The sequence below is a fragment of the Perognathus longimembris genome, chromosome 2 (assembly GCF_023159225.1).
Source record: "Perognathus longimembris pacificus isolate PPM17 chromosome 2, ASM2315922v1, whole genome shotgun sequence".
NCBI lineage: Eukaryota > Metazoa > Chordata > Mammalia > Rodentia > Heteromyidae > Perognathus > Perognathus longimembris.
In genome coordinates this window covers 25,096,591-25,595,446 of record NC_063162.1, presented here as the reverse complement: position 1 = coordinate 25,595,446, position 498,856 = coordinate 25,096,591, and the positions used below count along the sequence as shown (strand labels likewise).

At 44.4% G+C, this 498,856-nt stretch overlaps 4 protein-coding genes across 22 annotated transcripts; 1 reads left to right on the top strand and 3 right to left on the bottom strand.

Annotated features, from left to right (window-relative positions):
• Positions 1 to 5,928: 5,928 nt before the first annotated feature.
• Pik3ap1 (phosphoinositide-3-kinase adaptor protein 1) lies at positions 5,929 to 120,672 on the bottom strand. Of its 2 annotated transcripts, XM_048338577.1 has the most exons (17): positions 120,539 to 120,672; positions 114,775 to 115,194; positions 65,638 to 65,774; positions 60,146 to 60,290; positions 59,322 to 59,464; positions 59,067 to 59,199; positions 56,207 to 56,403; positions 53,219 to 53,408; positions 35,959 to 36,054; positions 30,341 to 30,538; positions 28,641 to 28,706; positions 25,766 to 25,971; positions 23,689 to 23,761; positions 16,576 to 16,731; positions 14,199 to 14,269; positions 12,941 to 13,059; positions 5,929 to 7,097 (listed from the first exon to the last, which is right to left on the bottom strand). In XM_048338577.1, exons 1-17 carry the CDS (start codon positions 120,549 to 120,551, stop codon positions 7,040 to 7,042), a joined length of 2,421 nt encoding a protein of 806 aa, XP_048194534.1. In that variant the 5' UTR covers positions 120,552 to 120,672; the 3' UTR covers positions 5,929 to 7,039. The 2 variants fall into 2 exon arrangements, with proteins under 2 accessions (XP_048194534.1, XP_048194535.1); XM_048338578.1 differs by lacking the exons at positions 114,775 to 115,194; positions 120,539 to 120,672 and adding an exon at positions 76,636 to 77,000.
• A 62,479-nt stretch (positions 120,673 to 183,151) lies between these two features.
• Lcor (ligand dependent nuclear receptor corepressor) lies at positions 183,152 to 263,419 on the top strand. 18 transcript variants are annotated; one of them, XM_048338569.1, is made up of 8 exons: positions 183,170 to 183,272; positions 184,198 to 184,271; positions 218,012 to 218,077; positions 218,602 to 218,681; positions 225,606 to 225,738; positions 233,696 to 233,983; positions 237,976 to 238,069; positions 258,429 to 263,419. In XM_048338569.1, the coding sequence occupies exons 6-8, from the start codon at positions 233,746 to 233,748 to the stop codon at positions 262,699 to 262,701; spliced, it is 4,605 nt and encodes a 1,534-aa protein (XP_048194526.1). In that variant the 5' UTR covers positions 183,170 to 183,272; positions 184,198 to 184,271; positions 218,012 to 218,077; positions 218,602 to 218,681; positions 225,606 to 225,738; positions 233,696 to 233,745; the 3' UTR covers positions 262,702 to 263,419. The 18 variants fall into 18 exon arrangements, with proteins under 18 accessions (XP_048194514.1, XP_048194519.1, XP_048194525.1 ...); XM_048338572.1 differs by having other exon boundaries at positions 183,225 to 183,276; XM_048338571.1 differs by lacking the exon at positions 183,170 to 183,272 and adding an exon at positions 183,897 to 183,946.
• A 13,077-nt stretch (positions 263,420 to 276,496) lies between these two features.
• Positions 276,497 to 423,679, bottom strand: Slit1 (slit guidance ligand 1). Its single transcript, XM_048338575.1, has 38 exons — positions 423,009 to 423,679; positions 406,641 to 406,712; positions 404,667 to 404,738; positions 399,860 to 399,931; positions 325,708 to 325,779; positions 324,299 to 324,370; positions 323,413 to 323,484; positions 322,846 to 323,009; positions 321,685 to 321,832; positions 321,212 to 321,283; positions 320,758 to 320,829; positions 318,921 to 318,992; positions 318,167 to 318,310; positions 314,053 to 314,216; positions 313,476 to 313,499; positions 313,186 to 313,330; positions 311,869 to 311,943; positions 311,340 to 311,483; positions 310,060 to 310,203; positions 309,617 to 309,783; positions 308,066 to 308,198; positions 306,946 to 307,014; positions 304,687 to 304,758; positions 303,538 to 303,609; positions 302,644 to 302,715; positions 293,055 to 293,218; positions 290,756 to 290,880; positions 290,331 to 290,428; positions 288,453 to 288,592; positions 288,248 to 288,341; positions 286,547 to 286,684; positions 282,287 to 282,524; positions 280,492 to 280,622; positions 279,695 to 279,849; positions 278,470 to 278,758; positions 277,743 to 277,954; positions 276,737 to 276,979; positions 276,497 to 276,686 (listed from the first exon to the last, which is right to left on the bottom strand). Exons 1-37 carry the CDS (start codon positions 423,206 to 423,208, stop codon positions 276,741 to 276,743), a joined length of 4,608 nt encoding a protein of 1,535 aa, XP_048194532.1. The 5' UTR covers positions 423,209 to 423,679; the 3' UTR covers positions 276,497 to 276,686; positions 276,737 to 276,740.
• Positions 423,680 to 453,957: 30,278 nt separating this feature from the next.
• Arhgap19 (Rho GTPase activating protein 19) lies at positions 453,958 to 489,689 on the bottom strand. The gene is made up of 12 exons (XM_048338576.1): positions 489,620 to 489,689; positions 479,921 to 480,186; positions 478,180 to 478,260; positions 476,982 to 477,191; positions 475,116 to 475,342; positions 473,732 to 473,818; positions 470,306 to 470,371; positions 467,144 to 467,335; positions 462,464 to 462,562; positions 457,933 to 458,043; positions 456,774 to 456,849; positions 453,958 to 454,298 (listed from the first exon to the last, which is right to left on the bottom strand). The coding sequence occupies exons 1-12, from the start codon at positions 489,673 to 489,675 to the stop codon at positions 454,288 to 454,290; spliced, it is 1,482 nt and encodes a 493-aa protein (XP_048194533.1). The 5' UTR covers positions 489,676 to 489,689; the 3' UTR covers positions 453,958 to 454,287.
• Between the last annotated feature and the right edge of the window lie 9,167 nt (positions 489,690 to 498,856).

Here is a 498,856-nt window from a genome sequence, read left to right as displayed (position 1 = left end):
TTAGTTTTAAAAAGGCTGGGTGGCCTCAAGCCTTTGCTTGAAGCCTAATGCTAGCCACTTGAGAGGGTAGTGGAGATAAAGGGTGGTTTGAAGCCATCCTCTGCAAAAAAAAATGTTTGTGAATCTCCATCTCAGGCAATACCTGGACACTGTGCTGAGTGCCTGGGCATCCCCAGAGATTGTGAAAAGCGAAGAATAGCAGCCCCAAACCCGCCTAGGTGTAAAGTGAGATGCTACCTCGAAAATAGCCATTGCAGAAAAAAACAAAAGGCTGCACGGCAGCCCAGCTCACGTGGTACAGACCTACAAGAGACTCTGATGAGTTCAATCTCCAGTACCACCAAGAAAATAAAGCCCCAAGAGTTCGGTTTTTCTTTCTTTTTTCTTAACTCTGCCAGTAACAGCCAACCTCACCATACATCGCAGCAGTCCCCCAACAAGGTCCCCAATACCAACCTTTCCTGTTTTTAATCATTTCCCCAAAGGTGCCAGAGTGCTTTCTAAGAAGAAAACAGATATCACTCTTGGTTAAAACACTCTTGAATGATGAGTAAAGAAATAGAATCACCACTCAGGTTTTCATCTACCAGCCACTATTCTGAACTCTTTCATATGTATTGACTGTCTTGTTCCTCACAAAAACCCCAGGCAACAGGCTCCTTTTGTGTGTTCATGTTACAGGGGATGTAACTAGAGTACAGGTTAAGTGGCTTGCTGGAAGACCAGATCTGAGAAGCCTGATTCCATAATCAGTCTTTTTACTGTTAATAGACTACCAACTATGCAGCCATTTTGAAAAGTGAAATCGATCTACATGCACTGACATGAAATGATACCCAAGAGATACTTACACATGAAAAATATAGAGAGTATGCATCCCTTTTGAATGGTAATGCTAGTTTGCCTGTAGAAATCTAGATTACTATGCAAACTATTACCAGTGCAGTTATCTTTCTACTTTGTACAAACTTGTCAATGTTTGGATGTTTTTTTACAGTAAGCATATTATATATATATCATATATAATCATATATATATATAATCAGGAGGGGAGGAATTCCTTGCTAAAGGATAAAGGCCGACTTCTTTAGCCTGTTAACATGTACCTTACGCAGACCTCAGTTTCTCTAACTTTCCCTCCCACCAGTCTCTGTTCTGGCTTCACTCATGTATTTCCCAAATACACCATGCTCTTTATATCTCCTACCCTTTAGAATACCTTGTTTCACCATATCTACTCGATTCTTGTCTTCCCAGACCTGGCTGAATTTCCACCTCAGCAAAGAGATCTTGCATACAAAATACCCTTAGGAATCCAAGCAGCCCTTCTCTGGGATTCCAATAGCATTGGCATGTTATTGTCATAATTGTTGATCTGTTCCTATTTCCTATTCTGTACTACAGTCTGACCTTTTTTGATGGCAGGAACTTAACTGTGTCTTTATACCTGTCCCAGCTATTGGGATAGTGCTTCTCATATCATAAACAACCGTTTGCTGGATAAATGAATACATTAACGAGAGTCAAACAGCATAGCAGAATTTAAAGGATGCATCCTAGATAGTGTGAGAGACATCACAAGGCAATGTATGATTAATCACTATGAATTGTACATCATTGCCATAGAAATCAGAGGAAGCATTCATCTTTGTGTATCTTCCAGAGTACCTAACTCAGTGACTTGCTCATAGTGGGAACTCAGTAAATGCTCTGTAAATGAATAATCATTGCCTTTGAATGAGGAGATGATGGGCAATTGAAGTGTAAGTGCTGCATTAAGCTGGATGAGTAGTTTCTTAAACATTCATCATCAGCCTCCGCAGATCTGAGACATAAGGTTTTGCTAGGTTCTGTGGTAAGCACTGGGCTGGCAAATGCTTAAAGATAGAGAGGATACAAGAAAAAGCATGAAGTGTTCACAGGTAGAAGGTTGACTTAAAACTAGGAAACTTTACAAGGAAGCGCACAAAATGTGGACAACTTGCAAATGTTCCCAGGGAATAAGCAATGGCCAGTGAGGAAAAGAAAGAGATTCAGCAGTCTATTAGGGAAAGTTTAATAAAGAGAAGGCAATATTTCAACATCTATGATGTGTCAGGAACTCTGATAGGTATTAGAGAAACAATGCTGATAAATGGTGTTCAATGTCTGGTGATAGCTGGTATGAAAAGAAAGATATTGCTTAGAGGTATAGCTTCACAAATCTTTGCAACCAGATGACCCCAAGGCTTTGATAAAAGGCTCAGGGGGACCATCAAAATAGGGTAGTTCTGCACAACTGGGGAGTGAAGTACATCAATACACCTTATTGATACACCATTCCGTCTAGATGAATGGCCTCATTCCCTGGAAAGAAAAAGAAGAGAGAGAGAAGAGAGAGGATGCCAGTGAAAAGGGATTCCATTCTCCCCCAATGGCTATAGTCCCTTCTTATGATAGTTTGAATTCCTGTATCAGTGTTGATTGAGCTTATGACCAATAAATTAATTGAAATAAAAATTTCAGCCATCTTTTATTCTCATTCTGAATAAACAAATCATGGAATCTCGAGGTATGGATAACATATCTTCTATTTTATATCATGTTACCTTTTTATTTGAAATTCGATTTCTTCTTGCTACCTTGGGTTACTTCAGGGAGGTGTTGAGAGGCTATTGTGACTTGCTGAAATGTTCTGGATACCAATGAACTTTGATTGCTCTGGAATTTTTTTTCTGGTCCCAGGGCTTTGAACTCAAGGCCTGGATTCTGTCCCTAAGCCTCTCTGTGCTCAAGACTAGCTCTATACCACTTGAGCCACAGTGCCACTTCCAGCTTTTTCTGAGTAGTTTATTGGTGATAAGAGTCTCATGGACTTTCCTGCCCTTGGCTGGCTTCCAAGTGCAACCCTCATATCTCAGCCTCCTAACTAGCTAAGCATATAGATGTGAGCCACTAGCACCTGGCTGAAATCTTTCTTTAAAAAAAAAAAAATCACTTCAGTGAGGCATAGTGGCACACATCTATAGTCCCAGGACTCAGGAGGCTGAGGCTGAAGGCTTATAACTTTGAAGCTAGCCTGAGCTGTGTAGCAAAACACTATCTCTAAAACAACAAAACAATATCACTTAAAACTGGGTTTGGGTTGTTTTTTTTAACTGAAGAACAATGTCAACTTCTTTGTATGGTTCCTATTATACTGTCTCTCAGAGTTTTAACTGTCCTATTATAATAATGATAAATAGAGGAAACAAAGAGCTGTCATCGATTAAAACAACCCTTGCCTAGGGGTGGCTCAAGGATAGAGCAGTTGCCTAGAAAGCACTCAGCACCAGCTCAATTTCCAGTACTGGAAATAAGTAAATACAATGGTGCGGATCAGGTAACTCCAGTGAGGCAGTGTCCCTGCTTCAGTGATGGATTCCCCTTCCTCAGGCAGCTAGATGATTACCAAACAAAACTCTGCTTCATAGGCAGTGAAGCATCGACCCCTGTAGTCAAGTTATGTGACCTAAGCAGCAGACTAAAATAAAAACCCAACTTCCCAACACCATGCTAACCCTTGCTGTGTAGACAGATAAAACACTTTGTCTTTTTCTTGGGGGAGGTCAAGGAAGAGACAGTACCAGTCCTGGGACTTGGAGGCTGGACCTAGGTGCTGTCCCTGAGCATTTCTGCTCAAGGCTAGCACTCTACCACCTGAGCCACAGCTCTACTTCTAGCTTTTTGCTAGTTAATTGTAGATAAGAGTCTCATGGACTTTCTTGCACAGGCTGGCTTTGAACCTTGATCCTCAGATCTCAATCTTCTGAGTAGCTAGGATTACAGGCATGAGCCACACCATCCAGCAAAACACTTTCTCTTATACTGTGGGTTGAATGAGATTTTTATATGCCTAAGAGTCTGTCTTTTACAGTTCATCTGAACATCTTTCAGCATCTTACTCATCCTCTCAAAAGCCTGACAATCATAGAATCTGGCCAGCAGGATATTCTTACTAACCTGTGTGGACATGAACAGACACAATTTATTTATCAAACTGGCGCAAATATTTACATAGGCAGATTTCTCCCAATTAAGGATTGAAGTTGAGGGTGAATCTTTTAAAATGATCCAAATTAGTCACTTATCTCTCACAGAAGTAAATCTGTTACTAAAGCCTCTTCCATCTAGCAGCTGGAACATGTATACTATTCTTTGAAGGAGGAGCAGAGAAAACTGGGAACAGTAGTAGAGAAATCTAAAAATCTCATCTACTGAGGTGACATTGGAATGACTAGAACTTCTCTTTGTCTCTCTCTCTCTCTCTCAATAAAAAGTGGGAAAGGAAGAATATTTGTAAAGAAATAATCATTGAAGTCAGGTACCTGTTATCATTTTCTGTAATTACAGTGTAGCATGAGTGATGACATCATTAAACATATCGAGTTAAATTATCTGATTACAACACCAACTTCTTGTTGAGAGTTTCTCAAAATTTCCTATTTTGTTGCTTATATAGTTGGGGTATCTGCTCCTATGTGCAGTGCTGGCCTAGGAATTGAAGGCCAGTTTACCTTCTGCAGTTAGTGGCAAATGTACTGTCAGTGAATATAAACAATTGCTTCAATTTCTCTTGATCCAACTTGTAAAATCTGGGAGAAGAAAGATGGTAAAAGAGCTGTCACCTGAAGGTTCATAGAGAAGACTTTGTAACCTTCTCTTTAGATGCCTGCTTAGTTTCTGATTCTTATTCTATTGGGAATACATGGCTTGTTATATGACGTATCTATTTAAAAAATGTGTACAAATATGTTGAATATGTAGAAGTTGATTATATGTTATAGTGGGTGTGCTTTCTGTGGAACAGCATGGAGCTTCTCTGGTAGCACTGAAAAATTGTTTCATTCACATTCCTTCTTTTTCTTCTTTTATTCATAACCAACCAACTTGGATGTTCAGTGAGCACCCCCTTGGGACATAAGACTTGCCACCTTTGCCTTGGCATTCCTGATCAGTTGCATACATGCCTAAAGCGGCACATTCAGGACACCCACACTTCTCATAAGAACTTTAAATTTTTATTTTCCCACATTTTTAGTATAAGAATAAATGCAATAAAATATCCAAATATTGCACAGTGGTGTGCATACAAAGGTGCTAACACCATTGGCTAGTATTGGTCTTATCATGTTTATTGATCATGTTTGGTCACCAGAGTCTGTACAAAAACATCAGTTTGGCATCCAAAGAGGGGCTTAGAGGTATTGGATAGAATAATTATCATTTTATCAAAATTAAATATCCTTAAGATGGAGACAATCTATAAATAACAAGAAGGACATCAATACCAATGTAATTTCATATTCTTATTTTATCTCACATTCAATTTCTCCCAGATAAGTGACAAAAAGAGTAAAGGAACTATTGAATGCACACTTGAAGAACAACTACCATGTGACTGGCCTTGGATGAGATAAATGGTGACAATATTCTCATATGATTGATGTGGCCAACAGACTAATTTGCATTAAACAACTCAAGACTCCTTTGAGAGCTGTTAACTTTAGCAAGAATCCTTGCTGACTGAAAAATATGAGATAAAGAAAGAACCTACAATTACTAGGATCCAATAAAACTATTCTTAAATGTATTGTGTATGACATGGCTTTTATATATCTATATGAAGTCAGAGAATGACTTCATGGGGCACAAACATATTTCTGGTATTTTTAAAGAAATTGTCTAGGGTCTGGGGATATGGCCTAGTGGCGAGAGAGCTTGCCTTGTATACATGAGGCCCTGGGTTCGATTCCCCAGCACCACATATACAGAAAACGGCCAGAAGTGACGCTGTGGCTCAAGTGGCAGAGTGCTAGCCTTGAGCAAAAAGGAAGCCAGGGACAGTGCTCAGGCCCTGAGTCCAAGGCCCAGGACTGGCCAAAAAAAAAAAAAAAAAGAAATTGGTACTAATGTTATGGTATGTTTATCGTTAGGGATCTGTAGTTTGAAGGCAAACTGATGTAACAGGAACTCAAAATTCAAGACATCTTTAAGATTCTACATTCTCTGTACAAACAAACTTACCAAATCTGTTGGTAATAAGACTAAGAAAACAGACACTAATTTCTATTTTAGGTCCTTTCTTCCTCTGCAGACCTTTCAGCAGAGGGAAAGTCAAGAATCCTCAGCCTGCTAAAGGCAAGAGAGAACAAGAAATGGGTCCCTAGCACCCCATGTTCAGCATTTCTCTGGCAGCATCATTCATTTGAAAGCAGACTGGGTTATAAATGCCCAAACTGAAAATAAGTAGTTAGTAGTCTCATGCCTCAGAGACATGGACAAGGATAAGTTCTAGAAGGCCAATAGTCAACTTCGAATACATTTTTATACTGGGGCATTTCTCGAGGGAAGGAAGGATTGGTTCTTGGAGAAGGAAAGAGCAATGACATGGAATCAGCAGGCTCAGATTCTAACCCACCTCTTCTTCCTCTAACCAAGTACTCTTGGTTCCACACATCTATAGGACCCCAGATTTACCTTCCATATAAGAGGAGTTAAGCCTGTCTTAAGTCTTTTTCAGTTTGTGGTTTGGTTTGTAACCACAGAATGCACAAAAATGTAGAAATACTTTAAAATTAGGTCACTTATTGCCTTGAGTATTGTAAATCTTATAGTCATTTTTAGGAATTAGATTGGATTATCAAATACAAAATGGAAAATATAAAGACACTGTAGTATAATCACTTATGAAGTATATTTCTAATTAATCTTGTTAGGCTTCTGATATGAGAAAGTAGAGGTATGTATCCTGATTAAGTCTCCATCCTTTTGGCAATGAACATGTGATGTGGACCAATATACTTGGCAATGGTGAACAAAGTCCTTGGTTTTTTACTTCCTGTCTTAATAATGTTTTCTTTAAAAAATTACCCAGACCAGCAGGGCTGCAATAATATTAGCAATGAGAGTAGATCTTGAAGTCAATCTTCATGCAGAGGATTCACCACGAAGACAACATTAACAGTCTGAGAATTGCCAGTCTCAAAGTTCTGAAGATGGAAGAGTCTAGGCAGTAAACTCAGCGACCTCGGGGTGGAACAGGTGGAGGAGGATGGAAGGTCTCCCTGGCTGGAGGCCTGCAATGAAAGATAGAAGCACTTTATTAAATAGTTCTTGTGCATTCACAGTGTGGAGTAAACTTGAAATACTATATAAAGGACACATTCCTCAGTTTATAAAACAGAATACACTGTGATTGTGTGAGTGACATACATGCTAGCTGTGCCTCACAATCTTGGCTGCATAGTACAATCACCAATACAGCCTTGAAAAATCTCAATTCCCATTACAGATACATTTGTTCCATCATAACACTAGAGGATACCACTCAAAGGCCAAAACTTTTTAAGCTGGACACTGGTAGCTCATGCCTGCAATCCTAACTATTCAGGAGGCTGAGATCTGAGGATCATGGTTTGAAGCTAGCTCCAGTGAGCAAGTCCAGAATACTCTTAACTCCATTTGACCAATAAAAAGCTGGAAGTGGTGATGTGCTCATGTGGTGAGCTCCAGCCTTGAGCAAAAGAGCTAAGGGTTAGAGCCCAGGGTTAAGTTCAAGCCTGACACTGTCACATAAATAAGCAAACAACCTTTTCAGTAATGTCCCTCTCCCAACCACTTGTATTAATCATTTCTTTTATTTTCTGACGCTGAAGACACTGTCCCTCCCGGGGTTAGCTAATGCCCCAGCTACTTTTGGGGGCCCAAGTCAGGTACCAGACATGAACAGGGACAGCCTCAATGCTTCAGAGCTCACTGAAATTATTCAAAATAGCCCGTCCTAATCTTCTTACCCTATCTCATTCACCACCACTCCCCTACCACATACCCACAATAAAAGCTCTAGCCCATGTTTTCCTTTGTTCCCTCTGCCTCTCTGCTGTCAGGTACCATGAATGAAACAAACTCTCTCTTCAATGGCATTTGCCTCCTGATCTGTTAATCATGGAACAATGATTGTGAACAATAAATATAATCAGACCTAGATGTTAAAACACCAGCAATTTTAACAGGCAGCCAGGGAGAAGAGCCACTATGGCAAGGAGAGATATTGGAAGGGGAATTAAGAATTTCCAAAAACAGGGGCTGGGAATATGACCTAGTGGTAAAGTGTTCGCCACGTATACATGAAGCCCTGGGTTCGATTCCTCAGCACCACATATATAGAAAAAGCCGGAAGTGGCACTATGGCTCAAGTGGTAGAGTGCTAGCCTTGAGAAAAAAGAAGCCAGGGACAGTGCTCAGGCCCTGAGTTCAAGCCCCAGGACTAGCAAAAAACAAAACAAAACAACAACAACAATACATAAGAAAGTCTAAGAGGAACTGTAACCCCTCTGTACTTCACTTTGACAATAAAAGGAAAAAAAACTGAAATAAAAAAATGTCTAAGAATTTAAAAAAAAAAAAGAATTTCCAGAACCTTCTTCTCAGGACTGCCTCTTATAGGATCACTATGTGTTATCCCAACTCTGTGTTTGCTTTCGTAGAAGCCCCTCTCCATGGTTTTTTTAAACCCCTCAATGACATTCCAGATAGACTGGGGCAAGTCTAATTACCAATAGGTTCAACGGTTACAGATGGCATTGCCACATATGTACTGTAAAACCAATATTTAATTCTCTTAGAAGCAAGTCAATAAGTCCAGAAAGAAAGCTTTGTCGGGTGTTGTAATTGATCATGCTGTCCTGGAGTTGTATAATGGAGGATTGAATAAATCAGTAAGTAAATATTTACTAAATGTCTCCTGAATACTAGCTTTGCATAGGCTAAGGAACTGAAAGCAAAGCTGGGAAAAGAGAGGCCATCTCAGAACAAGGAGAAAGGCAGAAGTAATAAACGGCTACCTATATCTTCAGGAGGTCCTGCTCTGTCCCAAAGAGTAGACAGACTAAGCTTCATTCAGTGAAAACAAACCAGCCTTCCCATAAAGCCTGTGGGGTACAGGAGAAAGCCACAGGACAATTAGGTGATATTACTCATTGCCTGATCCAGTTTGGTAACCCATCCTTTGCCTTCCCTCCTTCCTCTCTATATACCTTTGTCTACTATGCATCTATTCCTGCAGTGGATATAAGAGCAAGTACATAGACAGAAATCTGGCCTCAAAATGCTGTAAATATGTGCATAAGATAAAAGGCCCAAATCAGGAAACTATCCTAAATGTTTTGATAAAAGTCTAGAAAGGGGCTGAGAATATGGCCTAGTGGCAAGAGTTCTTGCCTCGTATACATGAAGCCCTGGGTTTGATTCCCTAGCACCACATGTATAGAAAAGGCCAGAAATGGTGCTGTGGCTCAAGTGCCAGAGTGCTAGAATTGAGCAAAAACAAGCCAGGGACAATGCTCAGGCCCTGAGTCCAATGCCCAGTACTGGCAAAAAAAAAAAAAAAAAAGTCTAGAAAGCTAGAAAGCTCTGGGTATACCTAGCAAAGATTCTGCCCCCCAGCCCTAGAATTGAGATTGAACCCAGGGCATCTTGCCTGCTAGGCAAGAGCTCTACCACTGGAGCTATGACCCCCAGGCCTTTTGCTTTCATTTTGTTTTCTGAGATAAAAATCTCACTAACTTTGCCCGCGCAAAGCCTTGAACTCTCAATTCTTGCCTATGAGTGATATCTATGCACACATGCCTCTTTGCAATTCCAACTTCTCTAAAACTGTTTTCTCATCTGCCAGATGGAGGTGACTGGGAAGTAGGTAGCATAGCTTCTGGCTTAGAGCAGGCACTCAAGAAGTAAAGCCAATAAGCCCATACTGAGGATTCCTGAGCATTAGAGTTTATTTTTCCCTCTAGTACAGTGTTGATTCCATCCCAGCCCCCCTATCCTGCATCTGCATTCTGATGTTGGGGTACTCCTGTAAGAATGCTAATTCTATTTCATTCTCAGGAGCAGCTGCAGCAAGGGACTAGCAGCCCCATGTCAGGGAGATGGGTATGTGATTGTAGATTTATCAGAACCAGAGAGGTAAAAAGGCACTAAATTTGAATTGGGGGATAAACTGGGGAGCGCTAAAGCAGAAAACAATTATACAGCGACACCGGGGCCCTGGCTGCTTTCTCTCCCTATTCAGGATGAGGTCTCATATGGTGAGTTTGTTTCAAGAATCCAGCAATCCTGATATTGGTTAACATTCTTTTTAAAGTGGGGCTTTAGCTAGCATGCCTTTGTGTGGGCATACATATTACTTAATCTAGTTTTAACTTCCCTGTTTGTTAATCAATAGCTCTGGCCCAAGCCCACTCACTTCTTGAGCACTCCAGCTCCTCCTAGAGACTTCACAGACCTTTCTAAGTCAGGAACAGAACTAGCTCTTGGCATTGCAGGAGGCCTCTGGAAGCAGACATGGTTTCCTATTGAGCAGGTTTGCTTGGCACAGGAGGGCTCAAATTGCTAGTGATGATCAACCACAACAGAATGAAAAGTAATTTCAAAACAAAGGAACAGAAGCTGGGTTCAATTCCTCAGCACCACATATATAGAAAAGGCCAGAAGTGGCCCTGTGGCTCAAGTGGCAGAGTGCTAGCCTTGAGCAAAAAGAAGCCAGGGACAGTGCTCAGGCCCTGAGTTCAAGCTCCAGGACTGGCAAAAACAAACAAACAAAACAAAGGGACAATGGCTCTGCAAAAACTTGGCATTTTCCTCTTAGCTGTGATAGGATATTACCTATGTAGCACCCGACTGCCCAGAGGGTCTAAGGAGCAAGAGAAGTGCCATGCAAAGCTCCTGCATAGCTACTCCTGTTCCATTCACTATCTTCTTCCCCTGGCTTTTTTTTCTTCTGCTCAGTATGTTGGAGACTCATGGCAGGTGGGAGTGTGAAGTCTCACTACCTATAAGAGCCAGCTAAACTAGGGGGTGTGACCTGATGGCAAGTTGTTAAGAGCTTAGAAAGCCCAACCCAAGCAGTGCAATCATCCATCCATTTACATGACAAATACTGATTACATCCCTAATATGCACCAGTTCCTGTACCAGGCACTGGGAAAGGAGAAAAAAATTAATTAAAAGTAATTTCTATTCTCACAAGATTCACTTCCCACTTGAGGATATAGACATGTAAGCAAGGTTTGCACCTTGCTTATCTACAAGTAGTCTGAAAATAGAAAAACAGCATTTGAAACAAAAGGAATAAATAGGAGAAAGAAATAGTATAAGTAGCACAGTTCATCTAAGGGGTGGAGCATAGATGAACACAGGACTTGAGGCTGGGCAGGGCCAGAGCATTCTAGAATACACAGAATTAAACTTGATGGCTCTAAGCAGGGAAATAACGTCATCAGTACCCACTGGTACTCTGGTACCCACGGAAGAAGGACTGCTGGGGACAGGGAATCAAGTGTGGGACTCCAAAGATGAATGGAGGCACTGGCAGATGGGAAGGAGGAGGTGGATGTGAGAGCGGAAAGGGCAGCAGAATGGACAGAGTCTACAGATGCACTGGAGATGGGAGATGCGAGGGAGGTGGAAGACGAGTAGACTCCTGGGCTTGGAGAGTGGGCTGGAAACTCAGGAGAAGGAGATAGTTTAGGGAAGAGAAGAGTGGTAGCCTGGTGAGCTCAGACTTGCAAAAGCTGTGTCTGGGGGCTGGGGATATAGCCTAGTGGCAAGAGTGCCTGCCTCGGATATACGAGGCCCTAGGTTTGATTCCCCAGCACCACATATACAGAAAACGGCCAGAAGCGGCGCTGTGGCTCAAGTGGCAGAGTGCTAGCCTTGAGCGGGAAGAAGCCAGGGACAGTGCTCAGGCCCTGAGTCCAAGGCCCAGGACTGGCCAAAAAAAAAAAAAAAAAGCTGTGTCTGGGATACCAGTGAGACTTCTGGGTGACGATCTCCAGTCAACAGCAGGAAGTGGAAGGCAGAGGTGTGGATGGCGGCAGCTGTCTGCTGGTGGCAATTTTGGTTCTGAGGGTAGCATATAGAGTGAGGGGAGGAATGGATCAGACCTGGGACCCTGTGATGACAGTGACTAAGACTGCACCCCACAGTGCTGCTAGACAGAGGGGGGAGCATTTGAGGTTCCATGGTCAGCTTTCTCCTGTCTGTCAGCAGGTCAACTACTCGAGCCATTCAGGAGAAGGTCTCACTTCATTCCCAGCTCAAAGATCATATATACAGGCATATATATATATATATGATATACTGATATATGATATATATATCACATATATGATATACTGTAAATCTTTTGTCGCACTAAAAATGCATGCAGAGCTCAAGTTCTGTCAATTACAGCTTCCTCTGCAAGCATTGCTTTTAGAGAAAAATGTATTTTATTTCTTTTCTCTCCTTATCTTCATTACAACATGCTTCCAGACACCCCCAAATACTTCATCTACCATCTCTTCTAACACACTTTAATGTATTCTAGTTTCTATCCTTTAATTCTGCAACCCATATGTCTGAGCCTTCTCTTTCTCTTCCATTAATAAAGTCCTACAGAATTTTTATGACTATAGCTTCCAACATGACAACTCCTATCTTTAGAGACAGAGACTTGCAGAATTATCTGCCTAGGCTGGTTTTGAATTGCAGTCCTCTAGGTCTTGGCTTTCTGAATAGCTAGGACTACAGCATGAGTAGGCAGTGCCCAACTTTTCAATTCCTTCTTATCTCCTGCTCTTGAAAAGTCTTGTCACTACACTACAGCCAAAATAATTCATCATTAGGGAGTTGTTCCTAGCCACGATAAAAATTATTCAAAAGTTGGTATTTATCCATACATTTCGTGTATGAAACAAAGGGATTTGCTACTTAAAGGATTTAAAACTGAATAGCACATCACTTGTTAATGAAGTTAATGTCAAACATAAGCACTGCCTTTAGCTCTGTCCTCTTTCTTCCTATCGAGATGTCTCAGTATCCTGCTCTGCTCTGGAATGGGGAGAGTGAGATGAAAATGTCACATGAACTTCAATGTTACCTCTGGGAGGCTGCTCGAGGGGGCACTCTGGGGGGCCTCTCCAGGTGCACAGTGGGGGGCCCATCCACTTGTGAGGGGCCTGGACTCCAACTTCTGGTGATTTCTGGGACTTCATTATCCTACAGCAAGCAAGATGAGAAAGAAAGGGGAAAATTACCCAGATCAGCACAATGCTACACCCACCTCCCCAGACCTCTCCTCACTGGGAAGGCTCTAGTTGCAGGATGTTTTCATAAACTGGCCATCAGCCCAGAGCCACTCAGCAGCTTTTCATGTCCCCCTGAGCTCTCTGAGAAAGACAAGTTGTTGCAAATGATCATGAACTACCTGAACTCTCAATCCTTGCTGTTCTACATGTTCTCTGGTCCTCAGCGTTGTATCCTCTGTGAGCTTCTTACAGATGCTGTCCCAAAGGCCTTTGCTCAGCAGTCTTTGGGATTTATAGTGAGCTCTATGGCCTTTCCTGCTCATTCTAGCCACTAGTCACCAGATTGGGGTAGATGCTGACCCAAACTGGGCCAACTTGGAGCTGAGTCCCATCCCCAAATAACAACTTCCTCTCTACTCAGTGCCTCGTGTCTCTGGAAGCAATGCCACTAGCTGTGTGGAGAAGCAGAAAAGCTCAGTGTGCAGAGGTGGGCAATAAAAAAATAAATGTGCACCCAGAGGCAGAGGCAAAGGAGCACTTCACCTGGGTGCTCAAGGAACAATGACCTCAACTCCCTCCGGCGTATGTTACAACTCTAATGTAGATCCCAGTATGATTCCATAATCCAGTCCCAAGATTCCCTGGACTCACAGATCCTTCCCCCAGATAGGTTTTTCTGGATTAAGTAATATGAATGATCTCTCCCCTCCTTCTTTCCTTCCCTTCCCCTCCCCTCCCCACCCCTCTTTCCCCCACCCCACCTTCTCTCCTCCTCCCTCTCCTCTCTTCTCCTCTCCTCTCCTCTCTGCTATCTTCCTTTCATTCTTTCTTTTATATTGAGCAAATTCACATCCCACAAAATCAACCTTTCCATAGTGGACTAATTCAGTACCAATTCTGTGGCATTGAGTTCACAACCTTGTCCCACAATTGTCTCTATTTGTTCTCGAAACATTTCATCACTCAGTACTCACTGAACAACCACCCACCCGCATCTGTCTCTCTGGATTTGTCTATTCTGGGAACTCCATTAAAATGGGCTTCTTTGCCCTGAATTACTATCTCTTACAAGGAAATGACCCTGGGAGCAGACAGAAGGGTGACTCTCACCTCATTGTCACCCTCCATCCCGCTGCTCACGCTGAGGAGGCTCCGTGTGCTTGATCTGTTGCTTGTGCTGCCTGAAGGGTAAAAATATCAGATGGGCTATAGATTCTCTCAGGAGAAAATGAAACACAGAACTCTAGCTCTTGCATATTTTTACTGATTGAACAGTATACAGGCTGTGAGTATAAGATGTTTTTAAGATGGCCATCTTAAGCTATTTTATTAGAGTTTAGTTTTTATTTCCAGTATTACATGAAATGCTTCATTTTGTGATAATCACTTTGGCTTAATAGCTACCATTTACTGAGGGCTTACCACACGTTAAGTGCTTTTGAAAATCCTACTTGATACTAGTGATTTGATTTGACAGCCACAGAAACAGAGGTGTTTGAAATCTCCATTGTGCAGTAGTACCTCTGAAATCTGCAGGCTAATTTTGTTGCTACAATTTTTTTGCTTATTTAGGAAAAACTGGAAATATGCAAGCATCCCACATCCAGACACCACCCCCACACACCTCCTTTGAGACCCAGCATCATGCCATGTTGCCTAGGCTGGCATGGCAGTAGAGATACTTTGCCTCAGTCTTCTTCTGAGTGCTGAATTACAGGTCTGCACCACCATATTAGACTTAGATACACCAAGTAAAGGGTGAGATAGTGATATAAGACAAAATGCAGGGCTGTGAGCAGACCTAACCCAGTTTTAGAGCACTTCCCTGGAATGTACGAGGATCTGGATACCACATAAACAAAATTCAAAGCACAAGTTCAAAAGGACATATTGTGCCAGGCACCAGTGGATCATGCCTGTAATCCTAGCTACTCAGGAAACTGAGATCTGAGGATCATACTTTAAAGCTACATCAGGCAGCAAAGTCCCTGAGAATCTTATCTTCAGTTAACCACCAAAAAGCCACAAAACCACTAGCCTATCACTAGAGGAACAGCTCAACTCAATCCTGAGAGACAGAGTGAGAGCGAGAGAGAGAGAGAGAGAGAGAACTGAGCTCTACTCCCACCTTTGCCAATGTCTGTGTGACGTTTAACAAAATTAATTCCCTTTTGGGTCACAAATAATCCATTTGTAGTACAAGGAAAAAATAGTCCAGAGGTTCTTATTCAAGAATAGGTCAAACTCTGTGTGTGTGTGTGTGTGTGTGTGTGTGTGCGCGCGCATGCACATTCATGCACAAGCACATGAATGCACAGACATGTGCTTTTCCGAGAAACAGATGCAGACATTTATCATTTATTGCATTCTTGAGAAAGTTATGATGTAGAAAAAGATTTAGAAGCCAGTGTTGGATAAATGACCTTCCTGTTCCAACAAATTCTCTGTCTGACTTTTAAGGAGCCATGAGTCCCAAGCCTCAGCTTTTCTCTGTCTCTTTCACATTATTTTTCCAGCTGTCTGGATAACACTGAAGTGCCTGAAAGAAGAGAAACTCAATCTCCTGGCCAGTGTCTCTGGAGTCAGCTAACACATCCCTGGATATGGAAACAAAGCCGCCCCTCAGCAGCCTGTGCATCAGCAGCATTGTCTACTGCAATCAGACTTCTATTCAAGCTTTCAAGTAGAAAGGAAGACATCCCCCTAATTAGACCCTGAACTGCCTACAAAGTTGCAATGCTCAAATCTGAGTCCATTGTTGTTTAGTGCTTCTGACTTTGTGCTCTCCCCTTCCCCTTAGCACAGCTGAGGTAACAGCAAGAACAGGGGTGACAAGTCCTGACTGAGTTCACATCCCTACTCAACTATATCAGCTCCTCAACCCAAGACAAGACACTAAGCCTCCAAGCTTCCTCCTCAGCAGAGGTCAAAGAATCCACCTTGTAGAGGTTTTGTGGGAATGAGGTATTCTATGAAGCTGCTTTACTGCTAGTAAATGTCTCCGTACAGATTAGCTATTATTTGGGGGGTTTTTTATGTATAAAAAGGATACAGTAGTAATTAGCTTGTAACCAGGCTTCTGGGAATAAAAACAACCCTCACAGGTTAACTATTCCCACCTATCTTATACCTCTTAAAACCAAATCAGTAGCTAGGTGCTGGTGGCTCATGCCTGTAATCCTAGCTACTCAGGAGGCTGAGATCTGGGGATTGAAGTTCAAAGGCATCCTGGGCAGAAAAGTCTGTGAAACTCTTAGCTCCAGTTAACCACCAGAAAACTGGAAGTATCACTGTGGCTCAAAGTGGTAGAGTGCTGGCCTTGAGTAAAAAGAGCTCAGGGACAGTGTCCTGAGTTTACATCCCAAGATTGGCACAAAACAAAACAAAAAAAAATTAAAAGCAAAGCAAAACAAACAAACAAACAAAAAGCCAGGCCTCAATTGGGATCGTTTGGCTCATCACAGCAAGCCTCTGGTGCGCTGCTTACTGGCTGTACTGGAGGTACTGTCTGTTTTCCAGTCACCACGTCTCAGCTCCATCCTTCCAGGGAAGACACTTTTCCTGGGGCCACTCTCATAGACACCAAACTCCACTTTCCCAGGCAGGTGCCGGGAGTGCCGGATCGGGACTGTAATCTCCAGGTCTGGAATCAGAGGAAAGAGGGATAAGCGCTAAGACAGTGGACTGTTGATTTGTCAGATTGCTCGGGTGTTCCATTCACCTGACTCTCCAAGTGCCTCTCTCTCAAGTGCCAAGAAGGCACTTGAAAGAGAGGGAAGACCCTGAATTGTTCTACTGAAGCACTAAAAAGCCACCAATTAGACGTGGCCAGACTGAAAGATAGAGGGGCATATGGCCAAGGGAAATAAAGGGAAGAGCTGGGCAATGGTGGCTCACACCTATAATCCTACCTACTCAGGAGGCTAAGATCTTAGGATCACAGTTTGAAGCCAGCTTGGACAAAGAAGTCCATTAGACTCTTATCTCCAATTAAACCACCAAAAAGCCAGAAGTGGTGCTGTGGTTCAAGTGATAGAGCACTAGCATTGAGTAGAAGAAAAGCTTAAGCAAGAATATGAAGCCTAGCGTTTAAGCCTCACTTATCAGCACATTAAAAAACAAAAAAGGGGGGCTGGGGATATAGCCTAGTGGCAAGAGTGCCTGCCTCGGATACACGAGGCCCTAGGTTCGATTCCCCAGCACCACATATACAGAAAACGGCCAGAAGCGGCGCTGTGGCTCAAGTGGCGGAGTGCTAGCCTTGAGCGGGAAGAAGCCAGGGACAGTGCTCAGGCCCTGAGTCCAAGGCCCAGGACTGGCCAAAAAAAAGGCAGAGATATACACTTGTGCATCAAAACATGCAGAGAGTCTTGGGCTTCCTAGCCCTGCCACTTAGTAGGTATGTAGCTGCAGTCAGTCTCTCTGGAGTAGTTCTATCCGAGGAGGGGTTTATTTGTGTCCTTGGTAGCAGGTAATAATAGCAGGCCATCCTGTGCACCAGTCTCATCCTAAGACCTTTCATATTTTCAGTTCATTAGATCTCCATGCGAACGCTGACAAGAAACTGATGCTATTATCATCATTTCTATAGAGAGTAAGTCTAAGAGAAGCCAAGTCACATCTCTATCATACAGCTGGATGTGACAGAGCTGGGATCGGAACCCTGGTTTAACAATCAAAGCTTTTCCACAACTCTTTAAGTTTCCCACTACCTTTAATCCATGGTAGAGGATGCCTGGGATGGTGTAGGGGTGGGCAGCCCACATTGACACCAAGAAGTTCATGAAGGAGGCCTTGCAAGCCAGGGAAAGTCATAATGACTTCTGAGGCTGATGAGTGGTGAAGACAGGCTACTCCTCTGCCCAGAAAAGTACTGGCTTGACCTCTTCACTGGCTAAGCCCTGCCAGTGGTTCTCAAAGCAGAAACACTGGGCTATTCCTGGACAGTGGGAAATGCCTGGTGCATCACCAACTGCCTCATACTTCATTGAAAGGCAGGTGAGCTGCCCTGAGCCACAGCAGGACCTCCAGGAACTATGAAAGCAAGAGTGGAAGAGGAGAAAACACTGGGACTGTGAGTTTATCTTCCCAGTACCACTTCCTCCTCCACCTCTTTTCATGCAGGTGACTGTGCCCTGTGTATGTATGTGTGGCAGGAAGTTCAGGAGGTGGCTCTGATTGCCAAAGCCAGAGGTCTGCCAAGAATGAATAAATAAGAACAATAGAAAGATCAGGATAGGGAAGATTGAGCCACTTGAGAACTACTGAACACTGAAAGGGCAGATTGTTAAGTTTGTTAGCCCCAAATCTTCTATATCCTAGAGACTGGCATTGGAGTGTACCATATGGGTCCTCCCAGCCCTTTTATACTGTGGGGTCTTTGTTTGTTTGTTTTTGTTTGCCAGTCCTGGGGCTTAAGCTCAGGGCCTGAGCACTGTCCCTGGCTTCCTTTTGCTCAAGGCTAGCACTCGACCTCTTGAGCCACAGTGCCACTTCCAGCTTTTTCTGTTTATGTGGTGCTGAGGAATTGAACCCAGGGCTTCATGCAGGCTAGGCAAGCAATCTACCACTAAGCCACATTCCCGGCCTGTACTGTGGGTTCTTTTGCATATCCCTGCTCTCAAGGTTGTATGTGGCAATGGAATCAACTCCCAAGCACTGAGAGGCTTCTGGGCACAGACCACTGGGTCAAGCCCTAGAATCTCAGAGGCCACACCATTTCATTCTTTCTTTTCCCACTCTCAGCTTTGACCTACCTTAAAAAAGTATCTTTAATTGTCAGGATGTGGTGACCCATGTCTGTAATCCTAGCACTTGGGAAGTTAAGATAGGAGAATAGCAAGTGAGTTCATGGCCAGCTTGAGTTACAAAGCAGGGCTCCAGTGGCTCATGACTGTCATCCTAGCTACACAGGAGGCTGAGCTCTGGGGATTTTCCTTCAAAGCCAATATAGGCAGGAAAGTCTCTCCAATTAACCACCAAAAATTGGGAAATGGTGCTGTAACTTAAGTGGTAAAGTGCCATCCTTGAGCCAAAAAGCTAAAGGATAGTGCCCAGGCCCTGAGTTCAAGCCCTAGTACTCGCAATAAAATAAAATAAAAGTTGTCTTTGTGTGAGGGAGATTCCTGTTTGACTAACTTCAAGGTGGCAATGCCAACCCTCATCCACTTTTCTTGTAGAACACAAAGGAAAAAGTAAGGGTGGGAAGACTTTAAAAAAATCCAGTAGAGCCAGTCTAAATTTTTTTTTAACAAAGCCACAATTGGAGGACTGATTTCCATGATCATACTGATTAGTACTTTCCTAAAGTGCATTCATCTGCATTATTTCTCCCCTTTGAAGCTTTACAACACTTTTCCAGTCAATTGGTAAGTTGGGTATCATCCAGTGCGGAAACTACAGCACACAGGAGTTAAAGGAATGGCCTGAGCTTGCTGCACAGGACACACCCAGAACACAAATATTGATAGTCTTTTCTGTGGGGCCCTGGTGTCCCACCAGCTACAAGTGCCCTGGCCCTTTGCTCATTTTTTTTCTTTCTCTTTTTCGGTCAGACCTGGGCTTGTACTCAGAGCCTGAGCACTGTCCCTGGCTTCTTTTTATTCAAGGCTAGCTAACACTCTACCACATGAGCCATAGTACCAGCCCTGGGGTTGGAACTCAGGACCTAGGCACTGTCCCTGAGCTGTTGTATTCAAAGCTAGGGCTCTTCCACCTGAGCCACAGCTTCACTTCTGGCTTTTTGGTGATTAATTGGAGACAAGAGTCTGGCAGACTTTCCTGCCCAGGCTGGCTTTTGAACCTCAATCTTCAGATCTCTGCCTCCTGAGTAGCTAGGATTAGAGGTCTGAGCTGCTGACACCTGGCTATTTCTTTTTTGGAGACAGGGTCTTACTGTGGAGTCCAAGGTGGCTTTGAAAGTTCAATCCTCTTACCTTATCCTTCTAAGTATTACAAGTGTGTGCTACCATGCTCATCTTGAGCTTTGTATCATGTTTAAAAACTTACAATCCTAGGGCTCCTCCTAGGTAGTAAGGCCCAGCACAATTTCACTCTGGAGGCTCTGTCCAAGAGGACATCAGCTTGGGGTGAAAGGGAGCATTTTTCTGTAACTTCAGGAATGAATAGTTTTAATAGCACTTCCATGTGCCAGCCACTGTGTTAGGCATACTTTATACTCTACCTTACTCTGTCCTTGCAACAACCCTAGTGAGGTGGTTATTATTCTCATCTGCCATTTTGCAGATGAAGACTGAGGCTCAAGAAGATGAAGTATCTCATCCTCAGCTCCCAGCTAGCAGTATCAGAATCTGAACCCAACTCCATTGGTCCCGTGTCCATGTCTGCAGGCCTTCTGTTCCTCTGCATGAATGTCTGTCTTGCAAGCACATCTCCAGTGACACCATGTGGAGCCCAGGGTAGAAAATGCATGTAACAGTTGTGGGGCTAGAACTCAGAGCCTGGGAGTTATCCCTGAGCCTTTTCTGCTCAAAGTTATTGCTCTACCACTCTCAACCACAGTACACTTCCTGATCTCTGGTGGTTAATTGGCAATAAAAGTCTCAAGGACTTTCCTGCCTGGGCTGGCTTTGAACCATGATCCTCAGATCTCAGCCTGAGTTAGCTAGGATTACAGGCATGAGCCACCAGTGTCCAGCAGAAGGCTCCATTCTTTTTTTTTATTTGTTTATTAATTGTACACAAATTTTTTGACAAGGTGTTGTACAGAAAGGGTACAGTTACATAGTAGGGCAGTGTGTACATTTCTTGTGATATCTTACGTCCTGTTTTTCTTTCCCTTCTCTAGGTCAGGTAGACATATATACAATATACAATGTATCAAGAACATATTCAGTATTCACAGACTTGGTCTCTACTGTCTCTCCGTCTCCCTTTCTTAACAGTCATATATCAGGGAGATCATGTCCCTTTGTTTTCTGTGTTCTAGGCTTGTCTCGCTCAACATTATTTGTTCGAGTTCTGACCATTTCCCTGCGAATAACAATATTTCACCATTCCTAATCCCTATGTAGTATTCCATTGTGTATAAGTACCATATTTTTTGGATCCATTCGTCTGTGGAGGGGCATCTGGGTTGTTTCCATATTTTGGCTATTGTGAATTGTGCCACGATAAACATGGAAGTACAAATGTCTTTTTTTTTTTTTTTTGCCAGTCCTGGGCCTTGGACTCAGGGCCTGAGCACTGTCCCTGGCTTCTTCCCGCTCAAGGCTAGCACTCTGCCGCTTGAGCCACAGCACCGCTTCTGGCGGTTTTCTGTATATGTGGTGCTGGGGAATCGAACCTAGGGCCTCGTGTATCCGAGGCAGGCACTCTTGCCACTAGGCCATATCCCCAGCCCGATGTCTTTTTGATATCTTGGGGTTTGCTGTTTAGGATAGATGCCTAGGAGTGGTATGGCCGGGTCATAGGGTAGGTCTATATTGAGCTTTTTGAGAAACCTCCATACTGTTCTCCAAAGTGGTTGTACTAATTTGCACTCCCACCAACAATGGAAAAGGGTTCCTCTTTCCCCGCACCCCCTCGAGCATTTGTTGTTGCCTGAGTTCAGAGAATAGGCCATTCTAACTGGGGTGAGGTGGTATCTCAGGGTTGTTTTTATTTGCATTTCCTTTACCACCAGGGATGTTGAGCATTTCCTCATGTGTTTCTTTGAGAAGGCTCCATTCTTGATCCCAGGCCACTGAGCTAACACTGCAACTCCTGGGTCCTCAGACATCAAAGGTACCAGCAAATCACAGGCTTCATGTTACTGAGGTGTTTCATTTAATCAAGGCTTCTATCTTTGGGTTCATGGGCTCAGGTTTGTTTGTTTTTTAAGCACCTCAGCCCTTTACCACCTAGAACCCTATTATCTGTCCCCAGCAAGACTGCAGACCTGGAGCCAGACTTTTTGCCTTTCTCTTCCTCTCCACCAGGAAGGCAGACATGTGTGAGCTTGGAGAATGGTGGCATAAATTTAAAATCTAGACACTCAGCAGTCTTTGGATGAGCTCTCCAGCCTGGGCCCCACTTCCCTACAACAGTCAACAGCATTGACATTCACTAGAACATTACTTTCTATGAAACACTATGCTAGGCATCATGGGACAGCCCTTAGCAGGGAAAACCAGACCTACATGAACCACAAGATGATTCAGAAGCTACCATTTGGTAAAGACAGTGACTCATAGGCCTCTGTATCTTGCCAGGTGCTTGACACTTGGTGAGTATTTTTAGAATGAATAAATTCTATCTCCAGATATCTTACTTTGAAACCAATGATTTCCAGGAAGTCTTCGTGAGTTCCTAGTACTGTGTATAACACAAAGAATAACACAGACATATTCTTGCTCTCTTGGAACTTATTGTAGAAGGGAGGCCTGGCCCTGGACCCTCACCATGGAAACAAATGTGTCAGCTCTGGTCTGTGCTTTGTGAGAAGAGGGAAAACAGAAAGTAAGCTGTGGGCTCCTCTGAGAGAGTGGCAGGGAAGGCCTCTCTGAGGAAGAAGAAGAACCAATGGGTGGAGGTGTGGGGGAAAAAAAGGAGGACAAGTGCAAAGGCCCTGAGGGGGAGAGTCCGAGAAAGAAATGTTATTAGATCAATATGAAGGAATCATTGGGGCTGGAGCCTAGGGTCAGGAGCAAGAGAAGTATCTTGTGAGGCTTTGGAGGCCATAAAGATGAGTTTGATTTTCTTTTAAGTGTGGTAGAAATCCCTGGAGAGTTTAGAACAGGAAATAGCATTGTTCAATTTTTTTTTAATTTTAAGAAGGGCATTGGCTGCCATTTGGAGGAAAAACCATAGAGGAGCAAAAGCAGACATGAGAGTGGGTAGCCATTGAAGAGGCATCTACATTAGTCCCCGCCAAAGATGGGGTAGTGGCCAGGCTGTAGCTGTGGCATAGGAAATGGTGAGAAATGACCAGATTTAGGATATGTTTTGGAGACAGAACCCCTGGGATGATGGAACAAGGTTGACAACTATCAGAACAGTAGAAGAGAAGTGCCAGGTACAAAGAAACCATAATAGGGTTGATAGATGTCTGAAGGAGGACAGAATATACTGGTGTGGAATGGCCCAGGAAGGCTTCGGGGGGTGGGGGGGGGCTGCTGAGCAGGGTTTGCAGCCTACCCTGTATGAATGCAGGTGTGAAGGAAGAGGTAGGGGGATGGTCTGTGTGAAGACCAGTGTATTATTAGCCTGACCTGGGCCATGAAAATCAGTGGTCAAAGGCAGCTGGATGCAGACTATGGAACTTGTATACAAACAAGGTTAGATTTTTTTTTTAACTTGGTCATTATGGAATGAGGTTCTACAGAGGATCTAGGGGCTGGCCAGGGTAAAGTACTGAGGTGAACAGGCCAGAAGTTCTCAGTGGGAATATACAGTGAGGACAAATGAACACACTTCCTGTGTGCCATGTACTAAAGTGTTTATAGAATCAACAAGAGAAAGATGGATCTGGAAGGCCTTCACAATCTAAGGGGGTTGGGGGACCCAGGTCTATGAGCAGGTGCTCTGCAAGCAGTCTGCCCATTCAGACCACAGCTGAAAGGTGACTCAAGGATAACAGCCGTTGGGAGAAGCCACCTACCTGTCTGCTTTCCTGATTTTTGCTTCTCTCTTTGTCTTCGAGTGATGCTGTCCCTTAGTCGTTTAAGATTTTCCTGGAAAACATATTATTTCTTTTCTTATTATACAGTACAAACATGCCTTTGAACATTGAAAATCTCTCAGGAGAAAATGTATCTATCACACAGCAAAAAAAAAAATTTTTTTTCAAGATATAAATGAGAGTTAATGCAGTTGGCCCCCAGAGAAACTCAAGTCCTCTTGGAATTCTGCCTGAAGAGATAACATCTCTTCCACAAATAGGAAATGTTCCCTGCCATCACATTCCCAGTCTCATTCTCAGCCTCATAACCCACTGTCCTCCACATTCACCCAGGGGCCAAGCCCATCTCCCACCCTCTCACAAACACTGCATATACTCCTTCCGCTGAGACTGCTCTGGCCTCCCTCCCCTGACCTTGAGTGACGCTGCTCCCTTCCTATGATTCTGTCCCAACCTGTAAGGGCCACTTTCTCCAGTCCTTAATGCTGCCCACACTAACATATGGACTACACTGCCTTGCATACGTATGTGTGTGTGTGCATACTCGCTCATGCGCACACATGCACGCATGTACACACTTATGTACCTTGCCTCTTTAGTGGCCCTATGGGCTTTCCAAAGACAAGAGAACAGGTTATATGCCTTTCTGTAATGCTGCCATTTAGGTCACTGTAGTCATTCAATAAATGTTGAATAGACATGTGATGGTCAAGATCTGCTTCTATTTCAGTCCATCTACAACACCAGTGTCACAGCATTCTAGCTAGGGATGTTAAGCACCTCAGCATTTATTTCCCTGTGGGAACATGTCCAGATAGCTGAGGAGGGATCCTATAAGAGTCCCAAGAGGCTGGCCTGGAAGGGCTGGTTGACTTGCACCTGCAGGCTGAGGAAACAGACTTGGCCAGAAGCAGCAGGGAAAGAGAGGAAGTTGTTGGGTGGGTAAGGTATTAAGGTTGTGGTGAACTAGATGGGGAAGAGGTGGAGGTAGAGGCAAGAAGCCCCTTATCTGGAGGAGAAGAAGCAGACCAGATGCAGGCAATAGGGCCAACTGCAGATGTGGACGGGAGGAATGGAAAGATACAAGAGAAAAAACCACTACAGGGCAGGAATGTGCAAGACTTGCTATCTCTGCCACTTGTCTTCTTCATTTAATCATATTTCTTGGGAGCTTTCCAAGTTCTGTTCGAGTTCTAAAGAGTGATTGATGGTCCATGAGACATCTGGAACTACTAGAAGTAGAGAGAGAAACTCTCAAGGGAAATCTGTCTAAGCACTGGTAGCTCATCCTAGCTACTTGGGAAGTTGAGATCTGAGGATTGTAGATCAAAGCCAACCCAGGAAACTAATAAGTGAGCGTGAGTCCATTGGCTCTAGTTAACCAGCAAAAAAGTCAAAACTGAAGGCTTGGCTCAAGTGGTAGTGCTGGCAATGAGTAGAAAAGGCCAATTTCGAGCACTAGTCCCTGAGTGCAAAGCCCTGGTACAGCCCAACAAGAACAAAAGAAAGAAGGAAAGAAAGAGAGAAAGGAAGGAAGGAAGGAAGGAAGGAAGGAAGGAAGGAAGGAAGGAAGGAAGGAAGGAAGGAAGGAAGGAAGGGAGGGAGGGAGGGAGGGAGGGAGGGAGGGAGGGAGGGAGGGAGGGAGGGAGGGAGGGAGGGAGGGAGGGAGGGAGGAGAAAGAGAAAGGAAGGAAGGAAGAAGAGAGAGGAAAAAGAGAAAGAAGGAAAGAAATAAAGGAGGAAAGAAGGGAAAGAGGAAAAGAGGGAGGGAAGGAGGGGGAAGGAATGAATGAACAAATGAACAAAAAAAAAAAAGACCAAGAAATCTTGCAAGTTGAAGTAGAGGGCCAAATGCAGAGAGAAGAGCACAGCAGAACCTGGACGTGTGGAGTTGCAGGCAAGAGGACATAATGCACACTCACTGAGTCACAAGGACACGCAGACATGTTCACAGGCACAGTCACTGACTTAGTCGTGGCAACACACAAGACGGCCTGGACCCACTTCCTTAGTAGAGAATGACATGAAGCAAATTCCACAGAAATAGAGCTGGCTACCTGCTGGAAGCGAAAGGACTCAGATCGCCTCTTCTGGTTGAGCTGCCACTCTTTGAAGTGCAGTACAGCCTCATCCACATTGACAATGCCCAGCTTCACCTGCTCCTGCAGGGTAATGAGCTGCCGCTGGCCTGGCGTTTTCATCCCTGCAAACGGGTCATAGATGCTGGACTGAGGCCTGTCCCTCCATGGTCTCACAGGCGGCTCTAGAAAGAAGAGCAGAACTCAGCTTGACAGTTCCCCACTGGAGAGAGCAGAACCGACAAGTAGGGATAATGAGGTTGGTCACAGGCTCCAGAGGACACAGCCTGAAGGAATAATTACATGTGGAAGTTGAGAAGAGGAAATAGGACATGGAATCAGGGGAGAGGGAAGCAGCTAAGGATTTCAAAGCCTATCAGTGAAAGTAGAGAAGATGGCAACATTTAAGGGAAGTATGACATCTGCTGAAATCTCTAAGCCTTGATTATTACTGAGATACCTTTAAACTAATAATTCTCAACCTTAATACTATTGGCATTTGGGGCTGGATGATTCTTTGCTGTGGGGTTGTCCTGTGCACTATAGAATGTTTAGGAGCATTCTTGGCCTATCTCCACTTTGTGACAACCCAAAGGGTCCCCAGATATTGCCAAATGTCTTCAGGAGATGGAGGGGCAAAAATCAGACCCATTTAAGAATCACTGCTTTAAGCCTGGAATCCATGGCTCACACCTGTAATGCTAGCTACTCAGGAGTCTGAGATCTGAGAATAAAGGTTCAGTTAGTCTGGGAAGAAAAGCTCATGAGATTCTTATCTCCAATTAGCCACCAAAATGTCAAAAGTGAAGCTGTGGCTCAAGTCGTAGCATGCCAATCTTGAGAAACAAAGCCAAGTAACAGAGAAAAGTCCTGAGTTCAACACTCAGTACCAACACACACACACACACACACACACACACACACACACACACACACACACACACACACCACTGCTTTAGACTTCAATCCACTCCCAGAAGAGAATACACTGGAAAATTTATCCAAGATGCTTCTCCCTGCCCGCTTCCAGCCCTGTCTATGCAACAATTGTAGATATGTGGGCTTGAAATACCAGAGAAAACTGAAATACCAATGCAGTCATGACTCAGGTGCAATAACACAGGCACAAATCAGGGACTGGGTTCCAGCTGGCCATCTTTGGGTTATTCTGTACCAGTCTCTCCCCCACATTCCACGTACAGTTCTCTACTTTGGAGATTTTAGGGAGGAAGGAAATCAACCACCCTTGTGCAGGTTCTGAGTTCAGTTCTTTGGGGAATGAAATGGCAGAGATGATGGAGGCATTGGGATATATGAGGACAACTTGACATTTTACTGCACAATTAGTATTAGGCCACTTGCTTCTACATCTCTCCGTGGATCCTCTTGGATATTGTGATTCAGGGACATAAGTAGAAAGACAGAAATGACTTCTCTAGTGAACACTGGCAAAGCCTTAAAGAAGTTTATCCAACTGTGATATAACAATCGTTTCCATAACATGGAGTTCATTTCACTTAGCATCATCTTTTGTGTTCATAAGGGTATAGCTATTCGGCTCTTGTGACCCTCTGCTATGACTTGCCTAAACCTATACTAATTATTCCCAATAAGGGAGACCATAGAGTCCATGTTTCTTTCGGTCTGGCTCACTTCACTTAGTATAATTTTTTCCAAGTCCTTCCATTTCCTTACAAATGGGGCAATGTCATTCTTTCTGATAGAGGCATAAAATTCCATTGTGTGTATCGGTAGCTTCTATTATTGATGATGTTCTTGTATCACCTTCCTGTGATTGTATATACACTATCTCTGTAATCTTATCTGAGTATATTGGAAACCGTGTATACTGGTATTAGAACTAGGAAATTGAAAGGGAATACCAAAATTGAGAGACACAGGGTAAAAAAAGACAAACAACTACAAAAGCAATATTTGCAAAACTGTTTGGTGTAAGTGAACTGAACACCTCTTGGGGGGAAGGGAAAGGGGAAGTAGGGAGGGGGGTATGAGGGACAAGGTAACAAACAGTACAAGAAATGTATCTAATGCCTAACGTATGAAACTGTAACCTCTCCGTACATCAGTTTGATAATAAAAATTTGAAAAAAAAAGAAGTTTATCCATTATCCAGCCCAAGCATTCAGTCCTCTCTCTACATCATTCACATACCTTTCTCCCAAGTCTGCCTTTTCAAAGCTATCTTTAATGGCATAGGAGAAGAGGTGAGTGAGAGAGGAAATGTATCAGCTGACCAATTCCAATTTCCTACTACCATCATCCTTCATGATGCCTTCAAATGATTTGATGGTATTATGGCTGCTTTTCAAAAGAATATTCAGTGGGGTAATATTGAGTGTCTCTAATTAGCACAAGAAAATTAATCAAGAAAATAAAGAGAGCATTTATACCCTCTAACTTCCTTCAAGTTTCTTTAGAAAAATGGAATGGCCAACTTGGTATCCAATGATGAGGAAAAGGCCTTTTAAATCAAAGTTGCGTCAAAGCATAGAGGAGCTAATGTGGATAGGGTAAGTTGATGGCCATGAAGAGTTACATCATAGGTAAAGACTGGAAGCTAGGCTGCTTCCTGGGATCCGGGCCTCAGTGCTTGTATTGTCTTTTTATGTGCTGTGTATACACATTCTAATATAGTAGTGCCCTGGTAATAATTTTTGTATTATTTACTAGGGTGTCTCAAAGAGACTCTCAGATAGATCCATGCTAAGTAACTTTTGGGTCTCTCTGTTGTACATGTCAAGGAGCTGTTATTTTATTTGGAAAGCCCTGTGATACAAACATCTCTAGAAGTGTACTTCATGCAAAAAGAAGCTTCAAACAAAACCTGGCTTACCTTTTCTTATGTTCTCTGAGGAAACATAGAAATTCCCAGGCCGTTCTTGGCTTCTTTCTGCAAAAACTGAGAAAAAGAATATTTTGAGTAAATGCCAAGGCTTTCTTTCTTAAGAGCTCTATAATATTTTATATTTTTTATCAAAGTCAAAATATGTGTAATATTTTGTATATATTATCAAACTTGTGTGTAAAAGTAGTGAATGCATGCCTATGGCCATTGTATGCAGTTCTGTAAATGAAAAGTCTTGGAAACAACAGTGAGAGGGAGCAGAGATTTCCAAGTAGACAGGCCAAACAGACAAGCTCTCAAGCTTAGAAAGACAAAACCAGCCAGAGCACAGGATCACTGAAGAAAGGGGCAAAGGGAGCAAGGATGTGTGTTCAGATCTAGGAAGAGCTGGGGAAGCCAAGGACGACCTTGAAGCTTGAGAATAAGAGGAAGTAGCTAAGTAACAGGACTAACTAGCAAGATAGAGCTCTAAGCAGAACAGGTAACATTTGTGCATGGCTCCAGAGGGACTAAGACAAATGAAGTCATACATGAAGGACAGAGTCATAAAAAGGATAATAAACTGAGAAATGACAAATATTATCTTAATGGTAGGATGGCATAGTCAATACAACTCCCTGGGCTGTAAATAAGGCTCAGTGGATTCAAATTCTGGCTTTACCACTTGTAAGCCATTTTATCTTGACCTCTCCCTGCTTCTGTAGAGAGGGATTATAACAGTACCTCACTGGATTGTCATGAAGATTAAATGAGTCAAAACATGGAAAGTGCTTAGGCTCATAAAAGCACTCAATATTAGTTTTAATATCATTATTCATATCAACAATTTAAAATTGCACCAGTAAAATAAAAATACCAGCAGGGTGCTGGTGGCTCATGACTATAATCCTAGCTTCTCAGGAGGCTGAGATCTGAGAAACAAGTGTCTGGCTTCATGAGACTCTTATCTTCCATTAACCACCAAAAAACAGCTGGAGTTGGAGCTATAGCTCACGTGACAGGGCACCATTCTTGAGTGAAAAAGCTAAAGAACAGTGCCTAAGACTGAGTTCCCAATACTGGCGTGCGTGCAAGCACATGTGCAAGAGCTTGCCCGCGTGCCAACGCGCTCACACAAGTTAGCCGGTTGTCAGTGGTTCATGCTTATAATCCTAGCTAATAACTATGATTACTAGTTACCAGAAGGGCACTGGTGGCTCATGTCTGTAATCCTAGCTACTCAGACTGAGATCTGAGGATCATGGTTTGAAGCCAGCCCAGGCAGGACAGTCCATGGGACTGTAATCTCTAATTAACTACTGAAACAAGCCAGAAGTACAGGCCCAGGCCCTGAGATCAAGCCACATGCACACACAAAAATCCAGGTAAAGTACTCTTGGGAGATTTTGATAAATGTTAGCTATTCAATTATTAATAATAATAATAAGAGTTTCAGGAGATAAAAATTTTATCAAGGTTCTTATTTACCTCTGCCTATGCAGGTTTGTACAAACAGCTTCAGGAAGGCGAGCACTGAATCTGCTCATTGCCCCTGGCCTAGATGCAGAATTTTCCTCTAACTATGACACTATCTCCTGGGACTGGCTGGAGACCACCCAGGAGAGGGCAGTCTCTGAGAAATAGGTCAGAAATCTAGAGGACCTAAGAAATTCCTGCTGAGCATCATTCATTTTTTTTGTCATGCTTACCTTTAGAAATATATGGCTCATTGTCTGGCAGCTGGTGAGAGCCAATAGCACTGGCCTCTGGCCTGGGCACAGGGACAGGGGGCCTGCTGGCCAGATCCACAGAAAAGGCCTCATTCTCATCCACAATGTGATACACGTCTTCTTCCCCATCAAGATGATGCTGTTCTCTTTCCAAACTGGCTGTCACCACACTTCTGCCTAAAAACACAGAGAAAAGTGACTGAGAGCAGTGGCCAAGCAAACTGGATGACTATCAGTCATGACAGCGGAGCGAGTGGCCATTCCCTGTTGGTACAGTACTGGCTTCTGTCAAAGGGCTTCGCCCATATCACTTCTTAAATTATCTCCTCAAAACTCAGTGCAAGCAGAGAACATGAACAACACACCTACATCATTTGCTACTCTGCTGTGTAGCTCAGGACATGATCCCTAGGTAATACTGTCTCTGTTTTACTGCTAAGATTCTAATATTCATCCTGCTAGGACTAAGAGAAAGAAGCCCCTAAAGCCGGAGGACACTTGGAACCACCCCCTGGGGGTTGGCCCACAGTCTGAATTTGCCCTGGAGTCCTCAGCAACCATGTCTTCAGCATCTTCTTCATTCTCTACAAAATGGCCACAGGAAATTATCCCTGAGGAGTCCATTTATGCCAAGCACTAATCTAGGTGGATTACCCACATGACTGATTTAGTAGTTACAATCTTTTTTTTTTTTTTGCAGAGGAAGAAACTGGAGCCTTGAGGATTTAAATAACTTGTCCAAATGCCTCAGAGCCAGTTTGGCATCCAGGAAAACTGGCTCTCCAGCTTCCCTCTTAACTCCTATGATCCCACTGCTTTAGAAATCTCTGCTTCTTCTCTGCTCTCCACTGACTAAAAAAAAGTAAGAACAAAATTGCTTCCCAAGTTCTGCCCACCAGGACCCCATAACTCTGAGATCTCTTTGGAGTGTTCTGTTTCCTCTCCTTGGCACCATTCAGTCAACAGATCCTTTTAAATATCTATTTGAGGTACAGAAACAAATAGATGTTAGGCCATCTTCCTATAGAATTTGCAATCTCCAGTGATTGCAGTCAAAAAACATTTTTGTAGCATCTTATCTCTTGATTCTTGGCTTCCTGATGCTGTGGGTACAAAGGATTGACCAAGCTGGTCCCAGTTCATTAGGAAACTCTAGTTCTACCTGGCACTCATGCCTATAATCCTAGCTACTCAAGAGATGACACCTGAAAGATCACAGTTCCAATGACTCTACTTTCAATAAACCCACAGAAATACTATGTTGGTGGCATGGCTCAAGTCACAGAGCACCAGCTGTGACCAAGAAAGCCAACTAAGAGCACAGGCACTGAGTTCAAGCCCCAGCACTGGTAAAAAGAAGGAAGAATTCACAGAAAGGCTTCATCATCATCCACAATGTGAGAAAGAAGGGAGAGAAGGAGGGAGGGATGGAGGGAGGGAAGGAGGGAGGGAGGGAGGGAGGGAGGGAGGGAAGGAGGGTGGGAGGGAGGGAGGGACACATATGTTGAAATTCTGGAGAGGTTTGTCCTATGGTAAGAGAGTGAAATGTCCTGGGAGACCTAATGTCAACTGCAGGGGAAGGGTGACTTTAATATTAATAGCATCTCTTCCTGACTCGCTGACTCTAAACACACTTGATTTGCTCCAGTCTCTTCGTCTAAACTCCTGCTTTGGAACTCCTGCTCCTCATCTTAGAATCTTCTTGTTTTGTTTTGGGTTTGTTTGGTTTTTTGCCAGTCCTGGGGCTTGAACTCAGGACCTGAGCACTGTCCCTGGTTTCTTTTTGCTCAAGGCTAGCACTCTACCACTTGAGACACAGCACCACTTCTGGCTTTTTCTATATATGTGGTGCTGAGGAATCGAACCCAGGGCTTCATGTATACGAGGTGAGCACTTTACCACTAGGCCATATTATCAGCCCCTAGAATCTTCTTTCTTCTACATTTCAGGCTGAGCCAGTGTCCATTCTGCTACCTCAGAGAGGTCATCTCACTGACCACTCAGTCTAGATTGGGTCCATCCTGTTATTATTCTCACCGTCTCATTCTTTGCTCCACTACCCTGCCACCATGTTCACTAATATATTTATTAGTGTAAGAGCCACTTCCTGCCTCTCTCTATCCCTAGAGTGTTAGCTGCAGAAATACAGGCCTTACCCCACATTCTTTTAAAGCCAAGTGCAGAGCCCTCGTACAGCATGTGTCCACTAACATTATTGTTTTTAAAAAGAAGAAATTCTGGGCCAAGCAGAGACTTGCTTTGAGTATATATAGAATATTGAAAGATGAGCAGATAGAGGGCTGGGAATATGGCCTAGTGGTAGACTGCTTGCCCTGTATACATGAAGCCTGGGTTTGATTCCTTAGCACTACATATATAGCCAAAAGTGGTGCTGTGTCTCAAGTGGTACAGTGCTAGCCTTACACACAAAGAAGCCAGGGACAGTGCCCAAGCCCTGAGTTCAAGGCCCAGGACTGGCAAAAAAAAACAAAACAAAACCAAACAAAAAATCTCTAGCTTCACCCCAACTTCCAGGCTCCCTGGAATCAACAAATACTAGAGAAGAAAAAATTTAAAAATTACAGGAAATGTGCTACCCAATGTTTAAGGTCACCTCAAATGAATTCAATTCCGTGTTACTGAGTTCTTGGCACATTGAGCCTGTTGCTCAATCTTTCTTGTCACGACCAGATCGTACCATTTAAAATAATTACCTAGGGGCTGGGAATGTGGCCTAGTGGCATGAAGCCCTGGGTTTGCTTCCCTAGTACCACCTATACAGAAAACAGCCAGAAGTGGCACTGTGGCTCAAGTGGCAGAGTGCTAGCCTTGAGCAAAAAGCCAGGGACAGTGGTCAGGCCCTGAGTTCAAGCCCCAGGACTGGCAAAAAATAAAATAAAATAAAATAAATAATAAATAAGTAAATAAATAAATAAAATAATCACCTAATGAATGAAACAACAGACCTTGGTTGATATATCCCAAGTACTACGCTGTGCTAGCTCCTGAATTTTATTGGTAACAGAAAGTTAATCCCTGCCTAGAACTCTATGTAACTCTTTGGAGCTGACTGACCAGAGGCCACAGGAATGGAGTGAGGAGCCAAGCCCTCTCAGCCCAGCCCCAGGCACCAGTCCAGATTCATCTCCATACCTCCCTCCTGACCATTTGTGAGCATCAGATGTGTGGATTTCTAACCAATTCTTCAGAGCTCTCAGGTGGGAATGTGGAAGGACACTGGAGGAGAGTAATCTGGAATTGTCAAAAATCACAACTACAAACTTTCTAAGACTCAGCAGTTCTATTTCTAGTAATTTATAGCACACATAGAGTCCAATGTATGAAAAGACATTCATAACAAAGATATTCACTGTGCCAAAGGGTTGAAAAATCTGAAGATAACCTACCTAAATAGTCATAATAGGAGACTGACTAAATATATTAGATGATATCTCACAGCCAAAAGACTTGGTAGATGTAAAAAAAAAAAACCACAATGTATGTTGATAGGATTGTTTTATTTATTTATTTTGTTTGCTTGTCTGGATTTAAACTCAAGACTTTGTATTTGCTAGGCAGGTGCTCTACTGCTTCCGCCATCTCTCTCCTCCCTCCTACCCACCCCCAACCCTCTTTTGGCTCTGGTTATTTTTGAGTCCAGGCCAATATGGACCACGATCTGATTGCTGCTACAGCTGGGATGACAGATGTGAACCACCACATGCAACTTTTCTACTGGGATAGGGTCTCATGAACTTTTTGCCCAAGCTGTCCTTGAACTTTGATCTTCTCAGTCTCAGCTTGCTGAGTAGCTAGGATTACAGGTGTGATCCAGCATGCCTCGCACGGCTTAACTTCTTGGATCACTTGAATTGCAACTTGTATGCTTTGCTTTCACGGTAGCAAGCAGCAGCAGCCACCGCTCTGCACTCTGCTTTCCACAACCTCTTTTTTTTTTTCTTTCTACAACCTCTTGACTGACAAAACCACTGCCAATTTTAAATGATTGGTCAGCATTAAAGAATCAATACCTTCTACCTCTGAAACCTCTAATAATAATAACAGTGACAACAACCACAAACTTTGTCAATGTTTATATTAATACTAATGTACAGGGACTCATTGAATTTTCACAACATGCATCTCATTTTATAGCTGAGGACAGTGATACCCAGAGGAGTTGAATAATTTGCCTAAGGCCTTCCAATTAAGTAAAGAGAGGAGTATATATATAGACCAGAGTTAATGCTCAATCCTCAAGGCAACACAGCCCCCACCTCCTAAGCATGTGTATAGTCCCCTCCTTCCGAAGCTGAGTCTCTGAAGGGCACTGATCCCATCTTCTTTTTCTTTCTGCCCCCAATCCCAATATCCAGAGCAGCACTTGGCAACGTGACATGTACTCAGTAGATTTTGGCTGAATAAAACTAGAAATGTTGGCCAGGCAAAGGGTGAACACTAGACACTATGTTGAAAATACAACCTATGGGAGGGGATAGGAGGGAAAAACTGGGAAAGAGCAAGAGGAGGGGTGAAAATGTCCAAAAAGAAATGCACTCTTTACCTGACTTACGTAACCGTAATGCCTCTGAATATCAACTTTAGTAAGAAATTTTAAAAAAAATTTAATGGAAATATGCTTTTTGAAAGCACTCTTGCTGGAGACAACTGGTATAGCCAAAGGAATGTCTCAAGTGGTGGGCACTTTCGGCCTATCTTTTTTTTAAATTTAATTAATTTATTAATTGAACACAAATTTTTTGACAAGGTGTTGTGCAAAAAGGGTACAGTTACATAGTAGGGCAGTATGTACATTTCTTGTGATATCTTACACCCTGTTTTTCTTTCCCTTCCCTCGGTCAGGTAGACATATACACAATATACAATGTGCCAAGAACATATACAGTATCCACGTGGCCAAGCCCAAGAAAATTAGCCTAGGGCTTTAAATGTAATGTTGATATTAGACAATATGTCGACAGTAGTCTTATATGAACGTACATACATAGCTTTTGGGCTATTGTATTCCACTGAGAGGTCAATTTTTGACCTTTATATGTTGAGTAGTTGTTTGGTTTTAGTTACATACTGTTGGGTCACTGACCCAATCCTGTGGGAAATACCATTTGACAAGCAGTTTTTGGTTTCACAGACCTGGTCTCTACTGTCTCTCCGTCACCCCTTCTTAACAGTCATATATCAGGGAGATCATGCCCCTTTGTTTTCTGTGTTCTAGGCTTGTCTCACTCAACATTATTTGTTTAAGTTCTGACCATTTCCCTGCGAATAACAATATTTCACCATTCCTAATCGCTATGTAGTATTCCATTGTGTATAGGTACCATATTTTTTGGATCCATTCATCTGTGGAGGGGCATCTGGGTTGTTTCCATATTTTGGCTATTGTGAATTGTTTGGCCTATCTTTGATAGCTGGTAGGAGAGGGCAAGGCGGGTCTAGAGGAGGAACAGTGGCTTCAGTCACACCATATGCCTTGCGTGTGGCACCCTGCTCCTCAAAGGGGATCAGGCAGTGTTTTTAACTTTATTGTATCTCTACCCCCCGCCCCCATTTTTAATTTTGCTTCTACAACTTACCTTCTAGGAATTTGCGGATCATAGAGTCCTTAGAGGGCCGAGAGAAACCATCTCCTGGGACTGGGTTAGATGCACTGGCCTGAAGCATTTCAACATCTAGAAACAAAGAAGACTAAGTGTTGATCTGTTGTCTTTCACATAGGCAGGGAGATGTCACCGCTGGACTTACAAGGTGTGGTAACTTTCTTCAGAGATTTAGGCCATCTATCCTTCCCATCTGTCTCCTCAATAAGGACATCTGGTCAGTATGAGGCACACAAAAAAATGCAACATTCACAAATCCTAGGCCTTTTCTTGGACCATAGGTCTCAGAAGGTATAGACATATTCATTAATGATGGGAAGAATAAGATCCATTTTGAAATATACAGATACAGCACTGTTCATTGCAGCAGAAAATGCATGTCAAGACAACAATGTCTAAATGAAAGAACATCATGCAGAAGTTAAAAAATAATTACCAAGTCAGACACCAGTTCATACATATAATCCTAGCTACTAAGAAGGCTGAGATCTGAGAATCTAGCAAACTCAGGCAGACAAATCCATGAGACTCTTATCTAATTAACCAGTAAAAAGCAGGAACTAGAGGCATGGCTCAAATGGTAGAGTGCCAGCTTGAAAGAAAAGGCCAAGCAAGGGCACAAGGCCCAAAGTTCAATCCCCAGTAATAGCATTAAAAATGAAAGTTTCTAGAACCACTTCTACCAATATAGTTATATCCCCAAAACACAACACTGACTGAAAAGTTATATATAACTCATTGCAATATGAAATTGTTTATATTCAGCTTGAAGATCTACAAAGGTTTATAAATTTATAAATACATACTGAAGTAAAGAAATATGCTGGGAATGCTAAGTTTTGAATTCCTGGTAATGGTTATCTCTGAGGAAGAAGGACAACTAAATTCCAGAGACATTTATCAAGAGACTACACCTAGGACCCCAATATTAATTTTAAACAGTCTCAGGCAAGAAAGAAAAACAAACATATTTTCCCTAGAAAGCCTGCCCAGGTTGGCTTCGAACCATGATCCTCAGATCTTAGCTTCCTGAGTACAGGCATAAGCCATCTGCTTTAAGGATTTTTTTAACCCATTCAAAGAAGAAACACTTATGATCCTATTGATGTGATCCTAACCTATTATCTTAGACACACACAAAGTAGGAACCAGCCTTCTTACTTAACCTTTGCACCGGATGTAATGTAGTTCCAAATGAGGGGCCAGTTAAGTGAATCACGATCACTCTTGTCACCTCTAAATTCTACAACATTGGCTGCAGAGAGATTGGGGTGACTGAAATGATCCTGAAGCATATCTGGTATTATCTTCATATTTTTTCTGATAAGAACTTATATTTAAGGTCTGGGGCATGGCACAAGTGATAGAGTGCTTGCCTAGCAAGATCAATGTTCTGAGTTCAAAACCTAGTACCACCAAAAGGAAAAAATTGAGTCAAGGAATGAATTTAGAATGCTTGGCTAGTATACACTAGGCCCTGGTTCTGTTTCTAGCACTGCCCACCTCCAAAAAGAAAAAGAGAAAAGAATATGCCCCAGTGACAGATACATCAAGACTCCTTGATCCAATGCACTGGCAAGGTCATTATCACCATCGCTATGGCATTCTTGTTAAAATTCATAACTTCAGTCCAATCACGAGGACACTGGTGGGCATTCTACGAAATAATTGACTAGCACTCTCTGAGAGTGTCCAGACAATCAAAGACCGAGGAACCGTCTCTGATTGGAGGAGTTTAAGGAGAAATAACAAATGCACTGGAACAACCTAGACAGGATCCTGACACCGAAGAACACAAATGTGAGGCCAGTGAAATCTGAACAAGGTTTGGTTGAAAGTACGACACTAAAGTAATTTCTTCACTGTGATCTTTGTCCTGTGGTTAATTAAACCTGAGTGAAAGGGGTGCAGGAACTCCAGTATTTTTTGCAACTTCCCTCTAAGTATAAAAGTCATTTTAAATAAAATTTCCCCAGTGTCAGCAGATGAACCCAGAGCCTTATACATACTAGCTAGAGGAGAGTCTTTTACCATACCACCCCAACCTCAAAATATTTTTTTGAAAAGGAGAATAAATGAAAAAGGGAGGGGAGGGGCTGGGGATATGGCCTAGTGGCAAGAGTGCTTGCCTTGTATACATGAGGCCCTGGGTTCGATTCCCCAGCACCACATATACAGAAAACGACCAGAAGTGGCACTGTGGCTCAAATGGCAGAGTGCTAGCCTTGAGCAAAAAGAAGCCAGGGACAGTGCTCAGGCCCTGAGTTCAAGGCCCAGGACTGGCCAAAAAAAAAGAAAGAAAGAAAGAAAAAGGGAGGGGAGGAAATGCAACAGCTAATGTGAGTGTAATTGGTAGAGGGGCCTCTGCTGACCTTCTTCCTTCCCCCCTAATCCCCAACCAGACAAGCACCTGCTAGGGACACTTGTAGAGTAGTATGGGCATGTACTGGGATGACCCAGGCAGCACTAAAGGAGTCTGCGAAAAAGAAATCTTTTTCCATTACAGTCACACCTAAATTGATAGTTAAGCACCTGATTTTGCAAATAGACAAACCAGGCTCTGTTAACTGTGAACTCCTGACCTTGGCTAGAGTTCAGCAGTTAAAACAAGTTTCTAGCTTGTGCATCACCTCAAATGCACAAGGACCAGCTTTGAGTTTTCTATCTATTCTGTTTTTCTGATTACATGAGTACATGAGGTCCTGGGGCTTTAACTCAGAGCCTGGGCATCATCCTTGAGCAACATTTTTTTTTTGGCTCAAAGCTAGTGTTCTACCACTTGAGCCACAGCTCCACTTATGGCTTATTGGTAGTTAATCAGAGATTAGAGTCTCATGAACTTTCCTGCCTATGCTGGCTTTGAACTATGATCCTCAGCTCTCAGCCTCCTGAGTAGTTAGGATTTTAGGCTTGAAACACCAGCACCCAGGTATCAGCTAGTCTTTTAAGGTCCAATGGAGTGCTGAAACCTACAAGATAACCATGGTTCGCACCAGTCTACTCAGAAAGACATAAGATAAAAAGCATTTTTTATTTAGGACAGTTCTGGTGCCAAGACAGAAGCCCAAGTGCAAGGAGGTGAGAATCACAGCAGGTAGTGCAGGATCTAAACTGGGGGAAAGCCCACAGGAATGCCATTTCTTTTCTTTTTCTTGTCAGTCATGGGGCTTGAGCTTAGGGCCTGGCTTCTATCCCTGAGTTGTTTTGCTCAGGGCTAACGCTCCACTACTTTGAGCCACGGCTCCACTTCCAGTTTCCTGGGGATTCACTGGAGATAAGAGCCTCACTAACTTTCCTGCCCTGGCTGGCTTTGAGCTGCCATCCTTAGATCTCAGCCTTCTGAGTGTAGGATTACAGGCATGAGCCACCAGCTCTTGGCAGGAGTGCCATTTTTTATCACCCCTCTTGAGGCATAGCTAGCTGCCACATCCAAGACCCATGCCAGATCATTACCCTCAGAGAAACCCCAAGGATGGGTCCTTTCAAGTGTTGTTAGTTTATGTACAGCTTCTCTCATACCCAGATAGAACGGGACCCATCAGGGGTCATTTTTTTTTATTATGGGTAATGTTGCCTAGAAACACAGTTGACATTTGGCTCTTATCAAGTTACCTGGGTAACAGAGCCAGGAAGTCAACCAAAGGTCAAATTCTCTTGCAGAGAGGAAATGATAGCTGTTAAATCAAGCCTTTGTCCATAATTATCTTGGGTCAAGTTGTTTCAATCCTCTGAGCTTCCCTTTTCCTGTCCATAAAATGGTGATAGTAGTGTGTATTGCAAAGTTTGGTCATGAATACTGAATAATAAGCTTGCCAAGAGTGTAGAATAGTGTCTAGCATATATGAAGTTTAAGGTGAGTGTTATATTAGTAGTAGTAGTATTTGGGGAGGAGTAGTGGAATTTGAACTCAAGGCCTTGCAATTTGCTATGCAAGCACTGTATCACTTGAGTCACACCCCTATCCTTTTTTTACTTTCCTTTCTTTTTTTTTTTTTTAATTATGTGGTACTGAGGAATTGAACCCAGAGCCTTATGCATGCTAGGCAAGCCCTCTGCCACTGAGCCACATTCCCAGCCCCATACTTTCCTTATTCTGAGAAAGATTCTTGAAATTTTGCCCATGGCCAGCCTCAGAGCATAATCTTCCTGCCTGTGCCTTCCAAACAGCTGGGAGTACAGCCACATCCTACCATTTCCAGCTTATTTACTAAGTTGAGTTCTCACTAACTTTTTTTTTGTCAAGATGATGTACAGAGGGGTTACAGTTACATACGTAAGGTAGTGAATACATATACACATATACATTTCTTGTCATACTTGTTCCCCCTTTCTTATTTTTCTCCCACCTTCCCTCTCTCCCAGCCCAATCCCCCTTGTTTTCATCATTTTTTAAAAACCTTCCCATTGATGGATATCGTCATTCTAGTCTACAATGCTTATGAATCTATGAATATTAAGAATAAAACAATTCCTTCCAGGTTTGGTGGTATGTACATTTCTTTCCTTTTGCTTAGTATAATCGGATCCTTCTTTTTCTCTCATTTCTTCCCTCCCCGGCTGCCCTTCAATTGCTTAGTTTGCTCTCATCAGTGCCCATTGCAGCTGTTGGGTCCCCGCTACTGTATTTTTCTCATCTGCTTTCAACTCCACTCATTCTGTGCCCAGCTTCCCTCAGATGTGCAAGGAGTTCTCACTAACGTTTTACCCAAGCTAGCCTCAAACTGTTTTCCTCCTGATTTTTGCCTCCCAAGTAACTAGAATTTCAGGTATGTGTCACCACGCCCAGCTCCCTATTCTCACTATATTCATTATTAAATCTGATATCAAATCTATTCTCCCAAGCAGAGAATAATTCATGGAAGAATGCTCAATTTACACATTAAAATTTCGTGGCTAAGGATGTAATTCAGTGGTATAGCACTTGCATAGCATGTGCAATGCCCTGGGTTTTATCAGTATCACATTATTTTTAGCTGGCACATAATAACCATATATAATAGGCACTGGTAACTCATGCCTAGGATCCTAACTATTCAGGAGACTAAGATCTGAGGATAACAATTTGAAGCTAGCCTCTGCAGCAAAGTCCATGAGACTCTTATCTCCAATTAACCACCAAAACACCACCAGAGTGGAGCTGTGGCTCAAGTGAGAATATTAGTCTTGAGAGAAAAAAGAAAAAGCTCAGCAACAGTGTCTAGGTCCTAAGTTCAAGCCTTAGGATCAACACACAAATATTATATATGTATTTTTGAAGCATGGTGTCATAATTTAATATACATATACACTGTATAATGATCAAATAAGGTTACTCAGCATTTCTACCTCTTTAAACATTTATCATTTCTGTGTTGGGAACCTTTTTAAAATTTTTTGCCAGTCCTGGGGCTTGAACTCTGGGAACCTTTGCACTCTTCCTTCAGTTTTTCAAAAACCATATAGTAAATTGTTACAAACTATGGTCACTCTACTAACTAGAATGCCAGAGTTCATTTTTCCCATATGACCGCATTTTTGTACCCATTATCTAACCCCCCTCTCTCTCATCTCCCCACTTCCTTTCTATCCTCTAGTGACCACTATTTTGAACTCTATTCTAGAACCTCAACTGTTGTAATTTATATATGGAGTAGCAACATGGAGGATATTTCCTTTTATGCCTGGATTATTTCACTCAACATGATATTTCCAACCCTGTTGCTACAATGATAGGATTTCATTCTTTTCATAGATTAATAGTATTTTGTTGTGCATTTACGACATTTTTCTTTCTTTATTCATCCACTGATAAGACATCTCAATTGACTCTATGCCTTGACTATCATGAATAACACTGCAGGAAATGTAAAATCAAGTGCTTCTTCAACATCCTGATTCCATTTGATTTGGATATACTCAGAAGTAGGATTTCTGGGTCATATGGTAGATCTATTTTAGTTTATTTTTGTTTTGTTTTGTTTTGCTTTGTTTTGTTCTGAAGAACCTCCATATACTGTTTTTCATAATGGCTACAATAACTTACATTCTTATAAACAGAATCTAGAGTTTCTCCCTTTCCCAAATCGTTGCCAGAATTTATTTATTTATTTATTTTTATTTTTTATTTTATTTTTTTTGCCAGTCCTAGGGCTTGGACTCAGGGCCTGAGCATTGTCCCTAGCTTCTTTTTGCTCAAGGCTAGCACTCTACCACTTGAGCCACAGCGCCCCTTCTGGCCTTTTTCTATATATGCGGTGCTGAGGAATCAAACCCAGGGCTTCATGTATACAAGGCGAGTACTTTTACCACTAGGCCATATTCCCAGCCCTATTTTTGTATTTTTGAGCATACATATTCAAATGTGGTTTTGATTTGTATTTCCCTGATGATTAGTAATACTGAGTATTTTTCATTTATTTCCTGGACACTTACTTGTATTATGTTCTTTTGAGAACTGTTTGCTTAGCTCATTTGCCCATTTTTTAATTTTTATTTATTTTTATTCATTTATATTTTGGTCTGTCATAGGGCTTGAACTCAGAGCTTGGTAGCTATCCCTGTGCTCTTTTGCTCAAGGATTGCACTCTACCACTTTGAGCCACAGTGCCACTTCCAGTTTTCTCATGGTTAATTTGAGATAAGACTTTCCTGCTTGGGCTGGCTTTGAGCAGCAATCCTCAGATTTCAACCTCCTGAGTAACTGGTATTACAGGCATGAGCCCCCAGTGCCCAGCCCACTCTTAATCAAATTACTTGATGCCATTGAATTGTTTGAGTTCCTTACATATTATTTGGACATTCATCCTCAATCATGTAACTATTTTCTCCTACTCTGCAGGAGACTGCCCACTTTGTGGTTTCCTTTGCCTTGCAGAGCTCCTTGGTGTGTTATACCCTATTGGTCTATTTCTGCTTTTGCTACTTTAATTTAACACTACTTTTTTGTGTACATGCTAGTTCTGGGGTTTGAACTCCAGGCGGGAGTGTTGCCCCTGAGCTTTTGTGCTCAAGGCCAGCACTCATACCACTTGAGCCACAGCTCTACTTCTGGCTATTTTTAGTAGTTAATTAGAGATGAGTCTCATAGATTTTCCTGCCAGGGCTGACTTTGAACCGTGATCCTTGGATCTCAGCCTCCTAAGTAGCTAGGATTACAGGCATGAGCCACCAGCACCCAGCATTAATGCCTTTTCTAACAGTAAGTTTGTTTGAATCTAAAGTCTTCTACCTTCAAAGTAATTAATACTTAGGAGTTTATTCTAATACTTGGATTTTTGCATATATTCTCAAATATTACACTTTATATTTCCTGGTAAAGATGTCTTATCCATATTTTTCTATTTGGATATACTGAAAGAATGGGGGAGAGTCCTAAGATAACAAATATCAATAGATTTTCTCTTTTTTGTTGTTTTTATGTCAATATTGAGGTTTGTATGCCAGTACTGGGCATGGTCCGGAAGGGAGGGGGGAGTGTAGTCTTCTAGGAATCTGTGTGTGTGTGTGTGTGTGTGTGTGTGTGTGTGTGTGTGTGTGTGTGTGTGTGAGAGAGAGAGAGAGAGAGAGAGAGAGAGAGAGAATACTGGAGCTTGAACTCAGAGCCTTGATCTCTGACTCACAAATGAGGCTGGACAGGCAATTTCTTTTCTTTCCCTTCTTTTTGAATAATAAGTATCCCTTTATTTGTTGACTGCCATTACAAAAACTGAATTCAGTAGCAACAAAAGTGTAGGCAGGCATTTTCTTTATGGTGGCTCTGTGTTGAAGCTTTCTTGTCTCCTTTGACAAGATTTTGTTACTGTACTACAGCCTAGACTTAAAAGGCTCTGTGTCCATTTGCTTGGCACCTACCTGGGCATATGAATTCTTAGTGGGCTGAGCAGTGAACCAAGGCCCCAAGGCACTCCTAGCAGCTCTTCAGTTCCTGCTGGTCCCACTCAGCATGGCTAGGATCACAGGTAAAGTCTGACCTTAGGAAAAGAGCCTAGAGTTGGAGGATATAACATAGGCTAGACAGCCATGATTGGGTAAGGATGCAGGGAGGAGGAAGAAGAGGGTATACAAATACAGGAGAAGGCAAGTAAGGCACTGATGAGGGCTGAGGCCAGCAGAATAGTCTACATTCAGGGCAAATGTAAGTAAGTCAGAAAAACTGAACCTACACAATAGAAGACCAGAGTACTGGTTATTGAGTAACTGTGCAGATTGGCATCCTAGCCAGAGGGATGACTTTGCTGTTCTGGAGATCCAGCTGTACATCCCAGCTCCAACTTTTACAAGTTATGTTTCCTTAGGCAAGCCAATTGATAAGCTTCTATAACCACCTCTGTAAAGCAGCGGTAAACCACAACCCTCCCTGTTTATAGGATGAGTACATGGGCCAGTTGAGACAGGCTTAGAAAATGCTTAGCAGCAGTGCCAGGCACCAAGTACTCATGGTCATCATTATGTATTACTATGTTGAAGCAACTTGGTGGGCATGTTAGTTTTCGATGGCTGCTATGACAAATTACCACTTACAACAGCATAACTTTCTCATCTAACAGTTCTGTAGTTCAGCAGTCTGAAGTAGATCTCACTGGGTCAACATCAAAGTTTCTCAGGGTGCATTCCTTTTCAGGAAGCTCCTAGAAGCATCTGTCTCTTTGCTGCTTTGAGAGGACACCTGCATGCCTCTTCTTCCATCTTCAAAGTCAGCAGTGTCAAGCCAGAAAGTGTAGCTGAACGGAATTCCCTCTTCTTCTTTTAAGGACCCTTGCATAGTCTACATCAGCAAATGTAGGCTATTTTCCTTGCCTCAAGGTTGTCTGATTAGCCACATTAACTCACTTCCCTTTGCCACTCACCTAGCATGTTCACACACTTGGCTCATTATTCTGCGTACCCCAGAAGGAACCACATACAAGACACTGTCAGCTATGTGAATCTCCCTATAAAAGGGATAAGGAGACATGGGGGATAGGAAACCACCAAGTTCACACAGCCTGGGCAGTCTATCCTGATGCAGATACTGGTCTCTGTGGGGTCTCTAGATATGTGTGCCACCATGGGAAAAATGACTTAAAATGATTTTCTTTCCTTTTACATTACAAAGAAAGTGATTCTCAGTATACTTAATAACATGTAAATTTTGGGGTTGGACCTGTGAACAGCAGCTAGACACTGGGGCCTCCATAGCTTTCTCTGTGTGTATTCACAGAGAACACTGTTAATTAATCCCAGCATTCTTTCTGGCCTCCAGATCTTTCTCAACACCCAAACATTCCAAACTAACCAACTGGCACTGGCACGCAATATTATTTAAAAAACATTGTATTCATAAACTGCTTAGTTGAATGGCACCTCCTTTGTATAACTGCTTAAAGATAATAAAATATACCTTAAAAACATTATTTTCCAATTTATCATACCTGTTTTAGGTATTCCTAATACAGATATTACTTTTGTGTATGTGTATGCTAATGCTAAGGATTGAACTCAGGGCTTTGCTTGGTTTTTTATGCTCAAGGCTGGTGCTATACCACTTGAATCACAGCTTCATTCCTGGCTTTTTGGTGGTTAACTGGAGATAAATGTCTCATGGAGTTTACTGCCTGGGCTGATTTTGAAGAGTGATCCTCCTATCTCAGCTTCCTGAGAAGCTAGGGTGACAGGAGTTAGCCATCAGCACCCAGCTCTGATATTGCTTCTATAATAATATATTAAAATTTTCTAGTTTGGAGTCAATAAGGAATAGAACCTACTGACCACTCTTTGTGTATACCTGTATGCTGACAACTCTTTGTGTGGACCTGACAATTCTTTGTGCATATACAACCCAGAAGGACAATGAATTGCCCAGGAGTAATGGAATACTTAAAACAATTCTACAGGCAAAGGGAGCCTTTTTCCAGACAAAAGGGATTTTGTGAAGGAAGCAGAACAACAAATCCCTGGGTTCCTGGATGTTCATGGTTTGCACTTCAGATTCCAAGCACTTAACCTTCTTTGTAAGCTAAAAATAAACTGAAAGGCATAGAAACCTATTGGCCTAAGAAGAAAGTGCAAAGTTCTTTCATTTCAGCAGAGAAAAACAATAACAATGAGGAGCCTCTGGGTCACAGCTCCCTTCTGGAAGAGCAGCTGCACACCTTGCGTTGGTCAGCAATGATCCATTTCCACAATGCAAGATGATAGAACACCCCAGAGGGCAGGGACAGCTTGAATTAGACCATGAACAGCTTGCAAGATGAGAAAACACTTCAGAGGGCACCTGATTTAGAGATAACGAATTCCCAAAGATCCCCTATAGAATTCTCCTTGTGGGGCATACATCTAGACCACTTAGCCACAGTGAACACTCTGTCCAGATCATATGTGATTAATTTAATTTAATGCAAAACAGTCTGAGCATGTAATACAATCAAATATCAGCTACCGAAAGACAGTTCTTCAAGAAAGGCTAACAGGGGCTAGGAATATGGCCTAGTGGCAAGAGTGCTTGCCTCATATACATGAAGCCCTGGGTTCGATTTCTCAGCACCACATATATAGAAAAGGCCAAAAGTGGTGCTGTGGCTCAAGTGGCAGAGTGCTAGCCTTGAGAAAAATGAAGCCATGGACAATGCTCAGGCCTTGAGTCCAAGCCCCAGGACTGGCCAAAAAACCAAATCAACAACAACAAAAAAAGGCCAACAGACGAGTAAGTATCTCTTGTAGTCAAAAAGAAAGAGCTGAAGAGCAAGGAGCAGCAAGACACATCTGAAGATGACCTCAAACTTGCTTGGTTCCATTTGCACACACACACACACACACACACACACACACACACACACAGGCAGTCAGAAATCAATGGGGCTAAGAAGATTTAAGATGTGATGACTACCATTGGCAATTAAAAAAAGAAGGACTAGGAATGGAAAGATTAGAAGAAGCAACAAATCTGTTCTATGGTTTTCTTACTTGACAGGCACATGAGCCCTGCTCCATGAAGGAACTAGTTCATGGGACACATTTGTAATGGGGTCAGAGGACTGCAACCTTCTAAGCCACACAACCCTTTTCTGCATTCTCAAAGCAGAGAATCCTTTTCCTCGAGTGCACGGCACTGCCACCGTATGTGGATATATATTTAGATACCAGGTATTTTGTTTAATGCTGAGATCTCCCAGTAGAATATAAACTCCAGAAGACTGGACTCATGCCAGCATGCTCACTAGCTGCTTACCACTAGGCACATGTGACTTAGATATAGAAAAGGTGTGCTAAGTATGTATTGAATGGATGAATGAGTGAATGAAAGAATTAATGATGACACAAGGAAATGAATGAATGCATGGTGTTTGGGCTCTGTGAGTGAATCTAGCATTACTCAAGCAAAGGAAAAAGAAGAGCAATATAGGCAGAAGGAACAGAGAATGCCTGGGGACATAACAGTAAAGGCAGCCTGGAGCAGCTTCAGGATTTTACTGTCCTTCTGACACATCCCACATGAATCAATGGCTCAAAACTGCGAGTCAGGAAAGTGAATGTCTGGTACCTCAAATTCAAGAACTAGATGAGCACTTGTTATGAACAGCATTGGACTAGGCACTGGAGATGATACAAAGGCATTAGACACAGTTCCTAAGCTGGAGCTTAACCAGAGAAACATGTAAGTAATCAGCATTCAAGCTGGCCGTGCACACTGCCTCCAGGAAAGCATGAGCCATAAGATGAATGGGTCTGAAGGCAGGCAGGGCTGCTGGTGGTGTGGATTTTCATCTTACTGACTTTAAAACATTCAATCCAGTATCTTTGCTAACTGTCCATGTCCCTAACACAGTACTGTACTTCCAGAGGAGTGAAAAACATTAGGAAATAAACCTGAGTCACAGCCCTGCCTCTGTGGGAGCTCTCTCCTAGCTGATACACCACCAGCCGTGACTCAGTGCTACCAGAATCTTCCCCAAAGGAATAGCCAGAGGAGGACAGAGCCTCTGCTGCCACAGAAAGGGGGGTTCCTGAAGGAAAAGTCGCAGACAGGCTAGGCAACATGTTGCAGAAGCAAACCAATCACTTCACAATTTTGCTTAAATTCAGATCTATGGGGCTGGGCTCTGGGTTACTCTTAGTACCTAATTGTGCCCACAGCCTAGAAGGAATCTGCTCTTAGAGGGGGCTATAATCAGAGCACTCCAGTAAAGAAGCCATGAACTCTTGGAGCTAATCTGTAACAAGATCCTAGTTACTAAGGAGATTGCAGAGGAAGCCAACCACGGGCAAGGCAGCTCTTTGCCACATGCAAACCTGAACTGCTGCAGAACCATGAGGGAGGGCTGAGGGGTTCGAAGGAAAATGTCCATCAAGGGTAACATGAAGCTGAAGAGCCCTCTGAGGTTCATTAGAAAGACCCCTGAGCATTTGCAGTTTTTTGTAGCAGGATACCACTCTTATGGCTCCTTTCTATTATGGAAGAAAGATAAGCCTCTGAGATATGTAAGCAAAGCTACAATCCAGCACTGGATTACCTTGGAAACAGCCCGGACAAGGGCCTCTTTGCACTAGCTCCCACAACCTCCTTACCAGAGCCTCAGAAAAATGACTGGTTACAGGGTAAAGCTTCCAAATGAAACAAGTAATCAAAGTCAAAGGACCACCAGGACCTCCACATTATTCTCAAAGGTAAGGGAAGAGACAAAAGAACCAAGGAAACACTCCGAGATTGTTATTCACTGTTTGCATAAATGTTTCCTTAATAGAGACATTTCTTTTCTACATAAAGTAGGGAAGCTGATCATTTAAATGTGTAGGGCCTGAATGAAAAAATTCTCAAGAGAATTGGGAGCAAAGGTGAAGGTCTGATTAAAAAAGAAAGGAAGAAAGAAAAAAGACACGCAGTTACCACCTGGTGGCAGCATATCTAAACTAAAGACAACATGAGGGGTGTGTGTGTGTGTGTGTGTGTGTGTGTGTGTGTGTGTGTGTCCACTCACACAAGTTAAGGTGGAGACAAGACTGGATCAAAATCATAAAATGTCAGAGTTAGACCCTAAAATCTCCTCCCAGCTCCCCTACATTCAACACTATAACCTCCCTGTTCAGTGGTTATTTGGATTTCCCTTTGGTGAGGGGGACCCAAATTCAGAGGCAGATTTGCCTCAAGAATAGTTAGAGGCTTTCCAAGGTAGTGGTAAGGAACTGGCCCAAAGCCTTGTACTCCATAATGCTGGTCCCATGAGTTAAGTGGGTGAGTGACATTGAACACAGCTAGAGATCCTTCATATGTTGACTTTCAGCTTCCAAGAGTTGTCATCATGCAGGGTAACTGTAAATAACCTCATCTTCTTAGACTTCAGAAATAGCTCCTGTAAAGTGTCCATCCCAGGCTAGACAAATGAAAACCCAGGGTGGCCAGGAAGGCCTCTCTACCTCAGCGGGGCAGCAGACAGACTTGCTGCTTGCAAAAGACTCCGATTCCTCACCCAGTCTTCCCTTGATGGAACTTAAGAATACTACTAAATCTTGGAGGCTTCACTATCTCCCTTGTAAAATGTAGATAATTCTATCCAACAGGCCCAAGGACAGTCTAATAAGACAACAGAGATAAAGGCAGTCAGTGGACTTCAAAGGGCTGCCAGAGACTCTGGGTTATCACTGCTCTGGGTAGAGTTGCAATAGACATCTTGTATATCAGTTTGTTCTCTATCCTGTCTCCTTCTGACCCAGGCTGCCTCCTCACACAGACAGGGGCTGTGGGTAAAACAAATGATTCCTTCCCATGCCCAAGTTGCTGCAGCAGTAGGACAGTCATTGTAAAAGTTAAACCCAAGAGAAATACAGAAATAGCAGCAAAAACACAAACCCAATCCTGCCTACAGCCAGAAAATTCAGATTTATATGATCTGGCAAATTTTTAAAAAATGTGCTGGGTTTCATTCCCCATCCAAACAACAACCACATTCTATAGAGTGTCTCCTTACATGCCCATGGGACTTTACCCACTGCCATTGGGCAGCTGGTTAGCCTAGCTCCATAGTGTTCTGCTGCTGTTTCTTCTGTTGAGGGACCTGCAGATGAGGAGTAATGGCAGGAATGCCTTTAGCATTTCCTGCTGGATTCTAGTCACGGGATGGAGAAGCATCCAGGGGATAACAAGTATGAAGACTTGTCAACTCTCCCTGCCAGTGAAGTGGGCTCTTCTTCGATTGTTCAATACTTCAGAAACTTGTTTCTATAACTACAGGACAGGGCAAAAAAGGATGCACACACTCCGGATTCCAAGTGGGTCTTGGTAGTTCTCCAAGTATTCTTTTCTGAATGAGTCCCTGTTGCACAATAGGAAGGACTGGTCTTAGCTGTCCATAGATCTCCAGGAAAGAGCCATACACTCAGGAAAAGCAAGTAGATGCTCTAGAAATGCAAGCTGGGTATGAGGATGAATGGATATGCCATGGCAGGGGGCGCCGGAGAGTGTTGGTTTTTGTTTGTTTTGTGATAGTAGTGGTTATTATTGTTTGTGTAGCCTAGTCTACCCATCCTCCTCCCTTTCTCCTGCCTCTGCCTCCCCAGGAGGATTACACATACCACCATTATGGCCAGAGGTGGCTTCATTATCTGATTTCTGGAGCCATACACCAGGGAGGCACAGCTAGAGAAGACAGGCATTTCCTAAAGAAAATCAGGACCCAAATGCTCCATATGGGTGAAACCTTCTAGCCTGGGGTAAAGAATATGGTCCTAGCGACAGAGACATGAATCTAAATCTGTTCTCTATCAGATTCACTGTCTGTGAGACTTTGGGGAAATTGTTTATCCTCTCTAAGCCTCTATTTCCCCTTCTGTAAAGTGCAGGCATCTCATTATTCAATGTGATAAAGGCTGTGGATGGTAGGGATAATGCCTTTGCTTCTCACTTTCCTGCCGGGCTGCGGCTCATTCTGAAAGAGCTTCCACTAATGCTTCTGGTCTGCTTCTTAGCTGCTAGAAGAGGGCTTACACCATCCTTCATCCCAAAGGAATGTTCCACCACTAGCAAATGCCCAACAATCACAACCCACATCATGCAGGCCTACACCTCTACTAGCCCTGAAAAGCTAGCAGTATTCAGTGTAGCCATTCCAGAAAGCCCTTCAGTCTTGACGTGACATGGGAGGATATTTGTCTTGACTTTCTTGAATCTATTAATTGGGCCCAGAGGGAAGAAGGGTGAATTCTTGGCAGAGCTTTGGAGTGCTAAGTACTTGATAGTGAATGTCTGTAAACATCAGTAAGAGAGCCCATTGTGTGGTTCTAGGCTTTCACCACCATATGCACTGAAACCCAACATCATTTACAACAGCAGCTTTCAAGGGTAGGACACTGCCCCTAGAGGATGTTCAGAAGATCTATAAGAGTGTTTTCTTTGTTGGTCTTTTTGGTTTTGTTTTGACAGTCCTGGGGCTTGAACTCAGAGCCTAGGCACTGCCCCTGAGCTGCTTCTTCTCAAGGCTAGTACTCTACCACTTGAGTCACAGCTCCACTTCTGGCCTTTTCTGAGTAGTTTATTGGAGGTGAGAGTCTTACAGACTTTTCTTCCTTGGGCTGGCTTTGAAGTGCAAACCTTAGATCTCAGCTTCCTGAGTAACTAGAATTACAGATGTGAGCCACCAGCACCTGGCTACAAGAGTGTTTTTTTTTGTTGTTTTTTTTTTTTGGTCAGTCCTGGGGCTTGGACTCAGGGCCTGAGCACTGTCTCTAGCTTCTTTTTGCTCAAGACTAGCACTCTACCACTTGAGCCACAGAGTCACTTCTGGCTTTTTCTGTTTATGTGGTGCTGAAGAATCAAACTCAGGTCTTTATGCATGCAAGGCAAGCACTCTACCACTAAGCCAAATTCCCAGCCCTAAAGGAGTGTTTTTGATGGTCATCATCACACATTTATCAAGAGGAGCAAAGATAAATAATCCTGCAAAGTGTGGGGCAGCCCTGCAGAACACAAAAATATTGTCCACAATGACTTTCAAAAGCCCTCTAAACAGGGCTGGGAATATGGCCTAGTGGCAAGAGTGCTTGCCTCATATACATGAGGCCCTGGGTTCGATTCCTCAGCACCACATATACAGAAAATGGCCAGAAGTGGCGCTGTAGCTCAAGTGGCAGAGTGCTAGCCTTGAGCAAAAAAGAAGCCAGGGACAGTGCTCAGGCCCTGAGTTAAAAAAAAAAAGCCCTCTAAACAAAGATCTTAGAAAAAACTGCTCATGATATATATGCACATATTTGTACAATTCTGTATAAATGTGTATGTGTCTTTTAATCTAATGTCAGCAGAGAATAAAGATGGAAAAAATACACCTATTACCAATTACAAACTATTACCAATGCTATTATGGTTGAGAATTATAGAAACTTGTATCAACTCAATTCTATTCCTATTTTAAGATTTTTTTCTTTATCCATCCTTATAGTGTGTAAAAAATATAATTTTTAAAATTAGAAAAATAAGATAACCCCAAAATGGCAACATCTGTTTAACAATTTACAAAAAAAATCATGCCCTGGTGCCTATTTTGGGAGTAAATTTACTATACACTAACTGAATGAATTACTATACACTAACTGAATGAATTATTATTCACTAACTGAATGAATTTAGACTGCATCTTCTCTCCTAGAAAACCTACTTACAATTTTCTGAGCCTAGAACTTACACCATTTCATATATTAACACATTTTATTTTTGCATACATTGAATTTTTCAGGGATTCGGTTACTATGAAATTGTGGAGAACTGTTCAACATTCAGGAAAACCTGGACATTGATGCCAGTGCTATTTGCAGCATTTGAGTCACCAAAACAATACAAGTGTCAGTGAGCAGCTGAGGTACGACTGGATGTATGTGTGGCATCTGCATCAGACAATTTTATACGCCACCATGGGCAGGCGTGACGAAACTTGTCTCCTCCCCTTACTTCTGTATTTTGCGAGGGCAGTGTATTTGATTTCTAAGCATGGGTTGTATTATACATGGATCTCACGATGGATAATAAAGGGGACTTTACAAACAGTCATAAAACAGGCCCATTGGGGCTGATAGTGGCTTTGAGCCCTGTTTGAGCTTGTTTATCTCAAGGCCATGCCTTTAGACTCGTGACTTCTGGTCACAGCAGAGGAAGTTTGGAGAAGGATTCTGCTTGCCACAGCAGATGGCTCCAAAGCCAACACTGTATAACACAGGATCTTCATCTCTATGGATGAAAAGGACTTCCCTCTTGTGAACCAGCAGAAGGATAGAAGCAGAAGTGGCCTGGGTTACTTACAGAGGTCTTCAGTGGTTGCTGGGGCAAAGGCTGCCATGGACTCGTACAGCTCATCATCACAGCCCGGGTTGAGGGAGCATTTCATGAGCAGGTCTGTGGACAGGTGGGCCATGGACTCATACACAGCATTGTCCTCTTCCCCCTGCATCAGCTCCTCTTTAATGTGGCTCTTCAACATGTCCACAGTCTCCTACAAGAGAAGATAGGCGCATGGCATGCCGTGGCACCTGGTGGAGTGGGTGGAATCAGAGCTCCAGTGGTCTCCTGCCAGGCACAGGAGGCCAGGCACAGCTCTTTGTGTATGTCTGTGCTTCCCATCTGACTGAGAACTCCTTGAGGTCAGGCTCATACCTTTTTTATTCTCCTACCTTATTATTATTATTCTAATCTCCTTATCTTTCCCTCATGTGTGTCTTATGCATTCAAGAAATACTGGCTGGGCTGGGGATATGGCCTAGTGGCAAGAGCGCTTGCCTCGTATACTTGAAGCCCTGGGTTTGATTCCCCAGCACCACATATACAGAAAATGGCCAGAAGTGGCGCTGTGACTCAAGTGGCAGAGTGCTAGCCTTGAGCAAAAAGAAGCCAGGGACAGTGCTCAGGCCCTGAGTCCAAGGCCCAGGACTGGCAAAAAAAAAAAAAAAAAAGAAAAAGAAATACTGGCTAAATTAGTTCAGTAACTAGAAGATAGAAATTTAAAAATTACTGCCTCATGAGTGTTTATTAGGAGTCAAGTTTAATGCTAAATATAGGCTCATGGTTTATCTTACTACATCCTTTCCACACTACTTAAGGGAAAAAGTAAGCTTAGAAAACCCTAGGGCTTGACCACACAGCTTATATGTGATCTGGGCTATTGACCTTTTTACTACATTCTACTACATCTTCAAAAGGGAACAAATAATAGAAAAAGCTGTGGTCTTTCCTGAGCAGCCACACTGATATACAGTGGGCTAGATAGGGCTGCATGAAAATGTTCCTGCACATGTGTAGGTAGAAGTCTCCAGGGAATACCTTCAGGGCAAACCCCAACCTTCTGGCAGGATCTTCCAAATACCTCTCAGTTTCTAGAACTTTCATCAGTTTCTAGATACCTGAGAAGGGCATTCGAAGTCAGATAGGTCACACTTCTATCATTCTGCCTCTGGGAACGCATGAAACTGAAGAGATGACTTCTCCAGAACCTGTGTACAACTTTTTCCCAGAAAGGACTGTGGTATGTCATAATCTTTACTTCAGCCTTAACCCAGAGAAATCCTAATTTTCATCATCACCCCCAAGAATGCTTCCCTTTGATCAATACTCTGTGTTGGTTTCCTGGTGAGACCTAGGTGGACTAGGTGAGCAATGTTGGAAAGCCTAGATCTGGCATTTGGAAAAAAGAAATGAGATGGTTCTTAAGAGGCTATAAGCAACATGCAGGGACCATCATTAGGTAGTAAGGCTCAATGTATTTTAATGGAAGGGGAGTACAGTTGGAGCAAAGAGGATACAAGAAATGTGAGCCAGATGAAATTCACTGCACCCTAAAAGTGCATCATTAATCTTCCCTATTATAGACAGTAGGATGATAAAGCTTTAGCATCAAACTGGGATCAAATCCCACTATCCCTTTTACCAGTGAGTGGCTCTAAACATAATCACCTTGCCTTTCTAATTCCTTTTCCTGATTTATAAGGCAGGATCAGAATATTGTCAATTTGAAAGGACTGTGTGAGGATTAAATGAGATGACACATTTGTCTAATGAATTCAATAAACATCAGTTACTACTATGAACACAATATAGCAGTAAAAAACCAATTGGCATGAAAATGAAATGCTAAATGTTGTACATTTGTGACTTCAAAGTAAAGTTTTCAAAACACTCCAAGATGATGAGAGCCTTTTATACACATATGTCAATGAGGCCCAAAACGAAGACAGTATTTCATTTGTTTGACATACTTAAAGTACCCTCCAAACATGGGCAAAGCCCTTGTACATGCCTTAATGGATCACTGCCTTGTAGATTGTCTAGCACAGAGTTGGGTTTTGTGTAGATGTCAAGCTAACTCCTCTCTGGAGCTGGAGAATAAGACTAGATTATGATCACTGCTCCTTTGAGGGGTCACAGCCCCAAATGAGTGCTTGAGCTATTCTTAGGTTCCCTTTGTGTGTCTACAAAGGAAGAGGAAAACCACAAAGGAGTGGGATCAGGAAGAGAGGCTGCTCCCAAGAGTACAGAGGCAATACTAGGCCATAGAATAAATCACATGCATAGAGTAAGATCAGACTCAGAGAAGGGCCCAGAAGTCAATGGTTAGAGAAGACCTAGGCACCTAAGATCAGCTGAACAGATGAGCTGGGTATGTCTACCTGTCTTGAGGAAGAGAGCTCAGTGATTACCAGGTTTCATGGTTGGCCTCCCTGATGTTTCCTCAGTGCCAGAGACTTATTGTGTTTCCCCCTAAGAAAGAACTAATCCTAACACCAATCACCTAGACCTGAAGGTGGTCAAGGTAGCTAGGAACATGCTACCAAGGACCTTGGAGGTGGGTAGCATGGGGGATGAGGAAGTGGGTTGGGAGATAGTGACAATTAGGGATGCGTGTCAACCTTCCATGGACACGTTGTATGAATGTCTTTGTTCATTCTTGTTGAGATTAATTCTTTGACTTCAATGTTTCACATACATTGCCTCATTTTATCCTCAAAACACCCCTGAATAGAACTATTAGGATCTTCTTTCTACATTTTAGGAAACAGAAAAGATAGGTGTTTTGCCTAAAGTCAACTGGTTACCAAGTATGTACAAGAATTGGGTCCCATGACCACGTGACTTCAGGGCTCATCTCCATCTCCAGGCCCCTCCACACACACTGCCCACTGCCAGAGAGGCAGATGGGGACATTCTAAGGATTAAATCTTCTAGATCTTTGATGAAAAGGCAGCTCTACGACCACACAGTTCATCTCCAATGGTGAGTCCACTCTCACCTTGACCTTACCACATACTCGTCGATGAACTGCCGCAGGTCCTTGAAGCCATGCTTCTCGGCAAGGGTGTTGGGGTAGTGGCCATGCTTGTTGGCCACGCTGTATGCCTGGAGAGCTCCTGGGCAGGTGAGCAACAAAGCAGTGAGGTTTTTCAGCCCATATTTTGCAGCAAAATGCAACAAGGTAGGTAGCTCCTCATCCCTCTGATCTGAAAAAGTGTCAAGGAGAATGCAGACAACCTTATTCAGAGATGAAGTTGCCAGGCCTAGCAAGGCATCCAATAGGCACTCAGTCACTAGTTATTGGTTGGTTGGCTTAACATCTGACAGCTTCCTCAGAGGCACCACTGAGGATCATTTGCTCACATGACAAAGAGAATCATATTTTAATTAATTAGCAGATCTTGTAACAGATAGCCTACCTTCTGTCTCTAAACTGATTAGGAAAATCCTTAGACATAGTAGTCACTCAAAAGGTGTTGATGTGTGTGTGTGTGTGTGTGTGTGTGTGTGTGTGTAGTGTGTGTAGTATGCATGCCAGAGATCAAACCAGGGCCTTAAATTTGCCAGGCAAATGTGCTACCACTGAGCTATACCCCTGAGCTCCAAAATGTGCTAATTTCTAAGGGTTTTATATAGCACACAAAGCACAAGAGGAGTCATGTTTTGTTTTTCTCTGCAAAGTCTAGAGTGCTTTAAAATTTTTGTGCTGACTGAAAAACAGACACACACACACACACACACACACACAGAGAGAGAGAGAGAGAGAGAGAGAGAACCTATCATCTCCAGCTTTTATTTTCAATTGCATAATACGTATACTAAGAAAATAGATATATTTGTGTTGAAGTATTGAGGGAACAGATCTTTTATTTTCCATAAAAGCTGATTTTTAGGCCCTAAGTATATCTTTTAATATGACAAGCTCAGTTTCCTGTTCACCAGGATGTGATCCTTGTGAAAAAGAGTCTGAAGTTGAACCACTGTTAGGTCATGAAATGCTCTCCCCTGAAGCCCAAGTTGAAGATTGGAAAGTAGAAGCAGCTATGCAAAGTGTTGCAAGCATACTACATGGGGAGAGGCAACAAGAAAGAGAGGCCAAAAGAAGGCCTTGGAGGCAATGTAGCTTCATTCTTTCCAGGCTTCGAAGGGATGGAATGCAGACAGAGGTTCTATTTAGGCAGTGTCTCCATGGTGAGCGGGGGGAATAGTGCCTACAGAAACATGCCAGCAGGCATCCTGTCCAGAGCGACGGCACTGTCTTCGTGCAAGTAGTGTGATTCTCCCAGTTCCAGTCACGCCCCATGTATACAAGGTCCTGCTGCTCTCAACTGGAACAAATATTTGTTTAGAGCATACAAGAAGCCTGCCCCTTGGGAACAGAGTCAACCCCTCACTGTGCTGACAACCTAGGAAAGAAGGCACAGTTCTAGGAGTCAGAGGCCCCAATATGCCAGTGGAGGCTGGAGCAGGTGGTAGAACTGACTAGAGGTTTGGAAAAAGCCTTCCAGAGAAAGTGCTACCTAAGTTGCTACACAGAGGTGAAGAGAAGATAGTCAGGTAAATGGCAACCAAGATGGGGACAATGAAACTGCTTTTCTGTGAGTAGAGCAGCAAGACACAGCTGAGAGTTCAGACCTGCTACAGAGTAGGGAAGCTAAGAGGAAGCACCAAGAGAGGTGAATGTGGCAACACACTGAAGGAAGGTCTTGATGACAGGCTGAGGGGTTTGAACTCTACCTAGAAGACCAAGAAGACCACATGAGGTTTTAAAAGGAGATTCACCCATGTATTGTTGAATAAAAACGTCTGTTGTTAGATGTCCTGTAAGATTAAAATGAAGCTAACCATTTTCTAATCCCTAGTAATGCTGTCGTCATTGTAACATCATAGCACAACACATTCTTCCAGTGCTGTGATGATGCTAATGTGACCAACCCGCCTCATGGCCAGTCCTATAAAAGCATACCATTACAACGATGTGCAGCACACAATACTTAAGGATAATAAATGAAGCTGGGTGCTGGTGGCCCACACCTGTAAATCCTAGTGACTTAGGAGGCTGAGATCTGAGGATCACAGGTTGGAGCTAGCCTGGGAAGAAAAGCCTGTGAAACTCTTATCTCCAATTAGCCACCAAAAAGCTGGAAATCGAACTGTGATTCAAGTGGTATAATGCTGAGCAAACAAAGCTTGGAGATAGCACCCTGGCCCTGAGTTCAAGCTCCAGGACTGACATTAAAAAAAGTAAATAATAAAGTTACTGGGTTATGTATATACTAAACTACATTTTTTTTCTTGGTGCTATGCAGGTGCTCTACCACTTGATCCACGCTTCCAGCTCTAGATTATACCTTTTAATCATTATTTTAGATTATCCTACGTTTTTTTAAATGTGCTGCAAAACAGTATACTGGGTTACATGGGCAGCAGACTTGTCTCTATGTGTTCACTATGTCTCCTGCTTGCATCATGCTCTCTTGCGCTTGATTTAATCTCCTGCCATTTTGTTCACCTTGGCCCCAGAGGAAATAGGTTACACCATAACTACATTCCTAAAAGCCTAGCCATGTAGCAAGCTATACCATCTGGGTTTGCGTAAGCATACTATATTCTATGGGGCTCACCAAAGATGAATTGCCCAACTGCATTCCTCACAAGGCATCCACATTGTGAAGCAAGGCATGACTACAGTCAGAGCTGCAACTGAGAAGAATCTCTAGCTACCCTGTAAAGCACGGGTCATTCCCAGAGGATAGACTATAGAACAGGCACCAGCAGAAGACACATGTGTGGCTTTACTGGAGGCCAGCACTAGCAGGCTGAAATTGGCCCACTACTGGCTAGTCCTGATGTTTGATTATTGACTTACTTGTCATCATATCGTCTTCTTCCAGCTGGTTGATTCCAAAGAGGTGCAGTCCGCTTGCAGGGATGTTGTTTTTCAGGGATTCCGTCAGCAGTTTGTCCAGCGGCTCTGTGTTGTATGGCACAATTTTAAAGGCCTAAATTAAATTTGAAGAAAAAAAAGGTGCAGATAGTCTTAAAATCTAGTTAATTGAAGACTGAAAAGCCACAAGCAAAACATGCATCCCCTAAAACTCAGATCTCTGCTCAGCATCCTCACCTGACACATGAACTCCACAGGATTTGCAGCATTAGACAATAAATTCCCAATTTCTTCCATGTCAGTGTAATAGCTGATAATGGTTTCACACACCACTAAGTCACCAGAATATATCTTCAGACAAACATTCCCAGATGAAAGGTCTGGACAGAAGAAAACATACTATATAAAATGCCCAGGAAGATCTAAGATTCCGTGACAAGGTTTCCTAGAAAGAGATGATCTGTCTGGTAGGAAAAAACAACAACAACAAACAATCTGGGTCCTGGAAGAAAGTCCTTGGGGGCAAGCTGGGGTGGGAGATAAGGGGAAGGGTGGAAGAAGTAAATAAGCCAACACGTTACAGAGCAGTTCTTTTCACTCAGTCTGCAATTCAAGTTTTGAGGGATTTGCAGCTATTTTTCTGTTAATCTAGTACTTCAAGGAAAACATGACTTCAAGGTACTTCCTACAAAGGTGAGGGGTCAGTAGAGGTGACAGCAGAGTTGCTTCCTTGCTCTGCTGCTGTCAATACTACGTGTAGAGTCTACACCACCGGAAGGGGTTTTGAGAGGGGAAGAAATAAGTTGAAAATACACCAACCACAAAGATTTGATTCACAAAAGAGGAAATGCAACAAGTAGAGAACATGGAAAAACATTCAACCTTCCTAGTAATCAAGGAAATACAATTAAATTAACGGGTTCAAAATGAAACCATATTTGGCAAAAGAAAGTGCCGAGGCCTAGTGTGGTGGCAGTATAGTTTATCTATAAATTGTAGCTCAGCACTATTTCCAAAGGCATTTAAGCACCTGGTTATCCTGTTACCACAGGGCTACTTACCAGGAGCCTTCACGGAAATTGTGTACTCATTCTCCAGGATGGCTTCCACTCTGATCGATGGAGAATCCTCAGGACAAAACTCGGCTTCCGTCGACACCCTATCATCCAGCTTACATCTCACAATGACGTACACAGTGGTTTTGGCCTGGAACAGGATACAGGTCATGGTCTCTTTCCCTCCTGGATCTTTAGCTTGCTGGGCCAGAGTGTGTCCCCAGCTCCCCAAACCCCAGATTTCTCTAGTGAGGATAGCCTACACCAGTCAGACTCAGTAAACATTTGTAAACTCTTACAGCAATTTGATGCAGTACTTTTGTCTACTGCATTTAATAATTTCTTTTTAGGGGCTGGGGATATAGCCTAGTGGCAAGAGTGCCTGCCTCGGATACACGAGGCCCTAGGTTCGATTCCCCAGCACCACATATACAGAAAACGGCCAGAAGCGGCGCTGTGGCTCAAGTGGCAGAGTGCTAGCCTTGAGCGGGAAGAAGCCAGGGACAGTGCTCAGGCCCTGAGTCCAAGGCCCAGGACTGGCCAAAAAAAAAAATAATAATAATTTCTTTTTAGAATCTGTGGCGTGTATATTGTATAGCTTTTTGCTTCATTTTATATTATTTTTATTTGGTGGTGGTGGTGGTTGTGGGGCTTGTATGTAGGGCCTGGGAGCTGTCCCTCTGAGTTTCACTCAAGGCTAGAGCTTTACGACTTTAAGCCACAGCTCCACTTCCAGTTTTCTGGTGGTTAATTGGTGGGTTTTTTTTTTTTGGCCAGTCCTGGGCCTCGGACTCAGGGCCTGAGCACTGTCCCTGGCTTCCTTTTGCTCAAGGCTAGCACTCTGCCACTTGAGCCACAGCACCACTTCTGGCCATTTTCTGCATATGTGGTGCTGGGGAATCGAACCCAGGGCCTCATGTATACGAGGCAAGCTCTCTTGCCACTAGGCCATATCCCCAGCCCTCTGGTGGTTAATTGGAAAGAAGAGTTTCAAGGACTTTCCTGCCTTGGCTGACCTCCAACTGTGATCCTCACATCTCAGCCTCCTGAGTCACTAGGATTATACACAAGAGCCACCAGTGCCCTGCTTTTAAATTTTATTTTTAATAGAATCATTGTACCATCGAAGAACTGAGTGATTTTTAAAAAATGTCTTTCCTTACAGAAGCGCTGTTCTAGACCAGTCTTGCTTCTCTCTAAGTGTGACCAGGGACCTAGCAGCATTACCCTCCCAAGCCTGAAGCTTGTTAGAATGCCAGGCCATTCCTGGACTACTAACCAGGGTCTGCATTTTAGTGAGACACAGAGGTAAGAGGCTCCAGCCTGAAGAAGCCCTCTCAGGCTGCACTCCTCAAGCTGCTACTGGAGGGGCAAAAATAACCCACTGGGGGCTAGGGTGGGGAGCTGGGAGGACTGCATCAAGCATCTAGCACCCCAAATGCATATTACACCTTGCTGCAGGATGTCATGCTGAACAGGCCCAATGACATTACAGGTGAGCATACTGAATCCTCAAATCCAAAATCTGAAATCTTCTACCCACAGGGGGAAAATTCCATACCTGATTCACGTGACAGGTCAAAGTAAAAGGGGATAAGCATTAAAATATTGTTTAAAAATTACTTTTGCGGGCTGGGAATTTGGCCTAGTGGTAAAGTGCTCACCTCATATACATGAAGCCCTGGGTTCGATTCCTCAGTATCACATAAACAGAAAAAGCCAGAAGTGGTACTGTGGCTCAAGTGGCAGAGTGCTAACCTTGAGCAAAAAGAAGCCAGGGACAGTGCTCAGGCCCTGAGTTGAAGCCCCAGGAAAAACAAACTAACAAAAAAAACCCAAACCAAAACCCCAAAACAACAACAAAAATGACTTTTGCTTAGGGGTAGAATGTTTGCCTAGCATGCATAAAGCCCTGAGTTTGATTCCTCAGTATCACATAAACAGAAAAAGCCAGAAGTGGTGCTGTGGCTCCAGAGATAGAGTGCCAAACTTGAGCATAAAGAAGCCAGGGACAGTGCTCAGTGCTCAGGGCCTAAGTTCAAGCCTCAGGACTGGGAAAGAAAATTACTTTCATACTTGCCTGACTTATGTACTTGTAACCCCTCTGTACAACACCTTTATAATAATAAAAATTTAAAAAAATTACTTTCAGGCTGGGAATGTGGCCTCGCGGTAGAATGCTTGCCTCGAGTACATGAAGACCTGAATTCGATTCCTTAGCACCACATATATAGAAAAGGCCAGAAGTGGCACTATGGCTCATGTGGTAGAGTGCTAACCTTGAGCCAAAAGAAGCCATGGACAGTGCTCAGGCCCTGAGTTCAAGCCCCAGAACTGGAACAAAAAAAAATTACTTTCAGTCTGTATGTATAATGTACGTATGAAATAAATGAATTCTGTCTGTAGATTTGAATTTCATTCCCCACATTTCTCACTATGTCTATGCAAATAATCCAAAAGCCAAAACACTACAGCACTTCAGATCAGAGATATGCAACCTACCTTGATATTGTTGGTCCAGTTAAGAATGAACTGATAAGAATAGGCCCACTAAAAAATGGGGGACGGAGAGATGTCTGGCCAGAGATAATATCTAAACCTTTATCCTTAGATTCTGCTATCAGGTCCTCATTGTAGCCCTCAGGGACCAGAGTAGAAAAGGACACAGCAAGCTTAGATATTACAAGAGAGGAGGGATGGGGCTTTTGGAGGCTGCTAAAGCTGACCACATGTTCTGTGATTTGACTGAACATCTGTTGCAGGCCCAGCCCTGTCCTACCTGCATGTTGACTCAGGGCAACAAGGAATAAAAACAATGTGTGTCTGACCTGTGGCCAGTCAAAATCCAGTACCTGCCAAGCCACCTTTGGGACCACAGACCTGGAGTAGGTCATGAGAATAGTGGGTTAATGGACAACCAAGAAGGGAAAAGGAAGGAGAAGTTGGAAAATCAGGCTGATGCTGGGCCTTGTGGCTCATATCTGTAACCCTAGCTGCTCAGGAGACTAAGACCTGAGGATCACAATTAGAAGCTAGTCTGGGCAGAAGTGCTATGAGACTCATCTCCATTTAACCACCAAAGAAACCTGGAAGTAGATCAAGTGGTAGAGCATAAGACTTAAATGGAAAAGCCAAGAAGTAAGAGCATGAGATCTCAAGTTCACTAGTACTGGAAATAAATAAACAAACAAATAAGGGAGGCTAGTGAAGGGAAGTATGCTTTAGTTTCAAACACCATCCTGCACAGACACCCTGTAACCTCATCAGAAAGTGATGGGGAAGGCAAGATCCAGTCATGGGAAAGTGAAAGTGAAATGTCCACACAGGCCAAGCTAGACCAAGAGGAGAGAATGGGAAATGGGACGACTATAAAGAGAGCCTGTCTCTGTGGCTCGTGCCTGTAATCCTAGCTACTCAGGAGCCTGAGATTTGAGGATCGAGGTTCAAAGCCAGCCTGGGCAGGAAAATCCATGACACTCTTATCTCTACCAGAAAACTGAAAGTAGCTCTGTGGCTCAAAATGGTAGAGTGCTAGCCTTGAGTGAAAAAACTCAGGGGCAGTGCCCAGGCCCTGAGTTCAAGCTCCATGACTACCACAAACAACAAAAAACCCCAGAGATTTATGGGGACCAGACACTGGTGGAAGAGTGTCCCAACCAAAGGGCACTCAGCCTTAACTAGTGACTCAGACCTACTAATACCAGATTCCAATTCTGGATGCTGGAAAGACAGATTTGATGTCTAATATTTAAAACACTGTGAAGTCCAAACCAAACATGTCTGTGAGTCAAATGAAGTCCAAAGAAGCAACTGGAAACTCCCATACATGAAGCCATTGCACCATGTCTAATGGCCTCAACTTCCAGAAAGCCACTCACATGTGTCCCATATTACCCATGGCTTAGGCTCTCATGCCTGATGTATCAGAAGCCTATAGTAGCAAGCTTAGCAAAGAAATTGTATCAACAAAGAAAGCATTTTAATGCACCAGACTAACATAAATACCACACCTTTCTTATTAGGAAAGGAAAGAAAATGGAAAACTTGGCTGACAGGATTCAAATACCAGTGGCTCACTAGGTCATCACATTCAAGTCACCTGTTAACATATGCCCTGTTCTGAAAGTGTTAGTCACAGGGGCATTTATCCATGCTTTTAGCAAGCGATATTGGACAGTGAGTTACAACCATCAAGCTTCAAAGCACTCCCTTGGGCCAGGCTAGTGGTCAACTAACAAAGAAGCAAGCTTCCAGCATACTCCACTTCTTCCTTTTAGTTCTGCTGTAGGGTTGGCCTAAGTATCTGGTAATGTTCTTGTCTGCTGGCCTCTTGCATGGTCTATGGTATTAACCAATGAAATAGAAGTCTGAGATCGAAGGCATGTTATACTCCTGGCTCATTTCCTTTTGGCTTAAAGGAGCTAGGTGTGTTTAAAGCCCAGATAATGGGATTCCCCACAGGAAGCCCCAAGGGATGACTATAACTATAGTGAGGAACAATATAAGACCCTCCTCCTTACGACACTGCCTCACGCGTAAGGAAATGGAAGGACTTGGAAAAAATCATACTAAGTGAAACCCAGACCCAAAGACACATAAACCCTATGGTGTCCCTCATAGGGAATAGTTAGTACATGATTAGGCTAGTCATGGTAGATTCTTATTTATTTATTTATTTTTGGCCAGTCCTGTGCCTTGGACTCAGGGCCTGAGCACTGTCCCTGGCTTCTTTTTGCTCAAGGCCACTTGAGCCACAGTGCCACTTCTGGCCATTTTCTATATATGTGGTGCTGGGGAATTGAACCCAAGGCTTCTTGTATGCAAGGCAAGCACTCTTGCCACTAGGCCATATTCCCAGGTAGGCTAGTCATGGTAGAAGATCAAAATACCCCAATAGGGGTACCCACATGATCACATAAGATGATGCCAAGTGAAATGAACTTCACGTTACAAAAACAATAGTTATACCACTGTTATAATTATTTTTAACATGCCATGTGAGCTAGTACTTTTTTTCTCTTTTTCCCCTTGTCTGTATGTTTGTTTGATTGATTTGTTTAGTTTTATTTCTCTTATATTCCCTTCCTCTGGTTGTACCCTCCTGCCCCCTACCACTATATATCATTTGAGTACCTGGGATACTGTTTATACGGGTATTAGAACCAGGGAACGGAGAGGGAATACTAAAATCAAGAGATAAAGAACAAAAAGACAAGCCATTCAAAAAGCAACGCTTACAAAACCATTTGATGAAAACCAACAGCATAACTCCTGGGGGGAGAGGGGATGGGGAGGGGGGAAATGAGGGAGGAGGTAACAAGTAGAACAAGAAATGTACTCACTGCCTTTCATATGAATCTGTTACTCCTCTGTACCACACTTTGATAATAAAGAAAAAAAAAAAACCTCCTTCTTTACTGAAACAGAAGTGTCCATTGGAAAAAACCCTGTTCTGACATGGGTCTACCAGATGCCCCCTCCCCCACTGGGGTACCTACCCCACAGCGAATCCGATCCGGTTGCACCACCATCAGGTTCCCAGGTGCAGTCTCTGATGGCAGGCTGGTTTGCTTGGAGTGGGGAAGGACTTTCTCGTCCTCAGGCTCCGTGTCGGTAACTGAGTCACAGCCAGAATCTACGAAATAGAAGACACAGCTGAACGGGAATGGAAGGAAGGAGCAACAGTGGGCAAGTTCCACTGCACCAGAGCACCAACCATCACACACAGGAAATATCTGTGGTGTCAAACACATCCAAACTGAAGAAAGTAACTCAGGATGTTCCAAAAGAGGGTCCAGTGGAGAAAAATCAACCACCAAGTAGGTCTCAGAGTAGGGTGACTGCAAAAGAATAATGCAGAGATGAAGGCCAAAAAGTTTGAGGCCAACAAGTCTGTACTCAACCAAATGACTTCTGGAAGCTTCTCGTCAGAACTTCCTGCAGGGATGAAGGGTAAACAAGGAAAAGAAAGCCAAGAAGGAACTACCTACTCAGAACAAAAAGTAAAAAACTCTCCAGAAAGCCACAAGGTGTCAGGGTCGTGTCTAAACAATATCTCTCCTCTGCCAGCAACAGCGAGAAACAATTATTTTTAACAAGATGCAGATCAGTTTCCAAATCAATACCACAGCCAACACCTGCACTGAAGAGATAATAGCTTGCAGATTTGGAAAGGAGAGCAGGAATGTGGAATGTGGCCCAGATAGTATAATGCTGAAAATCCACCAAAGCTCTATGGCAGGGGCTCTTCCATAGTCCACTATTGGCAGGCCTCCTGGTGAAACTACAGGAAAAGGGTGTGTGTGTGTGTGTGTGTGTGTGTGTGTGTGTGTGTGTGTGTGTGTGTGTGTAACTATATTCAGATGGCAAATAGCACATGATGCATATTATATGTCATTAGGGAAATGCAGATTAGAACAACAAAGACACACAACTACTCATCTACTAAAATGGCCAAAATCCAGAACATTGACAACACAAAATGCTTTCAAGGAGGTGGAACACTAGGAACTCTCATCCACTGCTGAATGAGAATGTGAAAACACTCAGGAAGCTAGGGTCTGATTGTAGTTTGAAGCTAGCTCGAGTAGGAAAAATCTGTGAGACTCATTTCTAACCACCAAAAACTGGAAGTAGAGCTGTGGTTCAAGTGATTTGAGCAAAAAAGTTCAGGGACAATACCCAGGCCTCGAGTTCAAGCTCCAGTACCAGCACCAATAGATAGATAGATAGATAGATAGATAGATAGATAGATAGATAGATGATAGATAAAAAGAGATGATGCAAAAATAGTAACTTTGGAAGACAGACAATTTCTGGCAATACTAAATAGACTTTTACCATTCAATCATGCAGTCACATGTCTTGGTATTTACCAAGGAACACAAAGAACCGTACCCAAGCTGGGCATCAGGGGCTCATGTCTGTCATCCTAGCCACTAAGGAAGAGGTTGAGTCATGGTTTTCTTCCTAACCCAGGAAGAAAAGTCTATGAGATTCTCTTTCTAATTCCAGCAAATGTTGGACTGGAGGTGTGGTTCAAATGGTAGACTGTCAGCTGTGAGCAAGAAAACTAAGCAAGAGCAAAAAGCCTTGAGTTCAAGCCCTAGGAGAGGCACACACACATACTCTCTCTCACACACACACACACACACACACACGCACACACACAGAAAGCCTGCACAGAGATATTTATAGGAGTTTTTTCTGTATCTGCATAACTTCATAAACTTGGTAGCAACCAAGGTACCCACCCATAAATGAATGTGTAAGCACACTGCAACATAACTAAATACACAGAACACAAGGCTGAAAACAAATGTGCTAACAAGCTACAAAAAGATGTAGAGGAAACTTCCATGTACAATAGTAAATAAAAGAAATATTAGAAGTCTATACACTATATGACTTTGACAGTCAGAAAAAGGTAGAACTATGAAAAATATCAGTGGTTAGCAGGGTTAGGGAAGAGAAGGGATGAACAGGTGGAGCCTAGAAGATTTTTAGGGCATGAAACTTTAGCAGTGGATCATCATCATCATACAGTGGTCTAAACCCATAGAACATGCAATACAAGTGTGAACCCTAAAGCTGGGTGCTGATGGCTCACACTTGTAATCCTACCTACTTAGGAGGCAGAGAACAGGAGCTTCAAGGCCAGTCTATGCAGAAAAGTTTACAAAACCCTTCTCAACCAAGATGGACATAGTGACGCACAGCTGTCGTACCAAGCCACATGGGAAACTGAAAATGAGATGGTCATGATTCTAGGTCAGCGCAGTCAGGAAATTCTTCAAGTAGATAGATCACAGTCTAGGCACAAGTATCCAGAAAGGAAATGAGCCCCTGTACTAAAGATAACCAGAAGAAAAAAAAGGGGGGTGGAGGCATGACTCAATGGTAGAGTACCTACCTAACAAAAGTGAGGCCCTGACTTTAAACCTCAGCACCACCAGAAAACAATAAAAGTGAATCCTAATGTAAATAATGGGCTTTGAATGGCAGTGAAGTCATTATAGACTATTCAGTGGTAACCAGTGTTACAGCATCTGGTGCCAGATGCTGATAGGATTAGAGGTTGTGCATATCCATGGATGGGGAGAGTATAGAAAAATCTCTCCACCATCCACTTGATTTTTGGTGTAAACCTAAGCCTGCTTGAAAAATTACTCTTTACAAAGTTCAATTAAGCTGGGTGCTGGTGGCTCCCACTTGTAATCCTAGCTACTCAAGAAGCTGAGATGTGAGGACCATGGTTGAAAGCCAGCCCAGGTAGGAAAGTCTGTGAGACTCTATTACCAATTAGTCACAGAAAAAGCTAGAAGTGGTGCTGAAGCTCAAGTGACAGGATGCTAGCCTTGAACAAAAGTAGCTTAGGGACAGTGCACAGGCCTGGCAAAACACACACATGCACACACACACACACACACACACACAAAGTTAAATCTACAGGACATTGTTGGTTGCACACATCTGTAATCCTAGTCACGTGGGAGGCTGAAATCTAAGGATAGTGGTTGGAAACTGGCCCAGGCAGGAAAGTCCGAGACTATTATCTCCAAAAAACAACCAAAAAGCTGGAAAGTGAAGCTGTGGCTCAACTGGTAGAGCTAGCCTTGAGCAAAAAAAGCTCAAGAACAATGCCCAGGCCCTGAGTTCAAGACCCAGGATGGGAACAAACAAATAAAGATGTTAAATCAACATAAAATAAAGGAAACAGTTGTTGAGAAAGTAACTTAGAAGTTTCTGCTGACAAATATTAGCTACTATGGGGTAGGGCTAAAGTACTATCTAAATTCTTCATAATTCTCATAACTCCAAAATGAAGTTCAGATGTATTACAGATTAAAATATCAAATAAATATCATTATTATTTAGACTAGTGCTCTACCACAGTGAACCACAGCTACACTTCTAGCATTTTTTTTTTTTTGTAGTTAACTGGAGATAAGAGTCTCACAGACTTTCCTGCCCAAGCTGGCTTCAAATTGCAATCCTCAGATCCTAGCCTACTGAGTAGGTAGGCTTATAGGCATGGGCCACTGGTGCCAAGTCTGATTTTTTAATTGTGATGTAAATATTCTAAATATGATAGTGATGATAAGTGCACAAATCTGTGAACATCCCAAAATGTATTGAATGGTACTCTTTATGTAAGTGGGTTGTATCATACATGAATTATATCTCAGTAAAAGTATTATAAAAAATCTGGTTGCAAATCATAAATTGGTGAACAGTTTGCAATACCTATAGCAAGGAGCTAATGTCTCTAATATATGAAGAGGTCACAGAAATCTCTTTAAAATCTCCCAGATCCCAGTAAGCAGATAATTTCTGAAGAACACATGTAAATACTATCCCCACTCAAAAAGTAAAACACTATTTACTCTCCCTAGTCATCATGAAATGAAAATAAAATATTTCATTGTTATTTTACCTTTTCTGAATTAGAAAGTGATTTCAGGTTTACTTGTGTGCTGTTAGAAGGTTCCTGCAGGACAAACACCCCTGCTTGATGCTAAGGGATGAATGAACCTTCTAGAAAGCCATGTGCCCAAATCCAGGGAAAGAGAAAAAGAGCCCTGAAAATGATCACACCTTTTGTCAACAATTCTACTTTTTTAAGTCTCTCTTTTGTTTTGTTTGCTTGCTTGCTTGTTTTTGCCGGTCCTGGGGCTTGAAGTCAGGACCTGGACTCTGTGTCCCTAAGCCACTTTGGGCTCAAGGCTAGCTCTCTACCCCTTGAGCCACAACACCACTTTCAGCTTTTTCTGTTTATGTGGTACTGAAGAATCGAACCCAGGGTTTCATGCACGCTAGGCAAACACTCTACCACTAAGCCACATTCCCAGTCCTGTATAAGTCTCTCTTAAAGAGAGAATAAATAAATTATTATTCTATCCAAAACAGAAAGAAAATGAACCAAGATGTCTTTGTATCGGTAGGGAAAAAAACAACACTAAACTAAAAGCAACCTGTCTGAAAGAATACTAAACACGTTCTCAGAGTTGCAAATGACATAAATGAAGAATATCAAATTACAGAGCTTACACAGCAGGATTTCAATTATATTAAAAAACACATTTTTAAAGGTCAGAAGAAAATGTATGGCTGGCATCTGCCTGAGTTTTTCCTTTTCTCCCTTCCTCCTCCCTTTTTTTTCCCCTTCCTCCTACCCTGTATGTCTTTTCATATTTCCCACAGTGAGAAAGCATTACTTTTATCTTGGGGTTAGAGTAATGAGAAAAATAGCAATAGAACTATTGCTTATCATTTTGCCAGCGAGCTCGGCTTGACATAAACGAGACTGATCCTCAAGGCTTGGTACTTGGCAGCTCTTCCCCAGCTCTCAGTGGGGCCACATAAACACTTCCCATCTTGAGAGCTACCAGCAGCTCTGCTCACTCATTTCAGAAAGTCAGGCAGGATGTCATTCAGGCTGCAAAGTGAGGCTGGTAATGCTGATTGACAAGCCACAGTAGTCTCCTTCCCAGCACACTACAGAGAAGCTGGCATCTAACAGGGCCTATGTCTAAGCACTTCAGCAGATTAAAGGCTTACTTTGGCAGGGCACTGGTGGCTCATGCCTATAATCCTAGTCACTCAGGAGGCTGAGAGTTGAAGATCGTGATTTGAAGCCAGTCCTGGGCTGAGATGTAGCTCAGTGGCAAAGTGCTTGCTTAGCCAGCACAATGTCTGGTTGGGTTCGATCCCCTACAAAATAAGTTTAAAAAGTAAAAAAAGAAGCCAGTCCTTGCAGGAGAGTCCATGAGACTCTTATCTCCAATTATCAGAAAACTAAAAGTGGTGCTATAGCTCAAAGTGGTCAAGTGCTAGCTTTGAGCAAAAGCACTCAGGGACAGTGTCCAGGCCCTGGGTTGAGGCCCTATGACCAATCAAAAAAAAAGGTTTCATACCTGATAGAAGGATGAGCCCAAATGTTCCCACTTGATCACAGAGCTTCTTCTTCAGTACCTACTCTGCCCACCACCCCTGAAGGTAACATTATCTTGCTGCCCAAGATTCAAATAGTAAATGCCTGAGTGCAGGCCCTCTGGAAACTACAAGACTCTTCCCCAGTGCACAGCATAATTAAGATGCCAATCATACCCTCACTACTTTAAAACTTAGCACTGGAACTATTGCTTATCCACTCAGTTTTTATGAAGTCCAGAGAACGCTGGAGAAACCATAGATAGACTTTGTTTATGCATCTAGTTTCCCCCAAGCCTCATCCACAGAGAACTTATATGGCAAATACATAAGTCCAGTGACAGTGGATTTGCCTGCTTTCTCTTATTGGACAAGAACAAGCTAACATGTGTTTTGCTTTTTGCCCTTGCTACTAAGCAGCCTGTGACAAACTTGGGCCCTGGCTGGCCTCAAGCTCATAATCCTCCAGCTAAATCCTCCCAAATGCTAGATTCAAGGTGTGAGCCACCAGAGTCACCAGTCTCAGTTTAAATCTTTTAGGCTCTTGAAGTCATTGGTCCTCTCTCTCATGCCCACCCTAGGGCTTGAACTCAAGACACTGTCCCTGAGCTTCTTTTACTCAAGGCTAGTGCTCTACCACTTAAGCCACAGCTCCATCTCCAGCTCTTTTGGTAGTTTAGTGGAGATAAGAGTCTCACAGAGGGGCTGGGGATATAGCCTAGTGGCAAGAGTGCCTGCCTCGGATACACGAGGCCCTAGGTTCGATTCCCCAGCACCACATATACAGAAAACGGCCAGAATCGGCGCTGTGGCTCAAGTGGCGGAGTGCTAGCCTTGAGCGGGAAGAAGCCAGGGACAGTGCTCAGGCCCTGAGTCCAAGGCCCAGGACTGGCCAAAAAAAAAAAAGAGTCTCACAGACTTTCCTGACTGGGCTGGCTTTGAGCCACTACCCTCAGATCTCAGCATTGTGAGTAGCTAGGATTACAGGTGTGAGCCACCGGTGCCTGGCACAGTTTCCTTTCTTCCCTCCTTCTTTCTTTCCTTTCTTCCTTCCTTTTTGGTCCAAGACTGGAACCCAAACTCCGTATTTGACCTTTTCACTCGTTAGCTAATGTTCTTCCAACTGAGCCACACCACAAACCCCTCAGTTTCTCTTTTTTAGTACTCTTGAGTTTGGAGGTTGCCCCAAACACTCAGGATCATCAGCAGTTTCAAACCAGTGTCTGACCAAGTCCTCAGATACAGTCCTTGTGAGCATTTGCACTTGGACTCTTCTTTTAAATGATAAGCCTTTAAAACAGAATGCAGGGGTGATTCAGATCACCTGGATGATGGATGGTGTTACAGTCACAACCGGCCATGGGATGTTGATACCCACATTTGTGTTTTGTGTTTGTGTTTGCTTTGTGGTTAGATTATGCTGTGCTAAAAGCAGGAGTCTGATGAGCCAAGACGAGAGAGGGAGGGTGATGTGTGGTTGAGGCATTTGTGCTTAGTGGACACAAAATCTCCTGGTGTACTACTTTACAGAAATGTTGTAGAAGAGTCAGTTCCCAAAATACCAAAGAAGAGATTCAATAGACCTCTCTCCCCAACAGTCTCAGCAAGGCAGCACCTCATGCTGCTTCCTAGTAGCTCAATAAACTAGCATTGTCTTTGATTAAATGTATGCAACCCATGGGCCTTTTATTTTTTTTACTCATAAATTTGTCTTGTTCATGCGTTTTGCTTTTGAAGTTGGAAAATAGCAATGAACATAGGAGCTAAATTTGTCTACACAGATCTCAATAACATCAAAATGGTCTGTCAAACCAGGTGCTGGTAGCTCATGCCTGTAATCCTAGCTACTCAGAAGGCTAAGATCAGAGGATCCCATATGAATCCAGCCTGCACAGAAAAGTCACTCATATTGAGTTAAACAGCAAGAAGCTGGAAATAGAGCAGTGGCTCAAGTGGTAGAGTGCCAGTATTAAGCAACAAAGCCAAGTGAGAGTGTGAGGACCTGAGTACAAGCCCCAGTATTGGCATCAAAACAAGCAGAAAAAATACAAACAAAGGTGATTCTCAAGTTACAAAATATTGGGAAGAACTACATCATGTGATCTGACTTCCACTCTATTAAAGAAAATTTATTGAGTTGTTTTTGTGTGTGGTTGTTGTTGTTGTTTTGATAAGGTCTCCCTCCTGATGTAGCCCGGGCTGGCCTGGAGCGTGTAAGCCTCCTGCCTGATCCTCCTGAGTGCTGGGATTGTATTACCCCTGACTATTTAAAAAAATTTTCAATAAGGGGGGCTGGGAATATGGCCTAGTGGCAAGAGCGCTTGCCTTGTATACATGAAGCCCTGGGTTCGATTCCCCAGCACAACATATATAGAAAATGGCCAGAAGTGGCGCTGTGGCTCAAGTGGCAGAGTGCTAGCCTTGAGCAAAAAGAAGCCAGGGGCAGTGCTCAGGCCCTGAGTCCAAGGCCCATGACTGGCAAAAAAAAAAAAAAAAAAAAAAAAAAAAATTTCAATAAGGTGATCGGCAGCTGGGAAAGCAGGAAGCATCGTGTTTACAGCATAAACATGATGAATTGCTCTCTCTAAATTTTGGATGACAAGGAAAAAAATCTGACCAGAGGAGAAAACTTTCCACTGATATTTAAGAGCTTTCTTTCAATCAAGTCAAAACAGTAATGAAAACAGAAAGTCCAGGCAGGTGTTTCTCCGTGTTAGGAGAGGCAGAAGGGGTTAGCAGTGCATGTCCAAGATTTACTGTGTGACTGATAAAAGGAGTGAAGGAGAGTCCAAAGATATCTTGTCAGAATGGACCAAGAAACCCTAAGGATGAATGAAAGAGCTATCTCCTCTATATTGACATCCCAGACCCAAGATTCAAATTTAACCATCACACCCTGTGTATAACCATGGAGCAGGAATACAGAGTCTCCCAAGGTCTTAAGAGGCACTTAGGGGCTTTTCCACTCAAGATAAAATCTCTCCCGGTAATATGCTCATCCATCCTACTCAAGCCACAATGACAAAAACATGAAACAGCTCTTTCTCAAAGCCCTGAAAAAGTGTTCTGAAACCTGAGCTTATCATGAAGTTTCCTAGTCACAAAGCACGTATCCACTAAACATGTACCACACAATCTCACATCAGGCTAGACTCTGTGTGGGACCCCGAAGGGTAAGGCCTTCACAGTCTCAGCCCTGAAGGAGTTTAATTGGGTTAGGGAGACGAGACTCCATATAAGAAATGGACGGAACTGGGTGATACTTTATCATCAGGAGATAATGAGTATAATCAAATTAAGTGTTGAGAAAAGTGCACATGACAAATACAGTAGAAGTTTAAAGAAGTTGACAAGAGCCCAGCAGGGATGGCTCAAGCTTGTAACCCTTGCTACTCTGGAGGCTGAGATCTGAGGATCGCCATTAGAACCTAGCCCACAATATGAGTCTGTGAGACTCATATCGCCAATTAACCACCAGAAAAAGCCAAAAGCTGAGCTATGGGCTTAAGTGGTAGAGTGTCTACCTTGAGGGGGAAAAACAACCCTAAGGCATAGTGCCCAGGCCCCATGTTCAAGCCCCAGTACCAGCAGCAAAAAGAGGAAGAAGAAGAAGGAGGAGGAGGAGGAGGAGGAGGAGGAGGAGGAGGAGAAGGAGGAGGAAGAAGAGGAGGAGGTTAAATACAACTGATCCTTCTGAGAAATGTATGATATCCCCTATTTAAAAATTAATAAAATAGTTGATAATTTATTATTCCATTTTCTAATAATATTCATTTCCCATCAGTGAATCTCCACAGCCTAGCCCATGCCTCCCAAGAAATACAAGGATGAGAATGTTGCTGTCCTCACTGATGTTGGAGTGACCTAGAAGGATTTTTCTGGACAAGGTAAATCAAGCATGATTAAAGGCACAAAGGTGTGACAGGCTGTATATGTTGGAGCTACAGAAGCAATATGGGGGTACCTTCTAGATGGAAAGCTTTGTGAAAGAAGCGAGTAGCCTAGTTGTCTGTGAGGTCCCTGAAAGTAATGCAAAGGGGTGTGTGGTGTCCATATTGAAGAGCTAAATGTCATCTCTAAAATAAAGATTGAAAACGCTGGTTTATTCTAAAAGCTCAAAGAATTGTCTTTTCTTGCTTAATTGGGCCTCATAATAGGGTCCCTCTTTTATAACTTCTGGTCACAACTGAGAAGAGGTATGGCTGACCACTCTATCTCACGTGGGTGGCTCTGCCTTCAAACATACAAAATTCTGTGAGCTGGTGGTATGCAGAGTTACTAAGCCAACATCCTGCTCTATCTGCTTTCAGGAACAAATAAGATGCTATAATTAACTGATGTCTGCAAAGTGTACCACTAGTATGGTGTATAAAATGCTTAGCAAATGATTCTTAATTAGGCTATAAACATTTCTCCTGTTTATACTACACTTGTCTTGTTTATATTTGCTAGTAGCTTAGAGACTCTGTGTCCTGTCCTGGTTATTGTCATGTCCTTAGAAAGCACAAAAGCCTGGCCTGCATCCCAAATTCCAGGTATATGTACCCAAATGAAGGAGCCTTGGCTCTACTACAAATAAACAGAGTTCACAGGGTAGAGGAGAATGATTTACCATGGTGGGACTCAAAGCTTGAGTTTCGGTAACCTCCCCCCCAGCTTCCTGGCAAACATTGACACTGCTTTTTCATTTTCGTCATCACCCACAGGCCTTTCTTTGCCCTTCTTCACCACCTTGGCAAATGGGTATCAAATTTCCCATCCAACTAACCCCTTTCACTTACAATACCCCCCAAAGAAATTAACAAGTACACTCAGCCCAAAGTCACATAGAGTCATCACACTGATGGTAGAGGGGGGTCCATCAATAGAATACCAGGCAAGAGCCTAGAATTAAAGCTGGTGGAGGAAGGTGATGATTACTTAGTGCTAGAATGAGTTAACTACAGTGATATCAATGATGGACCTTGTCATCTGTGTGTGGTGTCAGATACTGGGGCTTAAACTCAGAGCCTGAGTACTTTTAGCTTTTTTGCTCAAGGCTGGCACTCTACCACCTGAGCCACCTCTACTTTCAACTTTTTGGTGGTTAATTGGAGTCTCATGAACTTTCCTGCTTAGGCTGACTTTGAATTTCAGTCAGATCTCAGCAATGTGACTGGCAAGGATTATAGGCGTGAACCATCAGCACCCAGCTTGAGCTTGTCATCTCTACCATCCTCGTGGTGACAAAAAAATGTAAGGTGGAGTCCTAAGGACACATTTCCCACTCACACTTCAAATAAACTCATGATGCCATTCTGCCTCTCTGAAAACAAGGAAGAGGAGGAGGAGGAGGAGGAGGAGGAGGAGGAGGAGGAGGAGGAGGAGGAGGAGGAGGAGGAGGAGGAGGAGGAGGAGGAGGAGGAAGCAAATTAATTCCTCCCACAATTCCATACTGATTTCCAGAGAGGAACAGAGCTGATCTTTGGAACTCAAGCTGACTCACAGGTCATATGCAACCCGCCTTGCCATCCAAATGTTGTGTGGTCAGCTGCAGATTCCCAAGGCTGCCTGGGTTCACACACACTGGAGCACTTGCAGTGCTGTACAGAAGACTGCACAGTATACCAACCCCATTCTTTTTCAGCTCACATAGACAAGTGACAGCTTTTTGTACATTCACCAGACAATTCACTTGGCCTCCTCAAGAGGCAGACAAGAAAGGAGGGGAAGGGATCTCAGGCTTCTATGACCTTTATTCAGCCCCCACCTAGATAGTCAAAATAAACTATTCAAAGTGTTTTATTCTCTTCTCTTCCTCTCTCTAATCCACACTACCTGCTCTTGAGCATGAACAAAAATAGCACCCCAGCTATGGCTTCCATGACAACCACAGAATAGATGTTCACCCCTGTCCACCAAGAATAAGTCTGATTGTGGCTCTACTGGCCCTCCAACCTTCTAAGTTCAGCCTTCAGAAAACTTTCCTCAGTAGCAGAATTGAGTAGGAATTGAGTTGTTCCCCGCACCCCCCCCCCCTCAGCCAAGAGCTAGGGCTTATGTGGAGCTCTCTCTACCAAGTTCTTCTGAATCTTTAATGTGTTCTATTTGTTCTTTCCAGTGGCCTCAGGCATGTGTGACAGAGGTGACCAAGAAGGGAAGCTAGGGCACCCAGACTGCCTGGCCCTAGGCTGTCATGGCAGGACTATACTCAGAGGTCAGGACTCCCCAGCCCAGGTTAGTTAAAGAACATGAGAGGCAACATGCCCCAAATGGGGAAATGATTCTGCAGGGTGGGTGACTTCTCAGTCACAGATCAAAGTCTTCCCAGTCAGTCTTGAGGACATAAACCTGGGAAGGGTCAAAAAATCAGTTTCCTGTGCCAAATAGATTTCACAAAAGCCCATCTCTGAGCCTGACTCACCTCTGGGGCTGTTCTGAATAACCCTAGGCAACCTAAAGAGCCAGGGACAGCTTCTTTCTATATTTTAGCAAGATCCTTAGGTAGCACTCTCCTAATGGCCACCCCACCCCAAAGAGGAAGCCCTCTGTCAAAGAGCCCAGTCTGGAGGCCTGCAAAACCCATTTCATCTGCCAGGAAACCCCAGTGTTGCTAGCAAAGCAGGAGATGCCCACAGCCCCACAAACTCCCCCAGGCTTCCTCTTTCTTCATCTGTTTCCGACACTTATAAATATGCTTCCTCTCTCTATGTAAATTTGCTTCAGATGGCACAAGGAAAGCTGGTAATGAGGCCATTAATAACTGGTCTTTTAATAGGCTCTTCTTGGTTTCCTGGTTCAGGAATCAATTTCAATCTAAGCAGACAGTGATGTCTGGATTTACTGGCTTAAGAACAGACAAATGGGCTTTGTTTGGGGCAAGCCATGCAAATGTAGTTTATATTCATCCAGCCAAGAAGTGAGAGGCCATTCCTTCTGAATGAGCTTCAACCTAGTCCTCCTGGTGTTTATTTTCCCCAGCTCTTCTGGCCTTTCAGCATTCTGACCAGCTGATACCAGGAAATTGGCCTGTCAGTTTCACTTTCCTTTTTTTTTTTTTTTTTAGTGGGAGGGGAGGGACTGTCTAGCTCTCACTCTTCACCAAAAGTACCACTTGGGCTTCTTCATGGTTAAGAAGAAGTAGGGTGATACTTTCCTGTAAAGAACTTCAGGAAACACAAGACAAACAAGATGGCACTCCAAATTCTGCTTCAAAAATCATAAGTCCTCTAACCTAGAAGTTGCTGACTGTCCCAACAATAACACCTGGACTTTGAAGATCAAGGGTCCAAAGACATCCCATAACATTTCCTAACATTCCTGCAGTTAGTCAGAGATTCTGGAAAAGGACATCACAGATGACTGGCTTCCAGTCCCATCGTTGCCATTTACTGAGAATTGTGATTTTCCTTAAGCTTCAATTTCTACTCCTTCAAAAGGAGTAGCTTTCTACCTGCCTGGCCTGTTGCACTAGCTTAGTGATAAACATGCAGAAACCCTCTGAAAATGGAAAAGTGCTAGACAAAGTTAAAGCAATTAGTACTGCTGGTCTGCTGGCCAAATTGTTTTTCCACTAGACTATGATTTCTTGACAGTAGATTCCCTGACATTCATTCATCTTTGTATCTCTAGAGACTATACTGTAGTTTAAAAAAATCAATAAATGCTTCTTGCATGAATGGATGAATTGATGAATAAGACCAATCATCTATGGTACCAGCAAGGAAAATAATACCCTCACCTCCAGGTGAACAAGGCCTTGGGCCTGGAGGCTATGAGTGTGGAATCTGAAGAGAAAATGGAAACACTGAGCTCCTATTTTATGCTAACAGGCTGAGATAAGCTCTCTCCCAAATTCTTCATGATACCCTGTTAGTCCAGGTCTACTGAGAAATAAAGGAGGAATGGCAATGAAGCATGTAAGAATTTCTCTAGGCATAGTTTCTGGGACAGAGAATGGGAAGGAAGACTGAGAGAACCTTGAGACTATGAGCTGGAATAGAGAAGATGGGGAGGGAGGGTTGAGCAGAAGCATCTAGCATTCTGAGCAATATAAGGAAGGCTTTGCAAACCTGTCAGGGAGTCTTCAAATTAGCACTGGCCTCTTAGAGTCCTGTGTCTTACAGGAAAAGGCCTGCTGTAGTATCCTTATTATACTCAGTTACTGACTAGAAGTAGCCCATGAGAAACTGGTCCTTGGTGAAATGCTGACAGGTGTGGTGCCATGATAGAGTGTGGCATCGAGCCCTTGGGCAATTACCCTTCTGGTCTGTAAGGCACATTCTCGGGGCCGCCACACAGAAGACAGAACTTAAGAGCATGGGATGACGGGATGACGTAGAGCACCAGCAATCTAGATTGAGCCCTGGCTCCTGCCAACTGGTTACCTTGAGCAAGTTACTCAACTCCTTAGAACCTTACTTTTCTTACTTATAAAATAGAAAATATGCTGGCACTGGTGGCTCATGCCTATAATCATAGCTATTCAAGAGACTGAGATCTAAGGATTTTGGTTCAAAGCTAGCTCAAGCAGAAAAGTCAGTGAGACTTCAATTAGCCATGAGAAGGAGGAGGAAGAGGAGGAGGAGGGGCTCAAATGATAGAATACCAGACTTGAGTGAAAGAGCCAAGTGAGAGTGTGAGGCCCTGAGTTCAAATCCCAGTTCTGGCACTGAAGAAATAAATTAACTTAAATGGAATGTATGACTTCTTCCTCTCAGGATTGTTACCACTGAACCAGGAGTATCACTCATATCACATGTGCCAGAGCTAGGTATCTGATGATGACTGTAACAGTTGTGAACAAAGAGTTTCTGTTAACAATTAGAACCTGAGAACAAATCCTATTATTACATCCTTGTGTTGGAGCTTTAAGAGGCTCCAAAACAAGGGGACATGGACACAGCCTCAAAAGTCATTATTCGGCAGGATCACAAACATTCAAACCAGTTTGTCTACAATCGAAAGGTCAGGGGGACTTTCCCAGTTTGGATGTTTCTTGGAAGGCCTCCAGGATAGGTTATAGTGTGCCAGAATCAACCTAGAACTCCAGCCATCTCTCTCCTGCTGGCCATGGTTTGCTGCAATGTCTTCAGTCTGTTCTCTGCCAAGAGCCAGACAGACCAGTGGTCTGGTTTTGGAAGAAATCCCAGTCAAAGCAACTGCCTCCAGTAGAGAGTCATCCTTATACTCTTTTATGCTGTCCACTCAGGAACACCTGTATGAGGACTGCAATCAGCCTGCTCCTCTATGATCTTCAGTGGTTATTTTGTTTCTGTTTTCTCTCTTTTTTCCCCCCAATGTAGCCATCTTACCACATCATACTTGCAATAGTGGGGTGTCAGTGTCAACTCATTGGGCTGGCTGAAACATGAAGTAAGTACTGGTTTCATGGTCCCAACTGAGTTGGGTAAGGTCTCTTCCAAACTTGCTGTCCCTTATGCCTTAAAGGCAGCAATGACCAAAAATTAAGAAGGAACAGAACCCCCAAACTGGAGGCTACCGCTTCAGAAGCTCTTTGTCTTGCCCCCATTCCTCAAAGGTCACACACATGCACACACGTACACACACACACACACACACACACACACACACACACACACACACACACCATGCTGGTCTTCCCAATTAACAATCTTCCTATCACAAGCTTTTCTAGGGAGTTGTAAATTTTCATGTTGGGGCTTAATGCTAACACATGAGATGCCTAGTTTCATTATGAGGTTAGCTAGCAGAAGACACAAGGCAAAGGACTGGCTGTCCTGGGCCTCCTGTCTGAGGAAAGCCACTGAGCAGTAGAGAAGGCTGACCTCTCTGGCCACTTGTCCATGGCCTCCAATGTGAGCCCTGAGCCCATCTCTACACTTGACTTCTCCACAGATCCTTCCAAAGCTAGGCAAGTGCTGGACCAACCTGACACCAGACCTGCCTCCTGTCTGAGACAGACTCACCATCACCAGAGAGACACTGCTGGGTGTCACCTCCTGATTCCATAACACATAACAATAAGTTTCACCATTAATTAGCCTTAGCATGCTACTTTCTTTTGTTGCCTGTGTGTTTCTCTCTCACACTTATCTTACTGGTAGAAAAACCAGTTATGTTTGGTTTCTTTGCAAAGTCAAATTCTTTATAAAATGATCCCCTGAGTGAAACCTGGGCTTTCTCACATTCCTATGAGAATGTTAACTATCCATTAACAACCATTAACTAACCAGTCTTGGTGAGTCACTTCCCCTCTCAGAGCCCTCAGTGTTAAGACAGAATGAACAATGCAATTTGATTTCTGAGGCCCTGCCCATCCCTGACACTTCATGAGTCCGCTGGCCTTGCAACTACATTTTCACTAAGCACAAAAATGCAGCCTTTGACCTTCTGCAAACATTTTTTCCAACACTTCCCCCCAAAACCCAGTTGAGTTATATGCAGTTTGAGATATGCAGCAAAAGAACACAGGCTCCCGTGCAAGGTCACATGCACAAGGAAAAGGTAGAATTTCCACTGTCATTCTATGCAACTAGAAGCCTAGCCGACACTAGTATCCGAATCAAAGACAATCTCTCTCCATGCAGCTTATCTGAGAGTGAGGTGAGAATGTTTGCAAAGATCCTACCAGGGAGAAGACTTGGAATGGAGAAGTTCTACTGTATTTAAAACATGGCCAATATAATTTGATTTCACCTTTTATAAAAAAAAGGGGGGGAGTGGGTAACTCATGCCTGTAATCCCAGCTACTCAGGAAGCAAAGATCTGAAGACCATGGTTCAAAGCTAGCCTGGGCTGAAAACTCTGTGAAACTTTTAACTCCAATTAGCCACTAAAAAAGCTGGAACTAGAGCTGTGGCTCAAGTGGTAGAGTGCTAACCTTGAGCAAAAAAAGCCAAGTGATAATACAAGGTCCTCAGTTCAAGCCCCAGTACAAACACAGAAAGTAAAAAGAAAATGAAAAATAATTCTTATAATGTGTGTTTATGGGGAAAATGAGCTAGCAAACTGCTTCCCTGGCCCTCGCACACCGAATCCTCTGGTCCACTGCTTCCTTCAGCCCCTGTGCCCACTGGCCACTAAATTTTGCTCTTTTACTGCTTTCCTTCTCTGCGAGGTGACAGTCCTTGTTCGAGGTGACAGTCCTTGTGTCACTGCCAAAACAGCAGTCATAATACAGTTTATTTCCTCTTTTGTCAGAGTTCAGCACCTCCCAAAAGTAGAGGCCTCAGACACAAACCCGGGAAGGGCAAGAGTAGAGCAACCCACTCACACAAAGCAGGCAGAAGCACCTAGAAGGCACTCAGGCACCAAAACCTCCCCACCTCCATGTTCTGCTAATAAAGATTCCCCTGAGTGATTATATAGGGGTTGATGCAAATGCATGGGCTCTGTGTTCATTCACATCCTAGTGAGAATTATTTTTACTCTCAGATAATTAGAGTTTGAAAAAAACCTGCAGAATCATTTAAAATCAGATTACACTAGGTGAAGGACTTTAAAAAAAAAAGCCATGATCAATCTCTATTTGAATATTACAACAGAGACTACTTCACTGTGAGTTTTTAATTATCTGTGAAAATCCATCCTTATCTTCAGTCCAGCCCTGTGGAATCTGAGAATGCAGTCATAATATTCAATGCATATCCTATGACACTAGGAAAATAGAGGAGAGGGGTTGGGTGAAAGGGATAGGGAGAATGATGGAGTAACAACATTCAAGATGCATTGTACTTATAAACTGACTTATTGAATGGTGACCCCTTTGTACTACTACTTAAAGATAATAAAATATTATTTTAAATAACATTAGATAAAAAGATGTTTCTTCTACTCGCAAGAGAAATCCTAATTCAAAATGTATTAAACATTAAGGAAATTTATCTCTTAAAAATAGTCATAGCCTGGGAATGTGGCTTAGTGGTAGGGTGCTTGCCTAGCATGCACAAAGCCCTGGATTTGATTCCTCAGTACCACATACACAGAAAAAGCCAGAAGTAGAGCTATGGCTCAAGTGGTAGAGTGCTAGCCTTGAGTAAAAAGAAGCTCAGAGACAGTGCTCAGGCCCTGAGTTCAAGCCTCAGGACTGGTTTAAAGAAAGAAAAAGTCAGGCAGCTATGCAAGTTTGGTGTTTGTAGGGTGTAGCACCTTCACTTACCAAGACCCTCTTTTTGGTGCCTTTTTATGGTCTACTCAATGCCAGTGTTCTACCACTTAAGCCCCAGGTCCACTTTTAGCTTTTTTTCATTTTTTGGTATGTCATGGGACTTTAATTCAGGGCCTAGGCACTGTCCTTGAGCTTTTTTTACTAGTACTCTACCACTTTGAGCTCCACATCTAGTTTTCTGTTGGTTAATTGGAGATAGGAGTCTCACAAACTTTCCTGCCCAGGTTGGTTTCAAACTGCAGTCCTCAGATCTCAGCCTCTCAAGTAGCTAGGATTATAGGCATGAGCCACCAGTGCCCAGTAAATTTCACTTTTTTTTTTTTTTTGGTGGTTAACTGGAGATTAAAGTTTCACAAACTTTCTTGTCCAAACCGGTTTTGAACTACAATCCTCAAATCTCAGCCTTCTGAGTTAGCTAGGATTACAGGTGTGAGACACCAGCACCTAGCTCCTGGGTCTCTTTGTCAACAAACAGTCAACTGGATGTCCTGTAGTCCATTTATCCAGGAGAGTGCCACGTGGTATGTCTGCCAGGCATCACTAGTTCAACAATGTGATGAATCTCCAAGCAGAACCGAGTGTGAGGATCATCCCTGCTGCACTAGCTCAAGATCATTTTAAATAATTCTGCCACCCACTAGAATAACTACCCAGGCACCTACAAATCTTAGCCATCTAAAAATCTGTATTGGTGTGCTAAGGCTATCATAGTAAAACACCACACATTGAATGGCAGTGACAAAAATTTACTGTCTCACAAGTCCAAAGGCTACAAAGTCAAGATCAAGGAATCAGCATAGTCAATCCCTTCTCGGGGCCTCTCCATGATTTGCAGGAGTCTGCTTTTTTTCTTGTGGCCTTGAATAGTTATTCTTTGTGTGTACATATCTATGTCTGAATCTCTTCTTTAAAAGAAAATCATGGGCTGGGAATGTGGCTTAGTGGTAGAGTGCTTGCCTCGCATGCATGAAGCCCTGGGTTCGATTCCTCAGCACACATAAACAGGAAAAGCCAGAAGTGGCACTGTGGCTCAAGAGGTAGAGTGCTAGCCTTGAGCAAAAAGAAGCCAGGGACATTGCTCAGGCCCTGAGTCCCAAGCCCTAGGACTGGCAAAAAAAAAAAAAAAGTCATATTGGGTAAGAACATCTCCATGTAACTTCTTTTTATCATAACTATCATTTGACCCATCTCCAAACAGCCACATTCTGAGATTCTGAGGGTTGGGACTCCAATGCACTTCAGACCATAACATTGTGATGTCTGACTTCTGAGTAGGTCTTAACACTGGAGAAAAAACTGCATACAAAGACTAAGGCCGGAGCCTTAAGATTCCCCTGAGACTTTCCCATAGGAACAACTAAAATCTAATTACCCTTTAAGATGATGCTGACTGCGATGAGTCTCTTTGAGAGAAGACTTTGATTTGGTGAAAGTATTGAAAAGAAAGAGCATTCTGAGCCAGGCCTGATGGTGCAACCTGTAACCTCAGATACTTAGGGGAAAGAGGCAGCAGGATGCAAAGTCTGAAGCTAGCTTAGACAAAAGTTAATAAATCCAATCTCATAAACAAAATGAAAATTAAAAGGGCTGAAAAACAGGGCTCAAGTAGAGAGTGTTTGCCTAGCAAAGCCCCTGGGTTCAATCCTCAGTGCCACAAAAGAAAAATAAATCATCCCGAAAACTTAGATACCACTTCTAGCTAACCAAAAATGGGGCTCTATTAGGGTGTTTTCACAATCCAGTGGGTTGAGTGTAGGCTTGAAGGAGTTCTTGCATAAATAACTTGTAATGGAGAAGGTTAAAGAAAAAGAGCTAGATGGTAACTGGGAGATAAATTCATTGCTTTCCAATTTCACTTAGGACATAAGCATCAACAATTGCATCTAGGACATTAAAGGTATCCTGAGTGCCCATGTCATAAACAGACTATATGTGTCTCAACAACGGTGTCTGGGGTTAGACTCATGAACAGTGATGACTTGGCATTTTGTCTCATGGACTTGAATATTCCAGTTTCTATAGCTGTGGTTAACGGAAAGCAATTAGTATGCTGTCTTTAAGACATATATACACCTGCCAGGAGTGGAGGTATGTTACAAGAGGTAGAGCACCAGCCTTAAGCAAAAAAGCCAAGTGAGAGTGAATGGAAGCCCTGAATTCAAGCCCCACACAAAAATGCAAATCTGCATGTATATGTACAGGATAACTATAGAGCAACTTCACATAAATGATGAAGGATTAAGTAGATAGCACTAGAGGATAAGATTGAGATAACCAAATACCTATTCATAATTAGACTCATAATTTCCTTTTTTTAAGACTTATAATTTCTTTTTTTTTTTAGACATCCACAAAGCTTTATTTCCTCCTTCTTAGAGATATTCCTTAGTCTGACACCAACTTTGGACTTGTATTATTCTGGAAAGAATCATGACCAATTTCAATGGGGAGCCAACCAAAGTAACAGGTTATTCTGGCAGCTGTCTTTTCTCAATTCTCTCAACACACACACACACACACACACACACACACACACACACACACATACTCTCTCTCTCTCTCTCTCTCTCTCTCTCTCTCTCTCTCTCTCTAGGGGTTCTTTGCTGGGGAAACAGGAAAGGAGGCAGAGGGCTAGTGAGAACTGAAGGCTGTCCATGCATCTACCTCAGACTCCCCATGATTTGGAGGATGTGAGAACAAAAATAGGCCTGTGACTCATAATTTCTTTATCCTTAACTTTAATCTTAGATTAAGTCACTTAACCTCAGAGGCAAAAGTTTGTCTTCTGGATGGGTTTACAATTCTGTGTGTGTGTGGCTGTGAGCCAGTACTAAGGCTTGAACTCAGTCTAGGCACTGTCCTTTAGCTTTTTCTGTCAAGGCTGGCACTCTACCACTTGAGCCACAGCTCCACATGCAGCCATTAGGTGGCTAACTGGAGATAAGAGTCTCACAGACTGTGAAACCTGCCTGGGCTTCAAACCACAATCCTCAGATCTCAGCCTCCTGAGTATCTGGGATTATAGGCATGTGCTACAGGCACCTACCTACCTTTATATTCTTTTTTTTTTTTTTTTTTTTTTTTGGCCAGTCCTGGGCCTTGGACTCAGGGCCTGAGCACTGTCCCTGGCTTCTTCCCGCTCAAGGCTAGCACTCTGCCACTTGAGCCACAGTGCCACTTCTGGCCGTTTTCTGTATATGTGGTGCTGGGGAATCGAACCTAGGGCCTCATGTATCCGAGGCAGGCACTCTTGCCACTAGGCTATATCCCCAGCCCCCTTTATATTCTTTTATATTTATAGTTCTTCTAATTGTTGATGCTACTACCCCTTTCCCAAGCATTTTTTTTTCTTCTTGCTGGTAAGAATAAGGACATAAAGACTGAAAGATCTGTAAAGCTCCTAGCCCAGCTCCTACATTCAACATTTCTTTCCTATAACCCAAATGCTTACCCAAGGCCAACGAAAGCTGGCATGTGGGAGTTCATCTTTGCAAGAGATCCTTCCCTTCAATTCTCTCTTCTTCAATGTCCTCAGAGAAGAAACTGTGAAGGGACAAGGGAAGCACCTTGTATATTCCCTGAGCTACTTTATACCAGACTCGCCCCAATGGGTTAGTCTGTGTCAGTAGAATACCCAGGCAGGAGGGAGCTCTGTGACCCTTGGTTCCTTTTTATTTATGTTTCCATTAATAGATGCTTTTTAGTTGCTTCTCCAGCCAACATCAAGCCTCCCTCGCCCTGGTCTCTAATCAAATTCTTAGCAGGGTTTATATAAACTGAAATTTACATTCAATCATCACCATAGCAACCATCACACAGAATTAGATACAACTTTCCCCCTCTAATATAATCCACTTCTTTTTCTTTAAAGGACTGCTTTCCTCTTCAATTGCAAACCCAAACTATTCAGAAGAAAATCATTATAAATCTGTATAAAATACAATTAAATAGACTGTAACAGTTCTAAAAAGAGACAATTACAAGGGGTTTCTAGTTACTCTGCGCTTATTCGTTCAGCTGGTAAAGGAACATAGTGGAAGTTTCCAGGACTCAGCCTAGCAGGAGGAACTATTGAGATCATGAAAGGTGTTGTTCATATGTGTGATAGACAACCGTGTTCTAAGGAGCTTCAAGATAATGACTATGAGAAAGGGCAGAAAATTCTGCTAATTCCAAAATGATGTCTTTATAATGTTAAAATAAATAAATTAAGGTTGAGTTTGAATATAAATACATTAAGGTTGAGTTTGAATCATCTATCTGTGTATAATCAGCAGATCCCTTGAAATTACTAGAATTCACCTATCCAGTGAGGAGTTATTCTGGTGGTAAAGGGACTCAGGATTACATGGGGATTTATAAAGCTAAGGAAGAGTAAGCCAGAGACAAAGAGCTAGAGCCAGGAGGTCTAGCTGTTTCCCTTCCCTAAAAACAAGAAAGGTCCCAGGAGCGGAGCACTGGTAGCTCACATCTGTAATCCTAGCAACTCAAGAAGCTGAGATCTGAGGACTACAGTTCAAAGCCAGCTCAGGTGAGAAAGTATGAGACTCTAATCACCAAGTAACTTCAAAACAAAACAAAAACAAAGCTGGAAATGGAGCTATGATTCAAATGGTAGAGTACTAGCCTTAAGCAAAAAAGCCCTGAGTTCAACCCCCAGGACAGACATGAAAGAAAGAAAGAAAGAAAGAAAGAAAGAAAGAAAGAAAGAAAGAAAGAAAGAAAGAAAGAAAGAAAGAAAGAAAGAAAGAGAGAGAGAGAGGGGGTGGGGAGGGAGGGGCAGAGGGAGGGAGGGAGGGAGGAAAGGAGGGAGGGAGGAAGGAAGGAAAGAAGGAAGGAAGGAAGGAAGGAAGGAAGGAAGGAAGGAAGGAAGGAAGGAAGGAAGGAAGGAAGGAAAGAAGGAAAGAAAGGCCCAGAATTCACAGATGTTGGAAATGTACATCTTAGACTTAGAAAAAGATCAGAAAAAATACAATTCAGAAGTTTTACTAAGACAAATAAGAAGGTACTTACAAATAAGAATGAGCACTAACTGCTAACAAGTTAATGAGCAGTCCCCAGATCCTCCCCAGATTCTGCATTATCATTCTCTTGCTACTTACACCCAGGGACTGGGCGATTCAACTGTATTAAAAACTGAAATAATGAAACAGAAATCATTTTCCTTGAAGCTAAATAATTTTATCTTGTTTATTTACAAGTCAATTCGCTATTCATTTGCTCCCTTATTAAATACCTATTGTGAGGGGTAATACTGTCCAAAAAGAAATGTACTCATCACCTGACTGATATTACTGTAATCCCTCTGTACATCGCTTTTATAATAACATTTAAAAAATAAAAAATAAAAATGTATGGAGCACAATATTGAGCTGGACACAATGGATACTGACTTGGTCCCAATTCAAGTTTTCCACTTAGGAGAAATGGCAGAATTGATCCCAAATGACAAAAACAAACCAACAAATAAATAAGGTTCTCCTAACAGTCAGGCATTGCAAAAATCCAAGGAGAGCAGCTCTTGAACCTTCTGTGGTTCATTTTATTCACGACTGTTGACTAGTTAGGCAAGGTGAGCAAGGAATTTCCCAAAGACATAGATGCCCAGAAGTGAGGACTCTTGCTTATGAAGTAACAGCATATATGTAAGCAATGGGATGCCTGTTTCCTCTTGGTGCCCTCTCCAAAGGAATGGTGGTAGAGGTCCAGGGCCAAAAGTAAGATCAGTACTGGCTCAGTGAGAAAAGATGTCATGATTCTTGAAAGAAGTCTGGTCTGAGACCAGGCAGGCTGCCCAGAACAATGTGGCTCACTGTACAAGACAACCTAGACCAGGCTAAATGATCAAAAAGCAAGTTCGGATACATTCAAATATCAATGAATCCATATCAGAAATCCTGAGGAAGATTTCAAAGCACAATTGGCAAAGTTCAAGATAGAATGGCTTCCTTCCAAATCACTGGGAAGCTAAGAGCCAAACAAACATGTTCCATATCTCCCTAAAAAGGAATGCACCAATTAGCACAAAAATGGAAAATCTGATTATGATCATAGAATCAGAGATCAGAGCATTTGAGGAGATACTCTGCCAGATATACCACATGGCCAATTAATAAGTAACAAGATAAGCTAAAGCTGCAGTCCTTTTGTAAGAGTTGAAGAGCCCAACTAATATAGGCATTGCAACCAATGTGGAATCCTTGGGTTGTTGAGGTGCTTTTTTTTTTTTCTTTTCTTTTTTAAAGATCAGTAGGAAGACTAGTAGGATGATCACAATCTGTCCATCATAGCCTCCTGGCAATGATGCAGGCATGTGGTTTTTGTGGTCAAAAGTAGCAACGTTTTGATTATCTTACAGCTATAGACTCGCTGCTTTTGAAAAGTATAAATATATCCACAAAAGCCACAGTATTCAACGTATAAGATATTAATACATTGATTGATTTTTTTTCTCAAAGTTTCTTAGGTGACTGGTGTGTGATCTGTGTGCAAGTATTTCAGTGGCCACCTAGTGTAAGATGCACAGACCTACCACTGGTAAAGTGAGAAAGGGAGAGCACCCCTCCAGAACTTTCTGAGGCTTTGTGGTTCAGCAATACATGGAGGACCAAAGGCAACTGCATGACCCAGAAAGAATGGTTGGTAGCCATTTATGTTTGTTCATAGCCACTGAGATGGCCTGGCTCCTGAGGTCACTTCCATAGCTAGGTTGGTACCTAAGGATGGCTCTCATGTCACCCACATTGCAGGGATGACAAGTTTATTGAGTATTAACTGTTTCAGGCAGGAAACAGCTGGATACATTTTGTTTTCAGTTTGATTTTTAGTGTATGTGGGGTAGTGGTGGAAGAGGATAACAAGAGTAATTAAAAGATAATTTTCCATATTTGGAGTGTGGTTCAGGTGGCAGAGTGCCTGCCTAGCAAGCGAAAGGCTCTGAGTTCACACCCCAGTACCACAAAAAGACATTTTTTTAAAGTTGTCCATGAGCGGAGATAGAAGCAGATTGCAAAACATAATGCAAATAGTAACATTCTTTTAAACATCTCTGTGTGTGAAAGAGAGAGAGAGAGAGAGAGAGAGAGAGAGAGAGAGAAACAGACAGATTACTGGGGCTTCAACTCAGCTTTTTCAGTCAAGGCTGGCACTTTACCACTTGAGCCATACCTACACTTCTAACTTTTTGCTGGCTAACTGGAGACAAGGGTCTTACAGAATTGTCTGCCTAGGCTGACTTTGAACTATGATCCTCAGATTTCAGCCCCGTGATAGCTGGGATTCTAGCTGTGAGCCACACCTAGGATGTTGCTATTGCAACTGCTCTCTAATCATCTTCTTGCTTCAATCCTCAAGGCTTTGGGGTTCTACATGTCAACGCAGAGTAACTTCAATGCACTAAACACTAGGATATATGGAAGTTTTCTAAGGGCATCAAGGGCTGGGGATATGGCCTAGTGGCAAGAGTGCTTGCCTTGTGTACATGAGGCCCTGGGTTCAATTCCCCAGGACCACATATACAGAAAACAACCAGAAGTGGCACTGTGGCTCAAGTGGCAGAGTGCTAGCCGTGAGCAAAAAAGAAGCCAGGGACAGTGCTCAGGCCCTGTAGTCCAAGCCCCAGGACTGGCCAAAAAAAAAAAAAAAAAAAATCTAAGGGCATCAAAAGGTTCTGAAGTTAACAGTTGCAAAATAATATGTACAGAATGTTCTCTTTATTTTTTTAATGCCACAGTTTTAATCATATATTTTATAAATTCATTCAAATGGACTGGAAAGATATACACCAAATTGTTTGTGGTAGTTCTCTGTAAGGGAGAGGATGAGTTATTAGGAGGAAGTTGACAAATATTTCCACTCTTCTATAGGCTTCTGATTGTTAGGAAAAAAATTATAACAAGCATATATTTTAACTCTGAGTCTTGAAACTTAAAAACTAAAACAGTACCACAAAATTAAGGGTATTATTTCTAGGGTTAAGGGTATAGATTAGTAGTAAAGCATTTGTGTATATGTACAAGGTCCTGGGTTCAGTCCTCCGCACAACACCCTCTCCTCCCAAAATAGTCATCATTTCTGTGATACGAAATGATCAGGACCTACAACTAAACCTGTTGTCATGAGAATCGAATGGTAGAAAGAACTCAATGGAGCCTGAAGGAAGGTGATAGAAGGGAGGGAGTAGAGACCATCTCAGTTACATTTCCTATGCTCCCTGGGAGCAGGGGCATTATCACCCAGTGGCACAGATACCCGGGAGCCTTCCCCAGTATCTAGAGCTGCTTACTTGAGCCAGGCTGAGATCTCTGGCCTGTCCTGTCTCAATCTTAAACTTGCTGCCTGCATCCTTAAATCTCCTCCCATCCTGGGTCCTCTAACTTCCATTCCTGTACCCATGTCCTGGTCCAAGGCAGTAACAGGGAACTAGGCCCTAATTGTGACAGCCTATGGGACATAAGCAGGGATTAAATGTGTGTGCCCATCCCTGCTAAGAATAGCCTAGGTACTGACATTGGCTGTTAACACACAGATGCATGCTAGCTAGGTTCCCAAGAGATCTTGATGGCAGGGCCTGTGTTTGCTAAAGAATCTGCACTCTCGTTACTATACCAAATATAGCACCAAGTCCCCAGCAAGTTCTCTGAGTGGGTGTTTAATAAATATGTATTAATGGCAGGGCAGCAGGGTCATCTGAAGCAAATAGAAAGCTGTCTTTGGTTCTTTATTTAGAGCCTAAGTGTTCCGAGAGCATTTTTCCCCTCAGCAATTCAGAATATAGGCAGTCAGTCAATCCACATTTGTGACAGATAATGACTGTGACCCCAAGGAGAAAGTAATTTACCTAGTCTATTCTAAAGCTGCTTCAACTGAAAAGTAACTATAAGATCTGTGCTCCAGGACTTTATCAAATAACCAACTAACCATAAAGCACTTACTGAGATTTCCAAGTGGGCTAGGCTCAACAGCAAACCCCATGGAAGGATAACACGGTGCTCTAGGTTTTAGGATGAGGAGAGTACAGTGAAACGGAGAGACCAAAGAGGAATTCAGGAAACGAGAAGAGAAATGAGGATTCCCTATGATATCCTACTTGCAATGAAAGAAGACACTGTAGGCACTGGAATTTAACTTAGAGGGGGTTGAGGATGAGATTAGTACTAGAGCCCTTGCCTAGCATGCCCAAGGTCCAAGATTCCATCCCCAGCACAAAACTAGAGGAGCTTTAGCTATATAGTAAAGGATAGAGTCCAAAAAGATACTGATAACCTCAATCTCTTCATAACTTAGTGGCATTTCACCATATCTATAATAGTATCCATAATTTCCATGCTGTTCATGTGGCTAGCACTGCATAGCAGCTAGCCCAGGACTACTAGGTGGCCTGACCCCTATCTCCTAGGTGCCAAAGCCAACATTCTCACAGAATCCAGTGAACTAAGTATGCCATTCCATCTCCTACCTCTTCTCTAAATGGCTAGAACACAAACTGAAGCCATCTCAGCTCATCAACACGGATGCAAACTGTCCTTCTCTCCCAGTGAAGAAGAAAAGGCATAGGTCATGTTATGGAGGGCTACCGCATTAAACATGCCTCTTCTGGAACCAGATCTCCTTATCTCCATTAGAGGACTCTGATTAAGAGCTTTTCTCAAGGTTGGAGGCATGCCTCAGGTGGTAAGGTATCTGAGCATGAGTTCAAGTACCAGAAAAAAAAAAAGAAAAAGAGCTTTCCTCAAGGACAAGTGAGAGCCTTCTTTGATTTTTGTATTCCTGGCAGAGACCTTGGTCCATCATAGGTATCTGGCACATAGAGAATCAAGGGACAAGTACCCACTTAGGCCCATCCTGCAGGTACCAGTCACACACTTAAAAATGTTCACTCTACAGTGGATTCAGTATCAGTAACTCAGAGCCTCTGCAAGTGAAAGTACTACCTTCCTCTGAACACTGGCTCCCCTGTATCGCCATGCTCAAAATCCCACCTTCCTACTGAGTGCCAGAGGCTCCCCCCTACAATCCCAGATACTCAGGAGTCTGATACCTGAGCATCTCTGTTTGAAACCAACCCAGGCAGACAAATTCAAGTGACTCTTATTTCTAGTTATCCAGGAAGAAAAAATAAAACAAACCAATATTGGAGGCATAGTTCCGGTGGCTGAATGTTTTATTTGTGAGTGAAAAAACCTAGGGAGAACATGAGGCTGAGTTCAAACCTGGATCCTGGGTACAAAAAACAATTCTGTCTTCTTACCCATACAGTTCCTCTTTTCCCATTGACTCTCTGCTTACATCGAGTACATATCCTTGCAATCCCACAGCCACTATCGATTCAGACCCTAACTTGGTGCCTACATTACAGATTTTGCAACGTCAACCTTGATCACAAGTATGTTCCTTGCACACCTGGTGATCTTTCTGAGCCTACTTATCACTCCCTGCCCATCCCTGCCCCTGCCTTATCCTAAGGCCTGTGTCTGGAGACAGGTGTCTGGGTAGCAATCAGTGAGAAGCTAATATGAGATAATTGATCCCCAGAGCTGGTCTGGAGGATTCGTTGGGGGAAAGGATGGGGAGTTTGTCTTGAAGAAGCCTTTTCACAGCAAGTACATTCTTTTCACTTTAAGTGGATGTGCCAGGGGGATGTTGCAAATTGAGGGACACATTACGCACCCCTGTGGGCATTTCCAAACACCTCTTGGGCATTTCCATTGTTTATTCAATAGGAAACATTGCACACCCAGGGACTTTTGTCCTTTCAGTCACCCTCACTGGCCACCCGCATTAGGCCACCCATGTTAAAGATGAGGCTATGTGCAAACACTGTGTAGAACATTACATAAACACTGATAGTGTGTATGGGGGGGGGGTAACAAGTGATAAGAATCAAAGGGCAAAAAGAATGTGTCAGAGGGACTTAGCATCTGATGCTAACAGAATGGAATACTCATGTGCTTATGAAAACATACTGTAACACTCCACCAAAGATATGGAATCTATTTCTTTTTCAATTAACTATTAATTTTTAATTGACAGATACAAATTGCATAGACAACATGGTATTTATAAATATATATACATATATACACACACCATAGAATGGCTAAATCAAGCTAATTAACACATGTGCCACCTTACCCATTTTTCATTTTAATAGGAATCTGTGTACATTTAGCTCTACCTCCAACTGACCTAACCAGAAAAAGGCCAAGAACTTGGAGTCTTCTAGATGGACTGTGTCAACATTTCTCCAGATGCTTTTTTGATCAAATTCCTGCCCTGGCCAACAAGTAAGATAGACAATCCTCCTTATCCTGATGTTAAAGGCTTTTCTCCTCTTCTCCATGGATACCTTTTCAATCATCCCCACTCCTAGGCTACTTCTCTGCTCAATAACCCTCCCCCTCAAAGTGCCACAGTTTCTGGCTCTATGCTCAGCCTCCATCCCTATCTCCAAACAACCACCAGACTGAACTTACTGAGAATCAATTCTAAGCAGAAAGTCCCAGACATTCAGCCCTTCAGTCCTTTTACACAGCATTCAAAAATCAAAACTATTTGAAAACCATGGAGCTAAACCAGGACTGGTGGTTCATGGCTATAATCCTAGTTACTTGTGAGTCTGAGATGTGACGATTGCAGTTCGAAGCCAGCCCAGGCAGGAAAGTCCGTGAGACTCTTATCTGTAATTCACTGCCTAGAAAGCAGAAGTGCGGCTGAGGTTCATTTCTGAATGTCTGCATGTTGGTGTTACCTCTGATAAATCAGCTCTAAGAAGGATTAGACCCATTAACAACTCCCCACCTCTGCCCTCCTAGCTCCAACCCTAAGAAACTGATATTCATTCTTTCTGGTTCCAAGTTCAACAATTACAGCACTGGGCCTAATAGGTTGAATTTTGGTCAGGGTCTTTAAGCCACTTATCTGTGGCCAAGGGATTAGAAAACCACAATTCAACCATTTTAGGAACCTGAGGTTTGAGATTTCTAAACTCTTGGCAGCTTCCTTTCACATAACTTGGTGAATGTGTTGGGAACAGCAATTTTCCTAAAGGGCAAATCATTATTCTTATCAAGCAATGCAAAAAGACTTCCTCTCTGAGGAATCTAGAATCACTTCTGGGCCAGAAAATAAAAAGATGAGCTAGGGGGTGTTTATCAAAGAATCCTAGGCCTTGGGATTGGACTATGAGACTGATATTGTCAAATGGCTGGCCCCAGGACACGGCTGGTTAGAAGCCAGGCCTCCCACATTGAACATCTACTACTATGCTTTCCTGCCATCCTAGATAAGAAAAAAAATCACCCACAAAGACAATAATTTATTTCAAGCACATAAAGGACTACAGTGTAGGAACAAGCATGGTGCTCTTTGATGATCCTCTCAAGGGCAGGGTAGAATTCATAGATGAGGTAATAGAACAGAATTCAAAGAACTTTTAAGGCAGCAGGTAAACACCTGGACTGGCCTAACAATGGACCAAGTACCTCAAGATGTGATGTCCAGGGCTGCATTCCTGGAAGCTGACTGCTAAAGCTAGGTTAACGTCTATCAAAGATACTGAAGAAGGAATCCTTAAAGCCCCTCTCAACCAGAATCCTTGTACATTTAAAAGGTGACTTGTCCTGCTTTTTACTGCTTTTCTTTAGCTCCATTCCTGACAATATAGTAGCACCAGCAGCCACCAGTTGTGACTGATAGTAGTGCTAAGTGCAGTGCTGTTTCATCATGATTGTCCCATTCAGTCTTAACTTAGAAAATAGAGGCTATGTTTGTCTCCATTTTGCAGAGAAAGTTTTCCCAGGGGAATGTGGGAGTGCCAGCATTGCTCTGCAGGCTCTGTGTATCCATTAAGCTCAGTGTGCTCTGAAAAAGTGTTTCCAGAGGCCACCAGGAAGCTCACACAGGAGGATTGCTTGAGCCCAGGGGTTTGAGGCCAGCCTGGACCACATTTCACAGTCCTATCTAAAAACATTGGTTTATTCCCTGTGTTTATTATTCTTGAACATCAGAGCCATGTATCTTTAACTTTGATATTCAACCAACTTTTTTTCCCTGGTGAGCTAGATCTGGGCACTGTCCCTGAGATTTTTATTTCGCTTAAGGATGATAATCTACCACTTGAGCCATAGCTACACTTGGGGGGGGGGGGTTGGTGATTAATTAAAGATAAAAGTCTCATGGATTTTCTTGCCAGGGCTGGCTGTGAACCTCAATCCTTAGATCTCAGCCTCCTGAGTAGCTAGGATGACAGGTTTGAGTCACCAATGTCTAGCTTCTTTTGTTTTTGTGACAGGGTCCTGTTGTTCTACCTTTGTCTGGTCTGACCTTGACCTCAAAATCCTCCTGCCTCTACTTCCAGCATAGTTGGAATTACAAGTGTGTACTACCACATCCAGCTGAGAACCAAATCTTTTGAACTCACTTTTAAAAAAATGTTCTTGAGTTCTACCAATTCCCTACTAAATTAGAATGTCTGCTAGGAATGAACAAAGAATAGGTTTTGTTCCATTGGCTTATATCAGTTATACAGGGGGAGATTATTTTAGATATGTATCCTAGGTGGTTCTGATGGACATAGAGGTTTGAATATCTCTGTCCTAGAACTTATGGGGACTGGCTGGAGGAAAAACACTCCTGAAAAACTTGACAGAGCTCCATGCTTTTTAGTTCTTATCTGTATTAAGGCTTGAACTCACAGCCTGGGTTCTGTCCCTGAGCTCTTTTGCTCAAGGCTAGTGCTCTACCATTCTGAGCCATAACTGCACTTCTGGTTTCCTGGTAGTGAATTGGAGATAAGAATCTCATGGACTTTCCTGCCTGGGCTGGCTTCAAACTGCAGTCCTCACATCTCAGACTCACAAGTAACTAGGATTACATCCATGAGCCACCAGTCCAGGTTTAGCTCCATGACTTCCTAATAGTTTAGATTTTATTCTGAGTGCTGTGTAAAAGGACTGAAGGGCTGAATGTCTGGGACTTTCTGCTAAGAATTGATTATTAGTAAGTTCAGTCTGGTGGTTGTTTGGAGATAGGGCTGGAGGCTGGGCATAGAGCCAGAAGTTGTGGCACTTTGTGTATGGTGTGTATGTGGTGGGGGCGGGGGGGAAGGTTGAGCAGAGAAGTAGCCTGGGAGTGGGGATAATAGAAAAGGTTATCCTTTCTACTATATGCTAATTCTAAACCTTAAAGGCTTAATTGGCTGGTCTCAGACACCTTTGAGCATGCCTGCCTTGCCCATATTTCATTTAATTTCTCTTTTGCCCAAATACAATTTTCTCTATACAAGCAAGGAAGTAGAGAATAAGATGCTTCTATGCAGAACAGCCATAGATATAGCTATGGCTCCCCCAAACCCATCTAAGCTAACTCCCCACCATGCTCCCTACCTCCCTGCCCACCACCAACTGCTCCAGATGGGTAACAACTAGAGTCTATGTACACTTTCACAAAAGCAGTTACTTCTTACCGTCTGGTTGCTATTCTGCAGGGCAACTCATGACTGCATGTCAGTGCAGTGTGTCACCTTGCTGACCCACACTGAGTTAGTGGTCACTTCAGATCTACAGATTTATTTTATGCCAAGTATGGAAGCTAGTCCTTTCCTTTTGTGACATTATAGTTGCACAGCTGGGTTGGGCTGGTGGTTAGGGGTTGGGAGATGAGACTTGAAACATAGCTGTTGGATTAGCGCCTGGATGTTTCAGCCTGTGGAGATTGTGTTGACTTTGGATTCCTTCAGCAATGGTAGAATATCCCAATTGAGTTTTCAAATGGAATAGAATGCTGGGATAGTCACCTCTCCCCCTCCATTCTGAGTGTTGGTGATGTGAAGGCTGGTGCGTCAAACCCAGGTCAACAGCAACCTTATCATTTCAAAGCATTCCTGTTTTAAGTTCCCACAGTCATGGGAGGCTAACTTTATACCACAAAAATATTTACTAACAGTGGGAGGGCTGGGAATATGGCCTAGTGGCAAGAGTGCTTGCCTCCTACACATGAAGCTCTCGGTTTGATTCCCCAGCACCACATATATGGAAAACGGCCAGAAGGGGCGCTGTGGCTCAGGTGGCAGAGTGCTATCCTTGAGCGGGAAGAAGCCAGAGATGGTGCTCAGGCCCTGAGTCCAAGGCCCAGGACTGGACAAAAAAAAAGTATTTACTAACAGTGGGAAAAGCTCATTTACAAAGTTGGCCCCCATTTCAGTATCTCTGCTTGCTTGATCTTGGTGCATATTTCTCATCTATCAATTCATTGCTTTGTGGCTTTGCCTGTCCCAGACTCAGAGAATCAGGATTTCCCCACAATAACCTATAAAAGTAAAAATGATATAATTTGTTTTGCTGAGTAATTTGTAAGAGATGCAGAATTTGATGACGTTGATAAAAGTTATGCCAAAAAAGAAAAATACTGTCAGAGCCACAAGAAAGCTGTCCATTGGACTGGTTAGCAACTGGACAGCAAAAGACTCATAGGGTGTAGTTTAATAATCAAAAGCTAATTATAGGAACCAAGCTTGGTAGACACATCTGTAATCCCAGCATTCAGGAGACTAAGGCGAAAAGGTCATATCATCAAGTTCAGCCTAGACTACATAACAAGACCCTTGAAAGAAGGAAATGAAAAAAGAAAAAGAAAAGAGAGAAGGAAAGAGGAAGGAAGGAAGGAAAGAAGGAAGGAAGGAAGGAAGGAAAGGAGGAGGGAAGGAGGAAGGAAGGAAGGAAGGAAGGAAGGAAAGGAGGAGGAAAGGAGGAAGGAAGGAAGGAAAGAAAGGAGGAGGAAAGGAGGAAGGAAGGAAGGAAGGAAGGAAAGGAGGGAGGGAGGGAGGGAGGGAGGAAGGAAGGAAGGAAGAAAAGGAGGAGGAAAGGAGGAGGAAAGGGGAAGGAAGGAAGGAAGGAAGGAAAGAAAGAAAGGAGGAGGAAAGGAGGAAGGAAGGAAGGAAAGGAGGGAGGGAGGGAGGGAGGGAGGAAGGAAGGAAGGAAGGAAGGAAGGAAGGAAGAAAAGGAGGAGGAAAGGAGGAAGGAAGGAAGGAAGGAAGGAAGGAAGGAAGGAAGGAAAGGAGGAGAAAAGGGGAAGGAAGGAAGGAAAGGAAGGAGGAGGAAAGGAGGAAGGAAGGAAGGAAAGGAGGGAGGGAGGAAGGAAGGAAGGAAGGAAGGAAGGAAGGAAGGAAGGAAGGAAGGATAGGAGGAGGAAAGGAGGAAGGAAGGAAGGAAGGAAGGGAAGGAAGGAAGGAAGGAAGGAAAGGAGGAAGGAAAGAAGGCAGGAAGGAAGAAAGGAAGGGAGAGAGGGAGGGAGGGAGGAAGGAAGGAAGGAAAGAAAAAAGAAAGGAAGAAAGAAATGCTAATGATAAAGAGTCCTCTCTATTTTACATCTGTGACTAGGACTTGAACCCAGTACCTGATGTTTCCATTGGCTAGTGCTCTATCAACTGAGCCCACACCTCCAACCCTGAAAAGGGCTTGAGAAATGGCAAAAGTCAAAGGTGTTGTAAATTCTATTTCAATACAGCTGTAAAAAAAAATACGAACAAAGGAAATTATAGTACCCTAGCATAAAATTGTGCCAGAAAAATGTGTAAGCCTTCTCACATAAAACTAATCAGTCAATTAAGTCTTTGCAAGGTTTAGAATTAGCATGTAGCAGAAATTATTATATAAACTGTATTGCTATAATAGAATAAACTTATTTTCTTAATTTATAGTTTTCCCTTAAAAACTAAAGACTCCAATCAAAAGTTGTTTTAGGAGAGGAGTGGGTGAGAATGGTGAATGGGCGACATTGATCAAGATGCATTGTATTCATTAACTGCTCTATTAAATGGCAACTCCTTTGTGTATCTACTTAAAGATAATAAAATATATATGTATTTAAAACGTTGTTTTAGAAGCTGTTATAAAATTTTGACCTCTGTAATATGTGTATCCACATTAAGTGACCTTTCCCCAGCACATGCTGTCTTCTGATCATGCGGGCTCTCTATGCTTGCATTGGCACTGTTGCTCAGCTTTCATCAGTGGCTCCCAGTCCCGCTAGATAGACACTCAGGAAAGATCTTCTCTCTCTTCTCCATGGAATGAGTCTTCAAAACTCTGAAGATAGTTTTCAAGATTTCTTTACAATTTATTTTCTCTATAATAAACTCAGTCTCTTCTATCAATTCTCATCTGACATAATTTGAAATGCCCCATTCATTGCATTCAGTCACCGAACAATCTATAGAGGGTCTGCTATGTGGCAAACACTATAGAAAGTCATGAGGGTATAGTAATGAGCAAAGCCATAACTCTCCCGAGACTTGCATTCTATTAAAGAGATAATAAATAAAATGAGTAAATATATGAACCAATAGATATGTAGATGGACTGGTGGATGGATGGATAGATTCAAAATAAAAACACTTTTGGAAAAACTGGGAGAAAGTGAGGGAAGAAATGACATTGTCTAAAAGGAAATATACTTATTATCTGACTTACGTAAGTCACCCTCTGTTTATCACCTTTATAATAACAATTTTAAAAAGAAAAAAGTATATTTGGACTGTCAAGTTGTGGTGTGTTTATATTAGCATTACATTCTTCCTGGAAAAAATATTTAGGAAGTGTGGCTTGGTGGTAGAGTGCTTGCCTAGCATACATGAAGCCCTAGGTTTGATTCCTCAGTACCATATAAACAGAAAAGGCCAGAAGTGGTGCTGTGGTGTGTAGCTCGAGCAAAAAGAAGCTCAGGGACAATGCCTAGGCCCTGAGTTCAAGCCCCAGGAGTGGCAAAAAAAACTCTAACAAAAATACTTTAAATCACATTTGGAGAGCAAGGTATGGTCCAATCCTCAGTAGCCTGAGGCAGGAAGATGACAAATTCAAGACCAGCCTGATCTACATGGTAAGACTCTGACTTCAAAAAAAGACAAAAACAGCAACAACAAAACACATTTGGAGACTTCATCTAGCAACAAACTAAAGCCTTGACCAATGATATTCCAAAAGTATCAGTACATGAAAGAGGGACCCTGAGTCAAAATAAGTAAGTTGCTTTTCTTTAGAATACTAACTTCCCCTAGCTACTCAGGAGACTGAGATCTGAGAATCATGGTTCAAAGCTAATTGAGGAAGACAAATTCATAGGATTCTTATCTCCAATTAACAAGCCAAAAAACAGAAGTGGAGGGCTGGGAATATGGCCTAGTGGCAAGAGTGCTTGCATCGTATACATGAAGCCCTGGGTTCGATTCCCTAGCACCACATATATAGAAAACAGCCAGAAGTGGCACTGTGTCTCAAGTGGCAAAGTGCTAGCCTTGAGCAAAAAGAAGCCAGGGGCAGTGCTCAGGCCCTGAGTCCAAGGTCCAGGACTGGCAAAAAAGAACCAAAACAACAAACAGAAGTGGAGCTGTGGCACAAATGACATAGCACCCGTTTTTTATCAAAAAGCCAATCAAGAGTGTGAGGACCTGAATCGAAGCCTTAGTACTGATGCTCATGTGTGCGCATGGGTGCACACATGCATGCTTACACACACACACACACACACACACACACACACACACACACATACCCCTTATATAAATATTCTATCTGCTGGTTTTAATGAATGCCCTATTTTATTCAAACTTCAACTATAAGCACAGCCTCAAACATTAGCAATACATGTAAAAGAAAAGTTATTTTTGTCTGATTTAAAAGTAGAGCATTTTCATTTTATCATTGGCCTCCTCCTCTAGTTCCTGTCTTATCAGATGTTAGAGAAAGAGCTAGCAGGTTGATCATCAAATAGAAACTATGTAAACAGAATATGCATTATTTTAGTAAGAACTTAGTGGGAGTCTAATCTTATAAAGGTGCCGGAAAACACACACATTGTCAACAGGCATAATTTCCAAAATAACAACAACAACAACAACAAAGAATTCCTAAAGGGACTAAGCATCTTCCAGAGATTTTCTCCAAACAATATATTTTTTCATTTTCATAACCTTCAAAAAAGTCACATCCAACTTAATCTCTACTACTAACAGACCTACACACACCTCAACATGCCAACAACTGGCATACCCAATTCTCTTATGGGGCAGATTGCCCTATGTAATACAGTTTTAAGTACAGAAACATGGAAAAAATATATTCTACAGACAGACCTGTCTCGATTTGAGAAAACTTGTGCAAAGGAACACCTTTGTAGACAAAAACAAAAAACAAAAACAAGAAAAACTAGCTGGGTACTGGTGGCTCACATCTCTAATCCTAGCTACTGAAGAGGCTAAGATGAGGATAGTGGTTCAAAGCCAATCCAAGTAGGAAAGAATCATGTAAGATTCTTATCTCCAATTAGCTACCAGAAAACTGGAAGTAGTACTGTGGCTCAAAGTAGAACACTAGCCTTGAGCAAAAGAACCCAGGCCCAAATTGAAGCCCCATGACCGACAAAAAAAAAACACAAAAAATATTATAAACACCCAGCTCTGTGATCTGAAATGGCTGATATTCCAAAGGACACCCAGTTGTGCTGGCCCCCTAAGTAGGATGCTCCTGGGAGGGGCATAAGTCTGCAACTAGGACATTCCAAGTGAGACCAAAAGTAAGGCAAATGGCCAAAAAGCATAGATATATTGCCATCCACTCATCTCTTACCCACACTTATCACACATAAAACATTGTCAGGGGAGAGTCATGGTGTTTCATAAGCATGAAAATGATAAAAAAAAAAGTCTCCAAATGTTCCTCCCACCTCTCAGAGAACAGGCAACTTCTATCTATTTCAGATTTTGCTCATTTTTCTGTACTTTGGAAAAATTATCTATCCTCTGTTAAATCTGTACTTCATCAAACTGTCAAAAATAGGAAAATTTCGACCCAGAAGTCTATATCATGAGCCTACTGTGGTTTCAATAATTTTGCCTATGGCCAGATCAGCAGTCATTTACAGCATGAAACCATCCTATTTTCTGGGCCATCACAGACATACTCTCGATCATATGAATAGCTAGTGGAAAGCATATCGACTTTTTGAAAACACCTTGTAACAAGAGAGAGATTAAGAGACCCATTCTGTCATGCTTATTTGACCCTCATCCCCCTGTCCTGATTATATTCCTATGACCCTCATACAGAAATCTTCATGCAGACCATAATCAAATGTACATTTATTATATATGAAATAATGGAATAGATTGGGTTCTGTCAGTCCCACAAAGATAAAGATATGTTATATTCTCCCAAGACTAAACCTGAGCTAATAACCACAATCAGAAAGCTATTATTTAAAGTCATTATTATTGAAAGCTATTATTTAAAGTCATTTAAAGTTTGCTTAAAATTCTTTTGTCTAGAATACCTTATTAGCCTATATATATGTATATATATACTGCAAATACATCTCCTACAATTTAGAACATTATCAGATTGAGACCCAGTAATGAATACAAGACACATAAATTCACATATAGTTGGATTCATGGGATTTTGTCACTTTAAATGTCCCACCCTGTATTCTCCCCTCAGCATTCTGAAGAGGATAAGAACAGATCCAGCCTAGCCAAGTGACTGGCCTAGTGTGGTACAAGCAGTTAGTGTCCATCTGGGAAAAAATCCACATTCTCCTAGTGGACCTCACAAAGAGTAGAAGACATCACTAACTAAGACTATATCAGTCCAAATCTAACCAGAGTAGAGAGAAACTATTAGACCTTGATAAGTAACTGCTCCCAAGCCAGGCTCCAGTAGTTCAGGCCTGTAATCCTAGCTACCCAGGAGGCTGAGCTCTGAGGATGGAGGCTAAAAGCCAGCCAGGAAAGTCTGTGAAACTCTTGTTTCCAATTAATCACAGAAAAAGCTGGAAGTGGTGCTGTAGCTCAAGTGGTAGAGTGCTAGCTTTGAGCAAAAAAAACTGCTTAGAGACAGAGCCCAGGCCCAGAAGTGACCAAAAAATAAAATAAAGTAACTATTTCCTCTCTGAGGGCATTGGCCCCTACTCAGAGTATATGTAGACACTGGCAAGTACACATACCTATACCATGTCACCTCCACTACTCAGAAGTCAATCTAGTGGCTGAGGAGAAAGGTCAAGGAGTTGCACAAGGAACTTGACCATAAGCTCAACTGCTTAACAGCACAAGCCCATACCTTCCTTTATGTCTGTAAAATCCCCATGTCCCCATTGTTTCTCCCTTTCCAATCTTCTTAACCAAAAAGAAAACAAGAACATACAAAAATGATAATACAGGAGAAATGTCTGAAATGAAACAAAAAGTTCAAAATGTCTTCCGTTCCAACAAAGTAACCACTGACCACACAGTATCCTCCTAAGAGCAAAATTATGTATAACTAACAGATGCATTAATTCTAAAAATACACCTAAATAACGTTATACTGCGTGCACTGTTCTGTATCTCAGAGGGTTTCCCATAATAAATCTTGGCAAACTTTCCATATCAGCAAACAGTGTTGCCTAACTCTTTCTGAAGCCTGCATGGCATTATGATCTAATTAGCTAAGCCTTCACCCAAATATAATTTGTGGAAGGGCAAGCACCCCACTTTCATTCTGTCCTTAAGAAGTCTGTGGCAGCTCATCTTCCTAGTTCAGATGGCCTTCCAAGGACAGACACCCTGTGGTCAATCAAAATTAATTTATCTTCACTGATTCTGAACTAAGCAAGTGACAAAATTTAGAACGGGTAGAAAAAAAAAAGAAAAAGATCCATGAGATAGTAAAAGAAAAAGAGAAAAAGGAGCTACTCAGCATGCCAGAAACCACCAGCTGCTCACCCAGCACTTTTTTTTTTTTTGCCACCCATGGGGCTTGAACTCAGGGCCTGGGCACTGTCCCTGGGCTCCTTTTGCTCAAGGCTAGTGCTCTCCTACTTGAGGCACAGCCCCTCTTCCAGCTTTTGTTGTGATTAATTGGAGATAAGAATTCCACAGACTTTCCTGCCCAGGCTGACTTCAAACTTCAATCCTCAGATCTCAGCCTCCAGAGTAGCTAGGATTACAGGCGAGAGCCACAGGTGCCCAGCAAATAGCACCCTTCCCCCCCCCCCCCGACCCCCAGCACTTTTTGAATGACTAACTGAAGAAATCAAGAAACTAGGAGAGGAAAAACTTTCAACACATGTGACATTTAACATGTTAACATACTAACACATTAACAACATAGCTCCTTACTGAAAAGGAAGGGTCCTTACTGACATTCACTGTCCAATACATTGCCACTGAATATGTATGGCTATGAACATTTGAAATGTGTATTGTGTGAAAAGTTTTGGCTACATTTCAAATATTTTTTAAAGGAGGTAAAAGATCAGTTTTTATATTGATTATATGTTGAAATGAGGATGGATATATTAAGCTAAATAAACCCTACTTTGAAATTAATTTTGCCAACTGATTTTCACTTTTTGAACTTTTTTTCCAAGTACGATTACTAGAAAGTTGTAAATTTAACACACAGCATGCATTGTTGCATGTTTTAGAAAGCACTAAAATAGCTGGGCACCAGTGGTTCATGCCTGTAATCCTACCTACTGAGGAGGCTGAGATCTGAGGATCAAGGTTCACAGCTAGCCCTGGAAGGAAAGTCTGTGAGACTTTTATCTTCAATTAAATCATAGAAAAGTCTGGAAGTGGCACTGTGGCTTAAGTGGTAGAGTGCTAGCCTTGAGCAAAAGGAGCTCAGGGACAGGGCCCAAGCCCAGAGTTCAAGCCTCAGGACTGGCAAAAACAGGAAGCACTAAAATAGCTGGACACAGGTGGTTCCTGTCTATAATCCGACCTACTAATGATCTTAGGATAATGGTTCAAAGCCAACCCAGGCCAGATAGCCTGTGAGACTCTTATCTCTAATTAACCACCAGAAACTAGAATGTGGCTCATCGTGGTAGAGCACTAGCCTTGAAGCAAAAAAGCTCAAGGATGACATCCAGGCCCTGGGTTCAAACCCCCAGGACTAGCACACATACACACAAAAGAAAGCACTAAAATGAAGTCGTGGGGATAGAAATGGGTGTGGCTGTTTCTGTTTCCCTACTTTGGCCCAGTATAAAAATAGCAGATGCCTAAGATGAGAGGCTAGCTCTGGCATCTATATGAGGCAAAAACCAGACCTCAGCCTGGGAGTTAACAGACCCGCTATCTGATTCCAGCTCTGATGGAAAAGCAATGTGTAACCCTGGGCAAGTCATTCAATTTGCCTAGGCCTTGTTTTTGTCATTTTTAAAATGGAGATGATATTAACGTCTTTCTCATAAGGAAACTTCACAGATCATTTGGAATTAAGTCTACTAGAAGAATTTTGAAGGAGGAAAACAGGTCTCTTGAGTTCTAATATTCTATTCCCTTTTCTTTCTTTTTTTTATTTTTGGTCCAAGACTGGGACTCAAACCCAGTACCCAGGGCTTTTATCAACTAAGCCATAGCTCCAACCCCAGTTCTTTTTATTCTAGCATTCACTGCTAGTAATAGTCTCAGGCAAAGCAAGACATAAACATACACACACATACACACACACACACACACACACACACACACACACACACAAAGAGGCAAGAAAAAGAGAAGAAAAACTGAAACAACATGGTAAGGTATTAACTGATAAATGATGCTTTCATTCTGGCACATTAGAAAACACAGACAGGTATAAACTTGAGATTCTCCCACTTGTGGAAACTTCAGCAGGCATTTCTCACTTTTCACCATAGCCCCCCAGGAATGGGCAGCCAGAAGACTTGCAAACTAGTATAAAGGAGGAAGCCATTGCTGAGCAACTGATGAATCAGTAGGGGCATCAGGTTTTCCACCCCCTGGAGCTCACAGTTTGTTGGGAAATTTATGATCCTGGTGGACTCTGAGTCCTCAATGGGAAAAATCCCACGGGAACAAAAATCTCCTGAGCTTTAGTTCTCACTTAGTTGTCCCTGGTACAGTTGGCAGTGAATGTCTTCCTGGTTCCACATGGTGGTTAGGGGACAGGGCAGGGAAAACCCAAATAGCTCTTGGGCAGGCTATAGCTTTTTAGTGACACCAAGAAGATTTCACCATCCCAGCTAGGCACATTCTTCCCCAAACCTCGGACCATTTCAACAGAGGAGATATGAAGCAAGCAACTTGTAGCAGAGGCATTTAAGGCAACGGATGAAGCCAGCTGCAGATAGGTAAACCCACAGCAACCTGGGACACAAGGCAGGAAGACAGCAACAAAAATCCATTCCACCAAGTCTGAGGCCAGCACCTCCTTCCCCTCCTCTCCCTCCTCAGGAGTCTCTGGAAAGCCCCCTCAAGCCCCAGAAGCCATCTATAACTCACCATCCACGAAGCCAGCTCACTGAGCAGTGTGCGATGACTTCCCCTTTGCTGAGAATCTAACTGCCTCCCCTCTGTGAAGGCTGCTGCCTATGACGTGCCAAGGCTGAGTCTAAGCCCCAGGACCCACTGCCCTGTGACCTGCCTATCATAGGCCTCAGGGCCTGAGCTGCTGCAGGCCCAGACCCAAGCCTGACTGTACTGTAGAACCAATGATAGAAGCTTTCTGAAACTCACCTTCCCACATCTAGCACCCAGAGATTCCCATTTAGTAGGTAGGAATGAGGCCCGGGCACCTGCAGGAAACTAAATCAAAGAGCAATGCCAACATCCAGCCTGGCTCTGGAATCTAAGGCCTGGGGAACTCATGAAGCCTCATTCTTCTCTGATCCTGCCTCTTCAATGCACTTGCTTATTCCTTGTCCAAAGGTGAAGAAGGACGATGGGGAGGAAAGACAGGAAAGACAGAAAAAATGAGGCAAAGGGGAAAGCAATCTGGGACCTGAAAACCCCGAGTTCCAGAGTGAGCTACCCTAGTCCTTAAACAAGATATTTAATCTCTGGAACCTCAAAGGGTTTTATTGTTGTTGTTATTTTTGAGTTCTTTATAGTTTTGTTTTGTTTTGTTTTGTTTTGTGCTGGTACCAGTGCTATCCCTTAGTATTTTTGCTCAAGGCCCCCATTCTACAATTTGTGCCATACTTCCACTTCCAGCTCTTTGCTGGTTAATTGGAGACAAATCCTGCCCAGATTGGCTTTGGACCATGATCCTCAGCTCTCAGCCTCCTGAGTAACTAGAATTACAGATGTGAGCTACAAGTGCCTGGCAAGACCTGTTTTCTCTTCCAGAAAATGGCCATAAAACCACCTGCCCATTTGCCCTTGCCACAATTGCTTGCAATTTCCATAAGTGGAGGAAGGGTGCAGAGTAGTTCTCCATTTGAGTTAGTTTTTTTGTTGTTGGTGGTCATGGAGCTTGAGCTTTTTTTGCTCAAGACTAGAACTCTATCTTGTTGAGCCACTGCTCTACTTCTGGTTTTCTGATGGTTAAAGATAAGAGTCTCACAGACTTTCCTGTCCAGGCTGGCTTCAAACCAAGATCCTCAGATCTCAGCCTCCTGAGTAACTAGGGTTACGAATCTGAACCAAAGGCTCTGGGCTCCACTTGAGAATTTTTGCAAGAGAAATTGCCAATGGAATGAACCAGGTATAAAAGGAAGGAAGATGATGGTCCATTTCATGGACAAGGAGCTGCTCAAAGGTAACTTGCCACCCTGAAAATTTATTTTACTATGATTCATTTAAAAAAGAAACTAAGGGCTGGGGATATAGCCTAGTGGCAAGAGTGCCTGCCTCGGATACACGAGGCCCTAGGTTCGATTCCCCAGCACCACATATACAGAAAACGGCCAGAAGCGGCGCTGTGGCTCAAGTGGCAGAGTGCTAGCCTTGAGCGGGAAGAAGCCAGGGACAGTGCTCAGGCCCTGAGTCCAAGGCCCAGGACTGGCCAAAAAAAAAATTAAATAAATAAAAAAGAAAAAAGAAACTAAGATACTTTTGCTTATTTTTTTTAGCATTGTGGTAAACATCTATTGCTATTTTTAAGTTCCTTTTTAAATTTGACAAGTTGTGTAAGGGAATATTATCCAATCATAAAACAGTAGGAAAGCCTGCCAGTTGTAACACAGGTAAACCCAGAGGACATTATGCTATGTGCTATGAGCAAAAAAAACAAATACTTTATTTTTATATTATTCCACTTACATGTGAAATCTTAATAATAAAATTCAGGGAGCTGGGAATATGGCCTAGTGGCAAGAGTGCTTGTCTTGTATACATGAAGCCCTGGGTTCCAATCCTCAGCACCACATATATAGAAAAGGCCAGAAGTGGCGCTGTGGCTCAAGTGGCAGAGTGCTAGGTAGCCTTGAGCAAACAGAAGCCAGGGACAAGTGCTCAGGCCCTGAGTTCAAGCCCCAGGACTGGCAAATAAATAAATAGATGAATAAATAAAAATTCAGGTCTAGCACAGTAGCTATCCTTGTAATCCCAGCTACTCAGTAGTCTAGGATTAGGAGGAGCAACGTTCAAGGACAGCCTACACAAAACATTATCAAGATCCTCCATCATGTTTAGCAATCCTGATATGGTGGCTCACATCTGTAATCTCAGCTACATGGGAGGTTAGGAGGATAGTGGTCTGAGGCCAGCAAAAACTGAGATCATATTAAAAAAAAAAAAACTAAACTAAAGCCTACAAAAGGCTGAGGCAAAGCTCAGCAATATAGTACTTGTCTAGTAAGCACCAAGCCCTAAGTTCAAATTCCATTGCTGGTATAGCACACATGCATGCATGTGTGCATACACAAGCTCACAGAAACAGAGTAGAATAGTGGTTTTCAAGGCTACAGCAGAGGAGGGAAGAGTAATGGAGGGGAGAAAGAAGGGAGGAGATGTCCATCAAATGGTCCAAACTCTCAGTTATAAAATGAATAAATTCTGAGGGTCTAATTGTAATGTGGTGACTACAGTTAATAATAACGTATCACTTTCTTAAAACTTGCTTAAAAGTTCTTACTACACATGCATATATACACACACACGCATATACACATGCATACACACACAGTGGTTACTATAGATGGTGACAAATACATTTACTAACTGGATTGTGATCACTATTTCACAAGTCCTCCCATTTTACATAGATGCAATGTTTATGTTAATTACACTCCAGTAAGACTAGAAACATAGGAGTTTGGAGGCATGATTCAGTTGGTAGAGTGCTAGCAGTGAGCCAAAGTGTCAAGTGCCAAATGTGAGTCCCAGTCTTGGACCAAAAAAAAAAAGAAGGACTAGAAACAATAAATTTAGGAATAGATTTTAGAATCTATTTGATTAGCTAGAAGTATTTTTAAATATCTCAGTTGTTTTTCTTTTAAGTTCCAGATGTGGTCATATTCCTCGAAAATATTTTCCTGTATGAGCCAAGGGAAAATACAGGATCTTTTAAGTACCGTTGGAACTCTTGAAACAAAGGGTATGGCAAGGGAGGGGTCAGGCCAGCCGAAAGTAATGCACATAAAGAAGCCAATAAGCTCTTCACTGTAATACTACATAAAAACAGAAGTTAGTTTCCCTCCACACTCAGCATATGTGTGCATGGGTGCTCACGCACGTAAGAATGCTTGAAATAAAGCTCAATATCACCCACTGAGTCCTTTCCCACACAGTCTAGCAGATTTAAGTTTGTATTCCAGTGAGATCTGCAACAAGAATAAAGCCCCAGTAAAAAGAGGAAATAATTGCTAGGCTGTTCTTGGGGTTTTCTTACTTCCTTATTTGAAAATAATCATCCCACAAGTCTAGAAACTTCAGAACAATAGTATCATCTTCTCCACATGGATATCTATTCATGCAGATATTTGGGAAGTGGCCCAACTCAGTGGAAAAGTTCTGAGTAGCTTCTCCTTAGCAAATTTGTAATGCGAGAAACTGTCCAAGTCACCTGGTCCAGCCCCATTGTTTTGCCAATGAAGAATTTATGAGATTAATTGCTTCCACACACTGAAGACTCTAATGAAACCATGTTCTGGTGGCTGCCAAACTTGGAGGGGGAGGGCAAGAAATAAAATAAAACCTCCAAAACATTTGTAGTGGGATAGTAACACTAATCAAAATCCTATAGACTAAGCAAGAGTAAGGACTGATGTGGCAGGAGTACCCCCATCCCTGGGGCAAACCCATTTCTATCAGGAAAGCTGTGACATGGAAAGCTGTCAGCATGCACATGATTCTGGGGACAAAGGCACAGAGCTCAGGGTCTCCACCTATCAGTCTGATGGCCTAACTACTGAACACTGGCTTAATCTTACAGCTAAACAGATGGTGTACTAGAGCTTCCCTGATATGATGCAGCCTCCATTCCTGTAACAGTAGAGAATGTTTCTAATGGTTCATGTAAGGAGGGGGAGAGGAGCAGGCTTAGACTCATTCTGGGCCCGCAGCAGCAGCAGCAACACCGAAGAGCTGATTAGAGATGCTCAGTCTTGAGCTTTCCCAAAACTTTCAGAGTTAGAATATGTACATTGCCCATATTCATAAGTTCTTCCATGCACACAAAAGCTGGACTATAGGGGCTGGGGATATAGCCTAGTGGCAAGAGTGCCTGCCTCGGATACACGAGGCCCTAGGTTTGATTCCCCAGCACCACATATACAGAAAACGGCCAGAAGCGGCGCTGTGGCTCAAGTGGCAGAGTGCTAGCCTTGAGCGGGAAGAAGCCAGGGACAGTGCTCAGGCCCTGAGTCCAAGGCCCAGGACTGGCAAAAAAAAAAAAAAGCTGGACTATCACTAAATTAGCTAGTACAGCCCAAACCGAGAGTGACTGACCGAGAGTGGCCAGTCTTTAATCTCAGTTTCATCTTCCTCTTTCCCATAATTCTATCTACCTCTCTAGCAATTGATTTGGAACTATCCTCCCCATCAAAATAATCTTTTTCTGAGAGGTTATTTGTTTTTAGATCAGAAACACCACTGTGAAGTGTTTCATTCTTTCTGAAACTCTTGCAGCTAAAGGCTCACAGCATAATAAGCCAGTATGTACTAACAAGCAAAATAATAGAGGAAATCAGTTTATCTAGGAATCCAATCAGTAGATACATCCAAACAATACTAAAAGAAATGTGTGCTAGGCATTAGTGGCTCATACCTATAATCCTAGCTACTCAGGAAGCTGAGATCTGAGGATCACAGTTTATAGCTAGCCCAGGCAGGAAAGTTCAAGTCACTCTTATCTCCAATGAACCACAAAAAAGGTGTGTGGGGGTGGGACGCAGGGGCTGGAAATGGAGCTGTGGCTCAAGTAGTACAACACTAGCCTTGAGCACAAAAGCTCAAGGACTGTGCCTAGGCCCTGAGTTCAAGCCCCAGGATCGACACCAAATAAAACAAAAAAGAGAAGAAAAAAAGAAAGGAAGAAAGAAAGGAAGGAAGAAGAGAGAGAGAAAGGGAGGGAGGGAGGGAAAAAAGGAGGGAGGGGAGGGATGGAGAAAAGAAGGAAGGAAGGAAAGAAGGAAGGAAGGAAGGAAGGAAGGAAGGAAGGAAGGAAGGAAGGAAGGAAGGAAAGAAGGAAGGAAGGAAGGAAGGAAGGAAGGAAGGAAGGAAGGAAGGAAGGAAGGAAGGAAGGAAGGAAGGGAGTGTGTGCTGGCAATTGAACTACAGCCTAACCATCTCACAAATGCTAAGTGAGCACCTCTCCAAGTCCTTTAGTATATATTTTTTAATACCACCACTGTGACATTTTAGAGAGCAGTCTATTAAGACTGTGTAGTGTGAGATGCCTGGACAGTGACAATATATCCATGAAGCTCTGACTGATTGGTTAATGCGTCAAGGTCATAATGGACTCCAATAGTGATATGCCTCATCCACACCAACAGTTCTTTGTAAGTTCAGGCAGCTCAAAGCAACAAAATGCAATCATGTACATTTGAATTACTGTATATGCATTTTCTTGCAAAGCAAAAATAACCTCAAGAAAAATCAAAGTCAGGTTCTAGGCATTTTGGTGACAATCTTTTGCTTTTCCACTAATCATTTCCAGCACAAACAGGGCTATACTATATTAAGAAACCTGGTCATATGTATTGACTTAGAGTATCCTATTTCTGAATAAAAGCACTTTCTAAGGGCACTCAGGGGATTGGAGGTGTGGCTGAGGTGGTAGAGCATCAGCCAATGAGCGAAAGCGTCAGATCAAGAGTTCAAATCCCGATCTCAGACAAAAATAAATTAATTAATAAGTAATAAAGTCACTTAGAATTAGCAAACTCTCAGATCTTTGGTTTGGTTCATCAGATGAGACAGGAGTGGATGAACTGAGTGATGCCCAAGTCACACCAAGAATCATGGAGACAAGTACAGCTAAGTCAGACCCAAATTTCTCAAACTTCTTCACTGGCTTCAGGGATACAGATCTCAAATGGTCAGAGACAGAAGATAAACACACAGCCCACTCATACCCCACAGAGGTACCAAAATAGAAAAACAAAAGAGGAAGAGAAGCTGTGACAGCATCCATCCCAGAGCGCCTCTTCCGCTACATTAATCAGAGCATGTGTCACACTTCCTGGGGCCACTGAAATCACCAGCCCTAGCAGAGAGGATTGGAATTTTCCCACTCCAAAAAAGAGAAGCAAGATAAAAGATAGAAACTAGGCTGGTAGGAAATCGAGAAAAAGGGCTACTCTTTATACACGTCATCTAAAAGTGATACCTTTTCAACAAAAAAATACCATTGTCAGAGCTGGGTGACCATGGCTTAAACCTGTAATCCTAGCTACTCGGGAAGCTTAAGATCTGAGGACCAAGGTTTGAAGCCAGCCTGGGTAGGAAAATCTATGAGATATTTATCTCCAATTGGCCATAAAAGAGCCAGAAGTGGAGCTGTGGCTCAAGTGGTAGAACACCAGTCTTAAGTGAAAAAGGTAAGGGACAATGCACAAGCCCTGCATTCAAGCCCAGTACAGTCTCTCTCTCTCTCTCTCTCTCTCTCTCTCTCTCTCTCTCTCTCTCTCTCAAATGCAGTCATTTGATGATAAACCCATACCAACAGCAAATAAAATCTCAGCCTCACCCCAGCTGCTGTCTAGGTAGAAACCTGTGTCTTCCGTGCATAGAAAAATTCTAGGAAAGCCAGGCACCAGTGGCTCATACCTGTAATCCTAGGTACTCATGAAGCTGAGATCTGAGGATCACAGTTTGAAGCAAACCCAGGCAGGAAAGTCTGTGAGATGCATATCTTCAATTACCCACCAAAAAAGCTAGACGTGGAGCTGCAGCTAAAAGTGGTAGAACAGCCGAGCAAAAAAACCCCAAAAACAAAAACAACAACAAAAAACCCAAGAACAGAACTGAGCAAAAGAAGCTCAGAGACAACATCCAGGCCCTGAGTTCAAGCCCCAAGACTAGTGCACACCGGGGTGCGCACACGCACACACACACACGGGGGGGGGGGGGGAGGAAAAAGAAAAGAAAGAAAGTTACAAAAAGAAGGCTTTCATCCTACAACAGAATACACAAAAAAAAGTGTCCTCTTTGCTTCCCCATCCAAGAGACTGATCCTGCTTCAGGAGCTAGCTGCTCTAAACCAAGACATAGGACCAGGTATCAGCATATCAAGATCTCCTACTAAATACACATTACCGGTGTTGACCTAAAAGATGTCTAGGCTGCACATCTAGCACCTGACTGATTCTTGCCGCTTCTTACATTGGAAGCAATGCTCACCTTCAGAAATGGCCTTCTTCACAGCTGCCAGGTATGTCTCAGGCTCATCATCACATGTGAGCTCCTGCCAGTGGGCCCAGTCGGGAAAGAGGGGCAGGAACTGCTCCTGGTGTCCGTGCACCCCGCAGAGCAGCCTCAAGACGCGGCGAGGTGGGTGGAAGGCCCTCTGCAGCAGGGGCAGCCGGGCCGGCTGGTAGAAGAGCTGCACCAGCTCTGCAGACAGCAGCACCAACACACAGCGTGCACTGAGGAATACGCGCAGGTCCTCAGCCGAGAATGAAACGTCTAGGCCCAGCCGGTGGGTCAGCATCTTGTGGCTGCGCACCTGCCGGCTGGACAAGAAAAGTTCTTGCAGGTACTGGCACCATTCCTCTGCATCCTGGCTGTAGACAATGAGTACATCGCATCCGCGGGGCATTCCTGGATAAACAGGAGGAATGAGAAGCTTGTTAACACATATGAGAGACACCTACAGCCATTCTGGGCCTGTCTCTCCACACCTGTCTAACCTCTGTCTCCATATATAGGTGGTCTGGCCATCATGTCAGAGTCTGACTTTGCCCAAACACATCTGGCAGAAGGTCTTTGCAGAAGCGATTGTTTCACCTGTTCTGCTCCCCAGCTCCTGTGCCTCCAAAGCTAGTACAGTCTAGGGTATGTTCCAGGTATATTCTAAGCACATTGACTAGTAAACTTTCTTATCCTCTCAAGATGAGGGCAAAACTGAGTGTGGCAGATCATGTAACTTGCCCGAGGTTCACAAGAGCAAAGTCAGAATTTGAAGGCACTAGTGGCTCACATCTATAATCCTAGCTACTCAGGAGGCTAAGAACTGAAGAACACAGTTCTTGAGCAGAAAAGGCTATGAGACTCAACTCCAATTAACCAGCAAAAAGAAATAGAAGTGGAAGTGTGACTCAAGTAGTAGAGTAAAAGCCTTGAGAGAGAGAAAAGCCAAGCAGAAGCATGAAGCCCTGAATTTAAATTTCAGTGCCTGATGTATGTACACACACACAAATGTGAAGGGAATTTGATTTGACCCAGAACTCAGCTCTGTCCTCAAATATACATTGGTTAGAATCACAGATGTGAGGTGTGTCAGTCAGACTTAAAATCTTGGCTCTGCCACCTAACAGTGTAACCTTGGGCAGATTATCATAGGCCTTAAATTTCAGTTTACTCACCTGTAAATACAACATAGTGGAAATATTTATCTGTATTTCAGGAGAACTAATTAGATATTACATGTAAAGTACTAAGCATAGGTTTACTATGTCAAAAACTCTTAATAATTGGTCAAAGCTGTCATGTTCCAGACTAGCCTGAGATTTTCAGTAAGATCCTGTTTCAAAAGACCCTCCTCCACAAAGAGTAATAAGCTGCCAATATTGGTTCACTAATTATAGCAAATGTAGCATATTAATATAGGTTAATAACAGGATAAACTGGGTATAGAATACATAGGTCCATAGGAACTATTTTCCTGGGGACTCACTGTCTTAAGATAAAATTTAAATAAAAAACCCTTAAGACCACGCATTGGTGGCTCATGCCTCTAATCCTAACTACTTATGAGGCTGAGATGTGAGGATCATGGTTTGAAGCCCAGTTGGCAAAAATCCATGGAACTCTTATTTACCAGCAAAAAGCCAGAAGGTATAGCTCCGTGGTAGACCCAGCCTTGAGTGAGAAAGCTAAGTGAGAGTGTGACGCTCTAAGGTTAAGTCCTAATATCACCACAAATAAAATACAATGAAATAAAATAAACTTTAAGAGGTTTGCCTCTTCTATCTAAAGCAACACATTTAACCATGGGTTTTTTTTAGGTTAAATTTGATCCAGGTTGAGCAAGAGTATTTGACAAGCACCTCAGAGTCATTGACATCACAACCTATTTGGTCCCTAAGTTGGGACAATGAAGACCAGTGCACTAAATGTAGTCAAATCTGCCCTCCATGTAAATAAGAACTATGAACTCTGCCATGCTCCTGAATATGACAGTGCTATTGAAACTGAAAGCCAGGAAAGTTGTAGAAAAGTCCAGAATGGAAGTCACAGTTCCTCTCCAACATGCTGGGTGGACAATAAATGTTTGTCAGTGGTTTTTTTGGGGGTGTTTTCCCCTTTCTTCAATGACAGCTCCCCTCTCCCTTAACAATAAGTCATTGTACAAAGTCACTTTTCCTTGGAGGGTTTTTTTTTTTCTCCTTAAGAAAAACTAAATACAATTGGGCACCAGTGGCTCACAGCTATAATCCTAGCTACTCACGAGGTTGAGATTTGAGAATCATGATTCAAAGCCAGTGCAAGAAGCAAAGTCTGTGAGGCTCTTACCTCTAACCACCAGAAAAGTAGAAGTGGAGCTGTGGCTCAAAGTGGTAGAGTGCTAGCTTTGAGCAAAAAGAGCTCAGGAACAGCGCCCAGCACCTGAATTCAAGCACACAACTGACAAGAAAAGAAAAATACTACATAGAATCCAGAAACCCCAGGCAGAACTGAGAGAAGGGCTTTAGATTTATCGAGCTTAGATAAAGGTTTGGAGACTAGAGAGAATAAATGAGGTGGCAATGGGGAGTCACAGTGCTGGGAAGAAACACAGTGACTGGAAGAGAGATGTCACTGAATGACTCAGACTCTAGCTGAGAAAAGCTAGTGAATTTCTCAAATACACAGCCTAGCCCATTAGAGTCTGTAGGTGACTCCAAGTCACCTGGTCCATCTGGCCTGGAGTCCTATGTTTGAATCTGAGCGCCATATTTAAGGAGAGATGTGAAGGCCAGGCACAGTGCCTTACACTTGTCATCTCAACTCTTTGGGAAGTAGAGATTGGGAGCACCTTGGTTTCCCAGGTTCCAGCTCTGGGAAAAAGTTTTATGGAGACCCTATGTCAACCAATAAACAGGGCATAGTGGTACACACTTATCACCCAGCTTCTTGGGAGGCTTTGATGGGAAGATTTCTGCCAGGGCAAAAACTCAAGATTCTAAAATAAAGTAAGAAGGACTGAGAGAATGGCTCAAGTAGTAGAGTGCCTACATAGCAAATATGAGGTCCTCAGTTCAAGCCCCAGTACTACCAAAAAGTTGGAGGGTTGTGAGAGAAAGACAGTGACTGATACAGGGAGAGATCTGGTAATAAACACCCATTAGGAATATCCTGTCCCCTGTGAATGGGAACATGAGGAATATTCAAGTTTAGTGACTTAGCAAGAGTGTAGAGAGGCCTCAAGGATGAAATGAAAGTGAAGATCACAAAAATAAATGACAAGTCCCTCGCAGCCCTATGGTACTGTAGGTCCCGAAGGACAGGAGGACTAGAGGTAAGCTTGAAGAGAGGACCAGGACCAAGCATGGAAGCACTCCTCTAATTCTGGAGGTTGATGCATGGAGAGAGGGCTCTAGTGTTCACCAGCCATAGGCTTGGCCACTTGGGCAAGTCATAGCCTTGCCCTCTCCCACTTGTGAATATACCAGAATCCATCAGGACCTGGAGACTGTTCCACAATAGGCTGACTTCATCTCATTTCCTCCTGCTACACAGGGTTCTTTCAAAGACCAGGAGACTCCAGGATTTCAGCAAACAAACAGGTCTTTCAGGAAATAAAAGATTAATGCCTACCTTTCAAGGGAAAGAAAATTTTTTAATCAAAGGCTTAGACAATAAAAAGGGAATAAAGTATCTAAAGTATCAACATAAGCTACCACTGAGTGACCTTTAAAAGCATTGTGCTGTGTGAAGGAAAACAACCATCAAAGATCACAGAATCCCTGATCCCTGATCCCTTCATGTGAAAGTACAGAGCAGGGAAACTCCTCTCTCTTCAGGCTGGAGAGGAGGCCTCACAAACGAGAGCTGGCTACAGAGTACACAATTGCTATCTGAGGTGATGAAGATGTTCTGGAATTGACTCTGGTGATGCACGCACATACACATTGAGAAACTAAAATCCACCAAGTAGAACTGCACACTTTAAGTGGATGGGAAGGGTGGCCTGGAAGATTGTAGAGGCTACAGCACCTGGAAAAGAGGCATGGCCTTCCTCATTGTGACTGCTCCCATGGGTCCTTGGAGAGCCCCAGGGATCCAGCTACCACTTTCAGAACATGGCATGTTGTCTTGACACAGAAGATGCTAACCACAACAGGATTTGACAACTCTAACCCACATACAGGCCCAATTTTGGTGACTGGGCTAGGACCCTCATGAGAACCCAAGTTCCACCCTCCTAACCACACCCACTCTCTAGCACTTTCTTCAAACAGAGCCCCTTCCTCTCTTCCTTCAGAACTGAGCCGAGTTTTCCTTTCTCCAAGAGACCTCAGCTGGCCCCTTCTTTTAAATTCTATCCCAAGTCCCCTCTCCCTCTCTGTTGTTTTTCTACATATCACACGAAGTACTTTGCTGATTAAGGAAACAAGAAAGGTTGCCTGTCTTCCCTGTGCCTACGCTCCACAGGGGAATGGCTTTTGTCTGCTGTTTGGTGAAGGGGCATTGGGCACCTACAACAGTGCCTGGATACTGTAAGCAGGCAGTAAGTATCTGTCCAATGAATGAACTCTGCTTCAGCCTTCAAAGGCAGTATGTGGACCATGAGCCTGTCATTACTAAGCTCATAATAATGAGCCAATCCAGCCTCTTCTACAGCTGCATAGCCCAGCTAGAGCCAAGAGGCTGAAAGGAACCACCTTCTTGCCCCCTTAAATCTCTGTGTTATCAAAGCTAGTAGAACTGACTTCCTTGGCCTTCCTATGCCCACTTCCAAATCACCATGACCAGAGACAGCAGGTTCTTCATTCTAGCATCTTCTCCCACTCATCCTCCAAGAAGAGTGCCTTCCCCCCAAGTCCCATTTTCATGTGATATTCTCTACTAAAACGCCATAAGTTGGGCTGAGAAAGTCTACCTGAAAACATGGTAACTATCTTTTCTTATCTACTAATAACTTCTGGAACACAGAGATCGGGTTGTCCTGGTCACCACTGGGAACACAATAGGTGGACAATGTTCACTGGGGTGTACAGGCAGGGCTAACGTTTGTTGTCTCTGATCATTATCATTAGTGTGTGCTTTTCTCTCTATTGGAGCGACTTGCCAAGTGTATTACATACCCATGAACCAGAAGGGAACTTGGCATATTCGGAAGGGTGGATCTACCCAGTCCCTTCAACTTTCCCCAGTCCTAAAAGTTCTAGAGATGACACAGAAAAATTAAATTAAATTACAGGAATAGGGTTCTCGAATTCCTAATGGACAAGGGGCTTGAGCAGCTAGCCAAGGGCCACCCAGGGCCTGCCAGCATCACACAGATCTGACCGAGCGCCCCCTGTTGGCAGTTAAGCCCCTAGAGAAGCATTTGCCTCATAGGCAAGTCTGTGCTATGCTTCCAACCTACTAGTTTCCGAATTCGAGTCAGAGAGCTGGAGAAATGGGAGAAACGACCCTGGGAAGCTCCGAAAGCCAGAGGAGGAAGGAAAAACGGTGACTTAGAAGTCAAATGTGGAAGACTGTGATCAACAAGGCAGGGGGATGGAGAGAATCGAGCAACAGGCTGGGTAGTTTAGAGAAGTTGATACCAGGCCCAGGAAAAAAAGATCAGAGGGGATTACAAAAGAAGGAAAAAATAATAATAATCCCCGCACAAAAGACAACAGAAGTGACAGAGCGCGCACTCGGAGCGATGCGGATGAGCGCAAGGGGCGACCCTGGAGACCAGGGGTGCTCGAGCGGGCAGGCTGCGGGGCGCCCGGAGCTCTGCCTAACCCACCTGAGGCTGCCATGCTGGGGACGCGGCTCACATGCCCGGCTAGCTGAGTGCCCGTGCCTGGGGCCCGCAGCCACGGCCCGGCGCGCTGTCCCAGGGTGCGGGACGATGGGGCACCGGGCTCCGCGCAGTACCAGCTGCTTCTGGCGCTTCCTCCCTGTGGGCAGCGGGGACTCGCTGAGGGACTGGCCGCGGGGGCGTGCCTTAGGGTCCGCCCCGCCGTCCGGCCCCGCCCCTTCCTCCTGGCTCCGCCCCCAGCACCTGCCTCCTCCGCAGCGGTTTCGGGGAGGGGAAGTGAAAACCCCGCCCCGACCCCCATGGATGGCCGGCCCTCAGATCGCACCACGTGCGCTCCACGTCCCCCCCCCCCACCTCTGATCTGCCACCCCAGAGCACCCCGAGGTGTTGGGGAAGTGAAGCTAGGAGAAAGTAGGGCTGGCCAGTCTCTGGGACCTGAGCGGTAGCGTACATCAACGCCAGCTTGTCCGGGCCACCTGTTTTACTCCCTGGGCTGGTGCCCCCTTAGGAAAGAGGAAGGGGAAGGAAGGGGAAGTCGAGACAACTGGCTCTGGGGATTGGGTGTTGCCCTTGAGTATACCCTTCTGTGAGTTTCTGCAATTCCTTGGATCTGGTCTCCTAACGACCCACAAACGTTCATTATAATCGCATATGATAGATAGAAATGTTATCATCTTTAATATTATAATCCCTCACACCTAGAGACCATAGTCTTTTCCCTGAACGCCAAAGCCTCACTTACTGGGACAAAAGGTAGAAATGGAGGAGCATGCTATAGTGGATACTCAACCCATCTTTCAGCTCTCTCCAACATGAGGCAGCTCCCTGAAAGCCGGTGTAAATTTCCTTCACTTTCGACCCCCAGCGCCTCAAACAGGGCTCGGCACACAGCGGGAGTTCGAAAGCATGAGATATTTGTCACTGAGTCCAATGTTTCACTTTACAGATGAAGATGTTAAGTCAGGGTTCAGTGAGGAGCACTGGCTCCTATCCTGTCATTGATGGATTAGCTATTCACCCTGTTCGATGGTCCAAGGAAACTCAGGCATGGTCCTATGGATGGAGTGAAGAGTGTGGAGACGGGATGTGGGACAGGCAAGTGGGCTGTCACAGGTGCGCTGGGCTATCATTCTGGTCACTGGGTTTTGCCTGATAAACATTCTGGGTATATAAAGATTGCTGCCCTTTCCACCTCTTCCAGATAAGGTTTCAACCCAACCCAGGAAGGTATTGTATTAAAACTCAATACAGGGGTGCCAGTGGCTCACGTCTGTAATCCTAGCCACTCAGGAGGCTGAGATCTGAGGATCGTGGGTTGAAGCCAGAAGGGGAAGAAAAGTGTGTGAGAATGTATCTCCAATTAGCCACCAGGAAATCAGAAGTGGTGCTATGGCTCTAAGTGGTAGAATGCTATCCTTGAGCAAAAGAGCTCAGGGACAGCGCTCTGGCCCTGAGTTCAAGCCCCACGATTGAAAACAAAACAGGTGGCTTTTCAGGAGCAAGGAGCTACCTACAAGCCTAGCCTTCTTGCAAAAGAATTGTCTCTCCACTTACTCAAATGGAAGATTCTACAAAGGTCCTGTCACAGCCCAGCCTCCCCTCCAATACATATCTGGGCCACGTCCAGATAATGCCATATCCAGATACTGGATCTCGAATTCAGGTACACGAAATGTTAGACCCCTACTATTTGACTCCAGTAAAGCAATTTGTCTGAACTACAGTCACTTATGTGGTTAGTACATGTCAAAGCTGGATTGCATTCACATTTACTCATTGCACAAGGGCTGCCTTTTCTGTCATGTGTTGTGGCTTGGAAGCCCTGCCAGTTACCACTCAATAACTATTCTTTCCCTTCCTTCCTTCCTTCCTTCCTTCCTTCCTTCCTTCCTTCCTTCCTTCCTTCCTTCCTTCCTTCCTTCCTCCCTCCCTCCCTCCCTCCCTCTCTCCCTCCCTCCTTCCCTCCCTCCCTCTCTCTCTTTCTCTCTCTCCTTTAATTTTTTTTTGCTGGTCCTAGGTTTTGAACTCAGATCCTAGACACTGTCTGTCCTAAGCACTAGCTCAAGGCTAGTGCTCTACCACTTGTGCCCCAATGCCGCTTCCAGTTTTTTTCTGCCTCACAGACTTTCCTGCCCAATCTGGCTTTAAACTATGATCCTCAGATCTCAGCCTCTTGAGTAGCTAGGATTATAGATGTGAACCACCAGCACCTGGTTTTTTCTCCCCTTGTTTCTTATAACAGAGCCCCAATTTTATTTGGGAAGAGCAATGTATCCTACTAAAAGACCCATCCTCTTTGAGAATTAGAGGAGGCCCACCATTTGTTGGGGTGTCCTGAAAAGTTTTCCAGAAGAGGTATAACTGCTGGCAGATACACCCCTTAGTTTTCCCCTTTAGTGCCTGGAATGTGAATAGGATGAAGATGATATAGCAGCCCTTTTTGATCATAAGGTGAGCATAGGAATATAAGCCATACACTAAGGATGGTGTAGCAGAAACACAGGCAGACCCTGATTTCCTACTGACTGTGGAAGCCCCAACCAAGGTCCAGCAATTTTCCTGCCTCTGATTATTTTTACATAAGAGAGAAATCAGTATGTCTTGGCCTTGCTTGAGTTGTAATTGTGTGGATGTTTTGCTATGTGTAGCCACCATCTTTACTGATCGAAGGGGAGCTAACATTTACTGAGCACCACCTATGACACATGAACTTCCTATGCCTCACAATCATTCTGCATCACAGGTATTACCTCCACTTCACAGATGGAGAAACTGAGAGTCTGTGATATTGGACAAAATTTCCAGGGTCATTCAGCAGGTAGCAGAACTAAAGTTCACACCCAAATACATTGGATCCCACGCTCTTTCCATAGCCAGGTGCTTTGGGGAGAGTTCATTTAAAAGCACTCCCTGAGGTTGATAAACTACAATGGGGGCCACCCACAAATCCTCAGCACTGCAGGTCATGCGCAGATGGTGCCGGCACCCATGCATGCAAGCGTGTCATGCACGTTTTCTACTTCTGCCTTTTGAGCTGCTGAAGCAGAAAGTCTAGGCAACTGTAACACAAGTTTACTTAAGACTTGGCTTTGTAGACTGTACAGTAGGAGAGTGGGGAAACAACCGTCAGAGGCTTGAACATGCCCCGTACTCTGAATTGAGGCAGAGCCCTTATCCTTATTCCCACTCTGGTGCTATTTGGCTATGACTAACCACCTAGAAAATTCTTTTTTTCCTGATTCCTTGACTTTGTACTCTTTGGAACCAAGCTGTCACTAGCTCCTAATTCAGCCTCGGTCATGATGAGCCATACTTTCAAGATATTACCAATTGGCTTTTAAGGATATTTGCATCTGTGTTTATGGGGACTGTTGGCCTGTGATTTTCTTTTTTGCAATGTCTTTGGCCAGTTAATCTGGCCTCATAAAGAACCAGGTATTTCTTCTCTATTTACTGATAGAAAAAGAACAATGTTATTTCTTTCTGAAATTACTTAAATTTTTGATAGAATTGACCAGTGAAACTTTCAAGACCTAAGTTGTTCATTTGTCCTTCCTTCCTTCCTTCCTTCCTTCCTTCCTTCCTTCCTTCCTTCCTTCCTTCCTTCCTTCCTTCCCTCCTCCCTTCCTCCCTTCCTTCTTCTTTTTTTTTCTGGTCATGGGCTTGAACTCTGGGCCTGAGCACTGTCCCTGAGCTCTTCAGCTCAAGGCTAGCACTCTACCACTTAGAGCCACAGCACCACTTCTGGTTTTCTGGTAGTTAATTGAAGATAAGAGTCTCCTGGACTTTCTTACTTGGGTTGGCTTTGAACCACGACTCTCAGCCTCCTGAGTAGCAAGAATTAAAGGTGTGAGCCACCAGTGCCCAGTCTAAGTTTTGCTTTATTAAATCTTGCTAGTAGTTTCAATTTTTTTATATTGATAAGGGCCTTTGAATTTATATTTCAGCTCATCAATTGCAGATTCCCATACAGATTTGTTTTCAAGTAAATTTATCCATTTCATCTAAAGGTTTTATTGACATGAAATTATTTATAGTACTTCCTTATTTTTAATGACTGTTAAATCTGTAATGACTGTCTCTCTTCATTTTTGGTAATGGACATCTGCAAAGTCTCTGTGTGTGTGTGTTTGTGTGTGTGTGTGTGTGTGTGTGTGAACAATATATCTGTTTCTATCAGTTTAGATAGAGCTAAGCACCAGTGGCTCATGCCTGTGATCTCAAGAGACTGAGATGTGAGGATCATGGTTCAAAGCCATACTAGGCAAGAAAGGCCATGTAATTATATGTCTTATTAACCGCACCCCCCCCCCCAAAAAAAAGCCAGAACTAGAGGTAGAGTGGTAGAGTTCTAGCCTTGAGCAAAAAAGCTAAGCAACAGTACTCAGGCCCTGAGATCAAGCCCGCCCTAGGACTGGCACACACAAAGACAAAAAAATTAGATGGATGTTTAATCAATTTTATTGATTGTTTCAAAGAACCAGCCTTTTGGTTTATTCATGCTCTTATTGTGTGTGTGTTCTCCTTCACTGACTTCTACATGTCTTTATTATGTTTTCCTCCTTTCTACTTAGAGTTCACTTCTCTCTCTCTCCAAACCTGAACCTTTATCCATTAACTTTATTCCCTTCCTCTTTCCTAACATAAGCATTTGGATATGTTGGATTTACTGCAACTTATCAAAAAACATTTTCTTTATTTATATATAACAGTACTGGAGTTTGAACTTATGTTTTATTATGTATTATATAATAAATTGTGTATGATACATATATAACATATAAATATAATAATGTATAATAAATAATGTAATCATTATTATATTATAGTATAGTATATAATTGACTTTTTAGCTTAAGGCTGGTGCTCCACCATTTGAGCAGCACTTCTTCCCTCTGGTTATTTGCTGGTTAAGTGGAGATAAGTTTCTCATGGGCTTTCATGGCCGAGCTGCCTTCAAATTGCAATCTTCAGATCAACCTACTGAGTAGCTTGGATTACAAGTATGAACCTATAAAATCATAGTGTGAGGCTGGGATTGAAGTTTTGAACTAAGGCTTAAGTCACAGTAAGGCTTAGAACATAGTAAAGGATCCTTGCCTAATGTATGAAACTGTAACCTCTCTGTACATCACTTTGACAATAAAAAAGTAAAAGATCCTGTAAGAAATTCCAGTGGGAACTTAAGAGATTAGCAAAAGTGACATTTCATGTGGAAAGGAAAAAATGATTTACTTGATAAATGCCTCAACCATCTGGAAGAAACACATGCCCTCCACCCCACTTCATACATAAAAACAAACTCCAGATGGATTAGAAGTCTAAATGTTACAAATAAAAGAATTAGATACCAATTAGCTAATTACTTATAAAACTGTATGAAAGAGCCTGAAGCAAAAGATCAAACCCAGAAACCCGAGTCATCATCTAAAAATAATGATTACACATCATCTCTGAAAATTAACTTTGTGGTTTGTGTGTGTGTGTGTGTGTGTGTGTGTGTGTGTGTGTGTGTTTGATGAGACCCTAAATAAAGTCAGAGGGCAAACCATAGACTAAATAACTAGGATATATGACTAAGAGTAAAAATTGCTCTACACCTGAGCTCCAACAATCCAATCATAATGACCCTATGGTTTCTTTTTGCATTAAATTAAATAAACATAGTTTATAGATGTGCAAAGCAAATATTACATTTAAATCAAAAGCTACTAAGTGTTAGGCTTACTATATTTGCTACTGAATTGATTATCTCCTTATACTTGGATTCAAGAATAAGAAGTGACAGTGGGCACCAAATAATTACAAAAATTTATAAGAAATAGTAAATGTAATTAAATTTAGGTTTAATTTTTTATAGTATGAACTGATGGACTAATTTAATATATGAGTGCAGAAGAAATATCTGGTTTAGCTGTAGACAACTTTGTTCAGGGTTTTGCAAAGCCTAAATAAAAAATACTAACCTGCAATCTCTCTCTCTCTTGCTTGTTCTCTCCTTCTCTTGCTCTCACACATGTATACTCACTCACTCTACAGCTAGGTACCTACAGTTAGGTGCCTTTTATGGGGGTTGCTCTGGAAGGAATCCCCCAACAACCAGTCCATGTCCAGCCAGGTCAATGATTTCAAAGAATAGGAATACACACACACACACACACACACACACACACACACACACACACACACACACACTACACATGGTCATATATTCTTTTTCTTTCCTTTTTTGTTTTGTTTTAGTACTGGGGCTTGAATGCTTGGACATTCTCCTTTAGCTCTCTCACACACCTATACTCATGGTTAGTGTTCTGCCACTTGAGCCATATTTCCATTTCCTGCTTTTTGCTGGTTAATTGCAGATTAAGAGTCTCTTGGGCTGGACACAGGAGGCTCATGCCTGTGATCCTAGCTACTCAGGAGGCTGAGATTTGAGAATCACAGTTAAGAGCCAGCCAGGACAGGAAAGTACATGAGACTCGTATTTCCAATTAATCACCAAAATTAGAGCTGTGGCTCCATAGTTGAGCACAAAAGCTCAAGGACAGCACCCAGGTTCTGAGTTCAAGCCCCAGAACTGGCACAAGAAAAAAAGAATTTCTTGATCTTGTCTGTCCCCGCTGGTTTACAATCTTGGTTCTCAGATATCAGGATGACAGGTATGAACCACTGGTGCCTGGCTGATATATCCTTTCTTTTTTTGTTGTTTTTGTGGGTTTTTTTTCCAGTCCTGGGACTTGAACTCAGAGCCTGAGCACTGTTCCTGGCTTCTTTTTACTCAAGACTAACACTCTAGCACTTGAGCCACAGCACCACTTCTGGCTTTTTCTGTTTATGTGACACTGAGGAATCAAACCCAGAGCTCCATGCACACTAGGCAAGCACTCTTACCACTAAGCCACATTCCCAGCCCTCATATATCCTTTTAATAGCCTCCCTCAAATTGATGCACAAGTAGATGGTTTCTAGAATTCAGTTGGTGTCCTGCTTGCCTTTAGACACAGACATTTCTCCTGTACCCCCACTTGCCCCATCCCAGCCTCCTTGAACTGCAGCCCTGGCTGGAATAGCTGCCTCTTCTTGCTGCACTTGACCACAGTTTTGCCCAACACTGTCTCCTTCCTGTCTTGTGGTGGCTCACCCCTCTCTTCTTCACCATCCCTGGCCTTTCACCTGCCTCTTTCCTCCCACAAACTCCTCTGGGGTCAGAAGAGATCTTGACCTCATTGCACGTCTTTCTCCTTCATTCAGCTGTCGCTGTTCCACATGCTGCTCCCATTTTCTCCTCAGTCTTCCTGTTCAATGTTGTTGTTATTGATCTTTGACATTTAAAATACAAAACCAATGTATCCAGCAAAGTGATAGTCGCTCATGTCTGTAATTTTAGCTACTTAGAAGCCTGAGGATTGAGGTTCAAAGCCAGTCCAGGCAGATGAACCCAAGAGACTCTTATCTCCAATTAACATCAAAAAGCCAAAAGTGGAAGTGAGAGGTTCAAATAGTAGAAAGCCAGCATTGAGCAAAAAAAAAAAAAAAAAAAGCTAAGTGAGAGTATGAGGCTCTGAGTTCAAGCCCCAGGACTTGAGCCACTTTCCTGTACTTTCCTGTCCTGGCTGGCTCTTAACTGTGATCCTCAGATCTCAGCCTCCTGAGTAGCTAGGATCACAGGCATGAGCCTCCTGTGTCCAGCCCAAGAGACTCTTAATCTGCAATTAACCAGCAAAAAGCAGGAAATGGAAGTATGGCTCAAGTGGCTCAAGTAAATAAATAAAATAAAATAAATATATCCTTATCATGAGCGAGTGAGTTGGTGGGCCATTGAGGAGACGAGTTTCTGGGGACCTGATCTTACTGGATACTGAGTCTGTTGCTTGGAACAGGTGTCAAGACAAAAGAAAAGCATTGGGAAAACCCATACACACTGCTTTATTGTTCCCTGCTTCCCTAGAAAAACACATCCTTAAAGGGATAATCACAAATGATGGGCCCATGCTGATTTCAATCTTTTCGCATGCCACTGAGCAACATAATATACTACTTATATTAAATTCATGTTGCATATCTCAATAGATCAGAATTTCACAAGTTTAGGCCAATTTTTTTTCAAAAACACAGAAGTGGGAACTGTGGCTCAAAGTGGTAGAGCCACTAGCCTTGAGGCAAAAAACAAAAAACAAAAAACAGAAAAACAGAAAATGAGGAGGGGTTGGGTGAGAATGTTAAGGGGGGACATTGATGAAGATATATTGCATTCATGAACTGTTTTATTAAATGGCAATTTCTTAGTACAACTACTTAAAGATTAAAAAAAAAAAAAAAGCGGGCCTGGGAATATGGCCTAGTGGTAAAGTGCTCACCTCGTATATATGAAGCCCTGGGTTTGATTCCTCAGCACCACATATGTAGAAAAAAGCCAGAAGTGGCACTGTGGCTCAAGAGGTAGAGTGCAAGCCTTGAACAAAAAGAAGCCAGGGACAGTGCTCAGGCCCAGAGTCCATGCCCCAGGACTGGCAGCAAAAACAAAACAAATAAACAAAAGAATATTTAAAAGTGGTCAGTGCTAGAACTGCCACCAAGTCTACTAAAAAAAAAAAAAAAATAGCTCCAGTACATCACCCAAGCCCTGAGTTCAAGCCCCAGAACCAACATGTCAAAAAACAATATTAAAAAAAGTTCTTAAAATAGAGCAAAATAAAAAGGCAAAAATTCAAATCAACAAAAGCACTGTAATATCCTGGGCTTCCTCCCACTGTGTGGGCAACCAGACAGAAACCAGACAGCCTCTAGAAACACAAGAGGTTTTGTTTTTTGTTGGTTTTTTTAATTTTTAAGTTTGTAGCAAATTTATTTGGCTACACAGCTCCATTCAAACTGATGAAACAAAAAACAGGCACTGCTGGCTGCTACCTGTAATCCTAGCTACTCAGGAGGCTGAGATCTGAGTTTCCTGGTTTGAAGCCAGCCCAGGCAGAAAAGCATGTGAGACTCTTATTTCCAATTAAGCACCAAAAGAATTAAACACCAAAAAGACAGAAGCGGAGGTATGGCTCAAGTGGCAGAATGTTAGCCTTGAGCACAGAAACTGAGGGACAAGACCCAAGCCCTGAGTTCAAGCCCTAGGACCAGCATAAAAAAGAAAAAAAGAAAGTAAAGCAGAAAAATTGATGAAACACATCTTAAAATCTTTAGTTATTCCACTTGGCAAAAATATTCATGTCGCGGGCTGGGGATATAGCCTAGTGGCAAGAGTGCCTGCCTCGGATACACGAGGCCCTAGGTTCGATTCCCCAGCACCACATATACAGAAAACGGCCAGAAGCGGTGCTGTGGCTCACGTGGCAGAGTGCTAGCCTTGAGCGGGAAGAAGCCAGGGACAGTGCTCAGGCCCTGAGTCCAAGGCCCAGGACTGGCCAAAAAAAAAAAAAAAATTCATGTCGCAGGATACATTAATGAGGGAGTTGCTGTCTTTACAAACACTGAGTGTTCTATAATCATGTAATCCTGTAAAAACTGAACAATTTTGAGTCACAAAACACATATGAACCACAGAAGTCATGCTGTTGGACAGAACTACTTAAAAGGCATAGTTGAGTCCAATGCCAGTGGCTCATGCATGTAATTCTAGCTACTCAGGAGGCTGAGATCTGAGGATCACTGTTCAAAGCTGGCCTAGGCAGGAAAGTCCTTGTGAGATTTTTATGTCCAATTAACCTAACTCAAACACTGGAAGTGGCACTGTGGCTCAGGTGGTAGAACGCTAGCCTTGACCACAAAGAGGCTCAAGGATAGCACCCCGGCCCGGAGTTCAAGCCCCACAACAGACAACAACAACAAAAACAGTAGTTGATGACTGGACCCAGAACACTGTTTGCATACTGCTCTAACAGAACCGAGCACTTTGCCTGTGCCCATCAACTGGGCTTCCACACCCCTTCTTCACCTCCCCTTGGCACATGAGCAATAGGATGATGCTTGGCCTGCTGTTTTAGCCCTTGCCTTTTGTGCTTCTGTTCAAACATCTTTCCTTTGAGCTGCATGGTCATCTTCAGTGTTACATGCAATGGCTACAACATGTCCCACTATCTAGCCATGCTGTCACTTCCCCAGTCCCCTGAAGCTGGACAGGTTGTTTCCACATCTTTTTCTTTTGATACAGCTCTCGATGAGATGACCCCTCGGTAAAGGCTTATCCATTGTCCCTCTCCAATCTTTGACCTTGATAGGACAGGACAACACATCCCAGAACGCACTGCCTCTTGACTGCTCCCTTATGTATTTCTCATGTTTTTCTTATTGGGATGAAAAGCGTTCTTCTTCTATATGTCCTAAAGGGACATCAGCTGAAGGCTGTCTATGCACAGTGATTTTGAAGCTGGGAAGCAAGTCCTTCCAGACAGGGATTGGGCTGCACATCATGCAGTCCGCCACAGAGTTTCACTGGAGTGACAGGAAGACAGAGCTCACTGTTGCCCCATGAATGCTTGGATGGAGGAAATGCATCCATCTTCCCTGGCCAGGTTCCAGCCCACATTCCCTCCAGCAAGAAGACTCAGAATCTGTACAGACAGCAAGGGTGGTGGCACTGTCCTGTGTTACTTTTAACCTAGTTTCCTGTGAGCTCACGGAATAGCCACCACCACATTGTCTTTCCCTTTTGACAGCAGAACTTCTGGTTCCTCTTTGGTAGGATGTGGGTGAGGCTGGGGGAAGGGAAGGGATTAAGTTTAAGATACATTTCTCTGATGGATTATGAAATAGAAAGGATCCTTTATGCTTATCTCATCTATGGCAGGTCGAGAATCCTTAGCTTTTTCTCTTTCAGTGACCTGTTAATGTTTTCCCTAGGTCAGCTTGGACTGAAAAAAATCTCAAGGTGAGAATTTGGAGCCTTTGTCCCAAGGTGTAAAAGGGACAGAAGCCACTATCCTGTCTAAGATACATCCCCCAAAAGAGGCTACTGTGCAATGCCAACACTCAACTGGTGGCCCCAAGCTTCCTTCACCCTCTCACTTTCCTTCCTTCCTCAGCCATAGAAAAGCAAAAACTAGGAAGGGAGATGGGGGTCCCAACCTGAGGATATTAACTCTGAAAGCAATAATTAGGCCTTAATTAGTATTATAGGGTAATGTAAAATGGTACTACCAGTTTAAGAAACAGTTCAGAAGTTCCTTGTAAGTTTACTAATACCACATGAGCCAGTCCCTCCACTCATAGATAAGCAAAAATCCACATTCAATAACTTTTACAGGAATGGGTGTAATAGCTTTACTCAAGCTGGAGAAAAACCAGATGTCTACCAGACTAAAAGTCATGATATAGTTCTACAATAGAATGCTAATTGGCAGTGAAAAGGAATGAACCATTTATATATACATGACCTAGATGGATCTCACAAACAGCCTGAATCAAAGAGGACAAACAAAGCCAGGTGCCAGTGGCTAATCCTTGAAATCCTAGCTATCTCAGGAGGCTGAGATCTGAGGATTGCAGTTTGAAGCTAGCCCAGGCAGAAAAGCCCCTGAGAATCTTATCTCTTAGAAGCAAAAAGCCAGAGTATAGATCAAATAGTAGAGTACCATTCTTATTTTAAGTAGAGTAGCCTTTATAAAACATTACTGTGTCAGCTAAATTAGCATTGTCATACTTCCAGAGGAACAAATGTGACAAGTTCTGTGTGCCTCTTAGTATATTTGAGTCCCAAACCCATGCATATTAAAGTAATGCTATCTTAAATACTTTCTCCTTAAGTTCATAATACATTATGATATAATTCTGACAGTTTCAAGATCATGAGATATTATGAAATTCATTTTGGGCTAGTGAAGGCATTGTCTAACTTTTGTTACAAATGTGATGGAATTGAAAACCATTACTCTAGTGTGACAAGCCAAGTTACTGAGGTAAATATAGAAAAGGAAACCCAGAAGGCTGTGTGTCAGAGGCCTAAATGTATTCTCAGGAAATTCAGGAGAGTCAAATTGTAAACCATTAGAACTGGAAAAATAAATCACTGTAAAAGTAGTAATATGGTAAGTGTAAGAGGTGTGACTAATGGTGATATGTAAGCATAGGCTGGTTTTATTTCTCTTGGTGGTACAACTTTGCTTTGAAGCCTTGCTCCCAGCTAGGATGCACACACAGACTGGGAAGGAGTGGAGGGTACTGATGGAGACTAGGCTCTATCAATGTCTCTTCTCTTTGCATGGTGGTTATTGCCTATAGAGATGCAGGTGAGGGCTGAAGGGAGAGTAAGATCCCTCTTGTCCCTCTTCCTCTCTCCTCTCTGTGCCATGGGCTTATGCCCTCAGTAGAAGGGAACTAGACCAAAGGATAGATTGTCCCCAAGGGAGGCTGTGCCCTGGACTTTGGGCTTTCCTCTATTTTGTTCTTTCCCAATTTTTATTGAAGGATAGAGACAATGAGATGAGAGGGAGGAGAAGTAAGGAGAGAAGAAGAATGAGAAAGAAAAGAGAAGAAAAAGGAGAGAGAAGGAGGAAAGGAGAGGGAAATTCTTTTTTTTTTTTTTTTTTTTTTGCCAGTCCTGGGCCTTGGACTCAGGGACTGAGCACTGTCCCTGGCTTCTCTTTGCTCAAGGCTAGCACTCTGCCACTTGAGTCACAGCGCCACTTCTGGCCTTTTTCTGTATATGTGGTGCTGGGGAATCAAACCCAGGGCTTCAAGTATACAAGGCAAGCGCTCTTGCCACTAGGCCATATCCCCAGACCCGAGAGGGAAATTTTTAAGAGAAAGAAAGCCAAACGTGGTGACATATATCTGTAATCCCTATAGTCAGAGGGTGGAAGAAGAAGGATCACGAATTCAAGGCATCTTGGGCTACAGAGCAAGACTTTAAAATGGAGGCTGGGAATAGTAGCTAGTATCTATTATCCTAGCTCTTGGGCAGGGCGGGGGACGGAGGTGGTGGTGGAAATTGGGAGGACTGTGGTCCAGATTGGCCCAGGCAAAAATGCAACACTCTATTTGAAATGCAACAAAAGCAAAAAGGGCTAACGGTGAGGCTCAAGTGGTAGAATGCCTGTCAACCAAGTGTGAGGCCTTGAGTTCAAACATCAGTACCACCACGAAAGAAAGAAAGAAAGAAAGAAAGAAAGAAAGAAAGAAAGAAAGAAAGAAAGAAAGAAAGAAAGAAAGAAAGAAAGAAAGAAAGAAAGAAAGAAAGAAAGAAAGAGAGAGAGAAAGGAAGAGAGAAAGAAAGAAGAAAGAAAGAAAGAAAGAAAGAAAGAAAGAAAGAAAGAAAGAAAGAAAGAAAGAAAGAAAGAAAGGAGAGAAAGAAAGAGAGAGAGAAAGAAAGGGAGGAAGGAAGAAAGAACAAATGAACAAGGTAAAAAGACAAGTTTGTATGATTAGAGCAAAGAAGGATATGCTCCAAATATTAAAGTACTTGGGTCACCTGGCAAAAAAAAAAAAAAAACAGTTAACAAAAACTTTAAGAAGCATGCATGATACAGGTATTAGAACTAAGAAACTGTAAGGGAATACCAAAATCGAGAGACACAGGGTACAAAAGACAAACGATTACAAAAGCAATACTTGCAAAACTGTTTAGTGTAATAAACAGGACTAAAATCAAGAATCACATTGTTATCTCAGTCGATGCCCAAACAGCCTTTGACAAAATAAAACATCCATACTTATTAAAAGCTCTGGAGAGAATAGGAATAGATGGAACATTCCTCAAAACAATAAAAGCCATATACAACAGACCAACTGCTAACATCATATTAAATGGAGAGAAACTTAAATCATTCCCCCTAAACTCAGGAACAAGACAAGGATGCCCACTCTCCCCACTTCTTTTCAACATAGTGCTGGAATCCCTAGCCATAGCAATAAGGCAAGAGGATGACATCAAAGGGATCCACATCGGCAAGGAAGAAATCAAGTTATCACTATTCGCAGACAACATGATCATATATCTGAAGGACCCAAAAAACTCAGTCCCCAAACTCCTACACCTAATAAACCATTTTGGCAAAGTAGCAGGATACAAAATCAACCCACAAAAGTCAGCAGCTTTTCTGTACACCAGCAATGTACAAACAGAAAAGAAAATTATGGAAACAATTCCATTTACAGTAGCAAAAAAAAGAATAAAGTACCTAGGGATCAACCTAACCAAGGACGTGATGGACCTATTTAATGAGAACTATAAAAATCTAATAAGGGAAATCAAAGAAGACACAAGGAGATGAAAGACCTCCCATGCTCATGGGTAGGCAGAATCAATATAGTGAAAATGGCCATATTGCCCAAAATGTTATACAAATTCAATGCAATCCCTATCAAAATCCCAGTTACATTCTTCACTGAAATAGACAAAGCAATCCATAAATTCATATGGAACAGCAAAAGACCTAGAATAGCCAAAGCAATTCTAGGCAAAAAAAGCAGTGCAGGAGGTATCACAATACCAGACTTCAAGCTCTACTATAGGGCCATCATAACAAAAACAGCCTGGTATTGGTATAAAAACAGACCAGAAGACCAATGGGTTAGAATTGAAGATCCAGAAATAAAACCGCACTCTTACAGTCAGCTGATATTTGACAAAGGAGCTAAAGACATACAATGGAAAAAACATAGCCTCTTCAACTACTGGTGCTGGGAAAACTGGGCAGCCACATGTAAAAAAACTCAAAGTAGCCTATCACCATGCACCAAGATCAACTCAAAATGGATTAAGGACCTCAACATCAGACCTGAATCCCTGAAATTACTGAAGGACAGAGGAGGAACGACGCTAGAACTTATAGGCACAAGTAGGAACTTCCTGAATATAGTCCCAGGGCACAACAAATAGGGGAGAGACTCGACAAATGGGACTACTACAAATTAAAAAGTTTCTGCACAGCTAAGGACATAGCCACCAAAACAGAAAGACAGCCAACATATGGGAAAGGATCTTTACCAGCACAGCAACAGACAAAGGCCTAATATCTGTCATCTACAGAGAACTCAAAAAACTAAGCCCCCCGGGGGCTGGGGATATGGCCTAGTGGCAAGAGTGCTTGCCTTGTATACATGAAGCCCTGGGTTCAATTCCCCAGCACCACATATACAGAAAATGGCCCAAAGTGGCGCTGTGGCTCAAGTGGCAGAGTGCTAGCCTTGAGCAAAAAGAAGCCAGGGACAGTGCTCAGGCCCCGAGTTTAAGCCCTAGGGCTGGCAAAAAAACAAGCAAACAAAAAACTAAGCCCCTCCAAGCCCAATAAACCAATTAGGAAATGGGCAAAGGAGCTAAAGAGAGACTTCACAAGAGAAGAAATAAAAATGGCAAAGAAACATATGAGGAAGTGTTCAACATCCCTGGTAGTAAAGGAAATGCAAATAAAAACAACCCTGAGATACCACCTCACTCCAGTTAGAATGGCCTATACTCTGAACTCAGGCAACAACAAATGCTGGAGGGGGTGCGGGGAAAGAGGAGCCCTTCTCCATTGTTGGTGGGAGTGCAAATTAGTACAACCACTTTGGAGAACAGTATGGAGGTTTCTCAAAAAGCTCAATATAGACCTACCCTATGACCCAGCCATACCACTCCTAGGCATCTATCCTGAACAGCAGATCCCAAGATATCAAAATGACATTTGTACTTCCATGTTTATCGCGGCACAATTCACAATAGCCAAAATATGGAAACAACCCAGATGCCCCTCCACAGATGAATGGATCCAAAAAATATGGTACCTATACACAATGGAATACTACATAGCGATTAGGAATGGTGAAATATTGTTATTCACAGGGAAATGGTCAGAACTTGAACAAATAATGTTGAGCGAGACAAGCCTAGAACACAGAAAACAAAGGGGCATGATCTCCCTGATATATGACTGCTAAGATGGGGTGACGGAGAGACAGTAGAGACCAGGTCTGTGAAACCAAAAACTGCTTGTCAAATGGTATTTCCCACAGGATTGGGGCAGCGACCCAACATTATGTAACTAAAACCAAACAACTACTCAACATATAAAGGTCAAAAATTGACCTCTCAGTGGAATACAATAGCTCAAAAGCTATGTATGTACGTTCATATAAGGCTACTGTTGACATATTGTCTAATATCGACATTACATTTAAAGCCCTAGGTGAATTTTCTTGGGCTTGGCCACGTGGCTACTGTATATGTTCTTGGTACATTGTGTATTGTATATATGTCTACCTGACCTAGGAAAGGGAAAGAAAAACAGGGTGTAAGATATCACAAGAAATGTACACACTGCCCTACTGTGTAACTGTACCCTTTTTGCACAACACCTTGTCAAAAAATTTGTTTAATTAATAAATAAATTAAAAAAAACTGTTTAGTGTAAATCTACTGAACAACTCATGGGGGAAAGGGGACGGGGAGGGGGGAAGGGGGAATGAGGGAGGAGGTAACAAACAGTACAAGAAATGTATCCAGGGGCTGGGGATATGGCCTAGTGGCAAGAGTGCCTGCCTCGGATACACGAGGCCCTAGGTTCGATTCCCCAGCACCACATATACAGAAAACGGCCAGAAGCGGCGCTGTGGCTCAAGTGGCAGAGTGCTAGCCTTGAGCAGGAAGAAGCCAGGGACAGTGCTCAGGCCCTGAGTCCAAGGCCCAGGACTGGCAAAAAAAAAAAAAAAAAAAAAAAAAAAAAAAAAAAAAAAGAAATGTATCCAATGCCTAAAGTATGAAACTGTAACCGCTCTGTATATCAGTTTGACAATAAAAAACAACAACAAAAGAAAACAAAAAAAAGCATTTATGACTTTTATACTAATTTTAAAAACTAGTGATATCTGTTAAATATATATATACTTTTTGTCAGTCGTGGGGCTTGAACTCAGGACCTGGGTGCAGTTCCTGAGCTTTGCTGTTCAAGGATGGTGCTCTACCACTTGAGCCCCAGATCTATGTCTGGCTTTTTGGTGGTTAATTGGAGATAAGAATCTCACAAATTTTCCTGGCTAAACCATAATCCTCAGATCTCAGCCTCCTGAGTAGCAAGGATTACAGGCATGAGCCACTGGTACCTGGCTAAATATATCTATTTTAATATAGATTTGCTATTACAGTTTTCACCAAAATATTCAAAACAATTTTTTTGCCAGACCTGGGGCTTGAACTCAGGGCCTGGGCACTGTCTCTAAGCTGCTTTTGCTCAAGGCTAGCACTCTACCACTTGAGCCACAGCACCATTTCTGGCTTTTTCTGTTTATGTGGTACTGAGGAATCAAACCCAGAGCTTCATGCATGTTACACAATCGCTCTACCTCTAAGCCACATTTGCAGCCCTCCAATTTTTGTACCAGGATCTGAACTCAGCACCTCAAACTTAATTATCTTGCCTGCTTAGGTGATGCTCTACCATCTGAGCCATGCCTCCAGCCCAATATTTGGAGATGTTATCTCAGAGACTCTTCTGCTTGGGCTAGTATTACAGGAGGTAGGCTACAAGTGACCAGCCCAAACTATATTATAACAGGACTCTTCCCTGAGGTCCCTGGATAAACAGTATTAGAAAGGCTGGGCATGGTGGTTCACACCTGTAAGCGTAGCTACTCAGGAGGCTGAGATCTGAGGATCATGGTTTGAAGCCTGGCCAGGGCAGAAAAACCCCTGTGAGACTCTTATCTCCAATTAACCACTCAAAAAACAGAAGTGGTGCTGTGGCTCAAGTGGTAGAGCATTAGCCTTGAGCACAAAAAGGCTCAGGGACAGCACCTAGGCCCTGAGTTCAAGCCCCACAACCAACAAAACACACACACACACACACACACACACACACACACACACAAAACAACAACAACAACAAGAAAAACAAAACCCCTTACAAACAGGTAAATTCTCTAACAAAAGAAGGAGGAAATAGAATGTAGTTCTGGCAGAAAGAAAGGTGATGTTGAGAGAGGAAGAGGAGGAAAGAAAGGGGAGAGAGAGGAGAAAGATGGAGGGAAGGAAGGAAGAGAGGAGGAAGAAAAGAAGCAAGGAGGGAAGGAAGGAGAAAGGGAGGGGGGAGGGAAGAAGGGAAAGAAAAAACAATATGTAATGGTGATGAAAATTGATAATCCAGAAATAGACTAAGCTAAATGAATTCATTACATGCTCTACTGTAAGCTCTGGGCTGGGGACACTTTCTGTGAATGTATCAGGATAATTAGATAGTAATCTGGGGAGGGAATGAGATCAGATCAACATCTTAACACACACTGCAAATAGAACCTCCAGGCCAACTAAAGTACTAAAATTTTTTTTTATCACATTGAATAAAATCAAAAAGAACTGAGGATGGAGTGTTTATCAGGTCTGTGAAAGTTATGCCTAACTTTCTCAACTATAAAAACAATGGAAAAGTATTATGATAATCAGACATGAAAATATGTAACATGGGGCTGGGAATATGGGCTAGTGGTAGAGTGCTTGCCTCTCATACATGAAGCCCTGGGTTCAATTTCTCAGCACCACATATACAGAAAAGGCCAGAAGTGGTGATGTGGCTCAAGAGGTAGAGTGCTAGCCTTGAGCAAAAAGAAGGCAAGGACAGTGCTCAGGCCCTGAGTTCAAGCCCCAGGACTGGCAGGAAAAAAAATAACATTTTTTTCTACACCATAACAATCAACATTAAGATAAAAGACATCAGATTAAACTATTTTCACAAATAAAACAAAAGATTATATCTTTCTACTTATTTTTTAAAAGGAATAGAAGCCGGGTGCCTGTGGCTTATGCCTATAATCCTAGCTACTCAGGAGGCTGAGATCTGAGGATCATGGTTCAAAGCCAGCCCAAACAGAAAAGTCTATGAGACTCTTACCTTCAATAAACTACTCAGAAAAAGCAAGAAGTGGCACTGTGGCCCAAGTGGTAGAATGCTAGCCATAAGTACAAAGAGGCTCGGGGACATCACCCAGGCCCTGAGTTCAAGCCCTAGAACTGGCAATTAAACAAATAAAAATAAAAAATAAAGGGGAGAAGAGCCCAGTTGATAGATAAACAGAGAAAAAAATAATTAGAATTACTCATAAACAGGACTCATAATCAAAGCAATGCAAAGTTAAAATACTTCATTCTGAATGCAATTTCTACCATGTTTTCAGGCTTGCCTTATATCCTGAATTTGTCTTTCTCTCATTTTTGCAGAAGTAAATTAGAGCTCAATATTTCACAGTCTATTCGCAAAATCAAAATGACCTCCCAGGAATTCTCCTTTTCCCCAACTTCATGCCCAAATTTTTGAAATGCAAAAAAACCCGCTATCAAATGGGTAAAAACAAATGGCCTCTCCTGATCCTTCCATCTGCCCCTTCCTCCTCTCTCTTCTCCTTTGAAGCAAATTGTAAGTTTATAAATGTGTGTGTGTGTGTGTGTGTGTGTGTGTGGGAGAGAGAGAGAGAGAGAGAGAGAGAGAGAGAGAGAGAGAGAGAGAGAGAGAGAGAGAGAGAGAAATGGCATTCTCTAAATGTACCACCACAGGGGAAGAGTTAAATATTGTGTTCCTATGTCCTAGCAAACACTGAATGGAATAGGATGGATACCTGTCTTAATTCATCCACAATCAGTTACCTATCATTTGTGTGGCCTAGCTAGAAACAATAAAAATAATAAACTGGGCCTATTAGAGAACTTGTCTCTGTCTCTGCCTTGCGCTCACTGAATAATTCCTATTGCCAATTAAGTATAGGTATTAGTGTGGATGGTATGTGACACCAATTTGGGAGTCTGAGGCAAGAAAATCACTTGAGGCTGGTCTGGGCACCATCTCTAAAAAGTGGGGGGGGGGGGGGGGGGCGGGGAGGATGCTGTGGCCATGTCTGTAATCCCAGCTACTTGGGAGGTAGAAATTTGGAGGATCCTAGTTCAAAGTCAGCTCAAGCAAAAAGTTGATAGACCCCATCTCAACCAATAGCTGGGAGCAGTGGCACACATTTCTCATCCTAGCTAGTCAGAAGAGCTAAACAGGAGGAACATAGTGGCGACTAGGCTGAGCAAAAATGTAAAATGCTATCCAAAAAAATTGTTAAAACAAGCTAGGCACTGGTGGCTCATGCCTGTAATCCTATCTACTCAGGAGGATAGCAGTTTGAAGCCAGCAAGTGTAGAAAGTCTGCAAGACTCTTATTTCCAATTAACCACTCAAAAACCAGAAGTGGAGCTGTGGCTCAAATTGGTAGAGCGCTAGACTTGAGCAAAAGAGCTCAGGGACAGCATCCAGGCCCAGAGTTCAAGCCCCACAATTACCACCACCAACAACAAAAATGGTCAGCATGCCTTAACTGATAGAGCATTTGCCTAGCAAACACAAGGCCCTGAGTGCAAACCCTAGTTCACACACACACACACACACACACACACACACACACACACACGGCATTAGAGCTGGAATATCAACACCATTGACTCACCTTAATGTACACGAGAGCCATTTGAAGCACTGTTATATATAGATGGTTGGTTCCACCAGAATTTCTGATTTGGTGGGGCCTTGGGTGGCCAAAATATTTTCATTTCTGCCAGTTTCCAGGTGCTTCTGCAGCTGATAGTAGAGACATCACTAAGGGTGATGATTTCTTTACCAGAGGCATGCAACAGATGTGTCTGGGGACAGAAAAGACCACAAAGGGAAGCAACGTCCAGCTGTGTTCCTATTACCTTTCTGTTCACTCTCCTGCCACACTTGGGCTTTTGATTTACAATGTGTGTGACATCTCTGTGGCCTTACACTAAACTCACTTTTATTTGACTTGAATGAGTCATTTCTTGCAACATAAGTCTGCCAAGAGCACTAATAAAGGATATTACCCCTTCTCGCCACAATTTTGACCATTATCCCATCCTCCTCTGGGAACTAGCTTCACAGGTTGATATATATCTTCCAACATCTTTCTCAGAGTTCCATATACACATATATGTTAGGGGTTCACAAAAATTAAAACATTCTGAATTGAGATACAGACTTTGTTCTTGAAATATCTGTCACTGGTGGCTCACACCTATAATCCTAGCTACTTATGAGGCTGAGATTTGAGGATCATGGTTCAAAGCCAGCCTGGGCAAGAAACTACATGAGACTCATCTCCAATAAACTACTCAAAGACCTGAAGTGGAGCTGTGGCTCAAAGTGGTACAGTGCTAGCCTTGAGCAAAAGAGCTCAGGGACAGCCCCAAGTTCAAGCCCCACAACTGACAAAAAGAAGGGCTGGGAATGTGTCTTAGTGGTAGAGTGCTTGCCTAGCATGCAAGAAGCCCTGGGTTCGATTCCTCAGCACCATATAAACAGAAAAAGCTGAAAGTGGCTCTGTGGCTCAAGAATTAACAGTGCTAGCCTTGAACAAAAAGAAGCTCATGGACCAGCACCCAGGCCCTGAGTCCAAGCCCCAGGACAGGCAAAGACCAAAACAAAACAAAATAATAACAAAAGCAAGATGAAAGTTTACTTCTGTTCACATAACAATTCCAAGGTGGGTAAACCCAACTGGTAAGGTTGTTCCATTCTCTCAGTTAATCTTAGAGCCCAAGCTTTGCATCCTCATGGGTGCCCTCAGCCATAGTTTCCAATGTGGTTCCCACTATGCCTAGATTCCAGTCAATAGGAAAGGAGAGTACAAACAAGGAGGGCAAGCCTATGTGCTTTCCCTGAGCTTTTTGTGCACAAGATTAGCACTCTGCCACAGCTCCACTTTCATCTTTTTTTTTTTTTTTTTTTTTTTTGGTTGTTAGAGATTGAAGTGCCAGACTTTGAAGTCAGGCCCCACTTTACCATGCAAACCCCACTTTACCACGTGAACCTGAGATAAGCAGGCCCTGTGAGCAAACCGAGGACAAGCTTATTAGGGCCCAGTCAGTCAAGAACTCTAACCAATGGGAATGCTTAACTCTAACTGCCCCCAGAATGCCTCGAGCCCTGAGCCAATCAGATTTGTACCTGTGTCCTAATCTTGTTTGCTTGAAGAGCTGATTGCTATAACTTTGTTTTTGTCTTTATAAGCCCTGTGTAACCGCAGCTCGGGGCTTCCTCCTAACCTCTGCTATGTCGGTGGGTAGGACGAGGCCCGAGTTGCAGCTCGCTTGAATAAAGCCTTGCCTTGCTTTTGCATTTCAGAACGTCTGAGTCTCGGTGGCCTTCTTGGTGGTTGTCTCGCGACTTGGCACAACAGGACATAATTGAGAACCAGGACTCAGCTAACTGCAAGTGGTTCTTAGAAACACACTGTCTAGCTGGTCAGTCGTATGCCTGAATCTATTTGGAGGTTTTATTACCAAAGGAAAGGAGAACGGACCTCAAGAAACCCTGAGCAATCTCTGCCATGCAGGCTTCACATAATGTTCTGAGATTTGTTGGTGTTTTTTTTAAATATCTCTCGAGTTCATGAATATGGAGCTCCTTTGGCTAAATAGTTGTCTAATATTTCATTATATATTTATAATATAGGATTCTGGATTGGTGTGCCTTCAGAGAACTCCATCTTTTGTTTGTGTGTAAATGCATGTGCACAGGTCCTAATTTTATGTGGCAATTCAATCAGCAAAATACAGAGAAGCCACATTTTGAAAGGTCGAATCAGGAGTGTTTATTAGAAAGCCAGTGACTCCAAGTGCACTCATGTCCCCAAAAAACTTACTGTCCCAAATGTAGCTAACACAAACCTTATAAAGGCAAAACCACACCAAGGCAAATGTCTCATGGTATGGTGATTAGCCAAGCTTGTTTACGGAAAGAAGCCAAACAAATCAGTTAAGGGTTAACTGAGGAGCAGTTAGAGATTATAGAGATTATCTGGGGGGAACAATCAGAGGTAGGAATTTTGACAATGAGAGGTTGGGTTTTCCCAGAGTTTAACAATTCATGATATATCTGCAGTTCTCAGAATGACCTATGCCCCTCCATAGTTCTCGGAACTGAGAGAAATGTTTCTATTACCCTTTAAGGCACCAAGGTTGTAGTAAAGACAAGATGGTATTTCTTAGGCCCAGTATCTGTATTTCACTGGGGCTTGAACTCAGAGCCTGGGCACTGTCCCTGAGTTTTTTCCCTCAAGGCTAGCTAGTGCTCTACCATTGAGCCACTGCTCTGCTTCTGGCTTTTTTTTTTTTTTTTTTTTTTTTTGGTACTTAATCAGCAGTAAGAATCTCACAGACTTTCCTGCCTGGGCTTTGAATTGTGACCCTCAGATCTCAACTTCTAACTACTACTCCTGAGTAGTTAGGATTACAGGCATAAACCACCAGCATCTGGTATAAGTCCACCTTATAGTACACAAAAATTTCTCTAATATACTTACTCCTAGATTCATGCATTCTAGAACATTGGTTTCTATAGGTTGAATTAACTCCAAAATGACTCAAAGTATATTCACAATCTTTATTTTTACAGATATTGCCAAATTGTTTACTTGTTTTGTTTTTGTTGCCAGTCCTGGGGCGTGGACTCAGGGCCTGAGCACTGTCCCTGGCTTTTTGTTGTTGTTGTTGTTCAAGGCTAGCATTCTACCTCTTGAGCCACAGTGCCACTTCTAGCTTTTTTCTATATATGTGGTGCTGAGGGATCGAACCCAGGGCTTCATGTATACAAGGCGAGCACTTTACCCCTAGGCCATATTCCCAGCCCTAGATATTGCCAAATTGTTTTCCTGGAAATCTATATGTAATAATGTTATGCATTAGCTAGCAATGATTTGGTCTTTGTTTCCTTTTTCTTTCTTTCTTTCTTTCTTTCTTTTTTTTTTTTTTTTTGTTGGTTGTGGGGCTTGAACTCCGGGCTTGGGCACTGTCCCTGAACTTTTTGCTCAAGGCTAGAGCTCTACTACTTTGGGCCACAGCTCCACTTTTGGTTTTCTGGTGATTAATTGGAGATAAGAGTCTCATGGACTTTCCTGCCCAGGCTGGCTTTGAACTGTGATCCTAATATCTCTGCCTCCTCAGTATCTATGAGTATAGGCATGTGCCACCAGTGTCTGGCTAGTGTTCATTTTCCTACATTTCACTGATTATTTTTTGGCTCAAATGAATAGGTGAGAAATTCTATTTCATTGTTACTTAAATCTGAATTCACAGGGCTGGGAATATGGCCTAGTGGCAAGAGTGCTTGCCTCGTATACATGAAACCCTGAGTTCAATTCCCCAGCGCCACATATATAGAAAATGGCCAGAAGTGGCACTGTGGCTCAAGTGGCAGAGTGCTAGCCTTGAGCAAAAAGAAGCCAGGGACAGTGCTCAGGCCCTGAGTCCAAGGCCCAGGACTGGCAAAAAAAAAAAAAAAAATTCTGAATTCATTCAGGCACAAATTGTAATATGGAGGTCAGATCTGGCCAGCGCCATCATTGGCTGTTGAGGGGTGTCAGATTGACTCCATCTCAGATTAAAGAGAGCAGAAGCCGACTCCATCTTCACTAATATCTCCCCCACCCTACCCAGGGAAGTTCCCCTTCACTGTGATAAGATTGACCACCTGAGGTGTGGAAGGTTCAAGGAACATTCAAGGTTAAACCTGTGCCCTCCCAAAAGTAGGCGTATCCACTTACATCATGTGAGCCCCGCCAAATCCATGTGCCAAACCTAACTAAAGTGATAGGTTGGTTCAGTTACTATGAGACAGACTGTAACTCCATTGGCCACCTGCATGTGACCTGGCATGCTCTGTAAGTGTTGTAACCTCATTGGCCACCTGTGTGTGGCAGGCTTGACCATGTGGTGTTTGCCTTTATAACCCAACCCCAAGCATGGCCATGGGCACGGCGCTGGGTCCCAGCTCCCGCATATGGGCTGCGGCCCTGGCTGGCCAGCCTGCTTTTTACAGTTGTGGTTCCAGTTCTCAAGTCTGGGCTGTGACCCTGGTCAGTCAGTATACTTTTTACTTCCCCAATAAATCCATCTTTTTACTTGAGACTGTCTCTGAGTGGTGGACTCTTGGAAGGATGGGGGATCCCCCCACCCTCGGACCCCCTTACGTTATGGTCCCCTCCCTTGGGGGGACCCCATTACACAAATCAGGTTAAGGATATTGTCATATCTTTATTGATGGTTTGCTTTTCTTCTGCATATTACTGGTTCATATTTGCACCCATTGGGATTCCAGTAAGAAATAGAATCCACTTCCAAATTATTTACACAAGGGACTATAGTGAAAGGATTATATATAGAAGAATAGACAAGGCTGAGGCATCCAGAGACTAGAAACAGCAATAAGCTGTTGCTGCCTCCCAAGACTGAAAGACAAGACAGGGAAGTAGTGTTAGCCACTGAGTCCAGAAGTGCTAGAATTGTGAAGGAAAAGCTACCCCTAGATGCTGTGGAAGTAGGAGCACTTAGCTTCCGCCAGCTATCTGTCACCAAATGGGAAATACCCTAACTTTTCTCTCCTCACCCATCCTGTTTCCTACTAGTTGCTGTTGACCAAATCCAATAGGGAAGCCAACCAGTAAGGATCCCAGGTGAACCAATTCCTAAGGGCAGCCTCCCAGGTACAGATGGGTATAAAATAAATCCTAATATCCAAAACCTACAAGAAACTAAACCCCCTCAAGATTAATAACCTAAGTACTAAATAGGCAAAAGAGCTAAATAAAGATTTCTCAGAAGAAGTAAGAATGGCAAATAAACAGGTGCGGAAACGTTCAACATTGCCAGCCATAAAGGAAATGCTAATCAAAACAACATAGAGGTCCCATCTCACCCCAGTTAAGATTGGCCATCATTGAGAATAGTAACAATAACGAATACTGGCAGGGAAGTAGGGAAAAAGGAACCCTATTGCACTGTTGGCAGAAATGTAAACTAGTATAAGCACTCTAGAAGGTGGTTTGGAGATTACTCAAAAAATTAAACATAGAATCACCCTACAATCCATCCATACCACTCTTGGGCATCTACCCAGAGCATTACAAGTCAGGATATGACAAAGACACTTGCACATCCATGTTCATTGATGCACTATTCATGATAGCCAAGGAATGGAACAGCACAGTTGTGCTACAACAGATGAGTGCATAAAGAAAATATGGTACATATACACAATTGAATTTTATTCATCTATCAGAAGGAATACTAATATTTTTAATAATTTTTCAAGGGAAAATGATATATGTGAAGTGAAATAAGTTGGGCTCAAAGAGATAACTAGCAAACATTTTTTCTCATATGTGGAAGGTAGGTCTAAAATATAAACATACATAACCACAATATGCAGGGTTTTATGCATATATAATCAAACAAACTGACTAAAGGATGGTATACTTAGGAGAAGAGTCCAGTAGTGTAACTACTCTGAATAACTAATGAACTGTTTAACAAAATATATACCAGAAAGTGAAAACATGTTCTTTTTTTGTTTGAGAGGGTAGGGTATTGAGACAGGAGGCACACAAATGGAGGAAGGAAGAATGAGAAAATGTAGTTATTAGAGCCAATGTACATTATGCATACAATGAACCACAAAACTTGGGGGTAGGAATAGGAGGAGGGGAAATAAGGGGAAATATTGAAAGGGTAATATTGATCAAGATGCCTTGTACTCATAAACTGACTTATGGAATTGTAACCTTTCTGTATAACTACTTAATAATAGAATAAATTCATCAATAAAGACTTTGTATTTAAAGAAATATATAAACCCAGGGGCTGGGGATGTGGCTTAGTGGTAGAGTGCTTGCCTCACATACATGAAGCCCTGGGTTCAATTCCCCAGCACCACATATATAGAAAAAGCCAAAAGTGGCGCTGTGGCTCAAGAGGTAGAGTGCTAGCCTTGAGCAAAAAAAAAAAAATCAAGGACAGTGCTCAGGCCGAGTCACAAGCCCCAGGACTGGCAAGAGAGAGAGAGAGAGAGAGAGAGAGAGAGAGAGAGAGAGAGAGAGAGAGAGAGAGAGAGAGAGAGAGAGAGAGAGAGAGAACAGAAGGAAGGAAGGAAGGAACCCAGTGTTGGTGGCTCACACCTGTAATCCTTAGCTACTCAGGAGGCTGAGACCTGAAGATTGTGGCTCTAAGGCAGCCCTGGCAGGAAAATCTGTGAGACTATTTGTGTATGTGTGTGTGTGTGTGTGTGTGTGTGTGTGTGTGTGTGTGTGTGTGTTAGGTCATGGGCCTTGAACTCTGGGCCTGGGCACTGTCCCTAAGCTTTTCAGCGCAAGGCTAGCACTCTATCACTTGAGCCACAGCACCACTTCCGGTTTTCTGGTGGTTAATTGGAGATAAAAGTCTCTTGGACTTCCCTGCCTTTGCAGGCTTTGAAATTCGATCCTCAGATCTCAGCCTCTTGAGTAGCTAGGATTACAGACGAGAGCCACCAGCAACCCGCTTGCCTGTGAGACTCTTAACTCCACTAAACTGCCTAAAAAAAAGGTGGGAAGTGCAGCTGTGGCTCAAGTGATACAGAGCTAGACTGGAACAAAAGAAACTTAAAGACAGTGCCCAGACCAGGACTTCAAGCCCCAGGACCTACACACACACACACACAGACACACACACACACACACACACACACACACACACAGATTATGCACATAGTATAAACATATAATTATGCATATTATATTACATAATTGTTATCTTACATCTAATTATATATAATATATTATAATATACACTATAATATACAACCAATGTATAAAAATAATATATAAAATATATTATGATTATATATTATATACTATAATAGTATATATACGTATATATAATTTTAGTCTTAGCCCTCAGTGGAGACAGAGTTTCTAAAACTTTTGTAGCTGGGAACACTAAGGGAATCTTTTGTTCTGATATTTGACCTTTGACACCAGTTATTTACACAGGGCTCTTGAGCTCTTTGCAATTTTCTAAATGATAGCAGCATCTGACACACAGCTCCTATATCCCTTGGAATTTCCTGGATGATGAGAACATCTTTGTCCCTGTAAACTGATTTTTGGATAGCCTCAGGATAGGGACTGGTTTCCAGGAGAAACAAGCACATGAGTAGAGCTTTGGAAATTTTTACCTTCTACCTCCAGGGTCCAGACAGAGTCTGAGGCCTATGTACTGAAGCCTCCAGCAAAAGGTAGCCTGGCGCCTGAGGCTCATGTCTACAATCCTAACTACTTAGAAGACTGAAGACAAGATCTGAGGATCTTGTTTAGAAGCCAGCCTGAGCAAGAAACTCTGTGAGACTCTTATCTCCAATTAACTCCCAAACAAAGCCAAAAGTAGGGCTGTGGCTCAAGTGGTAGGGTGCTGGCCTTGAGCACAAAAACTTGGGACAAATCCAGGTGCTGGTGGCTCACGCTTGTAATCCTAGCTACTTAGGAGGCTGAGATCTGAGGATCACAGTTAAAAGCCAGTCAGAGTAGGAAAGTCTGGGGGGGCTGGGGATATGGCCTAGTGGCAAGAGGGCTTGCCTCATATACATGAAGCCCTGGGCTCAATTTCCCAGCACCACATATACAAAAAACGGCCAGAAGTGGCACTGTGGCAGAAGTGGCAGAGTGCTAGCCTTGAGCAAAAAGAAGCCAGGGACAGTGCTCAGGCCCCAAGTTCAAGGACCAGGACTGGCAAAAAAAAAAAAAAAAAAAGTTTTAGGGCTGCGAATATGGCCTAGTGGCAAGAGTGCTTGCCTCATATACATGAAGCCCTGGGTTCGATTCCAGCACCACATATACAGAAAACGGCCAGAAGTGGCACTGTGTCTCAAGAGGTAGAGTGCTAGCCTTGAGCAAAAAGAAGCCAGGGACAGTGCTCAGGCCCTGAGTCCAAGGCCCAGGACTGGCAAAAAAAAAAAAAAAAAAGTAGGAAAGTCTGTGAGACTCTTATCTCCAATAAACTCCTCGGAAAAGGCTAGAAGTGACCTGATGGGCAGTCCAGCTTGGCCAATGGCCCAAGTCCTTTCCTTTCCCACCATGACCGCTATATAAGCCCCCCTCCCAAATTAAAGCCTTTGAGACTCATTCAAAAAAAAAAAAAAAAAGAAAAGGCTAGAAGTGGCACTGTGACTCCAGTGGTAGAGCACTAACCCTGAGCATAAACAGGCTCAGGAATAGTGCCCAGCCCTGGAGTTCAAGCCCCCACAACCGATAGGGAGAGATGGAGTAACATAAGTACTACTATACAGAACACCTCAAACTAGATCTTTTATAATGAACAGAAATTAATTGGCTCACATTCTAAGGAGTTGGGAAGTTCAAGAACAAGGGGCTAGTCTCTGGCAAGGTCTTCTTGTTATTTTATCCCGGGGGAGGGATATCCCAAAAAGAGGAAGGGAGGGAGGGAGAGCCAAGTGTTAGGTCTGACTAGCCATAGGTCCTTTGTCTTAAGGCTCTAGGCCAGAGCTTTGATTTACAAACACTCCCCCAATTCACCTTCTTTTCTTGTTGGGGTTGACTCTTTGGTAGACACCAGTGTTTTGATTTCCAACTATTCCTGCATTACCCCCATACCCACCCCAGTCTGGCTATAACTCATTTGGGTCACAAGTACCCCACCCCCTTTCTCCTTCCCTGGACTGCCTGAATATCTTACCAGTAGCTTCCCTTTTACCAGCCCCCACCAGACCACACTAACAAGCCTCACTACAAATACCTCAGGCTGTAAATAAGGAGTGAGACTCCAGCATTGGCTGGAGTTTCCCCTCCAAAGGTTCTTCCTCACCACCCACCACCTACCCCCAAACCTGTGCTGGTGTTAAGTCACCTCTCTGTCTATTTGAGCTGGGATTGCAGACATGTTTGTTTTGTAGCATTTTTTTCCCAGTCCCCATCCAAAAGGCAATTCCTTTACCATTCAACACTAGAGAAATACTTAAGTCAGCTGGGCGCTGGTGGCTCATGCTTATCTTCCTAGCTATTCTGGAGGCTGAGATCTGAGGATTGAGGTTTTGAAGCCTGCCAGGCAGACAGAGATTTACCTCCAAATAACCAGCAAAAAGTCAGAAGTCAGCCAGGCTGTAATCTTAGCTACTTAGGAGGCTGAAATCTGAGGATTACAGTTTGAAGCCAGCCTGGGCAGGAAGTGTGTGAGTCCCTTATCTCCAATAAAGTACTCAGAAAAAGCTGGAAGTATGGCATTGTGGCTCAAGTGATAGAGCGCTACCCTTGAGAAAAAAGAATCTCAGGGACATACTTAGGCTTTGAGTTCAAGCCCTAGGACTGGCAAAAGAAAGTCAGAAGTGGAGGCATGGCTGAAGTGGTAGAACACCTACTATAAGTTGCCTTAAGTTCATGCCCCAGCATCAGCACAGGAGAAAAGAAAGAAATATGTAAGTCAATTATGTCCCTCTACATGAAGGAATTATACAATTGTTAAAGATGATAAACCTATTCATGAGGCAGCACAATAAAACACTAGATTGAGGGTTAGCAATAAAATCTTTGTCAGTTGGAAAAAAACTGAAACACAAATTGAAATGTATATGCATTTGATGCAATAATATCAAGTGAGATTAGAACATAAATTTGTATGTGCACCAACTGTGATTATAATTATGTAAGAGCTATGCACACACAGAGCAGGGAGAAAAATTTGTTTCTTAAAAAGCCAAATGCTTTAATGGAGCCTCATCTGTGGAAGCAATCTACAACTTAAGCTTGAGTTAGATTGACATGCATAATACATTATTATTCTTCAAAAGAAAAAAATTACAATTTCTTGTGACAAATGAAGGAAAGAGGGTAGGAGAAATGGAAAGAAACTGGTGGCAATAAAGAGGTCAGAGACAGGATTAGAGACTGGAGACTAGAAGAAACTGCCCATGAGAATGTTCTAAGAACCAACCACTAGGCAGAAGTGCAGGAGGAAGATGAGAGCTGGTGTTAAAGAAACTGGCAAATGTTGGATTTCTAGGGACTGACCATATCTGTTTTACAGGAAGAGAGAGACAAGATGAAAGAAGTGAAACAGCTATTATATGAGATAAGTGGAACGAATGAAGAAATATTTCAGATTTAATTCATATTTACTCTGGAATGTAGCCCATTCCTCAGTACTGATGAATGAACCTAGGGCACTGAACTTATTTACTTAGAAAGTGTTCTGCCACTTGAGCTATACCCTAGCCCTTGTGAGCTCCACTTCTGGCTTTTTGGTGGTTAATTGAAGATGAGAGTCTTTCTTGTCGGGATTTGCTTTGAACCATGATCCTTAGGTCTCAGCCTCCTGAGTAGCTAGTATTACAGGAGTAAGCCACTGGCTCCCAGCTAAATCTGTATCTTAATGAGTTTTAGTACAAAATATATACATGCTAATACTAGAAAATTAAACAGTACAGGAATATAACAGGATATAAATTTCTAATAAAATTGTACTGTCTGTCATTCCTTTTATGTCTCTAGCAAATTTGTATGCTCATTAGCATCATTTCTGAATGATCAGGCACATTGCATATAATGTTATTTTATAGTAGTATTTTCCAGGTATGAAAACTATATAATTTATCCAGACAATAGTGGCTCATGCCTGTAATCCTAGCTATGCAAGAGGCTGAGATTTGAGGATTGCTGTTCAAAGCCAGCTTAGGCAGAAAAGTCTGTGAGACTCTTTTTTTTTTTTTTTTTTTTTTTGTCAGTCCTGGGGCTTGAACTCAGGGCCTGGGCACTGTCCCTGAGCATCTTTTGCTCAAGGCTAGAATTCTACCAGTTGAGCCACAGCACCACCTCTGGCTTTTTCTGTTTATATGGTACTGAGGAATCAAGCCCAGGGCTTCATTTAGGCTAGGCAAGCACTCTAACCCCTGAGCCACAGTCCCAGCCCTCTGTGGGACTCTTACCACCAATAAACTACTCAGAAAAAGCCAAAAGTGGTGCTGTGGCTCAAGAAGTAGAGTGCTAGCCTTGATACAAAGAGGCTCAGGGATAGCACCTAGGCCTTGAGTTCAAGCCCCAGGCCTGGTAGGAACAAAAGCATATAATTTTAGCATTGGAAGGATATTCAAAATTATCTAGTCCTACTTCCAGCTAAATTTAGAAATTTCTTCCCCATCACACATGACAGATGGTCACCTAGCCTCAGCTTGATATTTCTAGCAATAGAAAACAAAAAATAAAATAAAATCTGCTTGACAGATGCTTCAGTTTTTGGACACTTCTATACTATAATAAGTCTTCCTGAAATGCCTGTCTACTACTTCTAGTTCTATCTCGACAACATGCAAATTCGCTCTTTCTCAAGCCTGTCCACCTTTCCAGGAATGGAGACATTAATTCTATATCCCTTTGGCCCTATTCAAAGGAAAATGTTATCATAGTTATCCAATTTTTTAAATAATTAGCCAGTTTGTGATGTTATTTCTTTGTTTTTTGTTTTGAAACAGAGCCTCATGGTGTACCTAGGTAGTCTCAAACTAAAAATTCTATTGCATCAGCTTTCTGAATGCTGGAATTTCAGCCTTGTACCACCACACCAGACTTTCCTTCTTTCTTGCTTGCTGCTTTCTTTCATGCTGGTACTAGTGCTTGAACTCAGGGCCTTGGTATAGACCCTAAGCTTTTTCCACTCAAGGCTGGCACTCTACCACTTGAGCCACAGCTCTACTTCCAGATTTCTGGTAGTTAATTGGAGATAAGAGTCTCACAAAGATTTCTGCTCAGTCTGGCTTTGAATCACAATCCTCAGATCTCAGCCTCCTGAGTAGCTAGGATTACAGGCATGAGCCATCCTACTGTTTGTTCCCATCAATAAAAATAGGATTACTGGATGAAAAGGTATGTACATCTTAAACAAATACCTAGCACCAGACTATTCTTCAAGGTTGTGGCAATTATACTCTCTTTTTCAAAAGGGTGGCTCTTTTTCTGGGTGGGAACATAAGCTAAGCCTACAACTAATCTTTCACATCTGTAACCCTAGCTCCTCAGAAAGCTGAGATCTGAGAATCCTCAGTTCAAAGACAGCCAGGGCAGACAAATATGAGAAACTCTTAATCTCTACTTAACCAACAAAAGTGAGAAGTAGAGGTGGGACTCAAATAGTAGAACCCTAGGCTTGAGCAGAAAAAGCTAGGAGCTGGGGATATGGCCTAGTGGCAAGAGTGCTTGCCTCGTATACATGAGGCCCTGGGTTCAATTCCACAGCACCACATATACAGAAAATGGCCAGAAGTGGTGCTGTGGCTCAAGTGGCAGAGTGCTAGCCTTGAGCAAAAAGAAGCCAGGGACAGTGCTCAGGCCCTGAGTCCAAGCCCCAGGACTGGCAAAAAAAAAAAAAAAAAAGAACAAGAAAAAGCTAAGCAAGAGCTGGCCCTGGTGGCCCATGCCTGTAATTCTAGCTACTCAGGAGGCTGAGATCAAGGATCACGGTTCAAAGCCAGCCCAGGGAGAAAAGTCCTTGTGAGACTCTTATCTCCAATTAACCACTCAAAAATTGGAAGTGGTACTGTGGCTCAAGTGGTAGAACAGTAGCCTTGAGCACAAAGAGGCTCAGGGATAGCACTCAGGCCCTGAGTTCAAGCCTCACATTTAACAACAACAACAAAAAAAGCCAGAAATGGAGCTGTGGCTCAAGTGATAAAACACTAGCGTTGAGTACAAAAGCTAAGGGACAGCAGCACCAAGGTCCTGAGTTCAAGCCCCAGGATAGGAAGGAAGGAAGGAAGGAAGGCAAGCAGGCTGGAAATTTGGAAGCCCTACATAAATAGATACCTAAACCATATAAATATTTAGTACACCACAAACAAATGTAAATAATGGATTGGGAGAGGACATTTAAATATAAGTATTTAAAGTATACAAATAATTCCTTCAAATGAACATTAAAAGAGGCTGGGGTTTAGCTCATGAGTAGAGCCCTGTGTAGCACTCACAAGGTTCTGTGTTTGGTCCTCAGCACGACAAATTAATACAAAAGAAATCTATACCCAGGCACCCCAGCTCATGCCTATGATCCTAGTGATCAAGAGGCTAGGATCTGAGGATCATGTTTCAAAGCCGTCCTAGGCAAGAAAATCCTCTTATCTCCAATTTAGCCACAAAAAGCAGGAAGTAGATGTGTAGTTTAAATGGTAGAGCATCAGCTTTGAGAAGAAAAAGCTAAACAAGAACACCAGACCCTTAGTTCAAGCCCTAGTATCAGCACATACACAAAAGGAAATGTATAAACCAGGTAACAAGATGAGCAAAGGATAGGGACAATAATTCATGGAGAGAAGTGAAATAGTAAGCTTTGGAAGTGTTCATCCCGGGAGGCAATGCAAGAAATGCACTTGAACAGCTAGTTATCATCTTGCCAGTGAAATGGACACAATAGGGAATGTTGCTGGTCCCCAGTGCAGCTGGGCAATTAGCACACTTGATTACCTTTAAGAACTACCCATTGTATGTACATAATCAATTAGTCAATTGTTTCATTTGGATTGTCTGTATTGCAGAGTGAATGATATTCTATCAACAGCGGCAGCAGACAGTACCTACACAAAGTGTGAAACAAACTAACTCTGAAACTAAGATTACCTAGAAGTCACCCATGATCCTGGGTAATAGAAAGGATGCTCCTTTCAATCTGTAAATAACCTGCATGGTGGTTTTCACCATTAAAAAAAAAAAAATCAGCAGGATAAATAAAATGATCATATTGTTTTCCTAAACATGCTGCTTGTTTAAAATCCCCATCATGTAATCTCTATGAATTTTACACTTCTGCTTTCTCCATATTTGACTCTCCACCTTTTATTTTATTTTCTTCTCTAGTTGCCAGCACAGAAAGAGGATGTGGCAGGGGAAGCTTTACATGGGGATTTTGATCCACATAAGGAAACCAGACCAAAAAGGAAACCTCAGGTTCACCTGGGAGCTCTTATAGTACAAAAGAGGAAACTCAGAAGTCAAAAGAGGCAAGATTTCAGAAAGCAAAGAGGATGAAAAAGATGTCAGTTGCTTCTGTGCTTCTTGACAGTTCACACAGTATGACCCTTCTTTGCAGCCAATTTTCAGGGGAAAGACCCCACTTGTGCAGAATCACCACCAGGTGGCAGTGTGCATTGCTACTCTTGATGTGGTAAAACGTCTTGGGGCTACTAAAGGGCTTCTGCTTGTACAGAGAGATGGCCTCCTTTCAGGCTGAGCAAATCTAGTCTCCTCCAAAATGAGCAACTTCATTTTTGCGAAACTAATTTCATTTGTGCAAGAAATTAGAAAAGTGCTTTGGGGCTTGAAAGGGCCTTCCACCTTAAATATTCCTGGAATTAGTGCTTAATATCAGAGTCTTACACTCCTGCTTAGCTATTATGCTCAAGGTGAGCACTCTACCACTTGAGCCACATCTCAACGTCCAGATTTTTGCTTACTAATTGGAGATAGTAGTCTCACAGATATGGTTTTGAACTATGATCCTCAGATCTCAGCCTCCTGAGTAGTTAAGATTACAGACATGACCCACCAATGCCCCCCACCAAGTCCATTCCCAATTTTTGACTATAAAATTTATCTAGCTTCCTGAGGCTTTTCAGGATGCCCTGAGGCTGGCCAGCTATGAGCCACACAGCAACTATGCAGGGTATAGTACAGGTCATAGAAAACTCTTCCCCTTCCCTGCCACTAGCTTCTCATGAACAAGTTGGCAACAAGACACGGTTTCAACAAGTAGAAGATCAGGACATAACCCTCCGGAGACATGCCTTTGAGACCCTAAAATCACCAACTAAACCATCAAATCAAGGTTCTTGACCCCTTCATCCTGAATACCCAGATCAGCAGTCTTTCCTCACCTAGGAATTCCCTCTGCCCAGCTGATCAGCATGAATTCTTCTCATTCTGCCTGCTGGCACTGCCAGTGTTGTGAACAATAGTCAATCCTGCAAATAAGCCCCAGAATTGGCGCACACACGCACACACACACATCATAAGACTAATTCTGAAAATTCTAAAATAAATTTCAGAACCTAGATAAGATGAATATTTCTAGATAAATATCTCTTCAGATTCTGCACAAGGACAAAGATTAAAGTGATTAATTTCCAGAAAAGAAACTAATCTCCCATAAGCAATAGGCACAATATGCTATAATTTATTTTTTTTTTATTTTTATTTTTTTTTGTTTTTTTTTTTTTTGGCCAGTCCTGGGGCTTGGACTCAGGGCCTGAGCACTGTTCCTGGCTTCCTTTTGCTCAAGGCTAGCACTCTGCCACTTGAGCCACAGCACCACTTCTGGCCGTTTTCTGTATATGTGGTGCTGGGAAATCGAACCCAGGGCCTCATGTATACGAGGCAAGCTCTCTTGCCACTAGGCCATATCCCCAGCCCCGCTATAATTTATTTTCAGAGAAATTAAAATGAAAGAAAATCTCCTAATTATTTTTTGTGATACTTGTAAGAGCCTTATATCTAATCCTGATACTGAAAGTACAAAAAATATTATGGACCAGTATGAAGCTTGACGTGAAAATGCTGAAAATATACTAGGAGGGCTAGGAATATGGTTTAGTGGTAGAGTGCTTGCCTAGCATGCATGAAGCCCTGGGTTGGATTCCTCGGTACCACATAAACAGAAAAAGCTAGAAATGGCACTATAGCTCAAGAGGTAGTGCACTAGCCTTGAGCACAAAGAGGCTTAGGGATCGCATCCAGGCCCTGAGATCAAGCCCCAGGACTGGCAGAAAAAGAAAAAGAAAAAAGATGCTAGGAAACAAAATCCAACCCTATACTTGGGGATGCACTGTCACCAAATGAGAATCTTTTTCCTGGAATGAAAGTCTAGTTCTAATACTAAATGAATAGTAATAAATGCATTAATATAGTATTTCTTATTAACAAGTCTAAGGAGAAAGGCCATATGACTATATTTGTAGATGTTAAAAGAAAATTTTGAAAAACTTTGACACCTATTCCTGATAAAAAGCCAAGGAAATAGAAACTGGAGAATATCCTCTAATAGCCCATGTCTAACATCATTTCCCTTAAGATTTGGAACAAGGAAGCCTGGGCAGATGAATCTGAGACTCATCTACAATTAACCAGCAAAAAGCCAGGCCTCAATTGCTACAGTTCTAACAGTGAGTGAAAAAACCAAGCAAGAGTGCAAGGCCCTGAATTCAAGCCCCAGTACTGGCATCAAAAAACAAAACAACCCCCCCACCACTACCATCAGCACCAAAAAAACAAATATAGCCAAAGAAAGGAAGGGTGGGAGAGAGGGAAAAAGAGATAGAGGAAGGAAGGAAGGAAGGAAGGAAGGAAGGAAGGAAGGAAGGAAGGAAGGAAGGAAGGAAGGAAGGAAGGAAGGCAGGCTGGTGTTTTCAAGGTATGAAGAGGTTATTTGATCATTTAATTTATCTAGCAAATCTCATTCTAAGAGCAGAATGGTGTAGTCAGGCATGTATAAAAAAATCTGTGAGAAGGGAAGAAAGATGGCGCCGTTGGAATAGGGAGGCACCCCGACTCGCTCCAACGGCATAGTGAGCTGGGAACCCCAACACCCAACACCCCATCAAGAACCCAGCAAAACCAGCAGCCAGAAGCAGTGGAGAAACGCAGGAAAACAAAAAGGAGCAAAAAAGAAGAACCGAAAACCTACACGGAGCCGGAGATTCACCGGGGCACCCTCCCCCCTCCAGCCGACCCTGGCCCAAACAGGGTCAGGCTGGGAAAGGGGAACCCGGCGATCGGCAGACAGGCTGCCAGGAGCGCAGAATTCATATAGGGGGAGACCCCACGGACACAAGGCAGGGTGCGGACCAAGACACACCGGCAGCGACGAGAAGTTCGGGTCCACACCGGGTTTGGACAAGGGAACCCAGCGCGGCAGAAATCGGGAACCAGGGAAGCCACCACGACACTTAGCCAACCCCTGGAGGGCCAACGGCTGCGCGGGACACACACACAAAGCAGCAAAAACACGTCTACACAGGAGGGAGGGAGGAGCTACAAACCAAACCTGAGAAGCCATCCAGATCTCCAGATGCGCAAATCACAAAGAAACATAACTCAGTTCATCAAAGGGCAAGCCAACTCGCCAGCTCCAAAAAGCAGCACGACTGAAGAGGAGATGGAGACTAAAAAAGCAAATGAGGCCATGTTAACAGGAATGATCGAAAGCGTCAGAAATGAAATCAGAAAACAATTCCAGGAATTTAGAGCGGAAATCTGGAAGGACACCCAGGAAGCCAAGAAAGAAATGGAAGCAAAACTGGATACAATGCAAACCTGCTTTAAAGAAATGGAAGCAAAAATGGATACAATGCAAGCTGCCTTTAAAGAAAATCTCCACATCCTAAGAATTGAAATGCATGAAAAAATAGATTTAAAATACAACTCTTTAAAGGAAGAAATCTCCACGATCAGAGCTGATATGACAACCATAAATAGCTCTCTGACATCCATAAACTCCGCAATTGAAACCATGACACAAAGAGTAGACCATATAGAATCCAGAATCTCTCGCCTGGACGATGAAGCAGCTGACAACAACCAGAAAATGACCACACTCCAAGAAAAGGTGAAGCTTCAGGGAAGACTAATCCAGGAACTAATGGACAAAGACAAGAGATATAATCTGCGCATAATTGGAATAGAAGAAGGAGCCGAATACCAGAGCAGAGGGCTTAATCATGTTCTCAATAAAGTTATTGCAGAAAACTTCCCCAATCTCACAGGGGACCCCATCCAGGTAACCGAAGCCTATAGGACACCTGGCAGGCCAGACCCCAGGAAAGCCACCCCAAGGCACATAATATTCAAGACTACAGACCTCAAGATTAAAGAGCAAATTCTGAATTCAGCCAAAGCGAAGAAGGAAACTTTTTTCAATGGGAAGAGGATTTGAATAACATCCGACTTATCCACACAAACTTACCAAGCTCGAAGCGAGTGGAAGAACACCATCCAAGTACTCCAGAATAACAATTTACAACCTCGGATCAAATATCCAGCGAAATTGGAGTTCACATTCGAAGGGAGAACCAGATCTTTCCACACCAAAGAGGAGCTAAAGGAGTATGTGAATAAAAAACCAGCCCTACAGCGAATATTAAGAGGGGAACCCCACCCAACAGAGATCGTAAAAGACACACAGACAGAATCAGAAAGAAACTTCAATAGCCAAAGTCCAGCAGAAACACAAGCTCACTAAAGACAAGAAGAAAAAAAAAAAAAAGAAGAAAAAACAGCCCACCAAGAAAATGGAAGGAGAAAAAACACCCTTATCCTTGATCTCTTTAAATATAAATGGTTTAAACTCCCCGATAAAGAGGAGCAGACTGGCAGAATGGATTCGCAAACAAAAAGTTGACATCTGCTGTCTACAAGAGACCCACCTTACAGCAAGGGACAAAAACAGGCTTCGAGTGAAAGGATGGAGCAAGATCTACCAAGCAAATGCATCCACCAAAACGGCAGGTGTAGCCATCCTGATCTCAGACAAGCTTGACTTCTCTTTAAAGTCCACTCAAAAAGACAAAGAAGGACACTACATATTAATACAAGGAAAAATACAGAATCAAGAAATCACGGTGATAAATGTATACTCACCAAACAAAAGAGGCCCGACATATGTCAAGCAAATTCTCAAAGAATTACAGAGCAAGATAGACGCAAACACAATCATAGTGGGTGACTTTAATACTCCTCTCTCTCCAAGAGACAGATCCAACACCCAGAGGATTAGTAAGGGAGCGGAGGACCTAAATAACACCATTTCCCAAATGGATCTAACAGACCTATATAGAACCTTTCACCCCACAGAGACCCAATACACCTTCTTCTCAGCAGCCCATGGATCATATTCCAAAATAGACCACGTCATAGCCCACACAAAGAACCTCAGCAAATACAAAAGTATTGACGTCATCCCATGTATTATATCTGATCACAGTGGATTAAAGGTAACCCTCAACAACAAAGGATACCACAGAGCCTATACACACTCTTGGAGGCTAAACCCCACGCTGCTATCCAACACTTGGGCCACAGATCAAATTAAAGATGAAATCAACGAATTCATAAGCCACAATGACAAAGAAAACACATCACAAAGAAACCTATGGGACACAGCTAAGGCAGTTCTGAGGGGCAAGATCATTGCACTCAGCACCCACATTAAAAGAATGGAAGCAGAGCAGGTGAATACCCTCACGATGAAACTAAAACAACTGGAGAAACAAGAAATGACAGAATCTAAAACGACTAGGAGGGGAGAGATCACAAAGATTAAAGAAGAGATAAATCTGATTGAAAATAGAAAGACCATTCAACAAATAAATAAGACTAAAAGCTGGTTCTTTGAGAAAATAAACAAAATTGACAGACCCCTTGCAAGACTTACAAAAAAAAGAAGAGAAGAGACTCATATTCGTAAAATCAGGGACTCCACAGGAAAAATTACAACAAGTACACACGATATTCAAACAATCATAAGGAGCTATTTCCAAAACCTCTACTCAGCAAAAAACAATAATTCTACAGAAATGGATCAATTCTTAGAGAAGTACAAACTGCCCAAACTGAACCAAGAAGAAATAAATCAGCTAAATAAACCAATAACTTACGGTGAGATACAGGAGGTAATCAAGAACCTCCCCTACTAAGAAAAGCCCAGGCCCAGATGGATTCACCAATGAATTCTACAAAACCTTTAGTGAGGAGCTAATTCCAATACTCCTCAAACTCTTCCGCGAAATAGAAATGGAGGGAGAAATTCCAAACTCATTCTACGAAGCTAATATCATACTAATTCCCAAACCAGGCAAAGACCCAACAAAAAAAGAGAACTACAGACCAATATCACTAATGAACACAGATGCAAAGCTCCTCAATAAAATATTAGCTAATAGGATCCAGAAAGTGATCAAGAATATCATACATCATGACCAAGTAGGCTTCATCCCTCAGTCACAAGGATGGTTCAACATCCGTAAATCAATCAACGTAATTCACCACATAAACAGAACTAAAATCAAGAATCACATTGTTATCTCAGTCGATGCCCAAAAAGCCTTTGACAAAATACAACATCCATACCTATTAAAAACTTTGGAGAGAACAGGAATAGATGGAACATTCCTCAAAACAATAAAAGCCATATACAACAGACCAACTGCTAATATCATATTAAATGGAGAGAAACTTAAGTCATTCCCCCTAAAATCAGGAACAAGACAAGGATGTCCACTCTCCCCACTTCTGTTCAACATAGTGCTGGAATCCCTAGCCATAGCAATAAGGCAAGAGGAGGACATCAAAGGGATCCACATCGGCAAGGAAGAAATCAAGTTATCCCTATTCGCAGACGACATGATCTTGTATCTGAAGGACCCAAAAACCTCAGTACCCAAACTCCTACACCTAATAAACCAATTTGGCAAAGTAGCAGGATATAAAATCAACCCACAAAAGTCAGCAGACTTTCTGTACACCAGCAATAGACAAACAGAAAAGGAAATTATGGAAACAATTCCATTTACAGTAGCCAAAAAAAGAATAAAGTACCTAGGGATCAACTTAACCAAGGACGTGACGGACCTATTCAATGAAAACTACAAAAATCTAATAAGGGAAATCAAAGAAGACACAAGGAGATGGAAAGACCTCCCATGCTCATGGGTAGGCAGAATCAATATAGTGAAAATGGCCATATTGCCCAAATTGTTATACAAATTCAATGCAATACCTATCAAAATCCCAGCCACATTCTTCACTGAAATAGAGAAACCAATCCATAAATTCATATGGAACAGCAAAAAACCTAGAATAGCCAAAGCAATTCTAGGCAAAAAAAGCAATGCAGGAGGTATCACAATACCTGACTTCAAGATCTACTACAAGGCCATCATAACAAAAACAGCATGGTATTGGTATAAAAACAGATCGGAAGACCAATGGATTAGAACTGAAGACCCAGAAATAAAACCGCACTCTTACAGCCAACTGATATTCGACAAAGGAGCTAAAGATATACAATGGAATAAACATAGCCTCTTCAACTACTGGTGCTGGGAGAACTGGGCAGCCATATGCAGAAAACTCAAAGTAGACCCAAGCCTATCACCATGCACCAAGATCAACTCAAAATGGATCAAAGACCTCAACATCAGACCTGAATCCTCGAAACTACTGAAGGACAGAGTAGGAAAGACACTAGAACTTATAGGCACAGGAAGGAACTTCCTGAATAGAGTCCCAGGGGCACAACAAATAGGAGAAAGACTCGACAAATGGGACTACTACAAATTAAAAAGTTTCTGCACAGCTAAGGACATAGCCACCAAAATAGAAAGACAGCCAACGATATGGGAAAGGATCTTTACCAGCACAGCAACAGACAAAGGCCTGATATCGGTCATCTACAGAGAACTCAAAAAACTAAGCCCCTCCAAGCCCAATAAACCTATTAGGAAATGGGCAAAAGAGCTAAAGAGAGACTTCACAAGAGAAGATATAAAAATGGCAAAGAAACATATGAGGAAATGCTCAACATCCCTGCTAGTAAAGGAAATGCAAATAAAAACAACCCTGAGATACCACCTCACCCCAGTTAGAATGGCCTATACTCTGAACTCAGGAAACAACAAATGCTGGAGGGGCTGTGGGGAAAGAGGAACCCTTCTCCATTGTTGGTGGGAGTGCAAATTAGTACAACCACTCTGGAGAACAGTATGGAGGTTTCTCAAAAAGCTCAATATAGACCTACCCTATGACCCAGCCATACCACTCCTAGGCATCTATCCTAAACAGCAAAATCCAAGATATCAAAAAGGCATTTGTACTACCATGTTTATCGCGGCACAATCCACAATAGCTAAAATATGGAAACAACCCAGATGCCCCTCCACAGACGAATGGATCCAAAAAATATGGTACTTATACACAATGGAATACTACATAGCGATTAGGAATGGTGAAATATTGTTATTTGCAGGGAAATGGTCGGAACTCGAACAAATAATGTTGAGTGAGACAAGCCTAGAACACAGAAAACAAAGGGGCATGATCTCCCTGATATATGACTGTTAACAAAGGGAGACGGAGAGACAGTAGAGACCAAGTCTGTGAATACTGTATATGTTCTTGATACATTGTATATTGCATATATGTCAACCTGACCTAGACAAGGGATAGAAAAACAGGTTGTAAGATATCATAAGAAATGTACACACTGCCCTACTATGTAACTGCACCCTCTTTGCACAACACCTTGTAAAAAAATTTATGTCCAATTAATAAAAAAAAAAAATCTGTGAATTGCTGGGCATTAGGGGCTCACACCTGTAATCCTAGCTAATCAGAAGGCTGAGATTTAAAGATCCTAGTTCAAAGCCAGGCTGGGCAGGAATTCTTGAGATTCTTATTTACAATTAACCATTGGAAAAGCTGGAAGTGGAGCTGTGGCTCAAGTGGTGGAGTACTTAACCTTAAGCAAAAATGTTCAGGGACAGCACACAGGCCCTGAGTTCAAGCTCAGGATTGGCACCCAAAAAAGTAAACAAATACTTTTTTAGTTATATGTATGAGTTAATTTCTGCTCACCCAGTTTGCATTCAGTAGGATGGCATATTGGCCCTTGTTGAGCTTGTCTCATTACCCCCACCTTGGCAATGCTGGTGCTACTCAATGACATTAATTTCAAACTTAGAACCCAATAATTGGGTTCCAACAAAAAGTCAATTGCTTGTGTACCCACTGTTAATTTTAACCAGGGACCTTGTGGTATTATTTTTATGAGAGTCAGCAATATGATTGGCAATCCTGGGCCTTAACATTTCTCATCTGAGTCTTGTGCCTGAGAGCCCTTGGGCCCATCAAAGGCCCTTGGTTCTATGGCTTCTTTCTTTCTTTTTTCCATTAAGTAGTTGTAGAAAGAAGTTAAAATTCCACATATCAGGTTATGAGTACAATGCATCTTGATCAAAGTCATCCCTTACATCGTTTCTCCCATTTTTCTTCCACCTAAGTTTCTGTATCACTTTGCTCTCCCTTTTCCAATGTCCTTTCTCCTTGGAATAGGCACATTGATTTCCCCACAACTTTAGATGGCCCTTAAAAAACCACTCTTTCCTTTTATTTGTTGAGGACAGCCTGGGGGGGACTGTAAAAAGGACATAGATTGTTCTGATTTCTGTTTTTCCTTTGCACTATTAACCATATAAGCAATTTCAACCAGTTGTGAGAGATTTATGTCAATTTTTCCCTGTACCCAATGTAATTTTCTTCTGGTATCTGGGGCATTCTACCCAGTAAATTTACATTAACCATATGTATTCTCAGGGATCCGTGGGTCTGAATCTGTGTATTTACAGTAGTTACGATAAATTTGTTCTGGAAACTCAGAGGAGTTTTCACTATTCTTTTGTTGCAACTATTAGATATGATTTAAGCTTCTTTGTTTAGCTAATCCCTTCCAGAGTCCTACATGAATGAACCTTTGGTAATGACTTATTATAATGTAGCCTATATCAGTATTTGGGTCCCAATTCAGTTGTGTTATTGGCACATCATCAAGTGTGGGGGGTCTGATTGTACAGATGTTCTGCTTCCTCTCCAGTTTTTCTCCTATTAGTTGGCATTCATTGGCTATGAGTAAGATTTTCAATAATGTTTGCAAATGAACCCAAGTAGGCCAGTGTGTGTGACAGATATCAGGGTAAATAATTCAGTCATTCTTCTAGTAAGTCAGGTTTGAGTTTTTCCAATTTAGTAAGTTTGAGATTGACCAGTGTTCTGCCAAATAATCTCAACTGCAGAACAGGAATAGAGGGAACAATCTTTCCTTTTTTTTTTTTTTTTGCCAGTCCTGGGCCTTGTACTCAGGGCCTGAGCACTGTCCCTGGCTTCCTTTTGCTCAAGGATAGCACTCTGCCACTTGAGCCACAGCACCACTTCTGGCTGTTTTCCATACATGTGGTACTGGGGAATTGAACCCAGGGCTTCATGTATACGAGGCAAGCTCTCTTGCCACTAGGCCATATTCCCAGACTAGAGGGAACATTCTTTAAAACAATAAAAGCCATATACAACAGACCAACTGCTAACATCATATTAAATGGGGAGAAACCATTTCCCCTAAACTCAGGAACAAGACAAGGATGCCCACTCTTCCTGCTTCTATTCAACATAATGCTGGAATCCCTAGTCATAGCAATAAGGCAAGAGGAGGACATCAAAGGGATCCACATTGACAAAGAAGAAATCAAACTATCCCTATTCGTAGATGACATGACCCAAAAAACTCAGTCCCCAAACTCCTACACCTAATAAACCATTTTGGCAAAGTAGCAGGATACAAAATCAACCCACAAAAATCAGCAGCTTTTCTGTACACCAGCAGTGCACAAGCAGAAAAGGAAATTATGGAAATAATACCATTTACAATAGCTAAAAAAAGAATAAATTACCTAGGGATTAACCTAACTAAAGACGTGAATGACCTATTTAATGAGAACTATAAAAATCTAGAAAGGGAAATCAAAGAGGAGGACACAAGGAGATGGAAAGACCTCCCATGCTCATGGGTAGGCAGAATCAATATAGTGAAAATGGCCATATTGCCCAAAATGTTATACAAATTCAATGCAATCCCCATCAAGATCCCAGCTACATTCTTCAATTAAATAGAGAAAACAACCTATAAATTCATATGGAACAGCAAAAGATCTAGAATAACCAAAGCAATTCTAGGCAAAAGAAGCAGCGCAAAAGGAATCACAATACTAGACTTCAAGCTCTATTATAGAGCCATCATAACAAAAACAGCCTGGTATTGGTATAAAAACAGACCAGAAGACCAATGGAATAGAATAGAAGACCCAGAAATAAAGCTGCATTCTTACAGTCAGCTGATATTCAACAAAGGAGCTAAAGACATACAATGGAAAAAACATAGCCTCTTCAACTACTGGTACTGGGAAAACTGGGCAGCCACATGTAAAAAAACTCAAAGTAGCCTATCACCATGCACCAAGATCAACTCAAAATGGATTAAGGACCTCAACATCAGACCTGAATCCCTGAAATTACTGAAGGACAGAGGAGGAACGACGCTAGAACTTATAGGCACAAGTAGGAACTTCCTGAATATAGACCCAGGGGAACAAAAGATAGGGGAGACTCTTGACAAATGGGACTACTACAAAATAAAGTTTCTGCACAGCTAAAGACATAGCCACCAAACTAGAAAGACAGACAACCATATGAGAAAGGATCTTCACCAGCACAGCAACAGACAAAGGCTTAATATCCGTCATCTACAGAGAACTCAAAAAACTAGCCCCCTCCAAACCCAGTAAACCAATTATTAAACGGGCAAAGGAGCTAAATAGAGACTTCACAGGAGAAGAGATAAAAATGGCAAAGAAACATAGGAGGAAATGTTCAACACCCCTGGCAGTAAAGGAAATGCAAATAAAAACAACCCTGAGATACCACCTCACTCCAGTTAGAATGGCCTATACTCTGAACTCAGACAACAGCAAATGCTGGAGAGGATGCGGAGAAAGAGGAACCCTTCTCCACTGTTGGTGGGAGTGCAAATTAGTACAACCACTTTGGAGAACAGTATGGCAGTTCCTCAAAAAGCTCAGCATAGACATATCCTATGACCCAGCCATACCACTCCTAGGCCTCTATCCTGAACAACAGGTCTTAGAATATCATCTGCACATCCATGTTTATTGCTGTACAATTCACAATAGCCAAAATATGGAAACAACCCAGATGCCTCACTACAGATGAATGGATCCAAAAAATGTGGTACCTATACACAATGGAATACTACATAGTGATTAGAAATGATAAAATATTGGTATTCGCAGGAAAATGGTCAGAACTTGAACAAATAATGTTGAGCGAGACAAGCCTAGAACACGGAGAACAAAGGGGCATGGTCTCCTTGATATATGACTGTTGGGGGGAGGGCAGTAGAGATCAGGTCTGCAAAACAAAAAACTTCTTTTCAAATGGTATTTCCACAGGTTTGGGTCAGCGACCTTACATTATGTGTAAGCAAAAACAACTCCAAGAGAAGGACACAGGAGGATTCTATTGTTGACTTTACATTTAAAGTTCTAGGTGAATTTCCTTTGGCGTACGCTACATGGTTACTGTATATGATTTTGGTACACTGGGTATTGTATATATGCCTACTTGATCTAGGGAAGGGAAAGAAAAACGAGGGTGTAAGATATCACAAGAAATGTACTCACTGCCTTATTATGTATCTGTGCCCCTTTTGCAAAATACCTTGTCAACAAAATTTAATTAATAAAAAAACATAAAAAAATAATAATCTCAACTGCAAAATTGTATGGTAATTCATCTCTCCTCATTTTCCAGTTTGTACTTTATCCAGACAGAATTACAATAAAATATGAGTCTTTCAAAAATAGACTAATAGCTATAATTCGACCAATCTGCCAGAATCTTTCCCAAAGGACTTCCATATGGAATAGATATTCTGTTTCTCATATTAAACACGACACACAAAACACCAGGCAAAACAAACAAACAGATGGATGGGAGTATCCACCCCCAGAGCCAAGGCCAACAGCTGGAATCTTCAACAAAAGAAACACCAGATGGAGATAATAATCCTTCCCAAATGACATGGGGACACATCCCTCAGATTCCCTAGTACTGCTTAACCTGAGACTTCTGCCCTCAAAATGGTGCCAACAAATTCCCTCCTTCCAAGAGATGAGATGAAGATCCAAGTGGGACCTTTTTTTAGACAAGTAAAGCTTTTCTTGGAGGGGCACTTAGAGACTTGCCCAGGTCTCAGACTCTTTCAGATCCTCTTTTCTCTTCCCCAAATGCCATGCAAATGGCCAGAAGTCTGTATTTGTACTTCTTGGAGATGATTATGGGAATTCCCTGGAATGAAGTGTACCCTAGCAACTACTAGAAATCACCCTCTAATTTGTCACTTCACCCACTTATACCTCTGCTGAAATTAAACAGAAGTTTGACCTTAGAGCTCCCTACAAATTATAAGTAATAAAATTAGGGTGCTTTCCCTGAGCCTTTTTTGTTCTAGGATAGCACTCTATCACTTGAACCACAGCTCCATTCTAGCTTTGTTTTGTTCTTTTGCCAGTCCTGGGGCTTGAACTCAGGGCCTCAACACTGTCCCTGGCTTCTTTTTGCTGAAGGCTAGCACTCTACCACTTGAACCATAGTGCCATATCCAGCTTTTTCTATATATGTGGTGCTGAAGAATCGAACCCAGCGCTTCATGTATATGAGGTGAGCACTTTACCACTAGGTCATATTCCCAGTCCCCATTCTAGCTTTTTGGTCATTATTTGGAGATAAAAGTCTCATGGATTTTTCTGCCTGAGCCAGCTTTGAACTATGATCCTCACAGCCTCCTGAGTAGCTAGATTATAGGCATGATACACTGGCACCTTACTTCAGCTTTCTTTTTTACAAGTAACCTTCTTCGTTTTCTTTTCTTTCTTTCTTTCTTTCTTTCTTTCTTTCTTTCTTTCTTTCTTTCTTTCTTTCTTTCTTTCTTTCTTTCTTTCTTTCTTTCTTTTTTTTTTGCCAGTCCTGGGGCTTGAACTCAGGGCCTGAGCGCTGTCTCTGGCTTCTTTTTGCTCAAGGCTAGCACTCTGGCAACTTGAGCCACAGCGCCACTCGCTTCTGGCCTTTTCTATATATGTGGTGCTGAGGAATCGAACCCAGGGCTTCATGTATATGAGACAAGCACTCTTGCCACTAGGCCATATTCCCAGCCCCACCTGCTTCATTTTCAAGAGACTTAAATGTATTAATATCTTTTAGTTTAGCAGTTCTATTCAGAAAAATGTATCTTAAGGAAAAAATATGGGCAAGAATTTATGTACAAGGATCTTCATTATATTCCTTTTTATAAACAATCTAAGGGAACAGTAGAAGAAAACTAAAATATGGATGAATAAATTGTCATCCACACAATATATCTTAGAATCAATAACACATATTCATAAATAATTTTTAAAAGAGAAGTGTTTACCTTATAATGCTAGTTGTATTAAGTGAAGGAATCTTTAAAGGTAAATTCTCAACATTCAAATACAAAGTGAATAACTATAAAAATATAATTTAATTAATCAATTAATGAGGGAGCCAGAAAGGTATGATAACCAGTAAGGTGTGACAACCAGTTCAAAAGAGAATTCAAAGAATCGCATGTGAATAGGTTATGCAGGAATACTTTAATGAATTTACAAATAGATACAAAACTGACATTATCCTCTAGGGGATTTGGACTTAATTTATCCCACCAAGCAACAGAATCATTTGCATGTGTAAAAACCAAAAGCATTTGCATTGCTATCAGTTATCAGAGATGTGAGGAAGACAGGATATTAAGGGGTCTTTTTCTTTAATTTCCCCTCTTTCAAAATCTTTTATCATTCCTTGACAGTTGAGATAAACAGAATATAACTTTAATATGTACCTTGTCCCAATTAAAAAAACACACACACAAAAGGAGAGAAAATATACCTCAGATATTAAGCATGGGTCTTGATGGTGGGTTGAATAGTTTAGTTTCTTACAGAATCTTTTGTGTGTTTTCCAAATTTAAAAAAAAAAACCTAATTCTTTGTGTGTGCATGAGTGCGTGCGTGCATGCGTGTGTGTGTGTGTGTGTGTGTGTGTACAGGTGCTGGGGCTTGAAGTCGGGGCCTGGGCACTGTCTCTGAGCTCTTGGTTCAAGGCTAACTAGCACTTTACCGTTTGAGCCACAGCTCCGCTTCTGGCTTTTTGGGTGGTTAATTGAAGATAAAACTCTCATGGACTTCCCTTTCCAGGCTGGCTTTGAACAAAGATCCTCAGATCTCAGTCTCCTAAATTACTAGGATTACAGGCATGAGCCTGTGATGATGGCCAGCTAGAATCTAGTCCTTTTAAATTAAAAGAAAAATCAAGTTCTATAATTATAGGCAAAGTCAGTTTATAGGTAGAAAACAATCGAAATAATGATGCCTCTAAAGTTCAGTAAGTTGTTAAGAGCCCGTGGCTCATGCCCATAGTCAGCTACTCAAGAAGCTGAGATCTGAGGATCCCCTTGAAACCCTTATGTCCAATTAACCGTCAAAAAGTAGAAAGTAGGGCTGGGGATATAGCCTAGTGGCAAGAGTGCCTGCCTCGGATACACGAGGCCCTAGGTTCGATTCCCCAGCACCACATATACAGAAAACGGCCAGAAGCGGCGCTGTGGCTCAAGTGGCGGAGTGCTAGCCTTGAGTGGGAAGAAGCCAGGGACAGTGCTCAGGCCCTGAGTCCAAGGCCCAGGACTGGCCAAAAAAAAAAAAAAAAGTAGAAAGTAGAGCTATGCTCAAGAGGCAGAGTGCTAGCCTTGAGCAAAAATATCAGGAACAGTGCCTAGACCCTGAGAAAATAAAACTCAGTATTGCCATGAGTGAGTTATGTCAGAAATACTGAGTCATTCTTTCATCTTTCCACAATGCCACAATTTGTTGAATATCAACAAATTCACAAACTCTTGTCAATTTCATTGGTATTAATTTGCCATGGAGTACTAGTTTTGAATGATACCCTTGAATGGACTGGCAAACAAGTACTTTTAATCCAATCTTAATTACTAAAATTACCTCTCTCAGATATTACACCCCACAATAATATAGAAGTTATAGGATTGAGACCCCCGCTTGAACTCAGAACTTGGGTGCTGTTCTTGAGGTATTTTTTTTTTATCAAGGCTAGTGCTCTACTACTTGAGTCACAGCTCCACTTCTAGCTTTTTGGTGGTTAATTGGAGCTAAATCTCAAAGATATTCTTCCCAGGCTGGCTTAGAACTGGAATCTCACATCTCAGCCTAAGTGGCGAGGATTACAGATGTGAGCTACCAACACTCAGCTGAAAGACCCTACTTTTGGTCAGACACTTTGAAATGCTTTTCATGAGTAGATCTCATGAAAGGACATGGGATTTTATTTTATTGTTTGCAGAAACTGGGAATATATATCTATATATCTGAGATTTGGTGAAGGTAGACTTTGTGTGAATGGAATAGAGCTAGACATAAAATAATGCCACTCTCTTCAGTTGTTCTCAGAGGGAAGAATTTTAGATGTGTTTATCTGGCTAGCTCCTAATAGTAGTAGTATTTCTTAGAGTAGAGAAGAAGAATTCCTCTATCTTCTTGGGTTTTTGTTTTGTTTAGTCCTCTTCTGAGCCTCTTTGTGTTCAAGGCTAGTAGTGCTCTAATACTTGAGCCACAGCACCACTTCTGGCTTGTTCTGAGTTTATCAGATATAAGAATCTCACAGACTTTCCTTCCTGGGCTGGCTTCAAATTGCAGTCCTCAGAGCATGAGCACCCACATTCAAGTACTTTTACCCTAACAAAAAAATTACCTTAGGTACAAAGACAATCATTTAAACTATGTGATAGATAATTGGCTAAGCAGGCAGGTGGAGAAACAAGATGTGCAATCTCAAACAGCTCATACCCCTGGAAGCTGAAGTATGCATTAGAACATTACTTTCTAGCCGTTGACAAGTTGGGAGCGCAACTCTGACACTTCCTTATTTCAGCTCAGTTAGTCCTGTGGGGGTTTGCTGGGAATATTACTTCTACCTCTCCCTCACCCATGACCATCCCATATGAGACATAAGGAGTCTAGTTCAGGATCAGTAACTCATGGAGCAGCCTCTAATATTCAACCTCTGCAAACAGTTCGTGTGATCCTTTTAGATCTCTGTGTGTGTGTGTGTGTGTGTGTGTGTGTGTGTGTGTCCGGTCCTGGGGCTTGGACTCAGGGTACTGTCCCTGAGCTTTCTCCCTCAAGGCTAGCACTCTACCAGTTGAGTCATAGCTCCTCCATTTCCAGCTTTTTGTGGGTTAATCAGAGATAGTAGTTTCATGTACCTTCCTGCCCAGGCTGGCATTGAATCACAATCTTCATGTCTCAGCCTCCTGTGTAGCTAGGATTATAGGCATATGCTGCTATTGCCCAGCCTCTAATGTGCTTTTCAAAGAAGTAAAATAAGCCACCTGCCAGTGGCTCACATCTGTAATCCTAGTTACTCGGGAGGCTGAGATCTGAGGGCTGTGGTTTGAGGCCAGCCTGGGCAGGAAAGTCTATGAGACTCTTGCCTCCAAATAAACTACTCAGAAAAAGCTGGAAGTGGCACTGTGGCTTAAGTGGTAGAGCACCAGTCTTGAGCACAGAGAGACTCAGGAACAGAGCTCAAGCACCAGGACTAGCAAAAAAAAAAAAAAAAAAAAAAAAGTAAGATAAACCAGATGCCAGTGCTCACATCTGTAATCCTAGCTACTCAGGAGACTGAGATCTGAGGATTGCAGTTCAAAGCCAGCCCAGGCAGAATAGTCCATGAGACTCTTATCTCCAATTAACCACCAAAAAAACGGAAGTGGTGCTGTGGCTCAAGTGATAGAGCACTAGCCTTGAGATGAAAAGCTCAGGGATTAGCACCCAGACCCATAGTTGAAGCCCCATGACTGACCAAAAAAAAAAAAAAAAAAAAAAAAGTTTTTTAAACTAACTAATAGCCTTAGATTTATAGAAGAGTTACCAAGATAGTTTAATATACTCTATGTAAATCCTTACCTACTTACACCTGTGGCCAAAAGAGGTGAACCTAGTACATTACGATTAACTGAATTCTAGACTATATGCCACTGTTTTAACTGTTTAGTAGTAGCTAAATTGCAGATTGGATTTCACTAGTGTGTTGTTGTTTTTTTCTAACCCCCTAAAGTCCTTTTTGTGTTCCAAGATCTAACTTGGGATATCAGATTACATATAGAGGCTAATGTGCTTTCAACCTGCTTACATGGCCATTTACAGCTCCAACCCTGTACTTCCTTCTAAGACTTTCTGTTAAATGTAGTAAAGAAGAAACTAAGATCCTAAGAAGGTTACCTCTAAAAGCACCTTTTTTCAACATTCCCAGAGGTACAATCTCCTGATCTAGCTTAACAAGATACTGCTCTGTTATCCTAATGAAAAGAAGGCTTTCAGTAGTCAAATGTATTTTTTTTTAATGTTAAATACCAGATCCCTTCTTTAAAAGGCAAAGTGCTGATCAATGACAAGATCCCTGGGAAGTCCTGCAACAAATAAGCCAGTCTAACTGAACATGTCTCAGATTTCAGTCGTTTTTCTACCTTCACACCTTTGCCATATCTTCAGAGAATCTGTACTGATATGTGCTATGATTTTTTTCTTAAAGCCTCCATACCTTCAGAAGGCACATTGTGAAAGGAAATTTTAGGTACGTGCTTGTGGCTCATGCTTGTAATCTTAGTTACTCAAGAGACTGAGACTAAGGATCTGGGCTCCAAGCCAGCCCAGGCTGGGAAGTTCATGAGACTCTTACCTCCAAAAAACGCTGTGGCTCAAGTGAGAGAGGGCCAGCTTTGAGGGGAAAAAAAAAAAAAAACATGCTAAGGGGTAAGGGGCAGTGCCGGAGCCAAGTTGAAACCCCAAGACTGGTATGGGAGAGAAAAAAAAAAGTTTCAGACTTTTCTGCCCAGGTTGGCTTTGAACTGTGATCTTCAGATCTCAGCTTTCTGAGTAGTTGAGACTACAATAGGGATCCACCAGCACCTGGTTGCAGATATAATTTGAGAACAATAGTCTAGTTGGGCCAGAAAATGCAGGGCACTCGGTGGTAAAGCCCACGTTAAAGCCATGCTTATCTAGTGCTCTTCCCACAACCCTCCTGAGTTTCTGTCATATGTTTTCTGGGCCTAGCCTAGAGAGGTCCCTTAGGGCCAGAATTTGTGACCTAGAAGGCTCAGAATCCATGTCATCAGGTTGCATTCCATACTTAGAATTTTACAGATTCCAACACATAGTTCAGAAGGCTTCCTACGTGTCTCCACTCCAGGAGAGAGCTTGGATTTGACTCTGTCAGTGGAAGTGGAAATGTCACCAGAGACTGGGTGAGGGCTTCTCTCAGCTTCCTAGTTTCCATGCAAAATCACAAGTTCTTGAGACCCACTCATGAAAAAGTATTTCAAAGTGTCTCATAGAAAGGAGTGACTCAGAAGGTGAAAGTTTTAGCAATGATTTATTTTAGCACAAGATGGAAAAAGGGAAAGATACTGCTCTCCTTGCAGAAAATGGGAGTCAAGACTCAAAATGATGGCTCTTAGGTTCTCATCTGGAGCTTTACCTCAGTCTAGCCACTTGCAATCCTCAGACCATGGTTTTGGGTGGGTAAGATAGGTGAAGATAGGTGAACCCACCCAAAAGACAAGTAACCTTCTGGATTTCTTTGGGTATCTACTCATTGATGAAACCTCCAGATTTTTACCATTTTAATAAAAGGGCTGGGGGCTGGGAATATGGCCTAGTGGCAAGAGTGCTTGCTTGCTTCATATACATGAAGCCCTGGATTCGATTCCTCAGCACCACATATATAGAAAATGGCCAGGAGTGGCGCTGTGGCTCAAGTGGCAGAGTGCTAGCCTTGAGCAAAAAGAAGCCAGGGACAGTGCTCAGGCCCTGAGTTCGAGGCACAAGACTGGCAAAAAAAAGGGGGGGGGCTGGCTGGGCACCAGTGGTCCACACCACTAATACTAGTTACTCAGGAGGCTAAAGTCTGAGGGTCGCAGTTCAAAGCCAGCCCGGGCAGTAAAATCTGTGAGACCCTTCTCTCCAATAAACAACTCAGGAAAAGCTGAAAGTGATGCTGTGGCTCAGTTGGTAGAGGGCTAGCCTTGAGCACAAAGAGGCCTGGGACAGTGCTCAGCCACTGAGTTCAAGCCCCAGGAGAAGAGAGAGAGAGAGAGAGAGAGAGAGAGAGAGAGAGAGAGAGAGAGAGAGAGACAGAGAGAGAGACAGAGAGACAGAGAGACAGAGAGAGACAGAGAGAGACAGAGACAGAGACAGAGACAGAGAGACAGAGAAAGAGTGCTGATGAGGGGAAACCCCTCTGGTGGTAGTTTACTTTTTCAAGATCCTCTTGGCTTGGGCTGGGTATGTAGCTTAGCCGTTGAGTGTTTTCCTAGCATGCAGAAGCCCTGGGTTTGATTCCTCGGCATCACATAAGCAGAAAAAGTGGGAAGAGGTGCTGTGGCTCAAGTGTCAGAGTGCTAGCCTTGAGCAAAAAGAAGCCAGGGACAGTGCTCAGGCCCTGAGTTCAAGGCCCAGGACTGGCAAAAAAAAAAAAAAAAGGATCCCCTTAGCTATTCTTAGCTTTACTCTCTACTGGGACACCTAAGTCTGGCTGAATACTAAGCCGTATATGGGAATGTGAGTGCCTGCGTGCGCGTGTGCACCAGAGTGCGCACACGTACACTCGTGCGCGCGCACACACACACACACACACAGAGATACAGGAAAACATCTTTAAGACCTGGAAGAAGACAAGAAAGAAGACAAAGGAGGAGGCAGACTTAGAAAGCCTGTCCAATATCTCTTTAATAATATTTAAAAATAAAAATGAGGTTTGGTGGGAGGGGAGCGTCTCTGATTTTTTTTTTTTTTTGGCCAGTCCTGGGTCTTGGACTCAGGGCCTGAGCACTGTCCCTGGCTTCTTTTTGCTCAAGGCTAGCACTCCACCTCTTGAGCGACAGTGTCACTTTGGGCTTTTTCTGTTTATATAGTGCTGAGGAATTGAACCCAGTACTTCATGCATGCCAGGCAAGCACTCTACTGCTAAGCCACTTTCCCAGCTCCTGATTTTTAAATTTACTTCCTTATTTTACTTGAGTCTGGCTGCCATTTTGATATTGATATTTGTTGAAAATCTTCTTTTCCTTTCTTTGTTCCTTCCTTCATTCCTTCCTTTGTTCCTTTTCTTCCTTCCTGTCTGTTTTCTTGTCTCCTCTATCCAGGTCTGTTCTGTTCCCTGTTCCCCCGTCCCCCAATCCTGGGACTTGAACTCTGGGACTGAGTGGGTGCTGTCCCTGAGCTCCTTTTGCTCAAGGCTGGCACTCTATTACTTGAGCCACAGTGCTACTTCTGGCTTTTTCTGTAATTAATTGGAGGTAAGAGTCTCACAAACTTTCCTGACCACGCTAGTTTTGAACTGTGATCCTAAGATCCTAACTTCCTGAGTAAATACGATTACAGGCCTGAGTCACCCATGCCTGGTTCCCTTAGCATTTTTGCTCAAGGCTGCCATTGTAACATTTGAACTGCAGCTCTACTTCTGGCGGTTGTGTGAGTTGTGTGTTTAATTGACTAGAAGAATCTCCTGGACTTTCCTGCCTGGGCTGGCTTCAAACTTTAATCCTCAGGTCTCAACCTCCAGAGTAGCTAGGATTGCAGGTGTGAGCTTTCAGTACCTACCAGTCAGAGAGGGTTTCCAATCAGATTACCTCTGCTGCCTATATCCTAGCCACTCTCACTCATAACACCAGACACCTATGTTTTACCCACTACTCCCTACAATTGTGCTATTTTAAATTTTAATTGTGTTTGAGAAGGAGGCATGGCCAGAGGGATGCCCACAGTTAGTCAGGAACTGAGTAGGACAGTCTATCTGGGCTACTGTACACCACTTGGCCCTTGGTGCCCTCTAAAAGAGATCCTTGGAACACTAGTGCCCAACTCACTTATGTCTTGGCATCTCATCCCAAGAAGCCAGACCAAAGTTGTCATTTCATTCTTTTTCCAATTTGCTTGAGGCCTTTGAGCAGATTTGACAGTGTAGAGCTCACGTTCCCAACTCAGTTGGTATGCTACACTGAGGCCAGATGTGATTCTTCTGGGCTTGAATGGAGCTTTTGGAGTCATTTATTTCTTTTCTTATTTTTTGAAATGCCTATAACAAGCCAGACTATACAAGGACACATGAGTAATAACAGGAAGTAGACCCAGATCTGTTATTGGTGTGTTGGCATTCCTTATTAATTATTTCACTAAATCCTAAAATAAGTCTGTGAGGTAGATATTCTTTTTCCTATTTTAGATTAAGTAAAAGCTCAATTTAATTTTCTAAATTTTACATAGTTAGTATATGAAAGTTCTGAAATTTGAACCCAGATATATACTTAATACGAATGCCTGTATTTTTAGTTCTTGGCTTCTAAAACCTCCTTGGGAAAAGGCATGAACTTGGTTCCCAAGGGAGTCATGTATTTGTAAAGAGCTCTTTTAATACTTTAAGAATCCAGGCCTTCTTTTACTGTGTTTCTATGTTCTGTCTTTCCTCCCTGGTTATTTGTTATTTCTCTTCATTCTCATGTCCAGTAATTTTTAAATTTTTATTTATATATGCTTTTTTTTTTTTTGCCAGTCCTGGAGCTTGAACTCAAGAGCCTGGGTGCTGTCCCTGAACCTCTTTGTGCTCAAGGCTAACACTCTACCACTTGAGCCACAGCACCACTTCTAGTTTTTTCTGAGTGGTTTATTAGAGAAAAGAGTCTCACAGACTTTTCTGATAGGAATCAGAGAAAAAGTGCTTAGTATATGATTACAAGTTGGTTTATTTTGGTGCCATCTTCTGGGGTTTCAACTTAGTGTTTGGGGGCTGGCACTCTACCACTTGGGCCACAGCGCCAAGCTTTTCAGTGGTTAAATGGAGGTAAGAATCTCATGGATTTTGCTGCCTGGGTTTGCTTGGAACTGTGATCCTTATAGTTCAGCCCTCTGAGTAGATGGGATTATGGGCATGTGTCGGGTCTTTAGCGTCCCCCCCCCCCACAACGCTCCCTCGACCTGCGGGAGAGACAGGGAAGACAAGACGGGGGAAGGCACGCCCCGACCAGATGAGCCAAGAAAGGAGAAGGGTCGACAGACCGCCCGCCCAGCCCTCCCTCACCAGAGGACAATCAGACAGCCTGGGAGTCAAGTAGGTGCAAGATCTCATTTATTGGGGAAGTATGTGTCACTAATATAAGGCACAGGAGCCAATCAGGTCTAAGATCGGCAGGAAGGGGAGGCATGAGATGTCCATCAAGGGCGGAAGAGCCAGGGGCGTCAAAGCCCACAGAACTGCCTCCGGGTTATAACCAAAGACACTTGTAGCAGCTGCACATTGTTGTTAGGCGTCGCCATCTTAGCCACACTTGGCCCCAAGACTGAGAAACAGGCGGCGCCAGCTAGTTGACTTCCAGGTGTGCCCCACAGGCATGAACCACCAACTGTCTTTGATTACAGTTTTTAAGAGAAAATAAAACTGATCCATGGTAGAAATCAAGGCCATAGTCTTGTAGGAAAGGGTCTGCATTGACTGAGCCCAAGCTGGACCTAGATATTGGTTCCATTTGGGAAAAGTCAAAGACTATCTACTTGAATTGAAGTAAGAAATTGACCCAGAACTTAATTTTTTTTTTTTTTTTGCCAGTGCTGGGCCTTGGGACTCAGGGCCTGAGCACTGTCCCTGACTTCTTTTTGCTCAAGGCTAGTGCTCTACCTCTTGAGCCACAGTGCCAATTCTGGACTTTTCTGTTTATGTGGTGCTGAGGAATCGAACCCAGGGCTTTGTGCATGCCAGACAAGCACTCTACCACAAAGCCACATTCCCAGCTCCAGAACCTGAATATTTTAAGACCACCACGGGCTCATAATATGAGTGAGCAAAATAGCTCAGGTCATCAGGTTCACTCAGGGACTAGAGTTGACAGAGTAAGCTACTACCTTCAATGTTTCTGTTGCCATCACACGAGGAGTGTGAAGAGGATTTGGAGCTTTCAGTCAGCACTTATAAGACCAGCCTGAGGGTCAGGCTTAGCATTGCTGCTACATTAATTCATGGGCCACAAGAAGCATGTGGTCCAGAAAGTGAAATGCTACCATATCCAGATCCAGAAAGAACTAAAAGTATGTGGTAAGCAAAAAGCAAACTGTGACATACTGACGACTAATATGTATATTTTTTCCTATTCTGCTAAGCTGTTTTCATTACTATGGCTCTGTAATAGAGTTTGAAGTTTGGTATTGTTATTCCTCCAACACTATTTTGCCTGCTAAGTATTGCTTTTGCTCTTTGGGGTCTTTTGTTGTTCCATATGAATTTTTGATTGCGAGTACTACATTGAATTTATAGATTGCTTTGGATCATATTGACATTTTTACAATGTTAATTTTCCCAATCCAGGAACATGGAAGGTAGAGAATATTGTTTTTTATTTTATTATTTTGTTGGTGGTGGTCATTGGGCTTGAACGTGGGGCCTGGATGCTGTCCCTGAGCCTTTTCCACTCAAGGCTAGTGCTCTACTACTTTGAGCCACAGCTCCACTTAAGAGTCTCATGGACTTTCCTGCCCATATATAAGGTTTATTAAAGTAGGTAGCCCATAAAGGAGGCTATGTGGTATTCAGGCAGGGGAGAAAAGTTTATTCCTGAATTGCTGGCCTGTGGCCAAGATGACTCAAGGCCAGAGAGAAGGGGCAACCCATTGCCCACCCAAGCCTTATCTAGGGCAGGGGCGGGGAGGTATGGTCTGGTGAGGGGAGGTGGCTCTCTAAGTATGCCAGTTACCTAAGTAACGCAGGTACTGGGCAGAGACTTTAAGCAGGCGAGAGCATCTGCATGGAGCCCTCCCAGGGGCCGACCTTACACTGCCTAGGCTGGCTTCAAACTGAGATCCGCAGATCTCAGCCTCCTGAGTAGCTTTAAAGTAGATTATAGACCTGAGCCATTGGTGCCCGTAGGTAATATTGTTTTTAAAAAGGCCAATGTCACTGCTGTCATTTCTTCACAGAAGAACAGCACAGACAGCACAAACAGCACAGACAACTTAACCAGAGATCTTCACACCAACACTATCTTCAACACTATTATGATCTTTTCATTTGAGGAAATTAATGACCACAAAAGTTCACAGGTCAAAACTACACAGCCAAGAAGGGATGGATCCAGAGTTTCAATCATGTTCTCTTTGGATCCTCTTCTCCTAACTACTGTGTTTCACTGTTTGACTTCCCTGCAATGGGAAAGAATTGACAGATGAAACCTTCCTCACATGGCAGCCCAAAGCAGAAATTGGAAATTGTGTTTTATTCCCAGCACTCAGGAGGCTGAAGCAGGAAGATTGAGAATTAGAGACAACCTAAACTTAAAAAGGCAAAAAAAGAACCCAAGCTTTACTGTGTATTTTGAGTACCCATGACAGTACACAGATTAAGACAGGAACTGTGTATGAATTATCTTACACAGAATTAAAGAATCCTCTGCTGTGGTCCTGTAGATGGACTTCACAATTTAGAGAGCTGTGGAGTCAGAGAGATCTTAGGTAGGTTGTGATTGGGCCAGTGGTAGCTATGTGACCTCGGGCAAATGAATTTTGAGTTCCTACAATGGAAAATGTGGTCAAACAAAGTTCACTTCATAGCACTGTTATTCTGATGTTAATCACATAGTAGGTATTTAGTAAATAATACTATTATTGTGATCAAGGAACTTGTCTTTTAAATAGGATGTTGTGAGTAGTGAAGAATATCTTGGCTCCTAAATTAAATGATGCACAAGTTGAGATTCAAAGTGGACCAGTGGAAATAGCATTAAGTTGGGAATTGGGAATTTGTCTTCTCGGTTTTGACGCCTTCTACCTAGCAGCTATGTAACCGTAATCAACCTTATTTGTCTGGACTTCCAATTCCATGCTCAAGTGAGAAAACTTATGTCTCAATTTAGAACTGATCTCTGAAACTTCTAGAAGTCTCTGAATCTGTATGCCTGAGATTCATCAAGAGATTATACTGAGGAAGTATTTATTATCTTTGGTTTGATCATTCTTAAACAAATTATGTGGGGGTAGTTTTAAAATATACTGGTTTTCAATTTATTTTAGTTAAAAACTTTATGAAAGTTGGGTGCCAGTGGCTCAAGCCTGTAATCCTAGCTACTCAGGAAGCTAACAACTAAGGATGGCTGTTCAAGGCCAGCCTCAGGCAAGAATGTCCACAAGACTCTTATCTCCAATAAACTTCCCCCACAAAACAAGAAAAAATGAACAGGAAATGGAGCTGTGGCTCAAGTAGTAGAGCTCTAGTCTTGAGCAAAAAAGCTCAGAGACAGCACCTGGGCCTAGAGTTCAAGCCCTAGGCCCACCACAAACAAAAATCTTTATGAACAATATTTCTTCCAAATACCACAGAAAAATCTCTTAAGAGCGACAAAAAACTCAATTCCACCATCTAGTGGAGAATAAGGGAAGTTGGCTGGTGATAAGATATGCTTCCATCTCATTTTAAGGGATGGTTAATCTTTTATATCATATTCATCCTTTCCTCCACCACTCAGAATACTATTAAGTACATCCAAACTCGGTACTTTTGTTCAGCTGACAGTACACCAGTCAAACAGTGTGGCCTTTTGAGAACTGCTTATTTACTTATTGTATTCAAATGCTGGGGATTGAATTTAGGGCCTAGGGGCACTTCCCTTACTTTTTTCTGCTTAAGGTTGGTGCTTTATCGCTGGAGCCACAGCTCCACTTCTGGCTTTTTGGTGGAAAACTTCTTGTACTTTTTCTGCTAGGGCTGGCTTTCAACCTTAATCCTGAGATCTCAGCCTCCAGAGTAGCTAGGATTACAGGTATGAGTCACCATCCTCCTTCCCCTAAAGGAACTGGTTTTTAATTTCTGGCTTTCAGAGGGGAGTAAGGGGACAAAGGTGCCTTCCACTCAGACAATTTAAGTCACTCTTACCCAATCAGCTTTTAGGATTTGAAATGCCACTCCCTCATTCCACAAGTATTGGGTTCTAAAAACTACCACCACAGTCTTAGGAAAAATGTAAATTGATACATCAGTGAGATTGGTCAAATATTTAAGGACTTTAAAATTTAAATATTAAAGCCTGCAGGCGAAGACCTTAAATTCCAAAGGTGGGAAAGAGGCTGGGTCTCCAGGTTCCTGTCTCTCGCTCGTTGTTCGTTTCCCGGGATGCTTTTCTTTTTTGATTTTTAAACTTTCTCACCTTCCCCACCTTCCCTTTTCCCCTTTAATTCTCCCAGACTTTTCCTTCTCCCCCCCCCCCAAGAAAAATCAAGGAATTATTAAGAACAGCCTTCTGTGGACTGGTAGCTCCCAGTGCCAGGTAGTTTAATTATAACATGAGGTGGAATAATTATTTCGAGTCCTTCCCTGGAATCCGAAATTAGGGCATTTCTCAACAGTCTGCTGTTGTACTCCTGAGCTTCCTTTCGAAATCCATGCTCACTTTAGCACAATTTTTGAATCTGTTTTGGGATTTTTTTTTTCACCCGTGATTAGCCTTACTAGTTGAAACCTCTCATTGCAACAAGAAACTTTCCGATCTCCATTTTTGCGGGGCTTACAAAAATTGGCTGTCTTCTAAAAATTTAGGAGTACCTGTTTGCAAACCTTAGGGCTCTTGTACGTCTACTTAATCTTATTTTTGCTTCTTTAAACCAGGCTCCCGAGGCAGGAGCAGTTTCGACCGGAAAGTTGGAGGCGGCGGTGACACGGAACTCGCAACAGTTGGTGCGGAGCGACAGGCAGGTGGGGAAGTGATAAATGGGGCCTGTGGAAACACAAAAGCCCCGGGGAGGGAAGGGGCAGCCGTGGCCTTGGGGGACCGAGCCGGGGCGGCGCGGGGCGGTCTCCGGGCGGGAGAAGGCGCCGTCCCGGGCAGGCTGCCGGCGGCGGGGGACGCGGCCAAGGATCCTGAGGCACCGCGGGCCCCGTGACGAGGCTCGGCTGGACTCGGGCCACCCCGGGGCCACCTCGAGGTGAGGCCAGGCCTGCCCCCGCGCCGCCCCCGGCGGGAGGCGCGACGCCCAGGCCGCGGGTGCGTGCGCGGCCCCGGGCGACGCGGCTGGGCGTGCGCGAAGCCGCGGCGGAGGCTGGGCCGGGCGGGCGGCAGAAGATGGCGAGGGTGTGTAGGCGGCAGCAATGTTCCGTTGAGAGACGCGGCTTTCGGCAAGAACTGGACTCGTGGCGCCACAAGCTCATTCACCGTGTAGGTGAGACCGTCCCGTCTCCCTCCCCTCCCCACAGTTTTCCTCCGGCCGCCGCTGACTGGCGGGCTGCCTCGCCGCCCGCCGCCCCGGGACGAGGGAGGGAGCGGGGCAGAGGCTGTGCTTCTCCGGCCCGCGCGCCCTCTTGGGTCGGCTCCCTCCCCCACCCCCCGGAGCGCGAGTGCGCACGAGCGCGCGCGACCTCCGGCGGGCCTGGCGCTCGGCTCCGCGGTCCCCTCCCCTCGCGCCTCCCGGGGCGGGCTCTCGGCGCGCGCGCGCCCTTCCCTCCCTTCCCTTCCCCTAGCCGGGCGCCGGCGGCGGCTCATTGTGGAGGCTGGTCCCGCACGCCGCCGCTGTTCCGGGTGTCCCGAGGGCTGGGCAGCGCGGCGCCGCGGCCGCTCTCCTTCCGCACCCTTCCCCCACGCCGGCGGCGCGCCCGGTCCCCGCGGGCACGCGCGGCGGGCGGCGCGCCCGGCTCTCGGGCGTGTGCGAGGCGTGAGGTGGAGATGGGGGCGGAGGGAGCCGGAGCTGTCACAGGCCCCGCGTCCTCCTGACCGAGCCAAGTGGGGTGTCATGGCCGCGGGGGGCGGCGGCGGCGGCCGGGGAGTTAGTCCTGGACCCACGGGTCGGTGTGTGCGGATTTGTGTTCGGTGTTCCCGCGGCGGGGGAGGAGTGGGTGAGACCGAGTGCGCCCGCGGGGCTGGGCGGGGAGACGGGGGTGGGGGGGTCGTCCCGGTTCCCTCCGGGATTGGTCGGTGGTGCCGCCTCCCGGACCCGGGTCGCCACGGGGCGGCGTGTTCGCCGGTGGCCGGCGGGGAGTGCGGACGGGGACGCCCGGGAGGGGCCGGGCCGGGCGGCCGAGCTGCGCCTCTCACACTGTTTTGTCTGTTTTTTGTTTTTGTTGTTTTTTTTTTTTTCTCTCCCAAGGTCCCGTTTCTCTCTGTGCGGCGGCCGACGGGACCATAAGGGCTTAACTCATATATTTAACCCCCCTCCGAAAAGTAAGTGGCCCGTGTGGTGTCTCCGCGCTGCCCGCCGCCCCCTAGCTCCGGTCCATCCCTGTGTCTGCCCCTCCTGTCCTCAGCATTGTTATTTCCTCATCTTTGCTTTGCTTTGCTTTGCTGCTGCTGCTGCTGCTGCCTCTACCGCCGATATGTGAGGAAATGCCCTCTTGTCGTCCTCGGTCCCCGTGTCCCCCCCCCCCCCACGCCCAGTCCTCGGGGAGGTCCAGAATTCCAGCCCGCCCCTCATCCCCGGCAAGAACCAGGTCTCCCCTCTAGAACCCGGGAGATTCTCCCCCGGTTCGCTTTGGGCCCCCTCTTCCCCGCTTTCCCGACGGGGTTTTTCGTTAGTAGGAATTATGCAAATCTTGCTTTCTGGTGTCCATTCAGCGGCAATTTCATGCGGTGAGAAGTTCTCTTTGTTGTGCGAGGGGGAGAACAGACACTGATTTAATAGACATATCTGTTGGGGGGGGGAAGGGTGGAGGGGGTGTGGAGAGGCTCAGTTTGGAAGAATTACCGCACTTGGTTAGGTTAGTCTTTGTGTTTGAGCCTTTTAGCTTGACAGGAGGGTCCGTCCTTTTTACCGAGTCCGACCAGAGATGTGTTCTATAGTAGATTAAACAGCAAAACCGAAACTTTAAACAAGTGAAAGAGTAAGGTAGCCTTTCTTTAGAGAATATACGCTTTTCTGTTTTTGAAGTGTTTTTCTTTTCGAAAATGGGTAATGTGAATTTATTAAGGGTTTATTTAGACTAACACCCAAAATAATGCAAGCTGTAAGGTATCTGTTATCACTTCGGTTGTTCAGAGGTTAAAAGTACATTTTAAGAATGTGTAAATAGTGAAGGCATAGGTAGTTTTATTGGGGGGGGGCTATGATTTTTGTGTTATGAGAATATACGTTAAAATTTTATCCAGCCAATCCAAGCCCAGCTCTATTCTTCAGGAAATAGCCTTTTGGCTCTCAGCTATCATTTGCTCTGTCTCTGCTTGTTTTATTCTTTCAAGCCTGTCAAAATGTTGCCTTGGCTTAAGCATTTTTTACCATCATAAGACAGTATATGTAAGAAATCTTGACAACATGAAATTAATGCACTTTCAGAATGGTTGGTTAATGTAAAAGGCTGAAATTCTTTTGAGTAATTTTTACATCTTGTAGTGTTCACTTAGTTATTGGTTTTGTTCAGTAGGATTTTTTAAATCATTACTGTAAAGCTGATGTACAGAGGGGTTTACAGTTACATAAGTCAGGTAAAGAGTACATTTCTCAGTATCACCCCTTCCCTCACTCCTAGTTTTTCTCTTACCACAAGGGCTTTTTTGTTTTTAAGATTATAAAATCTTGGTTAGATCCCCCCCCCCCCCCTTGCAGGTTGAACTCAGGGCCTGGCCGCCCTGAGCCTCTTTGTACTTGAGGCTAGTACTCTACTACTTGGGCCACAGCGCCACTTCCTGCTTTTTCTGAGTAGTTTATTGGAGATAAGACTTTCTGCTCTGGCTTGCTTTGAAGGCAGTCCTCAAATCTCAGCCTCCCAAGTAGCTAGAATTATAGGTGTGAGCCAGGAGTGCCTCCCTTAGATTCCTTAATCTTAAATTAATATTGTCTTAGTTTGGACAGCTTTAACAAGTTGTTTACCTTATGATTCTGTTTGCTTTAAAATCCTTCTACCTCTCTTACCTTTTTTATTTATTTTTATGGCCTGAGGCAGGATTCAAACTCAGTACCTGATGCTTTCACTCACTGGCTAGTGTTCTATTACTCTTTTTTTTTTGCCAGTCCTGGGCCTTGGACTCATGGCCTGAGCACTGTCCCTGGCTTCTTTTTGCTCAAGGCTAGGACTCTGACACTTGAGCCACAGCGCCACTTCTGGCCGTTTTCTATGTCTATATATGTGGTGCTGGGGAATCGAACCCAGAGCTTCATGGCAAGCACTCTTGCCACTAGGCCACAATCCCAGCCCTCTTCTATCACTCTTTATCAACTGAACCCTGCCTCCAAGCCCCTCTTTCCCTTTTAAAGTCAGCCACTGCTAGCATTTGTAGTTATTCCTGCTTGGTAAGGTGTATTTTTGTTTGTTTTTTGTTGTTGTTTTGTTTTGGTCTGTGTATGGCTGGAACTCTGGGCTTGGGCTCTCTGTTCTTGAGGTCTTTTGCTCTACTACTTTGAGCCACAGCATCACTTCTGGTTTTCTGGTAGTTAATTGGAGATAAAAGTCTCAAAGACCTGGGCGGGCTTTGAACAAGAATACTCAGATCTCAGCTACCTGAGTAGCTAGGATTTACAGGCATGAGCCACCAGCACCCGGCTGAACAAGAATACTCAGATCTCAGCAAGTTTTTTTTTTTAATTAATAGCTAATAAAATTCATATGTAACTATATTTCAGTTGAGTATCAAACCTTAAAACTTTTTGTGAGGAACATTTTGATCTGGTGACCAGTTTTTTTTTTTTTTGTTTCTTGTTTGTTTTTAGTATAATGTTATTGTTATAAAGGTAATATATAGGACTGCAGTTCCATAAGTCAGGTAAAATACATTTCTTTTTGGACATTGTCATCTCTTCCTTCGTTCTTTTCCAGCTTTTCCCTCCCTTTCTCACCCACAAGTTGTATAGTTCATTTTCAGTTTTAGTTCCAAATTTCTACTTTCTGGGTAAAGTTCAGAAGGTTTTAGAGTCCAGAGTACAGTAGTATTTTAATTTGAACAGTAATTAGTATCTATTGGTAGTCTCTCACCTGAAATCATTTGTCTCTCATTTCCTCTTTATTAAATGTAATTTTGTTCTTGAAGGGGATAGTGCTAAGTCAATCAGTTGTAATGGCAGGAAGTTTTTTGGTTTTTTGGGTGTTTTTTTTTTTTTTTTTTTTTTTGCTGGTGTTGGGGCTTGAACTCTGGGCTTGGGTGCTGTCCTTGGGCTCTTTTTGCTCAAGTCTAGTGCTCTGCCACTTGAGCCAGAGCGCCACTTCCGGCCTTTTCTGTTTACGTGAAGCTGAGGGGTCGAACCTAGGGCTTCATGCATGCTAGGCAAGTATTCTGCCAGTGAGCCACAGTACCAGCCCCGCAAGTTCATATTTTAAAAGGCTGACAACTGTCATTAATAGAGTCCACGAGGAAACAGTGTTGTTTCCTTCTGCTAGATGTAATAATTCTGTTTTTTGTTTTTGTTTTTTGTCGTGGGCCTTGAACTTGGGGCCTGGACATTGTCCATGAGCTCTTTTGCTCAAGCCACAGTGCCACTTCTAGATTTCTGGTGGTTAATTGAAGAATAAGAGTCACAGACTTTCTGCCTGGGTTGGCCTTTATACCTCAGTCCTCAGATCTCAGCCTCCTGAGTAGCTAAGACTACAGGTGTGAACCATCAGCGCCCAGCCTAATAATTCTTTGTTCTTTGCTTTGTTTTTGCACCAGTCCTGGGTTTAACTCAGGGCCTGAGCACTGTCCCTGGCTTCTTTTTGCTCAAGGCTAGCACTCTACCACTTGAGTCACAGTGCCACTTCTGGCTTTTTCTGCTTATGTGGTGCTGAGGAATTGAACCCAGGGCTTCATGCATGCTAGGCAAGCACTCTACCAATAAGCCACATTCCCAGCCCCTAATAATTCTTTTTATAGGATTGTTTCTCATCAGTCTTCTGTTTGAATCTCTTGGCTGATTATTTTAATGCTGTAGGATTGCTTAATTTTTAACTGATAGCTAACTCTTAGTATTTAGATTAAAAATGAATTCTAGGGTTGGGAATGTGGCTTAATGGTAGAATACTTGCCTAGCCTGCATGTAGCCCTGGGTTCAATTCCTCAATACCACATAGACAGAAAAAGCTGGAAGTGGCACTGTGGCTCAAGTGGTAGAGTGTTAGCCTTGAGCAAAAGAAGCTCAAGGACAATGACCAGGCCCTAAATTCACGCTCCATGACTGGCAAAATAAATAAATAGAAAATTAATCCTAAGTCATTCCCCTAAATCAAGTTTTCTCATCTTGTGATATGGGGAGTGGGGGTGGGGCGTGCAAGGTGATTATGGTAATGGTGGAATATAAGTTATTGGTTCCATACTTAAGTTTTGTTGAGTTAGGAATTAGTATAGGTTGAATATCCCTTATTCAAGATTCTTGGGATCAAGAGTGTTTTAGATTTCGATGTTTTTAGATTTCAAAATGTTTGCCAAGATTTTACTGGTTGAGCAGTTGTTAATCTAAAAGTCTGAAATGCACAGTGCTCCAAGTTCCAAACTGCTCTAAATATTTTGGATTTGAAAATGCTCAGCCTCTTGGGTTCAGTAGTTATGAACAACGTGGATATTTGGTTTCTCAGTCAATAATACTCTGATTATTAAGAGGTCTTCCAAGACTAGTATGACTGTCTGGATTCCAGGAAGATCTAGGCTCTCTGCTGCCTGGTGTGATATAACCTACTACTTGGCTGTACCAAAACCTTATTTTATTCTCAAGAAGCTCTTTCCAATGTGGTGAAAGTTGTGATTTGTTATTTTTTAAAGAGGGTGGGGAAGGGGTAACAGGATGAATCTGACTTTAATTTTTTAATGAGTATTATTATTAAGGTGTTATACAGATGGATTACCATTTCATAAGTTAGGTAATGAATCTGACTTTCTAAATCACTGATTCCATCAATGTGCTTATATAACTGGAGCAATTTCAGAACACATTTGAATAATTCCAGTATTTAGCTATAATGGGGCTACATAAGATGGTCTGGAATATTCTGCATAGAACTGGTTATTTGTTTTTTTCTGGGAACTGAGTACTTGCATAGGTACTGAGTTAGTGCTGCATTGAGGAAATAAAGGGTGATTTTTATTTTTGTGCGTGAACTCTAGGTCTTATGTTCTCACTTGGCTTTTTTGTTTTCAAGGATGCCACTTTATCACAGCTCCTTTTCTGGCCTTTTGCTGGTTAATTGGAGGTAGTATCACAGACTTTTGCAGAGGGGATTTTAACTCTTGATCTTCAGATGATTCTCAGATTTCAGCCTCCTGAGTAGGTAGGATTATAAAAGTGAGCCACTGTGCCTCACAGTCCTCTGGGCCTTCTGCCAGGCATTGTGGGCAAAGCTATTAGGAAAATTTCCCTTGTCTTCTGTAAGAAATAGAAGTTCTTAGAGAAAACAAATGTATTCAGTTATTGTACAAGGCAAAATGTGTCATATAATAGTGCAAGTAAGTGCTAGGGGTATTTAGAAGTGAAAGTGTTTCTTGAGATGGTGAAAAAAGGCTTTATGAAGAGGGTGTTAGATTTCTGCTTTATTTTGATTAATATGCATGAAATTCATTGAAGAGATTCATGAAGAAATGGGAGCAAAAGTGGAAAAGATGAGTTATTTATTTAAATTGCAATTCATGATTACTATAGGATATACATTTGTGGTATTAGCTGGGCTACTATGGCTCACACCTATAATCCTAGCCTACTCAGGAGGCTGAGATCTGAGAATCATGGTTCAAAGCCAGCCTGGGCAGGAAAGCCCATGAGACTAATCTCTAATTAACCACCAGGAAGTTGGAAGTGGTGCTGTGATTCAAAGTGGTAGAGCACTAGCCTTGAACAAAAAGAACTCCAGAATAGCATCCAGGCCCTGAGTTCAAACCCATGATGGACAAAAAAAAAAGCACCCCCCCCCCCAAATTAGTAGCATATTCACTCTTTGAATACCTTTAGAACTGACCGATTTTCTTATGTAAGATTTGGATTGGGCTGGGCCCTGGTGGCTCATGCCTGTAATCCTTGCTACTCAAGGAAGTTGAGATCTGAAGATTGCAGTTCAAAGCCAGCCTGGGCAGGAAAGTCTGTGAGAATCTTATCTCCAATTAGCCATCAAAAATGGATGTGGTACTGTGGCGCAAAGTGGTAGAGTACTAGCCTTGAGCAAAAGAGCTCAGGAACAGTGCTTAAGCCTCGAGTTCAAACCCCCTGACTGACCAAAAACCAAAAAAAAGAGAGTTGGAATGGGTATTTGGTTATTTGAAAACAGTAGAAAATATTTGCTATCAAGTGTTGACAACTAAGTGTATTAAATAACAAGATTAGTTTTCTTCTCTGGTTTATACATTGTCTCTGGAAGCCTAGCGGAGGGTTTGATTTGTTTTGATTTATCTCTCCACCTCTCAGTTCTTACTTCCTTTATGTCCATCTGTTGTGTGGAATCTGAGTTTGTGATATAGACACAAATAAAGCTGTTATATTTTGGTAGTTTACAGAAAAAACATTGCTCAGTACAAATGATCTATCTGCAAATATTTAAAAACTATTTTACCACTCTATGCACTTGTACATTGCTTTGGGTAAAATTCCATTATAAATGGATAGCTTATTTTACTGACCATCTAATATACAGGAAGTATTCCAGTACAGTGGTCCATGTCTTTTTTTTTTAATTTAAAACTGACTCACAAGCCATAAAATTGACCTTTTGAAATTCAATGGTTTTTAGTTGTGCATATATCATTACTAATTCCAGAACATTTTCATTATCTAGAAAGAAACTCCAGAATCATTGGCAGTAATTTCCTTTCCTTCCTGTAACCCAGTTCTTTACAACCACTAACCGTTTTGTTTCTATAGACTTGTCAAGTCTGGATATTTCATATAAAAATGAAATAATATAGTCTATGGCCTTTTAGATCTGGATTCTTTCACTTAGTGAATTGTTTTTAAGGTTTATCTAGGTTGCAACTCATATCGACAGTTTTGTTCCTTTTTTTTTTTTGCCAGTCCTGGGGCTTGGACTCAGGACCTGAGCAACTGTCCCTGGCTTCTTTTTGCTCAAGGCTAGCACTCTACTTCTTGAGCCACAGTGCCACTTCAGCTTTTTCTGTTTATGTGGTGCAGAGGAATTGAACCCAGGGCTTCATGCATGCAAGGGGAGCACTCTACCGCTAGGCCACATTCCCAGCTCCAGTTTTGTTCCTTTTATAGCTAAAATAACGGTGCATTGTGGTAACATACATTGTAAAGAGTTTTGTAAATCTATACATGAGTTGGTAGACATTTGTCTCTACTTTTTGGTTATTATATGCAATGATTTTTATGAACATTTGCGTATAGGTTTTTGTATGGATCTTTGTTTTTAGTTCTCTTGAGTAATACATATAGGATGGAATTACTGGATTACATGTTAACTTTGTTTTAATTTTTTGAGGAACTACTAAGTTGTTTTTCAAAGAGGTCGTAGAATTTTACATTCTTTTCAGCAGTGTTTTAGGCTTCAATTTCAGCATATCTTTTCCAACATCGTGTGTGTGTACATGCTGACACAGGTATATATGTTGGTATTGGTGTTTGAACCTAGAGCTTCTGGATCTTGCTAGGCTTTTTCATTTATAATTTGTGCTCTACTCTAACACTTGAGCCATGCTTGCAGTTTACAAGTTTGGCCAGTTATTTGGAGATAGAATCTCACAAAATTTTCTGCCCTGGCTCGCTTCAAACTGAAATCTTCAAGTCTCAGCTTCTCGAGTAGTAGCTAGGATTACAGGTATGAGCCACTGGTGCCCAGTACCTTTTTAAAATCATATTCCCAGCCCCCCCACCCCCAATACCTTTTTTTTTTGGCCAGTCCTGGGGCTTGGACTCAGGGTCTGAGCACTGTCCCTGGCTTCTTTTTGCTCTAGGCTAGCCCTCTGCCGCTTGAGCCACAGCGCCACTTCTGGCCATTTTCTGTATATGTGGTGCTGGGGAATTGAACCCAGGGCCTCATGTATACGAGGCAAGCATTCTTGCCAGTAGGCCATATCTCCAGCCCCCTAATACCTTTTTTAATGCCTTACTTTTTATTATTCGAAAAAGGTTGTACAAAGGATTTTCAATTTAACATATCTAGTAGAGTTACCCCTTACAGCATCCCAATACCTTTTGCTTTATTTTATTTTTTTTGCCATTCCTGGTGCTTGGACTCAGGGCCTGAGCACTGTCCCTGGCTTCCTTTTTGCTCAAAGCTAGCACTCTACCACTTGAGGAGCCACAGCGCCACTTCTGGCTTTTTCTGTTTATGTGGTGCTGAGGAATTGAACCCACGGCTTTGTGCATGCAAGGCAAGCACTCTGCCTCTAAGCCACATTCCTAGCTCCCCCAATACCTTTTGTCTGTTCTAATTCATAGTGGGTATGAATTAGAGTTTCATGTTTTTGGTTTTGCCTTTCCCTGATGAGTGATGTAGTGTTTTTTCAAATATTTTTTGGCCATTTGTGTTACTTTCTTTGGAGAAATATCTAATCAGATCTCATGCCCAGTTTTTACTTAGGTTATTTTAATTTTTGCAGTGCTGGTGTTTGGACTCAGGGTTTTTTGCTTGGTAAGAAGACGCACTATTACTGAGCCACTTCTCCAGCCCTTGTTCATGCTGGTTCATTTTTAAGGTACCATATCACTTCTTGCCTGGGGTACTTAACCTGTACCACGATCCTCTACAGTAGCTGGGATGACAGGAGTGTGCCATCATACTCAGCTTTTTCTCTCAAGATAATTTCATGAGCTTTTGAGAGGTCAGTCTTAGCCTTCAATGCAGGTAGGATGACAGGAACGTACCACTGTGCCCAGCTATTGGTTGAGAAGGGATCACGTGAATATTTGTGCCCAGGCTGGCCTCAAATCACAATCTTCCGAGTTTTAGCTTTCACAGTAGTAAGGATTATTGGTGGGAATTGCCAGTACCTGGCTACTTTTTTTTTTTTTAATCATTTAGTTGTAAAAGTTCTTTATATATCCTGGATTCTTGATCTTTTGCAAGTAATTACTGATCAACATACAAGCAAATACACCAATAAGAGCTAAATTACAGTATATTTGTGTAGGGAATAATGTGTATAATGGAATAGTCAGTGGAATAATAGAAATTATTCAATAAGGGATTGCTTAAGTATCCTTTAAATTGCTAAATTTGATTAGTTATTTGCAGCTTTGTGTAACAATACAAATTTTTGCTATCTATATCGTTAGATATGCCTTGGGATGTTGGAGGGTCTTGTAGGAATAAGGACACCAACTTGAAAGGCAAAATTTACTTCTGCAGAAGGCTGTGCCTTCAGCCAAAAAGAAGCAAGAAATCACATATGGGACAGGCGGCTCTCTTTTTATCCCCTCCCCTCTGCTCAGATTGGTTCAAGTTCACAGTCTGTGGGCTTAACTAACAGGAACAGGATGTAACTAATATTCAGTGAGCTTGTAACAGGATGTCTTAATTAAAATGTAGCAGGAATAGAATGGAATTAACAAGGGCCAAGTTACCTGACCAAAACAACAACTTTTCAGAAAAACAGTTCTCACAAGATAGAAAGGAAGCAATCCAATTTGGTATAAAAGATGGCTTTTCTTAAAATATTCCTACCTTTCTATAGTGAAAGTTAAAATATTAGAGATAATGTGGTATGCCACATTATTTGAGTCTTTTATGCCTGAATTTTGAGTAATAAATAACAAAAGATCTTTATTGCTCTATTACAAACATTTTATCTGAATGTGTTCCATTTTTGAGTTTGAATAGTAAGAATGAACACACACACACACACACACACACACACACACACACGGTTTGTGATAGGGCCTGAGCCTGTTCTCTCACCGCTATCACTTTGAGCCACAGTGCCACTTCTGGTTTTCTGGTGGTTAATTGGAGATAAGAGTCTCATAGACTTTCCTGCCCAGGCTGGCTTTGAACTGCAGTTCTCAGATCTCAGCCTTCTAAGTAGCTAGGATTACAGGCGTGAGTCACCAGTGCCTGGCTAAGAGTACATTTGGCGGAAGGGGGGGGGGCAGTGTCACCCATTCCCTCACATAATTTTGTGTGTGCATTGGAGGAGGGTATGTATGTGTCCGGGGAGTGGGAGTTGTAGGGCTTGAACTCAGGGCCCTGGCACTATCCCTGAGCTTTTATGCTCAAGATTACCACTTGAGCCACAGCTCTGATTCTGGGTTTTTTTTTTTTTTTTTTTTGACAGCTAATGAGATAAGTCTCATGAATTTTCCTGCTCTGACTGGTTCTTTCTTTCTTTCTTTCTTTTTTTTTTTTTTTGCCAGTCCTGGGCGTTGTACTCAGGGCCTGAGCACTGTCCCTGGCTTCCTTTTTGCTCAAGGCTAGCACTCTGCCACTTGAGCCACAGCACCACTTCTGGCCATTTTCCATATATGTGGTACTGGGGAATTGAATCCAGGGCTTCATGTATATGAGGCAAGCTCTCTTGTCACTAGGCCATATTCCCAGCCCTCTGACTGGTTCTTAACCACCATTCTCAGATCTTATCCTCTTGAGTAGGTAGAATTATAGGCATTAGCCCCTGAGCCTGCCTTGAGTATTTTTGTTTTTATTGATAATACCAGATAGTTCCTTCACTATTATTCAATCTCATGATCAACCCTCCTTTTCCTCCCTCCTTTTTTTTTTTTTTTTTTGGTCAATCATGGAACTTGAACTCTGGGCCTGGCACTGTCCCTGAGCTCTTCAGCTCTACCACTTTGAGCCACTTCCTGTTTTCTGGTGGTTAGTTGGAGATAAGAGTCTATGGACTTGTCTGCCTGGGCTTTGAACTGCCATCCTCAGATCTCAGCCTCCTGAGTAGCAAGGATTACAGGCCTGATCCACCAGTGCTCACCAACGCTTGGCTATCAACTTATTTTTATTATAAAGTCAGAATCATTTTATTATGATCTTAAAATGATAAACACCTACCAGTTGACTTTTTAGAGCTTTGCAGAGTAAAATAACTAAACTCACAGTACAAGGGAAGAACAAATTACCTTGTTTGACAAAAGAAAACACCACAAGTAAAAATGTGACTTTAAAGACAAATGTTTTCTTTTACAACATTCATAGTTGGCTTAATTTGTGTTTGGTTTAAGTAACAGATACCATTAGTGGTTTTGAGTGGATTTTTAAGTAGTTTTTGAGTGGATTTCTAGAGTTGGGATTCAGAGCCTTGTCAATGCTAGATAAGTAGCAAGTTGAGCTCATGCTCTACCATTTGGAGATGAATCTTAGACTTTCCTATCCCACCTGGCTTTGAACCATGATCGTCAGATCTCAGCCCCCTGAGTAGCTAGGATTACAGGCATAAGCCACTGGAGCCTGGCAGCTTTGTTATTATTAAAGTGTGGTAAGAGGAGTTATCATAATCAAGTAATAAATATATTTCTTTTTAGAAAATTTAATTCTTCCTTAGCTTTCCTTTTCAGTTTTCCTCCTGTCACTTGCCTCAAGTTGCATAATTCATTTTTTAGGTAGTGTTCCTGATAGTTACAAAGAGGACTTTTAGATACTATCTCCACCCCAGGAATTTGGACATTGGTTCTACAAGTTTATCTATATTGTTACTGAAGTTCAAATTGTAGTCAAAGGCCTGGTTCTGTATTTACCTTAGATGTTTGATGTTTGCTTAATTAGTGTTGATTCTTGTAGATGTTTGCTTTTGTTCAACATGTCTAGAAAATGCTAGCTGCCTTTCATGAAGCTGTTTATTTTGCTATTGTTTTTGTCTTTTACCTGCGTCTGTCACTTCATTATCAGTCAGCATTTTCTGTTTACTGACTTTTGGAAGAACTATTGTGAGCTTTTTGGTAATCGTATTACTTTGTATATTTTCATTTTTATCTAAACCTCCCCCAGTCCTATTATTTTGAGTTAATATTTTGAGAACTAATGCATCATATACTGCTTTTATTTTATTATTTACTTGAGGTCTGACATCTTTGGGGGGGGGCGGGGGAGTCAGTTGTGGGGCTTGAACTTGGGACCTAGGTACTGTCCCTGAGCTCTTTTGTTCAAGGCTAGTGCTCTACCACTTTGAGCCACAGCTCTACTTCCTAGGTTTGATAATGGAGAAATTATAGGAGAAGCACACTAAAATACACAACAGAGATTAAAAGATAATAAGAATAAATGTCCCCAATTAAGGTACTATCAGGAAGAATAAGGCTAGAAGCTAACAATACACTCAAGTCTTATGTTTTGAGAACCAGGCCAACAAGGAAGTAAAACTCAGTGACTCATAGATACTAATCCAAAAGGTTCCCTGTCAAATTAAGGTCTATTGACTTACATAATGGATTTTTTTCAATACAAGGGAAAGCCTTTGTTTGCTTTGGGGACATTAGATGCTGGTTCATTGAGCCAAATATGCTGAGCATCTGTATATCAAACACTGTGGGGATACCATGGTCCACAGTGCTTCAAAGTACTTTCTCTGTATATAGAACTGCCTGGAAGGGGTTAAAGGAAGGTATTGTCATAGTAGGGAGTCAAAATTTTTTGCTTGTTTGAGATTGGGACTCTGTATCTAAGGGCTTTCACTCATTGGCAGGCACCCTATCACTTGTGCCATGCCTTCACCCTCTAAAGGTTGGTTCATTTTTTTAAACTTGAATTTCTAAGAAAACATTTCAGTTTGGTAGGTGAAAGGTATGAGTTTGATAGGTATGAGTTCATGAACCAGGGAAAGGAGGAAGTGAAGAAAGAGCGATTAGCAAGGGGGCTGGGAATATGGCCTAGTGGCAAGAGTGCTTGCCTCATATACATGAGGCCCTGGGTTCAATTCCCCAGCACCAAATATATAGAAAACGGCCAGAAGTGGCGTTGTTGCTCAAGTGGCAGAGTGCTAGCCCTGAGCAAAAAGAAGCCAGGGACAGTGCTCAGGCCCTGAGTTCAAGGCCCAGGACTGGCAAAAAAAAAAAAAAGTGATTAGCAAGAATATATCAATCTAGGGTATAGAAGTTACATTCAGAAGACAGAACAAAGTTAGATCTGGATTTCTGTCATAGGATTAGCTTATATAAATAATATTCCTTTATGACTACTTGATGTGCCTCATCTTTAGCTGTAGAATATTCTTTTTTTTTTTTTTCTTGTCCTGGTAGTTTGAACTCAAGGCCTACTGGGCATTGCCCTTCAGCTCTTTCCCTCAAGGCCTTGCACTCGACCACTTTATCCACAGTGCTACTTCCTGCTTTTTCTGTGATTACTTGGAGATAAGAATTTCATAGACTTTAATTTCTAGGCTTGCTTCGACCCATGATCCTCAGATCTCAGCCTCTCTCAAGTAGCTAGGATTATGGGTATGAGCCACCCCGTCTCGGGCCTAGTGAGCTTTTTCTTTTGAGAAAGGGTATTGCTAACTTTTTAAAATTTTGCTTATTAGGCTGAACTTGAACTACTATTCTCCTATTTCCACAGAAATGAATTACACCCCTATACATAACATCTGTCTCCCTAAAACAAAGTCACTTTTAAAAAAAGCCATCAAATTCTTAACGTAAAGGATCACTATTAATGTATGTTCTTCAATTTTTCTGTTTAAGGTTTTATAGTTTTGGTTCAGTAGGGATTTTTTTATTTAAGTTTATTTCCAGATATTTAATTTCTGATTTTTTTTGAGAGTATTGTGTGAATAGGATTGTTTCCTGATTTCTTTTTCAGGTTGTTCATAGTTATATGTATATAGAAAAGATACTGTTTTTTGTGTTAATTTTGCATCTGCAATTTTTCAGAGTGTTGTTTATCAGGGGCTAGGATGTAGTTCTGTGACAAGAGCTTGCAAGTGCAATGTCACAGGTTCAACACTCAGAACAAAAAAGAAAATATTTAAAAAAAAGTACAGTTAAAAACACAAGTAGACAGGGCTGTGAATGTGGCTTAATGGTAGAGTGCTTGCCTAGCATACATGAAGTTCTGGGTTCGATTCTTCAGTACCACATAAATGGAAGTGGCATTATGGCTCAAGTGGTAAAGTGCTAACCTTGAGCAAAAGATCAAGGACAATGCCCAGGCCCTGAGTTCAAGCCCCAGAACCAACCAAAATAAAGGAAAATAGAAAAAGGAAATATATATGTGTGCATATATACGTGTGTATGTGCATTTGTTCTCACTTGGCCTTTTCACTTAAGGCTGGTACTTAATCACTTCAGACGCAGTTCCACTCTAGCTTTTTTTGTAATTTTCTGTCACTCTGGCTTTTTACTTTATTTTATTTTATTTTTTTTTGGTTAATTGGAGAGGAGTCTGACAGATATTTCTGCCCTAGCTGGCTTCAAACCACAATCCTCAGATTTCAGTCTCCTGATTGGCTAGGATTACTGGGGTGAGTCACCAATGCCTGGCTTTTTTCAAGTTTTGAAAAGTTAAGTGTGCTTTGAAATTACCTTCCTCAAATGTTAAACCTGCCCCAGTTTTCTCTTAAAGTAAAATGAATCCCTCCTATCATGTTTATACCCTTAAAATAATCTTATTTCTTTTCCTTCTTTCATAGCTCCTAGTCCTCTCATAGTTATTTTGTTTATAGTATTAAGATACTTATGAATTATAAGAATTAGAGCAGTATAGAGAAACAAATGACCTGTTTTCTCTTGTATGTAAAAACTAGGTCTAAAATACAACTGTGTAGGATAATATATACAGGGCTTAGTGCATTTACACACAAATTGACTAGAGGAGGATATACTTTGGGGAGTAATCCAAAGGTTTGTAACTCCTGTGTGGTGGTTCACACCTATCTTAAGTACTGGAGAGACTGAGGTAGTAGGTTCCTGAGTTTGAAGCTAATCTGAGGCAATAAGAGACTGTCTCAAAAACCTGGAAGTACTATGAATTACTGTAAAACCTTAGGATGGAAGACAAATTATTGATAGCACATCAGTCATTAATAATAATTTGATTTTTTAATACTACTGATCTTTTTTATTGTTATAATGGTGATGCACAGAGAGGTTACAGTTACATAAGTCAGGTAAAGAGTACGTTTCTTTTTGGGACAGTATTAACCCCTCACTCTTGCAGTTTTTCTTTCCCATTCCCTGCCCATAAGTTGTATAGTTCATTTATTTGTCTACCCCTATTGTTATACACTTAACATGTTTTCTCATTCCTTAAAATGGGTGTAGAAGCTTTAACTTTTCTACTCTTTAAGCTCAGTTTCCCTTTTGACACACAAGTCTATTCTATATATTTCTTTTTTCACACTGAGCAGTCAGTAGGAACCAGACTGCTTGATGCGTGTGTGCTTAGATATTTCCTCAGATAAGTATCTAGTTTCACCATTTACACATTACTTCTTTTTTTTGCCAATCCTGGGCCTTGGACTCAGGGCCTGAGCACTGTTCCTGGCTTCTTTTTGCTGAAGGCTAGCACTCTACCACTTGAGCCACAGTGCCCACTTCTGGCTTTTTATATATATATGTGGTGCTGAGGAATGGAATCTAGGGCTTCATGTACACAAGGCGAGCACTTTACTACTAGGCCATATTTCTATCCCACATTACTTCTTTCATAGAACACTAGAACACAAACAGGAGCCACCCATTTCTTTGCCACTTTATAACAAAAATTGCCATTCCCTGTGTCATGAATAACATGTTCCTCTTTCCATCAGAGACTTAATAAGAAAGATCCTTACCAGCTGGGCAAAGGAGACTCACACCTGTAATCCTAGCTACTTAGGAGGCTGAGATCTGATGATCTCGGTTTGAAGCCAGCCTGGACAGAAAAGTTCATGAGACTGTTAATAAACTACTGTACTCAGGAAAAAAAAAAGCCAGAAGTAGTGCTGTGGCTCAAGTTGTAGAGTGCTAGCCTTGAGAAAAAAATCTCAGGGACGTCACCCAGGCCCTGAGTTCTAGCCCCAAGACTGACACACACACACACACACACAGAGAAAGAGAGAGGGAGGGGGAGAGCAAGAGCGTGTGTGTGTGCTTGCATGCGAGACCGCGGGGTCTTTACCAGCCATATATCTAGTAAAAATTGGTTCCTGGCTGCTTAGATAACTCTCAGATGCTTGAAGCTTTCTCTTAAGTCTCACCTCTTTGTGAATTCTCATCAGAATCACCCATAGCAATTTGTTCTTGGCATTGTAGGCATAACACACACCACAAAACTCAGTCCCTACCAATCATCTACTTGCAAAACAACTTTTACAATCTTTTTTTTTTTTTTTTTTTTGCCAGTCCTGGGCCTTGGACTCAAGGGCCTGAGCACTGTCCCTGGCTTCTTTTTGCTCAAGGCTAGCACTCTGCCACTTGAGCCACAGCGCCACTTCTGGCCATTTTCTATATATGTGGTGCTGGTGAATCGAACCCAGGGCTTCATGTATTTGAGGCGAGCGCTCTTGCCACTAGGCCATATTCCCAGCCCAACTTTTACAATCTTAAGTAATTTTTTAAAATTTCATTTTTGTTGATAATGGGGCTTGAACTGAGAGCTTGGACACTGTTCCTGATTGCCCTCAAGGCCAGTGCTCTACCACAGCTCCATTACGGTTTTCTGGTGGTTAATTAGAGTCTCATCCAAACTGGCTTTGAACCACGTCCTCAGATGTCAGCCTCTGGAGTAGTTAGGGTTACAGGCATCAACCATCAGTGCCCAGGTATTTATTACAGCAACATCCTATTTCCAGTACTAATTTACTGTCTTAGTTTGTTATAACAAAATACTGTAGAGGAAGCAGAGCCATGGCTCAACTGGTAGAGTCCCAGCCTTAAGCAACCTGGCCCAGAGTTCAAACTCTAGAAATGACATAAAAAACAAAATACTGTGTGGCTTAGAAACAACAAAAACAGCATAGTTTTGGAGACTAGAAAGTCTCTAAAAGGTATAAATAAGATTAGGTGTTTGATAGGGGCTCACTTTAAAATTCACAGATGTTGTCTTTTTTACTTGGCTGAAGGATGATGAGTCTCAAGGCCTCTTTTTTTGGGGGGGCGGGGGGCTAGTCCTAGGGCTTGAACTCAGGCCCTGGGTGCTGTCTCTGAGCTTCTTTTGCTTAAGGCTAGCACTCTACCACTTGAGCCACAGCACCACTTCCAGACTTTCAGGGATTTCAGGGATTTCAATTCCACAAGTATAATGCATCTTGATCATTGTTAACCCCTTCCATCATTCTCCCCAATATTTCCCTATCCTATCCATATCCTCAAGTTATGTAGTTATATTTTCCCTTACAATAAATATATGTTGAATATAATGACTTTTTTCATGGGTTTTCCACTGTGACATCGAGGTGGGATAAAATACATTTATTATAATTACAATGCTATATGGAATTGTTTATATCTGCATTTTCTTTCTCCGGTCTTGGAGTTTGAAGTTAGGGCTTTGCACTTGTAATATAGGAACTGCTTTGCTTGAGACATGCCTTTATCCCTTTTTGTTTTGGTATTTTATTAGATAGGGTCTCACTTTTTGCTTGGGCTACAATCCCCCTATTTATGCTTCTCTCTGTATTTGGGATGACTGGTACACACCATCACATTGGCCTTTTCTATTGAAAAGAGATCTCATAAACTTTTTCCTCAGGCTGGTCTCAAACTTTGATCTTCTATAGTAGTAACAATTATAAGTGTGAGCCCTATTTTTTGTGTTTATCAAGTTGTTTGTTACATGGTAGAGAAAATTATACAAGGGCTGGGAATATGGCCTAGTCGTAAAGTGCTTGCCTTGTATACATGAAGCTCTGGGTTGGATTCCTCATCACCACATACATAGGAAAAGCCAAAAGTGGCACTGTGGCTCAAGTGGCAGAGTGCTAGCCTTGAGGAAAAAGAAGCCAGGGACAGTGCCCCAGGACTGGCAAAGAAAAAGAAAGTAGTATACAAAATTTCAGTTTTTTCCACTAACTTTTTAATATTATAAATATACATAGTTTGGTTTTTTTTTTCATTTTTATTCACCCATGATTAACATGTTATCTCATTTTAATTGTAACTTTGTAGATTTTATCCATATTTTGCCCATTACCAATTTTATATACCTTGTCCAGTGTCTCACTTTGACTTGAAATTCATATATCCAGGGTTTGTTTTGTTGTTGTTGTTTGCCAGTCTTGGGGCTTGAACTCAGGACCTGAGCTCTAGCCCTGGCTTCTTTTTGCTCAAGGCTAATACTCTACCACTTGAGCAACAGTGCCATTTACAGCCTTTTCTGTTTATGTGGTGCTGAGGAGTCCTCAGGGCTTCTTGCCTGCTAGGCAAGCACTCTACCACTAGGCCACATTCCCAGCCCTATCCAGTTGTTTCTGGTAATACACATCTACTTTGATTTCTAAATGGCATCTCTTAGAGAAGGCCTTCCTAATATGTTAGCAGATGGAACGAAATGGTAAACAGTAGATCAGAAATGAATGAAATAAGAATGATCTATACAGAGAATCAGTGAAACAAAAAGTAGGCTCACACCTGTAATCCAGCTACTCAAGGAGGCTGAGATCTTGAGGATTGCCATTTGAAGCCAGCTCCTAGCCTCAGCAGGAAAATCTGTGAAACTCTTCTCTAATTAGCCACCAGAAACCCAGAAGTGGTGCTGTGGCTCAAAGTACAGTAGCTGTGAGTGAAAAAGCTGAGGAAGTAGGGGAGTACCCAGGCCCTGAGTTCAAACCGAAAAAAAATGTGGGATCTTTAAAGCTGGTGCCAGTGTCTTATTCCTCTATCCTAGTTACTCAAAGGCTGAGATCTGGAAGATAGTGGTTCAAGGCCAGCATGGGCATAAAGTTCATTGAGTTCCACCTACAAAATAACAAGCAGAAAGTAGTGAGAGTGACAGCCTAGCAAGTGCAAGAAAACAGTACTTCCTTTTTCTTTTTTTGTCAGTTGTGGGGCTTGAACTCTGGGCCTGGGCACTGCCCTGAGCTCTTCAGTTCAAGGCTAGTACTCTACCACTTGAGCCACAATGCCACTTCTGGTAGTTAACTGGAGATAGTGTCACAAGCTTCCTTGCCGGGGCTAGCTTTGAACTGTGATTCTTAGATCTCGGCCTCCTGAGTAGCTAGAATTGCAGGTATGAGCCACTGGTGCCAGGCATTCCCAGTACTTCTTTACAAAACAAAAGTTCTTGGAAAAGATAAGTGAGAATTGGTAAACTCATAGCTAACAACCAAAAGAAGAGCGGGGAAAGATTTAAAAAATTAGAGATTAAAAAGGGACTAGGCTGGGAATGTGGCTTAGCAGTAGAGTGCTTGCCTAGCATGCAGGAAGCCCTGGGTTTGATTCCTCACCACCACATAAAGAGAAAAAGCTGGAAGTGGCGCTGTGGCTCAAGAGGTAGAGTGCTAGCCTTGAGCAAAAAGAAGTCAGGGACAGTACTCAGGCCCTGAGTTCAAGCCCCAGGGCTGGCAAAAAACAAACAAAAGGGAATATCACAAATATGAATAAAATCTGAATGCTCATGAGGGAATACTTTGGAAACCTATATCCAAATAAGCTTCTAGAAACTAGAAGAAATGGATAAATCTGTAGATGTAGTAACTTCCCAAAGTTGAACCAAGGAGATATAAGCAATGAAATTAAAATCGTAATAGGCCTTCTAACAAATAAAAGCCTAAGATATAGATGGATTCAATACTGAATTTTATCAGAATTTTAAGGAAGAAGTAAAACCAATACTCCTCAAATTCCTCTGTGAAATAGGGAAGGAACACTACTAGTAGCATTACTGAACTCATTCCAAAATGAGACAGAAGCACAACAAATAAAGAGAAATATAGGCATGCTTGTGTATGTGTACATGTGTGTGTGTGCATGCGCTGGAGATTTAATTTAGTTCCTCTCTCTTGCTTAACTTTTTCTAGCACTCTTCTATTTGAGCCAGACCTCTAGTTCCAGTTTGGGGGTTTTTGTTTGTTTGTTTTTGTTTTTTTTTTTTGGCCAGTCTGGGTCTTGGATTCAGGGCCTGAGCACTGTCCCTGGCTTCTCTTTGCTCAAGGCTAGCACTCTGCCACTTGAGCCACAGCGCCACTTCTGGCCATTTTCTATATATGTGGTGATGAGGAATCGAACCCAGGGCTTCACGTATACGAGTCAAGCACTCTTGCCACTAGGCCATATTACCAGCCCCTGGTTTTTTTTTTTTTTTTTAACTGGTAAACTGGAAATAAATTTGTGGACTTTTCTCTGCCCTGTAGACTGGCTTCAAACGTTGATTTTCAGATATCAGATTTCAGATTTCACTCAGGGACAGTGCCCAGGCCCTGAGTTCACAAGCCCTAGGTCTGGCAAAAAACAAAACACTTCAATGGGTTTCTGATAGGGAAAGAAAAAGCCAGATTATCCTTATATGATCATATACTTAACAAACTCTACAGATTCCACCACAAATGCTTCTGGGTGTGATAGTGTTGGCAACATAGCAGAATATAAAATCAACATAAAATTAGTAGCCTTGCTCAGTGCTGGTGGCTCATGCTGTAATCCTAGCTACTCAGGAGGCTGAGATCTGAAAATTGGGGTTCAAAGCCAGCCCAGTCAGGAAAGTCCATGAAACTCTTTATTTCCAATTAACCATCAGAAAACTGGAAGTGGTGCTGTGGCTCACATGATAGGGTACTATCCTTGAGCTGAAGAGCTCAGGGAGAGTGCCCATGCTCTGAGTTCAAGCCCTAGGACTGGCAAAAAAAAATGTGTATGTGTGTGTATAAATGTATTTCCTGTCCAGTCACTACCTTCATTGCTGCCATTCCAGTTCACCCATTATTATCTCATACCAAGGCAATTGTCTCTTATCTCTTTATGTAACCACCAGACAATCTTTATATAAATCTGATTGTTATTCTGACATTATCCAAATGTAAAATTGTAGTGGATTTTTGTGTTTGTGTGCCTATCCTGGGGCTTGAACTCAGGGCCTGGGCATTATCCTTGGGCTTTTATGCTCAAGCCTAGCACTCTACCACTTGAGCCACTCCAGTCCATCCAGCTTTTTGGTAGTTAATTGGAGATAAGAGTTTCATGGACTTTCCTGCCCAGGTTGGCTTTGAACAGCCATCCTCAGGTCTTAACCTCCTGACTAGGTAGGATTACAGATACTTGGCTTGTAGTAGATTTATTAAACATATTACAGTCTTTTTCCATGATCTATGAGATCCTTAAGTGTGACCTTGTCTCTCTCATTTTCACCTTTGTTTAGATGAGGTGTGGGAAAACTTTTTTATTGTATGACTGAGGACCACATAAAACTAGCAAGCATTAGAGAAGCTTTCTGCCTATGATATCTGTTGTTGGCCTTATTCAGCCTAACAGGTAGACAGTGAAAAGGCTTATTACCATAGCAAGTTTTGTTGCTATTTCTCAGATATAGTTTACTTTCTATACCATATACTGCTTCAGTGCTCCCTCTGGCTAGAGTTCTGTTTTGGATTTCCACTTGGCTTGTATCCTCACTACAGTCAGTTCTCAGTATTGTTTTACTGACTTTTTGTTTTATGTTGCCACAACAAAATATCAGAAGCTTGGTAACTTACAAATAAAAGTGTTATAGTTTGCTTATGTTTCTGATGGCTAGATAGCACATATCGTCTGATACTAGCATCTTTGAGAGCTTGTGGTCCTCTCCTCATATCAGAGAAGTTGAAACAGAACTTTACTGGAGGGTTATGTCTACAAGCATGGGACAGAGAACAATCAAGGAAGGTGTCAGTCTGGCTTATAATAATCTTGTACTGTCCCAGCAGAAAATGTTCCTATGAGCAAAATACTGACCCCTCTCAAGGGTTTAATCACTTCTACTAGGCCCCGCTGCTTAAAAGTTCCATTGTACTCTCAATATTGCCACATGGGAGACCAAACTTCCACCATATGAATTTTTCAGTATGGGCTCAGTCTTGGCCCTCTAGATGCTCTCTTATTCAGTATTTTTCCAATTTCTTTCTCCTATTGTTTAGGGTTTTGTTATTTTCTCATTTTGACATATTTTTCTACTATTGTTTCCACTTTCCCTTAGTCGTATCACCACCACCACCTGTCTCCCATTTCACAAGTTAAGAGCTTTGTCTTTTGTTCACCAATGCATCTCTAGTGCCTGGCTCGTAGTAGAAACACAAATCTACCAGTACAAGGACATTCAGAAACAACGGGAAATTTTATTTAAGCTCATTATCTCTCAAAGTATATGTATTAGAACCTTCAACTACTATAATGAAATGCATAATTGTTTTGGCTCAAAATTCGAGAAACTGTCTAAGGATGTAGGTCAAGATGAAGTGGCCTCATTGCTCGGGACCCCTTGTGAGGACAAGTATATCATGGTACAAGCGTGTGGTGGGATTACAACACTTACCTCATGAACTAAGAAAAATAACAGAAGAGAGTTTGTGAGATCCCTCAATTTTTTCCATGGGCACTTCAATATTATTACCCTGTAATTGAAAGATCTCTCACTAAGCCTCTGTTCTAAGGGGCCTATCATCACTTCAGTAGTGCAATCCTGGAGACAATGCCTTTAAAGTACCTTTTCATGGATCTTGAGAGATACTACCAATATCCATATTTTAGCATGGGGACTTTTTTTTTTTTTTTTTGGCCAGTCCTGGGCCTTGGACTCAGGGCCTGAGCACCGTCCCTGGCTTCTTCCCGCTCAAGGCTAGCACTCCGCCACTTGAGCCACAGCGCGGCTTCTGACCGTTTTCCGTATATGTGGTGCTGGGGACTCGAACCTAGGGCCTCGTGTATCCGAGGCAGGCACTCTTGCCACTAGGCTATATCCCCAGCCCCTAGCGTGGGGATTTTTTTTTGAACAAGGGTTTGCAGTGGGCAGGCAGGGAGACTAGAATACCTTACCCTGAGAAGTGTTGCTTGACCCACAGCCCCATGTCTGGCTTCCCTCCCTGTAACAAAGTCAGCAGCTTGGTATATCTAGGCTGGCTTAACTGAGAGAAGAGTGAGTAAATAGAATAGTAAAAGGCAATAGGGGTAGGAAAGGAACCCTTCCCCTGTCCCCCAAAGAAAGTTAAAGTTCAATTTTTAATCTCTTTCTTTTCAATTATACGAGGAGAGCACTTTACCACTAGGCCATATTCCCAGCCTATTTTCAACTATAGAAATTTGTACTTTATCTGTAGTGAGGGAAGTAGACTTACAGTTCTGTTTTACCTAGTTAGCTCCATGACTCCCAAGGAGTTCCTTGGTCTTTAACTTTTGGAAGAAGTTATCCAACTCCCCCCTCCCACTTGTACCTGCCACATTATAATGTGTAATTTGACATCTTTGAGAAAATTTAAAACAGGCTATGAGTTCAGTAATCCCTCCCTCATTCCCTCCATCCCTGGGGGACACTGGGAATTAAACCCAGGACCTACCAGGGCTGGCTTTGAACTGTGATCCTTAGATCTCAGCCTCCTGGAGCAGAGATATGGCTCAGTTGGTAGAGTGCTAGCCATGAGTGAAAGCATCAGGTACCAAGTTCAAGTCCTGGTCTTGGACCAAAAGAAAAGAAAAGAAAAAAAAAAAAGATCTCAGCCTCCAGCTACAGATCTGTAATCCTCCTGGAGGATTACAGGCATGAGCCACCAGTCCTGACCTAATTTCTTATTTAAATAGATGTGTATTTTATTATTCACAGCAATATATGGAAATAAGAAGGTTTTTATTTTAAAACAGTGCTCATATATGTTTACTGACTTTGTAATGATGAAGTCCTTCAAGAATGTGGCCCACAGATTGCATCAGAGATCGTGAACTCTGATTAATCCACTCATTTCTACTGATCAGCATTAGATTTACATTTAAATTACTTCTTTCTAAACGTAACTATCCAAAACAGTTTGATTAAAACAAACAAAAAGGGCTGGGAATATGACCTAGTGGCAAGAGAGCCTGCCTCGTATACATGAAGCCCTGGGTTCAATTCCCCAGTTCCTTATATATGGAAAACGGCCAGAAGTGGCGCTGTGGCTCAAGTGGCAGAGTGCTAGCCTTGAGCAAAAGGAAGCTAGGGACAGTGCTCAGGCAATGAGTCCAAGGCCCAGGACTGGCAAAAAAAAAAAAAAAAGATTCAAAACTGCGCCCAGGATTTCTAAAAACCTGAATTCATCTATTTATTATGTTTTTGTTTTTTTGTTTGTTATTTGCTAGTCCTAGGGCTGGAACTCTGGGCCTGGGTGCTGTCCCTAAGCCTCTTTGCTCAAGGCTAGCACTCTACTACCACTTGAACCACAGAGCCATTTCTAGCTTTTTCTGAGTAGTTTATTGGTGATAAGAATAAAATGTCTTTCCTGCCTGGGCTGCTTCAACCTCAATCCTCTGATCTCAGCCTCCTGAGTAGTTAGGATTACAGACCTGAGCTACTGGCGCCTAGCTTTCATCTACTTAATATCTTTATGATCAGTTATTTAATATTTTGGAATCTCATTTATGGTATTACATATGTAAGCATAGTTGTGAAATTATTTCAGAGATATTCCAGCTACAAACTATATATATATATATATATATATTCATTTTCTATTTTTAAATTTTATTGTTATTATTGTTAATATTTTGATGCTGGTATTTCAGCACCTGGACATTGTCCCTTAGTTATCACTCAAGGCTGGCACTCTTAGCACTTGAGCCACGCCTCTGCTTCTGGCACTTTGCTGATTAATTGGAGATAGAGTCTCCCAAACTTTTTTTGGGTGCTGGAGTTGGGGCTGTCTTTGAATTAGGATTCTCAGATCTCAGCATCCTGAATAATTAGGATTACAAGCATGAGCCACCAGTGCCGAACCAAATCATTTTTTAGTGACATATGATTTTTGTTGTGTTGTTTTTTTCTTGTGCCATTCCTGGGGCTTTAAACACAGGGTCTGGAAGTTGTCCATAAGCTTCTTGCTCAAGACTAGTGCTCTACCACTTGAGCCACAGATCTACTTCCAGCTTTCTGGGTTATTTTTTTTTTGTAATTTATTTATTAATTAAAGAAAAGGTTTTTTTGACAAGGTGTTGTGCAAAAAGGGTACAGTTACATAGTAGGGCAGTGTGTACATTACTTGTGATATCTTACATCCTGTTTTTCTTTCCCTTCCCTAGGTCAGGTTGACATATATACAATATACAATGTGCCAAGAACATATACAATAGCCACATGGCCTACGCTGAAGAAAATTCACCTAGGGCTTTAAATGTAATGTCGACAATAGACAATATGTTGACAATAGTCTTATATGAACGTACATACATAGCTTTTGAGCTATTGTGATCCACTGAGAGGTCAGTTTTTGACCTTTATATGTTGAGTAGTTGTTTGGTTTTAGTTACATAGTGTAGGGTCGCTGACCCAAACCTGTGGGAAATACCATTTGACAAGAAGTTTTTGGTTTCACAGACCTGGTCTCTACTGTCTCCCCCTCCACCCACCTTAACAGTCATATATCCTTTCTGGGTTATTGAAGATAAGAGTCTCAGGACTTTCCAGCCCAAGCTGGTTTCAAAACACTAACTTCAGATCTCAGCTTCCTGAGTAGCTAGGACTACAAATGGTGAGCCACTGGCTGAAATAGTTTAGAGCAATCCTTCCCTGAGTGAATGGCTGTTTTACTTTATTACAACATTTCTTGAAATGTCTTTGTTTTACCCATGTCTACAAATAAATAGAATGGTTATTTTATTTTTGCCAGTCCTAGAGGTTGAACTCAGGGCCTGGACACTGTCCCTGAGCGTTTTTTGCTCGAGGCCAGCACTCTACCACTTGAGCCACAGCACCACTTCTAGCTTTTTCTGCTTATGTGGTACTGAGGAATCAAACCCAGGGCTTCATGCACGCTAGGCAAGCACTCTACTAAGCCACATTCCGAGCCAATAGATTGGTTTTATAAAGTATCTTTCCCCTCAGAATTTTGTAAACACAGTTCCATAAGCTTTTAGTGTTTTCACAGGCTTTTTAGTATTTGTTTGACAGTCTAAATCCCTTTCATTTTAAGTAAAAGTTTCCTCGTATGTGGAATTTTAAAAATTTAATTCTCAGAGTTTAGGTATTTTTTCAGTGAAGTTCTACCCTGCTCCTCCTTTTATTCTTCCTTTGGACTCCATGGGGCCCATTAAGAATTCTCAAGTCACGTTTTCTTGATCCCTTCCTCTACTGAAGGGCATCTGGGTTGTTTCCATATTTTAGCGATAGTAAGTTGTACTGCGATGAACATGGTTGTACTGGCAGCTTTATTGTGGTCTTGCTGTGATCCTTTGGGTAAATGCCCAAAAGTGGAGTTCCTGGGCCATAGGGGAGTTCTGTGTTTAATGACATTGCCCCATTTGTAAGGAAATAGAAAGACTTGGAAAAAATCATACTAAGTGAGCCAGACCCAAAGAAACATAGATGCTATGGTTTCCCTAATTGGTAATAATTAGTATATGTCTAGGATAGTCCTAGCAGAAGATCACAATAGCTATGAACATATGAACATATGAACACATAAGATGATGCTAAGCAAAATGAACTCCAAGTTATGGAAATAAATGGTTTATCATTATTGTTATTTTCAACATACTATATGAAATTATGCCTTTTTCTTTTGTTGCTCTTCCCTATGGTTTTACCCCTGATGTCACTGTAACTGATTTTGGTGCCCTGGGTATTGTATATACATTTATCAGCACTAGGGAAGGGAAGGGGAACATCAAAATGGAGAGAGAGCAGGTAAAAGGCAAGCTAATGCAACAGCAGTACTTAAAAGATGATATGCTGTAAAGCAACTATACAACTGGGGTGGGGGGTGTAGAAAAAATGGGGGAGGAGGGAAGGTGGGAGAAAAATGAGGGAGGAGGTAACAGGTTTGATAAGAAATGTACTTATTTCCTTACATATGAAACTATAACCCATCTGTACATCACATTGACGAAAAAAAGCATTCTCAAATCGGTCAACAATATTACAAAATGAGTACAAGGATACTCCTAAAAATAATAAAAAGTATAGTACAGTTAATCCTTAAACAATGCAGGTTTGAACTACTTAGATAGTAGTAAATATGGAGATACTTTTTTTTGTGAACCATGGGGCTTGAACTTGGGGCCTGGGCACTTTCCCTGAGCTCTGCTCAAGACTAGTGCTTTACTGCTTTGAGCCACGGCTCCACTTCCAGTTTTCTGATGGCTAATTGGAGATAAGAGTCTCAAGTACTTTCCTGCCTGGACTGGCTTTGAACCATGAGCCTCAGACCTCAGCCTCCTGAGTAGCTAGGATTAAAGGTTTGAGGCACCAGTGCCCAGCTAGAGATACTATACTTTCAAAATCCCCCCCCCCCATTTTATTATTTAAAAAAACCCAACATTTCATTTGCTACAATTCAGCTTATTGTAATACTGAAAAATAATTTATACCAGGCTTTTTGGTATGGTTTATAGTTAAAGCACTTACTTTACAAAAAGGAGAGTGAACGAGAGGAAGGATGACCAAAATGTTGCCAATATAAATACATCCTTGCAAAGTACTACTTTACCAAAATTGTACACGAAACGCCAACCGACACTAAGACTTGAGAAGATTATTAAAGCTTAGGAAACAGTTTGAAAACACAAAGGATAAACATCCGAAAACCGTACCAGTTCCTTTACTTGTAGGTAAAAACTAGCCTAGCTCAGCATCTTCTTTCTCGTTCTTAGATCTCTCACTAAACCTGTAATAACTTTACTCTGCACTGGACCTAATCACTACCTGCTGTTGTCCTCCTAGGTATTTGCACAAATAGATGCACATTTCTACTTCCCAATCTTCTGTCTTGTTAAAGAAAAACCTTAAATGGGGAGTAAGCAAAAAGCATATTGCCTTTAATTCTCCAGTGTTAACTTGGAAAACCTAAGTAATGGGAGGTCTCCTAAGTCTACATTAGGTTCATTCTGCACTCTTGAGCACAGGACATTTATGTGAGATCCTATCTATAATGGATTCTTTTCAGCAATAAATTATTTGCAAATGTCTATGAAAGAGAGCAAGGGGAAATCTTACCCCAGTTGAAAGAGTATAAGGGTAGAGCCAGTAATCTGACTCTAAGTCATTTAGATAGGGTATAGGGTGTAGGTGGTTCACACCTGTAATCCTAGCTACTCAGGAGGCTGAGATCTGAGGATTGTGGTTCCTAACACTCATAACATCAACATTTTAAGTTACAAACACTGTCTTAAGACAGTGTCCTTTACTCTTAACTAAGAAGTTTGAAAGTCAAATTTGAGACTATAATGAAATTATGCCAACCTAGTTGTTAGAAATCATGCATATGGAGTTTTGTTTCTTTTTTAGATCTGTGACCGTTTAAAATACTTGGAAGATGGTACAGTGTAACAGAAAAAAATGAAACATTTGATGTTGTGAAGGCATACAATTTATGTGGAATGTATTCTACTTCCAGCCATTTCCTATAAGCTATAATAAGTTAGGATTAGGGCTGAGGATGTGGTTTAGTGGTAGTGTGCTTGCCTAGTATGCTTGAAGTCCTGGGTTTGATTCCTCAGTACCACATAAACAGAAAAAAACAAAAGTGGCTTGTGGCTCAGGTGGTAGAAGGCTAGACTTGAGCAAAAGAAGCTCAAGGACAGTGCCCAAAATTAAAAAACAAACAGGATTAACTGGGTGCTGGTAGCTCAGTCCTTTAATTCTAGCTACTCAGGAAACTGATCTGTGGATTGAGGTTCTTAGCCAGCCCAGGCAGGAAATTTCCATGAGGCTCTAAACTCCAATTACCACCAGAAACTCAGAAATTGAACTATAGCTCAAATGGTAGATAGAGCCTTGACAAAAACAGCCTGGTAAGAAAAATTGAAAAACAAAAAACTCCATGTCTGCCCACCATTTTTGTTCAATGTGTACCCCAGTCCCTTGTCAATTCTTAGCTAACTTATATTGAATAAGCGAATTTCCACTCAATAATTGAATAGTGTTGATAGATTAAAGAGTTCACTGAGGGAGATGCTTTTAATTTGGGGAAGATGAAATACAAAGATTTAAGAAAATACTGACTCACTATGATTATGGCATTGGATAGGATTTCTTTAGATATTAGTTAAATCCCATAAAAATTTTAACATGTACTATATTATGTTAAAGATACTTTTGCAACCCTCATCACTGAATATAATACGACTCTTTTCATTGTTCATTTTTCTGTGAGCTATGTTATCTTCATGGCTTTTCTGTAAGATAATGGTTCAGATTTTGAATGTATTTGTTCTTCCCTTATTTGCCTTTTGTTAATGTCAAACATAGCACATGAGACATTCCCTGTTGCTATGCAACTGCTAAATTCAGTATTTTTATTAATAAAATTGAGTGATGTTTTATTAAAACATACAGTGAAGAGATGGTCGTAAAATTTTGCTTTCCCAGTATCCCATCAGTAATACTTGAAAGGTTTCATGTAAGTTTGAAAAGAGGAATGACTTTTCATGTAATATTGTAAGCTAAATAAATCAGTAGTTGTGTTTTCTTCCTTTCTCTTCTTTTCATCATTTATTTTTCCCTGAGCTCTATCAAGGGTAGAGGTTCAAAGCTTGTGCTCTACCACTTTGAGCCACAGTGCCACTTCTGGTTTTATGGTGGTTAATTGGAGATAGAGTCTCATCAACTTTTCTGCCTGGGCTGGTATAGAACTGCAATCCTCAGATCTCAGCCTCCTGAATATAAGTAGGGTTACAAGTTGAGCCACCAGTTATGTAAGGTTTCTTAAAATAGGTAGTGGATAAAGGAAAACACCATTTTGTATTCAGGCAGGAGAGAAAAGTTTACTCCTGAACTGCTGGCCTATGGCTGAGGGAAGGGCTGACCCCACTGCCAGGCCAAGCCTTATCTAGGGCAGGGGCAGGGAGGTATGGCTAGGTGAGGGGAGTTGTCTGCCTCTGGATATGCCAGTTACCTAGGTAATGCAGGTACCTGGCTGAGACTTTAGACAGGCGGGGGCATCTGCATGGAGCCCTCCCGGGGCGGAGCTTACATTCAGCCTTTTAATATGAAAAAGGACGTGGACTCTGGCTACTTCCTGTTGGCAAGGGGTGTTGTCATTAGGGGTAAAAGGTGGAAATGTGACACTTACATTTGGAGAAGGGAAGGGGCAGCTGTCCTTTGATGGTAGGCACTAGTCCTTGAATGAAGTCTGGAAGAAGTCTCATGAGGCAGGAGCTGGGCAGTACAATAAAGAGAGCACACAAAAGGCAAAAGGAAGGGGTTAAGGGCAGAAAATAAAAAAATTGGATGACTTGGCTAGTTCAGCTAGTTCTTATCTCCTGAATTCCAGGCTGGAGTTGGTGGAAGATGTCCCTAGCTACTTGTGACATCTGACAACTAGGTAGGGGAGAATATGCTAGACTAAGGCTGAATTGGAGAATGTAAATTCCTACCCAATTAGAAGTTAAGACAGGTATGGACATTAGATGGACAAGTTACTATCTCTTGATCCCCCTGTTCCAATTAATTCTGAAAGGGCGAGTGTAAAGTGACTCCATTTAGGATGTGACATCATTCTTCTCTTCTCTCCATGGTCCCTTTTGGCCTTTTCATCAATTTTGACAGAGTTGATTTTTAGCTCAAGCCGGCCTGGAACTTTGTATTTTCATAAGCTGGCTTAAATTGTCCATTTTGTTGAATTTACTCTCCCAGGAATCTATAATGAAATTGGTCTTCAGTACTTTTTGATCTGTGATTTGTTTTTTCTTGTTTCTATGTTATTGATGAAACCTTTGTTCTGTTTTCTATTGGTCAGATTGTGTTCTCTCTCTCTCTGTGTGTGTGTGTGTGTGTGTGTGTGTGTGTGTACTACATTTTTTTTTTTTTTTGCCAGTTCTGGGGCTTGAATTCCTTCCTCAGGGTCTGGGTACTGTCCCTGAGCTTCTTTTGATCAAGGCTAGCACTCTACCACTTGAGCCACAACACCATTTCTGTCTTTTTCTGTTTATGTGGTCCTGAGGAATTGAGCCCAGGATTTCATGCATGCATGCTAGGCAAGCACTCTACCACTAAGCCATATTCCCACACCAGGTTTTTTGTAATTTTAAAGTTTATATGCCATAAATCCTTTGTCTTTTACTTTTTGCTTTTCTGGCTTGCTATACACATTTTTTTTTCAAAAATTGAAAAGTTTAATGATAATAAATGTATTTCTTGCTACATACAATCCTTTAAAAAATTTCTGCTTAGAGCTGGGCATGGTGGTTCAGACCTGTAATCTTTGCACTATCGAAGCTGAGGCAGAAGTGGGCACCAGTGGCCTCTAATACCAGCTACTGAGGAGGCTTAGATCTGTTGATTGCAGTTCAAAGCCAAGCCCAGGCAAGAAAGTCTATCCTTGAGCAAAACAAGCTCAGGGATAGCACTCAGTCCCTGAGTTCAGGCCCAGGACCTCCACCCCCACCCCCACTCCCAGGCATACACACACAGGGGAGGCAGGAGGATTGTAAGTAAATACCAACTGGGGCTACATATTGAGTTTGAAGCTAATCTGGACTACACACAGAAATACAGAAAAAATCCAAAAATGTATGCTTAATATGCAATTTGGAATTTGTTAGAATTTTTTTGTTTTCAGTTTTTAAAAATTTTATTGTCAAGATGATATACAGAGGGGTTACAGTTACATGCTTAAGGTAGTGAATACATATACAATTCTTGTCATACCTGTTATCCTCTTCCTTATTTTTCTCCTTCCTTCCTTCCCCCCTTGCTTTATTCATTATTTTTTTCAAAAATAAAAAAAAATCTTATTCTTGATTTACATTGTTACTCAAGTCTACAATGCTTATGTCCTCTAAGATTATTAACTGTAAAACAATTCCTTCCAGACTGGATAATATATACATATACATCTCTTTTCTTTTGCTTAGTGTTATCTGTTCCTTCTTTTGCTCTAATTTCCCCCCTTCCACTCCCTGCTGCCCTTGAGTTGCTTAGTTTGTTCTCATCAGTGTCCATTGCAGTGATTGGGCCCTTTCTACTGTATTCCCCCCCCCCCGTTTTCCATTCGTTCTGTACCCTCTTCCCAGCCATGTGCACCTGTACACACCTTGTGTGAGGTAAAGGGTCCTTTAAATTCTCTGAGTAATTAATTACAAAGAAGTCTTTTGCTTCCTTATCTTTGGTCTTCTTTATAGCCTGGATATTAAATTATGTACATATGAATTAGTGTTTGTGTTTCACTTTTGGGTGCCTTTCTCCCAAGGCTGACCCCCCCCCCCCAAAAAAAAAGGGTGAATTGCTACCTTGGGTCCTGCTTTCTTTGCCATGTCTCTTTGTTAATTATTTTTTTAGAATTTCTTATGAACTCAAAAATTATTAGATTTGCTGTTTAGGATAAGGACTACCTTTAATCTCTTAGCTGTATTTGTATTTAATTTTGTTATGTTCTTATAATAATGACAAGAAATAAGGAGTGGTTAAAAATTGCTTAAAATAAAGTGAAAAATCTATAGTTCAAAAAATAGGTTAGAGATACCAACTTTCTAATTTACAATTCGGGTAATGTGAACTGTAGAAACTACTGTATTGAAAATGATGGTTTAATACTGGGGCATCCTAAGCTGGGCGTCCTTTGTTCACTCTGGTAATCCTAGCTACTCAGGAGGTTGAGATCTGAGGATCTCACTTCAAAGCCAGCCCAGGCAGGAAAGTCCTTAAGATTCTTATCTCCAGCTAACCATTAAAAAGTCAGAAGTGGAGGGCTGGGGATATAGCCTAGTGGCAAGAGTGCCTGCCTCGGATACACGAGGCCCTAGGTTCGATTCCCCAGCACCACATATACAGAAAACGGCCAGAAGCGGCGCTGTGGCTCAAGTGGCAGAGTGCTAGCCTTGAGTGGGAAGAAGCCAGGGACAGTGCTCAGGCCCTGAGTCCAAGGCCCAGGACTGGCCAAAAAAAAAAAAAAAAAAGTCAGAAGTGGAGCTATAGCTTCAGTGGTAGTGCTCTAGCCTTGAGCAATGATAAAGCTCAGGTACTGTGGCTAGGCCCTGTGGTCAAATCAGTCCTAGGACCAAGGACCTAGAAACCCCCACCCCCAGACATTATTCCTAAGGTCCATATGGCTTCATAGATTGTTTGTAGTATGTATTTAAGCAGAATAAAGTCCAAGACAGTTTGGGAGCCACTGCTATATTATTTATGGCAGGCAGTAGAAAGGTACAATCTGAGTGCCTGCCTGTTTTCTTCCATCCCTTTCAATAACCCATTGAAAAAAACAGGAAGAGGGCTGGGAATGTAGCTTAGCAGAAGAGTGCTTGCTTGGCATGCCTGAAGCCCTGGGTTCAATTCCTCAGTGCCACATAAACAGTAAAGCCGGAAGTGGCATTGTGGCTCCAGTGATAGAGTGCTAGCAAAAGGAAGCTAGGGACAGTGCTCAAGCCTTGAGTCCAAGCCCTAGGACTGGCAAAAACAGAAACAAAACAGAGAAAACAAGCAGGAGGATACTTGTTTTACATTAAATAGTAGTTCAACGTTTGTGATAAGAATTTGGAAAAACTGCCTTGAAAAATAATTTCACACTAGTGAAGGATGACACTAGTGAAGGATGTAACTATTTGTGTATGTGTGTGGGGTTTTCACATCTTTTCTGTTATGTGTGATTAATGAGTTTTATTTTTTATAGAGGAACCAGCAAGTAGTTATTGTGATCACACAAAGTAATCACAAATATATTTTTCTTCTAATATATTATGTTGTGGTGTGTGTGTGTGTATATGTGTGTGTGTGTTTGAGAGAGACACTTGAGGATTTTAACAAAAGCTGTGGAAGCTTTGAACTAATTTGATCTTCCCTTTAAGATGGAACTTGAGAGTTTATGTAAAAAATTTGTAGGAGAGTAAGAGAATCCGAATTTCAGTTCCTTTCTTGGTTATTTCTACTATTCTTGTTCCTGAATGTATGTGCTCGGAGTTTATGTTGTTAATCATTAACAAAAATGTTCCCTTTTAGATTTGTCAGTGATACTCTTTTGTCCCTAAACTTATATTTGAAAACTAAAAGTATCATCATTATAACATATTGATTAGTATTATGGTGAATATTATTGTAGTAATATAATTTTTTAATCCTTTTTAGGGTTTGAAAGTATTCTTGAAGGGCTGTTTGGACCTGCATTATTAAAAGATCTCAGTTTACTTAAAGGTACTAAAAATAGTTTGGTATTTCAAAATCTTTCTGGTTATCTTGGTGATTTAAGCTCCTTTTTTTTTCATTTTCATGAGGGGTGAAACTATACCCATGTAAGCATCTTTTTATGTTTAGTTGGTATTGTTAAGATGTTTAAGTAGCATGTATTAATTAAGCATGATCATTACTTGTTAGAGAATGGTTAGGAATTAAATGAGTTTTGAGTTATGATTTCAGGTTTTTTCTTGTAGAGCTAAGAATTTTAAACAGGAGAATGAGAGTGTAGTAGAAATGTGCTTGCCTATTATGCATGAAGCCCCGGGTTCAAACCCCAGGAGCAAAATTAAAACATAGTTGGCCATAGAGTTCAGTGATAAGGCACTGATTTTGCCATGTATGAGGTCCTAAGTTTGATCCACAGAATTTTAAGACAAATATGAAATCTGTTGCCTATTTGGTGAAGTTTTTGTTAAAATAATATTTTGTAATTCTAATTTATTTTCTGAAGATTTGGTTCAAAATAACTTTTTTTTTTTCAGATTGTGAACCTGAAAACATTTCTAATTGGACTTTTGATGAAAATTGTCTGTTCTGTTGTTTGAGAAGAGAGAAAATAAAGGTAACACAGAATCTTATGAAACCATTATTTACCATAGTATTTTAGTGTCCTTTTAAAAAAGTTGAGTCGTTTCGTTGAGTATAGGAAAAGAAATTAAGATACCGGGGCTGAGAATATGGCCTAGTGGCAAGAGTGCTTGCCTCGTATACATGAAGCCCAGGGTTCGATTCCCCAGCCCCCACATATATAGAAAACGGCCAGAAGTGGCACTGTGGCTCAAGTGGCAGAGTGCTAGCCTTGAGCAAAAAAAGAAGCCAGGGACAGTGCTCAGGCCCTGAGTCCAAGGCCCAGGACTGGCAAAAAATAAATAAAAAAGAAATTAAGATACCTTCTTTATAAAGGATTTGTTAGTAACTGGATTTGGCAACCAGTTGTTGTTTTTTTTTTTTTGAACTCTGGCCCTGGGTGCTGTCCCTTAGCTTTTTTGCTCAAGGCTAGAGCTCTACCACTTTGAGCCACGGTGCCACTTTCAGTGTTTTGATGATAAGAGTCTCATGGACTTTGCTGCTTAGGTGGCTGGCTTCAAACTGTGATCCTCAGATCTCAGCCTTCTAAGTAGCTAGGATCACAGGCATGAGCTACTGGCTCCTGGCATAGTAGAGTTTTGACTTGGAAACATTTCAGTTATTGAAAACTTAATAGTAGTGGATTGTTATTGTCATGTTTCTTAAAATAGTACCTCTGACAAACCATGAAAGCATTTTGATTTCTTCTCCCTTACACACTCAAAGTTCAAATCGTTGATGAGCTTTATTGATTGGTCTTTCCTGCTAATGAACCCCCCCACATACACATTTTTTTCCATTCTTTTGGGCAGTGTGTGTGTGTTGTGTCTGTCTCCCTCTTTTTTTATCTTCTCTCTCTCTCATACTAGAGTTTGAACTTAAGATTTTGCACTTATTAGGCAGGCATTTGGCCATTTGAATTATGCCTCTAGCCTGAGTTTATTATTCTTCATTTCCACAGTTGTAATGAGAGTTCACACTTGAAGCATTATTTCTGGATTCCTGAAGTAATACCATTGGTCACTGTCAGAGCTCTTCAGGCTGTTAAACACTCTTGGGCCCCCCCCCCCCAACTGTTACCCCCAAATAATAATGCCCTGTACTCAGTCTTCAAGGACTTTTTAAATTGCCTTTTCAAACTTAACTCTCAGTTCCTTAGTAGCCTGTACAAACCTCTGTTGATTTTAATTTACACGGATTTCTTTCTTTTTGTATGTGTGTTGTTGTTTTTTGCCAATCCTGGGGCTTAGAGTCAGGGCCTGAGCACTCTCCTAGGCTTCTTTATGCTCAAGGCTAGCATTCTATCTCTTTGAGCCACAGCACCACTTCTGGCCCTTTCTGTTTATATGGTGCTGAGCAATCGAACCCAGGGCTTCATGCATGCTAGGCAAGCACTCTACCGCTAAGCCACATGCCAAACCTCTCCTGTAGGTTTTAAATGTAGGCACTGTACCACTTTAGCCCTATTTCCAGCCCTTTTTAGATTTTAGTTATTTTTCAGTTAGGGCCTCATGTTTTTTGCCCAGGATCAGCTCAGGTAATAATCCTCTTACTGTATAGCTTGAATTACATATGTGCCACCATGCCCAGTTTCTTTGTTGAAGTGGAAGCTTGCTAACTTTTTGTCAAGCCTGGCTTAGAACCAGAATCCACTTGGTCTCCACCTACTGAGTAGCTTGTATTAAAGGCATGGGCCATTACATTGAGCCACACTCTACTTTCCATTCTAATAATGTCTCAATAGTCCATAAAATTTTCTTTCAACTAAACTACAAATCTTAGCCTAATCATTTGTATTAAACAACACACCTTTACTAGTCTTTGGAATACTAAAAGAGAACTTTGCTTGTTTTCTGTATCTTAAAACTGCTTGCTTTTAACTCTTTTTTTTTTTTTTTTTTTGGCCAGTCCTGGGCCTTGGACTCCGGGCCTGAGCACTGTCCCTGGCTTCTTCCCGCTCAAGGCTAGCACTCCGCCACTTGAGCCACAGCGCCGCTTCTGGCCGTTTTCTGTATATGTGGTGCTGGGGAATCGAACCTAGGGCCTCGTGTATCCGAGGCAGGCACTCTTGCCACTAGGCTATATCCCCAGCCCCTGCTTTTAACTCTTAAGCTCCACTCTTTCTATAAATAGTACACCTGTGTTGCTCTTGCTGCCTCACTTTTCACATTTAATTAAATATTTGTAATAAATATTGTGACTTAGTATTCTACCTTATTTTGTTCCTCCTTTTCTGAAAAACGTTGAATTTTGTGTTCCTGACTACATGGCCAGCTGCTGCAGATAGAACTATGACATATGCTTCTTTGTCCCTCTGTGCATAGCCACTGTATCACTGTTGATGATTGTTGGCAAATGCTTTAAAATCTGAAATTACTCTAGTCAATTCAGTGTTCTTTTGTGACATCTTTTCATATTTTGTCTATGAAGAAGTTACTGCTGTAACTATCTGGGAGTTTGTGTTTACATGAAATTTAATGTGTTTTGAAAAAAGAGAAACTAGATGACATACTTTCATGACTTAAAACTACCATTGAAGTTTATCATTATATATGTTAGATTATTGTGGTTTCTATAGTTGAAGTCATTAATTAGGAATTGTAGAAGGAACAATTTTCTTTTTTCATATTAGTATTGGGAATAGAGCCATTTTATGGCCGGTAATGGTTTATAGTATGTTATTGTAACATGATTGAGAGTTTTTTCTTAATACATAAGAGTATTATATGAATATTTTGGGGAGAAAATAGAGTAAAAACAAAGTTATGAAACTGTAGTGTTTAAAATGGCTGTTTTTATTCTGTGGAGTTCTTCAGTTTCTAGTTGATATTCTTAGTAGAAACAATAATTCCATTTGGCAACTTGGCTTGTTTTGTGAAGCTGTTTATTTTCACTAGACTTTATTATACTATGTTGTCTTCAGGGGTGTGTGTGTGTCTGTGTGCCTGTCTGTCTGTCTGTCTGTCTATCTATGTCTGCGTCTCCCATGGGGCTTAAACTCAGGGTCTGGGCACTGCCCCTGAGCCTCTTTGCTCAAGGCTAGCACTCAACTACTTGAGCCACAGCTCCACTTTTGGATTTTTGGTGGTTAATTGGAGATTAAGAGTCTCATGGACTTTCCTGCCTGGGCTGGCCTTGAACTGTGATCCTCAGATCTCAGCCTCCTGAGTAGCAAGGATTACCAGAAATAGATAATGCATACTGTAAAACCAGCCTTCTCAAAGTAGTATAGATAAAATGCTATATGGGAGTATAGAAGAAGGCAAGATTATCAAACTTTATAATATTGTTACCTCAAAAATACAGCTAAGAACATATACTGTAATTATGGAGAGCAGATAGGAATTCTAGAAAATATTTTGATGGATTGGCCTGTGATGAAAAATTGGGGGGTAGTATAAACTTTAAGTTTCTGAACAAGTAGAAACATAAGAATAACCCTTCCTGTGAACAATGGCTGTTAACCCTGTTAACAGTGGCTGAGGCTTGCATTTATCGTAATTTTTTTTTTTAGATTGCTTGTACATGTATGGTGGATGGAATAAAATTACCAGTTGAAAATACTGATTATAGAAACAGGCACTTAACAAGTATAATAGTAATTTGCTGCTTACCTTTCAAGTTTAGTTTTATAAAAAGTATTGACAGATCTATGTTGATAATTGAGTCATTCTTGCTATGCTTGTACATTTTGAATCCTATATTTACCACTTGGTTCATGTTCAGTCTTAAGCCTTCAGCCTTTTGTTTTCGTATTCATTAACTTGATAATCTCAGCAAAATTAAAGGCAGCATTGACATACAGTAAAAAAATTGCATTAAGCACAGTTTATACTTTGTTTGGATAAAGAACAATAATTTAAGTCAAGCTAGATTCACTGTTAGATAATTTCCCTTCAAGTATATGGGTTATAGAGTAATAAAGTCATTTTCTCTGAGATTTGCTGGTATTTAAAATAATACAGTGTAAGAAAATGGCATATAAAACATTGAATAGAATTTTGTCTGCTTTGTGTAGCTCATTGCTTGAAATGTCAATAAGTCACAGGTTAGTAGACTTAACAGTAGCTATAAGTTTGTGACTCAGTCTTTTATAACATAATTATTACAAAATTTACATATGTACAAATTCTTCTCGTTCCTAGGTTTTCTATACTCTCTGTAAGTTTACAAGAATAACATTTCAATTTTTGAGAATGTAGGCACAGAGAAGGCATCTAGACAGGAGTGGCTTTCAAATGTTATCCTTTTATTTTTGTCTTCTTCAGAAATCTAGGCCAATCTTACCTTTCCTAAAATTCTTTAAGAAAAATATACTTTATTGTTATTTTAAAGGTGGTATACAAAGGGCTTACCATTCCTTGAGTCAGATAATGAGCATGTTTCCTTTCCATGTCGTCCCTTCCCTTACTCTCTCCTAGTCCCTCCCTCTTGTTTCTACCTATGAGTTGTATAGTTCACTTTGATCAGTGTCCAGTGAGCTCCACTGCTGCAATTTTTCACCACTTTTACCTGGAATTCTGTACCCGCCGCCTACACTCCCCAAAATATACACGCGAATAATAAACCATACATAAAGAAAACAGAATAATATTTTTTTAAATCTCTATAGTTTCCACATCTGGAGTTTGTGTCCCCCACCCCTTTCTCTCTCTGTATACACACACATACATATGTATATATAAGTGTATATAAATATAAAGAGGCACGTAGGGATTGCACTTTTGTGTTTCTTTCCATTTAGTAGTAGTCTTTTGGTCTCTTTTGAGTCCTTTGATCTCTTGAGTCTTTTGGTCAGCTTCTTGAGTAGTTAAGATTACAGTCTTGGGGCTGGGGATATGGCCTAGTGGCAAAGAGTACTTGTCTCCTATACATGAGGCCCTGGGTTCAATTCCCCAGCACCATATATACAGAAAACAGCCAGAAGTGGCGCTATGGCTCAAGTGGCAGAGTGGTAGCCTTGAGCAAAAAGAAGCCAGGGACAGTGCTCAGGCCCTGAGTCCAAGCCCCAGGACTGGCAAAAAAAAAAGATTACAGTCATGAGACACCAACACCTAGCTTTGTTTTTTTTTAATTGTTTCTAGATGTGAACATTTAGTGATTAATTTATGTAATATATGTACAGAAATATATGAATCTTTTGAATATTTGAAAAACTTGGTCAGATAGATTGAACATATATTTTCTCCTAGGTTTAGGTTTATATTTACCCTTTCCTTTGTCTTTTGAAAAATAAAACATTTGAATCTTTATCATTATTTTTAAATCTCATGCTTTGAGTCTGGAAGTTGTAGCTTTGTAGTAAAGTACTTGCCTAGCATATGTGAGGACCTGAGTTTAATCCTCAGCACCAGAATAATAGGGAGGGGGGGAGTCATTTTTTAATGTTTCTGCTCAAGAAATTCTTTGCTTAATGCCAAATGCACAAGATATCATATTTTGTTATATAAAATTATTTTTTGATCTCATATATTTCTACTTAATTTTTCTATATGTTAAAAGGTAAGACTTGGAGTTTTATTTTTTAAAAAAAGATACCATAAGAAAATCCATCCAGACACCCATAGCTCATGCTGATAATCTTAGCTATTCAGGAGGTTGATTTCTTAGGACTTCAATTTGGATCCAGTCCATACAGAGAACTTCCAAATCTGTCTTCAGCTAACCAGCAAAAGTCTAATATTAGAGATGTAGCTTAAGTGGTAAAGTTCCAGCCCTGAGTAAATAAACGGATGACGAGGCCTAGTTTCAAGCCCCAATACTAACGAAAAGAAAGAGAGAGAGAGAGAGATCGATCCAGTTCTGTTTCTTGAAAGGGAAAGAAAACTGGAAATCTAGTACCATAACTTTTCCTGAATTGTCTTTCTTTTTTTAACTTGGCTTATATGAGTTATACAGGTTATTGTTATTATTATTAACTTTTATCAGTTATATTTTGTGTGTGTGTGTGTGTGTGTGTGTATGTGTATCCTGAGTTTTTGTGCTCAAGGTTAGTGCCCTACCACTTTGGGCCACGGTTCCTCAGCCTCCTGAGTAGCTGGAACTATAGGCATGAGTCACTAGCACCTGGCTCCTTTTTTTAAAAAAAAAATTATCTTTAAGTAGTTGTACAAAAGGATTTTAATTCTAATTCCTAGAGTCTTCCTCCTCCTCCTCCTCCTCCTCCTCCTCCTCCTCCTTCCTCCTTCCTCCTTCCTCCTTCCTCCTTCCTCCTTCCTCCTTCCTCCTTCCTCCTTCCTCCTTCCTCCTTCCTCCTTCCTCCTTCCTTCTTCCTTCTTCTTTTTGCCAGTCCTGGGCCTTGGACTCATGGCCTGAGCACTGCCCCTGGCTTCTTTTTGCTCAAGGCTAGCACTCTGCCACTTGAGCCACAGCACTACTTCTGGCCTTTTCTATATATGTGGTGCTGAGGAATGGAACACAGGGCTTCATGTATACGAGGCAAGCTCTCTACCACTAGGACATTTCCCAGTCTCGAGTTTTCCTTCTTGATGATCCTTTCCAAAATTTATACTTGTGTGTGGAGAAAGCAGCTCATATTAGGGCAAACTTGATTCTTAAGCAATTTGAGATTGAGTGTGTGTGTGTGTGTGTGTGTGTGTGTGTGTGTGTGTGTGTGTGCGCCAAATACTAACTGCTCAAGGAATGTTTCTTCTAATATAGTTAGAATACCTGTGAATTTTAAACAGAACACATAATTGTAAAGCATGTATAAAATCCACCCAAGTCATACATATACACTAATTTTGTTTTTATGCTTTTGTAGAGACCAAGTTCATCCTGATTCAAAGTTTTTAAAATACTACACTTTTATTAAACTAATTTGTCTTACTGCTGTTATTATTTGTCTTTATGCATAGAGATTTATGATTTTGAATGGGGAAAGGAATTTGTACAAATATTTCAACAAATATTTTTGCAGGGACACTTAGTTGGTCTGGATGAACCAGCATCAGGAGCTGGGCAAGAAACTCTGCTTAAACAAGAGCACACAAAAATCATTCGATTCGAGAGACAAGCAGAAGAGTTCCTCAATGCAGTCTTTTATAGAAAAGGTTGGTTTCTGTGACAAGATGACATGTAGTATCTGCTTGTCTTTCTCCTCAATTTCAAATTGTGTTTTAAAGTTGCTGTAAAATATTTTTATTGATAATACACTTTTGTTAAATTTGGAGTAATGATAACCTGTCATTCTTTACTGTGAAGTGATGGTGAGTTTTAGTTAACTAGTCCACAATTTATTAGGAAATGGAAAGTTACAAGGTCTCAAAAGAGTTCTACATGTTGTTAGGCAATTTTAACTGAATTTTTTTGTCTTTTAAAGTCCTAGGGATCAAACCCAGGACTTTGCACCTGCTAGGCAAGCGCTTGGCCACTGAGCTACATCCCAGCCCAGGCAATTTTAAAAACAGAAATAGTTACTCTTTTTAGCCATTAGCAACTTGAAAACAAACTGTAAGATTGTATTTCCAACCTGAAATTTCACTTATACAGAAAATATAGTTATTTCTTAAAATTTGATTTGTAAACGTCTTCCACTTGGTATACAGTCTTATTTCACTCAAAATTACTTTAGCAAAATTAACTGAAATTAACTTTAGGCAAAATTACTCATGGTGAAACCTTTTTTTTCCTTCTACATTTGATGGGTCACTTAATAGCTCCCTTGTTTACATTCTTTTCACTTCTCTTTCTCCCAGGAATGTATTGTTTGTTTTGTATTACTTTTTGTTTTATTTTTATTTTTTTGCCCATCTTGGGACTTGGTCTCAGAGCCTGAGCACTGTCCCTGGCTTCCTTATGTTTAAGGCTAGCACTCTACCACTTGAGCCACAGCACCACCTCCAGCCTTTTCTGTTTATGTGGTGCTGAGGAATCCCTGCTGAGCCATATTCCCAGCCCCTTATATTTCTTTTAAAGTACAGAAAAGAGCAGGTTAGAGTGACACATTCCTATAATCCCAGCTACTCTGGATGCTGAGATCTGGAGGATTATAATTAGAAACTAGCTCAGCCAAAGAACATCTGAAATATAAATAAAGCAGAACAGGGCTGGGGCCCACGTCTGCTAGATAGAGTACCTGCCTAGTAAATGCAAAAGTGTGAGAGAGAATCTGAGTTCTCCCTGTTCTTCCTTCCTCAGTGTAGAAAAGATCTAATCACAGAATCTCAAAGTTTAGAAAACAATCTTTGTAGAGAAATCAATTTTTTGTATCCATGGAGCATAATTGCTCTCAGTCACAACCTTCCAGGAAATTTCCTTTCATGATCCAGTTTATTAACATAATAGTTTCAACTCTCCTGTTTTTCAGTTCATATCTTGAGAACTTTTCTGTTTTTCCCTTCATGATCTCGTCTAACATAATAGTTCTACTTTCTTTTTTTTTGAGATAGCATCTTGTGAACTTTTCTGCCCCAGTTGTCCTCAAATTACAATTCTTCCAACTCTGAGTCTTCCCAAGTAGCTATATGATTACAGGCATGAGTCATTGGCTATCACTCTTTTGAGAAATTATTTTGGAGTGGATTTATATTTCCTAGTTATACTTTTCGTCTAGTTCCAGTTGTGTATATTACTGTGATAGGTTCTTAAAAAAAAGTTTTCCATAGTGGTTCATACCTGTAAGCAGTCTCCTAGAGGAGAGACAGGAGGGTTGTAAGTTCCAAGCCAGCCTTGGCCTATGTAGTATAGCAACTCTGTTTCTAAAAACAAATTAGGATTGGGAATATGATTCAAGTAGTATAGATAGCACCAGCCAAACAAGCATGAGGCCCTGAATTTAAACTTCAGAAACACTCCCCCTTAAAAAACCTTTTTCAGCAAATAATTGGATTTCCCTCTCTGCCTATAATATACTTTACTGTCTTGTAAAAGATTTTTTTTTTAAAGTTAGGTACACAAGTCTACAAAATTCCCATCCTTTTTTTTTTTTTTTTTTTTGCTGGTCCTAGGTCTAGAACTCAGGGCCTTGGCACTGTCTCTGAGCTTCTTTGTGTTCAAGGCCGGCACTCTTATCACTTGAGCCACAGTACCACTACTGGCCTTTTCTGTGTAGTTTAGAGTCTCATGGTCTTTGCTGCCCTGGCTGGCTTTGAACCGTAATTAATCCTCAGATCTCATCCTCCTGACTGGTGCCCAGCAACTCCCATCTTTGAAATAGCCAGTAAAAGCTCTGTGACAGTAGCTCCAGAAGTGAAGCTGTGGCTCAAAGTGTAGAGTACTAGCCTTGAGCAAAAACAAACAGGAAAAAAAAAGCTAAAAAACTCAAGGATAGCACCCAGGCCCTCACAGGCACACATTAAAAAAAAAACAAGCAACAACAACCAAAAAAAAAAAATAAAAAAGCTAGTCTAGATGTATGACTGAAATAGTAGAGTGCCATCAGAGCAAGCAAGCAAAACCTTGAGGTCAAACCCCAGTACCAGCAAATAATAAGAAAACCCAAAAATGTTTCCTGCAAATTACTGATAATCTTTGAATGATCCTATATTCTTTATCTTAGTAGCTCATTCCTATGGTCTAGGCTTTTGCTTAATATGATTAATATTTTCAAAAGGAGATAAGAGGCCGTAACGTCATACCAAATTTAGGAATGCACAGAGATTGTTATATTTTCTTCCTTTCTCCCATTATATCCCTAGGCATATCAAATGTTTAGTATACTTGTCTCCTGTTTTAATACTTATTGATTCCCTCTGACTTATATTTCCCAAGTGAGTCTTATTACAGGTGTGAGCCTTGGCAGTATTTCACATTTTAGGTACAAACTATCTGCTCATTACCAAATAAAATACCTTAACAATTCCTTTCCTTTATTCTATCTATCTATCTATCTATCTATCTATCTATCTATCTATCTATCTATCTATCTCTCTCTCTCTACCAATTGATGTATATAGATAGGTAGAGAAAGAAATATGATCATTATTCTAATATATTGCTGTAGCAAGCTCTATAATCTGAAAGAGTAATGATGATTTTTGTGGAAGAACCATTTTTTGTCCACTCTTGGTTTATGGGACATTATTGAGGTCAGTTATAAGCAAATTTCCTTCACCTAATTTCTGTCCTACTTTTTATCTATTAGTCACATCTCTTTGTTACAGAAGAATAACTTGACATTAAGTTTTACACATAATGTCTAGGAGGGAGGAGTTCTTGGCTTGGAATTTATTTCAGAGTAGATAGATTTCGAGTGATGGAAATTGTCTGGAATTGTATATAATGTAAATTTGTATATTTTTTTATATACCGGTCTGAGATGCTCAGAAAATGAACTGTTTCTTTCTGGCCATCTGCTTTCCCTTGGTTCTTTCACTCAAGGCTGGTGATCTTCCACTTAAGCTCCACCTTCCATTTTAGTTTATTGCTGGTTGGAGATAAGAGTTTTACAGACTTTAATGTCTGAGCAGCCTTCAAGCCACAATCCTCACATCTCAGCCTCCTGAGTAGCTAAGATTATAGGCATGAGCCACTATCCCCTGACTTGATTCTTTATTATAGTGATTTTAATATTTAGCAAAAAAATTGCATTCTGAGCCTATTGAATGTTAGCCTTTCAGATTAAGTATGCTTTAATTCAGAAGCTTGGATATTTAGCCTTTTGTATGAAAACTTTAGAAATTTTGTGTCTTAAATATACCCTTGACAAGCCAGGTTCTGGTAGCACACCATAATTGTAGCTACTCAGGAGGTTGCGATCTGAGGATCAAGATTTGAAGCCAGCCCAAGCAGGAAAATCCACAGGACTCCTATCTCTATTTAAACACCAAAAACAAAACACAAAAAAAACCACACACAGGGCTGGGGATATGGCCTAGTGGCAAGAGCACTTGCCTCGTATACTTGAAGCCCTGGGTTCAATTCCTCAGCACCACATATACAGAAAATGGCCAGAAGTGGCGCTGTGACTCAAGTGGCAGAGCAAAAAGAAGCCAGGGACAGTGCTCAGGCCCTGAGTCCAAGGCCCAGGACTGGCAAAAAAAAAAAAAAAAAAAAAACCCACACAAACAAAAAACAGCTAAAAAGGGTGCTCTGTGGCTCGAGTAGAATAAGCAAAAGAAGCACAAAAGCTTAGAGATAGTTTCTAGGCCCTGAGATCCAACCCCAGGACCAGCTCACAAAAATAAATAAAATATGCCTTTTGCAGCTATCATAATCATATCTCTCTTCAGCTTATTCTGTCACTTAAGTTAAAAAACTTGGGGGCTGGGGATATAGCCTAGTGGCAAGAGTGCCTGCCTCGGATACACGAGGCCCTAGGTTCGATTCCCCAGCACCACATATACAGAAAACGGCCAGAAGCGGCGCTGTGGCTCAAGTGGCGGAGTGCTAGCCTTGAGCGGGAAGAAGCCAGGGACAGTGCTCAGGCCCTGAGTCCAAGGCCCAGGACTGGCCAAAAAAAAAAAAAAAAAAAACTTGATGCTTTTATCTGACTCAGTTTTTTCTAGAGTCATGATATTCTTACAGAATTTATGTCAAAGAATGAATACGTTCATCAAATTTACAAAAGATAGAATAATGTTTACTTAATACTGGTTAGCAGACATTCATAAATTATTTTGCTTAGTATTTGTGAATTTTCCTTTTTTATTATAGAATCTTAAACTTTCCATGGGGAAAAGGATATCACACATACACACACATATGTATCACTTATATATATATACACACACACACACACACACATACTGTTGTGCCAAGTCGCAAGACCACCACCAAAAAGACCACCGAGACTCAGACATTTCCGAAATGCAAAAGCAAGGCAAGGCTTTATTTAAGCGAGCTGCAACTCGGGCCTCGTCCTACCCACCGACACAGCGGAGGTTAGGAGGAAGCCCCGAGCTGTGATTACACAGGGCTTATAAAGGCAAAGAACAAGGTTACAACAATCAGGTGTGCAAGCAAGATTAGGACACAGGTACAAATCTGATTGGCTCAGGGTTTAATTCTAAAATGGGGTTCACGTGTCTGGCACTTCATATCACTTAAGGAGTATATCTTGCAAGGATACAATGGAAAGTTTAAGAACTATTAATGAGAAAATCTAATGCTTAGAAATATTTTTAAAGTAATATATGGTAAATTTTTGTTCGTTTTTTGAACTCAGTGCCTGGGCACTATCATTGAGCCTTTTTTTCTTCCTTAAGGCTAGCACTTCACCAGTTTTAGCCACAGAGCCACTTCTGGTTTTCTGAAGGTTAATTGGAGATAAGTGTCTCAACAGACTTTTCTGTCTGGGCTACCTTTGAACTGCAGTCCCTCAGATCTCAGCCTTCTTAGTAGCTAGTATTACAGGTGTGAGCTACTGGCATCTGGCTAAAAAATATTTTGAAAGTAATACATGATAAAGAGTGCCAAAGGAATGTTTTTGAAAGCATTGTAAGAACTTATGAACCTCACCTAACTGAATGTTTTTATTGATAACCCATTTAGCATTTATAGGAAGAAACAATTATAAATATTTCTTAGTGTCTTTGGTTATCCTTTATGAGCATCTTCTGGTAATGAAATATTGTCCTTCTGAGGGAAAAATGGTATGTGGTTGGTTAGGATCCTTTTGAGGTTTTTGTTTTTTGGGGGGGTGCTGGCTAAAACTCTGGCCTGGATGCTATGTCTTAACTTTATTTGCTCAAGGCTAGTGTTCTACCTCAGCTGTACTTCCTGCTCTTTGCTGGTTAATTAGAGATAAGAGTCTCATGTACTTTCCTACCTGGGCTGTCTTTGAATCTTGATCCTCAGATCTCAGCCTCCTAAGTAACTAGGATTATAAACTGGAGCCATTAGTGCCTTGTCCCCTTTTGAGGTTTTAATTAATAAATACACTTGGGACCTTGAGCTCTCCTTTGGTTGGCTCTTTTACTCTAGGCTGGTGCTCTACCATTTGAATCACATTTCCACCTCTGGCTTTTGCTGGTTAGAGATAAGAGTTTCTGAATGCTTTGGTCCTGGGCTGGCTTAAAAAGCATAATCCTCATATATCAGCTTTCTGAGTAGGTAGCTACTATAGGTTTAAGCTATTTGTTTATTATGGTGATTTTTAGGTTTTAGCAATAACAAAAGCCAACTAGTTTTTCTTCTGTTTTGGGTCGTGGGGCTTAAACTCTGGGCCTGGGGGCTTGAACTCTGGGGCTGGTCCCTGAGCTCTTCAGTTCTAGGATAGGGCTCTACCACTTGAGCCACAACGCCACTTCTGGTTTTCTGGTGGTTAATTGGAGATAAGAGTCTCCGACTTTTCTGCCGGGGCTGGCTTTGAACCACGATCCTCAGATTTCAGCCTCAGGAGTAGCTAGGATTATAGGTGTGAGCCATAGGTGCCGGGCTTAGTTTTTCTTTAACTTTGTAAATCAGTCTTCTAAGTCCTTGACAGCTTCAAAATACTGGTGATATTTGCCAGGAAAAGGTTATTTAAAGGCTATACAAACTTACCTTTAAAAAAGTGAAGGAAATTGAGAGTTTCTTTTTTAAAAAAAATTTAAAATTATTATGAAGTGATGTTGCAGAGTGGTTAAAGTTTCTTAAGTCAGGTAATGAATACATTCTTTTTGGACAGTGTCACCCCTTCCTTTGCTATATCCCCTTTTTCCCTCCCATCCCACCTACAAGTTGTATAGTTCATTTTCATAGTGTCTAGTGAGTACCACTGCTGCATTTTGTGCACCCTTTGTCCCTCCATTTCTGTGCCCCCTTCCCCTCCCAAACTGAGCTTTTCTAAGAACCACCTTATAAAAAACCTTTGAAGTTTTGTCATGGGAGTCAGGGGCACAGGTAGAACATTAACATCAAAAGAAAAGTTTTAATTGAATTCTATCAATAACCATATGCACAAATTTAGTTTTCATTTTCTCTTTTTCAGTTCCCCTCCCCCTCCAGCAGTCTGGTGGGGAGAATCAAGCCTTAGGTCTTAAAAATGCTTTGTAAGCACTGTACCTGGAAACAGAATCCCTTTCCCACATTTTTCTCATTATTAAAAGCACTATTTAGTGATTGATTTGATTATTGCATTTATTACTTAACTAAATTGAATAGACATTTTATACCAGATAAGATTAGGTATATAGATGTAAGCAGATATAGCACCTGGTCTAAAAGGCCTCATCTCCCTGATTGACTAATGTGGTAATTATGTAAGTATGAAGGTAATAAATTAATATAAATTATTTTTCCCTTGGTCTTATACCATTTGAACTTGAAGGTTCTTCAGCTCTTAAGAATTAATGATAATTATGTTTAACTTATCAAAACTAGAACTCAGTAATACTCTTAGGTGTTTATTTCATTACTTTGGCAGGGTATAAAGAACTCATGGAAAACACATGGTCTTTCTTCATCTGTTGAGATTTGACTCCTAGCCCAGGGCTCCTAAATTGTAATCCCCAGCAATATCAGGCAACTTCTTAGACATGCTAGTTCTTGATCCCATTCTGCTAAATCAGAAACTTTTGGGAAAGGACCCACCAATCTGTTTCTATAAAAAAGTGATTTTCATGTACATTAAACTGTAAACACATCTGTCATGGATGTTAAAATTAACTCTCTTTATTATTTTGTTATTATTATCTTGCCTTCAGTTTTTCACAGGAAGTAACTTAATCACTCATGAATTATGTAACCCATTCTTGAAAAATTATGGAGATAGCTAAGGAAAGTCAGGAGAAAACATGATGTGATACATACATTTAACAGAGGAATATTTAATTGATAAGAGAGGCTTTGGGGATTTCTTTATCAGGTAAGTGATTCTTACCCATATGATATGTCCCTTTAAAAAAAAATCTCATAAATCATGAGTGGAGAAAAAGGTTTAGGAATGCTTTTAGGAAATTGTTGTTTCAGTTTGTAACTCAAAAGCTTAGAGACTAAAAATAGAAATCAAAAGAAGGAATACTATTTTCAGAAATTGGACTTTAGAAAAAAGGAAATGGAATTTTATGTTTTCTTCATAGCTATCTTTTTTTCTTTTTGTTAAAATGCATTATCCCACTTTAAAAGTAAATAAATCTTTGTTTACAGACAGTCCCTGGGTCTCCGACCCCAATATTCCCCTAGTGGCCCGTGAGATCATGCAGCGAATGATCCAACAATTTGCTGCTGAATATACCTCAAAAAATAGCTCTACTCAGGACCCCAGCCAGCCCAATAGCACAAAGAACCAAAGCCTGCCGAAAGCATCTCCAGTCACCACCTCTCCCACGGCTGCAACTACTCAGAACCCCGTGCTCAGCAAACTTCTCATGGCTGACCAAGACTCACCTCTGGACCTTACTGTCAGAAAGTCTCAGTCAGAACCTAGTGAACAAGGTATGGTTTGATGTCATGGTCTCCTCTGTCCAATCAGAAAACTTTATTTTGGGGGAGAAAAAAATTATTTTACAAGTAGGGCACCAAATACAATAAGATAAAAACTAATGATTTTCTAGCTGGACATAGTGACATTCACCTATAATTCCAGCTACTTGGGTGACTGAGGTGGGGAGGATCATTTAAGCTAAGGAGTCAAGTGACAGAACCTGGAAACATAGTGAGACTTTATCTCTTTTGCCTGTGCTGTTTCTCGCTGTCTCTCTTTGTCTCCCTGTCTTTCTCGGTCAGTCATGGGGCTTGAACTCAGGGGCCTGGTCAAAATCCCTGAGCTCTTTTGCTTAAGGCTAGCTACAGTACCGCCACTTCCGTTTTCTGGTGGTTAATTGGAGATAAGAGGCTCACCCATGTTGGCTTTGAACCACTATCCTCAGATTTCAGCCTCCTGAGTAGCTAGGACTACAAGCATGAGCCACCGGTGTCCTAGTCATGATAGATATATGATTCAGGTGGTACAATAGTTGTTATAATGGTGTTAACATTAGCACTTTTCAAAACATTGCCATACCCATATTTAAAAATAACCACAAAAAAGTAGATTTCTTCTTTCATTCTCAAGGCTCTACAATTAGTATCTACCTGAAAAAATAGGATCATAAATGGAAATGCATATTATTTGGAGTTTTATAGAATCACTTGGGTTAGAAATAAGAAGAAAAGACATTAGGACCCACTGTAGGTTAAGTGTATTCAATGTTTTGTAAATATAGAAACACATATGCCTTGTATTATGAACCTGAATTTGGTTGGGGATCTAGATTAGAGGCAAGGGTAAGAGTTTTGGGTATCAGTTTTGTTTAGCAAATGTTTCTGGGTCTCTGAAGAGCTTGTTATCTTTGGATACATTACATATTCCTGTTGCTTCTGATCTCATTTGACCTTTCACAAAGATGATGTGAGCATTTCAACTGAGCCTTTGAATCACTAGAAATAATGGTAAATTTATGGTATTGACAGTAGTAAGATTGGTGGTGGTGTCTTGCTCTGGAGCTTGAACTCAAGGCCTGGGCACTGTCCCTGAGCTTTTCTACTCAAGGCTAGAGCTCTAGCACTTTGAGCCACAACTCTCCTTCTGGTTTTTTGGTAGTTAGAGATAAGAGTCTCACAGACTTTCCTGCCCAGGCTGGCTTCGAACAGGGATCCTCAGATCTCAGCCTCCTGAATAACTAGGATTATAGGCACCTATCAGTAATTGGATTTTATTTTCATAGAAATTTCACAAGAATATGCAGAATGATGTGTAGACTTAACTGGTAAAAAAAAATTAGTGTGGGGGGAGAATATATGGTAAAAAAGAAAAACACATGCGATAGAAATTTCTTCTAAGTAATTTATGAAATTTGTACATTTAATGGTCTGGCTTTAGTTGCTTGCTAAAGGTTTTTTTTTTTTGGTCTGTCTCACGGCTTGAACTGAGGGCCTGGACACTGTCCTGGAGCCTCTTTGTGATAAAGGCTAGAGCTCTACCACTTGAGCCACAGTGCCATTTTGGCCTTTTCTGAATAGTTTACTGGAGATGAGAGTCTCTCGGACTTTCCTTCCTAAGGTGACTTTGAACCTGGCCATGCTGGGATCATGGCCTCCTGAGTAGCTAGGATTACAGGCGCAAACCACTGATGCCTGGCAAGAATGTATTTTTAAAACTGAATAAAAATGTATTCTCTGATAGTCCCTGTCATTCTATCCATGTATCCCTCCCTCTTCCCCCGTTTTCCTCTTCCTTGTTTGAATATTACAGCAGGCAAAATATCTTAAGTTTTGACTGATTCCTACATGGGAGACCTTCTAGTTACCATTGTGTTTACATTGATTGGTGTACCTTTGGTTATCCTGTTTACAAAGTTGTTTGTATCTTTTCTGTTTTATAGAGAATTTTAGTATCCATTTAATATCTCTACACCATCAGGTTTCAAATAGAATGACGGTATAGAGGTAAATTTACAGTATTAATAATAAAACTTAACCATGATTCCATTACTTCTTGTAGTAGCTTAAAGGTATTGATTGGCAACATGATTTTAGAGAGGTGAATTTGAACTACACGATGGCATCATAGTATATACAGACTTAAAATTAAGCAAAAATTTAAACTATTTTCTTATTTATTTATTTTTGGCACGTCCTGGACCTTGGACTCAGGGCCTGAGCACTGTCCCTGGCTTCTTTTTGCTCAAGGCTAGCACTCTGCCACTTGAGCCACAGTGCCACTTCTGGCTGTTTTCTATATATGTGGTGCTGGGGAATTGAACCCAGGGCGTCATATATACAAGTCAAGCACTCTTACCACTAGGCCATATTCCCAGCCCCTTAAACTATTTTCTTTTTTTTTGGCCAGTCCTGGGCCTTGGACTCAGGGCCCGAGCACCGTCCCTGGCTTCTTCCCGCTCAAGGCTAGCACTCTGCCACTTGAGCCACAGCGCCGCTTCTGGCCGTTTTCTGTATATGTGGTGCTGGGGAATCGAACCTAGGGCCTCGTGTATCCGAGGCAGGCACTCTTGCCACTAGGCTATATCCCCAGCCCCATTAAACTATTTTCTTTTTTTTTTTTCTTTTTTTTTTTTTTTTTTTGGCCAGTCCTGGGCCTTGGACTCAGGGCCTGAGCACTGTCCCTGGCTTCTTCCCGCTCAAGGCTAGCACTCTGCCACTTGAGCCACAGCGCCGCTTCTGGCCGTTTTCTGTATATGTGGTGCTGGGGAATCGAACCTAGGGCCTCGTGTATCCGAGGCAGGCACTCTTGCCACTAGGCTATATCCCCAGCCCTCATTAAACTATTTTCTTAATGATGTGTTTTTAACTTCTACCTGTTGGAAATATTCTAAGCAGTGCATTTCCCCCCTTTTTTTGGTACTGGTTCTGGGGCCCTCGATGCTATCCCTGAGCCTTTTTACTCAAGGCTAGACTTTACTATTTGAGCCACAGTTCCAGCTCTTTTGTGGTAGTTACTTGAAGGTAGAATTTCAGAATGGACTTTCCTGCCCAGGCTGGCTTCAAACCTTGATCCTTAGATCTCAGTCTCCTGAGTCTTAGGATTACAAGTATGAGTCACTAGTGCTTGGCTGCATTTGCTTTTTAAATGTCTAATTGGCTTAGATGTCTAATAAGATACTACTACTGTAAAATTGTGTTTCATTTTCAGAGGTGTTAGTAACTCCTAATTGCAAAACTTTCTATGAATATGAGCTTAACTCAACTTAAAATTTTATTTACATGCTTATTTCTAACAACCTGAAATAGAGTTATGTCCTCAGCAGAAATTGTAAATAGGTTCTATCCAGGGATTATTTTTAACATGACTAGATGGTAGTCAACTTAAATACAGAGATCTTGCTCTGTCAATTTGGGGTAGAGTAGAAGCTTTAAAAGTTGTTCTGATTATAAGATTTATTTCTAGATGTCTTTGTAAGGAAAAACATAGCTTTGAGATGGTGCTGTAGGCTCATGCCTATAATCCAAACTACTGACATTCAGATGATTACAGTTTGAAGCCAGCTTGGGGGCAGGAAAGTCCATAACTCCCATCTCTAAGATAACCATCAAATCTGGAGTCAGGCGTGGCTCAAATTATAGAGTGCTATTCAAGCAAGGATGAAGCCCTGAATTCAAACTGTAATACTTTCATGTATATAATAATAATAGTTTTAAGAGAAAAGAAACTGTAGGGTAGAACATGATACTATGTAAATTGATGTTTACAGTATCTCACCATATTTCACTATATCTTAGAATCTTGTATAATGTAACTTTTGCCTTGTTAATAAAATAGGTAATGCTCAGAGATATTGAATATAACATACCTTAGTTCATATTTAATAACTCATTTATATGTCTTATATATCTGTTTAGTTAACAAGGTAGCATCTTCATTTTTAGTATATTCAGGTCCCCTTGCTCCTATTTTTAATATCCTCAGGTGTTTACTTGTGTCTCTACAGACGGTGTACTTGATCTATCCACTAAGAAAAGTCCATGTGCTGGCAGCACTTCCCTGAGCCATTCTCCAGCCTGCTCTAGTACTCAAGGGAACGGGTAAGGGAAAACACTTGTAGCCTTCCACAGTTTTATAAAGGTAATCAATTCATCAAAAATGAATCATCCAGTCTCCCTCGTGCATCTTTTAAAAATCTAATCCTTTCATGTAATAATCTTACAGGTGGGTCTTTTGTAATGTGACTTTTAGCAGGCAAAAGTCTAGTCGTGCAATCTAGAATTGGAGAGCATAGATCAGTTTTGTCAGCTTAGGGCAAATGGTAAATAACCATAAATGTGGCAAGAATATGTCTTTGAGCTTTTTGTTGTCAAGCGTTTTGGAATGTGAAACCCAAGCTAAAATAATTGCAATTTAGATGTAATGACATTATTTGTGCAAAAGTTTGTTGAATGAAAATTGGACTTCAGTATTTCACTTCATATTTCTAGTGGGATTGGTGTGCATGTGTGTTACTTGTATATTTGTTCGGTTTGATTTGGCTTTGGAGTGTTGGTTGCTGATTTGAGCTGCAGTTTTAATTCTGACAGTTCAGAATATGTAATTATATATATATATAGATTAATAAATAGGACTGGCTGTAGATGTTGATGAATAACAATCTTATGCTTCTCAGTTTGATAAGTCTTAAATGGACTAAAGTGAATTCTCTGAGCACCTAATTTTATAGTGTAAGAACTGTCTAATTCTCACTTGTGCATGTTTATGACCATTTAGGAAAGTCAGATTTTAATGACACCACATTAGATACCATGTTAGAAAACTGTTGTACCCCAAAACCAACTTTTTTAAATAGGAAAAATAACTTTGGAGATCTTTAATTATTTAATATTTAGATATAACCTTTTAGACTAATCAGTATGGGGAAATTTTACTTAGATAACAAAAAAAGAGTGGACATACATAAACTAAACTTACCTGGCTTACTTGTTAATTTCATCCAAACTGAAGAATTCATTTACTGACTTAAAACATTCCTGGCTTGATTTTTCTCAAGAATCCATCCTTTCCCTTTTTCTCCCTCTATTCAGTCTGAAAATACCATTTGATCTATGTTGCATAGTTTATTTTTAAAGCTTTCTCTCATTGTGATTTATTCTAGATAGAAGTCAACAGGGTCCCACATCATTTGGGTCTCATTTACATAACAAAACCACTTGTTGTTTAATTAAGAATGTATGGAGCAGAAGTCCAATTGCAGTTTGTATAAACAAATCCCTTGTTTATCCAATTACAGTTTGTATAAACAAATCCCGTTTAAGATTCACCTTAAACTTGGCTGCCACGTCTTTGTGTTATGTGGTTAAAGTCACTCTGTTCCTCTTTCTGAATGGGAAGTATTTTCTGCTTGGTTTGTTTTATGGAAGTCAAATGTACCAGAGATTCTGCCCATCTTCTAGTTGAGTATTCAGTGCTATCTTTCTTTGTTAATGATAACACTCTGTAGAGTTTTGTAAAACATAGCTGGTTTCACTGTTTCTGAAAAACTTCACTTTGGGGCCTCATTAATAAAGTCATCCCTCTTGGTCATACTTTCCTAATTACAAATCTTAAGTTTGATAAAATTTCTCTTTGAAAAATCAAAACCTTAACAAATTAACTTTGTGTAAGAGGTTGGCTCTTTTAACATTATTTCAAAGCTATCATCCACTTGAAATTTCAAAATTTCAATAACTTTGAGTAAAACTTAAAAGAATATAATTTTGTGGAAAATGTTATTTTGAAGAATCATAATACTTTTGTATATAAACCAGTCATGTATTAAAGTGAAGACATGGTGGTAAGTTATAATGCTGTGGGTTCTCTAAGTGATTTCTCTTAAGTTTGGACCCCTAACCCTCCAAACCATACACACCATGGAACTGGTTGCCATGCTCAATCAATATAAGAAATGTTATTTGGAGTTACTTTATTATTAATGTTGAACATGAACTTGTTTGTGTGATAAATGAATATTATCTATGTGTTCCATCACTGTAAATAGTTCATTTTATAGATAGTTGTCATGAATGTTGAACACATTGCATCAAAATAAATAATTTGGCTTACTCTTTTATTACTGTACTTGTTTAGTGGTAACGTCACATTGGTAATATAATTCTGTATAGATCTATGGAGACTAATGAATACTTTGTAATTTATAATTAAGGTGCTATTTTCAAACAGTTGCGCGAAACTTTTTCTCCGAAAATTTGTGAACCCAACCAGAGACCAGCCAACAGTTTTAATTTTTCTTTGCCCAAAAAGGTCCTGTTTTTTTTCTTTTTCGTTTTTGTGAACACGTTTTAAAACTAACTGCTGAGACCATTTTTTTTAATTTTAGAGAAAATAAAAAAATAAATAACACAAAGTGATGTTACCCAAGCAAGGCCTTCTAATAAAGGAGTGGTCCCCTCACCCATCCCTCCCTACCTGTGCAAGTCCTGCTCACATCAGTTTCCTTCCATCCAATTAGGCGACCTGGGAGACCCAGCCAGTACCGCCCAGACGGACTTCGGAGTGGTGATGGGGTACCTCCAAGAAGCTTACAGGATGGAACCAGGGAAGGTTTTGGACACTCCACATCACTCAAAGTTCCTCTGGCTCGATCCCTACAGATTAGTGAAGAACTACTAAGCAGAAACCAATTGTCCACAGCTGCCAGCCTTGGCCCATCTGGATTACAGAATCATGGACAACACTTGATATTATCCAGGGAAGCCTCTTGGGCAAAACCACATTATGAATTCAACCTCAACCGTATGAAGTTCAGGGGAAATGGTGCACTCAGCAACATCAGTGACCTTCCTTTTCTTGCAGAAAACTCTGCCTTTCCAAAAATGGCACTTCAAGCAAAACAAGATGGAAAAAAGGATGTGAGCCATTCATCTCCTGTAGATTTAAAGATACCACAAGTTCGAGGAATGGATCTTTCTTGGGAGTCTCGCACTGGTGATCAGTACAGCTATAGCTCTTTGGTAATGGGTTCACAAACGGAGAGCGCGCTTAGTAAAAAATTAAGGGCTATTCTTCCAAAACAAAATAGAAAAAGCATGTTAGATGCTGCACCTGATTCTTGGGGCTCAGATGCTGAGCAGTCTACCTCTGGACAGCCATATCCCACATCGGATCAAGAAGGAGACCCTGGTTCCAAGCAGCCTCGGAAGAAAAGAGGGCGTTACAGACAGTACAACAGTGAGATACTGGAGGAAGCAATCTCGGTGGTTATGAGTGGAAAAATGAGTGTTTCCAAAGCTCAGAGTATTTATGGGATTCCCCACAGTACACTGGAGTACAAAGTAAAGGAGAGGCTGGGCACTTTGAAAAACCCTCCAAAGAAAAAGATGAAATTAATGAGGTCGGAGGGGCCAGACGTTTCTGTAAAGATTGAATTAGATCCCCAGGGAGAGGCAGCACAAAGTGCAAATGAATCAAAAAATGAGTAGGAATACTGTAGAGTGCCAATTACTGTACAAACTGGGTGAGCACTACTGCATCATTGTTCAGCTGTCATTGCTTGTACCTAACTTCATTAACTGTGACACTCATTTCTTTGCAGATTTTGCATTGACTTGTGTGTGCAGAGGTGAAAGGTGCATTCTGAATGTTGCGTATTTTGAAATTTCCATGTGCAGTATGGCTCGGAATATTGTTTGGCCTTTTGCATGTTTCTCTACAAAAGAGAATTGAGTTACCTCACAGAGAACAGATACATGGAAGTTGGACTCCTTGCCTATAGAGCCTGCATGCTTTTCTTTCTTTATTCCTTTATGTTTGCCTTTACTTTAAAAAAAGGAGGAGAAAAAAAGGCCTCTTTCAGATATCACCTGTTTTAACTAGGAGCTTTATCATTGCAAATTGGAAAGCCATCTTATAAAATTGTTCACACTTTTTCTTCAACAATTCAAGGAATTGAAGGATTAAACTAAAGAAAATATGAAGAAGAACAGTGAAGCTTTGAATTTGAGAAATTTGGTTATTCAGTGATAAATACTTATTTTGGTCATTTATAATTACAATTTCTTCTCACTATTAAATTTGCTTAATTAGCAGTCTACATAGTGCTCACCCAGAGGGGAAGGAGGTGGGAAATGTGCACACACTACCTTCAGAAATGTTTTCAGTTAATTACTTTGAACACTACCTTTGCTGTGATTTCATTTGAGATTTTCTAAGGGTAGAATTTGGTCTCACCACCAAGTGAGGACATAGCCTTATCTCATGAAGGACGAGCTCCCTTCTTACTCAGGAGCAGTCAGGGTACATTACATAAAATAATGGCGGATGCCTCGTTTTAGCAACTGTTTCTTTGTATTTTTCAGCCATTTTGCAGAATTGATTATTTGCTAACAACTGAATGTTGTTGCAGCAGTTAGTTGAAAGATATTCAAGATCTGTTTATTGGGGATGAGAGAAATAGGGAAATAAATACATAAACACATAATTGTGGTATAGCAAAAAGAATACCTAGATTTTATAGTCTCAGTAGTCTGTCCAGTATCTACATTCATGAAGGATCTAAGTTTTTAGTAAAAGAACAGAATCCCAAGAAAAAACAGAATCCTAATATGACTCAGGTTGCATATCACTTCTCATGTAATTCAGTCAGGAGCTTAGTTTATTGGAGTTTCTTTTTTAAGTAATCTAAATACTAGTACATGGTTGGGAGGGATTTTAAGGTTTTACTTAATTTTGTTTATCTGAAATTTTCTTTCTATGGTATCCTTATTTTTCTGATATTTAGCTGCTTTTCATGGTTGGTTAGCACACGGATCAAGACCTTTCAGATCATGTTTGTATAAGCACTCCTTGAAGGAATATTTAAGCTTTTTTGAAATGGGCTTTTAAGATTATAGTAATTAAGTTTGAAATTTTTAGTTTCTGCAGTTTTTGCAAGAATAACTGATAAGTGAAGCCCATAAATTTAATATTTCTGTGATCAAATTAAAATTACTACTTGTGCAAAACAAAATCCATACCATGTATATTCTGTATTTCTATCTGCTGAGAATGGTGGTCAGGCCCTTCTAATGCTTAACCAAAACCAAAAACCTTTGCTGTTTCTGTGTAGCATAAAATCCAGCATGCCATGTTGATTAAGATTAAAGTTGGTGATTTCAAATGGATACTAACAGTTTGAGGAGAAGTAGTAAGTACAGGTATTCCCAAGGCATAAATTCTTGCCTGGAAACTTTGGACCTATTAATTAAATTAGGTTAAGGATAGTTTTCCATGTGTGTTCAAAGGTTAGGCACACCATTGCTGTTATTAAAATACATGCACTGCTCATTCTTGACACAGTTTGGGCATGGTTTCTCTTTTGATTTGGTTATTTTGCATAGCAGTTTAATCAGCGGGTGACTAAACCTGTTTCCCCTTAGCTTTTTAGTCTCAACAGAAAAAGCAGTTTGGGTTGAGTAATAGTGTATAACTGCAATATTTTCTAGCCTAGCTGGAAGTTGCAATAAAAATACTTAATGAAAAGTATGTTTTTCATCTGCAGTTGAAGGAAGTTGAAAGTTTGCTGGAAGCAAAGGGCTAAGATTATGAAGGAACACTTCCTTTGTTCCACACTCAATTTTTCAGGACATTTCCAGCCATGGCAACTTTTTGCATAATGTTTGGAATATTCGTTAACTCAAAATTGCTGCAAAAAGGCTCTTTGAGAAGTTTATTTGTACTTGCTTTTACCACCTCTCAAAAAGAAATCATTAAAGGCCCATTTAAAAATCTGGCCCTAAAAGATGAACTTTGTAGAATTTTACTGTTGAGAGAGGTTTAATCCTATGTGGTAGTCTTTAGTGATGTATGAGTTGAGTTATGTAAATTTTGTCATTGTAGTGGACACGGAGTGATCATTTTACTAACATAAATATTTTCTATGTGTGTTTCAGTGGATGACAATCGAGCAGCAGAAGAATGGTGTGCCTACCCTTTAATGCTGCAGTTTAAATAAGAGAACTTGTATTGTGTCATTTCAGATTGTAGGCTGAGAGTTGTAAATAGTGAAAATTTGAGTATTTCTATTGTTTGTTTTGGTTAGAAAGTGAATTTAAAAACAAACCAAACTCTAAACTTTCTCAGATTAAAAGTCCTGAGACCTGAAGATTGTAATATTCATGTCTGTGAAGCTTTTAAACATTACACTTGAGTTCAGTCATGACTTGATAATTCAGGTAAATTTTCCTTTCCAAGAAGCTTTTGAATAAGCATATTTTCTCCAAAGGTCTCTTTCTCTTTCTCTGTTTTATTTTGTTGTTGTTGGGTGTAGATTATTTTAAAGCACTAATTGCATTACATTTGTAATTGCAATATAAAATAGCCATTATTGTTTTGTGAAGCATGGTTGAAATTAGGTTAGTGGTCCCTTTTAAATTTCATGAGCCTCTCAAAAAAAAAAAACCTTAAAAAACAAAAGCTGCTGAATATTTCAGAAAGATATATATTTTACCTTATTGTAGTTTTTGTAAAATTAGTTTGTAATATTCAGGTGCACTTTTAATGTTAAATTTTGTGTTCAGATTTCCATCGTACCATGTATTTCTTGGAGGTGGCTCATCACATGGCTGACTGTCAGTCTTTGTGTCACAGTGATTTTTTAATATTTTATTTCTTTCTTGATTTGCCACTATACGGTATTGGCACTTTCAGTATAGATATTCTTGTTTGGGGACATCTTTATAAATTTGTAATAGAGATTGATCTATTCGCATGCTCAGTGTCTGCTAATCAGAGTTTTGCGTAGCCCAAACAACAGTTGGCCATTTTTATGGTATGGAAAAGTGTAGTTCATGACTGTCACAGAAGCCTTTGTTTGTGGCATTTTCCAGTAGGTGGACAAATGATGACATTACTGAAATAACATTATTTGAACTAATTGTAGGAAATAATATATTTAAAATAAATTCTTGCGTTTTAAATGAGAGACAATTGATATTGTAGAGTAGATAAGCTATAGTACTATAAAATCAAGAACACTAAATAATTCTGAGGAGGATAACTAGTTGGTACTTTATCATCAGCTTTCTTATTTCGGAGACATTATAGTCATCAAAGTTGACCTAATATAGTGTATTGCATTTCTTTGTTCAGTAGGCTTACAAGTGACTCTGAGTTATATTTGTGATGAGCTATAGACTCTTTTTCTGCTTCTCAAATACCATGAAGGACAAGGTCTCTCTTTCAGGAAAAATAATTTATATTTATGTATAATACTTTTTAAATATAAGTTTGTTGTTATTCTGAAATTTAGATGTTGCTTGATAAAACTTTGCTGCAGCAGATCTTGAATATGAGTAAGGCTTTGTGTGATAGTAGGGGTCCTTATGTGAAGTTGATTACTGGTCGGTTCTGGTGAGCAAGTTCAACAAGTGTGAAGTGTGTATTAGCTTTATTTGGTACACTTTTGTTTTACAATATTGAAGTGCTTTAGAACTATGGTTATCTTACATAAAACCATTACCTCAACTAATTGGCATTTTTATTCCCCAACCTTTTTACCTTAGCTGTAATGTGAGTTATACGGGATCAGATAGCAGAACAATAAATGATAAAATGAGATGTTTAATTCCAGTTTTCTGTAGAGAACTCTAAATTTGACTAAGCATAACTACCTGTTAAGGCCTATATCATAACTACCTTCTGTCATTAAGCAGTACATGTCAGCCTTTGAGCTGCTAGTAAGCTGTGTTTCTCCTCTTACCCCATGTAAACTCATGGCATAGTCTTCATGATTCCTTCATTTCATTGACAACCCCCACCCCAATAGTGAAGCTTGAATTTACGTTATTGTTTTCTTAAAACGAGTAATGAGTCAGTTCATTGTTGGAAGCTGAAGTATTTTGAGTCATTACAGCAGATACACGACAGGTTGTTGTCAGTTTATTTAACAGCTATTACCTTGCAAGGTTTCATTTAAAACCACACACTTTTGATTTTGTAATTCTTTAACCAAATACCTGAGGTTGTTTTCATACGAACTACTCATTTCTATATATTCAGGTTGCTGTCATTGGTCATAGAATATGGATAGATCAAATTGACCCACTTAATGCTTTATAGAAGATTGAAAGTTACAGGTTAAATTTTGGCCTTCATAAAGGAAGGTATCAAAATTTTTCCCACGTTCCCTTTCCATTAGAATTAGGTCTTTATTAATACTATGGGCAGGCCAGTGTTTATGAAGAGCTTGATGGCTTTAGTCAAACAGTCTATTTAGGAGACCACTAGTAGCAATTTTTTACAATCTGTTTTACTGAAAGGGAAAAAAAGTATAATTGTGGTACATGGATACCTCTTTGTTTTTAGTTGATTTTGGATTCTGCCCTTGAGACATGAATAGATTTGTGAACATGCTGACCGAAAGGAAACTGAGGAAATTCTTTCCTCTTTAATCCAAATAAAAGGTTACAAGTGACCTTTTAGAGAAGCAAACATTAACTCCATAGCATAACACTATGAACCGTGTGCCCGAAGTATAAAAGGAGATTGGGAGAAAAGCATGGGATTTAGGATGGGCAAGTACATAGATTTTGGAGAAGAGGCTAAAGATTATCCTCTATTAAAGTAAAAATTAATCACAGTACAGTGTGCTAAAGTTGGGCCATCTTCATTTTTGATAGAAAAATATTTTACATTGAGAAAGAATCAAGGCTAATTAATAATGTTAGCTTGGAAAAATAATAAAGCATAAATTCTGCAACTATTTGGGGGAAATTTTAAGGTTTCAGTTCATTTAGAGCTATATCCATAAAAGCTGTAAAGCAAGCACTTTTAGTTAACTATAGATTTATTGGATGTAGCAGATATTGTAATCGTAATATTTAATCTTTATTGTTTGAATGTGGAAATGAACCCTTTACTCCTTGAACTGTTATTGAACAGGCTCAAGATGATCTTTTAACACTGGAAATGACCCTACACACATACCAAAAACAAACAAAACCCTAAAGCAGTAAGACATTTGAAGGATCCATACCTCTTAAACTTTTTAGATTTGTCTTGAGAAAAAAAATTATGAACCTGTAACCAGTATTAGTGCAGTCTTGGGTTCCTTGTTCTGCATAATTGCACCCTTTCTCAGGTATGTCCTGAAAACATAAATTTTAAAATCTCTTTGGAGATTAGATTCTCAGCGGATAGTGTGTGTGTAAGGGGATTGGGGGTGGGGGGCCGGGCATAGCTGGACACAGGACACTGACATAGTAGAGCAGGGATTTTTAACAGTCAATAGCCAAATAGAACTTCAATCTAGAATATTTTTACCCCTCAGAATAAGTGAGACCACTCCTATTTGGTAAATACCTGGTGCTACACTCCTAAAAATATTTTCTTTCATCCAGGTGACTTTTTCCTGCTTGGTGGAAGGTTATATAGTAAACTTTACTGTCATTAGGAAAGCACTTGCCCAAAATTTTTTAAGTACTAGATAAGGGATAATTCAGCACTTTTTCTGTTGCAACACTAAAGTCTTAATTTATCTTCAGAGTCTTAGGTACTGTAAGTCTTAGGATGATTATTTGAAAATATGAAGCATATTGCATAATATGGAGTCTGAATCACCTTTTTATAAATCTTATTTTAACAAAGAAACCAGTAACATTTTGTACCTGTCTAACAATTCTAAGTGATTGCCTCATTTTTCCTATTTTATTAATAAGCATTTCAGGCTTAAGAATTTGGAATTTCAGAGGTGAGGGAAAAATGACCCCAAATGGAAAATCATATCGTACCATTTTAGAAAAATAAATCCCCAAGAAAATGGGTAGGGATTCTCTTTTTTGAAGTCTTCAGGGAATGAACAGTATTTAGAATCTTTGGCTGAAATTCAAGCCTTTTTACTGTAAATTTTTAATATTAATTCACTGACATGCTTTTTACATCAGAGGACTGTAATGGATCTTAATGTTTTTAAGTTGTGGAAGGGTATATTTCTAAATGTGGGTGGGATAATTAACTAGGTTAGTATTACCAGCATTAGTAAGTTTAAGGAATTTAGTATGTAATAGCAAAGTGTTTGATTAAAAGTCTAATCCTATATTGCTAGTCAAAATTAGTTACATTCTGATCTAGGAAAGATATAGTCATTGGATATTGATAGGCTGTGCTGTCAGAAAACCAGACTAAGATAGAAACCTTTATCTGACTCCCACATTGTTGCTTGTTCTGATGGGATGTATCCTTTAGAGCAGCTTGTTGCTGCTTTGAAAAGAATGCATAAACTATTCATTAGGAGAGTTGCGTATAATTCTTTATAACCTCCACTTTAAACTCTCAGACATTGGTATTTTATCAGTCCACACTGTTAAATAAGACTAATGTTTTTTAGAAATCCCACTTGTACACACTGTTTAAAAACCCTCAGGGACAGTTTACACACTCTTCTCACTCAATTCAGGTACTTAGATGCTATTCTTAAACCTAACAGTGACTTGTAATTTTCTGTTTTGCTTTTATTTTGACGTGCTGGTAGCACATCTTTGATGAATGTCAACTTAAAAAAAACTCATTTCAGGTATCCAGGTATATAACTCAGCCAAACAGATTTTAAAGCTGCATATAACTCTCCAGCACACGGTGCCTCACACTCTTATAGTGGCATTCTATATATTCAGTTATTACTACTGAGCAGATAATATGGGGGGTTCCTGTTAACAGTGTATTTTTTAAAACGTGCATAAATGTATAGCCAGCACACAGACGCACATGCACACATGGTTACACTATATAGTTTTTAAATGCCACTAATAGCCAGCACAATTAAAAGACATTCCTAACTGTGTCTGTAAACTAACAGATGTAGTTCCTTTTTAATGTGGCTCTTGCTTCTTCACCATAACTACTACTAAATTCAAGCACTGGTCCTTGGGTGTCTGACCTCTACATTCTAGTTTATGCAATGTCTTCAGAGAATTCTGTGCACTGGCCACTGTGATAGAACCATTGGGCCAGGAGTGCTTTGAGTTTATCAGTAGTGATTCTGCCAAAGTTGGTGTTTTAACATGAGTATGTAAAATGTCAAAAAAAATTAGCAGAGGTCTAAACCTGAATATCAGGAGACAATTATGTCAGTGTATTTTATAGCCTTTAAAGACCTCAGTGACAAGTTTCTTCTGATGTTAACACTAGGCTCTAAAAACCTTTTTGTTTTCTACAGTACTACCTGTGGTTAACAAAATAGGTTACCCCTCTGCTTTAATACTTGATATCTTACATCCAGTAGAATGATATTCATATATAAAACTATAGCCTTTGAAGATAGGAAAATCAAATTTATATAAGTTCAGGTGTCATGCAACAAAACAGGAACCCCCTAAACTCGTATGGACCTCATTTCAATATACTGTTTACAGTTTGACGGAATTGTATAATTTAATATTTCTCTTGTACTGTAGTTTATATTTATTTACAGATTTTTGTACTGTGTGATTTTTGAACTTTTTGTTCCTTGCTATGATCAATGTTTATGTAGTAGAGCACTTATGATCACAAATTAAGTTTTTTGGTTTGATTGCACTACATTTTTAAATGCAGTTCTGATTTTTGACTGGACTAAAATAAGCTGTGTCTTAATGTATGTGATGAGTACTTAAAATTTTAATTCATGTGGTTCCCCAACCCCTTTTGCATTGTATGTCAAAAGCACTAGTTATTTTGTGCATGTGTAAGATTTAATGGTTCCATTGTATTATTTGACCATGACATTTTGGAGAAACATTCCCAGCTGTAATGTTGTGTATGGTAGTTCTCACTGGATGCTAGACTTTCAAAACCACTATTCTTCTAATAAATTTTGTTGTGAAAAACTGCTTTAACTCTGTTTCTACTTAAGATTTTAGTATTTTTAAATTTTCTTTATTGTCAAAGTGAGGTACAGAGGGGTTTCATACACAAGGCAGTGAGTACATTCCTTATCCAACTTGTTACCTCCTCCCTCATTTAGAAGAGTTAGACATACACTGTTAAATGCACATGGCAATCAGAGTTGGTTGTTTTTTTGTGATAAATCTTTCCAAATGAAATCGTTTTGATTTAGTAGATGTCACTGTTACAAAATTAGGGTTCAAGTGGAGTATGGTATTCAACTCCAAAACTATCTTAAGTCTCATTGTTTCTATTTGTTTGATACTCTTCCCTGGACTATCTTAGTTTTCTTCATGAAATATTTATTTTTTAAAAATCATTTCAAAAAAATCTTTTCAGCTTAGCAATATATATGTTCATTTTCATTATACACTGTTCTAGCTATATTTGTTTTTTATTTATTGTTTGGTCGGTCTTAGGCCTTCAACTCAGGACATGGGTGTTGTCTCTGTGCTCATTTGTTCAAGGCTAGCATTCTGTCACTTTGAGCCACATCTCCACTTTCAGTTTTCTAGTGGTTAATTGAAGATAAGAGTCTCTTGGACTTTCCTGCCCAAGCTGGCTTTGAATCTTAATCCTTAGATGTCAGCCTCCTGAGTAGCTACCAGGGCCTAGTTGAAATTTAGTTTTATATGGTTTTATTCAAGTAAGACCTCTTGTTGGAATTACTTGCCACCAAAAAACAATTGTTAATTTTTGTTTGCATAAGTACAAACATAACATTAGTTAGTTAAGACTAATTTCATAATTGTGACTTTTTGCTGTTGTTAGTCATGGGGCTTGAACTCAGAGCCTGGTCGCTGTCCCTGAGTTTTTTCACTCAAGGTTAACGCTCTACCTCTTTGGACCACAGCATTGGTTTTTCTGGTGGTTAATTCCTCAGATTTCAGCCTCCTGAGTAGCTAGGATTAACATGTGAGCCACCAGCACCCAGCAGTACTTCTGATTCTTAAGAGGATACTGATCTGAATTTATATTGTGCTATTTGGAAACTAGAACTAAACTAATGAAGTTCTGAATTATAACATGGTTCTTGATAAAGTGGTTAGAAGAGCGAATTGTAGTTCCTAAAGATTATAAATTTGTCCAGAATATTCCAGAAAGCTTGTGTTCATGCTTATGATGTCATTTCATGTAAGCAGATATATTTATATATATTATTGTGGGTTGTTGGTATAGCTTATTTCTTGGGTAATACTTTTTGCCTAAGACAGACTGGTTATTAAAAGCTCTGCTCTTTCTGTCTTTTGTTAGATGTTTAAGAAGTCAAAATTCTGTTGGTACTTTAGGTGTGCTTTTTGGCTTTATTGGTTTTCCTTGTTCACTTATGCTATATAGTACATTTACTATAAACTGCATTTGCTCACCCTTCCATTCATGTGCTCACTCGTATGTCATCTCCTGCCAGTATTAACTAAACTGGTATAGCATCTCATAAATGAATTTGATTTTGTTTTAGTGATCCTGTTGAAATTTGACTCTTTGTTGTGATCTTCTTAAAGAAAGGACTTATATTTTTGTTCGTTTGTTTTTGGTTGGTTGTTTGGGCTTTTTTTTTTTTTTTTGCCAGTCCTGGGGCGTGAACTGAGCACCTGGGCACTGTCCCTGAGCTTGGTTTACTCAAGGCTAACACTACCCCGTGAGCTACAGTACCACTTCTGGCTTTTTCTGTTTATGTGGTACTGAGGAATCAAACCCAGGGCTTCATGCATGCAAGGCAAGCACTCTATCACTAAGACACATTCCCAGCCCAGGACTTCTCGTAACTTCTAAAATTTTACTGTTATTGTTAAGGTGTTGTACATAGCAGCTACCACTTCATAAGTCAGGTAGAAAGGACTTCTTTTAAACTGGAACTTTTTTCTCTGGTTCTGCTATTTAGTGATTAGTGAGCCTTTATGTCTTAAAAGATGTGGGAATTAGGAAAATGTAAAAACAATTGGATTGGTATAGGAATAAATAAATGGAAACTGTTTTAAGACCTGTTTTGAATTTTAGAGGTGTTTTTTTCCCCCTATGAATTCTTCCAAACATGCTGTGAATTTCTCCTTCCAAACATTGGCATAGGTTGTATGACATAGCTAAAAGCAGTGAAAACATAATAGGTAATTGTTATAATCAGTGTCCACTTTGTTTTCACAAGGTAGGCACTGTGACACAGAATTTTATCCATCAAATTGGACTGGCAGGTTGTTGAACTTTTCATTGTTTGTGGGAAAGTTGATAATATGTAAGTAGATAGGCTTGTTTTGTCTTAAAGGTTAATGGAAAAGAAATATTTTCAAAACTTAATTTGGGGTAGAAAAAGGTTTGAATATTCAGTTTAAACAATTATTTGAGTTCATCTAGAATTTAGAAAGTAGGCAAGTGTAAAAACTGTAAGTCCTGGAGGGGATATGGAGGGGGGTGCTGGGGTCTCAGTGGTCTATTATTTTCCTAAGATGTGAGAGAGCTTTCTGAGTTTGAAGGTTGATAGCATCATATTCTTTATTGACCAATACTTCTAGAATATTAGGCATACTCTTTCAACTTTATATACTAGAAAAGTCATTTGTCCTTTTAATTTGTAAAGTGAGTGTTTTAGACTTGCTGTTAGGCCTCATTTCAATTCTGAATGTTAGAGGTGTGTATGTTTGTTCTGGGGCTTAAATTCAGGGCCTGGGCACTCCCTGAGCTTTTGTACTCTAGGCAGATGCTTTATTACTTGAGCCACAACTCTGCTTTCTGCTTTTTGATGGTTAATTGGAGATAGGAGTCTCATGGACTTTCTTGCCTCACCTGGCTTTGAACCACAGTCCTGAGATCTCAGCCACCAGAGTGTACAAAGCATGAGCCACTGGTGCTGGGCTTAAATGTAATTCTTTTTATTATCTTTAAGTAGTTGTACAAAGGAGTTACCATTCACCAAATTAGTTTATAAGTACAATGCATCTTGATCAATGTCGCCCTTTTCATAATTCTTTCCCCTCCCACGCCTTCAATTTTAATTTCATAGGATAAGCATTGAAGATTAGGACTACATTCTCTTCCCTGCCCATTTCTCTCCATTCATATATTCCCTTCTCCTCGACCTTCTCACACCTTTTAAGTGCCACTTTTCTGGTATTTATTTTGTTGGACTCTGAGTTTGTTTTTCTACACAATTTGATTTTTCCCCTGCAAATACCATGCATCAGTTAATACATTTGTGTATGCTTGCATACATTTGTTTACTTGTACATTTATAAATGAATTCTAGCACTTCCTAATGTTGAGCACAAATCCTGTCAGTGGATTCACCCCACCTTTCAGCAGCCTGTCATTTCAAACATTTCAGATAATGTAACTGACTTGAAAGGGGACTAAGGATGGATTTTATGTTTTCATTTTTAAAAATCAAGCCAAATTAGCCACTTTGTACTCCATCTCAAGGTTCTTCTCTCCCCTTTTGTGTTCTGAAAATATCTTCCCTGCCCCCTGAGTTAGAACTCAAGTTGAAGAGGTAGGCTGCTCTGCCCTCTTGAGTCACATCTCCAGTTTTCTTTTTGCTTGTTACTGGGGAAGGAAGTCTTCAAACCACATTCCTCCAAAGTTGCTTAGTTACAGGTGTGAGCCACCAGTGCTGGATGGAGCTGCCTTTACTACTAGGATTAATTTCCTGTGTAGACATCCTTCATTATGACTGTTGGTTTTATTCAGTCAAGAAGGATATATTTTGGTCATTATCAAGAATCTTATCAGCGGGGCTGGGGATGTGGCCTAGTGGCAAGAGCGCTTGCCTCGTATACATGAGGCCCTGGGTTCGATTCCCCACCACATATATGGAAAACGGCCAGAAGTGGTGCTGTGGCTCAGGTGGCAGAGTGCTAGCCTTGAGCGGGAAGAAGCCAGGGACAGTGCTCAGGCCCTGAGTCCAAGCCCCAGGACTGGCCAACAAAAACAAAAAAAGAATCTTATCAGTAATAAAGAAGTAGGTATCAGGGACAGTACCTGAATATATGGCTCCCAACTTCTTAGTGCTTATGCTTGACATTTCATCCCTCAGAAACATAAATTCTCTATTTGATTTATCTTTTACTGTAAAATAACCAATGACCATCTACCATTTACATTAACCACAGGAATGTTTTTCTTCAAGAAATTAAGCACTGAGATATTGACTAAGTAGGTGAGTTCAGCTGAGTCTAACCCCTGATCTGATACCACATCATTGAGTAAACCATTAAAACCATTAAAGAGAGGGTTGTGAAACAAGATTTTAAATTGTGCCTTTTAAAGTTTTTATGGATATTATCTTATCCTCTTACCACACCCTTCAGGATTAAGCATGGCACAGAAAGTAGACAAAGTGATCAAGGTTATGCAGGCCATTTCTCACTAAGGAGATAACTGAAAATTCAGGTAGTTGCAAGTCAGCTTCCTGCACCCCCCCCCTTTTCTTTTATAGCTCTTCTTCCAATTTACCAATCCCTGTGATATTACTGGCTTTAGTGGTAATGTTCAAATATTTATGATTGATAAATAATTCACTGCACTATTACCAAGGGATCTCTTTGTTGAAACAAGTGATTTCAGCATCTAATGAATTTTTGTTCTTGGACAGATCTTATTTGGTCAGGTATGAGACATAATATGATGCTAACTCTAATTACCAAACTGAAACATAAATATATTCCCTTTGGTAGAGTTGAGACAATGGTCTTTAGGACAAACATGTCTGAATCCCTAGGAGTGCCTAAAAGTACAAGCGCTTCATTTAGGCTCTAAAATTATTAAGGCTACTTAGAATAATGAATTTAAAGCCAGGTGTTGGTGGTTCACGCCTGTCATCCTATCTACTTAGGAAGCTGAGATCTGAGGATCATGGTTCAAAGCCAGCCTGGTCAGGAAAGTCCATGACATTCTTATCTCCAATTAACTACCATAAAACCAAAGTGGTGGTGTGGCTCAAAGAGGTAGAGCGGTAGCCTTGAGCTGAAGAGCTCAGGGATAGCAGCAAGCCTAAAGTTAAAGCCCTACAACCACCAAAAAGAAAGAAGAGAAAAATGAATTTAACTAGCTTGCCATGGGCAGCTCATATCTCAAATCCTACACAGGAGGCTGAGATAGGAGGGTCATGGTTAGAAGCCAGATGGGGCAAGAAAGTCCATGAGACTGACCTCCAGTTAACCACCAGAAAGCTGGAAGTGGAACTGTGGCCTAAGTGGTAGAGCAATACCAGCCTTGAGCAAAAAAGCTAAGGGACAACATTACTAGCCTTGAGTTCAAGCCTCATTACCTTTTACCAAAACAAGGAAAGAAAAGTGAATAAAACAAAGGGTAAAGACTAGCTGTTTAAAATGCAAAACTGGCTAATACTTGTTCTTAAATATGAAAAAAATAGTAATAGAATTAAATACCCAAATGCTAAAGTTAATGTAAACTTGGGTCCTATTGGGAGAAAATAGAAAAAAATTGTAAGATCAGAAGAGGGGTAATTTAGAGACCTAGCCAAAAGTGGTTTTATTACTACAGTTGTAAAGTTCTTATAACATGGCCATTTAATAACACCTGGACAAAGGTTAGTATTAATGTTCAGGCTCCCAGTCCAAGGAAGCTACTAATGAGCTTTTGCCTGTGTGTCCAAATTGCCTACCAAATATCCCATATCAGAGCCTTAAAAACCTCAGTATGAAAAGAACAAAACCTACCAGACACATGTACCTCCTACAACCTGGGAACAAAGCCGGTAGCTCATCCATGATGCTCCTTTCTCCCCTTCTTTTTTTGCTGGGAGGAGGGATGACAGGAAAACCTGAAATATAGTTCTTATCTGCACACAGGAAATTTATACCTACTTAGTAAGGTAAGACAGTGACAGGACAGATTGAGTCAATAAAAGACATTAATGGGAATCCAAAAGACTTGTAAAGATGGATAACTATTTTACTTACTAGATTGGAAAGAACTATTTATCTCTTATTATCTCCAGCACCCCTCTCCTCCCAATCCTAGAGTTTGAACTCAGCTGGATGCTGTCCCTGAGCTTTTGTGCTCAAGGCTACCACTCTACTGTGGCTCAAGTGGTAGAGTGCTAGCCTTGAGCAAAAAGAAGCCAGGGACAGTGCTCAGGCCCTGAGTTCAAGCCCCAGGACTGGCAACAAAACAAAAAAAAAGGGAGGGGAAAAGTCTCCCTGAGTTAGGAAAAGAGAAACTAAAATTGTCTTGAGTACCTGTTCTTTTGTGCTTTATATATGTTGTGTAATCTCTCTCCAAATAACCTTGTGATACTGATATTCAGTCCTAGTTTACAGATGAGGATGCCAGGATTCATAGGGATGAAATAACTTGCCCAAGATGCTTGCTGTGAATAGTAAAGAGTCCTAAAAGTGGAATCTTAGTGTCTCATGTTCTACTACCTGTGTTCTTTCCACTGTGACCACACTGTCAGTGGAGAGCAGGAAGATAATGATGTAGGATGTCTGGAGTAGGCCTCCCTGTAAAGGTATCTTATCATTGGAAGGTAAAAGTCAAAGGTGGAAGAAGAGAATTGCCCAGAAGATATCAAACACATCCAGTCAATGTGCATTTTATTCAGTTTCTCTCCATCCCATGCCATGTTTTATACACAGCCAAATAATAATCTACTGAGGAATTATAATACAGAGTGGGATATTGACTACACCAGCTGTATGGGCACTATAAAACTCAGATATGTGAGAAACACAAAGCAGTTTGTGAAGTCCTTGGTAGTGTCAGTAGGCATTACTATATAGTGTCTATAGGCATTACCTATATCCTGTCTTGAATCTAAGCCTGCCACCCCCCACTATCTGAATTAAATTCTAAGAGTTTGTCCTAGATAACTTGAGAAAATACTTCATGGGATGGGAGTAGGGGTTCTTTAAAGTAAAATGACTTCTTTGGGTGTTGTAAAAGGTTTATTGAAGGTCTAGGGGATGTGATAAGTGGGGCTTGTGTGAAAACATAATACTACTACCTTGCATTGACAAAGCTTTATCATTTACTGTGCAATTTCATATTTATTGCCTCATTCAAAGGCTAGAAAGCAGAACTTGGCTCATCATTCTATTCAATATATCCAAAGTGTGAAAATACTTGTTTCTGTTCATCCATGCCCCAGGAAAGGGGGGAAAACCTGTTCATAAAACTGTTTGCAAAATTGGTCTTACAAAAAATTAAAACTATTCAGTTCTAAGTAGGTTTTTTTTTTTTTCCAGTCGTGGGGTTTGAACTCAGGACCTGGCCACTTTTTGCCCAAGCTCTTTTTGCTCAAGGCTAATGTTCTGCCACTTTGAGCTACAGCACCACCTCCAGTTTTCTGGTGGTTAATTGGAAATAGGAGATTCACAACCTTTCCTGCCCAGGCTGGCTTTGAACTGCGATGCTTCGAGCCTCCACAGTAGCTAGGATTGCAAACATGAGCCACTACTATCTAGCTCACAAAGTTTCTAATGATTTTATACAAAGAACAAAGTTTCATGATATGAAATTTTCTACCTGGAAAAAGTTTTATATTTTGCAACATTTTAGAATTTTGGATTAGGGTGTACAGCCTGTATATACTAAGTGGAGTTAATGTTGACAAACTGTATCTTTTGGAAAAAGGAAACCTTTTCAGTATTTCATTTTGTAAGATATGCATTATTTCTGATTATTTGAAAAGTGTGAAGAAGGGCCATATGTGAGGATGACACATGCCTCTAACCCCAGCCACTCAGAAGGTGGAGATCAGGAGAACATGGGAACCCTATCTGAACCACAACTACAGCAAATAAATAAATAAATAAATAAATAGGCTGGTAACTTGATGCACTTGCCTAGCAAGTGTGAGACTGAGTTCACACCCTAATACCACCAAAAACAGTTAATTAAAAAAAAGTATAAAGGGGGGCTAGATATGTAGCTGAATAGTAGAGCACTCATGTAACATATGAACAATCCTCAGTTTGATCCTTAACATCGAGCACGCGAACACACACACGAAAGGGAAAGGGAAAAAAAGAAAGTATATTGTCACTAAAAAAAGTTGGAGAAGGCTGGGATATAGTTCAGTGGCAAAGCGCTTGCCTAGCAAATATAACATCCTGGGTTTGATCCCCAGTACCAAAAAAGACCAAAAAACAAAAAGTAGAGTTAAAAATGTTGAGGATATAATATACTAGACTTGTATGTTAGTTGGGTAAAGATTGTTTATTGAATCAAAAGTAATCAGGCTCTGGTGACTCACACCTGTAATCTAGCTTACTCAGAATGCTGAAATCTGGAAAACTTATGGTTTGAGGCCAACCCAGGCAGAACAGTTCATCAGAGTTTTATCTCCAAAATAACCAACAAAAAGCAGGTCTGGAGGCAAGATTAAAGTGATAGAGTGCCATACTAGCAAACATGTGAGACCCTAAGTTCAAACCCCAATTAAGTTCCCCCCACCCCCCCAAAAAAACAGTAAAAGGTTTGGAAGCAGTTTTGTCCATAGCACCCACTCTCCTTACAATATGAATAGTACCTGGTGAGTTTTATGCTATAAAAGTGGTTCTTTGGAAAATGACCATACTAATTACTCTCTTTCTCTTTATCTAGTGAGAACTCAACAGAACCTGTAGCAGTAGATTCTAACAATCAGTCCAAGTCTCCACTGGAGAAGTTTATGGTCAAATTGTGCAGTCATCATCAGAAGCAATTCATTCGTGTTCTGAGTGACCTGTACACTGAATCTCAACCAGGCCCTGAGGACCTGCAGTCTTCAGATTCTGAAGTGATGGATACGTCTACTTGCAGTGCTGGCTGTGCCCAGCTAATCAGCAGACATAAGGAACAGGATTCTGTATGTCTTGATAGGAAGTCTCCTACTTCTGTAGATTTGTTTGTAGATTCATCTAGCTCTCCAAGTTCTCTTCACATGACCGAACAGATACTGAAGGAACCTCCTCCTGAGATAATCTCTGTAGATGAAAGAGAAAATGCCTTCGACATTGTCCAAAAAGATTGCTCTGAACTTCCAGCTACTCAATCTAATTCTGCAAGTTCAACAGATAATTCTGCTGTGGGATACCTCAGTGAATCTAATTCTTCTTTATTGAACTTCCACCATATCTCTAAAAGCTCGGAGGGACAAACCACTGGACAGGAACAAGACACAAATGTGAAAACATGTGAAGATGGTAAAGACCATATGCAGAGTTCACCTTTGGTAGAAAGTCTAATTGCAGTGAAAGGGACAGTTGAAAATAGTGATGAGGGCAACAGTTGTGTTGTTTCTCCAAGAAACTCATTGAAAGCTTTATCAGAAGAGACGTGGGACTCAGGGTTTATGGGCAACTCAGCTAGAAATGCTGACAAAGAGAATGCTTTACAGTGCAGCTCAAAAATGCCTTTGTGCCAGGATTTAGAGGTGAGTGAACAAGACACAAGGCCAAAGCAAGAGTACCATCGTCACTCATTAGGAAGAAATAAGGCAGGTTACTATTCACATCCCAGTGACAAGGTCCAGTTTGATCATTCTAAAGATGGCTGGTTAACATCTAACACCATGCCACCTGTGCACAAAGCTTCTAATGGACACTCAAGAACCAAGATATCAAATTCCATTAAGACTGCTCGGAAAAGTAAAAGGGCATCAGGGTTGAAGATAAATGATTATGATAACCAATGTGATGTTGTTTATATTAGTCAACCAATAACAGAATGCCACTTGGAGACTCAACGATCTATATTATCTTCTCGGAAAACAGCCAGAAAGAGTACTCGAGGGTACTTTTTCAATGGTGATTGTTGTGAACTGCCAACTGTTCGCACATTGGCCAGAAACTTATACTCCCAGGAAAAGGGTTGCTGCTCATCACCAACATCAGAAGTGATTGTGACCCCCAAGCCTTCTCTTACAATTCCAGACCCTAATCATATGGTAGAAGTCCAACCTCCTGGACAAGACAACCCTGAAAAGTCTGATAAGGAAATAATAAGGGAGGAGATAAGTGGAGAGCTTTCATCTGCAAAAGAATGTCAAGAGCCTGAGGTTTGCCCTAGGATGTGTGACCTAAATCCTAGAAGTTCCTCTAAGTTAGGGGACACATCAGCCTCCAGCCTGGTGTGTTCTCTCCCTGATGAGGTCATATCAGAAGGCAACACAGCACTGTCTACACTCACAGCAAACACAGTGTCTTCCCCTAATGGAGACCAACAACCAGTTGTCCTGCTAGATGAAGAGAAGATAAATGAATTCCAGGACTGCCACCTGATTCCCATCACTGAAAGCATTTCTAGGAGAGACGCTGAAGATAGCCTTGCAAAGTCTCAATCTTCTCCTGAAACAATCAGCAGAAAGGAAAGTCCTCTGTGCCCAGGTAACCAGTGTTCCCCTATGGATATGGATCCTCCCTTGAGGCTAGGACAGGCTGATGATAACCAAAGCCTCAGTACTGAGGTCCAGACTATAGACACTCAGGAGCTAGATACCCATTCATTCCTGCCAGAAAGCAACCCTTTCACTAATGGAAACCCTGATGAGATTGAGAGAAGTGAAGCAGCAAGTGGCACAGAACAACTGGAGGAGGACAGTGACAAGAAATACTCTTCAGAAAAAGATATGTGTGATCTAAACACTGACCCATCTGAAGATAATCTGGACAAGAAGAAAAGAGGCAAAAAGGTCCTTGAGGCCTCTGATAGGTACCTAAGAAGTCAGCTTTCAGAATCCTCCTCTTCTGATGAGTGCCTAGAGAAACAAAGTTCCCATTCTTCTTCTGCTTGTCCTGAACCCAAGATTTCTAAAAGTCCTGATGAAAAGCATTCTAAGAAAGAAGGGGACTCTGGTAGGACAACACCACAGAGCATTCCAGATGACATCACCCATATAGAAAACATGGAAAACCCAACTGTGAGTGAATGTCCCTCTGAGAAAGATGCTGAGCAAGAAGATGAGAAAGGTGGGATCGTCACGAGACAGACTTTTAAAAATATGCTAGGAAAAGAAATCAAGAAGGAAGAAGACATTTTCCCTAGCAGTGATCCCATAAACACAGTTGCCCAGCCACTCCCTAATGAGAGACTGGAAATATGTGTCCCATCTGAGATGAATGAGGAAGATACTCACATCCAGTCAGAAAGCAATCTTTGTAAGAGGAACCCAGAGCAACCAGAAGACAGGCCAGAACACAAGCCTGCACAGGATTTGGAGGCAGTTGAAAATGAGATAGAGAGTGAGAACACCCAGCACAGAGATGATACTAGTATTACTTCATCTAGCTCAGCTGGGATGTCAAATAGTCGAGGTGGTGACACTGCTGGGCCACAAAAATTGGGAACAAGGCCTAAAAGATTGATATCTTCAACCTACAATCTGAGACATGTTCATACTTCAGACTACTTGGATACTACAAAAGTGACTGCAGAAAAGGAACCTGTACAAGTAAATGCCATGCCAAAGGAAAGTGAAACTTCCAACAGTGCAGACCCCTCTGATGAGGATGATGAAGACACAGTGGTGGATGAACAGCCCAAATTTGTAGAGTGGTGTGCTGAGGAGGAGAACCAGGAGCTTATAGCTAACTTCAATGTCCAGTACATGAGAGTTCAGCGGGGATGGATCCAGTTAGAGAAAGAAGCACAGCCAACAGCAAGAACAAGGAAAAAGTTAGATAAGCTGAAAGATATTTGGAAAAGCAAGAAAAGGTCACGGAAATGTAAGGGTTCCTTGGAGGTTCAAAAGTTTTCTCCTGTTCAGATGCTATTTATGTCAAACTTTAAATTATCTAATGTTTGTAAATGGTTCATGGAAACAACTGAAACCCGATCTTTAGTCATCGTAAAGAAACTCAATACACGCCTTCCTGGAGACGTCCCCCCTGTCAAACACCCTCTTCAAAAGTACTCTCCTTCCAGCCTGTACCCTAGTTCACTGCAGGCTGAACGCTTGAAAAAACACTTAAAGAAATTTCCTGGCGCTACTCCTGCTAGGAATAATTGGAAAACACAGAAGATCTGGACTAAACTGAGAGAGAATTTTGACCAAGCAGAGCCCGAGGGCAGTGTTGATGTCAACCTCAGCCCTAATTCTGAAGCCAGGGTGGAAGAAGTCAAGGAAGGGAGAAATAGCCATCCCCCAACAAGCCTGCCCACTCCAGCCAGCACCCGGATCCTTAGAAAATATTCCAATATTCGAGGGAAGCTCAGAGCCCAGAAACGATTGAATAACATGAACAGTCCATTGGGCATGGTTTCAGAAACTAAGCCGAGTCGGAAGACTGTGTGTATCAATCCTTTGATGTCTCCAAAGCTCGCCCTCCAGGTGGGTGCAGATGGATTTCCTGTTAAGCACAAGAATGCTAAAGGGGTAAAGAGAAGGAAAGGGAAGCAGAGACCGGAAGTCTTGCTTAAAGCTGAAGGTCAGAACAAACGCAGGAGAACAGAAGTGGGTAGTACTCGGGACAGTAAGGACAGGGGCCTGGTGTCAAAAGCTAAGCGAACTTCTGCCAAGAGGCCAGCTGCAAAGAACAAAACCAGCCAGCTGCCCAAAAAGATGTCTTCGAAAGAGAATAAAGTAAAGACTCCGAGAAATACCCCTAGGAAGAGCTTCCTTTCTTCCAGGAAAGAGAAAGAGAATACAAACAAAAGACGTACCCAGCCCACTGGATCCTCAGAAGCACTGAAACCTTCAAAATCTGCCAGGCAAAGAGGGAATGGTGAATCCCCAACAAGGCCCCAGAAAGCCTCAAACAGGAAACCAAACAGTGGGAAGACCCGTGCTAGACCCTTGACAAAACGCCCAGAAAACAATGCAACCCAGAGAAAGCGAAAGCTCAAGGCAAAGCCAGACTTTTCCCATCGCAAACGGAGGCGGGTGGATGCAAAGTGATGAAAGAATGGCAGCCAAGAGAGGAACTGTGCTGTAGAAGTAACCTTTTATTTTGCATTAACGAAATCTGCTTTTATAAGCTTATCAAGCCTTTCAAATTACAGTTAATAGAAAACACCACACTGTTGGAGATGTCAGAAAATGCATCTCAGGTAGAAGAGGGAACTTGTAGAGTCCTCTTCTGAGGCTAAGGGAAGTTATATATTATATTCTGGTTGTTCCTTGGGTTTTAAACTTGGAACCAAGAAGTTTCATTTTTAAAAGTACAGTGCCTTATTTATCCTTTTTGTTTTAAAATTTACAAAAGCTAAAAAGCTGATCTATGTGATTAAAGGCTTGTATTTTATACTTGATGCACAAGCACTTGTACTGTAGCCGAGACGACCACCACCTGCATGAGAAAAGAGCTGTCAGCAGCAACCCTGCCATGTTGCCATGTCTGTCCTAGAACAGACTCCCCCTTTGCAAACTGCAGCAGAACTTCCCTCTGTCTTGTTTATTTTTTGAGTGTTTATTTGAAAGCTAAACCAAATTATGAGAATGCAGAGGATTTACCATTATTATAAAAGATTAATACTTATTACCCTCTAAAAATTATATTCATTATTGGTCACTCTTCTCACTTTGGACTTTTTTTAATCATTTGAGAACATTTTTTTCTAAATTCTATGCCTATAGGATAAAAGATGACACATACTGATTTTGGTTTATGACCTCCAAAAATTATTTGTATCCCCAACTATTTCTAATATATATCATCAATCTTCATTTTTGACCTTGAAACCTTGCTAGCTCTCTGACAAGGTTTTCATCCTATTTTGTTCCCCCCTACAAAAAATTGTCTTGATTTTAATTTTATATCTCCAGTTTGACAATTAGGATGAAAGTGACTTGCTTATTTCCTTTCTTACCCCACAGTGCTTCCCTATTCAGAGAAAGACAAACTTATTTACAGTAATAGGAAAGCAAGAGTGTGTGTGCACATGCACTTGGGCGCATTTGTACCTGTTTCCTGGACCCAGTTTTACAGTAGAATACTTTCTTCCTCCAAGTAGTATATCCAGGAGCTAAGTAATTAACACCAGCCATATGGTTTAAAAGTGGCTCAATGTCTCACACATGCCAACACCATTTTGGCATTAGACTTGGAGAGGTGGGAACAGCAGGGTTGTGTAAAGGTCAGAGAACCTGGCAGCTCAAAGAAGCTTCCTAGCATCTCAGTGGGCCACACCCATGCACATCACTTGAGTGTTCAGCTAGGAGGCTCTGATGCCTGGAGTGGATGTCCATTTAGATCTATTAGTGCCACTGTAGTGGTTAAATGTTGTGTTGTCATTCCTTCCCATATACATGGCTCAGAAGCAGAGCTGCATTATCGTAATTGCTGTTTGCCTTTCTTGGGTATAGCCTGAGGCAGGCCCATTGGCTTCACTTAGTGGTTATGACATTGATCCCTCATAACTCAGCATTTTCATTGGGCCACTCTGCAAACCACTTGGTTGTTAAACGCCTCAGTCAGCTTTGACATGTTCTGTCACCAAAATAGGTGTGTATGGACAGCATTTACCCTGTCCTTATTTAAATATTTTCTATTTAGGTTATTTCAGATCTCTTTAAGTATACCCAGTTAGACTTTTCATACAAATTATGGTAGAACAGGCCTTCTACCTATTCTGCTATTCTCTTTAAGGTTTATTGTATATAGTGGAAACTTCTGATATTTGGATAGGACTGGAGAAAAGCATTTGGTCCATGAGAAATTGGGAGTTGTGTTGAATTTCATCATAGTGAAATTATCTCTATTCAATTAAGGTCCTCTTCTCTCCTTTTCTCCTCTTCTCTCCTCTCCTCTCCTCTCCTCTTCTCTGTTGTATTATCTTTGACCTTGGCCATTCAAGAGCTACCTACCTTAATGAAACTGCTGAGTATGTGCTGGCAATCCTTTCTCAGCATTAAGTTGCACAGAAGCATTAATATGTTTTGACTGGGTTCATTTAATCTTTAAAGTGATTTAAGGTTTTAAAGGTATCTTTTCATAGAGTTGTCACTGGATATTGTTTTGTGGTGACTTAAACAGCTGATGTTGGCCAATGTCAGGTGTGCTGATTCTTGTACATAAAAGGTATCCCTTTACTGCTTATAGACTACCTTGTGAAGTGCTTGGATTAGGTTAGTGAAGGGAGTGAAGAATTGGTGGAATTTTTCTACTACCAAGTTTATAATTCATTCCATTACTTTCCTAAATTTGTTTTCATTTTTAAAAGTTCACTTCAAAATAATAACCTCTCATTGTAGGTTGCATTTGAGGAAGTCTATATATTTATGTTACACAATACAATGGATCGTCCTGATATTTAAAAATCACTACTGTAGTAGTGGTTACTGTTAAATAGTTGGAGCTTCAACAAAATTAGGACACTTTATAAAGTTAGAATTGATTTCATGTCCTTTTTGCTGATTCAGTTAATTTGCTCATACAAGAAAGAAATTAAAAACAAAATCTGAAAGCCAATTCTGGAATGCCCTTTTTGCATCTATAGCAGATGCTGGAAAAGCTATTTTCCAAACATCTCCAAGCCCAGGCTTGGCATTGACTGCAAGTTTCCCTTTGCTTACCCTCCTTTGCAAAGACCTCCTTCCTATAAACCATTTTCAGTGCCACGAGATGCTTGTCCCAAGTTCTGGATCCACATCAGAAAGTCAGTAATCTTAGGCTGTGGCTTTTATTCCTCATTGTTCCATAGTGGTTCAGAGTGAAGGGATGCACTTAGTCATCCCTTTACAAATGAGGTGCTTTCTGCTGGGATCCTCTGCTCATCACATAACTGCACAGGTGATTTTTTTTTTCTTATGCAAACTGGTCATCAGGGGCATCACTTCAAGACAGCCACTTTGAACTGAGGTTTGGCCTCTTTCTCACCTTATGATGGATTCTGTGGTGAAAGTGGAAGCCACCACTCCTTTCTGAGCAGCATCCCTCCCTATTCATTGATGGACCTAAGAGCCCAGTAGGCAAAGACAACATGCTATGTGATGCAAAGCTGGAGGTGTTATAGTGTTACCATCAAGTCTGGTGCTGTCACAACACTGGAGGTGAGGCTGGAATACCTGAACTAGCCAGGGAGCTACCCTCACCCCTTTTGGTTTCAAGTCAGCCAGTGTGGACTGCCTTTTGCCTCCAGATGATCTGTCAAGGGTCTGCAAGCTATGGACTGGTCACCTGTTTGTGTAAATAAAGTTTTGTTGGAACATAACCTCACCCATTTGTTTACTGATTGTCCATGGAGCAGACTGAGTAATCTTAGGCAGTGGGTTTTGGCCCACCAAACCCAAAATACCCTGTATCTTTTAAGAAATTTGCTTTAAAAAAACAATCCCTTTTTTAGAAGCTAAAGTTCTGATAGTTTGTTCTTCTGCCCCTTATCTCCTCTCTGTTCTTTCCTTGCCCCTTTTCATCTCAGTTCTTTCTTATGCATATCTTCCTCTTGCTGTAAAGGAGGTTTGTCATATTAATGTAGCACAAGCCATCCCCTAAACTTGAGCATCTTCCTTCTCATCATCCACTCAGTATGTCTGTATGGTTACCTGAGCCGTTAGTGCTAGAACCCAATGTATTGGCAGTGGTATCTTTTGGTCACATACTCTCAAAATTGTTAGGTTTAAGGTGAACAATAAATATAATATGGATATTTTGAAGTGCTTTAGAAAATAAGGGTTATAAAATTGGAACATGTTATAACCCATGTTTCTGAGAAGTTTTAGATTATATCATTAGATCAAATGAGTCAACTTCTCAGGTGTTTGTGCTACTCCCCTCTCCCCAGCTCAAAGTTTCTATACTGTAAAGTTGAATGCCTAGTGAACCCCCCCCCCCAAAATTCCCATTGGTCACTAAGCAGTGATTGTCTCATTTTTTCTTTCATTTAGTGCTGAGGATCAAACCGAGGATCTTGTTCATGCTACGCAAGTACTCTATCACGGAGCTCCACTCCCATTCCAGCTTTTTTTTCCCCCCTTGCATTTTCCATACTGAGATTTTAAAAGCTTAGGGCTTTGGGCTTGCTAGGCAGACACTGTACTGCTTTAATCATGTCTCCAGCCCATTTTTTTTTGTTATTTTAAGATTAGGACCTTGCTTTTTGCCCATGTCACCCTGGACTGCCATTGTCCTATTTACAATTTCCACCATAACTGGGATGATATATGCATATCACCATGCTTGGTTATTTTTCCCAAGCTAGCCTCAAGCAAGGGTTCTCCTGTCCCCACCTCCCATGGGGCTAGAATTACAAGCATAAGCTGCCATCACCCAGATTTTAGCTGCTAGTTTCACATCTTATAACTTAATATCTGCTGAAAGATTAAAAATTACTTTTATATTTATCATATTCCCAAGTCAGTCTTCTTATCCAAATAGTAAGTACTCTTCCTCATGCTTTCTGTCAAACCCTTTATTACTTTACTTAACCCTTGTAAAAGAAAGGTAAAAATCCACCCAATCTTTAGAATATTAACATCATTTTTTAAAACATACAGAATTGGAGGAAGCCTTTGAGCAATATAATTCAACCTTGTAACACTGGAACATTTCTCTCCAGGAGGTGGATTGGCAGCTTTGTAGACACTTCTTTTCTTTAGATTGCGTTGTGAAGGAGCTCAGAGTGCTCTGATGTCCCTCATGCCCCAAGAGTTGCCATACTCTGTTGTATTGCACCCAAGGGACCACCTTTGAACACAGTGGGGGTACCCTTGCTCATGCTTTTTCCCTTAGAATTTAACCAAGATTGGTTGGTTCCTTCCATTGCCTCCTGTCTCTCTGTTATTCCAGAGCTTTGGTGGTTTCTGCCCAGTATTCAAGAGACAGCCTAGTCTCTGGCCTCTATTCTCTGGTAGCTATACAGGTGTGCTGGCCAGAGGGAGCACAAACACTGAAGCTTTCTCACCTTATGACACTCCCATCTAATAGGGTATCTGGGTTAAACTTAGTGAAAATACTGACCACCCACTTAAGTCAGTAGTCAGCTGCCCATGATGTTAGTATTCTAGATGTTGGATCAGTGGATTTTTACTTTCCTTTTATGAGTGTTAAGCAAAATAATAAGATTAACTGATTGTAAGCTAAATAATAGCCTAAAATTAAATGTTTTCATTATTTATTATAGCACATTACTCCATTTTTTACAGCACAAATTTACTGTTCCTTGTAGTAGTCATTCAAGATCAAATTATGTAGACAACTTTAGGCACAAGTTTTCTTCATAAAATCCAGCATTTCATCAGTTTTTCCGATTTTAGTGTATTATGCCTATTCATCTCAGTGGATAGCTGCTATTGTACATTAGTTCTGAGTAATGCTTTGCATAAGAAAAAGAAAAGTTCCAACCAACTATTTGCCAACGAATTGTGGACATAACATGTTAAGAACTGTAGTGAATAGTTGCAAGTACAAGTCTTTAGGTGTATACAAGTCTTTAGATTTATGAATCAGTAAGTATGACTGTGGGAGAGACATTCCACTAGCAGCCTACTAGTGGACCAACAGCCTAGAATAGTGCCTCTCCACAAAAGCACTGAGCCTGATGCTTTCACCCGTGTAGCCCTTCATTCCTCTCATATCTAGAATGTTTGCAAATTTCTAACCCTAAAATTTGCTTGTTACTTGTAAACATGTTACCGGCTTTTGCCTGTTTGAACCTCAAGTCCAAACCACAACATTGTTTCTGACATTGTCATTGCACCAGCAACTTTAGACAACTTCAAGACCCTGGTCTGATTGAAGTCTGATCCTGGTCATGCATGAAGCAGCTCTTCATTTTGAAGAATCATCTTTGATATCATGCCCTTTCTCTTCCCTCCTACACCAGCTTCCTTGCAGGTGGCATCTTCTCTGGGACAGTCCTCCTCTCCCCCACCCCAATGCTTCATGAGACACATAGGTGTCACCGAGAGGTGTTTCTTCATAACTATTTCTAGTATTTAGCAGCTGGGTCCAAATTCCATTCAGTTATCACTTTTCTCATCCCAATTGCTTTTTTGTAAACTATATTTCATGTTGTATTTTTGCTAAAGCTACAGTATTTGGGAGCTAGTTTGTGGTAATGCTATTATAAAAGTAAGAGTTGCCTAATTTTGTATATACCACAGGTAGAGATTGTTGTTAGAGTTACTGTAGCTTAAAGTTATTGATTTCACTGGTGGTTTCTGCATTCTGAATAGTATTAGACTATGTTAGTGACTGGTTTCAAGTGTATGGAATACATATTTATGTACACCAATGTGGAATTTATTTCACTCTGTAAATAGTGATATTTTCCTGTCCAAATGCTTCTATACAAATATTTATATTAACAACAAAAAACACTGTCAAAGGGCTTTCCAAAATTTGTTCATTTCTTGCCATTTGTTCTCCCCAACTGTTATGCTCAGCAATTGAATCCCACCCCCACCCTAGAAAACCATTACAGTGAAGGCAGAAGTGTGTAACCTTGAAACCCTTACTGTATTTATGTAGATGCAACATGGATTGAGAATCTGAGCACTCCTCACCATCTTTCCCCACCCCAGAACAAAGCGATCCTATAATAGGTATGGCCCAGCCGTGCATGGCAAGGGTTTGCCTCAAGAGGCCCACTTCTTGTATGCACCACTAATACTTATACCTTTTCACTTCCACAGCCTGTGCAGGGAAGTGAGCCTTAGTTGTAGCACCAAGGAAATTCAAGCCCAGAACTGGGATGAGGAGAAACCATTGATTGCGTTAAGGTGTGTGCACTCAGATATGTGTGGGAGGATCAGCCTCCCACCCTTACCCAAGGGAGATATGCATGTCATCTTCTACACCTTGACAGTACTTAGGGCACCTTGGCTTTCCTCCTCCTCCCTCTCCGTCTCCTCAAGTGTCTGTAGATGTGGCCAGTCCCACCTGTAACCCATAGTTAGAAAAATGAGACCATCTGTTCTAAGATGTGTCCAGCTTTCCTTCTCAGGAGTTGTCTGCATTTCAGAGCAGCCCAGCCCTAGATGTAATGGAATCAGTGCTCTGTGTTCCTGTGCCCTGTTCCTGGGCATCCCTGTCTGTCATCTCATTGGGCCTGGCTGGCTGGACTGCAGGGAGCTTGGGGACAAGGTATGCAGGGATTGCCATCCATTTGAACCATAGTTCATGTATTTCTCTATGGCCTCCCTTTGTCTTTTCTAAACAAATGAGGAGGACACTTGAATAGTAATGCTGGAGAATGTTTTTCTAAGATACTATTTGTTAGCAAATCTGATTTTAAGATGAAATGTGAATGGATAACTAATTGCCAGGGAATTTAGCACTGAACTAGACAGTCAAAACTTTTTTAACCTTTGCAGGAAGAAGTAGATTTTGCTCTCATCTAAATATTCACATGAAGTAATATTGTAAATAGTTTTCTAAAAATATTTATTACATGTGCTGTATACAGATTCATGTTCTGAGTGATGTTGGTTTGCATTGTATTGTGGAATATCTTTTGAGCAGTAGACTTCTTTCATAACACACTTGACACATGGAGAAAGAACAAAAACTAGTAGATTGAGAGCTGTTTGGGGACATTTGACCTATAACCATCCAATCCAAGCTTTAATTGCCCCCCTCTTCTCATCTGGTTATGTTATATATTGTATATGTGCGTGTGTGTGTGTGTGTGTGTGTGTGTGTGTGTGATAAAGTGGTCAATACCCAGGTCTGCAGCGCAAACCTCCAGGTGTTCTTTCTGATGTGTTCCCTAAGCAATAAGACCCTAGCTGATGACATGTTCTGGGCCTGCATGGGCCTTGTCTCAGAGGACCCGGTGGGGGTAGAACAAGCTCTTGCAAAGCCCTCTTGCCTTTGCTGGAGAGGCTGCTGTACTTGAATTTTTTCTTCTGTTTGTCTGCACGCTCCTCATGTCACAGAACTCTAGCATTGGACAAGAAGTCTGCCAGCATCAGACACATTAAAGGTGGACATATAAATCAAGAAATCTGGAGTGTTCCGTGAAGTCATAAAGTTCTCAGAATCCAATTGAGACAGAGTTCATTTGGTCATAGAGTAAATGTAAGGACTATTTTCATGGCCTGTTAAATATCCCTTGCTATATCTGACCCACCATTAGAAGCCAGCCCCATGTCCTGCTAGCCTCCTCTGTGCCTGGGCCTGAAAGTCCATAGCCCCCAGAGTCCAGGGCATACCTCTCAGGCCAGTAGAAAGAGGCAGTCCCTGTCTCCCAGCGTGCCTAGCTCAGCAGTCTCCTAAAGCTGTTTAGCAGCCTCTCCTTGTGACTGTCCTAAATTTTGTGAAAAAAAAAAATGCTCCCACTCAGATAACCGTGGATAGCAGTAATGTAGTTTTCTAGGCTTTTGGAATATGTCTTTTGTATTTATGATGGTGTTCAGAACTTTTCACTAGTGTTTTTTTTAGATTGAAAGTGGTGGGTGCATTAGGATAAAACTTTCCATTGCTGAGCCTGAAAGCAAGCAGAGGAAAGAGTTTGACCCATATTGTATTGTTTGGAAGGTGACTGTGGGGGTGGGGTGGGGGGAAGGTGTTGTAGATTATGTGGGGAGGAAATAGATTTTAACCAGTGTCTCCCCAAGTCTTTGATACTTTGTAATAAAAATTCTCCTTATTAGCCTCACTTAATCTCAATAGACACCTGCTGTTTACCCTCAGGGAACAAATGGTTTTCAAAATTGAGTTTCTCCAAGGTTGTTGGCCTGTGCCTGTGTGCTGGTCCTCTTTGTGAACTCATGGTTATTCTCCCATATGCATTGTGATGTTAAGAAATTCAACCCCAATCTGTATTAAAAGCACAGCCCAGGGTCCTAATTTAGGCTACAGTAAATGCCTTTGTTGGGCCAGGGGATCATAGGAGGCCCACACAATTTAACTGAAGCTCAGGTGCCATGTTGTATTTTTCTTTTTAGGCTTCAAACTTTCAGAATGAGTCTAAGGCAAGGGCTGCTGATCAGGCTGAGAATCCAGGCTGCTCTAAAATGAATCTGCCATTCCTTTAAAGGTCTTTCTGGTTCCTCCCACAGCTGACATTGCAGAGGTTAATCTTCTAGGTATTCAGATGTGCTCCTTTCTGCTGTCCTGTGAATGTTAGCCAGTGTTCCAAAAGCCCAAGGATGGCTGGCGAGAGTCTAGCCCTTTTCTGGTACTGAGTGTGTATTCCCACTATGGAAGTGGCCCTTCTGAAAACAGCAAAGTGACAGCTGCAAGTGTCAACCTGGAAGATCAGCATGCATTCCTTGGGCCTGGACTTCCACTATGTTAGTGAGCGTAGGAAAATACTGTGTCTTTAATGGCTGAAAATTCAGTGTATGCTGTGAATTTGTTGGTTTGAAACATTGAAACTTTTTCATTAGACAATGTTTACATACCTCACCTGAAGAACCTTTGAGAGTGTATATAAAATCTTAAAATATATTAAGTTGCTTTAAAACAATATGTATAGCTATAAAAGTTGGAGTTATTTTAACTTTGAATATGTACTGAGTCTTAAATATTGAAAGCTGGTAGACTTTGTGCTTCTGTGTTTTACTTTCCTGTTAGACCACGTAGGAAACTGTGTTCTTGTTATTGGTAAAGGGGCCCGCACTGAAATCCAAGCTTGGAAGGGATTTTTCTGTGTTGTTTGAAATGTTCTTGTTTGGTTTTGAGGAAATGGGGTATGGAGCTAGGGAGGTGTGGGAGTGATTTCTCTAACATTGACATCTATTCCATGAGCATTTTCAAGGCGCTTATTTTATTGCAGCGTATTAAACTTCTTTGATAATAAGGTGTGTCTTGTGTAATCACTGGAGAAAGTACAGAATATACTAGAACCAAGCCTTCAACATGTGGCCCACTGCCTACCATATTGGTAAGTGGCCAGAAGGAACCAAAAAACAAAACTCTGTCTTAGCTGTGGAGTTGGGACTTATAGAAACATTAATGTGTACCAGTCTAAATCATAAGTCATGGAAGTGGAGCTTCAAAGTGATAGAGCACTAGCCTCAGGGATAGCACTCAGACCTTGAGTTCAAGACCCACAACTGACAAAAAAGAAAAAAATCATAATTCTTTGAGGGAAGAAAGAATATAATGAGGGAATCCATGGGATTTTCATGGCAAAGATGGAAGAGGACCACTGTTTCATCCTGTATGTAGAGAGCAGTGGAGTTCAAGCTCTGGGCCTCTAACATGCCAGGCCAGAACTGTTTGGCTTGTCTGTGGCTCTTGAAATATGGCAGAAAGTCCTTCTGTGACACTCTGTTTCATATTCAACTCTGCTGGAAGTGGGTCTGGATGGAGAAGAACCCAATGAGCCCATGAGAATCACTTAAGCTCATCTAATAGGACTATATCCAGTGAAGTGTTTAACTCAGATTGCAAAGTATTGGTCCACAGATATGTTTTTAGTCCATTGTTTAACAATATTATCTTAAAACATGCTTTTAATATTAAGTGAGATTTTTAGCCATGTACTTGTGGCTCATGTAATTCTAGCTACTCAGGGCTCAAATCTAAGGATTGCAATTCAAAGGCAGCCTAGAGAAGGAAAGTCTGTGAGGCTCTAATTTCCAGTTAACCACCAAAAAGCCAGAAGTGGAGCTGTGGTCCAGATAGTAGAGCACTAGCCTTGAACCAAAGAGCTTGGTGAAAATGCCTAGGTCAGTACCACCACCCCACCTCTACCCCCACCCCACCCCCAATTGAGATTTCTAGCTTTTTTTTTTTGGCCAGTCCTGGGGCTTGGACTCAGGGCCTGAGCACTGTCCCTGGCTTCTTCCCGCTCAAGGCTAGCACTCTGCCACTTGAGCCACAGCGCCGCTTCTGGCCGTTTTCTGTATATGTGGTGCTGGGGAATCGAACCTAGGGCCTCGTGTATCCGAGGCAGGCACTCTTGCCACTAGGCTATATCCCCAGCCCCGATTTCTAGCTTTTTGATAAGTGCTCAGTCCTGCCATCAGAGAGCCAGTCAGGTCCCACTGTCATCAGTGACCTGTAGCCCGTCTGCCAGGGCCCAATCTCACCTAGACAGCCAGATCTTGCATCCTACAGAACTTCCAAGTACAGTGTTCTGGTCTGGAAGCAGACAAGCTCCCAAAAATATGTTTGCCTCCTCTACTGGCCTGGAGACAGGGAAACCTTACAGGGTGTCTGAAAAGCAGGATGTGTGGGAAGCCTACATTGTGATCTGCTCTGGTGGAGGTTAGAAGCCCTTCAGGACCAGATTAAATGGAGAGGGGGTGGGGCGCATCCTGTTAAATTTTGAAACCCTGGCAAATACTTGATGAAAGATGAGATTGAGTGATCTCCCTCACATAAACCCCCAGGAGCTGTGGCCTGCCACCCCCACCCCCATCCACCTTTGGACCAGCCTTTACTGCTTCAGAAAGAGCAGGACTCCAGGGCAGACCTGCATGTAAAGCCCGTCGCCTGTGTGGGATCAGTTCAGAAGCCCCTGTGCCCTAGGAGAGTAGGTGCGGTGGCAGCAAGCTCACCTTGGCAGAGAAAGAGACCAACCAGGCAGAGTCTACGGGAATCATTCATGTTCACATGGAAGACAATAGACATGGGCATTTCCTAAAGCAATACAGGGAAAGGGCAGGTGCAGCTCCCTCGGGCTGTTCTAAACCAGTCTCTTTTGAGAGTCATCCAAACAAAGACTACTGAAACCTCAGACAAAAAGGTCACAACCACATAGCATTTGATAAGACACTGGATGTTGACTTTAACATATAAAAATACTATAACAAAATGAAATACAAATATATATGTATATATTAGAATCTGTAAGTATTCTGTATAAAGAGATACTTTTGTGGTTAGGCTAACAGCAGGCAGAGGAGACAAAGCCAGCCTTCTTCCATTTCCTAACACCATCATGGAGCCTGGGCTGTTGTCACCAGTGGTGATGCCCAAGTACTAATCCCCTTGCTGGCTCTCTGATGCACGAAAAAATGGAAATAGACAATGGGGGGGGGGCACAAAGCAAACTGAAGGTCTTTGCCTCAGAGGTGTGAGGTGTGAAGGTGGTTTCTTGAAGGGGTAGTTTCGCAGCCTTCTCCAGAACTTCACAAATCAAGTGGGTCCTTCGACAACTTGCAGGTTGGTCCATTGCAGGCTACAATGGACGAAATGTTGATCCTAGGTCACAGAGCTCTCACCCCTTTCTGTCTGCCTCACCTTGTGGTTACTCCTGATCCTCAGACTCTGGAGGACCAGTATGATGGCACTGGCAGGAGGGGCTTTTGTCTCTTCTCAGGTTCCCCTGGACAGCACAGTGGCCTCTCATCTATCCCATGGCCCCAGAGAAGGGGTGACATCACTTGTCTGCAGGTGCCCCTTCCACCTTTTGCAGGCTGGAGTCACCTGCCAATCAGTGTCCCTCAAGCCCAGATCTGGCTTCTTTAGGGCCATGGGGAACGGTGGTGACAGGGGCTTCCTTAAAGTCCAAGGGCAAGCTCGCTGCCCTTGTGCTTTTCTGTCCTATGCAGCCTGGTTCCACAGTGGCCCAGAAATTTGAAGTAAAAGAGGCACCCTGTGCAACCCCAGGGAAAAGCTCCAAGAGGCCCAGACCTCTGAATACTTGAAGAATAGGAGCAGGCATTATAATCTTCCTCAGTGCTTCAGAGCCTGGCCTCTGGTCCAGGGCAGATCCAGCCATGAAGACACGTCTCAGGTTGGGCAGGATAGGGTGCTCTTCCTGTTCCAGGGTCCTATAATGCTCACTTTTCTGAGTACCTATGTGCAATGGAATGTGCTAGGCTTCCTCTGGCCACAGGAGACTTGTGCCCCGCACTAATCTGTGTCATGGGCTCCCCATACTTCCCACATTTGGGGGAGGGGGACACATGGTCACAAGGCCACTGAAGCTCTCATACTGCCAGAGATGGAAGGAGTCAGGAAAACAACATGCTCCCTTGCCCAGCAACACCCCCTGGGCTCTATCCTCTTGGGAAGGTCGTGGGGGGAGGGGGCTGGGGAAGGAGAATGTGACCTTTCCTCCCCTCAGCCAATTCACTGTGAGACTCAAAACTCATCTTCTCATTATGGAAAAACAAAAAAAGCAAAACACCTTTGACAATTATGTATCCAGTGACTTCCAACACAGCTTTCATTGCAAATGACTTAGGGTGAGCAGCTTCCAGTTCAGACCATGGCAGTGGCTGCTCCCTCTTCCTCCCACTGGCTCCCACAAGGGCAGAATAGAACATCCACAGTACCCCATCCCTGGGTTAGGCATGTAAATAATTGGTGTGGTCCATCAAAACAGGTGTTCTCACTCCTCAGGCCCCCATTTCAGCATGGAGTTTACAAGGTTACTTTCTTCAGCCAGACTCCCCATGCTACATCTGAGGACCTGAAACAGCAAGCAGGAAGTCTGCCAGAGTGGCACCAGCCCCCCCTCCCCACCTAGGACCACAGTGCCTTCCACTGCTCCCAGCTTGTGGCTGGGAGGCCCAGGCCCCAAGGCCCTTTCTGTGGCTGGTGATGTTTATTCAGCTGGTGCCACGAGTGCCCTGCCCTCTTTGGTGGGCCATTTCCTCCACAAGAGCCCCCCCCCCCAACCAGAGTCATCTTACACTTGAGGGTCAGCTAGGAACCACATCCACTCCTAAGCAGTGGGGACAATGAAGTTACCCCCAGGAGGCTGGGATCTGAGGGGAAAGGGGCTCTTGGGGCAGGGACCTCAGTTTGGGCCAGCCACAGGCCAAGGGGGTTGCTGCTTCAGAAAAGGGTAGCCAGCCCACAGGCATGCCACCAGTCTGCCCTTTGTGGCCTGACCTCACGCACGCATTCATTCAACAAATATTTATTAAGCGCCTATTTGTGCAAGGCACTTCCGGAGAAGGTGGCCACGGCTGGGGCCTGGCCTCTCTGCCCCGGCCACAGCACAGTCTGCTGTAAAGGCTGTCAGTGTCCCCGCGCCCACCAAGGTCCAGGCGCCGTCCTGGTGATGCCCGCACCCCAGCCCAGCTGCCGGCCGCTGTGCCCGCGCCTGCCGACCCCGCACCGCCCGTGTCCGCCGGTCCACACCGCTCTACACGCAGAGCACACAGCCGCACTTGGCGGGTTTCTCCACGTCCTCGGCAAACGACGTCCCGTCGCTGCACTCGAAGGTCAGTTTCCTCCGCTTCAGCCGCAGGCCTTGGCAGCAGCCCTGGCCTTGGCATGTGCCCCGGCACTCCACCCACGACAGTGGGCGCGTGGTCTGGCAGATGGCATAGCCCCTCTGGACCCGGTGAAAGTCCCGAACAGGGTCCCCCCGGCACTCGGATTCTGGATGGGATAGACACCAAGAAAAAGCCTCAGGGCGCACCCATGGGAGGCGGCAGCAGCAGCAGGAGGAGGCAGGCTGCATCCCGGGAGGGGTCCGTGTGTTCTGCACCCCTCAGACCCCAGCATCCTCCCACCTCAGGCACATGCACTGCTCACGGCTTCCTCCTGGGCCCACAGCGTGGTCAGGGGGAAGGGGGGCTGACTGTTTAGCTGCCAGGGCCCTCCAGGCCCGAGTGGCTGCCAAGAAAAAGTGGTGGCCAGTACAGAGGTGTGCAAGACCTGAGGCCTGGAAGGCGATGACATGATAAAGGGAATCATGCTGGGAAATGGGTTGCATGGCTCAGGGGCTCTTAAGATCTTCCCTCTGCCCAGCCTCAGCAATCTGGATTCTAGCCGCAGCATCCTGGTCAGGCAGACAGGGAGGGCCTGGGAAAGAGTCCTCATCCATCAGATTTCTTGCTGTGCCTGGGACCAAGGGGTGGCGTTCAGGAGCTGCCACCTGGGTACTGGGTGGTCTCTTTTGTAAGGAGAGATCCAGAAAGGGCAGTGCCCTAGGTAAGGTCAGGCAGGGGCCCTAGGAAGATGAGAGGGCTGGGGTTTAGTGCCCAGAGGGTTGGGACACCAAAAGCCAGTAGTCACCTAGGTGAGTGGGGAGAATTGGAGGAGAGGGGTTGCTGAGGTTGGGAGAAAGAAGACATCAAGTTGCTAAAGCAAGAGCCGGGAGGGACCCTGCAGAGGGCATGTCAGGAGAGGGGCCCCTGACCTTGCTCACATAGCTCGCCAGAAAAGCCAGGGTCACACACACAGTGTGCTCCCTTGGTGGCTGAGGCCTGGCAGTGGCCGTGTAGGCACTGCAGGCCCCCACAGGGCTCTGCCGCAGCCCCAGCCTGGTTGCACAAGGCCCCCGAGTACCCGTCCTGACACTGGCAGCTGTAGGAAAGAGCATCGAGAGGCACACACTTCCCATGGACACACCTGGAAGGGGGCAGAAAAGGCACAATGAGAACAGCCCAGCCTGAAAGGGCCCCACGCCCCCCCCACCCCCACCCCCGCAACCTGGGCTTCACAGGGCTTTTTATCCTATTCCGAAGATTCAGACATAAGGAATAAGGTGTGGTCCTAAATGTCTTTACAGGCCCTTCCCTGTTAAAAACTGAAAACTAGCTGGGCACCAGTGGGCTCATCCCTGTACTCCAAGCTATTCAGGAGGCTGAGACCTGAGGATCACCATTCAAAGCCATCCCAGGCAGGAAGGTCGTGAGACGCTCCTCTCCAATTAACCAGCAAAACACCAGGAGAGGAGCTGTGGCTCAAGTAGTAGTGACAGCTTTGAGCAGAAAAGCCAAGGGGCAGTACTCAGGCCCTGAGTTCAAGCCCCACTGCCGGCACACATGCACAAAAAAGCAGCCCTGTCATATAAGGAAGTGGAGCTTGCAGGGAAGGGGCAGCTGGGCAGGGGCAAAGGCTCCTTCAACCAAGCCCAAACTCACTTGTGGCCATGGCAGGGGCCATCAGCTGGCTGGTCACAGTGCAGGCCCCCCCACCCAGCCTCACAGTGGCACACGGGGCCGGGGGTGGCATCGGGCTGGCAGATGCCATGCAGGCAGTAGAGCTTGCGGCAGGGCTCACAGCCTGGCACCACACCCGGCTTCATCTGTGTTTTAGTGAAGTCCTGCAGCTCATTGTTGATGTACAAGTTTCTGATGCATCCATGGAAGCTGGTGCCATTGAGGATCTGCCACAGGCGGAAGGCAGCGGAGTTCACATCCACGGGCATTCCTGGGATGGGCAGGGAACACAGCCAGGCTGATTCAGACCTAGGCTGTGTCTGACATCCTCTTGTGAGATCTGCTGGACAGCTCCAGTGACCCTTCTTGCCCTCAGCTTCTGTCTTATCCCTACCAAGGTCCTTTGTCACCCCAGAGGGCTAGAATCCTTCCTCAGAAAGCATTAGAAGAAAAAAAAAAAAAAGCTGTTTCCACTAGCATCAGAGCTGGGACATCAGACCTGGCATGACCAGCTGATGAGTGAAGCTCTGGAATGCCAGTCCCTGAAGTCTGGCTACTCTCTCCCAGGATGCATTCCTTCCCTCTGTGGCAGTATCAGCCTTCAGCCCCAGACACCATGACTGGAGCAAAGGGCCTGGGTATGGCACTCATGCAGGGCACCATCACCTGCTTTTGTGTTTATTGCTTCCAGCAGTCCTGAAGTAGAGGCTGTCAACCTCCGAGCAACTGGCCTGAAGTTGCTCAGCTGGTAAAGGCAGCGCTGGGATCAGTAGCAGAGGCCAGCCCTCCCCAGCACCCTCTTTGTGTCCCAATACAGAAACTGAATTAGAGTCCCCAGCTAGTGCAGAGATTGGCCTAGGTCAGCTGCAGTGGCTCTGGCCTCTGAGGGTCAAGTCAAGGGATGGACTCTAAGCTCCTTTTAACCCAAACCTAAGAAGAAAGGTGCCTGTGGTCTGGAAGATGGCTGGGAATGAATGGCCCAGGCCTTCTACGCCCATCATCCACCCTTCTTTGTCAGCCTGAACTGGGCAGAGAGCAGCCTGGGCTCCACACAGGTGAGCACAATCTACTGCCAGTTTGGCCATTCACTTAAGTCACCCCTTATCCTTTGTTACCCCCACCAAAGTTCAGCATCCAGAGAGCCAAAGAGGCCTAAGGTGAGGTCTGAGGAGGGACAGCAGCTGCTTCCACTGGGCCAGGTCCTCACCTCCCACATAGAGGGGAGCTTCACTGTTGAGCGTGTAGTGTTTGCCAAAGTTGTCCATGGTCATGGGTCTTCCACCATCGATGGAGAGATTCACCATCTGGTCAAAAGTGACTAGCTCGACAGTGTGGAACTGCCCGTCATTGATCGTCTCAGCACTGGAAGGAGATGGGATGACCCCCCCCACACACCAAAGGCAGTGGGCTTCAGCTCATGCCACACTGGCTGGACACACCCCCAACACTGCTACCCAAGGGGCCAAATCTCTAGAGAGAGGACTGTGGAGACTGAGTCACAACTCAATTCCTCCCCTCCCTGAGGTCCCAGGGAAAAGCTGAGAACTTCGGGTCAGTGTCTCCAGCACATTCTGGAGCCTCCTCTTTCTTATTTATTTATTTATTTATTTATTTATTTATTTATTGCCAGTCCTGGGCCTTGAACTCAGGGCCTGAGCACTGTCCCTGGCTTCTTTTTGCTCAAGGCTAGCACTCCACCACGTGAGCCACAGCGCCACTTCTGGCCTTTTCTACATATGTGGTACTGAGGAATCGAACCTAGGGCTTCACGTATACAAGGCAAGTACTCTTGCCACTAGGCCATATTCCCAGCCCAGGAGCCTCCTCTTAGATGAGGGGGAATGCTGAAGAAGGGTCCACCATTCAGGCCTCAGAGAACCCAATCTGGCTCATATGGCCTTTCATATTGAACAACCCAGGTTTCTAGTGGTCCCAACAATTATCTACTCCTGGCCTAGGAGACTCCATCACCAAAGAGGGCTAGAAGGCATACAGTACACCTACCTGTAGATGGCAGAACTGGGATAGCTGCCTGGGTCATAGCTGACTCGCACATGGCCCTGGTACAGCTCAACAGCAATGTGGTCATTGTCCCCATTGTACAGCAGAATCCCATTGTCCTCTGCCGTGGAGACCTAAAGGGCAAAGGCATTGTCTCTCCCATCCTACCCCACCAGCAGCAGCACAGGTAGATAGGTGGAGCAGAAGGGGACTCTAGATAGAAAAAGCAACACTGTGCAGAACCATCTTCCCCTGGCTGACCAGCCTCCCCAGGGGACACTCCTCCAGGGGGCACTGACAGGCTGGCAGCCTCAGGGGCAGGCAAAGGGTGGGGGGCAATGGGCCAGCTGATGCCCAGAAAGTATGTACTGAGCAGCAGGTAAGAGCCTTGAGAGAAGAAGAGACCGATTGGGATGGCTACCTCCAGGTGGGTATCAGAAAACTAGCTGCATGAGCTGAGAAATAGAGCAGGGGCACATTCAGGATAGCTATGGCTGAGAGCCAGATTCACCCAGGCCTGAAAGAAGCCACTTAGTAGGTATATGTGTCACTAGAACCATGCAAACAAGAGCTGGATATTTGTTTGGGCAGTAGCTCCCCCTTAGCTGCTGTGTCAGCCATGATTTTTTTCTATTGTCTTGTCCATCTTCTCTGATTTCTTTTGGTAAAAGACCTCATCTGCTAGTCTGTTGAAGTGGACACATGGTCCAGGCTAGACCAACCATACTACCCCATCTCCTTGGACCTAGTGGTTAGTCCATGAGTTTCATGTGATTGATTCATGTGCTGATGGTTGTCAAATTAGAACTGGCAGAAGGAGTCTCTGCTTATTTTGATTTTGCTATGTAACCCAGGCTGGTCTCAAACTCTCAATCCTCTGCCCTTTGCTGCCTACATGCTAGGATTACCACCATTTTCAGCTTAGGAACATCTTCTTAAAGTCTGAAATTTGGACCATCTGGGGGTATCAGGATAAACAAACATGTGCCTGAGGTGGTGGCTGCTTGGGTTTGTGAGTTTTGGCTTGGTGAGTGGTTAGGCTGGCTACTGTCTTCCGTGTGGACAATGTGAGGGAACGGGATTTGGGAGAGGTGGCCTGGGAAGAAAAAGAGCTTGTTTGAGAGGCTTGTTTAAAGGCTTGTTTTGAGAGGAAAGGAAGAAGGGGACCAAAAAGGGGGGGGGGGACAGGGAGAAAGACAGTATTTGTGATCAGGAATGGAATTGGGGGAAAGAGAAAGAGAGAGAGAGAGAGAGAACTAGGGTTAAATGCTTCATCCAGTGATGCACAATACAATTCACTCTCCTTCTCCAAGACTATTCAGTAAATTGTCCGTAGTTGTTGTTTTTATAAGTATTGTTGAGATGGGACTTCCTTTTACATGATGATGCTCCAAGATGGAGTTATAGTTATGAAAAGGGCCCCTCAAAGGACCCCAACTCTAGAGACAAGCCCAGAAGTCAGTCTGACTATATTCTGGCCACGTGGCACAGCCTAGACAGACTACAGCCCTGGAAGTAGAAGTTGAGGAGTAGCTGAGCTGAGAGATAGTGGGGGAACCCCTAACAAGTTTGCTTTTCTGGATTCAGTGACTGATGAGACTTCCTGCTTGTTTGCCCTATTCTATGACTCATAGCCTTTGCAATTGCAAGGGTTGCAAAGTGCAATCTTGATATCCAGAAAGGATTCCAACATAATTTTCTCCCAGTTGCCCTGGGCAAGATGTACCCTGATCCTCTGACCTGAGCAGGGTCCCCTGCTACATGACTCCTTTTCTCACCAGGTGCTATGGGCACTCACCTGCAGGGTAATGTTGGCCCGTGGCCAGTTCTGCAGGTCAGTGAACTGTAGGTAAGTGTCTCGATCCACAAAGTTAACGCTGAGCAGCTTCTCACACTCGGGACCACCAAAGCCTGGGAGGCACTGGCACACAGGCTGGCTGCCCTGGTCCACACAGCGGGCCCCATTCTGGCACTCCGTCCCCTCACAGGGGCTGCTGGGGGCAGGTGGGTGGGGAGGGATCTCACAGAGCTGTCCCCTAAGAGGAAAGAGCAATGAGTCAGAGAAGACAGAGCCAAAGGAAGAAGTACGCATCTTCTTTCAAAGTCCTAGAAAGAGGGCTGGGGATATGGCCTAGTGGCAAGAGTGCTCCCCTCGTACACATGAAGCCCTGGGTTCGATTCCCCAGCACCACATATACAGAAAATGGCCAGAAGTGGCGCTGTGGCTCAAGTGGCAGAGTGCTAGCCTTGAGCAAAAGGAAGCCAGGGACAGTGCTCAGCACCTGAGTCCAAGGCCCAGGACTGGCCAAAAACAAACAAACAAACAAAGTCCTAGAAAGAACCACTAAATATTTCAGAAGATGTTCTTTTTTTATTTTGTAAGAGATTTGTTTTTTATTAGCATATACTAATTGTACAAGGAGGCTTCATTGTAGGATATGCTCTTAATAAATACTATTCTCTGAGAGAACTGAGGGCCAAAAAGAAACTGAGAAACCAATACATCTCAACAAAGTATTAGCAAATCAAATCAAGCATAAAAATTATTATATACCCTGACCATTTGAGAATCTGCCCCAGGAATGCAAGGTTTGTTTAACATCTGATATCAAGTAACATAAAACATAAAATCAATTGAATTTTTAAAATCACATATGCAAATAAGATACTATATAAACCGATATCCTTCATGATAAAAACATTGAATAATTTAGGAATCAGTCTAATAAAGGGATCCCCAAACCATACAATTAACCTCATACTTAATAGTAAAATACTGACACCCTCAGACATTCTATGTTTTTGGATCCGAAGAGTTAATATTGTTTCAATGGCAATGCTCCCTAAAATACTTGACACACTAAGATTAAGAAAAAAAAAAGCTATCTGCTCTCACAACTATGTAATGTTGTACTGGAGGGTCTATTCAGCGCAGTTATGACAAAAAAGAAATAAAGTATATCCATTCTGAAAAAGAAAAGTAAAACCATGTCTGTTTGCAAAGGACATAAGTCCTAAGAAATCTACTAGAGTACTCTCAGAACTGACTGAAGAATCCAGGATACAAAGTCAATGTGAAGGGGCTGGGGATATGGCCTAGTGGCAAGAGTGATTGCCTTGTATACATGAAACCCTGGGTTTGATTCCCCAGTACCACATATATAGAAAACGGCCAGAAGTGGCTCTGTGGCTCAAGTGGCAGAGTGCTAGCCTTGAGCAAAAAGAAGCCAGGGACAGTGCTCAGGCCCTGAGTCCAAGGCCCAGGACTGGGAAAAAACAAAAAAATCTCCACAAAGTCCATGTGTGAAAATAAAATTAAGCATGAGTCAATGGCTGATGCCTATCCTAACTATTTGGGAGACTGAGACTAGAAAGGTCACACTTAGAGACCGACCAGGCAGCAAAGTTCCCAACTCATGCCTAGATACAGTGATGTGAACTTATTATCCCAAGCTATGTGGGACAATGTGATTGGGAGGTTTGGGGTTCCAGGCCATCCCAGGCAGATTAGTCCACTATCTCCATGGAAAGAAAAGGTGAATGGGGTGGTGCATACCTGTCATCCCAGTAGAATGAAAGACAAACATGTATCTGATAAAGAACTTATGTAGAATACATAAAGACTTGATAACAAAGAAACAAAACAAGTCAACTTAAAAATTATTTTTTATTTATTTATTTTATTTATTTTTTTTTGGCCAGTCCTGGGCCTTGGACTCCGGGCCTGAGCACTGTCCCTGGCTTCTTCCCGCTCAAGGCTAGCACTCTGCCACCTGGGCCACAGCGCCACTTCTGGCCGTTTTCTGTATATGTGGTGCTGGGGAATCGAACCTAGGGCCTCGTGTATCCGAGGCAGGCACTCTTGCCACTAGGCTATATCCCCAGCCCTCAACTTAAAAATTAAACAACTTAAAAATTAAAAAAATTAAACAACTTAAACAGTTTCTCCGAAGATCTCAAAATGACTAATAAGTGTACAAAAGGATGCTCAACTTCAATAACCATCAAGCAGTAGAATCAAAACTACAATGATACCACAATGCACTCATTAGGATGGCTAGAAATTTTTAAAAATAGATGTGAGTTGCAAGGGTGGGGAGGAACTGGAACTCTCATACATTGATAAAGATATATAATAGTGCATCACTAGAAAACAGCTTCTCAGTTCCTCAAACAGTTAAATGTAGGGTAACCATGCACTGCAGCAAATGTACTCCTAGTTATATATGTTGGGGATTATTATGGCCTTGGGAAGGCTGCCCTTCCGCCAGCTTTGGGACAATGGAAGTCCCTCCCACCTTCTGGCCTCCACCCCTTGGGAGGTGAACACGTGCGTGCCACCATGATGGGGTTGTCCCGCCAACAAAGGGAAGTTTCGTGATGTCACTTGATGGACATGCTCCCTAGCCTATGACTGACCCTTTGGCCAGCCCCCTTTCTTTCCCGCCATTACTTCTATATAAGTGCCTTTCCATATTAAAGTCTTTGAGACGCTTCCCACCACCGCAGCGTGTCCCTGATGCCTTCCTTTTCGCCTCCGCCCTTGGTAACATGTGAGGGGACTTGGGGGAGGGGAGGCTTCAGCAACCTTTCCTCAACTTAGTGCTTGCCCATGTGAGCACGCCTTTGGACTTCCGCTGGCGGAGGGCCAGGCTGAGTGCTCTTTCATAGAGTTTGTGGTTACCATTCTCCCCGTGGGGGGAGAAAGGGGTTGTCCAGACCCCAACAATATACCCAAGAGAAATGAATACATGTGTTCACATGAAACTCTGTACATGAATACTCATAACATCACAATCCATAATAACCAAACATTATACGTTGATTAATGCATAAACAAAAATGTGGTACATCCATGCAATGGAAAATACCAGTTAGGTATGAAGGACTGAAACATGCTACCACATGGATAAACTTTGCAAATATTTTGCTAAGCAAAAGAAGCCAGAAGCAGAGCCAGAAGCCAGAACAGATTGCATGATTCCAATATTTGAAATGTCCAGAATATGTAAACCCACTGACACAAACATTGGTAGGATAAGTAGTTACTAGGATGGAGGATGGGTTGGAGGTGACAGATGGCAGCTAGTAGAGTCATGAAAACTGTGGTGATGATGGATGCACAATTCTGGGAATGAATAAGCATTGAAAGTTCCCTTTGGGTGACTTGCAAGATATGTGAGTTACATCTCAATAGGGTATTAAAAAATGACACAAGGGGCTGGGAATATGGCCTAGTGGCAAGAGTGCTTGATTCATATACATGAAGCCCTGGGTTCAATTCCCCAGCACCACATACATAGAAAAGGCCAGAAGTGGCACTGTGGCTCAAGTGGTAGAGTACAAAAAGAAGCCAGGGACAGTGCTTGGGCCCTGAGTCCAAGCCCCAGGACTGGCAAAAAACAAACAAACAAGAATTACAGATGAGGGGCTGGGGATATGGCCTAGTGGCAAGAGTGCTTGCCTCATATACATGAAACCCTAGGTTCGATTCCTCAGCATCACATATACAGAAAATGGCCAGAAGTGGCACTGTGGCTCAAGTGGCAGAGTGCTAGCCTTGAGCAAAGAGAAGCCAGGGACAGTGCTCAGGCGCTGAGTCCAAGGCCCAGGACTGGCAAAAAAAAAAAAAAAAAAAAAAGACACAAGGGCTTTGGGCTGTTGCTCAGGGATAGGACAGATGTTTAGCATGCTCAAGGCACTGGTTTCAACTCCCGAGGGAGCGCACAGGAAACAGCAGATCAACTTAATGGTAAGACATGAATTTAGAGGTTCAGCTGGATCCCTGGCAGAGAAGTGATTGATCTGTACCTTCCCTTTACTCCTCCACCAAATGGGCCAAGGACCCTCTGCTTGGCTTTTAAGGATCCTTGCTTGGGGTCTAAGCTGTTTATAACTTCCCCAAGGCCATACAGTTGGGATCGGCAGAACTGTGGCTAAAACCCAGTATTGGACTCAGAGTCTCTGTCTTTATCACCCTCGCCCAGTAATGGAAGAGCTCCTACCAGCCCAGCCCAGCCCCATTAGTGGAATCATTCAGAGTCCAGGGCCAGCTCACCTGTAGCCCTCCACACAGAGGCAGGAGTAATTGTTGACTTCGTCCACGCACTGGGCCCCATTTTGGCAGCGGTGGTCCCTGCAGTCATCCTGATTCTCACTGCAGTTGTCACCCGTGTAGCCTGGCACACACTCACACCTGGGGGTGAGCAGGGTAGCTAGGAATCAGCTGTGCAGTCTGATTGGCATGGAACCTCAAATTCTAGTGGCTCTGTGAGGATGCCCCAGGAGGTTGAACAGAGCCCTAGATACAAAGTCCCCCTCTCCCCCCAGCCTATCCTGAGCCTTTCCTAGTGCAAGAAGTGAATTGAATGTCCTGGTCTGGGAAGGCGAACATCCTGAAATGGGGAGATGAGAGTCTAATCCCAGAAGAACCACCCTCACCACCTGTTGCTCAGCCAGGGTCAACCTGCAGCCCCATCTAGACCCGCACTGCTGCTCAGCTGTTCTGTCTGGGTTCAAACAGGACTCTCAGCCCAGGGGCCTACACCCATGAGGTCAGCTTCCCCTCCTTCCCCAGACTATCTAATTCTGCTGGGCCCTGCCTCTTTTCCTTCAGCAAAGTTCATGCTTCCCCCAAAATGGGAGCCTTGGCCCCAAACCAGCTCCCAGCTTCCCATCCCCAAATCCATTTTAGCTAACTAGTTGTATAACAAAGGAAGTACACACCCTCCACTCCTTCCACTCCCTTTCCACGTGCTAAGTACATCCCTGCTTTAACAACTAGGGCTTCTGAAACACTCTCTATGCTCTCCCCCTGCATGGTTCAGCCAGGCTACCTCACCGCCACCAGGAAGCCCAGTGAACACCTCATCCTGCTCCGAGAAATCCCCTTATCTGAGCCCTGCTAAAAACCCAAACTCCACAGCATGACCTCAGGATAAGCAGATCCTACTTTTGTTTAGAACTGAGCATTACTAAATTTTCCAGGGACAACTAAGCTGTTGAACAAAGTAGTTTGTGTTTCTGCAGCAAAAATCTACCTGATATTCATGTGTGGGATGGGTAACAAGTGTAAGCAATCTCATGTGCTTGTAGCTCAGCCTTCCTTTCCTCAGATCGCAGCTGAGCTTGGGCCATCAGAGGGGCTTTTTGACTTTTTTTTTTTGAACTGGGGATAAGAAGTAGTGGATCTGAGCTGGTGGGTCACGCCTCTTCTCCTAGCTACTCAGGAGGCTGAGAGTTGAAGATTGCCGTTTGAAGCCAGCCCTGGCAGGAAAGTCCATGAGACTCTTATCTTCCAGAAAACCGGAAGTGGCAATGTGGCTCGAAGTGATAGAGGACTAGCCTTGAGTGAAAAGAGCTCAGAGACAGCACCCAGGCCCTGAATTCAAGCTCCACAACCAACACAAACTAACTAAATAAAAATAGTGGATTTGGGATGAATAGCTGTGGGTAAAGCACTTGACTGCCAGACTCAGAGATAGGGCTTTCCATGCACTTCCTCAACTGACGTTTGAACCATCCAGGAGGGAGCTACCACCACGTCCCATTTACAAGGAGAAAATAGCTTCAGTGTTGTGGCCAAGAGATCTGTTCAGAGTGGGGCTGCAAACCCAGGTCTGTGTAGGCACAGAGTATACTCAGCGCCACCCCACCCATGCTCAGGAACCCTGGATAGCTGAGAGTAAAGCCAGCAATGGGAAGACCAGAAAAGGAGGGCAGAGGCAGAGCCCAGGCTAGGGACCCTTATAGCACTGACCTGGGCCCATCTGGAGTAGCCACACACTGGGCCTCATGCTGACATGGGTTCAGATCCTGGGAGCAGAAGTCCACTAGCTGTTCACAGGCTTTTCCTGAGGAGGAAGGAGCAGGAGACAGGAGAGAAGCCAGTCCCAGCTGAGCCTCCTGTAGATACTGCAGGGGCCCCAATCTTCCTGATGTTTTTCTGGCCCCACCCTGCTTACCAGTGTACTGCAGGGGACACCGGCAGGTGTAGTTGCCGACACCATCCACACAGACACCCCCATTGACACAGGCGTGCTCTACACAGTCATCTGTGTTCACCCCACAGGTGGGTCCTTCGAAGCCGGTAGGACAGGAGCACCTGGGGAGCAGAGAGAGGCATGAGGAAGCATGTGCTGCTGGCCAGGATCACGATTCCCTAGAGCTGGGATTTCACCCGAGGCCCGGCCCCTGCCAGGGGCTGAGAGACATTTCCTCATTGGACCCACTCACAATCTCAGAGGAGATGGGCCACCAGGGACTGGTGAGGAACTCTGGGCTGGAAGGAGCACTGAAGCCAGGAGTGGGCACAAGGGGTAGAGGTCAGACCACAGGTGGCCGGGGAAGGTGATAAACTCACTGAACCATGGAGGTGGGACAGAGGGATATGCAAAAGGATGAATGACTGGCAGGGAGGCCTGAGGGAAGAGCAGGAGAGCTGCTCATCTGCAGTTCAGGACAGCAGGGCACAGACCTCAGGGATGGGGCGAGAAGGGGGCTGGTGTGAGCAGGTGACAGATTGATCAAGGTCCTACAAGTCAGCACACATTCCCCTCTGACACCCAAGGTTTTCCAAGGGGTATGAGGGTCACAAAGGAAAAGTCTGAGAAATTCTTCAGCTATTCCAATGTCTGTACAAGCCCCCTCTCTAAACAGACCTGAGCTCAAGAAAGGGATGTTTTAACGGTGGGACTGCTTTGCTTGGCAGAAAGCTGGGTCTTGTAGGAGCTGGGACAGGAGGGAGGTGAGGATGAACCCCCAGCTACCAGGTACACCAGGCTGTAGGCTAGTGGGGATGAAGGCTTCCCTTGTGCTCCAGCCTGTCCCCAGCAGGGGTACCTCAGCCTCTGTGGACCCAGGATGGGAGATTTCCTGGAGCTACTGTGCAATCTTCGTGGACTGCCCTATTGTCAGGACGCGTTTCCAAGGCGACGCCAGGGAGAGCAGGCACTTAACGTTTTATTTTTCACATCGCGTAATTTGGGTTTTGCAGAGGCAGGCTTGGCCATTCTGCTGGGAGATTCAACATCATTTTCTGAAGAGCCAATTTGTTCTGGGGGCAATTTATTTTTAGCAACTAAATACTATGTATTCCTCAGAAAAGCTCTGGGAGATTGGTGGTGGCTGGGGGCTTAGGAGGGAAGCAGGCTGGTGGGAGGGAATCCGATGGTGGTGGCAGGCAGCACTGGAAGGAGGTAAGGGATGCCATCACTCGCTCAGCCCTGCATTGTGTCAGGGGAACATGGCCAGTCGTGGTGGAGGCTCAGCAAGCTGTCCTCCTCCCAAAGTGGGAGAGGGACCAAGAGGGGTAGCCAGGCCAGTTTCACCCATAGCATGGCAGTACCAGCTGCTGGAGAGCTGGAGAGGGCCTGGCTTCACTCTGAATAATCAGAGGTCTGTTCACTTAGAGTGGAGGGGGTGGGGGTAGGGGTAGGATGGAAATAGGTTTGAGTCTCAGTTGTGCCCTCGTCTTCCCTTGGCACTGCCATAACATGCTCTTGGTGATGTTCCCAGTGTGCGGACTCTCCTGGCACCTAGCAAGTGCCTAGCACAGGAAGTAGCCAATATCAAGAAGCTGCAGGCCCCAAGCCCCAGCTCACAGAGTGTGCCGGGCTGTGTGACACTGGCTGTCCTCTGGGCTCCATCCCTATCAGGGTGGGCTCAGAGAGCCCTCCTGCTAGGATTTGACACCTGGATCTGCATCCTCTGAGCCAACCCATCTCTTCTGGTGCAAGGAGGCCTGGTCAATCCCTTTGAAGAAGGGGGGGGGAGGGCAAGAGGGGTTTGTGTGATGGGTCCTCCCTCCCCCTCCCCTGCCCCGGCTCCTCCATCCTACTCACGTGAAGCCAGCTTCCTCGCCCTCTAGGGCATGGCAGGTCCCCCCATTTCCACAAGGGCTGTTGGAACAATTGTCCAGGAATATCTCACAATCTCGGCCCTGAGGGGAAAGTCAGTAAAAGAGACCCCAGGGAGAATCTGAGGTTAGTGTGAACCAACAACTGTATTCAGCAGCTCAGCTTCCCTGTCCCAGGAGTTACTTGTTTCTTCAGTCATCCATCCTTCCATCTGTCCATCCATCCATCCATCCATCTATCTACTTATTCATTCATATATTAGGTCCCTGGTGACTGGTTCACTCAAGTGTCTGCTCACTGCCAGGCCTTGCGTGGGGTACTGGGGAATCACCTGACAAACTCGTCAAACCTAAGAGTGCACAGAGAAGCCACTCCTCCCAGCCTTGGCCTCAGCCTTGGCCTCCACTCACCTTGTAACCGCTGGGACAGGTGCACCTGTACACCTCAAGGGGGTCGTTGTGGCAGATGCCCTGGTTCTGGCATGGGCTGGACAAGCAGGGATCACACTTGGCCTGAACAGCCAGACTTGGGGGACCTGAGGGTGTGGGAGAGGACAGCCTGTTAGTGTAGTACAGGAGGAGAAGAGACAGCAGAGGACTGGACTTGGACCCCCAACCCCAGAAGTCTGAGGTGGTGGGCACCCTCTTCCTAAGGACACATGCCCTCCCTGTGTGTCCTTGGAGAGGTGCTTGGACCTCTACCTCCATTCTGCCCACCTTTCCAGCCTTAGGACCCTCTTCACAGGGTTGGAAGGACTGAGCGCTTGGCAGGTGGGCAAGAATGCACACGTGTCATCATTGTAAGAGTGAACTGGCATTGTTACTGGCACTGGATGTCGGTCTCTCCCCCTCCCCCTCCTCCTCCCCCCCCTTCTCCCCTCCCTCCTCCTTTTCCCCTCCCTCCTCCTTCTCCCCTCCCTCCTCCTTCTCCCCTCCCTCCTCCTTCTCCCCTCCCTCCTCCTTCTCCCCTCCCTCCCTCCTCCTCCTCCTCCTCCTCCTCCTCCTCCTCCTCCTCCTCCTCCTCCTCCTCCTCCTCCTCCTCCTCCTCCTCCCCCTCCTCCTCCTCCTCCTCCTCCTCCTCCTCCTCCTCCTCATCCTCATCCTCATCCTCTTCCTTCTATCGTGAGGCTTGAACTCCAGGCTTGTGCACTATCCCTGAGCTCTTCAGCTCAAGGCTAGCACTCTACCACTTGAGCCACAGTACCACTTCTGGTTTTCTGGTGGTTAATTGAAGATAAGAACCTCATGGGCTTTCCTGCCTGGGCTGGCTTTGAACTGTGGTCCTCAGATCTCAGCCTCCTGAGTAGCTAGGATTGCAGGTGTGCCACCAGTGCCCAGCCCTCACTCCCTTCTACAGCAATCACCCCAGATGCCACCCAGAGACCAGGATAACAAAGAGGCATCTGGGCTTGGCAATGCAGGGAGGTCACATGGGGGAAAGCCTGAATTCAAGCCCAGGAGAGGACCCTTTCCCACCATCTCTCTGGCTACTGCCCTCCGGTCCCTCCATGATTTCGTGGTTAGAGCAGTTAGGGAAGCCAATGGCCGGGCTACCTGGACACCATCCACTAAGGGCATTAGGACCTTGAAAGAAGAAATGGGAAAAGCAGACCAATTAATTTAGGCTTCCCGGGGGCTCCTTAAGGACATGGTGGCAAGCTGAAGAGGCCTGGAGAACAGAAATGAAATCCTTTTCAGCGTGACTGAAGGATGCTGGAGGAGCTTCTGGAAATAGGTGGATTGTGTTTCCCCACCCAGGTTCTGGGTGAACCCAGATAGTGAAGATTCAGTCAGCTCTTCCCTCATCATCAGTGTATGTGTGTGTGTGTGTGTGTGTGTGTGTGTGTGTGTGTGTGTGTGTGTGTTGTACTTAAATAAAAGCTCTTAAAAAAATCAAAATCTCCTTGCAGCAACCCAGCCCTGTTCAGTAAATACTGAGCCCATGTTAGCATACAGTGGCTTGTTGTCATGCCACCAAACCAGACTCTCACACTAGGACCCCTGGGACAGCTTCCTGCACACAGGGTGGCCTGGGCCTCCTCATTGACCTACGGCTGTCAGTTTCATTTCTGATGGTGGCCTCTGAGCTTGCAGAGGGCAAGGGCCATGCCCCATGGCCCCTGAGGTATCCCTTGCACATAAAGCTGGGCCTGGGCAGCCACTCCGCCATCTGTCTGCTCCACAGGACCTCTGGGGCTGGGGCTGTCAGCCAGTCAGTCAATCAGTCCATGAACAAGTGTTTATAGATGCGGCCAGTGAGGAGCCTCAGAGCCAAGCCCAGGAGCTGCCAGTCACAGTCTGTTTTCTGCAAATGTCAAGACAGCAGCAGCTGGTCCACCAGCCATGGCAGGGACCCAGGAGGGCCGAAGCTAATTGTAGAACACAATGTCTGGTGGAGGGAGGTCCAAGGGCTCAAGATGCTGAAGGGCTGGGAGCTTCCGGAAGCACTGCTGCTATTTTTATTTTCCTTACATAACTGTGGGGAGCTATTAGAGCATGACCGCCTGAGATTTTTCTGCCTGGCTTTATTTTTTTGTTGTTGCTGTTCCTTGTATATTGGGACTGGAACTTGTAGCAACCTGGCCCTCTCCCGCCTGGGGAGGTGTGGTGGGGACACAGGAGTGTACAGAAGACCCTGCCTGGCAGGGCCTGGCAAGTCCTAGGAGCAGATCAGGAATTTGTACCCCTTTCTCTTGTGCTCTGGGCTCACCTTGGCATTCAAACTTCTTGGCAGGTGTGGTGAGCAGCAGTTTACCCTCCATGTCCTGTGGGCCTGCACACCGGGCAATGCCTGGTTCCTTGTAGCCAGTCTTTACCCAGCTGGACAGCCAGCGGAGGTTGCAGTCACAGTACAGCGGGTTGGCACCAATGGCCCTGAAATAGACAATGGAGAGAAGCAGGCATTATGGCTTGCGGGGGTCTTTCAACCACCATTTGTCTGATTGACTGTAACCAGTACCAGTTGAAGCTCATGTTCACTCAAACCTCAGCACTCTCCATCCCCACTTTAGTGAAATCACAAGGGTGCTTCCCTAACATCACACACCAAAAGTACAACTAGGAATTGAACTCACAAAGCTAGGGCTACAGCCTACGAATTCAGTGCATCTGGAAATGCCTCAGAGAGAAAGCCGCCAGCGTCCATTGCTGGGAGGAGGCAGCTCTTGTCTTGCACTGGTGCAGCAAGGTAAGTTCTCCTAACCCCCATCTGCATCTGCAGGATATAGCACCTCAGCTGGGCATTGGTGACTCACGCCTGTGATCCTAGCTACTTAGGAGGCTGAGATCTGAGGATCATCAAGTGATAGAGTAAAAGAGCTGAGGGACAGCACCCAGGCCTTGAGTTCAAGCCCCAGTACTGGTATACACATACAGACATACACACACACACACACACACACACACACACACACACACACACACACACACACATTGTTGAGCCTCACCTTGCAGAAAATTAATATATTTTTTAAATGTAATTTAATTGTTATTACTAAGGTATTGCACAGGGTGGGAGAAAATTGTATAATTTCTCTTCCAGATCTAGGCCTGGAGCTATCTTATTTTAAATTTATGTTTCTTTTTTGGTCAGTGATGGGGCTTGAACTCAGGGCCTACCCACTGTCCCTGAGCTCTTTTTGCTCTACCACTTTGAGCCACAGCACCACTTCTGGTTTTCTGGAGGTCAATTGGCCATAAGTCTCACGGACTTTCCTGCCCAGGCTGGCTTTGAACCATGATCCTCAGATCTCAGCCTCCTGAGTAACTAAGGAATATAGATGTGAGCCACCAATGCCTGGCACATTTAACTAAACAAAGAACACATGAATGTATTCTCATTGCAAGTCCTTTGCAAGCACTGCAGACAAAAGCTCAGATTTTTTTGTCTGTGGATACATTAAGGACCACTGAACCGCACACTTTAAAAAGGTTCATTTTGGGCTGGGGATATGGCCTAGTGGCAAGAGTGCTTGCCTCGTATTCATGAGGCCCTGGGTTCGATTCCCCAGCACCACATATACAGAAAACGGCCTGAAGTGGCGCTGTGGCTCAAGTGGCAGAGTGCTAGCCTTGAGCAAAAAAGAAGCCAGGGACAGTGCTCAGGCCCTGAGTTCAAGGCCCAGGACTGGCCAAAAAAAAAAAAAGGTTCATTTTATATTGTATGACGCTCAACTTTTCTTTTTCTTTTCTTTTTTTGCCAGTCCTGGGGCTTGAACTCAGGGCCTGAGCACTGTCCCTGGCTTCTTTTTGCTCAAGGCTAGCACTCTGCCACTTGAGCCACAGCACTTTTTCTGTTTTTGTGGTGCTGAGGAACCAAACCCAGGGCTTTGTGCATGCTAGGCAAGCACTCTACCACTAAGCTACATTCCCAGCCCAAAGCTCAACTTTTCTAATGATACAGCTCTATGTAGTGATGGAAATGCACAATGGTACAACTTTTGGAAGGGAATGTTGGGATATTTAGCAAATTACCAATATAATTGCCTTTGGACTTAGCAATTCTGAGTCTGGAATTTTCTAACAGATACACATGTAAATTAATTTTTGCCTATGCAGGTCTTGGTCTATAATCCTCTTACTTATACTTCCTCCTATGCCTGGAATAACAGATGTGTGCCACTAATGCCTGAATTGGGGTTTTGCTAACTTTTTGCCTAGGCTGGCCTCAATTCTTTTTTTTTTTTTTTTTTTTTTTTTTTTTGGCCAGTCTTGGGCCTTGGACTCAGGGCCTGAGCACTGTCCCTGGCTTCTTCCGCTCAAGGCTAGCACTCCGCCACTTGAGCCACAGCGCCACTTCTGTCCGTTTTCTGTATATGTGGTGCTGGGGAATCGAACCTAGGGCCTCGTGTATCCGAGGCAGGCACTCTTGCCACTAGGCTATATCCCCATCCCTCAACTCTTGATCTTCCTGATCTCTGCCTCCTAAGTAGCTAGAATTACAAGTGTGAGACACTGTGCCTGGCTGTGCTGTTCTATGAATGTGTGTGTGTGTGTGTGTGTGTGTGTGTGTGTGTGTATTATTCTTTTGTAGCATAAAAAAAAAAGAAAAAGAAAAAAAAAGACTAAGGCAGCAGTGTTCACGGGGAGGGATTGGTTAAATAAACTCTCCTTTGTCCACATTGCATCAAACAGGCTACCTTCCTGTCACTGCCCTCCACAGAGGTACACACAGTGCCTGGCCAGCCCTCAGGTGTGCAGCCTCCAGGGACCTTCCCACACTGACACATACGGCTCATTCTCCTTTTCAGCATTTCCCAGCAGTGTGTTTCTTGTCACTGAACACCTGCCTTGGAAGTCTTCCAGATCAACACGGATGGGCCCACCTCCATCTGCTTCATTTGTCATACTGCCTCACAGTTTCCCAAAGAATAGCTAACCCCAGGTTTAATGTGCAGTTGCCCTATAGCTGGATGCTAGTGGCTGCAACATCAGTGAACACTCTTGTGCATGCCTCTTTGGGAGGTGAGAGTGTTTCTCTGGAAAAGAACTTCTCTAGAAGTTGGTCCACAGAGAACATGTCTGTCAGACGTTATCAGCTGCCCCCAGATGTAGCTGCTCATGCCAGCCAGCAGTCTATGGCTGCATCTGTGCCCTTAGATCTGCACCACACAGTATTGTGATCCTCTTAGTGTATGTGCCAACTCAGTGGGCAAGCTGAGTGGCTTTCCTAAGCTATGGTGAGTCACAGAGATGAGCAAGTCATTTAGCTGTGTACCAGTAATCCTAGCTCCTGAGGAGGTCAGGATCTGAGGATCCTGGTTTGAAGCCAGCCCCAGCAGGCAAATCTGAGAGACTTTTATCTTTGATTAATCAGCCCAAAAGCAAAAACTGGAGGTATGGCTCAAATGGTAGAGTGTAAACCTTGAGAACAAAAAAGGCCAAGCAAGAGCAAGAGGCCCTGAGTTCAAGCCCCAGCACTGACATAAACGAGAGAGAGAGAGAGAGAGAGAGAGAGAGAGAGAGAGAGAGAGAGAGAGAGAGAGCCTACCAGAGGTATTTGATTCAGCAATTAAAAATCAGTGCCTCAGCCTGGTGCAGTGGCTCGTGCCTGTAATCCTAACTACTCAGGAGGCTGAGATCTGAGGATCCCAGTTTGAAGCCAGCCCAAGCAGGAAAGTCTATGAGACATTTATCTCTAATAAACTACTCAGAAGAAGCCAGAAATTGTTCTGTGGCTCAAGTGGTAGAGCATTAGCCTTGAGCACAAAGAGGCCCAGGGACAGTGCCCAGACCCTGAGGTCAAGCCCACGACTAGAAAAAAAAAATCAGTGCCTTTTACCAGTTTATCAATATCAACTTTATTTTGAACTGTAAAGCTATCTAAAGCTAACATGAACGGGCATGTTCATTAAGTCACCAATGGATGCGCTGCCATTTTCCACTTGTTTCTGGAATAACAGGGGAAGTGGTCAGCTCCCAGAGAGGCACACAGGCTAATACAGGCAGTGCCTCTGAGTAGGAACTCCCCAAAATAGCACTGCTGACGCTCTGCCATCTTACTACATAGGCCGAGTGAGACTTGGACTCCATTCCCACTGCAGCTGCTCCTCGCTCAAGGGTGACCTTGAGCAGCTCCCCCCACACCTCGGGGGCTCATTTTATGATTCAATCAAGAGCCTGTAAGCTAGCAGGGAGGAGAGACAAGAGCACATAATCTAGAATGGATGCCCTGGGAATCAAGGCAGGTACAAGCCTGACATAGGTTTAATTTTTCTATCCTATATGCTGACAGCATCCATCCTGACAAGTGGTGTGTGAGACACCGTCCTCACCCCCACTGAGCAGCACTTGGGCCTCACAGACACGGAGGAAGTCCGATGCTTTGACTTTTAAACCTCCAGTGTATGGGGTAACAGAGATTTACTTATAAGGACACAAGAATCATGGTGTATTTAAAATGTTCACAGTCACTAGATAACGTGTGTGTGTGAGAGAGAGAGAGAGAGAGAGAAAGAGAGAGAGAGAGAGAAAGAGAGAGAGAGAGAGAAAGAGAGAGAGAGTACTGGGGCCTGAACTCGAGGCCTTGCACTGTCACTTGGCTTTTTCATTCAATACTGGCACTCTATCATTTGAGCCACATCTCTACTTCTGTTTTTTTTTTTTTTTGTTGTTGTTGTTGTTGAGTAATTGGAAGTCAGGGTTGGCTTCATACCTCAATTTACAGATCTCAGCTCCCCAAGTAGCTAGGACCATAGGCATGAGCCACTGGCTCCCTTCTCATCTCTTAATAATAAAAAGCATGAGGCCAAAACGAAACAAAGCAAACCATGACGCCAAAGCCATATAAAAGCTTTTCCAAAACATAAATTCTGGCTCAACTCATTTCTGTACTAAGCAGACTGTGACCACGCCTGACTTCCAACATCTCAAACATTCATTTATCCAGGGCCTGGGTTTTATTCAGAGAAGGACTGCCATACTCTCTCTTCAGTAGTACTTCCAACTCACTTCCTCCAATGGAAACATGTTTGAGCACAATTTATATATGTTCATCAAAAATGCTGAAAAATGTTCTGAAGCTTGAGAGTGGACGATCTTGATTTCAAGGCTAACCTAGGCTACATAGCAAGATCCTGTCTTAAAAGATAAAAATAATAGAAAAGCAAAGGGCAGGCTGGGGTGTGATTCACTGGGAGAGCACTTGCCCAGCTTGCTCAAGACCTTGGGGTTCCACCCCTAATACCTCATCACAAGAGAAAACTGTGAACTCAGTAAGGAACAGACATAGTTGGCCCAACAGACGTAGTGGAGTTGGCTAGGGAACGGCAGGCAAGCCACTGGTCAGCCCAAAAGGAGTGTGGACTTGGGTGCACTCAGCAAAGTATAAATAGCCCCATGTTGCTGTGTTGTTGGTGTTTGGTGTAATGTGGATGGAGCTGAAACAGGAGCTGTTGCCTCCTTATGCCAAGGGGCTGCCCAGCTTCTATTCATGGAACCCGCCTCAGCAGCCCTCTCCACCTAGACACTAGGATCTCCTCCTGAGTGCCCCCTGTCCTAGGCACTTTGTGTCAAGACAGACACCTTCTTCTGTACTTAGGCAGCAGACACACATTTCTGAGGCCAAGAACCACTACACTCTGAGCTAGGCCAGATGCTAGATGACACCTGCGTGTGCAGAGTGCAAGAGTGTACAAACCCTCAACCTTAAGGAAATATGAGAAGAAAAGAATCATCATCTATAATGTAATCGATGGAATTACATCCTCATACATAAATGTAATGGATGGAATTTTAGTGATTACTTCCAACTCTCTCTCTCTCTCTCTGCCTCTTTTTCTAGACAGGGTACCACTATGTAACCCAGGACAGCCTTGAATTTCTGATCCTCCTACCTCAGCATCCCAAGAACCACCAGAACCAGAACTTTACAATTCTTCCTGATTTTTTGGGGGGTGGGGGGGAAAATCAGTTGTGAGACTTGAACTCGGGGCTTGGGTGCTGTCCCTGAACTTCTTTTGCTCAAGGCTAGCATCCTACTACTTGAGCCACAGTACTTCTTCTGCCTTTTTCTGTGTTGTTTATTGGAGGCAAAAGTCTCACAGACTTTCCTGCCTGGGCTGGCTTTAAACTGCAATCCTCAGATCTCAGCCTCTTGAGTAGCTAGGATTACAGGTGTGAGCCACCATCTCCCCGTGTCAAACTGGTTCTGTACCTTTTGTTTTCTGTTTATTCAGAACATACGTCGTTTGCTCCTTAGATGAAAAATTAAAGCCTCTGGATTTTGCTTTGGAACTTAAGACAATTATCTTTAAGCAGTGGTACAAAGGGGTTTTCATTCAGCATTCAATTTATGAGTACAATGCATCTTGTTACCTCTTCCTTCAAACTTTCTGGACTTTTGGCCCGGAGGCCAGATTAGTAAGTACTAAGGTGTTATTCAATTCCCATGAAGAAAAAATCAAAGAGGAAAGGTATCTGGCTACACATTTAAACCCCATGGAACTCGGGGGGGGGGGGCAGGCATGGCTTAGAGGGTAGAGAGCTTGCCTAGCAAGACCAAGCCCTGAGTTCAAACACCAGTACTGCAAAATAAATCCTAAGCTGAGAAGATGCACTTAGAAGTGGAATGTAGGAAATGTAAGCCAGCTGCTTGAGTGAGCCTGGCCACTCTCCACACAGAGACTGAAGCAGATAACAGACTAGAGCCCTGGGGTTTTCAAAGGAGGATGAAGGGTCCCAGCTACTGGCACCCTCTGGAAAGCAGCATTTCCCATGTAGATCTTCAGAATTTCCAAAGATTGATGTCAACCAAAAATAAGCTCAGAGTTGTAGGCCTGGCTCAGTTGGTAGGGCACCTGCCAATGAGCATTCCAGTTGAGTCCTGTCTTGGACCAAAGTGACAAAAACAAAAAGCCAACTCCAAAATGCATTCATAATTTAAAAAATTACCAAGCACAGACAGAAACAAGACCCCGTGAATTTGAGTAAGCCAGAACAATAAGCAATGCTGTCCCTGCCTAACGTCTGCCCAGAGCCTCTGCCTCCCACTAGCCTCTTGCCTGACCTCCTCCCATCCAGCCTCAGCCTTTCTAGGAGTTTTCAGTAATATACTCTTCTACCAATCCTTTCTCTATACAAAATGAAGCCCAAACTCCTTCACAATTGAATTCCTACCCCAACCACGCACCCTTTATCACAACTGCTAAAAACCAACTCCCCAAATGTGCAGTGTAGTGTCTTGATTCCATGCCTTCACGCTTGCCCCTCCCTCTTCCTGGGTGCCCTTCCCTCCTTCTCCAAATGGCAAGCTCCCAGTTTCTCGATGACCACCCAGGGTGCCTCCTCTGTGAAGGTCCTCAGACTCTTCCTAGAATTAGTCACTGATTCCTTCAAATTCCCTTCATAATATTTGGCTAGTCACAAAAGGCAAAGAGCATGTGTTAGTAAAATCTTTAGCTTTTGACTCACTCTGTCTTCATAGAACACATTTATGGAGGCAACAGAGTCGAGAACAAACACAACCGTTGCAATCAGACACACCTTAAATTCAAACTCGGTCATTTTCTAGTTTAATAGCCCAGAAAAGCTGCTTAACTTTTCAGAATCCAGGACTATAAAATGAAAATGAAAATAATAAACCCGACTTACCAGGACGCAGTCTCTTTCCCCTCCCACTATCATGGAGGACATCACTAATCAATCACTGCACTTTTCCTACTGAGTCCAGACCAGGCCTGGAATCTTTACAATTCCTGCCAATTACACAGAGCTGGTATAAACACGAAATCTACTTGCCATATTGGCACAGAATAAACAGGACACCAAAGATAAAACAGATAGAATGACATTTGACCCCAGTAGGTCCTCCAAGAGTAGCCTCTATTTTATTCCAGCAGGTCTAAGATTGTCAGATAAACCATGAGGTAGCATGGGTGATTTGGGTTTTTTTTTGGGGGGGGGCGGGGCTGAAGAATCATTACATATTAAATTACATACATCATTTTAAAATATACTCTGATTTTAGAGACTGAAAGGTGAGAAAGGTGAACTCGGAACTGGGAAGACCTAGTGAGATGGCTGAGTAAAGAACTTCAAGAAAGACAGTGGGAACCCCCAAAGCTCTCTGATCTGAGTTTGCCTGCCTACTTAGGCTCTGGCATGGGATAGAACTGGAGGTAGAGAACTAAAGGGGCCAGTCACCCCTTGTCCGTGTGGACAGGCCATGAACCAAGAATGTCAAGAAATGACCAAGAGTGTCAAGAAGTGCCAGGAGCCAGGCGCTGGTGGCTCATATTTATAACCCTAGTTAATCAGGAGGCTGAGGATTACAGTTCAAAGCCAGCCCAGGCAGGAAAGTCTGTGAGACTCTATCTCCAATTAACCACCAGAAAACTGCAAGTGATGCTGTGGCTCAAAGTGGTAAAGCACTACCTTTGAACAAAACAGCTCAGGGACAGCACCCAGGCCCTGAGTTCAAGCCCCATGACTGACAAAAGAAAAAAGAAGAAGAAAAAGAAATACCAGGAGAGGCAACGGCTCTGCACCCATCCCAACCTCCAGAGTAAGGATGTCCCTGCCTCAGTCCCTTGATTCCTTATTTCTGTGGAAAAATATACATGGGCATGGTGGCACACCCCTATAATCCCAGCACTCAAGAGGCTGAAACAGGAAGATCATGACTTTGAGGCTAGTCTGAGCTACAGACTACAAAAAAAGTTGCATTTCCACCATTTCAAATGTACAATTCAGCAGTATTGGTGATACTCATAATATTGTACAACCATTACTGCTACTTCCAAACTCCTCCATCACCCAATCAGGAGCTGTACCAACTCCTAGTCTCCCTACACCCAGGCTCTGGTAATCATAATTCTACTTTCTGTCTCTATGAATTTATTTGGCTGTTCAGGGTTCTCTACATACACAGAATCATAGTGTTTGCTCTTTTGTGTCTTCTTGTTTTTACTAAGCATGTTTTCAAAGTTTATCCATGTTGTAACATGCATCCAAACTCCTTTATTTTTGTGACTACACCCCACTGTCTGCGTATGGCACTTTTAATTCATCCATGCATCTGTGGGTGGACATGGGTTGTCTGCACTTGGAGTTATGACAATGTTATAATAGCCCTGACCCCTAAGTGCTTATTTGAGTTCCTATCTATTTCCCATCCCAGTTCCATGGCAGACATCATTAATCAATCACTGCATTCTTCCCACTGAGTTCAGACTGTGTTACTTACTATGACGTTCAGCCTAAGGGTGAAATGGCTGTGTTTTCTAGTTGGTAGAATGGCCAGCATAGAGGTTTAGGTTGGTGAGGAATTGAGCTTACTGCTTCTAGACACTCCTCATGGCACCAACCAGCTAAGTGTCTTGAGGAGCAATTCTGTATCAGTTATACCACTTTGGAAGGCAATAAGCTTCTAGTGTGAAGTTAGAAACATAACCCTGGTGTAGTACCTAGCATGGGATAGAATCTCTATCACCTGCCATTGGTGCTGCTTGGGCAAACCTCTACTTTTCTCTGGGCCCATTTGCCTATGTGCCAGGAAAGGCTAACAGTACCCATGTCACAGTATCATGTGAAGGTCACACTGGCTGAGGCAGGTGAGGTGAGAAGCAATCACAAATACTTGGTACCACCTTGTGCGGAGGCTGTTGTCCTTCACTGTTGTTGTGGCTGGTGAACCACTGAGTGTGTAAAGAGACTGAGAGGTTGTGTGTGCAGGAAGTTCACAAGCTTGATTCCAAGATTAAGGCCACAAGTTCTGACAATCTGAGAGACTGGTTCTCCCTTGGAATCTAAGTTCTGTTTAAACCCAAAGAGGCCCAGAGAACGGGGCTAGAGTTACTTACAAGTGAGATAAGGATGTCACATCGGCGAAGATGCCCTCCTGGAGGGTGGAGATATCATTGCCATGGAGAGACCTAAAAAGAAAAGAGGCTGCTGGTGTCTGGCTCAGAGGCGGGGCCAGGAGATCTGAAGGAGGGATAAGCCCAGTCCTCTGTAGAGAGCAGACATGTCATGGGTATCATTCAGGTCTCTCAGTCATGCCGTGAGGGAAATGTTCCTCAGCTCTCAGCCCAGAGTGCCCCACCACCACTGACCTTAGCAAGAAAGAGAGACCCTTACTGTCTGGTGGACCACCCTATGCTGGAGTCCTTCGGGATGACTCTGGTTTTGCCATCTAACAACTCAAGCACCAGTTTCTATCATAAACGGGACACATATCTCCATATGCCTTCCCTCTCTTAGCGAGGGAGCCCAAGAGGGCGCGAGCTTCTTCTTAGTAAGGAAGTTAATACACAACCTGTAGGTGAGGCTGGAGAGGGTCACTGTGACCCCAGTGAGGTTGGCAGGAGCCACCCTAACAAATAGAACAGCAGGTTTGGGTCATAAGGAAAAACTTCACAGAGAGAACTTGTACAAAAGGGTCAGAGAGCTCTTGCAAACAGACATTTTCAATCTTGAGGGATGTCTCGTATACAAATGAAGGGCCACCTTACTGTGGTCACTGTGCCCTTCCACACTCAGATACTGCAACGTCCACTCCCTTCTTCAGATCACTCTCTACCCATGCTTGGCTTCTGTGACGGTTTGCTTGAAGGAGCATGTTCTGGGCTCCCCGATTGGGCATGGCACTGACCACACTGGGGGCCATGATCTGAGGACCTTTCTGCCCAGCAGGTTTGTGGCAGGGCCTATGATGGGGCGGGTTTCCAAGTGGAATGAACGGTCAGGCGACTCACAGCAGGCGCAGTGAGCGGAGTCCCTGGAAGGCCAGAGGAGGGATGCACTGGAGGGCGTTGTAGCTGAGGATCCTGTGGAGAGGAAGGAGGAAGCTAGGGTGGAGAGGAAAGTGCTTCTACCTTCATCAGCAGTCTAAGAAAAAGAACTTCACCAGGGTTTGTTTGTTTGTTTTAGTCAGCAGTGGGGCTTGAACTCAGGGCCTGGGCACTATCCCTGAGCTTTTTCCCTCAAGGCTAGTGCTCTACTACTTGAAGCCACAGCACTACTTCCAGTTTTCTGGTGATTCATTGGTGGTAAGAGTCTCATGGACTTTCCTGCCCTGGGTGTCTTTGAGCCATGATCCTCAGATTTCAGCCTCCTAAGTAGCTAGGATTACAGATGTGAGCCACTGATACCTGGCAATAAAACCATTTCTCAGTTACTAAGAGAAATGAGCCAGCTACAATGGAGGAAAGGATCCATCCATCTTTCGGCTGCCAGAGTTGCTAAGCCAGGATTTCTCAACGTCAGCACTGCTGAGAACTCCCACTCTTGGGAACTGAGGGGTGCCAGGGCAGTCTCCCCAGCCTTTACCACTAGGTGTTACCAGCACCCTCCCTCACCCTCTACTTGTGACAGTGGCAACATTCTCACATATGCCATTGTCTCTGGAGAGTAGGACCTGAGGCTGAGAACACAGCTCCCAGTTAAGGCAGCTTTACTCCAAGGGCCCCTTCCAAGGCTAAATTTCAGCAGGAAGGAGCTATCACTAGGTTGTCATTCATACCGGGAAATGAGAACCTGATGACCAGCCAGCATAAAACTTTCTCAGGATTAGGGCATCAAAATGTTCAGAGGGTCTCTGCTTAGGAGTATCCAGACTGAAATCAATCCCAATACCACAGTAACAGATGGGATGAGGAAAATATGGAATGTTGACATCGACATTTTTTTTTGGTACGTTCCCATCGATGGGTTGTATGTACTTTGCAATGAAAGAATGCATTTTACATTGGATCTTAGCACCAAGGCTAAGAAACAATGATGGATGCTTTATAAGAAATCTTGCGGCTCCTGGGCCATTCTGGCAGGTGAGAGAGTCTGCCATTGCAGTGAGAAGCCATGGTGCCCACGCCGCCCCCCCAACCCCCAGCCCTGCTGGGACTCACAGAGTGGTCAGTTGACTCATATTGGTGAAGGAAGAATTGCTTAAAGAACTGATCTTGTTGTTGCTCAGGTCCCTGGAAAAAGCAAGAGCATCCTTTAGGGGGAAAAAGAACTCAATCCTGGCTTACTTCTGGGGTTTACCTTTCTGTCCTCTCTGACAGCTGCTCTCCATAGCCCCAGCATCTCCCCTCTCCAGAATTCCCTTCTGGCAGACACTCAGTGGACCCAACCTGGTGCTCCTCGGTCCCTACAACCCCAAAATACACACCTGGTATCACAGACGTGCCTTTGACCATGTTTCACACCTGTCCCCTCTTCCTAAGTGTCTGTCTGTGCCAACCAGCCTCACCTCCCTCTGGTTTCCACCTTGGACTCTTAGCTCATCCTCTCTGGGGTAGACACTGCATCACGGTTTCTGTGACACAAATCTGCCCAGTTACGTCCTTAACCAAAACCTACCCTAGATCTCTTCTGACTATGGTTCAAACTATGCCTCTGCCACCACCCAGGTATCTGCCCTGGTTTATCAAACTTCCTGAAGCTCTGAGCATCACACACCTCTGTGCCCTGGACATTGTGTTTCCAGGATCCACTGATCTGTTTTCCAAGATGCTCCTTGCCCTGGCCCCGACCCCAAGTTCTCCACACTCTTCTTCCTTGAGTCACACACCTCACCTGCATTCTCTTGTTGGACCCACATCACTTTCCATACCTCCTGTCCCTCCCTCTCTCCTGCCATGACAGTCTAGGGGAGGCCAGTGATCCACAGGCCTTCATATCTGCCTACTGCCCACAGCTCTTGGCTCCAAAATGGTGCAAGGGAAAACAATATGCCCTATTTTTGTCTCCTCCTAGTGAACCTTCCTCTAGCCAAATGGAAACTTCCGGTGTAGCCAGAAGGCCTATTCCAGGCCTTCCCTGAAGTCCTTTTCTGTGATGAGCAGTGGAGGCATTTCAGCCTTGGAGAGGCACTAGAACGATCAGCCTGGCATCCATGCTTGGTTCTCTCCTTCCCTTCTATCTGGGTCACTGGTAGAGCCATCTTGGTTCAGGCAACAGAAAGGCTAGGGAGTTTATAATATGAGCTTTCTTTTCCTAGCCCTGTGGCAGCAGCCCTAGACACTGTGTTCCAGTCGTACCCCATTAGACTGCTGAAAACACACTCTCAAGTTCACGAAGGAAAGACGGATGAGTTGAAGCTACAGAATTCTATACATCAACATCATTCATACAATCCAGTCTTTGACCTGATAGTATCAATCCATGGTCAGGAATATTCCCATAGCAAGACTTTCTCAAGAGAGGAAGCAATGTGTCAATTTACACTGGAGAAAATTCCTAAGAATGGATGTATCACAAAAGCTGTCAGGCTAACAATTGGTCCACATGCTGTATGTGAGAGACCTCTCCCCAAGCCACACTAAGAAGGATTTTCCTATGGAGGCCAATGAGTAGAGACAATTGAGGTGAGGTACTAATTAGCTGATCCTCTAGGATTAACACAGGCTTGTTTTGCCTATTTCCGTAGGATGAAGGTGGTAGATAAATCTCAGTTACCAACATATAAAGGCTTCACTTCCTATTTGGCTTGGGACCTGAGGCTGGACCAGGAAGTTTCCCATCGCCCTCTACTCTTACCTGCCTCCTGTCCTTGAAGCATTACCTACATGAACAATAATCAGGAACAAAGGCTTGGGGGAGATGGTGCGTGTGAAAGTGAAAAGTTGGACCAAACATGGATGCAATTCCTAAGTATGACCACAAGGTGGCAAACCAGTCCAAAACACAGATTTTTTTGTTTTGTTTTTTGCCTTTGTTTTGGTTTGCCGTTGGTTTTGCCGTTGGTTTGGGGTTTTTTGTTTGTTTGTTTGTTTGTTTGTCATGGGATTTGAACTCAGCCTGCACACTGTCCTTGAGCTCCTCAGCTCAAGGCTAAGCACTCTCCCACTGGAGCTATAGCACCACTTCCAGTTTTCTGGTGGTTAATTGAAGATAAGAGTCTCATGGACTTTCCTGCCTGGGCTGGCTTTGAACTGTGATCCTCAGATCTCAGCCTCTTGAATAGCTAGGATTACAGGCGTAAGCCATCCACACTGGGCTCAAAAACAGGTGTTTTCTAAAGGGTGGATTTTTCAAACAGGCTCTAGGCTCAGAGTTGAAGTTTATAGGGAGGACATTCCTGGATAGCTGAAGCCATGGTAGGAAGATAAGGCCTCCTGTTCTCCGAAGCAGGCCTGGGGTCCTCAAGCCTGGATACTCACACAAGCTGCAGGTACTTGAAGGTGGACAGCTGTCCCGGAACCAGCGTGAACTGGTTCCCGTCCAAATAGCTAAGAGAAAACACAGAGGTATGAGTGCACCCACATTCTCCACGGTCGCCACATTCACATCCACACTTACCGGCGCAAACGCAGATATAAAATCTACAGCCTACAGATGCACACCACCCCGCTCCGTGAAGCAGAGAGGCGGGAGGTGGGCGCGGCTGCTTCCGCGGGGCAGTGGAGGTACAAGGGAGACCCCAGGTGAAGGCAGCCAAGGGGCATTCACCCAACTGCCCCTTATAGATATAAAAAAAAAATGGAAATATCCCAATACCCAAAAAAAGGGGATTTGTTGTCTCAGTCACAGTCAACTCATTCCACTGGTGAAAAAGAAATCACGTTTGTATGAGTTCCCAGGACAGAGGAGAACTTCAGGAGATGACATTAAGTGGAAAGCATAATGTGGTTTACTCTTCTTTTTCCATGCTGGAATGGGAGGCTTGAACTCAGAGCCTGAGGACTGTCCCTTATCTTTTTCACTCAAGGGTAACCTTCTACCACTTGAGCCACAGCTCCACTTCCAGCCCTTTTGTTGGGGAATTAGAAATAAGAATCTCAGGGACTTTTCTTTTTGCCCAGACGTGGCTTTGAACTGCAATCCTCAGATCTCAGTCCCCTGAGGAGTTAGGATGACAGGCATGAACCTAGCATATAATTTTATTCTTTATTTTATTTCATTTTAAAAATTATCTTTAAGTCGTTGCACAGAGGGTTTCAATTCACCATGTCAGACTATGAGAACAATGGATCTTGACCAATGTCACCCCTAGCATGGTTCTCTCCGCCCGCGCCCCACCCCTCCATCTCTTGTAACCCTGCCCATCCCTTCAAGTTACCTGGTGGGAAGGAAGAGCCTGGTTTAAAGGGATGAAGTCCAGCCAGCAGGACTTGGACAGAGAGGGGCTGTGTGTGAAGCCCTAACCTTCCTCCCAGTCAGCCCCACCTGCTCCCACACGCCCTTCCTCCCGCTGCCTCCCCGCCTCTCCCCTCTCAGGAAATACCCCCTCCATCTTCTCGTCTAGACTCCAAGGAAGAGGCCAGGCTTGGGGCTACTCACAGTTCGGTGACATTCTTGGGGATGCCCCTGGGCAGAGCCTGGAGGTGCTTGTTGCTGCATCTGACCACGGTGTCCAGACAGGCGCACTCCTGGGGGCACTGTGGGCGGGGCAGGCAGCTCCCCTCCTCCTGACCTAGGGAGAGACACACAGTGTCCTGGCTCAGCGTGGGTCCCCTAGGGGCTGGGCCAGGCTGCTGGCACCAAGACAGAAGCCCCCTGTCTGACACTACCTCAGCCACCCTGCAGTCTCTTTTGCTGCTTGCATATCAGCCCAATACCAAGGGACGACACCTGCTAGAGCAGCTTCATGAGCCCAGGCTGTCTTGCTCTTGCCCACCCAGGGTGGGCCTGAGCAAGGGAGGCAAGGAGGACGAATCTGTGCTCTTTCTTCAGCAGCTACTGCTGCCTCCCATGGTACCAATGCAGTAAAGGGTTGTCATTATCACCCCCCACCCCCAGGATGCTCACAATGAGAACAGAGGGTTGTGTCCTTTTTTTCTTCTTCATTCCCTGAAAAAGCCCAGTACCCAGCATAATGCCAGCAACCAAGAGTCATCCAAATAGAGTAAGTGAGAGTGAGTGAGTGAATGAATGTATGAATGAATTTCCACCTCACTGAGCTCTGCAGAGGCTAAATGGTTTGCCACAGGACTGGACAGAGGCTTTGTGAGGTCTGGGTCCCAGTCTGGCTGATGCAAACTCTGATCACCTCTTCATCTATCCATTCACTTACTAAAGATTAACTCATGTTCGTGGCTCATGCCTGAAATTCTACTGACTCAGGAGGCAGAGATCTGAGGACCTAGATCTGAAGCCACCCCAGGTAGGAAAATGTCAAACTCTCGTTTCCAATTAACTAACAAAAAGTAGAACCATGGCCCACGTGGTAGAGCACCAGTCTTGAAGAAAAAAAAAAAAAAAGAAGCCAAGTGAGAGCACAAGGCCCTGAGTTCAAGCCCCAGTACTGGCACTGAAACAAAAAAAAGAGGGTCTCATTGCATTTAGAGGACAGGATGATCCCACACACCTGGAGTGGCCAGCCAAGAGAAGATCTGGGTTAAACATACATAAAGAAAATACACTCTAATGTTCTCGTGACTTTCTCTGAGTAATGAGATACAGGTAATATTACTTCCTTCTATCCACATCTGCTATCATCATCATCATGCCTATCCTGGGGCTTGAACTCAGGGCCGGGGCGCCATTCCTGAGATTTTTGCTCAAGGTTAACCCCTCTACCACTTGAGCCATACATCGCTCCTCTTCTGGCTTTTTACTGATAAAAGTCTCATGGGCTTTCCTGTCCAGGCTGGCTTTGAACTGCAATTCTCAGGTCTCAGCCTGTGAGTAGCTAGGATTGCAGGTGGGCAACCATCAAGCACGTTATTGGCCTTCTAATTACAGAGGGAGGCACCTCCTGCCCTTCCCCAGTACTAGTGCCTCCCGTCCCCCACCTTGCCCCACTTCCAGGGGTCCAAGAAGGCACTGCCCACTCCTCCTCATCCTCCAGACCTGCCCGCCCTCTCCTTGCCGCCCCAGGCCACGAGTTACCTTCCTCACACCTGAAGTCAGGGAAAGCCACGTCCTGCAGGGGAATCTGCCGCAAGAAGTCTGGGTTCTGGCACCGAGGGTTCCCTGTCACAATCTTCCTCCTCCGCAGCCAGTCGCCCAGCCAGGCCAGCTGGCAGTTACAGTTGAAAGGGTTGGCCAGGAGGTTTCTAGAAGAGTCCAGAGGTGCCCAGGAAGACACCCTGCCAGTCTCAGTGGCCCTGCCCAGGCCTCCCTGCCCACCACTGTAGGATCTGCCAGGAACTGGCCACCCCACACTTCTTCCCAGACCACTGGCAGTTGCCCAGAACATCGGCTTCCAGAAGCAGAGACAGAAGTGGAATGCGTGGAGGCCATGTTCTACCCCATCCTCCAGGTAAGATGCCAGACCAGCCCTAAGGATGGCACTTTCCCCAGCCTGCAGGCCCCCTATAGCTAAGACTTACAGCGTTGAGAGGGCCTGGAGGGTGTCAAAGGCCCCGGGGGAGATGGTGGTGATGTGATTGTCATACAGTGAGAGGAGCCGGACATTGCGCAGGCCCGTGAAGCTGTCATTGTGGATACAGCTGATACGGTTGTTTCTCAGCATCCTGGGGGTGGGGGAGGATGGAGTCATGAGAGAGGAAGGGAGCCCTGGGCCCCGTCTCGCCCCAGGCTGCTTGTGTCCTGAGGGGACAGCCACCCCCAGCTAGTTCAGGATGCTTCTGTAGAGGCATCGAGCCACAGCGGGGGACATGGCACCCCTGCCAGGGCCCATGCACACCCTTGCGCACCTCCAGAGAATCTGCCTCTCCTCTCTACCCTACAGCACAGACCCCTGCATCTTGCCTTCACTCCCTGTGGCTCAGGCTGCTCCCTATCTTGAGACCACACCTGGCTTGGCTAGGGTATTTCTGCAGTGCCCTTCCTCCTTGCCTCTATTTGGGACCCACTTTGTCCATCCTCAGAGACCTGGCTCAATTCCCAACCACAACCAGAGATGAAAGCAATTCCCAGGAAACCTAAGCAATGTCAAATTCCTGCCTGTCAAATTGAGGAAAAATTAAGACGATGATAACAGTGATGACGATGATGATGATGATGCCAGGGTCAACAAGATGGTGGGGAAATGGGTTCTTTCATGCACAGCTGGTGTGGTGGAGACCTGGGAACTCCCTAGATATGCATTTAGTGGGGTGACTGGACATTGGGGGCGCATGCCTATAACCCTAGCTACTCAGGAGGCTGAGATCTGGGGATCTCAATTTGAAACCAGCCCCAACAGACAAGTCCATGAGACCCTTATCTCCACTTAATTAGTCAAAGGCCTGAAGTAGAGGTGCAGTTCAAGTGGTTGAGCACCATCTTGGTAAAGCTAAGAGAAGAACTCTGAGTTCACACCCCATTACCAGCATATATGCACGCACACACACACACACACGCGCGCGCGCGCGTGCGACTACAAAGGCACTTTTTGCTCTACCAGCTGGACTACCTTGAGGACATCATTGTAAGGGAGTACTTGTGGCTGGGCTCTGTATTTGTGATACAGATACTAATCAGATCATTGCTCAAAATTTTAAAAATCACAAGTAGTCTAAATTGAGAGCAACAAGAAGCTGCTGTTGTAGGGCGTGGTTGTAGCTCAGTGGTAGGGCACTCCCCTCTCTCACCCTAACCCTTTCCCTTTGGAGTACACTCCCAGCCTGTGGCTTGGCACATTCATGCCCCAGACCCGCGCACTCACAGGGTGCGCAGGCCGTCCAGCCCCCGAAACATGCCACTCCGGATGGACTCCAGCTGGTTGGCGGTCAGATGCAGTTCACTGACAGAGGATGCACCCTCGAACGTCCCGTCTTCGATTTCGGATACCTTGTTGTTGCTCAGGTTTCTGGAGGAGGAGATGGGGGGCGGGTATTCTTTTTTTTTTTTTTTTTTTTTGCCAGTCCTGGGCCTTGGACTCAGGGCCTGAGCACTGTCCCTGGCTTGCCACAGCGCCGCTTCTGGCCGTTTTCTGTATATGTGGTGCTGGGGAATCGAACCTAGGGCCTCCTGTATCGGAGGCAGGCACTCTTGCCGCTAGGCTATATCCCCAGCCCGGGGGCGGGTATTCTGATCACCTGTATGAAGAAGCCCCCCTCCCTTCCCACACCCGCCACCAGCATGCATGGGAACCTCTCATGCCCCCAGGAGGAGCCTCCTGTCCCAGCTTTTTCCTCTCCATCTTGGTCTAGCATCCTGACAAGCATCCTCCCATGCACCACCTAGCAACTCACATTTTCTTCAGGTGGGTAAGTTTCTTGAACATCCCTGTGGCCTCCAGGATGGAGATGTCATTGTTGTTCAACCGCCTAGAAGAGGCACGGAAGAGAAGAGAGGCCAATGAAAGGTGGAAGTGAAAACACCTTCCCATTGAGACTATGGGGTTCAAACAGAGGGAGCTCCAGGGGGGAGTTCTTCAGCAAGGCTCGGGGTGGGGGGTGCACACACGCACGCACACATGTGCCAGTACTGCAGCTTGAACTCAGAGTCTCATACTCTCCTTTGGTTTTTTTGTTCACAGCTAATGCTCTCCCATTTGAACCACACCTGGGGGTGTGAAGAGAATATTTTTTTGTTGGTGGTCATTGGGCTTGAACTCAGAGCCTGGGTGCTGTCCCTGAGCTCTTTTTGTTCAAAGTTAGTGCTCTACCACTTGAGCCACAGCTCTACTTCCAGTTTTCTGGTGGTTAATTGGAGATGAGAGTCTCATGGACTTTCCTGCCTGGGCTGGTTTTGAACTGCAATCCTTGATCTCAGCCTCCTGAGTAGCTAGGATTATAGGAGTGAGCCACCAGCACCTAGCTTGAAGAGGATATTTTTAACATTTAAAAATGCCATGCAGGGCTGGGGATATGGCCTAGTAGCAAGAATGCTTGCCTCATATACATGAGGCCCTGGGTTCAATTCACCAGCACCACATATACAGAAAACGGCCAGAAGTGGCGCTGTGGCTCAAGTGGCAGAGTGCTAGCCTTGAGCAAAAAGAAGCCAGGGACAGTGCTCAGGCCTTGAGACCAAGCCTCAGGACTGGCAAAAAAAAAAAAAATGCCATGCAAACTTGCATACATATAACTGACATGCACGCAAGGGTCTCTGTATAGACATATAAGTATATGTACACATTCTTTGCTTGATTTTTGAGTTAGGGTCTTGCTATGTGGGCCAGGTTGGCCTGGTACTGGCCATCCCCCAATCTCAGCCTTCCAAATGCTAGGGTTACACTCTCGCACACGACACCCAGCATAATTCATATTTTTAGATAAAGAAGAACAATCAAGGACATCACAAGCTTCAACCTTGGCTAATGGAATCATGTCCCTTACAGAAGACCAAAATGTCAGCAAGGAACGCCACCCCTGGTTCAGGGACTTTTTGGAGAGCTGCGGAGGCAGACACAGAGCCGCAGGGGTGAGGGCTGTGTTCTGCCAGAGGCAGCAGCTAGCACACATGAGTGTCTCCTATGTCCCCAAACAGTGCTGGCCCAGAGCAAGGCAAGCTTGAGGAGAGGGCCAGTGGGCTCTGGGGTGGGGCGGGCAGGCAGAGGGCCTCACAGCTCGGCCGTGGACTGGGGGACACGCTCAGGGATCTTGGACAGCTTCAGGCTGGAGCATTCCACCACACTGGCCTCGCAGCGGCACTTGTGGGGACAGGAGACATCGCTGCTGCACTCGCTGTTCAGGTGGTAATCTTCGGTGCCTGTGGCGAGAGGAAGGCTAGGCTAAGGGCCAGGACAGTCTCCAGGCAGCTGTGGTGAACCCAGAGTCTCCCAAAGTCTTCAGCCAGGCCACCCACTGCCATCATCCCCCACCCCTGGCTGGCCTGGGTCCTCTCAGTCTCCTACCTGGGATGAAGTACTGTTCTTTGGCTGGGGAGAGAAACAGATACACACAATGTAGGGGCCTCAGGACTCATCCCTGTCTCCCCTCCCATGTCACAGTCCATCTGCCCTGCATACAGAAGGCTTCACAGAACACTTGTGCTCCCTGCCCAGCACTGGGTAGCAGCACATCCCAGTAAGCCTCCCACTTGGGATGGTACAGGCAGACACTGTGTCAACCTGAAAGAAGGGCATTGGGCAAGGGCGGCATCGGGCCCCAGTATCAGATCCAGGCTTGGAAGTCCAACCCACACTGTCCCCCACCAGAAACCATGTAAACCACCCATGCTGAGGACATATCACTCCAAGGTGTGGGGAAGTCTCCATCTCAGTGCAAGACCCCAGGTCTCCTGAATGTCCTGCAGGACATTCAGAGTCGGCCTGGAAGCAGAGGGACTGGCCCTCCCTCTGGCCCTCAGTAAGACTGTAGTAAAATGAAGGGTGGGACAGACAGTCATTCCCACTGGTCAGCGAGGCTCTAAAGTGTCCAGGGACACTCTCATTGGAGCCACCCTGGAAATGGTAGGCAGACAGCCTCTACCTGAGCACCGGAACTTCTTGCTCTTGATCTGCCCAATGCGCTTGTTGGCAAGGCGCCGGGGGCTGGCACAGCGGGCCCCGCTCGTCTCGATGGGGTTGGTGCGCAGGAAGTCCGCCAGCCACTTGAGGTTACAGTCACAGATGAAAGGGTTCTGGGCCAGGTGCCTGTCGGAAGGGAGCAGCTTAGCCACTAGAGACTGGCACAGTGCACCTGTGGCCACCTAGGGCTGAGACCTGGGGCTGGCCCTGGGGGACCAGGGGGCGGCTGACAACCAGGGTACACACTCTGCCACCCATGGAGACACCTTCCATGACATCACATCAGCAAAAGACCTTTGGGGCTTGGGACTTCTTAGAGGAAAGATAGAACTTCCTGCCGAGCTGGCCTCCAATCCCTACTGCCAAGCCCTGGACATTCCGTAAGCATGAATGGAGAAAGGAAGGACCCAGAGTCTGGAAAGAGCACCAGTGCTGCCTCCGGGAGGATGAGGGGAGCAGTGGCAGGACACCGGGGGTGGCCTTTGGGGCTCCCCAGCAGCCCTAGACCTTGGTTCTTCCTCCCCTGCAGACCTGGGCAGCCATAGCCATCATCTGGGAGAGGAAACAGGTTCAGGTGGCAAGGCTGGAGCTGCACAGGGAGTCACCATTTCTGGGCTACCTCTCCTTGAGCAATTCATAGGTGGTCTTTTGACACAGGAAAACTGAGGTCACTCTTGTGTCCCCCACCATGATGTGGTGGTGGTGTTGGGAGCAGCTAACACTCAGTGGCTGCGTGTGACTACATGGTGGTTCCCTGACCACCCCAACAGCTCTGACAGGCCAGCAGCTGGCCTGTCCCCCTGCGTGTGGGACACTATCCACGAGCATGCCCTGCTCAGAGCTGTCTCAAGCCGAGGCACCGGGCGGGGGGGGGGGGTATTCTTGCCCCAGGCCTGCACCTGACCTGATGCTTTTCCACAAAACATGGGGGCACAGCAGGCGTCAGCTTCTCCATCTGAGGGACATGCCATCAGGCATCTGACTGATGGCCCCATCCCACTCCCTGGTAGGAGTGGCAGAGCTCTCCCGGCTGAATCTGAACCCTCAGCATCTGCTCAGCTCAATCCAGACCCACGGCTTTCCATGGGATCTGACTTTTGGTCCTGCTTAGGACACTGGTCAGAGGCTCTCCTTGCCAGCCTTCTCCCTGATTCATGCCTAAGCCCTGGCTCCTGTCAACTCTGCCAGGTGAGCCAGGCCACGCCTGCTCCTCTGCATCCAGCCCAGCCCTCATTCCCACGTTAAGCTATCAGTATGCACGGGGAGGAGGTGGATGCTGGCTCCTCGCACTGCCTGTCAGTGATCTAAACTATGGCAGGAAATGCAAACTAAAACTGCATCAAGGGATGGGCCTGGTGGCCGACACCTGTGACTTCACCGTTCAGGAATTAGGGGCAGGAGTTTGAAATGAGTCTGGGATACACAGAAAAGCCCTGCCTCAAAAAAAAAACCCCAAACCCACAAATAAACAACACTGCAATTCCATCTCACTCCAGCCACGACAGCTATTATGAAGGAAATGAACAAGTACTGGTGAGGATGCGGGGGGGGGGGGGGGGGGCGGGGGGAGGGGGGAGGGAGGCCTGCATACACTGGCAGTAGAAATGTCAGTAAGTGCAGCCGCTATGGAAATCATTGTGGAGGCTCCGCAAAACTCTAAAACTAGAACTGCCACATGCTCCCAAACCGTGCCGCAGTACGATGGAACTCAAACCCTGATGAAAGAAGGCAGTCACAAAGGACAGCATGTCGGGTGATTCCATTGTGTGGATTGCCAGAGAAGGCAAGGCGCACAGCAGAAAGTGGATGAGTGGTTTGCTCCAGGCTGAGCGGAGAATGGGGGCTGATTGCAAACTGGCACAAGGGATTTGGGGGACGAGGGACAGAAATAGTCTATAATTGTGTTGTAGTGGTAGTTGAAGAGCTCCGTGAATTTACTAAAAGTCACTGAGTTACTCATTTACAACAGGTAAGCTTCATGTAAGTTATATCTATAAAGCTGAGGGTGTGTGTGTGTGTGTGTGTGTGTGTGTGTGTGTGTGTGTGTGTGTTGCTATGTTGCGTTGGCTGGCTTTGAACTCCTATTTCCTAGTGAGCCACTAGCCTCAGACTCCTGAGAAGCTGGAACTACAGACAAATACCACTGTACCCAGCTAATAAGGCTGCTTTGTTTTTTGTTTTGTTTCATTTCTTAGGAACTCACAGTTAACCTCACACACTGCTTAGAGTTAATCTGGAACTTACGATTCTTCCTGCCTCTACCTCCTAAGTAGCCAAGATTACAGACATGTGCCACTATGCCTGGTTTCAATGGCTATTTCCATTACAAAAAGGGCAACTTCCACCATCCCTCCTGATGAAAGTCTACAACTCTAACTACCGAATCCACTTGCCAAATTGAACCTGAACCTAAACTCAAGCTCCTGGGTCCAATTTTTAATCTGTTAAAGACATAAGGAAGCCAGAGGACCAAATGCAGGCTGTGGAAAACTCTACAGTCAATGTCACAATGTCTTTAACGAGTAAATGACTAGCACAGAAGGAGATGGAGAGGACGCCTTACTCTGGTTTGAAATGTTCCCCAGACTATGTTCATATGCTATAACACTACATCTCCGGCTGGTGGTGCTATTTAGGGAGAAGGTGGAGACTGAGGCAGTGGAGCCTAGCTGGGGGAAGTAGATCACTAGTGTGATATCTTGTCCTAGGCCTCTCCTCCCTTGCCTTTTCCCTCTCCTTCTCCTTCTCCCTCTCTCCCCCCTCCCTTCCTCTCTCTGTCTCTCTCTTTCTCTCCTCCACCCCCTCTCCTGTCCACCACATATCCCTACACTATCATGAACTGCCTGAACACATGGACCGAAATACACACCTAGAGATAAAAAAAAGTAACCCAAGGGACACATCAACTAGTATTAGCCAGTCAATGCAGAGGGCTTATTAAATCTTGATGCCAACAGAGTATAAAAGTGTATAGCACATATGAGACACATTGAAGTTCAAACACTAAATATTTGATGAGAGCAAGGAATTAATTTTTAAGCTTTTAGCCATAGTAATCTTGCAGATTTTTGTTGCTGTTGTTGTTTGTTTGCCTTGCAGTGCTAGAGATGGAACCCACCCGGGGCCTCATGCATGCTGGGCAAGAGCTCTACCACTGAGCTATGCCCCAAGTTCCCACTGGTGTTGTTAAAGAATCCTTGCCTATTAGAGATATGGATAAAGTGTGAATAGATACAAATGATGTCTGGGATTTACTTCAGAATTCTAAGTGAAGGGCCAGATGCCTTGTAATCCTAAGGTGTACAGATGACTTGTAATCCTAGCTACCTAGGAGGCTGAGATCTGAGGATCACAGTTGGAAGCCAGTCCAGGCAAAAAAGTCCATGAGATTCTTATCTCCAGCTAACAGACAGCACCTAAGTCCTGAATTCAAGATCCAGTAGTCACAGTCACACACACACACACACACACACACACACACACACACACTGAGTGGCATAGAAGAGGGGGAGGCAGAAATAGAACAAGACTGAAAGGCAAAGCTGGGCATGGTTATCTGGGGACTCACTTTACTACTTTGAATATGCTTGCAATTTTCAATAATAAAGAATTCTAACAAATTACTAGATTTGTTACTCCCTAGCTTTTTATTTACATTACCAGTGTTATTACTGTATTACATCTGATTTGCCATCATCAGTGGCAAGATACATATTATTTTGTGAGCTCTGAAGAACAAGCTAGATGCTATCAATGAGCTGTGCCATCCATTCCAGCAGACATCCCAATTTCAGAGCTGTTTATGAGGGATGTGATGTCTTAGAAGCAATCAACGAGCTACATTAGTAACATCGTCATCGTTATTAACCATAACTAGCATTTAAGAAGCACTTTCAATGAACAAAACCCTGTACAAACATTCCCTTTAAATTCATGACAATTCTAAGATGTCCTCACTGCCTGGGTAAATAAAAAAGGAGACCCAGAGAAGCAAGTTAACTTGCCCAAGGTCCCACCACAGGAAGGGAGGGAGGGAGGGAGCCGGAAGAGGAAGGCGGGGGTGGGGGGTGTCTCACAGGGTCTGGATGGCTCGCAGGGAGGTGAAGGTGCCCTTGGCGAGACTCTGAATCTTGTTGTCATACAGGGAGAGGAGTGAGAGGTTCTGCAGGTCCTGGAAGGCGTCAGGCCGGATGCAGTTGATCTTGTTGGCATTCAGGAGCCTGTAGGCAGAGCCAGGGTTGGGAGCTGAGGGAGAGAGGCGGGGACAGGACCCCCCTCACACATCCTGGCACCTTGGCCTTGTGTGCTCAGATGATCTCAGGGAGAAGCCCATGGAACAAGTCACTCCTCCACACAGAGAGTCTGCCCGCTTTTTCCTCTCGAGGAATGGCGAGAGGTGTCACTGAGATTCTAGGAGCACAGGGGGGTCCAGGTCACCCTCCCAAAAGCAGTTCTAGGGGGATCCTCTTTCTCAGTCCCCAGGGGCTAGGCAGGAGCGTTTCGAATAGGTGGTTCCTGGTCCTAAAGGAGAATGCTTGAGCTGGCCGGGGTGACTCCCTGCAGGAGACATCCCTGTACCCAGCCATGCTGGGTGCCCCAGGATTATAGGCTGAACCTTGAGAACTTTTGGGCTTTGGCATCCTGTGAATAGCCCTAAGCCTGCCTCCACCTCCCAGTTAGGCCTCTGAAAAGTTCTAGGGCCTTTTAGCACAGCTTTTTTGGCCTATCTTCCTGGCTCAAGTGAGTGTTGTACCCCAAAGATACTGAAAAGAAGAGGGGGAGCAGAGGAATGAAGGTCCCACCCAAAGACCTTGTGGGACCGGTCCTTACAGGAGTTGTAAGGTGTACAGGCCTCCAAACACACCGCGCGGCAGGTCTGTGATCTTGTTCCCATAGAGGACCCTGGAGAAAAGATGGCAGAAAGAAAGGGTCAGAGAGCAGCCCACCTGGAGAGCCCACCACACAGGGACCCCTCCAGGCTATCCAGAGACCGCATCCTAGCCCTGTTCTTGTTACAGGTTCTTGCCAGCAGGTGGCACTAACGTGTCTTCAGGAAAGCGGCCTGGCCCTAGGCTGGAGGACAGCTGCAGAAGGGTCCTGCCCCTTGCACAGGAACCCCACAGAAGCCTGCAGATGGCCCTTCTAGGGAGCTTGATGGGAAATTAATCTGGTCCAGGATCCAAAAAAGGAAGAGAAAATCCCACAGACATGATCAATATTGTCAGAGAATTTATAGGGGGAAAAATAGAACGGCAGATTGCACAGACACACACACACACACACACACTTTAGTATTTGCAATTTTTCTGTGCTGAGCATGAAAGAATTCTGTGCATAATTAGAAAAAAATAGCAAATATTAAAAAAAAATAGTGCAAGGAATGGGTTCCAGCAGACAGTGAAAACATCAAGGGGGGAGGAGGAGTGTATTCTAATCAGTCCTGATCAGTTGTAGTAAACATCCTGCATGCTGTTTCTTCACGCGTGGCTTCAAGATTTGTTCTGGAAAAAGGCCTATCAGGAGCAAAGGTCCCAGGTAGGACCCACATTGGCTCATATGGAGTGGTCCAAAGGCCAACAAGGTTAGTGTGGTGTAAACAAATGATACAGTAGCTTGGCTTTTATGAAGCCTTTGAGTGATGATCAGACTCCCATTCCTGCGTCAAGGATAAAGTAGAGGAGGAAGCAGGAGCTGAGGCAGGGAAACAAGGTCAGGGCTGACGTAGATGGACATAGATGCTGGGCTTTGTTGACATACTCCCACGATGCAGATTCCTGTGCCTCAGGAGGTGGCTGTGACCAGGCACTTAAGAGTGACAGAAACATACATAAATGTGTTATTATCCCCTCCCCTTATCCCTTCAGACTGGCACAATCCAAGGGAAGAAAATCGTTTTCACATCTTGAAGGAAGATGTGAATACATTCTGGCCGGCCACCTCTAGGGTTGGATCTTCTCAGCCAATGATAGAGATTCGCGATCAGGCTGTGAACAGCTATGTAGGTGGTACACTGCTGAATTTCACGGGCATCATTCATAGCTGGTCTCATTGTGTACCTTAAACTCTACTCCAAGAGAAGAAGTCTTATGTAGAAGGCAGAGGAGCTGGTGGCTTGCTGTAGTCCCAAAGGTGGTGTGTGTGTGTGTGTGTGTGTGTGTGTGTGTGTGTGTGTGTGTGTGTAGGGGGCACTCTGTTCTACTTGCCAGGCCTCTAGTATATGTGGTCACAGATCAGGGTAGCTGGAAACACCTTTTCCTAAAAGACACACATGGCTCCTTCCCACAGGGTGTCCTGGCTAGACCAAGTGTGGTGTGAGCTCAGGGAGTGAGGGGCCTGGCAAACCTAGAGTGCAAGCACCTTCACCAGAGGTGGAGGGAAGCACTGTCTCCTTACCACCAGCTCATTTGGGATAAAAATAATAAGGGGTGGCAGGTGTCATCTCTGGACCTGGTGGCCTTTTCCCTATAGGTGACTGGGGAAGGTTCTACAGAGCCAAGATGACAGCCCCTAAGAATGCTGAGAACATCCCTACCATGGCAGCGAGCGCATCTCAGTTGTCATGGCAACGGCCCTGCCTAGGTTTCGGGCACTTAGTCCTTGATTCTCTCACTCTGTGGAAGATACACCACAAGGCAGGGGCACTGGGCATGGCAGCCCTACGACTCACAGTGAATTCAAGGAGCGGAGGCCCTGGAAGGCATCAGGCGCGATCTCGGCTATCTGGTTGTTGCTCAGGTCTCTGCAAGGGAAGCGAGAGAGGGGAGCTGAATCCTCCAGCCCCACACAGCCCATCTGCTCCCCTCTATATCCTAGCTGGGGGCGGGGCATGAGGTTATTCAAAAGAAGAAAAGCAGGGGCCACTTCCCCATGCAGTGGAAAACCCCATGGCCTGGGCCATAATTTCCCAGCAGGGTTGCCCTATCTCCCCTTTACCTCTCTAATGGCTCCCATGACTGCTCAAGCTGACATGGGAGGGTGACAAGCCAGGCCCCTTCCAGGCCTCCCCACCCAGCCACAAGGCAATTGCACCATGGAGGCCCCCGCCTCAGAACACAGCTCCAGAAGCTGGAAGGCCACCCCAGGCCCCTGCATGTCACATGGCTCTCCCGGAAGGGACTCACATCCTGCGCAGCTTTCTGTAGGGAGAGAAGGCTCCTGGGGGGATGGACTTGATCCCATTGAGCTCCAGACGGCTGCAGAGAACGTGGGGGCAGAGAAATGGCACAAGGGCCCAGGTCACCTGGCCTGCCTCGGGTTTGTCGGGCTCACCAGTCAAACACAAGTCCCTCTGAGCCCTGCTCTGTTCCCCTCTCTCTGTCTCCCAGAAACTGAAGTCTGAGAGGTAGACAGGCACCTCTGATATGAGTTCCATCTCCCCAGCTCTCAGGACTAAAAGGGGCCCAAGATGCTAATGTTGAGACACCCATACTAGCGGAGGCTGGGCTGCACAGATGGACCTCTGTGGAAGTCCCTCTTCCCCAAGTCTCCCAGCCCCTAGCAAGCATCTCCTCCACTTGTCAATGAGGGTCCTGGGTCAGGGGAGGTGGAGCAGCCTGGGGCAGGTGGCCCGGTGCCTGCCAAGCCCCGAACTCACATCTCCGTCATGGTCTCAGGCAGGTTGGCAGGGATGGCAGTGAGGCCTTTGCCGCGACAGTCCACGATGCCATTGCTACAGGTGCACATGGCTGGGCAGGAGCCGGAGGAGAGGGTGCAGGTGGGCACCCGCCCTGCCTCGCCCTGGCCTGCAGAAGCAGCAAGGTAGGTCGTATCAGCACCTCCCTCCCCAGCTCCAGCGATGGGCAGGGGCGTGGGAGGGGTGAACCAGAGGGGCTCGCCAAGGGGCAGACATTGATGGAACTCTGTGGGCACCTGGCACCCAGCAGGCCCGTCAGGTGTGTGTTGGTGTGCAAGGTGTGCACTAGGAAATCCTGGCCTAGAATCCTGGTGGAAGCTCCAGGCTCCCCTGGGGCCTGGCACAGGTTGAAGGCACCTCAGGCTCTCACAAGAGTGCTGGGGGCCGCTCGTGTGTGGCCTCCTTCAGACCTTTCTGTCTGCAGTATGAAGCCCAGCTCAGGGCCCCATGTGGAAGAGGAAAGGCCCCGGCGCAGGAGTCTAGCTCCCCAGAACCCACGGCAGACGGCCCAGTGCAGCAGCCTAACGAGGTGGGAGGGGTGAGGCGCTGGAGAGAGGAGGAGGCACCGGGAGAGGTGAGGAGTGGGGAGGGAAGAGGCTGGGGGAAGGGGGAAGAGGGAAGATGTCAGAAGGGGACAGACTGTGTATAGAGGAAGCAAGGAGGGTGACAGGAAAGGGAAAGGAGAGGAGGCAGGAGGGAGATAGAACGGTACAGTGAGAACAGAGGTGAGAGATTGGATGGGGGTGATCAGAAGAGAGAACATATGGATGTGTGGTGAGCACAGAAGCAGCAACGGGCAGGACAAGAGGCTGTGGGCAAAGCCGGTGGCTCACAGCCCTACTTCCAGCTGTGTAGGGAGTGGCGATCAGAGGATCGTGGTTGAAAGCCAGCTGGAGCAGGAAAGTCCAGGAGACTCTTATCTCCAATTAACCAGTAAAAACCAGAAGTGGAGCTGTGGCTCAAGTGGTAGAGTGTTAGCCTTGAGCAAAAGAGCAAAAGGGACAGTGTCCAGGCTCTGAATTCAAGCCCCAGTACCTGCATACACACACACACACACACACACACACACACACACACACACGCTATGAGCAGTTGGTTGAGGACCCCCAGTGGGGCACCCACCTGAGCAGCTGAACTCACTCTTCTGGACCTCGGCTACGTTGAGGCCACGCAGGCTGGCGGGCCCCGAGCACTGGGTGAAGAGTCCAATGGTTGGCCTCTGTCTTAGCCACTGGGAGAGCCAGGCCAGGTGGCAGTCGCAGAACAGGTGGTTGGAGTGCAGGCGGCTGCAGGATGACAGGAGCTCACCACCCACCTGGACCCCACCTTGGCCCAACAGTGACCTCCTCCTGCCTGCCCAGGCCACCCAGCCCCAGAGCACCGGCACCCCATCTACATCTGTCAGTGGTGCAGCTCAGCCTCAATATGAAAGCAACCCACAGTAATGGGAAGCCCCACCGCTCCCCTTCCTTCCCCACCCCCCAGGAGGCTCAGGGTGTCCCCTTCGTGGGAATTCACCTCACCCAGCTCACACAGAACCCCCCTGCCTGAATCTCCCCACTCTTTCTGGGCTGAGGAGAAGGACGCCGCATCCCAGGTGCCAAAGCCCTCACCTCCCTCCATCCACCCCACCCCTGGGCATTCACCCCCACGGGGCCAGTGCTGCCCAGAGGCCCCTGACACACTCACAAGGTGCGGAGCTTGGGCATGTGGTTGAAGCTGGACACGGGAATGGTGGTGATGTTGTTGTTGTTCAGGGTCCTGAGAGGGAGGAAGCGCAGCCATTTAGCACCTGCGCAGCAGCAGGACAGAGGCCTGAGGCAGGGCTACTATCAGGAACAGAGAGGGGGGGCTGGGGATATGGCCTAGTGGCAAGAGAGCTTGCCTCCTATACATGAGGCCCTGGGTTCGATTCCCCAGCACCACATATACAGAAAACGGCCAGAAGTGGCGCTGTGGCTCAAGTGGCAGAGTGCTAGCCTTGAGCAAAAGGAAGCCAGGGACAGTGCTCAGGCCCTGAGTCCAAGGCCCAGGACTGGCCAAAAAAAAAAAAAAAAAAGAACAGAGAGGGCCTCACACCAGGTACCATGGTGCATGAAGAGGGTCCTCCAGGGGGAGGTTAGGTCTTGGGTTGGGCATGGAGGGGTGACACCAAAAGGGCACAAGACACAGACACAACACACACACACACACCACACACCACTGCCAGACAGACAGGGAAAGCCATGAGCTTGGACAGCCAACTGGGCACTCGCTGCTCTTAGGTCCTGAAGGACAGAGATGGGGCAGGGGGAGCAAGTCGCTCATGAACTCATGCACCCTGGGCCCAGGCCTGGCTACTCAGAGGAAATGTCACGAAGGGTCTGGCATCCAGCCTCGCTGTTGGACATTGCAACGCAGGACTTCATCCTAAGCAGTTAAACCCATCAGCGTGCAGTTGCCAAGGTGACCCTGGAGGCTGTGTCGTCCTGGTCCCCAGGGCTCCTGCACCCCGTCTGTAGCTGCAGGCGTGCTCAGACATGCCTGCACCTACTGGGCTCCTCACATCCCCCCAAAACCCCCTGGTTTTACTTACAACACCTCCAGCCCCCGCAGGGCCCTGAAGGCCCCTTCCTCGATACAGCTAATCTGGTTCTTGTCCAGCTGTCTGTAAAACAAAGGGAGGGGGAAGGGTTGTAGATGAGGGGTACACTGCCCAGTGCAGGGGTGTCTGAGCATTTAGATAGAGCACTCCATCATTTAAAAAAAAATGAGGTGTGACTCCAATCATTTGTCATGTCCACATATCCATCCAAATAGTAAACATTAATAAAAAGCTGAATTGCTTATGTTCAGTAAAAGTACTATAAATAAAAGTTGTGTGTGTGTGTGTGTGTGTGTGTGTGTGTGTGTGTGTGTTTGGTAGAAGGAAGAGGGGGTGAGTGGTGGCACTTGAACTCAGAGCCTGGGAGCTGTCCCTAAGCTTTTCTGCTCAAGGCTAGCACTCTACCACTTTGAGCCACAGCTCCACTTCTCCTTGTCTGGTGGTTGATTAGAGATGAGTCCCAGAGACTTTCCTGCCCTGGCCAGCCTGGTACCACGATCCTCAAATCCTCAGATTCTCAAATCTCAGCCTCCTGAGTAGCTAGGATTACAGGCATGAGCCACTAGTGCCTGCCAAAAGTTAGATTCTTGTTCCTACACTGGCATGTACCCTGGGAAACAGGCAACCCTTCCCTCATACTTTTGGGGTGCTGGCAGCTGAAAAACGAAGAGTAACACTGGAGCCATGGCAGGCAGATTTCCCCTAAGTGTCAAGCACGATTGGTTAGTACTGGCTTCCTGGAGTGCTGCTTTCAGAGTGTGAGCTCTATGGACAAAAATGTGGCCATCGATTACCGATGCCTGCCTCAGGCATGGGAAGGGGTGTGGGACAAGCATTCGAGGCACTTGCTATGCTCACAGTCCTTGGACCTTGGGGAGATAAGTTTGGATCAAAATAAATTTAAATAATAATGATAGTAATAATAATCCATTACATTAAATAGCACTTGACAAAAATGTATACTTTTTTTTTTGCCCTATCTCATTTAAACCCCAGAACATGCTTATGGGAAATAGGCAGACTCTGTGAAGTTCATTATTTGTGGCAGCTTATGCAACGTGCCTATAAGCGATTCAAACCCAGTTCCTAATCAGAGGTGAGCCAAGGCACTGGGGAGCACTGGACAAGAGAGCATGGCCTGGTATCCCCACAGATCATGCCACTTCAGCCTTGTCCCTTGCTCTGTGGCTTGAGTGGTCACACAGAACTGAACCTGAGAGAGCTGTACTGTGCTCTCCAGAATGTTCCAGAGGACTGTGCAGGCACCTACCCCACCATCTCAGAACTCAGTCTGGCTCCTTGGTAGCCAGGACCACACAACCCAAGGAACTAGGCCCTTGGAGGCTGCCGGGGTGGCCCCAGGCCCTTGTCCCCTGCTCCTTTCCCATGCTTGTACTCACAGATTTTTGAGGTCAGTAGCTCCCCGGAAAGCCTTTCTGGGGATCGCCTGGATGGCATTCTCACTTAGGTCCCTGAGAGAACAAAGCGGAAGAGAGGATACCGGTCAGGAGGAGGGTGCTTCCAGAGTGCCCCACCTGGGACACTGCACAAGGCTTTCGCAGTGAGCATTGGTGGAGAGATGGATTGATGGAGAGATGGATTGATGGAGGGATGGGTGGACGGAGGGTTAAGTGCATGAATTATGAGGCTGGCTGCCTCTCCTCCAGGCAGAGAGCTACAGCTGAAAGGAGAAACCCAGCAAGCTGTGACCAGTCCCACCAGAGTCCGCGCAGCCCTGTCTAGCCCCGCTGGCCAGCGACAGGAGTGGACAGTGGAATCGTGTCCTCCCCGTCCAGCCTGAAGGTCCTGTGGCCCCAGCTGGCTCCTCCACTGTAGCTACATCAAAATCCCTCCACCACAACCACCTGGCTGCCCTTACGAGCTGAGCGGATGCCTACTGTTCCTTTAAGCCATCATGATTTTGTTTTAGTTTGGGGGTGCTACAGATAGAATCCAGGGCCTTGTGCAAGCTCAGCCGGCACTCTCCTACAGAGCCAAAGCCTCCCACTCTGAAGCCAGTGAGTTTTGAAGTGATCAGTTATAAGCCACAGATGACCAAAGGAGGAGTGCTTGCTTATCCAGCATTCAAGATGATGACTGCAGGAAATGAGGATGCCTGAGAGCTTCTGAGGAAGGAGTGGTGAGCTGAGACCAGACAGACGTCCTCCAGTGACCACAGTACTAGAGACTTGACCTCCTCACATCGGCTTTGGTGTCTTGGCATCCTCACTTGTCAAATGCATGAATCTGGACCAGAAGGTTTCTAAGCCACTCCCACCACAACGCGCGCCCCTTGCGGACCACTCCGAGTCATGTGCCCTGGTCCCAATGGGTGTGCCCTCCCTGGATTCCTGTGCAGAAGCCTAGTCACCACGAAACAGTGTTAGCCCGCGAGTGGCCTTCTGAGGAAAGCCCCATGTATAGAATCAGCTCCCCGCTAAAACGAAGAGGGTTGACCATTGGACATGTCAAGATTGGAAAGCGAATCCTCTCCACACCCCAACTCTCCTAGCACCTTCAGCACACAATTCCCATGCTCAGTAGGGTGAGAAATAGGGCTGGGAATATGGTCTAGTGGTAAAGTGTTTGTCTTTTATACATGAAGCCCTGGGTTCGCTTCCTCAGCACATACATAGAAAGCGTCCAGAAGTGGCGCTGTGGCTCAAGTGGTAGAGGGCTAGCCTGGAGCAAAAAGAAGCCAGGGACAGTGCTCAGACCCTGAGTTCAAGCCCCAGGACTGGCAAAAAAAAAAAAGTAAGGTGAGAAATAAGGCTTCTTGTTTGTTTCTTTTTTTTCTTGTTTGTTTCTATGTATGTAATTTTTTTTTCCCAGTCCTGTAGTCTAAACTCTGGGCCTAGGGCTCCATCCCTGAGCTTTTGTACTCAAGACTAGTGCTCTACCATTTGAGCCACAGCTCTACTTCCAGATTTTTTTTTAATGGTTAATTGGGGATAAGAGTCTCATGGCCTTTTTTGCCAGAGCTGGCTTTGAACCACGATCCTCAGATCTCAGCCTCCTGAGTAGCTAGGACTACAGGCGTGAGCCACCAGCATCCAGTCTGTTTATGTAAACTTTAAAAATTATTTGTAAGTAGTCGTACAAAAGCATTTCAATTCAACATGTCAGCTTATGAATCCAATGCATCTTTGATCAATGGGACAAGACCCTACCTGTCTTATATTACAGGCTTGAACAGACTCAGACACAAATAATGCCAGGTACTTGGCTCTTCCTACCCTGGGAAGAGGTGTGAGAAGGTGGTGATATTACCATCTGAGAGGACGGGGCCACCACAGAACAGCAGGGAGAGGGGAAAGCCTGTCACTGGGGAACAAGGGAGGGTGAGTATTCAGGAGAATGGGGGGGGCTGTAAACAGGGAACAGGCCCCCCAGGGGGAATCATGCCAGCCCCAGCCAGCATCCACCCTCCGGCTGAGCCTTATAGGGAATTCTGGGTACCACTCACATCCATTATTCTACTTAATCCTCACCACAACCCTGCCAGGAAGGATTTTTATTTGTATTGATTAGTCTATCGATTAAGACCCGACTTGTTTCATAAAGGCTTTAAGCTGGCTTGCGGGGATTTATGAAACAGCAACAGAGCAGGAGGGGGAAATGGGATAAAGGAAAGAAAAATCAATGGCGGGTGCTCAGAACCTGTGGGCCACATGACCACACCTGGCCATCCGGGCAAAGCAAGGTCCTGAGCCCCCTGAGCCCTCTGCAAGCCAGCAAGGGGGGAACTGGCCAGTTAGCAGCATCTAGCAGACACATATAGTTTCAAAGGATCCATGTCTCAGAAGTATAGCTCGGATGAGGCAAGAATTTCCCCAGAAGCCTTTATGGGAAAAAAAAAAAAAGGACAGTGTGGTCTAATCAATAATTAGATTCTTATAATAAATGGGTTTCAAGTGTTTGTTGCTTATTATAGCATTGTACGAAAGTTTAAGTCAGGAAAAGCAATTGCATAAGTCCTCACACTAGGAACCAAGTGGGTAACAGAGGAAAGGGAGAGGGAGAGAAGAGGCCCAGCGTGGTTGGGGCTGGGTGAAGCCTGACAGAACTCGGCACAATGGGTATGGCGGAAAGCCATTGCAGTAGAGCAGAGGGGTGTATTGGAATGGCCCTGCAGATGTTGCTCTGGGGTGCCAATGGTTACCAAGGAAAGACAAGACCCCTCAGGCAGGCAGGCAGGCAGGTTGGGACACCAAAGGCCACTGGGTAAGATAAGAGTCCTGGGTGGGTGGGAACTGACCTCACTCACAGCCCAGAACAGGAAATTTTTCTCTCTCCTAGTTTAAGTGATTAAAAGAAACAGTTTGCAACCCCAGAACAGCCAGCTCTTCCCACTCTCCCCCTCCCCAACCAGGAAAACCAGCCAGGCCTTAGAAGTTTCAGGTACCTGCACTAGCAAAGTACATGGTGGTAAGACCCTGAATTTGCAGGGAGAAGGATTTAGTTGAATTCCTACTTCTGTCATTTCCCAGCCACTGGCTGAAGAGCCCTGTTTATAATAAAAAAAAGGCATAAAATAGCAAACACTTGGCTGTTGTCCTTCCTTCCTCTATGGCTTCTCGGTTGCTTCTCGGTTGCCCACCAGGGGGCGCCAGAAGCCTGCCCAGGACATAAGCACAGCCTCAACATAAGCACCCAACAGGCTGTCTTCCTGTCCGCTTCCTGTGGGGTTCATTCTTGTCTACTCTTTGCCAACCCTGACTGGAATTAAGTCGCCTGTCTTCGTTTGCTGCTGGTCTGCACAGAAACTCCCAGAGCACCAACTGCACCTTTCAAAGCTGGCCTTTCTCCACCCTCACCCACCTCTCTCTTCCCTAAACTTCAGTCGTTTTCATCCTCCGCTTCCCCCATGATGACTTGTCACAAGCCCTCAAGTGAGGAGAAGGGCTCGGGTTATGTCAGGGCAGAAAGGACAACCCGGAACGTGAGGTGTCCAGAGAGCAAACTCAGAAGCACTTGTCCTGTCTGGAGGAAGGTGAAGGATGCTGAGTCCTGGGCAGACAGGAGTGAAAAGAGTAAGGACCATGCCACACTATGTCACAGAAGAGACCTGAACTCAGCAAGCCACTTGTGTCATGTTGTCTTGAGCAAGTCACCCTCTCGTGACTCAGTTTCCTCACCCTCTCATGACTCAGTTTCCTCTTCTGCGGAGTGGGATGGAGAGTGGAACTCTACCTATGACACCCTTCCAGTTACAGAACACTCGACACGGGGCCTTTGCACTCTCGGTTAACTCTGCCTGAACTCTACTTCCTTCCTTTGCCACCCAGTAAACTCCTATTCACCCTCCCATCTCATTCAGCAGACACCTCTCCTAATCTCTAACTGCTCCCTTTCCAACAGGTCCTAGAAACCCATTTTCCATGTTAGCACCAATGTAGGAGCACAATGAAACACAGGTTTGCTGAGTGTAATATCTATCTTCTGCTCCAGATCACAATTCCCAAAGGCAATCTCTTTTGCCCCCCTTTGTTCTGGGGGCCTTGCACACTTTGCATCCCAGACACTCAGTTATTTTTAACTGAATTCAACGCCAGAGGATCCTTATATGATTCTCCTGCCTCAATCTCTGCAATTTTCTGACCAAAACAAGGCCACGTGCTGAGAGAAGAAGGCAGGGCTTGGAGCAGATGATAGCTCCACACACTGCACATGATCTATGCCCTGAGGCTTCGTGTACCCGTTCTTCCAGCAGGGCTGAAGAGCACAGGATGAAGACCATGAAGAGTGAGGGAAGCAATGAACTAGGACTTAAGACCGTGGATGATGTTACACTGACCCTACTTCTTTCCTCCCTGAATTCTGCCAGTACAGCCTGGGGTGGGGCCCCAGAAGGGGGGTTGGGCACCACTGAGGCAGGTGAGTGACTGTCCTGGGACCGCCCAGGGGAGAGTTCACTCCTGGGGATGTGAGGTACTGAATAGGACCCCTGCCTTGCCTAGCCTGAACCCCCATCCACCAAAGCCAAGAGCTGTGAGGAAGTCAGCATTGCCAACAGCTTCTCCATTGGGTGTAGAGCATCCTGGGACTCCTGCCAACCTCCTCTCCCTACAGACAAGGGACAGCCAAGCCCTCCACAACTTGGGTACTGTCCTAAGTACCCTGCTCCTATGCCCCTCGTGCACCCCCCCCCCAGGGCTGGGGGCCCAGGGCCAGGACCCCATGTTATTGCTGCTAATCTCATTCACACTCTAACCTGAGAGTCTCTGCTGCAGCCCAGCCTCTAAATGGATTAGCAGGGCCCAGCAGGGAGTCCCAGGCCTAGCCCAGACTCAGCTCTGCCTTCCTAGCACTTGCTCGGCCACCTCCAAGAGGAACAAAGTCTTCCACTGCCCGGCCCCGCCCACCCTCCCAACCTATGGGAAGACATGGGACCCAGATCATCGTTGTGTGGGCAGCACCTGCCACAGACACCAGATCCAAGCCAGAGGCAGGCTCCAATTCATCTTCAAGGTGGTTCTTAGAGTAGTTGCTGACATGGAGCTGACATGCTGCCGTGGACCCCAACTTCAAAGCAGAGTGGGTCTGTGCCCACCCAGGTGCTCCCACAGGAGGCAGCCCCCAATGGCAGCCAGTATTGCATGTCCTCCAGAAGTCAAGCTTAGACACGGGCAAGGACAAAGGGGCCATGGAGTCTAGGGTGCCATGTCAGAGGGACAACGGGCCCCACCCCCCATCTCCACTTCCTGTGATGTCACCCCATCCTCCCACTTGACAAAACCCAGAACAGGCCCTGAAACTCCGCTTCCCAGCCTTTGTCCTCTGAGCCACAAGTCTCCTGGACAACCCTGCACCCCTCCTGCCCTTTCCTCCCACTCTCTCTGCCAGCAGCAGGCCAGAGGGAGCCCGTGGCTATGTCCCCTCTCGCCCCAAGGGTGCCTCCGAGGGGACAGGAGCTGGCCCAAACAAGTCCTGTGCCAATTTGCTGCCTCCTTGGGCAACAGAAGCTTGGAAGGAGAGACTGGCACCCAGAAGGTGATGACTGGATCGTTGAGAAGTTTTCAAACTACCATTACCAGCTGCTGAGCCATCCAACTCTGTGACCCTGAAACCGCTCCTGTCCCCTCTCTTGTCCCCACCTCCCAGAACCCACAGAAGCAAAGCTCAAACATGTTCTGTCAGGTCCTGGGATCTAAAAACCAAACCAAACCGAAGCTACTGTCCAGCCCACATTGTCACAGGAACCCCCTGACGTCGAAGCTCCTGGGGGGGTGGGGGCTGGAAATCACCTCCCTCCGCAGACTTGGCAGATTGAACCCTGACCCTCTCAACGCTCGTGATTCCTAAACACCCATCAGCACTGACGCCTCCTTCTCTGCTGGCCTCGAAGCCTCCAGCCCTCCATGGCCCACCTGAGGCAATGCTGCAGAAAGCCATTAGGAAAGACATTAAGCAGCCCTGATGGCTGCGCCAGGAGACCAGCCTGGGTGACATTTCCTTGAACCGGACTGTGCACTGGCGACAAGGAGCATCATTTTCCACAAATGAGAGACCCACATTAGAGTCCCTCCCCCATGAAGCAGCCCTCCTTCAAAGCTGACTTTGTCCCTGAAAAGAAAAAAGCAAGCCCCGAAGCTGGGGTCCCACTCTGTTAAGAGACACACAGGGAACAGAACTCTGTGCCTTTGTCTGCTGACAGCCTGTAGGTGGCAGGCCAAGTCTCAGCCTCAGCACAAGAATACAATGGGGTACCAGGCAATGGGGACAGCGGGGAAGGTGGGGGTGGTATGGGCCCTCTTCATTGAGGGCCAGGGCAAGGCCGTATTCCCCAACCACGGTGCACTGAACTCTGTCCATGGGGGCTCTTGGGGTTCCATTCAGTTCTGGGCAGGGATGCTATGGAGAAACAAGACCAGCACCTGCACTGGTCTTGACACCTGTAAGTACTTAGGGTCAGAGACTTCAGAGGTTACTAGCCCACACATGCATGGCAGGAAGAGATACAGGAGGAAGAGCCAAGAGACCTAGAGGGAAGAATGTGAGCTGTAGCCAGGAAACGTTTGCTTTGACTCCAAGGCCCAGAGTAGAGCATGGGCTGCCTGGGTGACCTCGGGAGGTTACTTTGCCCCTTTGAGTCCGAATGCCCCCATGTAATCATACCTCCTTCCTATTAGGCTGTGATGATTGAGAACTACATGGGCCCTGGGTACCCAGACAAAAGCAGGTAGAACTGTTGTGAGTCAGGATTCAGGCTCCCTTGAGGGGAATGAGTGGGTAGCTGCAGGGAGGATGAAGGTTTCTGGGGGTTCTTGATGCCTTAGTCGTTGGCCTGGTGCTGTTTAGGGGCATGCATTCAAAGGTGTAAAAATTCAGACAGCTGTACCCTTCTTGGTGCGTTCTTCTCTATGTAGGCATTAGACTTTTGCTTTTCAGCCAGGCACTGGTGGCTCACGTCTATAATCCTAGACACTCAGGAGGCTAAGATCTGAGGATCCGGGTTCAAAGTCAGTCCAGGCAGGAAAAGTTGAGACTCTTATCTCTAATTAACCACGAGAAAACCAGAAGTGGTGCTCTGGCTCAAAGTGGTAGAGTGCTAGCCTTGAGCACAAAGAACTCAGGGACAGAGCCCAGGCCCAGAGTTCAAGACTCACGTCCAAGAAAGAAAGAAAGGAAGGAAGGAGGTAGGGAGGTAAGGAGAGAGGGAAGAAAGGAAGAAATCTGCTTTTCGTTTGTTGTGTGGTTCTTCCATTTATCTTCCCTCGGGCCTTTTACGGGTGGCTGGGCTCCCTGGCCTGGCCCCTAGCAACTGCAGCCAGAGGCTGGGGGCAGGTTTGGCACAGTCTGAATACCAGCAGCTGAGACAGAGACAAATGGAACAGTCCTCCAAACGCTGTGATAACAACACACCAGACAGCTGACCCACACCGCACCGTTAAACGTTGCAGTCAATTTGACAAATTGGCCATTCTGCAAATTGCCTTTTGGCAAATTGGTTTTTAGTAAAATGCTGTCACGTGAGTGGTAGATGGGTCCACTTCTGACTCAGCAGGCCTTGCATGGGGTCACTGCTGACACCCCCTCAGTGTGGGCTGGTGGCCTGGAACCGGAGCACCCAGTCCTACAGCCCCTCAGGCACGGCTCTCTGCTGAGCAGGTCTGAAGCCGTGTGGGTTGAGAATATTTTGAGTAACGTTTCAGCTAAGTCCATCTAGACTCAGAGGCAGATCCTGGGTTCTCCTTCATTCGGACCAGGTGGGCCTGGAGTGGGGGGCGCAGCTTGAGTTTTCTGTTTTGTTTGATCATACATTTTTATTGGGTTTTTTTCCAGATAGTTGTACACAGGGGTTTCAATTTGTTGTTGTTTTGCCAGTCCTGGGGCTTGGGACTCAGGGCCTGGGTGCTGTCCCCTGGCTTCTTTTTGCTCAAGGCTAGCACTCTACCTCTTGAGCCACAGTGCACTACTTCTGGCCTTTTCTATATATGTGGTGCTGAGGAATCTAACTCAGAGCTTCATGCATGCTAGGCAAGCACTCTACCGCCAAGCCGCAATCCCAGCCCACACAGGGGTTTCAATTTAACATGTCGGTTTATGTATATGATACACCTTGATCAGAGTCACTTCTTCCATCATTCTCCACCCCAGCCATCCCATCTCAAGTCTCTGAGTTCAGTTTTCATGTATGTACATTGGGTCTTACAATATTGTCCAGGCTGCCCTCAGGTCCACTCTATTCAAGTCTGACTATGACCTTTGCAATCCTGTCTCTACTTCCCAAGTGCTGGGATTGAAAGAATGCACTATTACACCATGCTGGAAAGTAGGATTTAATGTGATTTTGAAAAAAGAGAAGAAAAAACAACAACCCACTTAGACAGATACAAGGATATACACATGAGACCCAAGCTATTCAGGAGGCAGAGGTCAGGAAGGTCTAAGTTCAAAGCCAGCTATGGACAAAGTTAACTAAGACTGTCTTTAAAAAATAAAGACAAAGTAAAAGCAAAAAGGCTGGGGGTCGGGGGGATCTGACTTAAGTGGCAGAACAAGAGCCCCTGAGTTCAATCCAGAGAGAGAGACAGAGACAGGGAGAGAGAGGGAAAGACAGAGAGACATAACACCAAGAAGAAGCAAGGCTATGCTAGAGGAAGGCTTTTGCCCAGTGACTGCAGTCTGAGGCTCCCCAGGGAGAAAGAAGCTGTAAACTGTGGCTGACATGGCAGAGTCACCCACCAAGAAAGGTGGCTGGGCGTCCCTGAGTGCCTGGACACCAGCTCTCTAAGAGGGAGATGGCCTTTGGCTTTCCCCAAGCACCATGTCCCTACTGTCCTCTCATCTTCCATGGAGAAATCCAGACCCTGCCAGTCTTGGCTTCGGACTATCTCAGAAGAAAATGGTAGCTTGAAGGGTTGGGGTGGCAAGATGCCTCCTCATGTGCTTGCCACAGACAGACACAGGGATATGGGAGGAAATAAGAGCCCTCGCCACCCCCCAGGCAAACAGACAGAAGAGCAAAGCTGGAAGGCCTCCATTAGCTCTGGGTGATCTACCCGAGGCCACACAACAAAAGCCCGAGATTACAGGGGCTACCAGAGCGCTGGCCCAGGAGCTGTCCGCGGTGCTGAACTTCCTCCCGGGGCTCTCCCGCAGCTGCGGTGAGTGAGACACTTTGGATCCCAGCCACTCCCATCCCCATGGTCTCATCCATACACAAAGCCGTGCCTAGTCAGCTCTTCCTTTCTCTCCCAGGCTCCCAGAGGTTCTAACTCAGGGCACATACAGAAGGTCGGGGTGCACAAAGTGGACCCACCTTTAGACTCAGCACAGGCATGTGCTGGGCCCAGCCCCATACCACCAGGCTTCTTCTGCACAGAGCAGAGTTCAGTGGACCACTTCAGATCTCCCCACTGCCTCACACAAACCCAACCAGTCACAGTGAGGTGCTGGGACAGTGGCTGGCACCCCCCAAACAATTAAGCCCAAGTCCTTGTCCACAAACTGCTCACTGAAGTCAGAGGCCCTTGAGTAACACACATGCTATTAGTGGTGGAGTTGATGAAGATGATTAATTTTTAATTTTGTTTGGAGACAGGATCTCACTAGGTAGCCCAGACTGGCCTCAAACTCATGATCTTCAATGCCCCAATCTCCAGAGTGCTAGGATTACAGCTTGCCCTACCATCCCCATTTTATTTTTTCAAGTACTCTTGCCAACTAGGCACCGCAATTCCAGTCTGTAATCCTAGAGACTTGGGAAGTAGAGATCCAGGGATTAAGGTTCAAGGTAAGCCAAGCCTAAAGAAGTGTGTGAGATTTCATCACAACCAATGGCTAAGTGCAGTAGTGTGCACTGATGTGCTAGCTATAGGGGAAGCACAATGGCTATGTGCAATGATATGCAACTATCATCCCTAGTGACATCGGGAAGCACAATTAGGAAGATAACATCCCAGGCTGCCTTGGGCATAAAGCAAGACCAGACTTTGAAAGTAACCAGTGCAAAAGCCAGGTGTCAGTGGCTCATGCCTGTAACCCCAGCTGTTCAAGAGGTTGAGATATGAGGATCCTGGTTCGAAGCCACCCCTCACAAGAAAATCCATGAGACTCTAATCTCCAATTAACCACCAAAAGTCCAGAAGTGGAGCTGTGGCTTAAATGGTAGATCTTCAGCCTTGAGCAAAGAAGTTAAGGGACAGCACCCAGGCCCAGAGTTCAAGCCCTAGTAATTGTGTGCTCACATGTACACACACACACACACACACACACACACACACACAGAGTAAAAATAACCAATGCATAAAGAGGCTGGCTGTGTGGCTCAAGTGGTAGAGCACCTTTCTAGCAAGTGTGAGTCCCTGAGTTCAACCCTCAATACTACCAAATAAGTGGTGTGTAGGGGGGGGGGGGTCTCACTATACCTGTAGTACCTATATTCCTGATCATGTAATCGAGGCACAGTAACTTCCACAGTCTGTTTGTCTACACTGAATGCAAGCTAATCCACTGTGCTACACCAACTCAGCACACTAGAACCATCAGAGTGATGGATGAGTGGGTGGGAAAGCTTCTAGAAGTGACACTGATAGATGAACTGGAGGGAGGGGGAGAAAACTCAGAGCCTGATGACGTCCAATCATAATGTTGACACCAAGTCATCCGCGAAAGGTTATGTTATGTTCAGAGCCATCTGCTTCATAACTCAGGTGATTATATAATAAATCTTAGCACATATTCTCAAGAGTGGTGAAGATACGCAAGCTCTCCCTGAGTGGCATACCATAGAGAGAGAATGTCTAGCTTGTTTGGAATGAGCCTGGTCCTGCCACCCTGTTACTCTTTCCAAACCCAGTTGGAATGAAAGACAAAGAGGTGAGCTGTGGGTTTCCACCACGAAGGACTTCGATCAGAAGTTAGTGACAGACATGCAGCCACATTTGAGCCTGGGTCTCCTTGCCTCAGAGAATGAAGAGAGTCATGGTAATGGTAGCACAGGGAAATGGAGGGGGGGGATATCCAAGGCCATGGGTGGCTGGATCCTCACACGGTTTCTGCCACCCCTGGGTCACCACCCTAGAGCCCTCAGCAGAATGAATGACACCAGGACTCCTGCCCTCAGTCCCCCACGCCCAAGTCACATTAATGGTGGCTCCCTTTGAGACCCAAGCACAGAAGGCAGCAGGCCTCCTGTTGTGCTATCTGTGGCGGCTTCTAGGAGAGGAGGGGTGTTTCTGGATACCCTGAGAGGAATACAAATCTGTGGTAGGGCTCAAGAGTTTCATCTTAGCCTGCAAAAGGGTCGGTTCTGAATTCCCTAGAAGGGAAGGAACTAACCTTCAACTTCTGTCGCCTGCACCAACAGCCCAGCCCTCCCTCAGGGATGGTGGCGACCTCCATGGCCATGCCAGGCTGCCACACCTAGACCAGGGGGCCCAGCCTGTGGGCCGCACAGCCCCCAGGGCCCTGCAGCACTTGCAATATCTGAGAATACTCACACAACCCACGCATTGTCTGCAGACCTATGACCTTGAAGTTCAAGGTCAGCCACATGTAAGCCTGGGTTCCCAGGCCTCTGAACTTCACCTCTCTAAGCCTGACTTCCCTTATCTAGGTCAGCATTAAGGGTTATTACCACAGAGAGGACATGTGAGGATTGGATGGGGAGCGGGAGCCCAGTGAACAAGAGCAGTGCTGTTGCTCTCTTCTCGTACCTCCTGTGGGAGCTGAGGCTGCTCTGGACAAATCAGATCCTCACAGAAGAGCGCCTATGGGTTCCAAAGGCCTGCTCTGGCATCTGTGGTTTCTCAGCCATGTCATTACTGTAACCATGCCTTTCCTTCCTAGGGCTGACCATGGTTTTGACCAAGTAGTTATTAGTAGGTTATTTCATTAATGTTATCTCCTTGATGAGATCATGTACTCCAGGGAGGGCAAGGACCCTTTCTGTTCACTTCATGTCTCACAAAAGGATGGGACTCAACTAATGTCTGACTACTCATAAGGTCAAAACTGGCATTTGGGCAGGATGTGGTAATGTCCACCTGTGTGCCCAGCACTGAGGAGGCTGAGTCAGAACAAGTTCCAGACCAACCTAGGGTACATAAGAGACTTTGTCTTAACCAAACAAAAGCCCTTAGCACTTGGGAGGACGTTTTGTCAGTAAGCAAAGGAGTCTCTCATGACCCAGTATTAGAATAGCCATCATAAGAACCACTGACAACATACACTTCTGGTGAGGATCTGGAGCAACCAGCACTCTCCTTCATTGCTGGCAGAGAAGGAAAACGGCGCAGCTGCTTTAGGAGATGATCACACCCTGACTGTGTGACCCAGTGATCACACTCCTTGGTATTTACCTGAAGGAGTTGATAGCAGAGCCACACAAAAACCCACACGTAACTGGTGACACCAACACTTGGGAGCAACCAAGATGTCCTTCAGAGGGTGAACGGACATACAAACTGGTACATTCAGATGGGAGAATACAGAAACGAGCTGTCGAGTCATGAGAAAATCCAGAGAAAATACAGAAACATAGTACTAGCAGAAAGGAACCAGAATGAGAAAGCATGCCTGCTATATGCTGACAACTATAGAACATTCTGGAAAAGATGGAAATGGTAAAGGATCAGCGTTTGTCATGGAGAAGGAAGGATTAGGAAGAGAAAGGAGTGAGTAGCTGGAGCTACTTTCAGGGGCGTGCGATTCGTCTATATGATGCTGAAAGGCTGCACACATGTCACTGTCCATGTGTTCAAACCCATCTGTCCATCAGCGAGGGTGAGCCTTACGCAGGCCATGGCGTCTGGGCAGTGAGGATGGGTCGGTAGGGCTCACCGACGGTATCACCGACGGTATCCAAGGTCCCGCTCTGGAGCAGGTGTTCACCCAGGAATGGGATCTCTGCATTTTCCTCTGCTGCCAACCTAACACAACTCTAAAAAATCAAGTCTGTTAAAAGAGACGGGTCAAGCAAAGCAAACAGGCCTAGATGCCCAGTGAGTGGACTGGAGAGGTATGAGGCCCCCTGACGCCCCCCCCGACCCCCCAACACACACAGCAGTCAGCCCAAGGGCCCTGCTTTGTGCACAGCAAAGGTCTCTAAACTGAGCCCAGACCACCTTTGGGACAATGTTGGAGTAGGAAGGGTGATAGCACTCAGGTGAAAGCCAGCCCCCACCCCACCCCCGTCATGTTCTTGCCACATTTCCAGACTGTCACCCAAGCCTCTGTTCCTGGTGGCTCAGCCCGCCCTCCCCCCTCCTCCCTCCCTCCACCACTGCACCTGCTGCTGCTCATGTCTGCGAAGCTCTGCCTCCCAGCAATAAGGCATGCACAGCTGTTGGGGAGGAGGCCCCTGCCTGCCCCCTGGAGCCAGGCACGCTAACATGAGTAAGCTCACAGCTGCCCGGGAGGCAGGCACGTTAACTTGAATGGACTGGCTGTCACTGAGGTCACCTCCACCAGGAGGTAGCGTCACTGTGATGAATGCAGAAGGCAAAGGCGCCACTCTCACCTGCTCCCCCTCGCCTGCCAAAGCTGCCACACATCACCTGATTCCCATTTGGGGTGCCTGAGGCCTCACCCTAGCCCATGCTCTGACCTGGATGACCAGAGCTCAGCACTGGGAGACTGCCTGACAGTCAGCCAGGCTGGATTGAAACCCCTGTTAACTAGAGCCCTGTTACTCAGTGAGGTCAGGAGCTATGAAAGTCTGACACTAACAGAAATGCAGAATCTCAGTCCCCACCCCAAACCTGCCTACCAAGTGAGACTGCACTTAATAAACCCCTCTGTGGGCACATTCAAATTGCACAGACAGGATAGTGCAGGAGTGGCAGAAGTGGCTGCACCTTTGACCTAACTGGGAAGATTTAAAAACGATGATTGGGCCAGGCATCCGCGGCTCACGCCTGTAATCCTAGCTACTCAGGAGGCTGACAGCTGAGGATCATGGTTCAAAGCCAGCCTGGGTAGGAAAGTCCATGAGACTCTTATCTCCAATTAATCACCAAAAAGGCAGAAATGGAGCCATGACTCAAGTGGTAGGATACAAGCCTTGATGAAAAGAAGCCCAGAGACAGCACCCAGGCCCTGAGTTCAAGCCCAGGACCAGCAAAAAAAAAATTTTTTTTTAATGATGGGTGGCCAGGAATGTTAATGTATGCCTATAAGAGCCAGATACTTGGGAGACTGTGGTAGTAGGACATTTGCAAGCTCCAAGCCAGAGTAGGCTACACAGACAGACCCTTCCCCGAGATTCTATTTACCAATCAGTTTGGGCTCGTCACAAAGCTCCCCAAGAATTCCAAAGCAGCCAGAGTTGAAGACCTCTATCTCACCCATGTACTCTAACCCTGCCATCTCCTCCCCTCCGCGCCTTCCTGAAGTCCTCATACGGTGCCTCTGACAGTCCCACCTCCTTGTTATACTAGATTTTCCTGTGCAGCCTCACTTCCTACTCTGGAAACACCTATTTGTAGCTTGGGTGACAGTTTGTACTAAATTCAGGCAACAGAGAAAAGACACCTGCAAGCTTCCCTGGGTGGCTGCGTCTTGCTATCTGCCTACTAGTGACATTTTCAGGAGGGAAAAGGAAGGAGAGGGGGTGATACAGAAGGTTCTACTAGAGGCCATGAGCATGGTGGAGGGGAAGAGCAGAGGTAGAGGAACAGGAACAGGGCAGTGGGGATGGGGAAGCAGGACTGGGGGACAGACTTGGCTTCCTCTCTTTGCTTTCTGGCCACCATGAGATGGGTGACTCTATCCAGCCACACCCTTCCATGGTGGCATCTGGCCCACCACTGGCCCATAGCAAAGAGACCAGCATGGACAGGACCTTCGGACATAAGGAGCCAAAATAAAGCTTTCCTCCACTAAGATGACTTTCCTTTTCTTTTTTTCTTTTGTCGGTTGTAGGGCTTGAACTCAGTGCCTGGGCACTGTCCCTGAGCTTTTTTATTCAAGGCTAGCACTCTAGCATTTTGAGCCATAGCACCACTTCCGGTTTCCTGGTGACTGTTACAGTCTTGTGGACTTTCCTGCCAGATTAAGATGACTTTCTCAGTATTGTGGCATAGATGAAAATCGACTAATGCAGGAAGTGGACTGAAGACAATGAGGAGGAGAGACAGCTAAGTGAGAAATAAGAAGAGACATCTGCCAGAAGCCAAGTGAGAGGCCAAGGGCTGGACAAAAAGACTTGGGGAGAGGCCAAGTTCCCCACTGGGGCTGAGGGGGCAGCAGGACACTTGGCTTTCTGCAGCAGCCGTGGCCATCACAGGGGACAGCCAGCCAGGGTGCAAATGGAAAGTGCTCAACGTGTGACCCTCTGGCTGCTGCACCCTCCTCGCGGCTCCCCTCCAGCGGCTGGCCCCGCACAGCCCAGGCACTCTCTGGGCCTGCCTAGAAGGTGGGGATAATTTGCCCATGGCCAGAGGTGTCAGACCAGTGATGAGTGTGAAGCCTGAAAGGACTTGCTCCACAGGGAGGTGTCCAGCGGTGGGCAAGGTGGAAATGGAGTTGTGGCCACTGTACCATGGAGAATCAAATTCTATTCTCACGCAGGCTGGACAGAAGGCCCCGGAGCGGAAGGCCTGGTGTCCACGTGGCTGAAGGGGAGGGGATCAGGCTAGTGGGGACAGGATAGGACAGCAGGGAACCCAGTTCAGGCTATCCTGTACACAGCACAAATCTGACAAAAGTTCCCGTGGAAGTAGAAGGCAGGAGCACCGGGGCTCAGACTGTCTTGGCTTGGTTCCTAGCTCAGCTTCTGAGGAACTGAGTGACCCCCATGATTGTGACCTCACCTCTCTGAGCCTCCCTTCCTTCTTCTGGAGGCATGGAGAAAGAAGGGAAGAGGTGGCACCGTATGGCAGATATTGACAGCTATTCCCAACAAAAATCCATGCTCTCCCTTTCCTTCCTTACTTGGAACGGTGATTGGCTCTGGCGAGCAATGTATCCATATGAAAATTACATTCCTACTTTCATTCAGATGTTGCTGAATGAAAACCTTCTGGGAGGGGAAAAAATAAAACTCTGTAAAGAAGCTGACTTCAGATCAGAGTACCAGTGGCTCATCCTCGCTATGCTGAGTTCTGAGGATCATGGTTCAAAGCCAGCCTGGGCAGGAAAGCTTGTGAGATTCTTATCTCCAATTGATCACCAAAAAAGCCAGAAGTGGAGCCATGGCTCAAGTGCTAGAACTATTATAGCCTTGAGCAAAAGAAGCTCAGGGGCAGTGTCTGGGCCCCAGTACTGGTACATGCATGTGTGTGTGCATGCACACACACACACACACACACACACACACACACACACACACACACAAAGTAGACCTTATTAGAAGAGAAGACCTTTTTATCCCCCACCCTTCCTACTTTCTTCTTCCTGCCCCAGAATCTACAAGAGATGGCTGGATCTCCAGCAGTCACTGTGAACCATGAAGTTACCTTGAGGATGGACAATAAAACCTAATAGAATTGGAGACTGACTTCCATCTGACTCTGGGGCTATCATGCTTCTATGTGAAAAGGACATTCTCATGTTGTTGTTTTTTTAAGTTTATCTGTTATACAAAGCCAGACCCAAACACACCCAGTACAGAAATCACTTTGAGGAGAAGGGTTGGGCAGCACCATGCAGGAAATGTGCAGAGATGTCTTCTTGCCCAGGCGGGAGGAGACTCTACAGCTCCCCCACTTGTGAGCCAGACCACAGCACAGCACAGCCTGAGGCGGGAGCCACACCTCCCTCCCACTGGACTCTCTAGGGCAGGTGACATAGACAGTGTGATGTTGCCAGCAAGAAGGCCCAGGCAACCATGAGGTCTACCCAACCTCCCAGGGTCTTGTTCATACATGGCGCCACTCAGCAGGACTGGCATGGACTAAGCATCTGCACTATCTGACAAACTCTCCGGAGAGGCTGATGCTATGGCTGGCCACAAAGCAGCCTCTGAGCTCTCTGCAGACCACACCACCCTGGAGTTTTGCCCTATTCCTAGTGATGCAGCAGAACAAGTAAGGCTAGCAGCTGCCCATTCTACTGACTCCATTGATTTCAAGTACCCATTAGAATTTCAGCTGCCTGGGGGCTGAGCTCAGGGACCCAGCCAGCTGCCTTCTGCCTTTTCCTTCCCAAACAACCTTTGAGACATCAGTGTGTGTGTGTGTGTGTGTGTGTGTGTGTGTGTGTGTGTGTACACATCAGAAGTAGGGCTTGAACTCAGGGCCCGGGAGCTGTCGTTCCATTTTGTCACCCAAGGCTGGTGCTTGACTGCTTGTGCCACAGGGCCACTTCCAGTTTTCTGGTAGTTAATTGGAGAAAAGAGTCTCATGGACTTTCCTGCCTGGACAGGCTTCAAACCTTGATCCTCAGATCTCAGCCTCCTGCGTATCTAGGATTACAGGCATGGCTGGGGAACGACTTTTCCACAGAAAAGCTAGAAAAGAAGACAAGGATTTCTTTGGCCTCTGGCTCTGCTCACTTGTGGCTTTCCGTGCCCCGCCCGCTCTGTCCCTCCGTCGCACAGCCACGTGCCTCCCCCTGCCTCCCCGCGCCACCTCCTCCTGCTCTCATCTTGGAGCTCACCTCAGGCAGAGCCGCCTTGCCAGGCTTATTTTTAACAGCTCTGATTGAAGCTGGATCCCGCTGACATTTCCACTCCCTCGTCATTATCAGCTCGAAGCTTCCAGCAGCCAAGCTAAAAAGGCTTCATAGAGCGAGTGGGAGCAGGAGGGGCCAGGACTGAAATGTCAGCCCACCACACTGCACCCCTCCAGATGCCCTCCCGCAGGCCCACAGCACGGCCCCTGCCCCACTCTGACCCTCAGGAGGGGAGGCGGGCAGTCCCCACCCCCACCCCCAGGGGGCTTCTGTTGGCCACATGCTCTCCCACAAGTATCAGGATGCGTGGTGTGAGTCACAAATGCATGGATGTGAACAGGCCCAGAGAGGCAGAAAAATCAAATCGCTTTTAGTTGCTGTAGTAAATGCTAGCTACCAGCCAGTCCCTTTACAGTCTTTACCCAAATTCAAGCCACGGCGCCATCTGTCTGTGCTGCTCAAAACTTTCCGTCTTTCTCTGAGCACGACAATACGCTCCCGCTTTCTCTCAGGCATTCGAAGGGAGGTGAGACTAAATAAGAATGCACAGTGCCTGATACTCAGCAAGACACAGGCCCAGCTTCCCCCGGCACCTGTGAGGCCCCATGGGCTCCTGGACAGTACCCACCCACTCCAGGCCAAGTCTGCTCCCAGGAGGCCTTGCTCCTCTGATCCCCATGCATCAAAGATAGCACCTATAGAGCACCTTCCCCTGTCTGAGCTGCCCAGAGGAGCCTGGGCACCCAGGACTCCCCCCCACCCACCGTCCCTCCCCTGGGGGCTTTGCTATCTCTGATGAAATTCATGGCCCTGTTTTATCTGTCCAGCAAAGTCAGAGATCATGGGAATGCTTCAGGCTCGTTTTGAAACCCCCAGTGGCAGAAGATCTCAGAGACCACTAATAACTTACTCCCAGGTCATGGAGACAATGATTCTTACAGAGAAGCCATTTCCAGTGCCATGCACTACAAAAATCATGGGTTCATTAGTGTGGAGGTGGGTGGAGGTGAGAAGGAAGCTCTGTTGGGAAGAGAAGACAGGAGCCATTAGAAGCATACAAAGGGCACCCATAATTTAGGTTTCTTTATTGATTGCTTTATTTCTCAGATACACTTCACCTTCCCTAAATGGACAAAACTACAGAAGCAAATAGTCTAAAACTTTAATAGGGAATTATAAAAATAATCCTGCCTATCTCATAAAGCCGCCCCCCTCAGGAAGTCTTCCCTGATTGGCCAGATTTCAATCACTCATTTACTTTGCTCTTAGGTTCTGCTCCACAAACCACCATAACCTCAACAGAACATGGGATTTCTGAGTGCTCCTAGTGTTCAAGAGAGGGCTGCCCAGGTACACCCTATCTACCTTCGGCCACTGGCCTCCTTGTCCTTCTCTGCCATTCCCTACGAAGAGAGGTGACAGGCTGTTTGGCTTGTTTAAAGTACTAACTTCCACTTACACACACACACACACACACACACACACACACACACACACACAACTACTGTCACCCAACAGCCTGCCAGCTTGGTTGATATTATCATTTCCATATCACTGTTTCAAATGAAGCTCAGTTTGTGGTCCAATTTGCAAATTCTGATCACACAGTCAGCTGCCAAATGTCTGGCAGAACCAACAGCCTGAACCATCCCAGCTGGAGCAGCAGTCCCGAGCGAGTGCCTTCCACACAGCAGACAGCGGCTGGCTTGTGCACGCCAGACGCAAATGCACCAGCCAAATGCACCAGGCAGGGCCAGGGCCCTGGCGCTCAAGGATCTCACAGCTCTTCACAGAGACAGGATGAGCCTCCGGTTCTGGAACTCACAGCACAAGCCATCCATCCCATTCCTCTGTGCCAAGCCTCTGCAGCTGTTCCTGACTTGGAACTGGGGAGAGGGCTGGAGCGGAGGACAGGAGGTTTCAGAAAGGAGGGAGAGAGGAGGAAGCTTGTCAACTCAAATGCCGAGTCCGGAGCGCAAATCATAAATCCTACCTCAGCCAGGACAAGCACTCAGTACTCATAGGCAGGGCTCCACATGCCAACTGAGTACTGAGGGGAGTGGGCAAGAGGAAATCTCCCTGTGGGCCAGCAGGCTCTGGGAGGACATCCAGAGAGCATGTGCAGGAAAGTGGGGCCCCAAGAAGCCCTGCATGCTGGGGCAAGGCCAGGCCAAGAGGCCTGCTACCCAAGCAGGTGGTGGAGAAGGCAGAAGGCAGCTGGGTGGGCTGGCACCCTTACCTCCAGCCAATGCCAGTGGACTTGAGCAACAGCCACGGCACCGCTGAAGACTGGACCTGTGAAACAGCCAGATGCTAGAGCAGCTGGTGGCAAGTATCTTAGGAAGACCACACCTGGTGCCACCTAAGGATGGACAGAACAGGAAGAAGGTGGAGGAGAGGGTGGGCCAACCTACAAACTCTTTCCAGCCCTCCGTATACACCCCTATTCCTCGTTCCTGTGACAGGCGGGACTCTCAACACAGAGAGTAGCCAGGCTCTAAGGGCTTGTGCCTGAAATCCTAGCTACTCAAGACACAGCGACCTAAAGATCAAGGTTCAAAGCCAACCTAAGCAGGAAAGTCCACGAGACTTTTATTTCCAATGAGCCATCAGAAAGCCAGAAGTAGAACAATGGTTGGAGTGGAAGAGCACCAGCCTTGAGCAAAAAGCCAAGTGAGAGTTGGAGGCATCTGTGTTCAAACTCCAGGATGGACACAAAACAAACAAACAAGAAAAAAAGGGAGTAATGGGGCTCCCCCGCCCTGAGGGAGCCACCTCTCCCCCAGGTGAGTGGGATGTCGCTCTGGAGTTGGCCTTAGTGGCCCTGACAAGAAAGCTGAGGTAAGACAATTGCAGTGCCAGATTCCCTCACAGAAGGCCACCCAGGACTAGGGGGACTGCATGGAGCACCCTCAGCACCTCTGTTAATAGGAATACTGACAAGGGTCATCTGTGGTGGGAGACACTGTAACTACCTCCATCAGGCCTGTAGGAGTGTGAGACATAGCTCAGACCCCGAGAGCTCCCAGGAGAAAGGGAGGCCGAAGCCACAGGAGGACCAGAGATCCTAGCTAGAGTCCAGAGGCCCATGGAGTTGCTGGAGGTGGCAGTCGCGTCCCCCGGCTGGGTCATGCTGCTGGGCTATGCTGCTGGGCTCCACCCACCAGGCAGAGTTGATGACAGTGGCTGAATGCAAACGCTGTCTCTTGGGTGGTTTCTGCCATCTGCAGAAAGAAATAGGACTCTCTGGAGACAGAAGCCAGAGTGACTGGAGCTGTTGTGCGTGCAGTGGGTGTCCATCCATCTGTCTGCCTCTGGCTGGGGCCGGCTCAGTCCATTCCCATCCGTGCTTGCAGTAGGAACCTGGCCATCTGTCTCTATGAATGTATGCATGCTTGTGTGCGTGCACACAGGCATCCTGGAAGGAGTGGTTTCCATCTTTTATTTCCCTTTTCCTCTTCAAGCAAATCCAGTTCGATATCCCTGACCCGGGCAGGGGACAGTGTCTTGGAAGGTGAGGGGCTTCAGGCAGCCTCTTGCCTGAAGAATAGCAGAGCCGGTGGTGCCCTGCAGAGCCTGGTGGCTGTGAAGTGGAATTTATACATGGAAATCAGGAGGGGCTCAGCCCCAGGCGCCCCAGTCACGGCTGACAGGACTGACAGCTAATTAGAAAGCTCCATTTGAGCCTCACATTGAAAAGCCATTTAATAATTAAATGTCTTATCTGTATTTAAAATCCTCTGACAATGTATACTTAGAGTGTGGCCAGAGGACCAATTTTCTCACTTCTGTCACCTTAAAAGACACAATATTTGAAACCAGGCATCTCCCCCAAGGACGGCAGGCGACATCACATCACACAGTTTGAATGGCAAGTGTCCGGGCGTCGGAGGATCCTTCCTTCTATGCAGAACTGAGACTCTGACTTGGAAACACATTAGACATGAATGTAGCGCCTCCCCCATCACTGGCTGGGACCCAGCAGTCGGGGAGCAGGACGAGAGGTTAGAAGCAGGGTGCAGGGGAGCACTTCACCTGAGAGCAGCCAACAGGGTGCATTGTTGCAGAGCAACAAGAATACCTAAATTACCAATGATTCATTCATGAAACGAATAACAGCAACAGAGAAACGCAAGCAATAGTACAAGCCTACTTGCTTTCCAATGCTACCATGTGCTGATCAGTGAAAGATTGCTCTGCTTCCTGCTAAGAAGGGGGCTCCTACTTCCCTGAGTGTGATCACCAGGGCCTCGGCATCCACTGTGCAAAGGCTGGAAGCTGTGGGGCTCCCTGGCCTGCTGGAGAAGAGAACTGGGCTCTGAGGGGCAAGGAAAGGGCTGCAGGCTGATGGGCAGCTGCAGGCTGGGCAGGCCTCCTGGGTAGAGTCAACCCACGTGCCAGAGCAGGACACCACAAGGGGAGGGTCCTCTGTGTGGCTCAATGAGGTTGTGCCTGATCCATCAGATGGCAGGGACTTCATGTCATCAGTGTCCCCATGCTAGCTGCAGAGACCATGCAGAGCAAGAGAGAGAGGAAGCCCCAAGGAGAGGCTCAGCAGGCGCCACAGGAGACAAGACCCAGGCAGGACAGTAGTAAACATTCCGCAGGACACAGAAGGGACATTTGAACAGAGAACAAAGAGATTAACGCTAGAACTGGCTTCCTTCTGTCCTTCATCAGAGCTCTTTTCCCAGGACAACCCTGAAAGCTGCCTCTCACCCCACCCAGCTGCTTTTCATCTAGCAGCAGGCCACGCCCATGTCCTTTTTAGAAGCTGAACATACCTCATTTCCTTTGCTGTCCAAATGGGCCAATGACTCCAAAACAGAAATGATAAAAAACAAAGCCCAGAGTGTCTAACTAACTTTTCCGGGGTCACCCAGCCAGATAGCTGCTGTATTTTCTATGCCCCAATTACCATGCTTCTGGAAGGCAATGCCATACCTCAGGGGCACGGCAGCTGGTGTATTGTGGGTTCAAATCCTGCCTTCCCTTGTGAGTTGTGCCATGTGGGATGAGCCACACATGATTCGTAGCCTCAGATAGCAGCTGGGCAGGTGGCTGGACTGTGAACAACGAATCAGTACCTTGTTACCAGGTAGTACCAACTCTGTTTGAAATGTAAATTTGCATTTAGGAGGCAGGTATGTGGATGCAAGCCTTCCCCTAAGTCACAGGCTGATAGCTATTGGAACCCGCCTGATTGTTATTAAATGGAGGCACATGGCAGGTCTAGGAAACTACTAACTGTATCTGACCCAGCTGAGATCCTGCCTGTGGGCACCTCCCATCCTCTGGATCTACTTTGTCTCTCACAGGGCGGTCTGTGGACCAGTAGATCAGTGTCACTGAGGGCCTGGTGGACAAGTGGAACTTCAGGCCTTCCTGCAGAACTGGGACCTGCACTAGCACAACAGCCCCAGGTCCACAGATACATGTGACAGGTGGGAAGTACATGAGGTGAGGGGACATCCAAAGGATGACCTTGGAGACAAGATAACACTGGACACCATCAGAGACCATTGCCCCTGGTCCAGCACAGGGCTTAGAGACACAATGCCACCATTGTTCTGTATTGACTTAGCTCCATCACACTAGAGGCTACAACTGAATTCAGATGGCAGCCAGCTCCACATGTGCTGTCCTATGAGACATCACAATACAGCCATCAAGTTAAGAAACCTGTGGCACACAGTGGCCAAGTATGCAGAGTCTGTCCCATACCTGGGTCTGCGAGCCCACTCTCAGTTCAAGTCTCTAGGACACCTTTCCACAGCTCTACTTCCTACCCTGGAAGTGTGGGAAGCTGGCCTGGGCCTGGCCCCCAGTACAAGCTCTGAGTAGCAGCCGCTGGAGCTGTGTTCTGGGAGCAGGGTACAGCTGATCTTGTGCCCTAGGCTTAGGCAAGTGACAGAGGCCTGTAAGGCCCAGGATGGCTGTGGGCTGAGCACACAGGAGAACCAGTGAGCCACTCTGGCCATCAGGAGAGAGATGACGCCTCATGGGTTGTGATTCTCAATAACAAATGTTCACCGACTGTGCAGGGGTTCCGAAGAGGAATAGCTGTGCTACAGTCAGAGGGTCCCCCATGTCTGCTGCTGTCAGACCAGGCCATCAACCTCCTCCAAGACCCCACAGAGAGCCCCTGCTTCTTCCTTCCTGGCACAGACAGTGGAGCTTGCTGTGCTGGTGTCGAGGTTCCCAGTCCACCACAAGTCCTGGCACTTGTTCAGAGCAGCTCCTGATGTCTCCAGTAGGCAGGTTACCAAAGAGGAACAGCCATGGTCTCCTTACAGGCACTTCCAAGGCCACTGGTGACGTGTACAGCACGCTGTCTCTCCCTCCAAACTACCTAATGTTTACAACAATCAAACCCTCCTATTCTCTCTCCTCTACATGTTGGCTTTACCCCATCTGAGCTGAGCTCTCTCCTGTCCCCACCTCCAGCCACCATGAGGTGAGCAGCTTTACTCCACTGTATGCTTCCTATCATGGCGCCAAACAGCCAGGGACTGAAGCCTCTGGATCCGTGAGTCCAGATAAACCTCCTCTCCCCAGGCAGTTGTTCTCAGGCATTAAGTCACAGAAACACGAACAATTGACTGCCACTCTAAAGCAAAGGGTAGGGATGGGGCAAGTGGGCTTTCTCCTGGCAGTCCCAAAGAGCAGTGTGATTATAAATGGAAAAAAAAAATAAGGGTGCATTTCCCCTCCTTAACTCACAGAAATTCAACAGATGGAGATAAATCTAACGACTACTAGATTCTGCCTAATCACTAAGCTGAAAGACTCTGGCCCTCTTCTGACCAGGAAGCAAGTAGGTAAGAAAAAACAGGCAGAGGGGGTGGGGTGAAGAGGAGGAACAGGAGGAAGAGGAGAAGAAGGAAAAGAAGAAGGAGGAGGAGGAAGAAGAGGAAGAGGAGGAGGAGGAGGAGGAGGAGGAGGAGGAGGAGGAGGAGGAGGAGGAGGAGGAGGAGGATCCTCAAACACTGCCAAAACCACCAAAAAATTAATTGATCAATAAAGAGCCTAACAAGTGGTAGAGTGAAAAGAAAAGCCAGATGGGATCATGAGCCCCAAGTTCAAGTCCTGGTAGTACCAGCACATGCAAACAAATAAAAAGTAAAGGTGTCCAAGTATGGCTGCTGTCCATGTTCCAAGCTCTTGCCTGCCCCTCACAAAAGAGGCCAAGAGGCAGGTGGACAAGATTCAGATCCCCTCCTGCCTCTTGTAGCTGGCGCCAGGGAGAACTGAGGCTGGTCCAGTGGCCTCTAGGTATCAGGAGGGTGGGACACACGTGAATCACCACCGGCCTACACAGAACACGTTGCTGAGTGCTAACTACCAGATGACTGACTGTCTGGAGGAAAACAGAAGGGAGGCATACCAAACAGGGGTCAGAATCTTCCAGATGACTGCCCAAGCAATGGCAGATAAATCACAGGACCACAGAGGGCTCTAATTAAAGGGATCGTGGTGAGAATGAATCTAAGGCACATGAACTATAACTACCACCACCCTTGGGAGGCTGTGGATCCTCTCTCTCAAACCATTTCACCAGGTTACTCCCAATGCAGGCCCTAGGCCCTGCCCAGAGCCAAGAACAGCAGATGGGCCATCCAGCCAGAGAGGCGGCTGGCATATCCCAAATCTGACATCTTTGAGGCCTTTGCCAAGGTTGAGATCAGTTCAATGCCAAGGGAAGCCAAGCAGGAAGTCAGGATATAGCCTTCATTGTGAGAAGGTACTATACGTGGCACCAGTCAGGGATACCCACTGGGTTTTGTTGGTCTGTTTTGGTGGTGTTCAGGATTGAACTCAGGGCCTTGCAGTGATTCACTAGGTGGGCACTCCATCACTTGAGCCTTGCTCTCAGTCCTTTTGCTTTTTTTTCTTCTTCTTCTACATAGAGTCTCATGCTTTTGCCTGAGCTGGCCTCAGATCATGATTTTCCTACCTCTGTCTTCTGAGTAGCAAGGATCACAGCTGTGTGTGACATACCTCCCAATACTGTACTTGGTTGGAGTTGGGTCTGACTTGCTCACCCTGCTACCTAGTGACAGCCTCCGTTTTTGTTTAAGGATCCAACTCTTTCCCACTCTGCTCTTAGAGGTGAACAAAGATGACTCTCCTCCTAGTTTGGGGACAGCCCATCATTTCCTTGGCCGTGGAGGCTGGTTCTAGGTGGGCACAGGATCTCGCCAAAGCCTATATGATGGTGTGAGAGTTCCAAGATGGGGGCTAACAGATCCTTGAGGGACTGGAGCTACAGCAGCCAGTGCTAGAGCTACTCTTGCAACCCAAATGGAGAGAGTGCTGAGAACTGGACCAATGTGGGAGAGATTTGGGAGGGAGGGAGGGTGACAGAAAGGATAAAGAAATGAGTGCAGGATAAATCTAGGTCATGGTGTGATCATTTGAGGTCTTCTCCCTGCGTGTTTACTGCTGGGCATAGTACAAATGTTCCTGGAGCCTTTAATCCCTAAAGTTTAGGGAGCTAGCTTCATTGTCCCCTTATCTTCTTTTGTAAATGAGTTTTTCTTTTCTTTTCTTTTCTTTTTTTGCCCATCCTAGGGCATGAATTCTGGTACTGTCTCTGAGCTTCTTTTTTGCTCAGGGCAAGCACTCTACCACTTGAGCCACAGTGCCACTTGGGGCCTTTCTGAGTAGTTTATTAGAGATAAGAGTCTCATTGACTTTCCTGGCTGCGCTGGCTTCCAGCTGTGATCCTCAGATCTCAGCCTCTTGAGTAGCTAGGATTATAGGTGTGAGCCACCAGCATCCAGCATAAATGAGGGTTTCTTAACTTGCCCTACTCAGTAGAAGCACAGGAATAGAGACAGAATGTAAAACCAGACATACAGCTAGCTTGCTGTAAAGTCCTGTTCCGTAGGCTGACTTTTCAGCTCAGTGTCTACATCCTTCACTGTGCAGAAGCTCTTTAGTTTGATGCCATCCTGTTTGTCAGTTATCTCTCCTATTTGCTAAGAATTGTAGTTAGGAAGTAGTTTCAAATCTTACATTAAGATCTTTAATTCACTTTGAGATGAATTTTTGTTTTGAGCTGATACAGGCCCTTGAATTCAGGGCCTGGGCACTGCCCCTTAGTTTGTTTGTTTTTTTTCAAGGCTAGCACTCTACCACTTGAGCCAAGCTCCACTTCTAGCTGTTTGCTGGGTCACTGGTCTTCTGAATGTTGAGATCCAGTTCCTAGCTTCATTTGTTGATGATAGAAGCACATATTCTCACATGTGTAAATAAGTGTGAGAATGGAACAAGGCAACTTGATGGTTTGGGAAGGGACGGGGAAGAGAGAGAATGACAGTAGGGTGATTGTGATCAAGAAGCATGGTAGACACAAATAGACTTGCTAAAATGGAACCCTTGTAAAACTAATTGATGTTGATAAATTAAAAAGAAAAGAATTTAAACCCAGGATACTCACTGCTCCCCCATACACACATCCTGTGATCTTTGTGCCGTGTCTCTCCTCCCTCCGGGCAAACAAGCTGAGGTTACTGGAAAGTTCACACTTTGATAACTGAACCTGAGGGTGTTGCTGGGGGTAAATGTCTGCTCCAGAAATGCCACATCTGTCACGATGTACTTCCAAAGCAAGCCAGAGCTACCGGCGCCAGTAGAAGGGCGGGGATAAATGTCAGCGCCTGTAATCCTAGGCAATCCACGCACCGTTGACAGTAATTTAAATTTCTTAAACCGGGTAGAGTGGCAAAGGCTTATAATCCCAGCACTTGGGAAGCCAAGACAAGAGGATCATGAGTTCCAGGCTGATCTGGAAGGCAGCAAATGAGGGCACCATGAGGAAAATGTGAGAAGCAGAGCCATGGCACCACCTTGAGCAGTGCCTACCACAGCCCCAGGGGCTACAGAGAAGGGTGGCCTGTGTGGTCTGGTTCTCACTGCTGCTGTGAGGTTAGATGAGCAGTAAACAGCCACAGCTCCGTGGACAGCAATGTGTGGTACAATGTGGAAATGGTGGTGGTGTCATTTGAACTCATTGCTCAGTTTGTATTAAAACTGTTGAATTAAAACGACTCTCTCCCAGATAGGGAACGGCAGCTTGCCAAGGGTCCCTCCCCGCCCCTCAGTCCCTGGGTCTTTCTCACCTCCTGGGCACCTCACATCCTCATTGAACCACACAGGCCTAAAGAGCTGACATCGGAACCCATTTGATCATAGCCAGTTCCTGCTCTTAAAGACCTCATTCTAGAGCTCAAAGAAATTCCAAGACCAAAGGAGTGGGGGAAATCCACAAGAAAATACAGCAGCTCCTCTAAGAACTTTGAGGGTAACTAGAGCCTCAGACTGCAGAGTCCCTGTCCCACCTTTGTGCTGGGGTCCTGCTGAGAGAGGGTCATGCAGGGGACAGGACAGAGACCACTGTGGGGCCAGCCCTGGAGTCTAGCAGGAGCTGGGGAGGTAGGATGACACCACCTGCTCCTGCGGCACACTGAGGGCTCTAGGATGTTGGCAGGGCCAGGGCCACTGGGCAAAGAGAGATAAATGAAATGTCATAAATGAGTTGGAGGTACAAATTCTTTCCCTTTTCTCTTCTCATCCTGGGAGACCCCAGCCACTCCCTCTTCTATCCACCTACTTCCTGCCCTTCACAAACATGTGGGACAGTGCCCTTCCAGGGTCACAAAGAGGACCCAATAGGCACCTGCGTGACATACTTCCTGGAGGGTAAGAAGCACCGGAAGAGGAGTGGGGAAGGCTGCTAGGCTCACCTTGGCTATCTGCATCTTCATCCTGGCTCTACCATTTTAACCAAGCCTCTTACCTCTCCATGCCTCAGTTTCCCTGACTATAAAATGAGGGAGACTAACAGCCCCAAGGACCAAATAAGACTTCACAGGAAGCCTTTGGCTCAATGCCTGGTTTACACAATGAATGTGAGTCCTCCTGGTTTCAACTTGCTCTTTTCCTCCAAGTCTAACACTTCTCCAAGGCCCCAGGACCTATCTGGTTACTCCCACCCTCATCCCTAGCTTAGCACCAAATCTACCTTTACAGTGGGCATGTTGGAACAACCACCCAACGGGGCCATCACTAAAGGTCTGGAACTGCCTCAGCCATTCAGGAGGTGGATAAGCCCCCTGCTCAGGCTCAGTGGCCCTGCACTCCAGTGTGGGCCCACTGACGCAGGACCATGTCCTTTACTCCTCAGAGCCTCGATTTTGTCATTGCCTGAGTGCTAGAGAACTTCACAGAATGACTACAAGCAATAAATAAAAAGGTGCGTGTGCAGATCTTGGCACAGGACTTGGCTTGCACCTCAACAGCGTGGGGTGGATTTTGTTTTCAAGGATGATGGAGCTGCCATTGCTGATGATAACCGGCCTTTGCATACAGCCACTAGCAGCCTCGGCTACTTCCTCAAGGGTGCTGTATGTAAAGGAAGACCAGCAGCAGCGAATGCGGCAGGGGCAGGGGTGGGAGGGGAGGGGGAGCTGCCTCTGAGATGCCCGGGTGAGAGAAGCCTTCCTTTCCATTTGGCCCTGATCAGCAAGAAGGTTCTGGAAACAACCCTGCAGGAAACCCTCCAGGAGGAGCCTTGGACCCCACAACTCTGCTCTCAGCAGTAAGGCCGTGATAAAAGGATGATAAAAGGGAATTAGCATTTCAAAGTAAATATTGGAGGAGGCAGCTTTGCATTCCCATGTGTGTGTGTGTGTGTGTGTGTGTGTGTGTGTGTGTGTGTGTGTAGCAGGGCAGAGGGAGCAGCATGTGTACAATCCCACTGCTTTTGTGCGGGATCAGTCAGCTCTCCGTTTCCTTTTATGACACATTAAAGAGAAACATCACAACAAAACTGTTTTCCCTGCCAGCTGTTGGTGTACGCTAAGCCGGGAGGTAGGCTCAGCCCTGTCCTGACTTGGGCAGCAAGGGTTAGAGACACCCATACGTAGCCTCCTTGGCACCTGTAGACCTCCGTGGGAGAGAACACAGTGTTGGTCTACAAGGGCTCCATTCAAGCCGTAATTAGGACTGACCTTAGCCCTCGCAGCCCAAAAAGCACAGAAAAGTATCCATTGCTTATCCACTGGCCTACTGTTCACCCAACAATCACTGGAATCAGATTTCACCTTTAAAATAATTATGGACTTGTTCTCTTTGGGTGGGCGACTCATTCCCTGGGACAGACACAACTCCACAGCCCTTGACACGTGTGCCAATCCTGCCTCCGTGCCTGGTCAAACAGTGACCAGACAGACACTGCCCGTGGGGCCTTTTTAGGTCTGGAACAACACACTTGCCTATTAACCTACAAATCCACACCAGGGATTCACCTGGAGCCCCACCACCCACGAACAGGGATAATCCTGGTGACATTATCAATACCTGAAAAGCCCAAAACTACTCAAACTCCCACACCCATGGAAAAATGGACAAATTCCATACAACAGCCCCAATGGGGGGATCATCACTCACACTGAAGTGGACAGATTTTAAAACCATAATGTTGAGTTCAGAAAATTGAAAAAAAAAAAAAGGTAATTCAAGCGCTGTATAAAGTACCCAGTACAGTTCCCTTACTAAAAAGCTAGAGGGCTGGGCTGGGAATATGGTCTAGTGGCAAGAGTGCTTGCCTCATATACATGAAGCCCTGGGTTCAATTCCCCAGCACCACATATATTGACAATGGCCAGAAGTGGTGCTGTGGCTCAAGTGGCAGAGTGATAGCCTTGAGCAAAAAAGAAGCCGGGGACAGTGCTCAGGCCCTGATTCCAAGGCCCAGGACTGGCAAAAAAGAAATTTGAAGAAAAAACAAAAAGCTAGAGGACTGGGAATGTGGCCTAGTGGTAGAGTGCTTGCCTAGCATGCATGAAACCCTGGGTTCGATTCCTCAGCACCACCTATATAGAAAAAGCCAGAAGTGGTACTGTGGCTTAAGTGGTAGAGTGCTAGCCTTGAGCAAAAAGAAGCCAGGGACAGTGCTCAGGTCCTGAGTTCAACCCAGAACTGGTTAAAAAAAAAAAAAAAGAAAAGAAAAAAAGTGGGCTACCATTAATATTGGTAATGTCATCTGTTACTCCTAGGACTATTGAATCCCAATGGAAAGTCTGGATTTTTTTAAAGCCTCAAGGCAAATGAACAATAGTGATAGCTGTTATTTGCTGAACACCCATCAGGTCTTTGGCACATGACAGACTCTTTATATAGATTATTCGAATTCTTACAACCACTGCGCAAGATGAGTGACATGATCACCATGGGGACTACAGCTCTCAGAGGGCAAGTGACAAGGCCAGGGTCACCAAACCAATCCCACCCTTAAGTGAGAAGCCCAATCACACCTCGTCTGTCCACGCCTGCCTCCCAGCCAAGCAGCCACTCAAATATTTATAGACATAAATGCTGAATGAACCAAAGCGCAATTCAATCCAACCCATATTTATAAATATTTATAACCAAATGTTTTGCTTTAATAAAGCCTATTCTCTGAAGTGCCTGGCTCTGAAGTGTCAGACATCAGGGTTGTGTGTATTTTTTTTCCTCTGTGGGAGCAGGCTGCAGCTCACCTGGGAATATTCACTGGTTCTCCTGAACACACACTTAGGTCTGCGTTCACATCCAGACGCAGATGGCTCGCCGCCCCGTTACTCATCACCAGCAATTTAACACACCGTGAAAATAAGATGGGGACGTTTAGGGACCACAGGATGCTGTTAGTGAGGGAATTCGTGCCTCACTGTTGCCTAAAATCTTCCAAAGGCTCCCCATGGCTTTCAAAGTGAAATCTAAACCCTGGGCAGAAGGAAAGGACACATCCTGGCAGAGCTTCTGAGCTCGCCCCTCCCACACACAATACATAGCCCACCATGGGCAGATGGGCAGCTTCTTTTTCTTATTCTTTTTTCTTTTTTGTGTGCAGATACTGGGACTTAATCTCAGGGCCTGGGTGCTGTCCCTTAGCTTTTGCACTCAAGAGTAGTGCTCTACCACTTGAGCCACACTTCCACTTCCAGCTTTTTTGTGGTTGTCTCACAGACTTTCCTACCCAGGCTGGCTTTGAACCATGAGCCTTAGCTCCCAGCCTGATCAGCAAGGATTCTAAGTGTGAGCCACTAGTGCCTGGCTTTCCTTAATGGGCAGGTTCTTGAGTGTACCAAGTGTCCTTCTGCCACTTGCCTTGATACTCTGTCCATCTCTCTCCTGGCCAGGCCAGTGCCTACTGCACTCTTAGAACCCAGTGGGCTAACCTGTGCCTAATGCCCCTGGCACCCAGCACTCTTCATTTTCCTCTCTATCCTTGCACATATCCCGTCCCCTGTCTATTCCCAGACCCTGCAAGGCTATGAGATAGGAATTCAGAGCGTAATGCACACAAATGTGTGTGTGTTCCCTAAGCACACAAAACATTAATAGGCCAAACAGAGACCTCAGTATTGAGCTTTTTCCTCACTCTGGGGACCTGCTAGCCACCTCACAGATGAGCAAACAGGTTTGGAACATCCCAACACAGGGAACAAAATCACACAGTCAAAACCCAAGCCTCTTAAACTTCAAGGCCCATGACCTATTACTAATTCTTTTTGAATGAGCAATTGAAAGCCAACACTACAGTGATGTACACCTGTAATCTCAACCACTTGGGAGGTAGATGTTTGAGGCTAGCTAAAGCAAAGGTGGTAAGGCCTTATCTCAGGCCAAAACATAAACAAAATGCTGGGAGTGAGGGTGTCTCATGTAATAATGCACATTCATGAGGCCCTTGAGTTCAATCTTTGTTATCAGGAGGAAAAAAAATTAAACAGAAAATAATGTCATCAGAACTTAGAATGCAGAGGACTTTTGACCTGAAGAGTGTCAGGAAGCAACTGCATCTGCCAGTGGTCATTGTTGGGTCCTGATCATTTTTTAATTATCTACAAGTGTGTGTTAATGACAACACCTTAGCTTTTGCAGGGCCCCTAGTAATTTCAAAAGTATTTCCATCAAAAGCCTGGTGCTGCTGGGGCTGGGAATATGGCCTAGTGGTAAAGTACTCGCCTTGTATACATGAAGCCCTGGGTTCGATTCCTCAGCACCACATATATAGAAAAAAGCCGTAAGTGGCGCTGTGGCTCAAGAGGTAGAGTGTTAGCCTTGAGCAAAAAGAAGCCAGGGACAGTGCTCAGGCCCTGAATCCACATCCCCAGGACTGGCAACAAAAACAAAACAACAACAACAACAAAAACCCAGGTGCTGGTGGCTCACTCCTGTAATCTTAGCTACTCAGGAGACTGAAATCTGAGGATCATGGTTCAAAGTCAGCACAGCAGGAAAGTCTGTGAGACTCGTATCTCCAATTAGCCATCAGAAACCCAGAAGTGGTGCTGTGACTCATAGTGATAGCTTTGAGAGTGCTAGCCTTGAGCAAAAGAGTTCAGGGATAGTGCCCAGGCCCCAAGTTCAAGCACCACAACTGACCGCCCCCCACACACACACACAAAAAAAAAATCCATGCAAATTCAGGATTCAGATTCAGGAAAATTCAGGATTTTTAAATGGATTTTATGTTATGATGGCCCAAAGATAGTCAGCCCTGGTACAGAAGAGACTATAGATACAAGCAAAGCATCACTAGATTACCACCACCACCACTACCCCCACCCAGCAGTGCCAAAGCCCCCTCTTCTCCTAGACATCAGGACTACGGGGGAAAAAAGAGGAAAGAGAGAACAGAGGCCCTAGAAGAAGAGCTCAGCTTTTCTTTCTTTCTTTCTTTTACTTTTCTTTTTTTTTTTTTTTTTTTTTTTTTGTCGGCTGTGGGGCTTGAATTTAGGGCCTGGACGTTGTCCCTGAGCCTCTTTGTGCTCAAGGATAGTGCTCTACCACCTAAGCCACAGTACCACTTCTGGTTTTTGAGTGGTTAATTGGAGATAAGAGTCTCACAGAGACTTTTCTGGCCTCTCTGGCTTCAAAATGCCATCTTCAGATCTCAGCCTCCTGAGTAGCTAGGATTACAGGCGTGAGCCACCGGCCCGGTGAGCTCAGCTTCTCCATGGTGTAACTGTAACCATCCATGCTGGCAATGCTACCAGCCAGGCACCAAAGGCACTGGTGAGGGCAATTTGTCACCGGGACAACATGGGTACAAACAAGGGGCCCTGAGTCCCCTCATAAGTGCAAATTCTGGGGCCTGCCCAAGAGAAGCCTGCAGCCTACAGGGGGCCTACTCCAGCCCAGGCAGGCAGCAGAATAACTACCACCAAGATCCAAAGCACAAAACAGGCCCTGGAGCAAAAGACCCGGACCTTAGAGGCCAGTCTCAGTTCAAGGAATTATCCTGTTGCTTAAGAAGACCCAACCTTGCCAGGCACCAGTGGCTCACACCTGTAATCCCAACTACTCAAGAGGCTGAGATCTGAGGATTGCAATTCAAAGTCAGCCTCAGCAGGAAAATCCATGAGATGCTTATCTCCAACAAACTACCAAAGGAAAAAAGGAAAAGAAAGAAAAGGGCTAGAAATAGAGTGGTGGCTCAAGTGGTAGAACACTAGCCTTGAATTTAACAAGCTCAAGGACAGCACCCAGGCCCTGAGTTTAAGCCTGGGACCAGCACAAAAGAAAGAGAGAAAAAGATGGAAGGAAGGAAAGAAGGAAGGAAGGAAGGAAGGAAGGAAGGAAATGAGGGAGGAGGTAACAAGTTGGATAAGAAATGTACTTGCCTTACATATGAAACTGTAACCCCTCTGTACTTCACTTTGGCAATAAAGAAGAAAAAAAATCCTAAAAAATAAAAAGAAAGAAAGAACAAAGGAAGGAAGGAACAAAAGAAGAGGAGGGCCCAATCTCCTACCCTCCTCAGTTCCTGAGTTCAGGACTGACACATATACACAAAAAGAAGGCTCAACCTTCTACCTTCCTTGAACCAAAACAAAGAAAAAAGAAAAAACACCTCAGCCTGTGTAGCTTTGTGAACTTGCTCGAACCCTTGGCCACTCTGAACCTTAGCCTTCTCTACAAAATGGAGCTAATGTGACATCCTAAGATGCTGTGAGAATTAAAGGCAATGCCCTGCAAGGTCCTCAGCACACACTGGAAATCAGGGCCTCATGCCGTTGCTCAGTTCTTGCTATCACTGTAAGAACTGCAGTGCAGGGGACCGAGAGCTCACCTCCCTTGCTCACAATCAGAGCAGGGGTCAGGGGACAGGGAGCCCCAGAGTAGGGGACCAGGTGGATCATGGGGGCTGGGCCAAATCAGAATCCCTATGGCCTCTCCAGCGTAGTTTACAGGGTGTCACCCCTGGGTCTGAAGCCACCAGGGCCATGGTGCTCACCATTGTTGGAGACCAGGGCCCCGCCCCATTCCTCCTGGGAACAGAATGCACCCCAAGTCCTCTGACAGCCCAGCACAAGTGCTGCTCCCCTGTCCGCTCCCATGCCACCATCCCAGGCCCCTCCCTATACTCCTGGCAGCTCCGAGGACCACCCTGACTGCTCTTCCTCCTTTCTCCAAAGCTTCTGCACAGGTCCAGGGCTGGCTCTGAGGACTGTAGATGTGGGGTACATTGTCTTGAGGTGAGAAATACAGAGTAGCACGTCCAGGGAAAGTTCCTCAGCAGCCCTCTAGAACCCCAGTCTCAGGCCCAGAGGACCCTTGAGACTCCTCAGCCCAGGGAGGCCCATATCCTTTTTAGATTGTGGGGTCTCCTATCCCTTGGGCCATTGCTGAGAGGGGCTGGAGAGACCTCACCCAAGGGGGGCTGAGCTTCTAATATGAAACAGACCTCCAAGGGCTGGTGTGAGATCACAATAAACTCAAATAGAGAATGGCTAGCTGGCCTGAGTCAGGGCAGGCACAGCAAATCAGTCTTCAGTTATGAAGGGCATAAAGAAGGAGAGGAGAGTAAGGGGAAGGGACTCATGAATTCACCCCACCCTTTCCTGTGCTGCTGAGAGGATCTCCCAGCCTCCTCCTCATCGCCTGTGTAGAGGCCCTCGAGTAAGCACCCTGACCCCAGCACCTTCAGATGAGGGGTGTCTTCTGTGCCTCCTGGCCCCTCCCTTGGCAGCTAACCATGGACCCATGCTATCTTCTCCAAGCCTGGTAGGCACGAGGCCCCTCTCCCTGGCCCAGCTCCTCTTCTTGCAGCAGGAGTGCCAGGGGCTGGGCACCCTGCCCAATTAACACCCTGGAGGATGCCAGCTGAGCAGCTGCCTAGCAGTCTTGCTCCCCAGAGAGAGGGACCCAGGTGTTCCTGCCTGCTTTCCAGCGCAGGCTGAGTAGGGGGCTGCCCAGGGTCTACCACGGGTCCTGCATCACTCATGAGCATCTGGGCTTTCTAAGGGTGGGGGGATCCCCAGCCAACACCACACACAGACACCACACACACACACACACACACACACACACACACACACACACACACACACACACACACACGGGGACCACGTACCATAGAGACCTGAAGACTAGAAGCCAATGGGACTAGAAAGACCAGATCCACAGCTTATCACCTGTCTGCGATTCTGCCCACTGCCTGCAGGGCTGCAAGGTAACATAAAAGCTGTGGCTTGGAGTGTAGCCCATCAGTGTCCAATAATAGACTGGTTTTCTCTCTCTACCTCCCTGTTCCTAGTTAGAGTAAAGGCAGGAAAAGGCAAGTACTTTACTGCATAGACAGAGAACACAGAACTACAAACACAGGCAAAGCAATTTTATCTCTGTGCTGCTGAGAAACTTAGAACATAGTTTGGTGGAGAGACCTTAAAGGGGCCCTGACACTGAGCAATCTTCCCCTGAGAGATCAAAGACTAAAGCACAGGACATAGACATGCTAAAATTAAGTAGGTATAATCCCAGCAAGGGGGGAGGGCTAGTGAGACAATATCTTTTTTGGGGGTGGGGGGCCTCACAGGTTGTTTTTTTGTTTGGTTTGGTTTTGTTTTTAATTGTGATTAACAGAGGGGTTATAATTACATAAGTCAGGTAATGAGTACGTTTCTTTCTGGAAACTTACTCTTTTTTGATTTTTTTTTTTTTTTTTTTTTTTTTGGCCAGTCCTGGGCCTTGGACTCAGGGCCTGAGCACTGTCCCTGGCTTCTTCTCGCTCAAGGCTAGCACTCCGCCACTTGAGCCACAGCGCCGCTTCTGGCCGTTTTCTGTATATGTGGTGCTGGGGAATCGAACCTAGGGCCTCGTGTATCCGAGGCAGGCACTCTTGCCACTAGGCTATATCCCCAGCCCGGAAACTTACTCTTTTTTGAAATGTACTCTCCCATTTTTTTTCCCTCCCATCCACCCAAAAGTTGTATAGTTCATTTTCAACATAGTGTCCTGCAAGTACCACTGCTGCATTTGTTCACCCTTTGTCCCTCCATTTCTGTGCCTCTCCCTAACCTCCCAAAGACAGATAAACAAGACAAAAAGAAAAGAACACAAAAAACAGTAATAAGGAAAAATTCTCTTGCTTCCATTCCGCTGTAGTTCATTTCCATAAATATTCGTTGATATGATCAGATGAACATAGGCATTGGTTTTGCTCCTCTCCTAAGAATGAAATATCTTAAAAAAAAAAAAAAAAAAAAGTTGGGTGAGCTGGTGCATACCTATGAGCCAAAAGAAAAATTTTAAGTAGAAAAATTATAGTTGAGGCCAAAATGTGAGACCCTATCTGAAAAATAAAGTAAATTTGCCAAGAGCATGGCTTAAGTGGTAGACAACTTATAAAGCCCAGGACCACCAAAGAGGAGAGGATATAAGAAGAGGAGGAGAGGAGAGAAGAAGAGAGGAAAGGAGAGGAGAGGAGAGGAGAGGAGAGGAGAGGGAAAGAGAAAGAGAGAGAGAGAGAGAGAGAGAGAGAGTTATGTAGATAAATAGAAGGAACCAAATACAGGGCAATGGTGGATTCAAAACAATATTTTAAAACAACACAAAAAGATAGCTTCTGGTCTCCCTGAGACTCTTAGCACTACTGTCACCAGTGATAGTGTATCCAAATTGGAGGGATAGAAATTGAGATTTATAAATAAATCTAACAAGGAGCATAAGCCTTTTTCACCCATACCCAGGTCACTCCTCAGCTACCAGAAAATGATCTAAGAATCAGTGAACCAAGGGCCACTTCCCAGCTGTCTCCCAAGACACCCCATCTCTGAGTTATAAGCTGAGCCTTAGTCATTCTTTGCAAGATGAAGGGGGTGGGAAGGTAAAGACCACTGCGGTGGCTGCCAGTTCTGACATTTCAAGGATCTGGAATTGTATCTCTTGGTGAAAGCTGAGCGAACATATTGCAGACCGCCCAGGAGGAATCTCTCCAAATGCAGACTTCCGGTTCCCCCCACCCCCCCAACTCTAATTAGAATGTCTAGCGGGCTCCAAGATCACAGTTTAAAATCCAGGCTCTTATCTCTCTAGTGTTTGACAACACTTATTCTAAGTCCTTGCATTTATGGCTCAAAATTATGCTCTACTGATGGTGCATGCCTGCCTTTAACCCCAGAACTCAAGAGGCTGAGGCAAGAGGATTGCAAGTTCAAGATCAACCTGGCCACATAGCTAGACTCTGTCTCAAACAAACAATAACAACAACAACAAAACAAGATTCAGTTGTTTTGAATGCCCAAGTATTGAGGTATCTGGCTCAATTACACACCCTAATATTTCCTTAGAACTCAATGGGCCTAACCCTGAAGGGGTTAGACCCATTTCTTCAGATGGGGAAACTGAGGCTCAAGGAGGTGGTGACATGAGCATCCTAAAGTCACAGCAAGGCAGAGCTGGGTTTGAAACTTGGCTTTAGGAAGGTGAGCCCATTTACCCAAACTCCCAGAGCCTTCTTGATTCACCCTCTGCATCCTGGTACAGGTGAGCTAGGCTTTCCAGTCCACATGAACACAAGACCAGCACCCCTTGGGAGCTCCTGTGTCACCCATCAACACACTCCCAAATGGTTGCCATGGGTTTTGACATTGAGCTGAGATGATAGAGGCACAGTGCAACCAAAACCTGCCCAAGAGAACACAGGTCATTAAAGGGAAGGGGTGTTTATGGCAACTTCTGCTGAAAGTGCAGAGACCCAGCCACCATACACAGCCAGGGCAAATGCTAGAAGGTTCCACAAGCCTGGCAGCATAGCACAGGACCAATTGGGGTGGGCTTTTGGAGGCTCAAGGCCTTTAAGGAGGAGTACAATGGGGGTCCCTGTGGCTAAAGCTAAGCCAGGCATCATTGCTAAGCTTGGGACCCTACCTCTCTCACCCATGGCCCATGTCCTCCCGGGCAGGGGTAGCTCAGCCTGTCTTCATGGGAAGGGGAGGCGGGGGAGGTGGGCCGCCCCTGGCCCATCTCGCTGCTGCCTCCATGTTCTTCAATTACAGCGACAAAATGATTTGATGCGGGAACCAGGCCGACATCTGGGTCTCAGTTAGCATCTGACATGGGGCCTCGCTAATTAATCTGGAAACATGAATTGACAATGGCTCTGATCCGAGTGTAGTCAGGGAGAAAGCGGCTGACGGACCGTGAACAGAAGGTGGTACGTGCCATGGCAGGGCAGTGTGCCGAGGTCGCGGGAGTGTCCGGAGGACTGGGGAGATGGCGCCATGGACTCACCCATCCTCCCTGGCTTTGTCATCTGACTCCCAGAGGACAGGCAGAAGGGGGCCCAGCGGCAGACAGCAGGGCGGGGGCTGCTGGCAGAGGCCAGCTCTGAGTTGGCAGCCAGGGAGTGAGGAAGACAAAGGGGCCCAAGTGTTTCAACTCCTTCAGCCAGATTGGTCCTTTTCAGTTCCAGTTCTTCCATCTCAGCCAATGCAATGTGTAGTCCTTACACCAACCTGAGGAACTTTTGTCTCCGTTTTACAACTGAGCTCAGGAAGGTTAAGCCAACTGCATAGGATTGCACAGCTAGTACATGCAAGGCCAGACCTGACACAGTGAGGAGAAACGAACAGTGTGCTAGGCCCCCGTGAGCAATGACAGCCCCCCAAACCCCTACCATGGGTCAATGTGACCTTGAGAGATAGGTTCTAGGTCACAGAGTCTCCAACTATAAGGGCTAAGGAAACTCTGGTGATCATCCCAACCATCCAAATGTATTGCACATAGTGCCGGAGCTCAGTGAAATAGGAGGCGGGTCTGAGGGGGCAGGGATGGTGCAGTGCCCCCCACTCACCCATCCAACAGCTGCTTCATGTCTCAGGGCTGCCTGTGAGACTCACTGAAGCTAAACAGGCCCACTGCCTGTGTGCCCTCCTGACTCAAAGCCAGCATCTGTATTTCATCATTTCAAAAGCAAATCTCTAGGCAAGTACAGGATGCACCCAGAGAACTAGCACTGGTGCCTAGGATCTGGATCCCCAATCCTCACACTCATCCTGAGTCCAATAGAAAGGCTCTGGGCAGAGGTGTGGTCCTGTCCACCCTGCATCTCACAGGCCCCACCTCCTGCCCAGAGAGCTCAGGTGAGTCAGCCCTTCTCCATGCCACCTAAGATGTCAATGTCACCAACTACAGAAGTGCCTGGCACAAGGATCAGCACAGAGCAAGAGCTAGCAGCTGGGTGTCAGTGGCTCAAGTCTGTAATCCTAGCTTAAGAGGCTGAAACATGAGGATGGTGGTTCAAAGCCAGCCCAGACAGGAAAGTCTATGAGACTGTTATCTCCAATTAGCAACTTAAAAGCCAGAAGTGGAGGTGTGGTTCAAGTGGTAGAACACCAGCCTTGAGCAGAAAAGCTAAAGGACAATGTCCAAGCCCTGAGATCAAGCCCTAGGATCAGAACTAAATATATACATACATACATACAAACATACAAACATACACACATACATACATACATACTAGCATCACTTTGCCTCAGTGTTCCTTGGGACTCAAGGCTCCACCAACTGCTGGAATCTGGTCCTCACTGCCAACTCTGCTCCTGTCCTGTCTGTCCTCTATGTTACTATACTACCTGTGTGTAGTCTGCCCCTCCACTCCACACCCAAGCCCCAGTTCCCCAGCCTGGAACTGCCACGATCACACCCCTCACTCAGACTGACAGTTGGTGCTACTTTGCATTCCCTCCTCCTGCAGACCTATTCATTGCTCCCTGGTTTCCTTTGGCTTCTGAAAATTAATTATCGGTGATTTGTTAAGTTCATTAGCTCTGCCTCTCAAAAGCATGGAGGCCTGCCATCTGGACCTGCATTTTCATTTCTATGTGCGCTGTTCCATAATTACACAATAAGTGCTGTCACCCTGCGAAGCCATGCCGAAGGTGCTCGGCAACCCCTCCTTTCTTCAAACTGGGGTGATCTGTCAGCAGGACGAGCAAATTTGACCCCCTGATCTCAGAGCTGTGGTCCCTTCAAACACATGCAGTGTCCCCACTGGTGTTTTCCGTGCCTGTGCTTTCTGAGCTGACCATGTGCCAGATCCTGGGTAGGTGCTGTTCACAATAGCCCTTATTGAAGTCTCCACCGGCTCTGTGGAGGCCTAAGTGTCCTGCATCACAGAGTTGGCCATGCCCTTCCCAACATCCTTTGTTTCTCCTTCCTAAAGAAAAAAAACCTGAGCCGACACTTGCCCTCCCAAGAAGGACTAGTGAAAGTTAACAGAACATCTGACATCTTTTTAGTTGTTCTTGTTGGTTGTGGAGAGCCTGGGCACACTGTCCCTGAGCTCTTTTGTTCTACCACTTTGAGCCACAGAACCATTTCAGTTTTTCTGGTGGTTGCTTGGAGATCAAAGCCTCATGGACTTTCCTGCTTAGGCTAAGTTTGAACTGGGATCCTCAGATCTCAGCCTCCTGAGTAGCTAGCATTACAGGTATGAGCTCAGCATCTTTTAGATCTTAACATCTTTTTATCTGTGTGTTGTGTTTCAAACAAATGAGTTTCCTCGTAGCCCCTGTGAGCTGAGGACTTGTGAGGTGCCTCTCAGTGTGAACATGGTACCTGTCACCTCCCTCATAGCCCCTGTGAGCTGAGGACTTTCGAGGCACCTCTCAGCATGGACACAGCACCTACCGCCTCCCCCATGTAGCAAGGCACAGCCCATGGGGGCAGGACAACCAGACTCCTCAGGAGCATGCGCAGTGTTCCCACACCATGCAGAACAAGCACCTACTGTGTGCTGTGCTGCATTTGGGGGCACATGTGGAGACAGAGAAGAACTCTAGGTCGGGGTCCCCATCCCTGAGGAGCAAGTAAGCCAGCAACTGAAACAGTCACAGACTGAGGCAAAGTCCAGAAGTCTGGTTCCCAACCAGAGGTCCCAACCCTCACAGGGCAGTGGTGACAGTGCAGGGCCCTCCCCCGCTGTCCCCTGAGAATAGGAATCCTCTCATGTGTGCACAGACCTGGGAGAAGAAACACAGCACTCTCTGAAGGTGACTGCAGGGGCAAGCTTGGACAGGTGGCCCCATGGGCCCACTAGTCTTCTGTGAGTTTTGACTTTTTATAATGAGTAGAGGTGACCTTTATCTGTTTGAAAATAATCTGAACAAACACAGTGTGGATTCATGGTAGCTTTGGTCGCTGCTGATTTTCTTAAATGGCGCATGCTCAAAGGCCTATTATGAGCTGGCCAGGCAGAGGAAGGGCATCTAGAATGTGCTTGAACATTCAGAAGGACTTGCTAGCCTTGGGAGGGTCAGGCCTCAGAACAGAGATCATTTAGCTCTGGTGTCCAGAATCACCTCGTAGTAGTTGCCCTCCCTTGGGCCTTGCTTTTCCAAGGCTGAGCTCTTAGAAATAGTTCACAAGTACAGAAAACAATGCTGGCTAGATGTCCAGAGCTAGGAAGGAAGACAGACTCTGAGCATGGAGAAGCAAACCTGCACTCAAGAATCAAGTTCCAGGTATAGTGGCACACACCTGTAATCCTGACACTCGGAGAGGGGCTGAGTGAGGAAGGAGGACTGCAAGTTCAAGGTCAACTTGGATTACATTGTAAGACTCTGTCTCAAAGAAAAGAAGACAAATCAAATCCCAACCCAAGTAGGTATTCTGGAAAATACGCTCACTTTCCACTGAGTGCCTGCTCCAACCTGCAGAGCATGTGCACTGGAGTGAATGCCAGAAAAGGAGTCCTAGCTCTGCGTCTTACCTGCTGTGCAACCTAAGATCATTGATTGAATCTCTGACCTTCAGCTGGAAATGGAATAGAAAATACTCAAACAGGCAGAGGAACCAAGAAGGAGTACCAATGTCCTTAAAAGCTTTAAAAAGAGATGCTCAACCACTCATAATATATATATATATACATATATATGCAATTTAATATATGATGCCCTTTTCAGCCTATAGAATTGGCAAAAGTGGAAATAGTTAATAACACTCAATACAGAAGTAAAGCCGAGGAACAGAGCTTCCCCAGAGATGATAGAGCGTGGCTGGATGTTGGTGGATGACAGGTGCCACGGTATAAACACCCCTTCCTGTCCACTCAGCGCTCCCACTCCAGGAGCTGAGCAAGGCACAGCAAAAAGGGACAGCACCAGGACCGGAACTCATCACCTATAACTCACTTACTGCTTGCTGTCCTGCTCAGCCACTACATCTTATCCAACACCTGCCCATCTGCACCTCTCCCAAGCTTTCCACGTTTCTTAAGCTCTGTTCCTGTAAAGTATCCAGATGAACTGGACTCGTCAACCCAGCCTTGCAGTCCGGAGGGGAGATGGAAAGAAAGGGACTATCCTTACCATACGTTGCATGTAAGTTAGGGTATGCGTCAAGGTGCTTGGGACTACCCTGTTTCCTAGCTCTGCAGGATGTGGACTCAAAGTCTCCCTAGACTGGGTCTGGTCTAAGATATATATGAGCAGTCTGAATGGCAAGGCCTCGTCAGAAATCCTGAGTTGAACCCACAGGCTCGGTTTGCTTCTACTGTGTGTGCCATCTCTGATTACAGAGAGCAAAAGTAGCACCAAACTATGAGGATCGTGTGTGTCAAGTGTGCACAGTGTCCATTTTCATGCCTACTAGTTCAGATCCCAGTGAGGAGACAGAGAATCACAAGAGAAATCAGAAGTTCAGGTGTGGCTCCCAGCAACACTCCCTTCCTGATGGGGACTGCCAGGATCTCTGTCAGCTCTGTGGGCCTCATTACCCCCATTGCTAAGTTAGAATGTGGATGCAAACAGCATTCAGGTTCATTCCAATTCACATCAGAATAAAACAACAGCTCCTTGGGGATGGCAGGTGGAAACCTTAAGTGCAAAGACTTGTAATGCATTGAGAAGCAACTGCTCAGGACAGACCTCCACCCCTCCAGCTCTCCTGGGTAAAGCCAGCCTCAGCCTGGCCCTCCTCTTCAATCCACACCACCCCCTCACCAGGCTTGGCAGCCTCCAAGCTGAGCCTGGCCCGCCCCTCCCATGCAAAGCCTGAGTCACAGAGGCCCAGGGGGCTCTTCATCGCATTTGAAAAACAAACCTTTTGAGCAAATGTGTATAATCACAAAGATGGGCCCAGCAGGATAACCAGGAGCATTCATCTCTTACCTGCCCGCCCTCCCTCCCTCCTTCCCACCACCCTCTCTCTTTCTCTCTCTCTCCCTCCTTCTTCCAAAATCCTGCTCCTCTTTAACACAAGACTGGAAATGAGTGTCCACCAGGACACTCACCTTGGCCTTCCTTTCTTCCCTTGGGCTCTGATGGCCTCTCTCTGATGGTCCTCTCCAATGCCCAAACCCCACATCATCTGTGTAGGATCCGCAGAACGTGCTGCCGCCAAGAAAGGCACGCCTGGAGCCAAGAGCCCAGAGCCCAAAGCCAGAGCCGGCGGTTGCTAGGAGACAGAGGATGCCCAGCTGGAATCGTGACTGAGGTTTCTTGTTTGTGCAGGAGCAAGATGAAAAGGAAAGGCGACAACGTGTTTGCTGTGATAAATTTCAGCCCCCACCAGATCTGGCCGGAGGGAGAAAAGAGCTCACTTAGGATTATATCCAGTTGGTGTTCAATCTCTCCAGCCTTCTGGCAGCATAAAAACCTATAAGCCTCTTCCTTTCCCCTGTTCTTTAAATATATACCTTGAAAAAACCAAGTCCCAAAAGAATCCTAGCAGAGGATAAAAGTTAGCCATTCTATTCTGCAAGGTGCCCTGCTGTGGAGGAGCAAATTCAGGTTCAAGGTGTGGGCTTGGAACATCTCCACTCATCCCTGGCTTACTGCTGGGAATTCTTGGGTAAATCATGCCTGAGTTTCCACGGAAGTAAAAGAAGCTAATACCGGTTCCTCATACATGTTGTAGGGCTCAAACCAAACTTAGCACAGTGCTGGGGTTTCAGTCAGAACCATGAATGTCCATTCTGACTGGTTATGGACTGGTGAGCCTCCCCTGTGCAACACAAACTCTTGTTCCGGAATGAACCAGCAGGGCGGCGCTGCAGGACAGTCTGAAAGGGTATTCTGTGAGTGATCCCCACTTGACAAAGAAAAAAAAGGGTCACTTCCAGGACACCCACCATCCTCCCAAGAAAGTGGCCCTGAACCTCTGCCATCATGCCCTGGCCCTGTCCAGCCACTGGTCCCCTTCCAGGTACCAGGCAGGGGACAGAACAGCAGGGAGACAGCCCCCAAGCTTTTGGCTGAAGAAGCCTCCATGCTGCTAACCTGGCCCCTCCCAGCCCCTCCCACAGCCTCTGACCGAACTCAGAGGGCCTCTGTCCCCCCAAGTGCCTGGCCCGGTGCTGCAGGAAGGCCTGCTCTCTCTCCTAGATCCTAAGGGGAGACAGGCAAAGAGAAGAGGAAGATGGTGGGGTCACAGCACAGCCTCCAGGGACAGCAGTCAACTGTGGAGAATGGGGCCTGGGGAGAAAGGGGGGAAATGGTGGATAGTACCCTGTGTGGGCAGATGAAGGAAATTGCTGAATCCTAAAATAGGCACCTGCTCTGATGCCTGGATTTATTTGTATAAAAAGTCTGGCACAAGAAGGAGAAGAAAGTCTGGCACAGTCTGGCAGTTCCTCAAAAATTAAACATAGAATTGCCATATGATCCAGCAATCCCACTTGTGGTCTATACAGCCAAAAGGAAGGATTGAACTCAGCAAGCTGTGTATACACCGTGTTCATAGCTGCTTTATTCACATTAGCTTAAAGATGAAAGGACACGATCCTGGTGTCGAGTTGTGAAGGAGTGGATCAACAAAATAAGGTAGCGACACAATAGAATATTATTCAGCCTTCAAAAAGAAGGAAGTTCTGACACATGCTACAGTATGGATGAATCTTGAGGACAGACATATGCTAAGTGAAGTAAGCGAGATATGAGTGGACAAACACAGTATGGTGGCTGTTACATGAGTGTCTAGCGTAGTGAAATTTATAGGCAGAGGTAGAGTGGCACTTCCCAGGGCCTGGGGCAGGAAGGAATGAAGGATAGTCTTTATCGAGTACAGAACTTGAAGATAGATTAAAAACTGGTCTCTAAGTGGAAGGGTGATCTGTGAGCTGTACTTTATGCCACTGAATTGTACACTACAAATGGTTAAGATGGCTGAGTTGGGGTGCAGTTCAGTGGTAGAGCACCTTGCTTAGCATGCACAAAGCCTTGGTTCAAACCCAAGGACCAAAGGGAAAAGTTGTTGAAATGGTTAACTTTAGGTTGTGTATAGTTGGGGTTTTTGTTGTGTGTGTAAGTCTCTGTAGACTTGGTGGAAGGATTCAATGAGTTGATATACATCAGGCACGCAGTGTGTCCTGAGGCTCAGGAAGCACTATTGTTAAGGAAGTGCCCGAGTCTTGCAGGATGTTCTTCTTAAAGTGTAGTTTCCATACACTGCCGATTGACACCTGTTCTAGACTGCTATAAACTCATGTACGCCCAGTTCTCAGGCAAAGCTGACTTGCGGCTCTCCACTTGGTGAAAGCACTTAGATCATAAGATGCCTTGTTTGCCAGCTCCCGCTCTGAGAGAGCTCGGGGAGCCTGGGCCTCAGGCCACCGCCCATTCGGTCCACACAAGAGGCACATGCCGTTGCCTCATGGCCAAGGCCATGTTTGTCTAAGACCCAGATTGTCCAACCAAACTCAATCTTGGCTTCTACTCTGTAAGCATCCCACTCCCACCAAATCACCCCTTTCTGAAGCCTGGGCTCTCCCCCCGAGTTCCAAATTATAGCCCTATAGAATCTCAAATGCGCAGTGTCCTCTCATTTTCTTCCCAAGGGCCACCCACCCTCATTTCTCATGATGTATCCCCCCCACTCCCTGGGGGCCTGGAAACTACAGGGGTCACCAGTCCCATCTGCCAAACTGGGCTGCAGATTGCCATGCCTGAGCTGCTATACCTTGTTACCCTGCCCAAACCTCTAGCATCAGCTACGCTAGCATGCCCAGCTCCTTGCCCACCCCTTCCTTGCCTAATTGAAGACCCTCTTCGCCAGAGAACAGACACTGCCAAGCAGGAGGAAGAAGCCAAGATGGGGATCTTAGGTGGACACAAAGTGAGTGGCTGGCAGTCCTCCTCCAGTGTTTAGCCAAAGAGAAGAAAAACCACCCCCAGTTAAGCCCCTGGCTGTCAAGTAAACCCAGTAAGCCTGACGTGTGACCACAGCAGAATTTTCTACAACAGCTTAAGGGCAGAATCCCCCAAGTGCCCACCCACAGCTGAGTGGGCCCACAGAATGTGTGCTATCCAGACACAGGATAGCACCCAGCCTATTCAGTCTTTGAGATATGATCTCAATAACTTTGCCCTAGCTAGCCCGAACTCATGGCCCTCCTGCCTCTGCCTCCTGAGTGACTGGGATTACTCTCAAGTATCATGCATCTAGTTATTACTGTTTAAGGGGTATAGGGTTTCAGGTTTCATTTTTATTGGCTTTGGGGGTTTGTTGTTGTTGCTGTTTGATACTGTTACTGGGGCTTGAACTCAGGGCCTGGGCACTGTTCTTTAGCCTTCTTGCTCAAGACTAGCCCTCTACCACTTAAGCCACAGCTTTTTGGTGGTTCATTGAAGATAAGAATCTCAAAAAGGGCTGGGAGTGTGGCTTAGTGGTAGAGTGCTTGCCTAGCATGCATGAAGCCCTGGGTTCAATTCCTCAGTACTACACACATAGAAAAAGCCAGAAGAGGTGCTGTGGCTCAAGTGGTAGAGTGCTAGCCTTGAGCAAAAGAAGCTCAGGGACAGTGCTCAGGCCCTGAGTTTAAGCCCTAGGATTGGCACCAAAAAAAAAAAAAAGAGAGAGAGTGAGAGAGAAAATCTCAAAGAGTTTCCTGTCCAGGCTGGCTCTGGATTGCAATTCTCCATCTCAGTCTCCTGAGTAGCTAGGATTACAAGCATAAGCCATGAGCACCCTGCTAGAGTTTTAGTTTTATAAGCTTAAAAAAAAATCTGGAGACTTAGCTGCCCAACAATATGAATACACTTAATACTAATAAACTTTACACTTAAGATGGCTAAGGTGGCAAATTTCACACATGTATAAGATAGTTTTGAAAGTTCTGAAACCAAATAACATGAGGAGAGGGCTATTCCCTCAGACTCCATGCAATGCATCTCCTTCTCACTCCAAGACACACGTAGGAGGCATTGTCCTGTGCTGGAAGTGGGCAGGATTGGTAACCCTCCCCCTAGCCCCGAGCTGCTTGCACCCCCTGCTTGCTGCTGGGCCCCTTCGTCGCTCTGACCTGTCATCTTCCTTTCTGGGTTGAGGTTGGGTAGCTGGCCAGCCCTGGAAACAGCATCCCATGAAGCAGTCAAGCACTTGTCAGAGATGCTCAGGCTTGGGTCTGGCAAAGCCCCCAACTCTAGCAGGCTGCTCTGTTCCTCATAGGACTTCTGATCCCCAGAGGCTAGGGCAGCCTTACTTCCTGCCCCCCCCGCCCCCCAAGAGGGAATGTTTGCTCTGCTCTGGGGTGAGGATCACAAGCTGCCCCATCTAGTACCCCTCGGCCCACCCAGTCCCCACTTCCCTCCTCCCACAAGTCCTTGGGTCCCCAGTGTGTGGGGAACTGCAGTGTGTGACAAATGACTGAGGAGGTCCTGGGGACGCCATCTCATTCTGCAGGCGTCATTGTGCCTGACCTAAACCCAAATACCCAGGCCCCAGTCTCCCGGGTGACACCTGAAGGCCCCGGTTTCCTAGCAACGGGGAACAATGGCCCTGGGAAAAGCATACACAGTTTAGGAAAGGACAACTTTCTCTCCGCACCCCTGGGTGGGATGGGGGGGGAGGCGCTATCCAGCTCTGCAACAGAGTGTGGAGGGAAAGTCTAGCTGTAGTGGGTACTGAGGCCCAGGATCATCTTCACGCCTTGGCCCAAGTTGCAGAAACTCTCCCACCGGGTGTGTCGCTAGCTGCCACTTGGAGATGATTCGCCACCTGCTCTTTCTCTGGTAGGCATCTTTCCACCTGGTCCTAAGTCTGCCCCCAGAACTGATTCAGGCGTCAGACTCTGGTGACTTGAGGTGTTACTTTTTGCCCCCAGCAGTGGTGTCCTCTTTCCCCTTTGATTTTCTTGGCCTACTTCCCAATTGGATGATGAGGTCCTACAAGAAGAGGAGAGGATGCAGGCTCCAGATAAACAGCCCATCTGGCCACACGCTCACCATCCCATGAATGGGGTGTGCCTGAAGGACGACAGAAGCACAGAGCCTCAGTGTGCAATGGCTGTGCACAGGTTGAAGGGGACAGAGGGCACCTGACTCAGAGAAGCAAGGGCAATTCAAAACCAGACACACAGAGACGATAGGAAGCAAAAAGACCAGAGCCAAGATACCAAAGCCAAGGGCATAGCAAAGCAAGAGGGCTACAGGCTGCCCAAGGTACTGGGGGCGGGGGGAACAAACAGGATTGTTAGACTTCATCTGATCTGACTTCCCAGGGCTGGACAGATAGGCAAAGCGGTGGAGAGAGGAAGGTCCGTGGGAAGCCATCCCTAGGAGGTGGATGAGGCCTCTTCCACAGAGGCCACGCTGGCCTCTGGTCATTATTGATGGGGAGGGAGAGGCTGCTTTCCGTCATGGCTTTGATGATACAGTTCAGCCTTGAACAGAGGCCACCTGAGGTGGTTTTCTTAAATTTTTTATTAGTACGGTAAAGGTGATGTACAGACTATCTTAGGTTTTGACCCAACTCCTCTTCTCTGACTCACATTGACTCCTGTGTCCAACAGGAATTTTCTATCCACTCTGGAAAACAAAGGCCACAGGTGGCTCTTCTCACCACTAACCTCCCAGAGACTGGAATGAGACTGAAACAAATACATCTATTGGGTGTGTTACAACGGATTAAAGATCAGACCTAGGAGGAGCTGGAGATTGATAGGTCCCTTGAGAGTCAGACTCCTATGCCCACAGACACCCAGAACCCCTTAATATGCCATCACAGAGCCAGCACAACATGCCATCTGCTACCTGCATGGACTCTGATCTCTCCCCATTACTTGCACATGCGTGTGAGGTGTTCATCCATGAGAAGAGATACAGTTCTGGAGCAGCAAGACCCATGCTCTACTCCGAGCATGACCCCATCAGTCTCCCCGGTAGAGTGGAAGAAATATAAGGTCCTTTCTCCTCTCTTTAGACTATCGTGCATCTGCAGAGCCAGGGCTTAGAACAGCACTGCTAGTGATAAAGCTAATGTTGACAGACCTGGGTCCTGAAAGTTCACAGGAACTGCTTCTCTGAATCCTGTCTGCAGCCCCACTTCAACTTGGTGCTATCTCACCTTCTGGATGTGGAAATAGCTAGGGGTGGGGCACATTTTTGGTCCAAAGTCACATGACCATAAGTAGCAGCTGCAGGACTCAAATGCAAAACCTGGCACACAGCTCAATGCCTTGAGCCTAAATGCAGGACTCCTGGGGAGGAAGAGAGGGAAAAGCAGAACTCCCATGGAAATTGCAATAGACAAGGATGAGGGATACAAGCTCAGAGCCCCAGGACTACAAGATGAGCATCAGTAAGGATTCCTAGGTGAGGCAGTTGCCTGTGGAGCTGCAGAGTGGCCCTTGGGCACAAAAAGCCCCAAACTTGAAGCTTATGCAGAAGGAAGCCAGGCAGGTGCCCTTGGCTCCCAGCCTCTCCTAAGGCCGTTCAACCAAGGGCTAGAAGAGCTGCAGAAGAACTCTTAGACCCATAGCCTCCTGCTTCTGGAAATGATGACTGAGACTAAATCTGGCGCACTTGAAACATTTCTTCAGCATAGGAAGGCAGCATTCTGTCTGTCTTGAGGAAGAATAGAAGGGAGAGTGGCTGGCCAGACCCCCAGTGGACTGGAGAGATGATGGCCAGTAATGTTGGCATGGGACTGTAGACTGAGCAAGAAACCAACATCTGCATTTGGCATTGGTGACACATTGGTAAAAAAAACATTTTCTAAAGTCATGTAAATCATTCTAAATCTGTGCCAGCCCATAGAATGTGCAACACCAAGGGAAGCTAGGATAAAGTATGGATTCTGGTCAGTAATTGTGGGGTTCGATAGCATGCCCCAGTGTGACATGCACCACTCTAGTGGGAAGCCCTGATAATGGGAGATTGTGCAGATGGGATTGGGGGGGGGAGGTAAATTAGAACTCCATACTTGCTACACACCTAAAACTGGTCTTAAAAATAAAGACTGGTTTTAATAGTTCTACTACAAGGTTTCTATTTCAAGGCCTCTCCCCTGCATTGGCTTCTTCTCCTGCCTGAGAAGGTCAGAATCAATTTGCCTCTGTGGTATCACAATTTTGTAAATTTTTATCAACCAAAGACATATTTCTACCCTTTCTTTTAGAAATCCATCCATCAGAAACAACAATGAGCCAGGGCCAATGTTTCATGCCTATAATTCTATCTCCTCAGGAAGCTGAGATCTGAGGATGGAGGTTTGAGTCCAGCTAGTAAGGAAAGTCCATGAGACTCTTATCTCTACTTAACCACCAGAAAGCCAGAAGTAGAGCCTTAAGCAAAAAAAGCTAAGGGACCAAATAAGCAAATAATAAAAACAACCAACAACAACAAAAAAAGCAAGCCAAAATAGAAAGCTCCAGCTCCCTCTCCACATCCCCAATAAGATCCTAGCTCCTACTCCAATCAGAATAAAGAACCAGCTGCGGGGCTGGGAATATGGCTAGTGGTAGAGTGCTTGCCTCCTATACATGAAGCCCTGGGTTCGATTCCCCAGCACCATATATATAGAAAATGGCCAGAAGTGGTGCTGTGGCTCAAGTGGCAGAGTGCTAGCCTTGAGCAAAACAAAAAAACAACAACAACAACAAAAAAAAAAAAAAAGCCAGGCCAGTGCCCAGGCCCTGAATCCAAGGCCCAGGACTGGCAAAAAAAAAAAAAAGAAGAAGAAGAAGAAAGACAGAAAGACAGAAAGAAAGAAAGAAAGAAAGAAAGAAAGAAAGAAAGAAAGAAAGAAAGAAAGAAAGAAAGAAAGGAAGGAAGGAAGGAAGGAAGGAAGGAAGGAAGGAAGGAAGGAAGGAAGGAAGGAAGGAAGGAAGGAAGGAAGGAAGGAAGGAAGGAAGAAAGAAAGAAAGAAAGAAAGAAAGAAAGAAAGAAAGAAAGAAAGAAAGAAAGAAAGAAAGAAAGAACCAGCTGTGTCTGCTGGGCTTTTCACAGGCCCTGATGGCATTCTACCTCCATGAAGGGCTGCTAAAGAGGACACAGAAATGAATGATCTTTCCATGGTTAACCATGCTCCTCATTGCAGAGCTTCCAAGATTTGGAGGCCCATTCTTGGTGTATAAGAAACAACACCGTGATCTCAGGGGGAAGGACACATACCTGGGGGCAGTGGCTAGGTAACAGGGGAGCAGAAGCTGAGCAGGAAAGTCCGTGAAACTCCTATCTCCAATTATCTCCCCAATCAAAATGAGCTCAGGGACAGCACCCAGCCCTGAGTTCAAGCCCCATAACAGACAAAATGGAGTCAGGGAATCAGAATAGACTGAACATGGACAAGTCCTCTGTGTTAAGAGTCAATAACTAGCCAGGCCTCCCACTCAACAGACATACTCTAGGAGTAAATGAGCTGGAAAGGCCTATATCCTTCCACCTGGACTGCACACCAGGTGGGTCTGTAGCAGATTGAATACAAGAATTTTTTGCTGACTTAGCTCTAGGCCCCTTGCCAGCATAAAAAGCACCTGCATTTCATTTTCGTCGTTTCCCCCTTCCCAGCAGTAATAGGGCTTGAACTCCAGACTTTACATATGCTAAGCAGGCACTCTATTTCTTAAGCCATGCTCCAGCCCCAAGACTCTTGACACCCACCTTCTGCCTGATCCTTAATGAAGGTTATTTTTCAGCACCAAAGTCCAAATGGAAGCTGCCCCACTGGCTTCACCATAGAAGGGCCTTTGGTCAAACATCCATGGCTTTAGAAATGTACAACTGACCCCTGCATTCACTTGTACCATCAACAGATGGTGCTGATCAGCAAAGGACATCCCCCGGCAAGAGCCAAGGGGACAAGCTAGACTGACTGTGGTCAATGTTCAAATGACCAGTTCTCCACAGCCTTCCCCTCGGGACAGCTGAGGTCACACACCATGACCAGTTGGCTGTGAAGGATGCTATTAACAACCATCAATAAATGAGTTCCAGCTCCTGCTTACCCAGTTTACTGTAAGGACCTGCCCCAAATGATTTTTTAGCCTTTGTTTCCTATAAATGGAGCTGTGGCTTGTAGGAAACTGGTTTGTTGTTTGGGTTTTTTTTTTCCCAGTTGTCTTTAAAAGACTTAGATACTCGCATCCCAGGTGTGCTGACCAACGTTCAATGCGTATGAGACAGAAGATGAATGGGGCTGGCAGCCCTGATGGAACAGCTGTGTAATTGATGTGCTTGCATCTGTCCCTGTGAAATATGATTTGCACTTCTGTGCATTTCCTTTCACATTCCCTCCCCCACCCCAACCCTTTTTTTTCTTCTCCTGGGCACTGGGAGGGGACAGGACATGCTACAAACCAGCCATCAAACTCACAGTTTCTGTCACCCACTTGAGAAATGAGCAATCGGAGACGGCTCTGCCAGTTAACACTCTGCTTAAGCCCAAGACCATATCTAATCCGTGCTGATACCCTTGAGCCCGACAAATGACTGCACGCGGCAGGCTTGGAACAGGCTGCTTGGGTGAATGAATCCGTCCACACATTTACCCAGTGGGGGGAAAGCGGGGCCCAGAAACCCAGAAACCAAGCTGGGGTGCGGCTTGGAAAGAAGACTGCTTCTCTCTCGGCCAGGCAGCAGGCTGGGGGTCGTCTCCAGAATTCCCATGGCCTTCCGGAAGGACACTTCGCCACCGTGGGAAACTGAAATAGTACAGAGCGCAGGGCCAGCTGCTACTTTGCAAACATCAACCACGGCTACATTATGGATTCACAGAACGGAGGCCCCTAGTGTGCTCCCATCAGTCGGGGTGCCCGTCTCTTCTTTCCTAAACGTTTTCTAAAGGCTCTGATGAGAATTGGTCACACACACACACAAAGACAAATAAATAAAAAATGGTGTTGCTTTTTCTTTTTCTAAGAAAAGGGCATTATAAACTTGATCAAAAATGGTTGATGTAAAGACAGAGAACCAAAACTTCCTCCTGCACAGTACACTATTCTGGACTCTGGGACGCCCCAGGTTGTCTGGGGAACCCTACAGAAGCCATAAAAGTTCAAATACAAATACAAATGTTAAATGGCTTCCTCCGAAAGCCCCTGGGTCATAAATACTGTCCTCTTTGGGAGGTGACACATCCAAAGGGTCCTTGTAAAAAAAAAATAATGTGCAGAGTCCCAGCATCCCCATAAACAGGGTAACTCTGAGTCTTCACCCAAGGGGCTTCTGAGTAGACACAGAGCACCCAAAGGTGAGGGACTCCCCAAATTAGCAAAGCATCTCAAAGGTGAGGCTCTCGTCTTCTTGGTGCCTGTTTCCAGCATATAGCCTGCGACTCTCCTCTCCCTTCTATCTTCCTGAGACCCGGCAGGGCCTAGGACATTGTGGCTTCTCCCTTCTCCGCCATCTCTTACCCTGGCCACATCCCTGGGAGCGGGCACATCTCTGGCTATGGCAGTGGGGAGGAGGAGAGTGGTCCCTTTCTCCCTGCCAAGGGGCTGTCATGCCACCAGAATTTATGTGCCAGCTTTCCTTGTACCGCTGTTCCCAGGTTGCCTCCCCACCCATTACCACCCCATTAGTTGCCATGTGTTGTCCCCTGACTGTCACAGCCCACACTGCCTCTTTGTTGGCCCGCAGCTCTCCCCGCCAGCCCCTCCCACACAGGGGGCAACTACACTTCCCATTGTGAAGTGTTTCCTCCACCCTCCTCCAGCCCAGAGCCTTTAGTAAAACAAACTTGCCAAAGGGAATCTCCACTGTTTGCACAGCGTGAGCGCCCCCCCGCAGTTGTGGGGAGCCCCCCACCCCCATTCTCCATGAACACACTTTCCTCCTTATTGGTATTCAGTCAATACTTTCCTTTCCTAACCCTTCCTTGCCTGGCCTTTACGATCTGCCTGCTGACAGAAGGGCCTTTGTTGAAGGAGCACAGGGGTACAAACACCAGGGCTCCCAAAGACAACTGCAGGGACTTCAAAGGGGCAAATGACTCATGGCTCAACCAGCAGGCAGCCAGGGCCACTGGCTCCTCCCAGCACCTCTGGACCAGCTTTGCCTGAGGAAAAACCTGCTGTGTCTTTTCACAGATCAGACCTCATTCCCAAAGCCATTTGTTCAGTTTGTATTGTTTCAAATTGGACGCCAAGATGTGAGCCAGAATCCAGGGTCTGGTAAATATTTTGGTTGCACGGTTCGCTGCAGCCACTTTGCCAGAAGAGTGATTTCTAACACGGATACTCCGCCTGGGAGGGTGGGGGGGGAGCCTTAGAGGCTCCAGCCGGCTGCCAGTTTCATGAGTCTACAAACGGGTGATCTGTCCCAATGCACACAAGTGACACTGTGTCAGGTGGCTCAAGATGGAAGAACACCCCCGGGATACCAAACCCAATCCTCCAGCATCCCCACACACACATATGGTCCTGGCAGAAGCAATGTAGTAGTTCCTTGATCTCTTCCAGGGATTGAGGCGGGGCGGGGAGGGCAATAACAGAGCAGCCAACGATCAGGAAGCCTGCCCTGAGCGAGGCAGCATCACCTCGCCAAGCCTCCCGCCCACTGTGCCCAGCTTCTGGAACAAATGAACTCCAGGATGGCCCTTCCCATAGATTTGAAAAATGACTCTCAAGGTCCTTTTCATCGTCTCTATCAGCCCCCGGGCTGCTCAACTACATCATACACAAAATAGGTCCCAGATGCTCCTGAGCTTTGCTGCCCTCCTCCAGAGAGCGTTTAGCAGCGTCCTCGCAAACACCCACAATAAAACGCAGATCCTGGGACTGAACACTGTGGTCTGGATGTGCCTGAATCAGCAGGCTGACAGGACTACCTCCTACCCTGGAGAGGACACTTTGCCTCTACTAAGTCAGCCTAAGACTGCGTGCAGTCTTTCAGACTCCCTACTAAATTTGGGAGTTCTCCTCAGCTTGGAATCAGAAGCCCTTTCCACAACAGGTGCAGCTAGATCCGTCTCCCCTGTACAGTTGGTTCCTTTCTGTAGCCATCTTTGTCTCTATCAATCTTGATCGTCTCACCATTGACTGTAACCTAGTTCATTGAAATCATTTTGCATTTTATTTTCTGAATGGTGCTGGGAATCGAACCCAGAGCTGGAAAAAGAAAATGTGGCAATGGAAACAGAAGCCAGAGTGATACCACCACGAGCTAAGGCACCAGTGCAGCCCAGGAGCTGGAAAAGAGGAAGACTAGCCTCTCTCTAACAGCCTCCTGAGGATTCTACTAACACCGCCATTCCAGCCCAAGATACTTACTTTGCCACCTGACCCCCACAGACTGGTAACAAATCTGTGCTGTCCTAAGCCACTGAGTTTGTGGCGATTTGTTACACCAGCCTCAAGAAACAACATGGACAACAAGAACAGCAGTCATGGCTGTGCATTGTGGCCACTCCTACATTCAGTTGCTGAAGTCTTATTCTAGCCTGTTGAGCTGGGGAACCAGGCACATTGGGAACAGTTAAGGTTAGATGAGCTTGTGAAGGTGGGAGCCTTGTGGTGAGATCTGTATCCTTGTAAAACACAGCTGCTAGAGTAATTTCCTTCCTTCCTTCCTTCCTTCCTTCCTTCCTTCCTTCCTTCCTTCCTTCCTTCCTTCCCCCCCTTCTCTCTTTCCCCTCCCATCCCTCCCTCCCTTTATCATGTACAGATGCAGGTAGAAATGACCATCTGCAAACCAGAAAGAGAGAACTTAACCTGGCTGACACCCAGATTTAGCAGTTTCAGCCTCCAAAACTATCAGAAGCAATTTCATGCTGTATAAACCTCCAAGTCTATGGTGTCTGGCTGTGGCATCCTGAGCTGACTACTATAGAAACTCTTTCTGTATCTATGACTACAGTCCAGGCCCAGGATTCCTGGCCAGATGAGAAGGAGATAAGGAGTCAATATCCCTGACGACAAAAAATGGTTCCAGGTGCATTGATCCGGGACACAGCATAGAGAAAAGATCTCTATGCTCATGATTACAGTGAAAGATTCAATAAATATTAACAAATCACAAGTTGCCCCGTCTTAAGCTGTGAATAAAAAGCCAGGCATGGTGGCACATCTGTCATCCCGGTACTTGAGCCAAGGCAGGGGGAACATGCATTCCTGGCTAGATTAAGCTACATATCATGACCTTGTCTCAAAGGAAAGTGAGAAATGTATCACCTAGCAAACCCTGAAATTTCTGCTGAGCAACTTTGGCACAATGTTATCTTCGTGCTGTTCATTTTCCCTAAAAGGCGAGATTCCTTTCAAGCTAGTGCCCACTTCAACAGGCTCTGGTCAGTATAACCGATAGGGGCTTATTTTAGAGCAAGCACTAAAAGATAGGCTCAGCTCTGACCCAAGCAGCTACCCCTTCCTGACCGGCCAGTCTGTTCTAATACACAAGATCTAATACCACTTCAGCCATAGGGCCACTTCCAGATTTTTCTGAGAAATTTGTTCGAGATAAGAGTCTCATGGGCTTTCCTGCCTGAGCTGGCTTCAAACCTCCATCCTCAGATCTCAGCTTCCTGAGTAGCTAGGATTACAGGCGTGAGCTACCAGAGCCAGACAGACAGGATTTCTCACTAGCATCATATTGCCAGGATCACACTGCAAACTGGTCCCTAACTACAGGATTCCAAGCAGAAACTAAAGACAGTACAAGTTTGAGTCCTCACATTTTGCTCAATAATAACACACATGCAAAGAGGTATCCCACAGTCTCTTCTTTCAGTGAGCACCTTCGGATCCCTTGATGCTTGCTGGGAACCCCAAGTGAAAAGCAGAACCCCTGGACCATAGTATTCAGCTTAGTGAAGGTCTCACTAGGAAACACTAAGGTTTGGCATGCTGCCATCAAGAATCGAGTCAAAAGACCCTGCCACATACAAGACACCATTGCAACCCCTGTGACAGCTCCAACTCCCCTAGCTGAAGCTGGAGCTCTTCAGCCTCCTGAAAGCAGAGGGGCTCTCTGCAATCGCCCTCACACAGAAGTATCCTGAGTCACCTCTGTAGACAGGCCATTCAGCCCACTGCCACAACAGGATATTTAGCTCTGAGCGATTGGCTTTATGTTTCAGAGACACAAAGAAAGCCAACCACAGTTCATGTTGAACAGGGGCAGCTGGAAAGAACTGAGTAGACCAAATCTATTAAGCCAAGGGCCCAACACCGACTCAGAAGGCTTGGAGCCCTGAAACCAGGAGGGAAGAGCAGGAGATTCTACCTCTCCTCTCACAATCTACACATAAATTCTGCCGATTGAAATATGACAGGGCTCAGCAGCCTGCTGAACACACCTGTCCTGGGGAAACAGGGCCAAATCCTGCTTGGGACCTGTTCAGCTGGTGAGGGCCCCAGGACCGGGAGTTATAAGGAATGCCACGGGAGCTCTGACCAGGGTTCCAGCAACTGCCAAGTTGGTCCCAAAAGGTGAAGGCATCCAATGTCTATCTGCAACCAAATGGATAAAGAAAATGTGATGTATCCATTCAGTAGATTTTCAGTCAGCAGTAAAAGAAGGAATATATAAAGCATGAGTGGACCTCAAAAACACTCAGCTAGCCGGGTGCCAGTGGCTTATACCTGCAATCTTAGCTACTCAGAAGGATGAGATCTGATGATCACAGTTCAAAGTCAGCACCAGCAGAAAAGTCCCTGTGAGACTCTTATCTCCAACTAACCACTCAAAAACTAGAAGTGGAGCTGTGACTCGAAGTGGTAGAGCACTGGCCTTGAGAAAAAGAACTCAGGGACAGCACCCAGGCTCTAAGTTCAAGCCCCAAAGATGACAAAACAAAACAAAACAAACAAACAGGGAGAGAGGAAGATGGCACCGCCACAGTAGGGAGGCACCCCAACTCGCTCCAACGGAATAGCAAGCTGGGAACTCCAGCACCCAACACCCCATCAAGAACCCAGCAAACCCAGCAGCCAGAAGCAATAGAGAAACACAGGAAACAAAAAAGAACAAAAAAAAGAAGAGCCTATAACCTGCACAGAGCCGGAAAATCTCCGGGGTACCCTCCCCCCACCTGCCGACCCTGGCCCAAACAGGGCCAGGCTGGGAAAGGGGATCCGGTGCCAAAAAACCGACTGCCAAAAAGTCATGCCAGGAGCGCAGAGTCCCGACATCAGGACTCCATGGACCCCAGGGGAAGTGCAGACCAATCGAGACAGACTGCGGCGATGGGAGGTGCGGGACCGCACGGCCCGGGATCGGACGCGAGCGGCGGGGGGGAACCAGGCGGTGCAGAAGGGGAGAGCCAGGGCCGCCACCATCAAATGACCAATCGCCACACCCCAGCACTCCACCCCCGAAGTGCCAACAGCAGCGCGGGACACACACGACCCAGGACCAGTGAGTTCCCCATTGCCCCCTCCCCCAACAGGAGACCAGCTATCGGAGACCCAAGCCCTACAAAGAAGCTAGAGCTCCCTCCCTCCCCCTCCCCACCCCGAGGGAACAAAGAACCCCCAAATCAGGTGGCAAAAGTTCACTTCAGACTCTGGGAGGACGCAGGGGCGGAGCAGCGCCAAGGCAGCATAAGAGCCTGAACCAGCTGCACTGGCCCCGCCCCCTTCCCAACAGGGGCCTGGGGACAGGAAGGCATTGGAAGCCCCACCTGAGGCACCTGAGGCGCCTGGGCCTCGCAGAATTTTTGAACAAAAGTCACAGGCGCTGGTGGGCAATACCAGCCCAGCAGGGACACCTGGGCTCGATCACACGCCGCCCTCGCAGCGGAGGCGCAGTCTGTGGGCACCAACCCGCGCACGGACACTTGATCCCACTGGGCCCCACACATACTGCCCCCCACAGCAAACTCGCAGGAGCGCACAAGCACACCCCAACAACCCGGGGCTCCCTCTGGTAGGCATACCACACACAGGTGGGCAGGGCCCCCCAGCAGCAGCGTCCACTCAGATTGGTGCATTTCGCACAAGTGGGTGGGCCGCCTCTCAACAACACCGGCTCCGGAGCAATCCACACAGGAGGGCAAACCACCTGAGAGGTGAGCTCCTCTGACCAAGATACCGAGTGGAAAAAAGAACCAAAGAAGAGAAAAGCCTCCACGCCACACTGAATCAGCGACCAGCAAACCCCCACCAGGGGCACGCTAGGGTCAGCACAACACAGTGGCAGGACACTGTCCCGCAGAGAAAGACACAGAACCTACCCACCCCCAAGTGCAGTGAGGATGACCACCTCGGCAACAACCAAGACGGTCACGCTCACCCATTGGGCAGTAAGGTTCAACAGTCAAACTCAAACCCAAAGCCAGGACACAAACAAGTCTCCCACTGATGGACCAGCAGGAACCAGCACAAAGCCAAACCAGGGAAGCCATCCACAGATCTCCCGATGTGCAAATCACAAAGAAATATAACACATTTCATCAAAGGGCAAGCCAACTCGCCCGCTCCAAAAAGCAGCACGACTGAAGAGGAGATGGAAAATAAAAAAAACAACTGAGGCTATGTTAGCAAAAATGATGGAAAGCCTCAGAAACAAAATCAGAAAACAATTCCAGGAGTTTAGAGTGGAAGTCTTGAAGGACATCCAGGAAGCCAAGAAAGAAATGGAAGCAAAAATGGATACAGTGCAAACCTCCGTTAAAGAAGACCTTAACATCCTGAGAAGTGAAATGCATGAAAAAATAGATTTAAAATACAACTCTTTAAAGGAAGAAATTTCCACAATCAGAGCTGATCTGGCAACCATAAATAGCTCTCTGACATCCATAAACTCCACACTTGAATCCACAGCACAAAGAATTGACCATATTGAAGCCAGAATCTCTCTCTTGGATGATGATGCAGCCGATAAGAACCAGAAAATTACCACACTCCAAGAAACGGTAAAGCTCCAGGGCAGACTAATCCAGGAGCTAGTGGACAAAGACAAGAGATATAATCTGCGCATAAATGGAATAGAAGAAGGAGCCGAATACCAGAGCAGAGGGCTTCAACATATCTTCAATAAAGTGATTGCAGAAAATTTCCCCAATCTCACAAGGGACCCCATCCAGGTAATCGAAGCCTATAGGACACCTGGCAGACCAGACCCTAGAAAAGCCACACCAAGGCACCTAATATTCAAGACTTCAGATCTCAAGAATAAAGAGCAAATTTTGAATGCAGCCAAAGCAAAGAAAGAAATTTATTACAATGGGAAGAGGATCCGAATAACAGCAGACCTCTTCACACAAACCTACCACGCGCGAAGAGAATGGAAGAACACTGTCCAAGTCCTACAGGCCAACAATTGCCAACCTAGAATAAAATATCCAGCAAAGCTGGAATTCATATTCGAGGGGAAAACCAGATCTTTCCACACCAAAGAGGAGCTAAAGGAGTATGTGAATAAAAAACCAGCCCTACAGCAAATTCTAAGAGGGGAATCCCACCCAACAGAAATCGTACAGGACACACAGACAGAAACAGAAAGAAACTACAATAGTCAGAGCCCAACAGAAAGAGCAGCTCGCTAAAGACAAGGGAAAAAAAAAAAAAAAAGAGGAAAAACAGCCCAACAAGAAAATGGAAGGAGAAAAAATACTCTTATCCTTGATCTCTTTGAATATAAATGGTATAAACTCTCCAATAAAGAGGAGCAGACTGGCAGAATGGATCCGCAAACAAAAAGTTGCCATCTGTTGTCTACAAGAGACCCACCTTACAGCAAGGGATAAAAACAGGCTCCGAATGAAAGAATGGAGCAAGATCTTCCAAGCAAACGCACCTACCAAAACGGCAGGAGTAGCCATTCTGATCTCAGACAAGCTGGACTTCTCATTAAAATCAACTCAAAAAGACAAAGAAGGTCAATACATTTTAATACAAGGAAAAATCCAGAATTAAGACATCACGGTGATAAATGTATACCACCGAACAAAAGAGGCCCTACATATGTCAAGCAAATTCTCACAGAACTACAGAACAAGATAGACCCAAACACAATCATAGTGGGTGACTTTAATACCCTACTCTCTCCAAGAGACAGATCCAACACCCAGAGGATTAGCAAGGGAGCTGAGGACCTAAGTAACACCATATCCCAAATGGATCTGACAGATCTATATAGAATCTTCCACCCTACAGAGACCTAATACACCTTCTTCTCAGCAGCCCATGGATCATACTCCAAAATAGGCCATGTCATAGCCCACACAAAGAACCTCAGCAAATACAAAAGTATTGACGTCATCCCATGTATTATATCTGACCACAGTGGAATAAAGGTAACCCTCAATAACAACAGTTACCACAGAGGCTATACATTCTTGGAGGCTAAACCCCACACTGTTATCCAACACTTGGGCCACAGACCAAATTAAAGATGAAATTAACGAATTCATAAGCCACGATGACAATGAAAATACATCACAAAGAAACCTATGGGACACAGCTAAGGCAGTACTGAGGGGCAAGATCATCGCCCTCAGCACTCACATTAAAAGAATGGAAACAGAGCAGGTGAATAACCTCACCATGAAACTAAAACAACTGGAGAAACAAGAAATGATCGACTCTAAAATGACTAGGAGGAGAGAGATCACATAGATTAAAGAAGAGATAAATCTGATTGAAAATAGAAAGACCATTCAACAAATAAATAAGACTAAAAGCTGGTTCTTTGAGAAAATAAATAAAATTGACAGACCCCTTGCAAGACTTACAAAAAAAAAAGAAGAGACTCATATATGTAAAATCAGGGACTCCACCGGAAAAATAACAAGTACACATGATATTCAAACAATCATAAGGAACTATTTCCAGAACCTCTACTCACTAAAAAACAATAATTTTACAGAAATGGATCAATTCTTAGAGAAGTATAAACTGCCCAAACTGAACCAAGAAGAAATAAATCAACTAAATAAACCAATAACTTACAGTGAGATACAGGGGGTAGTCAAGAACCTCCCAACAAAGAAAAGCCCAGGCCCAGATGGATTCACCAACAAATTCTATAAAACCTTTAGTGAGGAGCTAATACCAATACTCCTCAAACTCTTCCGCGAAATAGAAACGGAGAAATCCCAAACTCATTCTATGAAGCTAATATCATACTCATTCCCAAACCAGGCAAAGACCCAACAAAAAAAGAGAACTGCAGACCAATATCACTAATGAACACAGACACAAAGCTCCTCAATAAACTATTAGCTAACAGGATCCAGAAACTGATCAAGAAAATTATACATCATGACCAACTAGGCTTAATCCCACAGTCACAAGGATGGTTCAACATCCGTAAATCAATCAATGTAATTCACCACATAAACAGAACTAAAATCAAAAATCACATTGTTATCTCAGTCGATGCCCAAAAAGCCTCTGACAAAATACAACATCCATACTTATTAAAAGCTCTGGAAGGAACAGGAATAGATGGAACATTCCTCAAAACAATAAAAGCCATATACAACAGACCAACTGCTAACATCATATTAAATGGAGAGAAACTTAAATCATTCCCCCTAAACTCAGGAACAAGACAAGGATGCCCACTCTCCCCACTTCTTTTCAAAATAGTGCTGGAATCCCTAGCCATAGCAATAAGGCAAGAGGAGGACATCAAAGGGATCCACATCGGCAAGGAAGAAATCAAGTTATCCCTATTCGCAGACGACATGATCTTATATCTGAAGGACCCAAAAAACTCAGTCCCCAAACTCCTACACCTAACAAACCATTTTGGCAAAGTAGCAGGATACAAAATCAATCCACAAAAATCAGCAGCTTTTCTGTACACCAGCAATGTACAAACAGAAAAGGAAATTATGGAAACAATTCCATTTACAGTAGCAAAAAAAAGAATAAAGTACCTAGGGATCAACCTAACCAAGGACGTGATGGACCTATTTAATGAGAACTATAAAAATCTAATAAAGGAAATCAAAGAAGACACAAGGAGATGGAAAGACCTCCCATGCTCATGGGTAGGCAGAATCAATATAGTGAAAATGGCCATATTGCCCAAATTGTTATACAAATTCAGTGCAATCCCTATCAAAATCCCAGTTACATTCTTCAGTGAAATAGAGAAAGCAATCCATAAATTCATATGGAACAGCAAAAGACCTAGAATAGCCAAAGCAATTTTAGGCAAAAAAAAGCAGTGCAGGAGGTATCACAATACCAGACTTCAAGCTCTACTCTAGGGCCATCCATCATAACAAAAACAGCCTGGTATTGGTATAAAAACAGAGCGGAAGACCAATGGATTAGAATTGAAGATCCAGAAATAAAACTGCACTCTTATAGTCAGCTGATATTCAACAAAGGAGCTAAAGACATACAATGAAATAAAGGTAGCCTCTTCAACTACTGGTGCTGGGAGAACTGGGCAGCCATATGCAGAAAACTCAAAGTAGACCCACACCTATCACCATGCACCAAGATCAACTCAAAATGGATCAAGGACCTCAATATCAGACCTGAATCCTTGAAACTACTGAAGGACAGAATAGGAAAGACGCTAGAACTTATAGGCACAGGAAGGAACTTCCTGAATAGAGTCCCAGGGGCACAACAAATAGGGGAGAGACTCGACAAATGGGACTACTACAAATTAAAAAGTTTCTGCACAGCTAAGGACATAGCCACCAAAATAGAAAGACAGCCAACCTTCTGGGAAAGGATCTTTACCAGCACAACAACAGACAAAGGCCTAATATCTGTCATCTACAGAGAACTCAAAAAACTAAGCCCCTCCAAGCCCAGTAAACCAATTAGGAAATGGGCAAAGAAGCTAAAGAGAGACTTCACAAAAGAAGAGATAAAAATGGCAAAGAAACATATGAGGAAATGTTCAACATCCCTGGTAGTAAAGGAAATGCAAATAAAAACAACCCTGAGATACCACCTCACTCCAGTTAGAATGGCCTATACTCTGAACTCAGGCAACACCAAATGCTGGAGGGGGTGCGGGGAAAGAGGAACCCTTCTCCATTGTTGGTGGGAGTGCAAATTAGTACAACCACTTTGGAGAACAGATTGGAGGTTTCTCAAAAAGCTCAATATAGACCTACCCTATGACCCAGCCATACCACTCCTAGGCATCTATCCTGAACAACAGGTCCCAAGATATCAAAAAGACATTTGCACTTCCATGTTTATCGCTGCACGATTCACAATAGCCAAAATATGGAAACAACCCAGATGCCCCTCCACAGATGAATGGATCAAAAAAATATGGTACCTATACACAATGTAATACTACATAGCGATTAGGAATGGTGAAATATTGTTATTCGCAGGGAAATGGTCAGAACTTGAACAAATAATGTTGAGTGAGACAAGCCTAGAACACAGAAAACAAAGGGGCATGATCTCCCTGATATATGACTGTTAAGATGGGGTGATGGAGAGACAGTAGAGACCAGGTCTGTGAAACCAAAAACTGCTTGTCAAATGGTATTTCCACAGGATTGGGTCGGCGACCCAACATTATGTAACTAAAACCAAACAACTACTCAACATATAAAGGTCAAAAATTGACCTCTCAGTGGAATACAATAACTCAAAAGCTATGTATGTACGTTCTTATAAGACTACTGTCGACATATTGTCTAATGTCGACATTACATTTAAATCCCTAGGTGAATTTTCTTTGGTGTAGGCCACATGGCTACTGTATACGTTCTGGTACATTGTGTACTGCATATATGTCTACCCTGACCTAGGGAAGGGAAAGAAAAACAGGGTGTAAGATATCACAAGAAATGTACACACTGCCCTACTATGTAACTGTACCCTTTTTGCACAACACCTTGTCAAAAAAATTTTGTTTAATTAATAAATAAATTACAAAAAATAAAAAGCAAACAAACAAACAGAAGTGGAGCTGTGACTCCAAGTGGTTGACCACTAGCCTTGAGCAAGAGTTCAAGGATGGTACCCAGGCTCTGAGTTCAAGCCCCATGACCAAAAAAGAAAACCACTATGGTAAGGAAAATAAGCCAATCCCAGCCAGGCAAATCCTGTGTGAATCCACTCAAATGACATATATAGAAGAGGCAAAGCCACAGAAACAGAAAGCAGAGGAGAGGTCATGAGGGGTCTGGGTGGGGGAGATGGACAGTCATTGTTTCATGGGACGGGAAGTTTTGGAGTGATGATAAAGGGAAAGATCATGGTGATGGCCACACAACATTGCAAACATATTTAATGCCGCTGAATTACACACTTACAAAGGGTTAAAACAATTAAGATTATTACAGGTATACCTTGCCACAATCAGTGATTTAAAGGAAAAAGGGATCACTGAGGAAGTAACCATCAACTCTCCTGGGAAAAGGAGAGTCACTCTGATCTTTAGGAACCCTGTTTGGGGTTGGGAATGTAACTCAGCTATAGAATACTTGCCTAGCACATGTAAAATCTTAAGGGAGGGAGGGGGCACTGGAGTTTCCTCCCTCGCCTATCACCTACTCCTCATTCTAGAACATTCCAGGTCTAGAGCCCATCTACTGGCCCTTCCAGGAAGAACTCTAACCCTCTAGGATGGGGACAACTTTCTGGAATTGTGGGGTCCCTGTTTACAAGCAGCTAAACCCAGCAGCTATGTTTGCATAGCCACTGTCTCCCACATCCTTCAAAACGCCAGAAACCTCATGAGTGATGTCTTTGCTTCTTCCCGCTTCACTAGGTTCTCTTCTATAATGAAGACCTTCATGGCCTGGTGACAGTCACCTTGAGAATTACACTCCTTGCCTTCCCAGCCCAACTTTGACAACTAGCCCAGAAAGCACTTCATTTAACCTCTGTGCTCAGTGCTTCCCCCTGTAGGATGGGGTTAGTAATAGCCCTTATCATACAGGGCTATGAGAAGCCTCTCTTTACAGTGCATATTCCATGTCCCAGTGCTTAACAAGAGTGTGGCGGTGTTATTATACAGTTATTGCTGTGCTCTTAAACTTGGCTTTTACAAATATTTTTGTTAGTTCAAGCTCTGTTCAAGTGATTTACTGAAAACTAAAATTTCTTATTTCTCATCTATCCCTGCTTCTATTTTCCTAATTATCATATCCCTGCAAAATTAGTTTTTGCTATGGTTTCTTAAAGATCCTCAAATCACTCACCACAGACTCCTTCCCCACTGTGTACACACCTCTCTTCAGAATCTTCTCCAGGCTTCAAACTCCCCTTTGGAACCAGGTGCCAATGGCTCACACCTATAATCCTAGCTACTCTGAGATCTGAGGGTCACAGTTTGAAGCCAGCCCAGGCAAGGAAAGTCTGTGAGATTCTTACCTACAATTAACAAGCAAAAGGCCATTAGAGGAGCTGTGGCTGAGTGGTAGAGCATCAACCTGGAGTGAAAAAGCCAAAGGACAGACCACAAGCCCTGAATTCACATCTTAGTACTGGCACACAGGCATGTAGACACACACACACACACACACACACACACACACACACACACACACACACACACCTCTGTTTGCCTTATCTTGATTTGCAAAGTATCTCTGAGAACAGTGGCCCTTGTTGCCTTGAGCCCCTGTACAACCACCAACAAGACACTCTGATTTCACTGGGAGTAATTGTCCCCCAACCCTCCCATATTCCTGGCTGTCCACACTTGTGAAGGCCAGCATGGTTCCGAGTTAGTTGGGGCAGAGCTGAATCCAGGGTCGACAGCATGGTGCCAGGGCTGTACAGAACATTCAGCCATAGTGTCAGCAGCATGCAGACGTTGCTCTCAGGCCGGCCTCTCTCTTCCAGGAGCCTCCTGTGCAGCCAGTGGGTTGCCCGCCTTTTCACTCCAGCCTTGACAGCGGGCATGGATTTCATGACTGGGAAGCTCTCAGAATCCACAGTGCTTCCTAATTGGCAACCCATAATCCCCAAATTATCCCCAGCTTGACTGCAAGAAGAGACGTGTCTGCTCAAGGGTCTTTCTTATTCCATGTACCTCCTGCACCGGACCCAGCCAGGCACAGAAAAGTGAGGCTCTCCCCTCCAGAGGTCCCCACCCAGAGCTCACCTAGCAGGCTTGGAAGCAAGGTCTCTCAACGTGAAAACTAGAAGACAAAAAGGGCGTAGTGACACTACAAACCTTTGGTCCTTCCACACAGATGGACTCAGGATCTTTGAGGCCTGTGACCATGCACACACACACACACACACACACACACACACACACACACACACACTCACACACGCATTACATACACTCTCCTCTTGATAGTGATAATTTGGTGGCAAGTGCATAGGCTTGGGGAGGGGTAGGCTTGGGTTTGAATCTCAGCTCTCATCTTTATTTTCTGAGACCTTAGCAGTCACTTAACACTAGGCGCACATGATGCTGAAAGATGTACTACAAAACAAATATGTAAAGCGTTCCATAATCAAACATGTTTGGGAAGTGGAACACCCTACATGTCCTTGGCAAAGAGGCGGCAGAGGCTCCTGCACAGAACTCTGCTGGCCTATCATGTCCCCTTACTGTCTTCTATCCTTGATGCCAGGAACAATTCATGGCCAGTGCTTGGAGGACTCCTTTTTCAGGAGTGGAGTGATAGATGCCCTTGCAAGACCTGGTGATTCTGGTGGGAAGGAGGCCCTGGCTGGGCAAAGGGCCACAAGAAGCCCTATTCCTCATGTGCCACGTCTCCACAGCGGCTGCTTCAGTTCTGCTGTCACTCTGTCACCGGCCTGGACATGTCACAATAGCGAGGTCACCTTCCTGCTTTGGGTAATTTCGCTTGGAGGCAAGACAGATCCATTTTGAACAGCTCTTCATTTCAGCCGAGAATGCACTCTGCCTCTGATGGGGGGGCGGGGGGCGGCTGGCGGGAAGGGAAGCTTTGTTCTTCTGACCAGTGCTGACAGTTTAATTAAACCCAGCTTGAGACAGGGTCGCTGCGGTCAGGCATTCTCCAACAGGGCTCTGCAGACTCTCACAGCCTGCCTCTCCCACCACCAGGCCTGTTAATGAGTTATGGTGGTCCTGAGAACAGGGATATAAATAAGGGGAATAGATGCCCTGAGCTGCCCTTAATTGCCCACCCCGCCCCTCCCAGGCCCTGCAGAGACCAGGAGGTCAATCTTGTCAGGATGCATATTGGTTTCAAGGCTAAAAGGAAGCCCAGAGGACCTGAATGTCCAAAAGCAGCCTCTGGATGCCAAAGGAATGCTGCCCGCCAGAGGAAGGCTGGAAAATGATCAGACCTGGAGGGGACTGAGGCTGAGGGGGAGGGGAGGGGACTAACACACCCCCACCCCCACTTGAACATGACATGGCAAAGATGGGAGTTTGTAGTGGATCCCAGAGGTGACAGCTGGCACCAAGCACTGATGACAGGCTGTCACCTCCTGGAGAGGTAGGCACACCTGTCTGTTTTGCACAACTTACTCCAAGTGTTTCCAGGGCCTTGCACACAGCCTGCCTGCAGGAGGCCCTCGGGAGCCAGGGATGGGTAGGTGGGTGGGTAGGGAGCACATAGGTGAGGAGGGGGTGGATGGAGGAAGAGGTTGGGGTGTAAGGGTGGAGAGGTCCAGGAAGATGGATGCAGGTAGATGAATGGCGGGGGCTAGTGGCTAGAGAAGAGTAGGTGAGTGGGCAGATGGAGGGAGGCCCCTACTTGGGAGACAGAGGAAGAAGAGAGTGAAGGCTTGGGTATAAAATCACCTGACAGGTAACTTGGTGGATAGAGAAGAGGGAGGGTGGATGGGTGCAATGCTGGAGGGTTGGAGGCGGAGAAGCAGCTGAGTGATGGGGTAGAGGGGCAGGTAGGCAAGGGAGGAGTGGAGGAGGAGGGTGAATGAGAGGTACATGAGTGATACACGAGCAACAGGTAGGCTCAGCCCCTCAGCAATGTCACAAGCCCTCCCAGCTTGCAGGCTTTCATTCAGTGCTGCACGGGGGGAAACGGTGACCTCCCAGACGTGCTCTGTAAATGAGATTGGGTAATGCATGAGCCTGGCACGAGATAACCTTCATTCACTCTCATCATCACCGCCTCGACTGCAGTGCCTGAAACCTCCCCTGGGAGATGGTGGCCATGAGAGGCTGTCTCTGCGCAGGCTCACTTCTGCAGCGATAAACTTGGACCCAGAAGAGGTGAATACTCTTCTGACAGGGAGAGGATATTGAGCAGGAACTCTGCGCTCAGCCTCAGAGGAGGGTCCTCAAGGAAGTGAGGGCTTTGCCTGTAATTTGAGGGTACTGGAAAATGTTCCAGGGCAATATATTCTACACATTCCATGTTTGTTCTCTTTTCACTGCTCAGGAAGTTAGTTAGCTGAGAATTCAAAATGCACGTTCCCTTCATTGACTATCTCAACCAGATGCCAATGGCTTGCACCTATAATCCTAGCTACTTAAAAGGCTGAGATCTGCAGATCATGGTTCAAAGTCAGCCCAGATAAGAAAATCTATGAGATTCTAATTGCCAATTAACAAGCAAGAAGCCTGAATTGGAGCTGTGGCTCAAGTGGCAGAACACGAACCTTGAGCAAAAACGTTCAGGGACAGTGCCCAGGCTCTGAGTTCAAGCTCCAGGGCACACACACACACACACACACACACACACACACACACACACACACACACAGAGTATCCCAAGCCAAAATCCAGCCTTTGGCTAATGGAGGCCTTCTGCTGGCCAGGAGACCAAACTCCTGCTATAGCCTCCTCTGGGTATTCTGCAGAGTTGGGGGCAGACCTCTACAAAGCAAGGGGAAGATTTTGAGTTAAGAGGTACAGTTCTGGGTGAGGCAAACCTCTGGGGATGAGGGGAGCCAACACTGCTGTTGGACAAATGGTCAGCTATGGGGCTGGTTTGGGGCTGGGAGTGGGCAAAGCCATCCCAGTTGTGATCGTCCCAATGCCTCCCACAGGTCCACGGACAAGAGTCACCACAGGTGAAGGTCATACTTCTCTTTGATCCTCACAACAGCCCTGAGAACCAGACATTGTTATCTTTGTCCCTAAAAGAGCAGCAGATTCTTCAGGGTTAAAAGAAGCACAACGATCTCATATAACTGACAGTCTTCATTTTTGTTTGTGCTGGTGCTAAGAATTGAATCCAGGGCTCAGCAAGAACTTGACCACTGAGCTATAATCCCCAGCCCACGGACAACAGTTTTCACTCAAACCAAAGGTTTTACAGTCCTGATAAACGCTGTCCGATTTCCCATAGAAATATAATACATCCATTAGGCACTGATGGCTCTCCCCTGTAATCCCAGCTACCCAGGAGGCTGAGATCGGAGGATTGTGGTTCAAAGCCAGTCCTGGCAGGAAATTCCATGAGATTCTTATCTCCAATTAACTACCCAAAAGCCAGAAGTAGACCTGTGACTCAGCAATAGAGAGCTAGCCTTGAGCAAAAATGCTCAGGGACAGCACCCAGGCCCTGAGTTCAAGCAGCCCCAGAATTGACAATTAATAATAATAATAATAAATCCTTCAAAACACAGAAAAGAAAATCACTCACAGGTCATCCCATTGGCATTCTGTAGTCATTTTTCCCATGCATTATTTAGAGTAATTCATTCAGGAACCATAATACCAATACAACTTTACATCCTGGCTTTTGATATCACAAATATCTACAATATTTGACATGTCTCACAAAAGTTACTGTCAATGACTACATTAAGTATCCCATAAAATAGACATATGTAATTTGCCTAACCACTCCCCAATGTTGGACATCTAGGTTACTCCCAATCTATATTCTCCTTGATATTCTAAATATTGCTGCAATGAACATACTTATGCTCAGGGTTTATAATTTCCTTGTGGTAGATCCCCAACACCAAGATTTCTAGGTATAGTTTCAGCCCATCTTCAGGTTTTTTTTATAGACCTTTGGAGACCTGGTGGTTAATGCTAGCCCCATCATCAAAATGTTCTGTGATCCAAGGTAAGCCCTGCTCTGAGCGGGTGATCCTGTATTTGGGAGAATGAACAGGCTAACCCAACACCAGGATCTACTAATAACAAACAGCCAGTACAAGGATTGTAACTTGTAGGATCTGCACAGACTATATCAACTGAACATAGAACACCACCTACACACTCTGTGGCACCCCTTCCCAACTCTGTTGTTGTCTCTCAAGCCCATCTTCATGCAGCTTTGGTGTATCCTCTGCATGAAAGCCCATAATTTGCTCCAGGTGGAAAGGATTAGTAACAGATCTCTCCAGAGCAAAGGGAAGGTCAAGTGAGAGACCAGAAATGCCAGGCACTGCCTCCTGGTGTTAGCCTGTCTTCTGGAGGAATAAATCCCACCTCTAACTCCTGAGGAGGCACAGGATCCAGGGTATCACCAGCCCTAGCCATCTCACAAACCCTAGCACAGCTCACTGCCCAGGGGCGATCACCTGACCTAAGATGGACCAATCAGATTCTTTCTCCCCAAAGTTTGAAGCTGAGACCCAAGACACAATGAGCACCATAGTCACAGGAAGTAAGAGGAGAGTCAGCACTAACCTAAGAGGTGGTGGTACTGAGATGCAGCCAGTAAGCGTACAACACAGGTTTGCAAGAAAGTGCAGGGCAGTAGGTGGGTATTCAGAAAGGGAAAGGCCAGCTGCCTGTGTGTGCCAGTTACAGCATGAACCACAGGGAGCAGTGGGTAGGCCCACGGTCCAGCACATGGACCACACAGACCACAGCATGGACCACATGACCCACACCAATCAGCATGGCACCACACAGAGCAGTGCATGAACCACATATTAAACAGCTAGTATAAGAGCTGCACCTACTGACACAAGAATCTGGTGCCTTTATCAGTTGAATAAAGAAAAAGAAAAACAAAGTACCTCCAGAGAGACAATGGGCAGGCACAGACAGTCCCTGAAGAGTGGCCCCAGTCAGGAGGAAGAAGAAATAGGAAGTGACCAGAGAAGCCACCTTCAAAAGACTGAAAGTATACCAGCAGCAAACTGTGAAGGTGCCTAGAAACCACTAGCTTAGCAAGAAGCCTGGAAATCATGGCAGAGGTGGGAAGAGCCAGCTGTGTTTAGTCAGGGAGAGGAGAGCCAGTCCAGATTCCAGGTCCCTGGCCACTCAGGTAGCCCCATCTCCCACCTCCCACCAGCCCCACCCCACCCACCTAAGTGCATTCCTTCATGCTTTCAAGGCACCCAGATCCCAGCCCCCACTGGGAAGAAGAGGCAAACCCATCGCTCCTCTTTGTGCCTTGCTGCACACAAAGGAAGTGCTAGACAGGGCCACACACATACTAGGGAAATGTTGCCATCTTAAGGAGACCCCGAACTTCCCAGACCAAATTTTTTTTTAAGTCTTCCAAAAGTAATAATAATAATAAACCCTAACAAGAGTACATGGTTTTTCTAAAGAGTTACAGAAAGCAAAGTTATCAAAGAGCAGATTCTAGGGTAATAATTTTCTAATATGCACATCTGTCTGATAACAGAATTAATTGCCTGGGGAGGTGGTGAACTCCCCACCACTAGAGGTAGCCAAGCAAATGCTGCAGAGCCACATGCTAAGGAACTATCAAGGAGATTCCTTAGTAAATTTCAAAGGCACCATCCAATCCAAGATCCCGCAAGGCAAAATACATGACAGAGCAATCACAGACACCTCTGGAAAATCACAAAGCAGCAGAATTAGCAACCATCCTTAAAACTCAGAAGTATATTGACAATAAATAAAAATACAGCCAGATACCACAGGTAATAAGCTCATAGAGCACATTACCCTAAACTGTAAAAGGAGCTGAAAACAGAAGCAGATTCAAGAAGGGTTTTCTTGAATGAATGAATGAATGAATGTTCAACCCAAGGCAGTTGAATTTTATCAGCAGCAGCAGCAATAGCACATAAATCTGGATAAATGATTCTTTCTAGCACTTGCTGTGGAGAAATGCCCTATGCAATAGCTTCCCACAGGTGAGGAGCATGCAGCCAGGGCCACAGGAAAATCCAGCCTCCCTTAGGTACACTGCACACCTCCCATGATGCAGAAACTCATAGAAGATGGAACTCAAAGACATGGAACTCACAGTCTGGACAGAGCCTGGTTGTTCTGGAACAGCAATTCTGGTAACATGTGCAGCTGGTTTCGGTTCAGTCGTCTAAAAAATGAAGACAGAAGAAGCAAGATTCACCAAGGGGTCCAGGAAATCTAGAGGACCTCTAAGAAAGCCCCAAGTTCAGAGTCTGGGAGCCCCAAGTTCAAGTCCTAGCGGTGGCAGTGTGCCGTGTTTCATCTGGAAGGTGGGAACTGGGCCACCCGGCACTTGGAGCGAGGACAAGAAGAAGGACCTGTGGAAACCTCTCATCATGCTGGTGCTGGAGAAGCTTTCCTTCCTTCTTTCTCCCCTGGCCCATCACCCTTGTAATCCATAAGGGGTGGATTCCAATACCTTCTAGCTTGTGAGGTGGTTCCCTCACTAGACGGGAAATGTGAGATAGTCCTTAATGGGGTTGGAATAGCCAAACATCCCATTTCCTGATTGCTTTCAATCACATTTGGATAAGCAGCCACTTGGTGGTGTTATTGTTGTTGTTGTTATTGCTTGCTTGGGTCTTTTTTTCAAAATTATAATGACAAATGATTTTTTTGTTTTTGGTCCAAGACTGGAACTTGAACTGGGTATCTGATGCTTTTGCTCCTTGGTAGTACTCTGCCAACTGAGCCAAACCTACAGCCCTGGCGAGTGATTTTTTTTTTTAATCATTAATGTATCCTTAAAAGAAAAAGAACCTTCAAATAATAGAAGACAGGATCTCGAGTGCCTGCATTTGCCTCACCCAACTTTTTGTGGATATCTTTCCATGCCAAACAATAGATACTTACCTTTCTGTTGTTATTTAGCAGTAGTGGAGATTGAACCCAGGGCCTTGCACCTGCTAGGAAGGTGCTCTACCACTGAGCCTCCTCTCCCCACACCTTTTATTTTTAATGACTGAATTGTGTTTCCATAATGGTTCTTTTTTAATACAATGTTATTATTATTACTAAGGTGTTGTACAGAGGGGTTACCATTTTACAATTCATAGTAATATGTACATTTCCCCTTTGAACAATTCCATCCCTTCCTTCACTTTCCTAGTTTCTCCTTCCCAGCTGGGAATATGGCCTAGTGGCAAGAGTGCTTGGCTTGTATACATGAAGCCCTGGGTTCGATTCCCCAGCACCACATATATAGAAAACGGCCAGAAGTGGCGCTGTGACTCAAGTGGCAGAGTGCTAGCTAGCCTTGAGCAAAAAGAAGCCAGGGACAGTGCTCAGGCCCTGAGTCCAAGGCCTGGGCCCAGGACTGGCAAAAAAAAAAAAACAACAACAAATAAATCTAGTTTCTCCTTCCCATCCCTGCCCACCAGTTGCATAGCTCATTTTTCACATAGTGTATTCTGAACACCTTTCCTCCCTCCCTTTCTGTGTCCCCACTTCCGTAATGGTTTTTGATAATTACTAGGATGTGAACTCAGGGTCTCGTGCTCAGTACACAGGCCCTCTACCATGGACACCTCCAGCCCCTTTTGCACTGATTATTTTTGGATATGATCTTGGTTTTTTCCTAGGCCCATTCTTGGACTATGACCCTCCTCTGTTTCCTACTATATCTGGGGCATCAGGCACACACCATCACACCCAGCTTCTTCTGTTGAGATGGAATCTCAAGAACTTTTCTACATGGGCTGATTTAGAACCAGAATCCTCCCCATCCCACCCCGTGTGTAGCTGGGATGACAGGCAGACACCACCTATTGGTTAAGAAAGGGTCTTTCAAACCCTTGGCCCAAGATCATGATCCTCTCATTCTCTGCCTCCCTTGTAGCTAAAATTGCAGGTGTGAGCCACCATGCCCAGTATAGTTCATAATTTTTAACTTCCATAAGGGCAGACTAGGGCCTGTTCAGAATTATAAACACAGGCAGGGAACAGGAGGGCTGGCTCTGGAGTACAACGTTCTAAGAAATCCTAATGCAGACTTGTCCTGGGAAGATGGTTAGATTTACCTAGACTATCACCACCTTTGGAAATTAGCATGTAGCCAAAAGAATCCTAGCTACAACTTGGAAAAAAACATAGCAAACAATAGTAAAAGTTAACAGTTCTCCTTTAGCCTCTCCTACATGGAAGCTTAGCCTATTCAGTGGCCCAGCAACCCAGTAGTGGCAGCAAAAACTGGAAAAAAAAAAAGTTAAAGTGGGAAATCAAAGGACACCAAGGGGAGTGGGCAGAGAAAAGAGACATACAGGGCACTTGGACAGCCACAGTGGCTACCAGTCATTGCTAACCTTTCCTGTGTCAGGCACCAAGATAAAGGGTTTGTAAGCATCACCTCAACATTGAAGGGAAAGCAGAGGAGAAGGTGGGCCTTCTCTCTTGGATATGACAACACCTTCCATTCACATAGATGCCCTCGTCTTGCTTGCAACAACCCTGCCAGTAAAGCATTACAGCCACCATCTTACCACTTGGCTTGGCTCCTAACAGCTGCCCCTAATGTGTGCTGTTGACCTGTTGAGTTGTCCCTCTGACAGATGAGAGAGTTGGGCCATTGGTGAGTGACCCACCCAATTCATCATTGAGCAGTGGAGGTGGGACTCTGAAGCCTAGCTGTCTTGGCCCCCAGTCCTGGCTCACCTCCATTCAGCCAGCTGGAGCGGGGGGAGCACATGATGCTCTGTGTCCTCCCAGCAATGGGCTAGTCAGTGTCAGAGCACATGGAGCCTTCTCAGTCAGCAGGGCCTCGCAACTCCACTTCTATACTCAAGCTTCATAATTGCTTACAAGAACCAGCCTTGCCTGTCCCAGATTTGTTTATGTTCACTGGTACTTATAATTACATCGTTTAATTAATTTTATTCATAAATGAATGAAATACTAAAGGGAAAAGAGTCATCTCTAGGAAAACCACCTTGAATGCTTTAGAAGTATTCAATGGAAAGGGGAACTGCTAATTGAAGGGTTGTTGAATTAGGTAAAGGATTTAATTTTGCACCCAGATAGCTTCCAAGCACCCTAAAAAAAAAATCTCACTACATCTTTAAGAAGCCAAAGCAAAGACCACAAACAAAGTATATGGTTGTGATTTAGGCAAAGAAAGCAATATAGAATCCCAATGGATGTCTTATTCTTTTTAGACTTATAAAATTAAAAAAAGGGGGTGGCATGTGTCAGTGGCTCATGCCTGTAATCCTCGCTAGTCAGGAGGCTAAGATCTGAGGATTGTAATCAAAGCCAGCTTAGGCCGAAAGGTCTATGAAACTCTTATCTCCAATTAATGAGCAAAAAGCCAGAAGTGAAGCTACGGCTCAAGTGGTAGAGCACCAGCTTTGAGTAAAAAAGCTAATGGACAGCACCTGGTCCTGAGTACAAATCCCCATATCAGCACAGACAGACAGACAAACAGAGAAAGAAAGAAAGGAAGGAAGGAAGGAAGGAAGGAAGGAAGGAAGGAAGGAAGGAAGGAAGGAAGGAAGGAAGGAAGGGAAGGAAGGAAGGAAGGAATTGGAGAAAGGATCAATAAATACACATTTACATGTTTTAAATGAAAATTCAGTATTTATAGTCTGTGTAAATGCTCCACAACTCCCCATTTTTCAACCAACTTTTGTGATCAATTGATCACCTTAGTCAAGAAGGTGACCTCTGAACCAGCCACTAGCATGGGCAGCATGCGCTGGACACCTTCAGGGATAAGTGTCCGCTGGAAGATAACCAACCCAGGAAGAAAGGGCAGAAATGACCAGATCTGCACTAAGGAGGCATGACACAAAAAAGACGACCCTGCCAAAGCTGGGGTGGTGGTAGGAGTGATGCCTAGATCTCCCCGACCCCAGGACCTTGTCTCCTCCTCCTCCAGGGAATGACATCGGAGAGCTGAGCCCAGATGGGTGAGGTCCAACTCATTCTCCCAGAGCCCTTCAGGTCATTAATATGTATTTTATTCTCAGCTTTTTAAAGAAAGCAAACACAAGGCTCAACGTCTGGCCTAGCTGTGGGCTTATCACTCAGTTTCAGCCCGGGTAAGGAAACACAAAAGAAAGAACATCCGGAATTTCTTCCAGGCTGCAAGAGGCTAACGAGACAGACACATTCTTTTCTCTTTACTCAGTTTCTCATTTTCCTTTATATGAAAGTGAAGGGCGAGATATTAGAACCTCGTCTCTGAAGGCTGAATGAGTAGAGTTCTAATCCCCTCTTCTGAATAGCTGTGGGCTTTTCTCATCTGCAAACTGCTGTTAGCAATAACCACCAAACAGCCAGAAGTGGAGCTGTGGCTCAAGTGCTAGCTAGCATGCTAGCTTTGAGGAATAAAAAGAAAAGAAAAGAAAAGCTCAGGGACAGTGCCCATGCTCTAAGTTCAAGCCCCAGGACTGGCACACACAAAAAGTTGGCCTGGAGATAAGCCTTAAATGATAAACTGTCACAGATAAAAGGCCCTTTGTTCAAACCTCAGATCTGCAAAATCCATGACAGACAGACAGACAGTCCAATAAAATTAAGAAGAAAGGTCCACAAATCAATAAACAATGGTTCCTTGATTTTGATCATTCAAACCAATGCCTGCCGATTATGTTTTGGAATAATACAAGAAGAAATGATTTCACTTGTGTGAATTTTAATCCCCATATATTTTCAGGGACGAACAGAGTTACACAGAATGAGGGGTGCAGGGACGGGTGCACCTTCCAGGTTTCTCTCTGCCAACTCACTGTGCCCTGTAACCTCTTCCACCACTGCAGCTGCCCCTGGATCCCTCATCTGAGTGCCCCAAGTTGTCACTGTCAGCAGCTCAGCTGCTAGATTCCCTCTCTGCCAGCCCGGACCACAGTACTGCCCCCAGTACTCACAGTCGCTCCAGTTCCTTCATGTCATCGAATGCTCCCCGCTCCACTGCTCCAATCTGGTTCTCCATCAGCTGCCTGGAGAAGGAGAGACAACAGCCACAGGGGGTTGGACCAGGAAACCTGGAAACAGCTGGCATGAGGGAGGGGCTCTGCCAGGGCAACGCTGGCACAAGTGTGAGACAGGAGCCATGCCAGGCCTCATGCAGACACACGTCCTAGTGAGTGGACATATTTCCTCACAGTCCTGCAAATTCCCCAACACCCCCCTCCCCCGCCCCAGCTCCGGCCCGACAGCAGGATGTGCCACCAGCCCCTCCCCAAGCTGGCTTCTGGAAGCCTGGAGGAAGGCCCCAGGGCCAATGCCCTAGGACTTGCTGGAAGAAGCGTACTCCTTTGGCCCAGAGCACATGTCCAAGGGGCAGAGCAAAGAGCACTGGCCAGTATGGAAGGAGGGAAGCCTTTGCCAATAGGGCAGAGCCCACACATGCAGCAAACACCCACTCTGCCTGGACCCTCGTTCTGCCTGGTCCTGCCTGGTCCCATCTGCTGAAGAGTGGGGTCCTGCACCAACAGGCCACCTGGTGCTAGAGGATTCTGGTCTCCTCCCCACCAATGCACTCTGAAACCAGAACTTCCAGCTCCTGGGGGACTGTTTTTACCAATCCATGATAAAGTTTAAGATACTGAAGGGTTTGTTTTTCTTCTGTGTTTTCCCTCTCCAATATCAAGCAGGGGACCCTCATGTCCTAGCATGGACCTGAGGCAGAGCAGGGCCAGGAACTGCCATCGGATACTTCTCTTTCTCTATTAAAGGTCTGGGGGGATACATGGGGTGCCAGGAAAGAAGGAAGCTCCTCCAGATTCAGAAGAATGAAGGGGTTGTCACCCCTGATCTCAGCAAGCACTGACCACAGAGTACTCCACTTCTCCATAGGTCTTCAAAACTATAGAGTCCGTATGAAAGAACAGAAGCCCAAGACCATTGCATTGCACTAGCCTGGAGTCAGGGGCTGGAAGGGCTCTATGAATGTCTGATGTTGGGTTTCCAGCCAGCCAAGTAGGCGGGGTCTCAGACTTAAGCCAAAAAAAAAAATTGCTATTCTTCCTGCTCTCCTAAGTTTGAGCCCTTCCTTGGTCAGAATGCACACATTCCCAGGCTCCCCTGTGTGCCTTGACTGGCAGAGCAGGAATGATGAAGACAAGAAGCTCCTCCCTGAGCAACTCAGCCTGCCCAGCCTGGCAAGACAGGTGCTGTGGATGTCCCTTGCTGCAAAGCCTGTGCCTGCCGCCTCTCATCCCTGAATGGAGTTAGACAGGTCTTTAACTGTCTCTGTCCATCCAAACAGGGCTATGGTCTTTATGGGCAGCCCTCTGAAGCAGGAGTTTAGACGGACTCATACTCCACGTCCCCTTTTTCACATATTAGACCCTAATGTCCATGGTACCCTCATATGGCCATCCATGGGGAGGTAGCCATCCGCAAGCCAGAGGCGCCCCATGAGAACGCAAGCTCCCGGAGCTGTGAGAGAAACAGGCCTGCTGCTCAGAACTCTGGCAAATGCCACAGACACCAGATTGACTAAACAGAAACCTAAAGGATCCAGGGCTGGGATGTGGCTCAGTGGCAAGGTACTTACTTGCCCAGCAAAGTGCAACACCCTGAGTTTGATCCTCAGTACCAAAAGTGAAATGCCAAAAAAAAAAAAAAAAGCAAGATTCCCCACGGCCACCTGGTCTCCTTCGTCCCCAGGAGACATCTAACGAATGGACAGGTGGCCCAATTCACAGCCCAGACCCTTTGCCATAGCGGACTTCTTACATTAGGTGAGAAGCTGGTTGGGGTCAGGGCTCCACCCCCACCCCACCCCCTCAAGGCCCCAAGACTGACCCTCCCCCCCCCAATTCCCACCGGGAGCTCTGCCAAGGGTGAAGGTAAGGAAAGCCACATGGGGAGCAGCAGCCCCATACTCTACTCACAGCACCCGAAGCTGCTTGAGCCCAGCAAAGTCGTTCTTATGGATCCGAGTGATGTTGTTGCCATTGAGTTCCCTGGTGGGGAAAGGGAGAAAAGGAAGTGGTTAGAGGACCACCATGTCCCCAGATCCTGAATCCTCTCCACCAGTCACCTCACCAGTGGGGCTGTAGGCTAGGTGAGCCCAGGACCCTGCGCAAGCATCAAAGCCCACATCCCACGAGCAGGCACAGCAAGTGCTGGCCATGGCTGAGAATGCTGGGAAGAAGAATGGTCTGCCCTGTGTGGCTTAGTCTAGGTGGAGGGACAATCACAGGCAAGAACCTGGAAACCCCCAATGAGAAGCTCTGCAGGGACATCTTCACTAAGCCTCACTTTCCTCCAAGATGGACACGGGGGGTGGGGGAGGGGGGCGCTAAGACTGAATACACACTGCACAGCCATTGTAAATGCTCCAGATCTGTTTGTATTGATGAAGAAAGCTCCCGTGACACAAAACATGGGTGACATAATAGCCTGTATCCTGTGACCACCCTTACACACAAGCACACACACAATCACTCTTCATACACACACACACACACACACACACACACACACACACACGATGAGCTGAGGGCTGCAGGCCACATAGTAATGGCTATAACATAACTGGTAAGTGGTGAGAGCGGAGTGACTTAAATGTTGTCCATTTTGCGGGGGGGGGGGGGGGCCTGGTGGGGCGGGGGTTGGCAGTGCTGGCGTTTAAGTCAAGGCTTGCTAGGCAGAGCCCTTTATCATTTCAACCATGCCTCTGGACTAACTTTAATTTCTTTTCACATTGCTTTTCTGCCTTGTAAATGTTTGAAGTCATCTGTATTTTTATAAACAAATATAATATTCAAGTTAATTGTATTTTTTTAAATGAGAGCCTGATGTCAATGGTTCACAGCTGTAATCCTAGCTGTTAAGAAAGCTGAGATCTGAGGATTATAATTTGAAGCCAGCCAAAACAGACAACGGAAGTAGAGGTGTGACTAAAGTGGTAGAGTGCCAGCCTTGAGTAAAAAGACTAAACAATGGGGGGGAGGGATAGGGAGGGGAAGGCGTGGGAAAAATGAGGGAGGAAGTAACATGTTGGATAAGAAATGTACCCACTGTCTTACGTATGAAACTGTAACCCCTCTGTGCATCACTTTAACAATAAAGAAATGAAAAAAAAGGGGGGGGGCTACACAAATGCGTAAGCAAGCCTGGGGCCCTGAGCTCCAGCCCCATTACTGATAAAGAAAGAGTAACTTATGTACATTCTTGATTTCTTTTTCAGTTTTCTGAAAATGAAGATTCCACCTAATCTCATCACTACAAATAATCCCCAGTAACATTCTGGGAGATATTCTAACTTTGGGGGTACAATTTTGATACAGTGGAGATATTATTCAACAAGTATGCCAAAGCCTTTTGCAAAGCTTTGTGGGAGGAGATGAGGAGATGCAGGTATGGTCCACTCCTGCAGCACTCTCCATTTGTTCTCCTTAGGTCCTGGGGCCATAGTTTCTTCTTTAGGGAATATCAGGTTCCCAGACCTCCCCCTGATTCAGAGCCAATGCCCAGACCACAGTCCTGAGGCGCGAGGAACCCAGCACCTCCACTTGCAGGAAGGCCCATCTCCCCTTTCTGCTTCCCACCAACACCCACCCCACTCCTTCACCCTTGAGCCAGCAGGCCTGCAGAGCTGCCAATGGGCTCCCCACATTCACCCCTCCAATCTACTCCCAAAGCCACGGTCCAAGTGGCCTTTAGACACAGCAGATTTGATCATGTTCTCCCACTCAGAGCCCTCAATGACTCCTCACTGCTCTTGGAGTTGACACAAGTCTCCTTACCCTGACCTACAAGCTCCCCATGGCCTACCCTCTGCCCATGTTCTTTCCCTTCCTGACTCTACCCTGTGGCAGGGCGGGTTGAACTTGACAGCCTCTGCCTGGAGTACACGGCCTTCCCCAAGGTCTAACTACCCCCATCTTCCCCTCCAATCTAAATCTTCCTATCGCAGCCCTGCAGAGAACATACTCTCTGTTTGGTAGCACAAAGCAGGAGCAACATTATAGCCATTTGCTAGAGTCCTGGATATCACACCAAAAGCTCCGTGAGGACATGGGCTAAATTGATTTTGTTCAGTCCATCTCCACAGAACCTAACGCTGCACATGGCACACCATGTATGTTCTGATAAGGATTTCCCAGATGCAGAATGGATTTACACTGAATTGACATGCTCCAAATAGCACTGGGTTGAGAGGAGTTTTCTTGTTTCCCTGTCCCCACTACTTAGAGAAACTAAATAACAAACTGGACATTGGTAGCTCATATAACTACTCAAGAGGCTGAAATCAGAGAATGGTGGTTCAAAGCCAGCCCAAAAGTCTATGAGACTCTTATCTCCAACTAACTAGCAAAATCCAGAAGTGGAGATCTGACTCAGGTGTCAGACTGCCAGCCTTGAGCACAAAAGCTAAAGGACAGCACCTAGGCCCTGAGTTCAAGCCCCAATACCAGTACACACACACACACACACACACACACACACACACACACACACACACACACACACACACAGAGTAATAAATGCTCTTCCTAGATGGACACCACCTCCTGAAAGCCCTCTCCATAGAGGGTACTACCCTCCTACCCACCACCTCCTCTCGTCCAGTCCTTCTGTGTGCCCAGGTGATCCCAATGTGAGCAAGAAAAGAGCTCCCTTAGGGCCCACCTGGCTTGTAGGAAAAGCATGGGCTGGAGGAGGGAAGGAAGTGCTCAGCATTGTGATTGGGGAGGAGCAGGCAGCAGGCAGGAGGGGCACGGGCCTTCCAGGGCAGAAGCCGCCCTCACTGCTCAGCCTCCTCAGGTCCTGTGATTCCCACAGCAGGTCCTGTCAAGGACATCACCTTACCTGTGAGGAAACTGAGGCTCTCGGAAGAGCAGCAGCTCTGGGAAGCCCATAGGGGTAGCACTACATTTCAGCCAAATAGCTCAGGCCTTTGTATCTCAGGCCTGGCTTTAAGCCCAGCTCCACCCTGTGCTTTCTGTGAACTTCCCTGCACTCTAATTGTGGTTTGTCCCCTCCAAACTCACATGGAAATTTTATCCCCCTTGTAAGATAGTAAGAGATGGGTCCAGATGGGACTTTAAAGAGGTGATTAGGACTCTACTCTCCAAAATGGATTAATCCATCGTACAATTAATAGGTCTATTATAAAAGCCAGTTTGGCAGGTCTGTTGCTGTGCCACGTTGAGACTCTTCCAACAAGAAAGTCATCACCAATCTGTGCCCCTCTATCTGGGTCTAGAACCATAAGCCAAAATAAATCTCTTTTCTTTATAACTTACCCAGTCTGTAGTATTGTGCTACAGCCACAGAAAATAGGCCTAGTCACAGTCCATCCTTCATCTGACTTCCTCATCTGTAAAATGCTCTGTGACAATTAAAGGTGGGTAGTGGCTGGGTAGTGGCTGATAAGAGTAGAAAGGAGGCTTCCCTCAGGAGGCTTCCCTGAGCACGTCCAGACACTCAAAGGGCACACACAGCATGGAGGTTCTGAGAGTTAAGGATTCATGGAGGAGGAGGCAGGTCACAGAGGGGCTCTGGGTTCCATGGCAGGACTTGGCCAGGTATGGGGCTCAGAAGTCAGCAGATCTGAGCCCAGCAGGGCAGTGAGCCACAGATTGTCCCATGGAAGGACAGACATGGTTCTCAAAGAGTAGAGGGCTCCAACCAACCTACTTTAGTCCTTGGGTAAAAGAATGACTCTTCCTCACCCTAATTCCTGGGACAGTGGGAAGATTTCAACATCCCTTCATCTCACCAAGCTGCCCGCTCAGCCCAGAGCTGGGAGATCACAGTCCTCCCCTCTCCATCTGCCCATCAACACAACTGAATACCTTACAGGCTGCCATTCAAGCTCTACTGAGCTCAGAGCAGCTCAACACCAGGTCCTCCGGGAGAGGCCAGTGTCCCTGGCTGGCTTCAGGAGCCAAGGGCTGCTCACTGCGGTTCCCCAGCACCTGTAAGAGTCCCTGGTACATCATAGGTGTTCACTAGGCCAGGCACACAGTACTCACCAACAGGCTGCCTTCCCCACAGTGCTCAAGCTCAGACTTCTCTAAGCACTGCGGCCCTTCAGTCACCGTGAGCCCACAGCCTGACACCAACCCCCAGTCTGGAACACACACACACACGCACACACACACACTGTCCACCTTGTAATGGGGTAGAGAAGCCCCAGGAAGGAATGGTGGCAGATTTACTGCTAGTCCTCCGCTGCCCTTGAGCCCCAGGGTTCCTGGGAACCTGCCTCATTACCTCAGCTTAAGCAACAACAGTAGTTACACTATCTGTGCTAACCAAGCCAGTTCATTCCAGCTTCATATCAGTACCCAGCCCCACATTACCAGGCTTGTTGTGTAGAAGAGAAAACGGAGGGGTGAAGGATTTAAGAATTCAAGTTTAAGGTGGTAGGCTAGGAAACAGATTGAGGAAGAAGGATTGGAGCCCCGGCATGACTAACAGGGCACACTCTTTTATTACTCATTTATTCATTTATTTTTAATTATGGTAAAATACACATAGGAAAATTTGCCATCCTATCCATTTTGGGTTTTTTGTTGTTGTTTTTCTTTTACAGTCATAGGGCTTGAACTCAGTCAGGGCTTGAGCACTGCTCCCTGAGCTCTTTTGCTCAAGGCTAGCTCTCTACCACTTTGAGCCACAAGTCTACTTCCTGGGATTTTTAATGGTTAATTGGAGATAAAAGTTTCATGGAGGGGCTGGGATGTAGCTCAGTGGCAAAGCGCTTGCCTAGCACGTGCCAACGTCCTGGGTTCGATCCCTAGTACAGAAAGAAAGAAAGAAAGAAAGAAAGAAAGAAAGAAAGAAAGAAAGAAAGAAAGAAAGGAAGGAAGGAAGGAAGGAAGGAAGGAAGGAAGGAAGGAAGGAAGGAAGAAGGAAGGAAGGAAAAAAAAAAGACAAAAGTTTCATAGACTTTTGTGCCCTGGCTGGCTTTGAACCAACTCCTCATATCTCAGCTTCCTGAGTGGCTAGGGTGAGCCACCCAGCACCCAGCTTGTATTTCTTTGTGGACAATAGCTGTCCTAGTAGATGTGAAGTAACCAGAGCCCAGCTCAACTCTACAGTACTTCCGGTTCTCAGGGCCACAATCCCCACCCCTGAGTCCCTTTACTACTGAGCCCACACCCTGCTCTTAGCACCATTCCCTGGCCTAGGTCCCATCCCCAAACCAGCACCCTGTGGTCAGGGCCTCACTGACAGCGACCAGGCCTCCACACCCTTTGTCAGCTAGCCAGTCCACTCACTGCCCATCCGAGCCCTCCTCAAGGCTTCCTGCCTGCTGACTTCTGGGAGATGAGCTCCACCTGCAGCCCCCATCTGCCTACATCTCCCCCACCCCCAACCCTGTTCACACTCCTCCACCTGCAGACCAGACACCCCCTCCCCGGGCCAGCCCACAGTTCAAGCTCTCCCCCCAGCATGTACAGGCAGGAATCCCTTGCTGCTTGCCTTTTCCTCACAATGCCAAGCACCGGCAGGTGTTTCCTACGTGCTGAATGAGTGAAAGCAGCCAGGCCTCATTAAGATGTAAAGAGTAGCAGTGAAATTTAACAACTAAACACAAACAAATTGCAGAGCCTCAGGACTCAGCTAACCATTTAGCAGCCAGCTGTTTGCCCGCGGGCAGATGATCCACCAACCCCTAGGAACCTTCTCCTCATCCACAAAGCAAGGCTAAAGAGCCCCTCCTCCCAGATGGGGGGAGTAAGAGAGAGGCTCCAAGAAAGCATCTTGATCTGCACCTTGCATGTGAGAGGGGCTAAAACGGTGACTATAGACATCACCAAAACACTTCTCACCTCTCTCTGCCTCCTTCCTTCTCTGACCAGACCTCCCTCTCCCCCATACTTCAGTGGCACTGCCTCCTCCCTCCCACAGTCAGCCCCCAGCCCCTCAGCTGACTCCTGCCCACCTGCCCACCCCATTCCCTCAAGCAACTCTCTCCAACCAGCTCTCCTGAGCCCTCACCATGCCTGTCCTCTCTGTAAACTCCCCACCACCTACTCACTCCTCACCATCTGCTCTGCTCTCCGCTCTGCTCCTCCCAGGAAACTGTGCAGCCCAGCTTTGCAGGGACCCCATCTCCTGTTCCCGCAGCTTGTCTTGGGCCTCATCCTCAGACAGAATGCCACCTCCATTGCCGCCTCCCACTGCTCACTCTCTTCCTTGGCTTTAACAAAATGTCTTATTTGTCTTCCTAGCCTGGGCATCCTAGTTCCCCCCACACCTGCCCTGCCCTCCCTGCCACCAGCTAAAGCTAAAGCCAGTCCCCTGCAGTCCTCAAAAGATATGCTGTCTTCCCCAGGAAGCCCCAACCCAAAGCACCAAGCACTGTTGCCAGATCACAATCTTGGCATGCCTAAAACTGAACTGCCAGGAACTATGTCTGGTGAAGATCTACCAAATCAGCCTGGAGGGGAGTGGGTCCGTGCTGTATGCATAGATCAGCTCCTGGGAGCACCAGATCATCATGCCAGGCCTGAACCTCAGCACCCTGTGTGGATCCCACCCACCCTCTACACAGGGCCTCAAGCTGACTGTGGTGAGTTCCTACTGCTGGGCTAATTGCCACACACTCCACAAATGAAAAAACAACACAAATTCAGTGAGACCTGACAGTCTTACTAGATTCCAGTCAAGGCTGCATTCCCTCTGGCTGCTCTAGAAGAGGCTCCCATTCCTTGCCTCTCTCACCTACATCCCTTGGCTAGTGGCCTCTTCCTCACATTATGCTGACCTCATCTGCAAAGCCCCCTTTACCAGGTAAGGGAATGGGCATACGTATTCCAGGGATTTGAACATGGACATCTTTGGGGACCATTAATCAGCCTGCTGCAGTGATTAGAACCCAGGAACTGTATCACCAAAGGTAAAAATTTTGAAGAACAAGAAGAAAGGAGAAAGAAGAGGAAGAGGAGGAAGAGGAGGAAGAGAACAACTCACTGAACCCACATCTTTTGAGCACCAACCATATATGCCAAGCAATGGTCATACAAAGATAAATGAGCCACAATTCGTCATAACGATGTAAAAATCTAAGGTCTCCATCCGACAAACCACTTTTGTAAAATCAGGTGTAGCCAGGCACAGTGGTTCACACCTGTAATCTCAACACTTGGAAGACAGAGGTTGGAGGATTATGTTTGAAGACAACTGGGAGCTACAGAGTAAGATCTTGTATGTGTGTGTGCACACGCGGGCACACACACACACATACACACACACACACACACACACACACACACACACACACACACACCAGTCCTGGGGCTTGAACTCAAGGCCTAGGCACTGTCCCTTAGCTTTTTCACTCAAGGCTGGCCCTCTACCATGTGAACCACTTATGACTTTTTGAGGGTTAATTGGAGATTAGAACCTCACACATTTTCTTGCCAGGTTAGTTTTAAACCATGATCCTTAGATGTCAGCCTCCTGAGTAGCTAGGATTACAATCATGAGTCACTGGCCCATGAGATCCTATCTAAAATAATAATAATAATTTTTAAAATAGTATAATCTGTCATTTGTAGAAAACTTGCAATTAATACAGATTGAATGAGAGAACTAGAAAACCACAATTAGATAATAATTATTGAAGGCAAGATTCATTACTAGATGTTAAAATTAGTAGGTGAATATAGGAGCAAACAGGAAATCACAATCTAAAGTAACTCCTCCCATGCCCAGTTATTTATTATTAGCAAAAGGAGAGAGAGGAGCTTTATGACAGAGAAACTTTACAGACACTAGCTTAGCCAGGAGGTGAAGGTTAACATCACCAGCAACAGGACAGACAGAAATGTCAGGAGGCACTGGACACACAATGGCTCTGTGACATTCCTATCAACTATGCACAGGCTCAACAGACCAATGGAAAACACCAGACACCCCAGTTGTCCGCAAGACAACTGGCCTATGACCCTGCAAAAGAGCCAAAGAAAAGCTAAGACAGGCTAAGGACCTGTCACAGATTAAAGGAAGCTAAGGAGAAACAATGAATAAATGCAAGATGGAATCATAGATTAGATCCTGGGACAGAAAAGGGATATTTGTGGAGAAATCTTGCTTACTTAATTGTATTACAGCCATGCTAATAAGGTTCTTAGTTCTACTTATGGACTGTGAATATGAACTGTATTCAGGCTGGGGAAAGCTGGTCACACTATATGTAGGAACTCTCTGGATGAGTTATATAACTATCCTATGTGCCTAATATTTCGAAGTAAAAATATCTTTAAGGCCTAGTGGTAGAGTGCTTGCCTTGTATACATGTAGCCCTGGGTTCCATTCCTGAGCGCCACATATATTGAAAAAGCTAGAAGTGTCACTGTGGCTTATGTGGTAGAGTGCTAGCCTTGAGCAAAAAGAAGCCAGGGACAGTGCTCAGGCCCTGAGTTTAAGCCCCAGGACTTGCAAAAAAGAGACAAAAGTATCTTTAAAAAAAAAAAAAAAGATACAGCAATGAGCTGGGCACCAGTGGCTCATGCCTATAATCCTAGCTATTCAGGAGGCTGAGATCTGAGGATCACAGTTTGAAGCCAGCCTAGTTAAGAAAGTACATAAGACTCTTATCTCCAATTAATCCCCAAAGAGCCAGAAGTAGAGCTGTGATTCAAGTGGTAGAACTCCAGCCTTGATTGACAAGTTATTGAGAGACAGCATCTAGGCCTTGACTTCAAATCCTAGTACCAGCACACACACATGAAGTATATATAGCAATTACAGTAATACCTCCATCACGGAAAAGTCAGAAGCCACAGTCACAAGCTATATGCCCAAACTACCATCTTTATTCTCACACCAAAGTCAGGCAACAGGATCTCCTATTTGCACTCATTACTCTGCTCAAATCTCTGGGTCAGGTACTTAAAGAGTCTTGTTAAAAGGATAGGATCATTTGGACACTGGTGGCTCATGCCTGTAATCCTAGCTACTCAGGAGGATGAGATCTGAGCATCATGATTCAAAGCCAGCCTGGACAGGAAAGTCTGTGAGAGTCTTATCTCCAATTAACCACCAGAAAATCAGAAGTGGAGCTATGGTTCAAAGAGCACCGTCCCTGAGTGAAAAAGTCAGGGATAGCACCCAGGCCCTGTGTTCAAGCTCTACAACTGACAATTAAAAAGAAGAAGAAGAAGTGGAGCTGTGGTAAAGTGCTAACATGGATCAAAAACTCTCAGAGACAGTGCCCAGGCCCTGAGTTCAAGACTAACACAAAATAATTAATTAATAAAACAAATTAGAACTCAGTCAATCTAATAATAATTTACAAGTCCACACTGTTATGAATAAACAGATGGGAGAGAAGAGAACATGCTAACAGTAAAATGCTGACTGATAGAACTGATAAGGTTATGAAATTATCAATGAGTATAGAACTGGTGGCTAAAAGTTGGATGAGGGTAAGGGTATATGTATGGTCTCAAAACATCATCCTACTTGCTAAGAATGTAAGGGAGAACAGTTCCTACCTACTGATACAAAGAAACCTGGCAAGCAGGGTGCAGGTGGCTCACACCTTTAATCCTAACTACTCAGAGTCTGAGCTATGAGGATTGTGGTTTGAAGCCAGCCTGGCAGAAAGACTTTTATCTCCAATAAACTACTCAGAAAAAGCCAGAAGAGGCAATGTTGCTTAAGTGGTAGAACAGTAGCCTTGAAGACAAAGAGGCTCAGGAACAGTACCCAGACCTTGAGTTCAAACCCCAGGGCTAGCAAAAAAAAAAAAGTTTTAAAAAGAAATCTAGCCCACATCTCCAATAGTGGGACAAACTGACATTATTCAGCATTCCTGGTAAAAGCATGTAACCAGTAAGCAGCCATGAGCAAAGACCAGCTGAAGCCAAATTGAAGTCTGCAAAAACCTCGCTTGCAATAATATCAAGGTCAAGAGAGCCAAAGGCAGAAACACCAGACTAAAGCCATATCCACTAAATTCAATCCGTGATCCTAGGAAGGATTCTGGCCTGGAAGGAAAAAAAAATGGCCATAAAAGACATTGCTGGAACAACTGAAATCTAAATATGAACTACTGAATCAATAACAGTGCTATGCTAATGTTAAGTGTTCTGATGTTACGGCCTTCTTCTTTCTTTTTTGTACCAGTATTAGGGCTAGAACTGGGCCTGGGTGCTGTCCCATAGCTTTTTCACTCAAGGCTGGCACTCTACCACTGGAGCTCCACTTCTGGCTTTCTGATTTAAATGGAGATTAGAGTCCCACAGACCTTCCTGTCTGGTCTGGTTTCAAACCACAGTCCCCACATCTCAGCCTCCTGAGAAGCTCTAGGATTCCGGGCGTGGTGAGCCACTAAGCACCTGGCCTCCCAGCTTGTTTCTTCTCCCCTACCCGGCTGCAAGCTCCCAGAGCAGCTGATCCACACCGACCTCTCTCAAGGCTCTGCACACCACGGCAGGTGCCCAACAGCTGTTTGTCTGCCAAAGGCGGGTTCCAGAAAGAAAAGGAGGGGGGTCTTAAGCTCCTTCAGAAACAGGAGCCAATTCTCCACCCCCCTGAGCACAGCCCCGCTCCCTGGCTACTGCCCAAAGCCGGCCGTCATCTGCTCTGGGGTAATAAGTATTTGTATGGCGATAATTACAGCATTTGGGAAGAAAATCCCATTAAGCAAGAGCCCTGCCGAGCTGCTAATGCCGGCACAGAGCTGGAGGCGGCAACTCGGCCAAACGCCCATCCGCCAGTCTGCTCCTAATAATGCAGGAGCTGCCTGTCCCCACCACCAGCCCTCGCCAGGCCCCAGGCCCCAGGCCCCGAAAGCGCAGGGCCGCCCCCGCTGGCCGCCTCGGGCGGCCTAGGCCACCGACAGCCTGCTCCCAGCTCAGGGAAGGGGAGCTGGGCCCTGTGTGTTTGGGAGCTCCCAGCAGCTGCCTGGTGAGGGAAGAGGAAGGCCAAGCCTGGATCCAGCACCCTGTCTCAAGTTCCCACCAGGCCCTGTCTTAACAACGATAATAGCACCTTTTATTGGGCACTGGCTGTCTCTGCCAGGCCCAGTGCACACTTAGTCCTCGGACCGCCCTTTGAAACAGGCCCCATCACCACCCCCACTTTATAGGCAGGAAAATGGGGGTTCTGGGAAGCACTTTCCTCCTAAGCACTTATCCCAATTTGCAATTATGTGTTTATTCTCTTATTGTGTCATTTATCTCTCCCTTACTGGACCGAAACTTGGAGAGGGGGTGGGGGGAAGGCCAGTTTCTTCTGCTCAGCCCAGCACAGATTTCAACAGACCAGTAGCCATTCCTTAAATGAATAAGTTGCACGGGGTGGTTTTCCCCCACCCTGCAGAGCAGCTGGTCCACGTCTGACTCCCCTTGGTGCCATGCACTCCACCACAAGTGGGCTGTACAGCTCTGCCACACCACAGTAACTGCCACTGTCTCCAGACTGCAAAGGGAGGGGGTCCCCCAGGCATTGGTCACACACTCAGAGAGGACAACCCAGAAGAGCAGCTTGTCCAACACTCAAACCCATACCTCTGGGGAGCCCTTCTGCCCTACCCAAACCTGCCAACCTTTAGTTTGGGCTTCACAAGTAACAATCAATATTAGTGCCTTGAATCACAAGGCATTTTCACAAGCTCAGCCCAGGTGAGTCACTGTCTTGTTGCATAGAAGGTATTATTTCTAGCATCCAACAGCAGGTAGACCACCAGCCACATGCCACAAACGCCACCAGGCCCTCTATATGCCATCCTTGTCCCTTTCTACATGTGGGGAGTGGGGTCTCAGAGCAGGTGGAAACATAACACAGGGTCCAGCAATAAGCCTAGCACACTGCTACCACCCCAACACCTATGAGAGCTGGAGATGTCCATCTGCTAGAAGGCAGACCTCTGCTACAAGACACCACCATCTCTGTTGAGATAGCCCAGACCAGCCAGGCCATCGTGTCAGATGTGGCTTCACTGGCCCCTGACCTCCATCACCACAACCACTATCCAGTCATTATTTGGTTTTTCAAACAAGCTCTCCAGTTCTAGGATGCCCTGGCAATCTCTTTTGAGGACTTCCCATCTCAGAGGGTCTCTGCCCAGAGGAGTCATGGGCCTCCTAAGCCTCTATAACATACACAGAGCCAGGGAAAGATGGACAAGTTCCAGATGTGGCAAAGGGACATAAGGAAAATAGCATGAGAGCAGGACCCAAGACCTGACAAGCAGCAGAATGTTCTAGGCAAGAGAGCAATCAGAAGCCAGCAGGCCTACCTACTCAAGGACTCCAGCCCACCTTGCTTGGATGCCCCTCCACAGAGCCCTCTACGTGCATGCTAAACCTCAAATACAAGTACTCTGGAAACAGAAGTGAAGTGTTCTCTGTGCATACTGCACTGTAGTCCTAAAGGATTTATGCAGGGTTTTTTTGGTACGGGCACTACAGCATGAAGTATGGGCCTCAGGCTCTGGCACAGACTCTACCATTTGAGCCACATTTCTGGTTCCCACTTTTTGCTGGATAGTTGGAGATAAGAATCTCTTTGATTTTTCTTTCCAGGCTAGCTTCAAACTGCAATCCTCATATCTCAGCCTCCTAAGTAGCTAGGCTTCTAGACCTGAGCCACCATTCCTCTTGCCAGACGGGTTTTTTCAATCAGAGGAGGAAAAGAAATCAAACTGAAAGTCAAGGTTCTTTAGTGAAAGAAAAAAAAGTTTATAGTGGCTCTGACGGGGTCCCTCTGAGGCTGATTCTCTACAAAGAAATGATACTTCCACTTCCCAGGCCTCCTCCAGCACCTCCCACATTTTAATTGTTCCATTACAGTAAATTATTTAGCATTCCTTCTGGGGGGGCGGCGGGGGCAGCCCTGAGGCCCTTCTGGTTGAACTGATTTCCTCAGCCACTCTGGGCCCTACACAATCTCTTTCCCAGAAGTCACTGCAACAGCCAATGACAATTTCATGCCACTTGAGGGGATAGGGCCAAACCAGGAATTATGGAATATATGATCATAAAGTTGCTAGGTCTCCCAGGCTGCTACAGAAGCTGCCCAAAGGACAAAAAGCAAATGCACAACTGCAGTGTTTGAACATTTCACAGCCTCTGAGGAAGATGCTGACCAGGCTCCAGCACTGCACGACACTGGTATTGATTAGAGAGAGCATTTGCCAGTTATTTTGAATCTGCCTGGGGGCTCACCAAAGCCTCTTTCAGGACATTCTCTTCCTCCTGCAATGGCTCGTCTGTGACCTGCCTGGTGATGGGGCTCCCATTGCCTTCCACATGGAATCCCAGTCCCAGAAGCTGTGCACACAGAGAACATCAGCCCTCCTCCAGTTCCTCCGGGGATAATGCTCCCTGGGTTCCCACACCACAAGTCCCCAACGGAGAAGTCCAGAGAGAGCCCTTCCTGACCACTTTCCAGCCCTGTTCTCTCACATCCAATGGACAGCACGTGATTCTGCCCCAGGGACAAGCTGGTCCATTTGCCCAGCAGACCAGGCCCACTCACAGCTGCAGGCTTTGTGTTCATGCTGTTACTCCCTTTTTTCTTTTTTCTTTCTTTTTTTTTTTTTTTGTGACAGCTGGGGAGTGAACCCTGGGCCTTATACAATCTAGACAAGCACTCTACCACTGGATCTTTTCTCTCTTTTGTTTTTGAGACATGGACTTGCCACTAGCTTTCCCCAGGCTAGCCTTGAATTTCTGATCCTCCTACCTCTGCCTCCTAAACTGCTGACATTACAGGCATGCATCATCATACCAGATATCATGCTGTTATTGCTGTGTGTGTTGTCTGCTTTCTCTGCTTGGGGGGGAGGACGGGGGGAGCATCCCATCCTCTGAAAAGCTCTTCACCCCAGAAAAAGATTTATGGTCCCAATGTTCTCACAGCTCCCTCACATTGCTGGCTGGTCCTCTCAGAGTTTCTAGTTAAAGTTCCATGCCCAGCACTCCCAACCATGTGCCTTCTTCTTGTTGGGTCCTCAGCACCCATGACACTTCCTGGCTCAGCCAACATTTTCTTAATTAAAAAAAAAAAAAAGAGAGACAGCCAGTCACTAAGGCTCACACCTATAACCCTGACTACTCAGGTGGCCAAGATCTGAGGATCTCGGTTCAAAGCCAGCCTAGGAGCAACAGTGTGAGAGACTCTTATCTCCAATTAAAAGCTGAAAGTGGAGCTATGGCTCAACTGGTAGAACACCAGCCTTGAGCAAAAAATGCTAAGGGACAGTGAGCACTCAGACCCTGAGTTCAAACCCCAGTACCAGCATAAAATAATAATACTTATAATAATAATGAGACTGCTCTTACTATTTTATCACATTAGACTCTCACTTGGTGAATATCAGAACATACTAGGTAACCTGCACATTACCTCCTCTCTTCTCAAGAACCTAAGACTGAAAGTCCCCCCAATCCCATTTTCCTAATGGAAAGACCCTAAGACTCAGAGAAGACCTGAAATCACACAGCTCACCATTGACAGAGGTGGAGTTCAACCCAGGTGCCGTCATCACTCCCAGAGCCCCAACTCTTTCCTCTAGGTTAGGAATTTTTACTTCATCTCTATCTGACTGCGAAAGACGTAAAGAATGTATAAAGACCCAACAGACAATATCCTAAACACTCAAGGTCGTGAGAAAACACGGATGGAGAACACTTGGACATTCAAGATCCCAGTGCAAAGGAGAGGGGCGCATGTGTCTCACATCTAAGCTGCTGCCAGGGTAACAGCAGCAGGAGAATTGCCCCAGTGGACAAGGCAAAGGGAACAGGGAGTAGGTCCAGAGGGAACAGGCCTAGCGGTGACCCGGCAACCTCGGGGTCCTCTCAACAGATCTTTGATGCTCAGTTTTGCTCCAGGTCTACCCAGGGAAATGCATGGGTTGCCAAGAACATTGGGTTTGGTCTCACACCTTCCCTCCTCATCCTTTGCCAGCCCCACAACACAAACACACACACACACACACACACACACACACACACACATTCCCATCTAGATTGCATGCAGATTGCAAATTCTCTAACTTGAGAATGTCTCCACCCCAACTAAGAAGAGTCTGGAGCCAAAGTGTGTGTTCACTAATTGTTGGCTTTGGTACAAAGTTTGATCCAGGCAACAGCTCTCCCCAGGGTCAGATGTCAGCTTCTGACCAGCCCGAAGCCATGAAAATGTGCTCAAAAGTTATCCAAATATATCAGCCTTTCCTGAGAGCCACTGCAGTCGCCCAAGAGTGTGGGTTTGAAAGGAGCCGCCAGTCTGCTCAAGTCCTGATTTGGAAAAAAGAAAAAAAAAAAAAATCTCCTGGTGTTTTTACCGGTGTGAGTAGTACAAAGGCTCTGCTTGTGACCAGAAACCTCCACTCACATCCTGCACATGGGGCCCCAAACAGCCTCTCACTACTAAGGTGCCCATAGATGCTAAGAACCCGCAGACACCTAGTCTGCAAAATAGAAAAATAAAAAATTATATAGATCTTTAAGCACACACACACACACACACCAACAAAGCTCAGCATGTCTAGAGAGGATCCAGTTTCCTGAAGAATTTAGAAGTAGAAGAGAAATGACAGTGGAAAGAAATTAGGCTTTTTTATGACTTGTCATGGTCAACATCTTTAACCTTGTGTCTCTGCGCCAAGCTCGGGATTTCTCTTATTATTCAAGGGGCTCCCAGGCCAAGACACACCCACCCCCACTCTAGATCCTGAATTTAACCAGATCCAAGCCCCAAACCCAAAGCCTTCAGGTCCCATTGTCTGCCTGGATTGGGGCTGGCTGTCAGGGGGAAAGGTGGCGACCAGACAGACACCTGGCATAGAGAAAATCCTCAAGGTAAACAATGGAGAAGAATGAAGAGAGCAGAAACTTCAACTCCGTGGCCCCATGCTGCCCAAGGCCAGGCAGCAAGCCGTCAGTCCAAACCTACACAACCACTCAGAACACAGCCCAAGCGCCCTGTGTCCAGGAGCCACAGTACCCGGCAGTGTGGGCAGCGTCTCTCCCGGTGCTTTGCTCTCCAGGCGCCCTGGAGGAAAGTGCTGGTGCAATGGGAAGGGCCTGCCGGCGCGGACCCGAGGTGCAGGTGTGAGGATGAGCTGACAGCCCACCGCACACAGCTCTGAATCCCGAGCAAGGGAAATAGCAGCGCCCTGGCTCTGGGCTTCCACAGGCTGGCTCTGTCCGGCCCGTGGACCCCAGCAATCTGGCTCCCACCCTGGCCCTCGGTTGCATCTATCTGGGTAGGAGGGCCACCCGGGGTGGGGGGGGGGGGGGCTCCCCGAGCCGAGGGCGGGGACTCATACTCACAGGCGCTCCGTGTTCCGTGGGATGTTCTTGGGGATGACCTGCAGCCCGGTGCCGTGGCAGTCCACCGTGGTACCGGTGCAGGTGCAGAGGGCGGGGCACGCCGTGGCACCCAGGCGCCACGCGACTGCCCACAGCAGCAGCAGCCAGAGCTCTGGCCGGATCAGCCCCGCCAAGGTCCCCCACCGGGGCGTCAGCGCCATGGTGCCCTCACCGGTCCCGTGCCAGACGGCGGCAGCTGCTGACCATCCCCGTCCGGGGCGGCTTCCAGGTGCAGTCCCCGCGCCCTGCGCCGGAGCCCCCTGGGCGGAGCGCTTCGCCCCGGCGGGCCAAGGGCCACCGGGCTGCCCCAGCCACGCGCCTGGCTGCGGATGGACGGAGGGAAGACGCCCTGGGCCGGGGGACGCGCCAATCTACTCCCCGCTCCTCTCTGCTCCTCTTCCTCTCCCTCCCTCCCTCCCTCCCTCCCAGCTCCCAACTGACTGCTGCGAGGAGGAAAATGGGCAGGCCCCGCGCACGCACCCCGCTTGCGCACGCACACGCGGGCGCACACACACACACACACACACACACACACACCCTCACACCCGCACCATCGCTCCCACCCGCCAGTCATCCATCAAGCAAAAAGCACACATCCAGAGCCAGACTCCTCCCCGCCTCGCCCTCCCCCCAGCCCGACCACGGCCCCCTCCTCCCAGCCGCCACTCAGTGGGAGGGGGGGGCAGGAGGGGGAAGAGGGTGGGGGGCGGGGTGGGGGCTGATGAATCGCATACAGTTTCAAAGATGGAACTTCCAGGCGCCACCAGCCCGGGTATGGGGGGGGGTATACACCTCTCTCTCTCTCTCTCTCTCTCTCTCTCTCTCTCTCTCTCTCTCTCTCTCTCTCTCTCTCTCTCTCACACACACACACACACACACACACACACACACACACATGCACACGCGGGTTCATGATAGTCCAAAGAAGGAAGGTGATTTTTTTAAAGAAATTTTTGCTGTGTTCCTGGATACCTTCGTTGGGGTCACCCTTCTCTGGTCACACACACCCCCAAGGTCCCAGTCCCCCCCATACTTGCTGTCAATTATTGGTGAAAGGAAGGCTCTGATCCCAGGTGGTCTCTGCAAGCCACTACCTTGCAAAAGCCCCAGGCCAAGTACAGTCTCCTCTCTTCCTTCAACACATATTCTCCCAGAGATGGCAGCACCCTAATTCTCCCCAGGAACAGAAGTAATGGGATGAAATTAGCCCTGCTCGGGACATTCACAGAGGGGAGTTTTCTAGCTAGGACTTCTTAGCTGGGGGTGGGGGGGAGGCAGGGTGTCAGTGGGACTGGGTGGAGGGGACAAGGGTGTCTGTGGATCTTGGGAATCCAGCAAACATCTCCCTTCATTCATACCTGGGCTCCTCCATTCCTGACAGATGGAAAGATGAAAAGAAACAGCCCTGTCATCACAGGGCAGCAGAGAAGGCTGGAAGGGAACCAGGCAACCTGCTGGGCTGAGAAGTACCCCATGCCCACCCATAGAGGATCCTAGGCCCTGCCCCCGTGGCCAGGGACTTACTCTGATGTAGGTGTCAATGAGGGTGAGAATGAGAATTACAGGTGGAGAACAAATTCTTCTGAACCCAGAATAGATGACATGCCTTTCCCAAACCAAGAACAGTTATGTCATGAGGGAGTTTTAGGGGTCAGAGCCGGGACTGAGTCTGGACCTGCTGTATGACTGTAAGACTGCCTGTGTGTACAGCCTGAGGAGAGGAGGTGATGATCAACTCAAGAATCACCTGTGGCTATGATGTCCCAGAAGGGCTGCCCCTGGAGCCCCCGGAAGTTTGTCCTAGGTGCTAGCAGGGAGTTACAATAGGCTTCACAAATATAGAACCTTATCATCCACAAGGTACCCAAGGCTTTGTCTTTTTCTTTTCCATCTGGATAACATTTTTTCAGGATCTCCACTGACAACATACAAGTAGAACTGTGGACTATATGCCATCCCCTCCATGGCGAGTTTACAGGCTTCCAAGAGTTCTTTTAAAAATATTCACACACTTCTGCCAAGCACTGGTGGGGTCACACCTGTCATCCCAGCTACTCAGGAGGCTGAGATCTGAGGATTGCAGTTCAAACTACCCCCCCCCCTCACCCAGGAAAGTTCATGAGATACTTATCTCCAATTAAGCACCCCCAAAAAAAAAATTCTGGAAAAGAAGCTGTGGCTCAAGTGCTAAATGCTATCTTAATACAAAGCTCAGGAACAGTGCACAAGCCCAGAGTACAAGCCCCAGGACTAGTATACACACACACACACACACACACACACACACACACACACACACAAACACATTATTCATCCACCCCTACACAATGCACCCCTGTGCAGGAGGACTTCTATCTGAGCTGTGGGCTCTTGAGTATTGATTCAGCAACTCAAGGAGGGGGCTTTCCCAGGGGTCCCTGCGTGTTATGATAGAAGGGAACCTTCCTACAAAGTCAGGCCTAGTCTGAAAGGGCCAGGATCCTCTTTCTCTTGCAAATTCCAAGTCCTTCTCCATGGTCTCCCCAGCCTAGGGCAGTGAAATCTTCATTCCTCTGTGCCTGCGGCTTTGTTTATCCCTTGTAGCTGGAGCTCTTTTTACACTTGCAGCTTTTTCCTCTCCTTCCTGACACCCCTGGAGGGCCAACCATACCCACCCCATGATTCTTCACTTTGACACCTACCCCAGCACCTGGCACTTAGTAGGCCTATCTACACGGGCAGCACTGGTTGAAAACACCTGGTCTCCTGCCTTCTGCTCCAGTAGTGCTCCATTCAACACTCTCTCTCTCTCTCTCTCTCTCTCTCTCTCTCTCTCACACACACACACACACACACACACACACACACCCATAACCTCTGAGGCCCCAGGAAGCCAGGTCCCCTATGGAGAAGGGAAGAGTGTTGATTAACCAGGCGACATGCCCTGGGGTCTTCAGGGTGGTAAGGAGAACTGGTGTGAGAAGGGGTAAAAAGGGAGGGGTGCAAGATCAGCCTTGTCTGTGGCTCTGGAGGGCAAGCTCCTGCCCTGGAAGTTTCCAGACCAACCTGGCCAGTGACACCCAATCAGGCCCTGAGCCAAGTTGTCCTGGCCAGGCAAAGCCTGGCCTTTCCTTTGAAGGGAGAGAAGGAAGAAGGCCCCTCAGACTCAGGACAAAGACTCCCCCTGCCAGCCCATCACTGGAGGCCCTGCTCCAGTAGCTGGGCAGCTCCCCAACTTGGCTCCCATCCCTGGTTCCTCCACCCCAGAACCTGGCGAGCTCCCCAATTTGGGAGGCAGCTCGCCATGAATGAACACAGCTCATTAGCGTTCCAGGCACATTTACTCGTTAAACAACCGCCTGGCCAGGCACACACCCCAAGTCCCCCCTCTCCTTTGCTTTTTCAATTTCCTCTCCCATGCCCCTCCCTCCAGCAGACCTCCCTACCCCCTCCCTCTAGCCCAGGCCACCTGCTCCCTCTGCATGATTGTGACAGAGCAAGCTTAGTACATTGCTTCTGCCAGGAAGCTTCCATCGGCCACTGGTAGGGCTACCCCTAGAGGACAACTCGGGGTCAGGTCTCCCCATCCCAATGGCATGAGCTTTATGCACTTGGCAGTAGAAGGTCACCTTCTAGCTGTATCTCCAGGAGAGGGAAACTTCCTTTGAAGTGGACCCTGAGCTAATATGACTCCATTTTAAATTTAGAGCATTCATCTTAGCTGACGGGGGCAGTGTGACCTTTGCTTACTTGCAGAGAAACACCCAGCCCACCTTCTGATAGAGGACAGATTCCCAGAATGTAAAGAGCATCTGGCTCTATCTCCCAGGGTGACTTAATTACAAAACCTTCCTGTTTTTAGAGAATGCAGTGAGGTGCAACAAAGATCAAGCAAACCAGAAAAACAAATATGTTGTAATCTCATTCAACCACCTGCATAGGGGGTTTAAGCCCACCTGTAATCCTATTTGTCTATCAGCGGGCCCCAATTTAGAGTAAAAGGATAGGTTAGTTTTAAGCAGAAACTATATGACAACTTGTGGCCTTATTGGCCACCTGCATGTGGCCAGGTATGACTATGCAGTTTTCTATATGTGCTTTAATCCCATTGACCACCTGTGTGTGGCTAGGCCTAAATGTGTGATTTTTGCTATAAAAGCTAGCCTCTAAGATCAGACGGGGTTGCAGTATCTACTCCCGAGCTAGTGCTGCCCGGCCCTGACGGGTCAGTGTAGGAACTCTCTCAATAAAGTTGTTTTCCTTTTTTCAACTTTGTTGCAGTGGGCTCTTAATTCCGGACAACGGTCGGTGGGCTAACTGGGCTTGCCCGCTGACTGGGTGGGCTTTGTCCCCACTACACCCTCCAGCTTTGGTGTGGGTCCTCCCCCATCATCACCAGCCCCTCCTACAAGAAGAGAAGCTGGAGGACACCCCAAAAGGCAAAAACAGGCAGAATGCCTGCCATCCCAGCATGGCATCTGTTAACTTACTGAGACCTGATGGGCTCCAGGCACTGTACCCAGATGCAGTAACTCACTGGGGAATAGAATGGACCTGGCCATCCAAGAGCCACAGCCAGAGGAGGCACAGAAGAAGACACTGGAACATTCTGGTGTGTGTGTTGATTGGGAATGAGAGTCCAGAAGTGAAGGCCCCCTGCGGGATGAGGCACTCAAGCAGCTGTAATATGGAGGTCAGATCTGGCCAGTGAAAGAGCTGGCTCCATTTCTACTGTCTCCCCAGCCCCATCTGCTCAGAGGCCTGGGAAGATTCCCTCCTTGTTAACAATAGTGCCTCCCTCCCCGCGAATCCGTGCACCAATTCTTGATGGGCATGCCTGGATTCCTTCAAGAAGGGAAGTCCCATCCCCAGGTAATGGGAGTTCCTGAATCCCAAGAGACAGGGGCAGGCACAGCCTATAGGTTACTGAACCTGTCTGTACAGTGCTTGGAACTGGGAGCTTCCTGTGACCCTGCCCCCTGACCTGACCCTATTTAGGGGCAGGCCAGCTCAGGCGCCATTATGCCATGCCACATGTTAGAGTTTTGTGTCTCTCGTCCCCATGGTGTCCCAATTCAGCTCTTCATTGGAGCTGAATTGGTTTGTCGGTTGTTGGGGTTCAGCCTTGGCCTTGAGGGGGAAGGGCATTGGAGAGCGCGCCCGAGATGCCGCCCTTCTCCCAGCCCTGGGGAATGCGGAAGCAGGCCACAATTCTCTGGGTCCGGAACCAGAAGAACTGGCTTTGCAACCAGCCCCCAACTTTCTCGCCAGCCCATGTGCCCCCCATTCTCGCGGGCTTTTCACTCCTGGGGTGTCGCTATCCAAGTGACATTAGCTCATGAGGGGGTCCTATGACAAGCCCAGCCTATCGTCAGCGCTCTGGCTGATCACCTTTTCTCCCGTCACCTCCCACCATATCAGCCTTTGCCCCTCCCTAATAAATCAGATTCGCTCTCGAATCTTCACGGGTAAGGAGGAAGTAAAGCGATCTCGTATGGCCCCGTGCACCTGAGGTCTTTCCTGAGCCCCCCACTCCACCCTGGCCTTGCCTGCAGGTCGGGTGACCAGGGGAGAGGGTGAGAAAGGGAGTTGTTAGAAGCATAGCAGAGCCTGAGTCCCCGCGCCAGGGGAGGCGACCCGAGCCCGGCAGTCGGTACTTGGAAATCCTCCGGAAGTAAGTCTCTGTGCCACTGTCTTGTTCTGTGTTATATGTTTTTCTGAAACCTGGGACCAGTCCATCGGAACTTCCCCAATAAATTCATCTTTTTACTTGAGACTGTCTCTGAGTGGTGGACTCTTGGAGGCTTTCCTGGTAGCTAGGTCTGCAGGAGATAAGGCCTAGACCAGGGGCAGCTCTTCAATGACCGGGTACGTGGGGCTGTCCTAGACCCTCCGCCCCACCTGGCCCATCCCCATGTTCAAACACATGCGTGTGTGAGCATGTGCCATCTCTGGGCCCTGGGTGCTTCCAGGAAGGGGGCAGTTCCAGCATTGCTTCCTTCCTATTATTTGAGGGCTTTGCCCTGGATAGTACAACCTAACTCCTCACCATCACCAATACTTCCAGGGATCCACTTTCCTACTCAGAATCTTCCCTAGGGAGAGAAGGAGACATTGCCATTGGAATGCAGGGGATTCCAGAAGCCATACTCTTAAAGAAAAAAAAAAGAACTCTGGGGCTGGGGATATAGCCTAGTGGCAAGAGTGCCTGCCTCGGATACACAAGGCCCTAGGTTCGATTCCCCAGCACCACATATACAGAAAACGGCCAGAAGCGGCGCTGTGGCTCAAGTGGCAGAGTGCTAGCCTTGAGCGGGAAGAAGCCAGGGACGGTGCTCCGGCCCTGAGTCCAAGGCCCAGGACTGGCCAAAAAAAAAAAAAGAACTCAAGACATGGCCTGCTGAGTTAATGAGTTTGAATTTGGACCTATCCATTCCAGGGAGCAGTCTGGCGGGGACCAGGGAACCATGCTTGTGAAGCCTGCCTGCCGGCCTTCCCCTCTCCAGGTTCCACACACACCCATTAGCAAGGATGAGGCACATCAAAGAGAAAGGGGGTCAGGTCAAGGGGATTAAGAAAGTATTATATCCACATGTCACTTCCTTGTTGGTAGCTCAGAGAAGGGGAGTGACCAGCCCGGCTGCACACAGCAAAGCAGATGCAGAGGTGAGCATGAATGACTTTCTCTATTGAGTCACATATCAGGCAAGAAGACAACATCCAACCCAACTTGGGCACTTTGTGCTGACCTGACCCTGGGAGGTCTGTGCCGACCGAACTCTGGATATTTTCCCTTAGGTCGCTAAAACTCTGGATGTGCCCAGATGCACTGGAGATGGGACTGACAAAACCTGAAGCAGGCACAAGCTCCTAGCCTTGTGATCTTGGACTTTACTAGCCTAGAGGGCATCAACTCTGGCAAATAAGAACCACTGGGAGGGCTGGAGATATGGCCTAGTGGCAAGAGTGCTTGCCGCATATACATGAGGCCCTGGGTTCAATTCCCCAGCACCACATATACAGAAAATGGCCAGAAGTGGCGCTGTGGCTCAAGTGGCAGAGTGCTAGCCTTGAGCAAAAAGAAGCCAGGGACAGTGCTCAGGCCCTGAGTGCAAGCCCCAGGATGGCCAAAAAAAAAAAAAAAAAAAAAGAACCACTGGGAGCAAGAGCGAAGCAGAAGGGAGGGAAGAAGAACCAGAGAAAGCAGAGAGCCACCCAGCACAGGTAGTAGCAAATGTGTCCAAGCACTTACCAGACATTGTGTGCCAACTCTAAGCCAGGTGCTGGCAATAGAAGAGATTTTCACTTGGGGTTCATCAACCTTTTAGCACCTTATTCATAGTATTTATCAAATTTGAAAAGTTTTCAACCATTATTCCTTCAAGGTTTTTGTGTGTGTGTGTGCCAGTCCTGGGCCTTGGACTCAGGGCCTGAGCACTGTCCCTGGCTTCTTTTTGCTCAAGGCTAGCACTCTACCACTTGAGGCACAGCACCACTTCTGGCCATTTTCTATATATGTGGTGCTAGGGAATCAAACCCAGGGCTTCATGTATAGGAGGCAAGCACTCTGGCCACTAGGCCATATTCCCAGTCCCAGGTTTTGTTGTTTTTTTTTCCTGTCCCCTCCCCTCTTTCTTTGTTTTGGAACCCATTGTGCACAAAAATTAGACCCCATGGAGTTGTCTCATAGCTCACTGGTACACTCTTCCAACTTTTTCGGTCTTCTTTCTCTCAGCATTTCACTTAGTTCTTTTTTATTAGTATTAACTTTAAGTAGTTGTACAAAGGAGAAGCCACTTAACAAAGCAGTTTATAAATACTATATTACCTGATCATTGTCACCCCTTTCAACATTCTCACCCATCCCTCCCCTGTCCATCCCTTCCCTCGCTCATTTTAATTTTGTAGGATACACATTGGATTTGTGTCTACATTGGTTTAGTGAGCTTCTATTGCTGTGTTTCTACATTATTTTTTCTTTCTGAAGTGTCTAAGCCATTGCAAATCCCATCCAGTACAATTTTCATCTCAAACATTTTTCATCTGTAGATAAATATATCTATTTGAAGATGTTTCTTTTCAGTCATAGAACTTGAACTCAGGGCCTGGGCACTGTCCCTGAGCATTTTTGCTCAAGGCTAGCACTCTACCGCATCGAGCCACAGCTCCATTTCGAGTTTTCTGGTTGTTAACTGAAGATAGAGTCTCATGGACTTTCCTTCCCAGGCTGGCTCTGAACCATGATCCTCAGATCTCAGCTTTCTGAGTAGCTAGGATTACAGCCAGCACCCAGCTTATTTTAGTTTTTAAAAATATCATCCATTTGTCTTTTTGTTTTAACATTTTCATGTCTTCCTCTACCTTTTGTACATATGGAATATCATTGTAATATGCTAATTCTGTTGTCTGTATTATTTCTGGGTTAGCATTTTGGGTTTGGGTTTTGTTTTGTTTGCAGTACTCACTTCCAGGCAGATGCTATATCACTTAACTCTCATTCCAGCCTTCTAGGCCAGTTTTAGTTGATTTTTCTCTTCATTATTGACCACCACATTTTCCTAGTTTGATTCCTGGTAAATGTAGATTAGACGTGTGTATGTGTATATGTGTTAAGATGTTTTTGTTGCAATTTATTGTTGTTTTATTTTTTGAAATGGGGGGAGGGTCTCACTATATTGCTTAGGCTCAAGTAATCTTCCTTATCTCATCCCTTCGAGTATCTGGGACTACAGGTGTGGTGGGCCAGTGTACATCCTGCTTATTTTTATATTACTAAATACATACATATATATACTCTACCATGATATATATATATACTCTACCATGATATATATATATACTCTACCATGATATATATATATATACTCTACCATGATATATATATATATATATATATATATATATATATATATATATATATACTCTACCATGAGACCCAGAGCTTGCCCTTATACAAAAAAAAAAAAAATGGAGAGATAGATAGATATCTCCATTCGTCCTTAGGAACAGAATTAATCACTTGGGAACAGTCTGATCCTATTCAGGCATGCTTTTTTTTTTTTTTTGCGGGGGCGTGGGGTGGTGGTGTCAGTAGTGGGGCTTGAACTCTGGGCCTGGGTGCTGTCCCTGAGCCTCTTTGTGCTAAAGGCTAGCACTCTACCACTTGAGCCACAGTGCCACTTCTGGTTTTCTGGTGGTTAATTGGAGATAAGTCTCACAGACTTTCCTGCCCCAGCTGGCTTTGAGCCACTATCCTCAGGTCTCAGTTCCTGAGTAGCTGGGATTACAGGCTTGAGCCACCAGCGCCCAGCTGAGGCATGCTTTTAAGCTTTCAAAGGCAGGACCAGAGCTGCCACTATCTAGGGCTGCTTCCCCAGCTTTGCAATGCCCTTCCTTAGATACCTTCCTTAGATGAGGAGGTCACTGTTCTGGCTGCTGAGGTTCACCAAACGACTCCCAACCTTGTAGGGGCTCCAAGGTTGTTTGTTCCTGCTTTTGGGGCAGAACTTGCTGTGGCTTCAGATAGCTCCCACAGCTGCTCTGGGAGTTCTCAGCCAATCTGCAAACTCTAGCTACTTGCCTCTCTGCAGCTGTTTCCCCTCCTGTCTTCAAGAGGACTCTAGCCATGGTGGCCTCCTTATTATGCTCAGCTCCAGTGCCTCAACTTCACTAGATGCCCAATCCCATGTGGGTCCCCATCTGCCCTGTGGCCTGGAAACTTTCCCCATTACAACAGGGTGGTCATAAGACTTGCCACACGAGTATCACTGCTGAATGTAACTTACCAATTGTCTAACGTCTGAAACCAGTTACTTGATGTTTTATTTTCCTGGATGTTCTGGTATTTAAAGTAAAGGGGTAAATTTGGCCCATGGCACTATCTTGGCAGAAACAAAAGTTTCTAAGACTTTGTAAGTTTGTAAGAGCCCATGTACTCCCAGTACCCCAGTGTGCTGCAGACAGGCAGTCAAGTGACATATGCCTTGAAGCCAGGCAGAACGGAGCGTCCTGGCCCTGCACGGATTCCTCATGCTGTTTATACCAAAAATGCTACAATGCTCCTCCCATCACACTCAGCCTGGCTCAACCTCCTCATCCCAGCACCTCCTCAACAGAACCTTCCATACCCTGGTTACAGCAGCCCCCAACCTTGTCTGTGATTTCATGGTTCCTCCTGTGGCCCTGTCAAGCACCAGCTCTTCAGAGCATAGGCTTTGCTCTTTAGCCCTCCTTTGTTTATCTGATATCTCTCCTCCTTTCCAAATCAAAGCTCCACCTGGATGGTTCTCATGGGTCCTTTTCCCTGATGCCTAGTTTCAGGGTCAGACACTGAGTAAATACTAAGTAAATTTACTTTCCTACAGACACATAAAGGAGGTCTTTCAGGGGCGGAGGGGCCTTGAGAATAAAGGAGCAGAAAAGGCAAGTCTCCTGCTTACAGAGAATGATGAAGACCCATCTTTGGCTACAGAGAGAATTCCCCAGGACATCAAGGGTAGGCACGGTGGAGGGAGAGGGGAGACTGAAGGCCAGGCTGAGACACTTATGACAAGCTACAACATGGTTATAGACAGTCGTACACAGCACAGGGCCCCTAGGAAAAGCCTCTGGGCTCTGTTAAAGATGGCTATAAAGGTCACTGTGGGGGGGAGATGGGTGGAGGAGTTGGCAATCCTGAGCTTTGATGCCATCACCACATTAGCCTTTTTCATCTTCACAGGAAGTCCTCAAATGAGATGACCCTCGAGCTGTCCTTAGTATGGCAGGAGCACTTGGCCTCCAGCCCACAGGACTGACAATCACCAGACAGAGCTGGAAGGAAGTGTGACCTTGGGCCAGGCAAAGTCTCTGCTAAGGTCGGCCCACAGGAGCCCTCCTTGTGGACTGACAGCAGGGCATCCACAGGCAGCTTCTCTGGTAGTGAAGTGAGTCCAGGTACGTGAGAAATAGCTTTAAGAGCCAGACTGGTGGCTCACACCTGTATAATCTTAGCTACTCAGAAACTGGAGGATCTCAGTTCAATGCCAGCCTGGGCAGGAAATGCCTGTAAGACTCTTATCTCCACTTAACTAGCAAGAAGTTAGAAGTACATCGCTAGGCACCAGTGGTTCATTCCTATAATTCTAGCTACTGAGGTGGCTGGGATCTGAGGATCAAGGGAAGCCAGTCCAGGTAGGTAAATCCATGACACTCTAATCTCTAACCACCAAAAAAAACAGAGTTGGAGGTATGGCTTAATTGGTAGAGTGCTAGCCTTGAGTACAAAAGCTCAGGGACAATGCTCAGGACTAGAGTTCAAGCCCTAGTACCAGCACAAAGAAAGAGAAGAGAGAGAGACAAAGAGAGAGAGACAGGGAGAGACAGACAGACAGAGACAGACAGACAGAGACAGAGAGATCTGATCTGCAAGGAAGATTCCAGCAGTCACTTCACAGAGAAGTCTGAGCCTTGAGTTTAGCACCTGTGGGTGGCAGTGCTCCATTTTCAGAGCCAGGCCTACTGTCTGTGAAAATCAGGCCATGTGGATTACTGGGTGTGGATTGAAACCTCACCTTCAGTATCTAAGAAGGACCCAGAAGCAGGGAGTGGCAAGACAGGCTAGGAGGGGAAACAGAATCAAGGAAGACAGGAAAAAATTCATTAAAATCAGTTGGCTGATTTGGGCTTCTGCCAGGTCAGTTTGGATCCTTTCAGAATCTCATCGTTGTGTGTGTGTGTGTGTGTGTGTGTGTGTGTATGTGTGTGTGTGTGTGTGTGTGTGTGTGTGTGTGTGTGTGTGTGTGTGTGTGTGTGTGTGTACTAGAGTTTGAACTGAGGGCCTCATGCCCTTGCTTGGCTTTTTTGCTCGAGAGGCTGGCACTTTACCACTTGAGTCCCCAGCTCCATTTCCAGCTTGTTGCTGGTTAATGAGAGATAAACATCTCAGGAACTTTTCTGCCCTGCTGGCTTCAAATCAAGATCCTCAGATTTCAGCCTCCTGAGTAGCTCCCAGCATCCAGCAGGTCTCATCCTCTTTAACATCCATCACGGGCCTGCTGCAGTCTGGAGCAGCATGGGTGGACACAAATCCCCCGGGACTGCTGTTCAGCCAAGTGGAGGAATCCTGCCAGGGTTCCCTGTAGAGAGAAGAGTGTGAGGTCAGGGAGGATTGGGGGTCACAGGGGGAAGAGTCCATGGGGCCATTTAGACACGAGGGGTGGGCTTGTTTGCTGAGGGGGGCTCAAGGCAAACAGAAACTCAGAGCCTTTATGGGATCCATCAGAGAAAGGCCTATGGACAAACAGACAGGAGACACCATGTCCAAGACCCTCTGGGAAGTTTCAGGCCCCACCTGCAAGGGGGTAAACACAGACTGGTATCCAGAACTGCGCAGCTTTGCTCCAGACCCATTCTACGACCTGTCCAGGTAACGTGTGGCCCACACCAATAATCCCAGCAACTGAGAAGGCAGAGATCTCACCATTTTTTTTTTTTTTTTGGCCAGTCCTGGGCCTTGGACTCAGGGCCTGAGCACTGTCCCTGGCTTCTTCCCGCTCAAGGCTAGCACTCTGCCACTTGAGCCACAGGGCCGCTTCTGGCCGTTTTCTGTATATGTGGTGCTGGGGAATCGAACCTAGGGCCTCGTGTATCCGAGGCAGGCACTCTTGCCACTAGGCTATATCCCCAGCCCGAGATCTCACCATTTTAATGTTCCCCTTCCCTTCCCTAATTCAGACAGACACATATAAAATACCCAGGGTACCAGAACTAAATACAGTGACAACAGGGGCTAAATAATAAATTAAAATAGTGAGACAAAGGCTAAAAGGCAAACCATTGCAACAGCAATACTTACAAGACAATATATTGTAAACTAACTGTATAACTGGTGAAAGATTGGAGAGGAGGGAAAGTGGGAGAAAAATGTGGGAGGTGGGCAACAAGTTGGACAAGAAATGTACTCACTACCTAACATATGTAACTATACCTTGACAATAAAAAAGAAGACAGAGATCTTGAGGATCAGGGTTTGAAGCCAGCCCAGGCAGTTAAATCCTCGGGACTTTTATCTTCAATCAACCAACAAAAAGCCAGAAACGAAGGTATGGCTCAAGTGGTAGAGCACCAGCCATGAATGGGCTAAGCAAGAGCATGAGGCCCTGAGTCCCAGCCCCAGTACTGGAGAGAGAGAAAGCGAGAGAGACAGAAACAGGGACAGAAACAAAAAGAGAGACACAGAGAGGAAAAAAGAAATAGAATGAAGGAGGAATAGAAAGATAATGTCAAAATATGAAAATAGCAAAAGGTTAGACAACAAAATGCCTGGTTATTTTAGGGGTCTGCTTTCCTTTAAGCTTTGCTCTAAGCAGATAACTCAGAGTCCTTGTCCTATTGGACAGACATCTTCCTATTTGCCAAGAGCCCAGCACACTGACACATATAAGAGCCTGTTCACATTTGGTGCCATACAGTGCAGTGAGAAGAATTCACTTACCCATGAGCCAGACATCCACTACCCGATGACGCAGCAGGTCCTCGACTAAGTGTGAGTGTGTATATGTTTCTACCAAAAGGCATGCCAAAGAATATTTACAGCAGCCTCATTCATAACAGCTAAGACTTGGAAAAAACTCAAATGTTCATCAACAGGAAAATTGATAAACCAGTTCTGTTATAGCCACACAATAAAATAATGGGCAAGAGCAAACCACAGAATATAAATGAATTGCCCAGGCATTATTCAGACAGAGTGAAAAAAAAGCCAGAAACAAGAGCATATATTGTTTAATTCATCTTCCACCAAGTAAAACACAGCAAAACTAATCCACGGTGGTAGAAGTCCAAGTACAGGTTGTCACTGAGACCACGGGAGAGGAAGGGGTGCAAAGGAGCGTTCTGTCTCCTGGAAATCATCTGTATTTTGATTTAGGAGTGGTAATGAAGATGTACATTCATGCCTATATAAATATAGACCTACACACACATACACACACATACACATACACACACACACACACACACACACACACACACACACACACACACACACACACACCAAACCAAATTATACACTTGCTGGGTACTGATGTCTCATGCCTGTAATCCTGGCTGAGATCTGAGGATCCAACTTCAATGCCAAGTCTAGGTAGGAAAAGTCAATGAGACTTTTCATTACCGATTAACCAATTAAAAAGCTGGAAGTGGCTCAAATGGTACAGTGCCAGCCTTGAGCAAAAAAGCCCTAACTTCAAGCCCCAGTTATAGCAAAAAGCAAACAAGTAAACAAGCAAATAAATAAATAGTCCACTTAAAATGAGCACCTTAAACTGTAGGCATGTAAGGAACAGTCCACAGCACCAGCAGCTACCTATGTAACATTTTCTTACATGATTTTATTTTATTTTTTTGTCGGTCATGAGGCTTAAACTCAGGGCCACGGCGCTGTCCCTGAGCTCTTTCACTCAAGGCTAGCGCTCTACCACTTTGAGCCACAGCTCCACTTCCAGTTTTCTGGTGGTTAATTGAAGAGTCTCACAGACTTTGCAGCCTGGGCTGGCTTTGAACTGCGATCTTCAGATCTCAGCCTTCTGAGTAGCTAGGATTACAGGCATGAGCCACCAGCGCCCAGCTTTTTACATGATTTTTATTAAGCTGCTGAGGTTGTACCTCAATGAAAAAAGAAGGAAACACTCTTACCCATGGTGACAAGTCCATGGCAGACATGCTGCCACTTCCCTCTCCTGAGCCATCACTAATTCTTCCCCATCACTAATTCTTCCCCATCCTGCTTTCCATGCAGCTCTGCTTCAGAGCCAGCTCATACCACCACGACAGCCCGTAGTGTTTGAGATGGAATCTAGCTTTCCCTCAGATCCATCCAGCACATACCCAGCACCACAACAGGCCAGCCAATAAACAATTCTACATATGGCCACAGTGCCCAAGTTCGTAGCATGTAATAACGTTGTAACCATCTTAGTTTTGCTGGGATTTCACACAACAAGATCACTGCAGGGTGCATTTCATTGACCATAGCCAATCATTAAGCAGCACAAGACTACACGTTTTTTTAAGAGAGGAGGGAGCAAGTGTTCCCCATTTGCTCAGCCACACTTTCATGGAGCCTGGCACCACCTTCCCACCCATGGGCTGCTTTCCTGAAATCAAGTCTCGGCTCCCCAAATGAAATGACCTCTGGAACAGATCTGGAAACTGCGAAGAGACAGCCTGAGAGGCCCCTGACTGAGAGAGAGGTCTTTGACAGAGGGCTGAGGGGAGTCAGCTTGGTATCCCAGGTAACCATGGGCCCCAGAGAAGTCTAGGTGCAGCTAGACCAGCAGGGAGTGGAGAGAAGAGATACCAATGCCAGAAATAGCATCCTCACACTTGCCCAGGATCCTCTGGGGACCCTGAATGCAGCCTACATCTCAGATAACAGCCTCAAGCTTACAGTTCCATCTATATGTACCACTGCTCAGCCATGGCTTCCGGGCAGGACCACAATTCTCATTTTTCCCATTCTAAAATAAGGACAGGGAGGCTCAGAAATGCTGTGACTCAGAACCACCTTGAGGAGGGAGGGAGAGGAAGGAAGGAGGGAGTGTTAGTTCACACTCAGGTCTACCTTACCTTAAAGCTCACTCTTTCCCTCTCAAAGTTCTACATCCAGCCACTCTGCCAATCCTGGCATAAGAGGAAATAGACACTCCCCAATGCTGAATTTCTCAAACCAGTGGCTTCCCATGTATCTTTCTCAAGACACTCTCAGAGAAGGCCAAGCTTTGCAACTTCTTCAAACTGTGTGGCCAACTCTCCTCTGCTTGCCCTGTTACACAGGTCCTTGGCCTTCAAAGAATCTTTCTTTCATTTTAGTAGGATTTAGAAACAGTAGAAGCAGATGGATTCAGTCATCATTATTCAAAAGTTCTCCACTGTCTCATGCATTTTTGTAAACAATAGATGCTTCTTGAGTAATATATCATACAAAAGACAAATATGCAGGCCTGGTGGCACACACTTATAATCCCAGTATTTTGGAGATTGAGGCAAGAGGATCCAAAGTTTGAGGCAAATGACTGGGGCATGGCTCAAGTGGTAGAGCACTTGCCTAGCATGTGTAAGCCCCTGAATTCCATCTCTAGTACCAAAGAGAGAGTGAGGGTGAGGGACAGACAGACAGACAGACAGGCAGGCAGACAGACAGTCAGAGTTTGAAGTCATCCTGGGCTATGAAGTAGGAACCTGTCTCAAAAAATAAAAGAATCAATAAACCACAAAACCTGTGGGCTGGGGATATGGCCTAGTGGCAAGAGTGCTTGCCTCGTATACATGAGGACCTGGGTTCGATTCCCCAGCACCACATATACAGAAAATGGCCAGAAGTGGTGCTGTGGCTCAAGTGGCAGAGTGCTAGCCTTGAGCAAGAAGAAGCCAGGGACAGTGCTCAGGCCCTGAGACCAAGCCCCAGGACTGGCCAAAAAAAAAAAAAAAAAAAACCTGGGTCACAGTGGTTGTAACATGGTTTTTCTATATTGGCTGACTATTAAGGAAGTTGTTGCAGCTAATTAATGAAAAGAGAATGATCAAATTAAAACATCACCACTTTGAACCTACTAATTAATTAGCTTATCTAGGTATTGCATATCAGCAGCTGTTAATATCACCCCCTTGTGTGTACACGTGTGTACACACACAGTTAACACATTAGGTGCCTTTAGTAAAAGATCATGCCACTACCCACAAGTGCCTAAAAATCAAAACCTGAATCTGATGCAACTGGCAACATACTGAAACTATAGCCAAAGGCCATGCTGCCATACCACCAGAAAAATCCAGACTGCGGGCAAGTATGATAATGGGTGCCCTGGACTCTCCAACATGGATTTAAGTGGGAAGAAAAAGGATAGGAGGAGACAAATTGGCTTCAAATCTCTTCACTAAAAAGTGAGTGAGCTGGACACCAGTGCTCACGCCTGTAATTCTAGCTATTCAGGAGGTGGAGATCTGAGGATCATGATTCAAAATTAGACCAGGCAGGAAAGTCTGTGAGACTCTTATCTCCAATAGACTAGCAAAAAGCCAGAAGAGGAGCTGTGGCTCAAATGGTAGAGCACTAGCTTTGAGCAACAAAGCTCAGGAACAAAGCTCAAGCCCAGGGCCAGCACAAAAAATAAGTGTGTGCGTGCATAGTCAGCTAGTAGAAAGAGGCCCCATTACAACCAGTGCCGCCCAACTTTGATGATTTATTCATTGATTAATTTTTTTTTTTTTTTTTTTTTGGCTAGTCGTGGGCCTTGGACTCAGGGCCTGAGCACTGTCCCTGGCTTCTTCCCGCTCAAGGCTAGCACTCTGCCACTTGAGCCACAGCGCCGCTTCTGGCCGTTTTCTGTATATGTGGTGCTGGGGAATCGAACCTAGGGCCTCGTGTATCCGAGGCAGGCACTCTTGCCACTAGGCTATATCCCCAGCCCCATTGATTAATTTTTTTAAGACAAGATCTTCTGTAGACCATGCACACAGTTGTATTATTCAAAACAGCTAGGAAAACCCAAGTGTCCATCAACAGATGATTGGCTGTATATACAGTAGAATATTAGTTAGCCTCATAAACAGAATAGCTCTGATATATATAAACCTTGAGAACAATATGCTACAGGAAATGAGCCAACCCACAAAGATAAATAGAATATTATCCTACTTATCTGAGGTATACAATAATCACATTTAATGGTTCAAAGCTAGTCAGGGTAAACAAATCTGAGACTTTCATCTCCAATTAACCAAATCCAATTAATCCAATTAGCATCCAATCAGTCCAGTTAATTTCTAGTTAATTCAATTAACTTCCATTTCTAGCAAAAAGCTAGAAATGGAAATGTGGCTCAAGTGATAAAGTGATGGCCAAGAGAGGAAAAAGCCAAGCAAGTATGTGAAGTCCTGAGTTCAAGCCAAAGTACTGGGATGGGTTGGGGGGGAGGGGAGAGAGAAATTTAAACCAGGAGCTAGTAGCTCACACCTGTAATCCTAGCTACTCAGGGGGCTGAGATCTGAAGATTCAAAGGCAGCCTGGGCTGGAAAGTCCATGAGACTTTTATCTCCAATTAACCACCAGAGACCCAGAAGTGATGTTATGGCTCAAAGTGGTAGAGCACTAGCCTTGAGCCAAAGAAGCTCAGGGACAACACCTAAGCCCTATGTTCAAGCCCCAGGACCAATACCACAAAAAGAAGAGGGGGAGGGGGAGGGGGAGAAGCAGGGGGGAGGAGAAAAGGAAGGGGGAGGGGAAGAAGGAGGAGGAGGAGAAGGAGCAGCAGCAGCAGCAGCAGCAATCACATTTCCAGAATGCAGAGTGCTAGCTGACCCAGGCTGTGAAAAGGGAAGTGGGAGGGGTTGTTGCATGGGTATAGAGTTCCAGATACAAGATAAAAAAGTTCTGGAGACCTGATGTCTGCTATGCAAATATACTTAACACTCTCACCTGTGCACTTAAAACACCTAGGATGGTGATTTTTATGGGGTTTTTAAAATCACAATGAGGATTTTTTTTCTTTTGTGTGTGTGTGCCAGGACTGGGGCTTGAACTCAGGGCCTAAGCGTTCTCCTTTAGCTTTTTTGCTCGAATGGTGCTCTCCCACTAGAGCCACAACTCCACTTTTGGCTTTTTGCTGGTTAATTGGAGGTAAATGATCTCACAGACTTTCCTACCTGGGCTGTCTTCAAACCCTGATCCTCAGAGTTCAGCCTCCTGAGTAGGTAAGATTATAGGTGTGAGCCATCGGCTTTAAAGTTTCTTTTGAAAAATTAAGTGGGTAAGAAAGTTTTCTTGGGTGGGCTAGGAATATGTCCCAGTGGTAGAGTGCTTGCCTCACATACATGAAGCCCTGGGTTTGATTCCTCAGCACCACACATATAGAAAAAGCCAGAAGGGGCGCTGTGGCTGAAGAGGTAGAGTGCTAGCCTTGAGCAAAAACGAAGCCAGGGACAGTGCTCAGGCCCTGAGTTCAAGCCCAAGACTGGCAAAAAAAAAAAAAAAAAGGTTTCTTGGGTGATAAAATTATGAGAGTGATTCCCACAGAAGTCAGTTCCTTTTGGGAGGAAAACAGTTGTGCTGAGAGAGGGCCAGAAAGGCCTCCGAGCTCCATCCTTTATCTGGGTGCTGATTTACCAGGGGAGCTACTTTATGCACATGTGACTCCTGCTATTTTCTGCACAGTTGAAAAAAAGAAACACTAAAGCAAGCAAGCAAGCTGTGGAGATGCTGATTCTCAGCCAACATTTGGGCCAATCATTGTATCCGCAATAATGATGAACATTCACAAGTGGGCAGCCCAAAGGGGGGCCCAGCTCACCTCTCCCTACCTGGCTACCTGGCTTCTTTGGCAAAGCCCTGTGCTGTACCATTTCCTTCCTGCACTTGAAGCGCAGGTCCTGTGCGCGCATGCGCAGCCCGCCATCACATCTAGCTAGGGACATCCTCACAGAGCCAGAAAGCAGGGGTCATAGAACATGACCCAGGGTCACATCCACAGGAGAGCAGAAAATAAGGCTCAGATACCCTTGTTTCAGCTGTCAGATGTCATTTTCTGCTTCCCAAATTCTCTAATGTGAATTCAGCTAAAGTCCTTCTGTCACCCTAATGTACTGTCACGGGTCAGAATCACAATTGCTTCCTGCCAGGCTCCATAAGGAGAGACTCTGCGATCTCTGATGCTCACACAAAGGCTTCTGCAGATGCCAACTGCCGAGGCTCAGATCTGAGATGTGCCACCCACCTTTAGGACCCCTGGATCTTTGTTTTCCTATGGCTAAAGTAGGGGTGTACCAAGATTTCATTCATCAGCTAAGATGTATCAAGTCTTTTTTTTTTTATATGAAAATGTCAAGTCTTAAAAATAGGTCCTGGTGCGGGCATGGTGGGAGATGCTTATAATCCCAGCACTTAGGAGGCTGAAGGAAGAAGATGATATGGTGAGTTTGAGGACAGCCCAGCCTTCATAGCAATACTCAGTATCAAAAAGCAAGGACTCGGGAATAAGCTCAGTGATAAAGCATTGACTTAGCATGCTCCAAGGCCCTAGGTTTGTTTTTTTCTAACACCATGGGGAGAGGGGTACCCAGGGCACAGCCCCTGGCTCAAAATGACCAGATAAGAAAACTATGGAGAAGAGACTCCCCACCAAAAGTACCCTTCTGTCGTGGAGATGGAGAGTTTTGCTGCTTCAAACCTGTCCGCTCAGTCAGCTGTCTACTTGATAGCTCAGTGCAATACAACTAAACTCCAGGCTTGGTAGGTAGTCAGTGCTCTCAATGGTACCCATCTTCAAGGCTCTTGACTTGGCATTTTCCCAGCCATGTGGCCTCCCCACAGCTGCTTCCCAGGAGAAGAGCTGGCTGACTTGCCTGGCTGACCTCCTGTCCATCCTCCCAGCCAATTGCAAGCCTACTTGCCATCCACATAGCCAATCCCAAGCCCCTCGTCAATTCTCACAGCCAATCATAAGCCTTCTGGGCCATGGGGAGAAGATATGACGCTTGAGTTGGGTCAGCAGCTATTCAGCAGGTCCCAGGGCAGTATGCTCCTGGGGGGTGGATACCTACTCAGCTCATTACATCTCCGCTTCTCAGGGCCTTCCCTGGCTCCAGATCAAGCCCTAAATGAAGGAGTGCTGAAGAGACATTCACTGTGTAATAAGCAAGTTTCTGTTGGCCTTTGCCAGGCTCTGCTTTCATTGGCCACAGGTCCTCAGTCATAGGGATCAAGGTCCTGCCCTGGCCCCAGGCAGCCGGCCAGACTATCTCACTGCTTCCAGGTGATGACCTCAGGAGGGACTTATTTGCAAAACTCTTTGTGATCCAGGACTGTGTCTGTAGAACACGGGGTCCCCCATAAGGGCTTCTGAGCTCTCTTGTGCAGACATACTGCTTCTTCAGGGAAGAAGAGCAAAGGGACTGCGTTGGTTCACTGGCTGCATCCATCACAGAGCCTTGATCTCCTCTCAAGCCCTGAGAACCCAAACCAGGATCTGGCAGCAGGCCATCTGGCAGCCTCGCCTCCAAGGTCTGAGGACTGCCTGCAACCCACATCCTCTACTCCTCCGGCATCTTCAGTAGCTCCAGGGTCTGAACAATAAAAGCCAGTTCCTTTGTTGCTTTCTTGGTTGCTACCAAGACCCCTTGTGACCACCCTGCCTCATGTTTCCAACTCAGCATTCTCAACAAACTAAGTGGACAACACAAGACTTACCCGGAATATGACATACTCTCATCCAACACATGCCCTCTTTTGTGCACTGATATATTGGGGAGAGAGGGGGTCTGCAAAGCAATGGTGAGCCACAAAGACACGGTGAAAACATGGGCTCCAATGAGAATTCAGCAGGTGGAGCCAAAGCACTGCCTGGAAGAGACACCTTCTGGGAGGAGAGGTCCAGCTGGGTTTGAACACGGAGAAAGTCATGTCATCCTTAGACTCAAGTAGTAAACAGAATACCTTTTCATGTGCTTATTATCTATTGGTATCTCCTCTTTAATGTCTATTCAGATTTACAGTGTGTGTGTGTGTGTGTGTGTGTGTGTGTGTGTGTGTGTGTGTGTGTGTTACTGAATTCAGGGCCTAGATCCTGTCCCTGAGCTTTTTTACTCAAGGTTAATGCTCTACCACTTGAGCCACAGCTCCACTTGTAGATTTTTTTTTTCTTTTTTGAGTAGTTAATTGGAGATAAGAGTCTCATGGACTTTCCTGCCTGAGCTGGCTTTGAACTGCAATCCTCAGATCTCAGCCTCCTGAACAGCTAGGATTATAGGCATGAGCCATCAGCACCTAGCTCTTCTTTCCATTTTTAATTACATATCAGATATTTAGATGCTTAATGGTCAAGCTGGGAGTTCTTCAAATATTCAAGATACCCTTAACATATACACAATTTGCAAATATTTTTATCCCATTTTGTGGAATACAGTATTTTGTGTGTCCTCTTCTAGAAGGGACATTATAATACACAAAGTCCCCAGAGTCATTGTATCTAACTCTGGCAACCACCTCTGGAACGTTTTAATTTGTGCTCAAATTTAGTCATAGACACACCTCAAATTTAGTCATAGACACATCTGAATACATTATAAACTTCTTATTATATGGTTAACTTATAATAAGAACCCATATCTAAAATAATGAGAAAAATGAAATCAGTAATACTCTCTCTTTCTCTCACACAATCACATACAACAGAGCAAGGGAGAAAACACACTGGGATTACAGGTGTGTACTACTATGCCCAGCTAATTTACACTACTTACATCATTTATTCTTTATCTTTTAGCAATCTATATTCTACATGGATGTTAACTCAATTGTGTTGCCTCAGCCACCAAGACCTAGCTCTAGGCATTTATTTCTAGTGTAAGTTTTTAATTAGCATACATTAGTTGTACAAGGGAGGTTTCATCATGACATTTCCATCATGCATATAATGTATCCTGATCAAACTCACCCCCTCCCATACTAGCCCTTATCTCCTTTCTCCTTAAAGCAATTGCAACAGATTTCATTGTTCTGTGTTCATAGATGCAAACAAACTACTACCATTTTCATCCTCATTTCCTCTCTCCATTAGCCTTCCCTCCTCCCACTGGTACACTTAACCCAACAGAGCCTATTTTACTTTCCTGTTATTTTTGTAATGTGCAGTAATTGCACCAAAGGATTTCACCATAATATTTCAGACTTGTATATATTATACTTTAGTCAGAATAATCTTCTCTATTGCCTTCTCTTTCCCAGACTCCCACCCCACACTAATCAACAGCTTTTATTGAGATGGAATTTTTTTTTTTTTGGCCCATCAGCTTGAACTCAGGGCCTGGACACTGTCCCTGAGCTTCTTTTGCTCAAGGTTAGTACTCTACCACTTGAGCCACAATGCCACTTCCAGCTTTTTCTGTTTATGTGGTACTGAGGAATCGAACCAGGGCTTCCTGCATGCTAGGCAAGCACTCTACCACTAAGCCACATTCCCAGCTCTTTTTTAGTTTATTAGCATATTTTGATTGTACAAGAGGAGTTTCATTATGAAATCCCTATACATGTAAAAGGCAAAAGGTTTATACAATCTGGAGAGAAACCAGGGTATTCCATACATGTATACAATATACTTTTTTTATTGTAAAGGTGATGATCAGAGGAGTTAGTTACATAAGTAATCAGTACATTTCTTTTTAAACATTGCTACCCCCTCCCTTACTTTCTCCTGCTTAACCCTCTCCCTCCCCCTCCCCTCCCTCTATCAATCTCTCAAACTCATTTCTGGCTAAATTTTAAACAAATAAAGGCAGGAAGGTTTAAGAGATGTCCTCACTCACTCAAGTCCAGGCATGTTAGCAAAGTCACTTGCGTCACCTAGTGGCAGAAATGGTGATTACAGGCCCACATGGCTGCCGGTTCTCATTCCGGTACCTAGGACACAGACAGGTGGCTAATGAGCGCACAAAATGAAATGTGACATCTGAATTGAGATGTGCAGTAGGTGTAAAATACACACTGGATCCCAAAGATTATACTGACTACACATTTTAATGATAATACTGGAGGTGGGGAAGCAACAGAGATTAAACTAGACAAGTCACCCCCAAGGCTAACTGCATCCTAGGTCCATCTAGATAATGAGCAAGTCCCTTCACTTCTCAGAGTAGCGCCCTCGTCCTTAAAATGGATCAGTGACACTTGTGTCATGCCATTATGAGGACTGAATGTGGCAGGGCATATGAAATGCCCGAGGCATAGTGGGTGTTCACTCAGTAAGTTGGAATTCTTCCCCTCAGAGCTGGTCAAAATGATGGGAAAACTAAAAGAGACAGCTCCTGGGTACTGTCAGAGGGTCTGCATTTATTTTCCTCCTTCTTCCTCTTTAGCACTAAGTCTCAACTAATCAACCCTTCTAGTTGTGGAGCACCAGCTCCAGCTACAACCCTGCTGGCAATTCTCTGTGCCTAGGAACAGCCCACAAGTTCATCTGGGGTATTTATAGTTGTTTGGGGAGTATTTGGTTTTTGAGGTACTGGAGTTGACCTGCCTTTTTCAGTCCCAGTGTCCTTCAGTTCACACACTGGCCCTTCCCCTTCCCTTAGGGAGCCCCTCTGCTACCCCCACTGGCCACAAACTGCTCATTCACACTGCTACCGCTGCATGTATGGCTCTCAGTGTGGTCCCTAGACCAACAATCCCATCATTCATCAGGAACCAGGTTAAAATACACCTTCTTGGGCCTCAGACCTACTAGACTCAAACCTCCAGGACCATGGCCTGTCAAGGTTCTAGCAAGACTGATCCATACCTGTGAGTTAAAGAATGACTGCTCAACTCTCTACCCCTACAGCCAGCCCCACTGCTCCCAGCTCCCTGGCCCCTTCCCTGCTCTCTGTTCCACGTGATGTGTGTAACTGAAGCCTCACCACCTCCCTCCCCCACCATGCCACCAGGCCTGCAGGTGATCCTCACTGGAGGCCTCACAGCGATACACCCTCAGCACTGCTCACACACATGCACACTGGACATTTTTATCATGACCACTTTATCCAGGTCCTAAAGAATCCAAGTCTTCTTTTTCTATTGGCCATTTATAGAGAAAAGTTCATTTGTGCTAGATACAATATAAACTTGAGGATATTAACTCTTTTTTTTTTTTTTTTTTTTTTTGAGAGTCCTGGGCCTTTGACTCAGGGCCTGAGCACTGTCCCTGGCTTCTTTTTGCTCAAGGCTAGCACTCTGCCACTTGAGCCACAGCGCCACTTCTGGCCGTTTTCTTTATATGTGGTGCTAGGGAATCGAACCCTGGGCTTCATGTACACGAGACGAGCACTCTTGCCACTAGGCCATATTCCCAGCCCTTAACAACTCATTTCTTATGGGGCTTAAAAAAAAAAAAAAAGACTGGTTTTGAGAAGGAATCTTTTTATTTACTACAGCTACATGACCTACAGAGATTTATAGTATCTCAAAAATCATCAATACATGATTTTATTAGGACTTCACAATAGCATGGACAGAGAAGTAGGGAGGTCCTAAGCATCTATATTTCCCTAACAAGCAAACAAGTTACAAGAGTAAGTATACAACCACAGGGAGGCAGATAAAGGAGCCAAATCTTAAAGATGTACATTCTCTTGGTGTGAGCTCCTTCATCCAGTACCATCACCCAATAAACCATCATCTGTGCATGTCAACTGGGTCTAAACTATTGTGTTCAGCCCTTCAAGAGGGACAATGCGACCTGATTGAATGAGACCCTGGCTTCTTCCAGAAGTTTCTGAGACTAAGAAGTGTGACATGTAGGGGCTGGGAATATGGCCTAGTAACAAGAGGGCTTGCCTCCTACACATGAAGCTCTAGGTTCGATTCCCCAGCACCACATATATGGAAAACGGCCAGAAGGGGGCTGTGGCTCAGGTGGCAGAGTGCTAGCCTTGAGTGGGAAGAAGCCAGGGACAGTGCTCAGGCCCTGAGTCCAAGGCCCAGGACTGGCCAAAAAAAAAAAAAAAAGTGTGACATGTAGAGAATGAACCATGAAGAATCCTGAGACAGCTTTTACGACTGAGCTGAGGGCACACGAAACACGAATGAACTTTCTTCCTAAGAGCGAGTGTCTGCTTTCCCATCGACTCCTCCTCACAAGTGGCTGCAAGTAGCTGCTCACTTACCTGACGCTGCGCAGGCTGGGGAGGGTTGAAGTTGGACAGTCTCTGAGCATCATCACTCTCTAAAGACAGTGTTTCCACGGCAGCATTCTCAGAGTCTCAGGGACAGAATCTTTCCTTCCCTCATATGAAGACCTTCCTTAACACACAAACATTTGTAGAAATGAACAGAATACTGAAGCCCTACCAGAGAATAACTGCCGCCTTTCTCCTGGTTGGTGCACTGATTTGCTTCTCTTGGTTCTCAAATGATGCAGTCTGGTAGGGAGGAAGTTTCCTGTGTGAATTAATTTTTTTAATGCTTCTATTTACGGTGCTTACATTTGTGGTTCATTCTCTAAAAGCAGATACCATACTTACAATGTATCTAGACATAACTAGCTATGCATGCCACATGATGGTTCAATGAACAAGAGACTATGTAGATGCTGGTCCCTATACGGTTATAGCAGGACAAAGAAAAAGCATTGTGAGGAGATGAACACTTTCCTAGTGATGTCTTACTTGCAGCAGTCTCACGTGCAACTTTAACTTCACAATTGCCATGACCATGAATCGAGTATCCTAGATGTGTCTCATTAGTCAATGCATTCTTCACATGTGTTTGTGGTAGTAGCATGATGCCAGTGATATGTAAGTGGAACATACACCATTATGTTCAGTACCTAATACTTAATGATCAACTACTACTGACTAATGTATCTATTGCTATACTATACCTTTTGTTTGTTTTTGTTGTTGCCAGTCCTGGGGCTTGGGCTCAGGGCCTGAGCACTGTCCTTGGCTTCTTTTTGCTCAAGGCTAGCTCTCTTGAGCCACAGTGCCACTTCTGACTTCTGTTTATGTGGTGCAGAGGAATCAAACCCAGGGCTCCATGCATGCAAGGCGAGCACTCTACCTCTAAGCCACATTCCCAGCCTACATTATACCTTTTTTATTGTTGTTTGCAAGCATACTTCTAGTTAGAACTGTAGCCATTATACCTTCCATGGCCCTCCCACCCATCTCATGACTTCTATCTCTTCACTGCATCAACAGGCCACACCCAGGGTGATGTAAGTTCATTCTATGATGCTCACACAACAGCAAGATCTTCTAATATGTTTCTCAGAACGCATCTCAGCATTAAGCAACACCTGACTGTATCATATTAAAGCTTTCCCCTCTGAGCCATTGCCAATGGACATGAATCATAAAAATATAAGTGTATCAATCTCATGTCAACCTTCACTTTGCAACTGCCATGAACATGAGTCAAAGGCTCCAGATGTATCTATGTGGACAACTGACCTTCCTACCCCCAGGATGGCAGGCAGACCAGCCCCACAATGGCTATCTTGTTACTTGGAACTACAACTCTTTTCTAGCCTCCTGAATCTATTTCTTTGGATTTTTTTGCCTTTCAAGCTAAACTCTACTTCTTTTTTCTTTTACCCATGGATAATGGTTCAACTAAATTAAACATTCAACTAAATAAGACACTGGAAACAAAAACAACTCTCTGAAAATAAGCAAGTATAGGAAGGCACATCTGTAATCCCAGCCCTGTGAAGACAGAGGCAGGTGAAACCTGAGTTTGAGGCAGCCTAGGTTATATAGGGAATTCCAGGCTAGCTTAAGCTACAAAAATCCTCTCAAGAAAAAAGAAAAAAAGACTTGTCCATTGGACAACTTCAACTTTTGTTCCTACTCTTATAAGGAGAAATCAGAGGCTAGGCCTTGAAGAGATGTCTTCCACACCCATAACCGCTACTTGGGCTTTGTCCTTCCTCATCATTCTCATCCTCTGTATACCATTAATCTGGAAATGTAGACAAGAGCAAGTGGGTTGGCCCATGTCAGAAGGTAAAATCAATTTAGTAGCCCAGTGGCTCCAGTCTTTGTTTTTTTCCTCTTTTTTTGGAGACAGAATGGCCTCAAACTAAGATCGCCTTGCTTCAGCTTCCTGAGTGCTGGGATTATGGTATGTACTGCCTTGCCCGGGGCAAACTCTTTATCAGGCAAAGCCCTCTCCTTCTGAACTCTCCCACCCAATTATAAAATATGTCAAATATGCCTCCCATTCCTCAGAACCAGAGGAATCCTTTCTCCAAAACAACCCAGGTCAAAACATGAACAAGAGACCAGTCAATGCCTGTACATATGAAACAAAAACAATTTAATTTCAAAATATTACATAAGTATAAGACATTGCATATGATTGTTTCTTTACAGTTACATATTATATATTTTATATTTAGCCAAATAAACAAGAAAAATAAAAAAATGATGAAACCTTAAGAAACCTTATTTTGGTGGTTGAGCGAGCTCAGGGGCATTTGCACTGTTCTTGCTACATAGAAGAGCTCCCAGGGTAAGGGAATGCTTCCCCCACCGGTTCAACTGGTCCCTAGACATGTCAGAGGCATGCTCAACAGCTCTTCTGCACAGGCTACGGCCTCACACAATGCAGTTTCCATGGTAACCCTAGCACTCAGGCTATTTGTACCCCACCTCCTCTTGAGCCTTCCTCTTATCAACTTTACACTGATCTCAACATTAGCTGCCTACAACAGCCAGCTTTCTGGTGAAGCTTCTATTGAGCTAACCACCGCTGGATTCAAAAGCTTGAGCAATTTAGAAACCCACATCTCTCCCTCAGCTCTGGGACAGTCCTGCTGGCACCCAGGTTAGACCTGGGTACTATCTTTAGTCTCAAGACCTCAGGGAGGAGTGGACCAGGGATAAATTTCTCTCCCGATGAAAAGGAATTCCATCTCGAGAGTGGGAACTATTAAGTTTCCAGCCTCCGTGCAGGGCCCCATATAAAGCAAGGAAGCCAGTCCCAAGGATGGACTCCCAGCTGGGCATGGTCACATGGCCAGGTACTGGGGCAGAGTGCCCAATACCAGTCCCCCCTACAGCATGTCATATTTCAAACCATTTGTTGACACAAACTCCTGTGAGGGAAGCCGAATCCTCAGATGAAAGAGTGGCTCTCCTCTGACACCTGGCCAACAAAGCCTGCTTGGAACAGGCAGCAACCTCCTCCACGATCAGTGAAGCATGACCCCATCTCCCAGCTGCCCCCATCCTTCCTGACTACCTGTGTGAGGCCATTCAGAGCAAAGAGCTTTCCTTTGTGGTGGGCCAACTGCAAGTCCAGTTATAGTTCTGCACCCACTCTTGCACCAGCACCCTCTGATCCACTGCCACTGCTGAGCTGGGTTTCTAAACCAGAGTCACTGGTCCCAGGCCCAAGTCCACTGCTGTGGAAGGCTGAACACGCAGAACCTGTGGCTTCCGCTAACTCCCTCAGCACGGGTGGGAATGAAGGAGGGGGGCTGCGTTTCTATGCTGGTGTCCTGGCACTACCCCATAGTGACACACATCAAAACCAAAGACAGCTCCAGCAAGGAATGAAACTTGAAAGGCCACAAGAGACTGTTCCAACATGAAAAACAAACACAACAAAACAACTTTTAAAACATATTATATAGGTTAAAAAATTAAATACTGGCTCAAAAATAACAACTGCCATCTTGTCAGAAGGAAGATAGCAACCTCCTGTGGCAACAATAAAGGGTTTTTCTCTGAGTTCCCTGGAAGGTTCCCTGGAAGATTAGAATAGTTATTATTACAAGTAGAAGGTATATAGCTCATTCCTCAAATCTGGCTCCCAACTGGATCACAGCTCCCCTAAGAAATATGACCTATCAAGCCCTTAAAACAAGAGAAAGCATATTCAATAAATAAAACACACATACCCAAATACACATGTGAACTGCTCACAGGGGACCAGCTATATAAAAGCATCTCATTTGCACCCTCACCGCAGAACACTACCTATGGCTGTTGATTCCATTCATCCAAGCTGCATCTCCTTCATCTATTATCTCTCTCAAACAGAACACAAAGATGGCAAAGGATATCAAGTCACTACCATGCTCTCTCAACCTGATGCTAGTTCCTGCTCAACAGACCGCCGCACCCCTCCAGGATGGAGGAATAAAGGAAGGAAGCACACCACTATGGAAGAGCTGAGGAAGAACACTATTTTGATGTATTGATACCAAACGGGATTTCTCTCTGAACTTACTGGTACCTGGTACAGAATTGTTTTTTCTTAACAAGAAAAAGAAGTCCAACAGAAGAGAGGGCTGGTGAGTGGCCAGAAATGAAGTCCAACTCTCCTGCACTACAGTCATTGTTTCAGGATAGTGAAGATTTCCAACTGCCTAAAATTAGATCAGCAAACCGCATTTTGTTGGATACCTGTCTACCCATGGTGGCCTGACTCAGCTCTTGCACAAAGGGCAGAAACTTCAACATCCTCATTGGCCACATGCTTCTCTCTGGACAGTGATTAGGAACTAGATCAGAGCCATGTCTCTCCTTGCCATAAATACAGACGAACATATCTGATCCAATAGCCAAGTGCCCCAGCTCCAAATTACTACCTGTGGTAGAAACCACTCCTGAGCACTGGTGAGAGGCTCCAACTGCTTCCCAGTGAGAATGCTCTCCTCCAAATCCTAGCAGACCCCAGAGACTGCTACTCATGCCTTTCCTGTGACCCCACCTTGCACTCAGGAGATGCTCTAGATGCACACCTGATGCCTGGTGCAACAGAAATCCCACCCAAAGGAATATAAGCCAGCCAACTCCTCTGTACATTCCAGAGCCTCCTGCCACGTACAAAGATTTCTGTGAAGCAGTCAGTAACTTTTCCTTTCTTAGCAGAGTATTTCACTGGTACTAGAGATGGTTCAGATGAGAGGATACTGAGTGAAGGAAATAAGTTCAGCAACCACACAACTACTTTCACATCACAGAGAGATGGAGGAGGGAAAAAGAGGAGGGAGAAGAAGGAAAAACAGTAATAACTAAAATTTACTAAAATATGATATTCTTTTTTCAATACCACAGGTCAACTCCCCTCTAACTGCAGACACAAGATATTATAAAGATTTTTCAGGAAAGCCATAAATTCTCTCAACACAAATAAGGTACTAAGGAATATAGCCTCATAAGATCAAGAGCTTTCCCAAAGATTAAGAAGAAAAGGGGTCAAAAGTATCCAGTTTAAGAGTCCATTTAGATTACCAATCCAAACAGAAATGGCTTTTAAAACAAAAAATGTAACAAATAACAACCAGTTACTTAACATAATTGAAACAGAGAAAAGCCCAAAATATCAGTTAAAAATACTAATCCACTAAGATCAACAGTACTTCTTAAAAAATAATCACTGACAGTTGGGCACAAAAATCTCACGTTTTTGAAAAAATATAACTGGCCTAACAAAACATATTGAATGAACACTGGAGCCCAGCTGGTACTGCCAAGTTGCTATACAATGTAAGTTGGTTGTTCTCTGGTTAGTGGTTTCCCCCAATAATACTTAAGAAAGAGAGCGCATAGCACTCTCTCAGATACAGCTTACAAATGATAGCCAGTGAGTAGGTTAGAGGTTATTCAGTCATGTATAAGTTGGCTTTCACAAATCAAATGCAGCAAGCAAACTGCCAGTCCCAACTTCGCAATGAGCAGAAATAACACCTGGCCCACTAAGGAGAAAATTCTGGTGGATGACAGAAGAGCTCTAGGTTCTTCAGAGGAATCCTAGGTTGAAGGAGAAACAAGAACATTAGATACATTTATAAATATTTTTGTAAGCATTTCATCTATTGAATCTATACTTAATATCTTCTTCAGACTGAGAGTCAAAAGTATTTGAGAATTTCACTTTCTACCATCATCTAGTCTGCTCAATGTAATCCCAGCTCATTAAATCATCTTCGTGGCAATAACACCTGCCACCCAATAAGTGTACCTTTTATACCAGCGTTCCTCTTAATTATGTATATCATCCCTTTCTCCCTCATAACCACCTGCACATGAGGCAATATTCCTGCCATGTTACTGATAAACTACAGCCCCAGATAAAGCTATTAAGCAGAAAAACAGGGAAGTGGGCCCAAGTCTAATTGAATGCAGAGTTCATGCTCTTACCACTATTACCCTCCATTGGCAAGTGCTTACTCCATGCCTACTGCAGCACGGCACTGTCATACAAGAACAGAAGACAGAAGGCCACCAGTACATTCTTATCACTTTTCCTTTATTGTGGGATTAAACCCAGGGCCTTGCACACACTAGGCAAATGCTCTACTGGGTTTTATCCAAGTTCTGCAAAGGGATTTCAATTCAACATGGCAGAATATGAACATAATTCATCTTAATCAATGTCACTCATTTCATTTGCCTGCTCCCATCTGTCCCAATCCCCTACAAATATATTCTTAAATCTGACTCCTGTCTTCTGGAAGAGAAATTACATACTGAAAAAAGACAACACTGCTAAATTAAACCATACGAGGTATCCATACTTTAATAGTTTCAATAGGAGTTTAAAGGAAAAAAAGTAATTCTAGCTGGCTGGGTTAGCCAGAGAAGATTTCAAAGAAGAAAGGTAATTTAGGCTGGGCTTTGAAAAATTAGAAAATTGTGACTGCTGAAAAGAATGCCCACTAAATACATAGGTGCTAAATCAGTTGTTCTCATCTGGGGGTGATTTTTTTCTCCTCCCCTCAGGGGACATACGGTATTGTCTAGAGACAGTTTGGTTGTCACAACTGAGGGAAGGACTTCTGAAACATGAACTGGGTAGAAGCTGTTTAACAGCATCCTGAACACAGGGCAGTGCCCACAACAAAGAATTAATTGACACAAAATGTCAATAGTGCCAAGGCTAAAAAATCCATGCTAAATAGAAGTCCTTGTCAATTATACTGTTGATGATGATAATAAAATTGTGTCATCTTATTCAAGGAATGTGTGTTACTTTATAAACACTAGTTACCAAAACATGTAGGATTTGACTCACTGTTAAATAAAGAACTGTATGGCACCCACCTAGAGCTGCAGGTGTGGAGTGTAGAAGAGTTCAGACCTAGAAAGGCCAGTTTGGAAACTGTTGTCACACAGAAAGCAGAACTGAGTGATGGAAACAGACCAAACTGCTAAGACCAGGAAAATATAAGAGCAGGAAAAAGCAGAGAACTGACGATAAAGTTAAAAAACACAACAGGCAGCTAGGTGTGATGGTGTGTACCTATAATTCTAGCTACTCCTGAGACAGAGCGTAGGGAGGATCCGAATTTGAGGCCAGTCTGGGAAATTTTTTTAAAAATTAGAAAAGCTAAAAACAGGGGCTGAAGATGTAGCTCAGTGGTTAGCAGTAGTGTGTGAGACCTGGGGCTGAATGTCAGGTACCACAATAAAAGCGAAGTAGAAATAAGCAAAAGGATAGACAGACAACAGTTAGTGAATCACTCTAAATAAGAGAAATAAGACCAGCGTTGGTGGTTCACACCTATAATCCTAACTACTCAAGAAGCTGAGATCTGAGGATCACAGTTAAAAGCCAGCCCAAGCAAAAAAGTCTGTGAGACTCTCATCTCCAATTAATCACCAGAAAGCCTGAAGTGGCACTGTGGCACAAAGTGATAAGAGTGCTAACTTTGAGCAAAAGAGCTCAGGGACAGCAACCAGGCCTTTAGTTCAAGCCCCATGGACAGTAAAAGAAAGAAGAAAGGAAAGAAGGAGGGAGGGAGGGAGGAAGGGAGGGAGGGAGGGAAGGAGGGAGGGAGGAAATTAGAGGAAGGAATAAAATAGCAATAGTGCAGCATCTCAGGATATAGGAACCAACAAGGGAAGAGTAAAATTGCCATTGCCTAATATGCTCAATTTGTTATCAAAGGCCCCTTCTTTTCTGAAGAAATTCATTTCTTTCTTTCCACAGTAGAGTTTCAAGATAACAAACTAGTTTCTACTTGTTTTGAAATTACTTATCAAATATATTGAGATAACCAAAATACAGTCCTATCTAGAAGGTAGAGCCCAGTGTTTGGAGCGTCAGTGCTTGGAGCTCTACTCCTCAGCACCCGAAGGGCACTGCAGAGTAGCACAGAGACCTAAATCCCTTCTGACTACAATTGTGTACCCTGGGAAGTAAAAAAAAAGAAATGCTACTCACTGAGTAGATGCAGAAAGGAACTACATTCAGTAACAAAGGAATCCAAGTAAAATGAGTACCTTTTCTCCTCTCCTTCTTCCCCTCAGACCATTTCAATCTTGTTGGTGTCATGATAGCAGGAGAGCCAGAATATGACTGTAGTAAGAAATTTTTAAAGTGGCTTACATGATCTAATATCAATGTTACAGACTTTACTAACAGAGGAATTACTCATTCAATTTCAATGGGAGGAATTTGACCAAGCCTGGCATAGTTATACCTTACTTACCATAACTGATTGATTGATGGTTTTATGAAGTAACTAACCCTAGGATACCTTGGAAAACTACTATCCAGGTAATACGGAGCCAAGGAGGCCCAACAAAATGCTACCCGCCCCATGGAGTCTCCCAGTAAAAATAAACTGCATCCTGCAACAATTGTTTATGGAGCTACTGCACTGTATTTTTTTATCTTCATGTAACTAGCTATATTCTTCTTGTTTGATAAATGAGTTAATAAAAATCTACAGAAAGTGCTGGGAATATGGCCTACTGGTAAAGTGCTTGCCTCGTATACATGAAGCCCTGTGTTCGATTCCTCAGTACCACATATATAGAAAAAGCAAGAAGTGGCGCTGTGGCTCAAGTGGTAGACTGTTAGCCTTGAGCAAAAAAGAAGCCAGGGACAGTGCTCAGGCCCTGAGTTCAAACCCCAGCCAAAAAAAATAAAAAATCTACAGGAAAGCCAGGTGTCGGTAGTTTACTCCTGTAATCCTAGCTACTCAAGAGGCTGAGATCTGAGGATCGCAATTCAAAACCAACCTGGATAGGAAAGTCTATGAGACTCTTATCTCCAATTAACCATTAAAAAAGCTAGAAGTAGGGGCTGGGAATATGGCCTAGTGGCAAGAGTGCTTGCCTCCTACACATGAAGCTCTCGGTTCGATTCCCCAGCACCACATATATGGAAAACGGCCAGAAGGGGCGCTGTAGCTCAGGTAGCAGAGTGCTAGCCTTGAGTGGGAAGAAGCCAGAGACTGTGCTCAGGCCCTGAGTCCAAGCCCCAGGACTGGCCAAAAAAAAAAAATCTACAGAAAGAAGATAGTATAAATTAACATTGAAAGAATGCACATTGAATGGCACAGAGAAGAAACTATAAACTAAGTGACAGTATACAAATTTCTTTCTGTTATAAATGTACACACACACAAAAAGAGTCCAAAGAATATTATCTTACTAAGTTGATGTTCTCTTTGCTGGGACTCTTCACTTCACCCATGGCCACAGACTCTGGAGTAGGGGACTTGTTTCTCTTTTCTGTCATCATCTGACTTCCCAGGACTTTGCGCTGATTTACAAACAAAATATTTGATTTACAAACATTTACTGCATCATTAACGTTGCTATATTGACCTACAAAACTATATATATATTTTTTTGGCCAATCCTAGGGCTTGGACTCAGGGCTTGAGCACTGTCCCTGGCTTCTTTTTGCTCAAGGCTAGCACTCTACCACTTGAGCCACAGCGCCACTTCCAGCTTTTTCTATTTAAGTGGTGCTGAGGAATCGAACCCAGGGCTTCATGTATACCAGGCAAGCACTTGGTCTCCTGAGTAGCTAAGATTACAGGCAAGAGCCACCAATGCCTGGCAAAAACTACAATTTTCTTAGGGGAAAAAACTTAGCAGGGCTGGGAATATGGCCTAGTGGTAAAGTGCTTGCCTCATATACATGAAGCCCTGGGTTCGATTCCTCAGCACCACATATACAGAAAAATCCAGAAGGGGTGCTATGGCTCAAGTAGTAGAATGTTAGTCTTGAGCAAAAAGAAGCCAGGGACAGTGTTCAGGCCTTGAGTTCAAGGCCCAGAACTGGTGGGGGAAAAAAACTCAGCAGCTGAGCATCAGGGGTTCAGGTCTGTAATCCTAGCTATTCACAAGGCTGAAAGGACCACGGTTCAAAGGCAGTCCAGGCAGAGAAGTCCATGATACTATCTCCAATTAACCATCAAAAGGCAGAAAGTGGAGCTATGGCTCAAGTGGTAGAGTACTCGCCTTGAGCAAAAAAAAACTCAGGGACAGTGCCAACCTGAGTTCAAGCCCCAGGACTGGCACCAAAAAAAAAAAAAAAAAAAAAAAAAAAAAGTCCTTACAGGGCTGAAAGTATGGCTTTCATGGTACAGCACTGTCCATCAAGTCAAGTGCCAGAGCCACCAAAAATAAAAAACAGCACTCTAAAAACTTTTGAACAAACCCTCCCAGGCCGTACCATGCAAAGGCGGCCACAGCAAGTACCAAAAAACTGGAATCATTGCTATTCTTTTACTTTACTTGCTGTTGTTGTTTTGTTGTAGTTTTCGGGAGTTTTGAGGAGGCTGTTGGGGTTTTTTGTTCTTATTTTTTGTACTGCTTTCTGGGGCTTGATTATAGTGCCTCACACTCTCCCTTAGCTTTTTCACTCAAAGCTTACATTCTACCACTTGATTTATAGCTCCATTTCTCTCTCTCTCTCTCTCTCTCTCTCTCTCTCTCTCTCTCTCTCTCTCTCTCTCTCTCTCTCTCTTTGTTTTCCTAGTTAACTGGAAATAAGAGCCTCACAGACTTTTCAACCTAGGCTGGCTTCAAATCACATTCCTCAGATCTCAGCCTCATGGGTAGCTAGGATTATAGGCCTGAACCATCAACTCCTGGAAGTGACATTGTTTTTTGATTTTGAGTTATAAATGTTCTTTATATATTATAATACTAATTCCTAACAAGGTACACAATATGCAAATGTTCTCTCTCATTCTATAGGTTGCCTTTCACTCTGTTGAAAGGAATGGAAATTCTGATGGCAACCCAGTCTAATGTCCTAGAAGCTACTGGACTCAGGAGGTTATTAGCACTGAAAGGAAATTCTACACTTCTACAAATTATGACAAAAATTAGGGCTAAATAAATCTGCAACTGCTAACTTCAGCTTAAAGGAGAAAAAACTTGCAAAGTATTCATTTACTAGAACAAAATTTCTAAGTTTTAATCAAAGGGCTCCTTAGTGTTGATAAATTTATGTCTTAATAGCAGTAATGCGGTTTTTTAAAGAAAAAAAAGTAGGATACAAAAATAGCACTGGTTTCTCTCCAAATTCAGCAGAACCTTACATGAAAATCTGAGCCTGGTAACCAAGGTATCTACTGCCACCTGCTGGCCCTATTCCTTAACTATAAATTCAAATGCTAGAGACCAGTAAACGCAATCTGCCAATCTAAAAATAGTAGCAACATCACAGACTCACACTGTATTTGTCCTAACAATGAATTTGATATAAGGGAAGAGAAAAAGAAAAACAATTAAAAAATTAACTTCACCAAAATTTGAGGTGTCAAAAGTACACTAACTAGCTGTCTAGGAATATGGCCTAGTGGCAGGAGTGCTTGCCTCATATACATTGAAGCACTGGGTTCAATTCCTCAGCACCACATATATAGAAAAGGCCAGAGGTGGCACTGTGGCTCAAGTGGCAGAGTGCTAGCCTTGAGCAAAAAGAAGCCAGGACAGTACTCAGGCCCTGAGTCCAAGCACCAGGACTGGCAAAAAAAAATTTTTTTTAATAAAATAAATAAAAATAAAAAGTATACTAGCCTATTAGAAAATCCATTTTTAATTTAAATTTTATTGTAAAGGTAATGTACAGAGGGTTCACAGTTACACAAGATAATGAGTACATTTCTTTTTGAGCAGTGTTACCAGCTCCCTCATTTTCTCCCACTTTCCCCACCTCCAACTCCCTTCCCCCACAAGTTGTAAAGTTCATTTCCAACATAGGGTTCGTATCACTGTGGAATTGGTTCTCCCTTTGTCCCACCGGAAAACTCATTTTTCTTTTTTTTTTTTTGGCCAGTCCTGGGCCTTGGACTCAGGGCCTGAGCACTGTACCTGGCTTCCTTTTGCTCAAGGCTAACACTCTGCCACTTGAGCCACAGCGCCACTTCTGGCCGTTTTCCATATATGTGGTACTGGGGAATTGAACCCAGGGCTTCATGTATATGAGGCAAGCTCTCTTGCCACTAGGCCATATTCCCAGCCTGGGAAAACTCATTTTTCTAATTTCCCTAATCTATTTTCCTCACTACTCCACAGATATAGCAAATTGCATACAGTGGTACAATAGACCCTTGATATCCATATTTTATGGTCCCAAGGAGACCACTCTTGAGGAAAAACTGAAATGCTCAAGATACATGGAGCGCAGTACTGTATTACAGATGCATAGAGCTCAGTACTTACTGTATTACAGATGCATGGAGCTCAGTACTTACTGTATTACAGATGCATGGAGCTCGGTACTATATTGCAGATGCACAGAGCTCAGTACTTACTGTATTACAGATGCATGGAGCTCAGAACTGTATTACAGATCCATGGAGCTCAGAACTGTATTACAGAGGAATGGAGCTCAGTACTGTATTACAGATGCATGAAGTTCAGTACTGTATTACAGATGGTTGATTTGTATTTCCCATAATATCCCCAACTTCTACCTCAGATATGCTGACTTTCCACAAATCTCAAATGTTCACTATATCTCTTAAAGTAAGCACACTAACTTTTCCCTTGTTTTGGATTTTCACCAAACTAAAAAAAGCAGATCACATTTGATTTAAACACAACTGACAACAATGTGGGATTGGTTGAGAGCTCCTCTACATCAAATAAGATGTGTTATATATGTATAGAAATTTTAAACTTTTATGTTTGTTTTGTTTTGTTTTTTTGCCAGTCCTGGGGCTTGAACTCAGGGGCCTGAGCACTGTCCCTGGCTTCTTTTTTGCTCAAGGATAGCACTCTACCACTTGAGCCACAGCGCCCCTTCTGGCCATATATATATATATATATATATATATATGTGTGTGTGTGTGTGTGTGTATATGTATATATATATATATGTATATGTATATATGTATATATGTGTATATATGTATATATATGTATATACATATGTATATACATATACATATGTATATACATATATATATGTGGTGCTGAGGAATCGAACCCAAGGCTTCATGTATACGAGGCAAGCACTCTACCACTAGACCATATTCCCAGCTCTTAATTTGTTTTCGAAGTTTATTTTAATTTATTCATTCATTTACTTTATGACAATTGGTCAAAAGCTACATGTAATAAACAAAAAAAAGCCAAAAGTAGAGCTGTAACTCAAGTGGTAGAGCACTATCCTTGAGCAAAAGAAGCTCAGAGACAGCACCCAGGCCCTAGGTTCAAGCCCCAATGACAGCAAAAAAAAAGAACAAAAGAAAAAAATGTAGGCTTACTGCTGTGAAGCAGATCAGGAAACAAAAGGGACTCTACACTACAAAGGAATGAAGTCTCTCCTCATACCCAGAAGAAAAGGCTAAAGGTTTCATTTCTTTTACTTCAGAGATCCTTCACTAATTCAAAACACAGTAAAACTGCAAAATAAAAGCTTTTTAAAATTCAGGCATAGAATTTAACTTCCTAAGAAAAGTCCAAGTATGCTGGGGATATGGCCTAGTGGCAAGAGTGCTTGCCTCGTATACATGAGGCCCTGGGTTCAATTCCCCAGCACCACATATACAGAAAACAGCCAGAAGTGGTGCTGTGGCTCAAGTGGCAGAGTGCTAGCCTTGAGCAAAAAGAAGCCAGGGACAGTGCTCAGGCCCTGAGTTCAAGCCCCAGGACTGGCCAAAAAAAAAAAAGAGAAAAGTCCAAGTTTAATTTCCTCAGGATCGATGCATGCTTACCTTAATTAGCCCACTAAAGGAGCGTGAACGGGCCCTCTTCTGTACACGGGGAGTAGATGGTTCTCTCCCTGGTGTTTGGGTCAAAGATTGCTTATGAAACTAAAAGAAAACACAGAGGACATCTTATTAACATTCTCCCATCAAGTGATGCCAGAAAAGTCAAGAAATAAGTGAGTCTGTGCACATATACAAGAGTAGGTTGATAAGCAAATCATAAAGGAAGAAAAGATGCTTCCAAGAAGTCAAAACATACCAAATTAATCTGAAAGGTCTTGTAACTTATATTCCTTGAAAGTGAAATTATCATCCCTACCTCATAGAAAGGGAAACAGGCTTGGTAACTTTGGAAGTTTGCCCACAATCTGCTAGTAAATTGTGACTTTTCTTTTGCATAAAGTGTCTTGGACATTAGTTACTTGCTGATACAATTTACACAATCCTAATTTAACAAAAATATTACACCAGAATTTTTTAAAGTTATTAAAGCTTGTTAAATTGAACTCATGATTGTCTGCTAGCAATATGACCAAAGGAAATAGATCAGAATGCAGACTTTCAATGTTATCACTATCAGCTCTTTGTGTGCAGGTATCCAAGATAAAAAAGGAGAGACAAAAGATACTGCATAGTCTTAGCCAATGCTTTGATTAGTTATTTATTTTTTCACTTAAAAAATAATCACCAGGGGCTGGGAATATGGCCTAGTGGCAAGAGTGCTTGCCTCCTATACATGAGGCCCTGGGTTCGATTCCTCAGCACCACATATACAGAAAATGGCCAGAAGTGGCGCTGTGGCTCAAGTGGCAGAGTGCTAGCCTTGAGCAAAAAAGAAGCCAGGGACAGTAGTCCAAGGATTGGCAAAAAAATAAATATAAATAAATAAATAAAATAATACAGGGGGGCTGAGAATGTGTCTTACTGTTAGAGTACTTGCTTAGCATGCATAAAGCCCAGGATTCAAATCCTCAGCACCACATATACAGAAAAGGCCAGAAGTGGCACTGTGGCACAAGTGGCAGAGTAGGTTGCCTTAAGCAGAAAGAAGCCAGGAACAGTGCTCAGGCCTGAGTGCAAGCCCCAGGACTGGCAAAAAAAAAAAAAAAAAAAGTTGTACAGCACTGGCTAACCTTAAGCAAATGAGCTCAAAGATAGTGCCCAGGCCCTGAGTTCAAGCCCTACGACTGACCAAAAACACAAAATAATAATATAAGTCAGGCACTGATGGTTCATGCCTATAATCCTAGCTACTCAGAGGCTGAGATCTGAGGATTGTTGTTCAAAGATAGCCTAGCCAGGAAAGTCATGAGACTCTGATCTCCTATTAAATTCCAAAAAAGCCAAAAGTGAAGCTGCAGCTCAAATGGTAGCCTTGAGCACAAAAGGTCAGAGGCAGCACCCAGGCCCTAAGTTCAAGCCCCAGGACTGGCAAAAAAAAAAAAAAAAAGAAGAAGAAGAAGAATGGTGGTACACACCCGGAGGTAGAGGCAGAGGGATCATGAGTCCAATGCCAGGCTGAAAAATATAAGGAGACTATCTCAAATTTAAAAAAGAAAATAAATAATAGTAATAATGACAACAACATAATACCTAGTTGAAATGTCAACTCTTCCGCCTTTCCTAACTATACTTTTAATATTTCCAAACTATAAATTTGTATACAGTGGGCTGGGGATATGGCCTAGTGGCAAGAGTGCTTGCCTCGTATACATGAAGCCCTGGGTTCGATTCCCCAGCACCACATATATAGAAAATGGCCAGAAGTGGCACTATGGCTCAAATGGCAGAGTGCTAGCCTTGAGCAAAAAAAAAAAAAAAAAGAAGCCAGGGACAGTGCTCAGGCCCTGAGTTCAAGGCCCAGGAATGGCAAAATAAATAAATAAATACACACATACATACATACATACATACAATTTGTATACACCAACCTACAGTCCCAGCTACTCAGAAAGTTGAGGTACTTGCAAGGAGTCTAAGGCAAACCTGAGCAGAGCCAATTCTTCAAAAAAAAAAAAAATGTATATAATAGGATCGTAAGTGTGCAAAACTGTATTCATAGGAAAAAAGCTGAAATACCCAAAATACAAACAATGAAGGAATAGATCATTTGTTTTCTTCTTTACCTCCTCTATAATTTCCTACTTTCTGAAAATGGCAAAAATAATGCTTTTCCTCTTTCCTATCTTTTTCCATGAAAGGAAATGTAGAAACTTACCGAAATTTTCTTATAGATGAAGAAAAAAGGCGTATACTACACAACAAAAATTCAATAATCTTTAAATATTTTCCTCTCATGACTGTCCCTCAGGGCCTACTTCATGCCTCATTTTTTTTCCTGAGTAAAAACCAGCAAACCTCTACTTTTCTCCCTACCACCCCATCTCCCTCATCCTTAGCTTCAGTTCCTTCCCTCTGTGTCCTTTTATCCTTTTTCTTTTGTAGGAATATTTTACCCTCTTGTATTTTAGTTTTTCCTATTATTTTAAATGTCTGGGGTACAAGTGAAGGAGAGAAGAAAGCACAAAGAAAATAAACCAAAAGTGTGTTAGAAAAGAGCAATGATCTTGACCTTAAAGTCCAGTACTGCAACCAAAAAAAAAAAAAAAAAAGCTCAGTTTAACACTCTCTGATATTTGTTTATACCTAATCCTATGCTTGAGATTAGGTATAAATAAGCAAATAGAATAACCTCTTTACTAGAAAGGACCTAGTTAAATAAAAAGTCAAAAGGCTGACAGATGGGATGGGAACGTGGCTTAGTGGTAGAGTGCTTGCCTACCATGCATGAAGCCCTGGGTTCCATCCTCAGTAACACATAAACAGAAAAAGCTGGAAGTAGAGCTGTGGCTCAAGTGGTAGAATATTAGCCTTGAGCAAAAGAGGCTCAGGGACAGTGCCTAGGCCCTGAGTACAAGCCCCAGGACTGGCCAAAAAAAAAAAAAGAACCCAAATTATAAAAAGGCTGACAGCTGTAGTTTGGATTTGAAATGTCTCATGGATCTCTAGCCCTTGATGCTACTGGGAAGTAGAACTCTTAACAGGTTAAGACCTAGTGGGGGAACCTAGTTCACTGGAAGTGTACCATGAAAGGGATCAGTAAGACCCTTATCTTTTCTTCCTTTTTTCCCACTTTGCAGCCATGAGATTAAGAGCTTTGCTCCTAACACTATCTGCTTCACCACAGACCCCAAAACAACAGAATCGTTCAAATCTGAGAGCCAAAATAAACCTATACATATATATAAAGAAAAGCTGACAATTATAGTGACCATACTATTCAAATAAAACTCAAAAGAATTGAGACCAAATAAATTCCTGAAAACCCAAACTAAATCAGCAGGAGCACCTAAACATGGCAAATGAATGACCTAATTTTGCTCCAAAATTCCAAAATAAACAAATTTGGCCACAAAATTGCTACTTTCTAGTATCAGAGTAGGACCCTAAATTAGGGTTCTAGTTGCAAACAACTCTACTAATCAGGTCCTACATATACTCTGGTATGCAGCTACTCTACACAGTTCTCCTCTACCCTTTAAATCCATCACACCTAAACATTACTGTAATTACCATTTCCAAACCAAAAAGTCCAATTCAGCAAGTTATATGTCACCAGGCACCGGTGGCTCACACCTGTAATTCCTAGCAACTCTGGAAGCTGAGATCTAAGGATCACAGTTCAAAGCAGCCAAGGCAGAAAAGTCCTCATGAGACTCTGATCTCCAGTTAACCACTCAAAAACCCAAAAGTGGCACTGTGGCTCAAAGTGGTAGAGCACTAGCCTTGAACAAAAGAGCTCAAGGACGGCACTCAGGCCCTGAGTTCAAGCTCTACAAATGACACACACCAAAAAAAGTTATATATCAAAAAAATTCGGGGCTGGGGATATGGCCTAGTGGCAAGAGAGCTCTCCTCGTATACATGAGGCCCTGGGTTCGATTCCCCAGCACCACATATACAGAAAATGGCCAGAAGTGGCGCTGTGGCTCAAGTGGCAGAGTGCTAGCCTTGAGCAAAAGGAAGCCAGGGACAGTGCTCTGTCCCTGAGTCCAAGGCCCAGGACTGGCCAAAAAAACAAAACAAACAAACAAAAAAATTCCATGTACCCATGGCCTAATATATGAAGCTGTAACCCCTCTACATCACTTTGACAATAAATAATTATTACTAAAAAAAAAATTCCAGGGCTGGGGATATAGCCTAGTGGCAAGAGTGCCTGCCTCGGATACACGAGGCCCTAGGTTCGATTCCCCAGCACCACATATACAGAAAATGGCCAGAAGCGGCGCTGTGGCTCAAGTGGCAGAGTGCTAGCCTTGAGCGGGAAGAAGCCAGGGACAGTGCTCAGGCCCTGAGTCCAAGGCCCAGGACTGGCCAAAAAAAAATAAAAAAAAAAAAAAAATTCCAGAGGATTTAAACCTTAGAAAAAGATACTGTAACTATGGTTTTCTCAAAGCAGAATTTACACTAACCACACTTGTATACACTCTGTAATTGCAGAAACACAAGTGCCTCCACTCTTTTCTCTAAATGGACAGTAGCCCATTGGGATTCCATAGACAGATAAGCTTACTTTCTAAGCTGAGCCAAAGTTTGTCCCAAAGAGGTTAAAGATATTCTCTTGTGATTCTACAACCAGCTCACATTCTTAAGGCCCCATTACTATTTCCCTGCCTCCGGTACCTGTCGAATAAGCTGCTTCTTCTTTGCTGACTCTGGCATATTGTGAACATGCTGGAAGAGCTCTCTCAGGGCCTCTTCGGTACGCTGCTGGGTTTCCTCCTGCTGAGAGCAGGAGTCTGTCTGGTTCCATTTCTTAGGTTTTGCCAGCTGGAAGGACTTAGCGTGACATGAAGCCGTTAGATCAAGGTCATCCTAAAGAAAATTTAAAAGGTTAAGTTAATTAATATAGCTTGCCAGTTTTGTCTTTGGTTCTCACACGTAAAAACTGAATTAAAACAGAGGGAGTAGAAATAGGGTAACTTCTCTACTCAGGAACAAGAAAGCTCTTAATACAATTACAAGAAGAAATTATTAATAAAGGTTCTATTATTAGAACACATGATGACCCACCCAGAGAACCTAAGTACATTGAGAATATCGCCAGACAGTTATATTTGTATGAGTTCAATTTTCACACATGCTGTATCCATTGTATCCTCACTCTATCCTATGAGGTAGGCAGAGAAAGCATCATCATTCCTCTTAGACAGAGAAAAAACTAGCTTAAGCTATAAGTTTAAAAGTCATCTGCATACTAAAGTGCCACCCACCCACTCTGGGGGACCATCTAGGCTGGTGCTCCTCTCCTCATGTCACAATTTAATGTACCAAGCAATAGCAAAAGAAGAAAAACAACAGCTCTCTAAGAAAAGCCACTCTCTAGTGAAGCTACTTGAGATCAAATATTGCTTTCCTGGTCACATCAAGAATTTGTTGAGGGGGCTGGGGATATAGCCTAGTGGCAAGAGTGCCTGCCTCGGATACACGAGGCCCTAGGTTCGATTCCCCAGCACCACATATACAGAAAAAGGCCAGAAGCGGCGCTGTGGCTCAAGTGGCGGAGTGCTAGCCTTGAGCGGGAAGAAGCCAGGGACAGTGCTCAGGCCCTGAGTCCAAGGCCCAGGACTGGCCAAAAAAAAAAAAAAAAAAAGAATTTGTTGAGGGCTGGGAATATGGCCTAGTGGCAAGAGTGCTTGCCTCCTATACATGAGGCCCTGGGTTCGATTCCTCAGCACCACATATACAGAAAATGGCCAGAAGTGGCGCTGTGGCTCAAGTGGCAGAGTGCTAGCCTTGAGCAAAAAAGAAGCCAGGGACAGTGCTCAGGCCCTGAGTTCACAGCCCAGGACTGCCCCGCCCCCCCCCAAAAAAAGAATTTGTTGAATGAAAATGAGAAATAAACAGATGTAGAAAAAATAGTGTAAGTTAAAAAATAGCTTGAATATTTAGCCAAGACAGACAAAATAGAACTTACCTAAAAGTGCTTGTCAAGTATTTTTTTAAAGGTCTCACTATTAAAACTCAGTAATAATACATATTTGTATGTTAATAAACATCTCATATTTCTCTAAGGCCATATGATCTCAGGTCTTTTAGTCATTTGATAATTTTGTCTTGCCAATGAACTTAAGTAAGAATGAACTATGCACAACTGTACTTTTCCTGCTATGTTTAATATATTTTCTATTACAGATTTTTTTTTCTATATATGTAGTGCTGTAGGGCTTTATGTATACAAGGCAAGCACTCTACCACTAGGCCATATTCCCAGCCCATACCTTTTTTTTTTTTTTGGCCAGTACTGGGCCTTCAACTCAGGGCCTGAACATTGTCCCTTCTTTTTGCTCAAGGCAAGCACTCTTGCCACTAGGCTATATTCCTAGCCCCCAAGACCATACTTTTAATGCTATAAGAATTTTATGAGGGGCTGGGGATATGGCCTAGTGGCAAGACAGCTTGCCTCATATACATGAGGCCCTGGGTTCAATTCCCCAGCACCACATATACAGAAAACGGCCAGAAGTGGCGCTGTGGCTCAAGTGGCAGAGTGCTAGCCTTGAGCAAAAGGAAGCCAGGGACAGTGCTCAGGCCCTGAGTCCAAGGCCCAGGACTGGCAAAAAAAAAAAAAAAAAAAAAAAAAAGAATTTTGTGAGCTGGATGTCGGTGGCTCACGCCTATAATCCTAGCTACTCAGAAGGCTTAGATCTGAGGATTATGGTTTAAAGCCAGCCCATCAGAAAAGTCCTACAGACTCTTATCTCTAATTAATTACTCAGAAAAAGCTCAAGTGACATTGTGGTTCAAGTGGTAGAGCACTAGCCTTGAGCAAAAGAAGCTCAAGGGCAGTACCCAGCCCCTGAGATCAAGTCCCAGGACCAGCAAAAAAAGAATTTTATGAAGAAAAATTTAAACACACAATCTGTCACATTTCTGTGACATCTCTGAAAGCTGGCAAAAATACTATATGCAGGGCTGGGAGCATGGCTTAGTGGTAGAGTGCCTGCCTATCATGCACAAAGGCCTGGGTTTGATTCCTCAGCACCACATAAACAGAAAAAGTCAGAAGTGGCTCTATGGCTCAAGAGGCAGAGGTCTAGCCTTGAGCAAAAGGAAGCCAGGGACAGTGCTCAGGCCCTGAGTAGAAACCCCAAGACTGGCAAAAATAATAATAATAATATGCGCATGTATATATATATACATATATATATATTTACACATACATACACTATACTATATGCAGGGATACTTTCATTTTGTTTTGTTTTGTTGCCAGTTCTGGGCCTTGGATTCAGGGCCTGAGCACTGTCCCTGGTTTCTTTTTGCTCAAGGCTAGTACTCTGCCACTTGAGCCACAGCGCCACTTCTGGCCGTTTTCTATACATGTGGTGCTGGGGAATCGAACCCAGGGCTTCATGTATATAAGGCAGGCGCTCTTGCCACTAGGCCATATTCCCAGCCCTGCAGGGATACTTTCATCTCAACATGTAACGTTCCTATTAGACTTCTTCCTCGTAATAAAATGACTAGGGCAGGGCTTCAGTTTGAAGCCAGACTGACTCAGAAAAGTCAGTGAAATTTCTTATCTCCAATAAACTAATGGCTCAAGTAGTAGTATGCTAGCCTTGAGCACAAAAAGGCTAAGGGACAGCATCCAGGCCCAGAGCTCAAGCCTCAGGACCAGCAAAAAAAAATAAAAATAAACAATAAAAATAAAATAAAATTACTAGGTAAGTTTAAGTTACAACTCTAAAAACATTGGCTTTACTCTGATGTCATGCTTTGTTTTAAAACTTCACTAACGTCACCTCTTTCCCTGTTTGGGTTACAACTTCCCATTCTTACCTTTGAGACTTGATTTCTGGAGCCCAAATAGTGCAACCTGGCACATTCACGAATATAAGCAGGAGCCTGGGCAAGACATAAAAGAAAACCAGAACTCAATGGTTAGTAAGACCTGGCCAGTATATTTCTCTGGAAAAGCAAAGTATTGTTCAAAAACCCTTCCATAGCTTCCTTTCTCTTCCCACCAAATATATTTCTCAGCAAATCTGATAGAAAAACTGTGAGAAGACACCAATATAGTTGTTGCTGGCTTTTTTGTAGGTTTTTTTCTAATAGCAGGACTTAAATCCAAGGCTTTCTTAGCTCATAGCTGGCTGGAGTTCTACCACTTGAAAGGTAAATCCAGCTGACTTCAAATCATGATCCTCAGGCTGGGAACATGGCTTAGCAGCAGAGTGCTTGCCTTGCATGCATGAAGCCCTGGGTACAAAGCCCTGGGTTCGATTCCTCAGCACCACATAAAGAGAAAAAGCCGGAAGTAGTGCTGTGGCTCAAGTGGTAGAGTGCTAGCCTTGAGCAAAAAGAAGCCAGGGACAGCGCTCAGGCCGAGACCAAGCCCCAGGACTGGCAAAAAAAAAAAAAAAGAAATGAACTTATTACCTGACTTTTGTAACTATAACTCTTCTGTACCTCACCTTTACAATTAAAAAAAGAAAGAAAGAAATGAAATAAACTCTAGGAAATGGAAACAAGAGGTTTTTTTTCTTTTTTTGATGCCTTTTCTTTTTGCTTGTTTGCTCATTAATCTGTCTTTGGGGATAGAAGGAGAGGCACAGAAATGGAAGAACAAAGGGTAAACAGACAAAGCAGTGGTACTTACTAGATACCATGTTGAAAATGAGCTTACAATTTGTGGGTGGGATGGGAGAGAAAAATTGGGAGAGAGAGAAGGAAAGAGTGACATTGTCCAAAAACAAATGTACCCTACCTGACATGTAACCCCTCTGGCACATCACCTTCATAATAAAAAACATTTTTTAAATTAAGTGGTTAATGATAGCTGGGCATAGGTGGCTCATGCCTGTAATCCTAGCTACTAAGGAGGTTGAGATCTGAGGATCACGGTTCAAAGCCAGCCGGGGCAGGAAAGTCCATGAGACTCCTATCCAATTAACCACCAGAAAACTAGAAGTGGAGCTGGGGCTCAAAATGGTCAAGCACTAAAATTGTGCCTCAAAATAGCTCAGGGAGGGCTGGGAATATGGCCTAGTAGTAGAGCACTTGCCTCACATACATGAAGCCCTAGGTTTGATTCCTCAGCACCACATATATAGAAAAGGCAAAAGTGGTGCTGTGGTTCAGGTGGTAGAGTGCTAACCTTGAGCAAAAAGAAGCCAGGGACAGTGCTCAGGCCCTGAGTTCAAGCCCCGGGACTAGCAAAAAAAAACCCAAAAACTCAAGGACAGCACCCAGGCCCTGAGTTCAAGCCCCACAACCAACCCCTCTCCCCCCCCCCCCCCCCCGCCAAAAGGTTAACATTTTTTAAAAATTAAAAAAAAAAGGCACTCTGCCAGCTCTCCACCATTCTCACAGCTGGGGATTCCAAAGTCAGTTACATTCAGACCTCAGTGCAAATCCACATGCAAAACTGTACTTTAAGAGATCTTAAGTCTAAGACTGAGAAAAATGTTTACATATCAAGGTTAATGATTTTCTATTTGAACATGTACTGGCTTCTAAAATAAGAAAATGTCATGTTTTTCTTTATATTTCTTATATTTCACTGATTGGCATGTGTTTAGTTTACTTTGAATGTAAGCATGTTAGTATGTCAATAAATATTCTCTACTGGAACACACACACAAAAAAAGTAGGTAACAGAATCATTTAAAAGTTGGTATATTTTATAAGTACTTTACCACAAGAAAAAGAAACTAGCACTGATGATCTTCAAAAGCTCTCAGCTTTTCTAGATGGCAAAAGAGACTATGAAGGAGCATTTTAAAGGCCAGGATGCGACTGCACAAGTTTTTCCAACAACTGTTGTACCAAGCCGCGAAACCACCACCAAGAAGACCACCGAGACTCAGACATTCCGAAATGCAAAAGCAAGGCAAGGCTTTATTTAAGCGAGCTGCAACTCGGGCCTCATCCTACCCACCGACACAGCGGAGGTTAGGAGGAAGCCCCGAGCTGTGATTACACAGGGCTTATAAAGGCAAAGAACAAGGTTACAAGAATCAGGTGTTCAAGCAAGCAAGATTAGGACACAGGTACAAATCTGATTGGCTCAGGGTTTGATTCTAAAATGGGGTTCACGTGGTAAAATGGGGTTCACGTGGTAAAATGGGGCCTGACTTCAAAGTCTGGCACTTCACAACCTCAAAAATGTCAAAAGATCAGAGTATTTCAGCCACACAACTACCCCCTACCCCCCGCCACGCGCCCTTTTTTTGGTCAGTCATGGGGCTTAAACTCAGCTTGAGCAGTCCCTAAACTTTTTCGAGACAAGCACTTTACCACTAGGTCATATTCCCAGCCCTAATACTGGCTTGTTTCTTTTTTCTTTCTTTTCTTTTTGCCAGTCCTGGGCCTTAGACTCAGGGCCTGAGCACTGTCCCTGGCTTCTTTTTGCTCAAGGCTAGCACTCTGCCACTTGAGCCACAGCGCCACTTCTGGCCGTTTTCTGTATATGTGGTGCTGGGGAATTGAACCCAGGGCTTCATGTAAACGAGACAAGCACTCTTGCCACTAGGCTATATCCCCAGCCCCTTCCCTGATCTTTTTCACTCAAGGCTATCACTCTACCACTGTGAGCCACAGCTCCAATTCTGGTTTTCTGGTGGTTACCTGGAAATAAGAGTCTCAGGGACTTTTCTGCCAGGGCTGGCTTTGAACCATAATCCTCAGATCTCAGTCTCCTAAGTAGGTATGATTATAGGTGCGAGGAGCCAGCTCCTAGCCTCACAAAACCCTTTTAAAAGTAAGAACATGCCTTTGAGATATTCTCCATTGAGCCTCAGGGCCTCAGGAAGCTTAGAGGGACTGCCCTCAACCTTCTCAGCAGGAGATCAAGATAGAGGATTTATCTGCAGAAGATGTGTATATGTGGCTTTTGTCTAGCATAATGAACTCCTCTGAAATACACAGAAGACCCTCAAAGTTCTTGAGAAAACTGCCATGGCAGAAACACTATTTGAACTGAAAGGAACAGAATAAAGGAAGCTTGTCAGACCCACAAAATTAGACTGGCAAGAAACAGGCTAAAACTAGCAGCTGCTAGCATGCAAGGACTTTAATGAAAAAGGCAGGATGACTCAATTACCCAGAGGACTGAGATTTCCTCAGCCCAGTCCTCCCCCCAGGGAAAGTTTTGCCACTGTCCCATTCTAGTTTACACTGCCAATTGGATCCTGTCTTTTTATCTAGAATCCCACTCTGCTCCACCTTCCTTGTCCAGACACCAACAAAACTGCCTTTACCTACCTTAAAAAGCTTCTGAGAATGTTTGATCATAAAAGCCATCCCATTGTTTAACTTTGTGATATTCTCCTGAAGGTCATTTGCAGTGGCCTATTCAGAGGGAAAGAAAGCAAACAAAGAGCAGTAAGAACTGGGACTACTTACCAGTAGGCTGTTCTCTAAAATGTGTAATTATTTCTGTCCCTAGCAAAGGTAACTCTAAATATGAGTAGATTCTGGTTAATCAGGTTTCCACTGGATGTGACCAGGAAATCCTTGAGAACCTAGCATGTAGGCAATATTCCTAAACAAAATCTAGTCTAGGGGAGCTTGGAATATGGCCTAGTGGAAAAAAGTGCTCACCTCATATACATGAAGCCCTGGGTTCAATTCCTCAGCACCACATATATAGAAAATAGCCAGAAGAGGCACTGTGGCTCAAGTGGCAGAGTGCTAGTCCTGAGCAAAAGAAGCCAAGGACAGTGCTCAGGCCCTGAGTCCAAGCCCCAGGACTGACAAAAAAAAAAAAAAAAAAAGATTACAAAATCTAGTCTAGGGCTGGGCACTTGTGGCTCATGCCTATAATCCTAGCTACTCACAAGGCTAAGATCTAAGGATCAAGCCTCAAAGTCAGCCAGCGCAGAAAAGTCTATGAGATTCTTATCTACAATTAACTACCAAAAACCCCGAAGTAGAGGTGTGGCTTAAGTGGTAGAGCACTACCAACTTGAGTAGGAAAAGCCAAGTGAGAGCTTAAGACAATTAGTTCAAGCCCCAATATTAGCAAAAAAAAAAAAAAAAAAAACCACACAAATCTAGTATTCAAAACGGACAGAGACTACAATCTGCACCTAAATTCAAACCTCAGTACAAAAAAATTACTAATTTATTTTCATGTAAGTCATTGATAATATCACAGTCTCAGTAACAAAAAACACATTCAACTTTATCCAAGCAAACTGCATGTATGAGGAAGAGAAACACAGAACAAGGCAAGATTGCGCTATGTGCCTCTCACATAAAGGGTGATGATACTATCCCCTAAGATCACACAACTCTATCCTGAATTTATCATTGTCTTCAGGAATTCATTTGATTTCCCAAGAAGGATTTACTACTAAAAATAAATAAAGTTATTACTAACTCATCAAAATAAGTGTTCCAGTTTACTTAGTAGCTGTAATTTCAGTTGTCATGCAGGTTTATCAGGGACTGATTCATAAGTAAAGTTAGAGGAGCTGGCCCCCTCTGGTTTAATGGCTCCAGAATGAACTAATAAAGGAAGTTCCTGGCCTCATAAAGCTGAAGACTAGACCTTGGACCCTTGTAGCCTTGCCAAGGTACAGCCACAGGATGAGGCCCATCCCATGAAAACAAAGCAATCTTCGCTCTTCCCCTCAACACTCACATTTTTGGGCCACAGGACATGTGGTGCAAACATAAGGGCCAGGTTATAGGCAGACATCTTATTCTTATCTTGTTTTTTTGCTGTCTGGTACAGGAGATCAAGCAATAATTTCAATAAGTTACGATTGGGTGGAGGGAGAATGAGGAAAAGCAACTGAAGAGCCTCAATTTGCCGCTCCTTATCTGGTACATTGGTCTTGTTTCCTTTATCATCAAACTGCATCAAATCTTAAAAACAAAACGAATTACTGGTAAGGAAGGAAATCGGACGTGGGCGGGGGGGGGGGGGGGGGGGGGGGGGACACCTCAATGCCAGTACTATTATCCCCCTTCAATTCACACCAAAAGGGAGGAATGTTTTAAACATAAGAAAAATCTATAGCACCCTAGAATGTGCAAAGCCTGAATTGGATCCCTGGAGGGGGAGAAGGGAACAGAGCTACACATACATAGAAGAGAAGGGAGGGAGGAAAAAGGGGAAGAAAAGGGGAAAACATTCTCAAGCCAGTCAATGGTAGTTAATGGCTATAAATCTGAGCTTTTCAGGACGCTGATTCCTGAGAATCTAGGTTCAGAGCCAGCCCAGACAGACTAAAGAGAGACTCTTATCTCCTATTAATCAGCAAAAGCTGAATGAAAGTGGAGGCACATTTCACATGGTAGAGAACCAAAGAGAGAAGAAAAAAAAGCAATAGCCTAAAGCTCTATGTTAAGCTCCAATAGCACAGAAAGGGAAGAAAGAACTGAAAGAAAAAAAGGGAAAGAAAAAGAAAACCACACAGCACAAAGAATGAGCAAACTATTTGTGAGATACAAATGGACCATTAAAGCCGGGCACTGGTGGCTCATACCTAATCCTAGCTACTAAGGAGGCTGAGATCTGAGGATTATGGTTCAAAGGCTGCCCGGGCAGGGCAGGAAAGTCTGTGAGACTTTTTTCTTTCTTTTTTTTTTTTTTTTTGCCAGTCCTGGGGCTTGAACTCAGGGGCTGGGAGCTGTTCCTTAGGTTCTTTGTTCAAGACTAGCACTCTACCACTTGAGTCACAGCTCTACTTCCAGCTTTTTGGTAGTTAATTCAAGAACAGAGTCTCACAGATTTTCCTGCTGGCTTTGAACCATGATCCTCAGATGTCAGCTTCCTCAATAGCTACGATTACCAGCTTGAGCCACCAGTGCCTGGCTTTCTTTTTTTTCATTTCTTTATTGTCAAAGTGTGAATCTTTTAAACTATGAATCATATGAATGTATAGCCTACTCAGAGAACAAAATTATTTTAGAAAAACTAACTTCCAAGTGTAAAGATCATCTTTCTATTAAAAATACTTAGCAAAAGTCCCAAACTAAGACAAATGTATCAAAGCAGTAACATCTGAGGTATGAATCCTATAAAGCCAACCAATCCAATAGAAAGTGTACATTCATTGAGCAATTAAAATGTTCAAAGGACTATAATAGGTTCCATCAGGGATACAAAAATAAACAACTGGCCCTTGTCAGCTCTTAGTCTTGATTAACATTTATTTCTTAATAAAGACAATTGAAGCCAGATGCTAGTAGCTCACACCTGTAATCCTAGCTACTCAGGAGGCTGAGATCTAAGGGTCACGGTTTAAAGCCAACCCAGGCAGAAAAATCTGTAAGACTCATCTCCAATAAGCCAGCAAAAAGCCAGAAGTGGAGCTGTGGCTCAGGTGGTAGAGCGCCTGGCTTAAGCAAAAAAGCTCAGGGACAGTGCCTAGGCCTGGAGTTCAAGCCGCATGGGGACAAAAAAAAGTATTTCTATGAGTCACAGCAACAGAAAATTCCAAAAGATGTTACTAAATTGAAAGAAATAGTTACATTTGCATGTCCTCCTTCCTATACTTACCAGCAATTTTGAGATGTGCATTGAAATGTTTATGTGTCAGTAAGGGCTCTGGTAACTCTCCTAGGAATATCTTCAGCAAGGTGGCAACATCATTTGAGTGAAACTCCCCTGATTCCAAGTCAATATCAGTTCCGTTATTGAGAGCATCTCTTAAAATCTGCTGTCGAACACTATTGCCTGGTACTCTAAACAAACCCTCTACTCGCAAATCTGCTTAGCATGGAAAAAACAGACAATAGAGGAAAAACAAAAAAGAGAAAATGTAATTAACATGCTACTCTTCTCTTAAAATACCCTCTGCAAAGTCTTATTTTTTCTTTTTTGTGTGATGGTACTAGGACTTGAACTCAGAACTTGGGTTCTGTCCCTTAGCTATTTTGTTCAAGGCTAGAACTCTATAACGTGAGGCACAGCCCCACTTTTGGCTTGGTAGTTCACTGGAGATGAGAGAGTCTCATGGTCTTTTTTGTCCAGGCTGGCTTCAAACCTTCATCTTCAAATCTCAACTTCTTGAGTAGCTAGGATTACAGACAGGTATGAATCACCACTAACCAGCTTTCAAAGCCTTTTAAAAGGAGGTTTTGCCGGGCACAGGTGACATAACTAAAAGTGTATGTTAATCACAAAATTGTAGAGATCATGATCCCTTGAATAAATGTCATGATTCTATAGACACCAAATTTTTCCAGAATTGTCTTACATAAGGGGTAAATGTAATTTTCTAGGCACGCGCGCACACGCGCACACACACACACACACACATCCTGAAAGACTATAAAGTAAATCAATACATAAGATAAAGCTCAAGGAACCAAGTTGGAAGTTGGTGCCCCACTCCTATAATCCTAACTACTCAGGAAGCTAAGACCTGAGAATCGCAGTTCAAAGCCAGCCCAGCAGCAAAGTCCATGAGGCCATAATCTCCAATTAACCACCAGAAAACCAGAAGTGGAACTGTGGCTCAAAGTGGTAGAGTGCTAGCCTTGAGCAAAAAGAGCTCAGGGACAGCGCAGAGGCCCTGAGTTCAAGCTCCCTGCCATGTGAAATTAACCATCATTACTTCCTTTGATGATTGTTAACTGGCAACTAGTAACTAAATGCTATAACAATCTGGAAAATGGACAATTCTTTATTAAACAAAGGTCAATAACCTAAGAATAGTCTTTTGTGAAGATATTCAAACTACAAATTGTCTTACTTTTGTGAAGATATTCAATCAGTTGGTATATTTGGGCAATGCCTTCTTCAGTCAGTGGAGATCCAAATACCACTCCTTTTTCTGAAAAACCGTATAACAGGGCAGGACTATATTTCATACAAACAGTACAAACCCATTTTACTTTTAAAACCATTCAACCACCCTGTTTCACAGTTCATCAAATGTTGTCCTGAGGTCAGTAATAAATACCTTACTTAGCACTAGGGAAGAAGTAGGCACGAGGGAAGAAAGATTAATATATATGGGAAGAATTTGATGAAAGTATATTATACACATATGTGCAAATATCACATTAACTCCTCTGTATAGTGTTAATTTTTTAAAATCTTTTTTAAAAACCTTAGCACTAAGAACCAGAAAACTCAGAACAACTGTCAATCAACTCTTCCAAGTTCAATATTAGACTATAGATTCCTTGAAGGAAAGAAAACAACATCTTAGCATTTTCTTTTTTGTATGTGCACATGTGCTGGTATTGGTATTTATTGGAGGCTTGAACACAGGGCCTGAGTGTTTCCCTGAGCTTTTTCAGTCAAGAATGGTGCTCAACCACTTGGATCACACCTCCACTTCCAGCTTTTTGGTACTTAATCTGAGATAAGAATCTCACAGGCTTTCTTGCCCAGGCTGGCTTTGAACCTCAGTCCCATATCTCAGCCTCCCAAGCAATCAGGACTACAGATGTCAGCCACCAGTGCCCAGCTACCATTTTCTTCAAGTAATAATGGCTAGTTTAGTAATAACTAATCTAAACATAAACAAAAAAAGAACTTAAAAGCCAGGGGCCAATGGCTGTTCTGGAGACTGAGGCGAGCTCTTTACCACTAGGCCATATTCCCAGCCCTGTTCTGGAGACTGAGATCTAAGGATTGTGGTTCAAAGCCAGCCACTGCTGGAAAGCCTGTGAACACTTATTTCCAATTAACCAGCAAAAAGCCAGAAGTGGCACTGTAGTTCAAAGGGTAGAGCACTAGCCTTGAGCAAAAAGAAGCTAGGGACAGTGCTCAGGCCCTGAGTTCAAGCCCCAGGACTGGCAAAAAACAAAACAAAAAACTTTTGTTACTTAAAGTTCTACTAGTAAAAAATGGGGGAAATGCCCCCAAAACTACTTTAGGGTGATTAAAACTCCTCAGTGAATGTGCAAGGTGAAGCTGGGGAAGTAGAATGTATTTTGGGTGTGAGAGGGAATGGAGGAAGAGGAAAGATCACCAAATGCAGTCATATTTAATGACTGTTGCACTCTACATGTCTCTGCCCTTCCTATTGGAAGTGCTCCCGCCCAAGCTCTTGGCCCCAGTTGTGTTTCGTACCACTTGATCATACCTCTCTCCCTTGTAGTTGATTGAACCCGGGGAGCCCATTCATTGATCAGCAACAATTAGATTTTTCACTGGATTTCATTTTCATGAAATGCCTTTCTAACCTTACATTTGAACTGTTCAAAATGTGGCTTGTTTCTCCAGAAAGTAAGTACAGAATCTAAACATTTTTCCAACTATTTTTACAATTGTCTGTTAAATCTAATTTTTCTTGAATCTAGCTTATATTTTGCATGTCTTCTGTGTCCGTTCTCTTTTTTGTTCAATATTGCTGCTTGATATTTCAGAAGCCAAACCCCTTTGGCTTCAGAAATAAAATTTTGGTTCTTCACAAAAAAAAAAAAAGAGTGAAGCTGGGGAAGACCTGGGACAGGTCCTCACTTCACAAACACATCACCTACCCTTCCGCTTGAGAGTCATGAGAGACCGGAAGAATCCTGCTGCTGGACCAGCCCCGCCAGGCAACTTAAGGTCCACTTCCCCCATCAGCTGAGCCAACTCAGTTCCAGGTAAATCGATAAGCCTTGTGATATTGCTGACCACCAACTCAGTAAACACCTCAGGTTTCTCATGTCGGAGCTTCTCCACAAAAAAGTCAGGATTGAAGATAATGGGCTGACCTCGAAGGGAAGAATTATTGCAGATGACAAAACTACAGATGGCATCACTGAAAAAAAAGAAGAAGAAAGAAACAGAAGAATCTTTAAAGAGATCATCTATGTGTGGGTTTTTTTCCCCCGCCTTACACAATGGGTTCATTGGTTGCTGGGTCCACACACAGGCAGAGGCTTTCTTAAAACCATCTTTCTCTAATTGAGACAGCGGCCCTTGGATTCAGTTCCTCATAACCAAGAAGCTTTCACAGAATAGAAGACATGAGTACATAAAATAGATAGCAATTCTACTTTGCCCAGGTCTATAAATAGATTTTACTTATTTACTTACTTGGTGATGCTCAACATCAAACCCAGGCCTCATGCATGTTAGGCACAAGCTCTACTACTGAGCTGTATTCCCATCCCCACTTTATTTTTATTTATTTAATTTTTTGCCAGTCCTGGGCCTTGAACTCAAGGACTGAGCACTGTCCCTGGCTTCTTCTTGGTTAAGGCTAGTACTCTACCACTTGAGCCACAGCGCTACTTTTGGTTTTTTACTGTATATGTGGTGCTGAGGAATCGAATCCAGGGCTTCATGCATGCTAGGCAAGCACCAGATCACAATCCCAGCTCTAACCATTTATTTTTCTGCTAGTCCTGAGCCTTGAACTCAGGGCCTGAGCATTGTCCCTGGCTTCTTTTTTGCTCAAGGCTAGCACTCTCCCACTTGAGCCACAATGCCACTTCTGGCCATTTTCTGTCTATATGGTGCTGAGGAATCGAACCCAGGGCTTCATGTACAGGAGGCAAGCACTTTTGCCACTAGGCCATATTCCCAGCCCCTCACCATTTTATTTTTAAAACTCTCAATTCTGGTTACCTCTGACCCATGCATCATCTACCTTTGCTGCAAGGTTTTTCTCTCTAGGGCTCCTGATCTCAGATTTTTCACTCCCATGTTATATTAGATAGACTACAGTCCTCAAAAAGCTCTTTTAAGTCTAAGAAAATTTTTTTTCCCTAGTGCCTGATATTAGGACTCCTTTTTACTACTTCTTTAAAAAAAAAAGGGGGGGGGATGGGGCTGGGGATATAGCTTAGTGGTATAGTGCTTGCCTTGCATACATGAAGCCCTGGATTCAATTCCTCAGTACCACATAAACAGAAAAAGCCAGAAGTGGCATTGTGGCTCAAGTGGTAGAGTGTTAGCCATGAGCAAAAAGAAGCCAGGGACAGTAGTCAGACCCTAAGTCCAAGCCCCAGGACTGGCTAAAAACAAAAACAAAGTCCTAAGACTGGTATCTCAAGACTTGAATTCAGGGCCTAGGCGCTGTCCCTAAGCTTCCTTTGCTCAAGGCTAGTGCTCTACCTCTTGAGCCACATCTCTAATTCTGGCTCTTTGGTGGTTAATTGAAGATAAGAGTCTCACAGACTTTCCTGCCCAGACTGGCAATAAACCATGATCTACAGATCTCAAGACTCCTGAGTAGCTAGGATTACAGGTGTGAGCTACCAGCACCCAGCTTCTTTTTACTTCTAATACATGGTTCTTTAAAGAACTGTGGTATTCCATCTTTTACAGCAGAAATATCATTGTTTTTATCCATCATCAATTAACTATGATGGCTGTTATATAATATACTTACCAAATGACAAATAGATACAGCATAAACCAGACAGGACGAGTTATCACATTTAAGTCAAGCAAATTCACCTGACTCATAAATAGGTAAGAAACAATGCCCAAGACCTGAATTCAAGCTTCAGTAGTGGCAAAATAAAAAAATAAAAGAGGGGCTGGGAATATGGCCTAGTGGCAAGAGTGCTTGCCTCGTATACATGAGGCCCTGGGTTCGATTCCTCAGCACCACATATACAGAAAATGGCCAGAAGTGGTGCTGTGGCTCAAGTGCAGAGTGCCAGCCTTGAGCAAAAAAGAAGCCAGGGACAGTGCTCAGGCCCTGAGTTCACGGCCTAGGACTGGCCAAAAATAAATAAATAAATAAATAAACCAAAAGTCAATATAGATCTATTATATATAATCACTGCTAATAAGAAATTATCACCCTACTGAGAAGGCCAGAAAATCATGAAAAGGGCTCTTACAACAACAAAGTATGATTTATTGCATCTAAATTAATCATTTTATGGAACTCAAGATCTTCTATGAATAACTTACTTCAGATCAATTTAGTTCCAGTATATTAATGTGCGTGAATAGCATCTATTATATTCCTGAAGTAGAAACCCTTATACACATAGTGCTAACAGATTTACTTTTTAATTTCTAGAACACAAGATTCTAAGTTTTTTTTTAATCACTATACTTTTTCAGTATTAAACGATCAAACGCACAACTGGGAAAGGAGCTAGAAGGGCCAAGCTCCTAACTACAGTGGTTCTGAACAGAATTCTTCCTATCTGGCATCACCCTGGCAAATGTCTAAATAGCCTAAACAGGTAGAAAAATAAACACCTTCAAAGCAAGGCTGCCTCTGCTATCTATAAGGAGTAAAAGAAAAAAACAACAACAACCACAACAACCAGGGGCTGCCTCTGCTATCTATAAGGAGTAAGAGGAAAAAAAAAACAACCAAACTTTGAAAGTCTAAAAGAAAAGTAACACATAGCAATCTCATTTCTACTCTGCTTTCCCCTCTTCCCTGCTAGGTTGATTCACTTTCATATGCCACACTTAAATTTTTCTTAAACTATGGCTTTTTTCTTTCAAGCGTTTTCCTCCCTTTTTCTGAGTGGAGCATCTAGTACAAAGTTCTACCAGATGAAAATGATTGAAAAAGAAAGAAAATGGAAGATAAAGAGATGGAAAAGCCCATTATAGCAAGGTTTTTGTTGTTATTCCCATATCATAAAGCCAACATTAATCTCTTTCCAAAGAATAAACAATACCACAATATAAGAAACATGTTTAGAAATTTAAAAGACAAGACTAGAGGGGGAAAATACATTAAAGTAAAAAGTTTCCTATTCTATAATATTTAAACCAACTTCTTAAGTTTGCTCAAGTCGAATAAAATAAATTTCTTACATAAATGCTGAAAGCTTCTGATGAGGCATTGGTAAATCGAAGAGATGGGAAAAAGACTTTGTCCTTGTTTGTGTGACAAAGAAACGGTCCTTTCCCTGCCCCAGCACAGCCTACACAAATTCCAGACATGTTAGAAAACACAAGGACATATTATGGGCCCTGAAAGGAAGTACTTATTAGGACTTCTGAGCACTTTCCTACAAGTAGGAGCAGTTAATGGTATTCTACAACACTTACGTGAAGTTCAACAGTGGACCTCTGTCACCACTGTGCACTATGCAAGGTGAGAAGCATCAGGGTGAGTACTTTACACAGGTGGGGGGGGGGAGAGGAAAAGTGCTCCCTACCTCACATCATACACAAAACATGAATTCCAGACAGAAAAGAGGCAGAAACATGGAAATCCAAATGTTAGAAAATATGTACAGGCCAGGCACTAGTGGCTCACACCTGTAATCCTAGTTAATGAGACTAAGATCTGAGGATAGCTAGTCAAAGCCAGCCCAGGAGGAAAAGTCTTTCAGACTTCAATTAACCACCAAAAAGCTAGAAGTGGAGGTGTGAATCAAGTGAAAGAGCACTCACCTTGAGGGGAAAAAAAAAATCCAAGGACAGTGGCTAGGCTAGGTTCAAGCCCCAGTACACACACACGCACACACACACTAAAATTTCCATATAATAAATGGCACTATAAAAATTTTCAAAAACTGAAGTCACAATGCTTCTGAAGAGGGAACTGAATGAAAGAGAAACAGGAGGTTTTTTTTGTTTTTGTTTTTGTTTTTTAAAAAACCACTTTATTTTTCACTGTATGTTTTGGGGGATTTTTTTCTTCTTGTTTTACATTCCTGGATCAAATTCAGAGCTTCACATATGTCAGGCAAGAGCTCTACCACTAAACTATACCTCCTACCCTCCTACTCACATTTTTTTTTTTTTTTTTTTTTTTTTTGGCCAGTCCTGGGGCTTGGACTCAGGGCCTGAGCACTGTCCCTGGCTTCTTTTTGCTCAAGGCTAGCACTCTGCCACTTGAGCCACAGCGCCACTTCTGGCCGTTTTCTGTATATGTGGTGCTGGGGAATTGAACCCAGGGCCTCATGTATATGAGGCAAGCACTCTTGCCACTAGGCCATATCCCCAGCCCCCCTACTCACATTTTTATTCATATGAACACACTACTCACTCAGACAAACCTGAAACCTTAGTAGAAGACAAGAGACAGACATTCATGTTTATGCTATTTGTTTTTATTTTGGGTGATTATTTTTATTTCTTCTTTAAATGTATGAAGTGAGTGACCAATGAAGCCATCTAGACCTCCTTTTCTTTGTGAAGTTTTTTTTCCTCTTACATATTTATTTTGTTATAGGATTGTTCATGTTTTCTATTTCTTCTTGTGTTAAATTATGGCAGGCATACCTATATGTTAAATTATGGCAGGCTCATACCTATAAACCTAGCTACTTAGGAGCTGAAATCTAAAGACTACAGCTCAAAGCCAGACAGGGCAGGAAAGTCCATGAGATTCATCTCCAAGGAAGCACCAAAAAGCCAGAAGTGAAGGTATGGCTCAAGTGGTAGAGCACTAGCCTTGAACAAAAAAGCTAAAGGACAGCACCTAGGCCCTGAGTTCAAGGCCTGGACCAGCACAAAAATAGCTAATAAAAGTCAAGTGCTGAAAAGACTTCCTGTTAATATGTGGGGAAAAAATACTGAGTACCTGCTCCCTTCTTATACTAGAAACCAGAAACCCAGAATTAACCCCTGATAGGGCATAGAATATATTTTTTTAATGCAATAAAATTCAGGATAATGATTTTTTTTTGGGGGGGGGGCCAGTCCTGGGTCTTGGACTCAGGGCCTGAGCACTATCCCTGGCTTCTTTTTGCTCAAGGATAACACTCTACCACTTGAGCCACCGCGCCACTTCCAGCTTTTTCTGTTTATTTGGTACTGAGGAATCGAACCCAGGACTTAGTGCATGTAAGGCAAGCCACATTCCCAGCTCCATGTTTATGTTTTGAAGGTAGTTAAGAGATAGTAAGAGGCATGAAGACCTGAGAAGAGTTCTTGTGATAAATCACTGCACTATGGAAAAGGCAGAGAGGGAATTGAAGCAAATAAGACAAGTTGTTCAGATCTGTTGAAGCTAGGTGACAGAAAACAGTACTTGTATGGACAATCAACAATTCGTGACTTTTTTTTTTTTTTTTTTTGGCCAGTCCTGGGCCTTGGACTCAGGGCCGGAGCACCGTCCCTGGCTTCTTCCCGCTCAAGGCTAGCACTCTGCCACTTGAGCCACAGCGCCACTTCTGGCCGTTTTCTGTATATGTGGTGCTGGGGAATCGAACCTAGGGCCTCGTGTATCCGAGGCAGGCACTTTTGCCACTAGGCTATATCCCCAGCCGTGACTTTTTTTTTTTTAAAGAAAACCAATCGTTTGGGCCTAAATCTTGTTTCAACTTGATATAAATCTTGGAGGGGCTGGGAGGGTAGGCTAGAGATATAGCATATGTAGCTCAGTAGTATAGTGCTTGCCTAGCCTGCATGAGAGCGCATGGTAGAGGTAACTTACCATGTGTGAGGCTTCAAACTCTAGCACCAAAGAACAACAACAAAAAGGAAAAAAGGGGCTGGGGATATGGCCTAGTGGCAAGAGTGCTTGCCCCGTATACATGAGGCCCTGGGTTCAATTCCCCAGCACCATATAGAAAATGGCCAGAAGTGGCACTGTGACTCAAGTGGCAGAGTGCTAGCCTTGAGCAAAAAAAAAGAAGGGACAGTGCTAAGGCCCTGAGTCCAAGCCCCAGGACTGGCCAAAAAAAAAAAGGAAAAAAAAAACCCCACAAGAATCAAAGTACATATTAAAGGCTAATTTCTTCACTATAAAAGTATTATAAAAGTTTTTGCACAGGTGGGGGATATGCCTCAGTCATAGACAACTTGTGCCTGACATACATTCCTTACACCACCACCACAACAAAAAAGGCATAGATATTGCCAGGGTAAATAGGCAGATATAGAGAAAGCCCCAAAGTAACAGAAATAGGAAGGACTCCAAGGATTTAGCACACACACACACACAAAAAAAAAAATCACAGAGGCAAGATCTCTCAAGAATAAGGCTTGAACTTAAGGCCTGAATGCTGTGCTAGAACTTTTTTGCTCAAGGCTAACATTCTACCACTTGAGCCACAGCTTCACTTTCAGCTTTTCTGGTAATTAACTGGAGATCAGAGACTCACAGGCTTTCCTCCCCAAGGCTGGCTTTGAACCCCAATCCTCAGATTTCAACCTCCTAAGTAGCTAGGATTACAGGTGTGAGCCACCCAGCACCCAGCTAAGAATAGTCTTTATAACCTATTTATAGTCTACAATCATTACTTTTAGCACTAGAGGGCACTCTACATGTAAAGCCATATGCTTGGTAAAAGAACAGGCAACAGTATCCACAGCTAAAAAATAAATAAATAAATAATAATAATAATAGTAATAATAATAAAAGAAATGCAGGTGCATTTGAGACATGGTGAACCCACAAATCTGCAAAATTCAAGGCAGTGAAAAAACCCTGCCTCCTGCAAACGTATCTTCCAACTGACTACTAGCCAAATTGTATACCCACAAAACTAAGTATTTCCTCCCTGGTGAACCGCTTAAATTTGATTTGTTCTCCAAGTACCAAGATCCTGGCAGCATCTATCAAAATATGAACTATATTCAAATATCCAAGCCTAACTCATAGAGAAATATCCACTCACGCTTTTTCAACTCTAAAAGGCTTTAAATATGCTACTTTTCAGGGAAATATTATATTAGATAAAGAATATACAAGTACTAAATAAAGGAATATACAAGTACTAAATAAAAGACTGCTATATTCTTCCCTAAAAATCAAATTTAAATTGGCATCATAAAGACCATACATAGGAAGAACAAAACAGGCCTCATGTGTTCAGCCCTGGCAGCTTGTTTTAAATACCAGTTAGAGTCCAAAGTTGATAAGTTGTACTTCAAGACTTCAGAGAACAGTATCTAATTTCTTGGATAAGTATCTTAAAACATTTACACCCTAAGGTATGCCCTTATGAGGCACTGTCTTAGGTTTTTGTAGTACGGACCTCTTATCTTGAATTTAGATTCCAACAGTCTGCTGTGTTAGTTCCCTACGTTTGATCTCAACTTAAACTAATTTCAAGATACTCTAGCAACCTGATATAAATCTGAAAACTATAGATGAAAGAATTCTTAACTGCTTACCTTCTTGTCTAAACATTATTGGAAACCTGAGATGTTGCTTTATAGAGTAACAATGTAATATTATCGAACAGGATAATTAATTATACTTCTCAGAATATAAATAATGCCAATTTACTGGCTATTTACTTGGTAGCTATTATTCTTTTGGTATCAAACCAATTGGTATTATAGGGCACTGGTAGCTTTTAATGGTGGCTACTTGGGAGGCTGATATCTGAGGATCACGGTTTCAATTAGCCAGCAAAATGGGGGAGTGGAGGCCTGGCTCAAGTGGTAGAGAGCCAGTCCTGAGCAAAAACGCCAAGCAAAAAGTGCAAGGTCTTGAATTCAAGCTCCAGTACCAATACACAAAAAGACATAACACATACACACACACACACACACACACACACACACACACAGGAACTAGCATTATGTTGCTGACAGCTTCCTTAAACTTTCTGATCCAATCTAGAGAACATTAAGAAAGAAATTAATCACATTAGAAAAATAACATCAAAATTCCCTATTTGGAGAACATTCTATAGCATGCTGGAGGATTATGAACCCAATGCTACATTACATACCAAGACCCTATATTGGGGGATTTTTATTTTATTTTATTTTTTGCCAGTCCTAGAGCTTGAACTCAGGCCCCAGCACTGTCCCTGAGCTGCTTTTGCTCAAGGCTAGCACTCTGCCACTTGAGCCACAGTGACACTTTCATCTTTTTCTGTTTATGTCATACTGAGGAATCGAATCCAGGGCTTCATGCATGCTAGGCAAGCACTCTACCACTAAGACACATTCCAGCCCCCCAAAAGGGATCTTAAATCTTTATCTTATCATATACATTAAAACTATTTACTTCTCAAAAACAGTGGTATGAAGCTGGGAGCTGGTGGCTCATTCCTGTAATCATGCTACTCAAGAGACTGAGATTTGAGATCACTGTTCAAAGCTAGCCCCCGGAGGGAAAGTCCAAGAGACTCTTATCCCTAATTAACCACCAGAAAACCAGTAGGTGCACTGTGGCTGAAAGTGGTAGAACACTAGCCTTGAGCAAAAGGGCTCAGAGATGGCACCCAGGCTCTGAGTTCAAGCTCCAGGACTGACATAGTGGCATATATATATGTATATATACATGTGTGTATATGTGTATATATGTATATGTGTGTATATGTATACACACACATATAGTGACATTAGCCAGTGCTGGTGGCTTGCACCTACCTACTCAGGAAGCTGAGATCTGAAGAGCTGCGTTCAAAGCCAGCCAGGGTAGGAAAGTCTGTGAAACTCATATCACCAAGTAGCCACCTAAAAACTGGAAGTTGAGCTGTGGTTCAAGTGGTATAGTGCTAGTCTTAAGCTAAAGAGCTCAGGGACAGAGCCCAGGCCCTGTGTTCAAGCTCCATGACTGACAAAAAACAAAAACAAACAAACAAAAAACAGAAATAAAGTCATAATTCCCTGGACTGCAAAGCCTTAGGAGGCTCTTTTAGTGGGGGGGGGGGGGGTGTTCACACTCCACCAATTGAGCCACAGGTCCAGTGTTCCCGCTTTTTGTTGGATCACTGGAGTCAATAGTCTCAGGGGCTTTCCTGGCCTGGCTGGCTTCCTCAGGTCTCAGCCTCCTGAATAGCTAGGACCACAGGCGTGAGCCACCGGCACCTGGCTTGACATCTGCTCTTTGGTTGTTGTAGGAAAAAGAAGATCACAGATGGCGTGATGCTCATCTGCTAGGGTCAGTACTGGGCGCTTGGAAGGGACTGTCTCGTCCAATCTGACAGTTCTCGGAGCGCGTCCGCAGGCAGGTGGGCTGACAGCTGACCGCGGAGGGCTTCCCGGGCCGGCCCCAGGACGCACGTCCATTACTAACCGCTCGCCAAGTCCTTGCTCTGACCCAAGCTGACTGCCTCCGTGCAGACAGAAACGCTGTGTGACGCTGGGGACCTGGCTAAACGGCCCTGGCCTTCAGTGGCCGAACCGCGCGTCAGCTCTCCGAGACCCGCAGCGCCGCCACCCCCGACCGGTGGGTTTGCAGGCGACGCCACGGGAACCCACTAACGCGCCTCGGCCCCCACCCGCGCGATGGTGGGAGGGAGGAACAAAGTCCAGCCCCGTGGGTCTCCGTGACTCAAGGCAAGGGCGGCACTACGATCGGCCCACAACCTCGTTTCCTAGGCAGCTGGATCAAGAACTTGGCTCACCTCCGGCTGGAATCCCCAGCTGGCACCTCCCCTTCACCCAGCGCTTCTGCCGCCATCTTCGTCAGCAGCTCCTTTCACCGCCCCCCTGCCTCAGACTCCGCCCTCGCACTTTTGGATTGGCTACGGTGCTTCCTCATCTCTTTTGTTATTGGATAATTCAAATGTCCCGCCTCAACTTGAACAGGTCCATGATATTATTGGTCTATTCAAATACCTACCCATCATTGGTGGCTCTTAGCCCTGGCAGAAAAGAAAGTAGGAGCGGGAGCTAGCCCCGAGATCTGCTGGGAAATGTAGTTTCTCCTGTTGATTAATCTTTGGCGTCAGGCCGACTTTTGGGATCAAGTTAGAAATTCACGGCCCTTGCTCGCATTTTTTTCCCTGAGGGGACAGAGGAGGAAAGATGGAAGAGATGACACCGATCATGAAGCATTGTGTACATAAATTGACACAAGTGATTGAAACCCCTTTGGGCAACTATTTAAAGATTTTTTTTAATCTTAATAATATTATATAACACCAATTCAATTGTTTTCGGAATTATGGAACTGCCGAATTTGAAAGTAATTAAGTCGCCCTCTAAAATGCGAGACTCATTTTGTCATATGCGTGCTAGTTTGGGGACTTGAGCTCTGAGCCTCCCCAAGCTCTTGCTTGGCTTTTTTATTCAAGGCTGACGATCTACCACTTGAAATACACCTCCACTTCCCACTTTTTGGTTAACTGGGGATAAGAGTCTCATGGACTTCCCTTTGTCTAGGCTGGCTTCTAACTATAACCCTAATATCTCAGCTTTCTAAGTAGCTAGGAGTATAAGCCTGAACCACTAGTACCCCACAACTTTTTTTTTCTTTTTTTCTTTTTTTTTGTCTTAGAGACACTAGAAGACCACTTACAAAATGGCACTCAAGGAGAGTTTACTCCCACACCTGCTAATTCCACATCCCACCAACAGCAGGTCCAAAATATTCTGAAAAAATAAGTGGCTATATTGAACATGTGCAGACTTTTTGTCATTATTCCCTAACCCATATAGTAAAACTAATTACATAGCATTATGTATTATAAATAATCTAGGTGGTTTAAAGTGTATGGAAGTTTGTGAGTAGGTTTTAAGCAAATACTGTGGCATCTGTGCAATTTAACTGTAAAGATCCTGGAACCATTCCCCCATAGATATGGAGGGATTCAACGTACTAATGATTCAATGTACTTCAGAGCCTTCTTGCTTTGGCCACACAGCAAAGCAATAGCAACCTTCTGTTTCATTCCTCCTAGCTCCCTTCCCAGAGAACCCAAATTTGCCTCTCTGGTGTGAATCATGGAAACAAAAGCTACTGCAATACTTTGTCCCTAAATGATTCTTAATCCTTCATGGTAAAGATAATCACAGCTGTGATTACTCTTAAGGGCTACTTAGAGACATAGCTGAAGCAATTGAAGTAAGAACATTAGTGTAATAGGGAGGTCAGATCTGGCCAGTGCCATCATTAGCTGTGGAGGAACTTCAGATTGACTCCAGCTCAGATTAGAGCAGAAGCCAACTTCATCTCCACTAAACTCTCCCCCACCCAATCCAGGGAAGCTCCCCTTTATTATGATAAGTTATGTAAATTGACCACTTGAGGCTTGGGAGCTTCAAGGGAACCTGTGCCCTCCTATGAGTAGGCGTATCCACCTGCATCACGTGAGCCCTGCCAAATCCATGTGCCAATTCTAACTAGAATGATAGGTTGGCTCAAACAGATACTATGAGACAGACTGTAACTCTATTGGCCACCTGCGTGCGGCCTAACATGCTCTGTAAGTGTTGCATCTTCATTGGTCACCTGCATGTGGCAAGTTTGTCTGTGATGTTTGCCTTACAACCAGGCTGGTCTGGGCTGCACGTACGTGGGTGGCTCCAGCTCCCGAGTCTGGGCTGCACACGTGCGGGCGGCTCCAGCTCCCGAGTCTGGGCCCTGATCCTGCACACGTGGTGGGCAGCTCCGGCTCCCGAGTCTGGCCTGCGACCAAAGCCGGTTGGTTCACTTTTTGTTCACTTTTTACTTCCCCAATAAATCCGTCTTTTTGGCATCTTGTAGCTGGAGACTGTGTGGTGGACTCTTGGGGGAACCAGGAATCCCCTCCCTTGGGGGGGACCCTGTTTCATCGTAGCAAACCCCTACTCTACTTCAATTATGAATGTAAAGCATTAATTTTGTTCTAATTTTCTAGGTTTAAAAAAACAAAACTGTTCCTTCTTAAGTCTTTTCACCTGAGGTTCTCCCAACACTCTTCCTCTTTAACAAAGTTCCACCCTGCCTCAGGGCTTTTGTACATTCTGCTTTTTCTAGCTGACTTTCTTTCCACTTTACCATCTTTCAAGGTTCTCCTCAACTGCCATTGCCTTCCATGTGAGACAAATAAAAGGGCCCAACAATTTTCCCCTAGGGGCATTTGGCAAGGCTAAAGTTAAGCATAATAGAAAGGAAACTGTGCTATGCACTATTAAGAATTTTAAAGCTGCTGGGCATCAGTGGCTCATGCCTATAATCCTAGTGACCAAGGAGTCTGAGATCTGAAAATCACAGGCTGAAACCAGCCCAGGCAGGAAAGTCCATGAGACTCTTATCTCCAAATAATCACCAAAAAACCAGAAGCGGTGCTGTGCCTCAAGTGGTAAAGCACTTGCCTTGAGCACAAAAGCTCAGGGATGGGGCTGGGAATGTGGCCTAGTGGCAAGAGTGCTTGTCTCCCATACATGAAGCCCTAGGTGCGATTTCTCAGCACCACATATATATACAAAATGGCCAGAAGTGGCACTGTGGCTCAAGTGGCAGAGTGCTAGCCTTGAGCAAAAGGAAGCCAGGGACAGTGCTCAGGTCCTGAGTTCAAGACCCAGGACTGGCAAAAAAAAAAAAAAAGCTCTGGGACAGTGCCCAGGTCCTGAGTTCGAACCCCAATGACCACCAACAACAACAAAAAGTTAAAACTACTGGGAGACTGAGATCTGAGAATCCATATTCAAAGACAGCCCAAGCAAGAAAACCCATGAAACTCTTCTCTCTAATTATTTACCAAAAAGCCAGAAGTGGAGTTGTGGCTCAAGTGCTAGAGCACTAGCCTTGGACAGTGCCCAGGCTGTGAGTTCAAGCCTCAGAACTGGAACCAAAATGCATACATATATATATACGCATATAGTCCTTGATGGAGTTTTTATCTTCCTTTGAATAAGTTAAATTGTTGGGAACAAGTCACTCTATGGCTTCAGCAGCAGCTGTTAAATCCCATCCTGTGCCTGGCTGCCTCAAGTGGGGAGCCCAAGGTGCCCCTTGGTAAACAACCAGACTGCCTCTAAGACAGACAGGTGGCTTTAAAGTCTCCATTACTACTCTCCTTCACTACAGCTGCAAGATCACTGCAACTGAAACCAAGACTCCAGCTCCAGAAAGCCTTGCTCCAATCACAGCTACTCCAGACAACCTACACCACCAGCCTTGGCAGGGAGGGTTCCAAGCAACAATTGGTAAACTTTGGATCACCCTGCAGCTATTTTCACTCAAGATGGAAAGAGGAGCACCTCCTCAGTAACCCAAAAAAGTCAGTGATTGGGCTGGGAATGTGGCTTAGTGGTAGAGTGCTTGCTTAGCATGCATGAAGCCCTGGGTTCTATTCCTGAGCACCACATAAACAGAAAAAGCCAGAAGTGGCGCTGTGGCTCAAGTGGCAGAGTGCTAGCCTTGAGGAAAAGAAGCGCAGGGACAGTGCCCAGGCCCTAAGTTCAAGCCCCAGGACTGGAAGAAAAAAAAGCCAGTGATTGATGGAAGTGGAAGCTATACTGTCTCTAGTGCAAATACAACCATCTATTGCAAGCCAAACCCATCACACACACATACACACACACACACACACACACACACAATGAACTGAACTGCTTGAATTATAGCTAGCTAGAAGGATATGTGCATGCATGCGTGTGTGTGTGTGTGTGTGTGTGTGTGTGTGTGTGTGTGTGTAACTGTCCTGGGGTTTGAACTCAGGACCTGGGCACTATCCCTGAACTTTTTGCTCAAGACTAGCACTCTATTACTTGAGCCACAGCTCCACTTCTGGCATTTTGGAATGTAGGTAAGAGTTTCATGGAGCCAGGCACCTGTGGCTCACACCTGTAATCCTAGCTATTTGGGAGATCTGAGGATCGCAATTCAAAGCCAGCCAGGGCAGAAAAGGCCATGTGTCTCTTTAATTAACTACCAGATAACCAGAAGTGGTGCTATGGCTCAAAGTGGTAGAGTGCTATCCTTGAACAAAAAAATATCAGAGACAGCACCCAGGCCCTGGGTTCAAACCCCACGACAAAAAAAACCAAAAAAAAACAAAAAAAAACAAACCCACAAGTTTCATGGATTTATCCTGCCAGAATAACTTCAAATTGTGATCCTTTATATCTCAGCCTCCTGAGTGACTAGGATTATAGGTCTGAGACCCAACTCTAAGCTTTTCTAAGTCAGCCTCGAGACACCCTCCTAAGTTGTTCCCTGTGGATGCAACATTAAAACTAATAATAAGGCTTTTCCCAAATGGTTATTTCAGCCAGGGACAATAGTCCTTGCCCGTAATCCTAGATACTCAGGAGGCTGAGATCTGGAGGATCAAGGTTTGAAGCTGGCCCAAGCAGAAAAAAAAAAAAAAAGCAAAAAGAAGGGCTGGAAATATGTCTGAAGTAGTAGAGCAACAGCCATGAGCCTCAGTGACCAGGAGGCCTAACCCTAGTACTACAACAACAACAAAAAAAAAGTTATTACACTCTAGTTGTTGTTTAATCAGTTACTCTGCAAAGGGGTGTGTTTCTCAAAACCAACTGTTCCGCTGCAGTGACTTCTGATTAAAAGCAAATACATGGCTGAGTGCTGAAGAAACATGTACTCTGCTGATACACTGGCACACCTTGTTTCAAAAGGGCGTCACCACTCCTCTGAGGTTGTCCTTCCTCTATTCAGGTACAGATTGCCAGCCTGGTGATCAGCATGGCTGTCCAGGAGGAATTCCAGGCAGCTTGTACAGGTATTTTGTTTTCACCAGCTGAGCTGAACAAAAGATCACAAAGGGGCTCCAGCCCTCAAGGAGTTTACAATACACACATGGAAAGACAAAAAAATGAACACCTAGCTGGAAGCATGGCTCAAGTGGTAGAGCCGAGCAAGCACAAGGACCTGAGTTCCAACCGCATTACCACCACCACCAATAAATAAATATATATACATAGTTAAAATTAAACACATAAAAGTCACACAGAGAGAGAAATAATATGTTTAGAATTACAAAAGACTAGCCCAGCATGATGGCACACAGACTTAATCCCAGCACTCAAGAGATTGAAGTAGGAGGATTTCAAGTTTCAGGCCAGCCTAGGCTACATGGTGAGATGGTGAAACTTTGTCTCAAAAACAAAACAAAACAAAACAATTATGGAGAGCCAAATATTAGAGAGCAGACTTCTAGGTGTTTGTAAGTATGGAGAAAGTAAGAAATTAGATTGTTAACAAGAGCCGAAAGCAAGAGCCTGGCTGTGTTTGCCACCAATGCCATTGCCAGTCCAATTGCCTACCTGCCAGACTCCACCATTTGTGGCAGATTGCCTTTGCACCTCCAGACCTTAGCCTCAATGGAAGGAAAGGAAGGAAAAAAGTGGAAGGGAAGTAAAAGAAGGAACCCATGGGGGAAAAAGAGGAGCCTCAAGGCTGGTGGTTTACATCTGTAATCGTAGCTACTCAGGAAGCTGAGATCTGGAGAATCTTGGGTGGAGGCCAGCCCAGGCAGAAAGTTTACACAACTCCATCTCCACAATTGCAAGTACTAGAAACTGACTATGCAAACAGAAATGGAAACTGGATGTTGTAAGGACAGTAACTTAACTGAAAGGACAGAGGCTAAGGAGCCTGGAACCGGGCAAGGTCACACCATCCAGGGTCCCTCTTCTGGCTTCCCATTTCTCTATGGATCTTTGTGTCACTCCCTAAAGAAGCAGTTATGAGCAAAAATATCTGTCTGGCCTAGGCTCCTGCTTCCTACCACAACCATGGTGTTGAACACTCCCAGAAAGGGGGAAGGTTAAAAGACAAATGCTTGTTACAAATCAGTCTAATTCTCTTGCTTCCCCCGGCTCTTTGATGTCACCAGCACCTACCTGCTTATTCTGGTCTTAGGCAAAGCTTAATGCTTCAGATATACCCAAAACATCAGCTTCTTTATTATTTCATGTTTCATAAGCAGAAGAAATAAAGAAAAGCTGGGGGCTGGGAATATGGCCTAGTGGTAGAGTGCTTGCCTCCCATACATGAAGCCCTTGGTTCAAGTCCTCAGCATCACATACCTAGAAAAAGCCAGAAGTGGTGCTGTGGCTCAAGTGGTAGAGTGCTAGCCTTGAGCAAAAAGAGGCCAGGGACAGTGCTCAGGCCCTGAGTTCAAGCCCCAGGACTGTCAAAAAAAAAAAAAAAAAAAGCTGGGCCTGCTGGGAATACGGCCTAGTGGCAAGAGTGCTTGCCTTGCATACATGAAGCCCTAGGTTCGATTCCTCAGCACCACATATATAGAAAAGACCAGACATGGCACTGTGGCTCAAGTGGTAGAATGCTTTGAGCATAAAGAAGCCAGGGACCATGCTCAGACCTTGAGTCCAAGCCCCAGGATTGGCAAAAAAAAAAAAAAAAAAAGCAAGCTGGGCCTAATGGCTCAAGTTTTAATCCAGGTTACTCAGGAGGCTGAGATCAGGAGAATCATGTTTTGAGACTAGCCATGAGCAAAAAGTTTGAGACCTCATCTCAGCCAATATAGAGCTAGGTGCCATGACGCTAGGCTTCACCTAGGATCCAGAAGCAACAGAGCCAAGTAACCATGGACTGAAACCTCTAAAACTATAAGCCAAAATAAATCCTTCCTCCTGTAAACTGATTAGTATTTTGTCAAAGTTATAAAAAGAAATACACCATCCATATGGAAATCATCCTTCAAACCCTCAGGCCTGAACATCTCCATTCACGGTATTTATCTTCTTTCAAGTTTTTAGGAACCCCTTGCTGTCTGGCTCATTCGGGTGAGTATGAGTTAAGTCAAGAGTATCTCTGGGGGGCTGGGGATATGGCCTAGTGGCAAGAGTGCCTGCCTCGGATACACGAGGCCCTAGGTTCGATTCCCCAGCACCACATATACAGAAAACGGCCAGAAGCGGTGCTGTGGCTCAAGTGGCAGAGTGCTAGCCTTGAGCGGGAAGAAGCCAGGGACAGTGCTCAGGCCCTGAGTCCAAGGCCCAGGACTGGCAAAAAAAAAAAAAAAGAGTATCTCTGGGGCTGGGGATATGGCCTAGTGGCAAGAGCGCCTGCCTTATATACATGAAGCCCTGGGTTCAATTCCCCAGCACCACATATATAGAAAACGGCCAGAAGTGGCACTGTGGCTCAAGTGGCAGAGTGCTAGCCTTGAGCAGAAAGAAGCCAGGGACAGTGCTCAGGCCCTGAGTCCAAGGCCCAGGACTGGCAAAAAAAAAAAAAAAAAAAAAAAAAGAGTATCTCAATGTGAATATAAAGGAGCATTTCTATTTTTGAAATGAAAGGGTTATTTGCCTAGTGTAACTTCACTTAAGTAAGTTGAATGAGGGACTCTGACATCTTTCTGGAGACCCACCCTTGTATCCCATTGAATATTTGGTACATTTCTAGAATGTGTTTATATGGTTGTTTGATAAGTGTTGACTTCTCTCACTTGGAACATAGGCTTTATGAGTTTAAGACAATACTTGGTTTTATTTATTCAACCACTTTTGGAATGAATATAAGAACAACTGAGGGCTGGGAATGTGGCCTTTGAGAGTGCTTGCCTAGCATACATGAAGCCCTGGGTTTGGTTCTTCAGTACCATATAAAGAGAAAAATCCAGAAGTGGCACTATGGCTCAAGTGGTAGAGTGCTAGGCTTGAGCAAGAGAAACTCAGGGACAGTGCCCAAGTCCTGAGTTCAAGCCCCAGGACTGGAAAGAAAGAAAGGAAGGGAGGAAGGGAGGGAGGGGGGAGGAAGAAGAGGGAAGGAGGGAGGAAGAAGGAAGGAAAGGTGAAGAACTGAATCAAATTAAAGAACTAAAGAGACTAGGAATAGAGTTCAGAGGTAGAGCACTTGCCTAGCATGCAAGAAACCCTGAATTTCCAGTAATGATTACTATTATTATTAATAATAGCAATAATAACTGAAACAATACTGTAACTCTGCTCTTAGGAAAAGCTACACTCCACCTAAATTAGCCATTCTCTTATTTTGATGCACTTAGCATATCTTTAGGGGTTCTCTGCTCCTCTAGCCTGACTTCATGTGTTTTGATTGGGGCTGACCCCACCTTTGGCTATAGGGATAGGACAAGTGACTCAGGCCAGACCAAGCAGACAACCCTACTTGTAAATGGAAGGGTCCCTACAATCCAGACCATCCCAGCTCCCTATGGAAAGGAAATAGATGTTCAGAGTCCAGTTGCAGGATAAGCGGTATGGAAGGGCAGAGGCTAAGAGCTGCCTGTTAGCAGAGCACATTCAGCCTCATGGGGCAGATTGGAGCAGGAATGGCTCAGATTTCCATGGGTAGAAGCCAAGCATAGAGGAAGGAACATGTAAGACACGTTTGGAAGCTGGCAGTAGCCCAAAGTGACAGCAAAGCTCTAATGTGCTGTGGAGAATAAGAGAAGATTGGGAAAGTGGGCCAGCACCAGAGCTCCGAGGATTCTGGAGACCATGTGTCCGCGGGGTGGGGGAGGGGGGTACACGTGAGACAAATGCATGTGTACATGTGTATGTGTGTATTGGGGGAGGCTAGACATTAGAGAGGGAGTTGATCTGTCAGGAGAGTGGATGAAAGAGAAAGAGGCTGGGTCCTGACTCATTACATGAAGGTAGCTGGCCAAAAAAACATGAAGGGTGTCAGTAGTGGAACAGAAATAGGCCTGGCCTTCTGGTGGAGATGCTAAATGGAAGTGTCAGTGTGCCTCCGGAAATAGGAGCAGGGCCTAGCCGGACACTGGTGGCTCACACCTGTAATCCTAGCTACTCAGGAGGCTGAGATCTGAGGATCATGGTCGGAAGCCAGCCAGAGTCTGTGAAACACCTACCCCAATTAACCACCAAAAATCTGGAAGTGGAGCTGTGGCTCAAGTGATAGCGCACTATCCTTGAGCACAAAAGCTTAGAAACAGTCAGTGCCCAGGCCCTGAGTTCAAGCC

What these genes read in the sequence shown, in the direction of transcription:
- Lcor (XM_048338555.1), top strand. Translation starts at nt 183,180, where the DNA reads ATGGCGAGGGTGTGTAGGCGGCAGCAATGTTCCGTTGAGAGACGCGGC. An exon ending in CAAGCTCATTCACCGTGTAG is followed by an intron (nt 183,277 to 218,011) that starts GTGAGACCGTCC and finishes AATCCTTTTTAG; the next exon opens with GGTTTGAAAGTATTCTTGAA. An exon ending in GTCAGAACCTAGTGAACAAG is followed by an intron (nt 233,984 to 237,975) that starts GTATGGTTTGAT and finishes GTGTCTCTACAG; the next exon opens with ACGGTGTACTTGATCTATCC.
- Arhgap19 (XM_048338576.1), bottom strand. Translation starts at nt 489,675, where the DNA reads ATGGCGGCAGAAGCGCTGGGTGAAGGGGAGGTGCCAGCTGGGGATTCC. An exon ending in GATTGAATATCTTCACAAAA is followed by an intron (nt 477,192 to 478,179) that starts GTAAGACAATTT and finishes CATGCTAAGCAG; the next exon opens with ATTTGCGAGTAGAGGGTTTG. An exon ending in TGCACATCTCAAAATTGCTG is followed by an intron (nt 475,343 to 476,981) that starts GTAAGTATAGGA and finishes TTTGTTTTTAAG; the next exon opens with ATTTGATGCAGTTTGATGAT.
- Pik3ap1 (XM_048338577.1), bottom strand. An exon ending in AGCAACCACTGAAGACCTCT is followed by an intron (nt 36,055 to 53,218) that starts GTAAGTAACCCA and finishes CTTTGTTTCTAG; the next exon opens with ATGTTGAAATGCTTCAGGCC. An exon ending in AAAATCAGGAAAGCAGACAG is followed by an intron (nt 16,732 to 23,688) that starts GTAGGTGGCTTC and finishes CTCTGATTCCAG; the next exon opens with ACCTGGAGATTACAGTCCCG.
- Slit1 (XM_048338575.1), bottom strand. Translation starts at nt 423,208, where the DNA reads ATGGCGCTGACGCCCCGGTGGGGGACCTTGGCGGGGCTGATCCGGCCA. An exon ending in CTGCGGGGGCTGGAGGTGTT is followed by an intron (nt 323,485 to 324,298) that starts GTAAGTAAAACC and finishes CCTCCCTCTCAG; the next exon opens with GACCCTGAACAACAACAACA. An exon ending in GGCCCCTGCCATGGCCACAA is followed by an intron (nt 277,955 to 278,469) that starts GTGAGTTTGGGC and finishes GCCCCCTTCCAG; the next exon opens with GTGTGTCCATGGGAAGTGTG.